Genomic DNA, 490,841 nt, shown 5'->3' on the forward strand with positions numbered 1-490,841 from the left:
TATATAAAAACCTTTACTACTTTTACTATTATTATTACCTTATTATATAGTTATAATTAACTTCCTTTTAGCACTACTATTAATAAATAATAAATATAATATACTACTAATTACTATAAATAAATTTAGTAAAAAGGTAATTCTAAAACTAGTTAAAAAAACTAATATAGCCTTAAAAATAGCTAATAAGCTAGTAGCAAGACTTTTAAATATAAACTAAGGAATCTTAAGGATTATTATCTTTAATTATAACCTTAGATTTTTATTAGCTATTTAAATAATATTATAAAAAACACTTAAAATAAACCTACTATATAGTATAGCATACTACCCTTAAATTAATAGCTAGTTAAAATATATAATATAATAAGTTATACTAGCTATATAAGTATTTATTATAAATTTATAAGACCTATTATAATAAAAAGTAATAATACTATATATTTAATTTAAAATTAATAATATAAAGTCTAGTATTATATACTTATTACTAAATAAAATAAATAAAGGCTTTATACTAAATAATATAATAAATATCTTAAGTAATACCTTAATAAAGTTACTTAACCTTTTAAAAATAAGACTATTAGTTTATAATACTATAATAATAGCTATAGTAATAATAAAGGACTACTATAATAAATAATATACTATTAAGTTCTTTAATATTAATAATAATATATATCTATACCTTAATAAAGGCTATAAAATCTTAGTAATAATATTACTAAAATATAGCTTATAATTTACTAAGCTATTTATAATTATTAAATATATAAGGTAATTAGCTTATAGGCTAAATATACTATTATAATAGTATATATATCTAGTAATTTTAATTAATTACTTAAAACCTACACTAGTATTAATATTAAACACTTAGCCTTTAATCCCTATTTAAATATTAAATATATAGTTTAAAGCTATAATTTAAAAATAATAATATAATAGTATAATAAAGTATTTAATATAAATAGTTAAATTACTAGCAGTAAATAGCAGGTAGTTTATAGTAGCTAAATTAGGTAATAATATAGTAAAACTACTATATAATTAGTATAAATAAAAATATAGAATCTAGTTTAAAAAAAAAAAAAAAAAAAAAAAAGTAAATTTAAAGTAAGTTAAAAGTAAGTTAAAAGTAAATTTACTTAAAGAATATAAGTAAATATAACTTAGGCCTTAACTATATTACCCTCTTAAAAAAAAAAAAAAAAAATAAAAAATAAAATAAAATAAAAATAAAATAAAATAAGTCCTAGATTATTAATAAATAACTAAGATAGCTAGCTAAAGGCATAAGTAATAAAAGAAGGAGAAAATATAAAAATAATAATAAAAGTATTAAGAAAAAGAAATACTATATTAAATAAGTTATTAATAATAATAATAAGCAGACTTAATAAACCCTAATAAGTAAAATAAGAAATAAAAGTATATAAAACACTCCTTAACACTAGGATTATTAATATAGAAGATAATAATACTAGCTTATTAAAAAGATAATACTTAAGATAAATAAGTTATAAATAATAATAATATACTAGCCTTTAATAAGAATATATATAATATAGCTAATAATAACTATAATATAATATAAAATAAAGAGGGTACTTTAATATAAAACTAAAATAAAAGAAAAGGCTAATAAGAAAACACTAATAGCCTTAATAGTAATAGCCTTAATAATATATTAAATGCAGATAATATATAAAATAATTAACTATAAATAATAAAAAGCCTAGGGCTAGTTATTATACTTAACCTTAATAAAGTTTTTATATAAAATATAAACCTTAACCTAGTTATAATAGTAGTAAAATATATACTTATTATAGCCTTTTAATAAAATTACTTAAAATAAACTGCTTAATAAAAACAGAAGTTTTATATACTAGCGCTTATATAGACTATCTTTATTAACTTATTTACTTATATAATTAGTAGTAATTATATTTATAAAAACGCTATATAAAAGCTATTTTAGGTCTATATATAAATATTATATATTATATTTAAATTATAGGCAGTAGTATAATAAGTATACTTTAATAATATTACTAAAATATATTTAAAAATACTAAAACTAGGACTATTAGCAGTTATTTTACTTAATATAAAACAGATTATTAAGGAAAAAGCTAAATAAATACTACTATTTCTTATTAATAAGTATATTATTTAAAAATATACCTTAAGTAAAATTATAAAACTATTAACTTTATTAAAGTTTAATAAAATAATACTATTTAAAATAATACTAGCTAAAATAATACTATTTAAAATAAATATAATATTAATAATAGTAATAAATAAAAGCTAATAAAATATATTTATAGTATTTATCTAGCCCTTAATAATAAATAATAAGTTCTTTTTAATTATACTGCTTAAAAACTAAATTACTCTCCTAAATATTATTAAAAAAAAAACTAAAATAGCTAATACTTAAATTTAAAATTTATAAAAGTAAATTAATAAGCTTAAGAAAGAACTTATAAATAAGAAATAAAAGAATATTATATTACTTTTTTAATTAAAGGCTAATAGATAATAGTATAAGGATTTATAAAAATAAATTATAAAAATAAAGGCAAGGTATAACCTTATAGCTAAAACACTTTATAAACTATAGACCTTTATAGTTAATAATATTAAAAATAGGATATGCTAATTTATAAAAGACAGCTAATTTATAGAAGATATATAATAAGGGCATTATCTTTTTTTTTAAAGGCTGGCAGTTATAGTATGTGTTATATAATACAGCACTAGCTATAGAAGACGCCCTATAGCGCATTAGGTAGTATAAATTAATCATCTTGCATCACATGCATGCTACAGAAGCCAGAGAGCAGATCGATAAGGCAGTACCTGGTACCTACCTTACCTCTTTGCAAGCAGCACAGCATGTGACCTACAAAGCGCTTCTTCCTCTTCTTCTACCTACTGGCTTCAAACTCCATCGCCGCTCCATCGTCAAAACGACTTCTCTGCGACAATAGAGTGTCTGATTGCAGCGACTGGCTCGGCAAAAGCTTGATGAGAAATCACCCGCATCGTGCCGCTGCGCGCTTCTATTCGCTGGCAAACGGGTCAGGTCGATGCCACCCCGGCGCCAGCTCCCGACCAACCACAGCAGCCCGTCTGATGCCTCCCGCAGCAGAATCAAAATGCCAGGGGGTTGCGCAAAGAGAAGTGTCTCTTGATACTACCTAGGTAGGTATGCTAGAAAGTGCCGCTGCCGGACCCGAAGAAGGGTTGCACTCTGCGAAAGAGAAGAGACAGAGAGGCGAGATGGTGAAGAAAGGGGACCTTTTGTGCATTGCTTGTGGTTGATGATGAACCCTCCCCTCGTCCCCCCCCCTTGTCTGTTCTGTTGTCGCCCTAGGCTTCTTGGACCAAGTGCGAGATGCAATGACAGGGAACACGATCGAATCAGTGTTCTTCACCACGGAAGACGATAGTAGTAATAAGAGACAGGGACAGAGAGGACATCGACACAGCGCTGTTGCTCGTGTGTGATGGGCTGCATGCCATCGGCAAGGGTCTGTTGGACCATTCGACGCCACGGACCGGGCTGTGACAGGACTGACTATGCTGAAGAGATTGAATGACATATTCGATGTCTGCGTTTGCTGGGAGTTTGCTCTACCTCTCTCTCTCTCTCTCTCATCTCTGCTTTACCCGCTATTATCACAACATGCCTTCTCTTTGCGTCAAACGCCGGATCACGGAATCCATCCACCTAGGCAGCCCGCCGTTGACGACACCTTGATCGGTGGAGGAGCCATCATCATCATATCGTCCAGCTACAGCCGGCCTTGACGTTGTGCTCCTCGCCATCGGACGACATGCCCTTTCTTTTCGATCCGATGGACGCATGTCTCAGATGCAGCGCCGGACAGGACAGGGGTGGCCACCACTCGCTGCGGGTCAACGACCTCGTGCATTCTGCATCGCATTTCATCCTCTCGCTGCTCGTCGAACTGTGACTGGACAGCTCCAGCCAACCAGCCGCTATGAGTCGAGTCAAGCCAGTGACCGCCGCCGCCCCCCCTGTCAATATCACACACACTGACACACTCCTCCCCCATCCCCCATCCATTTGGTCCTATCGCACCGCAAGCACACCTCCAGCAACGCAAAATCCTTTCGCAACGGCGGCCCGTTCTGGTGCTACTCATGCCATAGGCAAAAGGGACCTCAAGCGGCCCACTCGGCATCTTGTTTAGCGAAGCTGCTGGGTTATTAGCGTGTGGATGTTGTAGCAAAAGAAGGCGACTGGGGGGGCCGATGGAGTTCCCTTGACTCCCGATGTACGCGTTTTCGTTTGCTCCTGGACGCCGAGCCGGCGCCTGTGAGTCGAGCCCATGCGGTGATCGCTGAGCCAGTCAATATCGTCAGCTCGGCTCCGGCAGGGCTCGCAAACGGAGGTGAAGAGGGACAGAGAAATTGCTGCCCCAAACATGACCACTCTCCTGGGACCGAACGGGGGGAGAAACCAGAGAGACGCCCCGGCTGTGTTATCCTCATCTGGACGGCGAGACCATCAAGTTTGATATCCCGGCCGTCGATCGGGGCCTGTGACTCGTTCTCTTGTTCTTCTCCCAACAGGACAACCCCCCCCCTCATCCCCCAGCCGTGGCTTGGGCGCCCGGTTGTAGATATAGCACCCGCGCTCGCCTACCTTTCGTCACCTTTAGCTGGTTTCGGTCTTTGTGCTTGTTGCCCTCCTCTGTTCCCCTGCCCTTGGCACACTTTCTTCTGCATTCCTTTTCTCTTAGGTGTCCCTCGGTAATAGCACCGCCGCTCGCTTTATATCCCTCCTCCGCCGATGCCCTTCTAGGAGCCATCCCGATCTACTTACTCTCCTCTCCTCTCCTCCCTCCCCCCTCTCGCTTCCACTTCCCTCTCTCTGCAGCCGTCGTGTTGCTATGCCGGTCGTCAGCTGTCTTGATCGGAAAGGTTGGGACGTTGGATCGTCATGGCCGATGAGTCTCTCGACGTGAACGAATACAATGGCGGCCCTCTGGTGGGCACGTGTATAGCCTTCCTCGCCCTGTCTTGGCTGGCCGTGGGATTGAGGACGTACACGCGGGCCGTGGTTATCAAGGGTATGCAGGAGGATGACTGGCTCATGCTCGTGGCTCAGGTACGTCTTGCGACCTGTCTAACTTCCTTTGATGGGGGGAGAATGTCAGGCTGATGAGCTTGTGCAGGTGATATTCACACTCTCATGCGCTTTTGTTTTTGTCGGTGTTCAGGATGGCATGGGGAGGCATAATGCTGCCATCACAGACGACGACAAGAAGATTTCGGCTCTCATGGTGAGTCTCACCTTCAAACATTTCTAAAAGACCAAACAACTTCTCACAACTTCTCTCTTTTCCAGTGGCAAGCATTGGCCACCGTCACATATGTCATCAACATGATGTTCATCAAGCTCAGCATCGGCATCTTCCTCCTGCGCGTCTCCGCCCGCAAGGTCTACAACTACATCATATGCATCAGCCTCGTCATCATCGCCATCTGGAGCCTCGCCATCTTCTTCTACGACATCTTCCAGTGCAGCCCCGTGCAGAAGCAGTGGGATTTCCGGATCCAGGGGGGCAAGTGCGCGTCGCCTGATGATATCATTGCTGCTGCGTATGCCATTAGCGTCATGACGATTGCGTCTGACTGGTTATATGTGAGGACTGGCTTCTTGGTTGTTGATGCAAACTGATTCTTACTCTCTGTTCTAGGCTCTCCTCCCAATTCCTATGCTGTGGTCGGTCAAGATGACAAGCCAGGCCAAAGCAACCGTCATTCTCATTCTCGGCCTCGGCATCTTGTATGAGCCCATTGTGACCTCCTCATCCCCCTCCCCATGAAGATGCTAAGATGCTAACTCGGCTGTGACCAGTGCTAGCATCGCCACCATCATTAGGATCAAATACCTCAGCACACTCCAAGACACTGATGACTTGCTCTGTACGTCTCATACTGCCCTCCCCAGCCCCCCTACTGGTCAATGACAATGGATCCTAATGCGGCATCGGTGAACAGACTCAGCAACAGAAGTCATGATATGGACCATCATCGAGCCCGGCGTCGCCATCGTCGCCTCCAGCCTCGCCACCATCCGCCCCCTCCTGCGCGCCATGAAAATCCACGGCTTCGAGTCGACCGGCCGCACCCATAGCGCGCCCTCCGCTCACGCGCGATACGCCGCCGCCGAAGACAGACCTGTGCCCCCTAGCAGTACCGCTGGCCGAGCCTACGAGCCCAACAACTTCTCTCTCAAGCATGTCGGACCCGTCTACGACACGGCGACTCCGCACCCATCAACGACGAGGACGAACGTCGGCTTGACCATTGAGCACATGCATTCACATGCCGGCAGGGCAGCGGCCGCTCGGCTGGACAGTCGACAGGGAGGGAAGCGCGCCAGCGGGAGCAAGGAGTACTCTCCCTCAAGGAGCGTCGTCACAGAGGCTACCAATTCGTCGTCCTTTGACGAGATTCACAATCTAGAGGCCCAGAGCCAAGAGACGGGATACTTTGGATACGGTCCCGGCGAGAGGAGACGTTAGGCTTCTTTCTCCTTCTTTACTCTGCTGGCCTCGGCCCTCGTTCTCGGCATTCCTTTTTCTTTTTTTTCCCTTACCTCAATATTTTACTTTCTCTTTGTTTTCTTTCACTCTTGTTATCGTCATGTTCCACTTACGGGCTCAGTCAGTCCTGGTCGGGCACCATTTAGCCGCCTAGAAGGGGGGGGGAGGGGAACGGGCAACCGAGAAAGCCTCACCCTCATCTTTCAACTTCCAGGCGAAGCGGGTAAAATGGAAGATGTGGATACTGGCAACACAAAACCAAAAAGTCTTGGATGTTGGAACAGGGCGACGGGTTCGGCCAACTTTTTTTGAAAACGCTACTTGCTTACACGGCTGCAGTGGCTTTTGTGTTTCGGTACCATGCGAGAATATCTGCATGGATGGATGGAGGGATGGATGTAGAAATGGGACGGGACGGGACGGGGAAATACGGGCATGTAATACCTTTTACTGGCAGGAACCGGGATGAAAGGGAAAAAAGAAGAAGAAAGAAAGAAAGAAGAGAAATACTCCGCAAGGGTCTAGATGACGGACGGAAAAACAGCGTGATTTTTTTTTCCCCCTTGAAATCTTCTCCTTGTGTGGTTTGAGGTGTTTAATTTATGTGCTTTTGTTGGGGAGGAGGGGGAGGAGGGTGAGGACTTGTTTGCGTTGGAAGAGGATGCGTGCGAAGGATTTCAGGCTTGCATGGATGATGGCGTGTACCTGCATGAGGGTATGCATGGTTTGCTCGCTATCGGGACGAGGGGGGGGAAGCGATGAGGAGGATGATGATGAGGAGGAGGAGGGGAAGGAGGAGGGGAAAGAAGTTCAGCTCGTCTGCGTGGTTTATTTTGCCTCATTTTCATTCATATAATACCAAAAATAACAAGGAACATTAAGAAATAAAGCTGAATATATAAGACATTCGTGAATATACTGGACATGACGATAGGCTGGCAAGAGAGCTGGTGATGTCTTGGGTTCCGTCATGGTGCTTGTAAAGAGGTTAGTCAGAAGCTAGGTAAGTCATTGTACCAAAAGCACAAGAGCCATGAAACCGTACGAGTTACGGAGGAGGAGGAGGGGGAGAAGACAAGTCTTGACCAATCGGGGATGTTTGTTGTCGTCGTCGTTGTTGTTGTTGTTGTTATTGTTGATTTATGACAGGGGAGGGGGTTCGGGCTTTGTTCCGAGATGGGAGGCATGGGTGGATGGATGGCTGTGTAGAAAAGAAGGGGTTAATTCACTCTCTATGTTGTATTAGATATATCTCGAAAAATGGCTCAAGATGGTTTGATACAGCAGATGTAGAGACATCAATCACAATTTCCCAGAGCATCACATCAAAACGGCCCATTACTCCTATTTGCACTCACTCGTACCTAAGGTAGGCAAGGATTTATCCAGAACCAGGCCTGCTGCCTGTCATCATCCGATAGCATCTTTTCAATGAACCAACACCTCCAAGCACCGGAACCTGTCCATTATCCAGAAGAGACAAGGGGGGGCGTTGGGAATGTCATCTCCTGCATGCTGTAATCTTATGCCTCGATCCAAATCGAACGCACTATTGAATTTCTTCCCCCGCTCACTCGACCAACAGGCCATGTTCCCCAAAGACAAGGCCAGCCGAGGAAAAAAAGAAAAACATCTCGTTCACAGCCCAGCCGTGTTATTATTGCCTAGTGTGAGTTGCAGGGCAGTGCAGTGCGAAGAAGAAAGAAATTTGCAAGCTTCAAGATCATTACATGAGAGATACAACAGGCAGGCCGTATCGTAGAATCACGGGGATATATGGGAACGCAGACTTTTTAGTTGTTGTGATGCCGTCGTCATTGACTCGAGGCCCAGAGTTTCATTCATGCTTCAATCACCCTTCCTATTGGCTCGCGCCCCCAATGTCGAGCTCCTCGGGCGCAACCTCCCACTCCTCCTCCTCGCTCCATATCGGCGCCAGCACGAACCGCCCCATGATCTTGCCCATGCCGATGCTCTCGCCCGTCGTCACGCCGTTCTGAGGCTTCTCGTCCGACTCCTCCACGATGACGGCCGTCGTCAAGAAGTTCATGCCCGCCGCCGGGCTCATCTCCAGGATGCGGCCCCCCCAGTCCAGCTCCACCTTGCCCGACCTCCGGACGTTGAGCCGGCCGATGAGCCCCCCGTTGGAGAGCGCCTGCGTCCGGAAGCCGTGCCTGCGCTCTTGCTCCTCGTCCTCCTCGTCGTCCGACGATGACGACTCCTCGCCGTCGCCTTGCTGCGTGAGGTCCACGGGTGTGGCGGCTCCGCTGAGGGGCGTTGCGTGCAGGCTGGCAGAAGCGTGCTGCTGCTCCTCCTCCTCCTTGACCTTGATGCGAGGCTGGGGCGCGGCAACCTGCTTCAGAGGGGGGAGCAGCGGGGGGAACTGGAACAGGTATAGTCGACCGTCCTTGTTGGCCGTCTCGTCGGCCTTTTCTTCGCCGTCTCCGTTGATCGTGATGGCGCCCAGCTCGCTGGCCAGGAGGCTCAAGTCTGTGCGAATCATCTTCTCCTCGGGATCTTGAGCGACCGGCTTCTTGGCCTTTGCCTTGGTCAGAGGCGGCTTCTTCTCGTCTGTAGCTGGTTTCGTGTCGACGTCCAGGTCCATCGAGTCGTCTGTCGGCTCCTTCTTGACTCTCGCGGCTCGTTTCCAGTCGCCCTCTTCAGGTTGGTCGACCGGCGGTAATGACCCTTCGCCATCCACCCAGAGGCTCTCCTCCTCGCCCGTTGCGTTGGCGTTTGCCTTTTCTGCCGCCTCCAGTTCTGCCGCCGTGGCCACCATGACTGGCGCCTCTTTGTGTTCTCGCCGCAGGATGCCCATGGGCATGACGCTCCCCGTCCGGGAATGGAGCGCATTCAGCATGGCCTCGTCCTCGCTGTCCAGGTCGCCGTCGTGCGCCATCGCGTGCAGCTTGTCGGCGTTGATTCTCGATTCGCGGAAGCCCCCTTCGCCGGAAAACCCATACCCTGACCCAGACTTGGCCTCGAATTTGCCGGATCTCGCGAAACTGCCGCCTCCGCCGCCGCCGCCGCCGCCCGCACCAAACCAGCCTCCGCCAGCTGGGCCACCTGTCATTTGGTTCTGTCAGCATCGCCAGCACATGCCCCAACCCGTAGCTGCGTAAGGTAGGTTCGAGCTCAAGTGACATGACATACCTGGTCCTCCCATGCCCGAGGAAAACGGCCCGCTGGCTCCGGCTACCGGCCGGCCAAAGGCGCCGCCTCTGCTGCCCATGGCATCGCCGCGACTCCGCTTGCTGCGGAACCGTGACCGGCCTCTGGCGCGCCTCTCGTCCGCCTCCCTCTCGCTCGCCTTCTGCTGCTCCTGCTGGGCCAATGCGTCTCGCTCGGATTCATCTCGCCGGACGTTTTTGGGCCTGAATCTGCCGGTCGAAGCTGCTGCGCGCGCTGCCCGAGCCGATGTCGCTCCCCTCCGGACTGTCGATGCCGCGGGCTGTGATGAAGCGCCCTGCTCGGCGCCTGAGTCTGCCAATCCCATGGTTGCCTGTGGCGCCGCGCTGCCTGTCGACGGCTGGTCCTGGCTGTGGTTCGAGTCGTCGGCGTCGGTCTGCGGCCGTGAAGAAGCTGCGGCGCCGCCTCTCCTGACGCCCCGGGCTGTGGTTCTTCCGCGAACCATGCTGTGGCTGTGCGAGGCTGGCTGTGGTGATGTGTTCAATCGAGAGGAAGTATTAGAAATCGAGTCGCGATGACTGACTTTCCGGCGTTGAATTGATGGAAAATGGAAAATTCAAAAGTTTTGGCGGGGCTCTGATTTAGTGCTGCAACTGTCTGTCCAGGTGGGGGACGACGGAAATTCATACACAAACGCCCCCCCCCCCCCTGCAACAGGCTTAGCTGGTTAACACGATTATTACCTACATTGTCTGGAAGCTCCTCCAGCTGTTTCTGCTGTAAGTCAGGATGCTGCTGCTGCTGCTACTCATGCTTCGATCCACTGTCGATATGACGATAACCCTCTGATATGAATTCTGATTCGCTTCATTGTCATCTCTTGGTCTGGCAAGATATTTGAAGTCTCTTCCGATAAATCCTGTGGCGTAGGCATTTCCAGCTGCTTGTATCAGGGCTCAACGCACATGAGCGCCGAATCGCCAAAATGGCTGGCGATGCTCCCTTCTCTCCTCAACATTGTCCCAATCCACGACCGTCCAGCCTCCACCGTTGCCGCCCCAAACTTGACAATGACGCATCCCCGAACCTGGGCGGCAGACCAGAGTATGTTGTGCTGCTTCTCCATTGCGATTCTCCGTGCTCGCCACCGCTCAAACTCTGGCTTCTCCTCGGCGTCCTTCTCTTGATCCTCCTTGGACCGAAAGTCGCGAGATCCTATCCGAGGAAGGGCGGTGAATTCGGCCATGAAAAAGTCCCCAATAGATTCCATAACGGGCCCTGTAAGTATTAGAGTCCCCAAGACACTCATCTTGTGCATCGTGTCCTTTAACGGCAGCCCAACAGGCTTGCTTCCATCTTGGCTCAAGATGACATTGTCCCGGATGAGCAGCCTCCCCTTTTGCCCCAAATCAGACCCCTGTGTCCAGACCTCGTTGCGCCCCGTCCATCTCGTGAAGCTCCAGTCCTCCCCGCGCGCCGCCCTCCCTTGCGTCACCCAGTCCAGGAGGCACAGCGATGCCCGCTGCCTCAGGGTGAAGATCTGAGTCTGCTCGTACACGCTGTCCTCGAATGGCTGGACGGGATCCGGCAGGAGGCAGACTGCGGCCTCCTCATCCACCTGAACCTGCATCTTCTGGCTGGTGATGATGTCGGGCGTTGCAGACTTGAAGATCTTGGTATGGCCCTGAGTGACCAGGCTGAGGCTCGACCCGCGGCGCATGTGGACGGACAGGTTGACGCCATCGCCACCAACCAGGCCGCCTCCGTAGGAGAGGAGAAAGACGAGGGCGCTTTTCTGGGCGACTGTGGGCGAAGGCGAGATGAGCTTCAGAGGGTACTGGTAGCTGATGGTCTCGAGGCCGCTGCCGCCGGCGGGGAGGAGTCTCACGACGATGCGGCCATCACCGGGGAGGGACGCTGAAGGGGGGAACGGCGACGACGTCATGATAGTCCGGTCATTGTATTGCGAGAGGCTGGTGGAAATGCTGTTATTCCCGTTCAAGTAGGGGTGCATATATATGTGTTAGGTGTCATGAGGGCTTATAGAGGGTTGATGTTCGTAGACGTGGGTGCTTATCTGTGACTGCACCTACCTAATGATAGATGATGGGGGCTCGTGAGGGTTATCTTTGGTAGTATCTAGCGCATGGCAGCTCCTCAGTCAGCCAGGGAGGCACACATTGAAGCGATCCCCTCAAGATATTATGCTAGTATAAATGTTTAGAGTTGGCCAAAAATGACCAAATGATCAGTTCATTTGAAGAATTATTTGCCATCATCAACAAGAAATCACGAGTCCTGCCGGTTCATGAGCTCCCGCAGCTTCATTCTCCAGTTACGGCCCAGCTGGGACTACTACCTAGGTAGGTACCGAATAAGGTAAGGTAATGTAGGTAGAGCCGCCAGGAACAGGCACTGCCGACGTTCAGCCGGGGCCCAGAGTGGGCTGCTCTCTTGCCCACCTCGAAACCCCCCAAACCGCAGCAAATGGCCAGCCAGAAGCAAAAACCGCTGCATGACACAACAGAAAATAACCAACGCGATTCCGTCACCACAGATCCTCAGCCTCGCCGCCAAACCGCCCGCAACCCCCGCTGCCGCCCGGCCTGGCCCTCGACCCGCATGAAGCCATCCAGCGCACACTCGCCCTGCTAGACTCGACACAATGGACGCCAGCGCAACCGCGTCTCCAGAGCCGGAGGCGCGTCGTCGGTCCGGACGCGTCGTCAAAGCTCCCGCCAAGTACGCGCCCGAGCCGACAGCGCCGGCGGCGAAGCGCAAGCGGAACGACGAGGACGCCGACGACGATGCCGACGAGGGCGCCGAGAACGGCGACGCCGCCTCGGACGAGGACATGAGCGATGTCCCCAGCGACGCCGACAGCGACCAGGACCACCCTGCGCCGAAGCCGCGGAAGGCGGCGCAAACCAGCCGCCCAAAGAAGCCGAGCACCAAGAAGCCCAAGATCAACGGCGCCCGGCCCGCCATGGCTGGCACCGTTGCGCGCATTCCCAGTCGGCCCAAGAAGACGGTCCGCATCGATGCTGGAGAGAAGGGGACCGGCCTGTTTGGTATGTCAAGACTGTGATGACGACTTCTCCAGCTTTGCCCCTCTGCTCTCTCTCTTTTCTCTCCTTCTCTCTCCCCCCCTCTCCCCCCCTCTCTCTCACTCATTCTCACTCACTCTCCCTCTCCCTCTCTCTTTCCCTGTTCCTTCTGTCGCTTCGTCACTGACACTGGTTCTTGAATCTGGCTTCAGCCGACATCTTTGCGTCTGGCGATTCTGCTCAGTTTGTTGCCAAGCAATGGCTCGAGAAGTACAAAGAGAGCGATGCGGCTGCCTTGGGCGATCTCGTCAACTGCATCCTGCGATGCGCCGGCTGTGACCTCGAGGTGACGGTTGATGATATTCGCGACCCGGAAAACATTCCTAATCGACTGGTGGATCTGCAAAGTGTTTATCAAGAGGTGCGTATATCATGAGGATCTGGTGATGGAGTTGGAAAGTCTACCAGCTCCATGTGGGAGAGGAGGCAGCAAAATGATGGCAACGTTGCTAACCGACGGCCTGTGCAGCAACAAATCGTCGACTATCCCTTAATCGCCCGCGCCAAGTCCACTCGATCATTCCGAGATCTGCTCATCAATTTCTTCCAGGCTCTCATTACTCTGCTACACGAGACCGACGTCATGTACAAGGATGTCGACCTCGTTGACAACCTCCACGCTTGGTTGGCCAGCATGTCTTCTTCGCCGCTGCGCCCCTTCCGCCACACGGCCACGACGATTTCTCTGGCGATCCAGTCTGCGCTTGTTGATATCGCCAGCGTCCTCGACCGACGCATCGCCAGCATTGAGCAGCAGTTGCAGGCTGCGAAGCGCGGCAAAAACAAGACCAAGGCCGACGAAATCCAGCGCAGCCTGTCCGAGGCTACCCAGAGTCGCAAGATTTGCAACGACGCTATCCAGTCATTCTTCGAAACCGTCTTCGTCCACCGATACCGTGATGTCGATCCCAGGATTCGTGTCGAGTGTGTCGAGGCCCTCGGGACCTGGATATGGAACTTGCCCACGGTCTTCCTCGAGCCCGGCTACCTGCGCTATCTGGGCTGGATGCTGTCCGACACCAACGCGGGAACGAGGCAGGAGGTATTGAAGCAGCTCAACAAGCTGTTCAAGCGCGACGCGGAGCAGCTCGGCCACTTCATCGACCGATTTCGCCCCCGCCTCATTGAGATGGCGACGGTCGATGCCGATGTGTCGGTCAGAGTCGCCGCCGTGTCGGTTATTGACTCGTTGCGGGCGGCCGCTATCCTTGAGCCCAATGAGATAGATGCTATTGGCAGACTCATTTTTGATAGCGAGATCCGGATTCGCAAGGCCGTTGTTGGCTTCTTCATCGCCTGTGTTGGCGATGTGATGGACGTCAAGATTGACCAGATGGGCGGCTCCGATGTTCTGGAAGAGCTGGATCTTGCAGGAGATGACATCTACGAGTCCCCGAGGAGAGACTGGTTGAATCTGAAATGTTTGGCCGAAACTCTCAACACCTATGATAGACAGGTGGAGGAGGCTCAGCGGACAGGAGGGCTTGCGGTGGGACTTGACGTCGACCTGCTGGAGAGCACCATGCCAGAGACAAGAATTTCTCTGGCCACTCAGGTGCTCTATGACAGAATTCCGGAGGTCAAGTCCTGGCAGATTCTGGCCGGCTATCTTCTCTACGACCACACGACGAGTACCAAGTCCAAGTCCAGATCAAAGAAGAACAACCCATCCGAGGATGCATTCAAAAAGGCGGTTGCTCCCAACGCCGTGGAAGAGAAGATCCTACTCGACGTTCTGGGCTCCGCCATCAAGTCGACCTTGCTACACCTCTCCGAGCAAGACAAGAGCAAGAAGCGTGGACCTCGCACCGAAGCAGCCGATGCCCAGGAAGAATTGGCGCTGGAGCTGGCCACGAATATCCCCAAACTGCTGAGCAAATACGGTGCGGAGCCTGAGACGGCGGCCATCGTCCTTCGCCTGGAGCGATGTCTCCAACTGGACTCTTTCCAGCAGCTGCGGCAAGACACTAGCATATACGAGAAGCTGCTCGATGAGGTGATTACGCAGTTCAACAGACATGACGACAAGAGAGTCTTGGCCGAGGCTGCGGCTGCCTTGCTACATGCTCGGCAATTCGAAGAGCTGGAGGAACTGACTGACAGCAAGCTATCCGTTCTTTGGGAGGTGGTCATCGACTCCCTCCGCAGCTTCGACACGACATGCGAGCTCTCCGCCAGAGGCAACTTGGATGAAGCACCTCTACAGGAGCTGTCCACCATCTTGACGAAAATCAGCCAGCTGGCTAGTATATCCGATTGCGTTGACTACCTCGAAATTGCGCCGTCCAAGGGCGATTCCACGTCTCCGGCGATCCAGATACTGGTGAACATTGTTGGCCGCGGAGAATTCGATTCTCTAGAAGGCGACAAGGACAAGCTGGAAGACGAAGTAGTCACTCTGGCAATTAAGGCCTGCCAGTTCTACTTTATGTGGAAGACGCGCAACCTTAGCAACGAGCTATCGTCGGGCTCCGGCATCGCAGACGAAGAGCTCGATAGCCTGTCCATTTTGCGGCAAACCTACCGGAAGCACTTGATCACCACACTCTCGTCTCGAGCTTCCATTGACCAGCTCCGCCTCTTCGCGACCGGCAGCCTCTGCGACCTGCATCTGACATTTGCCTCGTTGCGCCCGGTAGTAGCCCGCCCTTCAAGTTCCGCTTCTCGATCGGGCGGGAACGAAAAGTTCAAGGTCTTGGTTCAACAGATTGAGTCCACTCTCGTTCCCGAACTGACGGCCATCTTCGAGGGCGCGGAGAAGAACTATGCGAAGAAGGCCAAGAAGGACAGGATACTGAACGAGCCTGCCGAAGACGAGGACCCCGTTGATGACGAAGAGTCCTCTGACGAAGAGGACGAAGACGAGACCCTGTCCAAGGAAGAGCGGCTCGCCGCCGAACTCAAGGCCGAAAAGGCCCTGTGCGAATTGACCGCCAAATACGTCCTCATCATCACGGCAGACCTCATCGAACCCAAGGGCGGCCAGGTCAACAAGCTGAAGCGGCGGCTGCAGCGCAACGCGACCAAGCTGGGCCACAACTTCAAAGAGGTCGTCGCCTATCTCGACTTGGAGAAGATGAACAAGCGCAACAGCAACAAGAAGTCTGCCAAGACGGCGACGGCGACGACGGCGGCACCGGCTGAGAAGCAGCCGCAGAAGACGGCCCTGAGCGCAGAGATTGTCCACGATGAGGACGACGACGACGAGGAAGAGGACGCCTTTGAGGATGCTGCGCCAGAGGAGGGCACGAGGGAGGATCTTCGGAGGAGGGGCCTACTGGATGAGGATCCTATTGAGGATGACGAGGATGAGGAGCAGCATGATGCGGAGAGGCAACACGACGAGGCAGATGATGATGTCCTCGGCGATTGAGCGAGAATATCAAGAGGAATCGCATGAATGATGAAGGGAAAAAAAAATATCAGGAATGAGGGATGCGAAAACAAAAAGTGTCTCTCGTTGTGGACATGAACTGGTTTGGCTGTTTTGTTGACTTTATGATATGGATTCAGGGGGGGTCATCTTCTTCTTCTTCTCACTGCCAGGGTACCTTATCGAGCTGTTGTACTTTTTTCTTCTTCTTCTTACATTACGTCCGTGTCTTTTCACTTTCTTCCTATCTTTTTTGGCAACGATTACTATCCACTTCTCACTTCCTGTTTACCTCTGAATATGGTTCTGATGCCCTTGTGATGCTCTTGGATGAAGCCTAAGGAGGGGAACCATGATGTGGCAAATGAGGATCTAGAGAGGAGATTATGCAAACTTGGGTGGCTCACTTTTAGTCGGCAGTACTGAATCCCCGCGGACTGCCACAAAGAGACATCCAACGAGTCAATGAAGTCTCATATCTAGGACAAAAGATCATGCAAAGTATGCCCTTGGAGCGAATGCATTTGACATGCTGGACTATCCAATCCATCGTGGCTATTCAGATCCAGGCAAACAAGACAGAGAGCATGTCAATATTCCACTCAGTCATACGCAATCCTCGTCCCAAACAACCCAAACATCCTCTGCCACCTCTTCCCCTCTCCAGCATCCGCCTTGCGCGGATCCTCCTCAGCGACCTTCACCCCGTACTGGTGAATGCAGCATGCAAACGGCCTCGTGAGGACGTGCGACAGCGGCTCGACCTGCTGCATATGCGCCGCCCCGCGCTCATCGTCGGAACTGTGTGAAGGGGGCCGGTTTGCTGTCCCTCTGTTTGCTAAAGCGGCTCGGCGTCTTTTTTCCCTTTCCGATGTCTTCCTTTCTTCCAGTTCGCCCCACAGGAGGGACAGCCGGTGACGTAGAGTCTCGAGCTCGTGTTGATTCTTCCGCAAGTCAGAAGCGTCCAGGTTGACGAGACACTGCGCAGAGAAATTGTTCACTGCGACCCAGATGGATTTCCTCTCCCCTTGTTTGTCCGATGAGGGACTCGCGTCTTCCAGCTCCAAGAAGAAGCGCCATTCCCACACCCGCGTCGTGGTGCCGTCCGCCGTGGACTCTCCACCAGAGTCTGAAACGTCCTGGTCCAGCTCTTCGTTATCGGAAAGCATATCGTATTCCGTGGTCCGCCTCGGCCGAGCAAAGTCCTCGAGATCGGGGGGCATAAAGTTGACTACCCGAACGTGTGCCCGGTAGTTCATATTCACAAATGGGAGCCGTAACTTGACCTGCTGGCCATTGATGTCCGTTTCCAGATACACGGGCTCCAGAATGCTGTCAATGGTGCTGATGGCTTTCTGTTCATAATCGCATTTCACTGTTCGTTTTAGTCATGTTATACAGCAGACAATGAAAGGCAGGGGAGCATACCGTGAGATAATATTGTTGGAGGAGCCAACGCCGTAGCAGGAACGACACTCGGCTCATCTTGTCCTGTAGTCTTCTTGCTTCTCCGCCTCGACTGTTTTGACCTTTTTGATTTGTCGCTTGATGTTGGCTCCGTCTCGGCCAGCTGGCTTTTTCTCTTCTGCCCGGCTATTGCTGCGTCGGATAAGTCTTTCAGGCGGTCTCGCTTTTCCCGTTCATAGTCGCGTTTGCGGCGGATAGCCTCCTTGAGGCGGGGGTCGGGAGAATCTGTGTTTCTAGGATCCAACTGCTGAATGTTGATCTTTTGACTGGACGACCCCCTGTCTTCCCTCAAAAATCCTTCGAGATTGGCGGCGTTGCGGCCGAATTTGATTTGGAGATTCCGAAGCAGCACCCAAGAGTCCGCAGACAGCCCCTGTTCTCTGATAACCGACGTGTGCGGATCGTAGCAGGTGACCTGCATGCTTCGCTTACCAAAAGGGCCCTTCCACTCTCCGCCGGCGCCGGCGCCAGCCCCATGAAGCATGGAAGGCATGTAGCTGTCTTGTCCCTGAAGAGCATCAAGCCCCTTGTATGTAAAGTGAAAGAAGTGGTCATTCTCAGTGTAGTCCGAAACCCACAGAGTGACTCTGTCGCCGGTGTCATATGGCTGCCTGACTATTTGAACCACTACGTCGACAAAGGTGCCGTCCCGGACATCCTTGAGTTCCTTGGACTTGCCGGTGTGAGTAGCGGATCTTGTCTTCATAACCTGGAACTCAGCCTCTGTCGGAAGATTGCTCTTGTCGATTGAGTGATAGAGATGCGAGACATATTCATGCACGACCTGTCCAGGGCTATGAGCTGTCTTTCTGGACAAGGGGCGCAGCGCCTGCAAGGCCCCCTCTGGCGGACGTGGAATCTCACTTGATGAGTACAGATGAATGTCGGTAGTTCGGTGCGTCACCAGTGAGAGCTCGTTGGCGTGTGATTGCAGCTGGCATCTTTCTTAGCAAATGTAGAACTGCCATGCTCAGTAGAGGACTGGCCAACCTTGGCTTGATAGAGCACTATCACGTCACCGACACTGGGATTGGGCATCTCATTCTCTGGCCGAAAGATGTTGATTGTAATGGAGTCGAAGGAGCCATCTTCGACAGAATGATCATACAGCTTGATCTCACACTTCCAATCTAGGAATCAGGCAGAGGTACTTAGATCTCATAGCCCTGAGTTCGCGGAGAGTGAGTGAATGCTTACCGGTCCCTCTGGTGGGAACAGGGGCTCGAAAGTCCTTGACGACGCCAATGACGTTGAGTAGGTTCCCGACTCCACGCTTACGGTCCAGTATATCCCGGACCGTGATGAAGCCGCTGGGTAGAGGGTTCTGCCGCTTGTTGCCGTGGGGAGCCATTGTTGGGCATGGCGTCGATCATGTGGTGAGAAGACTCAGCCTCGTCTGAAGCATAGTGGGAGGCTATTCGGCACAGTGCATATCGGCCACGAGGCCTTGACTGCCGGAGACGGGCAAATGGTGGTTTGGGTGACAGGAAACGCGCGTGAGGACGATGAAGTCGCGTCTTGATGGAGGCGTCTGCTGTAGTAAGTTGAAGCACTGTGTGAGCGAGAGCTGTTTGCAAGGCGCGAGAGCACGTGACGACACAAGTCGCTTGTACTGTACTTACCTAATAAGGCACCTGGGTATTCCACACCTAGTAGCTTGTTGCTGGAGTTCACTGAAGCCAATAATACCTTACTAACTTTGATATGCTTAGAGGGAGCTGTCGTAAGGGCAACATTGACTCATCATCTACTAGGTACTATTGGTGTCACGTCCATACGGTACAGTACAGTAGTAGAGATCAATACGAGAGACATCAATGTATTTGTCTTCCCTGCTTTCGTCGCCGGGGAGTGAAACAAGCTGGATGACGGGAGGCGGGTGGCTACTATTTGGTACCTAGGCTTGCCACTAACAGGCTCTACCGGGTGGCGCACATTAGCAGAGTGGCCCAAGCGAGTACTCGTCGCTAACGGGCAGCAGCATTGGATGCCACCATGAGCGCAGCCGTGCCACCTTGATGCCTTAGGCATCGCGCCTGGGCGGCTGCTACCAGAACCTGGAAAGCTTTTAGCGGCGGCTTCAGCGTCCTGGCAGCCCGCAACAGGCAGTGAAAAGGCCTTGCCGCAGCCCGCCCAGGCCCAGCACCTGAGTTTTGGTCCTCTGTCTGCCCTGTAATAACCCGCCCGATTTCTCCCCTCCCTCCCATCACCAACCAGAACTTTTCCCTCTCCTCTGCACAACTGCTCCGGAACAGCAGGGACGCACCTGATTCAACCGCAGACCTTTACGGACAGCGTCTCGTCGTCGACGGTGCCATCGCCGGCATCCTGAATCGTCCCCGCGCAGCATCAGCATCAGACACTCAACCCCTGCTCTTTTGTCCTCTCTGCCCTGCCCGCCTTTCGTCTTCCCACTTGCAGGCCGCATCGTCAGCACCATGGCGGACCGATACATCCCAGAGCATCGCCGAACCCAGTTCAAGGCCAAGAACACGTTCAAGCCTGACGAGCTCCGTCGCCGCCGCGAGGAGCAGCAGGTCGAGATCCGCAAGGCCAAGCGCGAGGAAAACCTAGCAAAGCGACGAGGCATCGGCACTGGCGACAACCGCCCAGGCGCCTCTCTCGGCGCCGCCCCCGACAGCGACGATGAGTCTGCCCCTACCGAGTCTCAGGTATGCACAGCTCGAGCTCTTTTCTTCTTCTTTTTGATTCTGTTCTTCATCCCACGCCTGCCCGCCGCGGTGCCCTCACATGACGGCCCATCTGCCTGCCTTGCAGCTGTCTTTTGGCTGTGATGCTGTGCTTTGCTTGTGATGTGGGGGATTTCTGACTGAACCCCACATCCTCGGTGGCGGGCACTTTGACTGGGCTGGGAGCCGCTGCACATCAGCTGTTGTGCAGGCTTGTTCTACATAGCCAGACAGCGAAGATGCTGGGCTCGGCAGTGCGGCGGGAGAAGATCTCGATGATGATGATGATGATGATGACAATACCTTTAAGAGTCACTGGCTAACATGGCATCAACAGCTGAACGAGGATCTTCCTCAGATGGTTGCTGGCGTCTTCTCCGACCAGATCGATCAGCAAATCCAGGCCACGACCAAGTTCCGAAAGCTTCTCTCCAAGGAGCGCAACCCTCCCATCGAGGAGGTCATCAAGACTGGCGTCGTCAGCCGCTTCGTCGAGTTCCTGCGATCACCCCACACCCTGGTGCAGTTCGAAGCCGCCTGGGCCCTCACCAACATCGCCTCCGGCTCGGCCACCCAGACCCAGGTCGTTATCGAGGCCGGCGCCGTCCCCATCTTCGTCGAGCTCCTTGGCAGCCCTGAACCCGATGTGCGAGAACAAGCCGTTTGGGCTCTCGGCAACATCGCCGGCGACAGCCCCCATTGTCGCGACTACGTCCTGAGCTGCGGTGCCCTCAAGCCTCTGTTGGCCCTGCTCGGCGACAGCCGCAAGCTCAGCATGCTTCGCAACGCAACCTGGACTCTGAGCAACTTCTGCCGTGGCAAGACCCCGCAGCCCGACTGGAACACGGTACGTACACTGCCTATGACCTCCAGGTTTCTGCCCCCCCTCAACAAGTCACTCTAACATCACTGTCGTTTACAGATTGCGCCCGCTCTTCCCGTCCTGGCCAAGCTTGTCTACTCTCTTGATGACGAAGTCTTGATCGATGCTTGCTGGGCCATCTCGTACCTTTCCGACGGCTCCAACGACAAGATCCAGGCCGTTATCGAGGCCGGCATCCCCCGCAGACTCGTCGAGCTTCTTCTGCACGCGTCCACCTCGGTGCAGACCCCCGCCCTTCGATCTGTCGGCAACATTGTGACGGGCGACGATGTCCAGACCCAGGTCATTATCAACTGCGGCGCTCTCCCATGCCTCTTGTCGCTCCTCAGCTCAACCAAGGACGGCATCCGCAAGGAAGCCTGCTGGACCATTTCCAACATCACTGCCGGAAACTCGTCCCAGATCCAGGCTGTGATTGATGCCAACATCATCCCTCCTCTGATCCACCTTTTGCAAAACGGCGATCTCAAGACTCGAAAGGAAGCCTGCTGGGCCATAAGCAATGCCACGTCTGGCGGACTTCAGAAGCCGGAGCAGATCCGATACCTCGTCTCTCAGGGCTGCATCAAGCCCCTGTGTGACCTCCTTGCCTGCCCCGACAACAAGATCATTCAGGTTGCCCTCGACGGCCTCGAGAATATCCTCAAGATAGGAGACTTGGATAGACAGGCTGCAGGCGACGGCGCCGACTCCATCAACCGCTATGCGCTGTTCATTGAGGAGTGCGGTGGCATGGAGAAGATCCACGACTGCCAGAACAATGCCAACGAGGAGATCTACATGAAGGCGTACAACATCATCGAGAAGTACTTCTCCGACGAGGAGGAGAACGCAGACGAGGGCGCCGCCCAGCCCACCGGCGCCAACGGCACCTTTGGCTTCGGAACCAACGGTGCTGCGCAGTCTGGCGGCTTTAACTTTGCCAACGGAGGCGATTCGATGGACATGTAAGAAGTCGGCGCTTTGTTGTCATGAACTTTTACGACTTTCGGTGCTTGGAATGCATCACGCTGGAAGACTGCCGTGTTCCCACAGTTGGTTGCCAATACCAAGATTATAACCCCCTCCCTCGCACACCCCCTCACATTATTGTCATCAACACAAGCAGCAGACTACACTTTGTTTATTCACAGCTCTGCTTATAACCACTCCCCCCAAAAAAACCCATTTGGCAACAACACACTAAACCCCCCCTAACCCCCTAATTTGGCTTGGCAATTTGTGCGAGGAGAGAAGAGAAAGAGAGAAGGAAGCAGAATTGCCCAGCCGGAAAGCAGGCCCTATGGTAGCTTGAAAGCTCCAGCCTGACAAAGGAAAATGCCGCGATTGAGGATGGAGCAGTCCGATTGAGTCTGAAGCAGGAAGATAATGGGCAAAAAGTTTTGATGGACACGGGTCTAGATGGCTAATGCCATTGAAGAGCAAGCAGGGAGGCCTGCTCGACCCTCCCCCCTTGTCAACTGCCTGCCCGCCTCGCCACCTGCCCGTGTATGTCTGGATCCGGCAGCCTGGTGGCATGTATCAAGGTGACACGGCAGAGAGGAGCCAGTGCCAGTGCATTGTGCTTCTGTTGGAAGAGTCGTTGGAAGAAAAAAAGAGACTGCTCTTGATGCAACAATCAAGTGTTTGTGCATCTCTCATCTGCGCATTCAGGTAGTAAAATAAGAGGCAGATTATTCCTATTCAAAGGTCGATCGATGATGGTTAACAGATTCATGGACGTGAGAGCGATTACTGTGACCTTGGAATTGAATTTCGAATCATGTCTTTGTCTGTCCTGCAGACACCCCTAAACATCAGACAGATGCAGTACTGTGCACATGACAGTATTAAAACTGTGCCGGGAAACGGAGGAGAGAGAGGAAGGCAACTCAACGGGTAGATTGGGACACAAAGATTCCACACCGTCTTTTATATAGTTGACTGATTTGCAGTTTGGATATTGATAGCTCATCTAGTTCAAAAGACACAGTCTACGCTGAAGTTTTGGCAGAGTTCAACATTGCATGTGGCATTATAGCATGCGTTCAGTTTCCAGGCGGTCCGGTCCGTCTGTATCTGAGCTACACAGTGCAAAGATCCGAGCCTGATGTGGCTCCATAAAAAAATCGCAGGAGTCTCTTGGGCGAATGGCGAAAAAAGTTGAGGAGGATGGAATAATACAGACTGGGCTTGTTGAAACCAGGAGGAACGCTTACGAATATCTGGTCTGGAAGACGTTTCTTTCCTTTCTTCCTCTCTTCATTGAGATACCCTTCTGTGTCTGCAGTGGTCTCAACTTGCCACCTCTGTGTTGCGTGAGAATCATAGAGGCGACCTTTGACCTCTTGCTTCCCCCCCCCTTCATTTGTTGGCGGCTCAACGACACACACACACACTTGATATAGCATGGTAAAGAAGGGCAAGGTGAAGGCCGCCGCGCCGACACCAAGCCAAGCCTCTGCAGCATCCAAGGATGGAAACGGAGGCGCAAGCGGCAGCGGCAGCGGAACCGGCAAGGGCAAGAAGGGACAAAAGGGAGCAGCAGCAACAGCAGCAGCAGCAGCAGCAGGAGATGCGGCCGATGCGGCGCCAGCGGCAGCCCCCAAGCCGACGGTGAAGCAGCTCATCGGGGGCTCGTCGTGGACGGGCAAGCTGCCGGTGAACCTGCTGAGCGAGCACTGCCAGAAGCAGAAGTGGGACAGGCCGGTGTACGACACGCGCAAGACGGCCGAGGGCTTCTCGGTGTGGGTGACGCTGAGCGCAAAGGACCCCAAGACGCAGCAGACGACGACGCTGGAGCCCTTCAAGATCCCGGCGACGCACAAGCACCTGCTGCTGCGCGAGACGGCGCTCGAGGCCAAGCACGCCGCGGCCACGTACGCGCTGTTCCGCGTGTGCAGCATGCAGAACAAGCACACGGTGCTGCCGCCCGACTACAAGGCGCTGTGGAAGGACTTCCAGGCGCTCAAGGCCCAGGACGTCAAGGACGGCAAGGCGTGGATGTACGAGGCCGACCCCTTCCGGGCGCTGCTCGAGCGCCAGGAGTCCAAGGCGGCGGCGGACAAGAAGCGCAGGGAGGTCGAGCAGGCAAAGGCCAAGGCCAGGGACCTTCCCGGCGCCGCGGGCCTGGTGCTGCTGAGCAACACGGGCAGCGGATCCGTCTCCAACGCGATGAAGGGGTGGACGTCGGTGCCAAAGGTCGAGATGGGGAGGCAGACGAGGATCCAGCTGGAGGCCCTGCTGAGAGAGGGCGTGACCTGGAATCCTCATGGCGTCACCATGCCCCCGGCCGAGAAGAAGAGCGTCGTTGCCGAGCTCAGCAAGCTGGGTTTCCGGCAGAGCCACGTGGCAGAAGCCGTGGAATACTGCAAGGACCGCCAGGAGACGCTCGAGTGGCTCTTGATCCACGTTCCCGAGGACGATCTTCCCCGGTGGGCTCTTCCGGAGAAGTACTCGGCTGGCGTGACCATCGGAGCGACCGATCTCAAGAGAGAGGGCGCCATTCAGCGCCTGTCTCAGACGGGGTACTCGGTCGAGCTGTGTACCCGCGTGCTGGATGAGCATGGCGGGAACGAAGACGTGGCTGCCGAGGCGCTACAGAATATCCTCTTGCCAGCATCAGCCACAAACCAGCAGGGGACTGAAGAAGCAGCTGGCGACTTTTTGGACTTTGGAACGCCCCAGGAGCAATGGGATGAGGAAGTGGCTACGCTGGAATCCATCTACGGCAACAATTTCCGTCGAGAGGGAGACAACATTATCCAGATCCGCCTCGAGTCGGTCAAGGATGCGCAGAACGGAGACGTCGAGACCTTTTTGCAGGTCCGCAGGGGCTCGAGCTACCCGCGACACCTCATCCTCGCCATCATTGCGAAGCTGCCTTCGTATATCAAACTCAGTATAGTGAAGCGAATGCTGGCGCACATTGAGGAGGAGTTAAAGGACGAGCCCGCCAAGATCTATCTCGTGGTGGACTGGATCCAGCACCACATCAACGACATCATTGCCAATCCGGGCAAGCTTCTAGACATTTCAGCCGTTTCCTCAGCCGCCTCCGAGACTCGACCGGCCAAGTCCGTGGCAAGGAGCAAGCGCTCGCGAGCTCCGCCAAGGCTGCTGAAATGGATCGTCGACAACAGGAGCAAGGAGGAGTGGCTTCGGCGGCAGGGAAATCCGGCACAGAGGGAGATGATTACGAAGCGTCAGGCCCTGCCAGCCTGGCAGATGCAGGACGCCATCGTGCAGACAGTCAACAAGAACCAGGTCACCATCATCAGTGGCGAGACTGGCTCGGGAAAATCAACGCAGTCTGTACAGTTCCTCTTGGACGACTTGTACGAAAGGGGGCTTGGCGGGTGCGCAAACATGATTGTCACCCAGCCACGGCGAATCTCGGCGCTGGGACTGGCGGATCGAGTGGCCGAAGAGCGATGCTCGCGGGTGGGAGGTGAAGTCGGATATGCGATCCGCGGCGAGTCTCGACAGTCGAGGGAGACGAGGATCACCTTTGTCACCACTGGTGTGTTGCTCCGGAGGCTTCAGACGTCGGGCGGCCGAGTCGACGACGTCGTGGCCTCTTTGGCCGATGTCAGTCACATCATCATTGACGAGGTTCACGAGAGAAGTCTGGACACTGATTTCCTTCTCAACCTGCTCCGAGAGGTCATGATCCAGAAGAAGGATATGCTGAAGCTGGTGCTCATGTCGGCGACGCTCGATGCGGCCACGTTCAAGAGCTACTTTGAGTCCGAGGGGCTGAGCGTGGGAACCGTTGAGATTGCGGGCCGGACGTATCCCGTTGAAGAATACCACCTCGACGACGTGATTCGCATGACGGGCTTTGGCGTGGATGGACCCGACGATGGAAGCTTCATCGGCGACGAGACGATGGGCAAGGTCATTCAGAAACTGGGCCATCGGATCAACTACAGCTTGATCACCGAAGCCGTCAAGGCCATCGACTACGAGCTATCGTACGAGAAGAAGACGGGCGGCATCCTCATCTTCTTGCCGGGCGTTGGGGAGATTAACCAGGCCTGCAACAGCCTCCGATCCATCAACTCACTCCATGTCCTCCCACTGCACGCCTCGCTCGAGACCAAGGAGCAGAAGAGGGTCTTTTCCAGCCCTCCACCCGGCAAGCGGAAAGTGGTCGTGGCTACCAACGTGGCAGAGACCTCCATCACCATTGACGACATCGTGGTCGTGATTGACAGCGGAAAGGTCAAGGAGACGAGCTTTGACCCGCAGAACAACATGAGGAAGCTGGAGGAAACGTGGGCATCCCAAGCGGCATGCAAGCAGCGACAGGGCCGAGCCGGTCGTGTCCAGGCAGGCAAGTGCTTCAAGCTGTTTACGCAGAATCTCGAACAAAACATGGCACCTCGACCCGAGCCCGAGATCAGACGCGTGCCTCTGGAGCAGCTATGCCTGTCGGTGCGCGCCATGGGGATGAAGGACGTGGTTCGGTTCCTCGGCCGATCGCCCACTCCGCCAGCAACGCCGGCGATTGAGGGCGCCATGACGCTGCTGCGGCGAATGGGGGCTCTGGACGGAGACGAGCTGACGGCCATGGGGCAGCAGCTGGCCATGCTGCCGGCGGACCTGCGGTGCGGCAAGCTCATGGTCTTTGGCGCCATCTTTGGCTGCCTGGACGACTGCATCACGATTGCCGCCATCCTGAGCACGCGGAGCCCGTTTGTTGCGCCGCAGGAGAGGCGCGACGAGGCGCGGGAGGCCCGAATGCGCTTCTACAGGGGCGACGGCGACCCGCTGACGGACCTGGAGGCCTTTACGCAGTGGGACGAGATGATGCGGGATCGAGGCACGCCGCAGCGCGAGATCCGCCGGTTTTGCGACGACAACTTCCTGTCCTTCCAGACGCTGACGGACATTGCCAACACGCGGAGCCAGTACTACGACGCGCTGACGGAGATTGGAATCCACTCGCCCTCGTCCCAGGCGGCGCCTGGCGGTCGCAACACGCTGCTGCTGAGGGCGCTGGTGGCCTCGGCCTTTACGCCGCAGATTGCGCGGATCCAGTACCCGGACAAGAAGTTTGCGGCGTCGGTGTCGGGCGCCGTGGAGCTGGACCCGGAGGCGAGGGCCATCAAGTACTTTTGCCAGGAGGCCGGGCGGGTGTTTGTGCACCCGAGCAGCACGCTGTTTGGGAGCCAGGGGTTCTCGGGGAGCGCGGCGTACATGTCGTACTTTAGCATGATTTCGACGACCAAGATTTTCATTCGGGATTTGACTCGTGAGTTTGAACCCTCCCCTCTCCTCTCCAGTTGTTGTCACGTATCATTCTCTTTTTGTCACTGTTGTTGTTAGTGTGTTTGTTTGTCTGTTGTTGTATGCCCCCTTTGACTTTTGCTATTTTTTTCTGTTACTGTGACTTGTTTGCTCCTTTAGAAGCTAACAGCTATCAGCTCTGAACGCGTACACGCTGCTCATGTTCTGCGGCCCCATTGAGCTCGACACGCTGGGCCGCGGCTTGTTGGTGGACGGATGGCTCCGGCTCAGGGGCTGGGCGCGGCTGGGCGTGCTGGTGGCCCGGCTGAGGGCCATGGTGGACAGTCTGATTGCGGACAAGGTGGAGAATCCGGGGCTGGATCTGGCGGGGAGCAAGATTATCAAGCTGGTGATTAAGATGATTGAGCTGAACGGGCTGGATGCGTGATGATGCCGTCTGAGAACGGAGATTATCACGTTTTGGCGAGGGACGCTTTGTGAATGGGTGGTAGAGAACTACATACTCGAGACTCCTGCAGGATATAAGGAGCACCGTACAATGAGAGCAATGGTGAACGCCGAAGCCATCTGATTGACTAGATGGCGTATACTTGTATACATCAACTGCGCGTCCATGATGGCATAGTGAAGCCATATCCAATGCTGTGGGGCTGCCGATTCAGGCACATGCCAGAGTCTCTACATACAAGGCCACATTATTAGCTCTTCCCCACAGCACGTTAGAACCTGCCCCAAGGCTCAAAGCTCAAGCCATCAATCACTTCACTCACTCACACTCACTCACTCAACCTCGCGTTCACGTGCAGTTTTCAGCCGCCTCTAAAAAGAACATCCTCATGTTCCGACTCTCGGCATCTCAATCGGCGTCCATACATATCAGTAAAGCGAGCAGGTATGCATGCCCACTTGATACCTGAAACTCGGTTTTTGAAAGCTGATTCTGAGTCCGTGAAGCAGAATCGGCAGGGCAAAGAGGATGCAGCAGGAGCAGGACGAGCCGCCGTCGAAGCGGGCAAAGCAGGATGCGTGTAGGTACAACCTCACATCATCATCCTTCTATCTGCCCACATCATCCCCAATCATATCGAATCAAATCATTTTCTCAATCCCCAACTCTCACTCTCAATTCTCAAAAAGAGACGATATAAAACCAAAAAGCTAAGGCAAAAACTCCCCCAAAAGTCGCCAAACTCATGGCCCCAAAACCATCATCCTCAACCCCCGCATCATCACAACCAACCCTCAAACCCCCGTCCTCCAAACCGCACCCCTTCAACAAGAACCGCATGGCCCTCGGCGCCTACATCGACTCCCCCGAATCCTTCCCGCCCTCCATCGTCATCTACCACACCGCCGACTTCGTCGTCATCCACGACAAATTCCCAAAGGCCACGGTGCACACCCTGCTCTTGCCGCGATCGCCCCGGCATCGCCTCCTGCATCCCTTCGAGGCGCTCCAGGACGTCGAGTTTCTGGGCAAAGTACAGGCCGAGGTGGACAAGCTCAAGGTCCTTGCCGCCGGGGAGCTGCAGAGGAAGTTGGGCAGGTTCAGTCGCTCCGATGCGAGGCGGGAGGCCGTTCTCAACGGTGAGGCAGAGCCTGAAGAAGATGATGAGACAGCACGAGACCGCGGATCAATACGACAACAACAACAACGAGATCAAGATGTAGGAGAAGAAGGAGAAGAAGGAGAAGAAGAAGAGACACATACACGAGGAAAGGAGACAACAAAGGAACCTCGGCTTCCCCAAGGAAGAGACTGGCTCGCGGAGATACGCTGCGGCGTCCACGCCGTCCCGAGCATGGGACACATGCACGTCCACGTCTTCTCGCGCGACATGCACTCGCCGTGCCTCAAGCACCGCAAGCACTACAACTCGTTCAACACGCCCTTCCTCGTCGACATTGCCGAATTCCCGCTCGCAAGGGAGGACATTCGGCGCGGCAGAGGCACCCGCGAGGAGAGCTTCATGAAGAGGGATCTGGTGTGCTGGCGCTGCGGCAGGAATTTTGGCAATCGCTTCAAGGAGCTCAAGGGGCATCTCGAGGACGAGTTTGAGGAGTGGAAGAGGGAGTGAGTGAGTCAGCTCGCCTTGTCCACAGTCATGACAAGCTGATGCGGTGGTCTTGAGGCGTTACGATACGGGGCGACTAAGGGCACGCAAGGGGGGGACTGGCAAAGTTTGAAAAAGAAAAGAACATGCTGATAATTCCCTGCCACTGCCTGTGACTGCTCCAGGGTTGCGGTAGATGATGACGATAATAGGCCCTGCAAGCCGCAGATGAATAAAGATGAACAAGCATCCCCCCGTCGTCGTCGTCCTGCGCTGCCTCCCACATCTGCTTCTTCCCTCCAGCGCAGGCAAGACAGCCGACTTCCCAATAATACATTTGGAGATTCCCAAGAACAAACACCCCCAAGCCCTTTCTCAGTCCGATAGTCGTTTGCTTGAGTCTTTTTCTTTCCTTTTTGACCAAAATGCTGTCACACCCCCGGCAAGACCTTGTTCTCCTTTGCATCCCCAGCCGTCCACATGTCTCGTACCACACATTCGCATTCGAGCAAGAACATGAACCAAACGCGCGCTCCAGTCAAAAGCCTTTTCATTCATCGTCATTGTCATAATCAACTTGATCCTCCTGCGGCAGCCAAAGACAGCATGGAATACCAGAATCAGCCAATCATGTTCTTGAATCGTGAGAACCACGCAGGTGATGTGAATGATGATGAAGGACCGACCTCGTATTCGGGAGACTGCCGCGGCGTGAGGGCCGATTTGGTCCCGGCGCGAGCACCACCAGTCACGTCTACAAGGAAGAAAATATGGCTTTCGCGTGAGTGGCCTGGTTCTCTCTCTCTCTCTCTTTTGTGTGTATGTGTGTATATGTGTGTTTGTGTTTGTTTGTGTGTGCATGTGTATGTGTATGTGTATGTGTATGTGTGTTTGTGCTTGGTGTTTTGCCCGCTTGGAGTTTCTTTGGAATCCCAAAGGCTCAAGCAGTCTTGTGCTGGCGACGGTTGGACTTACCACCGGTGCCCGGCTGGTTGTCGGCGGCATCGTCTCCGGCCTCAGCCTCGGCGTCGGCGCCAGCCTCGGACTCTGCCGCCGCCCGGCCCTCGTCGTCGTCCTCCTCCTGAGCCTGAGCCTGCGCCTGCGCCTGCGCAACGTCCGACTTGCGCGGCCTGCCGCGTCCGCGCTTCTGCCCGGGGGCCAGCGGCGCGCTGGGCTTCTTTGGTGTCTTGGCCTTGGACTCGCCGGGCTTCTTGAAGCTGCCCTTGGGCCGTCCGCGCGGCCGGCCGGTGGGCACGTACGGCGGCTTGGAGGGGGATTTGGTCGTCGAGCCCTTGGGGCGGCCGCGGCCTCGGCCGGGCGTCTTCTTCACGCCGGCGTCTTCCGTGGGCTGGCGCGTGATGTCTGTCGCCGCGTTGGCGGCCGCGGCCTTGGCGTCGTCCCTGGTGCGCGCCATGGAACAGCGAGATAGAAAGGGAAGCTTGGAGGTTTGTTGTTTGGTTGTTTTTGTTTTGTTGCTTTTTGGTTTGTTGTTGTTGGCTTTCGGTGGCGATAAAGGGGTCTCGCAAGGTGAAGGAAAATATGGAGGGTATTCAGGCGGTGGAATTCGGTTGCCGCGGAGAGAAGGGTGAATTGACTGGCTGTGAAGGATTGCAGGTGGATTGGTTGTGGTATGTGATGGAGAGACGGAGGAGGAGGTGAGGGAGTGACGGCGGAAGAGGAAAAAAAAAAAGAAAAAAAAAAGGGAAAAAAATTCGGGGAAGGAAAATGGATGCAAGATACGCGACTTTGCGCGAGTCGAGACAAGGCTAGGAGCAGGTGGGTTAGCAGCGTTGCACGGAGCTGTACCCAGGGACCACCTGCAAGCTGGTGCTGAGCTGCTGACGACGCGTTGGCGGGCTTTGTTGTGAGCTGAGGCGACAGAATTACAGAGGCAGAAGTGAGGCTGTCGTGAGGTGGTAGATGAAGAGATATTTCTGACACGTCTGAGCTCGCTTGTGTCTTATGTAATCTTGTCTCCCCCACAGAGCTTATGTACGTAGTAGTAGCTGCCAAAAGAATGGAACCCCGGAAGAGCTGGAGACGCCACGGGACGGATCAACTCCGGCAATGGGAGCTGCAGCAAGGATTAGATCGATACCTGGTACTAGGTATAGAACAGCCCATCAGCCACAGCAACAAATAATGGCCCAGCCACAGTTACACCACGGGTGTGGCAGGTGCACGCAAGTCCTGAACTACCTACTAAGGTAGCAGTCACCAACCCCTGTCGCTTTGTACTGTACGTACCCCAGCAACCGCCGCCCCCCCCAAAAGTCAATCAACTGGCATGTAAACAATAGCAAACAAAGCAGGAGGGAGAGCCCTGGAGAGACCCGGACCTGGACCTGGAGCGCCAGCCAAAGAATGTAGCACATTCTTCGCCTCCGCCTCCACGACCGCCTCCATTGCATCTTTGAGACATTGCGCACAATGGCCCTCGACGACAGACTTATGCCCTCGTCGCCCTCGCCCGCCCCCGAGGCGAGAGTCACGATGGCCTCATCCGCCTCGACTCCGTCTCTGCGGTCGCGCGATGCCACAGCCATGCCCGTCATGACCAGGATGGACCGCGGCGGCAACGTCAAGGTTGTCGTACGAGTGCGCGCCTTTCTGGAAAGGGGTGCGTGCATCTGATGATGAAGACAAGAGGACGCCAAAGGAGGAAGAGACGACGACAAGGCTGCTGACATGTGACTCGCAGAACTCCGACGCGGCGCCAGATGCCTCGTCGACATGGACCCCGTCTCCAACGTCACCACCCTCAGAGCCCCCGACGACCAGGACGCCTCCTCCGCCTCGGCCTCGAGCCCCTCCAAGGCCCGCAGGGTCGGCGACAAGAGCTTCACCTTTGACAGCTCCTTCTGGAGCCACGACCCCGAAGACAAGGACTACGCCACCCAGGAGGACATCTACAACAGCCTCGGCGAGGAGTTTCTCGACCACAACTTTGAGGGCTACCACACCTGCATCTTCGCCTACGGCCAGACGGGCTCCGGCAAGAGCTACACCATGATGGGCACGCCCGAAAACCCCGGCCTGATCCCCCGAACCTGCGAGGACCTCTTTGAGCGCATCGAGGCCGCGCACAACGAGGACTCGAGCGTCGCTTACAACGTCCGGGTCTCGTATTTCGAGGTCTACAACGAGCACGTCCGAGACCTGCTGGTGCCCGTCGTCCCCAACACGCCGCCCAACTACCTCAAGATCCGCGAGTCGCCCACCGAGGGCCCCTACGTCAAGGATCTCACCGAGGTGCCCGTGCGCAACATCCACGAGATCCTGCGGTACATGAAGATCGGAGACGCTTCTCGCACCGTCGCGAGCACCAAGATGAACGACACTAGTAGCCGGAGCCACGCCGTCTTCACCATCATGCTCAAGCAGATCCACCACGACATGGAGACGGACGAGACGACGGAGCGCAGCTCCCGCATCCGCCTCGTCGACCTGGCCGGCAGCGAGAGGGCAAAGTCGACCGAGGCCACGGGCGTGCGCCTCCGCGAGGGTAGCAACATCAACAAGTCGCTCGCCACCCTCGGCCGCGTCATTGCCGCCCTGGCCAGTCCCAAGCAGCTGCGGTCGGGCAAGAGAAAGGACGTGGTGCCCTACCGGGACTCGATCCTCACCTGGCTGCTCAAGGACTCGCTCGGCGGCAACAGCAAGACGGCCATGATTGCCTGCATCGCGCCCTCGGACTACGACGAGACGCTGTCGACGCTTCGCTACGCCGACCAAGCCAAGCGCATCCGCACCCGCGCAAAGGTCAACCAGGACCACATATCGTCGGCAGAGCGCGACGCCCAGATCGCCGCCATGGCGCAGGAGATTCGCATGCTGCAGGTCTCCGTTTCCGACTCCCGCCAGCGCGAAAAGAATGCTCAGGAGGCAGAAGAGCGGCTGGAAGAGTACCAGATCCGGGTCAGCACCATGCAGCGCATGATGGAGGAGCGCAGCATGGTGGCCGAGAGCAAGATCAAGAAGCTGCAGACGGAGAATGAAGCTCTCAAGCTGCACTTGAAGCTGGCCATTGACAGTCTCAAGAATCCGATCCCACCGGTGCAGCTCAAGGGCGAGGCGTCGGACGAGGAAGACGAAGACGACGACGACGACGAGTACGACTACGACTCGGAGAGCACTGCTGCGGACGACGAGCTGCAGCACGAGATGGAGCGCTACCTGCAAGACATGGGCAACCTGCGCAAGCTCATTGGCGGCGACCTCTCGCGCTTCAAGGACACGGACAGCGTGCGGATGCCCCTTGGGTCGACGAATATTTAATGACGAGTTATAATGACGAGGACGATGGAATTCCCACGCGGCGCTGCTGGTGAGCACGGTGCTTCACAGAACGCTGTCTTTTTTTGTTTTTGTATGCGTGGGTCATGGACGGATGGCTGGATACCTTGATGGATTTATATTGTTTGTCGTTTCTGAGCCTACCTTACCTACTAGTTGTCTACAGTTTCTCTTTAATCTCATTTTCCCGGGCTTCAGGCTTTTCTCATTTTAATTTCTCTCTTACTCAGTCACATGCTTGAGAGAAGACGTACTGCAGTCTCAGTCACATGCATAAGAGAAGAAGAACGTTGACGGTTCTTTAGCAAAGTGCAACTTTAGGGGCGTACGATTCCCAGCTACCTTGACTCTCGCCACTCATGCTTTCCTCTTCCTCCTCTTTCTTGCGCCCTGGGATTGCTTACCGCGCGATTGACCAGAGGGGTTCCTCTTGGCGCCATTGCTTTCAGGTGTCGGCTTCGGCAAAGTCTCACTGACCCGACACGTCTCGGAATGTTGATTCTGCGGCCTCGGTGCTCTTCTCCCTCTCCGTCTTTGTTTGCCAGAGTGAGCAGCAGCAGCAGCAGCATTACCAGCAAAGGGAGAACCAGCATCGTCAATATCCATAAACTCTATATGCGAGTCGCCCTCACCGGGGTACACGATGGGCGGCGCATCCATCATGACGATGTCGAACCCCTTGCTCAGGTAGCACGAAAAGCCCAGGCTCGTCTTTGGACTAAACGTCGAGAACTGTGTAGTCAGCAGCTCGCGCGGGTCCAGGGCGGCGATGCGCCGGACGACCTCGGGCATGTAGTAGATGATGGGCGAGGCCCTGAGGTCCTGGGCTACGATGCGGTCGTGGAAGGGCCTACCTTTGCCGCCGACGGAGAGGGTGTAGGCGTCGAGGACGGCGGAGAAGAAGTGCTGCGCTGTGAGGAGGGGCCTGATGTGCGTGTGCGTGTGCGTGTGCGTGTGCGTGTGAGGGTGGGCGTGGGCGTGATGTTCCGGGGAGGTTGAGGAGAGGAGGAGCGTTGCGGTCGTTCGCTGGGCGAGGGAGGGTGCTTGGTGGGAGGGGAAGAATATGGGCTTTGTGCGTTGGATGTCGAAGGTGTAGAGGCGGGCGAAGGAGCGGATGGAGAGGTCAAAGAGGTGCGGGTGCGTCCAGAGGACGTCGTCGAGGCTCGTCGGGTCGAGGGACAGGGGAGGAGGGAGATGGTAGTGGCACCAGGCTTCGGCGGCGGAGGCGAGGAAGTCGATTTCGGGGCGGGAGTCGCCGTGGTTGAGGTAGGCGAGGATGATGTCGAGGGCGTGGAAAAGGGGGTTTGGGGCGTGGGAGTCCATGGCGGTCGGGCTGGCTTACATGACTACTTGGTGACGGCGACGATTGTGCTGCTGGGTTACATACAATGGTCATGAGTTATTTGAGGCATTGTTATTTATACTACGGCTTCTGGGTGGGATTGAGACTTGGATCTGAACAACTCTTGAATGATATTGAACAGGTTGAGTAGATGAGGTTCATCCTGCCCCAACCACTGAACATAGAGCGAGACACCATCTAGCAGTCAGCAGATAGATGATCGAAGCTGGCGAGTCCATCCATCACCACCTTGGGTAGTCATGATAGCAAGCTCAGAAACGAAGACTGCGAAACAGAGACAGGAAAGAACATCCATATGCATGAAGACGAAACAAGCACCGCAGTCTGAACTGAAACGGAACATCACAAGAAACGCGCCGGTAACGAAAAACGGTCAAACGGAGCCATCCAGTGCCGGGATTCGACATGAAACAAAGGGAAACGACACATGATGGATCTCGGGTAGCCGGAGACCGAATCCTTCTTGCACCAAACAAGAGGAGAGAAGTCCTTGCCCCTTTTTTTTTTTTTTTTTTTTTTTTTTTAGTTGCAACTCTATTCTATGACACTTTGCCCATTGCTTTGCAGGGTAATTCCCCAGGGTGATTGCCTGTAGTTGTATGTAGGTATGTATGTAAGTATGTGATGTACTGTTCCCCTCAGAGAAAAAGACATCAAATGCCCTTGCACAACCGCTGCTTCAGGTGAAACAGCAGCCGTCTTCACCCCTCACCAGCGCCATGGGAAGCACACAGTCCAGGGGTAAAATCTCAAGGTAGGTAGAGATTGCGCCTCCAGCTCCCAATCAGGCAAACGTGTCAGTTGGCGCAACGGTTTCAACAGCCGCTGTGGAGTTGGAAATCAGTAGACACAGAGCCAGTAAAACAGTAAGGAAACAATTAACGAGAGAAGCCCAGCATCAACCGGAACAAATTACGAGTGGTATATTCTCACGCACAGCCACTGCAGCCTCTGCCGGGTTCTGCTGTTCCAGGCGCTGCAGCCCCTCCAATCAAGGCGCCGAAACCCCGCCATTGCAGAAACGGGGGGGCCAAGGGTCCAACACTCAAGGTCTGGTACTATCACCAGACGAGTGACAACTGACAACTTACACCCTCAACTCGGACTCTTTGCTTCTCGCCTCTCTCTCTCCATTGCCATCTCTCCTCCCGTTCTTCCCCCCCTTGACCATATTACCAGGTTTCAATTGATGGTATAATTGACAGATTCCTTAGCTGGCCATCCGTCTCTCCATCATTCTCGACTCGCCTTCATCCGCCCGCCATCCTCCTTCCACTCCTTGCTCTTCTTCCTCACCTCTCCCTCCTCTTCCAGCCTCACAAGTCCGCAACCATGGCCACAAGACCGCAGCTCTTCACCCGCGGCCTCTCCGGCCTCTCGCAGAGCTCCAGCGCCGGCGACATCAGCTCGCCCGCCGAGCAGCGCGACGACGCCAAGCGCAACCTCTTCAAGACGATGCGCCCTCTTCCCACGCAGCACTACTGGGACGTCTACTTTGACCGGTCAGTCCCTCTACCTCTCTCAACGGCGGCCCTTCCAAAAATAACTGACAGTTCTCACACTCCTTTTTCCACCGACAGCCCCAAAGAGCAGAAACCCGAAAGCGGCGGCGGCGGCGGCACCGGCCAGGAATACACGGCCCAGCTCGAAAAGATTGGCGCCCCGATCGAGTCCGTCCAGGACTTCTGGCGCTACAACAACAACACCCCCGTCGAGAACATCAAGATGCGCGAGTCCCTCTACCTCTTCAAGTCCGGCTTCCGCCCCGTCTGGGAGGACCGCCGCAACATCAACGGCGGCAGCTGGACCTTTCGCGTCCCCAAGGCCATCGGCCCGGACTTTTGGACGCGCATCCAGCTGCTGGCCATTGGCGAGAAGCTGCAGAGCGTCATTGACGAGGGTGAGCCCCCTTGTTTTTTTTTTTTCCTGATTTTGATACACTCCTTTCGCGCCTATGATACATACACACACACACACACACACACACACACACAACATATATATATATATATATATATATCTCGAACCGTACAGCTAACAAAAAGAATCTTGTCTTTCCAAACAGCCGATCAAATCTGCGGCGTCGGCCTCTCGGTCCGCTTCAACTCGCACCTCATCACCGTCTGGCACCGCGACTCGTCCAAGCAAAACTCCATCGACGCAATCATCAAGTGCATCCTCGAGGAGCTGCCCCCCGAGCTGCAGCCCAAGCAGGACAATTACTTTTACAAGAAGCACAGCGACCACGCCGGCTTCAAGGCGCCTCCCGAGCTGCAGGCCGTGCTCGACTCCCAGAAGCGCAATGCCGCTGCCGCTGCCGCTGCTGCTGCTGCGCCTGATGCGCCGGCAGTGACTGTCGAGCCTCCTGCTGCTCAGTGATTGGCGTCTTCTTTGTTCACATGCGTTTTTCTTGTTCGTTGAGCGAGCTACGCCAGTTTGTCCTATAAATTTTCCTCTTTTACTACCTTCTCGTTCTTCTATATTGGCCCTGTTTGGAAAAGAGACAGACAGGGGCTCCAACTTGAGTTACAGGCTCGATTCTTGGCCGCGGTTTAGTGTTTGGCGTTTTGATTGGGTGTTATATATACGCAGAAAAGAGCCGTGTTGGACATTTTCAGCTTGTGTTTGGCCATGTTCATCCCGCAAACCTAGAAAGCGCTGTATGCTGCCATTAAGAGTCGTGTCCCGTCAGCATCGCCGACGCTCAAAAATATCTTCTTTTTGAATATATATCCCTTGTATTATATACCCACATATATACATCGTACGTGACTGCTTGCTGGATCGTCAACAGCCCTCTGTTGATTGCAACCTTGGGGATCATGTCTCCCTCCTTCACCGATCCTCGTTATACGTAGACTCGCATCTCTGCTTTCTCCCAATATTAACATGTAGCGTTCCTCCCAAGACGATATATCCCATATGCGTACTTTGTACAAGTATCAAAAACGACTTGCAACTCCCAGCGCCTCGCAGAAGTGCCCAAAAACAACCAAACCCGCTATCAGCCAAAAGAAACAATAAAAACAGGTTTCCCTTCCTCCTTGCTCCTCCACCTCCTCACCATCGTGTTCCCATCATCATCACCGCCAAACTCCAGCGCTCCTCATCACCCCGTCAAACTCCTCCATCCCCACCCCGCGCGCAACGCCCGCGCCCCCATTCGCCTCGAGAATCATATCCTTGAGCAGCTCCTCATCCACGTCCTCCTTGAGCACCGCCGCCACGCGCCGCAGGTGCGCCAGCGTAATGGGGCCCTCGGCGCCGTTGGTAAACAGCTGGAACGCCTCGGCGAGCTCGCGCCGGTGCGCCTCGGAGTCGCGGTCGTCGTAGCCGTCGCGGTCGCGCGCGTGGAATTTCAGCGCGCAGATGGCGAAGAAGGGCTCAAAGGTCGCGAAGCCGTCGGATTCGGGGTCGAGGATGGAGATGAATTCCTGCAGCTCCGCGGGGGAAGACGGCGGGATGCCGAGGGCTCTGTGCGATGGGCGTTTTCTCTTTGATTAGTTCTCTATTATCTCCCTTTCCCCCCCTTTTCATCCCCCCCCCCCCCCTCCCTCCCTGTTTTTTTTTTCTTTTTCTTTTTCTCTGTTGGAAGGTTCTTGGACGAAAAAAGGTGATGCGTACATGAGCGCGGACTTCAAGTCGTTGATGGGCAGCACGCCAAGCTTCTCCCCATCCATGGGCTCCGCAAACAGACTAAAGGCCTCCTTGATCTCGGCCTCCTCCTGCGCAGAGACGTTGTGCTCCTTGGCGAGCTTGGACTGTCGAGGTTTCGGCGCGGTCGAGGGACCGCCTGATTTGCGCTTTGGAGGCTGTGGGAATAATGCCATCGCATTAGCACATGTGTCTATTTGTCGCCTTTTTTTTTTCGTTGTCGATCTTTGAGATGTTTGGGCATGTTGAATGAAGGTTTGGTGTCGTTCGCTTTTCTTTTTTTTTGGTCAGGACGTACCATGTGAACTCGCGCAGATCGCAAGTCTGTCGCAAAATATCAAGAGACGCGAAAGATGGGGGGGCGGCCGATGCGCAATAGACAAGCCGTGTAAGTCAAAGTATTGGGTAAATCGTTGCTTGGGCTTGCGCGATGTGTATGCGCAGTGTAGAGGTGAAGATGCACGTTGATGTCACTGCGAAATCTTGGTGATGCGAAACACCGGGTACAAGAACAAGGCGCGCGAGGCTGAACGGCGCACGGAAAGGGCGTACAGTGTTGAGTGTAGAAGTCACCAGAGTTGACACAGTGTATATCCACCTTTCTCTTCTACCTAGCTGCACCATTTAAAATCGCGAAAAATTCTGCCTCGTGAAACCTCGTCTCGTCTTTCCACAACTCAAGGAATGTGAATTCCGCTCAAAAACCGCAACACAGGCTTTGGACCACGAAATGTGATCCAGCTGCGATACTTAGCATGCTGCAGAGCTCCAGTATACCACTCTCAGTTACAATGAGAACGCCACGGCTCAATGTTTCCCATGGCAAACGTCCTATGGATTTGCTTTTCACAAGCTTTTCTTTACGACAAGGACCAGTTGCCCCAGGTTTGTTACAAGCAGCTTCTCTCAAGTGAAGATGCACCTATTTCGCGGGATCGATTCTCGTCACTTCTTTTCTTCTTCTTTCCGTGCATGTTACACACCAGCTTCAAAAATTGCTAGAGCTTGCCGCCTCAGATGCCCAACAGCGCGCAAGTGTGGACAGTGAAGCGAGAGCAAACCCCGGGAAAGCAAATCGCGTCAAATCTTCTAAACCGACGCGACTTCTTTTCTTCCAGTGGCTAGCGAGCGGCATCACCGGCTCTTGTGCCGTGGTGCCAAGTGATCCATGGAGACATATAGACCTCTAGTATCAAACTGTTTTTTTCATGCGAATTGACTGTAGATAACTGTTGTAACGGATACTATTGTGCTTGTCATGTTTGGCTTTTTCGAAGCGATTTGTATAACAAGATCTGCCCCCGGCCCCCTTCGAAACATCAAATCTTTGCCTCCACAGGCCTGATGACAGCCGTTAGTCCGCCGTTCTTGTCATACTCGTTCAGTCTCTCTCCCCTCACTTAAAGTTGTTCTTCATCTCCCGCAGCTTGGACATGACGGAAACCGGATCCGTCTCGCCCGTCGCCTTTTGAATCTCGGGGTCCTGAACACACACGCCGGTCAGCTCAACTTTTCTAGAGCACATTGTAGCATAAGGTAGAGTAATCCTCACCTGAACTCTCATAAACACATTGTGCCTCTGTCGGGTGGAAGACAAGATCAGCATAATCCATCCTTGGCCGTTCAGACCAGGCGAAAGTCACGTACCTTTTCGTCACCAATGGTGAACTTGCCCGTCGTCACTTCGTTGTTGTCTGCGAACTCCTGAAGTCGCTTGATCGGGTCCGTCTGGGACACGGAGAGGGTGAACTTGACGTTGGACTTGGTGTATTCGTGTCCGGGCTATTGATCAGTGTCAGTCAATCTCGTCCATCGAATAGCTATCAGTTCTGCAGCGTCAAGACTCACATAGACAACCGTGTCATCTGGCAGCGCTCCAAGCCTGTTATTCAACGCCTCATGCATCTCCGCCCCATTACCCTCAAAGAACTTGCCGCATCCTATATCCGTTTCTCAGTCAGACACACACGTACTCCGCATCTCAACAAAGAAAGAAAAAGAGACAGCTCTTTAGTCTCCAGGGCAGTCATACCGCTGATGAAAAGAGTGTCGCCGGTGAAGACGGCCCGGCCAGTCGAGTCCTCCATGTAATAGCAGATGCTGTCCTGCGTGTGGCACGGCGTGTGCACGGCCGTGACTGAAATGTCGCCAATCTTGAACGTTTCCCCGTGCTTTGGCGTCTTGGTGACGCCTTCACAGTCCTTACCACCAATGATGGCCAGGTCGGTACCCAGCTCGGATAGCTTATAGCGAGGACAGTTAGAAACCTTTCTTCAGAGAAGGAGGGAGCATCGTTATCAGAATTCGACGGCATGAGAGATTATATACCAGTTTCTTGTTGCCGCCGGCATGGTCCCAGTGGCTACATCATCCATCTGCGTCAGCTGTCCATCCGGATGCATGTCGAGTTCTGTTGGGACAATCGCATACTGGTGAGTGTTGACAATGGCCGTCAGGTTGATCTTGCCCGCCGAAAGAGCATTCTTGAGAATAGGCGCAACCCTATCCTCCCAGTCAGTCACGTCGTCTCCCTCCAACTCAAAGCAGAACCTCAACTGAAGGGTCGTACTCTGGCGGGTTTGCCGGGTCAATAATGACGGCATCCTTGGACTTGTCGTCAACCACAAGATAGGCGTAGTTGTTGGAGCTCCCAACCCCTACTCAGGCATTAGTCCAGCTTGGCTCCCTCCATCTCTCTCTCTTTCCGTCATCGTTAGGCCCTATGATAACCCAAGATTTCGAGACTCACACATGGGAATCGATTGGATATGCATCTTGCGTGAGTTATTTGTAATCTACGTCGGTTTAATCAGCAATGAGGGGTCACAGCTCGATACACTGAAGGTTGGATGATCTCACTCACGGAACCGGCAAATCTCTGCGAGAGAAACTGTCTGCCAGACAGTCTCAGTCTATTCATAGATGTATGGAGCTTGTAGCCTGTGGTCGCCTTTAAAAGAGACTGTCACAAGAAGGTTCGGGATAATCTGTGAGAGGTTGAACAGTCTGATGCTACCGGATTTTACCTCGTTGTTGTAAGCCGTAAATACCGAGAGGAGTTCGTTGATCGAAATCATTAATAGCCGCCACGTGATTGGCTGCTCTGCGCTGCTCAGCTCCACGAACTCAAGAGGGTGACGAGACGCTGATGGCATGCATTCCATGATTATCAAATGCCTATGATATGCAACATTTTGGCCTTCACGGCGATGAGAAGAAGAAAGCAAAGGAAAACAGTCTATTGGGTATCATTGAGCTCCAGCGTGTCCAACTCAGCACCGCTTCGTCGAAAATCACGACAAAGCCACGATCCTCACACAACGCCGATAGGCTTCGGCTTCCAGACGCCGCTATACCGGGACCATCCCGTCGTCGGCTCCGGGCTCCGGTCCGCATCCTGTTCCTGTTCCAGCCCTTGTTCCTGACCCTCGTCCTCCGACGCTTGCCTGTTCTCCGGCTCCAGGCCACTCGCCTCGTTGGCCATAGCCGCCATGTCCTTGGACAGCTTCAAGCACTTGAGATATACTTGGTTCCCCGGGAGCGTCTTCTGTAGCTCTGCAATCGTCGTCTGCAAATGACCCAGATCCCACTGACGCAGCTGCCCCATGATTCTCTGTCTCGCCGCTTCGTCGTCCTCTCGTAAGTAGGACAAGACAAGCTCCTTGCACGGATCCTTGGCCTTCTCCGCCTCTCCTAGGTGCTTCCAGTAGTAGTCCCAAATCCAGTCGAGCGCTTTCCTTGCGGCTGACCGCAGCTTGGCCAGCGAAGGCAGCTGCTCATGCGTCGCCTGGTGCCTAAGCTCTACAAAGGTTGCCGGCAAGCCAATGTTCTTGGCGATGGAGTACATGCTCTGCTTGCGCAGTTTGTCCTGATGCCCATCCAACAGGCCGGTGACAAAGCTGACGGCATATCAGTTAGCGTCCCTATTCACCAAGGCAGGAGGACGGCAGACAAAGCCAAAGACACCCTCCCTGCGTTGCCTTGGATAGAGCCTCCAAGTCTCCTATTCATGACGTCTCTTTGGCCGCATGTCCCGCGCGCAAGATGGAGCCCCCTCCTGGCTGCTTCGTCTTGACCACTTGGCTCCCTTATCCAGCATTCGCCCCCCCTCCTCCCCCTTCCCCATGAATCCAGGCCTCCAACCCCAAGCAAGCCACAGCGGAGGGCGACAAGTAAAAGAGTGACAACGAGTCCAGAACAACTTACCGACTAAACGCGGCTGCATATGCAGCCCTCACAGCATACGTCGATGCTCCTGCATTGCCCGCGGCCGCGGCCTCGTCGCTCAGGACGGCAGCCATGAGCAGGGCCGTCGACTCCACCATGTGCGGACAGTTGCCGCGCTGCATCCACATGGACACTCGCCCCACGGCCTTGTGCTTCTCTCCGTCCGCCTGCTCTCGTGATGCCTGGCGATTCGTACTTGCAGCCGCAGCCGCAGCAGTAGTGCCCCGTCGTGCGTCCCCCTGATTCAAGCCCTGCCCCTCCTCTTCGCGGCCACAGTTTCCCTGCTGCTGCTGCTGATGCTGATACTGCTGCTCGTCTGCATCCGCATCTCTGCCACCCTCGAATGCCCGACTCTGGACCTGCTGAATTCTCGGCTGCTGCTGCTGCTGCTGTTGTTGTCGCTGGTGGTGGCTGTAAGCTGCACCGCCCTGGATGCGACCCGATGCACCAACCGGCTGCGTCAACGCCCCGGAACCGTAGAACTGCTCCCGCACAAGGAGCAGCTCCTGGCGGTCCCTCCAGGGCGTAAACACATACTGCACCATCGAGGGCGGCAGGGATGTGAAGAAAGAGAGGGTAAAGGAATATGAGGGAGAAGAAGAAGATGGTGTGACAATGTTCACAAGGCAGAGAGAGACTTGCTGCTTGGTGGAAGCGAAAATGCAAGCACACAAAGTTGCCGCGAAAGCGGTAAACTGATTCTGGCTTAGCGCAATGATGGGGCTGCGATTAGATACCTTACTTGGAGAGTTGTGATGCGCTTTGCTGAAAGCGGCAGTAAATCGGGACAATGTACTACTCGTACAAACATGTACTGTAAGACGACAAAACCAAAGCTCAAAAAAGCTGCAATATCGATGCAGAGCCCATTCCACTACACTAATACTTCATCTCCCACCCGTACCAAATATTACAAGTACTACAAGGACATGTACTACCTGACTTACATACGGCCGTCACATCAGCAAGGATGAAGCGCCGCACATGTGGTGCAACGCTGGCTGTGACTTGACTCTTCCCCATTCCGCGCCCTACGGCATGCACGGCAAGTTGGGACGACATGCTGAACATGGAGAGTGCCTTTCCATGCTCTATGCTCGCTCATGCGACTCTTACTCCCTTCATAGTACGTAGTACTACTTGTATGCCGCGTGAAAATCCTTCAGGCGATACCTAGCAGGTGAGCCTGACAGGATCACTTCAGGCATCTGTATCAATATAGGACGAAATGCAATACCATGAACATGACCAGCTGCTTCTCAGGTGCAGCAGCACAAAAGCCCACCTTCTCCTCGTCAACGCCAGACCAATCAGCTGCCGATACGGCATCTATCCGTCCCTTCGCACGAAGGATTTCCTCTTCAGCTGCCTCACACAGAGACAAACACTTCCAAACACAGCGGCTTACCAGGTACACTGCAGTAATACTTGACAGGCACCATGACAATTGTTTCCGCCCATCGCCAAGTCGTACGTGGAATCTGCCCTGGTATTACAAGCAATTTTGCTAGCCCAGGCAGGTCAAGGCAGTAAGTAGGCTACCCTCCCTCAAAGGGGGGGGAGGAGGGACAGTCAATCACATCACTCAACCATCATCCTTTTTGCTTTCTCACCCTCTTTGCTTCTGGCTACGACCAATGGCAGCCCCGACAGCCCGTCTTGCATATCACATTTGACACAACCTCCCAATATCGAAAGACAGGCCCCCCCCAAAAAAAAACAAGATAAGTAAGGTAATGGTGCCTTGATAAGGAGGGGAAAACGGGCAAAACGCAGCGCCAAAGTAGCGTCTCCGAGACACATGGAAAGCCATCAGCAGAGCACACCAGTCATCTTCTGCAAGCACAGGCACAGGCACAGGCACAGGCACGTTGAAGCATGCACTGTTGCGGAGCCCATTGGCATGATACCCAAAAATGCAGAGGGGGGGTTTTTTTTTCCTTTTATTTTCTTTTCTCCCGTCTTACTCGTACTCTCGCTTTTCCGATATCCGGATACGTGTAGTAGGTCCTCCAAGCCTTCAAGGCCCTTGTTTTGTTAGCACCTCTCCGTGTTGATACAGGGTCATGCTGCAAGAGCCAGGAGAAAAAGGCATTCAACGCAACTAGCATCTACAAAGGAAAAGTACATGGCGACTTTGAGGTCTGACAACTGGGACTACTACACATGATCAGAATGGATGAGCAGAATGGAGACGAGTAATAGGGAGGTGATACGGAGCAAATACCGTTTCCAGACGACAAAGTAATGGTAGTACGACATACAAATCACGCCCACTGAGGAACAACGACCCTGAAAGAAAGAAAAACTCCGCATCACGGACCGCCAAAAAAAAAGAGAACACAACATACTGTACTGTACGGAGCAAGCACCCCTTCGCTACGTGTCATGCACAATCCCGGGCTTGCACTCAACAAGTCCGGGGTCTCCATGAAGGAATGATTCAATAGGTACTGCGCCCCGTCATGCCCGGCAATTCTCAGCTGCTCCATCACCAGCCCATATAATGTACATACTTGACTTAATACTCGTATAAGTGCAAGCCGGGTTCACTGGCTGAAAGACAGTCAGTAGGTATGTAGGTTGTACCAACACCAAAACTTGACGCAAATTCGGCATCCTCGGACTTTGGGCCGAGTCCTTCCTTTTTCTCTCTCTCTTTCCTTAGGTTGTATTACATGTACACGGGCTATCGACATGCAATTGTGCCTAGCACTCGTACGAGAGCAGCGCCCTCCGTGGGCTTGTTATATAGGTGGCATCCTTCATGGCGACCTCAATCTCAAACCGCGTTCGGTCCGGCAGAACAAGCATCTGATATAGCGAACCCCCACCCGAGACGGCAAACAGAACGGGACCTGTAAAGAAATATATCTCATAGGTACCTCGGCGAACGAGAAATAGTGATAAAAAAGAGACATGAAAACCCCCCTGTCGGCCAGCGGATGGATGCCATCAGGGGTGCTTGATGGAACGCAAACCAGCCAGGCATCATGTCACGACCGCTTTCAACCTCGTTTCGTACCTCGCCGTCAATCGACCCCAGGACCAGCCCAAACTCGAAACGAACGGCCGCAGACAAGCTCAAGAAAGTGAAAGAAAGGCATGGTAGCCAAAACGTACTAGTACCCGGTATTGGAAAAGGCGAGAAACCCTGCACAGCCGAAATGCTTTACCGCCCAAGCCGCCCCCTCTCTCCCTCTCTCTCAAAAGAAGCCCACTCCTCAACAAGCCCATAAAACTTACACACAGAAGGGGCTGGCTGCCTTAGTCCCAACCGTAATGAAATCCCACCTCACGCCTCGGCGAAACGGGGACATCAGAGCCAGAGGATGTGTCCTGCACCTCTCACACAATGTTTGAAGGGGGACGTGGAGGCTGAAGCTTGTTAGCTCAATGGACGAAAGCGACGCCCCTATCATTGTTGACCATCCAAGAAGGATCATCATATGCTCAGCAAGAGTACCTAGGGGCAGAGTACTTCTCTCGGAGGAAGCCCAAGGTTCAGCCATCGTGGCTCAGCAAACGTCCAATTACGCTTTGTTGTCTTTCATCCGGTAATCAATCAGAGGGAGCCAAACAATACCTTGAGTATCAGCTCGAGAGACAGTCGCCTGTACTCGTACTGCAAGAAAGGTGCATCAAACGATGTTCTCCAAATGCTCAATCCGAGACCGTAGGGCAGAGTATTGGAGCACTGTATACGTTTGCATCACCGTAAGGCGGGAGACACAAATCGCGAATCCAACAAGACTAGCAAGCCAAGCAAGCACCAGCACGGAGCACGAACGGCTCAAGTCAAGCTCACCCAACTAGTATTCAGAAACCCAAAGCCGCACCGAATGGATCCTAAAGCAAGAAGCGCCAACGGTAGAAAAAAAGCGAGTAGAGAAGAAAAGGGGAGGGGGGGAGAAAAGGGAAGAAGGGGTGTGTATGAATGAAATCTAGGCTCGGATGAAAGGGGAGGCGTGCATCCTCTTTTCAAAAAAGGGGGGGTGTACAGCAGAACTAGTACCACTCAAGAGACAAGAAAATAAAAGAGGGGGTAAAAAAAAGGAAAGGGAAAAAAAGAAAAGAAAAAAAAAAAAAAAAAAGCAGCGCAAGCATCAAGAAGAAGAACCTGCACCACGAAAGTGGGGTATGGAGAGCGAAAATGGAGGAGAAAAAAGAGGAAAAGAAAGAAAAAGACAAGAAGCCGCAGAAGGCACACAAGCGGATCCGCAACGCACACGCACACTAAAAAGTAAGAAGGGGCCCATGCTCTTGGACATGGGATGCACTTGCGCCAAGGGAAGACGAGGGGGGAGAAAAGGGCAAAAAAAAAAAGAAGACGAAAAAGTGGTGTTGGTGATTATTTGACCAGTCAAAAGCCGCTCCCCCTGCCCACCAGAAACCCTTCCAGAATGCACTGCGCTGCAACTGCAACTGCATGACGACCGGGGGGAAGGACCCAAGCACCGGACCCCACCTCCCACTTCACACATGTCCGACAGGGGTGGTTCCGTTCTAGCGGCTCCTTCCCTGCGGTGCCTTTTTTTCCACTGCTCTTTCCTTCGACCTAGGTAGGTACATACCTAGCTTAGTACTACTAGGTACTGAGGTGTCCGACTTGTCAGTCTCGCGTAGTATTACCTGCACTGAGGCTTCAACATGTTCGGCTTGATGCCTTGAAACTGTATGTATGTACTTGTTGGCCGCCTCATTCGATACCCATATGTGGACAGTAAGGTAAGCGGGGCTGACTGTGAGAATACCTCTAAAGCAAAAGGACAAGTGACGATACGGTACCCGGGCACGTAGGTAAGGACTCAAGACTTTGGGTGCTGCTTTGAGGGTGGGGATTTAAAAGCCGTGCTTTTGAACTCGTACTTGGAGCCTCGTAGGTAGGTACCTTAGGTAGTACCTTACCTGCCGCGGCACTCAGTCCCAAGCTAGGTACTAGGTAGGTACTACCTAGTCCAGAAGGTTTAGTGCGGTTGATAGTATGGACTGCCACTTCCATGTCCCAGCACCATTCTCTGGGCAGGTACTGCCCGTACACGAGTACCTATGTATGTACTGTGTCCCGCCCTACGACTTGAGTCGTGCCCGCCCTGTCCCAACCTGAAGTCATCAGTCCGCCTTTACAAGTTATACGTCACACCCGCCAACTTCCAGATTCCCAAAGCGCTGCAGCATTCTGGACAAGAACCCCCCCCCTGATTCATACTTGTACTTCACCACCCGCGGTCACAACAAAGTCACCTTGCACCAATACAGGAAATCTCTCAGGCTCATGCATCCAGAATTATGTCGTCTCTAGCATTATTAGCAGCGGTCGATAGCATATGCTGGCGTGAGCCATCTCAGAGCTACCAAGGCTATTGACCCTGCTGTTCTACTGCGCTTTGGCTGTCTATCCTATCTATATTCATTCCAGTAATACCGCCTTGGTTTCCATAGCCCATGCGTACCCAAGCTTTGTCCAGGGGTATCTTTTTTCCTTGATTCCACGTATGCCCGTCCATGCTTTGTCAAAGAACAGAAAGCAGAGGCAGACCCTTCATCTGCAAGCCCCCAGATACCCGTAACTCCGAAAACCCAAATTCATTGACGCCAGTGTTCCCATTGTTCATTTTCAGAAATTCCGTCCAAATTCCTCCAGTAGTCGTAACAGTTCATCATGTCGTGTCACATCTTGGCGACTTCTTTCTCATTCCACCTTACTCCCCGTCTTCGTCTTGGTTGTCTTCCTCCTCCTCGTCTTCCTCATTATCGGGGATGCTTGGGGGTGTCCATCCCTCGGCCAGCTTCAAATGCTGGCTGGTGCGCTCTCGTGGCAGCATAGGCATTCCCAGTTCCGAGAAACCATGAAATGTGTAGGAAGTTTCTTCGACGTATTTGCCGGGAGTGTCGTAGAGACCCAACCCGACCAGGACCTCTCCCTCTTCTTCCGGCTCGTCCACCACCTGGAACGCGGGTTCGGGAGCAGCTGGCTGCATTTGTTGCGTGGCGAAGCCACACGGTGTAGGCGGGTTGCTTTCAACAGAGGTGCTGCGCTGGCTCAGTGCCAAAGGCGACCAGTCCATCGATCCGTCCCTCATCATGGGCGATGGTGGAGAGAATTCTGGAGAAGCCGCGCCGTGAGAATAATGATGAGGAAATTGAGGAGAGCGTGGGGTGTAGCTGGGCAGGTAGCTCTGCTGAACAACCTGCTGCATGGCCATAGGTGACGGGTTCGCCGACAGAGTTCTCAAGTTGGGCGATGGCGGAGAGAATTCTGGTGATGGCTGTGCAGCTGGTGCCGAATATGTTGAAAACTGCGGGGAGTGCGGAGTGTAGTCAGGCTGATAGCTCTCCTGCTGCGAGGTGCAAGGAGGCTGGTAACTCTGTCGATAGGCTTGTTGATAGTTGTCCTGCTGACCATACTGCGTCGCCAAGGGTGGCCATTGAGTAGGTGCATTCTGTATATACTCGAAGTCAACCGGGGGTGATGGCAGAGTCGCCGATGGATGCCAGCCGGCAGGTCGCTGTTGCTGGGCTTTTGAGAGACCGGGCTGAAACTGGCGACCCAGTTGCTGGGATTGATGGTATTGCTCATACTGATGAGCAGGGCTTGTGTGCTCGACCGGTTGGGCCTGATAGACCTGCTCTGCGTAGTGACCCTGATCGACTTGCTGAGATTGGGTAGCCGTCTGATAGACTTGTCCAGTATAGCCAGTCGGATAGGTGTGCTGCTGGTATTGCAAGACCGGCATGTAATATCCCATGAAGCGTGTCTGATCCTGGGCCAGGCCTGGATTAACCGCCTCCGCGCGGTGTGTAGTCGAAGCTCGATCCGGAGCATTGTGAATATGGTTGTAGTAGTTGGCCCGCAGAGCCGGCTCAGCTCGCACGCAGGTTTCAGCGTGAAGCTGCCGCCTCAGCTGCTCCTGGCGAAGTGCCTCCATCGTCTGGACTAGACTGGCTCCGTTAGGCTTGGGATAGGTCGTGCGGTTGATGAAGAGGACTGTTTATGCTCGTGGATGCGTGCTGACGCTTGGGAATGGGTGAGGCGCCAGAGATGATTATTGTTCGAGGTGAAGAGCGTTCGAGATGGCCAGACGGATGAGTTTGGTCGATTGGCAAGAAGAAAAGGGCCAAGCAAGCTTATATTGGTCTGTAGAAGCTTTGGGGGAACCCGAAAATGAAACTATTAATATAAACTCAAAGTACGTAACTGGTAGCGCAGCACGCTCTTCGTTGAATGGAACTGGAAGTTAATGAGGGTGTGGACTTCCAGGGAGGGGGGTAGGGGGAGTGGACCGTTGGAGGGATCCGAGTGGCTTTAGCGACCGGCCTCATCAGGGATGGGTTGAAGGGTAAACCACGCCTACGTACTCCGTAGAACCTTGGGGAATGGCAGTTTATGGTCTCGGTACACAAGTCGCTCCTACAGCGATTCCTTGGTACACGCCCAGGCTAGTTCGAACCAGATCCAACCGACCATGGATCTCGAGGTGGGCCAACGAGCGAGCGTCTTGGTGTAATTAGCGCGGCGCTCCTCCTCCGGTCGTAGCAGTAGGCGATGTTTCTTTTTCGGTATGACGACGGCACAGACAAACGTGCGGGTGGCATGGGAGCTTCAGCCAATACCTTGCTAGCCGCTGCACAGGGAGGGCAGTGTGCTTCTCCTCGTCAGTAAGGATATTCGATCCGGGATTGTCTTTCCCTTGGTACATGTATCATGCACCCTCGACAATCCAAGACATGGTCGACCGGGATTGGATCAGAGCCTGCGAGCCGACACATGCCCTGTTCGTCCTTGGCCGGTACGTCATACGGGGCGAGGCAAGGGATGGTGGAAAGGCTGTCTCGTCGGCCGGGCCTCGAGCTCCAACTGGGAAAGTAGACGACAAGAATGATACCGTAAGTGAAAAGAGAAGAAGAAAGAGAAATGGGGCAGCGACCCCCTTCTCCATGATAGTCGTCGCCCTAAAGCAGCGGCCGTACCGGAGACAATAGTGCAAGAGCAGACAAAGAGGGATTAACCAGAGCGGCTCAGAAACTCAACCGTCAGACGCGGTACATGCAATCATGATTGCTGCAGGTATGCATGCTCGGGGGAACTTGCAGAAACAAGCTGTCTTGAGGGCATTTCAATCATTACTTGCACTACCCCGTCGAGTATCCACAAGAGTCAGGATGCGCCGGGCCTCTTGCGGCGGTACTCTGTGCTCACATACCAGCAAATCGAAATTGGATCTTCAGCAGGTCCAGCCTGAATCATGTCCAGATGCAATACCGGCGTAAAAGGTCGCCTTTAAAGACGACACAAGTGCTCGTCTCTCCCTAGAGCGCTCAGGAGGGAAACATGACATGGGGCGCCAGCCGGAAACTGAAAGGCAGGGCTGATATACTATTCAAGGTTAGCAGGCGCCAACAAGAATAGGCCTGAAGCAAGGATAGTCCGGCGCCTGGGTCGAAACAACAGCCAGCACTGAACGAAGTGCGAAGGCACTCGTAGGCATCCGGGCTCCGTGCTTCCTCTGTCCGTGCTGAGTGCCATAAGCCGGAGGCTCACGAGGAGAGTGCCAATGCCATGATGACCCTGCAGCCCCACGCTGAAGGAGACAAGCCCAAAGTGTGGTGGACGAGAACCGTCGACGAGAAAAGCGACCAAAAAAAGGAAGAAGGGGGAAAGGAGGCTAGGCCCCCCGGCAGGACGGGCAAGCCCCATCTTTCGGTCGCTTCATGGAAGGGATGGCGAAGGATCTGAATCCGACCCAAGGGGGTTGAAGTATGAACAGCCCGTCAGATTGGCCAACCAGCGTTGGCAAGAAGGGAAACCGGAGTGTCCGTCGTAGCTTGGGTCGAGCAATAGGTCAGTCAGCAGGGCGTGGGCACGGGAGGCACACTCCTCGTCCCCAGCTCACGGACCCCTTCAGATGCTGTCCCTTGGTCTTGGAATGCCTTCTGGCTCCACTAGCGACGTGGCGTGGTGGTGTGCCCAAATAGTGTTGGTGAGTCTTGCAGATGAGAACCGTCCACAAAGCTCACCCACCCAGACGGAGACGAAGATGCACATCACGGTCCAGACAGAGTGATTGACATCCCCACATAGCCGGAAAACTTCCCTGGCCTGATACAGACACCCCGTGAGCTCCCTGGTTTCGGCGCCAAAGTTGCGGGATGGGGCACGACTGAGAGGCACAATGGCGTCGGTCTATCCAGAAACACGAACGAGCGGGCTGCGAAGAGGGGTCAGATCTCATCGCTGGTTCATCGGTCGTTAACGACTGGCCAGCATTTGTGCCGACTTAATCATATCAGCGGTCCCTTCCGTCCAGCCGCTTACCAACTCAGTGCCCGTGCTCCATCTCTGCCTCAAATTCGAAGTGTAATAGGTTGAGACGATACCTGCGAGACAAGGGGATGACGCCAACCCACCACCTGTTGTGCTAGCTGGTCCGATGGACCTCTTGTCTCGTCGTGCCTGTTGCAGCAGCTGCTGCTGATGCCGATGATGCCTGTTAACGTCGATGCCGATGCCGTTGTGAATAATATCAGTAGTAGCCGCTGTCTGCAAGCCGTGGCGTACACGAGTTGATACAATCTACCAGGTAATACCTAGGTGTACTCCAGTCGACAATCCAGCGCAACCCCGTCCACTCTCTGCACTTGTCCAGGTGCTACAACGAGGCTGACGATTGATTGCATGTTGAATAGCGATGCTTTTTTTTTTCTTGCTTCTGCAGCATAATATCGCGTGAGCAGCAGGAACCGGCTCAGGGAGAAGTGCAATGTCCCACAGCGCCCCTCAAAGGGGGAAGACACAAGAAGGATGCATTTCATCGCTTCGTGCTCCGCAATCCAACATTTCATGTGACGGTGCCTCCCTCATCAATGATATAGGTACTAGTAGCAGTCACCATCGACTAGGTAGGCAAGTACCTACCTAGTAGTCTTAGGCCGGGGACAATTGTGTAGAAAGAGCAAGGCAACCTGGAGCCCCGCTCATTCGCTCTCGCGTATCAAACGGCTGCCGAACGCAAAATCTCGGAATTGGGGCAGTCGCATCAGAGACAGGAGCAAAGGAGGTCAGGTACCTTCGGACGTCAGGGATTAGAGGCACCTCAGCCTGTACTGCATAAGGTACTACTAGTAGTTCCGTACTGTGGAGAATCAATACGTAAGGTACCTACTGGCAAGCAAGGCAGGGTAACGTAAGGTAAGCTGCCGGTGCGGCTGCGTGGAGCTGCACTTTAGTTAGCAGTACCAGCACCAACAGAGCGCAGCGTCGTCGCCACCGTGCTTGGGCAAGCAAAGAGGGACGGCCGGAGATGTCTCGAAGTAGGTATCCACTATTACTACTACTTCAAATAGCACACTGTGCCTTCCCTAGACGGCGGAGAGCTCCGTGAGGCGCCGCGCTCGTACCCCTCAGTGTCGTCCAAGTCCCTCGGAGCGCGCGAGTTGGGCCATTTGCGCACCAGTGAGACATTACCGCTACCGGAGAGTCGTAGAGCACCCGGCGGAAGGTGCAAAGAGGTACCATATAGTGCCTTCCTCTGTATGCCTTACATACGTCGTAGGAATGGTGAGTCCACTACTGTGGCCGTCAACGAGCAAGAGCGAACAGCAGGCCAGGATGTCGGCGGAAGTGATGCCTCACCACAAGCACAGCAACCGTCACCCATGCCTGCTTTCCCCTGCGAGCAGTTTCCCTTCTGCCACGATGCGGTTGCATGCAAGTCCAAGCCCGACGTGCCTGTCGGGGTACCTGTGCCGTGGCCTGGCAAGCGCACTCGTAGACCAGCGGTGCTTGTCCGGAAATGGACGCTGATATTCATGCACCAGCTCGCCAGCGCGAGAAAGCCATGGTGGAGCGAGTGGCGGCCTTTGTGCGTCGAGGCGATGTACCGGCTGCGATGGGCGCGAGTGGGAAATTGAGGCCTTGCCGAGAGACAAAGAGCCCCTTGTTGAGGTCACCTGAAGATGGTTCGGATTTGGTCCGCCTGCCGCTCTGGGCTATCTGCACCCGTTGCCTCGTGTACATACACAGTTACCAGGTACCTACTAGTAGTAGTGCTTGACTACTAGGTAATATGGCTGCGGAGCAACTTCGCAGTGGACTCACGAGGCACTGTGGCGCCTGCAGAGTGCTGGGCTGCGAGTTTGCGAGAAAAAAAAACTGGAGGGATGGATCATGGAATGGTTTTGTCTTGCCGCCAAGCCAGGGCTCAGAGGTACGGAGCACGGTGTGCCCATCCCTCACAGCGGCGCTGATTCAAGTGCACTGTGCGCAAGTTTGCTCAGAAACCCAGCGCTTGCAGACGTGCGAAAACTCCTCCAGCTGAATACCTAATACGTCACCCTGTGAAACCCGAGGCCGCAATTCAAGTCAGTCCTAGCAACGCCCGCTACCGTAGTGCAGAAACCCGCCGTTGTATGGATGCCACATGCTCCGTAGCAATAAGCTGAGTGATGGTGAAACCCGGTCGGGCCAAGTTGGAAAATCAAGAAAAAGCACAAGCGGTGAAAGGCAAGCCGTAAATGTGATGCAGGATGCATGTACGGTACGAAGAACGGGTGCATCTTTAAGGCAGGCCGGGAAAGGGAGGCGGCCATATTAGCATTCCTCCATACTTAGGATGAATGATAATACTATTACAATAGATGTGGTAGAGATCTCCCGTCCGTCTTGTTGACGTCTTAACACCGACCAGCAGGATGCATCCTGCCGGCATGCCTTGATACCTAACCTGTCGCATTGACACTGAACTGGTACCAATCTCAGTCTTAGGTATGCAACAACATGGGCGGTTCTAGTCCTCTTGTCCTCGTATCTACCTACCTACCTAGTATTCAGTATGGTTGCCGCGCGTTGCCTCACGTTCACTGCGCCTCTACCTACCTATGCTTTCATCGCGCTATTGCGAGTATTCCAGTGGCTCCTAGGCTAGCAAAAAAAGAATAGAGCCGGTTCTCTTGCGAGGTTCTGCCCCACTGCCGATGGCGCCCAAATTCGCCCTTCTGGAGCGCTTGTGTCCGGATGATGGAGCGTTGGGACCCTAATACCTTGTGTACGAGTATGTATTCTGGGTCACTTGCGTGGCTGATAGCAGCTCCGCGATTTCCGCACTGTGCTCTCTCCCAACCTGCACCACTAGGTACCTAGGTACCTAGGTATGTACATACCTGGAGACCCAGCTCCCACCCTGCCTAGCAGCACTTCGTGCGCACAACGCTCGCCTTCTACTCTACCTACTTACCTATTTCAATCCTTCTCCGTCAATACGTTGAACGTCAGCTCCAGGTGCCGCAAAGCCTTCGTCGCCTTCAGCCGTGGCTCGTTACTCCGTGCTCGTTGCTCGTACCTACCGGTACTAGACTCGCTTGCGACGCCCTGCAGCGCGTCCTAGTCTGTCACAGCCCGTGGCGCCTCGGCGCAGGTCCTTGTCTCCTCCAGGGCCAGGCGGCGCATTGGCTTGACACGGCACCACACTCGCAGCCCTCCCGGCCATGAATGGGACCTGGGAGACAGCCCTTGACAGCCCTTGACAGCCCGCAAGTACCGAGATACGAAGTGTACTGAGTACGAGTATCGTACTGCAGCTAATACAGCCACGGATCCTCGTACAGTCTGGAGGGCTGGAGCGAGAACATTGTTCCAGGAATGTCAGAAAGGGAGCACGGAGCATGCAGGTATTGCTACCTACAGTACTACAATACTTTGTGCTCAGAGAGCAGCTACTGGTGTTACATACTATGTCCCAAGCAGCTAACTGCTACCAGGCATACAGAGGTGCTGCTACAAGGACTGCCGCTGGCTCGGAACCCTTGCCGCCCATGAGCGAACTGCAGCCGTCAATATTTGGCATCAGCGGACTCAACTCGCAACAGCAGGGCTTGAGTCAGATTATACCGCTACCTCTGCTCGACGTGACCACCTAATACTGCGTGCCCACTAGTCGAGAGTACGAGTAATAGTTTCCATCCATGCTTACGGAGGTACTGACTGGTCTCAAAACTAAAGGATTGCAGTTCGGCGAGCATCGCAGCCCAGTCAGGGCTGGAATTGCCTTGCTCTTCAGGGATCATCTTCTCCGTCTGAAGGGCCAGCGACCGCGGCTGCAGCTAAATCCAGCTTTGCAGGGGGGCTTTCGTCAAGGTCTGTCCCGGTCCTATGTACGAGTCTTATTGTTACTTACGAGTGTTCCAAGGCTGGCTTTGCTGATCATGTGATTGCTTGACGCGCAGGCAAGGGGGGGTAGCGGAACCAGATGAGCTGCACTCCGTGCTTGGTACGTGCTTGCAAGAGGACGTCCATCTCTCCTCCTTCGTCAATCTTCGGGGACCCGGCTTCGATGCCAGGATGGTGGTGCCAAGGACGGCGCGCTGCCAGCATCGATGGCCTCCATGGCTTGGTCTGGAGCCCTGGAACCGAATCCCCCGCCGCGACTGTCCCACCCAAGCCTCCGGTGAGTTGCAAAACTCGGACGGCGCTTGATCCACCGTCGCCGTGACCTGGCGGGCCGTGTCCTTGTCGCACATGTGGGGTTGCAGCGAATGAGGACGGCGCCATGGCATTCTAAGAATGAGCCCCCTTTTTTTGCAGACCCCTCTGGAGCCTCTCAACACGCCGCAGACCGCAGGCCTCTGCAGCTCCCTCAAAGGTACGATGATCGGCGTCAACTCGCCCACCTACGGTCAGGTCCAGACTTGGAAACCAGCCCAGCCGACAGGTTGGTTGGCGCACTACCTTTCAGCCGTCCTTTGTGGCGCATCAGAGCGAGGTTGTTTGTCTCGCAACACGAATGCGCTGGCACTGTATAAGCTTCTCTTGCATCCAGGTGCAATACTGAGCTCTCGAACGTGTTGCTGTATCAGGACATGCTAGCGATGAAAAAGATGGGACAGATGAAGCAGACACACCGGGCGGCTGTCGCGCGCTCTTGCGAGCAGGGTACATGATCATAATGCTTTGGCTACTGCTAACCAACTGGCGCAAATGCTTTGCATGGTTCATGGACCGCTGGTATCGTTGCAGGGTCCCTTCTTCCATCCTTCACACTTCAATGCGGGCGCCAACGTTCCACGCAGCCGTGTTTCGACCAGGGCGGCGTTTATTGCCTAGAAGCCCACATTCTTGCCTGTCTGCACCCGACCCTTCTGGGCTATCCGAACCCAGACCTACATAATGCCTTGAGAGAAGTACTACTGTGTATTGCTATTACCGTATACACTAAGATATGGCCCTGCTGACGCTACCTGGTACGAGAACCCCATGCCCTACAGCTTCCGCATGTTAATTGGGTTCCAACAGCACATGAAGCCTAAGGCCCTGATTTAACTCGCCTAGTTAGCTATCCAGCAGGCTAAAAAGGATACCTTTTATTAGCGCAACTTGCAGGTTAGTAGATCTTATACTTTAGAAATCCTAGTAATAAGGCTAGACTAGAATAAGATAACGCTCTTACTGCCTTTAAGTTAATTTTAACTTTATCTAATAGCTCTCCTTTATCTTAGCTTACTAATATATAAAATTATATAGCATTATTACTATATTTTATATTACTATAAGCTAATTATTAGCTATTATATTATTATAAGTTAGCTTATTTACTAATATAGTTATAAGGTAGTTAAATAAGTAAACCTTTTATTTCCTCTTATTACTTCTTAAAGTATAGTAAAGTAGCTAAATAAATTTATTAAAAAAAGTATACCTTTAAGAGGGTATTTAAAACCTTCTTTTATATATAGTTTAGCGCTTTTTAAAGTATATTTAAAAGTTTAAGTAACTAGAAAATAAGTATTAATATTTAAAGAAATTTTAAAAGGTCTTTACTACTATAAAAAAAATATCTAGTACCTTATATAACTAGGAGATAAGGAAGCTAGTAATAAGCTAGTAGAATAAAAAGCTTATTATTTAATAGTATAGTCTAGTTAGGTAATATATAGTAATAACTAGTCTTCTTATTAATAATAAAATAATATTTAAATTATAGTAAGAGATCTATTTAAATAACCTGCCTATTAATAAGCATATTATAAAAGTAATTAATAAGCTTGCCTTTATTAAAGGCAGCTAAAATGCAGGCTTAGGAGATATTATTATTTATAATGCTGCTAAAGTTAAGGAGGATAATTTAACTTAGCCTGCAGCTAGAACTAGAGGACTTAGTAATACCCTTACTTTATTAAAGACTAGTAATAATAATACTAATGCTAAGCTTATTATATTACTAGCAGTAACTCCTATAACTCTTATACTATTACTGCTGCTGCTAATAATGCCTTAGGCAGTCTTTATTATATAATTATAATTATTATTAATAATGCTATTAGCAGCATTTTATACTAATAGCCTAATAGCTAGAAAGAAGAAGAGAGTATTAAATTTAAATATAATAGCTAATAGCTTTTATAAATTTATATCTGCTATAGTAGTATATAATTTATAGCAGTAGTAGCTAAAGCACTATATTACTTATAATTAATAAGCTATTAAAGCAGAAGACTTTAAAAAGGCTATTTAAAATTACTTTCTTTTTTTAAAGGAATAAGGTATAGTATTTATTAGCTAATTAGTTTAGTAAATTTATAAAGATCTACTAAATTTATTAATATAAAATGCAATGCCTTTAAAAAAGGTAAAGGAGGTATAGTTAGCTATAAACTTTTTATTAAATTCTTAATATTTTTATATTAAGTTATAAATAGCTTTAAAATATATGCCTAGTAAGAATTATTAATTTTTTACTTTATTTAATTTACTGTCCCTCCTTACTTACCTTATAATATTAAAATTAACCTTAACTGCCTGCCTTAAGCCTTTATTTCTTTTTATTATTATTATTATTAGTCTTATTAGTTTTATTACTTTTATTACTGCTAAAGTTTATATTATTATTTTACTTTTTTAAATAAAGCTAATAATATTTTTAAGCCTGCTTAGTAATATATTCCTATAGTTTATTTTTATTTAATAATAGTATAATAGCTTTAGTATATTCTTAGGTAATTTTTATAAGATCTTATTTATAATTAGTTAAGATAAGTTACTTTTTTATATAGTATTACTTTAGTATCCTCCCTTTAAGCTTAATAAAGTTAAATAGGCCTATTACTATATATATAATACAGATCTAGTTAAGGAACTTATACTTAGTAGCATTATAATATATTATTTTTTATTTCTACTTATATTTACTAAAAACTTACTTAATAATTATTCTTTTTTAAAAGTGTTATAAGTTAAAAAGTTCTTTTTTATTCTAAGGTTATTAAGTTACTATTCCCTAGTCTTATAAATAATATTATATATTATTACTATAAGAAGTAATAACTTTTTACTATAGCCTAAAGCTAGCATTACTTAGTTAATATTATACTATTAGTATTAAAAAAGACTAAGTTAAGACTTAATATAAAAAAGCTATATTATTAATAAATCCTTTAGTATTAGTAAGAATATAGTAAAATAGGCTATTAAAGATAATAGCTATAAATATATTTTATAAAATATTATTTTTCCTTAACTAAAATCTTTACTGCCTTATTAATAAAATATAAGCTAGGATAAGTATTTTATTAATAGCCTTAATTATACTACTAAATATAAGGAATTTAATTTTAAGCTTAATAGCTAGTAATAGGTATATTAATTCTAGCTATTAAATAAAATATATATATAACTGCTATATAGGATTTTTAAGTTTATAAAAGACTTATAATATTATACTTTAGCTAGTTTAAAAGTATAGCGCTATATTCCTTTATAGCTTACTATATATATAAATTTATAAAAATACTATAACCTTTTACTTAATTAACTGCTGCCTACTTTTACTAATACTGCTATTAGTATAAAGCCACTAGCAGAGGGTAAAAAACACAGCCTTTTTTATATAAAAGAGGGTATTAAATAATATATCTAGTAAGCTTAAGAGCTGCTAATAGTATTTTTATAAGGTAATAGAAGTGCCTTATAGTAATAAGTTAGTATCTTTAACACTAGCTAATGCCTCCTTATTATTAAAAGACTAGGTGCTAGATAGGTTAGTAATAGGCTTAATAACTAAAGTAATATATACTAATATAAAAATAGCTATATATAAGTTATCCTAAGCCTAGCAGCAGTTTATAACTATATATAATAATAACTAAGTTATGCCTAGTATATTACTAGTAATTATAATTAAATTTATAGTATATTAAAAAGAGGTTTAGCTATAACTAGCTAATAAGTAAGACAGTAAGTATATTACTTAACTAGTATTATAAACTGTTTTTTTTTATAATAGCTATTAGTAGAATTAGTAAATTTATTATAATATTTTTAGTAACTATGCCTATAATAAATAATTATATAGCCCCTGCTAGTATAATATATTATTAATAAAGGGGTGTTAGGGATTATACTTTATAATGTATTTTTTCCTATATTTATGCTGAAAATCCTTACTAATTTAAGACTAGTGACCTTTTTATGCATTTTATTTAACCTGCTAAATGGCAACTAGGCAAGTTGAATCAGGGCCTAAGAGGACAAGATGAAGTCTACTGGAAGTCCGAGACGGGGAGCAAGGTTGGGGCAAGTACTGTACAAGTACGTGATTTTCGAGGGCTGCCAAGTGGTACAGGCAGTGGCCTGTTAAGAGATGTTTCGAGTCCCCGGACAAGCGTGTCATCTCCGCCAGCCAGACAACACACGAAGAGAAAACGCATCACGAGATTCGCTTACTGACTGCCTCCTATAGGTACTCGTAGTCCTCTTTAGTGTCGCTCTCGGCGCCGGCTGCATCCTGCCATGATATACCTAGTAGCTAGTGGTGACCTAGATCACTGCTTTCAAAGGCAAGACGCCACTCGTGAACACTTGATAGGTACCTTACGATCAGCGCAAGACTCGAACAAGTGATGTGTCTGAGCATTGCAACCACCGGGAAAATACCCAGAAAGCGTACGTATGTAGGTACTGCTCCCCCCCCCCCCCCCCCCCCCCCCCTACAGCCACGCAGCGCGTACGAGCTAATACCGCTACATAGTACGGTTTGCATGAGGCTATGCTGGTCTGCGTCGAGGAAAGACAGTCACTACGGAGTACCACCGCAAAATTCCGCTTTTTGCAGCTCGATGCCGCGGCTTGCCTGTCTCACAGGCGTACGAGTACAACCTGGATCCCGGCCGAAAACTCAACGCCACCTGTCTTTCACGACCCGGCTCAATCATGAACTGTACAGGGAACACGTACTACTACGAGTAATAGTACGATACGAATCACGTACTGCACGAACATACCTTTGCCCCGACTCAAAAGACCGGCCAAGCATTGTTGCAGCTGTGTGAGCGTCTAGCCTTGCCCGACCTGCGGCGGCTGCTAGCAAGGATCCAAGACCATATCGCTCGTGTCGATTGCACCGCATCTTATAGAGGTCTCATTCCCTGGTCCCGACGTGCAAATGAGTCAACAAGAGTGCAACGCCTATAGCGGAGTCCTCCCTCTGGTGTGGCCCTTGATGCCACCACGGGGCTGTCCTTATGGAGTATCACGTCTACTGCCTACTATTACTGCATTACATCCTGACGCCAGCCTCGAGGGTTTCCAATTAGCGGAGCTGGTGACGCAGGGATATTTGGTCAAAAAGGTCCGGATTCAAGGGCCCCAGAGAAGTTGATGGCCGTGCTTCGACTTGTCGAAGGGTCACATTTTGCTAGCGTGTGAGCTGACCGCCCAACAGCCAAACCAGCGAGTGTGCCATAGAGAAAGTGGAACGGTGCACAGTACAGAGTTCTTGCTTGCCAGAGTCCAAATCGTCCAAGCAAAGCACTAACCTACCACCCAGGACTAGGCCAGACATCCACTCCCACAATATACTCGTATCGCGAGCCACTTGCTGCTTTTCCAGGTACATGTACGTGCCGCTAGATGTGTCGCCTGAACGGAGACTTTGTGTCACTCAGCTACCGCCTTGGCACCGGATGTCTTCCGACATCCCACATTTCTCCTCGGTCTCGGACGGCTTGCGGCGATCAACGTACATTCTACGCACATATGGGATGCATCCGGCGTGGTCTATTGCATCATTTGGCTGATCTGATTCTCGGACCTTTGTCAAGCAGGTCTCCTTCAAAGGTCCTGTGTCAGCGTGGGCTTGTCTGCAACATCTTGGCTGACATATTGATGACCATTTCTCCCCTTCGTGAATCCAAGCTGTGTCCAGCGATCCACGGCTTGAGGCGATCACGGCAGGGCAAGGAGGAATCAAGCTCAGTGCCTATAACGATTACTTCCGTGGTATCACGCAGAAACAGCCGACTCAATGGTGACCGGAACGCGTCTGGATCAAAGATCTACCGTCGATAATAGCGGGAAAGTGCTCGATATCGTACGAGGACTCTGCTTGGTACATCAACATACGAGTACTAGTAGGTAGGTATGCATGTGCCGTACTCGTACGCCATTGGAATGCCTGATCCATATTTGACCTTCCAGGAAGCCGACAGAGGCGAATCCCGTACAGATGCTCTCCAACCCATCCACCTTTTATTGTGATCCCGATTGTCCGTTTCACTTGACGCCCGCAGCCGACCCAGCATCACCCGAAGTTGGAACGAGTACATGTACGGAGACCTTGCCTGAGCATGGCAGTCGGATTCCGTTGGACAAACTGGTGAGCCTGCATGCAGCGGCCCCATGCAGCGTTACCCATGTGTGTACGAAGTACCTTTTCCGTACTCGAAGGTAGGTAGGTAGGTAGGCAGCGCGCAAAAATGGCCAAAAGTTGACGTTCGATGTGGGCTAATACCGGCCTCTGCTCTTGTTCGATAGGTACAAGTACTCGTCGCTTCCATTCTGCAGGGGTGCCAATGTGTGCACTTGAACGGAGATACTCGCAGTATTACGACTACAGAATGTTTCCTTTTCTTTCTATGGGAATGATCTGGGTTGACTTATTGCTAGCCTCGTCGCTTCCCCCAATGGGCGTGTCTCTAGAAATCTTGGCTACGGGCTGGTGTTCCCGATATAGCTTCCCGATCCTCTCTGTCTCGTCCATCCGCACCCTTTTCAGAAGCTTCCGCATCTAACCAACCACTCGGAAGTAAGGTACAATCAGTGCTTCGCCAAGTACCAACACCAGGACCGCCTCGACTCTGGTCTCAGGCGCCTGTCTGATGACGGAGATTGAGTGCATACGAGTATTACAGAGTGCTATTAGTGCATATCACAGGCAGAGGGCAACGACGCATCAGCCATGGTCACTCACCCCTTTCACGCATCCACGAGTCGGGAATCCTCTGCCTGATCAGACGCCACCACCTGTTGTAATTTGTAACAGTCTTACTATGTATCACAGGTATGTGCACATGAAAAAGTTGCAGCTTGGAAGCCCCAGGCCACCATCATTACCTTCAAAGTACAACTACCCGCCTTATCAATGTTCAAATTGTTTTACCAAGCTTGTTTCAATGGTGGGCGTCATTTTCATCTTGATGATTCCTTGGGTTTTGCGGCGCGAGGTTGCCCACGATATGGGCCCATTCCTCTCACCAAGTTTCACAGAACCGCTCTATGCCTCCAGGCCAACCACGCACGCGTGAGGCACTGGACCGTTGGCAGCCATCTTTTCCATCCCAGAGACGCATGGTGGTGGAGAGGAGGGGAAAGGGGACGAAAACCATTAATACTACTACTTCTACTAGCTTGAGTGACCAGCAGCCTGTTTGCCCGCATGCAACCTGGGATGATATGCACGGACTAGCGATTCGGGGACATGGGGGCTTTTGCTCTCGCCCTGCCTCATGGGCGATTGAGTGCAGGCTGCCCGATGGCCAGGCCCACCGCGGGCGGAGGAGTCGAGACGCATAAGACAGCAGCTGTGATCGCCTGCCCACAATTAATCACCGGCCTTTCCAAGGACCAAGCATCATGATCATGGATCCCCCTCACTGTGGCTTGTCACTCGTCGCCTCCTCTTTGTCTCTGGCCGCCTTGGGCGTGGGACCTTGCCTTGATGAGAGAGCTGTGAAGCCGTGCTAGCCAGTCGAGTCTTACATGGTGTTTCTGGTTCATCTGACACCGTTTGCACACTATCCACCTCATGGGCTCGTCCTCAACGCACCACCAGCCCGTTTCACCGCTTCTTAACCCCTTCGTTAGCACGGATGAAAAGGTCGTCCGGCTACGATGGGGATTGCCAGACCAAGACCACGCACGGCTTGCTGGCTGCCCGCTATCATGTTTCATTGTTGCCAAGTCCCATGAGAGGGGACCAGCTATTTGCCAGACTTTGCATCTTATGTGGACGGGCACACACACACATATAGATACACATACAGACATACGCAGTACCAAGCGCTCATGTTTTGTCGCATGTATTGCTTTTCACTACCGGTGTCCATGCGGAGCACTCCGTACGAAATACACGTTCACAGCCCCTGTGTTCATAGTAGTAGGTACCTGGGTTGGCCCTCGAAGTGATCTCGCCTCCCCCCCCCTAGGAATTGGCTGCCAGAAGTGGCGCGACGCTACCTCAGGACTGCCCAATCTTTTGGGTAATACACAGAGCGCGAGCAGGTCGGCCATTCGTCTTCCTGGCCATTCAATGATAGGACGGACAGGCAGCGGCTCGGACCCGCCCAACTTTGTTTGTTTGTCTCTTACGAGGAATCGGAGCGAGGGGCCTGGGTTGGCTGCCAACAATGCTAGGAGATTGATGGACGACGGGCATTGCTCACTCAATCATCACTCCCTCACTCACTACCTACCTACCTACCTACCTACCTACCTACTGTACTAGCCAGTCACGGACATGTACGCCGAGCCCCTGAAACCCCTCCCTCTGGACCTTTGTCGTGGCCAGGTGTACAGCGAATCTCAGCCCGTGGCTTACATCCCAATCTCTGCTGCGGCACACCAGGCTGTAGAGCATTCCCGCAACAAAGGTGTCACCCGCTCCAACCGAGCTAATGGCAAGAAGACATGTCAGCTGCGGTGCCTCCCAAAAGCTCCGTGCTACCTTGCTACCTTGCCACAAGGTACAAGTACTCGGAGGAACCAGCCAAGGCTCGCAACGCGATGCCGTAGAGCCAAAATGGGAGAGGAGGGGGGGGAGAGCTTCGCCTTTGTTTGGTGCAACCTACTCAACAACAGAAATGGGCTTTGCCCGGGTTTCCACGGGACAGTGGATGACTTGCTCCGACGGCTGGCGCAAGGCGGTTGCTCCCTCCGCACCCCAGGTGCATAGAGCAAGGGACTTGCTGCTCCGAGTGTGAGTATGCGGGCTTCGTGCTCTGTACGGGCTGACCATGTTCGAATCACGGGCCAGGATCGATTGGGCAGGATGACATCCGCAAGCAGGGCGTTCAAAAACGAAGAGAAGGGCATGCTTACGCTTTGCGTCGTCGTTGCTCGTCGATGAGACACGATTCGGCGGACCCATGGCCACAGCTCTAGGACGGAACTCGTTAATCTCTCGGTCTTTCTGACGCCCTGTTGGACTTTTTTGCCCCCCTTTGTGGGTGAGTATTTGCTTTGGCCTCTTCTTGACCACATCTTCATGAGGTATGCTCTCCATATTGACGGGAGTCCAATTATGACAAAGACCACTGCTTTGCTTGCTCTTCTCATAATTTGCTTGCTCTTCTCATAATTTGCTCGCTCTTCTCATGCCACCAGTGCCACCAGTGCCACATACCTCTGCCCAGGACTTGGAGTAGAAGACCACGTCGGCCTCGGCGGCGAGCTCACGAAGGCCGTCCCTGCCTGGTTTCTCGACTTCGACGCTGATTTGCGCGTTTGGCAGCTGATCACGCAGCGTGCGGACGCACTCCAGCGTGGTATCGGGGATGCGGCCCTGAGCTATAGTTGTGAGACAAAGGATTTCTCGACGAGGGAGGGTGTCGAGGGGTGATCAGATGCCGTGGCGTCCCTTCGCTTGACAGCAAGAGTCGACGAATTGGCCGCAGGCGCCACGGCCCCATCACAGGCGCAACAACTCCAGCCCAAGAGAGAGAGAGGCACAGCAGCGGGGATTCCTGCTCCTGTCCTCCCTTTTCTGCCTTCTCACTTCGTCGTGTCCTTGTTTTGCGGCTCGGCTTGGGACGGGGGCTGGACTCACTTCAAAGTGCCACCAGGTGTCCTCGCAGGCACCGAATTTCCGCACGATGGCCTCGAACTCGGCAGCTGTCATTTCCGGTAGGTCGTTGTAGTTGACAATGGTACGGCTTCCCGTTGACTCGCTACGAATGATGTAACTGCTGGCTGCCTGCGTGTGCGCCTCTCGGTAGAGGCAGAGATCGAGGTTGACTGGCGATGATGACGGCGAGGACGACGACTCACCAACAAGGGAAAAGGAATCCTTGATACGCTGCGTAGCCGGCGATGATTCGCTAGGAAGGGGTGACACGAGGTACGTGCGGACGGCATCTCGCGGCCCAAGGAGCTGCTGCAGGACCTCGAGCGAGTTGGGGCAGTTGCCGCCGCGACGGATCTCGAGGCGGGAGGCTCGCTGCTTTGCGTCTTCGGCAGGGAATTGCGGGACGCTGCGTGCGTGAAAGAGGTATGTTAGAATATGTGGTGCATGATGAGGAGTGATAGATAGGTAGCATCTCAGTCTTGTATAAGTAAGAAGAAGACGGGGAGCTTTGGGTCTTTCCTTAGGATGGTGTCGAGGTAACAGGCCCCGACCATGATGAGGTGCCTCATTCTCGAGGCTGTGTTTTGAATTTCCTTCTTTCTCTGCCTTTTTGTGCTTGTGTGTTGTCTTTTATCATGTGCTGTCGTTTGAAGAAATGGTGACGATTCCCGTGATTTTATGTCTGTGAGATGAGGTGAGTTGAGCTTGGGCATGATGATGATAGATGTTGAGGCTCCGCCCTACCCCACTTGTTCTAGCAGCGAGTCGATAAGAGTAAGTTGACGTTGATTCTGAAGCCAGCATCTTTCTATCGAAAGTGAAAGATGGATCAATCAGGCACAGGCGAGTCCAATTACCGTCATGAGCCTCATGTTGGGATATACTGGTGGCAAGTCACAGCAACTTCCAGGGTTCCGCAGCTGAAACAGCCATATCTGAGTCGAATGCCCACACGACGATACATACGACACAGGAAGGCCAAAGATGACGTAGGTGAGCCGAAAAGACCCTAAACTCATCAGGCAAGCATCTTGCTTCATTTCTTCTGCTTTGGATAAGTTGTGCACTCGTGAGATGAGCCACTACTACTGGGAGATACTTCTGAAACTTTTAATCTCTCATAAAAATCTTGTGAAGTTCTCTTTGTATGTCAAGCTGCTTCACTCACTTGCCCGGCACTTACCCTGTGATTATTGAACCACAACTTACCACATGGATTTTGAGCAGTGCACTTGTTGCAGCATATTGGCAATTGACTCGTATGGGACTTTAAATTATGGAATTTGAATACCTTCGATAATATGGATGGTGGAAAGATTCGAGTCTGGCCAGAGTCGAGGTGACGACAATGTTCGAAATAGCCATCAATACACTGTTGAGGCTGTCAATGCACAAGGTGCTAAGAGGCAACCGCATTCTGTCCATTAATATCACCAGCACACAATCTACACTCCACTCTCGCTGTCCCTCAACGACCAAACTTGACTTGCTTGTCATTCCATATTGCCCTGTTTGCCGAGGCACTTCATTTGTCCTTGGACGATCAGTATTCAGTAATGGCATTGTACGCATCATGGTGATTATGCGAGAAAAGCAGCGAATCTGACTGGCCGCCTCAACCGGGAACTCTGATCCCCACATCGGCTCGATCTAAGCGTCTGTTTGGCATTGAGCTGCGGAAGCGCAACTGACAGAACTGACCATGTATTACAGCATGGGCCATCATCCGATCGTGCGAGATCTTCTCAGCTTACTGACGGCTGCTCACTGCGAATCCTGTTCCTTTTCAACCGTCAAAAATTCGACTGATTGACTCTCCACGATCTTATAAGCATCATCATCATCAACCATCATCTGAACGACAGCAGCAAAGAGGCTCACAATTCTCGACTCTCCTGTCCCCGTTACACGGCATTCTCTGGTGCATGGACTGCGCAGCGGCAACCCCGCGATAGACTCAGCTATTACATCATGGGCTGGGACGGCGAGGAAGACGGCGAGACGAAGCGCCCCAAGCACATTTCGTTTGAGGACGGCAGCTTGGATGGGAGCGACGAGGACGAGGGAGCCGTCGAGGTGAGTGTACTCAGCTATTAATTTTAGGCATCATCACGACCAGAATCGGTGGTCCTGGTACTGACAAGTCGTGCCACCAAACAGGTCACCTTTGACAATGGAAACCCATACAGGAGAAAGAGCTCGCTCGTCACGTCCGAGGCAGCCGTGCCCAAGACGAAGCGCATCCCGCCTGGCCAGCGCGCCGAATGCGTCGTCCACCAATTGATCGAGGACCAGCGGCGCTCGCGACACTCCTCCGCCGCGAGCTCGCCCAATCGCAACCAGTATCGCGCGCATCCAATCTACACGCACCCGAACCACCACGAGAGCGCCGTGGACATTAGCAAGGAGCGGAGAATGGACCGGATCATCGATCTCAAGAGCCCCGGCGACCAGCAAAAGTGCCGCGCGGTTGTCGACACCGAGTGTCTCTCCGATGAGGATGCCGGCCTCGGACAGGTGGACCAGAAGGTATGGACGAAGGAGATGACCAAGACGGACTCGGAGACGGATCTCACCCACCACACCTCGTACGAGAACATACACAGCCGCATGTTGACCAAGAAGCAGCTGAGCGACATGGCGTGGGGGGTTCGCGAGCTGAGCAGGCGGCTGAGCAGCATGCGCATCCGCTTCCGGGTGAGGACCATTTTCCTCTTGACAAAGATCCACGACTCGGATCTGATCTGCAACACGCGCGCGCTGGCGCAGTGGCTGCTCAGCAAGGAGAGGGACGTCAAGTATGTCGTGTACGTGGAGAAGATCCTCAAGACCAACAAGAAGTTTGATGTGGGGAGGATGGTCGACGACCTGGTTCGCGACTACGCCAAAGAGGGCGGCGTGGACGAAGAGAGCGCCCGGGACGATATCCAGAAGCGTCTCCGGTACTGGGACGAGTCCATGTGCAGGGCGCGGCCTCACCAGTTCGACTTTGTCATCACCCTCGGAGGAGACGGCACGGTTCTGTACGCGAGCTGGCTGTTCCAGAGGATCGTGCCGCCGGTCCTGAGCTTTGCGCTGGGCAGTCTCGGGTTCCTGACCAAGTTTGACTTTGAGGACTTTAAGCCGATCCTCACCTCTGCGTTTCACAAGGGCGTGACGGTCAGCCTGAGGCTTCGCTTCGAGTGCACGGTGATGAGGAGCGTGCGAAGGAAGACGCCCGAGCCAGAGTCCGAGGAGGACAGCGACGACACGCACTTTAAGCGGGATCTGGTGGAGGAGCTGATTGGCGAGGAGAATGAGGATGAGCGGACGCACCGGCCGGAGGGGACGTATGAGATACTGAATGAACTGGTGGTTGATCGAGGCCCAAATCCAAGTGAGTTAATTCCCACCACACGTCTTGTAGTGCCAAAAGCCCGATTTCCTCTTCCCCCAAAACACAAACTGATACGAAACTTGTCTCTTCACAGCAATGTCGTATACGGAAATCTTCGGAGACGACGAGCACTTTACCTCTGTGCTTGCTGACGGCATCTGCGTGTCTACACCCACGGGTTCGACGGCGTACAATCTCGCCGCCGGAGGCTCGCTGTGCCATCCCGAAAACCCGGTGATGCTCGTCACGTCCATCTGCGCCCACACGCTGTCCTTTAGGCCCATTATCCTGCCGGATACCATCGTGTTGCGGGTCGGCGTGCCCTACAACGCGAGGACGTCGTCATGGGCCAGCTTTGATGGGCGAGAGCGGGTAGAGCTGAAGCCGGGCGACTATGTTACCGTGAGCGCAAGTAGATATCCGTTTGCGTCGGTGCAGACGGAGGGCCGGAGGAGCGAGGATTGGATCAATAGCATAAGCGGGAAGCTGGGGTGGAACACGAGGCAGAAGCAGAAGGGATTCAAGGACTGGGACACTTAGGTGCCTTGTGTTTTTGTCATTCATAGGTCTTGGAGTATGGCTTAGGATATAGCTTGTTGGATACTGCTTTGATAGAGGCGGGTTTGCCAGGCTGCCTATTTGTTCGGTGTAAACACACAGAAAAGGGGCAACGACCAATAATATCTACCTCAATGATATCTCATTCAGTATGATAGGAGAAAGCCAACCAACAACATGAAGGAAGAGCGTCTCGGCTCCGTGAGACAAGATGATGCAGTCTCAGACTCGATACCATAGAGGGCCCACCCCCACAAATGGGCTGACGAACAATGTCTGCAGCCCCACGCTAGCAAAGACGACCGTGGTTCCAAGCTGTGCGACTTTTGGTGACAAGACGGCACACGCTGTCAACTTTTTCTCTCTCTCTTGACATTGGGTGTAATTGTGCTGAGTGCTGACAAGAGGAGGCAATCCTTGCCATTTGTGTTCGAAGCAGCAGCAGCATCTCTGAAGCCTCAATTGAATTGACTCGTCGCGATACAGAGAAAAGACACCATCCAGCTCGACAACCCCACGATCCAAACGACCAAACCCAAAGAAACCACCACAAGAACCACAACCCACAATGGCCTCCCAACCATCCTCCTCCTCCTCCGCCCTCCCCCCGGACCTCTTCGACAAAACAACCCTCATCTCCCTCGCATCGACCCTCGCCATCGTCCTCATCGCCTACCTCGCCTCCCGCATCGCCCTCCCGCGCTCCTCCACCACCACCACCACCACCATCCGCTTCCTCTTCATCTGGCACCTCGCCGACGCGCTCTGCCACTTCCTCCTCGAAGGCAGCTTCCTCTACCACTGCTTCTTCTCGTCCATCCCCGTCGCCGAGGCCCGCCGCCGCGGCATCCTCGCCGACCTCGTGCCCACGCCGTATAACTTCCTCGGCCGCGAGGACGGCGCCATCTACGGCCCGCAGAGCGGCGGGGACAATCCCTTTGCGCAGCTCTGGATGGTCTATGCGAGGGCCGATCGACGATGGGCTGGGGCTGATTTGGTGAGTCTTTCTTTCTTTTCTTTTCTTCTTCTTCTTCTTCTTCTTCTTTTGTTCCCAACAATAATTGTTGCCTCTAAAACACATGGCAAGAGAGACAGACAAAAGAGGAGGGAAACGAGCATCACAAGGACATTTTGCTTTATAGAGACAAAACTGTACTAATCGAATCGAATGGCAACAACAAAAAACAGGGCGTCATCAGTCTGGAGCTTCTAACAGTCTTCTTCGACGGCCCCCTCGCAGTATACATCTGCTACCTCCTCGCAAAGGGAAACCCCAAGGCCAGCATCTGGATGATTGTCCTCGCCACATGCGAACTCTACGGAGGTAAATATTTGAATGCTCCCAACACACAACACACACACACACACACACACACACACACACACACACACACACACACACACACACACACACACACACACACACACACACACCTCACCCACACCACGACCAGGAAAAAAAAAGACAGACAAAACTAACAAGAACATGCAATGCAGGCTTCATGACCTTTTGCCCCGAGTGGCTCACCGGCAACATCAACCTCGACGGCAGCAACTTCATGTACCTCTGGGTGTACCTCGTCTTCTTCAACATGCTGTGGGTGTTTATCCCGCTGTTTGCCATTGCCTACTCCATCGGCGACATTTCGAATGCGTTTGCTGTGCGCGAGGCGTTGAGGCAGGCCAGGAAGAAGCACTAAATGCATGGAAAACGATCCACGGGGCGGACATGCTGGAAGGCATTTGTACGTATATTCAAGCTGTTCAGGCTGTGTACTGTTACTGGGCAAAGAACCAAGAGCCCGTTGCCTGTACTGGTGTTGATTGTGCGCTGGAGTTTCTGCACGGGAGTTGCTGGGATATTTGCTTGATATCATGCTGTGTTTGGATATCACGACATCGTAGTGAAGACCAGCTCAAGATTCAACAAATCCAACAAAATTTATCATGTCCATCAAAAGTTCAAAGCATCATAACGCAGGTTCAGACACACTTTCACGACAAAGTCATCGTAAACAAACATCACACTCGAGCAAGAAAATCAAGTAGGGTGAGAATTTATATTGTGCTAATAGGGTATCTTTGTCTGCGTCGACAAACCGAAGCCATGTTGTTCGTCGTTGATGCTTCTTTCAACCATCCATCCCATGCACTCCTTTAGATAGCCTGCTTGTGGGCCTCGCCCTTGGTGTCGTGCTTGGACTCGTCAACCTTGTCGCCGAGAGCGTCCTTGGCGGCGGAGGCACTGCACAACAGAATGGTTAAAACCGTGTTTGCCATCGAGACACAAGTGAAGAGGGAGAAGTCTTACCGAGTGCCGAGGGGGGCATCGCTGTCCTTGGCGACGTTCTTGTTGGCCTCCTTGGAAGCGCCAGAGGTGGCCTGCTGAACCTTCTCGCCGACGTAGTTGGCACCCTGCTTGATGGACTCCATTGTGATGGTTGTTTGGTGGTTGCTTGAGAGTTGGTTTGTGAAAGTGTTGCAGTTGTTGCTCGAGGTTTGTAGTGTGAGAGTGTGTGATGATGAAGGAGGAAAAGAATGGAAGAGGGATGGGAGATGAAAGAGTTTATATAGACCGATGAAGGCGGGAAGGAACGCATGAAAGTGGCCCTTGCACTCTGGACCATATCCGAGCAAGAGCTAAAGACCAAGGCAAATTCACTCCTGCCGGCCATCATGTGAAGCAGGAACATGGCGTCATAGAACACATCATCATCAGCAGCAGCACCAAGCTTGTGAAATGGGCTCCGAGGCAGGAGCGCATTGGGGGCGGATGGGTACGTGCAGTAACTTGCTGGTTCCAAGGCGGAGTGACCTTGGATCTACGCAGTATCTTGGTTGTGACGTATGTAATTGCCCGTTATAAACGTGTACCGAGCGTCATTGCGGCTTCTTGAAACAGCAACCTGGAACGTAAAGTACGCTGCGGGATATCAACAGATGGAAGGCGTGCTCTCCATACAGTACAGTACAATAAGGCAAGTATGCTTGCGTTTACCTGAGGTAGGAGGTGCATGACATCACGCCTTTGAGGGGGCGAGAACGTCACGGCCGTGTGAGTTGCTCGAGTAATATCGGGATCCGGTGAAAGAAGGTCGACTCCTGAGGCCAAGCTGCCGGAACCGTGCCAACCAAGGACACGGTAGGACAGGCGTCCATCAGACGGGATTGGCTGCCGCCTCCGACAAGCTTCTTGCTACTGTGAGTATGCATATCTTGCGCATGTGAGTGAAATCGGCGGGGCGATCGAGCTGGATCGGACCCCCATCTCTCTCCATAGTATGTACAGTACAGTAATAGTTAATCCCACAGCTCCAACCAAGGCAATCTTGCTTTCGACTAGGTGGGCATCACGATACGAGGACTGCACTGTATCGTAAGGGTGCAATTTGTGGCTGGGGAAAAAGTATTCCCCTTTGGAGTTGTTGGTGCTGTTTCTGGAGCTTGCCGTCGCCGGTGACGCCACGCGTGGCGCCTCTAGATCGCAGGCGGCCGTGAGAAAGTGGGGAACTCCCGCGGGGCCCTCAATGACGCATCAATGGCATAATAACCACGACGCTTGCGCTCCGCTCTTCCTGCCTTGTTGGTCGCGTCCTCTCTGTGAGATGCAGATTCCGCAGTGCGGCGGCGATTGGACCTGCTGATGCAGCGCATCGAGATCTGCAGGGGATCGAGGACGGAAGATTGACTCCGCTGCTTGTTGTTGGCCGAGCCAGCCTGCCTTGATTTGGTTGCCTCGTTTGCTGGAGCTTACCGAACCATGACGCTATGAGGCGCGGGCGCGGATGAGGCCAGTTTGCATTGTCGCGGTTGGTGCTGTTGGAGGGAAGCTGTTCGTTGAAGCCGTGTGTTGTGGAGTTGTGCGTGAGTGAGTGAGACGACGAGTCGTGATGGTGATCGTCAATCGAGGCTACGAAGCTCGAAATTCGAAGTTTCGACATCGGATTCGATCTTCTCGATGCTTCCCAGTGCTCGAAAGCCAGTCATTGTGCCATGGAGAATGGGAAAGAGCTCCAGAATTGCACATTTCGATCCGGACGAACATCAGGGTCCAGGGATTGTGTCCCAACACAGGCACCTCTCGCGCTTCCTTGCGGGTTTGCTGGTGTAATACTATGTACTAAGTAGCCATTTGAAGCGAGCAAGATGACAGACTCCAGCTCGCCCACCGTGATCCCCTGGTGATGGTGTTTTGTCGACAGTAACACGACAAAGACGATTGATGGCGTTCTCCCGGCTCAGCAACGAGCTATCAAACCAAGTGGAAACTGGGCATTTCATACGCTGATGTGGTCTGGAGAGGATGCGGGCCTACTGTATAAGACAGACCGGATGCCTTGAGCAGCTGTTGACAACTTGAAAGGCGCCGTCGTTTTATTTAGCTCGTACTGTGCCGTTGCTCTTCTCTCGCTCTTTACTTATTTTTTTGAGTGAACCTTCAGCTACCAATACATTGCAACACGATGAAGCCGGGTCCACAAGCTGTCGCGAAACGTGTGATATAAAGAGGACTGTCACACTGAATGTTCTACTGGCAGAGCCAAAGCTCTATCGTGAGCGGCATCGTGAAGACACCAAGGAGAGCAACTGCGATTGCGGGCAACATGTTCTGACCTGGTGCAGCATGCACGCCTTGAGGGTTGGAAATGAGTAGGTACTGACCAATGCTAGGATACCTTTCTGAAGCCGGGCTCCAGCACTTATATGTCGTCTGTACTCGTACATATTGGCACGGGATCGCCCTTGGATGTTTCAGCCTTGCATCCCGGCAGTGCTCAGAACATGAGCAAGACAACCAGAGCTTGCAGCACGGATCAGCTGTTCGAATTTAGTACTGTAATTCTACAGCTATCAAATTCGATACGCAGAAGCAAAAGGGCATCTTCTCCAAGCTTCATCATTTCATACAGTATCATCTCGTCGATACCTCGCGATAAACGACCCGCAGGCCGCGATGCGATGCGGCAACCAGGGGGTTCTCCGCGAATGGCCTTAGCCGGGATGGACCATGTTAGCGGCTCTTCGGTGCTCGCAGGCTTACCGAATCGGTGCCAGAATCACACGCATTTGGCTGCGGCATGCATGAGTAGCAGCTTCAACGCTTGCCTCCAACATGGAGCTCCTGAGTTTCGAAACTCGAAGCTGTTCCAAGTCTGCCTCAAACATGAACCCCCGCCACCACCCTGAAGACGGACGCCGACAGCCTGTCACTCCCATCATCCCTCACACGGCTCATGAGGCTCTGACATCTGTTACCAGGACATGGCTGCGAAAAGGTACCTATCTGTGGGCTTGAGCGGCAAGGCTATGAAGCAGCCATCAGCTATCGTGGCCATTTCTTGACTGGTCCGAGTTGTGATGGCAACAGAACGCTTTGGCAGCCATTTGCGGCAAGCCTGGACAACCACCGAGACCTCTGCGGCTCCTCTAGCTATCGCTGTGACTACTCCTAGTCATGTTCCAGGTTGAGACGGACGACAGAGAGTGAGCATGGTTCATGAATAAAGCAAGGCACTGGCTGTTCTTTCAAGATAGCCTCAAGGCCACTGCCAGCCCCTGGCCAAGACGACGGTGTCAACCGGTGGTGCCGATTGCAACGCAGACCCATGTTCTCCTAAGCCTGGACCTTGAACTCATCCCCAGGGTCATCGTCCGGATCTTCACGTCCCGGAACTCCCTGGACATGGCCTCGTTCACTGCCCCACGCTATACGGCCAGCTTCTCTCCTTCGTCTCATGCGCCCGTCTTTCACGCTTTCCTTTGCCTTCACTACTCGCTCTGGTAGCAGTATTCGGCGTCGGTGAGGAGTAAACATTGTTTCTTTCACTTTTTTCTTTGGTCCTCTTTCTCTCCCTTCTCTCCCTTCTATCCCTTCTCTGCTTGTTGCTTGTTGGCTTCGTTCTGTGGCCTGCGCGTAGTCGTCTGGACGACTGATACCGCGGCTGTTTTGTGTCGGGCGTTTGGATGTTTGCAGGTGGCCAAGCTTTCCAAGCAGCTCTTTTCACTCGTTTCTTTGCTCCCGCTGGACGATAGCAATCTTTTCGAATCATCTCTTGCTTCCTTCTTTATTCTTTCCAGCATTCCCTTATGGTTCATTACCGCTAGCGGCACGAAAAACCGACTATACAGCTTCACCTTGGTATCGAAAGGTGCCAATGGCAGTCTGAGGCTTCACTCGTCGAGGCTTCGGCGCCGGTGCTCGATCTGCCAACGCTTTCGTCACCAAAGGCCAACTGGAGGCAAGCCAGCGGCCAATCAAACATGGAAAGCTGGAATATACAATCAGAACGATCAAGGGGGGTGGTATGGGCCAGGGAAGTGGACGATGGTATGGGAGGATTCCAATTCATGGACAATACGACGGCCTCTGTCATCAACAGCCTCAAATTTGACGTTGCCCGGCAAGTCCGATCCATGATCATTATTCTTGCTGGCTTCAATGTCGCCATGGCTCTCGTGTTGGCAATCATCATATTTCGAAATGCTTACAAGGCGATCCGAAAGAGCGATCCAGCATTTGGATTTCGGTATTCCTCACAGCCTCATCCTTGAATGGATTATTGTAATTCCCAACTAACACTGCTCTAGCTCCTCTTTCATCAGATACATCGAGACATCAGAAGTATTCCCGTTTGTCTTGGCCATCGGCATAATAATCCAGGGCATCATATACGCTGCCAGCCAGATCAAGGGCCTAGAAGGCCTCCTGATCCTGGGATGTACGTCCATATCACAGGCCATGTTCCCAGGTAAGTACCTTATGTTTCACCCAAACTTCCCTCGAGACTGCCTCTAACCATTGCTAGCCCTGTTTGTTGTTCCGTTCATACAACTAGTCTTTGGGCTGGAATCAACCGTTCAAGCTCTGAGGCGGAAGCCATTCCAACAGCGGCCCAGATGGGTCATTGTCGCCTGTCTCCTCATGGTTATCGTCGGTCTCTTGGCGTTGTATGTGCAGACGCGCTTTAGGCGGCCTCCAGATCTGTGTTATGCTTCCCTTTTCTGGTTCGTCCAAAGATGGAGGCTCGAGTGTTTCGCCCTTCTAACGATCATCGGCTGCGCCCTGGCCATCGGAGCCATCGTAGTATTTGTTCGACTGCATCGAGACGCATCAATCGGCATTATCGAAAGGACTGCCGCCTCGAAGATGGTTTACTACATGGTTCTGGGTGCTGTGTTGAATGTACGTTTCTACACGATACCTGTTCTTTGTGTCTATACGTGCGACTAATATGGACTTCAGGGGTTGATGGCTCCCTTCTTCTTCAGCATTTCGGCCCAAAATCCACTCGCGCTGGCGAATATACAACTGAGTCTCAGTATGGTAGGATCTGTGGCGAGTAACGTCTCGGGAATTACCTTTGGCGTTCTCTATCTCTTTCTTCGCTGCCGCAAGATGCAGAAGATTGGCCCTCTCGGACATGTCGAGCTCGGCAGTCCGAGGAGAGAAAAGTCTATGGAATCATGGCGCGAAACGAAAATCTTCAACATCCAGATGGATCAGCCGGTCTCACCAGTGAATGTGTATACTCGCCGGAGTATGAGCATCCTCGGGGCCGGCAGGGAGACTGCGAAACCTACAACCGGGACAGGCGATAGCCCTGCAGCGGCACATACCAAGTCTCCTAACAGCGGAGACGTTGCTGACGACTCGAATCCGGCAATCGTCTTTCCAACGCAAGCTGTAACTCGGGCACGCAAGGATTCGTACAGTCTGTTTCCGAACCAGCGAGAGGCGCTCGACAGCAAGCCCAAGGGGGCCACTCTCCTTCCCTCCACAACCTATACGCCAGACGCGCCCATGGATAAGGAGCGAATGTCGCCCGCAAACGAGATGTTTGAGGAGCTTTTGCCGCCGCCCGCTATTCGCGTCTCCGGCGCCCCCAGGCACAATCGCGAATCGTCACTGGTCAGTTCTGCGACAGTCCAGATTGGTCTGAGAGTCTCCAACCTCGAGGACGCGGCGCGTTTGCAGAATTCCATCTACCTCTCCCCCAAGAGGCCCTCTTCACCGATTCGTCCACGATCGTCCTCGTCAGATGCGGCCCAGGCTGAGCAGTTTCTTAGCGCAACCAGTTCTCGCCGCAGCAGTGTCGCTACAAGCATTGGCGGGAGGGCGTCAACTCACTCGTCTCCCAGGGCAAGTGTCGACGTGAAGTCTGACGAGAAGCCCATGATGCTGGCTCCTGCTGTGTACAATCCGGGGAACTTTGAAATTTCTCATGACAGCCACAGCAGGAGTATGGACTCCATTCCCTCGACTACTGGCGCTCAGTCGACCGACGGGAAATACTCCGTGGGAACGGCGGACTGGATTTGAGAATTGCCGTGTTCTATTTTGTTACATCTTCTTTCATTCTGTCTTCCTACATTCGACAATCCTTGGGGGGGTTTCCCCTAAAGGTCATGTCTACCCCGAGAGCAGCGACTACCCGGGCCGTTGACCAGAACTCTACAACCTCAAGATACCCCGAAAAACACCAACTCTGTCCTTTATCACTTTCTCTATCTTTCGCTTTTGACCCTTCTGTGAGGGGCCTTCTCTTCAGTGGTTGGACGACGCGACTCGGCATTCCATTATGAGTAGACGATGCCTTTCACAACCAAATGTGCTTTTTTTTTTTTCTAAAGCCAGTTGTTCCGCTCTATATGTCTATTTCTTTCTATTCTTTACTTTACGTTTGATACTCTGGTATGGGGAGATCTTCAGGCTTACATGTAGAAGCGAGGGTGTCATCTCATGACATACTTCTCAGTGCAGATTGGTGAAAACGATGTATACATAGCTCGTGTACGACAACAAGATGACAAAAGACACCAATATGAGACATGCCATTGATGAGTGCCTCCCATAAGAGATTCGGGGCTGAGAGCACCATGTGCGCAACGTATGAGTTGTACATGCTCTTATTTCGTCTTCTTGTATCTCATCTAGCTTGTCTTTATCTCCTTCTTCCTCTTCTTCTCTTCCCACTTTTCCCATCCTGCCTGACACATGTCCTCTTCCACCACTAGATCGCGTATCCTCAGCATCTTCGCAGGCGGCAGCTCAAGACCCCAAGCCAACCACCCGGTCCTCCTGAGAAACTCCGTCGCTACGAACCACACCAGCGCAAAGACGACACCTGCCGCCACGCCGGCCGCAACCTGCGTCGCCGTATGGTAGTTCAAGTATATCCTGCTCCATGCCGTCGCCGCAGCAACCAGCGCCGCAGCAAGGCTCACAGCCAGCCTCTCAACCAAACTCCACGGCCGCCCGCCCTCCCAGATGTTGATATTGCTCGACAACGACAATGACGGCGACGACGACGACGATGAGTTGGACTTTGCGTGTCGCTGTTGCGGCTGGGGCTTGTGCCGGACGAGGAGAAAGAGCGCGAGGGAGACGCTCCAGAAGGCGACGAACTGGGCGTGGGAGCTGGGCATGCCGTAGCCTTTGCCGTGGATGCGGCGCGGGCGCTCCTCTTTGATGACGCGCTTGAGGAGGAAGTTGAGGGCCTCGCAGGCGAGCTGGCCGGCGAAGGCGAGGCATATCTCGGCTTCGCGGGTGGAGAAGATGAGGGTCGCGTAGACGACGCAGAGGGCCTGGGGGAGGAGGGCTAGGTAGGCGCATAGGAGGGAGATGTAGTCGTTTGGGTCCTGGAATTGATGGATTAGCTGGCGGATCTTTAGATTGGTTGGAGGAGGAGGAGGAGGAGGAGGAGGAGGAGGAGGAGGAGGAGGAGGAGGAGGAGGAGGAGGAGGAGGAGGAGGAGGAGGAGGAGGAGGAGGAGGAGGAGGAGGAGGAGGAGGAGGTGCGTACATAGTAGACGTGGGTTACGGAGAGGGAGGCGAGGGTGCCTGTGTAGTCGTCGCCGTCCATGGCTGCTGGAGGATGGCGAGGGTAGGCTATGAAACGAGATGAGGCTCCGGGAGGCTGTTGGCTCAGACGGCAATGGGCATGATAAGTTGCCGCAGGATAGATGGACCTTGAAGTAGCAAAGCAAAAGGCAAAAGAATGTAAAGAAGAAGCAGAATCAAGGGAATCTGGCTCAGGCTACCGAAGCGACAGCAGTACCATTATGCGTCATGCAAGCGGCCAATCACAGACCAAAAGGACAGAACAGAAACAGGCGAAGAAGCACGACGTTGGCAACGAGTTGATGATGCAAGGACAAAGTCGAGACGATCCGCATGTGACGGCATTCTGGGGCTGAATGAAAGGAAAGGAAAAAACGTGGCTTGACTCCCACGCGAGTAAAAAAGTGTGGCGCAGGGATCCCGCTTTTTCTCTTTTTCTGCGCCACCACGGCAAGTGACACATCGGGAAGCGGCTTCCAGAAGAGCATCAGATAAAATCCATCTTCCAACCTTCTTCATCATCTTCTGTCTCTTCTTGGCTGCTAAATCAACTCATTCGAGTACGTTTTTGCTTGACACAACGATATACGGCCGGACTGGATCTCGGCCTTTTCGACTATTGGATTGTTTGTCCCTCCCGCCGTTCCTCGTCTGTCCGTCCTCGAGTCACAAAAGTGGGCGTCAGTACGGATTGCTCTCTCGGTGATTGGATTAGCGATTATTGCCGACCAAGGCAGAAGCTCCTCGTCTTTTACTCACGCGCTTTGCCACTGAATCGACACTACAAATCTCTTCAAAGGCTCGAGACAGGTCCTAGTCTCAAGTCTTCAGTTGGCCTTTATTGAACACACACAGCTCGTGTCGCTCTTCTCGCATACATACGCAACTTCCATACCTCTTGGACCCCTCATCTCACTTGGAAATGCTTCAGCTGGGCAGACAAGATGGATTCGACGCCCGATGACGACGACGCTCGCGCCACGGAGCTGGAAACCCTCGAGGCCATTTACCCCGAGCTTCGCCGCACTGATGGCGCCAGATACGTCTTTGACCTCGAGCTGCCCGTCGAACCGGCTGCTCCCGTAACAGTCACCTTTCCTGCGGCCGCTCTGTCTGATCAGGCTCTCAACGGCCCCGCGTCTACGGCGCCGGCTCCGGAAGACTCTTTGCAGGTCTCTCACTTGCCTCCTCTTGCTTTACACATTACTTTACCAGACGGCTATCCCGCAAAATGCCCGCCTTTGGTTCAGATCTCAACCGCTCCTCCGTGGCTCTCGGCAGACAGGCTTTCTCAACTGGCCGATGAAGCATCTAGGCTGTGGGAAGAGATGGGACGGGACTTGGTGGCCTACACTTACATCGACCACCTCCAGCAGGCTGCTGACAACGTGTTTGGGGCCTTTACCGCCGAGGGCACTCTTCAGGTGGACCCGGAGCATAAGCTTGCTGTGCTGGACTACGATATCAAAGCCAAGAAGGCGGCGTTTGATAAGGAGACGTTTGACTGTGGCATATGCTTAGGTACGTTCCATCCTTTCCTTTTCTTAGCCCTCATACTAACAGTTCTCGACGCCTTCAAGATCCAAAGAAAGGGTCAAAGTGTCATAAGATGCTTGACTGCGGTCACATCTTCTGCCTGCAATGTCTCCAAGACTTCTACAATGACGCCATCAAGGAAGGAAATTTGTCAACTGTGCGCTGCTTGGCCCCCAACTGCGCCAAAGAACGCTCTACGGCCGCCAATGCTGCAGGTGAAAAGGGGCGCAAGCCCAAGGTCTTCATCAGCCCTAGCGAACTGCTGCAGATTGGGCTCTCTGAAGACATGGTCAAGCGCTATGTTGATCTCAAGTACAAGACGGAGCTCGAATCAGACAAGAACACGATATACTGCCCTCGACAGTGGTGCAATGGAGCTGCTCGCTCCAAGAAGCACAAGAAACCCTTGGGTCTCAATTTCGGCGAGACTTCCGACGCCGAGTCTGACGAGGATGAGAAAGGCGACAAGGGCAAGAAAGGGGCGGATAAGTTCAACCCTGGGGACCTGCTGTCTGTCTGCGAGGATTGCGGATTCGCCTTCTGCAGCCGATGCTTTCAATCATGGCACGGAGAGTTTGTCCTTTGCGCCCCCAGGCGAAAAGACGGCGAGCTCACTGAGGAAGAGAAGGCGTCTCTCGAATATCTCAAACTCCACACGAGCCCCTGCCCAACCTGCAACGCTCCCGCGCAGAAGACTCATGGCTGTAACCATATGATCTGCTCGCGATGCGATACCCACTTCTGTTATCTGTGTTCCTCCTGGCTGGATCCAGGAAATCCGTACCGCCACTACAACCAACAGGAGAATGGAAAGGTAACCTCATGCTACATGCGCCTGTGGGAGCTGGAAGGTGGAGATGGCGACGACGTCGGCATAGGGTTTGTTGGTGGAAGAGGTGCTGCGGTCAACGAAAACGCTGGAGAAGCTGCGGCAGAAGACGAAGAATGGGTCGGAATCGCCATTGAGGAGGTTGATGGCGATGTAGACGAGCACAATGCCAATGCCAACGCGAACGGGCCGGTACAGCTGGACGAGAACGGCCAGAGGGTTGCCGTAGCTCGCGAAGCGCCCCTTGTTCTACGACTCGTTGACAATCCGGCTCCTAACGGCAACAATAACAACGCCAATGACAACAATCAGGCGCGCGCCGGTCCTCGGGGTGCAGACAACCAGCCTGTCAGAGGCCGCGGCGGAGGAGCAGGAAGAGGACGTCAAGCGGCACACGGTCCGAATTACCGTCCAGGTCAGGCTGGCAATCACAATGCTCGCGGCCATCCTGCCAACCGTGCAAGGGGCGCTAGGGGTGACGCCCGTCGAGCTGCTCAGGACGGTGGACGCGGAGGAGGAGGAGCACGAGGCAGAGGAGCTGCCGGTCGAGGAGGCGCCATCCGTGGTGAAGCCGCTGCGGGTGCGGCTGCGGCCGCGAACAATGCTCTCAACAATAACAACCACGAGGACGTGCTCGATGCCGCTCAGGAGGCTTGGATCCGGCACTTTGTCCAAATGGCACTCATCGACGCTGAGGATGAAGTCGAGGGGGCCGATTCAGACGACGAAAACGAGAACTGGCGTATCCGGTGACGTGACGGGAAAAAAACTTCAAGAATTATGAATTGTATACATGTCAATGGATTGTATACAAGTCGAGACGAAAACCTGCATCAAACGTTTTTCTATAAAGTCTAATTGATATACATACATCTAGCGGATATCATGACATTTGTTCTCTTACAACTTGTCTTTTGCACTGCCATATCTTCCAAATGTTGGATAACTCTTGAATATCTTTGCAGAGTATTAAACGTCTTCGATCTACTAGGTGTCTACAATCTGTTGATTATCTGCCAAATATGAAATATGACGCTTCACCTGTTCAACTGGAGTTGCATCACTGCTTACAACCAAGCAGCCAGAGGAGCCGAGTTCGTGGCAAGGTGGACTCGACGAGGCGTTGCTCATGCATCCGTGAATACTGTACTCGTACATCTCCAGAGGACTAGAACCATGAAGATCCCCATCCATCAACCTGAGCAGCTAAATAGAACGTTACATATCATGGATCCTGTCGTACCCGTCACTGAAATAGCAAAATTGGACATTGTCAGGGCCAGCAAATGAGACGTCTGCAAAGCTGTCAGTCTGTGCTATACAAGGCCTGCCTGCCCAGATGAACCAGGATGGTAAATTTGCCTTTCTTTTTTTCCTAACCTGAAAGCAAACTGGAGCCAAACAAAGCAGGACAGCAGAAAATAAAAAAAAAAGAGAGAGAATAAGAAGAAAAAGGAGGAGACGGAATCACCTGGACCAATAAAGCAGCAAGGATATCCCTCGTCATGATTTCAGTGAGGCCGAGAAAAATGCCATTGTCTCTAATGTCCCCATAAAACCATGGATGTGTGTGTGCGTGTGTATGTGTGTGTGTTATACCAAATTGACAGTCAGTATGATCCGTGTTTTTGCATTTTCGGCCATGTTGTGGAAATGAAGGGAGGTGGATTCCCGCGCCAGAACGCATATGCCACCAAAGGGCCCGAGCGTGGCCTGCCAAAAGCTGGTATACCTTGTCTCTGCTTCCCGAACAACGTCTCCTCTCTCTCTCACGCCCTGACAAGCTTCCTACCTGGCTTTGCTTGGGGGGGGATCCTCCCCCCCCCCCCCCCCCCCGGGAAATCATATCGGAAACAGAAGGTTGTTGATCATCGTCCGTTCGGCACTGAAGAACCCGCAATGACTGGCTAGCTAGACGCTTGTTTCTTCGTACTGTTGTCGTGAGTGTCTTGTAACTTGCAACAACAACTTGCATCATGCCTCCTCCCCCCTTGGTCCGTGGCAAAAGGAGCAGGCACCCAAACCTCGTTTGCGAGCGAGAGAGTGAGTGGTCAGCTATGTAGCGCCCAGAGACAAAAGGGGGGAGGATACTTCACACGGAGGGCTCGACTCGATGTCGATACTGCCAGATCGGGCCAGCAGCGACCATGGCGGAGAAACCCTTTCGGGCCTTCCGCCTCACCTGGCCATCCCGTCCATCACCCATCAACCCTCCCCGCGGCCTGTACCAAAGCGTCGCTGTCTCCGAGACCACGCGGCATCCGGAGCAACATGCGAACCAGATGTGTGCGTGGACTTCTGGGGTGGCCAAGGGGGGGTGGGCAGGCATGGATCGGCCAGTAGAGGCGGAGAGAAACTGGGCAAAAGACGGCATCGAATGAGGCATAAAAAAGGAGAGAAGGCGGAATAAATGACACCCCTTGGTCAGGGGGGCCGCAAGCTTGGCATCGCCTTTTGCGGGCTCTTCGGCTACTGACAAGGGCCTTGAATATCGAACTTTGCATCTGTTTTTTTTTTGTGAACAGTTGGAGAAAAGGAATAAGAAAAGAAAGAGAGAGAGGGAGAGAGGGAGGGAGAAAGGCATCGGCACCGCCCTCGAGGTATGACGCAGCATTGCTTGTGATGTGATATGACAACAAACAGATGCGGCGCACAAAGCGGCAGATGCAGACTGCATCAGACATTCATGCCGCTCATGTGCTTCGTAGTACCGCAGGCGGACACAGGTGTGTCGAGTAAGGGAGCCGGAAGAAGGCGGTACTCGTAGTAGTAAGACGATATGACAAACGCGGAAGTGAGCGTTACAAGATTCCATGTTAAGCATAAAGCCTCGTCGTCCCTCAAGTGCCGTAGCCCAGATCTCGTTCTCGCTCCGCGAAGTCAAAGATGCGGCGTGTAGACACTCCGCGTTGACGCCATGGCCGCGGCCTCACATCGCGCCGTTCGCGGATGCCCTTGAGCCAGTGATGACACACAACTCGTCTCACTACTGCAATCAGGCGTTTGGTTGCTCTTACGGCGTCGAGCAAAAGCAAACGTGCATCAAGCATCCCGTGGCCACATCGTGTGGAAGCGATGGAGACGGCACTCGAGCAGCAGGGTCTCGTATGTGGTTCGTCGTCTAAGCTCCTCAGCCGACCCCATCATTCCTCAGAGGCATGTCTCTCTCACTTTGATGGCGCCCCACAGAGTCAGTCGAGGTGTGAGTCCTCGTATGCACTCTAGCTGGTGTCCAGGCTACTAGTACCGAGCAGCAACGTCGTATTCCTGGCGGTGATCCATACTAGCCATGCCGGTACTACCTCATGTGGAGTAGTAGCACGAGTCCCTGGTAGCGTAGCATCAGACTATGTCGCACCGCTTGCTGCTTGTATGTACGATAGGTATGTGATACTAGTATGGGTGTAAGTACCCGTAGGTTTCTGGAGATGTGCGATCTGCTCCTTCATCTCGACGAGTTAGCAACAGAGAATGCTTGTGTGCGATCACAGTCTGACGACGCCATCATGAGAGGCGTCAGCACCAACTTTCTGTAGCCTTGGTAGTATCAAGCCGGCAAGTTTTCGCATGATCTCGTAGCCAATTACATCGTGATGGTTGAGGGTTATCCGTTGACCAAGTGTCGCATGAGAAAAGTGCGGAAATGACGCTGAAACAGCTCGAGAGAACCGAATTGATAACTGATGAACAGTCGGTGGCGTGGAAGACGTGCATGCCGGACGTAGTTGCATTGATACAAAGCATCCGGCATGGGAGGATTCCAGACCCTCTTTCACAACGCTGCTATGCGAGAAACATCTGATGACCGAAGTGCCATCAACATCTCAGATCAGCATGCTGAGATTTGCCTCCAGCGACTCATGTATGAGCGTCCTCATTCAATGGTAAAGCCTACTTCATCAACTCCATGCGGCCGCTGGGCAGTCTCATGCGCAACCTACCGTCGTATACTCGAATGCTCATATGCATATCTCGAAGTTGACGCAGGTTGTCATATGGAATGATACTCCAGAAGCCTTTGCGTCCTTGAAAATAGTATGTTGTGGCTGGCTCCGAAAGACAGATATCGAAAGAGCCATCAAGACTCTTGGATCCCGGCTACGCCATCGACTTCGCATTAAGCGCATCAGACCTGGCCGTGCTCTAGCAGGTGCTTTGGTCAGTTGCGGTTGATTCCACGCTGAGCACTGAGGTATGAAGGCAAGAAGGGTAACACTCTGTACGTATGTATGCATATACATACTCCGTAGTGGTACAAAGCAGATCCGATTTGTGGCGCGAGGTGAGGTGAGCCTCTGCCGGCTGCTTTCTCTTACTCGCTCCATTTCTGCCACACGAAGCTGTAATTCCGGTTGATGATCTGCTTCCAATTCATCGAGGCCTTGTTCGGAAGCCGATGTCAACGTGTTACTTGAACCGTGGGTGATATCCTGCTACCTGTATCTCTTGTCGCGCCTCTCGAAGAGCAGTATGGAGTCCAGCCACATCATGAACAGGACGCAAGCCTCTGTGAAGCCCGTGATGCAGATGCACGCCAGGCTCTCGCCGTCATGGCGGAAATATTGAGGCGTCCGGGCGCTTATTGCTCGATCGTCTGAGCTCGCAGTTGACGTTGTCGGCGGGGTGCATTGAGGTTCAAAGTGCCTGTCATCCCATGGTACTTTGGCGCACGCAGCAGAGGAGACCGACTTATTCGCGCACTACAACGCACCGCATCGTCTCAAGTGTTCCCCTCCACTCTGTCCGGCAGTCATGACTGAATCATCCGCATCTCAGGATTCAGAAACGTGATCCGATTCTGGGTAGTGCGTCGGCCGCGGATGAGCGGTAACGCCGCTACAAACGGCGCGTTTCTTTTGTTCCTCTCTTTTGCCTTGCCTCTCTTCATCTCTTTCCCTCTCGTTTCCCTCTTTATCGTGTTCTTCTTCCTTCTTTCTTCTCCCTCTCACTCCTCCCCCACCCCTTAGATCGCAGCTCATCACGTCGTCCTTGGTGGCTCTCGTGAATGCCCACTGGCAAAGCTCCTGTCCGTCTGGACTGAGTCGAGAGTTGATCTGGCCAAGCTGCTTCATGACAAGCCAACAACGGCCGCGGCACAGATGCCTGTATCCGCGCTCACACCAATGGACCTGTCGATGCTCCGCACAACTTAAGCGGACCGGTATAAGTGGACTCCTTGACAAGGGCAAAGACTTGTCATGCAACAACTTCCATCGCGGGGTTTTCTGCGGGCCAAAGCGCAACGGCGCCTGTTCCTTACGGGGTAAGGCCTCGGCAAGGGGGGGTGGCATCAAAGCGGCCGACCAAGGAAGCTTAGGCGCGTACCGGCCAACGGCCGTAAGGATCTCGGCCGCCGGCTTGGGGAGGCTTGCAGATTCCTCTCTCTCAAGCGAGGAGTACATACTGGTACAACCCGAAGACTCCCTTTGGCGGCTGGCTGGCATCAAGATCGACGCACAGTATGCAGCGGCTCGAGCAGGAAGCCCTTTGTTTCAACTGTAGCCGGAAAACCACTTCTCTCTTCCCTCAAACTCGATGCAATGCACGAGATTCCGTGGTCTGTGGACGGTGAAGAGCTTTGCCCTTGGAAAATGGCGCCTTGGTTTCGACTGCTTAAAAAGCTGAATCGGGCTATCATGAGACTTCGCCCCTCGACAAGTCTCCTACGGGGAGCCCCATTGTCCAAGGATCGTATATGCTTTGCAGACTGGGGATCTGCAACTTGCCAAAGCACCGTAGATCATCAAGCCCTGGGAAATGATACCCTGTAGGCTGCTGCTACCGAGTGCGACATGGCAAGACGACCAGAGGTACTTTTCTTCCTCCGAGGGCCCTTTGATGCTGACAATATCAATGAACATCAAGTTCCACTGGAGCCGGCATAGCAATGACGGAAACAAATGCAACGTCGGCCTCGGTGCCCACGTCTCCAGCCTGCAGCTTTGCAATGGTCCCAAGTGCGCCAAGATCATCAAGTAGCCCCGAGATGCCGAGGGAGCTTGCATGTGCTTGCGCAGAAACGGAGGACAATTCATGCGTCAGATATTAGGCGTACGGGTATTAGTAGTAGATCCGAGCCAAAGGTCATCTGTGTATGCATCCACAGATACGGGAAAATATCGCAGACTTTGCCCGCACTTGCAGGCGAGTGCGTGAAGTATTACCACGTCGTGGGTCGTAGGTAGTAGTTTTGTAGGTAGGTAAAGATGAACAAGTTATAGTCCTTTGAGTTTGCTGGCTGACTGGAGATGCTGGCCGGAGACCTTTGCATACGGACGAGCACAGGGTGCAAAGGAGTGGATACACTTCTGTAATCGCTGGCGAGAGCCGAGCGAAGAACATGTAACAATACTTCGCACTCGCCGTTTCGACATAGGAAAATGAGTGGCATGCACACCTCGATCGTGGATATGCGTACATGGTCGTCGCTCTCAAGTGGTGGTGGGTGATGACACCGGTCCGTGGCTCGCCATCCGTGACGAACAGCGGCATGGCTGGCTGGCTATGCCAGCAAAGCTCTGTGGCGTCGCTAGATAACAGCCTCGTCCAAAAGCCGAAAGAACCTGAAGTTCGTGCGTACAGGGCAATCGTAGTGTACGCATGATGCGCGATTACATGGATGGTGTGTCCCCATCCACCATGACATGATTGTGCCTATTCTTTGTAAATTGGCTGTCTTCTTAGGCTGCTGAACCCGCAGTATGCTCCGGATGCGATGCAAGGCAGAAGAATAATAGTGAGCCGCCGGAGAGGTGCAGGAATGCTCTTCGTGGGTAGTGAGAGCATGGACTTTGAAGGCGGATAAAATGATCCATGTCAGGCCGGAGGGGCAAGATGAAGCTCTGCCTAGATCGGCTTGGTGCTTTGCGGCCTGTGGAAGCTCCACGGCCCTTGCACCATGTCTCTCTCGCTCGTGGAGTGCTGTGGACTGGGGGAGGCCACAACAAGTGGCCGGCCTTCGCGTGGGACGTCCAGGATGCCTTGTGATGGCACAAGGAGCATGGGGGTGGAGAAACGGGAAGTAACCCTCAGCCATCTGGCGGTGCTTGTCGACCATCGCGATGAGTGCCCTGGACGGTGAGATCTCAAAAGCGGCCCCCAAAGGAGCCCCTGATGGTTACATCGCCAGCGAGAAAAAGACCCGGCGCAGAGCGATGAGACTCGAGATGAGGGCAGCATCGCTTCTGTAGCTATTCCGGGCGTGGCTGTCATGGGACGTCATGAAAAGCTGGGAGGCTCTCGATACAGAGCCTTGTCCTGCCTCGCGCCTCTGGTGGTGACGAGAGAAGAAGTTCGGCTCAGCATGCTCGTATTCCCTCCCTGCCCTCCTTGCCCCCCCCCCCCCCCCCCCCCCCCCCCGTACATACGAGTACTTCGTGCAACAACATGGCAGCGATCCCGCCGTCACATGCAGGTAGGCCCCCGGCGCCACAGATGCTGGTCATTCAGCGGAGCAGCTGCACAGAGTCGGACAGGGTGTGGCGCGCATGAAGGCCAGCCGGAAATACTACCCAGAACAGGCAATCAATCGCAGATGTAGAGACAAGGTGCACTGGCGAACAAAGTAAAAACGTGTCCTGAATGGAGGAGGCCTCAGCAGGAAAATAGGACATAGAATGAATGTCTAATCAAACAGACGCAGGTGTGGCAGCAAGACTTACTGTCTTGAGATGGTCCTGCGTTCTGACCAACACCTTCAGCTTACCCTAAGGTACCGAGGGTGAGTAAAGTGTAGTACTCGTAGAGCGAATGCAAGGTAGCAGATCCCAGAGGCAACGTTAGGAATCGACGCAGTCTGCCATCTGCATAAGGGACTTCGCATGTAGGGCGGAATGCGTCCCTGCATGGCGTACGAGGTAGTGTCTGTTTGCAAGGCTCTGTGAGAGCACAGATCAGCACGGTGATGATCGTACGTAGTTCCCTACAGCTCATAGCACTTCGATTCGTGGGATGGCCAGGCCCTATTACTGGCACAGCGATCCTTCTACACCATATAGTACTTGGGAGTATGTACGTACCTGGTATGATAGATAGAAAGCTGACCTCAAGCTGCAATATTACATATGAGACTCAGTCTGTCAGGTACATTGCTGTTGTCGTTTTTGTTCATCGACAGGAATCAAATCACGAAACTGCTTGTCCTCTGCGCAGCCGTGGCGTTCATTGAAGTTGTTCCTGAGCAGGAGTGATTGCCTGACAATTCAAGGTGGATGCTATCGAAGGGACCGTCAGTCCAAGATCGTAGGTGGTACTTCGTACCTTGAGCTAGCTGACCTGGCCGGCAGTAAAGATTGTCACCAGCCACCAAGTATGATCTTATTTCCGTAGCACAACTCTGGCACGCGCGTGCCATGGCCAAGGTACCGTGCATACAATACATACATACGTGCGCACATAAGCACGATTCTGCTCGGCAGTTGGCACAGGAGCTGGCGTGCATCTACCCTGCTAGGAATGGCGCGTCCGCAGTGGATCTGAACGGCGAGTCTGCCGGATGCTACTGTAAGGAGTGCTAGAGTGTGATGGTCAATAGAGTTGTGACTGGTGCCTGCCAGGAAGCTATGTTTGTAAATGGCAAACCAGAGGATGCAGGTAGGATGAGTATGAATGCGTGTCGAGTACTGTACGAAACACAGTCTTTGGTCGTCCTCGTACCTTGATAGCGGAACTTAAAGCATGCATAGGTCCCATGCTGTCCATGTCCAGCAATCCTAGGCGTACCCCTTCCCTTGCTTGCTTTTGACGAGCCTGTACTCATAATGGTCAATGATATCTGCTTCGCGCACTCTGCGAGAAGTATGAAGTAGTCGGTGAGAGCTTTGTATGTGTGTCAATAGCTGACTTGAATCCCAAGTACACGATGCCAAAAAGAACAGCCCTGTATGCTTGCGAGGCCCAAGCCCCCCCCAAGTGTTGGTCTATTGGTGTGCGCTCATGCTCGGGCGGACCGAAATGTTGAAGCCTAGAGAGGGCGCAGATAAATGTTCATGTCGCTGTAAGCGAAGATGTACAAGCACCAAGACCAGCCATGGTGTATTTCCTATACCGAGGCTTCATGCTTCGTACGTACTGAGTGTGCGCAATCGCAGCACGAATAGGGGATGCAGGATAACGAGGCTTTGGCTTGTATGTACCTAAAGCCAGGCAAGGTGATAGGTGTTAGCGATGCTGATGGCCAAACCGAAGCCATAAGGCGTGACTGGAGTATGATCCGAGCTGCCAGTAAATGAGGCCCGCGCGGCTTTCGATGTCCTTGGGGGGAGTACATCGAGCACAGCACTGCTGCTGGCAACAGCACCACGCGGCAGACTCGTGCGTGCGTGCGTGGAGGTTGTGTTTGGTCCAGCATCGCATGAAGGCACTGGTGGAGCGTGGAGCCTGACAGCCGCGCCTTGTCCTGGCTGGTTCTGCAGCGCATTTCAGGTGATTGGGGTGATGGGTGGAGGGACGATGCGGGAGGCGCGAGGCTTCAGTTGGTGGGGGCCAAAGGCTAGCCCCTCGCAGCCTAGAGCAGGGCCGTCAAGATGCACTCGAAATATAACCGCAGACAGTCCGTGGCCGTGCATATGCAGGCGCCAAAGCAAGGCCCCAAGTGGCTTGGCCGGCTCGACGACACGGCCTAGTCGGGGTACCTGCCTTACGGGGCGCCGCGGGACGAGTGATTGCAGGGGCAGCAAAGGCGCAAGAGGCGCAGGGGCAGCAGAACTGAGCAAACAGACGGGGGTGGGCTGGGAAAGCTTGACAAGCCTTCGACGGGTCTGCGCCGCACACCACCAGGTCTCAAATCACCGCCTTGCGAGGGAGCAAGCTGCAGCAGGAGATTCCTGTACATGAGCGACCCCCCAACGAGCTGCCCGTCGTCATTCCCAAGGCGGAGCGCCGACTCGATGGAGCGGGACAACGGAGAATTAGGCGTCCGTTGATTCTGGCGTTGTTGTGGACCTGCTGGTCGCGAGGAGGGAGATACTGTGACATGTGGTTAGCTTCAATTCTCGGTATACTGGAGATATCATGGTAGGCTCATACTGATGGCCTTGTATGAAGCGTGAGCATAACCACGCTGCTGTAATTGACGAGTTTGACAACAGCTACCTATGTATAGTAATAGGTACTTGGAAGAAGGAGGAGCCGCACGCCGGCCAGCACGGGAGCGTTGAGTCGGCGTTAAGATGCTCGACGCCTCGATCTAAGGACCTGTGCATAGGAGCAGCCTAAGAGCAAGGCTTCGTGCTAGGCCAGGGAGCTGTGATTGCTTCGCGACTTTCTGTAGGTAGGCGAGTCGAGGGACCAGGTAAAATTCTGTAACCGGGAACAGATCTCCTGGGAGGTGCCCAGCTGCGATGCCTGAGGCAGGGACATGCCTTGCGGAAGACTCGCAGGTTGCTGATACGGAATAAAGACCTCTTGGGCTGCTACATGGCATGCAGTTGGCTGCAGTACATGGTGAGTAGCGAGTACATGTGCCCGGGCGGTGCCTGCCAGGTTCAAGTTTCTGATTTGAGCAGGTGCCCCCCAGGGCATGGCTGACAGGTACCAGACGCACGTCCACCAACATGCATAGACCAAGCAAGGTAGGCATCTTACCAACTCACCTTACCTTGCCTTTACCTCTTTCTGCTCGAGCTCCGTCGATACGGCAATCCAAGGCCCTCTCGCTGCTCGCTACCGTGAGCAGCTCATCTCCAAGACATGCAAGGCTTGAAACATCTGTCGTTGTTTCCCCTCGGCCACTTGCACCGGCGTCGCCAGGCAATCACGCGGCTTTATCACGGGGACTCGGGCTCAGGGCGCCATGGGGCTCAATCAACCCATTCACCCCCTCACGGCTAAAGTTGGCCAGCGTCTGGAACGTGCGCTACCCCAATCGACAGCGGATGCAAGAGAGTTGTGAAGAAGAAAGAGGGGCCGTGGAAGGCCGACGAAAGGAAGACAGGCGACAGAAGCAGGATTGCATTGGGGGTGGCTCGTACAACGCGTGAGCTGCAGCATCCTCATGGTCTTGTTCAACCTCAGTTCATTCTTTCTTGCCCATGTGCCCTGTCGCCCACCAGGGCGCGGTGGGGCTTAAGCCGACTGATCACTGATTGATGACCCAAGGCCAGATCGACGGCTAGACAGAGCCCACCGAGCCCACTCGTGGATTCTTCTTCATCGTCGCCTGTGGATGGCCAGCCAGGACTGGGTCGGTCTGCGCGAGCTTCCACATTCGGCCAGGGCGGACAAGCGCCTCCGCATTGTCTCGAGGCCTTCTGCACCCTTACGCACCGCACCGTTGCGCCGCCCTTCCTGGCGCTGGAGAGACAGTGGCTGCGATAGGCAAATCAAGAGCAAGGATGATCCAATTGCTGCATAGGAGGGCACGGCATTCGAAGGGGGGGAGGGTGGGAGACGAGGGACCAGACCGAGGCCAGACTGCCGCGTTGGCGTCGTGCTTGGCTTGCCTCCGTTTGACACATCTTCGCACCCTCGGAGATGGTGGCGACAATGACATTGAAGGTGTCTTCTTGCTTTGTCGGCCTTCACAACCACAGCCTTGCCGCCTCGCTTGCTGGCGCTCATATCTCTTGTCTGTGACGAATTTTCTGAAATCATACGCACAACCATGCACACCTTCTCGCGCACACACTTTGGTATCACTCAACCCTTCTTTCTTGCTCATCTTTTACATACAATTACCTACAGAGCTCATCTGCGAGTACGACATACTCCTGCTGCCAGCCATCTGAATGCATCTGGGCTGTTTGTACGAACTTCTTGTACAAAGCATATATGAAGCGTTGCTACATGGGTTGTCTTTTCGGATTGCATGCTCCGGGCATGGTTCCTCGCGGCTCTCTCATGCCGGACAGACTTTGATGCCTACTTCGAGCTCTACTAGGTATTGCCTTGCCTGTCTCCTGGTCTCTTTGCCTACTTCTCTTCCTGCCTGCCTCCATGACCCATGCCGCTTTGCAGCAACCATGGTGTGGAAATCCATGCTGTTCTGGCATTCGAGGTGTGCCTCGCACAGGTACGTACTTCATATGCTTGCAACGCTTCGACTGTTCTTCTTAGGCCGATTAATGTTACCCATGGGTCACGATTTCCCGCATACGCCATGAGTCAATCAAGCTTCAGCCCATCATCCATGCAAACAGGTGATACAAGTGCTACTTACAAACAAGGCCGGCCATGGTCCCATGCCCATGCCCCACCACCATCAAAGCCCACCCATCCTTTTCATGATCTCTCCAACCATGGCTAGTGGTGGTGGTTTTTACGACCTGTGCCACCAAGTACTTCTCCGACAATGTTTCTTCAGACGTTGCTTTCCCCCTTTGTCCCTCGGTCTTTGGATGAACGGTGGGCGGTCGGGGACAATGGTACATAGCACTGATCCAAGCAGTAGTCGTGCTCGAGCGTCACCACCAGATGATTTCGCAAGCTACCTCTCTTTAGCCGCTCGACACACCTCGATCGGACGAACTCGAATAGGCGACGTCAATTGGGCCAGTAGACTCCGCTGTCGGGCACCCTTGTACTGTACAAGTACGTATCGCGACTCCCCTGTTGCCCCCGTCGTCGCCTCGATGTCGACGGGGAGATTCGGCGGGCAAGGAACAAGTTCCTCGAATAGCAACGTGAGTTTCCCTCTTTGCCATTGTCCCTTGCTCGAATTTGCGCTTTCGAGATGTGATACGAATGCATTGAGCAAGCCTGCTGATTTTGAGTCCGTCGTTCTCGTCAGTCTGTCAAGTTGAGATCACGACAGGGACTACTTGTGATGCGTACTATCTCGGTACAAGCGTACAAGCGAACACAACCTCGAGCATGGGCAAGGCGTCTGCGCACACACGCACACACGAATATGCATACACGCACACATCCTCGGCTTATTTTGCAGGTCGCACCACTGTCTGTACAGACAGGTACTTGGAGTGTACTGCATGTGCTCCTCCCCCCTCCCAGAGGGATCCTCCAGCCGTCGAGGTGTGCCTCCACCAAAATCCCTGCAAGTGTCTCTCGAATCCTGTCCTGTCTTGCCTTTGCTTGCCTCGTCTTTGACTGCTGGAGCGGCTGCCCTGCCTAGTCGCAGGTTCTTCCTTACGTGTTTGTACGGAATACTGGTACTCCCACAGGACTTGCTCTGACGGAGCCGTTCGGAGTACTCTACTTTTTGGGCCTGCACGGCCCTATGTCTTCTTGGCTCGGAACATGTGTCTGTCCGCGCAGTAATCTACAACAAAGGAGGCAGATCTCGGAGCCTGAGGCACAGTTGAGACTCTGTTCTTACGCCTTGGTGCTATACTCCATTCACGCCCATCTTCTGGAAACGATTTCGCTCTTGGAAACGACACTGCTAGACTGGCTTATTCTTGGCCTCGGAGTGTTGTGCCTCAATCTGCACAACCGCCACATTTGGTTCGCTAAGTTCCGGAATGCATCCTTCAGCAGCTTGTGAGAACCTCGCCCTGCTCGCCTTGATACGAGCAGGACCCTCGACTGCAGCTTCATGTAGTGTGTCGAATTGCTAGGTCCAGTGGCGTTCCCACCATGCCGAGGCGGGTAACAGCCATGTTTTCTTTCCAAGACAGGCTCGCACCTAGCCTCGAGGCACTGCGCCGGTCATCAGCCCCCCTGGTGCACGTCTCGGCAGAATCGTCTCCACGCCTACCACTCGGTACATGCGAAGGCTAGTGGTCGGGTCCTCCTTGACAAAGAGAGATAGAGTGAGAGGGAAATCCCGTGGCTTCAAAGAAGTACGAGTAAGATTGATGGGCGCCCACGTCTGCTCCGTTCATACTACTGTACCTGCAATACCAAACGTTACAACGGCATACGGCTTGCTGCTTGGGCTGGGTACTGCTGCTCCGTACCGTCAGGTACTTTGTGAACTAGCAGGGTTAGCAAGGGCCATCAGCAAAAAGCCCCCGAGATACGCCTCTTTGCCTTCTTGACTGCACGCAAAGCAGAAAGAACTGCGGGCACCACCAAACGGGGGGGAGGGGTGTGCGCAAGCAGCGCGAAACAGCAGGCTTCGATGATGTCGACCTCGAGGAAGAATACTGCCCTGATATCTGGACAATGAGTGAGCCGGCGCTCAGCCTCTACCCTTCATGGCTTGCATCTAGATATCTTCTCCCGGACACTCGCGAGGGCAGTACCACGGCTACGCACCTTCTATGTACGAAGGCAGCATGTGTTCTTTGGCTATCTGGAAACGGAGTTTGCACGCCACTTGTCGAGGCTTTGTTCCATGTCTCGCGTCGGATGGAGACGCGGCCCACCACCAATTGCCAGTGGAAAAGCTTACAATACATTGATGGGTGACTGGCATTTAATCCACAATTTTGAGTCTCACTTCTCTCGGCGGCAGAGGACACAGACGGACTGCATGAACGGGTCATAAACATGAGGTGCTTTGAAAGCAAGGAAAAAGAAAAGAAGGCAAAGAAGAGACAGGAATCACCGACACGCCCCCCTTTGGACATGATGAAAGATCTGGGCGAACCGCACCGGCGATACTATCTGGAGCGACTTCCAGGCATGTTTGTTTGCTATTATGCCACCGGATGTCAAGCTCAAAAGCTTGCAGGGAATCCCGGGGATCCCCCCCTCCTCAAGCGTCTGATGAACGAGATCCGAGTTTGGCCCCCTTCCACTGCCGCAGCATACCCCCATCCTCCTTCCAAGAACGGCTGCATGCACGGCGAGTTGCTGGGCTATTTTCACCACAAGTTCACTGCGCCTGACCGGCGCTTGTGTCAAAGAGCCCGAGGCGAGTCCTACTTAGCCTTATTGGAGTCCTTTTGCTCGTCAAGAGAGCATGGATCGGAGTGGACCAGCGTCCCTGGAGACCCTCTTCGTAGACAGAAGGCCAATCTTGTTTAGGTCCCGTCCCTGGGGTGCAAGGACCGGCGGGCCTCACCCGGATGTATTGCCCGCAACCCCGTCTCGCCCATCTGGCCATGTTTATAGACACACACAGGCGCGCACACACACATACATGCACTTGTGCGTAATAATAGGATCGATATCCTCCCACTCCCGGGTCAGTGCCGGACCTCTTACATCTATCAACCACTCCCCTCCATCATCTGCCGTTCTGAAGCTCCATTTAATGCCTATGGGCATACCTCTTTGCTTTTCACCTTTGCGTTACTGTCCTGTTCATCAAGGCTCTTCCATCGCATTGACACTTCTACTCCCTAGCCGCCTTCTTCCTACAAAGGAGCTTTGAAGCGGTTTACTCCTCCCCCCCCAGTGGCAAACAACAGCACCGGCTTCGTCACTTGCCTCTGTATCCATTGCGACACCAGCCCCTGAATTCAGCAGTTCTCTCGAAGACTCGCCGTCGTCTCTTCAGCAAAACGTAAAAGCTGAAAGTGGGATATGAGCCCATAATGACAGCAACAGCATATCCAGTGACCATGACCGACCTCAGAGGAGAGCCTGCCCACTCCAGTTTCTGGTCCACCTACAACGGCTCCGCCCATCTAGCCAACAGACTGGGCACGACGACTATGGACTCTGGCTTCCACAGCTCGGCGTCGGCATCCCCTCTCCCAGGCCGCCCCCGTAGCGGCCATGAGCAGCCTTACCCCTATGGGCGTTATTCCCAGGAAGACTCTGTCGCGTATGATCGACACCCACAGCCGAGCCTGTCCGCTCAGCATGGCTACTCCGGCCTGAAGAGACCTTTCTCGCAGACTGAACCGGCAGCCTATCAGGAAATCGTTCAAGACCTGCGGGAGGACGGCTCTCGACTGACGGTGAACCAAGATCACAAGCTTTTGGCTTTCAGACGAACGCAAGATAAGCACACCATCGTGGATCAACAAGGTCGGATGCAGCAGCTGGAGCTCTCGGCCCAGCTCCATGGCATGTTCTTTCTTTCCGAGATGCCATCGACTGCCAGCGACGGAACTGCCCTTCAGCCCGAATTGACCTGCTACCGAAGAAACCTGTTCCAGATCAGCGGCTCTCTGATTACCCCCCGGGGACAGCTCTCCGTGGTTAACGAGAGCAATGAGACGCTCCCCGTGTCCAGTATGGAGGTCGCCATCTCCGCCATCGAGTCTGTAGATGGCAACCCTGTTCGTCTTATTGTCATCCCGTGGAAGACCCCTCCACCGAATGCCCCCGAAATCAACCAGAGCCCGGATCAGGAGCCTGCCGCCCTCCCTTTGATCCCTTTCCAGGACGATGGATCCGAGCCTGATGGAGACTACGCCGTCTATCCCATTGGCTGGCGTCGCTTGCAGTTCAGAATGTTTGTTGAACCCGAACCCCTCCACCCTACTGCTCGTCCCTTTGGGCTGCGATCCTCCCCTTGATACAGACTGCTGACATCAAAACAGCGCTACAGCAAACAACGGTCGACGAAAGGAGCTCCAGCAGCACTTTGTGCTTCACCTCAAGGTGTTTGGAACCTTGTCCGACAACTCCAAGGTTGTCTTGACAGAAGCCACGACGGCTCCTATTGTAGTACGGGGCCGCAGCCCTCGCAACTTCCAGGCCCGTAAAGAGATTCCCCTGCTCGGCTCGAGTGCCGGATCAAGGGGCCAGGCTCTAGTAGAAACTGGCCTGGGGGTTGTCGCTGGAGCTTTGAGCGTCAAGCCTCAAGAGCTCAAGAGAAGTGTGGACATTCAAGTACCGCGCTCGAGTTTCACCTTTAGTTCTCCCAAAGTCCCGGGAAGTGGACAGCTGAGCTCACTGAGGTCCAAGTGAGCCATTCCAGAAGCTAAATCTGTCATCTTGGTAAACACCGCTTTTCTAACTGATGTTGGTTTTGTAGTCAATATTCGGCATGGAGTGCAAGCAGCAGCAATGCCTCCATCCCCCAGGTCGCCTCATCTGGTACGGGCAGCTATCCTGCGGCGACAATGGGCACCGATTCATACCCCAAAGTGCCCATCTCGGGCGCGTCAAACTACACATCAGACCCCCAGGATGTGGCGCTGCAGTCCTCGATACCACCGCTGCCTCTTTCGATGGGGGCAAGTGAGCAATCGTCATCGGCTCGCGGGCAGTACACCTACGTGCAACAGCCAGCTTCGGGCTCCCAGCTGCCACCTAGCACGAGCACACCAGCGGTTGGCGGTCATGCAGATAGCGCTCTGAGCGTTCCCAGATATGTCGACAACGGCCGACCAAACAAGAGTCCACGCCAGAGTGGCCAGCAATCCGTCCACGGCGCCAATTCCATCAGCAGCAGCGAATCGCCCGAGTACCGATACGGATCGTCTACGCAAGCTCCAGCCTCGTCTAGGGAATACTACCCGCCGTCACAAGCATGGTCTACCACGACGGCTGGGGAAACTAGTTCGAGCACAGCCTACGCCAGCACCGACGCACGACCGTACCCATTTCCTCATGAGCCGTACAAGCCGGGGACAGCAGCTGGCTCCTCAGTCAAGACCGAGTCGCGGGCGCCTTTTGAACCCATGCACAACTACTCCTGGCATGGTAATTAAGGCTTGCGACATCACTTGAGCCGACCCCAGAACGCGACTCGTACACTAAGGGTTCCTTTGCTGCCGTGTCTCAAGGAAAAGGTGTTATGCTGAAGCAGTTGAATTCTCAATGCTCTCTCTCTCTCTTTTGTATTTGGTTGTATTCTATGGCGGATCCTTGTTTTCTGCTCATTCTCTTATTTTCTGACGATGACTTGGGACATGTGTACAATGGCACTTTGATACTGCGGCGTCTGTGGCGCGTCCTTTGGGAGACTTATTCCAGGAGGGGGGTTCTTCCAAGGGGGATACACATACATATACATACACGTATATACACAAACATATACCCACATGCACGACTCTATATGTGTGTGTACTACATCGGTGTGTATCTAAAAGGGAAACACTTGGACTTGAAACACTTGGACTTTGGCTAGGTGAGTGATGGGATCGAGGGCCGGACAAAAAAAAAAAACAATGTTTTGATCCTCCATCCGGTATGGAATGGAGTAAATGTCACGTCTGATGATGATTGAGGCCAGGGCGATGAGAGTGCGGCTTGGATGTGAGGTGACGCTGAGATACCATGATAGTATCAATACCCAACACGACTACTTGATGTTTCTGTCTGCGAGATGAGTGACTACCTAGGCCAGAGTCATTTACGTGAGGCTGCGATTGGAAGAGAGGCGGGCCGGGGCTGAATTGATACGGTCTGCAGGATTGCGAGAAGTACATGCAACGGCAGCCTTGCCCTGAGGAAGGGGACTTTTGTCGACGACATGGGACAGATGTGAGTTGGGCGTGCCGCTCAGCTTATCAGCATACATGTTAGCCGCTTGAGTACCTAGAATGAGGGAAGGGAACAAAAGTGGAAAAGGAAAACAAGAACCCTAAAGATAGAAAGACAGAATAAGATATCAAATGGTACCTATAGACGAGAAGAAGAGGTCAAGGGGGGTCCGTATATTGAAGCAGAATCGGAATAGAAAGAAGCAAGAAAAAGGCCTCTGCGTATCTACAATGCCTCCTCCTTTTTCCTGCACGTCTAAGATGAAATGGTCTAACGATGCATGAAGGCATGAAAATGCGACGCAAAGGTGTCGCGACCAGCCACGCCTCTTCTCTACCTCTCTCAAGGGAAGCCCGTTGATATACACGATGTACATAGTAGTAGGCATGTTGTGTAGCAGTGCAGCATGTAAGTCAAGTGGGAAAACCCGTGGCCTTTGCCGCCGGCCCCCCCTTTTTCTTCCTTGACTTGTTATGTCGTAGGTATCTTGGTTGGACGGCGACGTGGTATTGGCTGAGGATAAATGTGCAGAAAATAGATTAATACCTAATGGGCAACCTTTGAAAAGAGGTAGGTACCTCTGTAAGGTATGTCATTTTGAAAAAGGGGGGGAGGGGGGAAGGACGCGCAGGATGTATTACGGGTAATTTGGAATTCTGTTTGTTTGCCAGTTTATCTACTAGTAGTACCTAGTATTAGTTGTGAATGGGGTGGTTTGTTGTGGTCTTGGAGGGTTGCTTTTCTGGCTGAGTTTGGGGTCCAAGCGTGGGGGGTGCCCCAGATATGAATGTGATTTCGGAGCGTAGTTTCTCTGTTCAATTGCTGAGGTTTATCTTGGAGAGAGTATGTATTATGCCTGCTTTTTGGGGGCGGTTGAAGTGTGACTCTACGGGCTACCAACTGGGATCTGAAAGATGATGGTGATGTGGAAGTTGACGGCTCGAAACGGTATAAAAGAGCACAGAATGAAAATCGTCGCCAGTTCTACTACCTAAGGCACATTAGAGGCGTAGGTACTACTAGCCTTTACCGTTGTGCCTGAGTGGAAGTGCTAGCTACTTTTGGAAAGGGCAAACTTGTATGGACGCGGTAGGTACTGAGTACCTTGGCCGTTGTGTGGTGTGGGACGATTAGATAAGCGGCTGTTGAACTACAATTGAATATCCAGTTTTCTTTGCAATCGTCTCGACTTCATGATTCCACGAATTCCTGAAGCGCGATACCATTCCATATACCCATTTCTTTTGGCTTACTTTGACGCTGATTCTTGCATTTACTTTAACTCTACATATACATTTCATCTCACTTAAACGGCAGTTGGTGCCTGCCATTGGATGAGGAAAGGATTCATTGTCTCATCTCACCTCAGAGCCGCGAGAGCCAACATGTTTGAGGTGCCCGATGCAAAGAGGTATGCGGTACCCTCTACTTATCCGATGTGATATCTCATATATAAGTCTCGCAGAGGAGAGCTAACATGGTGCGTAGAGTCCGCCGAGAGGAGTTGCATGCTTCAGATGAGTCCTCGTGGAGCGAGAGTGAAGTAGACGCCGAGCTGGAAGCAAGACTCAATGCGCAAATCGCCAAGTCACTGGGCATAGACGAGAGCGCCTTTCGTCCACCGCAGCCTCCAACTGCCTTGCCTGTGCTTGAACCGCCACAGACAAATGGCAAATCAGCAAATGAAGCTCTCGGCTCGGATTCAGAAAGCGAGCCAGGCACTCCAGTTGACGATTCTACGCCCGACGACGACGACGACGATGGCGAAGCCGAGGATGAAGAGGGCTATGCATTCCGGCTCTTTAGCACGGCTGGCCCGGCGCCGAAAGTCGTTCTGGAGGACTACGACAAGGTAGTTGAAGGAAAACTCCTCAGGGGCCCGCCGTTGTCATATTACTTGGCGACAGACGTGTCACCCGAGAAGAGGCACGAGTATGAGGTGGCAGCCGTGAGCGGCGAAGACGTCCTTGCGCGGTCCAAAGTGCGGCACTGGGGCCTTGAGATGCCCTGGAAGGTCACAAGCATTAAAGTCACAAGAAAGGCCCGCCCTGGAGAGGTAGCAAATCGCGCGCAAGTTGAAAGCGAGCAGCAGGCGAGGAGAAAGCGGCCGGGGAAGAAGAGCAGAATCGCGATGCGGAAAAAGGCAAGGGCGCAGGCGCAGGCGGAGGAGGAGGCGAAGAAGAAGATGGCGGACAAGGAGGAGCAGATCAAGGAGAAGAAGAAGCGGCTGAACCGGCTGAAGAAGCTGAGGAGGCGGGCGCAGAAGAAGGCGGAGAAGGGCGAGAATGGTGAGGGTGGTGGTGGATCGGGAGAGGGTTCTTCGGACGAGGAGTGAGAGAAGTGCCATTTCCCCGCGGATCAGGATCGTGTTGGGAGTTGTATATATAGAAGAAGATTGTACATATCAGAAGATGAATCATCTTGGTTAAAGTTATTGGTCACTTTTAAGAATCTTGCAGCCTCAAGATGAGATCTGAGGTTCATGATGAATGATCAAGTCTACGCAAGGTACCTAGGTAGTGGTAGCTCAAAGTACCTGCGCTGCATCTTAAGGCGGCACTAGTACCTCAGGGGAACGAGAAGCTGCACAGCCAATGGGAGAGCTCCCACGGACCCCTCCAGTCACCGCGACCTTGCCTCACCTTGCCTTGCCTTTCCTGATCATCGAGAGCTCCAAATTGAAGTTGCTGGAGCTGCACATGACCGGCGTCGACACGCGACATCTCGTCTAATCCGCACAATTCCTCTTTGTCTCTATTCTTCACTTGAGCAGCCGTGATCTTGCGCAGCCTCCATGGCCTAACCAACGCCCCTCCCTTGAAGCAGAATATTCGGCGGCACCCCGCAATGTGCCACTGCTACGAGCATCGAGATTCCACAACCTCGCATCGCCCATGATGAGCAGCTTGTGGTCCTCAGCGAAACCAGCCCCGGAGCCGTCGAGCGAGGCGCCCCCCGAGGCAGCGGACGAGGCTGTCGAGTACCCCCAGGACGAGTCTGCGATTGACGACTCGGCCGACCCATCGCCAGCTCCCCAGCTGCCGCCTCTTTCCACGTCCAGAGGCGCTTCTCAACAGTCGCAGCGGCAGGCGAATCCTCCACAAGGCGGGCCCTCGACGATGCCCTCGGCAAGCAGCTATAACAACGCTGGCGTCCGGTCGCAAGCCCCCCAGCATGCTCCCACCGACTCTCTGTCGCTGATGCAGCTGCGGCACATCGTCGCCAGGGTCAACGCCGCCGACCCTGCGGCATACGACTTTGTCTACTCGGACATGGGCCCGCACGCCGAGGAGATTGACGAGTGGTTCGTGTACCAGTTCTGGCAGTGGGTGCGCCTTAACGCGGCGCAAAAGGCCTTTGAGTGGCACTGGAAGCACGAGTCGGGTGGCAAGCACGGCTGGGACGACGCGGACCACGACACGAGGGCGCGGTTCGTGCAGGCCGCCATCGCCGGCGTGCAGAGCAACGACGCGGCCTTGAGGGCGAACTCGATTGGCAAGATTATGTACCTTGTCTTGGGTAGATGGGGCGACACGGCGATGCCGCACGCGACGGACGAGAACAGCCGGTCCATTGCGAGCATCCCGCAGCTCCAGGCGATGAAGGCTGGCGTGGCGTGCTTGACGTCCCTGGGAGGGATACCGGTCGTTTGGGAGGCGCTGAGGAACGTCTTTGAGATTCACTGGTATGGGCCTCTTGACTTTCACGCGGTGCGAGCGGTGCGAGAGCTTGGAAACGTTGAGAGGAGAATCTGACGCGAGGACAGGTCTGGCGATATCCAACAGGGCAATGCGCAGGATGCCCAGGACGAACTTATGAATCTTTTGACCATCATGTACATTGTGGTGCAGGAGACGTTGAACGACCCCGAGGATATGGCCTCAACGGAAGCAACACTACGTATGTATCGCAGAAGCCGTTCCAGACGCTACTTGAATAAGAGATGAGGAGCAAGCGAAGAGAGGACACGCACATGCTAACCTGGACGTACAGTGGAGCTGAATCCCTCCTTGGTTGACTTTATGATGCTGGCGACTTCCAAGCTGCGATGGGATGAACAAAATACCATGCCTCATACTCAGGTGAGCGAACTCGCAGCGCTTTGGATAGCTTTCTTATACTTGGAAGCACATTTTTGACGGATGGCGTATAGATCTTCTTGCTGTTCTGGAAATCAATCCTCCTCGTCTTTGGCGGAACAGAAGACCTCAAGCGTGTCAAGGAGGCCACCAGCGAGTTGACAGGCGGCGACAAGAGCAAAGAGACCATCACGGCATCTCCCCTGGACTATCACGTCTTTCGCCAGGAAATCACATCCAAATACCCGGCCTATGTTCCGCCGCAGCCATTGATACCGCTAGAGGCCGACAATGCGTCGCTTCTTCCACCTCTGCCTAATATGACGAGCCGAACTGTTGCCAACGGCATCATCCCCCAGCCCCCCAACGTACAACTGGGAGGCGCATCCATCCTCAACCAGCCGGTGCACATCGCCACTCCGGCGCCATCCCCGCCGCCGTCTCCTGGCGTCGGCGGGAAAGGAGGCAAGAAGCAAAACTACCAGACCAACCAGAATTTCCCCTTCATGTACCCTCCTCTCGATGCCACCAGTAACAGCGCTGGCGGGAAGGGAGAAGCGGGATATGGCAATCCTCTGGTGTCTAGGAAATGGGAGGGCAGCGATATTCCCGCCTCGATTCTTGAGGCGGGGCAGATCTTCTCCTCGCGCGTCAGGATGACCCGGGCAACTCGTCAGCTTTGGGAAGAGCGAGAGCGATTCCTCAAGTTTGAACGCGGCTGGGAAGCTGACGATGATGCAGACGAAGATGACAATGACGACATTGAGGATCTCGACCTCAATGAGCTCACGCTGGAGGAGAAGGAGGTGTTGCGCGAGCTGAAAGCCGAAGATAAGAAAGAGAAGAAGAAGAAAGAACGGTCATTCCCTGGCCCTGAGGTTGACTTTGGTCCACAGCCGGAGAGGCTGAGCGAACGAGACAAGCAGCGGCTTATCGCGGTGGAACGTTTCTATGTGAGTTGCGCCTTTGCTTCCTGCCCGCCCCCTCCCGTGATACACAAGGCTAATGCGACCACGTAGGCCAATGCCTTGCCTCATCTTCAGTCCATTGTGATTGTTTTGCTCCGCCCAATTCTTGTTAACGTCACGGCTATTGTGGCCCAGCAGCAGAATCAGATGGCAGGAATGACGAACAGGGCCGGCAACCCTGGTGCTAATGGCTATGGGTCGCAGAGGGGCATGGATATGAATGCACAGGGCCAGCAGGAGCAAGAAGGAGAGCCGTCTCCCGAGGAGATTGACGCCACTCGAACACGGGAGATTACATCCAAGGCCATGACCGCAATTCTCCTTCTTCTCCTGAAGTGGCTCAGAGTCTCGCGTGAGTGTTGCCCCAAGGTATCGTTCGTTGTGGATGTCTCAGCTGACATGTCGTGTGTCTCAGACGTTCTCAAGTTTGAGTACTTGACCCAACTGCTGTTGGACTCCAACTATCTTCCCCTGGTGCTCAAGCTCTTTGCCCATCAGGACATTCAACAAGTGGTCGACAGCAAGATGGACCACGTTGAGAACAGGTAATAGACGCAATCCCCTTTATTCCGAGAGATGCATTCCATAGTCCCTGTTTTGCTAACTCTCTACTGTAGCTTCTTCCAGTTTTGCAACATCCGATCTAGATTTAAGGATAAGACCGAAAGTGAGGCTGGCAATGAGGGAGGAGACGCGGCCGAGACAGGCGAGCACGGCGAGGGCGAGGGCGAGGGCGAGGGCGACAACGGGCAGCAGCCAGAAGGAGAAGACAGCGAGGACGACGCAGCACCGCCGCCGATTAAGAGACAGCGGGAGGCGGAAGAGCCGGAAGTGGACCAGATGGAGGACGTGGCCGTCGACGGCGTAGAGGACGTCCGGATGCGGCCCGAGGTGGACGAGATGGGGGTGCCCCTGAGCAACCTGCCGCTGGAGCCCATCACGGACTTTTCGCGGCGCAACTTCTTCTCGCTGATCAACTACCTGCGGGTGATGCAGAAGATTTGCAAGAACAAGGCGCACCGCAACCTGCTGCTGGTGCAGTACAAGTCGTCGACGATCCTCAAGAAGTCGCTGCGGGTGCCGCAGCCGGAGCTGCGGCTGTACACGCTCAAGCTCTTCAAGGGCCAGGTGCCGTACTGCGGGCGCAAGTGGCGGCAGTCCAACATGCGCGTCATCACGGCCGTGTACCTGCACTGCCGGCCGGAGCTGCGCGACGAGTGGCTGGCGGGCAGCGACATTGACGCCGAGGTGGACTCTGCGCTGCCGCTGGAGCAGGCGCTGCGCAGCCTGACGCACTGGCTCAACGTGCGGCGGTACCCGGAGCGCATCGCGGCGGACATTCGCATCGCCATGAGGGAGGAGCAGGATTTCTTCTCGAGGGAGCTGGAGAAGGTGGATCTCAACTGGAGCGATTTGATGGTTGGCGGGGACGATGCGATGAGTGAGGTGGACCATGGGGAGTCGACTTGGGGGTGAATTTCTATTTTCGTTTTGCATGCAATACCTCCTTTGTTGTCTGTCTCTCTTTGACATTTTTGTTTTTCTGGCAACTGAGCGAATGATAGAAACTGTATCGAGTTTGTGTGTACAGGCATGGTAAAGGGGGGGTGTGAGCGCAGACTACACTACCGTATTTGGGTTTCTCTACGAGACTGAACATATCAAAGGTTTTATGACTACACGGCACATGAGATGCTTGCTGCTACATCATAAAAGCATAGAGATAGATATTCTGTTATTTATTACTATTAAGCCGAGTTGAGACCAAGTCAAAACTCTTATGGAGTAGGTTGCTACCCTGTCCCCTATCTCTGTACATGAGATTGATATTTCGTTCATAAGTTGACAGCCCCCTTTGGCGGATTATTCCTCTCATGGAATACCAGAAGGGCGATCCTGTTCTTCTTCCTCGAATGCTCACTTGTAATATACATTCACTCGTACATAATGTTTTGTTGTTTTGTTGGGGGGGTATTTCGTTTCTCACGTTTAGGCGTTCCGTGGCTACATCCCTGGAGATAAGATGATTGAATAGCTCGAATGGCCTCGTCTTTTAATGCTGAGCATGGTCGTAGATGCCGTCGTCGTAGCGGTAGTTGACCGGCTGACCATATCCAGCCGTGCCCTGCGGAGCCGCATACCCACCGGCGCCAGCATACGCAGTGTTGGTCGTCGTCGTCGTCGTAGCAGTGCCATTTGGCCCCGTGACGCCCGAGTAACCGTACCCAGACTCGTACTTGTTGCTGTAGTCGGTGTGGACGTAAGGGTTCGCCGACATCTCGTTGCTGTCCGCGTGGGGGTGGTTCAGCTGGTCGGGCTGCGGGTGCTGGGGCAGCATGTTGCCCTCTTCGCTGGCATCGACGACCTTGCGCCCGCCGAGGATGCGGCCGAAGAAGCCCGTGTTCTTGGTGCTGGTGCGGCGGCCGAAGCCCGACGTGTAGTCGTTCTGGGGGCTGGGGCCGTAGCGCTTCTCCTTGCGGTGGTGGCGCGCGAGGGCGAATTCCATGAGGATGGAGAGGAGGAAGAAGAAGCTGGGAACGGAAAGAGTGTTAGTTTTTTCCATGAGATCTGGATGACTTAAGATCGATATTAGGGTTGAGCTTACATTATGATGATGGAAACGGCGAGACAGGCCGTCTGCAGCCTGCACGCAGTGTGGAAGCTAGGCAGCGTGGTGAAGCCGCTGTGCGCCTTGACGGTGGCATCCGACTGACCCTTTCCAAAGGGCGTGTCGAGCACGCCGTTGCATGTGCCGGCGCCGTTCTTGTTGGCAATGGCCACGTAGATGAAGGCGCCGATGAAGCAGACGTCGAGCACGACGGCGAGGAAGGCGACGAGGGTGTGGCCGGCGAGGCAGCAGAGCGTCAGCAGGGCCAGCAGGGTGTAGAGGACGCCGGCGCCGGAGATGCCCTCGACGGCGCGCAGGCTGGTGGCGATGGGCAGGCGGTGGTTGTGCAGCGTCGCGAGGAAGTAGGAGTAGATGGCGAGGACGATGGCGGCGCAGCAGAACTGGATACCGCGGACGAACCACTGGACGAATTTGAGGCCGAAGCCTGTTCGGGCGCCCATGATGGGTGTTGTTTCTTTCTGATGCGGTTTGATGTGATGCCCGGATGGGATATGATAGGTAAAGGATGGGAAAAGGCAGAATAGAGGAGAGGTGTTGAGTTGGTTGAGTTTTGAGTTGGTGATGTGTTTTGCAGGTGTTGTAAGAGAAAGAGTGTGGAGGAGGATAAGAGGAAGAAGAACGTCAGAAGAGCGGTATGATGAATCACCCCGGAATAAATAAAGCCCCGTTTGAACTGACGCAAACGGGACCGAAAAAGAGCAGGAAAAAAAGAAGAAGATCAACACTCGAGTAGAAATGCCCGAGTCAATGAATTCATTAGCTGAATTTGGGGGGGTGTTTATAGCAGAACAAGAAGGACGAGCAGATGATCAGTCTCCAGATTTCTTCAACGCAACGAAAAAAAAGTGTGGCTTGCCCATGGAGAATCTGCTACTACCAAGGCTATAGAGGGGCTCACATGCTTGTGGCGGGGCAAGTCGGGCTTGTGGTTCGTCACTGGATGACGTACTGCGTGCCTGCGCCTGTGGCTGAGGCGGAGCTCAAGTGGGCTGTTCAAGTGCTTTGATGTGGGGCCTGCTGGAGATGCGCTGAGATGGCGATTGGGTGAGTTGGGGAGGTGGCTTGCCATTTGCAGTGGATGCTCTACGTCAGTGGTGAAAGAGTTTTTTATGTCTTCGAAAGGGTCGAGATCTCTGCCGAGGGGGGATTGACTTGCTAGCTGGAGGCAGCCGGTCTGGGTACGGTGGGATTGAATGGTACTTGGACGGGTGCTGAGATGAAGGGCAAATCGGAAGTATCGGTACGCTGAATCTGGGCTGGGAACCAGCTGTGGCTGTGCAGCATACGGAAACCATTGTCGATTTTCGCCTCACTCAAGATAAAACCGACCGAGGGACACGGCAAACTCAATTGACCGGATTCGGGTAATAGCTTCATTCATCGAGAAGAGCAATCGACTCAATCTGGACTCTCCAGGCTCTGTCGTTGAAATAGGGAATAGTTCGAGAATGTCTCAATAATAGTGAACACACAGGGCTGAGAGAAACCGGGCACAACCACAAAAAGAGGCATGAGACGAGACACAGTCCCACCAAAACGGGTTCGTGCATTTTTTTTTTTAAAGATCTGACAGGAACCTGCAAGGGGCAAAAAGAATTGAAAAAAAAAATAAAAAATATAAAAAGAACAGACAAAAAGCAATGCAGCCTGTTTCCCCGTCAGCCACTAGAGAGAAAAAGAAAGGCATCGCCGATCAATTACACGCAGGGCGGGAGTCAAAATCAGAGACATCAATGCAGCCGGAGGACTACAGTATGGTGTAGCCAGGCACTAACCGGCCCTGTAAAAACAAGAAAGACGCCACGCCCTTGAGACCTCTGAAGTGCAATGTCGATGGCTTGACTGATGCTGTTGTCTTAGGTAGGTAGGCGATGGTTGTGAGCAGAACCTAAGCGAAGTGGAGGGGGGGAAAAAAATCTAATATGTTGCTGCCTGCTTCTTGTCAATCGGGTAGTATTTACCTTATGTGTCAAAGGCGCACGAGTACATGTCTGTAAGACAACAGGGCGCAACGGTTTTTGACACAGAAACACGTACTACAAGGCACCAAGCGGATATACTGTACTTACGCAGTAGGTACTAAGACACAGGCAGCCAGTCAGAACGAAGACAAAAATGCCCGACCGAGTCAGATTAACAACGTGCTAACCCCTCACTAGTGCTACTTTAAACTGTAGTAAAGAAATCTTTCGAAGCCTCGTTGCCCGATATAACGTCCATTCTTCAGTCCGTATAAATATCATCAAAGAGTTCATAGACGTCGCCTTAACGCTCATTCATTGCTTCATTCATTCACGCCTTCATTGCCCTCATATCAGGACGCTGCCGATTGATTCCGCGTGCATCAGCGTACTCATTCCTCGATAACCCCCCCCGGCTGTTATTGCAGACTCACACTCAAATCTTTACTCATTAGCAACAATGGGATCAACACCCAACACAAAGATCCCTTACATCGAAACACCACTCATCAAGTCAAACAGCCTCTCAGAGCTAGCCGGCTGGTAAGCCCACACATCTAACTCGCCACAATCCGCCCTACAACTCACAACCACCAGCAATGTCTTCCTCAAGCTCGAAAACCTCCAGCCCTCAGGGTCCTTCAAGTCTCGCGGCATAGGCAGCTACATGATGGCCAAGCTCGCCGCACAGGGGCCAGACGCTGCCAAAGCCCACTTCTACTGCTCGTCAGGAGGAAACGCCGGGCTGGCTTGTGTTCATGCCGCCATCACCCTGGGCTGCCAGGCCACCATTGTCGTGCCGCTGTCGACGACTGCTTACACCATCGACAAGCTGCGAAAGGCCGGTGCCGCGGACGTGATCCAAAAGGGCCTCTCGTGGCAAGAGGCCGACGACTATCTGACGGGCACTCTGATGGAGGAAGCCCGTGCCAAAGGAGGCGTGGCCATCTACGTGCCTCCCTTCAACGCACAGGAGATTTGGGACGGCAACGCGGGCATTTCGCACGAAATTGCACGGCAGATTCCCACAATGGTCAAGCACTATCCGGTCTCCGTTGACGGCGCATCGGACGACGATGCCACGGCGCGCATAGCCAACGTCGACGCCATCGTCTGCAGCGTCGGCGGAGGCGGCCTCTTGTCAGGTATCATGCAGGGCCTCGACGATCTGTCCATGAAGCAGACTCGAGTCATTGCTGTCGAAACGTTAGGAACAGACTCACTTCATCAGGCGGTTCAAGCGGGCGAGCTCATCACGCTGCCCGCCATCACCAGCCTTGCCACCACTCTTGGCGCAAGAACCGTCTGCCAGAGGGCCTTTGAGTACGGGCTCCGCGACCAAGTGTCCACCGTGGTCTTCTCCGATGCCGAGGCCATTGCTGCCTGCAAGCGGTTCGCTAGCGAGGAGCATTTCCTGGTTGAACTATCCTGCAGCGTCTGCCTTGCCGTCGTGTACAGCGGCCGCTTGAAGGAGCTGGTTCCCGGCCTCAACAAGAACAGTGTGGTTGTGTTTGTCGTATGTGGAGGATCCAATATATCGTACGAGATATTGGAGCAATATGTTTCAAGCTTGGCTTCTGCTCAAACGAGCTGATAGGCCTGGAACATTACGGAACGGTCATGGTGTAGACGATGAGTCTAGACTGTTCCCATGGCAAGGGACGGTTCGCAGCATGGCCCCGCGAGACATGGAAATTAGCAAGCCGGACAACAGAAGAGCAAAATGTAAATTTAGACATGGCTGAAGGCGTCTGTCCCGTTGCTGGTAGCATCGACCAATGCCACCATGGCGTCCGGAATCCTCCGTGGCATGGCTTTCCCTTCTTTTTCGTTCTTCGACTCCAGCTGGACGAGGAAGATGTTCTTGGCGTGTTACTCTCGGGTAAAGTCAAAGGCTCAAAAGAGACTCAAGCAGTGGCTAGATGGTCACTCTTAATTTAGTGCAAAGCGTGCCTTTTGAGTGCTAGGTCTTCGTTCGGGAAATAATATGTTCGGCGAACCATGGAAGTGCCACCCCACACCGTGAGGCTGATCGAGAGAGTACCCTTACGGTTGCATGCGGAGGAAGGGACCGGCATTTCGGCAGGTTATCTGGCCGAGGAAAGACACTACGCAGTCTGGGATTGCTGAACTCAGAGCTGTGATACTGAATATGCGGTGAAGGGCTGGGCCGTTGGTTCTCGGCCTCTTCCCTCGTATTGTTGAGAGATAGCCAAGCTGCAGGTCATGGCCAGGCCCATCACAGACGTTGCATTGTGGATGTGCGAAACTGCATTGTGGTAGCCAAGACGGTGCAAGCTAGACGCAAGTATGGCCAGTTGCTGTGGCGAGGATCCGTGAGGGACTAGGATCTGTCAAGCGGCTGCCCACGAGAAGCGAGGAGGGTGTGGGCGGGCTGCGGCTCTGCACCTGCTCCGATGCAGGCAAACAGGACCTGGAAGAAAATTGTGGTGTTTCCCAGGTGCTCACTTACACCCGTTGTGCATGGTGGAGCTTGAACCTCTCTCAGGCGGCTCTTTTGAAGGCCTTCTGATATACATAGACTCCCAAATCGCTCAAGCCCGGGATGAAGAAGGAGAAAGACGATTTCAAGAGAAACTCATATGCAGTACGATCCGTTGCTTTGTTGCTCAAAGTGTCTCGAGTGCACAGTGAGGTTGCTTTCTGCGTGGTGGAGCCATATAGTTCTCTTGGAGGTGACAGAATAAACGAGACAGGCAGCATCTATCCTTGTGCGGATGTTCGCGACTGGTTTGCGTGGAATTGATAAAGACAGCAGCTCATTGGCCAGTTGCCCCCCAAGAGCCAAGAGTCAGCCTCTGAGTTTGCCATGGATGGAGATTGAACAAGTACAGAGGCAAAAGGAAGGACCCTGTTCGTGGTAGCAGTATTGACAACCTGCAGCAACAATCTGCACTCGTGGCAACCACACGCGGGCATATTGCTGCCCACGATCCCTTGCATATGCGCCGAAGACGATATTTGACTCGATGTGGAAGACGTTTTGTTCTTCCGTTGCCTCGTTTTCGTCCCATGGATGGAAGATGAACGCAAGAGTTTTCGCCGAGGCCCATGCTACCGTTATTTCGCAGAGGTGACGGGAACGAGAGCCTAGACTTCGTCAGAGCAGCCAGGTGATTTGCGGGTTGTGTCCCCCATCTCCCCAAGGCTAGTCGTCAGTTGAACTCTCGTATCCCCAGTGTGTCACCTTGGATCCTCTTCTTGGTGGCTTGCGGCACAGCCCATGTGAAATGACCTCGTCGCACGAATCGTCGCGGGTGATGCCCTGCAAATCGCACATGCTAGCAGCCCGTCCTAGGCCCCAAGGTTTGCGCTACGGCTGGCTGCCGAGAGTATCGATCACGCTGCCCCTGGTGAGCAGTGGCTACTATGCCGATCTGGTGATAGCCGGCGCCTCATGAGACCCTCACCGGGAAGCTGTGGTAATAACGCCAAGACAGACGTCGGATGCTGGCAAGCAAATGGTTGCCGCCCTTCCACGTCGACGGCCGCTTGTGTTGCGAAGGCAGTCCAGCGGGTCCAGAAGTGGGATGGCGATGGAGGGAGCGCTGACTGCTAGTAACTGCTTTCTGCTTGTCAGTACAGGTCCTGTCCAAGAGCAATGTGTGAGTGGATTCCTTGGGACCCTTTGTCTGCTCGTTGACCGCGTCTACGCTGCCAAGCCGGCCGCTCTTCGACAAGATGGAACATTGAAGCATCAAACAACATCCGGGGCATCAGCGCAGTCTTTCAGCTGGCCCGAATCGAGCATGTCGGCCACTATTGACGCTGCCTGCAAAACCAATATTGCGACCTGTACGGAGCCCATCCATGCCACATGCCGCTGCGGGCCAGCAGACAAGGGGATGATGGAGGTGGGGAAGCGTGAGCGGCGGGTTCGTCATCCGGGCGTTCAGCCCGCAGGGATCCAGCCAGCAGTCTGGCTTCAGTGTTGTTGAGGTCGTTGGTGAGAGGAGACAAAAGTGATTGCTATTGAGCGCTTTATTACGAGGTTGTAGCAGCCAGAAGACTGGGCCACGGCATCTGCGAGCCGGAGGGTGGATTATGTTATCGCCTGTTCCCTCCAGAGGTGCTGCGCTGTGATAAGCGACGGCCGCCGTGTTCCATCCACTAAACGGGCTCAAGAAGCCCCCAAAAGGCCCTGGAGGTCTTGGCCTTGGGGCCTGAGAGTGCCTGAAGTCCCTGGACAGGTGGGCTAATGCAGGTCGGCTGCCAAAAATACGAGAACGACCTGGACAAACTCCATCCTTGCAGCAACGCATCTCTCCAATCGAGCGTCTGATTCCCGCCACTCCGGGCTGAAGACAAGGGTTCTGCTGGTTGTGTTGCAGCAAGCACAAGTCTGTCGACGACTGCAAAGGCCATGGACGGCGAACCAGAGCTGCAGCTGCAGCCTCCATCGCACGACTTTCTGGCGCGATGCAGCTGCAAGCCTCGACCACCCTCAGGCGAAGGAATCTGTTCTGCCTCTGTCTCTATCTCTATCTCTTTTTCCGGCTCTTTCGCTCCTCTTTCTTCCTCTTTCTCACTTTCTGTGAACACAGACTCCATCCCTCCGTCTTAAAAGGCCATGAGCCTGCCCGCTCGTTTCGCCAAAAGTTGAGGCCATCCACGCTCGCTCGTTTGTGCGCCTGTGTTTCTCAAGACAGATCAAGACGAAGATCGCAACACCATCGCAGCGACCCACTGAGCTGCCATTGCGACGGATCCTCTGTCTTTGCGCCGCTTTCTTTTTCACCAGTTGCCCGAGCGGTGACGGGCTTCCTCAGTCTGTTCCATCATGAAGTCGACAGCTGCCCTGGTGGGCCTCCTGAGCCTGACGAGCTCGGCCCTGGCTGATCCGACATGGCCCAATGCCATTGACGAGATCGAGGAGATCATGACCCAACTCCAGTCGTTCCGCGCCCGCAAATTCGCCGACACGGTGAGCCCGTGCTCCAACGAAGCCTCCGGGCCCGGCCGCCAGAACGCCGCCGAGTGGCTCCGGGTCGGCTTCCACGACATGTCCACGGCCAACACGTACTTTGGCATTGGAGGTCTCGATGGCTCGCTGCAGTACGAGCTGGACAATGGCGAGAATACCGGGCCCGGCCACAGGACGACGCTCGAGTTCATGGCCCCCTATGTCTCTCCTCGGTCGACCCTGGCCGACCTCATCGCCCTCGGCGTCTACACGTCTGTCCGCTCCTGCGGTGGCCCTGCCGTGCCGATTCGCGTCGGCCGTATCGATGCCACCGGCAAGGGAGCGCCAGGTGTCCCCCAGCCGCAAAACTCCGTCGCCACGTTCAAGCAGCAGTTCGACCGCATGGGCTTCAGCGTCGAGGAGATGATCCAGGTCACGGCCTGTGGCCACACTCTGGGCGGCGTCCACAACACCGAGTTCCCCGACATTGTGCCCGCCGGAACTGGCCTCGACGGGGAATCGGGTCTCGACACGAGCGATGCCGTCTTTGACAACCTCGTTGTCACCGAGTATCTCTCCGGCGAGACCAAGAACCCGCTTGTCGTAGGCCCGTCGATCAAGATTGACAAGAACTCCGACTTCAAGGTCTTCAACGCCGACGGCAACCAGACCATGGAGGCCCTGGCTGATGCAGAGACCTTCAAGTCCGTCTGCAAGACTGTCCTGCAAAAGATGATTGACGTCGTGCCCCCGAGCGTCAAGTTGACCGACCCCATCGTCCCCTACAAGGTCAAGCCTGTCAACCTGCAGCTGACCCTGATCAACGGCGGCAGCACCCTCCAGCTGACGGGCTTCATCCGCGTCAAGACCACCGGCCTCGCCCAGGGCAGCATATCCAGCGTGTCCATCACCTACAAGAACCGCAGGGGCACCACTGACTGCGGCCTGAGCACCTGTGTCGTCACCAGCACTGTTCAGGGCGCCAGCCAGGGCTTTGACGATACCTTTGCCTTCTACCCCATCTCGGCCAACATCCTCGCCTCCTCGGGGATCTCGTCCTTCACCGTGACTATCAACAATGCTGACGGCACCAAGGACATCTACGACAACAATGGCAACGAGTATCCTGTCCAGGATGCCATCATCTTCCAGTCTCCCCAAAGCTGTGTCCTCGGCTCCTCGGGTGCTTTGACTGCCGTGGCTGCTGTCCGCAACGACCGTCTCAGCCAGGGCGCGCAAGTCAAGGTCTGGTACAAGACGCCCCAGACAAACAGCCCCGTTCCTTTGCTGCAGAGCACGACCCTCGACCTCAAGAAGGGGCAGTGCGCCGGACCGTACACTCTGTTCAACGTCGACTACACCATCGAAGGTGGCCTGGCGTACGAGGGATACGTCGACGTCATCAATGGTGACCAGTCCGACAGCTTCAAGGCCCTGACCAGCGTTGGCGGTACCTGCCGTGCCTTTGCGAACCCAGCTGCCTGCGTTGGCGGAGAGGATGAGGGATCCGGCGGCACAACGGCCGTCACAAGCGTTCCAACCACGACCGAGGCTCTCCCTACTACTACGGAGCCTCCTGTCACTACTGGTCCTGTCACTGACCCCCCTGTTACTTCTCCTCCTGTCACGGAGCCTCCCACGACCACAGAGCCTGCGACGACGACGACGACGCCACCTCCTGTTCCCAGTCACCGCCCTGCAGTCGACGGATATGTCCTGGTTTCTTGCTGGACCGAGGGTGACGGTGTGCGTGCTCTGGCTGGCAACGCCTATGCAAACGACTCGATGACTCTGGAGACCTGCAGAGACTTTTGCAGCAACTATGTCTACTGGGGCACAGAGTATGGCCGCGAATGTGAGTATTCAATCTTGTCTTGTTGACCTCGACCCCCGGAGACTTCCTCGCGCTAACAAAACACCTATAGGCTACTGTGGCAACACCCTTGCCAAGAGCAGCGGAGAGGCTCCCCTTGATGAGTGCAACATGGTCTGCGCTGGTGATGCCAGCGAGTACTGTGGTGCTGGCAACCGGCTCGAGCTGTACTCGACCACAGTCACCCAGCCTCCCACTCCCACTGGCACCCTGACCCACGAGCCCACTGTCGGCCCATACACACTGGTGGGCTGCTGGACGGAAGGCTCAGGCGATCGCGCCCTGGGCCAGAAGGCTACCATTGACCCTGACATGACCAACGAGGCCTGTGCCGAGTTCTGCTCCGACTTTAGGTACTTTGGCACGGAGTACGGCGACGAGTGCTACTGTGGTAGTTTCCTTGCTGGCTCGAGTGCAACCGCCCCCCTGGCCGACTGCAACATGCCCTGCGCCGGCAACGAGTTTGAGTACTGCGGTGCCAGCAACCGTCTCGAGCTCTACATCAACCCCAACGTCACTGGTGGAAACCCTGAGCAGCCCGCTGCCGCCGGCGACTTTGTGTTTGTCGGCTGCCAGACTGAGGGCAACGGCACCCGCGCCCTGACGGGCGCTGCCACCGCAACAGGCACCATGACTGTTGAGGCATGCGCTGAGTTTTGTGCCGACTTTACGTACTTTGGCACCGAGTACGGCAGCGAATGCTACTGTGGCAACACTCTGGCGCCCTCGTCTCTCAAGGCGCCGGCGGCGGACTGCAACATGCTGTGCAGCGGCAACGAGCTTGAGTACTGTGGCGCGGGCAACCGCCTCTCACTGTACACCAAGAAGCCCGAAGAGCTTACAGAGGAGGATGAATGAGGGTTTTCATCTCCTTGATTCTGATAGAACAAGCTGGTGACGAGGGGGATGATGTTGTATGCTTGTAGATATATAAAGGCGGCGCCGAAGGGATTTACATGTCTATATGGGACCAATTGGGTTAATGGCGAGTGTAGGTTAAGATGCAGCATTGGAAAGATGTAGCAAGGATGAATGAATACCTATCAAGGATTGAACAAGATCTCAAGGTACTCGGGCACTTTATAAAGTGCTTGCGATGAAGTTGCATCAGTTAACGCTGTTGTAAGAGCAATCAGCTTTACTGCCTAATAAGTACTAGCGTAAGCCGTCCCGCAACGCGCTCTAGGTACCTAGGTACTTATGTATTCGAGGGATCAATATCCGGCCCCTCATACAATCACTCACCTCGACCCTCCATACCTACCTAGTAGGTAAATAACAAGTCCAACTCACGATATCCATCAGAAGACGTCTTCAGCAGACAAACAGATGGCCGACACGACACCTGAAAATGACCGCGAAGTAAGGATGTACTCACAAGATCACCGACTTTCTCGGGAACTCAATCTAAAGACTGATGAATGAATGAATGCTGATACCTAAACGCAAATCTGTGTGTGCGTGCGTGTGTGTATAGCGTCTCAAATCGGCACTTTGGTACGCGATAGGACAAATCGTGGACGAAGAGTCGCTCAAGCGGAATCGCAATGCGACGCCGCAGTTTATCGGGGCCTTGACGGAGATGGTCTGGGCGCAGATTGGTATGTCATGTCATCTATCCCGTCTCATGGATAACCACCACCATCATCATTATTATTACCACCAACGTTTGTAAAGCGTTGCATACGAAAAAGATTGTATTTGCCTAGAAAGCGGGGAGATATGATAAAAAGAGAAAGAGAGAGCTTACACATGGGTTGTCGGTGCAGAGAGCGTAGCGATTGACCTCGAGACGTTCTGCAACCACGCCGGCAGAACGACAGTCACAACAGACGACGTGCTGCTGCTGGCGAGGAAGAATCCGGACCTGCACGACATTATGAAGGACTTTGTCGATGGGATCAGGGCGGAGAAGGAGGCTGCTGCTGCTGCTGCTGCGGGGGCTGGCGGCGGCGGTGGTGCGAAGAAGAGCAAGGGGAAGAAGTGAAATAAGGAAGAAGGAAAGGCTCTTGCGAGAGAGAGAGAGAGAAACAGTTGTTAGACGGGGATGATAAGGTAGGAGTTTGGAGGGGGGGGGGGGGAGATGGTGTTTTGTTTTGTTGATGCTGGTGATGAGGGCTAATCGTGGGCTAGAAGCGAGGAGAAGCATGAATGGGGACTTTTTTGGGGGGAGGGGGGGGAAGGGGGGGGGGGGGTTGGACGTGATTTTGTTGAATGGCTAGCATTGTCTCGACGGAGCAGAACCAATGCAAGATTTTGTGTGTTCAAAGCAAGAGAGACGAACTGGCTCGGCTTCACGAGTTGCTTCACGGCAGCATCAACTTTGGAAGCTCAAGGGAAATAGGACGACGGGGAGGGCATGTTCACGCCACAAGAGACCTTCGGAGCGTCATGGCCGACGAGATGGCGTCTCATGAAGGGTATATGAATCACAAAGCAAACGGACGCGAATATCAGCTTCTTATACACGAGATGAGCGAAGAATTATTTGACATCTAGGCGGCACATTTCCGCCAAACTCGTTGATACTTGATGATGACCATCCCGATATGTTCTTGTTATTTCTAGCAGGTATCTCAAAAGTTACATCTTCCCCCCATCACCTCAGGGAGGTGCAAGCACAGGGGCCAGCACAAAGCCCATCCAAGGCCGTCTATTATCCCTTCTAGTTTCTCTTTTGCAACCGAGCCACATGTCTGTCTATATCTCCTCGCCTGAAACCACATACCCTCCCCTTTCGGCCAACTCGCAATGTCACCTTGATGTGATCCGGACTTTGCTCACCTCCAGCGTCTCCGTATCCACCAACACAAACTCCTTGCTCTTCGAAAACGACGGCACGGCAATGAGTCGCACGCTTTGGCCGTCGGGCCCGTGAATCACCTTTGTTGCAAACTCGGGCTGGCAGCCGACGAAGTAGACGTGCGGGCACGATTTGAGGACAAACGGATCGTCTTCTTGAAACGGGTAGCTCCCTGCGTAATTCTTCGTCAGCATAGCTCAAGGAGGGCTACAACGCAAGTGATGAGAGAAAATAAAAACGGACATACATAGCGTATCGGGCGCTGTCGGAGCGCAGCATCTCCATCTGCACATGGCCTCCATCATGCCCAAGCGGTCGTCGCTCTCAACATACTTGAACACGTCGTCGACGTTCTGCCCGCCCGTGCCTAGTACTCTCCACCCTTCCACTTCCGCCTCCCAGGGATTCGTCACGGTGTCGAACCAGCCGGGCTGCGACGCGGATGCCGCTGCGGCATCTGCTGCGTAGGCTCTTGAGATGGGGAACATGGCCGTGTGGATGGGCTGCTGTGGATAGCTCGCGTTGGCAGGGTCCTGGGCACCGGGGAGGAGGGTGACAGGGATGGAAGGCAGCAGCTCGGAGAGGAACTCGTCAAAAAGCTGGGACGGGATGGGGTTGTACGCGCTGGCGTCGTAGCCGTACTTCTTCTGCGCCCTCTTCTTGACCTCGTCGTCGTCGTCGTCGGTATCCTTGGCGGCTGTCATTGAGATGGAGTCGCCGGCGATGATGAGCCTGCTGATCTGCGAGACGCCGGCCTGCTCCCCTGGGCCGAGGGCCTCCCCCAGCAAGTACTCGAGCAGGAGATTCAGCTCGAGGTCGTACGAGGCGTCGGTGCCGGAAAAGGACAGGCCCGACACAATGGCAATCTTCTTGCCGCCGCCCTCCGAGGGGGAGTCTGTCATTTCTGTATCCTCGCTCTTTGCCTTGCCGCCGGCCGAGGGCGCCTTGGAGAGGGCCCAGCGCTCGGGCTGGGGAGCCAGATCGGGCACCTTGATGTCGATGACCTCAAACTCTCCGTGTGTGTTCTCGGTGCCCATGACGGCGATGATGCACCCCGTGACGAGGGGGATGGTGCTGAGCAGGTCGCCCACCAGGCGGACGCGGCCCGAGTCGTCCTCGAGCATGGTCTGGTCGGAGCCGTCGTCGGAGTAGTACTTTTGCGAGGAGATGGGCGCCGACAGCCAGCGCTGCCAGAGGTGTCAATCGGACGTTGGGAGAGCCACATCCAAGGAGGCACAGGGGGGGTATCAGCAGGGACTCACATCCTTGGACACATCCTCGAGAATGTTGGGCTTCAGCTTCATGTCCATGTAGACGGTGCCCGCAACCCAGCACAGCTCGCCCTGCCGCACATCCAGCACGCGGTCGACCCTCTTGGCCCGCTCGCCGCCAATCTGCGTGTCCTGCCACGCCTTGGCGGCGACCTCTTCCACGGCGGGCTTGATCTTGGCCAGCCGCAGGAAGTACATGTCGCCGTACTGCTGCTTGTACGAGCGGTTCTTGTCGAGGGCGTACGAGTGCAGCGGCTTGTAGGCGGAGGGGGCTCGGACGGGGGGTTTGTGCGGGAGATGCCTTTGGATATGAGTTAGAGACAAGGACTGGAGACGCTATGGCAGGTAGGCAAAGAGATGTTCGAAGAGAGAGAGGGGGAGAAGTCGGTCGTACGCGGGCGCCTCGAGGAGGCTGGAGATGTCCTCGAGCTTGACCATGACGGCGGTTTTGGCGCTGCTGCGGCCGAGCTTGGTGCAGCCTTGGAGAGGAGTGTGTCTCTACGGGAGTAATCTGGTGTCTGGCCGCAGAATTGTGTCTATTCGTCAGATGTAGAGACGGTTTTTTTGGTGATTGGTTCGGTGAGGGTCTTGGTCGAACAGATTGAGTTTGACGGGCAAGTCAAGACATTAAAGGTATAGAAAAAAAAAGGACTTTCACGGTGGTTGCGAGCTTGACGCGCCGATGCTCTCTGTGTCTTACAGCACCGGAATTCTTTTCGTTCTGCCCCGCGTTCAGACGCGCCTCAGCCTCGGGGGGGAGGAGCCAAGGGCAGCAGGAACCTAGGTAGGTAGGTCAGTACCTGCTAGTCTCCCGCTACCTACCTAGGTACTACCTAACATGATCAGTCTCGCACCAACCAGCAGAGACTGATACAAAAAGTACCTGTGTGTACTTGATGCCGTCTCTGGCCGTTAAAAGTGCCCCATTACACCCCGATCATGGGCTCTAGATGCCCGCTGGAGCTTAACAACCAAATGCTACCTGTAGGTAGTACCTACTAAGTTATACGAGGCAGAAGTGCTGCCACTGTAGGTACACTCGTAATGAAGTCGTTGGACAGCCGGCAAACTCCGGATTCCGGACTCCGGCCTATTAACAGCAGAAACTTGAGTCGCCTCGCAGGATGTTTAAGTTCATCTTCCTCTTATTACAGTACGAGAACCCCCAAGAAATATTAGGCATCAAAGTCACAAAAGCTCTACGTAAGGCCACCAAGTGACAATGAAAACCCAACAAGCTTCAAGGGCCGAGGGAATGCCGGATTTCTCTCTGCTTTCAACGCTAGAAAACTCCGACGGCGGGGCCCGTGATGCTGCAATGAGACATTGACGCCCCAGTGTGAAAGAGCCTCTAGAACTTAACCTTATAAAGAGAAGTCGGCTTGCCCTCTCACTCACTCACTCACTTCCCTTCACCTCCACCTGATGTAGATTCAATCTCTCAGCACATAACCCCATCACAAGACTTTCACACACAACTCATCTCATCTCATCGCCTCCTCCTCCTCCATCCCACCCCCCGAAACTCATCACAACAACAACAACAACAACCACCGTCAAAATGTCCCCTAAACAAGCCCCTCCCCAAATCATCGTCAAGAACCTCTCCTACACATTCCCCGACTTCTCGACCGGCGTCCGCAACATCTCCCTCGACCTGCCCCCCCGCTCCCGCACCCTCCTCATCGGGGCCAACGGCGCCGGCAAGACGACGCTCCTCCGCCTGCTCGCCGGCAAGCGCCTGGCCCCCGGCGACGCAATCTCCATCTGCGGCGTCGACCCCTTCAAGGAAGGGCTCGAGGGCGTCACCTACCTCGGCCTCGAGTGGGTGCTCAACCCCATCGTCCGCAACGACATTGGCGTCATGGAGCTGCTGCGCTCCGTCGGCGGCGACGCCTATCCCGCCCGCCGCGACGAGCTCGTCCACATGCTCGACATCGACACCAACTGGCGCATGCACGCCGTGTCCGACGGCGAGCGCCGCAGGGTCCAGCTGGCCATGGGCCTCCTGCGGCCCTGGACCGTCCTCTTCCTCGACGAAATCACCGTCGACCTCGACGTCCTCAGCCGCTTCCAGTTCCTCGCCTGGCTCAAGCGCGAGACCGAGACCCGCGAGTGCACCATCGTCTACGCCACCCACATCCTCGACAACCTCGCCGGCTGGCCCACCCACCTCGTCCACATGCATCTCGGCACCGTCAAGGAGTGGGACACGGCCGACAACATGCTGCGCTCCATTGACGCCACCGTCGGCCCCACGGGCAACAGCCGCCTCGGAGAGCTCGTCATGGGCTGGCTGAGGGACGACCTCAAGGCGAGAGGCCCCAGGAGCCAGGCCAACATTGCCCCCGAGGGCAAGACGTATGGCTTCGGCGGCATCAAGATTGGCGGCTATGGTGATGAGTCCAAGCAAAGGGAGAATTAAAAGCGCGTGCCAGGCCGCCCTTTGTTCAGTCAGCCCTCTTTCATCCTTCAATCTCATTCCACTCGCCTCGTTTCATTCACTCGCTCGGGCAGCGGCGGTGGCGGGACCCGGGATTTCTCCTTGGCACAGACGCCTTCAACGGCTCAAGCAATCGACGCATATGACGGATAGGATAGTTCACATCACAGACGGTCGGGTAGCACAGCATTCAACGGTGCATTGGCGTTGGCTTTTCGGGTGGACGAGCAGACCTCAACTCTGCCTTCACAGCACCGCTTTCGGTCTCATTTGCTCTTTTTAACACTCATAGATGGTATCCTGGTGGACACGTGGTACGCAGAAGGTCTTTTTGGTTTCTTTCCTTTCTGTTTCTTTCTTCTGTTTCTTCTCATGATACCCTGAACTTCAACCGATGGGATATAGGCCGCTGGTCCGCTTCAACTGGACTCGGTATACAAAGTCGCCATAAGTTGCAATAACATCATTCCTTAGCCCCACCCCCCCCGCGCCGTCACAGAGCGTGAAGCATCTTGGCCCGTGCTCGCGGTGTTGCGTCCATTGACTTCTTGAGTACTGTCATTGTGTTCTTCAACAGCTCGGCAATCCCGCCAAGGTTCTTTTCAGCAAGTGATCTCAGCACCTCGATGCGGTACTCTTGCCACGAGAGCTGTATGCCCCCCGAAGTAGCCAGTTTTGTGAGGCTGGTCTGCGTCACGGGCCCGGCATGCCTTGTTCGAATGGAGCTGTCGCTCGCAATAGCTGCGTCCTCGAGGTCTCGCACCGACTGGATGCTCTGGAGGCAGAGCACCGGTGAGTACGACAATGAAAACAGTGAAGCAAGGGAGAACGTCTTGTCCACCGACATCACATACGACGTCAGCTTGGAGACTGCAGGCCGCGGCATCATGCAGCCGTGCGAGTTGGTGTCCGCATCGCTAAACGCTCGGCTTCTCCAGAAACAGTTGCAAATGTCCATGAGATAGCCGTTGTATAGATTGACGTAGGCTCGGTCATAGGAGAGGGCATCAATCCTATTGGAGCCATCGTTCCTCGCCTTGGTTGACATGGCCATCTCAAAGCCCTTCTTGTAGCACGCCAAAATGTCGCACAGGCGGGACACGGTGGTTACGGAGCCACTGAACAGGAAGATGTAAATGAGTTCAGAGGGCGGCAGTTCAATGCCTATGTAGTCCTTCAGCCTTTCGTCGTTGACAAGGCGGGTGGCCTGCTCGTAAAATTCAAGAATGGCCATGTCCACAGACTCCGTAGGCGACGTCTGTAGAAGAGTGAGGCTGAGCTGCCCGGTGTGCCGTATCAGCGCCCTCAGACTCGTGTTTGCATGTGCCGGAATTGCATCGCTGGACTGTAATATGGCAATCCAATGGTGCAGAAGCCGAGTGTACAGCGTTAATACGTCAACTTGAGAGCCGGGTGTATTATCTAGAACAGCTGCTTCCAGTGGCTGGATCATGTGCTCATAGAGCTCTTATAGACGGTTAGTCCTCCCCCAAAGAGCAGCCTCGGATTCGAGAAGAGAGCCAATACTTGCCTTGGAAGTCCATGAAGGGGGCATATGACAAGATCTGTAAGATATGACCACGCTGGCCGGACCCGTTCCACTGCTGGAAAAAATGTGCAAAGAATTTGAGGAAAACGTGGGGTACAGACTGCACCGACCGTACAAGTTAGTCAACTGACAGATACATGGTGGTCTTTGACTCCAACTCACTTTACTCTGCACGACAAACTCCCGCACGACGTCCAAGACCTCCCATAGCGTGGCCTTGTCGGCATCCCCCTCGAGGACGTTTTGCAAGACCGAGCTCAGCCAGTTGGCTATCCGCTGGTAAGCTTCTGCGCTGGGACGCAAAAGCAAGAGTTTCTGGAGTAAGGGGTCTGCAAGAACAGCCACGAGCTGATTTGGCATCTCTATCCTGTCCATTTTCTGGACAAAGCTGGTGACGTTCTCAATTTCTTCCAGCGTGACCGCGTTCTGGCAAGAGCATTAGCCTAAAAGTAAGCCAGCTGCTGAAGAATAACCACATTACCTCGGCGACATGAGACGTGTGTACTGATGGCACGACACGTTTTCCTTGGCCACGCCCCCTGGCACGATTGACTTGAAACCCATCGAGGGCTCCACGTGTGTTCTCCTCCGCTTGCAAGGCATATGCCTCTTGGATATCCTGAAGCCTCTCTTTCCAGGCTGCATCCGGATGCTAGAGCCATGTCAATACCCATAGGCTTCTCATTTCAATACATATAATCTTCTCACCTTGAATGCCGAAGCCTTGCCACGAACTAATTCTCCCAAGATGATTTCAGGATAGTAATCTTTGAAGACTCTCAAAAGGCCAATCAGATACGGATCATTTGCCGTTTGCCGTGACAGCGTCAATCTGTAAGTGAAATGAGTTGCCAGACTCGTAGAAGAGCAACTGGGGACGGGGCACTCACAGAGCTTGAATTCTAAACGGCTTCACGTGTTTTCTCCGTGTGATCAGCGCCAATAGATGGCAAACATTTGGTCTAATCGCCGCCGTGTCTAGCAAGTTAAAGAGAACGCCATAAGCCTGGGCAAGCACAACTGGGGTCTCTAATACGTGGTGGATCATGATGAGCCATTTCAGAAGGGCCACCTGAATAGTAAGCGAAGGTTTGAGCGTTCCATGGCCGAGAGCGCCGATGATACGGACGACAACATCGCGTGATACTCGGGCGACGGGATACAGGTTTCTGGCTATAGCGTTCAGACTGGCCTGGTCGAGGTGACTGGGCGTAACAAGCAGGCTCACGAGCTGGTCAAGCGCAGTGGGGAGCAGGCCGTTCTCGTAGGCCAAGGATGCCAGGCTAGCTACTGTAGGCTTGATATTGGCCCCCCGAGATTTGGCTGGCAGTTTGGAGGCTTTTGCGCACGAGTAAGTAAGGGGGCGCCTACAGTCGAGGAGTGGGAGGGTTTGAGCCACTCACCTGCAGCCACATCTTGGATGAGTGCGTCTATCTCCCCAGCTGCAGAAGGCGACATATCGCCGGCATTCGATGCACCGGAGAGGTGGCCAATGAAGTGTCAATATGTGTAATGAAAAGGTATCTGTATACTAATTAGGGGCCGGTCGGACTGAGAACACGGCGATGGCGCGTCTGTCGTCGAAGAAGAAAAACAAAGCCGAGAGGAGCGCGCTGCAGGTGCCGGCTTCAAGACTTCACGCCGTCATTGTCGTACTTGGTGGAGATGCTTTCCACAGTCCAGTGACAAGACAGCTGCCACGTCTGATGCGCTCCGCTGCCGGGCGTCGAGCCTGATTGATGGCCAGTGAGAGTTGGTGATGGCGTCGTCTGGACGAGTCTCTCGTTGGGTTCTTTGCCGACAGATGCTGCTGGCAGTGGGGGTGATGCTTCTTAGCGCGAGGGACTCCCACGCCAGCCAGCTAATAGTGTGGTACCTCTGAGTTATTGGAGAGGTTCGATACGACCCAATCAATCCAATTGGAGACCTAGGAGGGGATATTGCAGTGACAGCGATGATGAGAGAGTGAAGTGGATGGATTGGAGCTTGAGGAACGTTGTGCGAGAGCTTCCTTCATGTTGGAAGTGTAGCTAAGGTCGAGCTCATAAGCCTAGGTACCTTAGGTAGATACCTACCTTACTAAGGCACGGGCGCTAACGGTCGAGGTAGGTACGCCGCGATACGTGTGGGCGGCTGTTGGGCGGCACAACTTCAAGCGCCGCGAGGTCTTCTTGTGTACCGGGTGCAGAGCTTGAATCTCGCACAGGCCATCTTTTATGAATCGTTCAACAAGCCGCCAGGTCAAAGCATGCTAGCATCGCTCCCCGTGGCAAGTGTTGAATATGAAAGACATGACAGAATGGGCGACTTGCATGTTGTCATCTGTGAGATGTGTGAAAGAGCTTGTCGGAAGCCAAGCAAGCAGTGCAGGTTGCTGGAATTCTGGACCTGCTGGCGCCACATTGGGCTATAAGGTTCATCATTAGGCTACTGCAGGTACCGCCCGGTTCTGCAGTTATTCCTTGTAAATGTCCTCTCAACTGGGTGGCAATCACCTGCAGATTTCAGTGCCTAAATTCATGCTTCGTACTCGCAAAAGAGAGGATATGCCTTAATGCCCAACTGCTACTCTTGACCATCTGCAGGCTGCTCAAGGGCTCCAGCTTTGTGTGTCGACTTCAATTGTTCGCCAACCATGTGACTGGCATGTTGCAAGCGTGGTATCAATGCAGTACTGCCTATCAGGTGTAAATTCAGGGGCAATCGGACATCTTTGAGCAAGCTGGCTACTACCTAGGGTGCGCCTTCATCATCACGCTCTTGCCATCTTTACTATATCGGGAGAAAAGTGTCCAGATGGTTGCTCCTGCTCAGGTAGTAAAAGTCGTTATACCATTTGTACCCGGAAGGTGCTCTCCATGCCTAGGAAGGCACACCCACCATAGATACCTACCTCTTCTATTTTGTGCCTCAATACAATCCTCAAAACTCCAAGCAGAGATTCTCACAGCCCACTCTCTCAACTCCCTTCATCCCATCCTCTCGACACCACCCTGACTCTCCGCCTTTCGCCTCAACCCCTACCGCTGACTCGACCGATGACCTCTGCGCAACATGTGCTAGAACGGAAGCGCGCTACAAAGCTCAGCGACTCTCGGCTTCTGTCGATCCTTGACATCTCCCGCCTTTCCCCGTCTGCCGGCCCCATCATTCCGGCATATTGGGCCAGCGCTAGGCCCGATATGAACTCGCCATTGCTCTTCCATACGACTGTCTGAGTCGAATCACATGTGGACTCTGCCATCTACTGGCCTATATGCTGATCAGAGACCTTTTCAACCGTCACATTTGCCCTGTATGGCTACATCCGACGGGACTGGCGGGCTGATCATGGCAAAAGCCTCACCTGCCTGCCAACCGGGGCTGTCTGCGCCGCAGCCGGGCATCGTGTTCAACCGGGGAAGATATTACTGCTGTGCCTCAAATTGGTCCCGCGCACATTATATGGCCTTGTCCCCTTGAGGGAAGACTCCCGGTGGCCGCTTAGTGACTGTTGGGCAATTTGTTGGCCGCATATAGAGCTGCATACAGGTGGATGCAGACCATGTCAGCAGAGTATCAACAGCATTCAAACGAAATCTCTTCTGTTTGCTCTCAATATATTGAGACAAGGTGCTTGCCACTCGTATGTACTCTTTCTCCCATCGCACCGATCCATTGCAGACTTCTCACCCAAGTGGCAACATGCAGACAATCTCAGTCACCGCCTGTGCTTGCATTCGCGTTGTCTGGCATCCCACCACTCTACTCGTACTCCTCTTGTCGACATGCATACACGTACGCACCCCACGAAGCAGACACTCTACGGCAGTGGAAGACACCTCCCTACCCCTGCTGAGAGGGCAGTATCTTTTGGCCCAATCCTACCATGGTCGCCCTCCTTGGACAAAGGCGTCAAGGGCGTCTGCTTATTGGTCAGGGTATGCAGAGCATCTCGTACCTTCGCCACAACTCAATTCGACCTCTACAGTATGTTGCGGTCTAGGGAGACCATCATTGCTCGGCTTAGTGCCAGCAAAGCGGCTGACTGCCCGGCTTGAGGGATTTCATCCTTCGGCAGCCTTCCCCGAGCTAGCCCCCATCTCCTCTGACTCCCCGTGGTCAGATATCTTGGTCAAGGGTGGGCCGGGCATTTGTTTGCCTTCCACGCCTTGCAGCTACCAAAATGTTTGATCATGTCTACAGCCAATCCTATGGACCCCCACACGAAGTTGATCCTTAGTCCTCCTCCCCGGCCATGCGAAGCTTCTCGCAGCCCCTTGAATTGTCCCCCAAATCCTTGCTTGGCCCAATCAGACGAGACACTGTTAAGGCTATGTTACAATGCAGGCTACATACATTGCTGCCCTCCGTGGTTATGGAGCTGAGCGGTGCAAGTTCTTTCAGCTGATACTGTATGAGAAGCCTTAGCGATGGAGTGTTGGACGTAATCACCTTTACACCGAACACTATCCAGCACGACTGCTCTGGTCACCATTTGTCGACTAGGTACTTTGGCTGGGAGGCAGCGAATTGTTGCCTTCTTATGAACAAATCGGGGGCTGGGGAGCTGTCAAAAACCCTTCAAGCGTCGTCACATCGCGAGAGTGGCGGGTGCTTTATCATATTTGTTGATTTATAGCCCAGCTCGGCGCAATTTTCTAGGCGATTTTCTACATAATCGCATCTACGGCACCCAAGAGCTTTTCTTGATAGCTGTAGAACCGCCAGGATCGCCCATCGCCGCCTCCAAGTTCACTATGCTATAGGAAAAACATCATGTCTACCGGAGCATACTGGCCTGCGGGACACACATCCAGCCTTTACCCCTCAGAATATCCACAGGGAATACAGAGGCCCGTCGCCACGGTCATGTGGGATTACCAACATTGCATCCCCCTCGATCAGATTCCCACCAGAGACCTGCCTGTCCTTCTCTTGACCCCTGTCGTGGTACCTCCTGTGGGAAACGATCCCACAGATAACAGGGATCCATTTGAGATACTTGGACAGACTCTCTCGGCTCGAAACATTCCCATAAACCATGTTCCTTATACCAAGAATCAAGGGATTACGGGTGTTCATGTGGCCTTCATCAGGAGGGCAAGGGCTGTGATCTTCGTAATCACCAACCTGGCGGGCACTGACGGCCAGCTACAATTGGGATTTTCTGAGCTTGTCGCACGAGCATGCGAATCACGGCCACTCATCAATTTGGTATGCTGCAATTTGGCAGGTCAAAATATCTCCAGCACGCAGTTCCGGACATTGGTGCACATCACTGGATTCACAAACTCTGACCTCCTAGTGGCAGCTGCCCTGCTCCTGGATGGCTGTTCGAGGCCGACAGTGTCTGTAGATACCGGCACGCTCGCCCCCAGTGCATCTGATGCTGAGCCTACGTGGTCAGTGAGTCCCTGGATCGCCGAGCGAGACCTGGCGGAAACATGCGCTCTTTGGCAAGCTTGTCTTCCCCGACAGTTTCATCTCAGCGCGTCTGCTCTCGGGTCTCTACTGAAGAGAGATGGCTACGCATTGCATTACGTTGTGCGGGAGCCCGCGGGAGGGTCACTTGTTGGCTTTTGTGCAGCCTATGCCACCTTTGCCGATAGCTCCGACGTTGCTCTCATAGGGTCCATCGCGGCAATCATCGTGCAAGCTGAATACCGAGGCCAGGGAATTGGTTCTTCCCTTCACGAAGCCGCGATGAACAGGCTCCACGGGGTCAGAGGCGTGCAGAGGCTACACTTGGGAACGACGTTTCCCCGACTATTCTGTGGTCTGACCGCTGACATGGCTGATGCAGGTCAGTGGTTCGCGAGGAAAGGCTGGCCAGTCAACGCCCTGGAGCATGGGGGCCAGGGCGGCCTTGTCAGTGACTGGCTTCTTCGCTTTACGGACTTGACAGGCGCCCTCATACCCTATTCTGGTCTGGGATTTCGACTGTGCCACGAGGGGGATGCGCACGATGTGTTGGATCTTGAGAATCGCCCTCCTGCAACAACCAGCCACGGCTTCGGCTGGTACGACCAGTACGCTCGGACTCTGGACAGTGAATATAGAAGCGACATCATCGTTGCCTTTGACCATGCTACAATAGTAGCAACGGCCATCACTTTTGTCCCTGGCCAGCAAAGTCCAGCAGCGACCGACATTCCGTGGCCGGAATCCTTGAACAGCAATGTTGGAGGAGTAACGTGTATTTGTATTAATGGTTAGCTCCCTGCCCCCTTCCAATTATCTCCCATGTTCTTACCCCTTTCGCTCTTGCAATTCCGAACGGAGCCATCAGAGTTCTATAATGCGTACTGTTACTGATCATCGATGAGTAACCATATAGACCAAGGCGGCTCGCGAGAAACAATCATGGCTTGTTTGCTGTACGCATGCTACCAGACGCTGAGCAGCAGGGGAATGACCGGCATGTTCGTAGACGGAGTTTCCTACGGTCACCAGGTGCTTGTATCGCTAGGTGAGTTTCGGAGGACAGACCAAGAACGACGGTGCATTGCATCTTGAGCTTCGCATATTTCATGCTAACACCGGCTTGTATATGGCAGGCTTTCAAAAGTGGGCGGAATATAGACCCGTTTGGCGCGATTCATCGCAGTAGGGGGCCTTGATCTGTAGTAGTTACGATGGTTCATTACGTACTACTACTCCTGCTGCTGCTGCTGCTACTACTACTACTATCTCGCTTGTCGAGATGGGTTTCTTTTTGGAATAGAGGAGATATGAAGGTGCTTTGCATATCCTCTGGGAGCAAAGAATAGGGGCAAATGGATCCAATGGCCCACCTGCTGAGTATCGGTGTAGGATAAGATGGACCAACATTCTACTACAGTTTTATCAATGAAGCCCGTCGAAATGCTGCATACCTGCCTATGTGAAGCCTTGAATACAAGGAAACCCCCTTGCGAGAGTGTGATAAAGAGTCAAGTATGGGGTATATTGGTGTATATTGTATCTTTGCGTACGGTATATATCAACGACAGTTGTCAAGTTAGAAACTACCGACAACAGACGAAAGCCGAACGAGAAAAAACAGCAGCAACATGAAACGAAAGAGGAAAAGAAAAGAGGAAGACGCAAACAACTTTTTGACCCAGATAGATTTCCTCCTTGCTCTCTTAGGCTGCCATTCTCTTCACATATAAGGATATCAACGCCCGCCCTCTCTGCTGCCCCAGACCCAAAAAGAAAAGTACAAGAACGTTCCATGAAAGATCAAAAGTCCGCTTACCATGTTTGAGGAAGCAAGAAATGAGACAAACTGAAATGGAAAAGAAAGAGAGGGGAGAAGAAAGAAGAAAAAGAAAAAGAAAAAGAAGCTTATACGAGTACATGATGGCTCGCGCCTTTTGTAACAGACAAATGTAGCCCAGCCATATTCCCTCTTGTACCTTTTTTTGGGGGTTCTCTTTTTGCTGTTTCTATATTGTGACAAAGTTTCTCAATTTCGTTGGCCGGTTCTTCTTCTGTTGTTATTTCCCCCCTTTGTGTGTGGTTTGTATTTCGAGATCGAACCTCATTCATCCCCATTTGGAAAAGTCAACCGCCTCGACAAGCGAGTCCAGCCCATTCATCCCAACTTCGGTGTCATTCGTCGGCGCCGTCGACAATATCGACGATCGGTGAGACGTCTGCTCGCTCGTGTTGGTGAAGAATGTGGCCACGCTCGTCCTGCGCAAGCTGTTGAAACTATCTCGGACGCTGCTTACTCCCCCCGGCTGAGCCAAGTCTTGGAATGGCTGCAATGGCGGCGACTGGACCGGTGTGGCAGTAGTGAGAAGCGTTGGGGGTGAAGCCAGTGACACAGAACCAGCTTTCGGGCCGTGCTTCTCTCGCAGCCGCTTAATCTCGCGAAGACGACCGCTCCAGGAGCTGATGTGCTCGCCGCCCTCGCGGTTGTGCCACACATGGGCGAACACGGACGCATTCAGGGCGAGAAGCCGGATGAAGGCGGGCAGAGCCGTGAGCGAGACCATTTTGGTGTCAGACGCGGGCGAGATTGCAGGGAAGCCCGGCTTGCTCATCACCTGTACCGTGTAGAACTTCTTCTTGTGCGCTTGCTCGGGGTTTGCCTCTCTGGTGGCCAGGAACGAAGCCGGTGACGCGGGCGTTATGACAATGTTGACGCAGTTGAACTGGCTTGGGAAAGTGTCGAACTTGAATGGGAGGCCAGAGTCATTGAAGATGATGTTGACAAAGTCATTGCCAATGTGTCTCTTCTTGGCAATGCAGTGCGGGTCCCGTTCAAGATTCGTCGGCATTTGCGTTGTGACGTGGAAGACAATCTCAGTCACCCTGTCTCTCCAGCAGAACGTATACTGTCCATCGGTGTCATGTTCGCGGTCCAGGCCCTGCGTGTTGAAGGTTGCCCCCTTGAGCTTGGTCAAAGTCCCAAGGTTGTTGAGAAATTCAATGTAGTCGCTGCTCCCCGATACGTTCGCCAAGATCTCTGCCTCTTCGGTTTGACCTTCGCCAATGTAAATGACACCGACCTTGTGTCCGTCCAGGCTGGACAGGCGATCAAAGACCCTGATGGTCCTGCCAGTAGCTTCATCGTCTGGCAAGGGAATGGGCCGCGCGGAGTCGTGCGTCTGCGGAATAGGAGACATGAGTTGTACCAGCAGATGACTGGGAAGAATCAGGTTGGACGTGGGTTGGCCCTCTCTCGAAATGTCGACATGGTTCTCCACCTGATGAGGAGGAGGAGGCCGATACGACTCGCGGACCGTGTATGCCGAAGTGCCTGAGGGTTGTCTCTTGATGATCTGCGCCCATCCGGATACCGTGGCCTGTTTGACGGTGACAATGCTATTGCCAACCAGCCATCGCTTCACCGCTATGTCACCAAAGCGGTCCTCCGTGAAGTATGGATCTTCGGCTGACTCGTCGACGTCGGCATAGGTGACCCTCTGCATGAAGTCGATTGATGTAACGGCGTGGTCGTCTGGGCCCTGATGGAGGCCATCAGCGTCCGCAAATAGCTTCTTGACGATCCAGCTAACATGGTTGGCGCGATCAGGCAACTTGAGCGCCAGGAACCAGAACAAGATGACATGGTAGGCCAGGGCGTGGACATATTGCGGTAGATCATCCGTCGGAGGCTGGGACAGTTCTGATGGAGACTGTACTGATGAAGCAACAGGAGTTGGTAGCTCGCTCGACAGAGCGCTACGCTGGACCTGTCTCTTGTCTTTGGCATATTCCAGATATCGGAAGCAGATGGCGAAGACAATCCTAAACTCATCCTCCCGGAAGTTGACATACACATTATGCAGTCGACTCAAGCAAGCAAGGAACTCCAGGATATGGACTGAAACAAACGGCTGCGTGATGATGGCCGCCATCTGGTTGAGCATCTGAATCAGAGACCTGCTTGTTGACAGAGGCAGCTCATGGCAACATATCGACAGGGCGTGTATACAACATTTGGCGGCTCTCTCCCAAGTCGATATTCCATGAACAAACATCTTCACGATCTCATCTTCCTCGGCCTTTTGGAAGTGCTCGTGGTAGCTGAGAATCATGGTCAAGCTGTGATACAGGCAAATCGCAATGTCAGCTCGGCGGAGGCCCAAGGCATTGGGAGGCTCCTGAAAGCTGTTGAGCCGAATCTGTTCGCAGATCACCCTGCGAAGCTCCTGTATCTGCGGTATGGCATCCCTAAAGATGGCATGGTTGCTCAGCTGCGACGGCAGATGCACCAAGACGAAGCTGTAAATCTCCCAATCGCATCCTTGAAGCATACTCAGTACCGTGTCCAGCCATGCCGAAAGATCGAGAGCACAAGGCTGGTATTGTGCCATCTCGGCCGTCTGCCCCTCCCCTTCCGCTTCGTCCTCCTTGTGGAGGTGGGATCTGAGGACCGGGCTAATCATGGACGGAATAGCGTCGGGCAGTGCGTTCGGGTCGGGGTATTTCCACATATAGCCCTGCCGCTGTCCAGCCCGGCTCTGACCAATAGACGCTCCGCGTGTTGACGTGCGAGACTGCAAGCCAATATCCCCTCTGGACAGACGAGCCGTATTCGCGACTTCTTCAGCCTGCTTCTTCGCGAGCGAGCCCTCTGTGCGAAGCAGAGTGGTGGCGGTAGACATGGCATCCAGGTTGTTGGTGATGAAGACACGATCCGCCCAGTCAGCACGGAGCCTGAAGAGCAGCTTCATTGCCGTCAGCCGAGCATCTACTTCGCAATGATCCAACTTCGCGATGCTGACGAGCACATTGAAGAGCTTTACGCTTTTGTCGTTGTGGAAGTTCATGAGTCGCATGAACATGCGGACGTATCCCCTCGTGACGACGTTGGAGGGCGACTGCTCTATTGATGCTGGCTCGGTGGACTCTGCACTGCCGACTGGTGGAATCGAGAGCACGAGCGGCGACGTGTGCGATGCAATGGGCGATCTCAGACTGTCGCTGACCACTATTACTCGCAAAGCGTTGATAACAAAGTCAAAGAGGTCTATATCACATGCAACGACTACCGAGGTCATGAACGAGATGATGGCGTCCAAGACCAGGACGTCGACTTCCTCGGTGACGTCCTGGAGGATGCTCTTGGCAAGGCGAGGAATAAAGTCCTGCTCATCTCCGTCGCCCACCAAGTCAACGATCTCGTAAGCATCCATCATCGTCTGCAGGGCACGTAGTCGCGTCTCTGAGGAGCGGCTACGGTTCCTGAAAAACCCATCGAGCACCAGAGTCAGGTTCTCTTCCCACCGAAGATCTGATGGGGAGCAGCATCGAAACTCTTGGAAGTAGTCGAGCACGGTACGTGCCGTGTTATCGGGAAGGAGTCGGTGCACATCGGTGAAGAACTTGACGACGGTCTGTCGAGGAACGAAATCGCCCGACTTTTGGGTCACCAGTTGGTCTAGCCGAGCGATGAGCAGCTGCAGCTCGTGTTTGATGTTGTCATCCATGGAATCGTCCCTCGCCCGGGCGCCCGTTGTCGGATCAGGATTCTCTTGTATCCTGCGATAACATTCCGCAGCCGTATCTAGCGGAACTGACCAGTCCTCGTCAAGTACCAGGCGATGTAGCTGCCCGTTTCCGTCGTTGAACAACGAGTTGATGAGTTGGAGAATCGCGTGATAAATTCTGGGCGAGTTTGAGATCTTGAGGGTGTTTGCTAAGCCGTCTACGAGAAGGGCATACGGCACAGTGGGATAGCCCTTTTCGGTCGTCTTGGAGAGCAGCTTTTGTAAAACAGCAAGCGCGCCCCTGATATCACGGCCCATATCCTTGTTGCTGACTTCGTCCAGGGACGGGTTGCGCAGGACATCGAGCAGGATCCGGACTGCCGCTTGGCCGTTGTGCGACTTGCAGAGGTTCGCCAGGGTGTGCCACGACTCTTTGTGGAGGCTATGAACCAGACAAAAGATGGAACTGAGAACCTGGATGGTGCTCTTCAGTCTGCTCGTAGGAACAGAGCCAAAGGTCACGATGGCATCGATGGCGGATATACAAGAACGCAGATCCTCCTCAACGCTGGTGCTCATGCAGATGCCGAGCAGACGATCAATCAAGCCTGTAATGGAGTTTTGATCCGCAGTGTTGAAGTTAAACTTGATGACATCCATAATGAAGGCAAACAGCTGCGCAAAGTTCTGATCCTCTCCGGTTGCTGCAGCCTTGTTCTTGGACGTCCTCTGCCCACGAGTGGCCTGCGAAGCCTTCCGGGCGGCACGGGCGGCATTGTAAGCTTCTTGAAGCCACTTTGTGAGCAGGGGAAGCAGCTCATAGTCAAACCCGGCGAGTATGCGGCCTCGATGAGTGAGGTCCACCAGCGCAGCAAGCTGCAGATGGAAGTCTTCAGGATTGGCCGGCGCGGCTATCGTCTGGAAGTATTCCTTTCGCTCCAGGTCTGTCGACGAGGAATGCTTGACACACTCCGTCAACAACTCCCAGCCGGCCTGCCGCATCGCCGTCGGCTTGCTTGGTTCGATGAGGTCCTTGGCGGCGTACCATATGTCCAGGACAGGATTCAGCGGATATTCGGTGATGGCGAACTTGAGAGTATTGGCTGCGGCGATCCGCTCGGCTGGGCTGCCATTCTTCAACTGCTCGAAGGCGTCCATGTGGTTCGCGGACAGACCGCGAGAGCTGATGGGTGTGGCATGGATGAAGTCGGTCCTCGGGAGCGCCGCGGCCGACGACGAGAGCGGCGGCGGAGACTTGGTCGACGACTTGGAGCCGGTCAGACCCCGGAAAACGCTGGCGATGCCGCTGGGGCGTAGGGAGTCCGGCGACGAAACATCATCTCCAGGCTGCGGGGACATGTGCTCGTCTTGTGAGGTCTGGACTTTGGGTGGGAAGAGGAACTATGACTCGCATGTAAGCACGAGCTGGCGATCGGGGCGAAGCAGCGATGAAGCAGCAGGTGAATATGAAAGAAGAAAAACACAGGCGACCAGACAAGCGCTCTGCTGGGGGTCGCCGCCGGCAGATAGCAGAGGCTGGAGGTGGTCACGCAACCGAAAGAAGATATGGTGGGTAGCCGCGCTTGCAGATGATCAGACCAAAGAGCCAACTCACTCCTCAAGGACCATGTATCCGGGACTGGACACGAGACTGGACATCAAGGGACGTGTGGAAGTGCGGAGAGAAGCCCAGGATCACGTCGGCGACGGCAGCACGAGTGCGGAAAGACCAGATTCGACGGCAGAAAAGGGTTGAGGGTGGTGGGACAGTGCAGAAAATTGCACAGGCGGTTTGCAGGCAAAGTCTCGCAGGCGACGCAGGGAGAGGAAGCCGTGCTGTGGTTGGATTGATAGGCACACCAAGAGGAGCCGCTATCAGCTGTGGTCAAGGACGCCCGGATCGGTCATCGGCTGGAGAGTCGAGGTCGGGGTGGACACTGAGCAGCGGCGCATCTGGTGAGGAGCCGTGGTCGTTGCTGGCGAGGACGAGGAGAAGACCAGGGATTTGCAGGGTTTGGTGGTTTGTTTTTTTTTGTCGAGGTGCAGGCAGCGGAATCTATTGGAGTAGAGCAGGTCGTCCTGAATGCAGCATGACGGAGGGAGGATGGCGTCTCATTTGCTCAGGAGGCCTTAGGTAAGGCATCTTTTGACTTTTTTCCAACCTTTTTTTTTTTTTTTTTTTTTTTTTCCCTTCCTCTTTTTGTCCCTCTGCCTCCTCCCATGTGCCCTTGACTTTGTCTCAGCGCATGGACCTCGGCCGCTGGGTCTGCTGCTGTGACAGGTACAAGTACCAAGTACCTACTACTACTTTCTCGTTGAGCCTTGGCTCCCTCCGTCATTGCTGAGCTTATTGAAGCTACTAGGTAGTAGGTACCTACAGTACCTACCTACGGTACATACAGACCCGAGCCGGAGCGCCTAAAAAGCGCCACTGCCCGGCGGTTGAGCCCACGACAACTGCTATCGCTACCTACCTACCTAGACTAGTACCTAGTACTACAGCGTATTGAATCTGCTCAAGAGGCCTCAAGGCTGAAAGGGGTCGGTTGGCTTTGATTCATTGCAGCAAAGTACCTAGATACGTTGCGGGCTGAGATCGCACTGCCAATATCATAAGCCGGCCCCAAAGCCTTGGCAGTGCATCATTACCTGCGTGGTACCTGCTGCAGGTGTGTTTCGATTCGACGGCAGCTACCCGCAATATCGATATTGGTATCGAGGGCCTTGATGGCAATCATGGAGAGCTGATGAGGTACGGTAACTTGTAGGTACCTACTACTACTAGGTACCCAGTAACGAGGCACGACAACCTTGAAGTGATGCAAGACAAGCACCGGCTTGGTACAAACAGAACTTCTGCCTGGACGCGATTTCTTCTGATAAGCGTTACGTCAACTTAATAAATACCTACCTATGTGTTATAGGTGCTAGAGACACTTTGCCTACGCAGCAGATGTTATTCTAACTACCTGGGTATTATCCAAAATGATTTACTGACTGTTCCTACCATTCACTCATCCAACCCGTGTTGCGGCTGATCGTGAAAAGGCAGCTACAGCTAATGCTAAGGTACCTGTAGGTACCTGTAGGTAGACCGTAGCTGTCTTGTCGCCTTACGTTCATAGGATACGCGTATTTCAGGCCTCCTTGTACCTTGCCACACAAACTGCGCCTGCCCGCTACCTGTACACACAGGCACCCGCAACCCCGCCGTCCCAGAAGCTGGAGGAAGCAGGGCGAGTGACATTGGAAAGCTCTCTCCCCCACCAGAGCCTTGCCAGGTCCGCTAGCCAGCAACGAGGCAACCTCCCAGAAAAAGTCTGGTTGTCGCAGCACAAGAAACAAAACATCACCATCTTCGCCCACCTTGAACCTGCCCTCCCCCGTCCTCATTCGTGCCTCCTCCGCCGTTCTCTGCTATTTGTCCCCACAAACCCTCCCCTCGTATCCAACGCGAAACAACTCACCATGGCGGCCGATGTTGGCCACATTGCGCAGCTGCTCCAGGCGACTCTCGATCCTGCCCAGCATCGCCAAGGTATGCCGCTTCTCCTCCACTGCCCGCCTCCTCCGCACGCGTGCGGCCGGACACAGAGGCCACAGGACGCGTCTGTTGAGAGTCACTTGTGCTGACCGGTGCCGCGGACAACTCCAGCCGAGGCTGCCCTCAAGCAGGAGGCCACCAAGCCGCAATACTCTCTGACTCTGCTCACCATCGTCAGCTCTGATTCCATCCCCGCCAACACCCGACTAAGTGCTGCCTTGGCCTTCAAGAACTTCATCCGACTCAACTATGTGGTAAGTCTTGATGCCGCGCCGTGCCGCGCCGCCGATATTGCCCGCGACGACCCGTTTCCGAACGACCACTACCGTCGAGATGCTAAAGCTGGCGCACACAGGACGCGGATGGAAACTACAAGATTCCGCTGGACGAGGTCCAGACGATTAAGGAGCGCCTCATCGGGCTGATGATTGCTTCTCCTCCCAACATTCAGAGCCAGCTGGGTGAAGCTGTCAGCATCATTGCCGACTCAGATTTCTGGGAGCGTTGGGAGACTCTCACCCAGGTAACTACGAACCGCCACCCTCTGGGTTTGCCAGCTTGGCCCGGTACTGACGGCGTGATTACTAGGATCTTGTCAGCCGCTTCTCTGCCACCGATCCCAAGGTCAACATTGGTGTGCTGGAGGTGGCCCATTCCATCTTTGTGCGCTGGAGGCCGTTGATGGGAACCGCTGCCCTGTATACAGAGATCAACCATGTCATCAACACATTCGGCACTCCGTTCTTCCAGCTGTTGGCGGTAAGCAAAGCACCACTTCCCTCACTTTACCCCCCTAACCCTTGAGTCTCGATGCTGATCCTAGGGGCGCGCATGATGGTAGACCACCGATAGCAAAATCTCCGAGCATGGTTCAGACAAGGCTCTGCTCCACGGCTGGTTCGAGACGCTCAGCTTGCAGCTGAAGATTATGTTCGACTTGTCTTGCCACGACCTGCCGCCCATCTTCGAAGACAACCTTGCTAGCATCTCCGAGTTGCTTCACAAATACCTAAACTACTCGAATCCCATCCTGGACACCGACGATGACACCGAAGTCAGCGTCGTTGACACTGTCAAGGCCGACATTTGCGACTTCCTCGAGCTCTATACCTTCAAGTACGATGCCGACTTTTCGCAATACTGCAAGCCCTTCATCACAAGCACCTGGAGCCTGGTGTCGTCCATTGGCCCCGAGACCAAGTATGACAACCTTGTGAGCAAGTCATTGCACTTCTTGGCGGCAGTCGCGGCCACCCGAGAGCACTCGGAGCTCTTCAACAGCGAGAGCGTCCTCACCGAGATTGTCGAAAAGGTCATCCTGCCCAATGTTGCTCTCCGAGAGTCCGACATTGAAATGTTCGAGGATGAGCCGATCGAATACATTCGCCGTGACCTCGAGGGATCCGACTCGGGCTCTCGACGCAGGTCGGCTACCGACTTCCTCCGCAGCCTACAGGAGAAGTTCGAGGGCCCCGTCACCACTTCTGTCTCGCGGTACATCAACCACTATCTCACGCAGCCAAAGTCGGACTGGAAGGCCAAGGACACCGCCATCTACCTGTTCCTCTCGATTGCCGCCAAGGGTGCAGTCACCCAGGCGCAGGGCGTCAAGACCGTCAACCCACTTGTCAATGTGGTCGATTTCTTCGAACGCCACATTGCGTCCGATTTGGTGAACGGGGAGGGCATCGAACCCATCTCCAAGGTGGACGCCATCAAGTTTCTCTACACATTCCGCAGCCAGCTGTCCAAGGAGCAGTGGAAGGTGGCCATTGGTCCCCTGATTCAGAACCTTAACTCATCCAACTACGTTGTTTATACCTATGCAGCCATTGCTGTAGAGCGTGTGCTGTACCTGACGGATGATGCCGGCACGCCCATGTTTTCTCGTGCAGACATAGAACCCTTTGCAAAGGATCTGCTCACTCACTTGTTCAAGCTGATAGAGAGTGATACCAGCGCGCCGAAGCTGCAGGAGAACGAGTTCTTGATGCGATGCGTAATGAGGATTCTCATCGTCATCAAGGACGGAGCCGGCCCTTGGCTCGACACCATTCTGACGCATCTGATCCTTATCACAAACGTCATGAAGGCCAACCCAAGCAATCCTCGATTCTACTACTACCACTTTGAGGCCCTGGGCGCTCTTGTGCGGTACTGCGCAGCAACCCATGCAGCTGCAATCAACCAGAAGCTTTGGGAGCCTGCGCATCAGATCTTGGTCGATGACGTTACCGGTAAGCTCTTCTTGTGAACGACGATGTGTAACGGTGGCCCTTTCCCTCTTTCTTGCTAACAGCAGCATTGCACAGAATTCATCCCGTATATCTTCCAGATCTTGGCGCAACTCCTCGAGTCCAGCCCAGCCGATGCCGTCTCGGACAACTACGCCGCGCTTCTTGGCCCCCTGCTGCAACCGTCCCTGTGGGAGACCAGAGGCAACATTCCCGCCTGCACGCGGCTGCTGTCTTCGCTGATTCCCAGGGTCTCCAAGACCATTGTTGCGGAGAACCAGCTAGAGGCCATACTGGGTATTTTCCAGCGGCTGTTGAGTGGAAAGAAGTCTGAGCTCTACGCGTTTGACGTTCTGGAGGCGATTGTCAACTCATTCGAGCCGTGAGTCGAACCACGAACGGACCTTTTACGCTTCGTATACTAATTTCTGTCTCGGTAGATCGGCTCTTGATCCTTACTTCGACACCATTCTTACGCTCATCTTCACAAAGCTGCAGGGATCTCCCGCCGATTCCTTCAAGATCCGCTTTGTTCGGTTCTTCCACCTCGTTGGCGGAAAGCTGGAGGCCGGTTATGGAACGGATTACTTTGTCAAGCACTCTGACAAGGTAGACGAGAAGGTCTTTGCTCAGGTGTATCCTCCATTCATTCTGCAAGAGACAGACAAGCTGGCAAGACCTGTTGACCGAAAGGCCGCTGTGGTGTCTCTTACCAAGACCCTCTGCGACTCTCAGGTGTTTGCCCAGAAGTTTGCCAAGGGCTGGGCAAACACGTGCAGGATCCTCCTTACTTTGCTGGCGAACCCCCCGAGTGTCGCGGCTGGTGTCGGAGATGAGATCATCACCGAAAATTCTCCCGACGACATCGGGTTCGGCTTGACGTTTACGGCCCTCAACACGTGCAAGCCTGTTGCGCGAGATGACTTCCCCGAGGTGCAGAACGTGCCAGTTTGGGTCAAGGAGTACATGGTCGGGGCCAACCAGAGGCACGGAGGCGCCATTGAGGGCTTCATTTCTCAGCGCCTTACGCCTGAGCTTCAGGAGGCCATTGCCCAGTACATTCGGTAATTTCGCAAGATGGGTTTGGAGGGGAGGGGGGGAGAGAGAGAGAGAGAGAGAAACTGAGAGAGGTACACACACTTTGAAAGGACGACAAAGGGCCTGTATGCAGGTCAAGACGTGATGGGATATATCAAGAAGCGACACCAGGTACAGGTGGGGTAGGTATAATAAGACTCAAGGTCGGTGCCGGAGATGAGGCCCTGCTAAGGATAGTAGTACTGCCTAATTGATCATGGACTTTTTCCAGAGAGTCAAGGGGCAAAGTACCTAGGGAGGACAAGGTCAGGTAGATATTGTGTGGAATAGATAAGTATGTAGGTAGGGCAAGCAGGGAAACAGACTCCCTTGCGCATCAAAATATAACGAAAGCATAATCACCCAGACCACAGAGACCAGGGACCACAGAGTTTACATGTTTAATTGAGTACCTACCGGGTAATACCTGGTCTTGTAACAAAACAACAACTGGCTGATGGAGGGCTCGGGAGACGATTCAACATATATTTGTACAAGAAGCTATCCAAGAACAACACAGCCACTATCTACCCACGCAACTCAACAAAGGTCGGAGGAGGCTGGGAAATCCCGTAGAGACTCAAAACTGTAGATGCTCTTCGTCATCACTTTACGAAATAGTATCTCTCCTCTCGGCGATCTGATTTAAGAAATACCAAGGGAGGACAAGGAGAGAAAAGAAAGAGTGAAGGGCAAGAAAGGAAGAAAGATAGCAAGAAAGAGAAAATGGAATATCTAACAATTCTCTGCCCAACCACCCACGTTGAAAGAAGGAAAGATTTCTTTGTCCAGGGATTGTTGGTTGCCCTTTTGCGCTCAAACGACAAAGAAGTGAAATGAGCCATATCCGAAAGAATGGCCAAGAGAAAACAAAAGGATAGAAGAGAAAGTCGAGAAATAAAAGATTTGTACACTTCAAGATAAGCCGAAAACCAACGCCGGAGTCATGCTAAGGCTAAAAAGAAGAAGGCCCCGTCATATGCGTCGTAGTGATGCCAATAAAAGATGTATGTGGAGATAATATGTTCGTCATGCATATGATATTATGTAGTTGTGAATCAGATTCTCGCTCAAGCACTCGGCCCGGCCTGCTTGCGTTCAAAAGTCGTCTCTGATATGCGTCGTTACGATAAGATGATGGATGAAAAGATGGGTGAAAAACAACGGTTGAAAGAATGCACCTTGGACAGACTCAAAGGAATCCGCCTTCGGGTCCAACGACGCCAACGCTGTTGCGCCAGGGGCACTGTCGATCTTGCCTCTGCCATTCCCGGCTCCTGGGAGGAGGGACAGTGTCCCGATGGCTCACATCCGGTCGTCGAGCGCTGAGGGGGTGGAGATCCGTGTCAACGCTCCCCCGACGGCTGTCTCCGCTGGTGTTGGTCTGGACTACCAGTAAGCTGCTGGTGCTTGAGAGCCGCCTGGTGAAGTCAGAGAAACTCAACCTTTTGGAGCTGGAGCCTGATCGCCGACTGCCCGCATCGTCTTGCCCAAACCCGCTCTCGACGCTCCTGCCGGCAGAATCTGGATTCAGGTGAGGCGTGCTCTGGGTTCTCTGCGATGGATTGAGGCGGCTTTTGGCGTGTGCTGTATGCGGCCGTGAAGGAGGAGACTGAGAAGTCGGTAGCGGCAGGGGCGGTGGAGGCGCCGCACCCGCATGGTAGCTTAGATGAGTCCTCGATATCGTGGGACGTCGTGATCCAGGTTCCCGAGGTGCATCCCCATGCCTATTTGCAATGAACGCCAACGCTCGTTGGGCTGAGGGGGAGATGATAGGGCTTCTATCATAGCCATGATCTTGTTCATCTGCAGAATGCGCACTCTCCTCCGAGTCGAAATCGTCAACAAGCTCCAGCGGCGTCGCCTTTGGGTTGTACGTGTTGCGCACAGCCGCCCGCTCCTCGCGCCGAGTCGCCTCTCTCTGCTTGCGCTTGTCTTCTACTTCGTGCATGAGGGCATCAAAGCGGGCGATGGAGCTGAACGTCTCCTGGCCAGGAACATTCGATCCGGCCCACGGGATGTGGCCCAGCTGGAAGGCTCTGTCGAGAATCGTCTCGCCAGGGGCAGGTGGCGCATGGACGTCGAAACCCAAGGGCGCCTCCATTGGAGAGCCCAATGGCTCGGGGCCCCGTGTAGGTGAGCTCAAGGTGGATGACCGCCCTTGAGCCGCTGTCCAGCCCTCAATCAAATCCCCTTGGTAGATCGAGTCTCGGATGGGAGGCAGCCCCGAGTCGCCGTGCATCGGCCCGGTGTAGATCGGACCCGGAGCTGCAAATGCCTTCTGCATGGGGTGCTGGCTGATGCTGGACGGCGAGGAGATGTCGCTTCGCTTGGACCGCAGACTCGGCGAGTCAGAGCTAAACGTGGCTGGCCGCTCGCGAGGGCCCGTCGAGTACGTGGCGCTGGAGCTCTTGTGCTGTAGGGCGCGCGCATCTGGGCGGCTGGTGTTGGCCTGGTTTCCGCTGTCGGGCCTCGGGGGGAAGTTGTCTGGAGCCTCGCGGCTTCGGGGGCTAAAGGGGCTCGAGAATATCGGCGTGGTGCTTCCGTCCGCCACGGCGGGATTCTTCTTGGACAGGATGAACGAAGCCCAGTCGTGGAGGCTGCTATGGTGGTCGTCGGGCGGCGTTCGAAACCACAGAGTGCTGGTCCCAGCGTCTTTGCTCGCCATCAACCCCACAGATCGGCTGGAGCGACGCTTTCGCTCCTTGTCGCTTATGGTGACAACCAGCGTAGGCTGGATAGGCCCTTGCTTTCGGTAGGCAAGCATCTGGACTTGACAGTCAAGGACGCAGCTCGTGGGCCATTGGTAAGCGGGTTCCATGTCTTCCTGAATAATAGTGGTGTCAGGTTAGAGATCATGTGTGTTTGGCGAGGGGTAGAGCAGGAGCCAAGCGCATGAGGACCTACCTTGGCCTTGTAGACCGAGAGGCAATACTCATCGGTATACACCTTGGTCAGAGATTTAGGATCAGAGACGGCGGACTTTGCACCATGGGCGCTCTGCCGGTCTTTTTGCTTGTTTGTCGTTGTCGCAGTCCGCCTGCCAACGAAGACATATCGGGTCTGCAGAGGGAAGCGGATTAGACGATACATTGATCGGGAGAGTAGGGAGCTGCATTGGCAGCAAATCAGCACCAAAGCCCAACCTACCTTCCATTGCGCTTTGGCGAGGATGTGGTTCCGGTCCGGGGGAACGAGGAGGAGGCCGTCGAGATAGTCCATGGCGAGTGGCCGTGAGGTTGCGGCTCCTGAAGGCGCTGAAGGGGGGAGGACGGGATTTTGAGTCGGCCCTGTCAACAGCACATGCTGAGGAGGAACACGAGCAAAGACGAAATCGCCTCTCTCTCAACCGAGTACATGTGCGTGCAAGGCCAAGCGGTTCTTGGGCTCGCTCTTTGAGGCGACGGGAGGACTTGGACAGTGAGGGACCGTCTCCTATCCTGCCTGCCTGTCTCCTCTTTTTCTGGGTATCTTATTTACCTCTCGCCTGGCCGTCCGGGGAGAGAGGACGAGGCTTGAGCAAAGCGAGAAGAGAAGCCGGGCGGCAGTGGGTCAAGAGAAGAGCAACGAAGAAGGCAATGCAGCAAGAGGTATCTCAAACAAGAATGAAGAAGAGAAACGGCGAAATGAGGGATTCACCGGAATGGAGCCTGGGGGAGAAAGAAGCGAAAGCTGAAATACTAGTCGGAGGTGCTAGCAGAGGTAATCAAGGGCCGGGCTGGTTCTTGTCCGGAGACGGTGGGGACGAAGCTTCCTGTTTAGCTGCCAAACCCGAGTTTCCAGACGACGATCCGGTACTCAGGCGGGCGGCACAGGCGCTGAGCCAGCCAGCAGAGAGAGCCTCTGAGCATGATGGAATCCACTGGGACCCCCCTCTGTCGCTGGCGCTGGGAACAGCACAGCACAGCACAGCACAGCACAGCGCCTGGGCACGCCCGGCTGCTGTAAGTGCTGCAGTGACGGAGGACCGCCACCACCCACCGGTCCAGCCCAGCGCTTGAGAGGCCTGGCTCGTGGGAAGTGCACCGGACGGAATCCATGTACCTGGCTGCAGGCCCACGATGCAGCACAACTTCCAGAAGGGGTGGAATCTGCGCCAGATGCGGACGCAGGGCAATGTCTCGTCGTAACGGGCAGCAACGCCAGGATACATGCAGCGCTCCGGCACGCTAGAGGCGCACGCCCCCCCAAGGTCCCAAGGCTCATGTTCAATGTCCCCCCCCCCCCCCCTCCCCCCTGCTGTCCCCTAAAGACTAAAGAACAGCCTAGCGGAGAGCCGGTGGACCACGCCGTGGACGCGACATTCCAAGGGTTCCTGATAAATTGCAGCTCCACCGCCTGTGATCGAGCAGCACTTTGTTGGTGGTGGGAGGTTACAGTTCAAAGGACAAGTCCAGGTACAGAACACGCTCGGAGGTCGGATAAGGAGGGACGGAGGGAGGCTGTTGATCCATGGTCCGTTGCCCATTACTAACCCGCAGAGCACTTGGAGTCTATGAATTTGGTGCCATATTGGTGGACAAGGTAATAAGGTAGGTATGGAATACTAGCACTGATAGTAGAGATTGATGGTACATACATATCTGTGGTATTATCCCATCGGTGCTGTGCCTACCTACCTTACACAAGACACAACGCACGTATGTACAATCTCTTCATTCAACGACCGCACACGGCGTTAATACCAGGTTCTTCATTTCACCACCACCTCCTCCAGCGCTGGAATGGAGCAATTCGGGCTCTGCGTCCTCGGCCATGCCTTGGATAGAGGTCCCAGATGGAGCCGGTACTTTGCCACTGGGCCAATAGCGCCCTCCAGCGCAGTAGCCTCCAAGTACACTTGCTTGACAGCAGCCGCGGACAGATACTCGACGATACTTGGGACGCCACTTGGAGCAGGTTGCAGCCGCAGGTATCGCTTTAGCAGTGCTAACGGTGCGCCTTCATTTCTGCGGCCAATTCCATCCTTTGTGCCTTCCTCGGTCTTCCATTTGTCCAGTTCTCTGCTCTCGTCTCCCTCCTTCCCTCTTCTGTTCTGCGGCATCACTTGAGGAAAGCGCCGTCGACTGGACTTTTTACTGGCTTGACTGGCTTGACTGGCAAGAGTTGCGTCAGAGTAGCGGAGCATCCACCTGTGCTCCCTTTCCCCACTGCAGTCTCCAGCGGTAATCACATTCTACTCCATAATCCACCGGCTTCGAAAAGGTTTCTCCGCCTAGGTAGATATCCGCAGACATCTTCAGCTTTTTGCTTTTGCACTTGTTTTCTCTGTCAGAGTGAGAGAGTCAGACACGATGCGAAAGCTTTGACAGTTACTACTCAGGTACCTAGCGGCTACCGGCGCCCTGTACAAGATACCTTGCTATCGCATAGGTACATACATACGGTAGAGCTCCGTGGCATGGCCGTGTCACGCCCGGGGGGCACTTTGGCTCTCACTCAGATTTCCGCTTGATGCCATCTACAAAGTTACTACTAGTACTCAGGTAATACTAGCAGTGGGATGCGTTGCCGCGACTCGTCCCATCTATTACTTGCTGCTGCAGATATGCACAACAGGCTGTGCAACCACAGGTCTCTGCGCGAACCCCGACGGGATTGGTGAGCAGGGCCTGCGCTTGGTCCTCTGTACGAAGTTGTCACTGACGTTGCAGGGCTCCAGGTACGCCCAGCAGCCTCGACATCTGGTTTGCCGTCGATTCGGCTGGCCGAACTGGAGCCAAGGATCAGGGCTGCCACCAAAAGCGCCAGGCTGCGAGTAAGGGTGTGACCACATGAGCGTGGAGTGGCTCCTTCATGCTCTTCTAGCAAAGGCTATGGAATAGCGTCCCAACGCTTGGTCGTCAGAACGGGCCAGCCTCGGGCGAGGGAGCCAGGGAGCCAGGAACAGACAGCACATCATCAACGGGAAAGCCACTGCTGACTTGGGTGGTATCATCATGGCAACCCACCAAGAGAAAGGGCCACACCACTACGATTGAAGTCCTTTCCGCGAATTCGCCCGGCGGCCGGATCAACCTCTTCAAGGCGGCAGCCGCAACAACCGCTTGCCTGCTCCATCATCCGATTTTGGATCATCGTCACTACGGCCGCGTCCGTCACTAGCCGTCTTGACCATCACTCCTGCTAGCGGTACGGGTGCACCCCGAATGGAGTAGGCCGTCGCCGCCGGCTTGTGGGTAGTGATAGCGCAAGTAGGTATGTATGCTCATCCAGTTGGCAGTCCGGAGTGCGGAGGACGCGGCGTAGCTTCCTGCCGATCTGGACGACTACCTCAGCAACTCAGGTACTCCGTACTCGATTCATTTCTTACGGATAGTCCTTGGCCAACCCCTCGCACGCGCGAAGGAAGACTCGAAGCCAGCTGTTTGCCGCATACGAAGAGCCGCGATTGCGATTGGCTGGATACCCAGTCAGAGACAGCCACCTGAACCAAGCAGCCACATGAAGAAGGCATCCATCCTGCAGTGTACCAATCAAGGCCAAAGTGACACATCAACGGGATATGCAGCAGAGGCAGGAGACGAAATGCCCCTGCTAGGTATCGATACTAATTCGCCATGGATCAATGTCAAACTCAGGGACCGCAGAAACTTTATCCACGTCTGCAAGATGAAGCCAGTCCAGACCCCATCAACAATCATTAACAGTTGTCGGTCTCATCATGTCTCCCTTCTCCGTGATTTTCATCGTCACACCGGGACACGAACAGCATGTATCACATGTGCTGGCGCATTGTTCCAGCCCCCCTGGTTGGGAAGCATGGCACGGGGCACCACACGGCATGCTACAGAACAGAGAAGAAGAAAAGAAGAACAGAAGAAGATTCGGGGAAGCCGGATGCCGGTGGCTACACTGCTTGGTACGGCAGTGTACCTGCATGTCAGGCACAGATCCGCTCATTGGCTCAAGTCGACCGCTCAACTACTGATGCACGGCTGCATCTCGCAACGGTGGCGACTCATGGCGTCCAACTTCTCCTTTTTGGATTCGGGCACTGGAATGAAGTCCTGCACGGTTGGCGGCAAGCATCAGACGACACGGCGGCCGAGCCCTGCGTCTCCCACCCTATTACGCAGCCGTGCCACTTTTGCAAACACCGTACGAATGGAGCCATTCGGAACGCCGGCGGTAAATGCTCACAGCCAACTCTTCGAGGCGGTCGCCTTCGTGCCGCCTGTCCCAGGCCAGGCTCCTATGATCCTCAATGCCGAACCCCCCCGATGTCGAGCTCAAGATGGCGCCGGTATCGATTTCGATTTTGCTTTGGCTTCTCGATGGAGCGAACAACGGCCGATAGGCCCCCCATCTTGATCTACGATCAATTTAAATCTCCAGCCTATTGGGCACAGAATATGCAGTTGGCCAGTGCTCTTGGGAACCCCCTCGGGCTAAGCGTCTAGCTTTGCAAGAGCACCGATACAACCCTGCCTCTGCGACATATCGCTGTGCCACCACCATCTTCCTGAAACTAGCTTCGCCAGACCTGCGCAAAACTTTCCAAGATGAACGGGCGCCGGCTCCAGCATGTGCCTCACGCCAACGCCTATCGGAGTATGCCCCCTCCAATGCGAACGCTGTCAGCACTGCCTTGTCTTAGTTTCCGGCGAGGGAACAAGATGAAAGGAGTGTGGCTTGGTGCATACTCCCACACTTTCTATCGGTATCTGGTAGAGCGGCCTTGATGGATTGACGGTTGCTGAGACGGCTATCTGATGTTGTTGCCCGGGAACATGCTATTGCCAAGACGGCCACCCAATCCCGTTCGTCGGCATATGAGAGGGGAAAGCTAAAGGCACGATTCTCCTTGTCTGAGAGCCAAGTGATTACTATTTCTGTCTTACGGACCAGGGCATCAAGATAGCGACAGCCAATCTTGTGGCTTCGACCTGGTCACGGTGCTCTACACCCGTACTCCGGACAGAGCACAGATTACATGAAGCTCGACGACCTATCTGTCAATACCACAGAGCAGTAGCACTGCTGATATATACTGCGCTCTTGAAAACCTCATTCGGATGACTCGCCTCTCCTTTGGCCAGCAAAGACTCAGTGCCGCCTCACTGGGTGTCGCATGCCTTGGAACTTATGCTTGGTTTACAGCTCAAACCGGGTTCGCTCAGATATTTTCTGTCTGTTTCTTGGATGACATGCCCACCTACCAGATAGAGGTTCGTGCCATCAACCTGGAAGTGACATTGCAAGTATAACAGGGCTGGCGTGATTTTGCAGCCAGGTCGGCGACTTGCTAGTACATCTTCAAGGCGGGATACTTCTCCTGAGTGCAGGATAAGCCAACACACGCATGCAGCGGACATGTATGTATGTCAGCAGCACGGATGCTTCGTTTCCTAGAATACCGTCAAAGCGCTGCATTATGCCCCTGGCATCGAAGGCCAAGTCTGCACCGACAACGCCAGCCCTGCATGCCGTGGAAGCGAGGCCATGGATAGCAAGCAGGCTTTCTGCATCTGGATGGAAGCGACTACTTACACTGTGGTCGATGATTGCTTCAAATCGCCTCGGTTCCGATCCCAGCGGCCTTACTGATGTTATTGCGTAGGTGAATTTTCCAAGCCGGACGTTGAGTTGGCAACGAAGCTAAGATGAGATACGATACTCCCTACTCAGGTAATGTCACTTCGCCTGTTTTGCATTGCCTCAAAGAGAAAAGAATAATAACCAGACCAATAGGCTGGCCAGAAAGCTTGTCGCCTGGCTCATCTCATGCGTGCGAGCATCTGCGAGTCTGTCTGTGTATGAGACCGGAAATATCCTAGGAGCCTCTTGTCATTTGCTTATTTCGCGGCTAACTGTCTACCGTGGTTCTTTCTAGGCCATATTGGGTATGCAAGATGCTCGCGGGACCAACTCGCTTGGCTACGCGAACGATCTGAGAGTCCGCCTCACTTGGTTCTTGATCGAGTGCGTAATTGCTTCGTATACCATTATCTTGGCCACACGCGACAGGCTCGACCAGCAGCTCCGTAGCGTTGCAGAGCTGCCGGTCTAGAGTCTAGACGAAGTGTAGACGACGAACTGGCTCCGGAACCCCTCACAGATGCCCCGGATTACGAGCGGGGAACTTCTGCGAGTTCGTTGCATCCTTCGGTCCCCTGGCCAATCTCACGTCGCCTCCCCGGGCTCTAACGATGCCGCCAAAAGCAAAAACGAAGAAGAGCGCGGGAAAAAGAAAAGAAAGCCTTGGGTAACCCTGGAAGCTTTCCATGTTCGGAGATCAACCTTCTGTCCTCGTACATGCGTCCTAGGCATCTTGGGGAGGCCGCGCTCTCAGTTATAATGCCCTTAGTCGACGGGACGCTCGAACCTCTCAAGAAGATAGGGGTAAGATGCCGGACACTGTGAGTGCCAGGCGTCTTTTCTCCCTGCGAATTCTTGCACGGGCAAACGGCCGGGCAGGATGAAAAAAGAGAACCCCTTACACATTTACACAGCAGTGAACGAGAAACTAGTCCATGTTGACGTTTGCCTGGAATATTGCAGCAGCTGGTGCCATTGACGAGGTACATGTGTATGTTCATGTACTTGTTGACGTCTCATACCATTCGTCCTCTGCTGGGTGAACCCATAGGAGCATCGACGGCATTCAATGTCAGGGCCTCGACAACATCAACGTCACGGCATCAGAGCCATATAGAGAGGGACTTACTTTCCCGTTGATACACGCACGACACCTCAATATTCCCATCTTCTCTATTCAAGGGTAGAGCCTTTATGCCCTTGGCCTGTCGTTCTTGTCATCTGCTGGCACAGCGTGAATGCTTCTACAACCACATCAGCTGTTTGCAGAGACCAGGGATCACTGTAAGGTTACACCTCATTCCGGCGATGAAACGCATTAGGCCTTCATCTACATACCTACAGCACCACCGGCTCTCGAAGAAAGCGACAGCTCTCACCTATGATTAGTCGAGGCAGTATTACTACAACAAGATGAACGTCCTAACCAAACGCTAGCACGAGGAAGAAGCATCACAAATGACTAACATGCATCGGTATTACTTGACTGGTTGCATGCAGGTACCTGCATGGGCAACAAAAAGATTCCCATCTGCTCCGTCCAGGGACGATACCGAAAGCCAAGCTACATCATGTACCTCTGACCCGGTCTCGATGCTAATCCCAACCCGAAGACGGAACATATCATACAAGGGTTTTCGGTCCTGTCTGGAGGTTTTCAGCTCACGCGACACCGCGCCACTCTGTCGTTGTGTCTCTGCCTACCCAACATGTGCTTGGAGGCCGTGTTATCCTGCGTCTTTCCACTTCTTGCTTTGTTTATAGGTGCCTGAGTCGGATTGATGTTTCGCAAGTGGAAGGGAAAAACCCGGTGAATATTGACGTTATCAACGCCAGCCTGCCTTTATTTTTTCTTCTTCTTCTTTTACTACTACCTGATGCTTCTCATAATATCATGGTATAGTTGATCCCAAGTCGTTTCACTACCACGACCTTGATCATGGATCTGTATTTCACCCTTCAGCATGTACCTGGTGGTTTGTCTGTAGCAATATGGGGATTGTATCATTCACCATGTTATCTAGAGTCTTCTGCATGTGCATAATACAAGGCAAACGCTTATATCCTATTTGGCCTTCTTGATGTGCACATCCAAAGAGAGACGGCAAGGTAGAAACAGCTGCTTCTGGACGAACAGAAGAACCTTGGAGTCGATTTGCGGCGGCCTTTGGCTTGTCCCTTGCACTACCTGTAACTGTAACGATGCCGTTCTTCAGATCATCAATGCCTACATGTAACTATCAGGTATTGACCCATCTCAACGAGATGTTGCATGTCACGAAAGTATTAGTCTCGCCAAAACAAGAGCAACATCTGTACACAATCGCGCACCTCGCACAAATTCAGAGCTCCAGAGAGGCACCTTTAACCGCTGTTATTCTCAGACTCGCTACTATACTCTACACAGAACCTCTTCGCCACCTCTTACACGTCAGCAACCTTGCGGAGCCAATAACACGTAGAGAGGGGTGTACTGCAAGATGCCCATGTATCAAACAACAAGACAAGACTTCTACACATAATCATTATTGCCGCCCGTAGCATCGAAACCCCGTGTACATCGGCCGCTGCCTCTTGAAACGCCTCCCAATTGGGTAGATTACAATGTGAAAGGTAAGAAAAAGAAAGAAGGACGTAAAAGACGAAGACGCGGACGGGTCGATGGAGAGCTGACCAGAGGCCAAGAGCCAAGCTTCCCAAGGTTTCACCCGTGTCGAAAGGAAAGAGTGGCGGTTGTGCAGCTGTAATGCGCTGCGCTCGCTCCTCTCCGTATAGGTACCCTCCAGCCAACACTAGGGCTCCATGGCTGTGTCGTCCCCCTCAGCAGAGGAGTCTTCCGGCAAAGGCGGCACTGGCGGATTCATCACCGCCGGAAGCCCGGGCCAATTGTCGAGCAGCCTTGAAATCAGATCGGAAGCTTCTTGTTGCGTCATTGACGGCTGTGTCCTCGTTGACTGCTGTGCCGTCGATGGCTGTGTGGTTGTTGTCGGCTGTGCCATCGTCGCCGCCCTTTGCGCTGCACGGGTCCCAGCAACGGCCTGCGGATTCACCTCAGGAAACATAAACATTGTAGGCGGGGGCAGGGTGGACAAGCCAGACGCGGCAGGCGTCGTAGGCATGGCAGGCATCGTAGGCATGGCAGGCGTCGTAGGCGCGGCAGGAGTAATAGGCATGGCGGTTGTCATGGGTGTCGCAGACCTCGTAGACATCGCAGACCTCGGAGGTATCAGTGGTACCGCAGGTGTCACCCGCCTGCGAGGCATTGCAGGTATCAAAGACCGCGCAGGTGTCCCTGGAGGTGCAGAAACTGGTGGTGGCGGAGGCATTTCAGGGGCCGCTGGCAGCGCGGGTGTCGCAACTCGCCCCGTCAAGGTAGGCCGAGGGCGAGCGCGCGGCATCTCCAACTCCATCTCGTCCTACGATTCATCGACCGCACCCCTCCAGTCGTTGGATGCTCGAGCATGTCTTGCCCGAAGCTCAGCGGCGCGAGCCCTGCTTGTCCAGCTGGCGACTCATTGTTAGCCTTTTACATGCGAGGATCACGCGACTTGGACTTACATCTTGATGCGGCCGTCGTCGCCGCACGACGCCAGCATGCATGGATCGGCCGGGTTCCAGACGACTGCGTTGCATCGCGGCTGGTGGGCGGGCAGCCGCTCGACGGCGGCGCCAATGTTCTTGTGCCAGATGAGCACGTTGCCGTCTTCGCTCCCGCTCATGACGAAGCTCTCGTTGGCTCCGCCAAAGGCGCTGCGGATCATGAACTCGCCTCCCGTATGCCCCAGAAACTTGTGCACCGAGTTTCTCGTCACGAGGTCAATCAGCTGAGCCTCGCCGTCCTGCCTATTGACCAGCAAGTGCCGAGAATCCTGACTGATGCTGACCGAGGTCGGGCGTGCCTTCAGCTCCAGATCGTACTCCAGCTCTCGCGTGTTAGCATCGTACACGTGAATCGTTTGCAGGTCGTCGACTGCTACCAGTAGACGGCCATCGGGAGAACCGCAGACATCCTGCACTCTGTGTTTCTTGCCCCATTCGATCGTCTCCTCGTCCCATACGTTGAACGTGCAGAGGCCATGAACCTTATCGAGGCTGCCAATTACGAACGACCTGCTGTCGGAGGACCACACGCAGCCACTGACTGGCTCATCAAACTGTTTCAAGGACTTGATCAGGGTACCGGTCTGGGTATCTCGGGAATTAGCAATGAAACTGACGAGACATGTTGAGAATTGACTTGCGGCTTGTTCGGGCAAGTGCAATAGTTCGCGAAGGGTCATTCAAAGTCACTTACATTGGCATCCCACAGACGAGCGTACTTGTCAAAAGAGCAAGTGACAAGCATAGAGTCGTCAGGGCTCCAGGCGATGTCACCAACGCCCTCGCCTCCATGGTTTGGGAGAACGTGTGTGACAGTATATGTATGGGTGTCCCAAATCTTGACGTGCTCCCGGCTCCCGCAGGCTGCCAGGCGCGTGCCGTCGTGAGAAAATCGGACAGACCAGACTTCGCCTCCAAGCTCACCCAGCTCTACTGCCCATTCCGAGGGAAAATTGCGTCGATCACAGAGGTGATCCGAGTACAGAGACGGAGAAGACGCTGCCGTGTGGTAGAGGCAGGTGTCAATCTGGCTCTGCTTAACGTGCTGAAGCAGTATGGCCAGCCGGTTTTCCGGCAGCATGACGGAAGGCGATATGCGTTCTATACGTCAGTCAATTAGCAAAACAGGCTCTACCAGGGACAGGTTGTGGTAGGGGATGGCTCAACTGGATAATTCTGATAGCAGCTTTCTCCGAGACTGCCCGCGGGCACCGTCCCAGTCGGCCTTTCGCATCAGGTCTTCCGTCGACTGGCACATGAGCAGGCTCGATAGGAAGTGGAGTTTGGCCCTGTCGTGGTTCAGGGGTGTTAGTTCGCCGCGCAGAGTGGTCAGCGCCCGGCTGGTGTCTCGCTGCTCCAGGAGCTCTAGATATTTCTGCTGCCGGAGCCAGAAGCGCATAGCATTCTTGTCCGAGCCGGACGTGAGGACCAGACCGTTACCTCCGCCGTCGTTCTCCTCCGCCACCGTTGCCCCTCTCAGTAGGTCTTCAGCCTCCGCCCACGCACCGGCAAGCACGGCGGAGCGGAATGCCGCAACGGTTGGGCTCTCCAAGCTATAGCCGCTCTCCTGGCTGACGCTGTCGGCTGCGGCCTGATAGCCCATGTCCTTGAGGGCCTGGATCAGTATCCGCGTGACCTCTTCTCGACTGTGTCCAAAGTACGTTGCGGGCTGTGAGACTGGACGCTTCTCGCCGTTGGACGACCCGTTTGTCACGACGCCGGCCTTTCGGCTGCCGTTGGCAGCGAACGAAGCCGCCGCATCCCGCTGCGTTGTGGATGCAGGAAAGGAGCCATTCGACTGCGACTGGGTGACGCCGGAGCCGTTGGACGTCCCGGCCAAGTCCCCCCCGTCAGACAGCATGCTGATGCTTGCGCCGCCACGTCGCCTTCGCTTGAGTTGCCTCCCAGCAGTTGTGTCCGCAGCGGCAGGCACAGCGTCCGCAGCAGCGAGGGAAATGTGAGACTCGGCTTCTGGCGGGTTGTCTAATGATGCTCGTCGTCGTCGGCCTAGGATCTGCGGGGGAGCCTGGAGCGAGGTCGAGGCACCAGATGGGCCTGCTGTAGAAGACGCTATGTTCGCAGCGGTGGCCGGGGATCTGGTGGAAGACGAGGCGGAAGTGTCGATGGGGATCGGGACAGAAGGAGCGTTGAGTGCCGCTGATGAAGTGTCAGAGGAGCTCCGAGAGGCTGGCGGAGAGCTGTGGCCGTCGGAGGCGTCAACCGAGAGGGCACGAGGGTTCAAGAGTTGGTCCACGTCGACTCTACGCGGCAGGTGGCCGCGGGGCGATGGGGGAGGAGGAGGAGGAGCTGGGTGGAAGTCGGTAGAGGAGCTGAGGAGGAGCTTGAGGCGAGGCTGGCCAAACAGCCAGAAGGCGAGAACGGGCTCGGAGGAAGTCGAGACGTGGGCGTAGGAGCTCGGGATGGCGAGGCACCGCCAAGTGACGGAATTTGGGCGGGACTCGTGGAAGACGGCAGCCTGGCTGGTAGACTCTGGGCTCGTCCGCGGTAGACCTCTAGAGCGAGAGCGAGAGACGCAACAACACCAGACGGGCACAAGCACAAGCACAAGCAGATGCGGTGCGGGAGATGCTGCTGCTGTACGGCCGGAAGCAGACGACAGAAGAGAAGAAGAAGAAGAAGGGGGAAACAAAAGCAAGAAAAGGCTCGTCGTTTGCAGCGTGTGGTGCGGGCTGAGAGAAATGTCGTCAGAGGGGTTGAATGTCCAGATCGATCGTTTAGCTGATGGGCTGTGGAGGTTGTTGCAGGTGGAGGATTAAGGTTCCGGTCAAGGCGGCGCCCGGGGCTGTTCTGTTCTGGGACTCGGGTCGCTGAGCAGCCCGTCATGGTGGATGCGTTTCAGTGGGCGAGCGGCGACGCCTCAGTGGCCGGGGCGCTGTGGCCGCGCTGGACAGGCGAGAGCTACAGGCGGGCAGCCCTGGGCGGCGCTGGAGTCCTGGGCTGTCATGGAAGGGATACCTAGCCCATCAATCTGCTCGTCCATGTGCAAGTGCACGTAGGTGGTGGGTGTACGTAGTCGAGAGCTCTCTCTTACGACTCGATCAGCAACTTCATTGTTGAATGCCGGTCAGTAAGTTTCTCTCGCAACAGCGGCTCAAGTGATGGATTCTTGTATACTTTCACGACATGATGCTCGATTCGTCCAGGCGTCATCTTGATACGACGGCTTAGCGGCCCGTGGCGACAAGCTACAGCCGCTACACGTACCAACATGTGAAGCGCCCTTACGAACGTTTGGGTACATGTACCTACCTTGTTGAGAGCCGAGCGTCTGATGATACGGCAGTGTGTTGATTATCGAACATGTTCAGAGTTGCTGTGCTTGCTCCAAAGCCATGGATCGTCAAGAGACAGCATCCATCGTCGCACTCAAGACTTCAAAGGCGGCTGCTTTGCACTAATCTAATGAGGGCTCGCGGTCTCACGTCTGTGTGGTGGATTTCGAATCCTGCAGTCAATGCAAGGGGTCGTCAGCAGCGACTGTGGACATCCATTGGATGATGGATGAATGCAACATGGCTCTTATCTGTTCTGTTCAATCAGTAGTATTTAAGAGCTAACTTGGGAATACCTAGGCGATGAAAACCTGACCTTGACGATCTGATGAACTGCGGCTTCTTTTGGCAAATGACAGGCCCCATTCATTACATGTACCCTTACCTTTACATGTGATGCTGCTCAGCGCCTCACAGATCCAACTTGACGCGACCCGTTTGTGCAACGCATCGGAATCACGGGTGGCAGAAGCATCCTGCTGCTTCGCGCTGTTCACCTCACAATCACGTTAGGCGCCGACTTCGCCCGCCCTGTTTCCGCTGCCATGCTTGACGGCCACGGCTGGTTGGGCTGCAGTACTACTACTACTATCGTATACGGCTGCATATCCCGCGCCTCTTGAGTGGCTCCCGACCCAGATTCCCCCTGCCTGGAGACCCTGATGGCTTCAGAGGTGCATGTGCCTCATGTAATAGATTGATTGCCGTAGTAGTATTACACTCGAATCGACTTTGACTGGATCCACCGGTATGCAAAAGGATGTACATATGAAGCAAAACTGCGTCTCGTGAATCGATCAACTTATATATACTCCGATACTCGCCCAGTTTGACCTCTGTTCAGCATCAACAACACAAAACAGTCCATGGCGTCAGCCAGCCTTGGTGGGTATTTTGGGCATGAGTGACAAAGGGCCGCAGGACAAGTTGGAGGCTTTAGTAGGTACCTACGTTTGTACCTATCGATACCTGACACACGGCGTCGACTTACATCGATTGGCTGCTGCTGGCTGGCGCCCATTCTCTATTCTCATAGGTACCTAGGTATCTAGTATTAGGTAGCTCACAGTTTTGCCCAATAGATGCCCATCTTGTCACAAACCCTCGTCGTTTTTATCTTTTTTATCTAATTTCATTCTTTCTTCCTTTTCTCTGACTTGTTCCTCGTGCAACCCAACTGGCCCGTTTGGCTGCTTGTCCACCTCATCGAGTGACGTTGGCCCCTGCTAGGCTGCATGTGCTGGGATTGCAGCCTCCCCAGCGAACGCACCAGCCTCACGTGAAGGGAGCCCGACTCGCGCCAAGTACTGCTACGTGCCACCGGCGCCCTTCCGCACCCCATCCCACGCATTCCCAAGCCCATCCCTCCCACTTATCTCGTACCGGTACTCCGCCGCCTCTCAGCTGCATCGCCACACGTGGCTCAAACGAAAACAACTCCCTGAAGCCGCCTAGTGCCTTTTCCAAGTCAGGCTCTCTTCCATGCGAGTCCTCCTAAATCCATCACAGCCATAAACTCGCATCTTCTCAAACCTCCAGCCTGGCAGCGGCTCTCCGCCATTTTCACTCCCTTCTGCGAATCTGCGACAGCTGCAAGCGCCTCCCGGGAGAGCCACGTTTGGTGCAAGTTCTTTCAACGATCGTCCGAACCGGCAAGCCTCTCCTCACCGTCTCACCGGCTTATCACACGCGGCACCCCGCCACTTCTCTCGACCGCCGCCATCTTCGCGATAGCCTCTCTCTCCCCCCCTTTAATCCACGAACCGGCTGAGCTCCTCAACACCGACGTCTCGACGCTTTCCGTCTCTTCATATCATCACCAGCGCAACCATGAGCGGTTCTGGCTCTTCGCTTACCCAGACGGGTGGCATCACCGATCCCGCCCTGATCCAGTGAGCCTCGACTGCTTCTCTCACGCCCCCCCCCTCCCGCCCGCGGTCGCTGTTGCTGACGTCGATTCTCTCTCACCCCTTTAGGCTCGTCAACAAGCTTCAGGATGTTTTCGCAACCGTCGGAGTCAACAACCCCATTGATCTCCCCCAGATCGCCGTCGTCGGCAGCCAGTCGAGCGGCAAGAGTTCAGTGCTAGAGAACATTGTCGGCCGTGACTTGTGAGTCCACCAACTTCCCCCTATCGCGCTCCCTTCCAGAGGCGACAGCCATGCTAATAGAATATCCGTAGCCTTCCTCGAGGTACCGGCATCGTCACGCGGCGTCCCCTCGTCCTCCAGCTCATCAACCGCCCGGCCCAGACCAACGGCGTCAGCCATGAGGATATCGAAGCCGGCGCCGACAAGGCCGCCAACCCGGACGAGTGGGGTGAGTTCCTCCACATGCCCGGCCAGAAGTTCTACGACTTCTCCAAGATCAGGGAGGAAATCTCGAGGGAAACGGAAGCCAAGGTTGGACGAAATGCCGGCATCTCGGCAGCTCCCATCAACTTGCGCATCTACTCTCCCAACGTCCTGACCCTGACGCTGGTCGACTTGCCCGGTCTGACCAAGGTCCCCGTGGGTGACCAGCCCCGCGACATCGAGCGCCAGATCCGAGACATGGTGCTCAAGTACATTTCCAAGTCAAACGCCATCATCCTAGCTGTCACCGCAGCCAACATTGACTTGGCCAACTCGGATGGCTTGAAGCTGGCGCGCGAGGTTGACCCCGAGGGCCAGCGCACCATTGGTGTCCTCACCAAGGTCGACCTGATGGAGGAGGGAACCGACGTCATCGATATTCTGTCCAACCGCATCATTCCGCTGCGCCTGGGCTACGTTCCAGTTGTCAACCGAGGACAGCGAGATATTGACAACAAGAAGGCCATTGGCGCTGCCCTGGAGGCGGAGAAGAACTTTTTCGAGAACCACGCGGCCTATCGCAACAAGAGCTCCTACTGCGGCACGCCCTATCTTGCTCGCAAGCTGAACCTGATTCTGATGATGCACATCAAGCAGACGCTGCCGGACATCAAGGCGCGCATTTCGAGCTCCCTGCAAAAGTACAGCGCCGAGCTGGAGAGCCTGGGCCCGTCCATGCTCGGCAACAGCTCCAACATTGTGCTGAACATCATCACCGAGTTTACCAACGAATGGCGCACGGTCTTGGACGGTAACAATACCGAACTGTCTAGCACCGAGCTGTCTGGCGGTGCTCGTATCAGCTTCGTCTTCCACGAGCTGTACGCCAACGGAGTCAAGGCCCTCGACCCCTTCGACGTCGTCAAGGACCTGGATATCCGAACCTACCTGTACAACTCGTCGGGTCCTTCGCCCGCCTTGTTCGTCGGCACCACGGCTTTCGAGCTGATCGTCAAGCAGCAGATCAAGCGAATGGAAGACCCGAGTCTGAAGTGCGTGTCGCTGGTGTACGACGAGCTGGTGCGCATACTGTCCCAGCTGCTGTCCAAGCAGCTGTACCGTCGCTATCCCGCCCTGAAAGAGAAGATGCACAGCACCGTCGTCTCCTTCTTCAAGAAGGCCATGGAGCCCACCAACAAGCTCGTGCGAGACCTTGTCTCGATGGAGGCCTGCTACATCAACACGGCTCACCCCGACTTCCTGAATGGCCACCGCGTATGCATATCCCTCTCCGTTTACTGGTCCCCCTTGTGTTCTCAAGCTCTCAGCACTGACCTGACTAATGTTATAGGCAATGGCCATTGTCAACGAACGCCATAACCCTTCAAGACCCGTTCAAGTTGACCCCAAGACCGGCAAGGCCCTGCCGTCTTCGACGCCCGCCCGAGCTGCCAGCCCTACAGTCCCGGATGCGGACGGAAGCTCAAACGGTGGCTTCTTTGGCAGCTTCTTCGCGGCGAAGAACAAGAAGAAGGCCGCCGCTATGGAGCCGCCGCCACCCAGCCTCAAGGCCTCGGGCACGCTGTCAGAGCGTGAAGTCATTGAGGTCGAAGTCATTAGTGAGTCGAGTTTCTCTTCAAAAAAAAAAAAAAAAAAAAAAAAAAAAAAAAAAAAAAAAAAACGCGTCCATGCTGACTTGAGACAGAACTGCTCATCTCTTCCTACTACAACATTGTGAAGCGAACCATGACGGACATGGTCCCCAAGGCCATCATGTTCAACCTGGTTCAGTATGTATTCACCAGATGGAAATCGGACGACATAGAACCAATGCTGACTGCTTGCAGGCTCACCAAGGACGGCATGCAGCGCGAACTGCTGGAGAACATGTACAAGACAGACAGCATCGACGACTTACTGCGAGAAAGCGACTTCACGATCCGCAGGCGGAAGGAGTGCCAGCAGATGGTCGAGTCTCTCGGCAAGGCCAGCGAGATTGTCAGCCAAGTGCAGTAGACGAAGACGAGACCAGACGCGCATTTCTAGATTGGCGTGTTAGAACGAAATTGGGCGACTTACGGCTTATGAGATGCAACGACGGCACGCACGATGACTCGCCCCCTCTCCCCCCTTTCCTCCTCTTTCCCCTCAACCTCCCCCCAACCTTTTATTTTCTTCTTTTTCGATACCAACGGCTGTTCCGGAGGCTAGAGTAAATGAGTAATGAGAAATCTGTCCAAGAGACAAGGGGGAAGAGTCTGGGGTGTCGGCAAATGTGGGATTATCAGGGTAGGGAAAAAAGAAATCAACTCGTCGGGATGGCGGAGTATTTTTTTTGGAGAAGGCAGGGCTGGTTATTTCTCTCTATTTTTACTTTTCTCAGGATCGAAGTAGGAATTCTTGAGAGATGGAGATGCCGGCTCTTGCTTCTAGTTGCTGGGGGAGAAAGGGTTCACTTGTTTTAGGCTTATAGCATGAGAGATTAGAATAACCATTTGCTTGTCTTGGGTTGTTGATGCGTAGCATCATGGTGTGTATTGCCTCATTACATGCTGCGTTGTGTGATATTTGCGATGGTATATAGAAAACAAAAAGGGAAATTATACAAGCATAACAGAACGCTGATATATGTCCCAAGGGAGCATTGCGTCAACCTGCGGTCCATCCATATATCATGATAAAGAATCAGAAAGATGAGTTCTTAAAATGCAATCACAGCTTAGACGCTCCCCTCTCGTCTCTCAACGCAGCCGCGCCCCCTTCAAGCTCATACTGCCCTCCCCTCTCCCAGCCAGTCCACTCCATGAGGACCTTTTCTCCCCCATGACCAGGCACCAGGTGCGTCCCCACATAGCCGCCTCCCTGTTCGTCAGCGGGCGAGTAGAGCGGAGTGCTGCGGAGCGTCACCGCGGCCCTCTGGTCGCCTTCCCTGAGGGGCTGCTGCGATTCCAGCTCGCGGTAGTGCAGCACGGGGACGCAGCACGCGTCTGTGCCGTCGAACACGGCCTCCCATTCGGCGCGCGTCTTGCGCTTGAAGGTCTCTGTGAAGAGGGCGCGGAGGCGAGGCCAGAGGGAAGCGTCGTGCCGTTTATCTTCCCAGCCTGGTTGGTCGTGTAATAGATCGAGGCCCTTGAGGAGGGCGCGGAAGAATTGCGGCTCGAGGGCGCCGACGGCCATGTATTCGCCGTCGGCCGTCTCGTACGTGTCGTACCACGGGCAGCCCGAGTCGAGGATGTTGCTGCCGCGCGGCTTGTCCCCCACGGGGGTCTTGAGGGCGATGCGCGGGAAGGACGCGAGGTACGAGCTGCCGTCGACCATGTTGGCCTCGACGACCTGGCCTTTTCCTGACGAGGCGCGGGCGATGATTGCGAGGAGGATGCCGTGGGCGAGCATGGCGCCTCCGCCGGCGAAATCGGCGAGGATGTTCCATGGCGGGAAGGGCTTCTCGCCGCGTCTGCCGAGGAGCGCGAGGACGCCGGACGCCGCGAGATAGTTGATGTCGTGGCCGGCCATGCTGGCGTATCTGCCGTCGCGGCGGAAGCCCGTCAGGCGGCCGTATATGAGGCGCGGGTTGGCGGCGAGCAGGGCGTCCGGGCCGAGGCCGAGCTTCTCCAGCACTCCGGGTCGGAAGGGGTCGATGAGGACGTCAATGTGTTTTGCGAGGCGCTTGATGAGGGCGGCGCCGCGGGGGTTCTTGAGGTTGACGATGAGGGAGGACTTGTGCCGGGCGAGGAGGTCCGGGGAGGGGACTGCGCCTTCGGCGTTGGACGGGGGCTTGTCGATGCGGAGGACGGAGGCGCCTGCGTCGGCGAGCATGAGGCCTGCAAAGGGGCCTGTGTGTGATGTTTTTTTAGTATATGAGACATATGAAGTGAGAATGAGCCGAGGGTGTAAAGGTGAACATGAGATGATGTGTGGAGTGACGTACCAGGAGCAAGACCGGCAAACTCGAGGACTTTGATGCCCTTTAATGGAGGATCTGAAGCCATTGCCGCTATCAATTGGGGAGGTTCGTTGTTCTCATAGGTTTGGTGATGAAGAAGAAAAGCTCTTTTTGCATCTTGGTCTCACAGATTGGATCGACGAGCTGAGAGCCGATTCGGCGGGCCGAGGTTTAGCGTGTGGGGTAATAGCCGCAAGGAGAAAGTGGTGATTCCGGATTTTGGCATCGTATTCGGATGAGCCCGAGATGTGGTGCGGTATTGCATCCGACAGCGAGATGTGTTAGAAAAACAGTGGTGGTATTCGATCCATAAGAGTAATAGTTGTATCGAGATAGGACGGCAGTAGTAGTAGCAGCAGCAGCATGCAGGCATCAAGCTTGTCTTTATCCCGTCAGCCAGAGAAGTGGCAGTCCCTGGCGTGCTGTGAAGTGTTCCATCTCGCCCTCAGGGCCTGGATCTCTTCATCCAGCTTGAAGCCCGTGGCGGACGATATCTGGCGAAAGCACGAGATGAGCGACTCCTGCTGCGACGGGTGCGTCATGTCCCTGGCAACCCACAGCAGCCCGGCGACGAGAATGGGATCCCACTGCTCGGCAAAGTCGTTGCGGGTCGCGGTGCCGGCAATCTGCTGAGCGTGCCAGCTCAATGACGACAGATGCCGCTGTCGACTAGAGAGGCGCAAAAGTCGGGGCTTGCGTTGCAGCAGGAGGCGTGACGATATGTGGTAGACAATGTTGCATTGAAGAGCAATCGAGCTCGTGTAAACGGGAATGGGAAACGAGGAATCGTTGTCGGCGTCAATCTGGCCGGCTTCGACGCTGCGAATCTCTAGGATGGGCTGCATCTCGACGGGACGACTGTGATACCATTGCTGGCAATTCGACCAGAGTGAGGACCACTTTGACGAAAATAGGGAGCCTGCCCCTGGGGACAATATCTCTTGCGTCGCCGGGGTGTAGAAGGGAGGGGAGCTAGAAGTGCCGCTGTTGCCGTTGAGCAATTGGAGGCAGCTGGCAAGTTGGGCTAGACAAGCGTTGTAGATGGACTTTGTCGACGGTGCGAGAGCGCGGTCTACTGGGTCGCGACTCGTGATGAAAGCCAGAGATGTCAGTGGCGGTTGATCAGTCAACAATGATGCCGCGAGGTCTGTCGAAGAGGAGCGTGTCAGTCAAGTAGGTGTTGGGAATTAAACGGGGTTTTCTCCTGAAAGCCCGCGGTTGAAGTATAGCAAACTCACCGATCCTGGCATGAAACCGCAACAAGGTCTCTAGCGGCTCCTCAGCCGCCAGGAAGCTGTTGTGATTACTTGTTGATTCGTCGCATTGGAAGAACGAGAGCCTTCTCCACTGAGAGGGATTCAGAGTAAATACCTCTGACAATGCCAGCAGCGCACGCCCGATACGTCTGACCCAAGGCTCTTCAAGATCAAACGAAGGGTCCGGAGCTCGCCGAGCCATGATCGAACCCCCGTTTACTGCATTCGATCCCGCCATCTGACTGGAAGCAGCCGAGGATATCGCGGCCATGATCGACCGTCGTTTCTGTGCGAGTAGCATTACTTCAGTTCCAAACGAGGACCCTATGTCTCCCGCTTCAACCCATGGAGCGAGGTTATACCGAAAATGAAGCAGTGTGGCAGCTTCGTTCTTGACTGCCGCTGCGTGGGTAGTGGAAAAGTAGTCTTTCCATTCGGATTGTGGGAGGTGAGAGACGGTCTTGCGCTGAGAACACGAGGTCTGAACGAGACTGTCCACGGCATCGGTTGTTCCAGGCCCGACGAGAGGCTCTGAATCGACTTCATGTGATGGCAGCCCGTCATCTTGAGAGGATGGTGGGGGTGCCAGAGCCGACGACGTCTGACGTCCTGTTGATGAAGGACCGTCCACAAACTAGCAGCGTCTCTTGTCAGTAAACAAGCAGCTTCAGTCCCGCTTACTGAGTCAAGTGAACAAACAGTAATGCGTAGTGCATGACTGGACTCACTCTTGGGGTTGAGTCTGCCAAAGGATGGTCCGAACGGCGGGTAGCTGTTCCTTGGCCACCAAGCCGGGGGCCTATGACAAAGGTGATATCTGGGTATTTGCACACGACGCTCCTCTCCTGACAGCTGCCGCAATGGGGCTTGCGTTCATCACCTACCGGAGCCAGTCAGCATTTTCTTGATATGTAGATGCACTCGAGTATCAGAACATACACTTTCGTCTCCTCTTCCGGCAGGGCAGACACCCCGTCCGGACCCTCCTCTTCGCGTCAGGGATGTTCCGAGTGACAGGCATCGCATGTCCCAGCGAAAGCACCTGTTGTTACGTCGGGGTACCACATGTATGCATCATACTGTATCCCAGTAGCTGAAGAGCAGCAGGCTACTGGTAGCTTTCAGTTAATGAAGCTGATGGGAATGCAAGTGAAACTGCTCAATGGCAGGTTTCGGTCTGTCATGGAATTCTTCGTGATTCGTATTACTATGGAGGAAATCGTAAAAGGTGAGCATTCTAGCGCCCCGCTAATGGGATGCAGAAATCTGTGGGGTTGCCCCGTTAGCTGTGCATGGCCTTATTGCCGGATTGGGGCAGACTTTGACTGGTAATATCATTACCTACCTTAGGGCGAGATGTTTAAGAGAGTGGCTATCTAAAATCCCCTAATAAGATAGTTGGGCAGATACTATTAGACATAAACATTTTCCTGCATACTGCATACTGTATGTAATATATTAGGATGCTAGATAGACAGGTTGAGGTGCTATCTGACCCTTTCCATAACATCAAAAAGGGGGATATGGGCATAGCATTATAGGAAGCCAGATAGAAGACCGCTCTCCGAAAGCTCTTCACATCATACCTATGATACCTTAAGTGGTGTGATCGTTCCTTCAACAGTCAATCAATCTAAGATGAATGTCCCGGGAGCTTTGATGGGAAAACAACATTATATTATGATAAATGAATCAAAAAAAGAGGTATCGTGTGACTTCGTTGCAGTCATTATCAATGTTACAGCACTCCTCCTGCCAGCAGCTGCCCAGATTTACAGCTTCTCAATCTGCGACTCGTGAATCTCCTTCTTCTCATACTGTGCTGCTGCGCGGCCCTCAACAAGAGCCACCAGACCAACCTCCTCCTGCACCTCTCTCATCAGCCGGGCATCAATCTCGCCGGTGCGGCTCTTGAAGACGCGGTCCATGTCCTCGAGCGTCGCGTTCTTGGTCTCGGGGAGGTAGAACCAGACGGCAAAGATGCCCACGACGAGGAAGCCGGCAAAGAAGATGTAGGTTCCCCAGGCCCAGGCCTCGAGCATGGGAGGGACGAAGAAGGCAATGGCAAAGTTGTTGAGCCAGTTGCTCATGGCGCCGATGGAGGCGCCCTTGGCTCGGATGGAGAGGGGGAAGATCTCGGAGACGAGAGTCCAAGAGACCGGGCCCCAGGTGGCGCCAAATCCAGCAATGTAAACCCAGATGAGGGCTGTAAGAGAGACGCTGATCAGCTATTGAAGGCTCTTTCAAACTCCAACCCTTGTGCATGACTTACCAACTGCGATCCAGCCAGCGGCGACGTGGTGAGGCCAGTCGTGGCCAAACTTGGCAACAATGATACCAACAATAACCATGCTGACAGCCATGACAATGGAGCCAACGAGCAGCATGGGCTTTCGGCCGACCTTGTCAATGATCAACTGCAACAACAGGGTTAGTGAGCTGCCAACGTCTGATAGCAAGGGGACGCGAGGTAGCTTACCATGGCGGGCACTGTGCTGACAATGAAGACGACACCGGTGACACCAGTAGCCAGCAGAGCGGTGGTGCCTCCAGTCAAGCCCAGAGTGATGAAGATGTTGGTAGCATAGTAGATGACTAACTCGGGTTAGTACAAGGCGTCTGGACGCAAGTGGGAGAAAGGGGCTACTTGCTTGCATCAATTCCACTGTATCAGTTGTTAGCGTTTGATAGAATGATGGTTCAGGGATTATGAGATCTTACCTCCACTGCTGGAAGAACATGATGAAGAAGCCGGTCAAGACTCGCTTGATGTTGTCCTTGGAGTTCAAGCACATGGCGTACTGAGCGAATTGCTCGATAAAGGCATTGCTGTTCTTCGCCGCCAGCTTGGGCAAATCTCGCTCAAAGACACGCCTCTCAAAGAGGCTCTCGGCCTTGATCTCCAAGTACTCAATCTGCACGAGCTCGTCGTCGACGGGAAGCTTTCGCATCCAGGCCATGGTCTTCTTGGCCTCCTCGTCGCGGCCGACCTTGACGAGCCATCGGGGTGAAAAGGGCATGAACCAGATGCCGATGGCGAGGGCGACAGCGGGAATTCCCTGAATGATGGAGGGCAGTCTCCAGGCGAGATTGGTCTGGCCCTCGCCGGTTCCGCCGATGAAGTTGCTGCAGTATCCGACCCAGAAAGAAAGCATTATACCGAGAATGGTGGCGAACTGGTAGAAGGAGACCAGCAGACCTCGCATCTCGGGAGCCGACAGCTCAGCGTTGTAAAGAGGGCCGACACCGCTGAACAGGCCGACACCGAGACCGGTAAAGAAGCGGCCGGCGTACAGAAGCGAAGACATGCCCTCGTGGGCTCCGACGTAGAGGTAGCTGCCGAGGATGACCCAGATACAGGCGATGAACATGGTGTACTTGCGGGAGATGATCTCGCCCAGGACACCGGCGGACAGCGAGCCGACAATGCCGCCCAGCTGGAGGACGGACGTCAGCCAGCCGGTGGCCGAAGACGAGTTGACGACGGCAGGGAAGTTGTCCTTGAAGCGAGTCATGACCAGGGACTGGCCCAGGACACCCTGCTGATAGCCATACCTAGATGAATAGTAAGTACAAGTGCTATGATGCACTCGATAAGGCGCTGTAGTGGTATAGTACTTACTCAAAACCGCCCAGGCTGCAAGCAACGGGTTAGCACAGGTGTATACAAAGCGAGCTGCTGACTTGCAACAGCGGATGTGATACTCACGAGGCAAAGAAGGCAATAAAGAGGACCTTGGGATTGTTCCGCAGCGACTGCCACATGGTCTTCTGGGCCTCGTGGACACGGCGTGCCGGCTCCACGGCAGCGGCGCCGCTGGGAGCAATCTCGATATCCGTCGATCCAGTGGACATTGTGCCGGTGCGGGAAGAGAGTCGACAGGATCACGCTGTGTCGGCTGCCCTTTTCTTTGTGTGAGGACCTTGTGCTGGGCGAGGAAGACTGGGCTGGTGAAGAACAGCAATCGCCTTGCTTGGGATCAGATGTCAGGGACAAATGGGGGGGGGCGAACCCCAGGATTTTAAATGCCAGTCCATCATCGCGTGTCCCCCGTACTCCAGGTTTTTTTTCTTTCCCACCCTGTCCATTACCCCATGTTTTCCAGCCTTTGAGCTGCCAACCCTCGCAGTCGCAACAGAACAAAAACCTGGAGCCCCATACGAATCATGTTCCGGCGGCGGTGGAGACGTGCTGAGGATCGGGGGTGGACACTCGCGTGTTTCTGGAGTGGTTGAGCCTGTGAGATTTTGAGAGCAAAGTTGGAGGCATCAAGGTGGTGTAGGCTCCGACCCCTGTTTTGGGCATAGCGGCGCCGGGGTTGCGAGTGCCGAGCTGGAAGCCGATTGGCTGTAGGTGCTACTCGGGTGTTGCCCGGGTCTAAGTCTCAGCGGCTTTGTGGCACTGAAGGGGAGCGGCTAGGTGATACCATTCCAGCGCCAACTTGGCTATTGTCCAGGTTCTATAGGTACAGGCAATAGGTACAGGTGCGCAAATGGGAGTTAGGTCATCTGTAAGAGTTCTTTAGCAGGTACCTATGCTATGTCCTCAGTTCGATGGGGAGCTTACGGAGAGGAACCTTTGCCAAGATCAAGTAAGGAGCAATAGAAGTCCAGAGTGTAGTCTTTGGTCTGTATAGCAGCAGTTAATCTGCCGAATGCATCTACAATTACTAGTCCATTCACAGTAGTCATTCCCTCCACAGGCGGCTAAAGGGGAACAGCAATAACCTGAAGCTGTTCCCAATCAGGCAGCGTAGCCTATGCTCAACACCACCTCAGCAAAACCCCAGACTGACTCGCAGGAAACGTCGAAATGCATCGGTCCATCAACCGCCACCGAGAAATACGGGCCTTTTCTATCCGTCCTGCTCCATCGACTAGCTGCCTCTGCTACACCAACTCTTGACGACGTCTGCTGCCCATTGGCCAGATGCTCCCAAGTCCCGCCCCGCGAACTTGCGGAGGGGAAACAAAGCGCCTCCATGCATCGAACATATCCAACTCTTCGGTCCCCCGACTTTTCCCCAAATTTCCCCACGTGGAGAGCCGAAAGGTTTTTTTTTTTTTCTCCTGCTCGTCATGATGGATTGGGTTTGTCCATGAGCATTGTTGTTGTCTTTTCCTGTTTTATTCATCTATTATCATCATGATGCGAAACGCTAGTCGGGTAGTTGACGTACTGGTCTAGTGCTAGAACGGCTTCTCGGCTCTCTCCCCCCCTCCATCACTCATCTCCCCTTCGGCAGACTCAACACCTGACCAGCAAGGACAAAAAGTACCAAGACTATTCTAATCACTAGCACGCAGAGTCACGCCAGGAATCCCTTGATATCAGGCCAGAAGGAGGCCGGCAGGGAACCGAGCCTCGGAGGGGAAGCAAAGCTGAACCGAAAGAACGACAGAGAGAGGAGGGAGAGAGAGAGAGAGAGAGAGAGACTCGGGTGCTGCCATCTTTCCCCATGGCCTCTGGCAATGGATGATGCCATGGCCAACCATGTGGACGGGGACGCCTTCATGTCCCCGACCTCGCTCTCCCCCTTTGATGAGTACGCCGCGAATCCTCGGTATATCGAGCTTCAGGAGGAGCTGCGAGGCCTGCTCTTCGCCGGAGTCACCACCAGCCTTGCCCCGAGCAAGAGTGCATCTCCCGAGCCCGCCACCGTCAACGAGGACGACGCAGCAGCAGCAGACCATGAGCGGTCGCCTTCCTCGTCAGTCCCGTCGTCCAAGAGCCTCGACTTCTCGCGGGTGTCCATTCCCAAGATGAGGCTCGTCAAGTACCTCAAGAACTGGGTCACCGAGTGCTCGCCGTACCTCGACAAGTTCGACGAGGCGCGCCACTTCGGCATCCAGGTGCCCCTCATGGCACAGAGCTCGCCGGGCCTCTTCTACGCGGTGCTCGCCTTCTCCGCGCGGCAGATGGAGCGCAAGGCCTGCCTGGACAGCAGCCACGACAGCCTCGAGCTGTACCAGGAGAGCATCCGGCTGCTGGCGCCGGGCCTGCAGGCCAAGGACCCCAACATGCTCGTCACGGCGTGCATCCTGGCGGTGCTGGAGCTCATGTCGGGCAGCCCGCGCAACTGGCGGCGCCACATCGAGGGCTGCGCCGCGCTCTTCGCCTTCTACGAGGTCACCGGCTTCTCGGGCGGCCTGCTGCAGGCCGTCTTCTGGTGCTACGCCCGCATGGAGCTCTGCGGCGCCATCATCTCGGGCGGCGCCGAGAGCACCGTCCTGACCCTCGACAAGTGGGTGCCGCCCGTGCCCGACGGCTTCGGCGCCGGGCCCGCCCGCGCCGAGGACTTTGTCAAGAGCATCTTCTACCAAAAGGGCCGCGAGACGCCCGACATGCACGCCAACTGGGCCGTCTACCTGTGCGCCAAGGCCTGCCACCTGATGCACCGCCGGGTCCGCCTCGTCGAGCTGGGCGAGCCCGACGACGCCGACGACCGCCCCTTTGCCGAGCGCTGGCGCCGCCTCTGGTCCGAGCTACAGTTTTGGCGCGACACCCGGCCCAGGTGCCTGCTGCCCATCATGACGACCGAGGCCGGCGACAACCAAATCTTCCCCATCATCCTCTACGCCCATTGGGCCGCCATCTCGAGCAACCAGATGTACCACACGGCCTGCATCATCATGCTCGAGATGCGGCCCCCCGGCGAGCCGCTGCCCAACACGCTCGAGTACTCGGCCATCTGGCACGCCCAGAGGGTCTGCGGCATCTCGTGGACGAACCCGCACCGCGGCAACCTCATCAACGCGATTCAGCCCCTGTACGTCGCCGGCAGGCTGCTGACGCATCCGAGGGAGCACCTCGAGGTGGCGCGCATCTTTAAGATTATCGACCGGACGACGGGATGGGGCGCGATATGGCGGTTGAAAGACCTCGAAGCGGAGTGGGGATACGAGTCGGGAGAGATTCTGAGCATGATTTGACACCTTTTTCATGGAACCCCTTTATTAGAGTTTTTTTTTTTTTTTTTTTTTCCTGGATTTCCAAAAAAAAAAAAAATTGGACATGGCTGATGAGAGCACAAGATGAGCGACATGACGCATTAAAACCCATATGTATGGCAACCCGTATATACAATAGAAACAGAACGCCATACTAGTACAGAAACCGATACTTACTCGATAGTTTGTAAACCTTTCTCATGTGCATATTCAGAACTCCATTCACATTTTGTAATACTTCATCATCCGCTTTTTGTGATACGTCATTCATCGTTGAACTTGGCACAGCCGGGAACGAACCAGTAGTTTCCGCTATACACGGATGTTGCCAGCAGAAAGGAAATGAGGGCATCGACCCCGGCCCGGTCGAAGCTCTCGAGGCCTCCTCTAGCGGACACCATGGTCCTGGCAGCGTAGGCGTGCGTAAAGGAGACGTCTGGGTTTCCCTCAAAGAACTGCCATGAACCCCCGTCGCATTAGCATATAACCACAAAACAAGCATTATTCATCATACGACCAATAATCTTTTGAGACAATGAGAAAGTAATGGAACAACGACAGCGGACATAGTATTGATGGCTTACCGCTTCCGAGCACAGCTGCATGGCCAGCGTAATCGTTTGCGCCGAGGGCTTCTCCTCCACCGCAAGCGCGCTCTTCATCATCTCTATGCAGGCGAGCCGGTAGTGCTGCATGAGGAGGTGGCATCGAGCTGCCTCTCCAGGATCGTCCGTGTTGAGATAGCGGCGGTGGTAGGAGATGTAAAAGATGCAGGCGAGGAGACATGGATGCTTGATGGCAAAGGGGACATAGGTTGTCCTCATGCGACTCATGACACGGGGAACCTCGTCGCGGGGGAAGCAGATTTCGTAGCCGTACGTGAGGACCCAGTCTAGGACTTGAAGGGGAAGAGAGGTCAGTCGTTGCGTCTCTGTTTCTGGTGAGGGACAGTATATGACAGGGTGCGAGTAGCCGCAGCCAACTCCTTGCTTATACTGCCACTGATACCGAGACTGATGCCTCTCACAGTATGTAGTAGAGTGACTAAAGGAGTAGGAGTAGGAAACGGCAGATCGGGTAACATCTCATGTGCTCCACATGCACCACGGCAGATCTGCAATATAGGCACTTTGAGATCCGATCTGGGATCTGCATAGGGAGACAAGGGGAGAGAAGTGACATGAAGAGTAAGCAGCAGAAAGGAACCAAACTTACAGAAATCAAAGGTCTTGCACTCGTCAGGCGACAGCTCCCACGCAAATGACCAGCCATCCGTCTTTGTATCACCAATCAACTTCCTGGGATGAGGCAGATCCGCGGTCCGCACCACGGCTCTGGTCTTGGGGGCTATTTTCCGAAAGCCCGGGCAGTCCTCGTCCTCTGCAGAGGTGGTGCTGCTAGTGGTGGCGCATGACCCTGCAGCTGGAGATGACGAGGACGTCAGGAGCCGTGACGTCGCATTGATAGAGCTGGTACCTGCAGAGGTGGAGTCGGGCGACTCGGACCGGGCGGGAGACTCTGTAGGAGCGGCTGCAGGTGCATGAGCAGCGGTAGACGAGGCTGTGGGACAGACACAGGAACAGGAACAGGCACAGGCACAGGCACAGGCGCTGCTACTTCTGTTGCTGCCGTTGGCTGCCCTTCGCTGGCGGCGGCGGGCGTGGGAGTCCTTGGCCACATGTGACCGGATCTGGCTGATGCGCTTGGCCGAGGTGGAGTCGCGAGGATGCGCCGTGTTGATGAACTGCAGCTTCATGGCCGGTGGGCGGACGGGTGCGGATGAGGAGGATCTCAGGCCATGGCTGTGATCATGATGATGGGGGGGCAAGGAGCCAGAGGGCGGCTGGGCTGGCTGTAGGGCTGGCGGCCGGGAGGTGGAGGTGGAGGTGGGGATGGATGTGAGAAGCGGCCGATGCAGCATCTTGTTGCGCAGGTTGCTGCAATTGTTGATGGACTGCTCGGCCTCTTGTGCGCTCCTAAGCCAGGCACGTCGGTACGGAGAATGTGCGGCAGCTGGTCGTCGTCCTGGCCGGCCTGTGATCTGGGTGGGATGGTTGCTGATACCTCCCAGCAGGGCGATGGAATGTCGTACAATGACAGAACTGACTAACAAAGAGAAGACGCCGGGGCAGCTTGATGAAGACGCAATGCAAGCTGGCCAGTCACGATGACGAGGCGGTTTGTGAAAGCGGGCGGGCAAGCTCGGGGTCAGGTCCAGGGGAGGTTGAAGTTGGGATGGATGGTTTCACGATGGTTGGATTACACGTCTTACGGCAGCGCAAGTACAGCTACATGTACCGGGCATGACGGCTGTGGGGGCGCTGACTCCCGGAGTTGAGCCAATGGCGGGGGCGAGCCGGAGCGCTGCGAATGCCGAAAGGGGGCTCTACAGTAGAGAGGGTCCACCGATAGGGCCTGAAGGGACGGCTGTCGCAGTGCATACACGTACAGGTACAGTACATGTATGTACTTGTACTTGGCAAGTCCGACCACCTGCACACGAGGTACGAGTGAAAAGCTGCTATCGACGATGAGATCTACCTACGCGGCCTTTCACTGAAAACCATCATCGTCGTCATCGTGGGAAATGAGAAGGTTCATGCTCCCTCAAACAACAAGATGAAGGATGACGAACGCTTAGGCTGCGTCCCTCAGTTTCAGCCACTCGCTCGTCGTCAGCACCGTCTCCAGTCGTGCCGCGCCACATCAGCCGCTACCCAGAACCAGAATAGGCAGCACTCGCAAGCATTTCGCAAGCATTGAGGAGCCTTTCAAGGAGAGACCAATTGCCCACGCATCTTGATCCTTCGCTTCGAGTCGTGCATGATGGTCAATGCAGGGGATCAGGAGAAAAACGGAGGCGCAGTGAAAGAGAAACCAAGCTTCGCAAGCATCGAGTCGAGGTTCATTCGAGTTGATGATAAAAACTTGAGCTCGTCGCCATTACATTGCGTCTGAGGAGAAACACCATCGACTACGGATCAGCATCAAAACTTCAGTTGACCTACACACCGAATATCAGGCTCAGGCTATCAACAACCAAACAAACAAACAATCCGAAAGACGACACTCGCCGTTGACAGCTCTACACACCCCCTTCGGATCAAGCAGCCATGGACAACGGCAGCGGCAGCAGGTCAAAGCAACAGGAGGCAGAAGAGGAGAGAAGGGCCTTGGCTGAGGCTCACGCATCGGCAGACATGCCGCAGGAGGTGATACCCTTTGATCCGGTGCCGGCATACCAGGAATCGCACTCGGAGCCGTCCGCATCTCGCTCGGCATCAGCTTCCACGCCGCAGCCACCCGCCCTGGTCCCGACCGTCACCTCGCCCTTCAACTTCCCTACCGATGGCCAGGGCAAAGACAAAGACGCCTCTGCAGCTCCGCCTCTCTACTACGACGCCGCCAGCGGCAGCAGCGGCGGCAGCTCTGCGTCTGTCCGGCCGATTGTCTTCCCCCAGATCAAGCCGGACCCGACCTCGCCGTTCCTCCCGGCCTATGCCCCCGTGCTGCTCAGCTACGGCATCACCAAGGAGACGTGGCAGTCCTTCCTGGCCACCATCTCGGCCTTCCTGTCGGCGACGGTGTCCGACCGGGCGCTGTCGCACGCCACCGACATGGCCGCGCACATCACGCAAGCGCCCAAGAACCTGGGCAAAAACGTCGCGGCCCACGCAAAGTCGATTGGCAAGAACGTGGCCGACAACGCCAAGCGCGGCAACCTGCTCGGGGCCGCCGCGGGCCTCATCGGCGGCTCCATCTCGCTGCCCATCTCGACGGCGCTGGGCATCGTGGGCACGTCGCTGTCGCTGCCGGGGCAGGCCATTGGCGCCGTGACCAAGAAGCCGCGGACGCCGCAGGAGAGGGCGGCGACGTACGCGGCCGTGGCCAACGACGAGTGGCTGCACATGCGCGGCCTGCACGCCCACCTGTTTGACTCGGCCGGCCTGGCGCACTACCTGGGCTTGCCGCTGGAGAGCATGCTGAGCCTGGCGTGGGAGAGCAAGGAGAGCGATGCCGCGAGCCAGATGAGGGCGCTGGAGCCGCATGTTGCCGCGCTCGAGGTTGACGAGGGTTCGATGCTGCAGTTGAAGACGCAGACGCTTTGGCTGGTGTTGATGCCGGGGAAGACGCCGTCGAGTTGAGACTTTGGGCATGCGAAAATATGCTACATTGAGCAAACTGCAGAGGAGTTTATAGCTATTGATGATTGAGACCAATACAACTCTCAAGAGAAACAAAATAGACAAGCCGATATCCACTGTTTGATACATCAACCTGTCTACCATCTATAGGTACCTCTATTGAGTGATATACTGTCTCATCTTGCTGCATGTGTACCTAGCATAGAACTACTACCCTATAGCTCTGCACTTGAACCCAGCAAAATGTGAGCGTGATGCTTAATGCTCACCAAGAGTGACGCAAAACACTTATTCGAGCATTGTTCCGCAGCAAAAGAAGAATTGAGATTCCTTTCATTTGTGGCGCATTTGTAAAACGGTTGCGGCCGTGACTATTGGATGACGGAAAAGATGCATGCAAATCAGTGTAAGCGCCAACCTCGCTAGACAAAGTCAATTCAGAGCACTTATCATCCAGACTAAGCAGAGCAGCAAAACGAGGGATTGCTTTCATACTTCAATGTTATTTACAAAATTAATGAGAGAAAAAAGACGGTCAAATCTCAAGACAGACGCTTTGGTCAATTATCAGTACCTAGAGTAAGGCAGTACCACTCGTTGAAGCCGTCGTATGTAGGTACCGGGTACCTAGTAGTATGTACAAACGGCAACGATGATGATCGAACGTTATTATTGCCGATCCACGTGGGATAAGGTGGTAGTAGTGACAAGTCTAACAAGGTTGAGAGGCAAGGCTGGCTGATTGCGAGCTGTGCGATCGTACGTTATGTCACTCGCTAAGATGAGAGTATACATGACGAGCTATTTTCTCCATCAATTTTTCTCTTCAGTTGGAATTTTCTCCTTAGTGGACGGCAGGCCAGCGACCAACCTTTGAGTCTCGATTGCAATAGGACTACGACTGTTCTTTTCTTCTTATTCTGTGTCTTCACCAGTTACGGCAGAGGGAAATTGTTTCGACAAAAAGAAATAGAGTGAATTCATTGGCAACGAGAGGAGATATTCAGAGAAACATGATTGAAGAGGCACCTCCCGCCGCAAGCGATGCGCCGCCGCCCGCCGACGTCAAAGCGCACGATGTCGAGCCTGTCGTGGAAGAATCTGCAGACAATCGCGTCTTGGTACGTTAAAGAGACGCTCTCGATTAATTAGAGCACAAACGCGCAAGAATGTGGTGCTGACATTGCTTGCGCCAAAACAGACAAAACTCGGCTATAAACCTGTATGTTTGATTCTATGGGGGCTCTTCTCAACCTGAATTGGCCAGCCTGATTCTCATGGTGATTTTTTCGTCTTGTCTTGTTGCAGGTGCTCCATAGGACGTTTAATCTGTTTCACAACTTTTCAACCACGTTCGGTGAGTTTGTCTCCGTCTTTCACGGTTCAAATGGCGAAAAAAAGAAGAATGATGAAGGATAAAATGAATGAAAGCTGACAAGAACACAGCCGCCCTCTACTTCATCGGCGGCGTCCGCGTCACCTTTTCAACCGGCATCGCGGCCGGCGGCAACCTCGCCTACTGGTGAGCTCATCCCCTCTCTCCCACAACAACAACCTCGTGATGCTATGAAAATAAAACACACACATACACACACACACACAAGCTTACACAGTATTCCAATGGCAGGACGAGCTTCATCGTGACGTGCGTCTTCAGCTTCATCAGCGCCGCCGTCATTGCCGAAATCTGCTCATCGCTGCCCCTGGCCGGGTCCATCTACCTCTGGGCGGCCGAGGCCGGCGGACCGCGATGGGGACGGCTGTTTGGATATGTCGTGGCGTGGTGGAGCACCACGGCCTGGACGACTTTCTGTGCCAGTAGGTTTGCATGAATCACTTGGACAGACTCGAGAGAGTTGAGGGGAGCGAGAGCAGCTGACTGGGAGGGATCTTCAACTCTACAGGCAACACGCAGGGCGCTGTCAACTATATGCTGTCGGTATGTTACTTGCTCCCTCAAGGCATAGTTTGGGCTCATGAGATACAACGAGGAAGGGTGAGTAGGTATATGGATGCTGACCCCGTGTCTGACAGGAAATTGTCGTCTTCAACATTGACTTTCCCTCGGATCCGTCCAGCGTCAAGTTCCGCGCCGTCCAGTGGATTTGCACCGAAGTTCTCCTCGCTCTGGCTGCGATATGGAACCTGCTGTCTCGTGAGTCCTCTTCTATTCTTTCTCATGCGTCGTCTCCTTTGAAATCATTCCAAAAATCTCTCTTCAAACAACGACTAACACCTCCCGGCCAGCCAAATACTTCAAATGGATCTTTTACCTGTCCACCGGCTTCGTCCTCCTCGACTTCGTCCTCAACATGATCTGGCTGCCCATCGGCACCGCCCACACGCTCGGCTTCCGCACCGCCCACGAGGCCTTCATGACGACGTACAACGGCACCGGCGCGTCGCCCGGCTGGAACTGGTGCCTGTCGTACCTGGCCACGGCCGGCATCCTCATCGGCTACGACGCCTCGGGCCACGTCGCCGAGGAGACGCGCAACGCCAGCGTGTCCGCGGCCCGGGGCATCTTCTGGAGCACCGTCGTGAGCGGGCTGGGGGGTTTTGCCGTTGTCATTCTGTTTCTCTTTTGCACTGTGAGTTCTACACAGTAATCCCCCCTAAATTCGATGATGACCTTGGGAAGAAGCATCTGACACTTTTCCAAAAAAAAAAAAGCCTGATCCAGACACCTTATTCTCGTATGGCAGCGTCCAGCCATTCGTGCCCCTGTATGCCGTGCTCCTCGGCAAGGGCGGCCACATTGTAATGAACGTCATCTGCATCGTGGCCCTGTGGTTTGTGAGTTTTGCTCTCCTCTTAACACGCCCCCCCTTTTTGTCCGTCCCCAAGTCCATGTAATACTCACACACGGGGCAAACCCAGAACACCGCCATCGCCATCCTGGCCGCCTCGCGCCTCGTCTTCGCCGTGGCCCGCGACGGCGTCCTGCCCTGGTCGTCGTGGGTCTCGCGCGTCTCCGACGGACAGCCGCGCAACGCCGTCATCGTCGTCTGGGCCGTCGCATCCCTCATCACCTGCACGATCCTGCCGTCGTCGGTGGCCTTTACGTCGCTCGTCTCCGCCGCGGGCGTGCCCTCGGCGGCCGCGTACGGGCTCATCTGCCTGGGCCGCCTGCTGCTCACGCCCAAGACGTTCCCCAAGCCGGCGTGGAGCCTCGGCCGCTGGAGCAAGCCCTTCCAGGCGGTGTCGGTGCTGTGGAACGGGTGGGTCGTCGCGGTGCTCTTCTCGCCGTATGTGTTTCCCGTGTCGGGCGAGACGCTCAACTACGCGCCGGTGATTATGGGGGCGGTGACGGTCTTCGCCGTCTTGTCGTGGTGGTTGATTCCGGAGGAGAGGTGGCTGCCGAGTCGGCGGATCAAGGAGCAGCTGATGGCGGGAGAGTCGGCTGATGAGGAGTGAAGGTGATTTTTGGCATGCTGGATCTGTTGAGCTTGGTTTGGTGTAATTGTGGCTTGGTTATGTTGTAGTTGACGTTGAGATATACCCAGTAGATTGGTCTGGAACACTCAGGAAGTTGCGATAATCACATCATTTAGATCTTTGACTACCAAAGACATGATGCGGCTGTTATCCTTGTATCATGGGGCATATTATCACTTGTGTTCTTGGAGATTTACGAAAGTCTCATGCACATCTTTTCCAGTCAAGGTATCATATCATGGATATCATATTTGTCTAACAATCTAAGAGCCATTGGACGTCTCTACCACTACTCGCTGTACATGATATCAAAAGAAAACAGACACCTCCCATACACCCATCCCAAAACGCCAAACATTTTCATATCCCAAACAAAAAGAAAACACCCCTCAGAAATCAGCCAAATAGAAAGAAAAAAAGCAAACTCAAGCCCACCAGTCACCCTGGTCGCGCATCGCCTCAGCAACCTTGACAAAGCCCGCAATGTTGCTTCCGGCCACCAGACTCGGCAGCTCGCCCTCCTTGCTAGGCACATACTTGGTGGCCGTCTCCAGCCCGGCATCAAACGCATTCTTCATGATATCCTTGAGCTTGTCATCCACCTCCTTCTCCGTCCACGCAAGCCGCTGGCTGTTCTGCGCCATCTCCAGTCCCGACACGGCGACACCGCCGCAGTTGGCCGCCTTGCCGGGCGCATACCACACAGCAGCCGCCTTGCCCTTTTCCTTGCGCTGCGCCTCAAAGAGGTCAATGGCCTCCTGGGTGCAGCCCATGTTGGAGCCCTCGGCGACGACGAGCACGCCGCCGGCGACGAGCGCCTCGGCCTCGGCGAGGCTGACCTCGTTCTGCGTCGCCGACGGCAGCGCAACGTCCACCTTGCCGACGTGGATCCAGGGCCGCGCGCCGTGGAAGTACTTGAACTGGTCGCCGTAGGCAAAGTCCGTCAGGGGCTTGCGCTCGGCCTTGAGGGCCGCGATGGCGTGGACGTGCTGCGGCTGGAAGGACGAGCCCTCGGGCGCGACGAGCGCCCCGTTGGAGTCGGACAGCGACACGACGGTGGCGCCGAGCTCGATGCACTTGAGGGCCGCGTACTGGGCGACGTTGCCCGAGCCCGAGATGGCGACGCGCTTGCCGGCGAAGGAGCCGTGGCCGGCGTGCTGGAGCATGTGCTCGACGTAGTAGACGAGGCCGTAGCCAGTGGCCTCTGTTGTTGATGTTAGCCTCTATCAATCTTCATCTTCATCTTCATCATCATCATCTTCTTCTTCTTCTTCAACATCATCATCTTCTTCAACATTAACTCACCAGGTCGAATCAGACTGCCGGCCCAGCTCAGGCCCTTGCCCGTCAGGACGCCCTCAAACTTGTTCCTCGCCTGCCGGTACGCGCCAAACATGTATCCAATCTCGCGGCCCGAGACGCCAATGTCGCCGGCGGGCACGTCCGTGTCGGCGCCAATGTGGCGCGACAGCTCGCGCATAAAGGCCTGGCAGAAGCGCCGGATCTCGTTGTCCGACTTGCCCTTGGGGTCGAAGTCGGCGCCGCCCTTGCCACCACCCATGCTGACTGTTTTTGTATATGTCCTGGTTAGCTCTCTGTATCATCATCTCTTTTCTCTTGGGGAGCAGAGTAATCTGTCTCTCTTGACGCAAAAGTTAGGGATGCGATGGTCCAAGGGGGAAGACTTACGGCCAGTCAGGGCATTCTTGAAGATTTGCTCAAAGCCCAAAAACTTGAGACTATATTACACACAACCCACCCCCCATGGTCAGCTCATTGGGAACCAACAACTCCTCGTACTGAGAACAAAACAAGCAAGGTTCGAAAACAAAACGTACATGGACAGGTTGACGGTGGGATGGAACCGGAGACCGCCCTTGTAGGGGCCCAGCGCAGAGTTGAACTGCACGCGGTAGCCGCGGTTGACGCGCAGCTGGCCCTTGTCGTCCTCCCAGGTGACGCGGAACTGCAGGACTCGCTCGGGGATGGAGCAGACGGCCAGAGCGGTGCGGTACTCGGGGTGTTCCTCGAAGAGGCTGCTGTTCTCGAGGGTGCTGGCCAGCTCTGTGCAGCAAGACGTTTTGTTAGTTTTTTTTTTTTTTTTTCTTTTTTCCGAAATGTTCGAGTTTGTATGTGATGGGTTTTGTTGATAAGAAGGAGAGGGAAAAAACGGACCCTTGTAGGCCTGCTCGAATTCAGGCTCGGAAGGGAGGTGAGACATGGCGAAGGTTTGTTTGGTTGGTGATGGTCTTGATGGTGTTGGTGGTGGTGGTTGTTGTCGAGGTTGGTGTCGTCGCGTGCTTGACTGCCTCAAAGTGACAAAACAAAGTGTATATCGATGAACAAGTGTACCTATATATGAGATCCGAGTGCAACACGTCTATCACAAACAACGACAAACAATGATTGAGAAAGAAGGACCAGGAGGAAAACGGATTCGACAGCAGCGAGGGAATCAGCCTCCTCTATATACCTACTCGCAAAGGCCAACCCTGCCTCCTCCCTCCCTCCTCCATCCATCCATCCATTCATCCATTCATCCACCAACCGCCATCCTGCTCTTCCCGAGCTTGACAACTAACCCGCCACCAGGGCCCAAACTCTGTAGCCAAGAAAGCGATCTACTAACACAGCAAAGGCCAGAGATAACAGCAAGCATCAAAAAGCCATGCCACGTTACGCCTCCTCCTCCTCCTCCTCCTCCTCCGTCCCTCCCACCCTCCCGTCTCGCAAAAAAGACACGCCAAGTCAAACACCCAAGAAAAAAAGACCTCAAGCCACACCCGTGTCTCCCAAAGTGCTGGGCGCTCCGAAGATCGCTCTCGATTAGATTAGATTGGGCGTGGGATGGGATGGGATGGGATGGGATGGGATGGGATGGATCATCAGGCAAACACCATAGTAGTATGTAAAGCAATCGAGTGACATAAGACAGTTTAGTTTGTAGGTAGGCGAATAAGGTACTGTCATAATAGTATGTAGTCCAACGGGTATTATCAAGTCTTCGGCGAGAGATAACGCCCCAATTGGCCGGAGACCGAACTCGGCCGGCTTCGCTCTCCGGATAATATTACTGTAATAGTAGAGCTGGCTGTTCAAGGGAAGAACAACCAACCCCACGTCTAGAAAAGACCGAACAATTGCCGCCTCATGTATCCGTATGATGATTGTCATCAACCGCTGGAATGAGAGCCCGAGTTGATTGAAAGCGAGCGAGCGAGTGACTGAGTGGGTGATTATTCCCTTCAAATGGCTGGCGTCAGATTCAATCACTAACGCGGCTGACTCAAAAAACGCCCAATCACGCCTATCAATCGAAAGCCACACCACACCTGAATTAGAACAAACCCCAAAGTAAAGCGCATTGATAATGGAATTCCTAGCAGTAACAAACATACTAGTAGCGAGATATGGGCGACTCACCGACGCCGGAGCAACTCCCAGCACTCTACATAGTACATGGTAGTAAAAAGACGTCTAAGATCAACCGAAACCACACACCCAAAAGATGATGATGATCCAACACACACACACCCCCCTCCCTCCCTCCCTTACCTCAAGCCTAGGCTAGTATTAATACAACATGAAAGCCAAGATCATGCTCAATATGCCCATTTCTATCACAGAATTCCCAATCAGTGACAGCAAGCCACGCTGATTGGCTCCGCGCCAACCCGCCGCCCGAATTTGAAGATTCAATTGCGTTTCGCCCGTCCAGCCCGACCAATCGTAGACTTTTTCTCCAGGAACCCGCCCTTTTTTTTTTGGCCGTGCCGGTAACGGGCTTCATGCGGGATCGGACACACACCACATACATACATACATACATACATACATGCATGCGATGGTTTATTACTACTACTACCCTATGTACTACCACTACAACTTGTTCGTTGTTGCTCTGGGTGTAGTATTAGTATCTGACATGTGCCCCTTGTTCGCCGTCGTCTGCGCTCTGGCTCAAACTGGGCCAATGAGCTGCCGTTTATCCTCACCCAGGAACTAGTTCGCATCTCCCCCATGGGAATGTCGCCAAAAGGTTGGGGGTCTGAATGCTGGCCGAGGGTCCGTGTTCCTGACGGAAGACCTCGGAGGAGCAGACAGAAGCATGAAACCGATTCACCACAATAACCACAAGGGTGCCTCGGGTAATCTAGGATGCATGTTTTGACTGTGTCTCATTTGTAATGCCTATCCATACATACTACTACGACACAGTTGTAGTACAGATGTTGTCCAACCCATGATGTCTACACCATATACATACATACATACATATATACATGCCCAAGCTGCCTCGCCACTCACGCTTCTCCAGCAGCCGCCAATCCCTGCCGAACCCCCATGACCGATCTCTGAAAGGGTTTCGCCTCTGCCATCTCCAGCAGCGGCTCGTCCCCCGTATTGATGGCCAGATTCGCCCTGCGCCCATCCGCGGCGGGATCCTGCTGCTGCTGCTGCTGCTCGGCCTCCGCAACCGCAGGTCGGACCACGCGTATAAACGCCTCCGTCACCGCTCGTCGATCCTCCCTAGTGGAGCGGCATTTCTTGACGTGAATCAGCGCCTCGTCCAGCTTGAACAGGGCATCCCGATGGTCGTTCTTATCGCGGGCATCCACCACCGCCCGCATCGCCGTCGTCTTCATCGCCAGCTTGATGCTCTCCTTGCACGCCCGGCTGCCGCGCCACCACTGCACTTCCGACGTGAACTTGGTCAGGATCGACTTCAGCGCGCCGTAGCTGGCGGAGCCCGTGTACGCAAACACCAGGTTCGAAAAGTTGTACTCGCTGTACAGGAGCTCTCCGTTGCCGTTTTCCCTTGCCGCCACCTCGCACATGGCCGCGGCCCCTCGCAGGTCGCCCTTGGCCGAGAGCATCTGCGCCGCCTTGTTGTAGACGCTGTCGTGAACCCGGCTGCCCCGGCGTAGAGCCTGCTTGATCAGCTCGCCGGCATCGTCTCCGTTCTCCAGCCTTGCCAGTAAAAGCGGCGTCAACGCTTCCGTCACGTCGTAGCCTCTTCCGCGGGCGTCGTCAATGAGTGCTGCCGCTGCGTCGATGCTTCCATTGGGCCGTCTCAGGTGTCCCAACACTGCCAGGCGAAGGCAGCGCACCGAAATGCTCAATCCGCTGGATAGCAAGCGGCCGTACGCCTCACAGACACGCTCCCACTCGTTCTGTGCCGACAGCCACTCCATGCACTCAAAGGCATCCGCCTCAGACACCCAGTTGTGGGGGTCGAGCGAAGCCGGCGGCTTATCGTGAACCATGTTTCCGGCAGGCTTGCTCGGTGTAGGCTTCAATGAGGCCGGCGCAAGCTCTTGGAGGGTTTGATGTAGACTCGTAATGTTCTTATTGGAGAAACTCCAGTATTTGCGGCATCCAGCGTAAAAGCGTTGCACGAATGAGTCGTCCATCTTGAACCCGGCATCGCGGCAGAACCGCAGCCATGAGAACATGGAATCCAGATCATGCCGGCTCGCGTACTGGTCCAGGACGAGATTGACCCATTTCGACCTCAGAGGAATGTTGTAGCTGCGCACAAATCTCCGCAGCAAAGCCTCAAGGCCTTCCGACGAGCAGGTCTGCACGAATACGTCGGTGATCTTGCTAATCATGTATCGCAAGTCGTTTGGCTTCGCATTGCCTGCATCCTCAAGCGCTTCGATGCTCTTTCGAACGGCTTCCCAATGCCCAAGTGCAGCCTCGCGTACGATCAGCCTGCTCTGCAGCTTGACGTCCGCCTTTGCTGCATCTGCATCCAAATTGTAGAGATGACCCATTTCCTCCTGAGCAAAGGCATCGTCTCCCGCCTTGAGGGCTTTCGAGACCATGAGACGGCGTATCTTGAACTCGATGTTGCAAGGTACGGCAATTGGCTGATACAAGCCAGCACTTTGGAGCAGGCGATACAGATGCTTAATGTCTTTGAAGCTGCCCAAGACATCGTCGAGACCAGACAGAACTCTGTAGATTGTCATGCCCTGCATCCAGAACCGCGATTGTTGGCCGCCGGAGAGGAACTGTAAAATTTGCTCAAGTTCCTTCTTATCCTTCTTCTCCCATAGCCATTTTGTCAAAGGCAATACAACTTGGACAGGATCATTGAAGCGTGGTAGCAGGGCCGCTAGAACATTGGTCGTCTTGGTCGCTTCGGAGTCAACTGCGAGCCTCAGCAACCTCAGCCCACTCGATCTGACGAGGCCGCTGAATCCGGGGGCTGCGGGCCTTGGTGTCGATATCTTCTGTAGCTCGTCGATGGCCAGATCAACCATGTCGGGTGTCAGAGTCTGAGATGACTGGCTACTTTCCAGCTCTTTTATCAACTGTTCAAGCCTTGCAACCTTGTCCATCTCGGTGACTTGTATTGTCGAGTTTGATAGAGATAGCCGGGTCAGAGAAGAGGAGTCGATCCGTGGTAGATCATGCAAGGACCGCGAAGCACTCCGTGTACATGACGAGCGGGTAGCAGAGCCGTGGTCTTTGTGTAGAGAGACCTGTACCCGCGGATCGACAACGCTTCCCACCTTGTGAGAGCCGGCCTCCTTGTTGTTGAGGGGAAAGATGGGCAACGTAGAAGCTGCCAAAGACATGATGGAGAGGTCCGGAAGACGGGTGTCGGCCAATGGCAGAACCAGTTTCACCGCATCCAGCCCAAAGTTGGATATCTGCGCCTCCCGGCCATCCCTCTGCTGCACGCCGGCCGTGCCGCCCCTCTCCGATTCATGCTGATCGGACGAAGAAGCTCCCTCATTCGTATCCAAGCCACCCCCAGCCACGAGCAAAGTCGAAGTATTGCCGCGCCGTCGTTTCCGGTACGAACTCTTCGGCCGCGACCCAGCCGGCAGCGACAGCACGTCGCCTCCAAGATCCGCAAGCCTATCGTCCCAGCTCTCGCTCAGCGCGACGGCGCCCCTGTTGCTCTTGACGGTATGCAGCTTCCTCGCATTGTCAATCGCCGCACGAGCAATCTTGAGTCTGCGGCGGCGCTCCTCGGCGAGAAAGGCGACGGAGCACGACGTCGTCAAGAGGACGCCGCGGAGGGCGTTGAGCGCGGCCTTAGAGGGAACGGGAGGGGTGGAGGCCATGTCGACGGCCCATAGCTGCAGCGTTACGCTGCTCTGGATGTTTTCGGGGTCGGCGGATTGGGCGAGGCTGAGCGCAATCGAGGCTGGTGCAAGTGCGGTTGTGAAGCTGTATCAACGGGAAGCTATCGTAAGATTTCTGGTCATGGCATGATGGGCGAGAAGATTTCGGCTATTCTTCGCCCGGCGAGAATTCGAGCTGTGGGAGGTACGTACCGCACCCCGCCAACCTCAGTGGAAGTGGAAGGTCCCGCCGTCAGCTCGCAACTGCCAGCGGCATCGTGGTGGGAGGATCGGTACGTACCGCTCAGGACGATCTGTGAGGTGGATTGGCTGTAAGCAGTAAGAAAGCTTAGGAGAACTACAGGTACAGGTCGTTTATAGTCTCTGTTCTATATACAAAGACTCTGGACATCAGACATAACTCAAGAACGCAATGGCTGCCTGATACGGAGGAGTCTGAAGGATTGCAATCTGCTGCTCCAGGTAAGTAGGTACCGCAAAGAATCTCATTCTCCCCACTCCTCCACCGTAGCAATACATGCACATGCCACTTTTCAGGTTCATACGTGCATCAAGGATGAAGAGAGGAAAGCGATTGTCCAGAGCAACTGTGATAGATTTTCTCCAACTGACAATGTTCCAGTTTAGGAAATCTGCAAAGTCATCAACACCAGTCGGACCCTTCACAAGCTGTGTCAGGCCATCCCAAACCACCCACTTATAGTACAAACTCGTACTCGTACGTCTCCGCCAGCGGACTTTCCGTGGCTCTCTGCGGAGCCTTTTGCTTTCGAAAACCTCCTATAGCCGCAGCCTCCCAGCTGTCAACTCGCTGCTTTCTCCAACGGACTTAACAAGTTCCACCCAGGCTCAGTTCATCCCTAGCATCAACTGTGATGGTTTATTACAAGGCGTGTCGTCATCGACTGAGAACACCAAGGGCTGCCCTGTCGTGTGAGTACTGGTGACAGTCTCGGCTTCCACGGAGATTGGCCCGGTTTCGCATGAGGCATGTACATAGTTGCGCTGCTTGTCACACCATGGTCTCATTCGAGATATCAAGTCTTGTCATATCGCGATATATGTGCTTTTAGAGAAGGCAGATGATATGGCTCTATAGGCGCTGTTTCGCACTCGATTTGGCGTGTCTACATGTACTCAGGCCTCAGATCTTCAGATATATTGTAGTACTTGGGTGATAGAAACCGGCTCAAGAGTCTATAAGCACGAATAGGATACGTCTACCATTACCTCTCACACCAAGTCCACGAGCCAGATCAAGTCGACAACCCTCTCTGTCCATACTCACAACTCTCTTCAATAACAGCGGGGTATCTATCCCTGCGATTTGCCCAATGCTACCGCACAAAGTTGGGGCCGGATGATATCAAGCCAAGGACAATGTCCGGCCAACTCGCCGGTCCAAGCCATCGTCGCATCTCAGGTCCCAGGCCTCCCCATCCATGGCAACCATATCGCAGCAATGAATCATCGAGACAAGCCCTCTCCACGCCAACCCCGCTCGTAGGGACCCGAATAACTCACCATATTCCGGCATATAGCGGCTTCTAGTCTCCATCTCAACACACCCATTGCGAACAAGCTGCATTTCTAATTCGGACTTTAGAAGCAGCTGAAACGCATGGAAATAAGAGAAGCTCGGCCGAGGGCGGTGCCAATTTGTGCCACGATGCGCACCGCATCTCCCTTTCAACGAGCGTCAATATACTACTAGGTAGGTATCTACATGTATATTCCTACCTTAGGTAGTAGGTATCCGCGGAGCATATCCGTCAAAATTGAGACAGGGTACAATATCTCGCTGGTCTGCGACTCCTCTGATTGGGCGTGTCGATGCTTCGTTCGCCTAGACGGTACCCTCATGCGGAAGGCACTTGTATCTCGGCGATTGGCACCCGCCCGAATATTGATGACCGCCTCGGATCGCCTCAACAGCTCGTTTGCAGCTCTGGAGTGCGATTGCCTGTTTTGCATCGCAACAAGTCCGCCATGATGTGACCCGAGGCATTTTGAATGTTTATCGAATCTTCCCCTGCTTTCTTGCTGCTTTGCAGCTATAAAGGACACAGCTCTCGCCCATTACCTCTGCCCTTCCCTACCTACCACAACTTGCTCTCTCGTCTACTCATCTGCTCTGCTAGATCACCTCTTCCAAGTCACTCTCGCTGCTACTCGGTCGTTCAAAGACTCAGATCAGAAAACAAAACACAAGTCTCATTACGTTGAACTTATTTCGACAGCCGCCACCATGAGCTTCTTTCCCGCCCCTCCTCCTCCCGTGAGCCCGCTCAACCGCTACCGCTTGCTCTCACCAACGGCCTCGGTGCGAGTCAGCCCGCTGTGTCTGGGTGCCATGAACTTTGGCTCAGCATGGTGAGCCCTCTTATATTGTCTATCTGTGCTGAACGGGACAATAAAAGAGTGATTGCTGATGCCTGAACGACACGTATAGGAAGGACTTCATGGGAGACTGCGACAAGGCCACCTCAGAGGCCATCTTGGACTTTTTCTACGAGCAGGTGAGACTTTCCTTCACTCTCTCTCACGTAATGGCATCTCGAAGTACTAACAATTCCCTAGGGAGGTTCGTCTTATTTGTCTTACTATATTGGGGGTATCGACAAGTGCATCGCTGACATCGTTGACAGGCAACTTCATCGACACTGCAAACAACTACCAGTACGAGGAATCAGAGGCCATCATTGGTGACTGGATGAAGAAGCGAGGAAACCGCCATGAGATGGGTATGTCTCATTGTAGCCTCCTCTCTTGTCACAACAACTGACCACTCTTCGATTCTGCAGTGATTGCGACAAAGTACACCACTTGCTACAAGCTGGGACCAGCTCGTCCTCACATCGCAGCCAACTATACTGGAAACGGAACGAAGAGCCTTCACGCGTCTGTCGAAGCAAGCCTGCAGAAGCTGCAGACCGACTACATCGACCTGGTGAGACATGCCCCAGTGAAAGAAACCTCGTGGGTTATCGCCATATATAATACTGACTGCCCATAGCTCTATGTGCACTGGTGGGACTATGCCACATCCATTCCTGAGCTGATGCAGTCCCTCAACAGCCTTGTTGTCGCCGGCAAGGTGCTGTATCTGGGCATCAGCGACGCTCCCGCCTGGGTAGTGAGGTTCGTACCATCAGAGAGCTTCTTACTTAGCCATGGTATATCTCTGTATAAATTGGTCACTGACACCGAATTGTAGCAAGGCAAACGAGTACGCCCGCAACCACGGCTTCCGCCAGTTCTCCGTCTACCAAGGCCGCTGGTCCGCCGCCTCGCGCGACTTTGAGCGCGACATCATCCCCATGTGCCGGGACGAGGGCATGGCCCTGGCCCCCTGGGGCGCCCTCGGCGGCGGCAAGTTCAAGACGGAGGAGCAGCGCAACTCGGAGGTCGGCCGCAAGGTGCAGGCGACCGAGGTCGACATCCAGGTCAGCAAGGTGCTCGAGAAGATTGCGGCCCGTAGGAACACGGCCCTCACGAGCGTCGCGCTGGCATACGTGATGCAGAAGACGCCCTACGTCTTCCCCATTGTCGGCGGGCGCAACATTGACCAGCTCAAGGGCAACATTGAGGCCCTCACGCTGCAGCTGACGGACGAGGACGTCGAGGAGATTGAAAGCGCGTATCCGTTCGACATTGGGTTCCCCAACAACATGCTCTGGGGAGGCAAGAAGTCGGGCACGTCGCCGCAGAAGATTTGGCTCCTTGAGTCTGCTGCCCACTATGAATACATCCCCGAGCCCAAGGTATGCATCCTCGGAACTATCTGATCTGATACCAGGAGCAGAGCTAACGGACCCTTTTTCTTCTCCTGCAGCCCATCGCGCCGACCAAGATAGGAGAGTAGAGCGTCCGCTTTCGGTCGACGTGCTGGAGATGGCTGCCCAAGCGCCACAGCAACCACAACAACTACTATGATCATAGCATGCATGCTGGTGCCGGTCCTGGTGCCGGCGTCGGATGGTGAGCGCCAAGAAGGAGGAGCGAGATGGCCTTGAAACTGGTGACTTTAGTAGTAGTCAAATGCTTGAAGAGGGCTGAATAGCTGCGTACAAGTTGCTGGAGCGTCCGAGTTGCTTGGGGGGTTTGGCACAAGGTAGTTGTTGTTTTAGGATACAAAAGACGAAACCAGCGCCTCACTCAAAAAGAATGCCAACACTCTTCTACTGAGAGCCCTCAATGACCGAACAAGCTTGATCAATCCAATAGACGTAACGACGTGCGACGAGAGCGGGTAGCCATTTCACTGTATTAATGGGTATCTACATTACCTGCTTTGTGTGTCAACTATCACATGGCCGTCGTCAAATGCAAATTCCTTATATCCTACCAGAACGCCGACTCGGACTGGGCTTCCGTACAAATGACCATCTTTTTGCTTATTTGGCGCCTTTGCCCTTTGCCTCGTTCTCACCGAGCTCCCGGATAAAGACCGACGTCTGTCCAGCGCCGTTGTAGTCGTTCTGCCCCGTCTCAAAACCTGGACACACGCCAACAGCCAGGTACCGCCCATCGTTCGAAAACGCCAAGGCGGCGACGTTGTTGGGGAACTTCTGGTACTGCTTTAACCTCCTCTTGGCCTCTGCATCCCACAGCGCCACTGTGCCGTCGCCGCCGGCCGACGCAAACGTTCCGTGGATGGGGTGGAACGCGAGCGCATTCACCGGATAGACAATGTCTCCATCGCCATCGGGGGCGGCCTGCCTGTGGCACTTGAAGGCGTATTTCCTGGCCTGCGACTCGGCCGTGTCCTCAAACCACTCGACGGCGACGCGGCCCTCGATGCTGCTGGTGGCGTAGCCCGCGTCGTTGGGCATGCAGGCGACCGCGCGGGTGAGATATCGGAGGGACGACTCGCGCTGCTGCCAGGGCTTGAGGTCGGTGCCGCCGGTGCGGAAGAGCTCGACAATGGCGTTGACGTCGTAGATGTTGATGATGCGGCCCGTCATGGCGACGACGATCTTGGTCGGGCTGCCGGCGAGGGCCTGCGGCTTTCCGGGCAGGGCGATGGTGATGGGGTTGCTGGACGGGTCGTTGAGGTTGTGCAGGTTGAGGGTGCTGTCCCAGGAGGCCGAGACGAGGATGCCGTGCGATTTGCTGTATACGACGCGGCGGACGGGGGCCGTGTGCTTGCTCAGAGGGGTCAATTCGCCCGTCTCAATGTTGAGGCTGTCATTTTCAATCCACGGTCAGCGGGGCGGGCTCAAGCTGTCGAACAAACTACCAAAGGTACGTAAGGTCATGAGAGTCGCAAGTACCGGTTGACCGTCCAGTCCATGCCCGCGGTAAAGGCCTCATTGTCGTCCGCGCCAAAGCAGACGTCTAGAACGGGGGCGCGATGCTCGTATGTGTTGACGAGGCTCGAAGCTTCGGGGCCGTTGGAGATGTCATAGTGGTACACCTTTTTGTCCCATGACGAGACGAGGAGCTTCGTCCCTGAGACGGGCGCGAAGGCGATGGCTGATACCGCGTCGCCGGGGGGCGGCGAGAGCTCGTACTGCGTTGCTACAGCGCCTGTCAGCATATCTTGACTGCCATCGCAGTTGGAAACACACAAAATGCAGCGATTCTACGCACCTGGAGCCATTGTTTGGGTTGATGATGCATGGCAGCCGTTGCCCCAAGCATGAAGCTTTGGTTGTTTACTTGGGGTATCACGTGAAGATAAGCTGCAATCGTGGCTGTGGCTTAGAAATTGCCGTTATCGACCGCCTAGGATGAGCCACACCCCGCCACCAACGTCTGGCTCGAGCGCAAAATATCATCAAAATTGTGACTCCTCATCCCACTTCGAACCGTTTAGAAACGTAGCTTATACGCAATTCTTCCCTCCCTCATCCTGCGAGTCGACAGCAAACGAGTTTCGCCCGTACCGAGACTCTTTCTCCGGCCGTCGATTCCACACGATTTAGCCACTTCGAACCGATTACGTTGACACTCGCGTGAGCAGCGAACGACGAGGACGATTCGGGCCCTTTAAAAACCAACCCCCCACCTCACAACCACCTTCCTACTCACCAATCGACACTCAATTCTTCCCGACCAAACGTCGAAGAAATACCGCCAAGATGTCTTTAACAAACTGCCGGTTTTATGAGGAGAAGTACCCGGAGATCGATAGCTTTGTGATGGTTAATGTCAAGCAGGTGGGTTTTCACTCTGGTCGCAAAGGGGGTGGGAGAACTGGGTTGGAAAAACGAAGAGAGAGATTCTGACACAATCACAACTGATGGATAGATCGCCGAGATGGGTGCCTACGTCAAGCTGCTGGAGTATGACAACATCGACGGCATGATTCTGCTCTCTGAGCTGTCCCGAAGACGTATCCGAAGTATCCAGAAGCTCATCCGAGTCGGGCGCAATGAGGTTGTGGTCGTCCTCCGTGTCGACAAGGAGAAGGGTGGGTTACCAGCGATATCCGCGAAACGAAGAAGAGGGAGTGGCAAGATTGCTCACACTGGACTGCAGGATACATTGATCTGTCAAAAAGACGAGTCTCGCCCGAGGATATCGTCAAGTGCGAAGAGCGCTACAACAAGAGCAAGATGGTGCACTCCATCATGCGACACGTTGCCGAGAAGACGCAGACGCCGATCGAGTCTCTATACGAGAGCATAACCTGGCCTCTGAACCGCAAGTACGGCCATGCCATTGACGCTTTCAAGCTGTCCATCACGTACGTGGTCGCCATCCTATCCATCATGCTTTGGTGTACGCAAAACAGGAGACTAACATTGCAACAGCAACCCCGAGGTCTGGGACGACATCAAGTTCCCCAACCAGGTCGTCGAGGACGAGCTGAAGCTGTACATCAGCAAGCGACTCACCCCTCAGCCCACCAAGGTCCGTGCCGACGTCGAGGTCACTTGCTTCGGCTACGAGGGCATCGACGCTGTCAAGGCTGCTCTGCGAACCGCCGAGGCCAAGAACACAGAGTCCATGCAGGTCAAGGTCCGACTCGTGTCGCCCCCGCTGTATGTTCTCACCAGCACATGTCTCGACAAGGCGCAGGGCATCACCCGCCTGGAGGAGGCCATTGTCGACATCCGGACGAGCATCGAGGCCGCCGGCGGCAACCTTACCGTCAAGATGGAGCCCAAGGCCGTTACCGAGAGCGACGACGCCGAGCTGCAGGCTCTGATGGAGAAGAGGGAGCGTGAGAACGCCGAAGTCAGCGGCGACGAGAGCGTCAGCGAGAGTGACGACAACATCCCCGAGACGATCTAAGCGTACGCGTCTCGACTCTATGCCAACAAGCGATAGAAAAAACCGACGGTCCAGAACGTGGTACCGGAAGCTGTCAAGACCTTGATTTCGAAGGGAAGACTTTGAGGAAGAGGAAAAGGGTGTCAACGCTCGGGTTAAAACGAGGCATGAGCCTAGAATTTGGTTTAGGAAGCTTTGGCGGTGGGTAATGGCGTCTTTGCGGGTGAGGGACGGCGACCTGAAAAAGCCGTGCAATATCGGCATCTTGAAGAGGGGTTTTAGATCTTTGGCGGGGGCCCGTATGAACTTGCGCAGGGCATCACATGATATTAAAAAAAAAAAAGTCATAAACTTGTTCCATGATTTGCCTTCCCGGGTGTGAGAGTTGTATGACCTTGGATTGATGTGAGATGCAGTGATCTCTGGCGCCCTAAAAGGTGCGTATCTTAATAGTCTGAATACCGTGCAGAGAAGGTCACTGAGGCTCTACAGTGGAATGAGCTAACCCCACCACTGACAAGCCCTCCAGGGCTCTTTTTTTTTCTCTGAATGCTACAACTGTATAAGATGAACGTCTGATGACTTGACAAAACAAAACAAAGCCTCACATCATCACCAAAAAGCTTGAATCTGTTTTCTTCTAGGAGAACAATCCATGGCCCTCAGCTCACTATGGGCGCGACTCAGAGGTAGCGCAGCAGGAGGCAGCACCCCCAGCCTCACCCGCGCAACGGCCCTCAACCTCATCGGCTTCGCGACTTGGATCCCGGTGATTGCGTGGTTCAACCTGCACGTGGCGGAGCTGACGGTCGTGGACGGCAACTCGATGTATCCGTTTATGAATGCGGACCGGGACTCGTCGCTGCGGAGGGACGTGGTGCTCAACTACAAGTGGGCGCCGCAGGAGGATTTGCAGAGGGGCATGGTGGTGACGCTGAGGTGAGTGAGGCTTGCGCGTGAGAGCTGTATCACGATGGGGAGTTTTGTTGAAGACAAGTCATTGGGATGGTGGTATTGGGCTCTGTACTGACTTGATGCTTGGTAGGAGTCCGTTTCATCCAGAGGTGGTTGCCGTCAAGAGAGTCGTTGCGCTGGAAGGCGACGTCATCAAGACCAAGAAGCCGTATCCCGTCTCGACGGTGAGGATACCGCAGGGTCACGTCTGGGTAGAGGGGGACGGACCGCCGGGGTCGAGCCTGGATAGCAACACGTACGGACCCGTCTCGAAGAGGCTGCTGACGGGGAGAGTGACGCATATCGTGTATCCGCTGAGCAAATTGGGGCCGGTCAAGTGGTGGGAGCATGACAGGCCGTTGGTGGAGTGAGAGGGAGGAGTTCAGTTGAAGGGGCTGAAATGTACGATTAGGACTGGTGCATTTGCATACTTGGCGTCTAGGATAGATGGAAATTATATCAAGAGATCATGTACTTTACTTCATGTTCTTACCATATTGAAGGCATGGATCCCATGATATCGCAACAGCCATTTCGTTAGTACTTTTGCACGTATCTTATGAGGCGCATACGAGTACTACTAGGTACCTACCTACTAGGTAGGCGGGCCGGGCTTTTCATCACAGATTTGGCAAGAGGTAGGCGCTGGCAAGAGCTGCAGTGGTATTCTCCTCGACGGATAAGACTTACCAGAAGCCCAAAACCATTATAGGACCTCTTTCGAGCGTCGCTCTCTTCCCAGATCTCTTACCAAAAACACCCATGAGGCCGCTAGGTACAGGTAGTAGTACCTAGACGGTGATTTCAACAAGCAACGCCACAGCGGATCGGCGAATTCGGACGACGCATGTGGCTGAGCCCCGAACAGCCGGGGCTAAAGGGCCTATCAGGAGCCTCAGGGCAACAAGCTGGCAGAAAAAGAAAAAAAGAAAAAAAGCGTCGGGAGCCCACGCGACCGCTCAAGGCATCGAGAGACGGTTGATGTTAACTGTTGCTTCATTCTGTTCTCTCTTTTTTTGGTCGTGCCATTCGATTCTGTCTTGTTCGTCTTTTTTACGACGCCGAGAGATCAGGCACACAGGCGGTGCATAGACTTGCGACATTGCCATTGACATTGTTGCGTTTGCGCGCTGCTTTGCGCTGGCTTGTCTCTTATCCTTCTTTCTACCTATCTTTTTCTTTCTCTCTTCCTCCGTCTCTACCGCATCGCCTTTTCGCATAGACGCCTCAGCTGTTCGCACCTCCTCCTCCTCCTCCTCCTCCTCCTCCTTTATTGAACGCCCCTCCCTCGCCCAATGTCCGAAGGCCTCTCCAGCTCCTCGCAGTTCCCCCTCGCCGGCTACAACTCTGCGACCGCAAGCCCGAACAGCGCGACATCCAGCGACCCGACTGCGGCGGCAGGCCGGGACTCTGCCGCTGCCGCTGCCGCTGCCCTGGAGCCTCGTCATGGTGGCCATGTCCATGTGAAGCCCGTCCACGCTCATCACGCCATGCACAGCGAAGAAATCGAGGCCGAGGGCCGGCCGCCTTATATCCATGTTGGTCTCTCTCCCCCCCTTCGCCTATGACGTTGCTATGCAATGAGGGGGTTTACGGAAGGAAAAACTCTCCTCTATCTTGAGCTAGGGTTATGCTGACGGCTGGGGCTCTTCATTAGGCAATGATCGCAGGAGGCATCGGAGGGTCGACGGGCGACATGCTGATGCACTCGCTGGACACGGTCAAGACGCGACAGCAGGGCGATCCGCACTTCCCGCCGAAATACTCGTCCCTGGGGCGCTCATACTACACCATCTGGCGGCAGGAGGGCATCGCGAGGGGCCTGTACGGGGGCTGGATCCCGGCGCTGGGCGGCTCGTTCCCGGGCACGCTCCTCTTCTTCGGCACCTACGAATGGAGCAAGCGCTTCCTCATTGACCACGGCCTGCAGCACCATCTCGCCTATCTCTCGGCGGGCTTCCTCGGCGACCTGGCGGCGTCCATCGTCTACGTGCCGTCCGAGGTCCTCAAGACCCGGCTGCAGCTCCAGGGCCGCTACAACAACCCCCATTTCACCTCGGGCTACAACTACCGCGGCACCGTCGACGCCGCCCGCACAATCGTCCGCACCGAGGGCGCCTCGGCCCTCTTCTACGGCTACAAGGCCACGCTCTACCGCGACCTGCCCTTTTCCGCGCTGCAGTTCATGTTTTGGGAACAGTTCCAGGCCTGGTCCCGCGTCTACAAGCAGAGCCGCGACATTGGCGTGCCCCTGGAGCTCCTGACCGGCGCCGCCGCGGGCGGCCTCGCCGGCGTCATCACGTGTCCCCTCGACGTCGTAAAGACCCGTCTGCAGACGCAGGTCAACACGCCGTCCTCCTCCTCCTCCGCCGAGCCCGAACCGTCCTCCACACATCGACCCAAAGACCCCAACCCCCAGAAGCGACTGATATCCACGTCGTCTCCGAGCACGCACAGGCCGAAACCGGGCGCCATCGCGCTCAAGACGTCCTCTGTCCTGACGGGCCTGCGGGTCATTTACCATACCGAGGGCGTGGGCGGCTGGTTCCGCGGCGTCGGGCCCCGTGGCGTGTGGACGTTTATCCAGAGCGGGTGCATGCTGTTTTTGTATCAGCGGTTGCTTCACAAGCTGGAGGTCTGGATGCCGTTGGATAGTAGCAATACCGACTCTGAAGCAGCGTTGTGAGAGGAGAGAAGATTGGGAACAAGGAAGAAGGCGATGAAGAAGCACTGCGACTCCTTCGTCGAGAGCAAGGAGGCAGGGGTAATGATTTCATTTTCGTTTCGACCATGAAAATGCAGCATTGCGACCAAAGACACACACGAACGAGCGGCACAGAGAAGAAAGGCAGAAGGAATGAAAGAAAGCGAGACAGAGCCGAGATTATCCAGACGGGAAGACGATATCAACTTGTACAGATTCAACTAGATGGGGGAAAGAGACGAAAGACTTGAGCATGAAAAACGATGAAAGGGGTTTTTTTTTTCCAAAAAGACACAAAAGGGAGGGCTTCGGTCAAATTGGGGTGAAGGCGTTTTACGGGGGAACCACATTAGAATTGATGGCATTGTTTGATATATGGTATGATATAGATAGAGGGAGGAGAGGGGAGGGGGCATGGGATGGACTTACGTGCCGACAATCTCCAACATGTGTTACTATTACTCACTGTTTGCCTCTTCCTGCTGGTGAGAAGAGTCTCTTGAGTGTATGAGTGAGTATGTTTATGGCAGAAAAGAATTGGCCTTGCAATCAAGGGGCTGTATTGTGTTATACCACTACTAACTGAAGGGGGGTGTAAAATCGACATCAACATCCCAAGGTATCTCGAAAAAGAAAAAGTCAAGCGAAATAATCAGACGCTCCCGATGCAGACAAACCATCATATCAAGCAACACAAAAAATTCCACACAACCCACCATGAAATCCCAGGCAATTTTCATCTCAACATCATAGACAAACAACCACCTCTCCAAACCCCCCTTGGATTTACTTTCAAATCTCGAAAGCCCATCCATCAAGCATCAGGATCACTCTCCTCGACAACCCTCGCCTCCTCAAAATCATCCATCCTCTGCATCATGTCGTCTCTCGCGAGGCACACCACAATGGCCACCGTCAGGGCATTCCAGATGCTCAGGCTGCGGTCCTCGAAATTGAGCGTCACCTGCAGCGAGAGGTTCATGGCCGCCTCGTCTTTGGAAGAATCTGCGGTGAGCAGCATGACTTCTGCCCCGACGATGAAGAAGCCGAAAATGACGGGTGGTTGACGACGATACAGCGTCGGCAATGACGAAGAATTTGCTGCTGATGACGAAGCCAAGGGGATGTCTGCCATGGCAATGTCGTCGTCTGACTCGCTGTGCAGCTCCCTCTTGATAGCAACTCGTATCTCCTCGCCTTCGTCGTCGTCCTCTTGCTTGACGTTTACCGGGCCCCCGGCTGGATCATTCGATTCGGGAGTCATCGGCTCGTCGGCATCGCTCTCAATAACAGAGGTCTCCCCGTGATACTCTGGCTTGATGACAGACCGCCGCCCTATCAGCTGAAACAGCCTGTCCATGACCCTCGACCCAAACATCCTCCACGATCGGCTCCTGCTGGTGGTGGTGGTGGTGGTGGCCTGCTTCTTCTGCTGCTCTTCGTTCGAGGCCTCTGCTTCGCCCCTGATTTGCCTCTCCACTTCCATGTCCACATCCCCCTCGACCTCACCCTCCTCCTTCTCCGGCTTGATGGCGAGCTTCTGACGGTGCTTCCTCGCCAGGTCCCTCATGCGCATCTCCACAAATGCTGCCGTCTGAGGCATGTCCTCTCTCTGCCTGTCGACAATCTCGACGATGATGTTGGGAAGGTACTCTAGATGGCGATAGCCGCCGTCCTCGGCAGCCCAGTTGAGGAACTTTTCCAGAGACTTCTTGATCATCTGGGGAGCTTTCGAACGGAGGCCAGATTGGCAGGTCGTGAGAATGTCTGCGGTGAGATCGATGAGTCTCGCCAGTGCTACGGTAGCTACACACCTTTCTTCGTCAGTATCTCTGAAGTCCACTGCAATACATGTCAAGCAAGAGAGAGAGGGGTTCTTCCCACCTCGAAACGTATTGTTCGCATGCGCGTACACCACCGGATTCATGTCCTTCCTCCAGCAGTAGCAGGCCTCCGGCATGGGAAACGGCAGAAAGTACTCTTCCCAGTAGCTCGGCAGCAGCGGAATCTCCTGTCGCAGAAAGAGAATCTCAAACAGCCGCTCCTCCAGCGGCGCCCATCGCAGGCTGGTGCCCAGGTATTGCCTCTTTTCCGCCTCCATGTCGGCCAGCATCCTTTCGCTGACGACTGGCTCGACCTGTACCCGCTCCCTTGCCGTGACTTGTTCGTCTTTCACCCCATTCTGAGCCTCATCCTTGTTTCGGTCTTGGGCGTCATTCTCGTCTTCGTCCTGAACACTCTCCATGTCCTCGTCTCGGCGCTCTGGTCTCCGCGGCCTTGGAGGCGACCGCAGAACACCTCGCTGCGGCGTCTTGGACTTGGACTTTGAGCAGCGGTAGGGCGAGCTGCGAGGCGTAGACGTGTGTCTCTTGGAGGGCGTGCGACGAGACCGGCCATTCTTGCGCCGGCGAGGCGTGGTGCTGCGCGCCTTTTGCGGCGAGGAAGCCTCTCGGGCTCTTGACTCTGTCCTTGTCTCCATGGCTGAATGGCATCAATGGCATCAAAGTGTCGCGGAAGGCAATCGTGGGGCTCTGCGCATTTCCCTGTTGGAGGAGCAGGTCCTTTATGCTGGGGGCTGAAGAAGAGAAGGTGGACAGATCGGATCGCTTGTGGATGTTTTTGGAAGACGGATCAAAGTATCGACGACATCAACCGTCACTTTGCTGGGTCGAAGCAGTTGCAGTTGTAGGGCGTCACGGGCGCCTGTAGGAGGCAGGTTGGCACTGCTGGGCGGCTGCGCAACAACTGCAGCAGGAGCGCGCAGGTCGCTATACAGGACTGGACACTTGTGGTAGGTAGGCAAGTTGAGTACATGTACTGGACAAGTAGATACCTAGGTAGGTTGATGGACATTGGTGTACATGTATGAAGCCGATGCCAGCAAACGAGTCGAGCGATGAGGCTACAAGACGCTTTGACGGCGTTCATCGACAGTGAATCAGCATCTCTTTGTCCTTCGATTCCACTGGTGCTGGGGCTGGAAGAGGCGGTTGGCTTCACAGCGGACTCACCCAATGAGCTGCTCACAGAGCATTTGACGCCTGCAACAAAGAAAAGAAGCCCAAACCGCAATGTCTTGAAGTTCGAAGTTGCCTTCAGCTTCAATCCCCGTCGGTTGTACCTCGTCTCATGGTGACTGCTTGGGTGCAGCTCGCCGCTGCTCGCCCATGAGTCTCGATGAACGGGCTCAAAATGGCTTGTGAAGCGTGAAGCGGACGGCGGGCGCATGATGCCGCAAGTATGGAGTGCAGTAATCTGATCGATGCGTTTGCAAACGTCGGAAGCTTGCTTGCTCTCTCTATGGAAGGACACAGTCTTCTCTTATATCCATCAAGAGAAGGCTTCACCATTGCTCAGTTACACGTCGTCCAATAATCAAGTGAATTCTCGATCCATCAGCAAGACTCCAGTCCTCAGTCACTCTTCTCCATCCAAGTACGGCACACACGCCTCATACACCTCCTTAAAGCCAGGATACTGCACAACCCTGACGAAAAAGGACGACTCAATCGCCCTCACAGACTGCATAGACCCAGCAATGAAAAAGTCAGTGTAAGACGGCCTCTCACCGAGGATAAACGGCCCCTCCTCTTCATTCTGCCTCATCAGCTCGCCAACAGCACGCCAGTCCGCAGCAGCCGCCTCCCATCGCTCGTCCTCACCAACCAGCAGGTCCTCTAGCCTCTTGCCGAGCTGCGCTTCGCGAGTACGGCGAAAGTACTCTTGCGCTCGCGGCGAGAGGAGTTTGACCTCTCGCGGCATGATGGACCGGTACAGCGTTGGGGCGATCAAGGTTCGGAGCTGGAGCTCGATCTCGTGGCCCAGCTCTGAAGTGAGCTGAAGCGGAGGATCTGGATACGTTGACTCGAGGAATTCTGCAATGGTTTTCGAATCCATGATGTAACTGTTGGTTGGCAGATGCTGGATGGCGGGAACTGTATAGTTGCTCTTGTTTCCAGAGGCTGGGTCATGGGGAGGGAGGCCGCTGACTTGTGTCAACTGAGGCTCTCAAAGTTGTCCGTGAAGGTATCAGAAGGAGAGTACGGTAGTAGAGGAACGCTGCTTACAGCTCTCTGAGCGTAGGCTCAATATCTGGCATCTCGAGGAACACAGTCGTGTAAGGAATCCGCTTATAGTTGAGCATCAGCCTGATGCGCCAGACAATGGGCGAGAAGCAGATGTTCTTGACGCAAGCCAGGTCGTACAAGACGATTTCGGGCTCAACCGCTGGTGTTGCCATGTTCACGACCCTGGTTGAACGGAGAGGAATATTGTTTCTTCTGAGTGAGCCGTCTTCTCAATGACTCTAGCCATCAGTGAGCAGGAAGATAGCAGGTTCATTGCAAGGGTTATCAACATTGGCATATATACACCAGTCAAGCTGTTGGATCCAGCCCATGAGCGACGTTTGACTTATGCTGTTTTCAGGGACTCCTTCGTGTTCGGAGTGCAAAGAACATGGTCATTATGAACGGCTGCTATTGGTGTAGATGCGTGGGAGGATATTGTACACGCCGGACCGAGAGTCATGATTGGTTCATCGTACCAAGAGCTGCACCACGGCCACTACATAGAGGCAGAAGAGAATCTAAAAATAACGCATCATGCAGTTGATTTAGAAAAGGCCTAGAAACACGTGAAAGAGGACCATGAAGCATTCTGGAAGCATGTCTTTACCTTACAGTGCGTATCATACAGTGTGTTGTCTGTCATGTGACTGTGTGTGCTAACCAATTCCGACCCCACATGGAACAAAACTCGAGATTGTTGAAATCCGATCTGCGACTTGAACCGCCGGATCATGTCCGTATAGCCTCAAAACCCTTTCCACGACTCCCTCCAACACACAACCGCCGCAGCCATGGCCGAGGCAGTCAAAGCCGCTGCCGCGCGCCAATTGCCGGCCTTTAAGCTGGGCAAGAAGCAAGTCTTTCTGTACGTCCCAAACAAACCCCCCCCCCTCCCCCTCTCTTTCAACTAAATCCCCAAGACGACACAGATGCTCATACAAAGAACTCTTTTAACAACCCACAGACCAAACCATGTCATCACGATGCTCCGAAAAGAACACCTGCCCCCCAACGAAGCCTGCTTCAAAGTGCCCCTGCGCTTCACGAAATTCGACCTCCGAGACTACCTCTGGAACCTGTACGGCGTCGAGGTCACGACCGTCCGGTCCTACGTCAAGCAGCAGCCGCTCACGCAGCGCAGCACCAGCTCGCGCTCGTGGTACCGGCCGCAGCCGCACAAGATCATGACGGTTGAGCTGGCCAAGCCCTTTCAGTGGCCCGACGCGCCGGCGGACCTGGAGCCCTGGAGCAACGACCTGTGGCGCATGCGCGAGGAGACGATTGAGCAGCGCAACGAGGAGCAGCTCGCGCGCCAGCGCATGCAGATCCCGCTCAAGAGCCAGCAGCAGACCCTGCCCAAGGAGAGGCAGCAGCTGGGCGAGCTGGCCAAGAAGATGCTGAGCGGGGAGGTCAAGTGGGAGAATAACGTTGTGCTGGATCCGAGGTGGGATAAGATTCTGGGGAGGGAAAAGGCTGGCAAGTCGACGGAGACGACGACGACAACGACAACGACAACGACGTCGTCATGAGATTTTATGAAACCTCGATGGAAGAAAGGGGAGGTAAGGGCTTGGATCAAAGAGAAAAAGGAACAAGAGAGAGCGGCAAAAGCGCTCTCCAACGGCTCAACAAATCGGGAACGGAGAGAGGAAAAAGGCAGCCGGCCAGTGTATGATGAAACTTGGACGGCATAGCATGTGTATCAATGTATCTGTATATTACTCTTCAACCTTTAACAAAAAATTGTCCCCTACATCCTTTCTATCCCCAAATGATCCCCCCTCATCCCCAATGCTCCGCCCCCTGGAAATGCAACACCTGATCCCCCCAACTCCACCACCCAGCCGTAAGATTCCTCGCAAACACCTCCAAGCCCTGATACTCCTGCCCTTCTCCTCCCAAAACATCGTCAAACAATCCCCTGAGATTCGGCTTCCGCGAATGAACATCCGGAACCGCCACAATGACCCGCGGCTTCAACTTCAATCCAACACCAGCAGCCACCTTTGCCCCCACACGCCTCGCTATCAGGAGCGTCTCCCAGGGCTTCCTCCACGCAGAATCAACATCGAAAATCGGCTCCCCGGAGGCTGTGACCTTGAGCCACGTCCACTGCGTGACGAGCTCTAGGCCCCAAGCGGCGAATATTCCTCGGGCAGGAGACGTCATGAGGTCGTAGATGCTGGCTTTGTTGGTGATCCAGACTGCTACCAGGCCGTCAGGGGCAAGATGAGACGCCACCGGTATGCTGGACAGGAGATGCCGCATCTCAGTCATGTTCGCAACGGTCTTGTATCTGGAGCCTGCTTTCTGGTTCCTTCGGACAGATCGATTAGGCCATGGGGGATCAAGGACAATGAGCTTGAACTGCGGCGCCGTGTCAATGAATGTTTGACGCAGGTCTTGTATCGATCCGTGCAGGTATTTCGCCCCGGGAGGAATCTTGACATTTAGCAAAGACGCCGCCTCGGTCTCCTCACCCATACCAATCCCATCGTCGTAGTCTTCGCCATCAGCAGCCACAGCAGCACAAACCCGAGGCAAACAAAACACCCCCGAATACGCCCTCCTCAGCTCCTCCAGCGCGCCCCTCGCCGCCGCCGCCGCCATCAGCTCTGCAATCTGCGCCCCCGCGGACTGCGTCGAAGCAGATCCATCATTGCCCCGGCGCGGCTCCGGCGTGATGTATGGCGTCCGCGGCGGAGGGCCGGAGATGATTCGCGCAGAGGGCCGGTGGCCGGGCGGGACTTGGGCTTCTTCGAGGGAGCGCGGGATGTCGACGAGGGTGACGGGGGTTTTATCGTTGGACTGGAAGAGGATTGATGAGGTTGTTGAAGAAGGGGGGGCTGGTGAGGATGATGGTGAGGATGATGATGTGCTATGAGATGATGGTGCCTCTGTTGTTGGTTTGGATGTCATGACGGGTGGTGGAGTGACGGATAAAGGTGCTTGAACATTCAATCAACATGTTGCTGACAGCCAATGTAGAGTTCCGTCAATGTGAGTGTATCAACGAGCTCACTGTTGGTAGTCGTTGCAATTTCAAGAAGACGCAGGTTATAAGAAGGCAATGAGGTTGAGAGATTGGTACTAGATGGTCAGTGCAAACAAGTCATGGAGAGGAATTACATACCGACTGACCAATTGAAAGAGACTACTACAACTGCCTAGCAGTAGCGCTCTCTTTCAATGGCCAATGAAACTGAAGCGAATCACAGGCGCTCAACCTCACATGGAGTCGACATCAACCTCACACACCTTGTACAAGTCCTTATATCTCCATTACTAGGTATGGTCCATTCTACTAATTTTCCTATGTCTTCTTTTCTGTCCGCACCCTACTTGGAGAAGATACAAAACCCAAAACGCCGTCGCTCTAGAAAATGAGATATGGAAAAATAAAAAGAAGAGAACAGCCAAATGCATACAGTAACTGCTCCGTTAGTTGTAGACCCTCCCTCAGCGGCCAATGGCTACGCCATGGCCATCGATGCAGCTCTGATAGAGCAACTTGCACCTCATCCCTTTTCCAACTTCTCGCCTCCATCAGACTCCATGGCGTGACAAGACGAGGTGCTTTCTACCAAGGCTAGGTGTGGTAAACAAGCCCTTCGGCTTATATCGACGTCGGGGCAGCATCTTTCCTCCAGCCCTTGCTTCGCATGTTCATCTCGATGGCCTTCCAGATGTGCTCGACAACCTCCTTGTCCCTGAACCGAGACGCGACGTCGTCCTCGCCTCGCCAACGGTCGACGCTCGTGCTCACGACGCGGTGGCCCCAGCCACGGATGTTATCCGGCGGCAGGTCGCCTCTCCACCCGACAAACACGCCCATGGTGTGCTTGAACAGCTCGTTGGGGTTGCTCCACTTGTAGTTCTTGAACTGCCACGTCTGGCCCGTCGTGAACACCGCAACGACGCGGTTCCAGTATTCCGGCTTGAACTGCTCCGAGCCCTCGACCAGGATGAAGCGCATGGGCCGGTTGGGGTCGATGCTGGGGATGATGCGCTGGACGTGGAGCATCGAGGCCGTAGACGCGCCGGCGTCAGGAGGCACAAACTTGCCATCCTCGAGGAAGGAGCGCGCATTGGACATGCGCAGGAGTGACGAGGCGGATGGGGAGAGCAGGATGATGGGATCGGGGCGGCGAGCCGGGCCCTTTTGGTTGATGGAGAGGGACTGGGTCGCGCCGAGCGTGGAGGACGACTGTGACTTTTTCTGGATAAAGGGGATGGCGAGTTTTCGCACGTGGGAAAAGTCCTGGGTAATCGTCAGCCAGGGGGATCCTTTGATATTCATTGCGGATGCCCGATCAAACATTCGTGTATAGGGGTCCCATATGATAGTATGACTGTACTTACCGTCGGCTTGATGCCCCTCAGGACCGTGTTGCGGTCGCCCATCCAGCGCTCCCCATCGTACACACTCGCCAGCCGCGGGTCAATCGTCCCCTTGCCGGACCTCGCCTGCGCGGCCAGCGCCGCAGCGCCCGTCTTTGAAGAGGCAGCCGCTCCCGCCGCCGCCGCACCCGCGTCTCCAGCGAGCGGCTTGATGTACTCGCTCTCCTCGCTGGCGCCCTCGAGCCAGGTGATGAGGTCCAGGCGCTCGATGAAGCCGAGGTTCTGCACCTTGGCGCTGGACCCGGCGGCGGCCAGGTCCTCGTTCAGCCTCGTCGCCGCGGCATTGTACTCGGGAATGGCCAGCTCGCGGTTGAGCCAGGCAAAGTAGATGCTGCGCAGGTCGACGGGCTTGTCGCTCGAGATGAAGCGCGTGGGCGAGTCTATGGGCAGGGCGAGCGACAGCGCTGTGAACTGCAGGTGCGTGGCCTGCGAGAGGGGCACCTCGGGCGCCGAGGCATCGTCGGACGCGCTGGGGACAAAGGTCTGGCCGCTGGAGATGGATTGGCGGAGGACGAGGAGGGGGTCGTGGTCGGTGGGCGCCATGATGGGGAGAGAGAGGTTGAGGCGCGGCGAGAAGGGGAAATTGAAGCGCTAGAGAGGGAGGGCAGCTCGGGCGGAAGGGTTAGGAAGCGAGTGTTCGGGGGAGAGCGAGGTCTGAATTCTATAATTGATCGATTTTGATGCGTTGCAGTGAAGAAATAAAGCCGGCTGGCGATGAGCCTTGAATCCTCTCAAGTGGTTTTGTTGGAGCGGAAGTTGGTACAGAGAGGTTGAACGCAGCAAGGCTGAGGGAGGCTAAAAAGCTGCAGTTGCCGTGTCAGCCAATCAGGCTGAGGCTTGGTGCTCACCACTTCCCAGCTGAAACTGCACCTACTAGGTACCTACCTACATAGGTACGAGAATGCTGCAAAAAGTCACTTTGAGACAGAATTGTTGTGCTTCAACAGCGAACTAATAAAAAAAAAAAAAAAAGTGAGGAATCGTGGTGGCTACTCTTGCATTTACATCATAAAACTGCATCTGTTGCTTCTACTGCAGCGCTCTGAGCGTGTTCTTTCATTGACCGGAACCAATCCCACAAGTGCAGACTTCTAAGCAGCATCAAATCGACTCCGTCCCTTCAAGGTACCCGTGCAGGCCCAGTGAACCAGATATAACATAAAATGAAGAGCGCAAATGGAAGAAGACGGAAAAGAAGAAAAAACAAGGTCGTCGAGTAATCTTTACACGTAATGCTCCGCAGGAATCCCCCCAAACGCCAGTACCACAGCCCATGCCTTGGTTTTCCTTCCTTCTTCTTTATATTCCAAAAACAAGCTTCATGCGTTCGTATGTGTAGAAACTCACCGCCGCCAGCGGTATCACCTTGACGTAGCCAATCGTGAGGCCGACAAAGAAGCCGCGCAGTCCTCGCTCCCGGAAGATCATAGCCGCCGTCTCTCCGACTCGCAGCCTTCGGCCATCGCCAACAGCGCCGCCAACCTGCATCCGTCGTCGGACGACCTCCAGGGGGTATGAGCTTGTCTGGGAGATCATGCCGGCGACGCCTCCGGCCGTCAGCTCGGCCCAGGACCGCAGCGGCGCGGCCTTTCCTTCGGGGTGGTTCTTCTTCTTCGGCAAAGTCGTGTACTGGGCAATGGAAGGTAGGCGTAGTAGGTCGGACATGGTGTCGTGGGTAAGGAAAGACACGCCAGCATACGGCAGCATGCCGAGCATGGTGGGAGCAAATCCTCGGTAAAAGTTGACCAGGCCGACGCGCGGCGCCACGGATTCAACAGCCGCCGTCGCAGAATCCACGACTGTCGCAATGCCCGGTGCGTTTGGCAGCTTCGCAGTCCGCGTCTTCTCGATAGGGTGCTCGTTATAGATTTGACGACATATTGATGTCAGCGAGGAGCGGCCATCGCGCCTGGTTTCGAAAGCAAGCCGCACTCGCACGACTTCTAGGGGGTATGTGAAAAAGACAGAGGTCACGCCGGCAAGACTGCCGCTGATGAGCCGTCGGAATGGCGTTTCGTGGTTTTTGTCGGGAATGATGAAGGAGCGGATCTGTTCGTATGCGAGGAACTTGATGCCGGCATAAGGGAAGATTCTCAGGAGGGTGGCCGAGTGGCCCCTAAACAGCCCTCGGGCGCCCTCGGAAAGGTATATGTCTTTCATCGCCGAAGCGACGCCAAACGAGGAGCCCGTGTACTTTGCGAACTGCGGGTTGCTGGTCTGGAAGAGGATCTTGACGCGATCAAGGGGCGCCACCGTTGTCTTGGCCTGTCCAGGACCAAAGTCAGTTAGCACACAAATGCCTGTAACCCCAAACTCGACGGCCGTCTGAGTCGAAGTCAAGCAGCGCCTTTCGACATGTAGCCCTCGTCCTCTGGGAGAACAACTCACAGCGCATCCCGCGATACCTCCGGCGACACCGGATCTCCAGACATAGTCCCACGACCGAGTCTTTGCGCGCGACGTCAGGTCCACGTCGCTCGCAGGGGGCACAGCAGCGTCTATCCTCCGGGGCACGGCAGCAGTCGAAGCTGCGGCGCCGTGCTGTCGAGCCTTGTCGCGTGCTATGTCGGCCATCGAGCCATGATCAGCATAGGCGGATGGCATAGCGGCGCAAGTGGCGGCTGGTTTTGCGACGGTTCGGATTTTTCTTCGGTCTTATGAAAGAGACATGCCGCCGCAGAGCTTCGATTGCTGTCGCTGTATCTGAATGAGGTCAAAGAAGAGAAGAAGAAGAAGAAGGATTGTAGGAACAGGAAGCGACAGAAGACAAAAGAAAACAGAAAACTGTTCGACACGAGGATAACCTGATCTGCTTTAGGGGGGGGGGGTGGAAAGAGAGTGCCAATGCTTGTTAGGGACCGAGAAACCGCAAGGAAAGAAACTTGCCCGGCTCAGCAAATCGGTGCTACTACTACCCCCAAACAGATGGACGTCATGCGCCCGCGGGCAACAAAGGGGTACTCGTGCGGTACCTGCGAGGGCGCGCGTCACATGCCCGCGGGTCCCGCCTGGCCAAGGGCTTTTTAGGGGTCCCTCGGAGGTCACTCTGGCGGGGAGCTTTCCAGGGCCGTGGGGTCTCCGGACCGCTGGAGAAAGAAGCTGGAGGAGCCGAGCCGAGAAATACCGAGTTGAAGAGCCGCTGTGCCGTCGGCAGCCATTCGCGGGTCTTTGTTTTTTGGTGTTGAAGGAAGTATTGCAGATTGTGTGGTTTGAGGGACTGCGAGTTGTATGTATAGAGGAGAGAGTGCCTACTTACCTTAGATGTAGAACGGGTGACGATGGTAGCCTCAATACCTACCAAGGTGATGCAGTCGACACGGCCCATCACATGCCCAATCGCAGCGATGATGTAAATGTGCATCCATCCATATCATACAAGTCCAGCGCTGTGGTGGGATGGAGTAGAAGCCAGCAGAAGCCTACCTGTACACTTACCAGGCATCGTTTGACCTCAAGAGCAACTGGCGAGCATGCGGAGGGCATGGTGATGGCTAGAAGCACACTCGGTCAATTGATCTTGAAATCAATCGTTCAATAAAATGAATGAATGGATGAATGTGCAGCATCTCGTCTTGGCTCCTGTAAGAGCTCTGCGTTGTCTCCCAAGGGAGCGCACTGTTCAAGGCCAAGCACCAGGCGACTTGAGCCATATGTGCAGTCGTCAAGATAACCCAGAACACACGCCATGCAGCGGTTGTGATGGACGCAAGTTCGCTTGCAGTTATAGAGACCACATATCGCAGTTTATAACTCGCTCCACGTATACCGACTAGGTAGACTACCCGTCATAGCTCTGGGGCAGCTTGCGCAAGGTCTCCTTATTGACCTGAGCGCATCTTAGATAACTTCAGCCCCCAAATTGCTGATCAGCCGAGTCACTACATATAGTGACTATGATGTTCTTTCAGTCCACATCTTTTCCTCTTTCCAGAATTGAAGATAGTGTGCATGTTCTCTTGCATCTCACTTCAAGTCGAGGCGATAGCCACTGCCATCCGAGCTGTCATCCATTAGACAAGCAGTATTGCGGGAGACATCATGGTCAAACGTACAGATCGTGTTGCGTCTCAGGGCCATCTTCTCTACGAGACAATTGATGTTGGTATCATGCTTTGTGCATCTTTACTCTTCGAGTCAGATTTGTTCTCATTGTCAATGGAAGCACCTTCTGACCTTTGAAAACCTTCGTGCTCGAGATATACGTAGAAAGAATAAAATAAAGCTCATGCTAGACAGTCAAATGATCCAAGTGTCAAGAACATTTATACGAGCGTTCCCTTCGCCACAGCTCTGACGAGTTGATCATGCATCCAAGGTCTACACGTCAGACTTTCAGTCTCAAGAAACTGCGAGAGAACAGCGATAGCACTTCGAATGTGAGGCCCTAACAAGACTACTCTCTCTCTCAAGTAGAAGAACTGACCTGACATCTCATGACTTGTATATCGGGACAAGGACGGTACCCGACGAAACCATTATTGGTCATGAACAAAGTTGACACATGAGGAGGGAGCTCAGATGGTGTTTAAGTGTTGTTCATCATTCTCACCAGCATTACTCGGAGAGAAAACTTCCAAGATACGCCACCTAACCATAACACAGCCTAGATCTCATCAATATCTAGTATTACAGCCAGAGGTCAGATGCTCATCATACTGCCACTACTATTCCCAGGTGCCATCCATACATGTAGCTTGTCCAAGCCTTCACGCAACACTCTAATCCTCGACTCCCCTCTTATAACCGCCAGTATCTTAGAGAAAAACGAAAAAGACACGAAACCCCATAAAATGCGCCATGACAAACATCACCGGAAGCCCACTTGTCTTTCTCCAAATCACCTGCTTCAAGAAGCACAATGCGAAAACAAAAGTCCACCCAAGTCCATGACGTTAGTAGTTGACCACAACTATCAAGGCAACTGACGGAAAGACTTCATCATTGGACAGCATCATTCAGGGCTTTAGATACAAGACCATTTCCCACAAAGAAAGTATCAATACTTGTACATACATTTCTCTCAAACCAGTTCGCGAAACTGCAGTCAACCGGTTCAGATGTCCTCGTGAGGTCCCGACAATCACACCCCAATCCCGAATATCAAGACAGCGAGCCCCCTCGTCGACTGTAAGCAACGACTACAAGAATGTTTGCTTGCGCCGCCCAGTCCATTCGTCCAGCCACTCCTTCTCCAGCGTAACCTCATCAATCGCCTACTCCCGATCCCATTACGCCTCTCTTGGCAGGACTTACCTCGACCTCGACCGCCCGAGCCTCCATTCAAGCTCATTCTTCGATTCAGTGAGCAAGAACACAACAGCATGAAGCCACTGTATGCAGCAGTGAACCAATTAATCACGCTGCTGTACCAAGACACGCCATAGCTTGAGCTGGCTCCCATACCCCCTTTCAGATTTGGACGCATTTGTAAGAATCTTGCCACCACTTGCAGCGCCGTATAAACACACCCTATTCCTTGCATCAAAAACCATCGTAAGAAAATATTGTAATATCAAAAATAGGTCGAATCAAATCCCGAGATGAACAGCTTCAGGGGCATCAGATATATTCAAGAGTCATCGAAATAGTGACTGCTCCCTCTCACCCAATGCGTCTGTCGCGATACGTCTTACGAGGGAACAGGACCAAAGGAGAGTCTGCTCCATTCGTCCCCTGTTCTCGAATATTGTCATTGTCTTCAGGCACGCGCTCGAAAGGCTCTCTGCAATGAAAGCTAATTGTCGCGCCTGCAATGGCACAGGTAAACGGCAAGATTGATGTTCTCGACCACTTCCATGATACGATATGATCCTCTCTCGATGATTATCATAACCTTGGTAAGGGAGGATGAACTAGGTTCTAGGACTATCATTTCGTCAACCGCTGCCATCACGAATCATGCCATTGAACCCTTGGTTACGATTCATGACCGAGTTCCTTGTACAGAACAGTACATGACTTATGGCTCTTGAGGCAAATGTGCCCCCCTGGTTGAGACTTCGCACATAGACACCCTAATGATGATGTGCAGTTGTCGTCCAGTACCTCTGCAGTTTGTTGGCTCTCTGCTACACAAGTTGCAGTCATGAGCATCCCCCACACAACGCTAACTTGGTGGAAGCATGAAGAACAAACTGCCAGTCTGTGTCTCATTGGACATCTGAACGTGGTTGTGTGATGAGTTCATACTCGTACAGTATGTGGCAAAAGCAACCCTTGTCGGCAATTGCTGCCTCGTGGCCGGGGGCACCCAATGGGTTTATTCCTCCTTCTTCCTTGCTCCATCGAGAAAAGGAGCGGCACCTATGGAACTGTGTCATGCGCGTAGGGTACCATCACATAGTGGCTCCGTCACTCTCGAGCCATGAACGGAGATGATGCCATAGAGAGAATGGCGGCCAGTGACCCCTGGCCTTTTTCGTCTATACACACCGGTAGCACGAGTCGCAGTCTACCTACATGTCAATCCGCCCGGTCCTCTTGTTCATTCTGGTATGGGGTACTCGTAGCACAAGGAGGAAGCGCTGGATGTTGGCATCGAACCGCAGAGACTGTCATTGCACAGTCTCGGCCGATCGAGGCTTTACTACCGATGTTACTCAAATGCCCAGCCGAACGATGTGGCGTTGTTCCACGTATTGCTTCGTATAGGGAGGCGGTGGCATGCGCTGTCTGTCTCTGTCTGTATTAGTGCGCGATATGATGCCCTGGTCAATCAATGGACATCGACTCCGGGATCGTGCAGTATGAAACACGAACCACGTTGCGAGCGAATGCATTCGTCCGACCTACAAACGGATAAGTTTCCTCAATCTCGATAAGCCTGGTCATCCCGACCTCTGCTCGTGCACAGGCGGCCCATACCGAGTGACACGCTGGAACTACTATTAGAAAGAGTAGGGGTAAGAGTAGATGTCCATAAAGCACCGAAGTCTGTCGTCGCACGCCGTACTAGTATGCTGTTTGTCAATTTGTTATCAAGGGACTCGATCGTGCCTCAACTATCGTATACGTAGTACTGTAGTACTAGAGCACCCTTGAGGCGATCCCTGTCCGGTATAACAAATGGTCTAGAGCGCAGAATCGAGGAGGGCAAAGTCAAGTCACCTACCTATTGCAGGACTCGCAAGCAACTCAATAGCTCTTGTTACCCACTCAGAGCGCGTATGCCTACGGGCTTCGGACGGCCAAGGACAGGACATATTCGAAGTGGCACGGAATAGTAATGGCAGTCTGCAATATCCCGTACTCAGATTGACCCTTGTAAGCCCGTCATGTAGGTCCGGAGAACAGCGCAAGCGCAATGCGTACTGCCGCGGCAGATCTGCGTCTGACAGCCGGTCTTGGACTGAAACGGATCTTGCAGTGCTGTACTAGCCAGTTGGTATGCAGCTATATTAGAGGCTCGGTTGTGAACAAGCACAGCACGTTTATTCAGGCAGAGGGCGCCGTCAGGCCTATATCCAAGAAGACCAGGACTGATTTGGAGCGAAGAAGCGACAGAGATACGAAAGGCTGAAGCCACATCGTCGTTCGATTCTCTGAAACTTGCGCATTCTCCGACCAGCCACGGAGCGGAGTGGCTTGCAATGTTGCCGGGGGAAAGCATCGAGCAAGACCAAGGAAGCGTGAGGCGTTTGAACCGCGGTCCGGCCTGGAACTGTGCAGCGCCAAAAGCAAAGGCGGGCAGTATAACATACCGGCGACTTGGTAGTATTTGGATAGTTTCGGAGAGTATTCAGCGGCATGTCCGGTCAGTAACAGGATTGGGTCGAGCCCTAACAAGCAACACAGTTGTCATATCGGCGATGCTGACGCAGGACATGGATAACTGTCGACTGTCTTGCCTGCGGCGCAAGTATTTCATACAAGGATGGAGACGCTGAAGCAAGTCCATGACAGCTTCGAAGCCCAGGGTAGAGCTGGGCAGGCCTCTGCGCTCTCCATCTCATGCAGGACATATCAGTGTGCAAAGGCGTGCGGCGTGTCCTCGTTCTGGCAAGCGGAAGCCAGGATCACAAGTGGCATAACCGCCCATGGTGTTGAGCAGCATGGATCATTCTGTTCCACACGAACGAGATTGGCAACTCGGGCTTCATTCGTTCACGCTTTGGCCGTGGGGAGATCTGTGTCCGGGTTTTGCGCTGCAGACACGGCGAGTCGGCATGCTGGTACCGAATCCCACAGTACCAGGAGTGCCGCACGGAGGACAAGCCATGCGGAGGACGAGGGAGCTCGCCAGACAGGGCGGTGCTCCGTCGCATTCATGACCCCCATACCCCGTACTTGAAGCCCAGAAAAGAAAAGCGAAATCGAACGCTCTTAGCCGAAGCCATGGCGGGAAGTGGGCGGAGCTTCTTGTCGGGGCTGGAGGGGTCGGCGAAGTCCTGTCGAACGCTTCGTCAGCCACGAAAGCGAACGAAACGAGAAGCAACGAAATCATGGGGAAGCTCGAGCCACGATGCGAGCTCTCCGCATCATGCTGCTGATGTCGAATCTCCCGCCGGCTTTGCTTCAGTCGTAGTGCATACCTGCAGTATATGCTGCAAATGACGACAGCGGCCACATGGCGCCTGGTGCGTCAATCGTGTCGGTAGTAATGCGACCTCCGGAGCAAGTCCACAAGCGGCAATGCAGACGAGCATGATGGAGACACGACTCATTCCGCCTGTTGCGACGCCCCCACGTGCGAAGCCTCAGGAATCTCGCATGGCTGAATGTTGAGGCCCATGAGAGGAGAAAAGAAGGAGAAGATGGATGGAGAAGAAGAACCCACATGGCAGGAAGATCAGAAAGTCGAGAATTCTCCTAGCGCCGCAGGAGCAAATCAAAGGCAGGTGGTGCCGATGAGTTCCTGCTACATGCCAACTTTGATTCTTCGCAGAAGGTGCGTGATCGATAGGCAAGGTAGGTACCTTACATGTAGTTGAGTCAGGAAGGTGGAGATTTGTCACAAGATGGGTATGGAGTTGATTTATGCGGTTGCTTTCGTACAGTAGCCGCAAAGAAGAGATGATAAGATCAGACCTGGCGGGAGTGGGCGGTTCAAGACGACAAGGAAAGCTGACGCAATCACAGCAAATCGTACGAGTCTCTGGAGGGCAGGGAATCTGTGAGAAGAATGATAATGGTGCGAGTATTAGTCCACATTCGTAGCGTCTCCGAAAGGGGGGTGAGAGGTGAAGATTCCCGAAGCAAAAGCCGGAGCTTCGTTTCCAAGATGTTAGATATGATATCTCGACCTTGAAGTGAACAATTACGCCGACGATGCGACTGCAAATGCCGGGTATGGACAAAGCTACTACTAGTAGCAGAGCGTGTCTTCAGTGGAACTTTCTCCTAGATGCGCATTCTAACCAGGCACTCGACGTCGTTAAGACTCTCCAGTAATATGTACCCAGTAGCTGAACTTGGTGATCAAGAATGCCATCGACCAACACCCGCCAGTTCTGCAGCACTTTAATCGATGCATTTCCCCATCACACATCTCTCGCGCCGCAGCCAATGAGAGGCGTCAGTCCGCCGCAATCAGGAAATGCCAGTCATCCCGCAGATGAAGATGAAACTTTGCATCGTCCTCTCAACGACTCCCGGCCAAGGCCAAGCAACGGGCTAATTAGGCCTCTCTGGTAGTTGATAGGTAGGTACATCGCACTCGTACGTGGGACGCGCTGAAATTTGAGGCAGAGCTCGTCACTAGCAAACTGCTTCAGTCTTCTTCCCTGTGCCCTATCGTACGGGGCCACTGCATGGGCATTGGGCTGAGTCGAGAGCCGAGCAGGGTTTCTGCCGTGTGCTAGAGGCACAGCAAGTATCGCGTACTTTTGTTGGTCCCGTCCATGGCCATCAGAGGGGTGTGTGGGTATGAAGGAGTTGACGAAAGTCAGGGTCATAGAGCAGCATTTGCAGACGGGATCTGATCACCACTACGAACCGTAGTGTAACAGTTGTTGTGATAGCTTCTCACCCGAGGTTATCGAGAATTGATTACCATGGCGCGACAGGAGGCATGGAAAAAACCAAGCCTTTGCCCGCCATTTGCCTCTTTTGCTTGGCCCAATCTCGTTCTGCCTCTGCCCTGCTCCTCTCTGCTGCAGAATTTGACTCTCCACTCGTCCGTCCTTGGCCCAAGCAGCGGCGTCGGTCGGTCGGCTCCTGGCACGGTAAAGTCCCTTTGGAAGGCCTTGGAAGGGCGGGAAGAAGGCGAACTGATTTGTTGCAGGGGGGCGTGCGAAAGTGGAAAGGCGAGTCCTGAGAGAGACAGGGTTGTCGGGGTTTTTGGTTGGTTGGCTAGTTTATTTCGCGATGCTGGGAGGGGGGGGTTTTGGAGGTTGGAGGGCGTGCATGCGCAGCACATGGCAAAGTACTCGCTACTCGGACAGGCATTCTCAAGTAGAGGTACAATCACACGAGACTCGAGCTGCACAGGAGCGGATCTCGAGGTTCTGGCGGCCCCTCGAACTGCCATTTGGGCGGCTGTATGAAGCTAGCAGAAGGTGATGATCACCTAAGGGACCACAACGTCTCGTGCACTTTTGCCCGTCGGACATGGATATGCCTTGTTTGGCTGGAGAGCTGGCTGGGAAGAGCGTCATGCGAATAGTGCGGCTTCGTGAGAGCTTGATGCCATGACAGAGAGGAGCTGTACTAAACAAGCAACGGTTCGGCTTCAAGCTGCTGAGCATCGCCGTTTCAGATGAGATGCGTCAGATGGTACGAGTACTGACACAGCGAGTAGTACCATAAATAGAACCAACGACTGTTTGATAGTACTTTTTCCATAGGGAGGTAGTCTCCTTCAGCGCGAAATGCATAATAGCTGCGACTCCTAGGTAGATGTAGAAGCCGCCCAACGCTTCCAACGTGATACTGCGGCCTGCAAGCGCCGTGTCAACCTCGCCTTGCGTGGCACTTGAATCACTGGTACAATTGCACACAGACAGCTGCCTTCATTACCTCATGACTCTCTTACTGTACGAGCATGAGCGTCGTTGCTCACCGCCGAAATGCGCCAGGGCATGGATGGATGGCTCGAGGCTGTCTGTCATGCCGTGCCATTTTGCAGTTAGCGCTCCTGCTGTGATTGAATCGAATCCATTGCAGCTTGATGCGGTGTCCTACCGGAGCCAATGGATGAAACCATCGGATGCTCCGGACGAGCTCATCGGGAACAGCTACAGTAATTGCACTCGCAATAGACAGATTAGCAGATGGGGATGTGGTCGATGCTCTTCTACACACGAGTACCATCAATCGTTGCGCGTCTTCGAACCCGGCAAAGCAAGGCGGTATTCGACTCGTGAAGTAATATCCTGCTCAATGCTCCCACTCTTGCGATTTCGTTTGCCAATCCGATCCACCGGGCAGAGGCTCGACCATTGCAGTGATCAGGCCACTTCCGCCAATACAATGATTCACGATCCATGGACGACTGGAGTTGGAGGGGGGAGGCAGGACAACGGGAATTGAGCTCGAGAAGCAGGAAAATGGCCCGCGGCCCACAATAAGCCTGGAAAGTCTATTTATTATCGACACGCCATTTCGGCCAGCGTCTTGAAAGGCGAGGCATGTCACATTTTGCGGATGCCCAAAAGTGATAGTAGTAGTAATAATATGATTATTGATAGCCCGTGTGATATGTTTATTCAACTATCCGGCACGGGCAACGGCTTGGCCAGCATTCGGTGCATGCCGCAGGAGTTTGACAAGCGGCCGTCAGCGCCGTGAAGGAATCAGGCTACTGCCCAGAAGTACCTAGGTAGGTAGGCACATGTAGTTGGCGTGCGAGTACTCCGTATAATACTCCTACCTTTAGGTACTATTACACATAGGAGTACTCGTACATACATGGAAAGAATGTGTGATTTTGTGCTCAGCAACATCAGAAGCTGGCGATTTGTGCCACTCTTCTATCGTACGCCACTTGGTATTACGCCTTACCAGATATTGCATCAGACATTTCTTCGTGTCCGGTTTCACGGCTTGGTGTTTTGTACGAGTACTTTGGGGATGATGCACATCCCCGTCCGTGGGCTGGCTGTTGGATGTGCGTGCGACGAGGATCGCACGTGTCACGGCAAATGCCATGTGGCCATCTTCGGATAATAACGAGAGGGGAGCAAAGGCGAGATTCGGCCGGCAGAGCAGAGCTCGTACTCCATAATGCGGTAGGGAGTACTGTAGGTATGTAATAGGCAGCGCGGTACCACGCAACCTCTGGAATGCAAGTGTACGAAACAATCATGGGCTTGATGGCACCTCAGTAGGCCGCTTCTACACATACCTAGCATCAGCAAGTTTTTTTGAGGAGTGAGACTCGGTTCGCCAAGCCTCGACTGGCCTATGAACGTATTTTCAAGATTGTCACCACTACCTACTAGTACCTATACGAACGGCATGTACCTACCTACTTGAGATAGGCATGTGTGCAAGCAATTGCTGTTGGCAGCCAGATGCTACCGCATGTATGAGCACCAGCAGTAAAAGTACCAGGTTGTTGACGGACAGCCGAAGCCCGGCAGTTCAAGGCGCGCACGCGTTGCTCACATGTATGCATGTACCTTGGACATGCTGGAAGCGAGCAGCCCTCCTCTTCCTGCTGTGCAACCACCTCGCGTTTCCGTAGGCGCTGCGGGTGCCCTCTTTCGGCTGCTGTGAGCCCTTTTTGCTCGTTGAGGGTGAGTCGCCTTTCTGCTGAGATGGGACGTCATGAGCCGATGCTACAGCTGCTATTCGCAGCATCTTCGGGTACGACGCACAAGAGCAAGGCAGCGGCAACGATGTCTATAGCACCTTAGGTACCTACGTACAGATAACGGTCGCGGCAGCACAAGATGGAACGCAACGCCTCTCGCGCGATAATACATAGTGCAACTATCCAAGGTAGGACTTTTGATTCATCTCATCTCACCCAGCAGCAAGCAAACAAGCAGAGAATCGCCAACAGGCCAGGCCGCCAAGCACAAAGCAAGGACACAAAAGCTGAGATCCAATCGCACGAAGCTCGCTGGCCTGGGGCAACCACCACCGGTTTACAGTACATCCATAGTACACACCCCCTCCTTTTCCCCCTCTTTCTGCTCCCTAGCGGGCGACAGGGAATAACTCGCATTTGCAGCTTGGGGGTGGCTCGCTTTCTCGCGCAAGAACCCCGTCATGGCGCCTCGTGGTGCATCTTCACAAAACACGTGGCAAAATGGCATATCCACCAGTTCAAGCCACCGTTCCGTTCCCCTTTTCCCGTTCTGCCTCCTGACACCGCTTTTTTTCCGACCGGCGGTGTCGGGGGGGCAGCAGAGTAATTGATTGCTTAGATGCATAGTGGGTATGTATTATGATACATAATTGGCTAAGGGCTCTTTCGCTACCTCGTTACTGTGATTGCATTGCAGCACTTTGCATTAAGCCAGAAACACACCAGATAGACGCTACTGTATCTGCCCAAGAAGGAAGACGTTAGCGCCCTGCTCCCGCCACAACTCTGCGTCATACAATCAATATCCCGGCAGTGGTCGCCCATGTTTCGAAGCGCCTGCAATTTCCGTTGCGAACAGCTGGTGATGCGTCTTCCGCGGAGTCTCCTTCTGACGGTATGCACTGCCATGCGTTCCATCTTCTGATTGTCGCGTTTGCTGTTCACTGGTAGGTAAACTGTGGCGTCGGTGGCCAAGACCGAGTCTCCCCTCTCCGGAGACACTGCGCTACCAGAGCAGAGCAGCTTTGGGGAACTCTCCCAGTAGTAGTACCAGCATTCTACGATTACGAGAAACGGCATTGGGAGCACAGCTGGGAGCTTGGGCCGTCTCCGTCTCTCTCATCGTGGGTGCATCCAGTGTTTGCTCTGGCGCTTGAGGAAGCAGGACCCTCCTTGTCATTCCATCAGTCCAATCTAGGGTGCTAATCCATCTGCAGCCACAGTGCGTACATCACACAATCTTGCGTTATCGCGCCTCGGAGTTCCAGAATCGAGGCTACCGTTCGAGGACCTGCGGAAAGTGGCAGGATTGTGAGATCTGCCACGTGGGACGCACACACGAAGCCAGGTTTTGCATCTAACGGGAGCCATGGGCGTTGGGGAAGCGCCCTAGCAGGTGCAGCATCACGGTGGCGCCCTTCCGTCATCCACACAGATGCAGCCTTGGAGCCATTGAGAGTCGGTGAAGGCACTGCTCGTATCCACCGTCGTCAAGCCATTGTCTCAGCATCAGTATTCTAGCTTTGCGCCACCAATTCTTCGTCCTTGACCCCGGCTTCGGCTCGGCTGTCGGCGCATGGCTTTCTCGTTGCGCGGTCCTGGACCTGGTTGTACGAATGCAATTCAGCTTGGCCCAGGTTGAGACGCGGCGCAGAGATTAAGCTCATGGTCAGCTCCTTGGCGCGTGGCCAAGCAAACGATGGGCTTACTGCATAGTCAACTATCAGGCTCCTGCGTCTGCTCGTGCCACGTGAGCGGAGCTCAGCAGAGACCATCTCCGCCGCTCTGTCGGCCGTCAACGGGCTTATGGCAGGCCATTTATCGTCGGCCGCTCGTCCGTATGGCCGATGCTCACGCCGGACGCGGCGGAGGCAAGGGCCACATTCGACACATGACTTCTTGTTCTGGCGACGGAATTCATGCCAGAGACCAGCATGCAGATGTGTGTATGCGGGCTGACAGAATATTGAGGACGGACAGTTACAACTCCGTTGGCATGGACACGGCCGGGGACGGAGTATTGGCATACGGTAGTCAGCCCCGAAAGGAAGTTTGTTGGCTGCTCTGATGCCTCGCTTCCTCGCGTCCTCTCCCGGGACGAGCCAAGGACACAGAGAGCTCGCGTGGCAGTTGCACTATTACTAGAAGCCGCCTTGCACGACCCCGCAAATTCGCAACCCCATCACATCAGCAAAGGATCGTCGACATCTGTGCTTAGCTTACAAGCATCGAAACTACGAGTACCGAGTTGTGCATCTTCAAGGACTCAGACATCGCCGGCTGACTTGGCAACGGACCGCTGTACGAGTACATTGTACTCTGTGCTCGGGATGTGACGTGCTGGCATCGAGTAAATGCATCAGCAGAATCCACGGTAACCCCCATCAACGGCTTGTGGGAGAGGGTCGGTGGTCATCTCCCGAGGTCTTATAAGGTGGCAGAATGGTTTCCATACTAACAGCGCCAAGTGGCAAGCCAAGTGATTCCGCCCGGACACAGCCCTTGGGAGCTTATTCCTAATACTGCACCACATCAGCGAGTGGCACGTCACAAAGCAGGCGAATGGCAAACTGATCCACGGCATCCGACTGATTGCCCGGCGCCCTCCGTCATAGGTAGCGACGATGAGTCCAATGCGGTGATCCTATTGTGAAGTCGTCAAATTCATGTCATGGAAAAGACTACCCTACAACATCACGGGTACCGAGAGATGTCCGACTCACGTGCGGAGTGCGCACTCAAGGAGCGCCATCATGTCGCCCCGACAAATGCATACCATTAACATTCCATCCTCATCAGCAGGAAGAACATCGGGAAGAGCCCAAAGCCCGAATCGACCGGCCCCGGGCATCACTAGCGACTCCTGCTAGCAGTAGCATGTCTGCCCGTCGCATTGCAAAGGCTCTCATGATACGAGCCAGCTGCATAGCCCCTCTTCAGCCCGGCAACGGAGCTCACTCACAGGGCACAAGCTGCAACAAGCCAGAGCTTCTAAAGCGGCAGCATGATGTACTTGTGGGCCAGCCTGGCCTGCAGACGGAATATGAGCGGGACGCAAACAAGCTGCGCATGCTTCCCCACGGTAATGTGTATGTCAAAGACATATATCAATCTTAGTCGTGCAGAGCACGAGCAATCGGCCGTCCATCAGCCCCAAATGGAAAAGGATCCCGTTATCCGTATGTATGTACGCAGTACCTCCTACGCGCGCCACGACTGATCCAGTACGTTTGTATGTACGAGCGAGCACGCAAAAGAGGAAATGAGCACTGCCACTAAGATCTTGGCCTTGGGACTCCGGGTTTCTTGGCAGATCGGCAGAAAAGGACGATCTCGTACCTAAGGCTTAGCTAGCCTCCCTCTGGCGCAACGTGGCCAGCCGCGTGCTCTCCCACCAAGACCCCGTAGGTATAAGCGCATCTTGCGTCTATCTGCAGCGGCAGCGGGCTGGGCTGCCAACGTGCTGGACCGAGGCCTCAACACCCTCCTGAAACACCAGCGAGAGCAAGGGGGGGCTTCGATGCGAAAAGGAACATTGCCGTGGCTGGCTGCCTGAGTGATGGCCAACAGAAGAAGAAGAAGAAGCCAACAGAGCTGGGCTAGCCGACCAGGTGCGGCACAGGTAGGGCTGGAGCCCGTCACACCGCTACCAGATCATCATCGGACTCATCCTCCATCCTCCACCGCAGCAGCGCGAGTGGCACAAGTCTGTGATCCCAGGATGGGCAGCGGTGCTTTGCATGATACGGGTTACGAGCAGCGGTTGCTCCGGGCGCCTGGCGTATAAGTTGTTGGGGGGCCCCTTCTTCGGAGTTGCCTACGGGCAAGTGTGAAGCTGTCCCTGGACCAAGGAACGCGATCATGACGCCGCCTGCTCCGTGCCTCAGCTGATTCTTGCCGCCTTCCTGGTTGTTCCCTTCAGCACACCTGTCCCCAAGTGCCGGGCTCTGTTTCGTTTCAAGTTGCCGCTTGCTCCGAAGTTTCTAAAAAGCCCGTCCCTCAGCTGCCGTCCCCATCTTCGGGTCCCGAGAAATCTCTCTTCGCGAATCCAAGCTCGACGCCTCCGATCCATCATCGCATTGACCTTGTGTGCACGTTCACCAGACTTCGCCTCAAGGAGATATCCGAGCAATTTCTGTTGTCGGGGTGCCATCTTGTTCAGCTCCCGCTCTGTCAGATTTGAATCTCGAGAACCGGAACTAGCACGGTTACCGACAGATTCGACTACTACCTGAAATTACGAAGTATTACTGCTGCTACCGGACACCTGTGTATTCGCAGCGAGGGGACGCGAAGGGAGTCAAGACTTACCCCAGATTCTCGCCAGCAGCCACCAGAAGCCCCCTCCTTCATAGGCAAGCACGAGAGCGCGTGTCACTGGTGAATAGTCATTCAGGTGAATAATAACATCTTCACCTGCTCTTGTTTTCTGTCATATCGCCATCCCGGTATTGCGAGCATATCATATCACCACTTCCGCCCCCCTAACAGCTCAAACTTGCGTCCGCTTCTAGAAGAGCCATGGATGGCCTTCGCACAGACTCATGATTGGCCCGTCGCGAGCAGCAACCGGGGCGCCCTCCTGTGGCCACAAGGCGGCGTGAAACTGGCAGACGCTCATACATTCGCGTACGAGTAGGTGATGATGAGCCAATGCTAACTCTCTGGCTGATACCAGTAAGACGCGAAACCGCATACGATACGCTCGCCAGGCCGTTGCACGGTATCTACGGAGACAAGGTATGCCACGTTCCGCATCGCATTGCATTGCCGCTGGCGCTCGTGTATCACCTTTCCATTATGTCGCCCCTTGACGCATCAATTGACGAATGCGCATCGACGGACTGAAACATGACAACATCAGGGAGACTGGCAGACGCAGACCGACGCATTCGGCCACAGCGAAGCCGCTCGAGCACTTGTGCCGGCCCGCTTCATCACGGCGTCACCGACTCTGCACCGCTTCCCTGCCCCGGTCCCTACGGAACAGTGCTACTGGGTAGTTCTCGGTAGGTGGCAAAGTCCCTGACCTTGAATCACTTTTCTGCTGTCTCCCCCTCTCCTCTTCCTAGTTTGGCGCACCGCGCCCGAGTCTGCCCATTTTTGGAATGCCACCAAAGGGTCGGTGATGGGGTCCTCCCTCTTGTGGGCACCATCCAGCCACTAGCTGGCTCTTTTAGTGATTGACTGACTGGCTGTCCCTCTTGTCTGTTTTTCCACCCCTTGTCTGTTTCTCCGCGAGCGGTGAAGTCGCCCATGACGATGCGAGACAGGACATTGTCACGTTGCGAAAGCCCTGCTACGGAAGCAGCTGCGTGTGCTGCTACCCTGGAAGGACGTGCATGAACTCTCAAGCTTACTATGAGCACGCCGTCTCTCGACAGAGGCGACATCTGTTGCGAGTTGTCTATGTATATCCATCCATTGCGGCATAGGAGAGAATGAGGCGACCATCTCACTGGCCGTAGGGCTTCTGATGACGACTTGCTGCTCGGATAGTCACCGAAACGCCACTCGCAAATGAAGAAGGAAACTAGAAGGCAGTTCGAAGCATTGAGAACAGGGTGAGACCTGGTTAGTTGCTGGGTCTCTCAACGCTCGGACGAGAGAGAGAAAAAAAAACAACAAGAAGGGAAAAAAAGTTCCTGACGCTGTTTCTGGCTCATGTTCCATGATTGTCGCTGGCATGACACACGCCTGCAACATTTGCCTAGCCTCTTGTGTTCGGGACATTTTTGCCCTTGGCCTGCACTATTTCCAAGTGGAAAGGGCCCGCCAAGAACGCCAGGACGTGTAGTACTCGGTGCTAGCAGCCTTCTTACCGCTACGGCACAAGTACCAGGGGTCAGCTGGCCCCCCGAATGGAGCAGATGGATCAGACCTGAACCCCAATGGCTTCACGGTCTTGCCAATGCGATGGCTAGTTGAAGCTGTTCTATGCTATACTAAGCAGCCAGCACGTTTTGACTTGCGGCCCGGCGCTTGGGAAGCCCGAGCAGTTGCTGCAGGGCACGCAAGTGGCGCGGACTAGCAGCGGCTGTTGACGGTACATCTCGTACATACCTTACAATGGGCGTCTGTTGCATGGGCTGCCAGAGGGATGTTGTACTGGATTGCCAGCGAGTCTGGTAACAGTACTACTTTCGTCGCTCTGATGCTGATGGGGATGCTGATGGTGATGATGTGCCGTGTCTGACGCCGCTGGGAGAAGCTGTATCACCCTTGGTAGCCTGTCGCGGAGAGCCTCGGTATGTACAAGTGCGACGGCGAGGATGCCCATCATCAGCAGGTTCGTGTGCCGGTTCGTGGTGCGATGGATATGGATGTGCCTGTACGAGTCTCGGGCATGAAATTGAGCGCCTGCTGGCTCTGCCCTTGTCCCTGCAACACGTCCCTGCAACACGTACTCGTACGAACGAGTCCATACGAGTACTCGTACCTGTATGCGCCGTCCATGCCTGTGCCACGAGCACCGCGCCATCTGGCCACCCCTGGGCCCCTGTCCATGTTGCTTCGACTTCCCACAAAAACGTGGCTCCCAGTGGAGACGTGCAGAAAGTGCGACGACTCGCCGGCTTTTTTCTTTTTCTTTGCCAGCGGATGCATTGAGATGCAAAATGCAGCAAACGGGTCTGTCTCTCTCACTCTCTCTCTCTCTCTCTCTCTGTGCTCTGTGCTCTGTGCTCTCTGCTCTTGGGCGCGCGCTGTCGAACCCTGCGCCCCACACGCAGCGTCCCAGGGTACTGTACCTAGGTACTTTGCTGCGCTTCTGCGGCTTTCCCTGCTGCTTCTTTTTTTTCTTCAGAGCGTTTCAAGCCCGGGTTACGTCCAATGGATGTCCATGCTGTAGTGCCTACCCACATCCCGCCCGCCCTCAACTCCCAACGGCAGCAAAAAAGTACGAGGCACTAGTACATGCGTGGACGAGGTACACGGTACGACTGCCATGCGTCTCGTGTCGCAAGGTACCTTACCTACAGTACCTGGCCGACGTAACGAACAGAGCATCTGCATCACTCACACCAAGACGTGCTATTAATCATCACTCTTCCACGCTTCTGTGTCCTGCATTGCAGTCTACTACCTGCATTTACCTGCAATTCTGCTCTGCATCTTGCCTGGCCCAGTGGCACGCATCGCAGATACATGTACGCAGTTGCAACAAACACGGGCAGCTTCCCCCCCAAATCGGACACTTCGTCAGCCAGTCCGTCAGTCTGAGTTCGGTCCATCCTCTCTGTTCCCCCCTCCTCATCTCGCCTGCGCGCTGCTCCCCTAAAGAAGAAGGCCTCAACAAGAAAAAAAGAGAGGCCAAAGCACAGCACCACCACTCGGTCAATTCCATCCAGCACTCCAGGACCTTCTCGAGACCTCTCGACTCGGCTCCTCCCGGGCCTTGTTCCCTATTCTTTCCTCCCTCCTTGCCCAATCTCCCCCCCATCAGCCCATTTTGCCTGCTGCTGCACGGGCTCTCGGAGAAGTGCGCAAAGGACAAAGTACCTGGTACGCAGACCCGCGCTAGTGACCCCCGGGGCTTCATGCGCTGTAGCCACTCCCCCTCCAAGCCTCCCCTCCAAGACGCCCCCCCAGTTCCACAGCGCTGCGAGGGTGCAGCGTTCAGCGGTCCTCTCCCCCCCCTGCCCGCTGCAAAGTACCCGCTACAGGTCCCTCTCCAGGCTTGTTTTCAGCGTACACACCCCCAAAGGAGTTCTAAGGTCACCATAGGTTGACCTTTTTTTATTCAAATCTCCCCAAACTTTCTAACTCTTTTTCTTCTTGTTCCCACAGATGGCCGCCTTCTTGTCGCAACCTCTAAACACAATCGTCGAGCCTCTGCCTCCTGCATCGAGACAGCAACCCGACCGAGCCCAGTCTCTCACGACCGCCTCAGCCCGAAGTGCCGCCTCAGCATCAGCGTCAGCCGCAGCCTCAGCAGAGCGTCGCCTCGACGGCCTCAGATCTCCACCACCAGTCTCACTCTCCTCCTCCTCCTCCTCCTCATCCTCACACGCTCACCACCACCACTCGCACTCGGTCTCGCACTCGCAGCCGCACTCGCACTCGCAGTCTCGCCGCCACGCCAGCTCCGTCTCGATAGCCTCAGTGCCAGCACCAGTGCCTGCCACTCGCCACACGCGCACCGGCAGCAGCATCTTCTCACTTGCGGCCGCCGCCTTGGATAGAACCCACAGCGCCATCGCCAGCATCTCAGAGCCCGTGATCCGCAGCCGCCAGTCCAACTCGACGCTCGCCCGCCTCTCGCTCACCCCGTCCTCTCACCAACCGAGGGACGAGCCCGCCAGCCCTGACCGGCCCACCGCCCTCAACTACCCGTCGAGCCAGTCTCTGTCGTCCACCCAGGGAGACAGCAAGCAGTCGTCGTCGGCCTCGTCCGCCCTGCACTCTCCCGTTTCTGAATCCGCACCTCCAAGCAAGATGCATCAGACATCTTCGCGCTTGTTGCGCATGACCGATGATGACCGGCCTTTTACTAGAGTACGTTGAAATTTCAAAGCGTGCTCGTTCTCTCACGTTTTTTCTTATTTTCCCCCCACTCCTATGCTATTTATCAAGGTTTCCATGAGAACTTGAGCGAAGTTTGCAGAATTCTCATCTCGCCTCTCATCATTCCTACTCTCTTTCTCTTTTTTTCTCCCCATGCTTATGTATGCAAAACGTCCGACTCACCTGGAAACAATAGGACTTCAAGGATCTCTTCTCCACACTGATCGTCAGCCTTCTGCCTCTCGGCTCCCACAGAGTGCGGCTGACCAAGGTGGACTACACTTTTCTGTCCGAGGATGCTATCAACAACCTTGGATCGCTCAAGTTCTCTCAGTCCAACCGCATGCCTGACCCCAAGGATCCCTCAAGGATCGTCACCACTACCACCACGACCACCTTCTCCATGGCTAAGGACATGGCTCGCTCCATCTGCCAGCGATTTGTGGAGGCCCGCTTCATCGAGTCTGCCGATGGCAAGATGCAGCCCGTCTACAACATGAAGGGGTCTGTCTGGCAGCTGACGGCCAAGGGCGTTGCTATCCTGGATCGATTTTGCGCTAGAAACGGCATCCAGCAGAAGCAAGTCGCCGAGCTCGTCAGCCTTCACTGCTGCTCCCTGGTCATCCTCGAGAGGGAGCAGCACAGCGACAAGATCCTCAGCGATCGCGGCACCGTCGAGGTCATCTTCCGCCGCTTCGTCGGCACCGAGAGCCGCAACGTCAAGCCCAACGTGGCCGCGGCCGACTCGGACTCGTTGCACGACTACGAGGACGGCCTTACCGGTGTCAAGATGGCCAGCGAGCGTCGGGTGAATGGCAAGGTGTACAAGGACACCTTTACCGGCAAGGCCTGCGCCGACTGGCTGATCGACTGCTGCACCATTGTGGATAAGCGAGAGGCCATTGAGATTGCGTCCCTCTTCGTCGAGTTTGAGTTGATTGAGACTGTGGTCCAGGACAGATCCTTCATGCTCCAGAACCCTGGCTGCCATCTGTTCCAGCCGACCAAGTACTCTGTCTACCAGATCTCGCAGCGAGGAAAGGACGTGATCAACGGCACCAGCTCGCGCGGCCGCCCCTCCGAGAGCGAGGCCGGCACCGGCTCCCAGCGCAACGGCGTCGTCCGCGACTCCAACACGCAGCGTCTCGAGAAGATCCTCAACGACCCGGCCCTCCGCCTCTTGTTCCGCGAGAACCTGCGCGAGACGCACTGCGAGGAGAACCTTTCCTTCTACAAGGACGTCAACGACTTTGTGCAGAGCTGTAAGGCAGCCATCCGCCAAGCCGAGTCTGCTCCCTCCAACAACTCGATGGACATTATCAAGGAGATCATGGCCCAGGCCTACGGCATCTACAACGCCTTCTTGGCTCCCGGCTCGCCGTGCGAGCTCAACATTGACCACCAGCTGCGCAACAACCTGGCGACGCGCATGACCAAGGCTGTTGGTCAAGAGAACGGCATGATTGAGACGCTGCAGGAGGTTACTTCTCTCTTTGAGACTGCGCAAAACGCCGTCTTCAAGCTGATGGCTAGTGTAAGTTTTACTTTGCCTTATCTTTTTCATTGCGCTTGACTTAACTGACTCTCAATCCCAGGACTCTGTGCCCAAGTTTCTGCGCAACGCCAAATACGAGCAGCAGCTGCAAAACTTCAACCTTGATGGCTCTTCACGAGGCGTCGAGCGGAGCCTCAGTCGCTCCAACCGAAAGTAATGGCCCCTTCAGGGTACATGCTCACGACGGATGACAGGCGCCTTCTAACGCAGCCTCTCACGAATGCGACGACTCACCGGCACATGACTCGATACTTTTCCGCATATTTTTCCCATCTGTTTTCTTTTTTTCCCGCACCCCATCGGTTGAAGGGGGTTTGGCCATAATTTGCTTTGTCAAAGGGCGGCACGACTTGATACCTACTAGATTTCTGCTCTCATATCTGCATCGAACCGGTGTTCATAGTGTCATTTGCCACTTGTTGTTTTTTCTTGTTTTCTTTTCTGCCTTCTTGTTACTACTTTCTTACATCTTCCTCCCCCATCTTCCCGATTTACTCTCGCATTTGGTCCATTTTGGTTCCCATGTTCGGTTGCATTTGCACGCATGACATACTGGAACTTTTGCATTAGGTTGCAGCATTGGTTGCACCGCCAGGATGGATTCTAATGGCTGCTACGACCGGCTGAGGGTTTTCTTTTGACTTTGATCTGCGATTTGGACAAAAGAGAGAGAGAGAAAAACAAACAAAAAAGAAACAAGAGTGGAAGGCGTTTACGGAAATCTGGTATAGAAGAGAGGTCACATGGCAACGAACACGGTACAACATGGCGGCTTTGTTTTATGTGCACTCGCCTTTTTCTATTTTGCAATTCGGCTTTTGCATTTCCGATTTTTGAGTGAGGAGGGGATACGTCACTCGAGGAAGGGGGTTGACTTGCGGCCACGAACGAAGGAGGGCACAGTTGGGGCTGAACTGGACGCGCGCATGGACGCGTTATGCATTACCGAGGCAGGGAGAGCCAAGTCGTCGTGCGATGCCTTTTTTTTGCCTTCTTTCTGTTTGCAACGGGCCTGCGGTGAGACACTGCGTCGGCGGCAACGGCAAAATGGAGGCATCGACGACTGGACGATTGTGAAAAGATAAAAAAAGAAGCCCTGCCGGCAACATGTATGTTTGAGTACCTTGTATGTATGCTACGGTCCAAGAGACTGCAATAAATGAGAATGAAAACAAAGACTACTTGCGAGCCCATGTTTGTGTGACTGCAGGTCTAATTCCAATAATCAATCCACTCGCCAGAGCCGTAAGTGATGGCATCATCACGGATGTTTTCTTCCTTAATCTAGGCACTTTGCATATTTCCCCCGCTGTGTCCTGGTTTTCTATTATTATTATTTTCTCTGGCGTTGTGCTGGGAATGTAGTGAGAAATGCGAGGCTGGCGTACTCCAAGTCGCAAGTTTGCGGTCGTTGCAAAGGCGACGAGGGGGGTTGTCTGGCATGCAATCCCTATTTTTGCTTGCGGCGGGGAGGAATGCAGCACCGTTTGATCCCGAAAGTGACGATCGTGACAAGAAATGGGGAGCAGAAGGAAAAGAAAAATGTCTGAGGTGAGAAATGGAGGACGAGACGAACGCGATCGTAGTCGTAGTCGTTGCATAGTATGTGTGAGTTTGAATGCGTGAGTGGTGGGTGGTTTCTCTCTGCATCAACTTGGATTCTTGGGAGAAATGTCTCGCCGCAGACGGACGCTTTGCTCCTCCGTTGCGTGCTTTTCCCAACCCCAAACATCTCGCGACAATTAATACCAATGGGGCACATATTTTCTTTTCTGTTGTTTATGTTTCTGATGAAAATGGAAAATGCAATGTGACCACTACTACCAAACATACGAAGGAAAACACGCTGTTTTCGTGTGATCCGAACTGGCGTTTCCCCCATTATATAAACCCCCGGTGATGATGCCCTCAGCTCAATTCTTCTTCTTTCTCAGCATCCAGCACTCAAGCTTCCACATTCGCTTTCTTTGCCCCCCCTCCCTTTCCAGCAACAAAACATTCGTTCACACACATTCACTCTTTTAAAAAATCCTTGTTCTTATAACTACTTTTACGTAGTTTTCCATCTTCTTTAATACACTCGCTCTCAAACACACACACACACACACACACAAACCCCAATCTTCATTAAAAGAAACAATCAAACAAAATCAAAATGCGTACCGCTCAGGCAGTCCTCGTTTCCCTCGTCGGCATGGCCGCCGCAGGCAGCATCTACCTGCCTCCTCCTCAGGACAACGCCGCCGTGGCTGACGGTGCCTGGGAGCAGCAGGTTGAGGTCCCCACGTACGAGATCAAGCCTCAGAAGCACGAGGACCACAAGGAGAATGCTTACCCTACTCCTGATGAGGGCAACAAGCAGTGGGGCCACGGCGATGAGGAGGAGAAGAAGAAGGGTGAGGAAGAGAAGGGTGCCAAGGAGTGGGAGCACCACGGTGAGGAAGAGGACAAGAAGAAGGAGAAGGATCCCAAGGAGTGGGAGCACCACGATGACAAGGACAAGTCCAAGGAGGGCGAGTCCAAGGAGTGGGAGAACAAGGACGACAAGAAGAAGGAGGATGAGAAGAAGAAGGAGGGTGAGAGCAAGGAGTGGGAGAACAAGGACGACAAGAAGAAGGAGGATGACAAGAAGAAGGAGGGTGAGAGCAAGGAGTGGGAGAACAAGGATGACAAGAAGAAGGAGGACGACAAGAAGAATGAGTGGGAGAACAAGGACGACAAGGCCAAGGAGGACGACAAGAAGAAGGAGGACGACAAGAAGAACGAGTGGGAGAACAAGGACAAGGAGGCCGAGGGCAAGGAGTGGGAGGCCAGCAAGGGCCAGTGGCAGAACGGCGGCCACGAGTGGAAGCAGCACAACCAGACCGCCGTCACCACCACAAAGGTCGTCTCCCAGTACACCACCTACTGCCCCGAGCCCACGACCTTCACCTTCAACCAAAAGACCTTCACCGTCACTGAGGCCACCACAATCACAATCACCGACTGCCCCTGCACCGTCGTCGAGGTAAGCCAGCAATCACATGCCCCCCCCCCCTGATATATATATCGCTACACAGCATCAGCTAACACTGTCTGCCACACAGCCCTGCGAGACCGGCGCCGTCAAGCCTTCCCACATCGAGGTCAAGCCTGCTCCTCCCGTCCACAGCGGCAACGCCAAGCCCGAGGAGCCCAAGCCTCACGGCGGCGAGGGCGAGGACTGGAACAACAAGTCCCACGGCGGCGAGGGCAAGCCCACTCCTCCCCCCGTCGTCATCAGCGGCGCCGCCGACAAGCTCGTCCACATTGGCGCTGCCATCTTTGGCGCCCTGCTCGTCGGCGTCGTTGCCCTGTAAGCGTCTTTGCTGCCTTGAAGATTGGAAAGTTCATGGTGAGCATTGCATTAGACAGGAGAAGGGGAGTCTTTGGGACTTTGAGGATGATGATGACGATGATGAGGTTTGGGGTAGTCACGAGAGAGATAAAATGACAGAGACGGTCTTGTTCTTCTTCTTTATTCATTGTTGCCTTTTGTTCTTTTTGGAGATGAGATGGTGGGGGTTTGTGGTTTTTTCTTCTTTTCTGGGGATAGATTTTGTCAACACTTATGACCTGTTTATCAATCCGGGGTGTGTGGATGATATCAGGTCTTTTCATCTCTCCATCTTGTTCCTGTTTTAATTCAGCATAGAAGGGTATCAAATTCGAGTTGCTTTTGCTATTAATGCACCTGCTTTATGTTGTGACGGCTTGTACAGTCTTGGTTGTTGAACTTATCTGACTGGCAACATCTTCTTCTCACTTCGTTTTTGGGGACTTGATCGAGACGAATGGATCCTATTCGTTAAATATTTAACAGATCCCCTGTCCCGCCAACGCCACGCCACGCAGACGATCCAAACACAAATATGCAAAATGTCCATGAAACAGGGGTGTCGCTGTCAACGACCCCAAGGCGCCGTGATGGTGTCCAGCACATGATGAAAACTCCAGACCCTATGCTTGAAACATACCATTCATTACCCAACTCTCGGAGCACCTCCATGCAGTCCTGCTGGTTGTGGAGAAGCGATATATTCGGTGTATTACTGCAGCTCTGGGACGTATGCGTGCGGAGGCGTCCTCATCGCACGGGGCGCCATGGCCTCGGGCGGATATCCATAGTGAACCGCCGTGTTATCGAGCCCCTGATCGCGATACTGATACGCCTCCGTTGGCGGCGTAGGGGGTGCTTGCCACGACGTGGGCCGCGGAGGCAGCGGCTTTGTTTGCAGGCTTTCGCTGCTCGCCGGCCGGAGCTGCTGCTCCTGTGCGAGTTGCGTGGCATACGTGTGCAGAGTACGCTGCGGCGGTTGCGAGTGTTGTCTGTTGTGCGCGTGTTGAGCCCGATCCACACGCGATCCCGCCAGCTGGGCGTCTGACTTGGCGGCCTTGACAGAGAGGGCCTCCATCAGGGTGCCGTGTGCCTTCTTAATCGTCTTCTTGATGAAGCCGGCCATCATGACGTTGCAGGTGATGATGACGTCCTCTCGGATGTACAGGCCCGTCCGCGGCGCGCCCAAGCCCAGCTCCATCGGTTCCGGCGCCTCCCCCGGCTCGGAGCCTCCCACCGTCCACTTCTCGCGCAGGTCGACGCCCATGGGCGCGTGGCAGTGCGTCTGCAGGCCCATGGGCAGGTCGTGGAAGGCGGCCGTGTAGGAGATGGCGCCGGTGGCGAGGTTGCCGGGGAGGTAGGAGATCTTGTCTGTGATGGAGTACCATGTGCAGACGTGCTCTTCGGGCAGAGCGTGGGGAGGAGGCGGGATGACATAGCGGTCGGTGACCAGAGGGTTGAGGTCAATCATCTCGAGGTGGTTGTGGAGGAAGTCGATGGCCGTCTGGCGGGAGATGCCCGGGGGGAGGGGCGTGATGGAGGTGAAGACTGTGCGTTTCGACATGATGCCTGTCTGTCTGGCTGAGTCGTCCTCTGTGGCTCGACGGTTACTCGTCTGGGATGTCGATTCTGCGGATGGGCCGTATAAACGAGCGACTGTTCGGCAAAGCAGTACAAAAGCAAAGGCAAAGAGCAAAGCAAGTGAGTTCGCCGTGATCGCCAGTCTTGTTGTGTGTGTGTGTGTGAGTATATATAGAGAGGAAAAGAAGAAGTGTGGCTGATGGCCTGGCCTGGCCTTGTGTGTGTGTGTGTGTGTGTGTGTCTGATATCACGAGCCCAACGAAGCGCGGGGCGTCTGGCGGAAGGGGGGAGCGAGGCTAAGCGGCGTTTCAGAGCTGAAGCAGGAGACACCACACAGACGCTAAACAAGGCAAAAGAGCGACGGCGAGAAGAGGAATTGAAGCGGATGAGAGATTTCGGACGAAATCAGGGAGAGAGAGGAGGAATAAGTATGTATGAGGAACAAGGGACACAAAAGTAAGGTAGTAAGCGGTCCCTGGCTGTGCGTAGGTCGTAGGTATACTTGGAGATGAGGATAAAGCAGAGTGTGGCTGTCGTTGCAAAGAGGTGGTGCAATAAATAGCAGCGCGTCTTGCCTAGCCGCGATGCCGTCAGACTGCGACAGCCGCCGCCGGAAATTGCCTTTCCGGATTGGACAAGAGGGAGAAGAAAAATGGAAGAAGGCCAAAAAAAAAAAAGACGGGCCAAGCTGGGCTGGCGATGATGACCTTGCTCGGGGCTGGAGCCGACTGACTGACTTGACTGACTGACTAGCTGGAGCGGCGCTTCTGCTGACAGGCGTCAGCCCCGGGCTTGTGATAGTAGGTAGGCGGCGGCAAGGGTATAAATAAGCGGCGAGCACAGGGTCTGGATGGAGAGGAGGAGAGAATATGGAATAAGGCTCTGACGATAGATATGGGCGAGTTGGTCCGTGGATCTAGTATTGTAGTTGGTTGGATGCTTGTTTGTCAGTGGCTGCAGGATCCAGCCGTGTCGAGCCTCGTACTGTAGAAACGTTCCGAGCTGGAGTCGGCATCACCAGGGAATTCACATTTCTTTCGCGGTATCGCTGAGTCAGTTGAAAGGACGAGCCCGGCGTTCTTTTGAATGAGACGCCGCGGCTGTTTCTGGCTGTGACGAAACGGAGACGAGGCTCGGGGGAGGATTGATTGGTGGAGAACGCTTTTGGGGCGGGTTTTGACGCAAGATGCAGATGCAAATGGACATGTTATGTAATAATAGTAGCACACGTGACAGCTGTTCAAGTATCATAATCGCACCTGTACTCGTACTCGTACATAGATGCATCATCACTGATAACAGCTCGGCAGTCCTCATCAATGCCGTGAAACCCTCAAGAAGCCGGTGAATCTGCGATTGATGCCATCCATATGAAAAGCCGGTGATGGAATCAAGTAATACGCATTCCCCATATCGGGTACGAAGAGGTACTAGGTAATTGGCCGTCATCCCATCTCAAGGGGAACCGCCAAAACAAGGCTAAGCTCGGCCCTCGCCTCTTAGTCAGCCGTTTATTCTTAGATTCTCCCAACTCTCGGCCCCGCCCTTGGCCATGGCTGTCAAATATGCCACTTCTTCTACCAACAGCAGTAGCTCCAGCTATTGCGCCACAGGTTTCCTAGGAGCCTTGTCTGTATACTCGTATATAACCCGCAGAACCAACGCGCTCACAGGGCTGAGCAGAGCCTTGAAAAGTCCCGACGTCTTCATGTGGGCAGTACCTACCTAACCGGTGAGCTGTTCTCTCTACCTACCTAGGTAGGTAGGCAGGCAGGCAACTAGTACAGTGACTGTGAGGGCCGAAGCGAAGCGGATATCGCGGATGATGCGGCACTTGCACTGCATGCATGGCATATCGACGCTCTCATCGCGACAGCCGGGCAATTGCCATCTCGTCCCCCGCCCAGCTACGGCAGCTCAAGGTCGTATGTAGCCGCTCTTATACGAAATGCCTCTTTTGGAACTTCTTTTTTTGCTGTAGGTTCATGTGGTTGCATCCAATGGGAATGTCGTCAGGTGGGCTATCCGAGGCCGATGCGCACAAGAGCATTACTGCCGCCATCACTAATAGTGGTCCGATATACAGCCTCCATGCACCTGTTGCTGCTTTACTGCTGTTTCCATCATCATCATCATCATCTCCTTCACTCTCATCCTTTCTTGACGGGCCATTGCTCGTACATACTGAATTACATCGTGCAGCACCCAATGTTGCCCCCCCCCTGCCGCAGCGACACCAAGTCAAAGTCGGCATCCGGAATCATCCCGGCCGTCTCCCCTCCCCTCCCCTTCTCCCAACCTCTCACCTATCCACCACACAGAGAGAGACCTTGGCTGTCACTTTTGAAGCAACAGCCCTACGGGTAACAGTCCCATCCTGAGCTGCAATAAGCCATCACAATCTCTCTTCTTCTTTTACAGAATAAACAACACCTTACTTCGCTAGCCGGCTCGTCTCTGGCATCCTCTCTCTACAAAATCCCAGCCATCAATTCCATTTACCCCGACGGCAGCATTAACCAGGCCGTCTCTCCAACACTACCTTAGCCTCTCCCCAAAACTCCACAAGCTCGGGCTTCTTGTTCTCTACCTACTACAGGTAGGTAGATAGGTAGGTAATACCAACACCACCAGCAACCGAATTCACCGCCCGTATATTCGACCAATTCACCGTCAATCACGTCGTTTAACTAAACAGATACGACCAATCTCCTCCTTGTTCCCCTGTGTTAATCCTACAGCAGGCGGACCAGGGGCAGGGGGAAACAATCAATACAACCTTTGGCCACAGACAAGGCAAATGTCAGGGAGCAACTGAAAAGTTCGATTCTTTCCAGATGGAAGCATCCATGTAAACAATGGGGTTTTCCCCTGGTTGGCCCGGGCTCTGGGCACATCAGTTCCTCCGCCCGAGCCACCGCACGGAACAAGTCTCAATATTACGAGCAGGTTCCAACTCCACCACGACAAACAGCAGCCTCGATGATTTTTCTAAAGAACCCTGGTGGGTTCACTGGCAGGGAAGAGAAATGCATCTACAAGATAGGTAGGTCGGTTCTAGGTAGGTAGGTAGGTACACAAGTAGGTAGCCTTACTATCAGGGAGTTGCAGGCAGTATCCTGTCCACCACACGCAAAATCCCGTCTTGAGCCGCGGCCAAGCATGTGAAGGAGGAACAGGAGGAGGAGGAGGAGGAGGAGGAGGAGGAGGTGGAGATGGGAGCGCTGCTAATAGCTCAACTATATTCACTCGGCCGAGAGAAGGCTATTATTGCCCGAGAGAAGGATATAATTGTCCTGAGCCATTCATTGACACGGTATCTGATCTGATATCCCGAGCCACGTACGAATAAACAAACATCTCAGTCAGACGCTCTGCCATCTCCCCTTCATCAGCATGCAATTTGTAGTTCATAATCCCGTGTATTAGTCGTCTCATCTCAGGAACGGCCCGCTCCCCCTCGTAAACCCTTCTTGGCCGTCTATGCTACCTAATGTGTGTATCTGTACAGCGCATGCTTATGCTTTCCCCCCCTGAACCACTGACGGAAATGCTGAACCAAACAAAAGCAGAAGAAATACACGAAAGAATAGAGCAAAAATCCCCTCGTGTCGTGTCCCAGGCCATGACGTTAAATCAAGAACAAAGAAGAAGAAAAACCAATGCAAGAACCTTCAAATCTCCTTGCACCACTTGGCCAAGACGCTGCTCAGCTTCGTCGCCACCGGAATCTCCTCGAGCGCAACGTCCACCCTCCACATCTTGGCCTCGAGCCCCCCGTGCTGCCCCTGACTCCTGCTGCCCGCGCCCGCGCCCGCGCCCGCCGGCACCAGCAAGCCCAGCGTCACCAGCCGCTCCCACGCGACGGCCGCCACGCCGCGACCCCAGACCCGCGCGTGGCCGCCCTGCGCCAGCAGTCCCGCCGTCGCCGACTGCACGCGCTGCCGCCCGGCCAGCGTGCTGTACTCGTCGTACGCCATGGCGAAGTTGACCGTGTCCGTGTCGGCCACAATGTCCAGCCGCGCGGCCGCAATCAGCAGCCCGAGGTCCAGCTCCGACAGCGTCGACAGCAGGTGCAGGCGCGAGTCGGGCGGTGCCAGCGACGTCAGCTCCGAGCCGACGGCTGGGATCTTGAGGTCTGGGTTGCTCGCCGTTAGCCACGACAGTGGTAGAATCCACTCGTTGAAGAAGCCCGACGGCGACTTGGTCGTGTAGTAGTGATACTGCAGCAGGTCTTGGAACGCTCGCTGCTTGTAGAGATCCTGTATGGCAACGGTGGTCAGCAGGTTGATCTGAGCGTGACAGACGACTTTCTCACTTACCTCGATCTTGTGATCCCAGTAGGCCTGGAACTCGGTGAATCCCTCGACGCTCCGGTCCAACCCTTCCTCCTCCGGCTCAACATCCCCGAGCATGAGCCCCTGTCGGCAGACTTGCCAAAAGGCCGCCAAGTTCTTGGGCAGCGAGAGGTAAATGTATCGGTGGCTGAAGCGGCTCTTGACTCTCTTCTCGAGCATCTCCACTACGTCGAGGCGCGTCGTGCATCCCAGGACCGCAATTGGTGCCTTTCGCGACTGCGCAATGTCAAACAGGTTGTAGAGAAGAGTCTGCCTGGGATGAGTCGCAAACAGATCAAACTCGTCAATGATGAAGATGACGGATTGCGACGTGACGCCCTCGTCTTGCCCTATGATTTCGGAGGGGTGGGACAGCAGTGCCAATAGGGATGCCATGGTATCCGCATAGTTGGACTGCACGTGGAAGAAGAAGAGAAAGCATCAATGTCAGTAAAAGGATGCAATCAGCCATAAGAAGAGACAAAAAGCTGGCACTCACCCGCGTCAGCAAGTCGTCGTCAACCTGCATCTCCTTGCCCAGCTGCCGCCAGATCTCCTTGAGCGCCAACTTGTCGTCTGTGTGAATAAACCCGTTGAGCCTAACGATGTGAAAGTCTTGACGATGCTCCCGCGACATATCCTTGACAATGTTGTTGATCATCTATGCCAAACCGCGTCAGCATACCGTGTCCAGATCCCAGCGTAATCGTCAACATACCGTCGTCTTCCCACATCCCCTGGGCCCGATAAGGAGCATAGAGTTCCCCTCGCCCGCCACAACAGTCTGCTCAATCAGCTGATGCGCCTTCTCGTACTGGTCCTGCTGGCCAAACATGCGAATCGACCTCCGGCCAGTACACCGATCCAGCAGAACCCTCTGCAGGGCGCGCAAGTGAAAGTCCAGGTTGGGAATATCTGGCACCTCACTGACAGGCGCCGCTACCGCGTCAGCGACCTCCTCGGAAACCTCCTCGGCCGGCTTCTTCGCCAAGCCCAAAACATCCTCCTGCGCGCACGATTTGCACAGCCAGTCGCCCTCTGGAATCTCACGCACGCCGTAGCACATTTGGTGTACGGCAAAGTCGCAGTTGTCGCAGAGGATGATTTCGTTGGGTGCTTCGGATTCCGGACTAGAGCATATGCCGCACACGATCTCGTCCGAGGCTGCGGCGATAGGCTCAGCCTGCTTGGGCTTTCGGCCGGGCTTCTTTCTGGCGCTTGGCTCTTTTGGCAGATCCTCGAAGAAGACTTCCGTAGAGACTTGGGCATCGTTTGTTTGGTCGAAAGACACATTCTTCAGTGGTCGGGGTCCTCGTTTCTTCGTTGGTGATAATATGCTCTTTGGTGTCGACGCCGCCGAGGCAGTAGATTCAGCCAATCTTTGAGTGAGGTTCAAGTTCCGGCTGCCCAGAGGGCCAACGGCAGGGTATTCATTCGTCGAGAGCTCGTCTGCAGTATCGTCCACCAAGCCATTCGAAAGCGGCACCAAGTCGAGACGCTTGATCGAGCGCACCGTTGAAGGCGATTCATGAGGCGCATCGACACCTTCCAGCTCGGGCTCCTCAGCAATCACGTCGATGCTCTCTTTGTCGTCGTTGTCCTCCTCCTCCTCCTCGTCCAAGTGTTCTTCTTTCCTCGGTCTGCCTCTGGCGCCCCCCCTCCCACGGCCTCCTCTGCTGCCTCTCCCACCTCTGCTGCCTCTGCCTCGCCCTCTGCCTCTGCCTCTGCCCGAAGGCGGTGCTTCCTGCTTGGGTGACACAAAGGTCTCGTCTCGCACGGGAATCACCTTGCGTCTGCCCCCTCTCCCCTTTTTCGGCGGCGCATCTCCCGTATCCCACTTCGTCCCCAGCAGCGCCGCAAGCTTGATCGCCGGCCGGGCCTTGTTCGCTGTTGTCGTGGACAGTGGCTGCTGCTGCTGCTGCTGCTGCTGCTGCGCCTGCGGCTTTGGCTGGGGAACGGCGCCCTTGTCGACGACCTCGCCCGTTGACTCTGCAGCCGCAGCCTTTTTGCCGTAGCCAAACACGCCCGAGATGGCCGAGGCGAAGCTGCTCAGGGCCCCCGGCGCCGGCACCTCTGCGTTCTCGCCATCGAGTCGGCGCTTCTTGTAGGCGGCCTCGGAATCGAGACCTTGGTCGTGTTCGGCAAAGGAGCGCTTTCGGTTTCCTAATGATTCGTCGAGCTCCATTGCTCTTGGCCTCGGGGCGTGTGACAGCGCCTAGAGATGGCACGACTAGAATGGCAATGCGCTCATCAAGCGGATGAGTGGTGCATTACGTTGGTCAAAGGGCTGTCGAGGTGCGAGAACGAGAATTTGTCTTGTCCTGCCCTTGCGAGGTTCGAGGTTCGAGGTTGAGGGATGGATGAGGTTAACCTAGACCTGCCTGCCACTTAAGCTGGCACGCGTGTGGCGCGTTTTCCAGGTGGCCAGACGCGTTAATTTAGCGCTGTAGCGCCGATGCGGCTCGTCCAAGACCAGGGCAGGCCACTGTTGCTGGGAGCTACCTACTACCTAGGTACATCAGTACCTGTAGCATCTTGTATGCTTTTATGACCTGTTGTCATTTAGTTGCCAAACTCGTTCTTTTCACTTCATGTTTGCTATTACAATTCTACTAATTAAAGATCACTATATATTCGTAGGTAGTACTTCTCCAAGATGAGTCCAATTACGTACTACCACAGAGATTCTTGCATATCGCCAATCTGGTACGTTCATTGTCAAATGCCCGATTAGGCAATTGACTTGGAACTCTCCGTCGGCATACATCGTCAGGCGAAACAACTGACTGGACACAACACCTATAACTATGGGAGCACCATACAATATCATTGGATTCACTAGAAACTGAGACAATACCATACAAGTGCATGCAGGAACAAGATATAACCCAATCTTTTAGGGGAAGCGGGCACGTCAAGAAACGTGAAAGCTGGGGCGCGGCAAAGGCCCGTTCGTCAACCCAGGTCCGACGATGAATAGTCTCCTTCTCCTCTACTCAGCTTCTCCCGGAGGTGTGATCCGGTTTTCCTCCGGCCGTGATACACACACACGCCTGTGCCGCCGCTCTTGTGCCGTTTGTCGGCAGGGCACAACGGGCTCCCCGGCAGGTGTTCCAGCACGTCGAACTCGAACTTGTTGCCGGTTGCCCCTGAGTGGTCGCGGCGACCTGTCCGCTGAGGCATCTGATCCCACCACTGGCGAGGCTGACCATGGACACTATAGCGCTTCGTCGAGCGCACGGGTGGTGTAGCCTTGGTGCTGGTTTCGCCGTCCGCCAAGGGCGGCGTCAGTGACGTGAAGAAGCCACGAGGTCTGCCATCGGCCGTGTCTTCATCCAAGGGAGGTGTGCTGACTCGGACGGCCTCCTATCAGGGTATAAGCTGATGCGGGCAAGACGGAAGGCGAAAGCAGATGCAGGAGTGCTACTTACACCTCCGGGAAACGTGGTATTGGATGTGTTATAGCTATCTGAAGGCTCAGGGTTAACTTCATACCATCTTCCGTCGCTCTTAGATGGCTGCCAACGCACTCGTATATCTCAACCATTGATTCGCAGGAGACGCAGGAGGTGTCTGGCCCTTAAGTACTGCCCTGACGGAGCTGGAAACGCTGTTGATGGAGTCATTGGATTCCTTCCGATGCCATGGAGCCTTCCCGAAGAGTTTGCGGCCTATCTTCAGAGTATGATGCTCATCCTTGAACCATGTTCCCGTCCTACTGATGCTCTGGGCGGCGAGGAATCTTCGAGCGCCTTCAATCGTTGAGCGCGTACGAGAGTCTTCGTCCGCACTTTGTTTCTTGCTAGAGCGCCCAGTCCCCAGCGCAGAGCCTGTCTGAAGATCAGCGTCCGTCGAATGGTCGAGGTATGAATCGTCGGGTTGTTGATGCTTGAGCTTGGACTCAATTTCCTTCTTGGCTTTCAGATACAAAATCCTCGGAGAGACCAGGGGACTCAGCGGAGCAGCGGGTTTCAAGGATGCTTGAGCACGGCCATCAGGCAAAGGCTCCTCCGAGAAACCCATGGGTCGACCATTCTTTGGACCGGGCGATACAACAATGCTCTCGCTGGACTGCTGCGACTTAGATGGGGTCATTGCAACAGTGCCAGGCGACACAGACGCCATAGTCGGGTGTTGAAGGGAGAATACGTGGTCGGATTCGGATAGATAGGGAGTCCGGACCTGCTGAATGGGCGGCAGATCTTGTTTCGGGGGCTCATATCTCGGCTTCGGTCCGGAAAAGGAGGCCACACGGGAGGCCTGCAGCCCCTCGGGGAGTGCATCCGTCTCGCTCGCGGACTTGCCAGATCGTGAGCGCCACTTCTAGAAGCGAGAGTTGGAACTGGCATTGCTCTTGCGAGGCAAGCTTGACGTAAGCTGCCTCTCCGCCCAGAATCCCTCTGGGAACCAGACCTACTCGTAGCCCTCGTGTGGCGGCCGGGGCGGATCGACGCCGAATTTCGAGGCGGAAGCGGACAACGAGCTGACCCTCGTTCTCTGCTGTGGCCATTCAGTTGGCGAATTGGAGTTTGAGAAGGCGCCGTCTTGCATCGCCCTCTCCTAGGGGGTAGATCGAGGCTGGTCGTGAGCGTTCATAGCCGTCGGCGCGAGGGAGAGAAGGAAACATGGTGGGCCAGGTATAGAGTGGACTGCGAGATCAAAGTAGCTGCAAATGCGGTCAGCACTGTCAGAAGGCTGGTCATTTATAAGGGAAAATCTGTGCGGACTTGACATCACGAGAGCTTGTGGTGTTGCCTGCTGCTGCATTTGTGTGTCTGTCATCGGGCATGATGGACGATCGTGACAGAAGGTGGGAAGATGGCAGGTCTCGGGGGAACGGTGGGAGTGAGGTTGATACTATTGAACATCTGCCGACTGGTAATCGCAATAGAAGATGAACAACATGGGTAGAGAAAATGGATTGCTCTAGAAACAGAGAAGACAGAAAAGGAAGTTGAAAAGAAAATATTGAACCTCCTCTTGAGATCGTCACAGAGCTCGTCAAGGTTGATATGGAGAAGATACTAGGTAGGTATGATTAGTAGGTAGGTATGTCAGGAAGCAGAAGGATTTGCAGTCAGAGTCTTTGAAAAAAAAAGTGTCAACGTGGCCATGACGAACCCGAGTTAGGTACGCACGCCCCATGGAAGGTCCGACAAATGTTCCTGCTATGGGGAACCTGAGACTTGACCGCGTCTTGTCTTCAGGGGTGTTTGGCATCACACAAGCATTCGATGCTTCACTCTTCATTTGATCGACGTGGGCAGGAGAAAGAGAAGAAATGTTGATTGGTATTGTCGCATGTGACATGATCTCATGGGACGTCGTCCTTCCGCCCATATAACTTGAAATATTCCATTTTTGTTGTTGCCCAATTTCAAACACGCCGAAACGCCAAACATGTTCCCGTCAACCACCCGCTCTCGCTTGTCTGAGGGTGCCATGCACCTGTGCATCACATCTCCATCGTATCGTCGCCGTCCAGAGCCATGCCCTGGGGCTCCAAGGGAACTCCACGGCCTCGTCCGGCCAGCAGTTCTCGTCTGACTTCGGGGCCAATGGCGGAGTGGCCGTGTGTCAACAGCAGGTCCAGCAGTGCTTCACGCTGGTCCTCGGTGATGTCGCCCTTGTACCTCTGCGCAAACGCCAGCAGGCTCTGGTGCCAGATAACCGGCAGCTTGGCCCTGTAATCCGACCCGCTCATGACGACGGTCATGCTATCGCCAGCCCTGGCGGCAGCTGGGTCCTCGGCGCGGAATCTCAGGAAGTGGAAGACGAGGGCGTCAATAGCCTGGTAGGGAAGCGCGTACTTCTTCTCCAGCAGAGTCTTGATGAAGATGTTAGTCGCGCCGCCTCCTTCGCTGCCCTGGGAGGCCTCCTGAGCGGCAATGTCGCAGAGGCCCTTGATGGCCGCAGCAGAGTGCAGCACGGGGATAGAAACCCGCGCCAACACTGCTGAGATGATGTGCGCCTCTCGCAGTGTGCAGGTGCCGCTGCCAATCAGAGGGAACAGGAAACCCTTGAAGAATGCCGCAGGCTTGTAGAGGGCCTTCTTGAGAGAGTTGAACAGGTGAACGTTGAGCTTCTTCGTTTCGTAGATATCCTCGCGGACCTTTTCCAAGATGACCATCTCCAGAAACCGCTGGACCACGCCAGGCTTGGCCGAGACGAAAATCCTGGTCGCTTGGTAGCAGGCGTTGGGCGTCCAGTTCTCGGGCCTGGTGACGTCGATGATGTCCTCCCAGTGAGGGATCGTGGGCAGAATCTTGAAAGGCTTGGGTAGAGGTCCAGACTTGTATCGGGAGAGGATCTCGCCAATCCTGCTGCTGTTAGAGTCGAGCCCGCAACACTAGGTGGAATTGACACGGAAAAGCGGCACTACTTACTTTGTGTACACTTCCACGACCTTGGGTGGAAGCTCATAGTCGTCGTCAGGCGCGCGGACGTTGCCTCCGCCGGCCTGCGCTGCCTCATGCGCCGCGATCTTCTCCAGAATCAGATCGGCCAGGTTGACAGACTCGCCTTGGGGGGCGCCGGAAGGCTTGAGGTCCCAGCCGTGCTTCAGCAGGTCGTCTTCCTCCTCGTCGCCCATGAATTTCCTGTACGTATCAAGGTCTTCAGGATCGACCTCAACGTCCTCTACCATCTCATCCTCGTCGCCCCAGGCCTCTTCGTCGTCGTAGCCCTTCTGCTCGCCGTCCTCCTCGCCGAATCTTGAGTCGTAGCCAAAGTTGTCCACCGTGGTCTTTTGTACTGGCTTATCGGCATTCTCCTCCTCCATCAGCTCACGACCTATCCGCAGGATGTTCTTGGAGGCCTTGGAGTCGACAAAGGTCTCCTCGGATTCGTCAACGTCCTTGCCCTTTCTCTTGGTAGGCTTGTTTCGCAGAATGCCCGTCGCGAGGACATCGTCTTCCAGGGGGTTGTGACGCCGCCCGGGGCGCGTCGCTGTCGGGGTCGTTGCCTTGGGCATCTTGCTCTCTGATATTGTTGATTGCGGTACCTTTTGACTATCGTGGCGACCGCAAGATTGGGTATCAGAGTGCGAATCTGTTTTTGCTGGGTCCGGACGAACTTCGTTGGTGGGCAGAAAATCAAAAATTTGTGTCTTATCGATCTGCCACCCCTCTCGGCGAATTAGGCTTAGCGCGCCGCACCGAAAACCCACAGCTTGCGACTCAACGCCTTTGACTTGTAAGTGAGGTTGAAGCAGTCAAGGTGCTCTTCGACTTATACCTACCTACGGAGAAATGCTTCTATTCTGGAGAATTTTGGCAAAAGGCAAAATGATGAATCCGGAGTTATGGTTCATTCATCTTACTATCTTCTTTTCAAGAAAGGGAGCATCTTCTGCGGTCAGCGATAGCACCCGGATCAACCAATCTCAAGCGCATGTTCCCGAGTTTCCTCATAGAGATGTATTGATACTCAAACCTCATGAACGTGAAACGTCTTATCGCCTCAGGATAAGTTGATTCGGGTATTCATCACGTTGATATGCGTGAATCTCTCCTATAGAATTCGTCGTCTTGCCATTCATGCGACCTCTTTAAACACTGCCTAAAACAGCTAGCCAAAAACCGCCTATGACGCCGCCCCCAAGCATTTTTTCTCCCCACTACTGTCAAAACCCATACAGCCTTGCCCCTCCAAAATATTTCATACGATAAGCGGCATTCTTTACTTGATCGTCATAGGCATCCCATATGTAAAAACATCATAATTTTTCATTTCAATCATTCATTCATTAAGCATAACGAGGAACCACCATGCCGACAGAGTTAGAAGAGGTACATCGCACCAGCAACTCAGAAGATATATGCCTAGACGAAGAAGAAACATGCTAAACCTCACATCCACAGCTCGTGGGCTTCATCGCTCATCCAAACCCCCAAATCAGGGCCGTCGCCATAGAGAACCTCGTCCCGTTCTCAGAAACTGAACCTTCCATCTTCAAAACTGAGCAACTCAAGCCAGTCAAGCACCTCAAGTTCCTTGTCCGGGACATTCCGGTAGGCGGTCCTCTCTGCCTCACACTCATTTCACTGGGCCGGATATAGAGAGCTGATTCTTCTGCATCTGTATAGAAAATCGCCGAACATGCCTTGACAATCCTCATCAATTTGACAGGAGACCAAGAAATCCTCGAATTTGTAGCGACAGACGAAAAGTTTCTCGAAATGGTCTTCTCACACATCGTCGTACGTCCCTCCCCTCCCTCATCCCATCCCAACTCAGACCCAAACTGTTCTCACATCCTAACATGATGATGAAAAAAAATAAAGCATCCCGAAGAGCCAAACGCAGACCTTTTAGCCATGCTCCTAGCCAATCTCTCCAAGCACTCCCACACCAAATCCATCCTCCACAGAACCCAAGAAACCCCCTCCCAGCTCTCCTCCTCCGACCGCGTCATCGACCACCTCATGGACCTCTTCGTCAAGGGCCAGGACGGCGCCTACAACAAAAAGGCAGACTTTGACTACCTCGCCTATGTCTTCGCCGACCTCGCCAAGCACGCCGACGTCAGGCAGTACTTCCTCGCCGAGCAGCCCTACGACGGCGTCATCCCCCTGACGAAGCTCAAGGTCTTTACGGAGCACAAGTCTGATATCCGCAGGAAGGGCGTCGCCAACACCATCAAGAACGCGGCGTTTGAAGTTTCCGCTCATCCGTCGTTTTTGTCAGACTCGGGGATTGATATCCTGCCTTATGTGCTTCTGCCGATTACCGGCAATGAAGAGTACGATGATGATGACTCAATGGACATGCTGCCCGATTTGCAGCTCCTGCCTCCTGACAAGAAGCGTGACTCGGATACGTCCAACATCCAGACTCACGTCGAGACGTTGACCTTGTTGACGACGACGCGGGAAGGCCGTGACCTGATGAGGAAGGTCAAGGTGTACCCCATCATTCGGGAGACGCACATGAGCGTCAATGATGAGGGCGTCCAGGAGGCATGCGATAGGCTTGTACAGGTTCTCATGAGAGATGAGGCGCCGGAAGGGGCAGAGGAGGGTACAGAGGAGCGCGTGAAGGAGGTTGAAGCAGATGAGGATGACGAGCTGGTCGAAGTCTAAGGATCGCAGCACAGCTGCTTACTACCTTTCCTTCACTGGTTTTTCTGGTTGGCATTTTCTTCTTATGTGTGACGTCAAGGTGGGAACACGATTGGAATAGGATACACAAAATACTTCTGCATCACAGCCCAGGCTCTGCAGGAACGCAAGATAAATTTCATAAAAGTAGGAGTGGGTATACAATCGTATATAACAGTTTCGTAACTTGATGCATCATCATGATAAAGAAAAAGTAAACCACAAAGGGCCACCTGTCATGCAACGCAGTTGCTGCGCTGTTGCGCCTCTAGATTACACCGGTCTAGGTATCATCATGCTGTTCCTTGAACACGCTTTTCCGCGTAGTTGGGCTGCTTGAAGATGACGTCTTCTTCACTGTCAGATAGTCGTCACCAGGCTTCTCTTCCGCAGTTGGAGGCGACACCACAAACTCATGGCCTTCTGGAGATCTCGCTGACTCGTCCGTCGACTCGGCCTTTTTCTCGGCTGCCGGGGTGGTTGCTGGTTCAGGGGTAGGCAGCAGAGACTTTTCGTCATTTTCGCCGGCTTCTGGAAGCGGGGGAGAAGGGAGGGCGCTTGAAATAGCCGTATGCGAGTCGCTGTTTCGATCCTTGATAGGGGATACCGTGTTGCGCGCAGACGTGCTTTGAAGTGAGCTTCTGGTTGGGCTGGGCAAGCCATCGTCGGTTCTGCCCGGGAACCAGTGAGAGTACCGCTCACGAATATCCATCGGCGACAGCCCGGTATCCTGAAGTTCGACCCGTGTCGTATCAGCTTCAACACAATGCTGTGGTTAGCCTAAAATCTTTCACTCTTATGGAACGAATGGGGAGGCGGGTAAACGTACGAAGCTCCACCAACTGCGTATCGGCCATTTCATGATGCTCAGGGGGCACAGATGCCGAATTCGACGGCGTAAAACTGGGGTACACGTATTCACGCATCTCGGGGCTCCCTGGGGTCACTTCAGTGGTGGTTTCCGTCGGAGCCTTGTTAGTGGCTGGCTGTCCTCGGATCCACGAGAGGATTCTGTGTCCGGCTTCATCGCTAGTATTCGTGCTTGAGCGGTTTCCGATGTTCTTTCGTCGTCGCCAAAGGCAGAACAAGACGATAATGCATGTCAGGGCAATGAGGCCCAGAATAACGCCCAGGACTGGCCCTACCCAAGATGGGAGTCCTCCGGATTTCGAAGGAGGAGTCGGTGATGGTTGCGCAGGAGGATGGGCCGACTCTATTGCTGGATAGGGCCAGTAGGTCGTGATCTTCTTCTGATCATACGACGTATCAAACACCTTGCCAAGGTCCGGATCTGCCCAGCCGGAGGCAGCCGGTTTGGTAGCTGTTGCGCCGCCCGACGCTGTTCCTCCGATGACGGCCTGAACCTTCTCAGGGACGCCATAGTCGCCGTAGACGGTGGGATCATAAGAATCCATCCATTCTCCACTGGTTAGATTGAACATGACGATAGGTCCATCCTCTAGACATTTCAAGGTTGTGCCGGAAGCGGGTGTGTAGCCACCAATAATCATCATTTGATCGGGATACGGAGTGAAGCACTTGTGCCCTGCCCGCGCGTGGGATTCCGTGCCATTGTTGATCTGGGTCCACGTGAAGGACGGCAGAGAAAGGACCCAGACGTCGTCGTGGAAAGGTTTGGTAGGGTCAATACCATCGTACCCACCATAGTAGTAGATATTGAAGCTAGAGCTGTCGGACGCAGTGGCAACGACAGCACATCCACGAGCTCGTGTGCCGGGACCATCCTTGGTTGGTTGCGTATACCACTTGTTGCCAGCGACGTCGTAAACATCGATTGCGCGCATGAAGGCAGGGCTTTGAGATTCCTATACACTCATCTTTAGACGCAAATATAAAAAAAAGCGGCATTCTCATCGGGCAGAGAGCTTACGCTAGCTTTGGCATCTTGAGACTCCCGAGTTGCATTGGCGTATTCGGGGAAAACGACACCTCCAAGAGCAACGAGGATGCCTTTCGCGCCAACAGGGACCCAAACGAGCTCAGAGCTTGCACGACCCTTGATCGTGCTGGGCAAAGACTTATTGCTCCACTTCTCAGCTCCTTGTGTCGTCATATCAAGCGTGATGAGAGAGTTGGCGATCCTTGACGGCCTCGTGGTGTCGTTGAAATTTTGAAAGATGGCTCCGCCAGATTGGGAGGTCGACCCCGAGAAGTACCAGGCCAGGTTCTCAGAGGGAGCGTTGGCTGCACCACCATAGGTCACAAACTGACTGACACTGTTCGGCAGATTGTCCAATCTATGAAACCCCGGCTCAAACAGAGGCTTCTCAGCTCCGTACTGGTAGACCTGGTAGACTAAGAGATCGTCTTTGGCCGGAGCTGCATACTGAAGCCTATCGCCCAGAGGCAAACCGCCATAGAAAAAGAATTCGTCATCGTTGGCGAGGAGGGCGCCGTCGACGTAGTTTGGTGAGTCGCCGTTGGTCTGCCCAAGCCCTCCCAATGCTTTTGATAACTTATCTTGCAGCAAGAGACCCGTAACGTTCGTCTCAGGGGTGAATGCGTAACTCAAATTGTACGTCAGAAGGATTCCCTGGAAGTTTCCTGTAAAACGACGTAAGCAAGCCATGTCATTGGCATCGTCACATAGGCTCGAGGCTCTACATACCGGAACTCACGACCGGCCCATTCGACCCGTCCTTTAGCCCCGGCAGCCAGTTGATGTTGCCTCCATCAAGGTAGATTTTATTCCGGATGAGGGCCGCTACGCTCAATCGTCAGCAATGGCGAGAGAAGAGCGGTAGCTTATTGGCAATACGATACCTCTAGGCTCGGTCCAGATACATATGGTTGTGTTGATTTGGTCATCAGCCCAGTTGCTGAACTGTGCTTGTATAGGCTGCAGTAGCAATGCTAGAAGAGCCGCTCTCGTGGTAGCTTTAGAAAACATGTTTGTCTATTTGGCCGGGGAAGCTGGCGATATGAGAGGCAGAGGAGGATGTTTTTAGCTGTACTGGGGGCAACCGGCGTGCATCATATGACGATGTGTGAATGCAGCTGCTCGAGAAGATGAATATGGTATCGGACTCTACTAAGCCATCGGAGAAAGAGAAAAGCAAGGACAGTCGGTGATGAGACGGTGACCAGATAAGGTGAGGCGAGAGGCAAAATGTGCCCGAAACTTCCGCCCCGTCCAGCTGAAAGCAGCAGCCGAAGTGTTCAGCGGACAGCTACTACATTGATAGCAGCAAAATGTCTGCTGAGGCCCATGCAAGGCGCCCCTGAAGAATCGGCTATACACGCGCTGGGCCTGACTTGGACACGAAGTCCGCTTGATCCTGTACGATTAACGAGGCGATCGTGGGCAAGGTGCACATCAATGCAGACACCAAAAGCTAGAACAAGAACGACCGGCCAGGGCTGAGTTAAGAGGCCCGGAGACGTGGTACGCAAGGCGGGCCGCTAGTTGGGACTCAACTCGGCTATGGATGGGTTGAGGCACAACAGCATCTCATATCGCATTGGAAAGGGAAAGGCTGCAGCCTGTGGGCCACGCAAAGTCGCACATGACGGGAAAAGGTGAGAAGCCAGACAGAGACTGGACGCAGCCGTGTCCCGGGGATTCCAGTGGCAATGTGAGCCGTTGCCTTGGCCGTTCTTTTCCCCCTTCCTGCAGGTATTATCGCCTGGGATGGGGATCCAGCAGTGCCGACGGCTCAACAGGCTAAACCGCGCATTGCTGCCAACTAGATAGTACATAGCAGCATTGGCGAGTGACAAGCTGTGGCCTCGAAGAGGCTATACTTGTCCCTGTATCTATAATCAGGCATAGCCACATTGCAGATATTCCTCAGCATGATGACAGGAGCCAGGCATAAAGGCTCATCAGAGAACCTAAGCTGGGATAGGTAATACTCGTAAGGTTGGTTTGTCCTGTCCGTGGAGCGTGATGGGCAACGACCGAGATGTCTCTCTCGTCTAAAGTGGCCAAAGAGTCAGTCAGTCTCGTCGGCGAAAAGAAACGGTGTGTAGAAGATGAGCATAGCACTAGCTGGGCAATTGTCCAAAGATACTAGCTGCTTACTCTGCTGCTTGCAGAGTTAGTCCAACGACTAGCAGGCGGACCTGATGAGGGACTGAGAGGTGGGATGCCACTCTCGCACCGGACGAGCGCATGGTAAGCCGGTTGGGTTGACAACTCATCGGCATTGCACCTCCTTCTGGCCTGTTGGTGCGGTTGCGTTTCTGCAGAGCGGCCGAGGGCGAGAAGCAAACGGACATGCATAAGGCAAGCCCCGCACGGGTGGGCTTTTCGAAGGATCGACTGTGTAGTATGGATGGATATACTAGTACATGGTAGTAGTATGTAGTAGCAGCAGTCGGTGGTCCAGGATATGAATGCGCGTGGTGTAGTGGAATGTGGTGATGCCCAAGAATCGGCCAATTGAATCATGTGCGATGCAGCCTCTTCGGGAAGAAGGGAGGGGGGGTCATCAAAGAAGAGGCCGAGAGAGGGAAATGTGCTCTGTTGACAAGAGGAACCGGTGCTGCCGTTGCGCTGGTTGCTGATGCTGCCCTGGTTCTCCAGTTGAGGATTGTTCGAAAATAGATTCGTGGAGAGCATGGATGAAGAAGAAGACACCAGACGGATAAGCTTGGGGAGCTAACACTGAGTTGGCTGAGCTAGAACAGGGCAAGCAGGGGTCCCAGTTCCTTCGGAGGAGCCTTAGCGGGCCTTTGTAGCGCGTCTTCAGTGGACAAGAACACCTGGGGCGCGCTGAACCAATCACCAAGCTGCAGAATAGATTGGTGAGGGGTTTGGCGCGCAAAAGACAGCCCACGTAGCTGCCAGCTTTGGGGTGGTAGAGTCTGAGGTGCTGGTAGCGGTACTTGGGCTGAGCACAGATTCTTGTCATTACGTACCTTGTATGCAGCCATTTGTGGATGTGCCTGTGTAGTGGTACGAAGACGGAGCATCTCAGCCACTGGAAGCTAAGCGGCCGGCGCCTTCCTCTAAATAACGGCACTTTGCTGCCTTGCCCGCGCTAAGCCCTGTTCGGTGCTCCTTCGCCTGGCCTTCGACCCTCAACCTTCACTCAACCTTGCTGACAGGTCACCACCTCAAAATAACAACAAGAGAAAATGGCTTCGTGATTCGAGCGCCCGCAGATCCTTCACGACACCGAAAGGGAACCTGGCGAGACCCGCCCCAGCACGCAGCCGGGGAGCTCAAGTCGCTGTTGTCGTTCGACCGATCCGTCACCACATGAACACCAGCAACAAAAGCGGCTCCTCTCGACCATCTCGGGCATTTCCGCTCTCCTCCCGGCTCGAGTATGTGCTACGACTTACCAATGCAATGTAACCACCGGGTGGCATTGGACGCAGAAGAGCCGGGCAGCTTTTGCCTCGTGTTGGAGTGAACGAAAGCGTCTGCCGGGCGATAAGAGATCGAAGGATTCGGTCAACAGATACTGACTGGTCCCGCAAAGCTGGAGAGGCTGGAGAACCCAGCCAGAGCTCAGCTCATTATCCATCCGGAGCTGCCTGAATCCTTGTCTGTGCCGCTGGACCTTTGAGAGCGACGCTCCATGTATCTTCCTTCCCGGCTCTGCTTCACTCGCCAACGGGTACATGCATGCTCGTACATGCTGTGCTCGTATGTATGTGTCGTATTTCGGGCATCCTCTCAGTTCTCAGTCTGGAGATACATCCGCGTAAGGTCGGCCATTGATTTCCCCCGACACAGGGACTCAGAGGCGCAACCCCTGCCGTGGGTGGCATCCAGAAAGGATATGGTTCTTCTCCATTCGTCGTGCCGAGAATTGGAGGCTCCTGGAGGGCGCCATCGCCACAGCTGCTTGCATTTGCTCCAGCCACTCGCCGAGACCCAACATCCCTGTCATTCGCATGTGTTGTCTCGTTGCGGCTAGTTGCAGCTTTGGGAAGCTGAGGAGGAAACTTTTCTGTCAATCCATCATCGGCATGGCAGCGTTGTGGATGGTCGGAGACTCCTCGGCGAGGGGTTCGTGGATTCCTTCAGGCACTCGTCCTCTTGTCGGCCATATCCCTGCAGAGCGCCACGACAATCAGCCCGGCTAGGTCTTGCTCCCTGACACTAGGCCTTACGAGGCTTGCCCTACCGTACGTAGAGACAGAAGAGTGCCAATACCGAAAGTGCGGTTCTTGGAGGCCTTGTCTCGCTCTCTCCCTCATTATCCGGTCTCACGGCCAGGTGTGAGCCGTTGGCCGGGGTCCGTCCACCTCTGCGAAGCACATACCCGTCTTCGTATGCGCCGCCGCCTCCTCCTGCGACCAATTATGATGGCTGTCAGTTGGCTTTTCCGCGGATGAGAGCTATTGTTGGCTTCCTGTGCCAAGGGGGGGAGGTCCTGAACCTATTCGTTGAGCTCCCCCACGGCCCCAATTCAGCCTCACTGCTTCCAAGCGGTCAGTTTCCTGCTTCCAGGTGAAGTGAGGTGAGTCTTACAAGCGCACGCCACGCAAGGGTCTGACTGGACTGGTACCTCAGAGCATTCCGTTGACCAGGGGGGACTGCAGCAGCTCCATCTGCCTGGTACCACGACTAAACGCCATATCTGTTCTGCACCTCCATAAAGAGCCACCCGTGAAGGGCCAGAGCCCATCCTCCTTCTTCATTGTCACATCTGGAATCAACTTGTCGGGCGATCAGCTATTCTCTCGCTCTCTCTCTTGTTCTGGTCCAGCCTTCTGGCTGCCTTCTATCGTTTTGGCATAACCAAGGGTGCACTCGTTTCCTATCCGTTGTGCTGAATAGCCCATTTTCAAGATGCGCCTGCTTACGTCGGTCTCAATTGGCGCTTTGGCGGGTGCAGTTCTCTCTACAGCGAAGCTCGAAGTCCGAAGAGTTGACAACAGAAACGTGGTTGACAACAGAAATGTGGTATGTAGTACACACCTCATATTGTGTTAGAAGTAAACTAATACGAAGGTTTTGTAGGTTGATCATGGCGAGCTTGTGCCGACGCCGACCCATGCTCTCGAGCTGAGGCATGCCGCGGTCACAACAATTGTTGATGCTCCCACCTTTCAAGTTACTGTTTGCCCGGAGCCAATTGGCTCTTATGCCGCATTGACAACAGAGCCAGATCTCACCTTTGGTTGCAAGCCTGGCTTTGTCTGCGATCCCCCAAAGCCAGATGGATGCAATCTCTGGCCGGGACTTCCTCCCAAGGAGTTCCAATGCCAGCCTGAGTTCTGTCGACCAGCTCCTCCTTTGGACCTGGTGATGTGGGAGGAAGGCAAGACGGGCTACTTCAAGCCGCAGGATGGCTACTTCAATCTGAACCCGGAGCAATTCGGCCTGTCGTACGACATTTTCGAGTACACCGTCGTCCGGAAAGCATCAGAGGGGTGCACCTCGACTTATACGACTGGTAACTGGGCGTCACAGGCCACCTTGACGGAAGGGCCTCTACAGACATACTTGCCCGGAGACAAGAGGCGCGCCTACAGCCCGAACAATGAGCAAGTTCGTCGAAAGACACAGAGCCTCGGCAAACGCGCTACCATGGCGGTTACATGCTTCGACACCTGCGCAATAGCGTCAATGATTGCGGAGAAGGACGGCAAGATCCCGGAGCTTTGCGAGGTCGGATCCGACTTCATGAACGCCTACAACCAGTGTGTTGACTGCGTTGCGGCAGCCGAAGGCGTCCCGAGGGAGGTAGCCCAGGCGGCACTGGATTCTGACTTCGGTCAGTGGATCGACTTCTGCGACGGACTAACGTCGCCAACAACGACGACTTCTTCGGTCCCCGAGTCCATCGTGACGACGACGCCTACCCTTGGGACCACCACGCAGGTCTCTGCAAGCCCGACGACTTTCATTGAGACGACAACCTCGAGCCCCGTGGAGTCGACGACTCAGCAGTCTACTACCGCGCCTCCTCCTCCTCCCACAACCACGGCCGGCTCTACCACCATTCCTAGCTCGACCACCAGCCCCATCTCATCTTCGAGCAGCAGTCCTTCTCCAAGCTCGTCGCGAGAGGTGACCTCTACACCCCCGACATCGTCGTCAGCCCCGCCACCACCGCCAACATCGACTTCGACAACCGCCGCCTCGTCTCAGCCGCCTTCGTCTACCGCGGCTTCCTCAGCACCGCCTTCCTCGATCGCCACTTCAAACTCAGCTTCGCAGCCGCCCTCTGGCACCGAGGTATCGTCTGCCAGTAGCACCTCTGAGTCGGCCACAGGGTCTGGCTCTTCTCTACCAGGTACGACACCCACTAGTGTGAATAGTGAATCTGGGTCTGCGTCTGCATCTGCGTCTGCATCTGCGTCTGCATCTGCGTCTGCATCTGTGTCCGCGTCTGAACCCGCGTCCGGGTCTGCGTCGGAGTCCGCCTCTGCGTCTGCATCGGCATCGTCGGCCTCCAATGGCGCAACTGCCACCTCTCCACCAGCCTCCTCAGCTACGACGGGGGAGACTGGAGCCGTGCCCCCTCCGACAGGTACTCATACCCCAACCGGCACCAGTTCTTCCGCTGGCGCTGGCCTCCCATCCGGTACCAATTCCCCGACCGGTGCTGGTTCCTCCACCGGCGCTGGTTCCCCGTCCGGTACCGTGTCCCCCTCTGACCCCGGTTCCTCAACTGGAACTTCCGTTGAAACTGGTACCTCTGCCGAGACGGGCACCGGCTCCTCGGCCGGAGCAACTTCTAGGACAGATGCCGGTGCCCCAGCCGGTACTGGCTCATCGGGAGCTGCTGTGACAGGCACTGCTATCCAAACAGGCACTAATGTCTCCTCAACAGGCTTCAGCTCTCCTGGGCAATTGGAGAGAGCAAGCTCAACCAGCCCTGGATTACCGGGCGGCGCTGGCGGCGCTGAGCCGACCGGCACGAGCGGCAACGGCGGCCAAGGCGGCAACAATGGCGGTGCCGGATCTACTGGAGCGCCCCCGAATGGCGGCGGCAACAATAATGGCCAGGGCGGCAACGGCGGAGCGACGGGAACTGGTCCCATCACTTCGCCGACTGGCGGCATACCTGTTTCCAACGATCTCTCTCGACCGAGCGAGAACTTTGGTCTCCTGGTTGCCGCCATTCTGGGCCTGTGGGTTCTCTGATCAAGATCTTCCGCCTTTGATATTTCTCATCATCTTTTTTTCACGGACTATCATGATCGTTTGATTGGGTCACTTCATGAACTCTCCTTTACGCACGTTTATACCCCCCTTTTTTTTTCTCTTTAGTTTATCATGTTATTATCTCAATGTTCTTAGCTCAGAATGACATCGGAATGGAGGCATGGAATGGGGCAAGTATTTCTCATTTGGATAATGTATAATCCAGGAAACATGCTGTATGTAGCATTGTGCTCCTGGCATTATCACATTCGTTTGTCAAAGGGTTTTTGGTTAGGTTGGGCTTTTCACCTGTTGGAGGGGATGGGTTGGATATGAGGTCATGAATGTCTTTTGAGGGATAATAATGAAAGATACCCTGGTCACTCCTTTACCAAGCTGTTTGCTATGATAAATTCTATGAGATGGTGAATCGAGTGTGGACGAAGTGTCACTTATATATTCCCTATCTGTGTCTTCCCGTCTTGTGGCTCTCCCCTTCCTTGGATATTTGAAGTAAATTCAGTAAACTTGCCTCCTCAGCGTACATGCTTTAGTCAAGATGAAACGCAGTACTCCATTTCCAGAGATCCGTCTAGATTCGTATCCAAGTGCTTCCCGTGAAAATGGCAGTGATGGTGAGGTAAAAACAAGTACAAGGAAAGAAAAGCCAAGATTGAGAAGAAACAAGGGCAAAGTAGTGTATGCGTTGGTGGGGTATTGTTCTACAACTTAGTACCACCCCCTGTCATTCATCTGATTGTCCTGCAGGTACGCATCCATGGCACTAACGCCGTCCTTCTCCAAGTCCTCCATGAGCTCCATCTGCTGCGACTGAGACAGGCTGCCCTGTCTAGCGGGCGGATAGCCAAACTGCATGCCGCCGGCCTCGAGCTGCGCGGTGATGTTGTGAAGGCCCAGACCAGGCCCAGGCGCGCCTCCGAATCCGCTTATGCCGGCCATGGCCTCGTTGAAGTAGCCGCTGCTAGACGTGACAAAGTTGTACGGCGACATGAATTGTGACGGAGGGGAGAACCAGTCGGATACGGACGTGGGTGCCGGTGGCAGCGGTCGTTGATGATGGACGGGCTGTGCCATTCGGGCGGCTGCGTACGTTGGCTGTTGCTGTTGCTGTTGCTGTTGCTGTTGCTGTGGCTGGGTAACCTGCGGTGCGATCATGGGCTTTTGGGGTGGTGACATGTTGCTTTGCGCCGAAAGGGGCGACGGATTGATTGGTGTTACGCTCGACGTTTGCTTCATCGCCATTGCCGACGGAGACAGGGTCGGTCGAGGCGTGGGCATGTGGGATTGGATAAACGACTCGGGTTGTGACTGTAGATGATGGGGTATGTGGTCCGGCACAGGGATACCGTGGGCAGAGGGATCCTCCTGACCGGTTTCTCCCATGTGGGTGACATCAGGGGGAAAGTAGGAGAACCGTCGGTTGCCATTGTCGGTAGCCGGGTTACAGAAGATGGAGTTTGAACGGAATGTGGGCTGCGGAGGAGGGTAGTTGGGATCAAAAGCGTAATTGTTCATGGATTCGGGGGATGAGTCGAAAACGTATCCAAAGGTCGGAGGGTTAAGGTAGGTGAGAGGTCGGGGTGTGGTGGCGTTTGACTGAGCGTAGCCTTCGGGCGAGGACTGAGACTCGGCTGTCGCCGGGGGGCTGCTGAAGGAGAATGGTTCCTTTTCGAGTTTCACCTGTACATCGTAGCTCTGCATGCAAGCCTTGGCAAAAATGGTGTACAGCTGTGATGTGGCTGCGGTCCCGGGCCAGCGCTCTGCACATCGGTCCAGAGACTCCAGCGCTGTGTTCACCAGCTCCTCGACCTCTTCCCGGGGGTGATTGCGTCGGACTTCGGGGTATGATATCGTCCAGAGAAGTGTGCTGAGAGCCAGGTTCAAGGTCAGGAGAAACACCCAAGAGATATCCACAGTGTCGCTCCCTATTTGCTTCGACGATAGATCAATCGTGGCCGCAGAGGACTCGTAGCAGATTTGGGCTGCACGAGCCGACGGCTGTGGGATTTGGGGGGAAGGCCTGTATAGCAAAGCCCTCATTTGGTGGTAGAAACCAGTAATCCTGTGGTTTAAAATCAGCATCCAGCTCCTCAAGTAGAATGCATAGCAAATGGTCAGCTTACCAGGACTTGGCCCATACAGGCTCTTGCGGTGCCGAGTCCAGCCAATCCCTCAGCGTCTGTTCCATCTTCTGGAACCAAGGATGATCATCTGTTCTAGGCTCGGGCCTCTTCCTTTCGTAGAGAGTTCTCTTAATCTCCGCCTGGGGATTCGTCATCTTGTAAAAGTGAATGGTAGCAACCTTCCGAGGGTTGGGCGGCCCGGGCACGATGCCTTGGGGCGTAATGTTTGCATCGTCGACCACGGAAAAGAACTCTACGTTCAGACGGTCGCTGTTGACGGCGAATGCACTGGGACGACCCATGTAGTAGGAGAGCCCAAACTCCATCGTCGTGATGATCCACACAAGTCTCCGGCGCATATCGATGATCTGAGGGTCCAGATTGTAGCCCGATGTGATGGTCTTCTCATCCGTCAATCCCTCCTGTTGACATATCCTGGTAGCAAGTCCGATAACGTAGTACACCGGCGTTCGCGTCGGCGTGAGCAGCGAGTATTGGCCGATGAGGATGAGGCACTGCAGCGTCTTGAGGTCTTTGGGACGGATGACTTCTTCAACGTATTTCATCGCCGCCATGTAGTACCCGTCGGCCAATCCGGCATATTGCGTGTCCAGTTTCTGCAAGCTAACGGCGATGACCATGCGGATGACAAAATTTCTGTAGACATCCGTATCGCCATTGTAGACAGCGTCAACGTCTGCTTGGAAGACCTTTTCGTGGAGCACAGGCCAGTGAACTTGAGCTGGAAGACATGAGTACTGGGTATAAGCATGCGCTGGAGAGGGGCAGATGCTTCAGGCATACCTCTCTTGAAATAAATCTCCACCAGCCTATCGGTCACCGGCCGCGTAGGAAGCCCTTCAGCCGGGCATTCGCTGACCATCGGGTAACTCTTCTTCCTATTGCTGCCCGAGCTTGTCATTTGAATGGACTGCATGCGCGCCTGGCTCCTGGCTCGAACCTCAGGGATGAGGTCGGAAATCTTGTTGGTATCGGTGTAGCGCTTAGCCTCGGCCATGAGTAGTCGTGTCATGGCGATGCCGCTCGTCGGCCCTAGATATCGCGGTGTCTCGTCGTTGCCTTTGAGACGGATCATGCCCCCTGGACGGACCAGTTCTTCGCTTGTCGGAGGATGGTCACCATCTTCATCGGTATACTGGCCCAGCTCGGCCTCGAGGGCTCGAACTTTGTCCTGCAGCGTGATGACATAGCGGCGATTGATCTTGCGGCCCTTGGCGGCGTCGAGGTATTCGCAAACGGATCCCGATCTCTCGCAGGGAAGGCAGCGGGGCAGCGTAGGGTCGCATCTCGTTTTTCGCTGCCAGATGATACCGTTAGTCTTCTCTCCAATACCATCGCTGGCACGCATAATTTACAGATGCGGAACACAGATTGAAGCAAGGTGAGCTTCGCGCGAGGGGGGCGGGGTAGCCATCCTAACATACCTGGCGACAACGACAGCATGCAGTCAGCGTGTGGGCAACACGGTGGCTCGAGGAATCGCCGTCGAAGTAGTCGTCGGGACTCTGGACCAGGTTCCGCGGCGGAGCGTAGACGTGGTTCGGACGGGGAGCAACGGTGCCCAGACCTTGCCGGAAAATGTGAGCGGCATCCATGGAGCACGATAGCCCCGGCACCGAGCAGCCAGCTTCCTCGCAGTCTTATGAGAGATGGACCAGCAGCTGCTACAGCTCCTGAGAACTGCCTGCGCCCCTAACGCTCGGCACGATGAATGTCTGGTCGTTGCGACGGTGGACTGGCTGTAGACAACGCCGGAGCAGAGCCAGCTCGGGACTCTGTTGGCAAGGGGGGCGGGCCGCCGACGAAGACGAGGAGTGAAGACACGATATCAACCAATTGGCAGCGGCGCGGACTTCATGGCCGGGGTAACGAAAGGGCGACGATGGAGGCGGCTCCTAAGACAAAGGCAGTATGAGCATCGCTGAATAAGAATCAAGACCACGGTCAGAACTAAGGTAGAGCCAGTTCCGCCGCCACGTCTCGTCTGTCTGTGATCGCGGGGCAGCGGAAGAGCAGAGCAACGGCCGGGGCTGCGGGTTGAGCTGTCGGTGATACATACCTAACTGCTAATCTGATGTAGAAGACCCAAGGCAGCGATAGATGACCCTGATCGACGTCTGTCTCAGCGGCTTCTGAGGCTGGCGCAGGAACACGATGCGAAGATCTGAAACACTGACGGTCAAGAGCTGGAAACGTGAAGCTTGCGACAGAAGGGGCGAAGCGACTTTGGGGGACGTGCGCTAGTACTGTTACAGCAAAGTATCACCAGGTCGGTACGGAGCACAGATCAACATTTACCTAGGTAGGCTTTCTTTTCCTTGGGTGTTTGGCATTTGACTAAGCAGCATTCTTGCAAAACCCGAGACGCGAAGAGGGGGATTTGGCCTGATTTCGATTTGCTGGACTCGAGGCGCTGCATCTGGACCAGTCCGGTAAGGCCAGGTACATACTAGGCACGAAGAGAGAACATATGAGCGGTTCGTACGAGTGCTACCATGTGCTGTGGGTTGGGCGTCTTGTAGGTACCTTACTACTATGTACTTACGTAGGCATGCACGTGAGCCGAGCCTCTTCCTGCCGTGCCGGTGGTAATAGAGCTCCTTCCCACGCGACGGATAACGCTGAGTTGGGATGAGGAAAGTGGGGTATAGTCTGTTCCTACCTCCTAAGGTACCTACGGGTACCTCAAGTACGAGCACAAAGACAAAGTGCCTCTGGACCCTAAACTCACAGCTCTTCCCCTGGCAAGCCAACACGTGAGATGGGACATCCGTTTCTATCATATCCAGGGAATAGAGTCTATTGGCTCACAGCCTCATTGTTCTCACTCATGGAAGAATTGTCCAATGTGGATGTGAGGCACGTATCCGTATACTGACAGAGTTCTCGTGCAAGGTATCGAAATCCTTCAAGACGCTACCGCGAGCTCAGCCAGAAAAACGGGTCCCGAGCTGTGCTGTGGCAGAAGGTGGGGGCTTACGCACCAAGGGTCCTGATTGGCCCACCGTTCTCGGTCCAGCGTACGTAGCCGCAAGTCGGTCTACGTACCACACTAACTGCCAGGAGTGATGCTGTCTGCAATGCTTCATCTCGTTGCAGCTAACGAGTTACTTTGGCGTTGCTCTTCATTAAGTTTTCCAGCCGCAACAGAAGGACCTGGACCTCCTGCAGCCGGTACGACCTTCCTCTGCATGGAATTGCGCAAATCTAATAACCTACCTCCCAGGCAGGTACTGCCTGACCACTCAGGTACCTTAGTATTACTAGTACTTCCATCATCTCTCCAGCGTCTTTGCATGTACAACTTGGAAGTAAGAATTGGTCTCTGCTAGGATGTTTCAGGTGTCACAGGCTGCTGGATGTATGTAAGGGACTCGTATGTACGAGCATGCAGCACTTTGGTGCTCTGCAGGCACCAACCCGCGTGTCATTTTTGCGGTGTGACAAGTAGGTCGTGATTGCAGGCACAGACAGTCCGAAGGATGGCTCGGACAGGCAATCACGGGAAGAATTGGGGGCCTCGGGGAAGCCGGTTCGTGGATGACGTTTTGCAGCAAGCAGCCCGGAGCTTTTTGCATCAGAGCAATCAGGACTAGGTAGAGCGCGTGCAATCACCCCATACCCAGTCTGGACGGACTACATGTACTATCGACAACAATTACCAGAATAGGTATGTGGCCTAATCATGGCTAAAGGGAGTGATGGATTGTATCCGTCCAAGGGTGAATAATAGCCGGTTGACCCTGCAGCTGCTTTCCAAGTACGTGTATCTTACCTACTTGTGCCTCGTCAGATTGCTCGAGCTATATCGACAGTTGTGTCAAAACGACATGACAAAGTGCCAGGAGGCCTTGATGAAGCAGCAGTGCCATGTGTGGTGTCAGCTGGGTAAATTGCATGCAGTGATCGGGAATGATGCTGTAACACTGGTGCAGGTCTGTATGCAGTCATGCAGGAGTCTCGAACGAGGCTGTTGACAGAGCAGGCAAGAGAGAACAGGGGACGAGATTGAAACGTTGATGGAGTTCGATTTAGACATTTTCTGTGAGTTGCGCAATGATCCGTGAAGCCTTCAGTAGGTACTCTTGCGTATCGTTGGATGTTCTCGTTCAGTAAGAGAGACGGGCCTCGTTGCTGTCAACGTCCTGATAGTGCGGGATTCAGAGCGGGAGCAGTGCTTCTAACTCCGTACTATGGAGGTTGAGTACAAGGGAAAGTAACTGCAAGGTACCAGGTGGTTACTGTGATCTGTTACCTTGTCTACCTCAAGTTCGTGTACATACTTTATATCAATCACCAGCGTGTCCTTGATCAGCATCTATCGTCAAGTTCAGATCTCTACCTCATCTACAGCTGTGAGGAGCACCGATATGCTCCTCGGTCAAACCAAGGCAAGGGTCATGCTTTGACTAACATCAGCATCAATCAGCCTCGACTCGCCGTCACTACTACTTCTAGCCCGCTACCGCTACTACAGTCAGTACTAGGACCTAAGGCACTACCTATCCACAGCAGCTGTCCGGCGCTGAGAGCCCGATAGTGGCACCGCCAGCCCACTAAGCGACGCTAGGCCGCCATCAACCATCCCACCTCGCTCAGTCCACATGGCAATTCAATGAATGCCCACCTCTTGTCGATTCAAGACTCCCGTCTCGGAGCCCCTTCAGCCTTCTCTCGCCGTCACTTCGCCTCTCCTTGTGCCACGCGCCTCGTGCGAGCAGTCACCGAAACCTCTCCGACGTCCAGCCATCACAATTCCGCCGGTTTCCCTCCCGCTACGCAGCTTCTTATTATTATTATTCTTCCTCTCCTTCTCCTTCTTCTCCCCTCTGGACTCTCGCGGGCTACCAGACTCGCCCTCGCAATGCCCCGCAGTAGCTTCTCACACACTCCCCTCCTGAGAGTGTCGAGGCCGGTCTCAGCCTGCTCAAGATGTGAGTGACGATGCCGCCATGGCCGATGAACGGAGCTGCCGGCAGAGCTGACCCTTCTTTTGTGCTTCCCAGGCCGAGCTGCCAAAGTCAAGGTGAGTGGCCATGCATGGCCATGCGACGAGGCCGCTTTCCTCCAGCCTCTGTCCTGCAGCGCAAGTCAGCGCATAGACGGCGCACCTTGCCGGCACCTTGTCCTTCCTTCTTCTTGACATCTAACATTGTCTACCTCAGTGCGATGGCAAGCTGCCTGCTTGCACGGCCTGTGAAAAGGCTGGCCGAGAAAATGCCTGCTCGGCCGCCAACGATCAGTTTGCGCGAGGCAAGGAGCGGAGGTAGGACTCGTCACTAAGCTATCCTGTGTCCCTCTCGGCTGACCTGAGTCTCAGCTATGTCGCCGCCCTTGAGCTTCGCATCGAGAAGCTGGAAAAACGCATAGCATACGCCAAGTCCCGGAAGGCTTCCGTGGCCAACCATGAGTCCGACTCGCTGTCCACAGCCCACGTTGACAGGCGGGATTCCCTCGCCTCGATCCGGGCCGCCATCCACCGGAAAGCCGCCAGGACCCGCGAGAACTCAGACGTCAACTCTCTGATATCTGACTTTGGCTTCTTGTACGGAGAGATGCCCTCTCCCTCCCCTATAGGATCCGTGCTTTCTGACCAACGCTGCTCGATAGATCAGTCAATGCTACGACTCGCGACTTTGAGCCCTCCTTCATCAACATGACCTTTGCACGCCTAGTCCTGGCCGCTGCGTCCAGGGATCCCATCCCAGGCATGCCCGAGTCCCCGTTGCCACACAAGTCGTATGCAACGGAAATCTTTCACCATTTCATGAAGAACATGTATCCGCTCTTCCCTTGCTTTTCGGAAACGGCGGCACTAAACGTCCTCAACGACATATATTCCCAGCAGAGCGAGCGAGTCATCACCGCATCCGACCATTGGCTCCTCTACATGATACTCGCCATCGGTTCGACGATGCAGAGCCAGCACGTCAACGATGACTACTACAACCTCGGCGTAAGCTTCGTCTCGAGGGCACTGGATTATGCCGACATTGCCCTGGCTCCTGGCTACGCCACCCAGATCCAGTCGCTGCTCCTCCTTACCCAGTATGCCATACTGGATCCCAACCATTTCGACAGCTGGCTCCTCATAGGCTTCACAGCGCGCGCAGTCATCGATCTGGGATTCCATCAGGATCCTCCCATGTCTACAGTCGTGGATCGTGCTGCCTTGGATATGCGCAGGAAGATCTTTTACTGCACATATGCGCTTGACCGGTTGGTTGTCTTGTCCACTGTTGCCCCTTTGCTTGGCTCTAACTCCATGTATCAGATCCATCAGCATGGTCCACGCTCGGACCTTTTCCTTCACCGACGATGCCATCCATGTTGCGTTCCCCAATCCAGCCAATCATGACCGCAAAGGCAAAGAAGCCGAGTCGCTGCCCATCTCGGGTCCGCAGTCCGTCGACCCAGGGCTGCTACTATTCCAGCTCAGGAGAGCGCAGTCTTACTGGTACCAAGAGCTGTACCAGTCATATGCAACCCCTTTACAGGACCCGTCGTCGTTCGTGTGGCAAATGTGTCTCGATATGCGAGAATGGGGCGAATCCCTACCCAGCTCTCTGGCCCCTGGGATACGGCAAATGTTTGAGCAAGAGCTAAGATACAGCTATGTATACTGCATTGCGCCGTCTGCGAGAGCCCCCGAAATCACAAACTATCACCGTACTCTCATCTTTGAATACTCTCTAGCGTACCTGCTCACGATGCAGGACATTACCCAGTCCGGGCTCAACGGCGCCTATTATACATACCACGACGCCTTAAAGGTGTACTTCATGGCCAACCAGTTCCTCGCCGTTCTGAGGGACTCGGAGGACATGCTACTCTCCGGCGCACACATACCAAAGCCAATGTCCCGCCCCGGCGCTCCACAAGCGCCTCCGATCCCGCCGCCTTCGTTTCGAAACGGACGACCCGGTGAGGACAACATCGCCCGAAGCATCCGCTGCCTCGAGAGCGTCCCCCAGACCCTAGATGTATACGGCCGCCGATGGGAGGACTCCATCATGCTGAAGCAGAGCTTTGAGCAGCTCTCGGCAGACACCATGGAGCGGCTCAAGGAGCGCAGGAAGAGGCAGAACATGAAGGTCGAGCATCCCTCGTACCCCGGCAGTTCGCCCGTGGCCCCCTCGCCCCGAGTCCCGACCGCCACGTCGCGCAGCCCGCAGCAGCCGCGGGAGATCCGCTGGGTTGGGGTTGACGTCTCACAGATGATGCAGGGCCGCGGCCATCCGCAGTAGGGAGGCGGTGATGGCGCGATACCATGTCCCTCTTTCCTCCTCCCGTCCTCCCCCCCTTTATTTTCTCATATACACTTATGGCGGTTGTTGGGGCATGACGGACGTGAAGAGGGGCGTTGAGACAATCAAATCAATACTTCTGTATCTCATTATACCCTTGGGAAAAAAATCTTTCTTTGCAATACATGTATATGATGACAGGCCTTGAGCTCTTTTGGATATAAAGCAGCCTGGAACTCGCATCAAGCATAGCCGTAGAACTCAATCCTTTAATTCTCCGTATGACTCTTTGCTATACGTTCTCTAAAGGGGGCTGGAAGCGTATCATTATTCTCCCTAGACACGGCTATACAGGACCAATACTTAAGGTTAGAGGACATTAAAAGGCAGTCAATTCCGGGGGTTGTACCTAAAGATATGCCCTCCTCCAGAACCACAACGTATCATGGCATACCTAGTATTAGACGGGGAGGGAATAAAACGACACCCCTAGTAGTGATTGAAAACACCATTCTCATATTTCTCCTTTTTCCATCGCCACCCCACCATGTGTGTCCATGACGCCCAAATACCTACCTACCCTGGTTTTCGAAAAAAAGAATTAAGCATCTAGCAGGAGGTCACCGCATCTCAGAGGGAGACCCTTTTCTTGCTCTTTAACTCACAGAACCCCGTCTTACCCTTTGCCGTTTCGTTCCACACCACACACTCAAACTTATTGTCCTCGGAGAGTCGCGTCCCAGGCATTCCTCGCGAGTAGTTTCGCCCTTCTGTCGTTCCCTTGCATCGCGTCGAACCGGCGCCTAAATGTCGGAGACGCTTCAATCAGACGAGACCCAGGCGACGTGCGTCGAGGCTCCAATGACTCGTTCCACCAGTGCTGTCGGCGCGGCCGCCGAGGAGTAACAGCGCGAGACTGATCAGAGACGCGAGATGACTGATTCTGTGATGGGCTTTGAGGCGGAGGCAACACTGAGTCGTGGTTTCTCCTCTCCCCCCTTCCTTCTCCTTTCCCTTCGTCGTAACGGGGCTCATTAGGGGCTTCCTAGACCGCTCGAATGTCCTGCAGGTGCAGATTTTTGGTCTGGCGAGGCAGCCTACGGTCTCTTTCGTAAAAGTAGCCGCAGTTGGCGCACAGAGACTGAGAAAAAGCAAAGAGTCAGTTTGGGCATTCATCAAACTCACACATTCGAATAATAAAAGGGGACTCACCTTGGGGCCGGCAGGGCCGTCTCGGACCGCCCAGACACTCGTCCCCCACGTCCGGCAGTGCGAGCATCGCCAGGTCATTCTCTCCATGTCCGTCAGGGCCCCTACTCCTCCACCGTATCCGCCAACGTCTGGCGTCAGTCGCCCCAGCGGAGTTCCGCCGCGGGCAAGGGGGCTCAGACTGCGGAACCGTCGCTTCTTCTTGGAGCGTTCGCCTCTGCCCATTCTCTCTTCCTCGGCTTCGACGGCCGTGCCCGCACCGAAAGGAGTGCCTCCCATCATGCCGGTGGTCGAGCTGAATCGCGCTGTCTCGCGCCGCAGCCGGCGAATCTGCCGCTCGCGGTCGCCCTCCCGCTTCTCCATCTCTTCTTTGCTGAGGAACTCGACCTTGGGCTCCCACTCATCGGCCAGGTGGTCGGGGTCGTACCTCCAGCCAGCCTCTTGGCCATGCGCGGCGTCGTTTGGCAGCTCCTGCTGCGCTCCGCCCCAGCCTCCCACGAGACCTCCAGCCTCGCAGGCTTCCTTCTTGAGTCTAAGGACCGCCTCGTAGATGGCATGTGTCATTGCCGGAACCCACTCGCCCGCCAATCCCAGATCGGCACAAGTCGCCTTTGCAAAGGCCTCAGCGGTGCCCGGGGGGTGCAGAAGCGACCACTCAAACTTGTCCGTATACAGCATGGAGGAGAGGTTGAGACTCAGGTTGATGATACATCGATAAGTGTCGTCGGGGTTGTAGTCGTCAGAATCAGGCAGGATGGGAGTGGCTTCGGCCGTGACGTCGGGTGCCTGCGATGTCTGCGGCTGTGGTGTTGGCGTTGCCTGGCCGCCCGTCTGTATGGGAGTCTCGGGGCGAGACACGCCCCGCGCAAACGAAGCCGGCGAGTCGTCGCGGGACTTGAATATGCTGGGCCTCGGGGTTCCGGCCGCTGTTCCGGAGCCCGCAGCAGCGGCTGTCGCGGCCCCCTGGCTAGGCGGCGGCGGTGGTGCCGCAGCAGACGGCTCCGTATGGAAGAGCGGGTGCAGGGCAACGCCGGCATACTCTTCCAGCTGCGTCCGGATCTGCTTGCTAATCTCCGCAATAACGGCCGGCCGGTTGGGCAGGTCGAGGTCCTGGGCCAGCGTCTGCGCAAACTGGTCCGTCGTGATGAGCGTCTCGTGCAGGTTCCAGCAGAAGATGTCGCGCAGCTTGTAGGGCACCGTCATCTCCTGCGGCCGGTACTGGGGCAGGGAGATGTCGACCGAGTTTGGGTTCGGGGCCGGGAAGGGCGCCGGCGGGATGAAGGAGGGTATGTCCAGGTCGATTCGGATGGGTATCAGCGTCAGCGGCAGATGTGCCTGGGCGGCGTTCTGCTGGTCGCTCCTAACGGACCGGCTCTTGCCCATCCAGTCGCGCCATATGCCCTGGACCTCGACGGGCTCCTTGATCTCCTTGCCCACCTTGTCGGCCAGGTCCTGCCTGCTGACCGAGTCCTCCTTGCGCAGGCTCCGCAGGCCCGTCGGCCGACGCCTGGTGTCGTCGCTATCGTCGTCCAGGTCATCGTAGCCGTCCTCTGCGTAGTTGATGATGGTGGTTCCTCGCTTGGTCGTTCGCGAAACGGGCCCCGTGGGCGCACTCGGCAGGACGGGCGTCAAGAGAGAGTTGTTGTAGGTGCGCAGTCGCGGCGCATACGACGACAGGAACGCCTGGGGTTTTGACCGCTCCATTTGCGAGTTGTTGTTCTAAGACGGGAGAAGAGAAGTGATTGTCGATTATCTCATGGCGCAAGGGAGGCAAAACGCGGGCGCAAAGCTGGCGAGTCCCCGCGCTTTGGGTGGGAGAATCGCAGCTGACAAGACGCAGTTCAGCCCTTGCGAGGATCCCTGTTGGAGTCGAAAGTCGAATTGCCGTGGCAGCGGGCGGTGGAGGGCGGATAAGGAACAAGACGCGGACAGACGGTGGACAGATTGAGGCCGTGATGGAGGCGACAATCGGAGCGGAAGCGGCAGGGCAGGGCAATGAGGCGGCGCAGGCTGGATGTCGCGACTCGTGGGTGTTGAACCGCGTCGTTTGTCTTGCCCCAAAATTTGGCTCTGGCCTTGTCTCTGCTTCTTTTCGTCGCCTTTGCGAGAAGATCGGAGGAATTCCGCTGATGTAAGCAGATGTGGGGCCGCACAGCTTTCTCCTGCCAGGTGGTTCTACTATAGTGCTACCTACCCTGTAACAGCAAAATGTTTTCTTTTCCTTTCACATCGAAAAGAAGCGACAACAGACACGTCACAGATTGGACAACCAATGCCGATCTCGAATCAAATCAAAATCCTTTCAATTATCACTAAGTTGGCTCTTCGGTAGAACTATTGACTGACAAGTCCCAACGTGGCAGCAAGGCATAACGATATTTGAAGGAGTGCCATGGGCTCACCCAAACATGCCAACCATCTCAAACGTGTAGGCCATGATCGAATAGCCACCTAAAAAGGCCGCTGTCCAACTCTGTCGAGCAACAATCAGCAGATACTCAGCAATCAACAGCAGATGACTTCCTTACATGTTCCCCTCTGGAAAGAAGCGGCATACGTCGTACACCTTGTACGCCTCCGAAATGCTGTAGGCTCGAGCACAGCCAACCTGCGTCGTCGTCGACCACATACACTGAGCTGTAAGCCATCAGATGGTCAGCATCAACTGGGTGCACAATAACCACTCGAGCGCCATCGTCAAACCTACACCAGTGCAGCCAGGGCTCGTGCCCGTCCGCAATAGGCGCTCCGTTGTAGAGCGACGCCTGTGCGAGCCAAGTCTGCGCGGCTTTCTGCAGAGGCGTGTCGTAGGCCGCATCGCACTGGGAAGACTGGTACTCGAACAGCGTCTCTCCCTGCTGAGGCCGGTAGGAACCCTGGGCGTGCGAAAAGGGCTGCTGGCCAGCCGCCATGATGTTGGCCCAGTACTGGGCATAAGAGGCCAGGTTGTCGTTCCAGGTGAGAGGCTGGACTCCTTGCGCCGCGCGAGCCTGGTTGATGAGGCCGAGGGCGAGGGATCGGTCATCAGCCTGGGCGAGGCCGAGGGTGATGAAGGGGATGACCCATTGGATGATGCGGATGAGGTGCATGGTGTCTTTTGGAGAGCCAAGTGCTTGCGACAAGGACAATTTGAATAGATCACAGTATCGAGAAGTTTAGGAAGAAGAAACAGACAACGGCGTTGTGAGAAACCTGGCCGCCTAGAGAGAATGTGTGTGATCAAGAAGGGAATCGAGGAAACACTTGGACTGGTGCAGGATGCAGAGAAGAAACAAGAGAGATATAGAGGGAGAAAATGATGAGCTGTATAAGAAGACGGGCGGCTCATATTGTCTTCACAATAGGCCGAGTGAGAAGGCACGCGTGGCTGGACGTGGTTGACGAGGAGATCAGAGGCGGTCAACTGACTACGGCGGGAAAGCGATGACACGGCATACAGTGAGTCGACTTGCTTTGATAGTATCCAAAGACCTGGGCCCTCACGGAAGCTGCCAGTTACCTATGATCGTCTCTCTTCTCTTGTCCCGTTGCATCGACTCACTGCTAGGTATGCAGTCACCGTCTCTCATGGCTTCTCCATGACATCTCATATCTGGTTGCATCGACCAGTCCAGAAGATAGACCTCTCCTGTTAATTAATTGGATACAAAGAATTTCAAGCATATATTTGCACGCGAGTGAAGCATTTGGGTGCCATGATCCCTTCATTTCATCCTACGAGGGCGTTGCAAGTTGTTGTTGTAAGTCGAGGGCCATGAGTAATTTAGTAGGTAGTACACCGATTACCCCATTGGGAAATTCACCTCTCTCCATCGTCCCTTGTGCGCACGGACCACTTTTCGAGGCCCTGCGGTACGTACCTCACGCATGTAATCGCAAAATGACGTCCAGCACCAAAAAGTTCCGCCATCATCAACACCATCACCAAAAAAAAAAAAAAGCTCCTTCTTCTTCTCCATTCCCAGCTTCTCTCCCCATCCTATCCTCGCCCAACGACTGCCCACTCCGACCGCTATCGGCGCCCAACAATCGAACACCATGGCCGCAAAATCAGCCTCTACACTAACACGCCTCATCCGCCCAACATCCCTCACCAGACCCGCCCTCTTCCGCCCTCATCATCTACCGTCATCCTCACCACCACCAACCTGCGCAATCCTCACTCCCATCCGCCCCCAACATCGCCGCTCCTTCGCCCACGCAATCCCCCGCCCGCCCTCGCGGAAGCTCCCCTCAAAAGAACCCTCCACCGCCGACCCCCCAACCAGCGAAAGCCATCGACCTGAACACAAGGGCCCTGCGTTCTACCAGCTCTCCTTCACCTGCCAGCCCTGCGGCCACCGCTCGCACCACAACGTCTCGAAGCAGGCGTACCACCACGGGTCCACGCTCATCACGTGTCCGGGTTGTCGCAATCGACATGTCATAAGCGATCACTTGAACATCTTTGGCGATCGGAAGATTACGGTGGAGGACCTCATGCGGGAGAAGGGACAGTTGGTGAAGAGGGGTTCGCTGGGCGAGGATGGGGATATTGAGTTTTGGCCTGAAGAGGTTGTGGAGGAGGATATGTTGGCGGATGGGGTCGAGAAGAAAGCTGGGGGTTCGTCATGAGAAGGGTCTGGTATGGGTGGTATGGGACAATGGGAGCCTGGACTGGAGTATCCGGGGGAAGATGTCGTGTGGATGATTATTGTACGATTACGAAAAAAGCTACATGTACGGCGTCAAGGATTATTTGCAGGGAAGTTCCCGATTCTCGAACAGCAGCGACGGCATATAAAAAAGGGGGGTGTTTCCACAAAGGAACCATCCTTGATCTTTATTAGCGAACAGTATATTATGTGCATATGTATCTGTAGTCTGATTGACACAACAATCACTAATAACTTTTCTATAATAAACGCCATCAAATACGCCCAACATGCCAGTCTATAAAACGCCCGCTCGCCATACGACATATGCCGCGCCATGTCCTTTCCTTCACCACGTCTTGTACGCCTGCCGCATCGACTTCTGCTCTTTGGACCTCGTCTTCTTGCGCTCCTTGTTCTTCTCAAACTTCTTCCTCTTGTCCTTGTTGTACTTCTCCGGCTGCGCCACCGCCTCAATCTTCCTCTTGCTCGACCGCTGCAGACGGCGCGCCTTGACCTCCTCCCGGATCGACATGAGCTGCTTGCTGTACTCGGCCGTGCCAAACTTCTTCTGCAGGGAATCCATCATGATCTGCGCCCGTGTCTTGATGCCCTCGTGCTTCGTCTTGAACACCTCGTCCATGCTGAACGGCGCGGGGATCGACGGGTCGGTGAGGTGGTGCAGCGGCGTCAGGATGGTGCGCAGAGAGGGCTGGAGCCGGTCGAGCGAGGAGCGGCGGCAGACAGTCTCCAGCACCTCCATGGCCACGACCTTGGGCGCGATGGCAACGGCCGTGGGCCGAATCTCCTTGCGCAGGATGTGAGACAGGCGCCAGAACAAGTACTGCAGGTCTTTGGGCTTGGCGCTGGCTTCCTCCTTGTCCTCGGCTTCCAGCTCCTCCGTCTCGGATTCGGCATCGGAAGCATCATCGGGAGACTCTCCGACGGGGAGGCGGGGGCCCAGGAAGATGAGGACTTGACCCAGCTCGTTTGCAAGGCCCTCGTCAACCTCGTGGCCGTTCAGGGCGCTGAGTGCGAGACGGACGAGCTCTTCCACGTTGCTGGCCCGGAGTGTCAGGCCATGAGACCCTTGCACATCCTCACCTGCCGAGGTGCTGGCGCCTGCCTTGGCAAAATCAGCGAGATACAGACTGATCACTTGCACGGCAGCCAGCTTGACCGACGTCTCCCTATGCCCAAGGCAGCGCGGCAGCTTGGCCCACAGCTCTTCTCTGTTGGCAGACAGTGTCCTGTCAGGGAAGACCGTGGTGAATGTGCGTACCACACCAATCGAGGCACCCACAAGCCCCCCATCGACGTCGCGGACATTGTCAGAGCCCAAGATGCTCATGACCTTGTCGAAGATGAGCTTAAAGTCCGTCTTGTTCTTGGCGGCATCTTCGTTGCACTCAAAGTAATAGCCAAACAACTGCACGGCAAGCTTGACGACCGCCGCATTGCCGTCTTTACCGAGCCATGACCGAAGTAGGTTCAGGAAGGCAAGCATTCGCTCCTTGTCGGCCTTGCGGAAGATCTCCTTGATCAGCGCCTCTGCCGCGAGGCGACACTTCTCGCTGTCGTCGTTGGCGAGGACGAGGAACAGCGGCAGGAAACAGGTGGCGGCAATCTCCTGAATGAAATCGTCGGCCGACTTCATCAGAAGCAAGTGGATCACCTCCATGACGGATAGACGACCGCCTTCGCGTTCGTACTTGAGATTGGCGACGACAAAGTTGAGCTGCTTTGTCCAGCGGGACCTCATCTGGGGGTAGTCTCGGATGAACTGGAAGAAGGCGCCTCGTGCCAGATCTCGCGTGTCCTTGTCGTCGTTGGTGATCATGACCGTGCCGACCTGGTCCAGCGTATCGTAGACCGTGGCGGTCTCGATGCGGCGATCCAGCACAGAGCGCAGGAAGTTGAAAGTAATGTGTCGGTACAGCGGCTCCGTAAAGTCGTCCTTCAGCTTGCCCAGCAGCATGTCGATGGCAGCGTCCTTGATCTCAATATCCTTGCGATCCCTCAGCACGACAGCAAGCATCTTCAACGCTGCTTGTGCCAACTCGGTCGTAGTCGACGTAGACATGGAGATGCACCTTGTAGCCTCTTTGACGGCAATCTTGTAGATGTTGATTCCATCATTCGTTCCAAGGGGCACCTTGACGATGACTGCCAAGAGTCGGAATGCCGAAATCTTGACCTCATCTTCGCCTTCGAGAATGGCATCACCAATAATAGGAATAAAACCAGCAATGTTCTCGGGGATTCGCAGGCTATCGTACTTCTTCAGCATCGACCTCAGCATCTCGAATGCGAAGCGAGTCAGCTTATACGTATGCTTGCTGGTCTGGCCTCGGTCGCCGCTCTTCTTGGCTCCTCGCTGAACCAGATACCTTCGCGTCTTCCAGTCCAGTTTGGGTTCGGCCTCTGGGTTCCGTGCATTGTACACCTCCTGAATGACCTCGTAGCAGAATACCAGAGTGTCACGGCTCTCGGCGGCCGGGTTCTGCAAGAGTCCCGCGGTGATGCGAGTCAGGAGGGCGTCAATCTTGCGAACAATCTTCAGGTCCACCTTCTGCATCAACATAGCCTGCAATGGCCGCACAAGCTCAATGAGGCGACTGACTGATGCATTCTTGGCAATCAGTTCCATCGAGTCCTGGCTCTTGCTGCTCTTAACCTCCTTCATCTGGCTGACGTAGCCCTCGGCGTCCTTCTCTTGACCGACAACTCCGAATATGTCGTCCATGATCACGTTGACAATTGCAGAAAGCGAGTGATCGAGATCGCCAGGCGCGAATTGAGGAACGGTATGGACCAGGATGGAGTGCACAGTGTATGAGAGAACGTGAAGCTGGTAGCCCTTGGTGAGGGCGCCCCGAAGCTCTTTCAAGATGAAGCCGAAAAAGGTAGGACCCAGAAGAACGGCAATCTTGACCAAGGTGTCTCGTGTCATCTCCCTCGCCTCCCACGACTTACTGCGCAAGATGTGGCAGATGTCGGTCAGGACGCCAGCCAACTTCTGGTCCATCTGGGGACCGGGAAGCAGCTTCAAGAGCTTGATGATGGTGATACCGACGGGGACACGGTAGCTGACCTCGGATTCGTCCTTTTGGTGCAAGTGCTTGGTCAGCGGCGGGAGGAAGTAGTCGTTGATCTGGGTAGACAGCTCTGCAGCCTTGGGGGCCATCAGTCGCAGGCGCCGTACTGCGGAAGAGGAGCTCTCTTCTTGGTCAACCTCCATCGTTTCGGCATCTCGACTCTCGGGCAACGACAGCAACAGGGCATCCGTGAACTTGCCCAAGAGGCGAATGGTGTGTTTCTGCTGCTCCGGCCGTGACTCGATGTAACCAATGTACCGATGGAAAGTCGTGCGGAAGTGGTTCCAGTTGAGAGACATGGCCAGGTTGCTGATTGTGCTTGCTGCTTGCGCACCAAGTCCGTGGTCATCACCGCCATCCGCTCTGCCGAAGATGAAGTGCTCCAGTAAGGGGATGAAGAATTGAGTCAGGTTCTGGCTGCCCATCTCCTTGCTTGCGTTGGCAGCTTCCAGTGTTCGTAGGGCATCCATCTGCTTCGAGGTCGCTGGACTGAGGATATCAAAGAAGAATGACGGCTCGGAAGAGTCCTCCTGACGCTCGTTCAGGAGGCCACCCAGGTCAGCCACCGGCGCCCATTCAGGCATTGTAGTGAGGAGGAAACCTAAGACGCGAAGGTACTCTCGTCGCACGGTTTCCGACTCTTCACGAGCGCCGCCGTAAATTGACGGCATCAGTATCTGCTTGAGATAATCGTCAAAGATGGCCTTTATCTCCTGAGATTGACAGTCCGACACTTCTTGAATCAGGCGTCGAATGCCATCAGCGGCGTTAGAAGACAGCACGCCAAATTCCTCATCGTTACGGATGAAGAAGATAAGGTTGTGGAGAACTGGGAGCCACTGTTTAGGAGTCCATGGAATACCGTGAATGCTCGAGATGGCGCTGAATGCGGCAAGCCGCCTGTCATAGTCCGGCTCATCAATGCGACCCTCCTTGAACTGGTTCAGCTCGTTGCATAGGCTTGCAACAGTCTCAATCTCGGCATCCTGCTTCGAAATGGCCAGTAGAACGCGGCACAACGAGGCGCGATTTTCTCGATCCTTGAAATAGCTAAAAAGAGCCGAGACGGTCTTGTACACCTCTTGCAGCAGCGCCTGATCCTTTGCAGCGTCTGGTAGCGAAGCAAAGTTCTCGATGACCAGGAGAATCCGGCCCTTGAGTTTGGGATTTACTCGGCGTGCTGGTTGCTGGAGCAAGAAGCTGGAGATTCGAATGACTGCTTGAACATTTTCCAAAGTCTGGAACATGGGAGCCAGAGCCAGGATAGTCTCGATGCCAGCTTCCAGTAATGCGTTACTGATATCACCAGTTCTTAATACCGTAGTGATATTGTCCAGGATCGCGGTTGCGTTGGGGTCCAGAAGCTCGGCCTTGATGACCTCGTTGAACTCGGATTCGCTAGCAGGAGCCAAGGCCAGCCTGGCCAGGCTGCGCAGCATCTCGAGAACATATATTTTGACGGACTCTTTCGATTTCTCAAAGGCTATGCAAGCAATGACCTTTGGTAGGACGCCATTGGGCAGCACATCGCCGTGAGGAGCGAGGAAGAGGGCTGCCTTCGGGAGGTTGGACCATGTCGACAGCAGCTGCAGCATGCCCGACACGCCTTGTGCAGTCTCGGATGGCAGATTCTCGTGCCTAGGTGCCACCACTTCCTCAAGAATGATGTCCTCATAAGCCTCCCACTGAAAGTCCTGTGCATTTTGGAAGAGAGCAATCAAGCACTTGAGACCCGTTGACCTCGTCGACCTGAGTAGCGAATGACCACTCGCCTTTTCCTCTTCTTCAGGACCATCGGGATCCGCTTCTGTAGACGTGCCGCTCAGTCGCCTGCAAGAGAAGACGAGACAGTACAGAATCGTGTTGACAAGGATGTCCATGTAGGGAGTAACATTGGTGCCCAGCTCCGAGATGAGAGATTGGGCCATGTTCAAGAAACCGAACTGCTTTCGGACTGAAATGATTTCTTGGTCGAAAAGCTTCTTCCGGTTCACCGCTGGCCCAACCACGCGCACATCCTTAAGCTTGCCCACAGCGATGTCGAGGAAGCCTCCAAGATCCTCGATAGACAGGTTCCTGAGAATGGCAAGTCTGGTGGTTTGCTGACCATGCCGGCCGCCAACTCCGCCTTTTCTCGAGATTGCACGACCATACAGAAGGTGAAGGAGAACCGGCATGAGCTCGGCTCTGTGTTCAGGCTTAATGGCGGTGTCTCCCTGGAGGAAGACGGTGATCTCGTTCTTGAAACGAGCTTCGTCGAGAAGGTACTCTAGGTTCTCCTGATACGTCTTCACGCCATCTTGCTTCCATGCTAAGATAGCCTTCAAAGCAAGCTTTTGAAGGTCCAGATCACCATTTGCCAACAGTTGCAGCAAGACCTCGTAAACTTGTTCGTGCTGGAACAAGACTCTCGGATTGATGAACTGCGCGAACACAGCGACAAGCCCCTTTCTGTCGGCCAATGACCAGAATGCTGCTTGCGATTGAGCGTCATCTTCACCTTGAGCATCGAGTGCACCGTCCTCTTCCCGAGCCCAGGCAAACAGATGGGGCACAAGCTGGCGGGACCTTCTCTCGGCGATGGAAGGCAGTGCTTTGAATACCTTCAGCGCCTGGGCCTTGGCGTTTGTTGAGAACGGCTCGACCAGTCGCTGAGTGTCATCAAACTTCTGCAGCATCAGATCATCTGAGCCGTCAGACGCTTCCTGGACGCTCTTTGCTGCCGCCTGAAGATAGTTCAGAGTGGTGCATTCAAAGTCCGAGTAGAAAGAGCGAGCAGAGCCACTGTCGGATTGCGGCGGTGTCCATCGCGGCGATGGAACTTCCAGCCATCGAAATGCGGCGGCAGCAATAGCTTCTTCGCCAGATTTACTCTCGGCAACCTGCTTCATAGCTTCTATTGAATCGTCCCAGACTGGTGACAAGTTGACCGTCAGCATGCCAAACATGAAGTTTGGTATTCCCTTCTTCAGCCAAGTCGAGTCTGTCAGCGAGCCGTATTCTTGCCCAAGCTTGCGCAGATACATGGCGATTGATCGAGTATGGTCTAGCGTCAACGGAGATTGCTCAATCTGAAGCATGATCTCGACACACTGAGACTGTTTCGGCGCGTTGGTCATCTTGCTCAACAGCTCCAAAGATGCCAACCGAATGTCATGAGATGGCGAGGTCAAGTTATCAACCAGAGACTGGATCACCGGATCATCTTCAGAATTTGGGGTATCGCTACCGGAACCATCGTTCTTGTCGACTTCGTGCCCGTTTGGCAATGTCTGCTCATAAGCCAGATAGGTCCGAAGGAAGCCCACAGATCGTGCGAATCGCGGCACGGCTGCGCGAAGCAGGGGAGCGAGTTTCGGATCAGTGGAACCTGCTGTCTTGCTCATCCCCAGGTAGGCATGGAACCCTTGGCTGACAATGAAGTTGACCTCGTCGGATGCGAGCGAGGAAGAGGGCCGAAGGGCGAGCTTCAGTTTCCGCAACAGAAGCTCGGCAATCCGTGCGTTGGTCGATGGATGAACGGAAGTCAGCTCGAGAATTCGGAGCAGAGCGGCGTATTTGGGCAGACATCTGTCTCTCCAGGTTTGGGGGTCTTTGTCGTAGGGCCCTCTTTCGGGGAAAGGTGAGATCTCCAGGCTTTCGAACTTGGAGACGATCTGATCCTGCCATGCCTGAGGGAGTCTGCAACAATCTTTCTCCCCAGCAGAGGGGAATCCTCGGTTTTCGATAATCTTTGGCAGCAACACGCACAGCATGTCTTCGTTTTGCCCCTGAGACCAATGAGTTGCAATGAATCTGGGCAAGGTTAGCACACGCCTGAAGGAGATTGATAAGGGTTTTTAACTTACTTCTGGAAGTCACTGCGGAATAGGCTTCCGAAACGACTCGGATCGAGTTCGCTAAAGTAAGAACAAAAGGGTATGAATAATCTCATGTATGGCTCTCTCGTCAGGCATTGGAGAAGACGGGTAATCTGAGGGATGAGGGAGTCCATTGGGGCGTGATGGCAGGCAATTGCCACATTGACAACAACCGACGTCCACAGCAGGTCATTCTTCCCGGTAGCTTCATCGATAGGCTGTGTGGCTGTTGAGAGGAGCTCAACAAGGAGTCGGACGAGGCGCGGCCAGTCGCTGATTCGATTTCCTTTTCGAACACCGGCGAGCACGCCGAGGATCCTGACATATGGCACCATCCACCAATGAGAACCCTCGTCATGAGGCTCCTTCAGCTCGGCATCACATCTATCAAGGATTGCCTCTGCAAATTCCTTGAACGTGTCTGCACCGGTATGATGAATGACGCTGGTCAAAACGCCACATACCAAGTCCGTCCATGTGGTGATCTCAGCCAGTGTGCGCTCCTCCTTTGGAATCGCGTTTACCAGCTCGAGGAAGATGGCGGATCCAGCCGAATGAATCGTTCGATCTGTTCCTTTGATGGCTTCGGCAAACATGGTCATGATGCCATCTTTGTACAGCATAAACTGCCTGTCTTCCGCCATCTTGCTTATATCGTCCCGCACGTACTCGACGAAAGTGACAAGAGCCGTCTCGCGCAGGGAGGGAGCCGCCGCTTTCCTGACAAGAAAGCTCATGGCCTCGGCACCGAACCGCGCAATAAACGGAGGATGTTTGGATTTGCCGAGAAGCGGCGCCATGACGGCGTATGTCGGTCGGAGGTCCGGGACTAAAAGTTTGGACAAGTACTTGAAGAGGAACGCAAGAGCACCAAAGGTCCATTCAATGACTTCCACCGGCTGAGGGCGTCCGGCAATGGCCAAGATGAGTTCCAGACTCTGTGAGAAGTACTTTTCGAATCGGATGCCCAGGTCGTGGGCAAACGCCGTCAACAAATCGAGCAGCGGTTCCAGCCCTTCTTTATCCTGCTCCGAAATGTATTTGACAAAGGAAGCCATGATTCGCTCCTCAAAGTGCAGAATCTGCGGCAAGCTGTCGCAGAGCGGGAGCACCTCCCTCTTGAACGAGGAAAAAGGCTTCGAGATGTTGAGCTCGCTCCATTTCTGCAGTCCATTCTGAAGATAGGACGTCGTCGAGGCAAGGTCTTCGGTCTCGAGGTCATGTCGGCGAACCTTGCGCAGCGGCTGCAGCGAGTTGAACTTTGCAATCTTGGTCGAAAACGACTCCCAGCGGTGATTCTTCTGGTGGGGAGTCGAGTTCTTGCTCTTCCGAGCCTTCTCGATGCGGCCGGAGGATCGGGCGGGCATCGTGGCGGCGGCTGGGGGTGAAGCTGTGGAAAATGTTTTCGACCGCAGTCTTGAAGCGTCCAAGGACGAGAGCTGGTGCATCTTGTTTCCTCCCCACTGTAAAGTTCCCGAAATTTTTTGGCCGGCAGATCATCGGCCGAACCGATAAGAGCAGCCGTGCTCCACTGCGCGCAGGATTGGCCAATCACGTGTAAGGCGCAAATCCTTATCAGCACCGAGCTTTTGACGTCGCGTGTCCGCGCATCTCACATGCACCGAGCTGCCACTTGCTATTACATACACATCACTCTGCATCTTCAACACCAACAGCTTTCTCTCTCTCTCTCTCTTCTACACTACCACATACAGTCACAGAAAAGCCTTAGATTGCAACTCCAGATCAGCCGGGCAAGATGGCTGCACCCAAGATGTATGTAATTTTCTCCCAGAGCATGCGCCGCAGCTCACCATAGGTACTGACATGAGCGTTCTGCCAGCATCGTCCTGGGTAGCTTAAACGGCCAGCTCGAGCCGGCATTCAAGAAGCTAGCTACCCTCCACTCGAAGAACCAATTTTCCCTAGCTATCCTCGCAGGCGACGTATTCACAACCGACACCGACGACGAGACGATTTCCGCCCTGTTGGCAGGGACCATTGAGATTCCCCTGCCCACCTACTTCACCGTCGGCATCCATCCCCTGCCGCCTCGAATTGCAGCCAAGATCGAAGCCGACGAGGAAATATGCCCCAACCTTCACTACCTCGGAAAGCGAAGCGTAACAAAGACGGCCGAAGGCGTAAGAATCGTAACGCTCGGCGGTGTCCTCGACCCGAACCTGGTAGCAGGCCAATCACAAGAACAGCACTTGCCCTTCCACACGGCAGGCGATGCAAAGGCCTTGCGAGGCGCCAACAGCACCGACATCCTGTTGACCGCCATGTGGCCGGCGAAGATCTGGGCGGGCTCCAAAGTCGTCCTCGAACCTGCTCATCAGGCTCTTGTCAGCAGCTCCGAAGAAATTGCCGATTTATGTGCGGCCTTAAAGCCTCGATATCACATCTCATCCTCCCCAGACGCCTTCTTCTACGAGAGAGAGCCTTTCGTCCAGCAGTCTGACAAAGACGCCAATGCCTTCTCCGCTACACGATTCATCTCCATGGCACCCTATGGCAACGAGAAAAAAGCAAAGGCAATGTACGCCTTCACCCTCAACCCAACAGACACGACCATTCCCCCTGGCGCCACCGCCTCACCCTTTGCTTCCCGAACCGCCACCGCCAAGCGCGGGAGGCAACAACAACAACAACAAGATGAAGGCTACAGCCGCTTCGGTAATCATCACGACGGCCACCAGGGCCGCCACAAGCGCCGCCGCGCCTCGCCCCCTCCCGGCCCCGACCGCTGCTACTTCTGCCTGTCCAACCCCAACATCTCCGCCCACATGTGCTGCAGCATCGGCGACGAGGCCTACATCACGACCGCAAAGGGGCCCCTGCCGACGTCCACGACGTTTGCCGACAAGGGGCTCGACTTCCCGGGCCACTTCATCATCATCCCGCTGCCGCACGCCCCGACGATAGCCAGCATGGGCAGCACCGCGGACCCGGCCAGCGAGGCCGTCAAGGCATACAACGAAATGTCCCGCTTCAAGGAATCCCTACAGGCCATGATCGCCGCCAAGAGCTCCCACAGGCTCGGCGCCGTCACGTGGGAAATCAGCCGCGACCGCAACGTCCACCTCATCTGGCAGCTCGTCGCCGTCCCCGCCGACATGATCCAAAAGGGCCTCGCCGAAGCCGCCTTCCGCGTCGAGGCGGAGAACCTCAACTACCCGGCCTTTAGCGCCACCGACATACCCCTGGAGGGCCTGTCGACCGCCGGCGACTTCTTCCGCGTCTGGCTGTGGGCGGACAACGGCGAGGACAAGATTAAGGGAAAGTCCCTCGTTATGCCGCTCGCGCGCGACGCGCGCTTCGATCTGCAGTTTGCGAGGAGGGTGCTGGCGAAGCTCCTGGGGCTCGAGAGCAGGCTGAGCTGGCAGGACTGCTCGCAGTCTGTGGAGGAGGAGACCAAGGATGTGGAGGCCTTTCGGGAGGCGTTTAAGGAATGGGATTTTACTCTTTGATGGCGCACATTACTATGCAATGGTGATTGATGGCGAACGTTGCTTTTTTTTTTATCGACAGCAGGATCGAGAGTCAACACTCTACTTCCTCTTCGTCCTCCTGGGAATATATATCCTATGGCGTTTTGGGCTCACACAGCCTCCACCATTACACACGCATCTTACACGGGGAAAATGTCCAGTTTATACACTTCCAATAGCATAGGTAAAAAAATGACAAGGCAAATCCAATGGAGATATAAAAGGCCTCCATATACGCGTCCTTATCAGAAGAGCAGTATCCCCGGCGCACTGCTCTTGGGTTGGTTAATTGCATAACATTCGCAAGGAGCGAGAGTAAATCACTGGCCATGATGATGAGATCTCCATATGTAAACTACCTACTATCATAAACTTAATCACACACTTATTCAAGCAAAGAGACAAAGATTGATACTTCAAATGCGTGTATAAGCTAGCTGGGTCCTCTATGTCCATGTCCTTCAGGGCATAATGTACAGCCATGGCTGTCGAGAGAATCGTCTCCCACTGTCTAGCTAGTCCTACAACAGTAAAACACAAGCGCCGCCCTGGGTTGCTGCGCTCCATGGCTCATTACAATGAGCAGAGGGATGGTCATCCTCCTATAGTGAAAGTATGAACATGCAAAGATCAAAGGGGGTGATACAAATTCGTCCTGGGGGGTTTTCTATCAACGCGAAACACACACGTTGAGGGGTATTCATTCCTGACAAAGGGGGGGAGGGGGGAGGAAGGGGCATGCAAATAACACAATCAGGCAGTGTGCCGCAGTAGGGTTCTGGGCACCCGATGTGAGCCCTCCATCGGCAGAGATTGTGAGGTCCAAGAGCGGCAATGCTGCAAAGGTCCTGAAAATACGAGCGGGTACATCCAACGACTGAGAAATCGGAACAAGGCTTCCGACGAGACCGTTTCGTTGGAATGAAAAGACAAAGAGAGGTTACTTCGAAAGGAAAGAAGAGGAGAAGAAGAAGAGGTTGGCAGCGGTCCGTTGGCAGCCTGAGAAGCGTGAGGAAACAAGCAATACTACCTGGGGCTTCAGGATAGCTCCAGGTACGATTCCGGTCGCGGACGCCTCGCTCTTTTCAACGTCCGAGTGCAATGCATCGCCAGAAGCCAAACGCAACACAACTTTCCATCGTGAAAACATAGCGCCCCAGCGGCAGCTCCGGACAAACCACATGCGCAACACCATAAGCGTCGTTCGGTCTGGGCTAGTACTAGTAGGACGCCATGCGGCGACTCTGTGCCCGGTCACCGCAACTGGGCGAGTCGGTGGTGGAATCAGCAGGGGGAGAAGCATTGCGGTTCCGCGAGTGAGGACGAGATGGTCCCGTGGGAGAATCGTGAAGGCTCGTGCTACGCTGACCAAAAGCAAAGGTCTGCGCGCGACCAAAGGGCTTCCGGGCCTTCAGGCGGCCCATCTCTCTCTCACAGGTCCTCTGATGCTTCTCATCTGACATCTCAACGTACTCGGGGGGGAAGCATCTCGAACGATGCTCGGCGAAGAAGCCGCTGTAGCCCCCGTCCAGAATATAAATCTCTGGATAGGTCAGGCGAGGGTAGTGCTCTGCGTTGATGGTGCGGTCGTGAGAGCGAATGTGACGCGCCATGAGGGGGGCTCTGTGGGCCGAGTATTCGCAGTGGAAGATTAGTAGAGTCAAGCCGTCCATCGGGGTTTCGAAAAGCTGGTTAGCCAACAGCTCCTTGTTGTTGTGATTGACAGCGCTATCGATGTGGCCGCCTTCATACTCGTACTCGAATCGACAGTCGATGACCATGCGTTGAGCAAACTTGTCGCTGTACTTGCCGTCCAAGATGGCCAGCATCGTCTCCTTGGTGATTCGAGGGATGGTATCCGTGGGATCATCTGCGAGGAAATGAGGGATGATGGGCTCGTGGGCCTCTTCAATATCAGCCACGGAGGACTTGAGGACGGGCGAAGCGGCAAGCGCTCCCTCGGGCTTCGGCTTCATGACGTCCGAAGGGCTTTCAAACATGCTCAGAGAGCGACGGAATTGCTTTCGGGTTCTCAAAAACGGGTTCGACTGTCTCCTAGTATGAAGGCCACCCGGCGAGCCATGGCGACTGTTCCCTGCGACGACACTTGCGAATTGAGACCTCGCACGGAGACCAATGGGAATAGATGGGCATGGGCTGTTGGACAATGATGGCCTGCTGCTGCTGCTGCTGCTGCGGTCTTGTTCGGGAGAAGCGGACTCGAAGCACTCATCGAGCGAAAGGGTCGAGGTATCGGCTCCAAACTGAAGTGATGAGGTTTGAGGGCTAGAAAGACCACTGCCGGAAAGTGCCTTCAACCGGCCAGAAGTCATCCGCCTCGGGGCTGCTATCCTACGGCTTGCCACGCTGTCGGTGTGTCCTCGGCTGCGTCTAACAAGCGTCTGGACTGGCGAGGCAGCGATGGGCTTCAGCGGCTCCAGGGACGCCTGGCGTACGCGCCTCACCGACTCCGGAGAGGACTGGCGAGAAATCGGGGCCGGAGAGTCAAGCATGGTGGCATCGTTGAACACTAAAGAAGCTGGCGTGGGCGACGCAATCTCCACGATGTTGCTGAACTTCACCTTGTGGGGGAGAGGGGACGATTCGATGTGATCGGGAGCCGGGATGGGCGAGGATGCTACCTGAGGAGTAGTAGCCACAAAGTCTGCGGTGCGTCAGCCAAACCATAGTCGTGCCCGGCTACTGAAGCTCGCGAGAGAGGATCCTACCTGTGCTGCTCACGCCGTCGACAACCTTTGCCGTGAAGAGTGCTCGTCGTGGCGTCAGGAGCTTGGGACTGTGCATCTGTTAGCATCGTGATTTCAACCCCCACTGTGATCCAAGGTGGACGACAAACCTGGCCTCATGATCAATCTCCAAGTTCTGGGACAAATCAGCCGCCAGGCTCGCAGCAGGAGACGATCCCCGGACGCCCTTGATGTCGAAGAGGTCTCCCGTGCCCTTATGCAGCTGCTCGCGAAGGCTCAGAGAGCCCGAAGCAGATTTGTTCTTGTAGTGAGAACGGAAGATGTCTCTGCCTCCCCATGCAGGAGCAGGCATTGGGCGGTGCAGAGCCGCCACAGGCGATGAAGCTTCCATTTCCAAGGACGTGTCGCCGATACCTCGCTCTGTCCGAGGTACCTTACCTACTCGACAGCTCCCGACAGCAGCGCTGCTACTTGATATACGGAGCGTCGAGGGATTGGAAAGAGGAAAGGACCAAAGAAGGGCAATCAAGAGCTTCGACGTTCTAGCTCGGCCCAAACAATGGCTCCTCACAATCACCACACGAGCCCGAGCTCCCCTCCTGTTCTTTGTGTCGCGCCTCTTTATTCAGGGCCAGCGTATGCAAGCGGACGGTTCGGCAATTGGGGTTCTCTGCGCCTTTCTTTGTTTGCTCACGTCCAACTTGCTGCGAGTTCTAATAAGAGGCATGAATCGAAGCCTGCGGTGGGGCGGCAGGGCTTTTTCTTTATCGTCGTTACAGTCGTACTATTACCAGATGCTTGTAAGATTGGGCATGGAGTTGATCGTAACGTCGTGTCGTCAAAGGGCGTCTGCTCTCGTTCTCCGTCTCGAGGGGACAAAGGTGGACGCGGACGCGGACGTGGATGTGGACGTGGACGTGCAACTATCGTGTGTCTCTTCCCGGACCAGCATGCGGTAATAGGTACTGAGTGCAGCCCAAGCCCTGCAAGGCCCGGAGTAGCTGTAGCAGCTCAGTGCCTTTTGCAGCTACACAGCAAGCGAGGCCGTCCGTTCGCTTGTCCGCACAAGACGCAGCGCGATTGGCGAGCAGGGAGCCTGTTCTGTCTGGCTGTCGGGTCCTTGGGAGTCGTGACGGGCGGGTGAGGGTGAGAGAAATGAGGAACAGATGAGGAGGCCGCGCCTTTTCAATGGTCGTTGCACCAAAACGAGGGCCAGGGTCAGGGCCAGCAACCGGGCTTGGGATGGAGTTGGACGTTGTTAGGGGTGATTGGGGGGGGGTTTTTTAGGGACGATGGGCGCTGCTGTGCAGAGAGACGAAGCCCGGGTCTGGTAAGGCCTGGGCTGGTACTCGTCAATGTACCGATACCGTCCGTGCCTCTGGCGCCGCAGAGGTACCCGCTACCCGTAGCAATTGAGTACATACTCGTATAGCGGCCACAGGGCACCTTAACACTTACCTAGTAGGTTCAGAGGGAGCTGCAGCGGGCCATCCCAGTCCAGGGTCAGCATCAATAGCTGCCCTCAACGGACCGTGCAATTGTGGGCAGTTGCCCCAGCAGGTACCTACCTACATGTAACGAGTACTTGACCTCGTACCAAGGTAATTGAGCGCGTTGCCATACAATCAACCTACCAGTAGTACTACGATCCGTTCGTTGATCCAGCGCCCTCTTCGTGGCCATCTCAGCGGTTGCTCAGTGAGCGGTGGAGCGTTTTGGTGCTCGGTGGGCGCTTAAGCAGGCGGGAGCTGGCAAGAATCGCGGGTACCCGCTACTTCCGACCCTCCTAGGGCCTCCCGTTTGCTGAGTCTTCAGTTGTCGAGAGCTCGTGCCTTTACATGCCCGTACTACAGGAAATGGTCACCATCGCAGCTTGCCGGAGCTTCTAAACTCGACCTGCGAATGTACCGGTACCTGGGGATGGGTCAAGCGGCGGTGAGAAGTGGGAAGACCGTGATAACATTGAATGCTCCGTCCAGATGGATTTCAAGTCAGGTCATTCAATAACAGCACAGCCTGCAGGCTTCAGAACCTGTTACTATCCTAGCGAGCCAGCTAGCTACCTTAGGTAGGGACAGAAGAGGCCGTCGCTGCCATGAGCATTGAGGCCTGCAGGGCAGAAACGCGAGGTTCAATGATTGATGGCTCTCATAATGCCTGAACCGGCCATCGAGCCCAGTACAAGCACAGCTTTGCCGTGTACACTCGAGTGTAAGCACATGAAGGATCAACATTGCTATCAGAGGGAGCTTCGAGTTCTCGTGAACCTTGAAAGGGCAGCTCAAGGTTCGAAGCTCACCCGTGCGTGTCTTGCCAGACAAGGCGCGTGCCCTGCTTTGTTCCAGCCGTTGGCTCGCTGTCAGTAACGCGATGACTAGACGCAGGCCTCTGCTCCGCTTGTCGTCCAGGCTGCCTCGCCCTAGAAACGGACGTGGATACATACGAGCTGCATGACATTGGACCTCGAGGCTCGCTCAGCTGGTGATGCTGAAAGCAGGTGCTACTAGTAGTATGAGTATGGATCTATAAGTGAGGCTTGAAACCCCGGATGTGAACGCGTGAGCTTTCAGTGTCTGATCTGTGATGTCGCTCAGATTTCTTCATACTACTACCAGCTTATGACAACCCGCATTGACCCCAACGCTTTGAACGGCTTCAATGACAATGATGCTTGCACCTTTTCTTTGAGCGTCAAAGCCGCAGCAATGCCTTCATTCTGCACTTGGCCGCTCAATTGACCCATTTGTTCATTGACTCAAGCTGCCTCTTTGACCCAAACAACTGCCAGCTTCAGGAGCGATGCTGACTGGCTCGCACGTCACAGCCCGGCTGCACCAATCCGGCCATTTCCTTCATTCACCTCGTTTGCTCCTCGCACAAAACCTCCTTGGTACCTGTACGGAATATCCAGAAACAGAAACAGGAAAGGAGAGAGACATTGGTTCCGTTGTCGCCCTGCCGGCGCTTGTCCGAGTCCGGTTGAGCCGGTGATCCTGTCTCGCCCCCGTGAATCAAACAATTTGCAGCGGGTGTTCAGTTTCCCTGGCGATGGCCTCGACTGGCGGGCCTTTTTTTGTGCCCTCTTGCAACGGTCAATCCCTGCCCTCCATGCTCATCCACTCTGACGAGAGACATGCATGCTGATTGATACGAGGAACGGAACGCCTTCTTGCTAACCTGAGCTAGCGCTTTGGCTTGGAAGAGCTGGCTGTCGCCCTCGGATCCTCGTTCGTTAATACACGCAAACGCGTCTATGGCTGGTTCGGACCACGGACCACGATCCTCTCGCAGCTCCCTGGAGGAAGGTGCTCAGATGGCTCAACTAAATCTTGTTTCTGGCATCTTCTCTCTCATCCACTTATTATGCCTCATAATACGGGATGAAGCAAATCGCAATCAAAATCTAGAGCATCTCTTGCATACGCCATGCAATGCTAATCCCACTTCGCGCCCTGGCTCCGCTTGAGCACCATCCTCGGCGAATAATGTCGATACTGATGAGCATGGCCAGGGTATTTTACGCTTCTGTAAATCGGACAACGGACTTTATGCCCTCCAGGTTAGGATCAACACTGGCAGACTGGAAGGACAGCTTGGACAGCTAAACCTTGAAGCCCCGAGGCGTCAATTACGAGCCATTCCAGTGTCGTCGGATCGGTCGATTCCAAGCCAACGGATTCCGTCACTGAGGACCATTGCGATATTAACCGCGCTCCTGAGACGTCATACTTGGATAATCCATAAGGTCTAGTATCATCCCGCCTGCTCCGGTGATGATTGAAAGGCACACAGATTCCGAGCTCATCTTGTGAAAGTGCCCGTCAGCTCACACGACAGACAGGGCTTGTCTCTTCGCTAACTTCTAGCGCGACAGCTCGGTGTCTTAGGTATGAACGGCCTCGTCACGGGAGAATCTCTGGAACTGATTCGCGGATGAGCAGATGGACCACACGACCATCCTGCAGGTGTCATGCCCAATGTGCTGTGCGTACTTGCAACCGCCAATGGCGCCTCTGTTTCCACTTCGTCCCGTCTCTACACCCCGTTTCCTCGTCCGTTCGACTGACATGCTGTAGCAACGGTGGGCACCTGCACACTCACATGCAGCCCGTAAGAAAAACCATGGATGCACGGTAATCGGTCCACTGCCGACAGTGCCGGGGGCTGTTGATCTCTGGCTTTGCTTTGGCTCACAGGGCTTCACAGGGCTGATGGATGATGACGAGCATCCGTCGGCTGCCATAAGAAGCTCCTTAGCTCCCGTTACCATTTCAAAGCCCAACCCAACGGCAGACACAGACACCTTAGCTTTGCCAACTTCTAGTAGAACAAATTCAGCTAACTGCGATGCTCTCACGCATGGAGCCCTCGACGTTTCCTGAAGCGGCAAAGTCCCGAGCAGCCGTGCCTCCGCCTTGCAAGGGATGAGCAGAGCTATTCAATTCTTGCGAGAGCTTCTCGTCCTGTCGTTTTGCGTCAAAGGACCCGATGGCGTCGCAGTGGATGCGACGTGATACGAGCTGTCTCCTCCGTAATTCATGCGGAAGAAAAAAAAAGCCGTTTCAGAGGCCGCATTGACCCGGGGCTCCATCGTGCAGAGGGGAGAGTGAAAGGATCTGTCCATTGCCAGGGCACATGCAGAAGATGGAGGGCGCGGATAATAAAACAACACGCGACAGTGTTTGTGCCCGAGTAAACAGACTGACGCGTCTCGATCCTTTTACCCCGCAGCTTGCCCGGCAACAAGAGCTGCTGAGCCGCGAAATCACGTGGCTTGGCCGCTTCAGGGTCAGCTTTTTCCTTGTGCCAATTATCGAAGCTGCCTGGTCGTTGCCTCATTCAGCTCCAGCTGTAATATCGAATGCATAGGTATGAATCTGCTGTAATACTCACAACACTCTTTCTATTGGGCGCCATGGACGTGTATGTACCACTAGGTATCAAGCAGCGCTGTTGTGACGATGCATGAAGTTCTTGCGTCAGATATACAAGCGGCAGCAGAACCGGAGTCGATACGCAAACGTTCGGCAGTATGAGTGAGATTCTTACCAAGTTCCCCAACTATTTTGCAAACACAAGGTAGCTTCTATATCACAAAATCTATGGCCACAACACGCAAACTCCACCGATGACAATACTTTGTACTCAGCAATTGTGACTCTTCATCGCTCTTGCGTGTACCTACTGTACTCGTCAAAGAGCATCCCAGCAACTGTCCCAAAAGAGAAACATGTGAATGTTCATAGACGGATAAGTGTGGGGCCAAAGTGGTGGGGCACCAGAGCGGTGTCTCGCGGCAGAATCTTTTTATCGTGGAATTTTCTAATCAATCTTGAATGATAATGGCACTGCAGCGTCGCATATAGGACGACATCATTGCCATTGCATTTTCCAAGTGCCTATCAAACAACCCTTGAAAATGGGCAGCAAGCGAAAGCGCGGAGGCAAGGACGCCTCCAATGTCACCCCAAACTCACAGAAAAAGGCAAAGAATGCCGCCTCGGTCCCCGTTCCAGTCGCCGCAACCGCAACCGCAGCACCAACCACAACCGCAAAGCCAACCCTGGACAAGACTCCCTTTGTCGAATCTCCAACACTCGAAGACCGGAAACGCGAGGGCCTCCTATACGAGCTTCTCGGCAGCGAGGACGAAAATGACAGAATAGAGGCTGCCGATTGCATCATCTCCGGGCTCCTCGGCGGCGAGGGCGTTGCCGAACCAGTCCTGCAGAGGCATCTCGACCGACGGCTCTTCCGAGGACTCTCCAGCGGCCGCAATGCTTCGCGCATCGGCTTCAGTCTGGTCATTACTGAGATTCTCAGCCAGCTGTTTGGAGATAAGGCGCTGAGCCTGGAAGACAAGTACAGCGGACTGACCTTTGACAAGGTGCTGGGTTTCCTGTTGGAAAAGGCCAAGATTGTGGGCAACATCCCCGGCCAGGAAGAGCGAGACATCTTCTTGGGCCAACTGTTCGGCATTGAGTGCTTTGTTAAGAGTCGCACTCTTTTCTCGGACCCCTCGAGATGGAACACTATACTGGAGGAGCTGTTGAAGTTGAGCAACAAGAAGGTCTGGCTCAAGTCGCAATGCGGATGGGTTCTCGTCCAGGCATTGCAGCAGATGGACAAGGCGCAGACCAAGGCCACACTTGAGAGGCTTTCAAATGCCGGTGTGGCCAAGACTGCCGAAGGAGTTGCTGTCTGGTTGGTTGCGCTTAGCCGGTTCCCCGATCTTCAAGTCAAGCCCTGGCAGCATCCTCTCGCGAGAAAGACTCTCGGCGAGCTGGCTGCCATCTTGAAGGAAAGCTTCAATGAGACGAGCAAGGACTCTTCCAGCAATTCAAGGAACAACCAGCAGGCAACCTGGACGGCCCAATTGCATTTCGTTTGGGACCTTATCCTCAACCACTATCTCAAGAACGGAGAATCAGAGGTCGAAGAGTTTGCTCACTTCTGGGGCCGAGTTGTCGACGGTGAGTTCATCTCGCAAGCATTATATAGGCAAAGCTAACTTTTGATGCAGATGGTTTGTTCTCCAAGCAGGCCACTGACGGCCAGAAGTTCAAGGGCTTCATCGTCTTCCAAAAGTTTCTCGAAGGCTGCATCGAGCACCACACGTTATTACAGATCCTGTTCAGCAAGAACCTTATGACGTCTCTCATGAACCAAGCTGCAAAGGAGGACCGCTACCTGCATCGAGCCGCCATCAAGGCACTCAAGGCCATTGAGGGCGCTGTCTCTGCTCACCCCACTGCCCTGGTTCCCGTCCTCGAAAGCCTCTTGAGCAGGAATGGCGTCTACAACTTTGATCAGCGCACCAGCACAAAGACGATTGACAAGCTGCTGCAGAATTTCAACTCGGAGAATGACAAGGCGACGTTGAAGATTATTATGGCTCCTATCGCGAGTCTTTCACAACAGGAAGTCAGCGAGGCTCAGACCATACTCAGAGTACACATTGACTACCTCTCCAAGGTTCTCGCTGCATGTGCTTCGCTCAGCGCAAAGGAGTCTCAGTCCGACAAGTTGAAGGGCACCTCTCTGAGCGCGACACTGCAGCAGCTATCGCGACTTGCCTACTCTCAGCCAGAGGATATACCCAAAGACGTCTTGACGGAGCAGATCCAAGAGCTGGCCCGATCTCGCTTGGAGTCTGCGCTGGCGAAACTGACCCGACAGACTGCTGACTTTGTCACATTCTGTCAGGCAGTTGCCTCCATCGACTCAAGTGCAGTGACCATGTCCGAGGAGATCAAAGAGGCTGTTCAAGGCGCACTGTCGAGAATGCAGAAGCTGCTGAAGCAAAAGACAAAGACGGACAACGACAAGACCTTGACGCAAGGATTGGCGATGCTCCACGCCATCTCCGTTTTCCAGCTATACAACCAAGACCCAGATGCCATGGAAGTCCTTGACGATCTGGCACAGTTCCACGACAGGCTTCAGGAGGGCAAGCTCGGCGACGACACTGGCAGCTCAGAATTCCTGGTCGAGATATTGCTGTCCATGGTGGCTCGCCCTTCGTCATTGATGCGGCAGGTTTCACAGCAGGTCTTTGAAGCTTTCACTTCTCAGATCTCCGCTGGCGGCTTGGAACTGCTGACTGACCCCCTGTCGGCAAACGAGAGCGCCAAGGGTCAGAAGGAGCTCTTCGACACGGAAGAGGACGGCATGGACGTTGACGAAGGCTCCTCAGATGGCGAGGACGACGATGATGTAGAGGAGGTTTCCAATCTCGAGGTTGACTCTGACGTCGAGTTTGTCGACCTCGAAGACGCCGATGGAGAAGACGGCGATGACGACGCAGAGGATGAAGATGAAGAAGACGAAGAATCCGACGACGACGACGACGAAGAAGGTGACGACAAAGACAAGACCAAGAAACAAAAGCCAATCCAAGTAGACCTCGACGACCTCATGGGCCAAATCCTCAAAAGCCACCGGCTCGACAAGGACGCCGAAGCGGAATCCTCCGCCGACGAGGGCGACATGTCCGACTCGCAAATGTTCGCCCTCGAGGACAAGCTGGCCGAGGTCTTCAAGCAGCGCGCAAAGGCCCGCCCGGACAGCAAGAAGCAGAAAAAGGACGCCAGGCAGTCCGTCGTCAACTTCAAGCACCGTATCCTCGACCTGCTCGACATCTTTGTGCGCAACGAGGTCCTCAGCCCGCTCGGCTTCGGCCTGCTGATTCCGCTGCTGCACCTCGTGCGGACGACGACGACCAAGACGCTCGCTAGCCGCGCGTGCGAGATTATCCTCAATTACCAGCGCGGCATGAAGAAGGCGAGGAGCGGCGCCATCAAGGACAAGGATGGCAGCAGCGCTACTACGGAGGCGACGGCGCTGCCGGCTTACGACGCGGACCAGCTGCTCTCCGTGCTCGTCGAGATCCACGAGGAGGCAGGCAAGGACAATGCGCACGCCTTTGCAAAGGCCGCCAGCGCCGCCAGCTTGATCGTCGCGTCGGCCATGTTCGCCTCGGACAAGGAGCTGGTCAAGAGGGTGGCGGCGGTGTACGCAAAGACGCAGTCGGACTGGGTCCTGGGCCAGGCCAAGCTGCAGAGCTCGTTCTTTGCGGACTGGAATAATTGGTGCCAGAACCACGCTTCTCAGGGGCGGTAATTGTGATACCCGTGTAGGTTAGACTTTTTCAGGTAAAATATAATAGAATAGAGCAGCGTATCAAGACACACATGAGAACTGAAAACACGCATGACGGAGATCAAGGCTTTGTGCCACAAGGGACAAATTCATCCAGAGGAAAGCATTTCTCTATGAGCCTTCTCGTTGGTGAAGAACACACGTGTTTGCCCCAGACACCTGAAAGATTGTAGAAGAACACAGCGTAAAACTCCATTATTTAGTCTTCCATCTTGTCCTCGTCCTTCTTTTCTTCCTCTTCCTCGTCGTCAGACTCGTCCTCGGCCCTCGCTAACCTCTCGGCCTCCTCCCTCAGCTCCTTGGGCACCTCCACATGCCGTCCCTTGGTCGGGCCGTCGGCTGTGCTGATCCAGGTCATCTCCAGCTCAAATTCCTTGTCCTTGTTGTCCTTGTGGGCAATGTAGATGATCCGCGCGGCCTGCTTCACGGCCTCGAGCAGCGTGATGTTGCCGGCCGGCAGATCCAGCTTCTCCAACTCCGCCTTGGCAGCCTGCCTGCCCTTGCCCGTTGCCGCGCCGTAGTAACCCCAGTACAGACCGCTGGGCTCAATCATGTAGAGGAAAGGGCCGCCGTGCTTGCCGGGGACCTTGCCGCCGGCGCCCACCGAGGGCCCTGAGCCGACCTCGCCGTCTACGGGGGTCTCTTCTGAGGTGTCGACGCCGCCAATGATGGCCGTGATGCCAAACGGGCGCACGGAGCCGTACATGGTGTATGCCTGGAGATAGCCGCCCATGCGGGAGGCGAGGTCGGCTGTGGGGATCGGGGTCTTGAAGTTCTGGCGCCAGCTCTGGGCCTCGTCTCGAGCACGGTCGACGAAGTGGCGGCCGTCGGGGATCATGCCTGAGTATACCTACAAGGGAGAACAACGGTGAGCATCAGACACGAGTAAGAGCTGCTAGCCGGCAGGAGTAAGGAAGTGGTAGCATACTGCTCCGATATGGCTGTCCACGCTGCCGATTCTCTTGTTGGCATTGGGCTTCTGCAGCTTGGATGCGACAATCTTCTCGACGGCCAGGACGACGCCGTCCTTGCACCGGATGCCGATCGAGGTGCCGCCATTCTCTACCGCCTTGACGGCATATTCGACCTGGAAGTTGCGGCCATCAGGCGAGAAGATGGAGTTGAGGAGATCGTAGCCCGTGCCGATCGACGTCTGTTGAGATGCATGGCATCAGATGGCCCTCGAGTTAGCTATGCACTCCCCAGCTCAGATATGAACCAAGAAAGGGTAGCTTTGCTGTAAGTGAACTGGCACTTGCAGCAATGCTCGGTGAGTGGGAGGCTTTACCATGATTGGCTCTGTGATGTGTGTGGTTTCTGCTGCGTGAAGAGGAGAAGAGGGAGAATCACAGAGGAATGGCGGATGGTCGTGGGAGGTTCAATCGGCGTTGGAGGGGCTGCAGTTGAGATTCGTCTGGCTTGGAGCTCCAGCCAGGCAGCCTGAGAGCTGCGTAGTTGCGCTCCAGCCGCCCGCACAAGGCTGGACGCAGCGGTGCCTGAGGCGCAAAGAAACGCTGAGCCACAGGCTGAGAACGTTCGTCAAGCCACAGCTCGAGAAGTGCTTGAGCCACGGTGAGTTTGATTACATAATGGGATGCGGACACCTGCTTAGCTAAGGCGGGATCTGTGGCGATGACGGGAGTGGCTTGCGTGCATCCCGCAGTTGGCACCGCCACAGCTTTGCTCCGTCCGTCTGGCTGGGACGATCCCTGCATACATGTAAGGTATTGAAAGGCGTGGAGGGTGGGAGAACTGTGGATGAGGGTGAATGACGCTATCGCGCTACCATCACGAGCATTGCTTGAACCAAGTTGTTGATGCTGTTGCGATAAACTGCCCTGTTGTGTTCTTGTACTGTGCTCAAACCATTAATGTATACATGGCATACAGAAGTCCCCGTGAAAACCTCTTAGTCTGTTGGGAGCCAGTCCTGCTCGATGTCAAAGTGATTGTATCGTCTTGTCACATATCGCATTGCGACTCGCAGAGCGCGGGATGAGCGTGGGCGCTGACACCTGTGCGACGCTCTAGACTTGGAACAAAGGATGCAACCTGCTTGTCAAAGTGCTACTGGCCCCTTTGCTGTGACACATGTTCCATCAAGTGTGATGAGCGATAAAATAGGGGCCATTTGCTCCGACTTTTGCCACGCAAGACCGTCATCATCCCAAGCGCATTGCTAGAGGCAACTGCTTCATATCCTTAGTCAATTATTTACCTAGTCTCGGTCTGCTAGATTACCTCTCCCGTCGTATTGACGAATGCTAGCTCTAGAACAATGCAAGCCACCTACTCGTTTAGTTCACCTCCCGACTCCTGATAATCCAGTCGTAATACCATCACCGGCGCATCAGATATCTGTCCTCGAGCAGCCGCTGTGATGTCGCTACCGCCCAACCCGGTACCCGATACTCGCCTCCTCACCACAACTGTTGGGCTCCCATCCCCATACCAAGTCCATCCACCTGCCGCTCTGGTACCTCCGATACCTCAGTCCAGTTGCGTCACAGCCACTCAACATGCCCGTCTGCACCTTCCTCATGACCTGATGCCCCTCTCCTCCCTCTCTCCTTCCCGCTGAGTAGAAGATGGCGCTCCCCACGTGTCAGGTATTAGTGACACCATTCTTCGACTCATCGCCGCTTATTCGATGCCCTCCCATATAAAAACACCATCTCGAGCTTCTGCCTAACAGAAGCGCCTCCCTTTTTGCGCTCCCTTTTTGTTCTCTTTCTTTCAATCTTCACTTCTTGCTCTCTTCACCTCTGCCGCGGCGATTCCCTCTGCATCTCGCATCTCACTGCTCCTGCGTCTTCTCCCGCATCTACCCCGCCGGTTCCAACCAGCTTCTCGTGCTTCTCGCTTCTGCCTCGACCTGCACCGGCTTCGACTGGCCTCCACTTCTCCAACTTGAAACGATCACCGCTGCTCGCTGGCATCCCGCCCGATAGTTGCCGCTAGACGCACCCGTGCTGTGCTGAGCTGTCGGTCGACCCCCCTCGTCTGTCTTGCGACCCTGCAGCCCAATCTCCCTAGCACGCTGCAGTATCCGCTTCTAGGCACGAACGAACCTGAACCTGCAGCCGCCCGGAGAGGAATTTAACGAAAAGGATTCCTTCTTTGCTGCTTCCTCACTTTGTCTTGACCATTTGCTTTGCTTTGGCTTTTGCTTTCTCCTCAAACGCCTCACCTCGTCTCGACCTTACTCTTTAGTGTAGTGCAATAGAACAAGCCAACTTTCTCCTTCTATACAGCCTCCTGCTTGCTGCCACAGCCCAGGCGCACTTCACCCAAAGATATCTCCCCTCTCCTGCCTCCTTGATACCCAACTGAGCTGTCGCTTTCTGATCGGAAGTGTTACACGCCTCTGAACCAAGCACATCCGAGCAATATCACACTGCAACATTTCGTCGGATACATTTGCCTTAATAGGTAGGAACAGCCATCAGGTATACTCAAGTCGCTTTTGTTGTACTGCTGCCTTCTTCATTCAGACGTCGTCGAGACAGTCACCAAGTATCTCTTGACCAAGTCTCACTCTTCTGAAGCTTCACCCTTCATAAACTCGACTCCCTAGTTGGCATATACCCTCGATCTTCTAGAAATACAACTAACTCGTCCATCTTGCAGCACAATGGTATCAGTGCAGACCAACATGCAGATCCACGATGAGCTTGCAGCGCTCTTCTCGCGGAACATGACATTCAATCCGGAGGCGGTTCCTAAGGAGATGCCCCAGGAAATGGTTGTCACCGAGCAGGCCAATCAACCCATCATCTACTCCATATCACAGCACTACAACCACTCTGCACACATCGCCAAGCCGCAATTCCCGGCTCAAGACGCTCATAGGCGCTCCTCGGAACCCCCACAGAGCGAGGTTGTTTCCTCAGAGACGATCTTGCGAACACATGGCGTTAATCCTGCCGCACTGACGCCTTCTCAACTGCAACTTTTCCGCATAGCCGATGCCGGCCAGAAGAGACGCCTGGTCGAGCTATGGAGCATTTGCCCTCCGGATAATGGCGGAAACGTCCCAGCTCTTGCATGGAGCAGCACAACGATGGAGCAGGAGGAGCAACTGGCTCAACTCCGCTACCAGCAACAGCAGCACAACCACGCCATGAGCTTGGATGGCACGACGGTGCAGACATCAAACGGCACATGGGTTCACCAAGCAAGCCAGGAGAGCGAGCCTTACATGATGTCCGGATACGAGGAGATTATGCGACGAGAGCGAGAGCGTGAGGAGGCCAACGCTCGCCCTAAGGATGCCTACAGCACCTTTGGCACCTCCATCGGCGGCCCAAGCTACACACCCGCGACAGATCCCGTCTATCTTGGCGCTGACTATGCTCGACATCAACTGCAGATGGCATTGGCTGAGCAATACGGCTCGTTTGAACAACACCGGAGTCAGGCAGTGGACGTTATGGATATGTAATTATAGCGGCTGCAATATAGCAAAAGCGTCGTCATGGCCTGTTGGCGGCCGAAGGCGCGGCTTGGTTGTCGCGAGACTAGCTTCTGGAGGGTGAATTTTATTGTCGGTCATGGATGGTTGAGTCAAGGTTTTTATATGTCGTTCTTTGCAGAGAGGTCAGGGGAGGGTTGTTTTGGAAGGGTGGCTGTATTGGAATCATCCTTGGAGTTCATGTTGTTCTTCAGACTTTGTCATTCCCCCCTCTAAACTCTTTTCTTTTTGTTTCAACTTTCTTTACGAGGAACCCCTTGCCCGCCTTATTTCCCCCCTTTCTCCGTGATGATATCAGTGAGAGCTAACGGCTTTTTCTGCAGAGGCTTCCAGTGAATGCTGTGGTGTGATATGCAAGGTATGTATTCCTGTTTCCTCTCTTCACCCCCTTTTCTCCATATGTCGCCCATATGTAATGTACGGTCCACGGCGCACTTCAAATGTAGAATATGTGACTCCAAACTTACCAATATACCGATTTCTGCTTGTAGCAGCTTCATACGTGACCTGCGCGTCTGGTCTGTCTTCCCATGTGTGGCCTTGCGTCTAATTCTACATTCAGGGCGCGAAGCATAATACGCTTTGAGATGAATTGAAATGAATGTGGAAAGTGCAATTCAAGGAGGTAAACAATCATTTTTGACAAGACTACTTTACATTTATTTGTATGATACACAAGACATAAGACGTGACAACTACCAACTTCTAAAGGGGGGGTATCGTATTTTTTTTCCTTTCTTCTTTTCAACATGAGTGTAAGTGTAAGGGAAGCGCAAGCAATGTGCATGGGAAATGTCTAATAAGTCAATTCGGGATCGAAAACAGTCAAAGGAACCAATAGCAAAGAGAAAAAAGAAGAAGGGAGTATTCGCCTGGCAATCAGAGCTGAGTGCTTTCCAACTTCTTGGCCAGGTCGTCCACTTCCGCATCCTTACGCTGGGGAACGGGCTCCTCCTGAGCCACCTCGGCATCCTTGATGAGCTTGTCGGCCTTTTCCTCGACTTCCTCCTCCTTCTCCTTCTCCTCCTCTTCTTCCTCGCTCTCCTCCTCCTCCTCCTCGCTCTCTTCCTCCTCGAGGTCGCTGAGGCTGTCGACGCCCCACTCGTCCTCGATGATGATGTCGCCGGCAAACTGCTCCTTTCGCTCCTCGAGGAGCTCCTGCAGCTTGAGGATGGCGTCGTCGTCCTCGGTGAACTTGTTGCCGTTGAGCTCGATGCGCTTCAGCGCGGGCAGGGCGACTTTGGCGGCGTTGGCAAGGGCTCGGACGCCCTCGGACTTGATGTCGTTGTACTGCAGGCGCAGCGTCTCCAGCTTCTTGTTCTTCTCGAGGGCCAGCGCCGCGGCCAGCAGCAAGCTGCCCTTTGCGCTCAGCAGAGAGTCGCCGACGCCGAGTTCCTGCAGTTCCGCCCACGTGGGCACGACCTTGGCGAGGGCTCTAGCGCCCATGATGGTGAAGGTGTTGTCCTGCAGGTCGAGGATGCGGAGCTGGCTGGCGTGGTTGAGACCCTCGCTGAGCAGGCGGGAGATGCCCTCCTGTCGGATGCCGTTCTGCACCATCTTGATCTCCTTGATGTTCTTGTGGAGGCTGTAGGCCCTGGCCCAGGCGGCCATGCTGCCGTTCTCGAGTCGATTCCGGCCGCAGATGACAGTCTCGAGGTCGGGCACCTCCTTGCCCTCCTTGCGCGCGGCCTCCTTCTTGGCGTGGAGTTCTGAGAGCGCATCGGCGACCAGGATGCCAGCGTGAGGGCCGAGACCGTTGTTGTTGAGGTAGAGGTGCTGCAGGGGCACGTGGGAGGACAGGAAGGCCACGAGCGGGGCCTGGGTGTTGAGGCCGAAGGCGTTGTCGTTGAGGTTGATGGTGGTGAGCTTGGGGTGGTTCAGGACAGAGGTGAGGATGTGGGAGATGCCGGCAGGGATCTCGTTGAGCAATCGGCCGGTGAAGAGGTCGGCGAAGTTTGCGGACTGGCAGCAGAGCCTTTGTTAGCCCCCTATGCGACATCTCGAAAAAAAAAAAAAAAGACAAACTCCTTGTTCCACCAGCGCCCGCCGCTCTTTCGGGAGACTGCATTCGTCCGGGGCTTACCTTGAGAGTCTTCTTGGTGGCCAGCACTTCACCAAGGCGCTCGCAGGCGCCAACGCCCAGCGTGTTGCCCAGGAAGCGAACCTCCTCGACGTCGTCCATCGCGATCAGCGGGGCAATGTGAGGCTCGATGTCCTGGGCGGTGTCGAGCTTGAGCCCCTTGCCCTCGAGGGAGAAGACCTTGGAATCGGCCATTTTGCAGGCGGGAAAGAAGTGTGAAGGTTTTTTTTCGAGTCGGAAGCGAAAAATAGTTATGATTATGTTCTAAGAAGCTACAAGAGAGATAGAGGCGGGAAGCGCGAGAGAGAAGGAGAGAAGACGGGAGAAGGCGAATCGGGGGAGGCTGCGAGTCCTGGGTGGATGATTTTTTGGTGAGGCGCTGCGAGAGGTGAAAATGATTTGACGGGCTTTGTTTTGAATGGTGGGGGCGGGGCATGAGGCGGGCATTTGGTTGGTTTGCCTGGCAACCTGCAGAGGACGAGGCTGAGGCTTGGTCTGGTGGGCGAGTGATTAGATACCTAGTTTGTAAGCTGCGCGCTGTGTGAAAGGTGCAGTTGCAGCTGGAGGTGCTGTAATGGGTGCTGGCGAGGCCTGAGGCCGGCTCGATGCAGCGGGCGGTTTCAGCGGGTTTTGGGGGTGCTGGTGTGCTGCTGAGGGACCTGAGGGATTGAGCCGCACCGCTGTGTTACAGGCGCTATGGATTTGATGTCAAGTGCCTCCATACTACTAGGTGTACTGTGGCCACAGCACCCACAGGCGGGCAGTCGAGTGCTGACGTCCACCATTTCCAGTACATAGGTACTGCCAGCATCATCGAGGCCCCACTTTCCTGGCAGCAACCAGAACATCCCACGAGCACGTGACCCGAGCCAATCAGCGTCGGCCCATTTCGGAACGATGGATTTTCTCGAAGTTATCACCTTCTCCCGCTGAGCCCTTTTGGATCCCGAGATCGACTCCATACCTACGCCCTCATCCTGTGATTGCGGCTCCCCCCCCTGCGGCTTCGGTACAGCTTTGCCAATCATGCTGGCAAGGTCGACTCTGCGCCCGGCGCGCGCCCTCAATGGGCTCCGAAACGCCGCCGTCAACGTCTCCAAGGTGGGTGCAAAGCAAGGAAAACGGGCCACGAGCTACTCTGGGGGAGGGAAAAATGGCATTGCCGAGGACTGGAGCTGCTGGCCGCACGCAGCGAGGCTGCAGGCATTGCCTCCCCGAGACGCTCCCGTTGCATCACGGACATGCCCAGATTTACGTCTACATGAGTCCCGGAGCTGACATGTCTCTATACAGCGTGCTGCCTCGACCAGCTCGGGTGCTGCCGAAGCTTCTCCCGCGCGCCTCAACCTCGCCGCTATTGCTTCCACCACCCTCGCCGCCGGCTCCATGGCCTGGTACTACCATCTCTACGGACCTGTGGCTTTTGCTTCGTCCCCTGCAGAGGAGGGGTATGTTTCTTTAATTCCCGCCGCCGAGACAAGAAGCCCTTTGACCCGCATCATGACCATCCGTGCCTGATGCGGCATAAAATTGCTTCCTCGGCTGGTTCCCTCCTAGACGGCCAATTGCTAACGGATTCGGTGGCAGTCTTCACCCTACGCAATACCCTTGGGTTCACCAGCAGTTCTTCAAGTCTTTTGATCACCAGGCGTAAGATGAGACCCTGTTTCTTCCATCCGACAATACCCTCGTGGAAGAGCTCGAATGCTTACTTCCGGCTTTTTTACACCTTTAGTCTTCGACGTGGCTTCCAGGTCTACCGCGAAGTCTGCGCCAGCTGCCACTCCCTCAGCCGAGTTCCCTACCGAGCCCTTGTCGGCACCATCCTGACTGTCGATGAGGCCAAGGCCCTGGCCGAGGAGAACGAGTACCCCGACGAGCCCGATGAGCAGGGCGAGATCCCCATGCGCCCCGGAAAGCTGGCCGACTACATTCCTCCCCCGTACAAGAACGACGAGGCCGCTCGCTTTGCCAACAACGGTGCTCTTCCCCCGGATCTGAGCTTGATCGTCAAGGCCCGCCACGGTGGCTGCGACTACATCTTCAGCCTGCTGACGGGCTACCCCGAGGAGCCCCCGGCGGGCGTCAAGCTGGCCCCCGGCATGAACTTCAACCCCTACTTCCCCGGCACCGGTATTGGTATGGCTCGTGTCCTGTACGACGGCCTTGTTGAGTACGAGGACGGCACCCCCGCCAGCACCTCGCAGATGGCCAAGGACGTTGTCGAGTTCCTCAACTGGGCCGCCGAGCCCGAGATGGACGACCGCAAGAAGATGGGCATGAAGGTTCTGGTTGCCACGACTGCTCTGTGGGCCATCAGCGTCTACGTGAAGCGATACAAGTGGGCTTGGCTCAAGTCCCGGAAGCTCGTCTATGACCCTCCTGCGGAGACCAAGGTCCGCCGATGAGGGACGACGTAATCAAAAAAATTCCCTGTTGTGTGTATTGTGTATACTACTAGTCTCCTCGTTTTAGAAGTAAAAAACAAAACAAAAAAGCTCTTTTGTCGGTGGAGGCGGGTAAAATGGGTTGGTTGTTTTCAGACACGAAGTGGTGCATGTATCTTGGGCGACGCGCTGAGTTAGAGCTTGAGAAGAGAAGTTTCAAATGCCATTTTTATTCTTCATCTTGCTTGTCAGGTGTGGCTTTGGGCTGTGAAGTGGTGTTGTTGAGGGACATGCTTCAACACTGAAGGACGAGAACTGTGCTGCTTGTGAGCAGATAAGACCAGCACGGAGCTCACTGTTGAGGGCTGATACGGAAGACCAAGAGCTGAATGATGATTAAGAGAGATCATATACGTACGAAAGAGTCACAGCCTTTTCTCGTGTGAATAAAAATCAGGGAACAAAATGTCTTTATAACATAGCATATTACTAACGAGAGCATACGATAATACTCAGCTCAGACCATCTGCAGTCAGAAAATCACCCCCCAAGACAACCTGAACCCGCACCCGCAAAAAATAAGCACGGCACAAGCAAACCTCCAATAGAATCGCCCCAGCTCGTCACAACGCAGCTCAACCACACTTCACCCGGTGATTAAGCCGAGTGCAACAGCCAAACTTCCCTCTCTTTACCTTCTCTCTCTTTCTCTCCCTCCAACCAGGATTCGAGTCTTGAAAATCCTACCCGACGCTCTTTTTTTTCTTCTTACGTTTTTGTCCTGGAGTTTTCCTTGTACTCTCCTGATACTGTTCATCTTAGCGGGAAGGCGAAAAACAGAGCGGCTTCTTCTATCCTCCAGTCTCTCGTTTTTGTTCTTCTGCATTTGCTTCACGAGCCCGTTCCATCTTCTTGCGAACCCCAGGAAATCGCGTGCTACATCCTCCAACCCGCCAATTATCAACCCCCTTCTGGCATCAATCCCGTCAAGCGAGCAATTGTCTCATCTCTGGACCACTGCATCACCATTGACAAGAAAAAAAAAAAAAAAAGAACGAAAATCACGCCCCTTCAAGGAGGCAAAAACAACTCTTCAACGATGCCCTACGTCGACAACGACATCCCTCTCGCCACAAAGCGCAAATGGAACCACGACGACGAGCCCTACAATAGATCCCCCTCACACCCAAGCCCACGCGAAGCCTCAGAGCCCTTCCACGCGTCCACCATCTCACCCATGCCAAAAACGCGCAAGACACTACATCCAACGAAACGCCTCAGAGCACACCACCACCACCACCAAGACACCGATCACGACGTCCACTCTTCCCACCACCGACTACTATCCCCACGCGAACCCTCAACAGTGGGAACCCCCGGCAAAGTCACCAGCACAACTCTCCTACCATGCCACGTCTGCCATCGCCGCCCAACCAAGAAGTCAGATCTCGATTCCTTCGCCAGGTGTCAGTCGTGTCGCGAACAGACGTGCTTTATATGCATGCGCGAATGCCAGCAGCAAAGGACTCTATATTCCAATCCAGCAGCAGCGGCAGCGATAATAAGGAAAGAGGATGGAGGGGATGAAGACGCTCTTTCACGATCCTTTCGCATGGACGATGCGGACGCGACACCTTCAATACCACACATTGATTACAACAACGATGATGTCGACGTCGATATCAGGGACGATGACGACGACGATGCCCACGAACGGAAAACACAGAGATACACACACCACAGCATGATTTGCAGCAAATGCTGCGTCGAAAAGGGTGCCGAAGGCGAAGTCATTTGTCTCGGGTGCTTATCCGACCCATACGCCAACACCCCTTGACAACTACGACACAAACAAGAAGATTGACATTTCACTACACGAACCCTCGTTCTCTAGAAGGACGAACATAATGCTAGCAGAATGGATTCCAAGAAGGCGAATACTTTCATCTTCCTTTCTCACGAATAACGACGACGTCTTTTCCAAGTAGTATAGCGCAATGTTTCTGGTTTCTCTTCTTCTAGCACACTTTTTTTCTAGCACTTTTGGGGATTTGGGATTCGGAAAGGCATTACTGAGGAAGCCATCAGGCGTATATATAGAGTATAAGATAGGAGGATGTCCCATGGGCTTTTTTATTCATTAAATTTTCTTTTGGTACATTATGGCTGTACCGCGTCATCAGCTCTGTTTGCTTCATTCTTTGGTTTTGTCTTGGTCAGGATATTAGGTATCATCGCACCTGGGGCGACCGTCTATATGGATAGGTAGCCGCATCAAGTCCGCTTCATCATAAGGATTAGAGACATTGATGCGTCTTACGAGCTCCCTGCACGGACACAGTTCATCATACATGATTTTGTAGTTTGGGGTCAACGTGGCAGCTGTTCATAATGCCACTTCTATTTCCCTTTAGGCGAGGCCTCAATGGCACATCCACATGCCCGACGATTCGCCCCTATGATACACCGAAACACTTGGAAAGAAACAAAAAAGAAAGCTGCTTAGTTGTATTGCATGTACGTTGCTGTAGAGTTGAACTTGAGGTTGCCCTTGATGACCTTGTCCACCGCGTCCAAGAAATCCTTCTCCGACGCCACCTTTCTCCGCGCTCGGATGGCAAACATGCCGGCCTCGGTGCACACGCTCCTCAGCTCGGCACCGGTCGCGTTCGGGCAGAGACGGGAAATGAGCTCCCATCGGATGTCGCGCTCGACGGACATGCTCTTGGCGTGAATTCGGAGAATGTTGGCGCGGCCCTCGAGGTCGGGCAGCGAAAACTCAATCTTGCGGTCGATACGTCCGGGTCGCATCAGGGCAGGGTCCAGCGTAGACGGCCTGTTGGTGGCGAACATGACCTTGATGTTGCCTCGGGCGTTGAAGCCGTCCAGCTGCGTGATCAGCTCCAGCATGGTTCGCTGGACTTCATTGTCACCGCCGGCACCGTCGTCGAATCGCGCACCGCCGACGGCATCGATTTCGTCAAAGAAGATGATGCAGGCCTTCTTTGTCCGCGCCATCTCAAACAGCTCCCGAACCATTCTGGCGCCCTCGCCAACGTACTTTTGTACAAGCTCACTGCCAATGACTCGGATGAAAGTGGCGTCTGTTCGGTTGGCAACAGCTCTGGCGCACAGCGTCTTTCCTGTTCCGGGAGGGCCGTAGAGCAGTGCGCCCTTCGGGGGATCGATGCCGAGGTTCGAGAACCTCTCTGGTGAGAGCAGGGGCATCTCGACGACTTCTCGGAGCTTCTCCACCTGCTCTTTGCAGCCGCCAACGTCACCGTACGTGACGTCTGGCTTCTCCTCAACCGTCATCATGGTAACGCTGGCATCAATCTTCGGCGGCAGCGGCAGCATGATCTGATACTTGTTTCGGTCCACACCAACTCGCATGCCCTCTTCGATATCCGTGGGGCTGACCCGGTCCCCGAGCTGGACGACGAACTTGGCGATTTGCTTGACGTTGATAACATACTTGCTCTTCGACTCGTCGCCCTTTTCGTCCGCAATGATCTTCGTGCAGCGTGCTACCTGGAAAGGCTGCTCTTCAGACATTCGTTGTCGGTCGGCTGCGACATCCCATAGATGCGGCGGTGCGAGACCAGTATCCGACTCCTGTGTTCAACAAGTATGATTAGCCAAGTGTGTAAGTGCATAGACGATAGCAGCAGATATCGTACCTTGATGCCAATCTTCTCGTCTACGCTCTGTTGCTTCTCTTTGATCTGCTTCTCAAGCTTCGAGATGGCCGATGCATAAGGCGCAGCGCCGTATGTCTTGAGGACTTGGATATCCCTAGCTCCCAGTTAGCACTCTCTCTCCCCCCAGCGCCACAGCACGTTTCCAACACGAGGCCGTCCATACTCATCGGTGAGGGGTGTGATCTTCTTCTCTTCTACTTCATCGTCGGCGTATCGCTTCGAGTACTTTTCCCAGTTTTGACCGGTTGCAGAAGGCTTCGACAGTCAGTAACGGGCCAGTCCTTTCCGAGCCTTTGGGGGCGAGGCGCCTTACCATGGTGGGATGTGCAAACCGGACGGTGTGTCCGAGGCGCTGTGAGGGCTTCGAGGGGTAGTAGATGAGGTATCCTGGAGATTAGGTGCTAGCCCAGGATCGTCGTGGTGCGGGAATGATAGGAAACAGCTCGCCGCCGGTGTGATGCGCGTGTGGTGGTTTGTATGGTGGTGTTTATGACGGTGATGAGATGAAGGCTATCGAAGCATTCCGTAATCTGAGTTGCCTTGAGCTCACCTCAACACGGGACCCTGCTGTGCGCTAGGCTGCTTTGGGCGGACACAGCAGCGCTGGCAGGGGGGAAGGTACCGCCGGAGCGTGGATTATCTGTCGCGCCGACTCCAAAATTTCCGTTACCAATACGGCGGAGTAGGGCAGGCACTGGAAGGTGGGATGTCAACCAGGCTCCAGGAACCCGCGAACTTCCAGTTGCTTCTCTGCCCAAAGCTCGCCGCGATCGAGGCTTTCCGGAGGTTGCGTCTGCATTTCACGAACCAGAACCAAACAGATTCAGCATGTCTGCACCGGCCGTTTCGGGCGGCGAGTCCAAGAATGTCGCCTTCAAGGTGGGAAAAGCTGCCGCTGCTGTCCGGAGCTCCTGAGCTGCCCCGCTAACATGGACGCAGGACAAGGAGAAGCCCATGGCGGTGCGCTCGTCCAACATTGTCGCTGCCAGAGGTTTGTTTGACGATCCGGGCTACGGGAAGTCAGTTTGCTAATGGGAAATGCAGCCGTCGCCGATGCAATCCGGACGTCTCTCGGCCCTCGAGGAATGGACAAGATGATCCGCAGCGGAAAGGGGGAAACCATCATCACCAACGACGGAAACACGATGCTCAAGAGCATGTCCGTGATGCACCCGACAGCAAAGATGCTGGTCAACCTGTCAGGAGCTCAGGACGTTGAAGCCGGTGACGGCACGACCTCCGTCGTCGTCATCTGCGGCAGCCTCCTCGGTGCTGCTGACCGACTGCTGTCCAAGGGCATCCACCCCTCCGTCATCTCAGAGTCCTTCCAGAGGGCGTCCGCCGCCGCCGTCGAAGTCCTGCACGAAATGTCCCAACCCATCTCCCTGACCGACAATGCCTCCCTTCTCCAAGCCGCCAACACATCCCTGTCATCCAAGATTGTGTCTCAGTACTCGAACCTCCTCGGCCCCATGGCTGTCAACGCCATTACCAAGACGATCGATGTCAAGACTGCGGAGAACGTTGATCTCAAAAACATTCGCATCATCAAGAGGGTGGGCGGAACAATCGAGGACAGTGAGCTGGTGGATGGCCTGGTCCTCACACAGCCCGTCCTGAAGAACGCTGGTGGCCCCTTCAGAATGGAGAAGGCCCGCATTGGCCTCATCCAGTTCCAGCTCAGTCCTCCCAAGCCTGATGTGAGTTTGGATGCTACCGGTTCGTGACTTTGGTATGTTTGGTTGAGCTAACTGCTGCAAAGATGGAAAACACGATCCAAGTCAATGACTACCGCCAGATGGACAAGATTGTCAAGGAGGAGCGACTATATCTTTTGAACATGGCCAAGAAGATCAAGAAGGCTAAGTGCAACGTGCTCTTGATTCAAAAGTCCATCCTTCGCGATGCCGTCAACGACCTTTCCCTACACTTCCTGGCCAAGCTCGGCATCATGGCCATCAAGGACATTGAGCGAGACGAAGTCGAGTTCATCTGCAAGTCCACCGGCTGCAAGCCTATTGCGGACATTGACTCGTTCACCGAGGACAAGCTGGGCTCGGCAGACCTGGTGGAGGAGGTGCAGTCATCGGGCTCACGCATGGTCAAGGTCACCGGAGCCAAGGCCACGGGCAAGACCGTGTCCGTGGTTGTGCGCGGTGCCAACTCTCTCATCCTGGAGGAAGCCGAGCGAAGTCTGCACGACGCTCTCTGCGTTCTCCGATGTCTCGTCAAGAAGAAGGCCCTGATTGCCGGAGGTGGCGCCCCTGAAATCGAGATTGCGGCTCAGCTGTCCAAGCAAGCGCGCAGCCTGACGGGCACCGAGGCCATCTGCTGGAAGGCCTTTGCCGACGCCATGGAGGTGATTCCCACAACGCTTGCCGAGAACGCCGGTCTCAACAGCATCAAGGTCGTCACCGACCTGAGACACCGTCACGAGATGGGAGAGAAGAACGCCGGAGTCAGCATCAAGTCGGGAGGAGTCAACACCAACATTTCCAAGGAGAATGTTCTGCAGCCCCTTTTGGTCAGCACCAGCGCCATTGAGCTGGCGGCCGAGACTGTCAAGATGATTTTGAGGATAGACGACATTGCCTTGTCAAGGTAGAGGAAGGCTGCAGCTGGGGGTGGGATTGCTGTGCTTGTAATTATCCAATGTTAAAAGAGCATACCTCTGTTGGCCTAACTTGCCTCTTCTGTCTTTGTACCTCAAATTCCAATTTGGTGAAGCAAGTGCATGTACTGGGTCAATTCCTACCTACTACCTAGGTATACAGTAGGTATACCAGGATCGGTGGTTATTGAGGCGCCTCCTGCTCTTGGAAGGGGCAGGCATTCGCGCCTACCTAACTCATTAGTCTCAGAGCTCAGATGCTCCTGGCTAAACAGTCCAACGTCCCTTCCCTGCAAACTGAACCCTACGAGTCACCTGCTCTGATCCTCAACTATAAAACCTGCATGCCTCATCCATTAATCGAGAGAAGCTTCACACCTGTCCGTCCCTTCGTTGTTCTCGGTAGCGAGTCTTGCTTCATTCTGTCAACTGCTATACAACAAGGGAGAAGTTGCAGCAATGCCTGGAAGAATCACTCGATCCCGCTCTGTCGACTCTCCGGATCCAGCGAATACTATGCTGGAAGCAGACAAGATGATTCGCAAGGTTTGTCCAGTCATCCATTCTCATCCAGGTCCATGGAGGAAGTAGGATGAGACTTAAGTCAAAGCAGCTCAAGAAGGACCGTGAGGACAATATCAGAGTAGTCATGACTGCCACCCAGGCGGCTCTGGCGGAATTTAACGAGAGGCTCGCGTCTCGGCAGCGCGAATTTCAACAACAACGGTATGGACACCGCGATTCTTAAGCGTGACTTGGGCTGACTGCTTGATGTACAGGGAGAAGAGGCGGTTGGACTGTCTTACAGAACTTCTTGAAATTGCAGATCGAAAGGCTGCGATTGAGGACAAGATGGGAAGCATTAGTGCCAAGGCGCATGCAGAAGCTCAAGAATTGGAAGCAATGATGATGGCAGGATATGAGGGCAGAGCAAAGGATGCCACTCTCGCCCTGGACAAGATGACGGGAAAGCCGATGGAAGAGAAACAAGAATGAAAAACGCCGCACTTTTTGAGGGGAATCTATATGTGGTTATTGTACACAGTCCTGACACCAAGACCAAGATAGAAAGAGCCGCTGCTCTGTTGTGTTGTTGTTTGTTACACGCTGAACCCGAAACCCTGCATGCAGCTCTTGTACTGATCGACGAGGGACCTGCAGTCGGCGGCGGGATCCTTGGCCGTGGAGAAGAGCATGCACTCGTCACGCCTCGACTTTTCCTCTTTGCATACGCAGCACGGCTGGGGGGGCCAAAAGTTAGCACATTGATCGATGACCCTTTGCATTTGGTGTTTTTCTTTCGACGGGATATTCGGGAGACGGACCTTGGGCTTGGAAGCGGCGGCTGTGGTGGTGGAAGCTGTGGGAGAGGTGACGGGCGCAGAGGCCAATGCTGTTTGATCCGACGAGTTAGCTGGTGTATCTTTAGAAGATTGGAAGCGTAAGGGAAAGGGGGGAGGAAACGATGGGACATACAGAAAGTCGCAGGCTTGGCGTCCATGATGGCTGGTATGTGACTCTTTGACGATGAATTCGGGTAGATTTGGTGTGGTAGACAGACACAATTGGCGTTTGATGCTTGTGTCTTTGTTGTTGTCTGGGTTCGTTGGCGCAATTCCTCTTGGAACAATGCTTCTTCCTCTCAATCTGTGATATCCGTTTGGTTTCCTTTCTTTGTTCTTCTTCTCTTTTTTTCTAACCGGGATCGTTGGACGGATCGGAATGGCGATGATATCGACTTTGGTCACGCCAGAATCGCCGGTGCATTTCTAAGCAGCTGGACAGACCAATCAGATGGGGCGAATCTCACGTGCAGGCGTGGGATGTTCGCGCTTTACCGGGACATGGTTCGCTGACGTCATCAAGAAGCTAACACAGGTAAGAGCTTTCTTTTGAAGCTTCGGGTTCTCGTCTGGTGAGGTGGTTTATCATTCCAGAGGTGTATGTGGTAGGGCTATAAGGTAGGTCGATTGTTACTTTGTTATATTGTAGAAGAGGTGAGGAATTTGCTGATTTACTTGCCTTGCGGGAGCAAACTTGTGTGTATTATTTGCTGGTCCATGGAAAGTTATGCTGCGGTACTACATTTTGAGCCCCTTGCATTGATGGACCGAATGTTCGTTCGGCTTATCTCGTAGTATTGGGGAGAATGGCTGATTCTGTCAGTCTTGCGGATGCAAGGGGCTGCTGACTGCAGCGAACGAGGATTCAGGTTGATAGGATCATGTAAGACGACAATGAATTAGTACCTACATACCTAGGTGATCAAGATGCTTTCAGTCGAAGAGGCTCAAGCGCTTGTTAGTGAAGCCCATGCTGAGATATGCCACCGGTGAGCTTTCCACTCTCCAGTGTCTTCTTTCTATACAGGTACTGTTGGAATACTAAGGTATGTGGTGAGAAATGACGTGAAAATAACTCTACCTCGACCTCTCTACTAGATTATCCTCATCTCAGGCTCCTCCATCCTAGCATTATGGACTTCAAAGACCAACATCCCACCAAGCATCCGCACAACACGTATTGCGAAATCTGCGGATCGGATCCCATGAGGAATTGCCGGGACGACAACCTGTGAGGACTCTTTTACACCACGTCTACGGTATTATTAACACGCACACGAGCAAGACACGCATACCGCGATAGCCAATTCATTTCATTCTCTTCTGCTCTGTTCCACACGTCTCTCTCTCTCTCTCTCTCTCTCTCTCCTATCTACCACCTATGCGTACCCACGGCTATATCGAAAAATCCCAACCAACTCTGCGCCTGCGCCTGCGCTTCGCGCCTAACTCAAGGGGGGGTATATATGTATATGGTGACATATAGTTTTATGTTTGGGGCGCGTCGCACTTTGTTCAATTTCCATCCACCCATCCATCCATCCATCCCAATGTACATCAATCTGTGTTTGTACTTTGTTGTTGTTGTTGTTGTTGTTGCAATTCTTTCCTCCTCCATCCCGAGATTCAAAAACAAAACAGGAAAAGGGACTTGGTGACTGGAGAACACAGGGGAAAGGGGTAACGGGTAAGGGAAAACATGTGCTGGGCTAAGGAAAACAAAGACAAATGTGGATAGATACTAACGACAATGACGCTTTGTCGATGCTATTACAAGCACGACAGCGCGAAGAGAACATCGAAGATTTGGGGGGTAAATGGTGTTGGGGTTATTAGGGCGAAAGGAGAAAAAAGAAAAGGTTGCTGTTCCTTGGTTGTGATGCGGCGTCAATCTTTGTCTCGGTAAGAGCAGGAGATCCGGTCCCTCCTCTGCCTCGATGTGCGTGGGTGTATATGTGTATGTCCTGAAAGAATCAAGGTAGATCCAAAAGAAAGGGGGGAGAAATGCATGGCCGGAATAAATAAAGGGTGGGTTATGGAAACAAGAACTCCAGGCCAGCAATTGCCGTCTTGGTCCGAAGAAAAGGTATTAAGAAAAAGAAGAGAAAGAAAAACTCCGATTATCGCAGCGTGAATTCGTCAGCGAGCGAAAAGGCCTTCTTTCTGCTGTAGTAATAGTATGCGTATGAGCAGAGGCACGTATTAAAAGCAGTTATTAAAACAAAGTTAATGAACGGAAGAAGAGAACACAAAGATCAAGAGGGGGTGAAGGGAGAAAAATAGACCAAAGCAAGTACAAGGGTCTTAGACCAACTCGTTTGTTATCTCCTCCCTCACATGGGCACACCACTTGAGAATGGCCGCTTCAAAGTCGAGCCAGACTTGGGGCCCGCTGTTGTAGACGATGCCCAGGGCGTCAATGGAAATCATGCACTCGAAGCGCAGCTCGGCAGCCTTGGCCCAGTACCGCAGGTTGTCGGCGCTGCGGTAGGGCTTCTGCGTGTTGACGTGGAATGTCGGGATCGCTCCAAATCGCCTCCTCGACTTCTTGACCGCGGCGTTGTGCAGTCTCACCAGCCTCAGGCCGTTCTGCATGGCCTCCAGGAAGGGTGTCGGCAGCTCGGCGCTGCTGGACGCGGGCGTCCACTCGGGCAGCGGCTCGTCGTCGGGGTCCATGGACATGAGAAACTGTCGCTCGCGCTCCAACTCCTTGCCCGTCCAGTCGCCCCTCATCCACGCCCAGCCCTGGCGCTCGGCCTGCTCCGTCGCCTCAATCTCGGCCTCCTTCTTGAGGATGTCAAAGACGCTGTCGATCCACGACGTCATCGTCGCAATCTCCTCGTCCCTCACGCCGCCCTTGAAGTTCCTCGTCGCCATCTGCTTCAGCACCTCCATGACGCCCAGGAGATCCGTCCGAATCTGCTTCTCTGACTTGATGGCGTCCAGCCGGTCGGGCAGCTCGTGGGCCGTGTAGTAGTTCTTGGCGGCGCGGATGGCCAGCGTCACAAAGTCGAGGATGTTCATGCCCTGCAGCTCGAACCAGCTCTGCGTGTTTTCCTCGGGCATGTTGGGGTACTGGGGCGCATCGCTGGGTGCCTTGTAGGAACCCTCTTTCCGCTCCTTGGCCTCCTTGAGCACCTTGAGAGCATCCCGCAGCGCGCCCTCCAGCTCCGTCTTCAGCTCCGCTACCGTGGGCGGCTTGGGTATGACCTTTTCTCGGTGGTTGTAGGTGCTGGCCGTGGGCGGCAGCATGTCCGGGTCCTCCTCGAGGAAGCCATCGTAGAAGTCGTCCATGTCGTCGATGCCGGTGGGGGAGCCTGTGATGTAACCCTGTCCCGACAAATCTGGGCTGCTGCCCATGGAGACGAATGAGGGATCCATGTCGAAGCCCGCGGTCGAGGGTGTCGGGACGGTCATGGGCGACGTGCCCTCGAGGGCTGCCAGGTCCAGTGTCGCTCGAGGCTGCTTCTTACGAGCCAGCTGTCCGCCCTTGCCATCGAGAAGGCCAGTTCGGGCAAAGTAGTACTGAAGATGCGCAATGCTGCCCAAGCTCATGACGCTCTCGCGGGACTTGGCGCTGGCCGCGAAATCAGTGCCCTGGGGACGCATGTAGCCTCGGCGCCGGGTCCTAGAGGACGATCTCCCAGAGACGTCGGACCGGTAGGACATGGTGGACATGGTGGACATGCGAGACGACATGCGAGACGACAGCTCGCTGCCCAACGAGTCCCGCGAGGCGGCATCGGTGCTCGAGCCCTGTGAGGTGGTGGAGGCGGCCGAGAGGCAGCGAGCGGGCTCGGGCTTTGCGCCAATGGCCTTTGACGGGGCCGCATCAGGCGAGTGCGGGCGGTTTTCGATTTCGGCAGACATTGTGTGGACGAAGCAGGACGAGGCAGGACGAGGCAGAGTTGACAGAGAAGAGGCGCAGAGGAGAACAGCAGCGATCTTTCGAGGGTCGATCCAAGCTCAAGGTCCGGTCTGGCCGCAGTCCCTCGTGTGACGTCTCTGGAGAGGGGAAGCGGATCTGGCCTCTGTTGCGGCTGTCGTTGGGTTCGCTGGCAGAGTCGGGTCCCTTTTGATGCCAGGGCCTGCTGTTCGCTGGGTCAAGTCGCCGCGTGCGCAACAGACAGACGAGCGGAGGATATAACAGGATTGACAAAGAGGCTTGGGGGAAAGGCAGCAATAGTGGCGAGCTGCCGGACACACGAATCAAACAAACAGAACGAACAGTCGGGGAATGGCGCGGTGGATACTTTGAATGTCCTCTGGATTGACTGACAAAAAGAAGTAGCACACGCACGGAAAGAAGGAAGACAAGAGGCAGAACAGACAAGAGACGGGAAGCAAAAGAGTCAAGGCCGCGGTAGGGCTGCTCGGGGCTCGTTGGTGCTGACGATCCAAGAATCCAACAGAAAGAAAGGGCACGCGGGCTCAGGCTCAGAATCAGGCCCAGGCTCGGGCTCAGGTTCAGGGGGTTCCGGCTGGCTGAGGGTCGCCAAACATAGTTGGTGGGAGGCGTGGAGATGGGAAATTGCGCTTCGTGCTCTGGTGTTGTCCGGGGGGGCAGCAACTTGAAACGCACCTAGATTTTCTTTTCTGCTTGGGCCGCAATACGATACAGTACTTTGGCGTGCATCGGTTCACGCATGTCTTGTCAACCGGCGATCAGGACGCAAGGGATTGATGGTCTATGTACTGTATTGCTCCGTGCTTGTACTATTAATTAGGTAGTGCATCCTTACCTCAAGGCGGGAGGGTCGCATGATGCCATGAGGAGCTCCGTCCATCTCCGCCCGAGAGAGGGCGAGGACTGCAATTGGCCTCGCCCAGCCCGAGTCTGCGTCCAGTCTCCGGCTCTCGATTCCCCTGTCAAGTGCGTTGCGAGGAACATGAAAGTGATTAATAGGTACGCATCGAGACCTGGCTGTGGGTGACAAGAGCACATGCGCACTCGCACGAGTAATAAGGCATGTCTGGAGGTCTATATTTGGGACTGAGGTTATTCGTGCTTCGTACTCGTAGGCCGCTCGATTCGACCACGGGCCATGATGAACGATAGTACTCGTATCGTACATTTACAGGCAGCGGCCAGGCCCTGCTAGCTCGCATGCAAACGCTTTCGACAGGCTGTCGGGCAAATTCGACCAGGCCACGGCCCCTGCGCAACCCCCGGGCCAAGGTGACGAATCATTTCTCTCGCGATTTCCAGGGTCCTGGCCGGTTGGTGTCATATCCCAGGGGGGGGGGGGGGGGGGGGACCAGAGGTGCGCAATTTCCTCTCCACAGAGCCCGACCCGCGATTCGCAGGCACCTGTACCAGTATGTATTATAGATCGGTACAAGTGGAAGAGAGGCAGTCGTTTGCAATGCGTGAGAAGCAGGAGGAGAAGTTGGAGGAAGAAGCAGCAGCAGCAGCAGCAGATGTGAGGTTGTTCTGGATAGATTGGGAAGAGGAGTTGAAGCTTGGTTTCAGATGAGGTAATGCGGCGTTGAGCGTTGGTGCTGACAGGAGGAACGGCGACAGCCACGAAACTTACAGATTGGATGGAACACCTGTAGGTAAGGTACTACTAGGTAAGTATGTACCTTGCCTCGGCAGATTGCTTGGGACTGTCAGGTACCCGATCACCCAGAAACAAGGTAGCATTCTGCTTCATGCTGCTGCTGTGATTGCATCATAAGACATGGATCTGAAGCATGCATGCATGTACAGTGATACAGTACATACAAATACGTCTCCTGTGACAAAGGTGGAAGGCCTCTCATGCAGGTACATACCCATCACTGTACATTCACTGCGTGACAATACCTGTAGAAGTGCCGCGATATGACACCAAGGTCGACTCCTTGATGGGCACCACTTCTCGGAGGAGGAGCAATAGAAGGTATCGAGGCCCGATCATGGAAGGGAATGGAATGGAATGTTCATGACGCGGGCCGTCGCGTCGCCTTGATTAACGACGGCGTGCTCCGTAGGTACTCGAGCTGATCTGGGACCTCCAACCAATTCTCTGGACCAAGGCAGCGCTGCTGGGATTGAGATTACCAACCATCCATCCATTCTGCATCTCGAGAACGAGGAGGAACTGCTGGAGCTCGACGAAGAGAATGGAGGCTGAGCTGGGCTGTTGGACGACAGCTCCCAAGCTCCCCGTGCATTCAAGTCTCCATCACTACGAACACCGTCCATAGGTACAGGTACTAGTAGTAAGTACTCCTTTGTCCGCGCCCTCGAGACCTGACGGCAGACAGAGAGAAACACAGGACAAAAGCTCTTCAAAAAAAGGTCCCCAGTTCTCAGCACGGACAGGCACAGGCATCAGACGGTAGCTAATGTCGCCAGGTTGCCAATATGCAGAAAATGGCTGCAGGATTGCCCTGGTGGAGGCGGGCCGGCGCTGGTGGAGATGGCCTCAATGTCGCCGCGTTTCACCTTGAATGTTTGAGGCGTGGGCTGCCAGAAGCCGGTTCCATCCAATCCATCCCATCAGTGCTGCGTCGAGGTGTGGAAGCGCTGTGGAAGCTCCCGTCAAGCCCCGTGTCAGCGGTGGGGATGCGCTAATTAGCCCGCGGCATGGCTCTACTAGTAACGCCTCCAGCTGGCGCTCTCCCGCTGCTGCAGCCTGCTGCGAACTGCCTGTGTTGGGTGAGAGCCCATGTTGAGTGCATCCATGCACGGCAGTGGCTTGAGCATTACTAGGTACCTACCTACATGTACTAGGTAGGTAGTATACTGTAAGGTAGTGCGCCGTGTTTCCCCCCTCCAGGTCCTCCAGCTCCCCAATGCGTCGACCGGCCCCGAACCTGGATTTCCCTGATCCATCCATCACAAGTTGAGGCCATCTCGCGCCATACATAGAGGCCTGGCCCCCAATTCCAGCAATGCGACTCGTTCTTATCATCACATCAAACCCATCCCCCCCCCATGTCTCCTTGTTTCCTTTGCTTTGCTTCACATCCCATCCCATGCCTCGTCTCGGCCAATGCCATGCGTTAGCCGCGCGTAAGGGCTGCGTCTGACGAGGCTCGACCGGCGCACTGGACAGTCTTGCGTCTTCATGTTCCCGCACATGCCAAAGGTGGCAGTTCTACCGCGATATGCAAGTACCTACCTACGTGATACTACGTGAAAATATATCCCCGACGCTGCGAATCAAGCCGACTTCGACACGTGTAAACAAGCATTGGCGGCGCACGCAGACAGGCGGATAAGGGACGTCTTTCTCGGTGCGAGCCGCAGTTTCAGATGCAACGTTCTAGGCTTGAAGCTGGTTCGGGCTGCTTCTGCTTGAAGCTGGTTCGGGCTGCTTCTGCTTGAAGCTGGTTCGGACTGCTTCTGCTTGAAGCAAAGGAAACAAAAACATCTTCGGTTGGTGCTTGTATGTAATACCCTCGACATGGAGGTAGTAACAGCAGTACATAGCACCTTTTGCTGGTCCGTCCACTCGTATTAGGGCGTACCTACTAGTAGGTATATTACAGAGAGTGTCCGAGTCTCTGGCCGGGATCCAGTCCGTCTATCAAGCCCTCGTGCTCGTCATCTCTCGGCTTCCCTCTCCTCTTTGCTTTTTTTTCGCAAATGTCCAATTTTGATAGACGCTCTGCCCCATGTCTAGCCCTTGATTTCATCGACAAATGTGCAAGCTCGGTTGGCGGATCACGACTAAAACAACATTAAGCTCAGACTCCAGCACAAAAGTGCCGACGGCTTCAAGGAGCACTGATTGAGGTGCTTCGCAAGTATGGACCTAACTTCATACAATGATGCGTGCTTGGGCCGTGAGGGAAGCCGTTCTATGCCTCCTTCTTAGCTCAGGAACGAGCAGCTCTCGTAATTAATTAATGTGACGTTTCTACGCTTCTTCCTCTTTTGCTCGCACTTGACACTTGCACCCCTCCTAATCCGTACTATACTTGTACTCGTTCCAGACTGGACGCTGCCTCCCATCTCCCTCAACCCCCTTTTTTTCTGATTCACCACGGCGAACCATTCCAGCGACCTGTCCTTGTATTGTTTTGTTTTGTCCAATCTCCCGTCTCTCGCCTTCGTGTTCGCCGCCACGGCCTCTCTCTTACACCCGCGGGCTTTCAACACTGCTGCCTCGTCGCTTTTTGTGCGCCTTTTGCGCTGGATACTACTCCATCCCTTGCCCAGACTCTCAGCCAGACCCGAACGACTCCAACGACCCCGGCAGACAGGCCTTACTTGATTCAGCCAGCTGATGCCCGAGGCCCATCGCGAGCACTCTCCCAGGAGATTACCAGTGCGACCAGAAGTCGATACGCCGTTGGCCACCAGACCCAGACCCAGGCCCAGACCCAGAGCATACTCGTAGGCACCCGGGCACCGAGTCGTCGCTGTTCCTCCTGCTCAGGTCTCTGGATCGCCTCCCAGGCAGACGCATTTCCAGCTCAACTGAAGTATTGCTGCCGCCCGTCCGCCTGCTGCAAACCGCTGCAGCTTCGTTGCGCGCTGCAGGGCCCGGGACGCACTCCACCAGCACCGCATCGCCTACGCAGAGAACCCATAGCGATCCCCTCTCTCGGCCAGTCACCAGGGCAGCCACCCGACGCCCAGCCCAGCGAATGAGCCAGGCCTCCAGCATCTAGCGAGCCCTACCTACTGCGCATCCATCGCATCCAAACCAAATCCGCCCACACCCCTCGCTCTGCCTGCTGCCAAAGGGGAGCAGCGGCAGCGGCGGGAGTCTTCAACGCTGCGTGACTTGTCTTGATTGGACCGCTGCGAGGGAGCAACAGCCCCCAAAGGCCAGAATCGGGAGCGATACAACACGACACGACGACAGGCAGCGTATCATCACTCGACGATCTCGCAGTGGCGGCGTCGGTATCCAGTCTGCATCCGGCCCCCCCTGCTGTTGTCCGCGACAAACCGCTGCACGTCGAGACGGGGAACACAACAAAATCCTGCATTCCTGGCGTCGCTTTCTTTTTCGACCAGCAACCCTCCTGACGAGTGTACTTTCGATCAAATCAATACCTAACCTTAACCTCCTCGACTCTCTCCACCCACCTGCGCCGCTGCTCCGCCAGCTCGGCCTCAGGGCCCTCGTCCACTAAAGCTTCATCCACTGAAGGGGCCACCTGGCGCGGTCCACCATCTCAACGGGCTACCTATCCATAGCACCTACTTACCCGCACCTTAGCGCATCACCTGCACGGCCGCAGCTGCACTGCACTGCACTGCACTGCACTGAACGCCTCCAGCAAGCCACTGCCGACCATTCTCCAACCTTCTCTGGGGGGCCTCTCGCCGTGAAGCCCCAGCCATCACCTGCGGCCTATGACCACCAGCCACTCCGCTGCCGTCGTCGAGCCGGCCTCGCAGCCAGACCGCGACTCGCTCCCAGCCAACGAGAGCTCGACAGACTCCGCCGTGGGCCAGAGTCCAAAGCGCGACCGTGAGCGGCATACCGGCGACCACGATGCAGGCCGTGAGCGTGTAGATCTTGGAACCTTCACTGACGAAGCCACTCAGTCGCCCGCCACTCCTCACCACCATACTGACAAGGCAGCTCCCGCTCCCGCTCCCGCTCCAGCTCCAGCTTCAGCGCCGAACTCGTCAGCTCCAACATTAGCATCAGCATCAGCATCTGCATCTGCATCTGCTCCGACAGCAGCGCCAGCGCCAGCGCCAGCTTCGGCCTCGGCTGCAGCTACTCCCACTGCTGCTGCTGCTGCTGCTGCTGCGTCTGTCGCGGCCACTCCCGCAGACGTCAGAAGATCTGCAAACCTGACGCCGAGAACGAGCCGCAGCACCGGTAGCAGAAACGTCAACTCCGCCGCCACCTCCTTCACCGCAGGAAACACCACCAGGAGCAACAACAGCAAAATCGGCAGCACCTACAACGACGCGCTCGCGCACGGCTCTCCCGACTCGGCTCTGAGTCCGACCACTGGCAGGCAACGCAGCAGCACCCTCCTCGAACCCGATCCGTCGCATGACCTCCTCGTCGCTGCTTTTCGAAAGACATCGCCAGGTCTTGCTGCTCGCTTGAAGGCTCTGGGCCTCGGAGCGGCAAGCAAGAGAGCTACCATCAGCTCCCAGCCCGTTGACATCGGTCGCCTTGACGAAGAACACCTCCGCCAGCTCGACGAGAAACACCAGGCGGGTTCCGTCAGCGCCGTCATCTCTCGGCGCGGTCGCCCCTGGAAAGGCGCCGGTGCCCCCCCTCCCAACCACTACAGATCAACCAGCCAGTCGGACGTCTCCATGTCCCCCGGATCCACGGATATTGACCAACTGCCCGAGCTTCAGGTGTCGCAATCACCGCCAAACATGGATACGCAAAAGTACCGCCTGCCCGACCACATCAACGGCAATGGGACCAAGGTCACTCTGGATACTCGACGCGAACATCTGGAGCGCATCACGCGTCCGCCGTCGCCCAAGGAGTATCCGCCTTTGCCCTCCTCTCCTCCCGAAGCCTCACTCTCGAATTCGCCTATGCAGTCCCTGTCCTATTCTCCTTCCTACTCCCCATCCCCGCCAACTCCCCCTCCGAAGGAATCACCACCCGTCGAGATCACACCACCTGTCGACGTCACGCCGCCTGAGGTCATCACTTTCAACCACTTTGAGCCAGAGATGAGCTCCTACTTCACCCAGGGCCACAATCGGCCCGGGTCCATCTATACGCTTTCCCGGGCGTCGTTTGCTAACCAGCTTGCTCAACTCAACATGCTCGGCATTCCCGATGCCGAAGCTCTCTCCAGCAAAGTGTCGGCCATCCCTACAGCTCCGGTGGCCTCCAAAGCCCTCATCAATGCCGCCGAGCAGATCCGGAGCTGGATTTCAAAGGCCCTGGATGTCGTCACTGGGTTGGACAGCGAGGACGACGTCGAGTGGGCTGCTGCCGGTGGCCGTGAAGGCCTGGAGGAGGTCGAGAACGCCATCGCCCGCTTCGAGCATCTCATCAACGCCTATGTTAACGCCATCGACGAGCTGCAGAACCGACCTGATATCGCGACCGTCTCAACTGATGACCTCAACCGCGCCGTTGCCCAGATGGAGGCCATAGCCGAAGAATGGGGTCGCATCAAGCACACTCTGCAAAATGTGCGCAACCAGGTCGAACTTGCCATGGAGTGGGAGGAGCTGTGGAACAGCGTATTGGGCGACATACAGACCGAGTTGGACGAGCTCGGCAGGCTTGTTTTTGAGATGGAAGAGCGCCGCCACAAGAGCCTCGCTGTCGCTGCAAGCGGCGACAACGTCGACATTGGAGACCTGGAGACTATTGTCGAAGACAACCCTCTGTCGGCTGCGCGGCTGCAACCCTCGAACCGCTTCAGCCTGGCGCTGCCAATGAGCCCCAACTCGGGAGGAACATCGACCTTGTCCCAGGACGACTCGAGCTTACTCGCCCTCTTCGCGAGGATGCAGCCTCTACGGGCTTCGCTGGACTTTTTGCCCATGAGATTGTCCAGCTTTGAAGCGAGGGCCAAGGACGCATTCCCCACCGCCTGTGATGAGTTGGAAATGCGCCACGAGGCCCTAGACGGGAGCTACCACAAGCTGGAGAAGGACGCCGAGTCTCTGCGTAAGGAGCTTGGAGAGGACAGATGGGTCATTGTGTTCCGTGGCGCCGGACGCCAGGCTCAGAAGATGCACGAGTCCGTCGAGCGGTCTCTCATGAAGTTGAGAGAGGCCATTGACGCCGGCATGCATCTGACGAACCAGCCCGCCATTGCCAAGAAGATTGAGAGCTACGAGGCCAAAAAGACGCACTACGGCCCTGCCATCGAACGCGTCCTCGCCATCATCGACAAGGGCGTCAAGGATCGCTTGACCGTCAACGGCGAGATCTTGCGTCTGCACGCGGAGATGCAGACACGGTGGGAAACGCTCAAGGCTGACATGGCAGAGATGGACCTTGTTCTCGAGGACATTTACGCGGAACGAAAGAGCCAGCAACTGCGCGACTCCATTTCCAGCATGCTCTCCAACGATAGGTCGACCAGTGGCAGCGGCATGGAAACCCCGGGCAGCTCTCCGCCCTCATCAGTCATCATGTCGTCGTTTGGCCGCGATCCGCGCACGCCCGCGCGGAAACACACCAACCAGCTGCGATCCCCCAACGCAAGCTCCTCCAGCGTCCGGTCGACTTCGACCAACCGGCGGGACTCGTCTCTCCCTGCTCCTGTCTCGAGGCTTTCCAAGAAGCCCGGAAACAGGCAGTCTTACTACCCCCCTTCTGCCTCGTCCTCGACCCTTCGCCCTGCCTCGACCATGGGGCAGCGCCCTCGATGGAACTCGTCGTCCCACGCCCTGGACGCTGAGCAAGGCCGCAGCCCACATCGAACGCCTGTGCCCCAGAGGTCGACGACTTCCGTCACGCCCAGCTCGACATCAAAGCTCCCCACCCCTCGAAGCTCCCTCACTCGCACCGGTGCAGAATCCCCCATGAGCGACGCGTTTCCCAGGTCGTGGTCTAGGAACGGGCACTCGCGGCTCTCGTTCCGTGAGCGCCTCACATCCCCTGGGCCTTACTCTCAGACCAACCTGGCAAAGCAACAGCCAGCTCGCCGTTCCAACGTACTTCCAACTTCTTCAAACTTGACCCTTGACAACCTAAACACTCGTCCCAACAGCTCTATGGCGACGTCTCGCCGCAGCAGCTTGTTGCCCACGCCAAGGGGCAGGCCAGAATCAGCAGCCCGTGGAACGAGCCCCCTTCCCATCTTCAGCCGGTTTAGTTCCCGCAAGTACAGTGACAACTCTCCCGAACCAAAGGATCTCAAGCCCAGGTGGCGATTCTGAAATGGCGGTATCTGATGGCACGCCCCAAGCGAATAATATGGTATCGGACCCAGAAGTGTCTTTGGAATCGGATTGTGTGTTTTATCTATCCCCTTTTTGTAACCTCTCGAGTCGATGCTTGCTTGATATGAAGCCTCTCATTTCAGAAAAAAAATATCCCTGCTTCTTCAGCCTCAGCTCACAATTCGCATGGCATGCCAACTCCCGTGCTTTTCTCAAAGTAATCTGTTTCTGTGTTTTTTTTTTTTTTCCTTCTTCTTCTTTCATAGCGTGGCGTAAAAGGTTGCAATCACACGAGGAGGAGCGAGGCGAGAGGTCAGCTGGCGGTGGTGGGAGTTGGATGGAAAATGACGCGACACCCAAAGAGATGATTTTTCTTTACTCTTTCCAGATCTTCATCTGCCTTTTCGGCCGGCATGTTCTGCCACTACTCTCTTCCTCTTCTGCTTCCTCTTCCTCTTCCTCTTCTTCTACATCTGTTTCTCCCCTTTTACTCTCGGGTATCTCTTTTTAACAATTAATTCGATTCTTCTCACCTTTTTTACTCGTCTCTTTGAGTGTCTGTGTCCGCTCCTTTTCTTGTGCTTTCTTTCTTTTTTTTGTTTGTCAGTTCTTTTCTTTTGTGTGCTTGTCTGTCTACAATAGATAGTTGAGATTCCCAGAGCTGTGCTAGTAATACCCAGTGAGCTCTACAACTTTGTATCTGTACTAGAAGACAAAGAGTTGTGCAGTTCAATCAAGATAAGAATGATTTATTTGAATCATGGTTTCGATTGAGCGTGCTGATGGTCCTGGTATGGTGGCTATCAATGGGCGATTCTTTGTCTATGTATAGGTATCTAATGACTGATAGATGATGGCAGTCGCATAGACTAGGAATAGAACTCGATTGCCGGTGAACACTCCCAAACTACTGCTGTAAAACATGGATTCATGCTTCTCGAGAGAAGTCCTGTAGACCTAAGGTATCTACTAATCTATAGCACGGGGAGTATATATGCATACAACATGCAGATATTTTCCATGAAATCTACCTACCCCATATTCCCCTCTACCACCACACAAGACCTCCATCAGGTTCTTCCTCATCTATTCTCCACGTCTCGCTTGCTCCTCTCTTCTTGATCCGCTTGCTAGAAAACATGGATGATGGTTTAATGTAAATGCTTGAAACGCTCAAACGTCAAAAAGGTCGCCTTTGTTAATGTGCCGTGACATGAACTTCCCACCCCAAACACCGTGAGCATGAAAAGGGGGAGGCCGTCAAAACATCCCCCATACTCGATCCGCGCACAAACAAGGAAACACGCAGATAATGGGATCAAAACAAACAAATACCCGAAGGGAAGATAGCAGAGCCGCTCGTCAATGGTCAATTCATCATAAAGGCATCAAACCAATCCCTCCTCCACTCTTCTTGACGATCTTGCCGTCGCGCTTGAACCCGCCGCTGCTCCCTCCGCCTGATCGAGATGACGAACCACCGCCGCCGCCCCCGGAGCCGCCGCCTCTCGCGCCAGAACCACTACCTCGGCGCTGGGAGCCTCCACCAGAGGCCCCTTTCCTGGACCATTTTTTCCCACCAGAGTATCTCCTTCGCCCGCCACCACCACCTCCTCCTCCTCCCCGGCTGTATGATCTGCCCCTGGATTGGCTCGGCTGGCTATTCAAGCTCTGCAGCCTGTCGTGAAATGCTTGCACATTCGCGGGTGGTTTTGGCGCAAAGTAGTGAGAGTCCTCTTCCATCCCCATGGCCTCCTCTTCATCCTCATCAGCCTCGAGATCCGAACTGATCAGGTCCACTATTTCTTGATTCAAGTTGGAAGCTGATGCGCCGGCACCACCAGACTCCGCCGCAGCAATCTCGCGATATAACTTATGGTATTCCTCCAAGATTGATATCAGCTTCTTGCCAACCTTGTCAACTTTGTCGACGTCAATGCCAGGGATGCGTTTCATGCTGTCGAGTGAGGTAGTCCAGTTAATGGCCATTTCTTGCAACTGAGAGTCCGTAAACATCGGTCGTCTCACGTCAAGCCTGTTACGAATGCGCTCCTCCAGTTGGCGTGCCTCTTGAACGAAATTATCCACCATATCCTGATGAATCTCTGGCAAATCCTCCAGCTTCAGTCTGCCTGGATGAGGTTCGGCCAGTGGTGTTTGTTTGGAGCTGGAGCGCGAGTTGGTTGGTTTTGCTGGTCGGTGCTGAGGGAGTGGCTCAAAGGCTTCGTCCTCATCGGCCAAGTCCTCTTCGCCTTCATCTTCCATCTCTTCGTCCGAGACGACAAAGCCATCATTCACATAGCCGTGCGCGGTGGTGGGTAGGTTGGACTCGTCGTCACTGTCAACCACTGTCGCTCTTCTTCTGCGTGCGTTGACTGGAGACGAGACATATGTGGATTGCACGTTATTAGCCGGCTCTTTCTGCTTCCTGCTGGCTTTTGGTCTCTTGGCCTTCGACTGGTCTCCATCGCCACTGTCAGAAACCTGGACCGTCAGCATAAGCTTTCGTCTCCCCGTCAAAAACTGGTTGGCGGCAGGCCCGATTTGGAGATATTGAATAGCAACTCCATGATTGCCAACAACGTTGTCCTCATGGAAGCCCTTCTCAGCCGAGAGGCGGTCGATAACGCGGACCATCTCGTGCTTCTTCATCCCCTTGGCCATGCCGTGATAGTCGTCCGAATTCTGCATTTCATTGTCCGGGTACTTTCTCCCAATCAGAATATCCGCACACTGGTTTGCGGTCAGCCTGTGCTGCTGCTGGACAATTCGGATGGCGGCTATGGCGTATTCGGAAAAGTCCTGCTGCTCGAATACAAGCCCAGCCTGGCAATTGTCGCAAGTCTTGTTGCACTGTGACGGACTAAAGTCCTCTCCAAAGTAGCGAAGGACCTCGGTTCGTCGACAATCCGCCTTGTTGTCACAGAATGCTGTCACGCGGTTCAGCATCACCATCTGTCTTTCCTTTTGCTCGTTGTTGCCCTCTCCGTCTAGAATCAGCTTCTTAAGGACTCTTATGTCCCCTTTTCCGTAGAACAAGATACAGTCGGAGGGTTTCCCGTCTCGCCCCGCACGCCCAGTTTCCTGATAATAGCCTTCTAAGCTCTTTGGGATGCCATGGTGGATCACATATCTCACGTCTGGCTTATCAATCCCCATCCCGAAAGCAATCGTAGCCACGACGACTTTGATTTGGCCCTTTTGCCACGCAGTTTGTACTTCCACCTTCTCCGAGGGCGTGATTTGAGCATGGTAGTGACGCGCCGTTATGCCGTGCTCACAGAGCTTCTGGGCAACATCCTCGGCCTGCTTCCGCGAAATCGTGTAGATGATTCCAGTAACGTTGGGGTATTTGGCTTTGATCAAGGCAGCAATCTGCTGCGTCACCACCGGGTTGGAGCCTTTGGGCCGGACCTCGTAGTACAGGTTCGGGCGGTTGAAGCTTTGCGAAAAGACCTGGCAGTTCTTCATACGAAGATTGTGTTTGATGTCGACAATGACGTTTTGTGTGGCAGTGGCCGTCAATGCCATGACAGGGACCTGAGGGAACTTGGCTCGAAGCTGTCCCAGAGTCTTGTAGTCAGGACGAAAGTCATGCCCCCACTGGCTAACGCAGTGAGCCTCATCGATGACAATGCGGGCAAATTTCTTGTTCCGGTACAGATTTTGCAGGGCGTTCATGAACTGAGGGCTTTTGCTAGCCATTTCGGGGGTGACATAGAGAAGCTCTATGAAGTGCTCTGGATTCCGCTCATCGAAAGCAGACATGACTTGCCGCTTGTACTCTGGCGAGCACTCGCTGTTGAACGCAACGGCCTGTATCCCCAAAGCTTTCATGTGATCTACTTGATCTTGCATCAAGCTCAGCAGAGGGGATACGACGATTGTGACACCTCTTGTTTTGCCGGACTTTACCACAGCCGGAAGCTGATAGCAGAGGGACTTTCCACCACCCGTTGGCATTAGCACAAAGGCATCGTCTCCTGCGAGGGTGGCGTTGATCGCTTCCAGTTGGTTTTGCCGGAACCCCTTCATCCGGAACCGATCTTTCAACGTTTTCTGTACGTCTGCAGACCAAGGATGCCTCATGAGCTCCGCCGGTATCCTTGTCTGGGATGGATCGGGAGGCGGTTGTCTTTTAGGAACCTGCTTCTGCTTCGGCGCCGGCACAGCATTTCCAGATGTTTCGGAAAATGCTCGTCGGGAGTCCGAGGGCGGTTCGCGAGCAGACTGTCGTAGATCGTAGTCTTGAGCAAATGCAAGCATATCAGCATCGTCACTGAAGTCGCTAAACTCATTTGCTGCGCGCTGAGTGCGACTCCTCTGAGGTGCCTTGCGTGTGTCGGCTAGAGTGGCCTTCTTCGCCGGTTTAGGCAGCAGCTGCATATCCATGTCATCAATGTCAGAGAAGAAATCTTCCTCGGCGTCCACATCATGATCCAGTGTCGGCACTGATCTTGGACCAGATGTCGAGGCGTAATTCGGCAACTGAGTAGTCCGGGATGACTGTCGTGGAAATGGCTCAGATCGTGAGTTCTGGTCATCTGGGGATAGAACCCCACTTCCACCTGTCAACCTCTGAGCCGAATTGGCCTCGTTCCAGAGCTGTGACCGAACGGGCTCCGGGAGCTGGGTCTGGTGAACGACCTGAGTCCCTCCAAGAGGCAATGGAACGTCTCTTGAACTCCGCGACATGTTGACCATGCCTCCATGACCAGCCTGGGTGCCGAGCACAACGATATGGTCATCGGCCCGGCTCGTGGCAGGATACTCCAGAGTCTCTAGTAGGTTGGCTTCATTGATGCCTGCTGCGGCCAGCATCTGGGAGAGCTCTCGCTCTTTCGTCTCGACGTGCTCGGTAAGCTCATCCAGTCGGGCTTCTTGTTCATCTGTGTTTGCGCCTTCGGCGTATGATCGGGCTACCTGCTGGGCCACTGCTTCTCGCTGCTGGTGTAAGCTTCTGTAGTGCTTCACTGATTGATCGAGCTCCTGAGTCGCCTTCTGTTGTCTGACGAGCGCTTCTTTCTCCGCTTTGATCTCGTCCCTCTTGTCCTTCGGCAATCTGTCATTGATGGCTTTCATGAAGTCCCGGTCATTCTGCTGGATCTGCTTATCCAAAGAATCGCATCGTTTCGCTAGAAGCTGCGGATTCGACAATATTCTGGACAATAGTCTTGATGTCTGACTGGATGGCGTGAATGACTGCTGCGGATGGCTGGTTTCGCTTCCATTGTCGACAGTGGCTGTACTCTGAGTTTCGGATATGCTTTGGTGAGATAGCTCCAGGTCTCTGGCCTGTGCTCGCCGAGGAGCCAGTGGTGAACCTTTTCTCCTGGGTTCTGGAATCGTAGGTAGGTCTTCAACATCCATGATGAAGTCATCTTCCTCCGGGTTGGCTACTGGCTTCACCTGGTCCTTCCTCGCAGCAGCTGGAACTGACGGCGGGGTCACAAATTCGTCGTCAGAATCAGGAATGCAATACTCGTCGGATTGGCGATGCTCAGTCTGATGGACGTGCTTGTCAAAAGTTAGAGGCTCTGGAGACGCAGAACGCTGACCAGAAACTTTCGCCTTCTTCCGTCTCTCGGAGCTCGTGATGGCATAGTCTTTCTCTGGAGTTCGCTTGATAGGAGACGGTGATCTTCGATTGGCAACACGCCCCAAGGGAGATGACGACCCTACCAAAGGTAATTTGGAAGACGGTGCTTTGACACTCTGTGGTCGATTAATAACAATGGGCTTCCGTGGAACTTGAGGTTTTGGCACAGCAGAACTGACCTTTTTTGCGGACTGTCGACCGGGAGTCGGGGCAGGAGGAGAGGTTCCCAGAATCTGATAGACATCAGGAAACTGAGTATCGGCACCAGCGACAGCATCACCAGCGTCGGCACTCTTCCTCTTCTTTGACTTGGGCAACGGTGCCTCCCAGGATGCGTCCTTTTCGGTCCAGACTTTGACATCCTCGCCAAACTCATCAGATTCATCAGAGGCGCCAGTTGTTCTCGTGAGGTCCATGTACTCGAGATCGTCAACATCGAAGTCCGCAAAATCAGCGTCGAATCCTGGAGATGGGCTGCGGCGTGACGGGCCAGGCTTTGCGGGTGAAAGAACAAATTGCTTTGGTTTCCCAGATCCCGGGGTTGCAATCGGCCCATTGGATCTGGCAATATCACAAACGAATTCTTCTGTTCGGGCACCACTCGTCTTGAGAGTCTCATTCAAGCGCTGTTTGTACTGGCTTTCTGATGACGGCGTTGCCAGTCTGCCATTTTGTGACAAAAGCGAAGGCTTTTTTGACCCGGCAGACAAGTTTAGCCGGCCCATGTCGTCGTCCTCTACTGCCACCACTTCTGTACCCAGGGAACCCTCTTCTCTCTTCGGCGGGCCATTTGAGCTCCAGGAGTCCTGCACCTGGTGTGTCCGTCTGTCTCCTCCAGCTGATACAGTGGTAGCCTGACTTGGTTCTGCCGTACGACCGCTTGCAGACTGGGATTGCGAAAATCGAAAGGATGCTGAATCGCTGGCTTGGGGAAGCTCTCGAGCGGCGGGCTTTGATAAGGCGGCGTTCTTCAACAACCAGGTGAGGTGGCCTGACAGGTTATTTCGAGTCATGAAGCCGGCTTCAGGATGCCAGACGGGTCCGCATTTGCAACTCTGGCGAGCATTGAAGCCGGTCTCTCGTATCGCTGGTGTTTTGATGCCTGTCAACAGCTGTTGCTCGGTTTATGCGGCGTGAAACAATAGTGGCAGAAGGCGCGTACCGCGTTGGTTAGTCAGCAGATGCGACAGCACGTGATCCATTAAACGCGCTCAGCGGTAGTCGGGGAATGTGCGATCAGGGTCGTGCATTATGTAATGCTACCAACTTCAACATCGGAGCTGCAATAGACACGAGCAGTCGAATATCGAGCGGTCAAGTCCATGGACAAGAGAGACATGACTGTCTTGGGGTACAGAAAGCGAATAATGATGTGTGTAATGAAGACAAGATTTGCACTCGGCTTAACTTGTGGATAGGCAGCAACACGAATCCTATCACCCATTGGAGCATCCACGATTGCACGCGATTAACGAACATCAGAGGAATGGTGCTCGACGCTGAGAGGAGATATTGATGGTCTTTTCCAAGGTGAACTACTAATCTGCATCGAATCAATTTATACTGGCGGGAGTCACATAGCGGCTGCTCTGCTTCATGGGTAGAGCGCAATGCGGGTGCTGGCCACCCGCGCTTCCAGCCACATAGCATAGATTTGTCCATCATATCTAATATATTCTTCGCTGCACTCACTTTTTCAAGGTAATTCTGCGATGAGGCTGGATCTACAAGTCAACACCCTCTCTCCAAAATCAACTGAAATGTAGTGGTCAAGATGTCTAAGCATGTCAGCCTTAAAATGCTTGCAACCCGTACCCACAACCATACCAGCAAGACACATGGCAAGTCCACATCCTCCAACCAAGATCTACCTCAGTGAACTTCCGAGTCATTCAAGCCCACGTTCCTACATGGGTCAAAACCAAAGCCTATTCTAACTCTAATTTTCTCCCTTTCACAATCACCGCCTAAAGCAGCATTTCCATGCAAAACCGCACCAAGAGCAGCAGCGGTTGTCGGCGGCATCGGTGGAGTCGCGATCAGATCGTCTCCCGGCCCGCACGGCTGGCTCAACGGCAGCCGGCCGGGGCCCACTCCGGATGCGGTGCATGAGGGCCTCGCTATTGGCTGCAGGTGTCCATGCAACGGCTTTCGCAGCCACGCCGCTTTAAGCCGAAGATGTCTTTTCTTTCTTCTCACATTACCGATGGCGTCCCAGGGGGTCAGATACGTAAGTATTATCTAAGAGCTGGTCTTACAGTCGGTGACACTGGGCCTGGAACTCGGGTGGTTGCTTTACGCGGAAGCTCCAAGTTCACCAGAACAGGGGTGGTTCCAGTGCAGCGTCTGTAGGAGCGATGCCACTTGTTCAACGCTGGCAACGTGCATCATCTTACAAATTTGCTCTTTGCCTTTCTCTGTGACGGCATGGTGGAGATTGCATTCCGAGTGTTACGCATTGAATCATGATGCAGACACTTTGTCTGTGGAAGGTGTCAGACAATCTTGCATCTCGATCCTGGTGCATGGCCAAGCTTCCTTTTTCAATGCGGAGCAACGAACAGGACAAATCTCGATCTAGTACGCATGCCGTAAATCTGGTTTTAAAAGCAGCGATGGCCATGTTGTAGTATGCGCTTCTCTAATCGTGGTTGGCCGGAAGAGTCCGTTGTTTGCTTCCCCCTTTCGAGACCTGGTCTGGATCCTGGCTTCGGCGTGGGGCCGGCAGATGTCCATTTTTTTTTCAACCGTGCCTCAGACGGATCTCGGTCCCGACGCCTGGAATAAATCAAGACGAGATCCCTACTTCCTCGTCTCTCTCACACTCTTCCTGATGCGCTGCCCTCTTTTGGAGAGTAGTTGTTTCTCAAGAGACAGCCGTAATACAGACCCTGCGTAACGCCTAGCTATTCTCTCAAAGTGTCTGTGTCACAACACCTTAAGCACCAAGACTCCGATGGCCGAGACAGAAGAAAAGGTCACGACGACCCCTCTAGACACTAGTCGAGAAGGGTCTCTTTATGCCGGGCAGCAAACGCCACAAGCAGCCAAGGCATCGGAGAAGAACCATGACCTCGTCGACTACTTTTCGCAAGACGTTCGAACAACACTGTTCGTTGAGCTCCAACTCCTCCTGATTACATTCTGTACAGGCATCCAAGGTAAGCGGGTGCTTAATTCCGATACGGTCTCTCTGTGTATTGTGAAGCTGACACAGATCGAATCGCAGATGCAACGACGTTCCCCGACTACCACTGCTTCGCCTCAAACCAGACCGGCAACACCATCTTTCTCTGTCTGGCTTTGATCATACCTCAATTCAACGGCGACATGTTCTACACTGCAAATATCGGCACTGGATTGGGCGTCTTCCTCGTCGCAGGGTGGTTGACTGGCCAAGTGGGCCACATTGTCGGGCCTCGCAAGCGATGGTGGCTTATTCTCTGCAACTTGATTCAAACCGGCCTTGTCTTTGCTGCAACCGGCATCCAATATCGGCACGGAGTCCATGATCATGGGTGGAGCGCAGTCGTTGTCGTCGCTCTGTTGGCGTTTGCTGCCGGTAGCCAGGTGGTGCAGTCTCGAAGCTTGGCCGCAACTGAGATCAGCACTGCGATGGCGACGGCAGCGTGGGTGGACTTGATGATTGACCAGAAGCTCTTTGTTCTGGACAACCGGCCGCGGACGAGGCGAGTTGCTTTTCTTCTGGCGCTTGTCGTAGGAGGCTTGGTCGGTGCCCTGATCTATCGGACTGCCGGATCAGGGGCTGCGCTTGCTGTGTCTGGGGCGGGCAAGGGACTAGCGGGTCTGCTGTACATCTTCTCAGGGGCTGAGGAAAAGAAGAAAAAGGTCAACACATCAGAGGTGTAAGGGGGTCCATTGGCGTTGTGTTATTCAAGGCGTTTCTGGTTATAGGTTCTTTGGTTGGGAAAAAAGCAAGCGCACTCTGATTTGCAGCCAGCGTACAGGGTAATAGACAGCGGGCATTTTGTTTTTTGGCATTAGAATAGATCAAACTGACGTTGTAGACAAATAGTTCTGTCGACTAATTGTTTGCTGGACATCACAACGATCGGTAGAGAAAATATGATGCTCACCTAGGTACCTGTTGATGTTCGGTGGGCGATCGTGACTTTGAAGAAGCGCGTTGACTCTACATCACCCCAGTGCCCGTCACAAGGCTCACAGAGTGAAACATATTTGAGATCTGCTATCAAGACGAATATATCCAACGACGACATAACCGTAGTGCCTTTTCTAAGTATTCATAGAAGAGTCAGCTGATATTGGGTGGCCAAACAAGCTGGACTCGATACCAGGCCCGTGCAATACTTAAGATTGTGCCTAGTAAGTGAAGAGCAATTCCATCTATTTGAAGCAAAGCCCATATACAGCAATTGCCGAGATCAGGCTTCAATGGAGATAAATTCTCAAATTCTTCCAATCAAAGTACTCAATTCCCCCATTCAAGACGGTCCGCAGGATATTTCGGAGAACTCACATGCAATGCAATCCGTCTCAATCCTTCGACAGGCGATGGGACATGCGGTAAAGGTACAATCTGCAACTGAAGGAGTTAATCCCTGCCATTTGCTCGTTCTCCACCGCCTTCTGCCTGATCTGGCAATCTTTTTACTTGCTCGGCCATCGCAATTCTCCGCTCCGGCCAGGCTGCCATAGTGGGGCCGGCAGCTCGACCGAGCTCCCAAGCGAAGCTCCAACAGGCACCAGCGGCCCTCTTTGGCGATGCCCTCGTCTTGTGTCTCCATGCAACATGCCGGTCACGGGACTTCGCGATGCAGTCGCTCCCGCTTCTCCAGGCAGCAGACACCCTGGCCGACAGGGAAGCGCGTTCTCGCGTCGCGGTTCCGAGCCATTGTCAGCTCCAAGCGCTACCAAGATGCCACCGTCGTTAGCGGCTGTTCCACAGCTCTACGAGTACTAGTGCTTGAGAGACCGAGGATGGATCGTTTTGTGGGTTGAGGGAATCGTCTCAGGGTCTCTCTAGCTGGCAGCTCCCGGTGGGCTGGGAGATGTATAAAGCATGTCGTTGTCCCGTCCGTTTCCTGGCCTGATCCCCAAGCCAACTTGCATCTCACGAGTCTTCTTTATATAGCTGAACTCGACTCGACGTGGTGTACATCGTCCATCTTACTTGTTACGAACTCCTGTTCTCCTCAACCCACCGTCGACATCCCCATCAGTTGCCTCGCTGTGCGAGATATCCTTCTTCGTCCAACTCCAGCACGTCCCCCTTCCACCCGGACTCACACACAGCAATGGCTCTCTCAGACTTCCCCGAGCTGCCTGCTCCCCAGGCGGACCTGGTCAACTACATTGCCCAGAACCCGGCCAAGCCCATGGTCGAGATCATGGAGCCCTACCGCAGATATGAAGCCCACCTGCGCTCTGTCTTTGCCCAGGACAGGGAGAACCCCATTCTCAAGGATCCCTACCTCAATGTCGTTCCCCTGTTTACTGATGCTACCAAGAGCATCACCACTCGAGCTCGAGATCTAGCTTCTGAAACGGAAGAGGAAAAGTCCAAGTACATCATGGCACTGCCGGACGACAAGCGCCGCCCACACGGGTCCCCAGCAACTGTTGCCAACCTCGCCGAGTTTCAAAAGAACTTTGGCATCTTCTCGGAGTCTTCCCTCGCCGAGCTCGACTGGAACAACGTTGTGGCAGCTGGCTCCTCCGTTGTCAACACGTTGCTGCCAGTTCCCAATGAGTTCAAAGCGAACAAGAGGAAGCTCCGCGAGTATTATCACGAAAAGTTCTGCCCTGCGTCCGATGTTGACCTTTTCCTGTATGGCCTGACTCATGACGAGGCCATTGAAAAGATCAAGCAGATCGAGCAGTCGATCAGGGACTCGATTCTGAGCGAAGTCACTGTCGTCCGCACCAAATATGCTATCACTATTGCCAGTCAATATCCCGTTCGGCATGTGCAGGTAAGGATACATCATCTCCACGTACGGGCTTGATTAGGCCACTTGCAGAGACTGAACCCTTTACAGGTCGTTCTCCGTGTGTACAAGTCAGTCAGCGAGATTCTCACTGGATTCGACATTGATGCCGCCGGAGCCGCCTACGATGGTAAGCAAGTCTACGTGGCTCCCAGGACCCTCGGCAGCATCATTACGCAGATCAACCACATCGATCTTTCCAGACGCAGTCCGTCTTATGAAAACCGCTTGTCCAAATACTCTCATCGGAACTTCGAGGTGTACTGGCCCGAGCTCGACAGAGCCCGTGTTGACCCAACAATCTTCGAGAGGAGCTTCCAACGAACTTTGGGACTTGCCCGTCTACTGGTTCTGGAACGACTTCCAACCACGCATGCTCGCGATGCGTACCTCAACAAGAGGCGTCAGGAGCGTGGCCGGCCGGCGTTGCAGCGCAGCCACTTCAACCTCAAAGGAAACCTCAAGTCCTACCACGAGGACGAGGTTGCCGATTGGCTCTCAGAGGAAGACGTCAGCAATTACCACACCTTCACTGTTCCATATGGCGAAAAATTCAACGCGAAGCGGATTGAGAAGCTCTGCTACACCCGAGACTTGCTTCTGAACGCTGAATGGAACCAGCCAAAGGAGCGCGAGGTCTATCTGCATCGCCACCCTGCATTCTTTGGCAGAGTGGAGGACGTCATTGAAGACTGCTGCGGCTCCTGCCCCAAGCCAGTGACCCCTGAAGAGATCGAAGTTGCCGAGAAGGAGGCTGAGATTTACATCTCGGGCAAGGTCACGTTTCTCATTGACGACCCCGGCAGGCAGCAGATTGGATCGTTCAACCCTTTGACGGAACAGGACTGGACCGACATGGCTTATGTCGGCAACACAGCTAGGTTGTTCCAGTCCATTGTCGACAACGATGCCGAGGATGTCTTGAATTGGCTTTCGCAAGAAGGCGCAGACCCAAATCAGAGGGATTACACCGGACGAGCACCGCTCCATCTCGCTGCCATGGTATCCAGTCCAGAGGTTGTTCGTTGTCTCGTTGACCACGGTGCTCGCCTAACCGCTCGTCTTGCGGACGGCAGAACGGCTCTTCATCTCGCCGCCGCCAGAGGCCATGCAGAGATCATCAAGATCCTGATGGACAAGAGTGATGAGAATGAAGAAGCTGAAGAAGACAGGAAGGACAAGCGACGCAAGGCTGCTAGGGCTCAGGGGAGTGGCAACAACGAAGACACTCAAAAGACATCCGAGAGATCCGAGGATGCAGAAGAAGATTCAGATGTGGAGATTGTTGACAACGCGGAGACAGAGACAGACGCACACTCCATCGTTACTGGATCGTTCGTCAAGGTGGAAAAGAGTAAGGAGGATACAAACACGGAAGAGCCGACACTCGACGAGCCCGAGGAAGGACCAGACTTCTACCAGATTAACGTACTTGCGTGGGATGTCCCATGCTCTCCTCTTCATCTTGCCATTACAGGAGGGCATGAAGAGGCTGTGAAAGCCCTTTGCGATGTGAGTTTTCATAACCCCCTCTCGATTTCTAGCTTAGGCTATTGATTTTGTTGGAATGCTAACATCAAAAAGTATGGGGCCGATGCTATCCTTCCCGTCAAGTTCCTGAATCTTCATCAACACTCGAACCAAGCTGCTGCCATCCTTACCTTGACGCTTGCACTCTCGCTGCCGACAGACAAGGCCAAGTCTATGGCGCTGCTGCTTCTCCAGCTCGGCGCCACCTGTTCCCAGGCCGACTCCGACGGGTGCACCGCCTTCCACCGTTATGTCGAGCGAGGCAGCGTTGACATGGTGGGAACACTTATTGAAAGTGACCCCAGAGGTACTCAGGCAGCCATCAACCACTTGTTCTTCTCAGGACATACATGGAGCCCTGAGGTTGTCTCGCCCCTTCAGTCTGCTCTCGGTCGATGCGATCCGATACTTGTTCTCAAACTTTTGAATGCTGGAGCCTCGACTGAGATCGACTTTGACGCATGGCTCAAATCGGCCAAGGTGACTCCCTCACAGGCCAACCACGTCTCAAATCCCGTCTTGACCAAGTCGAGATATGCGCAGTCAGTCGAGCAGCCTTTGATCACGGCGATCCGGGCAGGCGATGTCGATTCGGCGATTCTTCTCTTGGACCACGGGGCAAACCCAAACGCGCTCACCCGTGAGACGGAGAATGCAATGGCGAATGAGTCGCAGCGCCATTACACACTCGGAGCCACGGCCTTGGACATGGTTCGACGTCTGATCAAGAAGCTGCGCGAGTACGATGGAGAAAAGCCGAGGACAAGATACACAGAACCCGAGAAACTGCCGGACTTTGATCCTTTACTCAAGGATCTCGAGCCCGGCACCTATGAGCACTGCGTAGTTACTCACAGGATCAAGGCGGCTCGAGAACGATACCAGCGCGATAGCGAGAACTTCGAGAAAGAGTTGCAGAAGGTGACTAAGATCAAGGGCATCGCCGAGAAAGCAAACGCAATCAAGGAGAAGATCGAAGAGCTCGTCAAGCTGGAAGGTGCTCTTGTCGCCAAAGGCGGTCTGGTCTTCACTGAGCTTCATCCGGACATCAAGATGACTGGCCGGACCAACAACTTTTACGGCGGCGGCGGCTATCTGCCTTTCTTCACTCCTCAGAAAGATGAGCCCAAGATCCTGTTCCATGGGGATGAGTTCATGACTGATGCGAGAAGAGCGGGATATCTGCGATTGTAAGTCCATGTTCCTGTGACGCAATATCAAGCCACACTACTAATGCTACTGGTCTTTTTTTAGGATGGAAGCAGCCTGGACTGGGGACGTGGAAACGATCAAGTCCCTGACTCTCCAGGCTTGGGGTCCCAACAAGGAAGAGCCGCCATGTAAGATGGCAATCTACGACAACAGCCAGAACTCCCCGTTCTCGGTTGCTTTCCTTCGCGGCCACCACACAACGGCCAAGGCTATCCTGGAAATCATCAGGGCTCAGTGGTCAGCGCCTGAAAAGGAAAAGGTCCGGTACAAGATGCAGTCGCGAGATGAAGATGATGACAGTGGAGACAATAACGATGATAGCGATGAGGCGGAGTCGGACGACGAGCTTCGCATTGTCTCGGAGACGATCGACAAGGCCTTCACCATTGATGATGTTGGGCACGTCTCTATGCAGGTCAAGTCTCATGTCAGGCCCGTGGATGTGATCACAGGCAATGCAAACCGTCTCATCATGAAGGATGGCGCACCGCCTGAACTCGGCGGGACGGCCAGTCTCTTGCTGCAAGCCATCGAGGCAGACGACACAACGAACCTGAAATTGCTTCTGGGATGGATCAAAGAGTACGAAGATTCGGAGTTGACTGGTGACGAAGAAGGAAGCAGCAAGAGATTCAACCTGAACTCGAACGATTTTATCTTCGCCGTCCAGAGCGGGAACACGGAAGCGCTCAGTCTCTTGATCAAGCGAACCGGCGCAGGAATCCCTCTGGATCACCTCGTCAAGAAGAGCGGCGCCGAGCTGAAGCAGAAGCCCCGTTACTATCAAGGGCTGACGGTTTATGGAAAGAAGAGGTATGGACATGCCAGCAGAGACATGGCGGGAGGACCTCTTTTGACTAACATCTCTATTAGGAAGGACTGGGCACAGGCCGGCCGTAACATGGTCGTCAGAACCACCGGGATCCAGACGCCGCCTCTTCTTCACGCAGCCCTCGGTGGCCGCATCGAAGCAGTCGAGTTCTTTCTGAGCGACAAGCCTCATCGTCTGTACGCCGAGTTTGCAAAGTCCAAGGCCGCTCTTGAGGATCCTCGGCTCAAGCACCTCATTCAGAGCCCAATCGGCTTTGACCGGGTCATTTCCAAATGGCTTGGTGCAGACAGTAAGCTCTCTCATCTTCCTACGAAAGGCCAGGATATATGCTGACAAAGGAATCCATTGCAGACGACTTTGTGCTGCACACGGCCATCTTGGCGTCGCCCTCTGAGCATTCAGTTCAGTTGGTCAAGTACTTGATCGATTCCTACCCCGATTCGATTGAGAGGAAGACGTCCGATGGCGACACGCCGTTGATGATGGCTTGTCGTCTCGGATACGTCCAATTTGCCAAGATGCTCATTGACGCAAATGCCAACCAGTGCACTCGCAACCACCAGGGAGAAAACATCTTGCACGCGGCCGTAGCTGGAAACCCGATGGCCCGCAGCCTCCGCCGCCTCCTCGACATTCTCGACCCCAGTCTCCGCAGTCATCTGTTTACGGAGAGCAAGAGTCTGCAGGCAAACGGCCTGACACCGCTCCACGCCTGGATCTCGCAGGTCTCCGGTGTGCCCCAGCACGACAGTCCCACCTATTACACGAGACGTACGAGGCGCTGGCGATACCATCACCATCCTACGCCGGCGGCCTATACCCGCACTGTGAACGTTGTGGACATGCTGAAGCTGATGCTGGAGTACTCGAATGGCGAGGAGCTGGACATGCTCAACGGCGCCGGAGACACTTGCCTGCACACGGCCATCATGCAGAAGGCCATCTCCATCGTCAAGGTGCTCGTCGACTTCAAGCCGCAGCTGCTACACAGAGAAAACGCCGTCGGCCGCACCCCAGCCGAGGTGGCTCAGGACAATGTGACAGCCGACCAGTTCGCCCACCAGACCAAGGTGTACCGGCAGAAGGACGACCAGCTCGATGCCTGGCCCACCAAGGCCCCCCACGAATTCGCAAAGTGCCCGACCGTGGAGGGTCTCAGCCGCGAGCAGCTCCGCGAAAAGGTGGCCGAGCTCGGCCTCAGCGGCGAGTACAAGCGCCGCCAGGTGGCCGCCATCATCGGCGCCGTCGGCCTCGCGCAGAGCCAGGAGGCGCTCAATCCCGCGACCCGCAACAAGGTCATCTGGGACCTCTGCAAGACCGCCATGGAACGGAACCCCGGGAAGCGCCGCCTCGTCAGCCTCAACGAGGCCAACGACGTCGCCAAGAGGCTCGGCGAGAAGCACGCCGCCTCGCGCTACTTTTCCGTCCAGGGCCGGGCCGATGACGATGACGAGGAGAATGAGGATGACGAGGACGAGGGGGACGACAAGGACAACACGAGGGATTTCGCTGCCAAGCAGCTATCGTCGAAGCTGGGCCAAGCTTGGAGCATCAACAGCTATATCGCCGAGCAGTATGGCATTGAAAAATGCGGTGCGTGCGGGTCGTACCATGAGGGGATTTGCAATCTCAGCCTCCCATGAGTTTGAGGAGTGTTTTCATAGGTCGACTTTGGCTCTACGCGGCTTCAGTTGCACGGTAATCAAGTTCATGACGGATAGAATGAGATGAATATATATGATATATGTTGTTTGCAAAATAGTGAAAATATTTGAACAGGGTGATTTCGTTCTTGTTTTTTTATTTCGGCATGACACAATAATAAGGATAAGAGAGTGTGGTGACAACAAACTGCCTCGCTCTCCCAGGCATATACCAACTTTCCAACATGTTACACATTTCCAATCCAGCGACTGGCGAAGCCCCAATGATCGAACCTGCAACCGACGCACATCTTACAAGTTACACCAGCCAGCTCAAGGCTCAGTAGTAGCGGATAGTCCGAGGAGCACCATCGCCCCAGAGGCCAACGACGGACAGCACAAACGCGGCGGCAGCGAAGCCGGTCCTGACGAGATAAGCCCTCGCAGCACCCTCAACGCTGGCCCTGACCTCCTCGCCATTGGCATCCTCCAGTTCTGACTCGCTGGGCAAGTCGCCCTCGCTGTGCGAATCGCCAAGGACCTCGTAGCTAGCCTCCATGCGGGCCCTGGACGACGCAGCCTTGCGGGCGCCGGCAGGCCTCGAAGAAGCCGGGGAGGCCGGCTGGGGGAGGTATGCCGGGACGGCGACGGACAGCGCGGCGAGGAGAGAGGTGTAGAAGAGGTACGGGTGGCGAGCGTAGCGCGGGGAGAAGACGAAGGAGAGGAAGAGCGGGGCGGCGGCCAGGGAGGAGAGCGCGAGGACGGGGAGGCGCAGGGAGGACTGCAGCGAGGCGAGGCCGTGGGCGGCGGAGGAGGAGGAGGGGAGGGCGAGGAGGGTTGGCAGGGTGAGTGTCGAGACGGTGTATGAGACGCCCTGTTTGGGGGGGGGTGCTTCGAGTTAGCATATCATGCATCTTCCCTCTGTGGTGTTTTCTCGATGCGCCTGATGCCGCTCTCGGAGCTCTTCGGCTACAGCAATGACATTTGCGTTGAAGCCCCGGATGTGCTTCCCTCGATCTCCCCGATTCTGCAAGACTCAATCGACATGTCGCTGGCGGCTGGCATGCGATGAGGTGACGCAGTGCAACGAAACATGCGACTCTCAGAGAGAGAGGGAGGGGGGAGGGGCAACTTGGGCATCTGCTGCTCTGCTACCACTCATGATACTCCTCCTCCTCCTCCTCAATGCGCGCAACATCCAATTGTGCATGAGAAAAACATACCGTCAGCAGGCCGAGGGACACGGTGCCCACGAATTTGAGGACCGAGATCCCCTTTGCCATTGCGATGGATTTTGATTGAAGCCGTGTGATGCTGCTGTGTTGGTCGGGATGTCGTCCGTTGTTCGGTTATGTAAGAATCCAAGAGAAGGAAGCGAAAGAAGGCGTTGGATTGCGGATCGGATCACAGGGAAGCGGAAACTGTATTACTACGTACCTACTGCAAGGTCAAAGCGGCAAGACGAAAATCCGGGGCGGTTCGTTCGCGGAAGACCGTGCTTTCCCTTGTTCGAACGGATAACGAACGTACGAGTAGCTGTGCAGATAAAAAGGCAACCGGCACTGGCTTGGGCGTCACGTCATGCCTTCCGACTTTCTAGTACTACAGCTAACAAGCGATAGCCAAGTCCCGATTGCTTCCCATTGCTTCCATCCCACTTGCCCGCTTGGCTCTTGCTGCTGCTGCAAATACCAACCTGATTGAGCTAAGCCTAATATGACTTGAGGGCATGTGGGGCAATTGCTGAGATACCCGCTTAAATGCGGGTGATTCACGTGCCTGAGCAAAAAGAGCTTTGCCGTGCCACAGCTTTCCAATTTTTCTTGTTCTTGAACTTCTTCTCTCTTCTTACAATGTAGACTTTGAGCTCGAATCACGGCCGGCTACCTTCGCATGTTGGACCATGGCTACCAAGATTCGCGCTTCTCTTTTCTTTCCTCTATCTTGTTTTTTTTTTCTAACGAACAGCTATTCTAGCAGCTGTAAATGTACGTTCTCCCTCCAAATCCACCCAATAACGAAAACACCCCAACCACACAAAAACCAACCATTCGTTTGCCCCCCCTCCCCTCCTCAAATGATGAGCAACATCGTACCCAAATACACTTATTAGGAAGAGCCGTCTGAGACTGCCTCCGATCGACGGGGAAGGAGAATCAAGACACAAACCCAAGCCGGACCTGATCCTTTTGTGTTTGGGAAAAAGCTTGCTTTGCGGTTTTGTCTCCTTTTTTGTCCGTCGGTCCCTCGGCCGCTTCCAGCAGACAAGAGTGGGAAAATACACGTCTGAATCTTTTGCATCGTCATATGCGCATTCGGGCGTTTTCCTGCGACGGTCCGTTGGCGGTGGTGGGGGCCGTTGTGCTTATAACTGGGTTTCTGAAAGAGAAGAGAAGAGGATGAAGATTTTTGCGGACATCTTGCATTGGTTTTCTTCGTGGACGAGTGCTAACCTGTCCGTTATAGTTTCATCATAGACCGAACGAAAGAGTGTCGAACATTTGATTGATCAGTTTGATGTGGTCATCAATTCGTCGTCTTGTTGTTCGCTTCATGCAGATAGTCTGTATATACGATATGCCATAATATAACAATAGTTTCATACTGCACAGTTGCCTTCTTCCATTGCTTTGCCATTCCTCAACGCCTGTGACCCTCGTAGCAAACATTCACACATCACTATCGTCGCTGTCCAACAACGCGGCTCTCCCACGTCGCCTCCTCGTTGCGGGAGCCGCCTCTTCAGACCCTCCATTCGCCCATTCCTCAAACGCCGACTTCCCCGTAAGCGTGTCGAGTTCGGGAACATCTTCGCTCTCTTGCGTTGCCGTAAACTGTGTCGGCACAAAGTACGGCTTGCTTGCCCCGGCCCGCGGCGTCCGTTCATTTCGCCGTATAGGAGACGTCGCTTCGGAATCAAGCATGCTGGACGTTGCTTGATCGTCCCCAATGACGAAATCTGCCAGGTCTGCTCCGTCGTCCGAGTCACTCTCGTCGAGCAGATCGCTGTCTCTTTCGCAATCGTCCCCTATCTCGTCGCTGCCGATGGCTGCTTTCCGAGAATACTTGCCCTTTGACTTGGCATTCAGCTTCTTGCGCCGTTTCGCCTCGCTGAGTCGGGGCGGCAATCCAGGTTCTTCGTCCGGAGCAACAATGTCGAGTTCAGAGTCGAACAAGTCTTGGTCTTCTGCATCCAACACAGCAGACTTGGGCCGATTTTTGGATCGAGACTTTTGTGGCTGGGCCTTTGTGGCCGCGACCTTTCTCTTCTTCGGCTGCTGAGCCTCAATGATTGTGGCGTCATCATCCGATTCGAGGTCCACGAATGCTCGCTTTTTCCCTTCTCCTTCGGACTGGTCATCGCTCGCATCTGTCTCGCCATTATCAGAATACACAAAAGGCCTTACTGGAATCTCCAGGAAATCGCTCGTGTCCTCGTCTCGACAGGGTCTCACGAGGCTATCGGGATCTGCCTCCATCTTGTGCAGCAGCTTGACGCAACGTTTCGTATATGGCCCATGCCCAAAGAGAACAGTTGGCCGTAGCTGTCGTTGCAATGTTGAGTGAGCCGTCATGTCCGGCAGGTTTGTGTCTTCCACGTCACGGCTGAAAGGCAGGTTCCGGTATGTTCGCTCGAGCTGGTGAAGCTCCTCTGGACCAAGGATAACACGTTCCAACTCGGGAATTGACGCTATGTCATCCAGCTCGGGGTTTCGCATCGGCTTTGAGCTGGGATTTGAAGCTGCCCGGCTCGTGCCTGTCGAGGGCTTCATGAAGTCACTGACTTTTTGAAAGCCAGTCTGTACGCCATCCGGCATGTGGAACTTCTTGGGTGGCTTCTTTTTGCCCCGGGGGGCTTGTCGCTTCTTGGGCTCTGGTAGCGATGTGTTTTGAGTATTCTCAATGGGAATCTCGACATGTCGCATGTCAATCTCCGGTCGTATGTCCCGGGGTACAATCCTCGTAGAAAGATCGAACCGGAAGTTGAACCGGCTACCTTCGCAGATGAGCCTCTGCATCTTTTCATAGTTGTCCTTGGACTTGGCAAACTGCTCCTCCTCTTTCCCTCTCATCAGCAGCAGCGCAATGTTGCCTGCTCGCTTTCGCCCCGTTCGACCCATGCGCTGCAACATGCGAATTGGTGATGCTGAGGAATCGTAGCACACGATAAGATCAACCTGGCCAATGTCCAAACCCTCTTCTCCGATGGACGTAGCAACAAGGACGTTGTAGGCGCCGGTCTTGAATCTCTCAATCGTCTCTATTTGCTGCTTCTGCTTCATACCCTCGCCGCGCTTGCCGTCTGCCTGCCCAACAAAGACGGTAGCTTTGATGAGTGGCCTGTGGGCATTGAACATGCGCACAATCTCTTCCGCTGAATCACGGTACTCACTGAACACAATCACCCGAGTACTCTCCCCATTGTCCATGAAATGGTTCAGCACGCAATCCGCCAACGCAGTCAGCTTTGGGTGTCCCACAAAGCCGTCCATCTTGAGCCATCCGGCAATCTTGTCCATCATTTCTTGGAAGCTAGGGCTGTCAAGGATCTGGCGTTTGTATTTCGATCCCTTCTCGCCCTTGTCTTCTTGTTCACTGCGGAAGTCGAGCATGTTGTCGTAAAAGGGTTTGATGCCATGGAACTGCAACAGCTTGATCGAATGAGCAAGGCTTGTCAAGACGCTGAAAATTGCCCGCATCATGAACTGGACGCCCTGGTTGGCGCGATTTCCACGCGTGGCAAACCATTCCTTCTGCGCCTGGATCAACCCGTACGTTGTGAGAGCCATCGGATTCCTCCCATACCATATATTTTGGGAAGACAGCTTCTCAGTCAACGGCTTGAGGGCCTCGGTAAACAGCTCGCTAATAAGATTCATCTCGTCCGAGGGTTCGAGAATGATCTGGTCTATGTTGCGCTGATGCACATACTGGCGGATGTCCAGGGACTCCTCTGTCCGGATCTCGCAATGCGAGATTCCCAAGTTGTCAATGACCTCTTGGACTGTCTCGACCTTGGAGCCTGGCGTGGCCGTCAAAGCCAGCACCCGAAAACTATTGGAAAAGCGTCGAATGAGTTTGGTAGCCTTGGCATAAGCATATTCGCCCACGGCGCGATGCGCCTCGTCAATGACCATGAGGCAGATACTCTTGGGGTCCGCATATCCGTGTGAAAGATCGTTGAGCAACGTTTGTGGCGTCATGAAGAAGACCCGTCGCTTTTCCCACTCGTCACTGCGCAGAGCAGGGGGTATGTCGCCGGTGAGGAGCGTGGTCTCTGATCGAGGTATTCCGGCAATGTGGTAGCAAGCATCAATTTGCTGCGTCACAAGCGGCTTTGTTGGCGCGACAAAGACAATCTTCGCAGACCTTGTCCAGCGATAAAAGTTGAGCATCACAGTCGCTGCAATGAATGTCTTTCCCAGACCAGTCGGCAGGGCGACTAGCGTGTTATTGAACAGGCTGTTTTTGACAATGCTGAACTGATAGTCTCGAGTTGGTCCTAGATTTGTCGGATACACCCAAGTCTTCATCGCCTCTCGATCAAGTTCATGCGGGCTGGGCGGCTCAGGTGGCAGATCAGCGCGAAAAACCCTGGCCGCTGTGGGCTGCGATGGGCGAGGAGCCTCTTCGGTTGCTGCTTGTCCACCCCATAAAGTCGTTTGTCGCAGGGTTCCAGAGTTTGTACGGCTGAGGCCTGTGCGAGCAGCTGCTACAGGCCTTGGTGGTGCGCGGACATTTTCCCTCACGGGCTCTGGCGAAGAGAAGGCATCCGAAGGCAAGTCGTTGAGCTCCTGTGCTGCTTGTTGCCGTTGATCCAGTCCTCGGGTGTTGCCGCTTTTGGCTCCATTGGAAGAAGAGGTAGAACCAAGATGCCCTACATTAGAGGAAGATACTTGATCCAAGGCAGCGAGAATGTCCTCATCGGCGATGTCGTCATCAAACTCATCGGAGTCCATGGCTGCGAGGTGCCATATGGCAGCACCATGCGATGGTGGTGGTAGATTTATTGAGCCTCCGGTCTCATATCTGGAGAATAGCTTCAAGTCATGGACAATTTTCGTGTCGGGTTTTGACGAATTGGCAATGATGAACGTCAAGATGCTTAGTGGTAGGATGCTCATTCACTGCTTAACGCAGCATGTCAGCCGTGACGCGCCACACAGAGCAAGACGCGAAACCGATACCACATCACGTGACTCGAGAGCTCTGGGTTTAATGGTATGCGACCGGAAAAACCTTTGGAGTACCAAACAATGTTGAGGCATGAGATTCCGCTAAAAGAATAATACAAGCACTTACTTACCTACATCGTGTAGGAAACTTTTGGATCCTCGCAAATCTTTGAACATACCTAACGTCAAAGCTTAAACAATAAATACCCAGTGAGCCATGAACAACATCCCCAGGCTGAGAGCCATTCACTCAATCAAAGGCCTTTATCTATGGGCAATTGCATGGCCTCTTGCGTTTGGAGGTCAAAGGCTTTCGGAACAACTCCTACCCAGGGAGGCTAGATAGTAGCCACCGCTAAGCCACTCTAGGCAGTAGTGCATACCCAAGAGAAAATCCGGCTGGCAGCCTACGCTAAACCTCACCGGCTTAGCACCGAACTTTCCTCAGCAGCCCCAGAAACAAACATCAAATCCGCATCAACACACCAGCCAACTCTCTTGCTCACCTTCCCCCATACATCTTCCACAGCGGCGCCGTACGACAAATCTCTTTGGAGCGCCCCAAGGCTGTTCTCGTGTTTGCCGCTCCAGACAGATTCCTGGTCTCTCTCAGCGACGCTGGACGGTCCACCTTCTAACAGCGAGACTCTTCCGGTTGCGACAGGATCAACTGAAGCAGCTGTTCAAAGCCTTGCGATTTCGAGCGAACACCCTGAGCCTCTTGCGCTCTCCCATCGCAGGGCTATCACGTACTTGTCCAACTTCAGACATCAAAACCACTCGGCGATTCTCGACTCAACCAGACCAGCGCCACTGCGACAGCAGGCAAGCCGATCCGGGGGTTGGCCCGACAGACATCATCTACGGCGCTGCGCGGGCACAACAGCCCCCTTTCGCAGCTGTCTCCCCATACCACACACCACCCGCCGACTCTAACAATTCTTCCGTGGACTATCCGCAACTATGGCTCCACGCGGGAAGGCCACATCGACTCGAGAGGCCCGCAATCCCCTTGGCGCAAAATCCAGCTCTAGGGGCGGCATTCAAAAGCGAAGAGGTCCGACGAGAGTCGACACCGATGGAGACCTCGATATGGACGGCCCTTCCAAGCGACCAAACAGAGGCCCTGCGAATGAAGCAGCGGGCAGCAGAGGCAGGCCCTCAGGCAGAGGTCCCGCGCCATCGAGAGGTGCTGCCAAGGTTGCTCAAATCGTCATGAAGCAGCTGGGCAATGGTAGCTCCGACTTGGCTTCGCGAGTATCAAGACCAACAAGAGGCAGGGGCGGCTACACCGAAGGGCTCACTTGGCTAAGGGTCCGTGGGCTCAAACAAAGCAAGGCGGCGTCTAACGCAGACGGGGGTCTCTCCGACCTGCTGAGCTTCATGGAGAGGAAAGCCTCGTCTCTTCAATCCGGACGGAAACGACAGGTTACGATTCGAAAGGTAAGCATATCATTGACGAGATAGCAGGGGTGCCGAAGCCAACCATCGTCTCAGCTGCTTCTTTTGGCGACTTAAAGACACACATCTCAGGAGAGACTCTTTTGACGTCGACTGAAGTTTTACTTCGCCCCAGCGCTCGAGGTTGACAAATATTCTCTTCTTTTTCCTGGTAGCTAACCCGCCATAGTCACACAAAGCTGGAGAATACGTTTTCGTTGGAGCGAACAAGGAGGACGCGGAGGAACTAGTCAAGCTCAACACTTTTACATTCGCCGGCATTCAGTTGGAAGTGGTGGAGTCGGATGCAGATTTTGAGCCGCCAAACAAGGCGACAGAGTCCCCGGAGACGGCAGAGCTACGCGCGAAGCTGCAGGCAATCCTGAGTCAGCGCTACAACGGCGAAAGCAAACTGCTCAAGCTTGATGCTCTAGCCACCGATGCCGAGCTGGTCACACTCGGCATGTTTGAAACCCGAGAGAGGGCCCTCAAAACCTTCAAGGGCCTCATGGCAATCTGCGACGGCCTCTTCAAAACCCTCCAAGAGAAGAAAGATGCGATTGAGAGCATTAGCCTGGCCAATAACAGCATCGACAATGTCATTCAGGTTGAGTCTGTGGCAACAACATTCCCGCAGCTCAAGAACCTCGACATGAGCGGCAATCTGATCAGCAACATGGAGGGACTTCAACGATGGAAGGGCAAGTTCAAGGAGCTCGATGCCATCTACATGACTGGCAATCCGATTGAGGGGACAGATCCCAACTACACGGCGACTTTCCTGGAGTGGTTCCCCAAGCTACGGAGCATCAACGGGATTGAGCTCCGCACTGCGCAGCAAATCGCCGAGCAGGAAGCGGCCCGTCTGCCCAAGCCGATCCCACAGAGCGGACCCGACTTTCGAGACGTCAACGGCATCGGCGAGCAATTCCTGCTCGAGTTCTTCACGGCATATGACACCAACCGCGAGGCACTAATCTCCAGGCTGTACGACGCCAGCAGTCAGTTCTCCCTTGCTGTAGATGCCCAATCTGTGAGGGATCCGAACGGGCCGCCGCCGCTGCCCTGGGGCGCTTACATCAAGTCTTCTCGCAACCTACTGAAGATCAACACACACCACGCCAGATCACAGCGCCTTTTCAAGGGGGCCCCGGCTATCAACGACCTGTGGAAGGAACTCCCTATGACGAAGCATCCCAACATGAAGGATGAGCTGAGCAAGTACATTATGGACTGCCATCCGCTGCCGGGGTTGGCAGACCCCACCGGGCAAAGCCAGTTTGGAGTCGACGGCTTGATTCTTGCTGTTCACGGCGAGTTCGAGGAATACGACCCGAAATCGGGCACCACCGGCAAGCGAAGTTTCTCTCGCACGTTTGTGCTCGCGCCCGGCCTATCCGGGACCGCTCAGATCAGGGTCGTCAGCGACATGCTCTCTCTGCGAGCATACAGCGCCCTGCCGAATGTGTTCGTTGCACCTTCACCAGCCCCCGCGGATACGGCCAGCCAGCATCAGGCTATGGTTGCCGAACTGTCAAAGCAAACGGGCATGGTGCCGCAATACTCGGAGATGTGCTTGTCGCAAGTCGAATGGGACTTTGCCAGAGCCTTGGTCATCTTCAATGAGAAGAAGGTATGTTTGTCCAGCGTGAGTCTTGCATTGCGCTACGGCGGGAGGCTAACATTTATTACAGGCAGAGCTACCACCAGAGGCATTCGTGTCGGCCCCTTAGCAGACGGGCCGTATCGTCGAATGTCCACAGTACAAAGACCGCATGAGCTGTTAGATAGGATGGACAGGAGAAACGGGATAATCCCTGTATGGAGCCCTGTGTTGGTATAACATATGGTCGTTTATTTATAGAGACGGGAATCTTGGAGGTGGGGATCCTCGTGTACAGTGTAGTATTTCATGCTTGGGTTGAAAGGGGGGAGGAGAGATGAGGAAACAAGGACGATAAATTGCGGCTGCAGACACAAAAAACGCGCTGCATCGGGATGGAAAGTTGAGATTGGAAGAAATTCGGGAATAATAGACCTCATGGGTTCGCAACATCTTGTACGGGTGTATCGTCGGGATTGATAATGTGTTGCTGCTGAGTGTTTGCAAGGACTACCTAATACCGCTATGTGCCTCTTTTTGAGATCTCTAGAATGCAGAAAGGTATTAACAAAGCAAGTAATCCGGATTGAAGAAAACAAACTAGGAAAATACTATACATACATATGAGTACTGTATTACGCAGTCGAAGAAAAAGAAAAACATCCGCCCACCGCAGATCTGCCAGAGAATTCCCCCCTTTTTTCTTACTCCCCGTCCCGTGCCGCGCATTACGTATGTAGAAGAGAGATGAGGAGCAGGAAATCAAGAGAACAAGAGGTGACGCAAGCTGTTGACCGCAGCAGCAGCACGGGTGTTTTTTTCTTTTTCCTTTTTTTTTTTTTCTTTCCTTGATAATGGAGCTGCCACAGGTGAAAGAGTTGTCTGAATCTCCTGTTCACAATTGTGCATTCTCGTGTCTTTTTTGTGCCTTCTTTTCATACCTTATGCATACCAGTACCTAGTAATCGGCTATTGGCTGGTGTTGAGAACAGTATTCGTACGAAGCACCTTGGAAGTGGATTTCTAAAATGGATGATACCTATTCTAGGGATATATGAAGTGCTGATCCTGTAAGCGAGTGTGAGGTACTAGGTATGTAGTGCGGTATTATGGGACTCATGGCAGTGCTGCTCCATACTTGTAGGCAAAATAGAAGCAAAGGCTTCGAGTAAGGTAGTAGTAGGTACAAGTACAGGACTTCATGATAGAAAGCGTTGGCATAGCCCAAGCGCCAAGAGTCTATACGCCATGAAAAACACTGGCGAGTACGAAGTACGAGTGAGGACCATGGCAGAGACTGGTATTGACGTGTCATGGTCAGTTGAAGCTTTTGTGGCTCACGTAGAAGCCTACCCTGTATACTTAAACAATAGTCTTGGGATTTCTTCTGGGCGAGTTCCACCAACTTTCATCCGAGTGACTCGAAGACGAGGCAACCTCACGGCCGAGAATACTGAGCCACCAGTTCGCGAGATTAGACTGCGCAAATCGCGAGGCTGAACTGACCACTCCCCACGACAAGTATGTATGCCCAGCCTCCTCGATGGAATGGGCCAAATATCGCGCCCTCGCATGAGCAGCACCCCATGAATTCCCTGCCTCTGTGTCTGCGTTTCACCCATGGTCCATAGCCAATCCGTGTCTTCCTCTCTTGCATGCAGTGCACCCAATAGATCGCAGATGCTCCGATCACCAGATTCGACCTGCATGCTAACCTGGTGTCCATATGCTGTAGTACCGATCGTCACATTCCTCAACTCGCATATCGGACAGCAATCGTCACACTCCTCGTAGGCGTAGCACAACTCGATAGGACAGTAACATCAGTTTTCCCGCGTCCTTTGCCATCCCCACTTGAGTTGTTGTGGTCAGTCGTCCCTCAACAGGCGTGACTCGACGCGAAGACGAGTTCATGCTCAATACTCGTACAGGTGGAGCGATGACCGAAGATGGCCGGATGCTGTTAGGGGCTCTGAACAATGCAGATGCAGGGCCAACCCCTGCTGGTGCGTTTCACAGTGAGTTGAGCCGGCGGGGATCAGGGGCCAGGAGCTGCAAGCGATCACCAAGGGTTCACAGTTCCCGGCTAGGAACCGATGCCATGCCCATGGCGCTGTCGACAGAGGGTACCCGGTACGAAGCACGATGACGCTGGGCGGCAGCACTGCAATCTGCTGCGCGACCGGGGCGCAGAGAAGAGAGGAGATGGCGATGCCCGCCCAGCATTATTGCGCAGTGTGTCTCAGCGCCGTCAACAGCTCTGTACCAGTATGAGCAGGTGTCTAGAGCTATGAGGTATGTAGCACCGCGTAGAGCGTCATGTTTGGCCTTTTGTTTGGTATTGATTCTTGCTCTTGGTGTGGGTGTTGGGCTGCAGTCTGTGCGGTCCGAGCGGTGCGGTCTTCGAGGGCTCGTCTTTTGCGAGTCGAGCTTGAAGCTGTCTGTTTGCTCGAGGAGCTTCGGCGGGTCGGATCGGGGTCGACCGGTTGGTGATTGAAACTCCCTAGCAGTCACCCTCTGCCAAACGGCTCATGGATCAGTATGGATGCGACTCTGCGCAAGGGCTGGCAAATTGCACCAGGCATCCAGATTCACCCGGGCTCAATGCCCTCGTATGAGCTCGTCTCTCGTAGAGTGCGGATAGGCCGTTGCGAGGGCTTGGCGAGCGGAGAGTACTCGCGATACTGGTCCCGAATTGGCTGGCACCCTAGTAGTAGAAACCACGAAGTACAGTAATGGCATCGAAGCATGAATCCGTACGAAAAAAAAGCGCCTCCCGCCTTCAAGCAGGTCCGGTGCGAAAGCCTTGATGGTGCCAACCGCGACGAGTGCGACTTTGTTCGGAGAGCAGAAGCCGCAGCATCACGGCCAGCGGTGGCGCGCAGGCCATCGGATCCAAGCGAGAGCAGACGAGAGCCACGAGCGTTAGAGGCTGTTGATGTCACTTACCTGCTGGCCGGATCGAAACGAAATGCCATCGCGACCAGGCAAGGATTCTGGCGAAAGCAGACTTTTGATGAAGTTCTAGGTACGGATTATAGGACTCGTGGAGCTCCGCCTGGATGTGAAATTGAAGCCCATGTCTGATCTTCAATACCTCCAGTATTACCTAGCACTGCGCCTTCACCGAGGCCACAGCCAGTTCTCCTCAACGTTGCCATGTTTCAGGCAGCCTACAGCAACAGAATTTGGAGTTAGGTAGTACCTAGTAGAGGGCTAAAACGGTCCAGGTCACTCGCATCAATAGCCCCAAAAGACGAGGCAGCTCCAAACGCTGGCCATGCGGGCTCACGGCGCTATACCGGGACGAACATGAGGGCAATGCCTGGGTAAAACCAGAGGCATGACACGAGCTTGATGAGCAGAAATGCTGCCAAGCACAAAGTACCTCTACCAGCATCCAAAGGCGCTTCCATGCAGCAGCAAAGTGGCTTGATTGGCGGCTACCCCTTTTCCACTTAAAAAAAGGTGTCACTTCAGGAACGAGTCTTGGCGCAAGGCCGGGGTGGTCCTCTTCTCTCTCCAGGTATTCCCGGGTCCCCGAGTACTTTGTGTTGGTGGCTCGCCTCGACGGGAGCTCAGGTACCTTGACGGCCGCTGAAACCTGGAGCTACCGGCGCTGCGCAAATGGCACACCTTCTGCAGCTGCTGATTGGACGACGCGGGGATGATCCCTGCCCTGCGGTCTCTTGGCACAGACACCACAAAACACCACCAGGACTGCAGACGCAGGTGCGATGCGCCTCCCCGGCTCGCGCCTTCCCCAGCACGGCACAGCACTGCACACCACAGCGTCCCCTCTCCTGCCCTGCGGTCCCCTCTGCTCCTGCCCTGCGGTCCTCCTGCCCATCCTCGGGTCTCAAAGCGGGCTCCGTTCGTAGAAGCTGCGCAGGGAAGGTGCTGAGCATCCAGCAGGGGGGAGCCTCGCTCACCCACCCCAATCTGCGTGAGAGCTGGCCAGGTAGGTACTTGAGCGACTGCGCTGGCCGCGGCGGGTGGACATGTACTGCTGCAAACCCCAGGCGCGGCTGTACCTGTACAAGATGAGGGTAGTAGCACACGATGTGTGACCAGGGGCTGCATGTCGCAGAGCAGAACAGACCGGAGCAGCAGCAGCAGCAGCAGATTCTTTGCGTCCGTTTCTCAAGTCCTTCTCCTCCTCCGCCTCCCCGTTTTCGCCTCTCTTGTCTTTCTCTACCTGTGGCTTGGTGGCTGTTTTCCCTTTCCTCTTCCTTTTTGTGCTTGCGTTTGTTTTCGCCTCGACCTGCCTCGCAGACGCCGCAGCAGAAGCACCAACCGGCCGTCGATTCCCTTGTTTTGTTGGCTGGCGCCGCCTGCGTTCCTCTCTCCTTCTGTGCTTTCCTGCGCTTGTGTACAGTCGAATCCTGTCGCAGCTTTTTCTTCTTCTCTTCCAACCCTTTCGCCGCCGCTTCTGGGACCCTCGCCGTCGATACCGTCTGGAACGAAGACTGTTGACAAGACGCCCATTGCCCTTCTTCGCCGTTGATTTCCTCTTCGCAGTCCTTTGCCTGTTCTACGGCCTTGCTCATCTAGCAATTTCCCGTTGATCGGCTTGAACGAAAACCTGCACCTTTTCCGACGATTTTCTCTCCCAACTTGACAGACCCGCCGCGATTTGCGCCATTAGACCATTAGACTGAGACTGTCACCAACACTGTCACCATTCACTCATTCAAAACTACAACAACAACAACAACAACATAAACAAAGATCTCTTTGCCAAAACACGCCCGCACGCTTGCTTTTTCAGATACATTCGTTATTGTCTCGTCGTATCGTAATACGTCTCCGCCGCTACTATAGTACCGACAGCCGTTCATTTTCAATCACCTGCCCGTCGCCCGACATTCATTTCGATCCGCGGGCTTAAGCGTTCTACGCAACACTCTTCTGCAACGACTTGGCTGTGCCCTCGTTGCTTCACTAACTTGCATTTCCCGAGAATCAAGAAAACGCAGTAGTTTGGGACCGTTATCGCCATGCAACGATAGGAAGCGACATCTACATCGAAATAGAAAGGATCCCGATATCGCCTCGAAGCCATCCTTTGTCTTTCACCCCAAATTACTTGTCAAACTCGGCAATGTCGTTACCGAAACCCCCTTCGGCCTCGTCCTTGGACAGCTCATGCTCTGTCATTCATGACAACATACTGTACTCCTATTCACCAAATGGATTCCTCAAGCTGCCTTTGGAGGATAGCGCGAAATGGACACAGCTTGACATGGGAGTCAAGGTGACGGATGGAACCTGCGTTGGGACGACTCCTCCCAATGCTGCTGACGCTGCTCTCTTCATTGTTGGAGGGACTTCGGACGAGGCTGGTTATACTGGACTTCAAAAGTACACCTTTTCAACTGGCAACTGGACTACCATCACGCCCTCGGTTCCCGTTACGCAGAACCGCTTGCACCATGGATCCACGTACATCCCAGCTGACGATGTGATTCTGGTATACGCCGGCAGTCAGGATGGCAGCACCGGTCCTTCTTCGCAGACATTCACCATTCAGGCGTCCGAACCGTATGCGGCTCTCTCGTTCCAATCCTCCGCCGTACCGGCCGTTTCCCCTCTCGTCATGCAGTGGTCCGCTGCTGATGCCGCCATGATGAGCGGCGACGGCGTGGATGGCAAGATTTACTGGTTCAACCCCACTGCTGGATGGAGATATTCTGGTGCGGGCGTCTTGCCGCCAATTAATACCGCCTCTGGCTCGGTGAATGCAGCTCTGGTTTCGGGAGGCGATGGGTCCAAGAACCTCTTCACGTTCGACCTGTCCAAGTCACCCAACTCCGTCACCCGTACCATTGTGCAAGATGCCACGGGCAACCCTCTTGCCGATTCGGCCCCTATAGCTGCACGTAGCCTCGATGGCGATGCTGCTGAGAGCATTGAGAAGCGTGATGCCCCGACCTTGACCAACTGGCCCGCGTACAACTCAACGCTTGCCCCGAAGGACACTCGAACAAATTATGCCATGGCCCAGGCCCCTGACGGCACCGTGGTCTTTTCCGGTGGCAACGATCAAGTCCCCCTGGCCATCTTCAACCCCACTGACAATGGCTGGGTCGACGCGCAGAAAGTCTTGGGCGATGGTAAGCAATCGATCCAGGACCTCACGTCAACGTCGTCATCGACCAAGACCAAGACGAGCTCCAGCTCGCGAACCAAGTCGACCACGCACTCCACCTCTACTACCCATTCCGCCTCTACTACGCTCTCCGGCTCGACAACCTTTCCCTTCACCAGCGCTACTGCTACGCAGACGGCGGGCTTTGACCCTACAGACCTGTCTGTTCCCGCCATCCCGACTGGTACCGGCAGCGCAAGCGATGACTCTGGCCCCAGTACCAACGCCATTCTCGGTATTACACTTGGTGCCATTGGAGGATTCCTCGCGTTGCTCGGCCTCATTCTCTTGCTCCTTCGTTGCCGCAGACGACAGATGCTTCATCCAGAAGCCGGAAAACCCAAGACTCCCCCAACTGATGAGAAGAACACCGCAGCTTTCGCCGCACCGAGCGCGGTGGCGAAGAACACGCTTCCTCCCCACGTGCAGAAGCAGATTCGAGGCCACCAGCACACGGCGTCTTCGGAATCGACCTCGTCGATGGCTATTCTTATGGGCAGGGTGGGCCAGCACAAGCCCAAACAGCTCAGCAACGACTCCATCAAGAGCATGACTGCGCACAACCAGTTCAAGAGCACCATTGGCAAGCCGGTTCTCCAGCCGCAGCAAGCCCCGATTCTTCAGGTTCAGAATGAAAAGGGCGACACATTGGCCACTTCTGCTGAGCTCCGACCTCAAGAGGGTCTGGCTGGAGTGGACGATGAAACGCGACGCAGCTCGGGTTGGAACAAGTACTGGTCAGGAGGAAGCGCGCTGCAAATTCTAGGATATGGAGCTGCCCAGCCTTCTGCACAGACAACCGAGCAGCCATCCGGCCAGGCGGCCGCTGCGCAGAGAAGCACCATGGTATCAGACCGAAGCTCTCATTACTCCCAGGCGACAAACGTCCGCAACGTCAGGCAAACCCAAGACTCGGCTACCGTCCCGCCCCTCAACTTTGAGGCTCCCCCGGGGATGAGCAGAGTTAACACTGGAAGCCCAGTGGTGTCACACTACCACGACATCCCTTGGAAGGAAGGCATGTCTGGCAAGATCGAGCGACCTACGTCGACCGTCTCGGCATTATCAGCAACATCGTCAGGCTATTCCAGCGGCATTCCCGAGAGCGTCCAGGAGTCGTGGGATCCCACGCATGCCGGCAAGGCGTGGGGAGTCGATCGCGCCCCCAGCAGCGCATACGCCCCCAGCATAACCAGCGGACAGCCCTATCCGCTGGGCGTGAGCAAGCAGCCTCAGCTCGCCACGGCGTCGACATCGAATGACATGAGCTGGCTCAACCTTGGTGATAACTCACGGGTATGAGCTGAATGAACATGATCATGGAGCAATTTTTTTTTCTTTTTTGAGCGATTTTTTTTGATGAAATGGTCGGCTTATATCCTCGAATCTGTTTTGGGCACGGTATATTCAGCGGCATGCCGCCTTTAATTGTCTCTCACTCTCACTACCCACCCTCTCTTGCTGTTTATTCACATTTTACTTCTGGCCCTTGCGGTTCGGAGCAAGGCGGCCTCGCCCTCTCGTGACGGACATTGCAGGGGCAAAGGCGCCTGGTTCCTTTTGGCAAGAGAAAAAGCATTGCGCATCGCATCGCCATTTCGCCCTTTGTTACAGCGGACGTCAAGTCCAAGATCTGCGTCCGATGCCCGAGCCTAACCGCATGACTCGGCGTCGTTATCTCTACTGGACATATTGGACTCAGACTCTTGTGTTTTCTCCTCCTTTTCACCCCTATTTATTTTCTGTACATTCTAGAAGCTGGCCCGGGCTTGGCCATTTTCCTTATTTGTGTGTTGTGATTGATATTACCATCTGCCTGCAAAGTAATTCGCTGGATGCAAGTTGAGGGGGCGAACAGTAGAGGCGGATAGGATGGATGGATGGAGGATGCGGAGGGGTATTGATAGAGGTTTAGTGCTGTGCGGACGAAGGAGGTGAGACGAGAAGAATGAGAAGAAGAAATTATCATAGCTTGCGATGGCCTCCGAGTGATGTTCTAGTCGATCGAATAACCCCATGTGAGCTGACGGTTGATGGTTTCATTGCGCCAGATTCGGGTATAGCCATCCAAAGGATGAAGCCGATGCACCCTATTCAGCCTAAATGACAGCGTCCAATCGCCTTACAGCCCTCTCTCCCCTCTCCTCCCTCTTCTGTCTCCGTCAGGACCCCTAATACCTACTAGGCATATATTGACATTGACATTGGCTGGCCAATGGGAGCCAAAAGCTGGAAAAACAACTTGCAGCATCGGCCTGACGGTACGAAGCAAATGGACTCGTCAGGCGAATAAAGGTGGTGCTCGAGTTTTGTCCACCAGCTCATCGTTGTGGAATGGACGAGATGGTTGTGGTCGCACGACGGACGACAGATTGCCATCGTGGGCTGTTTGAGCATTACATCTTGGCTGGACTCGTGAAGGGGAAGAGACGCATTGTGCTTTTGTTTTCGTGAGAGGGAATGGAACTTATTATTGCCAGGGTCCTGCTAGACCCTCGTTACTCTGCTCTGCTGCAGATGGCTTCTTCCAGCCTCACCCCCCACTGTCGACGGACCCCACCTGGACGAGTAGGAATTGCTTTGAAGTCGCCTCGGTTAGCTTTACCGGGCCGTTGGTCCCATCTGGATGCAATCAAACGGCGAGCATGGCTGGAGTAGTATTTTGCGCTTAAGAAAAGCATTGGCAACCATGCGTGGCAGGCAGGCAGGCAGGCAGGCAGGCTGAGCGAGTGGGAGGGCGGATGGACGGCTGACGAGTTTTGGGTCTGGTGATGGGCGGTCGAGCCACCTAAGTATCAGCTTGAGTGCTGCATCTGGACCCCTATAGGGAAGTTGGTGGTGTAAGGTAGGTAGACGAGGTCGCATAGAGCTGAGTCGAAGTTCTTGCGAAAGCATGGAGACGAGCAGCCGCAAAGACCGACTGACTACCTTACTAGTAGTAGCGATGCAGTCAGATGTCACGAGTCAAGATGGACGGAAGTTGGTGCCCTACTAATACTCTCATACATACATACGAGGTCTACAGACGATGCCGAAAGCTGCTGGGACGTCACGTCAAGCAGTGGGCACAGGACATGGGAGGGCTCGCGAGGGACGACGACCGGCTCGGGTTTACATGTACCCTTCTCAAGCAGCCCAGCGACGCAGCTATTTCTACCTATTGGTCTATGAGCCGCTCTAAAGTAAGGAACAAGGCGGCAGAAAAGAGGGCGACGATTCAGATAGGCACATGAAAGGGAAAGACGCAGTAGGAGAGCGAAGTATGATAGACTGAGGTGTACCTAGAAAAAGGACATGTGATGTGGATACATGTAGGTACGAAGCAGGTGTATGGGGTTTGCTAGCAGCGGATGCAAAGACCCAGAAAAAAGAGATGTTTAGGAAAGAAGGCCTGAGAGAACCGACACACGTGCTCTCTCTTGCTCTCTTTGGGCGAGCCGACTTACCGCCTACGATCCACTAGGCGCCGCCTTGGTCCATCTTAGCACTGGCCTCTGAGCCGTCTGGAGTTCGCCGTCGACCCTTTTCTCTCGTGCCGGCTTCACGTTCAGTTACTACTACTAGGTAGTACCTCCATGTAGGTAAAGGTACCTACCTAGGAGGCCGGGGGTGTTTTTGGTAAGAGATTTGAGAAGAGAGCGACGCTCGTCAGAGGTCCTGTAATAGTTTTGGGCTTCTGGTAAGTCCTATCTGTCGAGGAAGTTACTACTGAAGCTCTTGCCAGCGCCTACCTCTTGCCAAATCTCTGATGAAAAACCCGGCCCGCCTGGTAGGTAGTTAGTATTAGCACCGTGCACCGCTGTGGCTCCTCGACGGACCTTTTAGCAGTTCCATCCATTGGTAGGTATCGTATCTTACGGTACTGGTCAAGCGTCTCCCACGCCAGATCCGCTGCTGCGATCCCCCACCCGACTACTTAGTACTAACCTGACCTCACTAACCATGTCACTAACCTCGAATATTCACGGGACGGAACCTCGACGCCTGGCAGCATGCACTGAGCGAGTGAGCGAGTGAGTGAGTGGGTGGGCACTCTTGCTGCCAGCCAGTGCGACCCTGGACCCTCCAGCGCTTCCAGCATTGCATTCTCACGCGGCGTCCACCTGAATTACTCCCAGCGAGGCGCCAATTTTTTTTCCCTCTCCGCCCGGGACGACTGACCCCATCTGGGTCTTTTCCTTCAGTCCCCATCGCTCTCCCTCTCGCCTTCTCTGCCTGCAAGAAATAATATTGGCATCGCCGCTGTCGTCGCCGGAAAACAATTGCTGGACGCAGCTTACACGGCGACCTTGAGTTGTGTTTCTATCAAATATTTGTATTCGGCGGCTGATGAGCCTCTCTCCCTTGCGTCACGATTCGCCAATCGCCAAGGCCTTTGCGAACGGAACGGCTTTGACCCGGAAACCGCCGCAGCTCCCCGACCGAGAACGCTGTGCCTTAACACCCCGACCACCGTTGACGACGGCATCGCCTGTCGTCGCATTTCCTTGATCGTCTCTGACCGTCTGCTTGCGCCCCCGAAGAGCCTCAAGAGGCGGCCTTAGGGAGCGCTGCCCATACTGTAGGCACACTTACTGCGCGGGGGAAAGGAACCGTTCTGGACATCACGGTGCTTATTATAGAGCGAGGCCGTGTCGGTTTTGGTTGGAGATATTCACACGGGGAAGAGTCTACGGAGGATTACACGTGAGACGCTTGGCGCATCTCCTACACACCGCCATGATGAGCTCTGCATCGTGGAATGCGCAGGATCAGGCCATGGCTGCCGCGGCTGAGGACGACTTCCAGCAGTTCCTCGACATTACCGCCATGGCCAACATGGGCGACGGCATGCAGTTCGACTTCCAGGGCTTTCCGGACGACGGCTCGCATTCCATCATGGGCCAGCATCGCCAGACCACCGACGCCATCATGGGCGACACGGACCCCTCGAGCATCATCGCCCGAAGCGACGGCCTTTTGCAAAACCACACGCCCGCCATGGCGCCTATGCCCTCTCACATGATGGCGCCGTCCGCCTCGCGTGAGGCCATCTCCAACATCGACGCCCAGATTCAGTACCTGCAGCAGCAAAAGTTTCAGCAGCAGCAGCGCCAGCTGCAGGAGCAGCAGGCGACCTTCTTCGTCAATCACAGCCACTCGGTGCCCCCGACGCCCCAAAGCCTGGAGATGACGCCCGGCAGCGCACAGTTTTACTCGCAGCCCGAGCAGATGCCGTCAAGAGGGGCTTATGACAGGAATTACCATCAGAGGATGGCCGAGCAAGATGTAAGTCTGCAATACCTCCAAGACTCAACCCTTCTCCACGATGGGCTTATTCTTGAATCGTCTCTAACCACCAGGTCAATTCCAGATGGCATTTACACCTCTCGTCTCACCTGCCGTCACTCCCCTGGATCCTCACTTCAACATGGAGAGCGCCTTTACGGTCCCCGGAGCCTACTTTAGCCCCCTGACTTCGCCGGCTCTCCATGCTCAGAACGATTCCTCCTCCAACTACGACCACACCACCCACTCCAACAACTCCCCAGTGGAGATGGACCTCGAGCAGCCGGCCGTCCCAGCCGTGACCCTGGACCTTTCCAACAAGAAGACAAGAAAGACACAGGCCGCCAAGGCGAGGAAGCCAAGCGTCAAGAGCTCGCCCATCTCCAAGCCGATCAGGCGCAAGACTGGCCCCAGCCCGGCCATGGTATCACAGGTGCTGAGCGAGGTGGAGGAGAGGAACCTGCAGGCCAGCGATCACGGGCTGCTGCCCTTACCCGCTGCCTCTACCGACGGATCGGACGAGAATGCCTCTGTGTCGCCTGAGAACCTCTCGGAAATGCCCCCTCCTCCCGTGCCGGCCAGGCGCTCGATGAGCAAGTCACCCTACATACGGCCCCAGACTAACATACAGTCCATTCATGCACCCGCCCTGCTTGATGAAATGCACCCTCCTCATCCTGCCACGCCCGCTTCCCTGATGAAACTGCCGGCGTCCAAGACAAAGAAACTGTCGACAAATCTTCAAGAGCCCACGCTGTCCGACAACATCGAGTCGCTTGAACTCCCTGAATCAATATCCAATCCCCCGCTCGCTGCCGATCTTGCCGACGCTCAACTCGGTACTCAGACCCCTCGGCTCGAGCCGAACATGTCTTCCAAGGGGGTGACGTTTCAGTCTATGCCGTCACCAGTCGTCCGCGCCACGGGAACATCGTCGGCAAATCAGAGCCCTCTCTTGCTGCCGGGGGCGTCCGGCTCGAGCCAGCGAAGAACGCCGCAGCTTTCGGCGAGAAATAGCCGCAAGAGGTCGACGGGGTCGATTCATGCCTCTCCGGCTCTGCTGCCCAGGATTTCACCCAATATCAAGCCCCTGCTTCCCGGTACTCCTGGCATGTCTGTAGAAGACCATGCATCGCGACTGTTGATGTCCAAGTCGAACTACCAAAATATTCTGGAGGGCAACCAAGTCCCTGGCGTGTCTTATCCAAGCGAATTGTCCACAAATCTCACGTCGAAGAGGACGTCACACAAGATTGCCGAGCAAGGCCGTCGAAACCGCATCAACTCGGCCCTGCAAGTCATGGCCAGTCTGCTCCCGGAGAGCAAGAACAAGGTCGTTTCGGGCGACGACAGCGATAAGAAGGACGGCAAGCAATCCAATGCGTCCAATAGCAAGGCCAGCGTCGTGGAAAACGCCATTGTTCACATGAAGAATCTGGAGAAGGAGAATGTAGACTTGAAGTCTGAGCTGCAGGCATTGAAGGAGCAGCTCGAGAAACTGAAGGGGCCCGACGGCGGTTCCGAAGGGAGCACTGCGACCCCGGTCGACGACAAGAAGCTGCCAAAAATAAACGAGGAACTGGGCGGCAGCCCCGATGCCCAGGGAGATACCAAGATGGACACGGCCGCGCCGACGGTGGGCGAGCCCGAGGAGGGCAGCTGATGACCATGAAGACGCCTGCAGAGCAAAATTTGCCATGCTATACCAAGTCGTTTGGTCAACAAGGGCCTGAAGGGCGGGCCTCACTGGCTACGACCAGTGCAACAAAAATGGATAGGTTGACGTTGTCGGTTTACGGTTCAGCACGGCATAGATGCTAATTTTTCCTTTCCCGTCTTGTTCAAATATGTTGTGGTTGGGCGGCTCGGCTTGATTCGCGGCATAGCTTGGGCGGTGTCCGGTTTCCCAGCTTGGAGCGCATATCTATTCAAGGTCTCAAGCCTGGATATCGCTGACCTCGCATCCAATCTGTACGGATCCTCAGTAGGTGATCGCGTTGTCTCTTGTTTTATATCACCCTGGATATTGGGTCGCATATACTGTTAATGATTTTCTTATTCATATACCTTGTTCGTACATGATAGTGTAATCTAGACCCTTGCGAGGGGACTATTGAATATATACCGCTACGTGGTTGAGCGTATTGAGATGGTAACCCTCCTTGGATCCGACATTTGCATTTGCTGTTCCCAATGTATCAAACATCTGGGCATTGTACCGGGAAGTGCGTGATATCAGTGTCTCATAGCTCGAATGGTCCGTACTACAGTCTGCGCATACGTAGGAAGACTACACAACATGCATCACGTCAGTCACATAGCAAGGGCAGCAAGTGGTGTGTGATACAGTTTCACGCAGACTGTATTAAACTCTTCTGCCCATCCGCGGCCAGGACGTCCACGTCCAGCTGCTCCATGACCTCTAGGACGAGCTTGAGGCCCTCCATGAAGGAGTTTACGGCGACGCGCAGCATGCGGTTCGTCGTGGCCCGGTACTCGACCCGCAGGACCTGTGCGTCTTCCCCCGTCTGCGTCTGTGTCTGTGTCTGTGGTGGCTCGGAGTCGCTGGCGCTTGATGTTGTAGTTGTCGTCGTCGTCGTCGATGACGGGGGAGGTGATACGACGGAGAGGGTTCGCTGGACGAGGGGCGAGAGTTCGGGGTCGACTTGGAGGGCCTTGAGGGCCGTGGAGGCGAGGCGTGGTGTGGGGAAGGGGATGTGCAGCTGGCTGTTGTTGATGGCAACACGATGATTGCCCGGTCAGTTTAAGCTTTGTTTTCCTTTGCATTCGCGAAAGACGAGAGGATGACAACAGAGATGCAGGAGTAAGAGAGAGAGGAGGGGTGGGAGGTTGATTGGCAGGGGAACGGGAGGAGTGTGAGGGGAAATGAACTTGCATGCTGCATGGAAAGCTGGAATCAGAAGCCATCATTGCGTGGAAGGTGGCCTGAGTCAGGGTTTTTTTCCCCTTCTTTCTTCTGGGTTGTCTTTGTTGTTGTCTCGTTTCTGGGTTCAATGTATTGGTTGACTCTCTTCTCTGGCCTGGACCGGGGGGGTTTATATCTGGAATGGAGGGGTTCTCGAATGTCTTTCTTGCGCTTCTTCTCTTTGAAGAACTTGACTCTGATGGGGGGGGGGGCGTGATAGTCGGCTGTCGGAGTTGCGCTGCAGCTGTGTCCAGAGACGAATGGCTGTGGCTCTTGGTACGTGGTTGGATGGAATAAATTCGCGACTGCTTCTAGATGCGAAAACTCCAGGTTATTGTTATCAGCGATATGATGCGGTTGGCGGTTTGCATGCCTTGGGGAATGCACGTCAGCCACAAAGAAACGTGGCGCGTGCAGAGTCGAGCCACACGGACTAATAGAAGAAGCCTGGAAGCGCGGAACCCAACGCCCCCTTGCCGTTGGGTACGAAGTGACTTGGGAACGTACCCGCCGGGCCGCAGCCTGACAGAGGGCGGGCTAACGCTTTGCAGCCGGCATTGTTATGACGTTGCCGTAGCGACGGGCTCGCGGCCCGCAGTAACAGCGTTGCGCTGGCTGTCTAGGCGCTGGAGCCGGGGGGAGAACAAGCACTGGACCAGGGGGGAACAGCGGCCAGGGCGCCAACGCAGCTGCGCAGTGGCCCGTTTATAGGGGGGTCTGGGGGGGGGTTCTTTCAGGGCACTGGAGGAATAACATCTGCAGCTGCCCAGGGCACATACTGCAGTAATAAGCAACCTAGACTGCACTGCACGGGCAAGGTGCCTCCTCTCCCTGGTTACAAAAACATCGTGACGGCCCGTACCATCATCGCCAGTCTACCTACTAAAACATCACGGCGTTTGTTCCCTGTTTTAATCCTCGCGGCTCCCCTCTCGCGTCGCGGTGTCCTCCTCCTTCCCCCTTCATCTTCCATCTCCTCTGTGAACGGAAGGGTCCGTCTGTCTTGGCTCCTCTTCTTCCATCCTTTCGTCGTCTCTGCTGGAGCTTCAGTTGCAGTGCTGCGGAGCGCTGATGAGCATTGACTAGAGCACAAAGACCCAGCGACAGGAACAAAGACAGCCACACACAGGTGCAGCATCGCCTTTCGTGCAGTTGGCCGCCCCGTCTCCCTCCGATCATCCGCTCTCTTCCCCCCCAAACAAAAACACATCTCTATTGTTTTTTTCTCTCTCTCCTTCACTGCGAACGACCCGGAAACAGGACGTCTGTGATTGTCGACGGCCATTTTCCCCCAGCTTCAATTGACGCTTCTCGCCGGCTGGGACTTCTCCTCATTCTTAGTCTAAATCCCTCCCAGCCCCCTTTATTCCTGGGCCGCTTGTTTCGTTGTTTACCTTACATCACCGACATCACACGACCCTGTTTTTTTCGGAGCTTCACCGCAGCTTATTAGCTTTTGGACCAACCTTCGGCATTGGAGGATTGTTGTTTTTGTTTGCGCCATTCCACGCTGCGCAAATTGAAATACAGATTTTGACAGCATTGATTTGCCTCTGCTTTCGACTATATTCCTACGGTCTCAGTCTTGGGGAGCAGGTTCTGTGGTGCGGATTGCAAGAGTAGCGAGCCTGGAATAATGGCTCCTTCTACAAGACACTCCCAGAATCTGGGTCACGTTGTCGAATACATTCCCGGTACGATGGCTTCGTTTGCTCTGGTTTCTTTTTCTTCCTCGACGACATCTGCTTCTCAATTGGTGCTGGAGCCTGCCTCCTCCGGACACCGCTGTTTCTGTTCTGACCTGAAAATCTCCTCTCCGACTTTGCGCTGACAATCTCCCCGACCTGCAGACCGGCTCTACCTGGGCGCCTACGTCCACCCTCCGACCCCCGACACGCCGCTGCCCGGCTCCGAGTCTCCCAGAAAGCGAGCGTCGCGATATGCCGACGGAGCGGCTCCGGCGCCGCTGGTGACGAACCGCAACCCGCCGTGCTACTTCACCGTCGACGACACCCTGCTGTACAATGCCTTCCACCACGACTTTGGCCCGCTGCACATCGGCCACCTCTACCGCTTCGCCATCAAGTTCCACGATATCCTGGGCGCCAAGGAGAACCGGGACCGGCCGATTGTCTTCTACAGCGCGGCCGACCCGCGGAGTGAGTCTTGACCGCATGTCTGCCAAGCTGAGGTTCTCGCGATGCTAACGAAGTCTGTTTGCGATGTAGGCCGCGCCAATGCCGCTTGCATGCTGGCCTGCTACATGGTCCTGATTCAGAACTGGCCGCCTCACCTGGCCCTCGCCCCGATTGCCCAGATTGATCCTCCCCTGATGCCCTTCCGAGATGCCGGCTATAGCCAAGCCGACTACGGCATCAGCGTTCAGGATGTCGTGTATGGTGTGTGGAAGGCCAAGGAGGAGAAGTGCTGCGATCTGGACAACTTTGACCTGGACCAGTACGAGATGTACGAGCGAGTCGAGCACGGCGATTTCAACTGGGTTACCCCCAACTTCCTCGCCTTTGCCTCTCCCCAGCACACACCCGTGGGCAAGATCACCGAGGACTCCGAGCTGTATCCGCTGCTCCCAAGGGACGTGGCCGCGGTCGAGGACCACCCCTTCCTGCCGCAGCCCTTCAAGAATGTGCTCTCCCACTTCAGCGAGCGCAACATTGGCCTGGTTGTCCGACTGAACTCGCACCTCTACTCGCCATCCTACTTTGAAGCTCTGGGCATCCAGCACGTCGACATGGTGTTTGATGACGGAACTTGCCCGCCTTTGTCGATGGTCCGCAAGTTCATCCGCATGGCTCACGAGACCATCACCGTCAAGAAGCGAGGCGTCGCTGTCCACTGCAAGGCTGGCCTGGGCCGAACCGGCTGCCTCATTGGCGCCTACTTGATTTATCGCCATGGCTTCACTGCCAACGAGGTCATTTCCTTCATGCGCTTCATGAGGCCCGGCATGGTTGTCGGCCCTCAGCAGCACTGGCTGCACCTCAACCAGGGAACCTTCCGGGAGTGGTGGATCGAGGAGCGCATCGAGCGAAAGCTCAGACGAGAGTTTGCCGCCGCCGCCGCCGGCCATGCGGCAGCACCCAGCACGCCCATGCGCGCCATGAAGGGCACGCGCAACCAGGTCACGACGCCCTCGAACCGCAGCTCGTCCAACCGCTCGCCGCTCAGCGAGGTCGACCACGATCGCAACAACGTCGGAGTGCATGAGGACTATCTACCCGCGCCAACTCCTGGCCAGCCGCGAAAAGCCGCGCGCGATCGGCGCCATGCATATCATAGAACGGATGCATTTCAGGCTGCGGAAGAGCAAGGCGTAGAGCAGAAGCAGCAGCAGCAGCAGCATCATCATCATCATCAGCAGCAGCAGCAGCAACAGCCGCCGCCGCACCAAGAGCCAGCGCCGCCGCCATCGCCACAGCGCCGCTCTCAAGCGCCGGACTCGGACGAAGAGCATCACCTGCGAATGCGAAAGCAGCGCAAGGCGGCCCAGTCCCCCACCCGGAGCGACAAGTCTCGACCAAGCAGCCAGAGCACGAGCCCCTACGCAATCGACAACGACGCTTCCTTTGACGCCGAGAACATTGGCTCGGTAAAACCCAAATCGGCGGATAGGGTTCCCAGCCAACCTGGCACGCTGGCCAAGGTCCGGGCGAACAGGCGACAGGCTGCCGACTCTCCCCTGCGGTCGAAAGAGTCTGCCGGGGTCCGCAAGACGAGCGGCCGTGTCGGCAGTGCCGGCGTGGGCGCATCGGTAACCACGACATCGTCGACTGCCCGCAGGGTCTCGGGCACGTCGTAGGTAAGCGTGACCAGACGCCGAGCCGGAACGGTCATCCACAAGGAGATGATTGAGCACCTTGTAAACTTTCAATCTTAACGATCATGACTTCACGTTTTATTCTATTACGAGCGATTCATGCGTATGCATATACACGGGCGTTTTAGTATTCCAAGGCGCGAGGAGAGAAGGTGGGATGGCCTTTTTTTTTTTTTCTTATACCACGATCCACCATCACCACCACAACCATGAGAACGAACACTACTCCCGACACGCTGCATGTTGGTTCTCGAGGCTTCATGTACCACTCTTACGATATCCGATGCGTCAAGGAAATGCCTACTTTGGACACGAAAGGTGGGAGAAGAGAAAGATGATGATGATGATGTGAGAGCGGAAAGAAGAGCCGACACGACCTGGTTGGAGGAGAAAGGGGGGAATGGGAGAAAGAGATGCAGGAGAGAGGCATCGTGCTGGCGATGGCGCAACGGATGGAAAGGGAAAGGGAGCTTGGGTATATCGGTTTGATTCTCTCTTCGATTTCATTGCTGCATTGAGCTGGTTCTTGTTTCACTGTATGGATTTGTTTCAAGCACTTTGTTTTTGGCCTTTGTCGCTTCTTCTCTTCTCGTCTCTCCTTTTTTTTTTTTTTTTTTTTTTGCGTTGATCCTTTCATTGCTATAATCAGCCTCTTGGGCGCGGGTCAGGCATTCAGGTAATGCCTGGTGGAATACTCGTTTTTTATTTGTAGGCTTTGGAAAGTGAGGGCGGTTGGGGGGATTGGAAGGGTGCGTTATACATCAATTTCATGCATGATCATTTCGATATGTCTTTTAATTACTTGCAAACCATCCTTGTCTCGTCTCTCCAGTATGGTATGATCTGTGACTGCTGTGAACAAAGTCGTCTGTCCTATTGTGTTATTGCTCGTTTATATGCCTTGTATATTCTGTTTGTTCTAGTAACATGCACTCATTTCTCATGACGTGTACTCATTCCGTATAGTCAATCATGCAGTCATCAGCAAATTTCGTATCAATCATCATCATCACACTCGTATGCTCTCCAGCTTATTCACAACCTCCTCCATCAACTCCCCGGCCTCGCTACTCGACATGTCCTCATCCACGCGCAAGCACATGTCGACCACCTCCCTGTAGCGCTTGCCGACCTTACTGCCCAAGCCCGGGACGAGGACGGCGAGGACGACCTTGTCGCGCCAGCGCTCGGCGGAGTAATGGCCCTTGTAATACGTCTGCAGGACCTTCCAGAGGCCAATCTCGAGGAGGACGAGGCCGAAGCTGTAAATGTCAAAGGGCTTGACGTGGGCGCGGCCGCGCAGGGAGGCCGGGTGGCGGTGCAGCTCCTCGATGGAAGGGTTGCGCGGGGCGACGGAGAGGGCGACGTCGAGCTCCGGGCGGGAGGCGGCGAAGCCGGCGAGGTAAGGGCTCGAGATGTCCGGGACGAGGGCGGCGGAGGCGGTCGGGGAGAGGCCCGAGGCGGAGAAGGCGGAGGGGAAGAAGAGGATGTTGGAGGAGCAGAGGGACTTGTGCAGCCAGTCGAGGGAGTGGAGGGACCAGAGGGCGACGGCGAGGCTCTGGGCGAGGCGGACGCGGGCGTCGAGGTCGGGCGTCTTGAGGTCCGGGCTGGCGATGAGGGCGTCGAGGGCGGAGTGCGACGACGAGGGCGCCTTGTAGACGAGGCCGTAGCGGGAGCGGCGCGTGTCGTCGGTGTAGCCGACGCAGTCGATGCTGTGGAGGTCCGGGTGGGACTCGGAAGCCGAGTGCATCATGCGGGCGAGGTCGTCGAGGCGGCGGACGTGGGCGACGCGCTCGTCGACTTCGTCGCGGTCGTAGTCGATCCACTCGATGAGGACGTTGCCGGCGGTGACGTGGTGCGCTTGGCACCGGCGCCGGGAGGAGGAGGAAGCGGAGGAGGAGGAGGAGGAGGCATTGTCCTCGTCGAGGGGGATCTCGAGCGAGGAGAGGCCGATGCGGAGGGCAAAGGTGGGCTTGAAGGAGGCCTGGGGCTTGCTGTCGAGGTTGATGCGCAGCTTCTTGAGCGTGGCCGAGTTGGTCAGCTGCGGGTAGATGCCCGACGAGGCGTTTTCCAGCAGCGAGAGCTCGGCGAGGTCGCGCTGGGCGCGGTCGAGGAGGTGGTGCGTCCATGCGCGCTGGAAGGAGGGGACTTGGGAGGGCGGGAAGAGGGCTTCAAGGCCGTCGTTGAAGTCTGCGTGAGCTGTGTAAGCATTGAGTCTTGTGTGGAGCTATAGGCTTGAGGTTGTACGATTATACCTTTGAGATCTCTGAGGAGGTTGGAGAACTTGTCCTTGTCTGTCTGTCCATGTCAGTATGAGTCTCTCATCTCATTCCCCCTCATTCCCCCCCCCTTTTGTCTCATGGATGTGATGGCTATGATATCTCTCACCTCCTATCACCCATTTGGTTCTCAGACCCAATTCCTTCCTCCAGCTCCTCTCACTCGTCGTTGAGCTCGTGCTCGTCATCTTCAAGCCATTCATCTTCCTCCCCTCATCCCGCGACCCCTTCCTCGACGGCGACACCTCATCCCTGCCATTCTTCCCCAGCGCCTCATCCACCAGCCCATAGCGGTCCTGCAGCTTCTTAAAGTCCGTGACGGTGCTGTGCAGCTGCTCGAGGATCTGCGTCGCCAGCAGCCGCAGCTGCGGGTTGCTGCGCTCGCTCAGGTGCTCGTCGAACTTGCCCTCGGCGACGCCCCATTCGCGGCCCCAGACGACGAGGCGCATCTCCTCGATGCGCACCTTGCACAGCATGCGCTGGCTGTCGGCGTCGAGGTTGGCGGCCGTGGTGAAGTAGCCGTAGGCCTTGACGCAGCCGTCAAAGAGCTGGCCGATGAAGCCGACGACTCCAATGGCGGTGCCGAGGACTTCGGCCATGGCGAGGGAGGAGGAGGAGGAAGAGGAGGAGGAGGATGGCCGAGGAGAGTGGCTTACACGCGATGCGGTGTTTATCACGGGGGGGATACCAGAAGAAGAGGAGACACAACGACAACGACAACAGTTGGGGATATAGACGTGAAAGAATGAAATCAGAACAACAGAGAAACAAAAGACAAAAGAAGAAAAAAAGAAGAGAGAGAAAAAAAAACGAGGCTCCGCTTGTAGTTGAAATAATTGTGTGTCTAATGCGACTCGACTCGACTCCGCCTCATTGATCTCCGTCTTCAGCAGCAGTTGCAGCTAACGTCCACTACCCGTGATACATAAGCAGTACCACCTTGACCGCTAATTGCGCGTTTATGCTTCTTGACTCCGAGATATCAAGTGGCGGCAAGGGCAGTGAGATGGCCAGAGATGGCCAGCCGTATGCCTGCTTTGTGATGAAGAGGATTGACGATTACTACTGTATCCTCAATGTCGTGAATTACAAGGGAATTTGTCCTGGTCGCTCATTGGAGGACATCTGCGGTGAAAGGAGGACGGGTGCATCACGTGAGTGCACCAGCTCAGGGACGGCAACTTCGTGCCTGACTGGATGAGGCGGACCTTCCGTTTTGGGGACATCAACAGACTTGCCTCAACTTACCTTACCTAAGATACTCAATATTATTGGACAATACCTAAATCACAATTTGACCTTCTTCCATCTAACAAACTCCCCTCACTGAATGCTTCGCCTTTGCTATCGAGACCGTCCCTTGTGCCTCTGTCCCTGTTCTTTGCCTCCCGTGTCGTGGCCTGGTCCTTCCAAAATGCTGACCTGTCTTGCAAGAGTATGAACTTACGGTTGCTTTTATATGCCCCCGGCGTGTGAAAAATTGGCCTATATGTCTCGTCAAGCGACGCGCGCATGCACAGAGACAAGCAGCTTCTGTCGTACAGACATTTTGCGACAGGCTGGTTGTGTCGTCGAAGATGCTGTACACGACTCTTCAACTTGTGTCGGCCTATGAATCCGAAGCCAAAGGCCAACTGGCGGCCACCTACATGAACAAATGATGGTGTTTTACTAGAAATGGTGGACTGGTCGAGACATCTTGGAGCTGAATATCCTTTCGTCCAAGCCGACAACACAGGGTCGAATGCGTTCAACGTCCAGAGTCCGTACCGGAACTATGTGCATAGGGAAGGCAAAGCGATCCTTTGCATTAAGTCCCAGGGGCAATCCCGAGGTGCCCCAGGACGACGGCTGCGATGTAGGGAGACCTGGCCTGAAGAGCGGAAGCTGACTGGGCTCGTGGAGCGCAGCCCCTACATCTCAGCAAGAGAGGCCAACCAGTAGACTATCAACGAGAGCGGTGATGGCTTTGACGGCAGTCTGCGGACGAGCAAGCCCCGGTGACTGCAGACAGCATGGTTTTGGCCACGGAGGGTCAGCATCATCACGGGGCTGTCAAATGACGCCATCATTCCGTATCCCATTCTGGTGGCCAACCTCAGTCCACATCATCGTCGACTCAAGCACAACATCCTCGTCCTCGAGTCATCGGACCGAGTCGCCCACCCGACGCCAAAGTCCAACAGGCCTCGACATCATGTCGACGCGAGACACCAACTGCATTCTTATATATTCTAAGGCGGACAAGGCAGATGGCGTCCACCCGTGGCAACAAGACCACTAAGGGTGATATGGACAGTCGCCTCCGAAGTAGTCCTTGTTTGGCATATGGCTGCTCTCTATCTGCCAGACACAGACAGGACACCGCCTGAATTGGTGCGACGGACGTCTAATAGGCCTATTTGAGCTGCCACTACTCCCTGAAGAACGTTGTGGCGGATATTGAGCTTCGATTTACGCGTCAACTCTCCAAAGGCTGCTCAGTTGGATTTAGTTCGTGATGCCGAGTATTCAAGGCTGTTGATGTTGAGAGATTTGATAGGCTATAAGCCACATACTTTCTATCCTGCGCACATATAAAGGACATCCCCTCGACTCAGATTCTCTAGTATCTTCCCAACCGACATCTTCCCTAGTCCAACAGCTGATACTCAACTGCATCTGATATAATTCCTCCTCTTACCTCCCAATCTTCGAAAGGGACAGTATTCCAGGATCCAAGGGGGCAGCCCTTGCCGTGGCGAGGAGTCACCGTTACGAAGCGCAACAGGTCTCAACTCGATTGCAGCGGGCATTTCGACGACTGTTATCCCGAGTTGTTCCATGCGCTGAGACGGAAGGGGGTTCCAAGTCGAGGCTCGCCTTGGCCCGGGTTAATGTCCAGCTCGCTTCGCTTCCGCGAGAAGTCGAAGCAGCCCGACTCAGGTGAACCGTCGCATCCAAGGAGAAGAAAAAGACGGCACAATGAGTTTCCAGGTCACGAAGAAACTGCCTCCAGGACCTTGACCGGCATTAGGCGTCTGCCGGGGCCGACCTACGGAAACATCAAAAGGCGAAGATGGGTGGCGAATACGCGACACGGGGGATGTACCACGTATGGTGTCATATAAGCATATAAACGGCACGTGCCAGTAGGGAATGATCACGATCAAGGCTGTCTCCAGCGTGCCATTCCCTGCCCAGATCGTCGACGGAGTGGACGTGCTTCTGTTTGGCAGACGAGCAGAATCGTTCTCCGAGGCCGGGATTCCCAATTTTGAGACCGCAAAATGCGCCCCTCATGTCGAGCCGCATCAAGTTGGAGCATGTGGTTTCACCACTTTCGCCTTTATCCTGGCCACTTATACTAGGTAGGGAGTGGCTATCAAGCACCCCAAGTTGGCTATCCGGCCTCCTAGCAAGTCACATATCCAATATTTCCATCGATACAGCTAGATGGAAAACTCTTCTCTATGATCGCTCAATATATCTAGCTTAGCCATTAGGCAAGCCATATAGCTACGTAGAGCTGGAGAGCTGTTTAGGAGTAAGGCATTGTCTGCAAACCAGGTACCATTTTCAGACAACAGACCTTGTAGCATTTGGTGGCAAAAAGCAACGGTACCTAGGCACACCCTATCTACCTCCATCTGCGCCACTGGTAGCAGGCAGAGATTTGATCTGAACTACCTAGTCACTATGTGTTTCGAGACTGCTCGAATCGCACTCCTTGACCCTTCAGAAGCCCAGCCAAACGACTCACCTCTACTCGTACGCCTTTCGGAATGGTATAGTTGCGCCGCGAACGACCACGTAATGCCAGAACTACCTTTCTTAGACATGGATATTCCTCCAGGGACTCCGCCAGGCTCACCAGATTCGTGACGGACTCGTTTGGTGCATAAGTAAGGTCGAAGTGGCGAACGCAGCTGGGCAGCATATTGGTCAAGATGTCGGTGCGGTAATCAGGCGAACCAGGCGCGGGAAACTGGATCGAGGTGCCATCGACACAGAAAGTTTCCAGCCGCGAGAAGTCTTTGAGTGACGGCACTTGTTCACCGTCGGGGCATATGAAGGGGGGGTAGAGATACTTCATATCTACATTAAGAGATCGGAGCGTCTTGTTGTGGCCGTGCTGTCTCAACATCTCAATGAGCTCCCTGGCGGTGACAGTAGGCGATGCGATACCGTGTGCCACTTCCAGGCTCTGGTAACGAAACTTGACGAGCGCATGACACCGAGAAACGACAAAGTCCAGCCCACGTTGGGTCCAGTTAAGGCCCTTGACGTCTAAGTGGGTGACGTTCCTGAAATGCATCAAATCATCGCAGAGCACGCTGGCAGGAGGTGGTTTGAAGCTTGTCCGCAGGGTGAGGTCAGTCAAGCCGGCCGCAAACTGAAGGATGCCGCCAAAGTATCGCAGAGAGACCTCCTCGCTGCTCTGGCCTAGATGCAGCTGACGTAAATGCGGCAGCGCGATGCGCAACGGCACAGGCGGAGATGCATTTTCGAGTATTCCGAAAGGGCTAGAATCATCACGATCATGCCCGTTGTTGGCAATATAGACGTCGAGGGTCGTCAAATTGGGTGTCTGGGTGATGAGCAGACAGGCCATGGCCTCGAATCCCTGCTGGCTGGGGCAGGGAATGTCCATGCCCAGTCTCGCTGCCGCTTTCCGGAACATGTCGTCTTGACTTTGATCGAAAACCTTGGAGCAAGAGCCTTCGATACGTAGCTCCCGCACGAATTCGCCAAGCTCGGGACGCAGGCTGATTGCCGTCAGGAACTTGATGCTCTGTTCCAAGCCGCGTTCTACAGGTGACCCGTCAAGACCTCCATTGTCAAAACAAGCATATAGTATGGGAGTGGCGATGGAATGAAAGGCCTTGGAGGTTCGGCAGAAGCAAGACAGAGTCCTGGGATGCCGGAGTTGCCGGCATATGTGCAGTATGACCTCTACTGGGAGCGACAGTAGATGGGGCATGATGGTAGTTATGATGACTTGTCGCCGGTGTGTTTGCCGTTATCAAGCACGGTGATGTCGAGTCGAGATGGTAGAGACTTGTGGAGAGTTGGTCGTCAGGCTGAGTGAGTGCGTGAGTGCGTGAGTGAGTGAGTGAGGCTGTTTCTCATCCATAGATTCATATACATGGATCTGAGAGACTGCTAGCATTATCTCCATCAATCTATTCAACTTCACTAGGTAGTTTCTACAAACTCTACATACGTCTAGTTTCGCTATATACTGCTACTACGGGATCTGTACAGGACAGTAACTTGTACCTACTACTACCATACCTACCTACCTTGGTCGGACAGGTATGTAAACATACCTACTAAGCCTAGGATACTATAGAAAGCCAGTGTCTTTCATCAGCTTAGGCCCTACCAATTAACAATCTTGAGCCACATCTAGGTACCTATCAAGGTACCACTTCTTCACCGCTGTCTTTACGGGAAGAAGCATGTCTTCATGTTGTTAAAGTCGGCAGCTTCGCTGTCTCTGCAGGCCCCCGAGGTCACCATAAAAAACCTCTCTCCTCCATCGACCCTCCAGAGCAACAGACGTGTTCCCATATCCACCAACCAGCACCATATCCAGTTTCGCCACGGGTACTGACCCCTCACGACTTGAGAATACTAATGCGCAGCCTCTATCCGAACTGACGCCCGATGCCGTCGACAACATCATCAAACTTCTCGATGACCGCGCGCCGGTCCACACCCATGTCGGCGACAAGAAAGCCCAATCAAACACTCCAGCCCAGCCGCAGCAACCCTTTGTGGATGGTATCATGGAGGAGGAGGGGGTTTTCCGCGCAGGAGGGGTCGAGACCGAGGGCTGCGACGGTGTCGTGGGGGCTCGCCATGGTAATCAGGTCCTTAACTGAGCACGTGTTGACGGAGGTGCCGCCGTTGACCTCGAAGGACAGTTCAGTGGCGGCCATGTCAGCGAAGGCATTCTTCACCTGTGTGGTCGTAGCCTGAACGACGGCGTCATCTGTCAAGTGGTTAACCCTCACCATGCGGGTGCGCTGTGGCAAACCCTGTTGTGCATCTTTGGTTGCGGTTTTCCACGCAGTTGGCTCCTCGTCTCCACAGCTCAGCTCGATCGGCAGCATCCGATCGGACCCAGCCAACTCGATGTCTAGTGACGGCTGGCAACCTCATATCCTCCTAATAAACGCAAGTATCCGGTAGCACGATGCCACGACCCGACCCTGGATGATTCATCACAGCCTCTACCTACGTTGAAGTGAATTGCGACACTCTAGTTGAGTAAATCAACCATCACGTGTGCCGCACGTGTCGTCTTTGCTTCGGTCGTCCCCCAACAAACGCAACTCCCCGTTTCCCCCCTTTCATCATTGGTTTCAGCATCTATCCAGCTTTTTTCCCATCTTCTACTAATCTCCTCCCATTTCTCATCCGTTTCTCCTTCAACTCTGTCTCCCAACTCGGCTTTGCTTTAGATCACAATGATTCCGCCTTTGGATGCCGCTTCGCCCTCCCCACAAGCACCAGACAATACTACCATGGAGACCATCGAAGCCCGCAATGCTCGCTTCGACGAGATTTCCTGGAAGCTGGCTCGCCGTCGCCTCCAGGTCGACGAGTACTGGAAAGCTCTGGACGAGGAGATCCCCGATCCACAAGAGCAGGAGGAATTCTACACGTATTCTCTCCATCTCAGCCTGCCGCATCTGGCCAATCCTTCCGGCAATTTGACACCAGCTCGATTCGTTGAGATTGCAGACTCAATCAACTTCCTCAACGAGGCGGAGCGCAAGGAGCTGCTGCCCGGGCTCGAATGGGCAGTGCGCCCCTGGATCCCCCTCGGTTACGACAAGACGACGCTCTACCGCCTGTTTCCGGCCATTCACAACTTGACGCCGCAGAGCGACAAGTATCCCCTGACGGACCATGAAGTCCTCGACACTGCGTTTCTCGGCGTCAACACGACGGTGCAGCCGCGTGAGCCCGTCTCTGCCGCTGAAATCGGCGCGCCCTCGACCTATCATCGGAGCAGTCTATCCCAGTCGGCAGAGCCAGACGACGCAGAGGCCCCGGGATTCGTCTTTCACGAGCTTGGCGTGCTGGAGTCTCTGGAATGCGAAACGGCTGATGAGATGCCGACGACGTTTGAGCAAAGCGCCGACTGGGAGGGAGACTGGGAGCCGACTGGCTTCTGCGTGGTGGCTCGGCTTGGCCATACAGGCCACATCGACGGGGTCTATGTCATCTACAACATGAACCCTCTGCAGGAAAACAGTCTCGAGCGGAAGCAAGTCACGCACAGGGCTTGGGGCATCCCGCCCAGTTCGCCTGAACAACAGTTCTCATGCGCGCGGATCGGCAACGCCCTGCGAGACTTTGGGTTCGAGTACAAGCTGGCATGGGACGAGCAGGTGCATCATCCAGTCGAGTTGGTCTGGGCAGTGAGATCGCCCATGGGAGGAGCAATGCGTGTGACGGCGGATAGCAACTACAGACAACACATGTAGGCTTGTTTGGCACAAGGGCGAGGCTATTCAAGTTCTTGGCTTGGGTATCCAGCATTCAATATTCTCTAGCTGGTCAATGTGTATCTTGATCACTGCTGTCATCTCGGGTCGAGGTAAGAGGCTCACAGCCTTCTGGAGCTATGGTTACGTCTTCTCCGCCTTGCTAGATGTTTTGTTTTCCAGTTTGTAGAATTTCTACAACAGAGACTCACAGCTGGTTTCTGCTTCGCAGCAGACCGGCTCTTCCGTTTCAAGGCTGGCGGATGGCGAAAGTTACACTGGCGCAGCTAGACTTTGGAGTGGCTTGCAGCCTTGAAGTCTCGCACAGCTTTCGTTACGGCGATTCGGCCATTGACTCATCACGGCTCGAGCTAAGACATTGAAGCTGTCCAAAAGACTCCCTGGGCATTGGCGTTATGTGCCCACAGGTCTCCCAAATACACCTCCTTGTCTTGCTAGGTATGGCGACCAAGTTACACACTTCAGATCCCCCCAGGCACACTCTTTGAATCTCAGCTCAGGCCATACCGCTTCTCGAGACAAATCCTGGAAGCATCGCAACAAGAGTCGAGTAACATAGTATTACATATCGACAATGGATCTTCTCGCGGCGTGCGAAGACTTAGCCGCCAACGTCGCGGCCTTTGACACCGCCGCCGATGACGATGACGACTCGAACGTCTCAAAGCCAGATCAGGAAATGTGGAGGACACTCTTTGGCTTTTCGTCAGACGAAGCAGCCAGGGCCATTCGCAACTGGAGAGCCGACTTTGCTCGTCCGACCATTTCGCAGGCGGCATGGCTGCTCGTCAAGGAGGCCAAGATGGCTGAGGGATTCAACAAAGAGGCCTACGAGTATGAACTGTCCAGGACACGAGCCGCTCAAAAATCGCAGTTGAAATCGAGAGAAGCAGTTCAATATGACGAAGCGAAATATCTTGTCAAGCTCGACGAGTGCGACTCTTTGCCATCCGCAGAGTCAGTTGACCTGATGCGCTTTCTTCCTGCAAAGCCAAATATTCTCCACGGCACAGACGACGACGGGAACATGACTCGCTTCTGCCTGGTATCCAGCAGCCAAAAGACAGACTTTATCAACGCTCTATCAGCTGCACATCCCTCCTTCCAGCCAACGTTGATTCGCACCTCTGTAGCGTCCAAGGATCTATCTACAACTTGTTACCCAACACTCGGCATCGACACTACGCTCCCGCAATTCCGCCCAGCAAACACCTCCTCGCTCTTAGCCGCTCGACCAGCACAAGACGAGTATCCCGTCTGGTACTTCTTCTATGGCACCCTTGCCGATGCCAACGTCCTCTGTCGTGTCATCGGCTCAGCCGTGAACACAGCCACCGACATCAGCTACAAGCGTGCCCGCATTCAAAGAGGACGACTTACTTTGCTGGGTGAAAAGTATCTGGCCTTGGTGGATGCGAATCAGGAGTCGGTAGTCGACGGCTGGGCGTACCAGGTGAAGAGTCAGGTAGAGGAGGACTCGCTTCGGGTATATGAGACGGGCAAGTACGAAGTCGTGAGGTGCACCATGGGGTTTATAGGAGCGGATGTGAGTTCCGTTCAAGGACTCACGTTTCGGCTGGCTCGAGGATAGGAGAGGGGCATTCGTCGAGCGGATGGCGTCTTTGGTTGAGGGAGACCATTCCGGTCTGGCGTAGCGGCGTCGATGTAACAAGAAGGGACACAGGCAAGAAGAGGCGCAGGCCATTGTAGACTGCTGTTAAATAGATATGATGCCTTGCATCAAGATACGACCCGATTGCGATCTTGTGGGATGAGATTCGTTCAGATGCACTGCAGGTAATTACCACCTCAACCTATGTGTGAACACAACACTGTGCATAGTGTGTACACTTGACGTCCTCATCAGATCACCAATAACGACAATCAGTATCGACCAATGTTAACAAATGCATTAACAAAATCATCACCAAAAGCTCCCTTACACGATAATGAGAGTGAGTCAAAACAACGCCCCAGCCAATGCGGGGGCGCCTATACAAATTGATGAGTAGCAGCAGCAACACAGCACATCCATCCGTCAAACCTCCATCGTACGACTTCAATATATCCCCATCATCCTCCAGCTTACATAAACCGTCTCAGCCTCGCATATCTCTTCCAGGGCACCTGCCTATCATCTTCATCATCACTCACTTTGAGAGGTTCAACAGCCAATAGCACAAACCCTCACCAGCAATTGTCCAATGGAGCGACATATCACTACTACTGCTAGCATGTTGGAGAAGGAGATAAAACGCCACAAATCGGCGAGCTAGCAGCAGATCTTGGCCCCCACATGGCAAAATTCTACATCGACTCACAAGCCGAGTCATCTTAGTCACTCATTTCAACCTCATCTCAACCTCCATTCACCCTCAATTCTCCCACAATTCACCCACGAATACTTCAAAATACGGCCCAATCGAATAGTTTAACCCAAGGACCAACAACAAATCTTCTCAACAACATACAGAGAGGACAACTACACCACCACCATCACCACCACTACCGTCACCATGTCCTCCTCCCAAGCAATCACCTCCCTCACCCTCACCTCCCTCCCCAAGCTCTCCACCGGCAAGGTCCGCGACCTCTTCGCCCTCGACGACAGCTCCCTGCTCTTCACCGCCACCGACCGCATCTCCGCCTACGACGTCGTCCTCGCCAACGGCGTCCCCGGCAAGGGCCTCATCCTCACCCAAATCTCCGCCCACTGGTTCGCCGTCCTCGAGCAAAAGGTGCCCGGCCTCAAGCACCACCTCATCTCCCTCACGCCCCCGGCCTCGGCCCCGCTGACGCCCGAGGAGCGCGCCCTACTGAGGGGCCGCACCATGGTCTGCCGCCGCCTCAAGGTCTTCCCTATCGTGAGTTGTTGCCCATATGAGGATGCTCCCTGAAGCGTCACATGTAAGATGACACTAACTGGATGCTGCAGGAAGCCATTGTGCGAGGCTACATCACCGGAAGCGCTTGGAGTGAATAGTACGTCTACCCTCATCTCAGCCTAGCCCCATCTCCTGTGCCTTGGCATTGTCCCGGTGCTGCTGATCTTGCACCCTGGAAATCAGGCCATCTCATCACCACCTTGCCTTCAGAGCTAACGTCGATCCAAGCACCGCCAAGGGAACCGTCCACGGCATCCCTCAGCCGCCCGGCCTCCAGCTCTGCAGCCCATTCCCCAACGGCCCCATCGTAAGTAACCATGGTCATCAATCCATGCCCTAATTTTGAGCCTCAATCTTCTCCTTCTCTGCTCTTCTCTTCTCTTCTCTTCTCCGCCCCCGTATCTTTACCCCTGGTCCCCTCCCTGTCAGAGTAACACAAAAAGTCATGCCCAATCAACTTCAGCACTACAATCACATCTCATCGAGTGACATATGAAAACTGACGAGGCAAAAGTACACCCCATCCACAAAAGCTCCGGCGGGTGAAAAGGATGAGAACATCTCCCCCGAGCAGGCCGTCTCCATCGTCGGTAAAAAGTACGCCGCCCGCATCCAAGAGCTGAGCTTGGCCGTGTACAGCGCCGCCGCCGCGTACGCCCTCGAGCGGGGCATCATCGTTGCGGACACCAAGTTGTAAGTCGTATCATCTAGTCGTCCGTATTTTCGCATTCCACACCCTGGCTTCGCTTTGTTGTTTGCTTTCCTGCTTCCTCCCTTTCAGCCTCATCCGATTGGATGCATACTCCCCCTTAGCCGATGGGCATGATTTCCCCCTCCCCCCCAAGGCAGCGAACCCTTCCGCTGCGGGCCCCAAATCAGCTGTTTTTCTCTTTGGGAGGGTGGCAAATGATAGAGAGAGAAGGAGGGATTTGGACTCCCCTAGCCAATGTCAGCCTTGAAATACCACGTCGTATCGGCAGATCCCAACCTGCACATTTCCCAACATACATCCCGGTCCCTGTCACTTCCTTGACGAACACCTCATTAATCATATTCGATGCAGCGAATTCGCCCTTGACGAGGCCACTGATGAAGTTGTTCTGGTGAGTCAACAGATCCTGATCCTTTCTCCATTTATCGCTATGCAGGGGGCTGCAGGCGAGCGTTCCTGATAATAAGAAGAGCGGCCCAATCAGTTGCTCCCCTTGCCTTCAGCCAAAGCTCCATATCAAGAGTCATACCTGAATACCCACAAACTAATGTTTCATCTCCTTCGAAATAGGTCGACGAGGTCCTAACCCCGTAAGTTGATCTGCCGCCAGCCAATGGTCCACCCCAAGCTTCACCGGGATCAGCGGGGAAAGTCCTAGCTGCATCCTGAGAGATTTGAAGTAGAATCTTACGGGTGCCACTCAAGCACCGGCACTCGCAACACGAGTTGCCACTTCCGAAGCACAAGAAGTCCAAGATGCTAACCTCGGGTGCCCAACAATAGCGACAGCTCGCGCTTCTGGAACGCCGCGGAGTGGAAGGCCGGCAGCGAGGCTCCCTCCTATGACAAGCAGTACGTCCGAGACTACCTGACCAGCTCAGGGCTCAAGGGCAAGCCCAACGTAAGTCACATCGCAGGCGATGCCTGTCAAAATCGCCCAAACTCCGCTTTTCCGATCTCAAGATCGTGGATGCGGATACGAGAAAACAGTCCGATGCAAACAGAATCGAGTGACCCCCCGGGGGTTCGGAACTTGGCTGCCCTGACTCGTATCCTGGGAACTTGGTGACTAACTGATCAACCCCAGGTCGAGCTACCCGCCTCGGTCGTCGACGAGACAGCGGCCAAATATAGAGACGTTTTCCAACGGTGCGTACCCTCGTTAGCAACTCGTCATAATTCATATATTTCACGCGCGGCCACCGCTGACCACCAATCAATAGCCTCACGGGTAAATCGCTGGAGCAGGCGTTGGCAGCCTTGGAAAACTGAAGCCACTGGCGCATGAGGCAAGATAGAGAGACGAGGAGGACAGGGACACTTGCGGGGATATGGGGCGCGTTTGAGTGACAGGAATGATCCACCACGCCCCTGCGGCGAGCCAAGAAAGTCCATTAAGCGCCGTCGGCTTCTGGTACAAAGGCAACGACGTGCGTGTGCGATCGGTTGAACAGAGATTCGCAAGGTCGATGATTTCCAGCACTATTCGGCATCGCACACCGGCCAAGGCTAATGGCCAGCTTTTCCGTCTCGGGTGAACCCTGTCGCGTGAAGAAATAACCAAAGTCTAGATCGCGCACGAGTGCAAGTGAGGCGCCCACGCGGTCTGGACGGACACATGACGTATGGCTGTGAGACAAATGCCCTGAATACGCCTCGACAGCGAACAAAGCAAGCTCGGGAGCCCAATCTCCGTAAGGAGGCTGATTCTTCTCGAATCTCCTTCCAGCGCCCTGTTCTGGCTGCATCAAGCGCGTTGGCAAACCTGGTGCGGGATCTGGGCAGCCTCGAGCTTACCATTGGCCAGCGCCTGTTCACGCAGCGAAGGCCATGGCCCCTGTCTTGCGCCTCCAGCTCGCTCCAGCCCTGCTTGTAGGCTCTTGAAGATTCCAGTACTGGTTGGTTCCCTCCCTGCCGATATCGATGAGCTCGATCCTGCTTCACGAGGAAAAGCCATCTCGGCAGTGGCCCTGTCCTTGCTCGTGCAGCCAAACGCCCTCCGCTAACGAGGGAGACGACTGCCGAGCCCGTTGGTTGCCTGTCATCGCCAGAAAATCCAGACCCCTCTCGCTCTCAGGGCCAGATCTTTCTAGACCCAAGAATCCAGAACAAGGTGAATCTGGGCGTCTTGGCCGGCAGCAAAGCTGCTGAGTGACAAGTCGTCGGTCAATCAAACGAATACAACGAGATTGCAGATTCGGAGCGGCTGAAAGCGGCAACCGGGTTTATGCATGCCAGGGAAGAGAGAATGTACCCTTAGGCAGAAAGAGAGACAAGGAAGAGAGGCAGCCGCATGGTGAGAAAATTGTCTCCGCCCAAGGTAAATCATATTTCATTTTTTCTCTGAGCCTCGTCCAAATCAACCTCCCAAGGCTGGTAGTACCTTAGTAATAGGTAGGTACCTACCTAGTAGCCGCAGGGGTTATTCAGAAGAACAAAGGGTACCTAGCACGCATACCGAGTGCATGTGCTTCGTAGGTATATGCGGAGTACATCCCTAGTGTTTCGTACACGCCGCCCAGGCGTGTAGGCATATTTCCTCCCACCTCAAAGCCTTGAGTTGACAAGTAGGTGAACCCTACTGGTACTGTAACTTCGTAGTTGACATAAAGACGCGTTGCGTAAAGCAACCTTGCGGGATGTTTTGTAAACCGCAGCAGCGGGGCGCTTCGGGCGCCATCTTGTAGAACGGCCTTTGTGTGAAGACGATTTCCCCTGCATCGTGGGCCAGCTTCCCAGTGGATGCCACACAGGAATTTTGTCCTGAGTACTTCGACGAGACTGTAGCCACCGACCTGGAGCCTGCACAGCTGATAGCATCCCATACGATACCACACCATCTTAGGCGGCCTCGCATGGCTGGCTTGTGATTGTCCGCGGACCACTGTACCTGCCACGTTAGTGACCTGAGTCCAAATTTCAGCCGGTCATTGAGTCCGAGTAGCCAGGACCTACATGAGGTGCCTAAACGAAGGAGTCCCTGGCTCACCCCCTCCCTAAGTAGGTACCTGCTGGCTACCTTTCTGCCTCCCATTACATGTACAGCCCATTGTACCGCCGCACAGATGCATGAAGGCAGATAGGGATGATCCGAGCTGAGTGGCAAAGAGATGATGTAGCATCGGGTGTTGCCCAATGACGCTTGAGGCATTGCTTCGAAACAACACAACACTTTCGTGGTCATGTGCGGCATTCCCGGCCCAGCATCCTGTCCACGACAGAATGGCAAAGCACAGCGTTGGTAAAAGCAGGTCCATGACGGCCCTGACAGCTCTGCAGCCAAACGAGGTAATATCGTGGAGTAGGAGGCGGCGAAGGGGGCTGCAGAGAATATACGCCGTACATTGCTCGTGCATCACGCGCCGTACCGATACAGCTAGACATCCCGGAGGCCAAACGAAACCAAGACTGACCCGATGGGTGGTAGGGGTTCTTTCCTCTCGACAAAGGAATAGCGTTCAGGTCTACCGGGCCATAGACTCCCCTGCCCCCGTCGCAAGAGTTCAGACCAGAATAGTAATCGCCGCAAAGGAAAGGAGAATCTGTGGCCGAGGTCAGTCTGGCCCAACAAAACATTCACCGAGAAACGAAGCAATCCCTCGTATTAGCTGATTCGGGGCGGCTCAGGCCAGGCACAGAATTTCCCTCGGCAGGGTAACGGGTATCGCTAAACCAAGTCCCATACAACCCTGCCCGCCTGACGTACCATTCCCAAGCAGTGACTGGCAAAATCTGGGCTGTGTTCTGGCCTATGCGTGGAGTTCCTAGCTCTGAACGCGGCCGCGCACGCGTCTCTCTCTTGCCTGCTTCGCCGCAGAGGGAGATCCAGGCCTTTGCTGCCTCCGCTTAGCAGCAGCGACACGCCTAGCCTACCAACTCGGTAACTTGCAAAGGCTCTCTGAGTCCAGCCCGTGGCTGGCGTTGTCGATTAGTGCTCGCGGTGGGGAGGGACCGGGAAGTATTCACACGCCCCTGACTGGCTAAGGCGGCCGCTGAGGCTTCCTTCGAGGCCGATGACAATAGCAATGCCGATTCGTTGACAACACGCCCATGCCTGCGCTCAGCATCACGCTACTCAGCGTTGATCATCGCGTTGGTTGTGCTTGTTGTTGCTGTTGACCCCGGGTCGACTTGACGCTTAACCAATCCGACAAGTATAAGAACGCCCCCATCCCCTCATATCTCTGTTCTTCAACAACTCACTCTCCTCGCTTCCAGGCATCGAACACTCCTATTGCAACGGACGAACTGCCCATCCCTTCTCTCCACGCGCCGACAGACGTTTGTCTTGCCCGACCTCAACTCTCGACTCCTTCTCCCTTGCCGCCATGGCTTCGCCGACTTCGTCGTACCCACTCACTATCCCCCTGGAGTCGGGCAAGAATCGATCCATCCGAGGGGTATACCGTAGCATCACCAACGCTCTCCATGATCCTCAGCTGGGCTCTCTTCCAGGAGATGCCGAGCGGCCGCCTGTCCCCAAGGAAGGCGGAGTGAGCACTGAGGCCTCCGGTGTGCCGAGTGGTCTGTCCAAGCAGAGTCTCCAGGATCTCGATGTCCTGAGTCCTGACATGGCCTCGCAAGGACAAGGCACCGCTCGTGCCACCAGAGACCCTGATAGCTCCGATGGCAAGAGTGACTCCAGCTCGCACTCCCCATGCTTGCCGATTGACGACAAGGCTTCGAAGGGGACCGACCAACATATCCCGGCCGAGCATGCCGTCTCCCATATGGCACCGTGGGCCATGGACAGTCTCAATGACCTGAACAAGAAATAAGAAAGTGTTGAGCTTTGAATCGGATTGAACACAAGCTTACCTTGAGACGGCACCTCGCCAACACTTGTCGTCAAAGAAGGTCGTTCAGTCCCGATCCAAGCCGCACGCACACCAGCCTGAGACTGTTTCAAGGAATTCGGAACATGGCAAGGCGTCGAGTCTCAGCCCATTTCTCGCAAGACGAAAAGCCGAGACATTGCCACGACACCACTGCAAAAGACACAGAGGGAGAAACAAAAGAATAAGGACCACAAAGCACAATGACCATCACCAGACTGAGATCATCATGACAGAAGGAAGAAGGATGAAAAGATGAAAAGACCAGAGAAACAGCCCAAGGAGGAGCCGGGCATTGAATCATCTGTTTCGAAAACGGAAACCTCGGCCGAATGCTCTTGCATACTGCAACTGCCCTTTCCTTCACCGTCTTTCGCTTTGGGTTACTATCAAGCTCCCCTCCCCTGAATCATCGTCGCTCTTGCAGCTTTCAATGCGCGCTAGTCACATCGTCCCCGGCTTTTTTTCCTTTTTTTTTTTTCTTTAGAGGTCCGACGGCGGCATTATAATTGATCAATTGACCAGATAGAATTCAGAAAAGAAAAGTAAAAGAGAAAAAAAAAAGCGATGATTTTTTTTCTTTCTTTCTTTTCTTTGTTGCTTCATGTATAGGGTCTATAGAGACAGAAGGCATGGCGGAAAGTGGTGGCAGATTGTTTAAACCCTCAGAGGGCTATACCGTCATTGCGAGTCATATAATGAATAATAAGACAGACTGATATAGCAGAAGTATGGCCTTGTATTTCCTTGATCTTGTCGTGACACGTTGCCTTTGCACTACCCATCTACCTATATATAAACTCTCACGACTCCCTCTAGGGTTGGGCTCCCAGCATATGACCAGCGCGAGTCACCCTCCCTACATCAGCAAGTCAGGCGCATAATATATAATCAAGCAAGCCATCGATTCGAGTCACAAACCTCACCGCAAAATATCGGGCGCCATCACCGTCGCATCCAAATCCATTCTTTGCGCCCCCTGCGAAACACGGGCAGCTTCGGGCGCAAGGGTGCCCGGTTCACACCAAGAATGAATCCTCTTTGCGCGCCTGAACGTGTGATGTCAATTCACAAGGTAATACGGTAGGGTAGGGTATGTAGGTCAGTCTAGAAGCTTGGAAGTCGGGATTTAATGCCCAATCGTCTGATGCAGTGTGGCCCTACAGCCGACGACAGCATGCATACAGATATTCCGCGTCAAGCCACGTAATGTGCTGGGCTGTGACGGGCGCACATACATGCGCAATTACACCATTGGGTGCTACAGCACCTGTCGTTGCGAATACCGGATGCAAGTCCCGAATGTAATACGGATAAGCACAATGATGTTGCTGTTGATGATCCCGAAGCCCCCTTGCAAGGGGGAGCGACAGCGGCGGAGAGCATCACCGAGCAAAACTCGAAACTTCATCGCCATGAAGAGTTCACCATTACGTAGCACTCAGTAATTACTTTCTGTGCACATCTTATCTCTACAAGACGTCGTAAAAACCCCATCTTTTTTTTTTCTCCGATCGGATCAAAATCGAACTTCGTATTTTGGGGAAAAAAGCAGATCGGTACAAGCCGGCTTCGTATCTCTGAAGAAGGCAGATCGGTTCAATCCGACCTCCCCTCGTATCCCCCCACCTCGGTAGATAGGAATCCAGATAATGATACTACCTACCTAACCTACCTACCTACTGTATCTACTTACCTTGCCTGTGTGTAGAAACACGAGCTCGAGCGCCAAGATGGTGTTCGAAGCCCATTCACTGCGTGTAGGTACACGAAGCCTGCTCATTTGACCGCCTTGCTACGATCTCAACACACGGAAAAGCGTCGGACAGGCTCCCCCCCCCCTTGCGTCAGCCGGTGACGGTTCCTGCATTCAGCCGCTGTCAAGCCGTGTGATACTGTCTCACCTGAACGGCAAGACGAGACGAGGCGTCAAATCAGGTCCAGCCCGCGAGCTGCGGCGTGCATGTAGACTGATCCTACCTTACCTACCTACTCAACAAGGTGCAGATTCCATCCAGCAAAATCACGGACCCAGTCGGACACAACACGTCTTCATATGGGGAATTGAAAACACTCGCAGGTCATGTAGAGTAAAACGGGGGATATAATGCATTAGTATACCACTAGAGTACATGCAGAGGCTGACATTATCGTCAAAGAAGCTTAGGTAGGTTTTCCATGCAATCGTCAATAAATAGAAAAGGGCTGACAGACGCCGGAGCACGTCCCCTTCTTCCGTCCATTTCCCAACAACCTTGCCGTGCTGTGTGAAGAAGAAAAAAAAAAGCAGCAACACAACCTTGCCTCAAGATATTAAATTTAACCGGTACCAGAGAAAAAGCCTTAAAGCGCAAACAAATCGGGATGGCACCCTTTCCCTCCCAGGCCCTGCATCTGCAGAATTAAGAGAAGAAGGCAATGGCAATGGCCACGCCGGCAACGAGGGCCAGGGGAGAAGAGAGGTGGCCGGCGGCGCTTCCGGGAGGAACGGTGGTGACGGCGGGGTTTGAGGAGGTGGAGGCAGCGGTGGTGTGGTGTCCTGTGGCCGGAAACATGCATCGGTTAGCGAAATCTGAAGCGAGTTTCTTTCTTGTGCGAGGCAAACATTGTCTCTCTGTGGGTGAAATACGTACCAGTGGTGGTGGAAGCCGAGCCTGTGGGAGCAACGGTGGTGGTGTTGTGCTTGTGGGTGGAGTGGGCGACGGTGGTGGTGGTGGTGAAGGTGCTCGAGGCCTCGGTGGTGGTGGAGTGAGCAGTCTTGGTCTTGACCACGGTGGTGGACTCCTCCGAGGTGGTGGAAGCGGCCTCGGTGGTGCTGGTGGCAGCCTCGGTGGTGGTGGGAGCAGCCGTGTTGGACTCGGCAGCGCTGGTGGCGGAGGTGGCAGCGCTGGACGAGGCGACACCGGTGCCCTGGAAGGGGAACTGCTGGCTGAAGTTGCTCTGGCCCTCCTTGTCGGTGATCTTGAAGTTGTAGGTGCCAGAGGGGAGGTCCTCCAGGGTGACGGTGGTGGAGCTGCCGGTGGCAGAGGCTGTTGCACATTTGTGTCAGCGAGCTTTGCCTTTGTTTGTCTTTGGCAACGATAGGAGATGGGACTCACTGGTCAGAACCTTGACGTCCTTGAGGTCGGTGCTCTTGCCGGTCTGCAGAGTGATGGTGCAGCCGTCAGAGCAGCCAGAGTACTCGAGGGTGAAGGGCTGGCCCTCCTGGACCTCGAACTTGGAGTTGAGGAACTCGGGCTTGGCGAGAGCAACGGCAACGAGGGCCGAGACAGCAGCGACGGAGTACTTCATCTTGACTTGGTTTGGAAAGGACGAAGAGAATGTATGTGAACGAGAGACGAGAAGAAGCGTCGGCTGGTGCGCAAGATATGGTCAGTTTATTTGTTGTTCCTTGAGGAAAAGTGGTGACGAAGTGACTGGTATGCTGGTGTTGGAGGAAACCAGGTCTCGGGCGATCCGAGGCGAGAGGAATGAGCAAGATGAAACAACAACAGGCGCCTGGAAAAAAGGTTGAGCCGTTGCAGCTGGCAGACACACGCGTCCCCGTCGTTCCCGACAGGCGACGGCCGTCGAGTTGCGTTCCGCCGTCTTTGGGCCCTTTCCTCTCCGCCAGCTGGCGAGCCATGACACCGCCTGGGGGTGGGCATCCAGCCAGGATCGCGCCTTTGGGGTATTATGGGGGAGTTTCTGCAGATTCGGACATGATATTCAAGAGAGGAGAGGAGGACAACGCGAGATGCAGGGGTAGATGCGTGAACTGGGCGCAGACGAGGCCGTGTTGTGGAAGCATCCACGTAGTGATCGTCCTCGAGATCTCGTCCTCTCCCAACATCGACGACACACCAAAACAGAGAGCTGGAAACTTACACTGGATCGAAACAAGGGCCTAGAAAGCGAGTGATCAAGGCGGATGGATGAGCAAAGCAAAAAAGGAGCAGGAAAGCAGAAGAATCGAGCCGGACGGCCGCGGGTATTAATTTAAGAACTCGGTCGAGGCAGACAAGAGCCAGAGGCGAGGAGTGGAGCGGTGCGCGCTGGAATTGCACGGATCACCCCCAATCAATGACAGCCGGAGGTTCGAGAGTCTCCATTCCCAGCCAGCAGGGGCGGGAATTGGAGGAGGGGGGGCCTCGATGGGCAGGCCGCCTGGTCTTAGCGATCCATACTGTCGCTAGCGGAAGCCCAGCAGCAGCAGCAGCAGCATCGGCATCAGATGGTGGTCGTTTTGGCTTTTGACCCGGGGGCGATGCATCCTGGCTGCTTTGTGTGTGCTGGGGTTGTTGCAAGAACTGAAGCCTTCAGGTTCGCGGTTCCGTCGTCGATAGTACTTGGGTACAGCTGCCATGTACCTTACCGACAGGGCTTGCCATTGGCCGCAGCACCCCGGTCCGCCGTCGCCCGCAGCCTATCAGCGCCGTCCGGGACCCCCTGGACAGGTATCCCAGCCCGCTAGCGCCACCCGCTAGCGCCACTAACGCCAGCACCTAGCTAGTCGCTGAAGCTCCAGCGGTCCAGGCACTCACTCACAGGCACCCGCAGGCCTGAGCTCGCAGCGCCTGGACGGCACCAGAAACGGCGCTGCAGCAGCCATTCGATTGACCTAAGCTTGCGCCTCATCCCCGGGAAATAACATGCAGAAACCTGGGTTAGCCTCGAGCTTGCGGCCCACATCTCTTCTGACTCTCTGACGCCGGCTGCTGTTTCTCTCTCTTGTGCCTGCCTTCCATTGCCTTGTTGTCGATTGCAACATGAACCTTGCCGGCGCGTGAGTTCCTCCGGGTCACGGCACGCCGAGAGGAGATGAATGACGATGATGGAGCGATGGATTGCAACAGTCGAGCCTTGACAAGGGGGGGAAGCTGTATGTAAGGTAAGGTAGGTATGTATGTACATGCAGTACATGCTCCGTCACGCAACATACCATGATTATTGTAGCTCACAGGCGAAAAGGTGACACAAGATGCATCGCGAAATTGGCAGAGCCGCAATCCTACGCCTCGCTTACAGCTTCTCCTCCTCCTGTTCCCAGCAACATCCGCCTGAATTGATGCACCAGAGGAAGCAAAGAAAACACACACACACACACACACACACACACACATGCTCCCACGCATACAGCCAAATCAAGCCCGTTCTCATGCAGCCACAGGGGGGGACGCTAATCATCGACAACGCCATCACCACCAATTCAGCCACTGCATCCATCCCGCTCCAATAGCCAGCGCCGCCATTCTGTCAAATACGGGATTTCATCCCAACGCCCATTGACTTTTCTTTCGTGGCCATTATAGCATTCGTCACCCGCACTATCTGCAGAACCCGAAAAGCTTCTTTTTTAGCTCTCTCTCTCTTCGACCTCGTACCGCTCACCCTCCATCTCTCCCCCCTGATCTCCTGATCTAAGCTGCTCACTTTTTTTTTTCTCGTCAACAGAACATCTGTGAGCTCTCTCTCTCTTTCTCTCTCTCTCACTCTCTACGTATCTTTCTCTCTCGCCCTAGCAGAATATCCACACTTGAGTCTTTCCACCAAGTTTCACAAACGGCACCTCCGGCTCTAAAAAAGGCCCGCAAGGGGAAGAAAAAGGATAGGTAGTCGGGCCAACAGCAGGAAATGCGCCATCCCGTCTAATGATTCCCTCCTTCCAACGCTTGAACCGCCCAATTTCCTAGCCGCTTTCTTGTCCTAGTAGCGCCCAATCAATGCCCCCCTGGTCCGGCTTCTACCCAAACGGGACACTCTCCTCATCGCCTCCGCATCGCGATCAGCAGCAGCTCGTCCAATGTGTCTCAGTCTCAGTGTTGTCTCTCTTTCTCGATCGAATTTCTTGCTGAAGTTTCCCAGTACTAGTATTACAGTAATAGTGTTGTCTTCTTTCATCAGCATGTTGGAATCGAATCGAGTCCACACATTCCCTCCACCCTGATTCCCACACATCACCTCACAAGTCAAAGCGGCCTCGTACGTAGAGTTTTCTAGGCAGCCCGCGCAGCATCATCACACAGCTCCACAACACCCAAAAAAAAAAAACCAATGACCTCTCCAACTTGTCATCGATAGTGTCCATCCTCCAATCCCCACGGCTACAAACAAAGAGAACACGAACAGGCATCATCCCACCCAAACAGAATTCCCACTGCACTGCACGCAAGAAGTTCCCCCTCCCCCTCCACCCCTCTATGGCTGAACTCTGAATTGCGCAAACACGAATCCCACCCATATGTAGGTATGCACGTCAACAGGCTAACACGTAACGACATCATTCAACCCTTCCAATACGATTCCTCGTCTTCACTCCTTTCTCTTCTCTTCTTGTCGTCTCCGTGGGCCCTTTTTTTTTGTTTCCCCATATGTATTATTCCTTCGGCAGAACAATGTAGAAAGTTTGACTCCGCCGTCTGCCTATTATCCTCTTCAGAGAGTTCTTTTCCCCCCCTCCTTCATCGAGCCGATGCTTCGAGGCTGTGCTTCGCCCATTTTCCCGGCAACACCACCGTACCAGAGCTCCTTGACTACCTCTGTCGACCATCGAAAGAAGTAAGACCCCCTCTTCACGGAAGTAGTCATCCAATAGAGCCTCACAACTCCAGCTCCTTCAGCTCCGCCCCAGACTACCCAAGGTACCTAATTGCCTCACTGTTCGACTCCTCTTCTTCGCTTCTCTTCCATTTCCATCTCCCAGTCTTTTGGCATCTTCATTCGCACTCTAGAAACCATTAGCTTTCTTCAAACGCCTCGTAATCATCTGTATAGACTAAACCACTACCTATCCCAAGCATATCGCCTACAAGTCTTCTATCCTCTATCCACCTCAATCAATATCCCACCCCCCCTGCACCTACAGTACATACTGCTGCAACCAGGCACACAAGCAATGAATTAAACAGAAAATGCCAAGCCCCCTTCCCCCGCAAAATCTCCAGCATGGCTAATGCAATGGAAAACCTACCAATCTAAATGAGAAAAGAATGGCCAGGCCAAGCAGAGCAAATTACCGCCTTTGGGAGTTCCTCACCGCGACAAGGAAACAGGAGGGAAAAAAAAAAAAAAAAAAAAAAAAAAAAAAAAACCTGCTTTTTGAGCTCCTTTTCTTTTGATTGTCTTGTCTTTGCCTTGTCTCATATCAAATGTGGACCGAAAGATTCCAGTAAGGTAGTAGTACATAGGTAGGTACATAGGGACACACTAATCGACAGGCAATCTCCCAAATCCAAGCAAAGATCTCTTTTCACAAGATGCGATGAACGCCTCGAATCTTTCTCTCGATCAGCAGTGATTATCCTCTCAACTTCCATAGTATTGGCTGTAATTCTTGAGCGAATCGAGAACCACCATCTTCTACAAGCTACCTCACCGAGTACCTATTCAGCCATCGGCTCGAATCGCGTTGCAGACTCGCATTTTCGGCATTGAGAGCAAATTACATCAAATCTAATCGGCCCCCCCTCTCCCCATGCCTATCCCAAACCGCGCCGTCTGCATCATCCCGCTAGTCATGCCTTGATTTGCCGGGGTTAGGAAGAGTGAAAAGAGAGCCGGTGCCTGAAGATCAAACTGAAGTTTACCTTGGCACATTGGACACTGAGCCATGCCGCATATTCGAGGCTTAAGCGAAAACTTGGGACAAGACTCCGTACCAACTCATGCATCAAATTACTACTGTATTTACACGATACCGACGCTGCCGGTACAATCATGAATGTCCTGGCGCGTCCATTCATGCCCGTCCGTTCGCTGCCTCGCCACACGCTTCTCTCTTTTGTTTTTTCCTCCATTCATCGGCCAGCACCACCTCGCTGACTCTTCCGACATTCATCAGCCAGTCCATAGCTCGCTCGTCATTCGCCAGCACGTTACAATGAAGATACTAATAGATACCAAGATGAATTCAAAGACTCAAAGCACTGGGTATTTTTGTGTGTTCTGTTGTGGGGGGTGGGGATAGAAAGGAAATGTCGAGGGCGCGCATTTAGTGCTCCAACAGACGCAAGCTGCCCTGGACGACGACGTTCTCGAGGATGGATCCCGGGGGAATGTCAATGGTGCTACCCTCGGTCGCCACGATGATAACGGTGCCCTTGAGCGTCACGCCACGGCCCAGGTTGACGGCACCGGTGATGGTCAGGTGGTCAAGCTCCAGCACCTTGGGGATGGAGGGGATGTGCTTCTGGAAGTCGGACACCTTCTTAAAGTCGCTGCCCAGCTTGATCAGGGGCGCGTCGCCGAAGCGAGCCGCGCTCATCTGGAGCTGGCCGTGCTTGAGCGTGTACAGGTCAGACTTGACCAGCATCAGGTCGGAGCACGTCTTGACGGGCAAGAATCGGCGACGGGGCACGTTGACGCCGTGGGCGTTGTTGAAGTGGCGGATGGCGGCACCGACGGCCGTCTCGAGCTGGAGGATGGAAATGTCCGACTCGCCCTTCTTGTCGCCGGGGATGGTCTTGCCGTTGGGGATAATCTCCATGGCCAGCTCGTTGTTCTCCACGACGCGCTTGATGGCGGCCAGGTTGAGCCAGATGTTGTTGGTGTTGAAGTACTTGAACTTCTTGATGGACTTGAACTCGTTGACGTGCTCCTTGGGCACCTGGGCGATTTCGAGCAGGCGGACAGAGCCCTCGTAGTCAATGATGGTACCACCCTTGACGTCGGCCTTGGTCTTGTTGGTCAATTCCATGATGTACTCGGCCTTGGTCTCGACCATGTGCTGGAGGATGCGCAGGTCGACAACGGCACCCAGGTTGTCGACGTTGGACAGGAAGACGATCTCGATGCCGCGCTCCAGCAGCTGGTCGAGGATGCCGGAGTTGTAGAGAGACTCGAAGACGTCACCGTGTCCGGGGGGGTACCACTCGTTGATGGGCGAGTCGTAGGACTTGGGGACGGGCAACAGCGAGTCCTTGTAGATTCGGGGGTATCTTGACTGGTTGAAGGTGAGGATGTCCACGTTGTGGCCCTCGTACTTCTTGATGATGGCGGCGGTGTCATCGTTGGTGTTGAACGAGTTCATCAGGATAAAGGGCACGTTGACGCCGTAGGTGCGGTTGAGGTACTCGATCTGGCGGACGGACAGGTCGAGGAAGGACATGCCGTCACGGACCTCGATGACGGACTTGGGTCCGACGCAGCCCATGGAGGTACCCAGACCACCGTTGAGCTTGAGGACGGCGAGCTTGTTCAGGAACTGGACAGACTCGCTGTTGGCGAGATCCTCGTAGTCGACGACCTGGCCCTGGGCGGGAGGGGCAATGCGATCCCAGTCGCTATAGTTTCTTGTCAGCAACCCTTGTCGCATCGCCTTTACGGTTTTAAAAAAAGGGGGAGGGGAGGATGGAACGTACACCGCATTTCCCTTGGCCTTGTCGTTGAGGTATCGTCGGAAGAGGGCAAAGAAGTTGTCCATTTCCGTCTCGAACAGCTAGAATCCAATCGCCGTTAGCGGAGCTGCAACGCATGGCGGTGTAGTATGATGCCGCTTCTTTTCGTCTGATTGTACCGACCTTCTTCTCCTTGGGGTCCTTGACGGTCTCGGCGAGGTTGGTCAGGGCATTTCGCATCTGAGCGGCAGCGACGTTGGTCGAGGTGTTCTCGAAGGCCTGGGTTTGCTCGGTTAGCTGGTGGTCATGAGGCTCGGAGGACATTTTGAATTTCGATTGCAGAAAGAGCAGTTGGATGGAATGGTGAGCGGTCAGGATGAAGGGAGAAGGGGAAGGGAATGCTCTTGATGTGGGAAGAAATGCTTCGCTCAACAGTGAATGTGGGCAATGTTGGTGTTTTCTTGCGCAAGCTCCAGCGACGAAGACGTCACCAGCTGGCGGCAAGTGCACAACAGACGACGCCGGGTCGCTGCCACGGCCATTCACGGCCATTGGGCCTTCACGACAGCTTCTGACTTTCCCCTCAGCCATGCTCTGCAGGCATTGCGTCCGCCAGCTGGCGTGAATGCGCGCATTAACACGAGCAGAGCTCGGCCAGGAGGGGTATGAAGGTGCGTTGCATAGGTAGCTCGAGGCCAAAGCGGCAGCCGGTAATTGAGAGTCGCCGGCAGCTCAAGTCGACCGCATCACGGACGGAGTCATAAAAGGGGGGAAACACAGAATGATTCAGAGAGCTGGAAAGGGGATCACTTGCCATGTGGCTGCGAGTCTTGCCATGGTGACGCTGCTCGAAGCCATTGTCCTCAGCGTTGGGCGAGAGGTGGGTCGGCAGAGCGCTCTTGACTCCCGACATTGTGTCTGATTGTGTGCTTGTGATTGAGCGAGAGGGTGAAGATTTTCCGGTGGTTTGCCTGCGAGAACGGCCTCGTGTCGCTGTCTGTCAGTGGCAGCGATTCGGGTTCAGGAGAGGTGGTGATGATTCGGACAGGTTCGAGGGTTCGATGGCGGCCGTCGAAGAAGGAGAAGGGGGGGGAGGTGGCAGGTATTAAGGCAAGGTGGGGTGTCTGGCGGGGTGCTTGTGATTGAGCCTTGCCCCAAGCAAATCTAGCACGACCCAGTTAATGCTCGTCCACTGTGCCGTTTCTGCTGCTTATAGAAATCCAGGTTTTTTGGGGGGGCAGAATGGTTGATTCAGTCGTGTTGACGTCAATGAATGACGCAGCTGGCGGCGGGAATGGGCATACCTTCGTAGTAGGTATTATTGAAGGCGTACCTTAGTAGTACAACAACACAACAGAACAGCGCGGGATCTGCAGCATCCAACGGTTAGGTGCTACAGCAGCAGAGGGCAACGATGCAAGTTGGAGAGAAGAACGGACAGGAGGACAGCAAGAAGCAATGATGAAGTCAATGCTGGCTTTAACAGGAACAGGCGACGGAGCGGGAGGGGGGCCAGCCCCTTTACGAGGCCAGCTGGCTGCGGTCCGGGTCAACCACCACCTACGAGGCCACTTTGACCGTAATTTCTGGATCCCATCCGTCCACCGTCTAGACGCATTCTCGTCGTGGTCGAATTCCCTTTTTTCCCCCTGAATAGAAACCTCCTCGCCGCTCCACCCAGCATTTTCGCATCGCCTTACTAGCAGAGGCCCCGGCCGGATGCCCCTCGCGGTCAGGAGCCCGAAAGGTCAGGGGGGTTTGCGATGATTGGGGCTGAGCTGGGCAGCCAGACCGGTCTTTTGATATCTTGCTCTGTTATTTTTGGATTCACCTCATCAATTTTCTGTCTGTGAGAGTTGAGAAAATCAGAGTTCTGATCGCCATCCACATGCACTTGGGAATGACCGTTGCCTGGCCGGACTAACACAACTGATACAGTACATACGGAGTGCTGCTCCGTAATACTTCGTACAATGGATGGAGGGGGATCCGCAGTTCAGCAACGAACCCCGCCACCTTTATTTCCTTGTTTGCCTGATTCACGGCCCAAGCTTATTATTTGATAATACCCAGGGTGGCCAATGGTGTGTGTGATGCGACTTCATGGTGGTGTTCATGTCCCTCTCTTTTGTGCGCATGTCATAGGCCCAAGCACTGGTCGAGATGTGCCAATCGGTTCCCAACAGAATCCCACGCTGGCTTGGCTGCATCTTATGGGCGAAGGTGGTGTGTAATGGAGGGGGGAGGCGGCGAAATAAGAGTCACGATCGAGAACGAAGAAGAAGAATCAAGAGGTGACTGAAGATGAGAATTTTTTAATCCCTCTGTAGTCGTGGTATCGCTTTAGGATGGGCAATCTCGGTGGTTGACATGTCGCAACACACCACTTCCTTTGCACTTTCGTGCATGCATGTCGATATGCATCGGCGCCCAGATGCGATTCTTGACAAGAGGCGCGTTGGCATCTGGATGCCCAAAGGACTTGTCGGTTGCATGCCTACCTGAGTACCTAAAGCAGGGTATCGCCATATGAAGGCAATTCCCTCACTCACTCACTCAACTCAACTCACCTCAGGGCGGGCAGAAAATCCCTCGATTCCCAACTGGTTTGAAGCCCTCTACCATTTTGACGAACAGACTCATCCATACCATGTGAATAGCTACATGTGCACTTCAAATCTCCAAGGTGCAAGAAAGGAGTCGTGTAATACCTAAGCTGAGGCGGCGAAGCCATCATTGATGTCCAGGAGTGACCTGTCTCTTCTCATAGACATGTATGATCTGCAAAGTACATCGTCCCGTCGTCTTGTTGCTCCTTACCTAAGGTATCGATTGAACCTTGCACTGCTAGTCGGCGCTAATCCTGCCGGCTTCTGCTCGGGACAAGTCACCCGGATGGCCTCCCGTCAGGCGGAGATGATGCATCAAATGTCAAAGCCCAGGCGTCAGCCTGCACTTGCAGCTGATATCCTTCATCGAATCTCATTTCTCACTCTCTCGTCTTTATGCTTCATTTTTCATTAAAACGAACGTTGTGTGCCTCAATCTCACTCATACTGCAGGCCGAGAGAGAGAAAAAACGCTCATGACTGGAAAAAATTGGATCCAGGTTCAGTTAGGCACCGACACATGTCCGATGTGACGCTCCGTTATCCGGACCTCCTATATCCACGGCCCGGTAACACATACATACTATTACTGTAGACTCAATCTCAGGCTCAGGCTCAATATGTTGGCCTCAAACACGTGGGGTTCAAAAAGCATCGGCATTGCTTCGGCGTCGCCTCTTGAAGACTTGGAAAAAAAGGAGATACTCCGTTTCTGCTTGAGCGTGGCAGTGTTTTAGTGATCCCATCGGTCACGACACCGGATGAACAAGGAGTCTAGAAGCAAAAAGCAAAAAAAAAAAAAAAAAAAAAAAAAAAAAAAAAAAAAAAAAAAAAAAAAAAAACAAGTACGGTAGTTGGTGAATCGTCAACGATACTGTCACCAGACCGTTTCGACCACGGCAGCTCTGGTCCACCGTAGAGAAATGACGATTAATTTCCCGCCGTACGGCTTCAGATTCAGACGACGGTTAACGCCAGTCTCAAAACGGGTTCTCTCCTGACCGGGGAAGTGCATTTATATCTACAGCCCTCTTCGGACTGTATCAACGAGTCCAACAGAGAGGAAAGACATGGTACTTAACCCACCAGGTGCCTCCCTTCAACAGCATGGCGTTGAGCCCTTAATCGCCGCCATTCCAAAGCACCATAGACTTCGTAATTCTCAAGGTCCCGTGCCCGGAGAAAATCCTAGATGAAACCTTCCAGGTCCACAGTCCACAGCCGTCAAGCTCTCTCCATATCACCAAGCAGAATGATAATACCTATGTTAGTAGCCGGATTGAGTTGACAGCAGCCAACGCCAGGGCAAGCTCCAGCGAATCCCCCCAGCGCTGCAACCGCTAAAAAGCCACACTCCCAAGCGCCCTATCACCTTGCCCGTGCCGCCACGCCGCCTCTTGAATGGCCCCCAAGAGATAGCACGCTGGGTGATTCAAGCCGGGCGACGTCTGAGTGGCGTCCCGTGTATTCCACCACACAACGTTGCATTTGCCCAGAGGCGACGATGCCATCCAGCACATGTCAGAGATAGCAAGTCAGAGGAGCAAAAGATTCCAGCATAGTCTGCTATTCTGAGTCAAGATAGCTTAAACTTCTAGGCCTAGACGCAGCGGCAGGGCGTCGGTGAGGCCCTCAATGACAACTTCCGGAGCTTCCATTCTGTAGTAGTAGTAGCAGCTCAGTGGAGTCTGTATTGTTGCAGTCTCTGTCTGAGGTGGTGGCTGATAAGACCCAAACTCTTGCTTTTGCTCTTATATCGCCATGTATTCCCATTTCCACTCTCCTTTATATCTCGAAAACCCTCGAACCACTTGAGACTTGATATACCCTTGGTAGGCACTGGTGCTTTTCCTCAGCCTCTTGTAACTCCCGTATCAAACTCTTAAACTCGGTGGCAACGCCCCTCCCTTATCCGGGTCCCGGAAATCCCCTCCCACGGCATCCGTCCCGGGCCCATCCCTCCCTCCAGCCTCAACTCAACCTCAAACCACCACCACCGCCATCAACACCAACAACAACAACAGCAGCAAAAGATGGGCTCCCTCAGCGTCACAATCACCCTCCCCCTCCCCTTCTGGCACGTCAACGTCCCCGAGCACGCCCGCACCCCGCAGTGCCCGCCCTTCCTCCTCGACCTCAGCCCAAAGGACCTCCGCACCGTCTCCACCCCGGACGCCGACTACCGCCCCCAGTCCTGGGACGACGTCTGCCGCCTCATCCGCGCAAACAGCCTCGAGCGCTTCCAGCGCGTGCCCTCCCACCTCCGCCGCTACAAGGCCTTCACCTACCGCCTCGCCCGCACCCACGGCAGCATCGCCAACTTTGTCCTGCGGGAGCGCCTGCGCTGGGACGTGCCCGTCGTGCCCAGGGGCAACGCGCCATTCCAGTGCGACGACGACGTCAAGATTCTCTTCAACGATTGGCCGTACGGGCTAGATAAGAGAATCGTGCATCTGGTCGTCTGGACAAAGTTCGAGCTCAAGGCGAGTTCCGCGACGGGGGATTTGACGGATGAGGCGAGGAAGGAGATTGATGACTTTGTGACGAAGAGGTTTCGGTCTCGCATGCCCGACAATCAGGTGAGTGAAGAACCCTCATCACATCACTCTTTTCTCTCATGACCTTGTGTGATCCGTCTGGAGGTGAGGCTGACTTAATCATCTTGTAGGTCGTGTGGTTCAAGAACTGGGCTGCTCTCAAGTCGATCCATGCCGTGGAGCACTTCCACGTTATGCTCTTCGACCCGGATCCCGACTTCATCAGAGAGGTCACCAATGGCGATGTGCCCCAGTGCGACAAGGCTGATATATGATGAGCTTGACTTGTAGTTTGCTGACTCATGTCCTTCTTTGTGTTTTCACTTGTTGATTTGATGCATTATGGAGCCACGGTAGATCGGAGTTTTCATGTTGTTTGTTCACCAGATAGAGAGTTGAAGCTTGAAATAGACGGTAGACGTAGATTTTGAACAGTATCCAAGGTTTATAGACTGCATAGATTTCGGCATGCGCAAATTGGCACATATAGTATCTTTCGGCTCCAATAACACATGTTTCTTGTCAGCTGGCATTCCGTGTCCGTGTCTGTGTCATCGTCTGTCAACAGATGCAATCAGGCATAACCCAAAATCCTCCAGGGTAGCCCAGGAGAAGCACAACTGACAAAGTGAAGCGCTAACTGTGTGCACAAGTCCCTCACAAGCAGCAGCACATTGACCAGAATAACAACAGGACGCAAAGGAGCAGGAAAAATTGAAGTCAAATTGCGCAATAGAGGTTAAAACAGCAGAATGGAGATCAAATAGATACAATACCTCTCAAAGCCCCCGATAAGGCATGTCTCATTCCAATGTCAATCTGTCCCGAGTTTGCATACTTTTTCCCTCCCTTGCATTGACTGCTCACTCTCACTCTCGCTCTCACTCACACTGCCTGGTGGCACAGCCTTTTTTTTTTCTCTCTCTCTCTTTTTGTTGAACAAACCCCGCCTTCGCGTTTCGCCGGCAGGCTCGTTTTCCCTCCTTTCTCTCACCGTCTCACAACAGAAAAAATCCGACAAACAGCCTTGGTTCCTTGAAAGAGCGAGGTAAAAGGAGGGCTGTTGCAGAAGCCAGGAACAAAGGAGTCGAACTAAAAGGGTTCCCCTTCATCCGTCCAACGGCACCCCAAACCAGCGAAAATCTTGGTCGAGTTGAGAAACGCTCCGATCCATCTACCGAGGCAAACGAAGCATCCCAAAACGTGGGGTGGAAAAAAGGAAATAATACGAGTACTTCGGGCGCCCGGCACAAAAAACCCTGATTTGCAGCCCTGCGCAGAGGCTGTTGCGGCCCAAAGACACCAAAAACGGAAGGGCCTTGTTTTTTTCCTTTTTCCTGTTTCCGATCCCAAATCGACGCCCGCTCATCAGCTGCTGCTGCTACCCCAGATCTGACTGAGCCCCGTGTCGATCCCCCGGGCACCGAGAGACAATGGCAGACCTGGAGCCCAACTGGCGAGTCCGCTTTCTGGCGGGCCAGCCTCCCGCCATCGTGCGGGTGCGCAATCTTCAGACGTCCATCGCTGGACCGTCTGATGCCTGGAACAGGAAAGGAAGGCCGCAGCCGCTGTGCGTGTCGGCGTCCGTCATGCTAAAGGAGGCCTTTGACACGTCATCCTCCGCCGACAAAGTCGAGTCCGACACCGTTCACTACGGCCTCCTCAGCAAAGCGATACTGGCTTCGTTGGAGTCACAGCAGCAGCAACAAGACGCAGAGAAATCCGGCAGCGCGGCTAGCACAAGTCAGTCATCAAGTCTGCGGGACGTTGTCAACACCATCTGGAATGATCTCACCGGCCAGGACCGCCACGGAAAGTCCAAGGCCACAGACGAGGAGCCCGAGGTCAACACCTCGTTCTTGAAGCCGTCGACAATCCGATGTCTCGAGCTCACAGTCCACCTCCCCAAGGCCTCGCTGCTCGGAGGCGGCGTCAGCCTCACCAGAATAGCACTCTTTGGGCGCGACGGCGAGTCAAGGCCTCAACCCAGGGGTATGAGCCTCAGGATCCACGACCTCCGAGTTCCCACTCTCATCGGCGTCAACGACAACGAGAGAAAGGCCAAGCAGGTCGTCGTTGCGACCATTGAGATCGACAAGTTCAACATCGATGAGGATGTCTTCACAATGATCGAAGCGGAGGCAGTCGAGGTAAGTTGACAAACACGCCGGCATGGGCTTCTCAAAGGCCGAAGTACGGCGAGCAGCGGCAGCAGCCCTGGATACTAACAGTCAGCAGGTCATGAGCAAATCGGCGTTCGAGACGCTTGAGGCGTTGGCCAACACTCTGGCCTTCCGGCTCGCCAGCTACCTGCACTCGTCTCAGGCTGGATCCATGAACAGGAAGGGCTGGCCGATCAAGATTGCGCTCGAGAAACCCATCGCGGTTGTCCTTGCCGATGCGGCCTGCGTGCAGCTGAGCGTAAATTCGTCCGAAGTGCTGGGCGGAATCCAGTGATATCGGGGCTTGATGGATAGAGAACGGAGAACGAGATGAGATGAGATGAAATCGAATGAGTAACAACACCAACACCACAACCACCACCATACCACCACAACCACCACCATTACCACCACAACCACCACCATTACCACCACCATTACCACTACCGCCCCAAAAGCAACATCAACGCCGACAACGACAACCACGACCACGACCACGACGACCGATAACACCTCTTCAACACATAACGCACAGTTGCATCATGATGGAGGCAAGCAATATGCTAGGATGAGCCCTGAGTCAAGGGAAAGAACTGGTGCTTGATAATCAATACAACAGCAGATGTCCATTTCCCCGTCCTCTCTTGTAATCGAGTGACTTCGTCACGTAAGGCTGCGTGTAACCATTGCTTGACTCGTGTAGAAAACAAGATTGGTGATGATGATGCCTCGACCCTCGTGGCAACGACCCAACAATCGCCGGCCCGGACAGCCGCATCGATTCGAGAAGCCGCTGCGGCCAAGCTGAGCACACGATGCAACGCTGGCATCAGGACCATGCCATTGCCCTCCTCACCCCCCTCCACCCCTTCTCATTCCCGTAATAGCACGCACACCGTAGCTGGATCTCGCACCCGCCAAGTCGAACGCTCCGGGCGTGGACTGTGATTAGACTCATTTCACGCACATTGCGCCTCTTCATGCTCGATGGCCTAGAAGCCTTCTAGAAAGGCGCCGCCGCCTCGGAGATTCCACGAATTGGGGGCGACATCACCATCGCCATCCGACTCCCGTTGTTCTAGCACACACGCACGCGTCCCGGACGAACGAACTCCTCGCGGAAGCTACCCCTGTCGACGCCACGCCGCACCAAGCTGCTGCTGCGGACTAGCATCCGGATAGGGCATCGCAATTTCGAAAAGCTGCAGCGCCAGAACCACTTTGCTTGGGGGAGAGCAACATGGCCTTCACGGCCTAGGAGCCTAAAAAAAGAGCCCTCCACTGGAGAGCCTTCTCTGGTAAACCGCCGTCCCGTAGCTCCACGATCGGCACTGAAGCCATTTCCACCCGAAGGAGCGCACACAGACAGAACTCCAGTGCAATCGGCGTTATGGGCCGCTCTCTCGCCCTCCGCCACGTTCCATCCCGAGCGGGCATCCTCCTTCTTTCCAGGCTTGCCAGGACCACCACTCCAACTCGACAACGCCACGCCGGCGAGCCTCTTTTTTTCTCCGCTGCAGCACCACGAGGGGACTAGGACCAAGTCGGCCATGTTGCCGAGGAACCAGCATCGGGCACCGGCGCCGTGCGGGCACAGAAACCCCTTCAAGACGTGTGTTGGTTGAGGATTCTGCGCGGCTCGTTTTCCTCGCAATATCCCTGGCTCAAGCCTTGTGTTGTGTCTCACATACATGCATACATGCATGTATTCTGCCGGGGGAATCGCCTCGAACGGTTTGTTGCTGTGGGCGAAGCCCCGTCAGAGTGTGCTTCCTGGGAACTTATGTGTGTGATGGTTTTGAGAGAGCAGCCAGTATACACCCGTAGTACGTGTATGTGAACAGTAGATGGCAGCTCCACTGAGCAACCGACACGGGCCAGGTCGCTTTCACTACCACCGTCGCAGATCTGTAGAGAATTCCGGCCGTTGTGTTGTTTAACTCCATGCGAACCTTTCGCACGAGTCAAGAGTGCACACAGATCGCTGTTGCGGACACGCTCGCCATGGTGAGCAGCGCCCTGAACCAGCTCCCCTCATCAACGCATCGCCGGCTGCTTCTTTTCACGCCGCGAGCTGAGCAACCCCATGACGAGTTCAATCTTAGCCCTCACTCCGCAGCGCCTGGCATCTTGCACGCAAGGGACCGAACCCATAGTGTGGTTCGGCCCCTAGACGCCGGCCATCTTACTCGCATCGCATCCCACGGCACTTCCACCTTCTCGTACATATCCTGCGTTCTGTACCTGCATTTGTGGAGCGCTCACTGCTCACCCATTGGCCTTTCTACCCCCCGTATTATTGACCAATCAAGCTGATCTTGCGCCCGTCTTTCACATGAGAGCCAGGCAGAGCGAGCTGCTGAGGAGGCAAAATGTCCTATTAAGCACATCAGCAAGGTGAAAGACCAGCTTTTGGAATCTCGTCTCTAAAGCTCTCTGGCCGTGGTGACATCGGTGCAAATCCCAGCCCAACGAGAAGCTATTACTTCGTCCGCCAGTGTCTAACGGCCTTCGAGAAACATAAGAAACCGGAAAGAGGAGAGAGACAAGCCGCTAACAAGGGCCGGACCAAGGAGCGTCTCCCGCAGGATTGAGCCCAAGTAGGAGATGAAGTGCGTTAGTACCGCGTTCTAGCTCATCCAACAGCCCGCAACAACCTACGGGTATATCCCGGATTCTGGAGCTCGTCAGGGGTCCTCATGTCGCCGTCGCTTGTGAGTCGTATTCCGAATTGCATCAAATGCGGGAACATCAGCCTTTGCCCCTTGACCACCTTTGCGCCGTATGTGGCAGTACGGAGTACCTCTCGATGCAGCATAGTAGTTGCACTGCTCAGCTTCTGCACGCTGATATGCCTGCATGACTCGTTGGCATTTGTCGTCTTCTTCATCGCTGTGCGGCGCTCCTATGTTTTTGCGTCAGCTGCGCAGGTCAAACGAGATATAATCACCGTTCTGTCCGGCTTCTTCTTCTGCCCAAAGGATCACATCCGATAAGTGAAAGACCCGCCAGGTGTGAGACCAAGCCTCAATGTCCATGTAAGCATGATCCCAGGCTGATAACATCGCATAGCAGGTAGTTCCAGCAGGGGATGATGATCGCATGCTCGTATATCCGGAAGACTTCGTGGCAGTAAGTATTGCGGAGCAGTACCTTACAGCCTGGCCTCGCAGTGGTCACCGGGTAAGGTATCAGACGATGCCATATGAAATCTGAAGTACCAGCCCCAGTATACCCGCACCACCACGCCCCATCTTGGCAGGATTCAGCTCCGTTGGTGCCCCCATATTCGCGGATGGTCGTCTCATGATCCGGTGAGTATTTGTGGTTCGTTGTTCTTCCTAAAGAAAATGTCTAGACCTGATGTGATATACATCCCAGTCGCCAATTGTCTGAAGGCTAGCAATTCAAGATGACTGTTAGCTGATATGCCATGTCTGGAAATCTCCATATAGGAATACATATCAAAGTCCAGCTGACATCTCATATGTTGACTTGATATGTATTCCATCCAAACCATTCAATTCAGAGTTCCCTTACCTGCTGTCGCCGACAGTAGTTCGCTGGTAGTTGCCGGACCTCCTCCCATCTGCCTTGGTCTTGGGCAAGTAGCACTATTTCCCGTGGCCTCCATATTCCACTTTGATCTCGAGGCTGTACTACGCGATGAACCTGGCCCCAGTTGCATACCCGACCAACCTTCAGCCTGGCATGCACAATTGTATAGGAGTATACTGTGTATTTGCACGAATAGGGAGTACTCACAGGTCTTGGCTTGACTCTGGTGATGTACCGAAATGACTTGCAAGCTTCATACACCTGGAAACAATATCTCGAGGTCGTGTCTGTCAAGTCTCGCCACTGGGCGAGGCAATCCTGTTCCGGCTCGCTGCTGGGTTGGTGTACCACTATCAAGGTGCAACTGCAGCTGTGGATGTCACGGTTGATTCGCCGGACTACCTGACCTACCGACGCTGAGGTTCAGAAGTGTATTCCGGCCGAGAGAAAGGCCGGAAACCTTCGCTGGTTTCAGAATCTCTCAGACGGCAGCATAGCCGAGCCTCTGCATCAGAAACGACATTGCCCGATTTGTCCAATTGGCCGGGGAACTTTGTGCTTGCTCAACTACGTGGTATGAGCGACACCCTGGCAATAGGCTCGATTCCAAGGTTAAGAGCCCACCTGCGTCGACAACGACGGTTGCTGCGATGCGTTGAGGTCAATATTGTCAATTCTCACCGTCCTCTGAATCTCACCTTAGGATCAAACAGCCTCGGCGCACGATAGTCGTGTTAGCGTACAGCTACGAAGTAGAGCCCAACCAGACGATTTGAGCGCGAACCGGCCCCTCCCTTGTGATTCACACCGCCAGTCACAGCCTGCAGTAATGTGAAAGTGTTGAAGCGACCTTGTAGGCGCCTTCGTGTGGTATTGCTGCAAAACACCTCCCGTCGGAGTGGTGTGCAGTATTCATGTACGTAGGACTGTAGGTGGATAGGGACGTGGCCGTCTGTATGCAACATATGTGGGTTGATATCGGTTCGGTCAAGACGGAGGAGACACGAGTGAATCAAATAGGAATGATCAATCTCCAGTTTGCCAAGGGCATGCGCGCGAATCACCAACTCCTCGAGCTGGTGTTGCATCAAGGGTGGGTTAGCGCTGATGAAAACGTGCGGCCATGTCGAGGCAAGGTTCTTTGTCTCTGATGAGTCAGGGCTCCCATGAAGGCCAATCTTCCATCGATCCGGATCAAAGGCAACTGCTGCCCTATACAAGCAAACCCGGGCCTGTGGGTTTCGATGTAGGCTCGATTTTAGATAGGCCCTTACTGGCAAGGCAGCCTGTTTAGGCCATCAGTATTCTAGACAGCCGGCGTTGTTGGGTGCTCGTTGATATCAGGGCCTTGCAGGAACTCATATGTTGCTGAGACGACTCCACTGACCTCGAAATTGCTTGAAGGGGGGCTCTCGGTGAACCGCAAGGGATGATCATCTTTGGGGGTCGTCTTTGGGGGGCAGGGTAGCTTGGGAGCCCAAGATGCGTCCGGTGGCGAGTGATGAGAGTCCAAAGCCCGGATGCTGCGATGACCTTCTATCCTTGTGCCCCTTCTCATGCCTTAGACAAACGAATCACTACACTTGCGTGTTTGGTCGCCGACATTCTGGAACCCGTAGCTTGGGGCTAGAAGTTTGGCGTTGAAACTGGACGAATCAGAAATCAGCCAGTATCCAGGCACCGCGTTGAGATCGACGGCCCGTTGGCCGCTTTCGAAATTGGAAGGCTAGCCAAGAGTAATAGCTTACGGAGGCAAAGAATCCCCGAATGACGCTGATGGTGGTGGTGGGTTTCGGTTGTACATAGTACACGTACGAAGTACAACCATGTTGTCCTGGGCGCCATGGGCGTTGTATCGCCCTTGCTGAACTGAGGCTGGTGGTGAGTTTCGAGGGCACTGCTCAACCCAAATGCAGAACGCGTTTCGATCAGCATATCCAGATCAAACAGCACTTGGAATGCGACACGTTGCGTCATGCCAAAGCAACAATGGGACTATGGGGTGGCCAGCATTGATCAGATGCGTGGTCATTGAGCAACTTGCGGATTCATCTCCATTGTCGACGAGGATCTTGCTCGATCAGTGTAGTTTCCGAAACGTAACCAATTCAACAAAGCTTATTCCGTTCAAGCTTGACAGCTGCCCGGATTAGGACCACTAGGAAGATCAGCCACATTACGATCAGCAAAGTCCGTAGAAGCGAATCAAGAGCTGTAAACGTATTCCCCACGACTAGGTACTCAGATGCGTTCACTTCTGAACACAGCAGCATAGTACCGAGGAAGCCTCGTGGCTGCCTCGACATGTGCTGCACGCGGAATGGCGTATATGCAAGAGGGGCCACGTACTTTGCAAGTCAGGTACCAGAAACAGAACGGCCATTCCCAAAGGCTGCATGTGCCGAGGTGCTGATGACAGTGCTCAGGGCCTGCATGTGCTTCCGCCTGGATATGCATCGGTCTCTCTCGCCTTGAGAACTTGTCACCCACTCTACTCGATGTTGCATCCTGGCGTCGTCAATGATGTCGATAACTCATATGAACAGTTGTATATTGGGCAGGCCGTCACTGGCGGTTGCCTCGTGGTGGCCCGTTTCTATGTATGCGTCTCCACAGCTGTAGAAAGCTTTGACTCCGATGTCTCTCGATATGCCGTTGATCGCGGGGTTCGTGACGATGCATCGGAGATGGACTCGTATCGTATAGCTCGGGGAGAGACGACTCCGCTGAAAAGTTAGCACTCTGCAACCCTGAACGGGAACTATCGAGGCCACTTGGTACTGACCTCTGGCCATGTGTACCAATGCTACGGAGTAGTTTAGTATGTCATTGAGCTTGCGCCTGTTGTCTGACCAAACTAGGTACCTATGTGTTAGTTGGTTTGTATGTAGGTAGATACTTGCACTTTCCATGATGGCGGCATCCCCATCTCAAAGCAGGGATTCTTGGAATTGCAATCGTCGCCTTGTTGCGCGTTCACGCTGATCTGGGTACAGTGCAGGTCAATCAGGTGCGAGCCTGGCCACATTATCCCCCCCTGCCAGAGACGATGAGAAGCGCATCCTGTGGCCCGCAAATTAGACAGCTTACTTGGCTGTGCGAATAGCCCCGTTGTGATCCATAGCCTGAAAGCGATGCTCGACGCCGATTCGCTTGCGCTGGGCTCGCCTGCATGGGCGTTTGGAAGACACGGAAGAGAGACCGGGGTTGGCAAGGGCGTGCGAGCGAGAGAAAACACAGTGTTCGCTAGACGGCCGGAGATGAGGGTGTGGAAAGTCGGATGAGAAGATCGCGAGGTGCTCAAGTTGTGAGGCGAGTTGAAGGTGGATTGTTGGGTTGGCATGAGGCAGATTCTGCTCTATTGTTTGGCCTTGCCTGCCCAAGTGCAAGGCAAGGTAGTCATTTCTTGCCCTGTCATGCCTTGCTCTTTCCATTTTCCTGGCGACCCCTCTCGAACACGCATTGGTCCGTGAGGAAGGAGGCAGGGCGGCTTCACAGCCAGTCACAGGGCCGGAACCGCTTCTGAGCCTCCCATAGGCGGAGATTGGCGCTCTTATCGCGACTTTTCCTCATCACTTGCTCTCAGGAATTACTCGTGCTGCTCGAGTCGGCGCATCGTGTTTCCTCCCATTTCGCCTCTCTTCTCCGCTTACTGGTCGCTTGTGGATTGCTCCGATGAGCTTTAAGCTCAACGCAACGGTTATTATTGGCAAACTGCCTAATCTCGGCGAACGAGCGAGCACTGGCCTCTGCTGCCCACGGCTGCCCACGGTATGAGGGGCCTCGCCAATCCTCGAGTCTCCCGCGTCGACGAGTCGCATCGCGGGCCTGTCCGCTCCACTTCCGGGTCCTACAAAACTCCTCCATGCATCCTGTATGTATGTATGTACGTATGCACATATTGTATGCGCATGCAGGTGGGGAGAGGACTTGTCCCTGGCAAATCACCAGCCATCGATCAGCATCTCGGCGTTCAGCAGCATCCGACACCATTGGCGGGCGATTGGTGACCTCTTGGCTTCTTCGTTGGCAATTGCACCACATGCCGTCAAGGGAGAGCACGCTGTTATTCTAGTCACAATGGCTTCACGAGATTGCAAAGCCCCAACAGGATACTTATCCTGCCTTGTGTGGCTTGGTAGGACTCCCCGGCGCGGAAGATATTACCTGACAGCCCAGGACCTGTCAGCAATGACAGATTTCTTGTGTGCACCTCATGTTACTGTCCAACTCAGCCCTAATGGAAGCAGGGACGGGAAGCAGCCGGCTTGAGTCAAACGTCCCTGTAGGCCATGACAGGACACACTGTGGCAAACAGCACCACTAGACGGACACGGGAGAGCCATCGTCGCACAGGGTCAGTTTCTCCGGTCTCTTCGAAGCTGAAATAACAGCCAATGGCGCACAAGAATTGGATCTAGACCGCAAGGTTTCTTCGTATTGCGTTGGCGCGGTAAGTCATATTATATGCTATTTGTGATTGTGTGATTGATCAAACAAGGTGGCTCCTGGCCAAGCGGAAGCTCTGTCTGGTCGTGGAATAACCTGAGATTGGCCACCTCACCTCCTGTGCTACATACAGTCTCCGAAGCGCTCATTGTCGACGAGTCGAGGTTCCGTTCTGTGCTGGCATGAGCGTGACGAAAATGCAAGGTCCGCCTTGTTCTAACGCCTCAGAAGACATTGTTCAAGTATGGGCAGAGCAATCATATCAGCAGAAGCAATTGGCCAATGTCTTCTCGCCGAGATACATATCAGTTTGTGAGGTCTGGTAATCAAGCTGGTGCAGAAAATTCGCACACCACCCAATGATGAGCATTGCGACGCTCACAGTCAACATGCAGAACACTGTACTCAGCTCCACGCACCAGTAGGTATGTATGCCGGCTGATTTTGACTATGTACAACCGGCTGAAAACTTTTTCAGTGTTTCTCGGGTAGCCTTTCGAGAGGCATGGCATGAACTTACAAAGGTTCGTGTGTGTCCCCTGAGGCGCAGATCATACTCGTGCCGAACTCGTACAGTATTCCCTATGCCGCCTTTTGTGTAAGTGGCTGCTGGGCTGCCAGCTAATGGTCAAAGGGCCCAAGGGTGGAAGGCTCATCATACTCGCATGAGAAGCTCCAAGGAAACGCGCATCACTCGCAGAACATAGCTGACATTGGGCACAGACATCCCGTGAGGCAGAAGGAAATCTTTGTTGCCAGCCAACGTCTTCTGTCATCTGTCTCTAGTCGAGCGCCACACTGAGCAGTCATGTCTCTGACAGCGGCCGCTTATCCCAAACATCGCCCGAAAGCAGCTAGATGAGATCGTCTTTCTTCAGCACGGACCTAATAGCCTATTCTGGGATCATTCCCGTGCCTCTGGCTGTTCCGCCACCCCACCTTGGTCGCCTGGTGCCCTTGGCCCTGAATCTCTCGTGGCCCTTAGCCATTCTGCAGCAGAGCGCTGCCGAGCTGCGTTTCCCTGGTGGAGTTCAAAGGCCTCTCTTTCCCCGCTCGCCTTCAGGACGGAGGCGATTGGGATGGTGCGAAGGAAAAAAAGGCCCCTGGTCGACAGCCCGACAGAGCCCCTAAGTGTTTGACCCAGCAGCTTCGCCTGCAAGGACTACTGCTCCGTACATCTATCGTATGTACTCGTACGAGTACATTACGGCCATTATAACAGATGGCACTACTATTGCTTCGTGCCTGGACTCGTACGAAAGACCCTCGGCGAGCTTGAGCCCGTCGCCCGTCGCCCGGAACGCCCCCACCGCCACGAGCTTACTTGGGGCAAGCCAGGAACGGCACGCTTTTTTTCAGGGGCCGCAGCCCTTCTCGCCATTGTCGGGTTTGTGGCTTTCCTCATGGCTGCGCTGCTCTGCTTCAGCTCAAATCATCCAAGGAGAGAGAATGGCTCAGCATCTAACAAGCATGTGTGCTGCTTGCTGATTTGCCGTTTGCCATGCTGGTAACATTCTACAGAGGCACTAGGAGCTCCCGAAAAGACATTACTGGCCGGTCCCCCCAAGAGTGCGCGACCGCCGCTGGGCATCGCCAAGCGCCTTCGCAGCTTGGTACGCCTTTCTCCTCGACAAATTTGCACCCCCCTTGGCCCAGTACCTCTCCTGTACAATGTACGCGTACTGTATCGATGGCTGTCCAACACTGCCACTAATTGCCACTAAAGCATTGTGACGACGCATGAGAGAGCGTTACTACTACCAAGAAGAGCCCCCGCCGTGCTCCCCCCCAATCGTGAGGAACAGCTGCTCTAAGCCGCAGCGTCCCTGTGCCTGCGAGATCCTTTGGGTCCTTCATTGCATCTCGCCAAAGAAACATCCCAGAAAAGGGTGGAGAGGACCCATTGGAATCTCCCCTTGTGCGAGGCCCTAGCAAACCAAACAAGCCTTGCTTTGGCCCCTGTGACATCTCATCACCTTGTGGATGCCCTCGTACCCTCAGTCCAGGGTCGAGGGCTCCAGTTGGCCAGAGTGCAAGCACTCGTCTGCTCGCAACCTCAGAAGCTCCGGTGCGGACGACGAAGACCCCCCCCCTGTCCAGCTTTCCGAGCCCATGGAGCTCCACAAAACTCACGACCCTACCAGGAACACCAGACCCCGGCACTCTGCACCTGCAGGGGTCTGCCCGTCCTCTTGGTCGACTGAACGTTGTATTCGAGACTAGTTTCCTGGCCTGGCAGCTGCTGCTCGACAGAGTCCCTCTGCCTATCGAGCCAGGAAGTACTTTATGACCCGCATGCCCTCTCTTCATGCCTGGATGCCGTCGTCTCCGTTAAGATCTTGGGTTTGGGCGAAACTCGGGTTCCTTCCGTATTCTTATCTTCATACCTCTTTGTTCTTCGTGTCTTCCTTTTTCCATCATTGGATAATAACGCTCTCTTCTACTTCGCTGGATAACACCGCACACGACCGTATACCTTTCTTTGCCTCACTATGCTGTGATACTACCACGACTGCCTGCTACCTATCAAAACACGCCTGCCGCAAGGTCTGAGGATTCATCACATCAATCGATTGTAATACGCCGCCTTCGGATGGCTCGAACCACTTGATATACTGGGTCATATGATAACGCATCTGTTCGACTGTGCACGAGACATCACAGCGCTCCGAGTACCACGATTCACCAGTGACATTGACGGCCCCTCTTCTTGATTTCGCATTTCGACGATCGATTGTTCAGCTCATCACTCGTACATCTCGGGGCGCACCGGGAAAAGCGACTATCGACGAGCCTCCCCAGGAGGGATACTTATTTCTCGACGACACCCTCTATCTTTCCAAGGCTACCTTTGCGGAACATCCCTTTCCCACCATGGCCAACATCACAGGCATCAACCTTTGCCCTGCTCCATTCTACGATGCGAGTCTCTTTGGTGACAGTGGAGGGTGTAAGTAGAAGTCATTGCCCAAGCACGGCGTTGTTGGGATTGGTCTGCTGACACCGAGATGCAGACATCAGTGGCCGACTCTGCCAGACGATTGCCGGCTCGGTTCAATGCTGCTTACCCTGCCCCATGACGGATTGGGTATACCCAGACAGCTTCACTACCATTGGCACCGTAGCCAACTGGATCGCAACCGCCAGTGTCATCTGCTGTGTTTTCCTGCTGGCTTCATGGGCAGCGTTGCCGGTGGACAAGACGAACCGGCACTACCTGAGCATCTGCTTTACAATTGGCATCCTCATCATGAATGTAGGTAGAGCGGACGACGGTTCCACGAGGAGGGGGTTTTAGGGTCGTTGCTAACTGCTTGCTCAGCTGGGTTTCGTCATTCCGCTCGCGGCTGAGCCGGACCAATGCTTTGATGCCATCACTCCCAACGACATGCACACGTTGAGCGTCTGCGGAGCGTCTGGTGCGATGCTGATCCTAGGAGGCTGGTGCGGCGTCATGTGGGCGTTTCTTCGCTCTCTGTCCCTCCATCTCCAGATCTGCTGGCAGGTTCTCGTCGGCCGCAACTTCATGATTTTCGCCCAGGCTGCTGGCTGGGGCATCCCTGCCATTGGCATCATCCTCGCTCTGGTCTTCAGTGGCGTCTCTTTCCGGTTCGGTGCAACATGCCACATCAACCACAAGAACAGTCTGGCAGATCTCTGGATCCCACTCCTCATCTTTGCCAGCATTACCGTGGTGACGACGTTCGTTACCTTTGGCTACTGCATCAAAGTCTACCTGGCCTCGCTCAACGACAACTCCGCATCGACCGAGGGATCCAACCTCCCGACTTACACAAACAGCGTCATCACCATGTCTCCGCGCCAAGCTTACCGCCGAGTCCGACGAGTCATTGCACTTCAGTGGAGGGGCATTGCCATTGTCCTCATCATCATTGCCGACGTCATTTTCTTCTCCGTCGTCTTCGTCTTCCAGGACAACATTGTCCAATCCATTGCCGACGACCCCAAGGTGGCCCAGAACTGGATCGTCTGCCTTATCGGGGCCCAGGGCGACAAGACAAAGTGTCTGAATGAAGCCGGCTCCCTCGTCGTCAGTGAAGCGACAGTGTCCGCCGTTCTCGTCCTGCTTTCTGTAAGTTTTTTTTCCCCAACAGACTCGAGACGCATTCTAAGCACCAAACTCCATCAATTACTGACGCGACCGGCATCTAGCTGAACGGCATCTGGATCCTCTTTCTCCTTGGCCGATGGACCATGGTCACCGGCTGGATTGATTTGGTAAAGTCTCCGTTCAATAGCAGGAAGAAGGAATTCGTATCGGTGGATGCCCGATATCAAAGCCAGAAAGACACACGTTCGTACGAGATGCTCTCCAGAGATACGAGCGCCGCGGTAACACCACTTGATCCAGTGAAATCCTCTGCGGGCCCCCAAGCCCCCGACTACTTTGGCGACACCGCCAGGTATCACGCGCCAGCGCGATCGTACTCGAACCCGCGGCCGCCGCACAGCTCCCTGCCCGAGTGGGATGCGCAGAAGACATACGCCGCCCCGCAAGGCCGCGATATGAACCCCTTGGGGATGAATCGCATATAAGATGCCGCGCTTTACTTCGGCCGATGAGAAACAAAAGACAATATCACCAAGACAAAGAAAAATCCAATGCCTCAGTAGGAATTTTGAGACAATAAGAGCGATGAGTATCCTGAAGGGACGTGGAGAGGAGGAAGAATTGGGGAAATTCGTCCCCCACAGCCAAACGAATGGACCCGACAATGGACTTGACCTTGCTTATATACCCACTCCATGGCTGGCTATGGAAACGACGACTACGCCCTGGAGGTGACGCCACATGTCGGGTATCTCGCGATACGGCATGATGCTGCGTCGAACGACGCTCCTTACATCTTTTACAATAATACCACCTATCCATCTGCCATAGACCGCGTGGAAACTCAACGTTTCTACTTGCAGTCTAACGGCTTCCTCTCTTGGACACAGGACAGCGCGGCGCCACGGTCAACTTTTTTCGTTTGTACATATTAGACCCATCTTTTACAGCTCTTTTATTCTTGTCACTCCTTACGCACTCCTTATGGACAAGGAAACGGCGCGCTGTCATGAAGCGAGGGTCTGGATCTGAAGCCTTCTGAGGAAAGGATCCTGCCCTCCATAGTCTCCAAGCGGACTTTTCCCTGGTGTGGCTGGGGGCAGACTATTCTGAGGGCATTGCATGCACGCCTGCTGATCAGACAGCGTCTTTGGCGGCATCTTATGATATTACATCATTTGTGCGGGAAAGGTGCTATGAGGACGGGACTGCAAGTAAGCTCGAGGGGCGAAACGATCTGGGACGCGGATCGACGCGGAACTAGCTGAAGCGCATCCGGAGGCGGCGGATGGCCGGATTGGCCGCGCAGGAGCCGAGAGAGAGTGAGTTGGAAGGGGGGAGAGAGGACAGAAAAAAGGAAACGGAAGAAAGAAAGATGTGCTAGTGCCTGATCGGGGGATTGGTAGCTGGTTCTTTGAGATGGGATTACTGTCAGTCAGTAAGAGGTTGTTGACGGGCACGACGCGCATGATTGCTACACAGCATACAATTTGATGTATATATATATGCCTACTATTGCTCTGTACTTGTGAATTAACGATTTTCGGAAGTGATGAGAGTCATCTTGCTACCTACCTAGGTCGAGATATTGGCAAATGCTTTTTTACACGTCGACTTCGCAAATGATGGGTGTCTTGTAGGTAGGTAGATTGTGTCAGATGGCTAGTACCTATAGGGGGTGAAGATGGATGTTGAAGTGAGTGATCACCCACTCGTACCTACTTAGCCCTACTGGGTGCCTGGGTACCTATGAAAGTACTAGGTAGCAGTGTCAAAACTCCGAGCCTTCACCAGCTGCTTCAACTTCGAATATACGCGTAAATGCGTACCTATGGCAGGGATTGCTATGGTGCGCGCATGAAAGTAGGTACCCATTCGCCGAGGTGGGACGATGGGTAGGTAGGTAGGTATTAGGCATGGAGCATCGGACAGGTGACAAATGCCGAAACTGCGCTGTGGTTTACTTACCTACCTAGTACCTTTGTCAAAGTACTAGGTAAGGTGAGGTAGGATTGTGAGTGAGGTCACTATTCAATTGCCATTCCATGGACGGAATAGCAGACACCTACGGAGTACCTACCTGGATTATGACATATAGTATTTGTGCCGGGTTCTCCGGATCAAGGCCCGCAGGTGCGATTGGCCCGAGGGCATCTGGCGGTAAAATGCTATAAGGTTCCAGCTGCTGCTGCTGCCGTTGCCGTATTTATTCATAATAACTCTAAGCCGTGTGATTTTCATTTATTCATTTTGATGATTCCTCTTTTCCCTCTCTCTTGTTTCTTGATTCCCGGTCCTGCTTTTGATCCCCTTCACCCCCTCCCTCTGCTGCTGGTGTTTTGTGTGTCGTGTCACAACGGACCGGACCCTTTTCTCTCGATCTAGGACTTTTCCCCCTTCTTCTTGTGGTCCTACAGGTCAGATCTATTCGGTCTTTGTGGCTTGATCACACTCATTTCTGGTTGAGACGAGAGCGAGAGAGCGAGCCTGACGACTTCATGAGCGTTTGGGTTCGGGTGTGAGCACGCGACAGCAATTGATTCGCCCAACGCTGGAAGTCAACCCCGCCGCCACACAGCCAGACGCGACGATATATTACTAGTAGACCGAGAGAAGAGTAGAGAAGGGAAAAATATACACAAGAGAGACAAGGGAAAAGAGGAGAAAGAACAAAAGGGGAGAGAAAGGTGAAAGAGTGAAAGAGGAGGCGAGCATCGAGGAGCTGGCCGATTGTTTTACTCTTCTTTGCCTCACAGACGGGAATCTCGGCTTCTGTTGTTTTGGTAGGTCGTGTAAGCGACCGGAAGGATCCAGGTTTCTTTTGACACAACGCCTGGGGAAGCATCAATATGGCGGCGGACGCCTTAGTCAGCGGCAACACGGACGATGCCAACAGCTCCAGCTCCAGCTCCAGCTCCAGCTCCAGCTCCAGCTCCAGCCATAATAACCACCTGAACACACACGACAAGGACAGCGAGAAAACCGCCTCGCGCTCGCAGCCCGACAAACCCGAGCGCCATGTGCACTGGAGCCAATCGGTCGACGACCACGAGGACGCTTCGGGCGTCAACGCCGAAGAGGGTCTGCCGCTGTTTGCTCCACCCGCAGCGAGCAACGCCAACGTCTCCCGGGCATGGGCCAACAAGCGCAGCGCTTCGTCGTCGCGGAGGCTCTGGGCCTGGTCGAAGCTGAGGGCGAGGTTCACCATGGCGATGCTGTTCCTGCTGCTGCCCGCGGTGCTGTATCTGGTCTTCCTGTGGCTCAGGGAGCAGGATCTCAACGCCAAGTGGCAGCCCGATCGCGAGTCGCTGCTGTTCAACAGAAAGCCGTTGCCGGCGCCCCTGGAGAGGACGTGGATCTCGAGCTACAAGCTGCCGCTGCGGACGGAAGGGCGGAGCATTGTTGACACGGACGGCCGTCGATTCAAGCTGTCGTCCATCAACTGGTACGGCGCCAGCGACGAGCTGTTTGTCCCCGGCGGATTGGACGTCCAGCACCGCAGCGTCATTGCCGAGACGATCAAAAAGATGGGCTTCAACAGCGTCCGACTGCCGTACGCGGACGAGCTGGTCATGAAGAATCCCGTCATTGAGCCGGGGCTGGTGCTTGCGAACCCGGATCTGCAGGGCCTCCGCGCCATGGACATCCTGGAAGCGGTGACGACGGCCCTGACGGATGCTGGCATTGCCGTCATCATCAACAACCACATCACCCGCGCGACGTGGTGCTGCGGCGCAGACCCGTGCGATGCCGGCTGGGCAAACGATCACCTGGGCCCGCTGTGCGCTGTCAAGCAGACGGAGGAGGAATGGATCCAGCACTGGGAGGAGGTCATGGGGCGGTTCGTCCACAACCCGCTCGTCATCGGAGCCGATCTCCGCAACGAGGTCCGAGGTCTCTGGGGGACCATGCCCTGGTCGAAATGGGCCGCCGCTGCCGAGAACTGCGGCAACCGGCTGCTCAAGATGAAGTCGGACTGGCTCATCATCGTCGAGGGTACCGAATCGGCCAACGACGTCTCCGGCGCTCTCGACCGGCCGGTGCGGCTGGACGTGGAGAACAGGGTCGTCTACTCTGCGCACGGCTACAAGTGGTCCGGCTGGGGCAGCTGGCAGGGCCGCTTCGCTCAGCGGAGCTACAAGTCCTTTGTCAAGACGATGCGGCGCAACTGGGCGTATCTGCTCGAGGTGGACATTGCGCCGGTGTGGTTCGGCGAGCTGGGGGCGCCGAGCAACCCTTCTGTGGGCGACGTGCACTACTGGAGCAACCTGATGCGCTATCTCAAGTCGATTGACGCGGATTTGGGATACTGGGCGCTGAATCCGAGGAAGCCCAAGGGCAATGAGAAGGAGACTTATTCGCTGGTGGAGGATGACTGGGTGACGCCGGTGCTGGACTATCGGATGAAGGACTTGCAGGAGCTGATACGGCAATGAGGGATGCTATGAGTATTGATTCTCATGCTACCATTTGTTTTTCTTTTTTTCTGTGTGCGATTGACTCCTACTGGGCTGGAGTTTTATCTGGATGTTATACCCAAGGTGCCCTGCCATAGTACTTTGACGAGAATATGCGCGACTGCACTTGAAGGCGTTGATTCGGGGTTTTGAGCATGAATGAGGATGGAAGGCTCTGTAGCGACAACTTGTATATATATACATATATATACCACTCTCTCTTACAATTCAGTATACCAACGCCTTACTTGAATATCAGTCAATAGGATTGATTGAGCTGCTGCGTCCTTGTTTGATATTGGAAGAGGGCTCTCGGATGTCAGTGACGCCATCGTGGGTTTACGGTGCTTTATCGATAAAAGTAGCACAGTGACCTGACATCGCTTAACTGTGGGGTTGCAGCCGCAGTATCACTCAGTGGCTTCTGGTCCTCGAAGAGCTTCAACGTTTTGTCTCCCCCCACCGTCTCTTTTTGCTCTGTAACTTGCAATTAGGAATCCAACAAACGTCTCTCTGGCAGATTTGGGTCAAGACTCAGTCTTTCAATTGCATCGTCAACAATTCATCTGTCGCCGCCGCTCGCTTATTTATATGTTGCGAGATCGCGCAGTCCGCCCGCACCGGCGAGGCTCTCTCCCACTCAACCGCCATGGATCGCCATTCGAGCAAATTGCCGGCCCCTAGCTTCCGCACCGTTTCCGTGGGGAGATGCTATGTGCAGACAGCGACCGATAGAGTAAGTCTTCCATTGGGGCTCGTCTGTTACGGAGATGCGGTCCGGAGAACTGCGCGCCGCTGTAGGGTTAGAGAGTCGGAATGGCTGACATGTGATGGACCGACGAAACGATAGTTTGGCAATGATGCCAAGGGCGCGATTCGAGATCGAGAACGAACGGCGTTGGGAATGAACCCGGAGGGCATGGAGGCGCCGTTCAATTGGCCGAATATCGATGGACAGGATGACGGGCATTCGCAGGATTCCATCTACCGGCTGGTCCCGAGCATGCAGGGCTATCGGAACAACTTGACTGCGCTGTCGCAGGCTTACAATGTATGTGCGCATGGGTTGGGAGAGTCGCTTTCTGCGAACAATGGCACCGGCTAACGAGGAATCCGAACTTAGCTCTACTTTGTCGCCTACCAAGGCCACATCTTTGTCTATGTCCCCCGAAGCATACCGAAACAGACGATACCCCGACATCCGGACCTGCAGATATATGCTCCCCCGAGTCAAGAGGCGATTTCCATTGGCGGCTGCATCGATCCCATCACTCCGCATACCATCAATCACATCATTACCGGATACCTTGGGAAAGAGGAGATTCTGGTGGCTTGCTACGACGATGGAGATGTGGTTGCGTACTATGTCAGGGAGATTGCGGCCTTGGCATCTCGGACTCAGAAGGCGTCCCAGCGAGGGTGCCCCAGTCGCCCCCCGAGGCTCTTCTTCCACGAGAATGTCGGCCAGACGGCCTGGGGCCTGGCCATACATCGCAAGTCCCGGCTGATTGCCGTGAGCACGAATCGTTACGAGGTGACGGTCTTTGCGTTTGCGCTTTCCACCTGTCAGAAGAAGTCAAAAGACGTACGCGAATTCTGCGACTGCTGCAAGAGCAACGACAGTACCAGGCCGAGCGTGCCCCGGAGAGCCCGGAACTGGAGGATTGTTGTGGCTCTCGGGAGCCACGCGTCCAACATTCCCAACATCTGCTTCGTTGACAGTGCGGATGGCCAGGCTGAGAAGGTGTGCGCGATAGATATCAAGGGGGTCATGTGGATGGCAGATATATGGCAAATGTTTCAACCTGTCACGCAAGTGCCTCCGTCTAGGCATCTCATATTGCAAAGCGAAGAGTTTTGGCCAGCATCCTCAAGGTACGCAAGTCGTCTCCAGATTGCAACGACCAGAGTGAAGCGAGATGCTGACGAGGGCTTCGTCCTCTTCCCAGGGGTTGGGGAGTCATGGCTCTTTCCGAAGAAAGCTTCGTGCCAGTCGACACCATCGACGAGATGCTCGGGCTTCCCGAGCAGGCGCTCAACGTCTTCCAGCCTGGGTCGGGGTGTCCGCAGCCGATGGTGAATGTGGCCGAGTGCCTCGCAGCCATCCCGGACAACCCATGCCCCCCTCCCACGCTGGGCGGCAGGGCCGGTCAGTTTTACCGCAACATCCTGAACATGTCGCATGACGAGTCTTTACAATTTCTCGTAGGCGAGACGGTTGCCGCCAATGATATGCTCGAGGGCGGCCAAAGCGACGATAGCGACGGCGAATCTGAAGCGTCTGAAGACATATCGCATGTGCTCGGGGAGGAAGACGAAGAAGAAGAAGAAGAAGAAGACGAGGATGATGATGATGACGATGATGAAGAAGAGGAGGAGGATGAAGAAGAGGAGGGTGCGGATAATGAAGTAGAAGATGGACAGGACAACGATGACGAGGCATTGGAAGAAGAGGCCGAAGAGGCTGAAGAAGTTATTGTTGCTCAGGGAAACCCCGAAGTTATTGCCGCAGACCAGGGCGGCAGTGCAACCCTCTTTCCGACACCACCGGTGGGACAGCAATTCCAGCAAGCGCTGCAGGATCTAGACATAGCACTTGGACAGCTAGCTTATGCTGTACAGGAGTTCCAGGAGGCCATCTCAATCCCGGATACTCCCAATCCAGCGTCAACCCAACCTCAGGGCTCACAGAACCAAGACAGCCCGGGCCCTATTTCTGAAAGTAAGATGAATTCTGACCCAATGGTGTTTGGGCAGCGGAGCCACAGACACCTCAGCTCGCCTCCAGTTCGACTCGACATGGCTTTCTTTCCGCATAGCGGCAAGATTCAGGCCGTTCCACGGTCCACGCCGCAACTCCTCGAGTTTCTCAGGCGGCCGATCGAGTTCAATGACAATGTTGGACCGCCAGTGGAGGAGCGCCTCAAGAAGTTGACCAAACGATATCACTTCATCCGCACATTCGAAAAGGATCTAGAACTTCGGAGTCTCCGGGGCCCCTACGAAACCGGCCACAGGGAGATTGGCGTCTTGTGTCCCGACGCGCTCACGCTCGGTTGCTTCCAGGAGCGAAGTATCCGGCCCTACTTCCGCGCAACTAGCCGCCTGAGCCTGATGTTTCATGTGCCAGAGCTGTCTCTGGTCGTGGTAGGATCGCCCATCGGCCGAGTTCTCCTGGTTACTCCAACGAAGCTCAAGACGCCGATTGCAGCAAAGACGGCGGCGGGCATGTGGCATCACGGGCTTCGGGTAGAGTGCGTCCTGCCTCGATTGTCGGACGAGCAGGCGCATCGACAGGTGTTGCGGCCGTTGCACGGGCTGGCGGTTGGGCCGGTGCAGGACGACGATGGCATGGGTGGCCGTGATGGTGTGGCAGGACGAGCGACGGCGCCGAAGAGGTATAGGCTGATGCTGCATTATCGAAATCACGACATCTTGACGTATGAGATTACGAGAGAGGAGCAAACGGGACGGCTTTGCATTTTCTGAGCCAGTTTGATATCATCAATCATGACTGAAATTGCCCGTAGCTGGGCTAATCTTGCATGCTCTCTTGCACTGTTTTTTGGCTGTACCAACGTACGGCAGAAGAAGCTGTTCCCCATCCAATGTTTCATTGGAAGTAGTCCGGGTTTTCAGCCTTGAAATCTGCTTCTACCTTTTTGATGAGCTGTTCTGCTTCCAAGCCCTTGAGCCCATAGCCCAGCCTCACTAATTCATATGTAAGTTCCTCTTCCATCCCTTTGAAGGAACTAATCTTTTCGACAAGCCCGTATATTCGAGAGGCTTTGCTCTCCAATACATCGGCAATCGAGCACTTGAGAGAGTTACCTTTCTCTTCAAGGCCTCGTTCAGCCTCTTGAAATTGTTGTCTATAGAGTAACCTCGCACCAACCTGCCTCGACACATTACGATGCGCCAAATGCCCCCCATCATGAAGTCTCTGCGCAATCGTGGTGTCTGAGGTGGTGATTGCAATGGGCATAGGGTAGTGAAAGACTTGCCAGGGGGCAGACTGGGCAAACTCCCAATCGATTACAGCAATGAAATTGTAATTATCGTCGACGAGGAGATTCTGAGTGCCCATGTCCATGTGAATGAAAGGGAAGAAGGGCCGTTGGTCACCTCTGTAGATGTCTGTGTCGCGCACGATACTTTGAAAGACAAGCGGGCCAAGAATAGCAAACCGATTCGTATAGCCGCTCTCGCTCTCGTCCTCCTCAGCGGATCGCTTGTTTTGAAGTGCTTCGGCCACGAAGCCTTCCGCCACGGCGGCAAAGTATTCCCATGCAGAATCGAATGGGCCGGGACTGGGAAGATGTTCCAGCCAAGATGTGGCCATGGGGCCAATGACGGGACCGGTCTCCTGTGAGAAATGCGAGATGGAGCCGATTTTCGGAAACGTCAAGGCTGCAAGTTGGGCTTGTAACGTCGTCCATTGTGCGAAGATGTGCTCCTGCGTCGAGATCTTTTCAGGAGGGGGTTTAGCATCTTAACCCCGCAAGAGGAGGGGGATGGCGAGGGCTCACGGGAAGATTGTAGATGTTGAGATTGACGTCTTGCAGGGAATTGCCATGGAAGCCCTCGATGAGCATGTACGCAGCGCCTGCGGCAATGGCCCTTGCTGACCCTGGCGCTTCATAGGCGTAGAGTCTGGGTATTGGAACTGCGGTGACTTTTGCATGCAGCAACTTCATTGTCGCAACCTCGCATTGAATGAGGTACTCGTCTGCTTCATCAGGGGCGCTGATGCTGCTTTCTGGATGTTTTGGTAGTCGGACTCGGGCGATGAGGAAGCGGGATTCATCATCGGCAGCGACGAGCTCGAAGCAGCACCAGTGCTGACCGGCGGAAAAGGGCTTGCTCATGGACGTGGGTGCATCGAGGACGGCTGAGGCGTGTTCTGTTATTGCTGCTTTGTTGATGGAGGACATGAAGGTCTGGAGACGCTGTTTCATTCCGCCGTAGTTCCAGTCGTCGTATGATGTCCAGCGTTCGCTAGGCAGCCGTTTCTTGGGGGCTGCCATATTGCCAGATGTAGTGCTCTTGGATGGGAAATGACTGTTGGAGGTTGTGTGTCTTGAGTAGTAGCCGAAGAGGATTGAGGTCTGCTCGAGGCCCCCTATTGCTACTCTTGAGTGAGGCTCATGTATCTTAGGAATGTATGCTTCGTCATTTATCCCACCTCGTACCATCGTTACCCTGACTCATACCGTATATACCCAACATACCCCTTTGAGTACTGTAGGTTGGAACTCAAGGCAGGTAACGGCCCGTGCGAATGTCTGTCTGGGGGTTCATCTCAGCAGGTTGAGGACATGTAGTATAGCACATTCAGCAGATGCCTTCCACCATTGGCAAGCTTGGAAATCAAGCCCAGCTTCCTGTGCATGATGAGTGGCACTACATTGTTCTGTAGCGTACTTGATGCCTACCCGACGCTGATGACCTTTGAATTGCAGTAGTCTTCCAATTGCCAAGCGGTAAGTCAACCTGTGTGAATTCTGGTGACGTCCGCAGGTCTCAGCCTCTTCAATCCAGCCCAATTGCCTCTTCTAGAGCAGCCATGATGACCGAGGCTTGATGTCCAAAGCTTTGACCGAGAGAGAGAGAGAGAGAGTCATTTACCTGGCAGAAGTGCAGGTCAGCATCAGCTTGATGAAGATTTTGAAGGACAAACGCCAATATCTGGTGCCCTTACGAGTGGTCATGGCCTTGGCAGAAGCGAACTTTTCTTTGTTTATTCATAGGTAGAGAGCTCCAACACACCCGTAACAACCTCATGTTCCGCTAAAGATTCATCAGGACAAGAAAGCTGCTACGCTGATAAGCACGGTGATTTAACGCTGTTTGATGAAAGTTTGGCTTTATGTAACCAGGCTACCTGGAGCGATTGTAGATGGAAGCATTTAACTTCAGGATAATACTTCTAGATCAAGGTGAGCCTTATCAACCGATGTAGTTGCATCCAGGCCAGATTGATTTTTGATACTCAGGTTAAAGAAACTTTGTTAACACAAGGACACAATCCCTTTTTGAAGAATACTCCAAGCTGATAATTTGAGCCAGGTTTGAGAAAGAAAATAGGCCAGCCAGACATGTGAACTGAAGTCATGTTCTCACTTAAAGCCTTCTTATCGAATTGTTTAAGCACTAGTATACCAATGAGCCGCCCCCGGAGGAGCTTTACTTCTGGATCTAACCTTGCTTACTTCCTTGCTACCATGGCTGCTTGCCAATATAGTTACAAATACACTATTCTCAACAAGGTCAGTCATGGAATTTCATCTACGAGACACAATTGGAAGTATGTGGCATTAGTCACGTTAGCCTTAAGATTCCAGTTCTAACCAACCGCAAGTCAGTCATTATGGTGGTACCTTTCGCTTGGGCATCATGATAGCTGATCTGGGCGAGTTTCTAGGCGACTCTCTGGTCTGTCTTCTGGTAGAGATGATCTGCCATTTGCCATGACATCTTCGAGTGTATGTCATGATGCTCCAGCAAATGCAAGTAATGCTACTTCTTGCTCCTGTAAGAACAAAAACAGGAAAAACTGCCAAGGCGGCTCATGGACGGCGATCCGGGCGATTGTTGACGCGGGCTGCTGTCTTGGCTTCTTGGGTCGGCTCCGCAAATCGCCAAATCGGGGTTTCCCAAACGTAATGAGCAAGCGGGCCCGTGATTGGCCGGGCTGTCGCCTGATAACGGAACATGGGGCTCGACGTTTCCATGCTTGAATTGAAACCCGCGCCGCCGAGATGATGGGCAATCTTTCATGTGCTTCTTAACTGCTTTCTATATGAGATTTGCACGGCTAATAAGGCAGTGGCTTCTTTGGATTCCTGAAACAGGGGGCCGATGCGTTAACGGGTAACCGAGGATCGAGAGCTTTGTCCGGACGCGCGGGATCGATGATATGGGGGGGAATGAGGAGGCGGGGGCGGAAGAGAGAGGATATTGGACTGGGGTAATACTATCTAACTGTTGACTCGAATCTCTTATTGTGCTTCTGGGTTCCGGTTTCCATTCTTTACGTGCACATGAAGTGTTGCTCTGTTGTGTCCTCATACGTAGTGGTGATATTATGGATGAGAAAATGGGGGGTTTGGCTCTGCAAAGATCAGCTGGAGATTATTGTCCCTCTCCCTTCCCCTCTCCCTCTCTGCCTCTCTCCCTTTGGGGTTTTCTTCATCCTTCCCTCTTGATTTAGGCATGCTCATCCCGTGGCCGCAGCATCGGTAACACTTCTCCCCTCGATAGAGTTGTCATACGCGATGTGGTGAAACGCACAATCCGCGGCTCATCGCCTTCTCAATCTGTAAACATGGTGGCAGCACGCTCGGCCTGTGTAGGCGATGGCTTGACGCCACATTGATGCTTTTTAGCATGGCAGTTGGTGGATAATGCCAGCTCTCTTGACACTCGACTAACGTCGATGGCGGACGCCCGAACCGGCCGGAACCCCTTCCTGACAGGCGAGAATGCGGTAACGGAGCCCATTGTTGTCTGCCTACTGTTACTGCTTGTGCTTGTATCACCGAAAGCCGGGGCCCAAGACTCCAGTCAGGCACGCGAGGAGACGCAGTCAGAAGCCAGGCAAAAGTAAGCAAAAGGGCGCGGCTGTTCGCTGCCCCCACTGGACAAGCCCCAACCATGCCGCTCCCGCCCCCGAAGAGTGGGCTTATCAGCATTTACATGATGGAGTGACGGCATGGACTAATACGGGGGGGGGGGGGGGGGGAGCAAAGCGGTAAGGTTATATACTGACTGGTACTACTACTACGGAGCTGGTACGAGCAGTTTCTTCTGTTCAGCACTTGGAAACTGAAGATACGGGGCTATCGAGAGGTAGCTGTAGGTACATGCCGAGGTGCTTCCATGCAGTCAGTCCCTTGTTGCTGCTGCATGTGGTGGGAAGTGCAAGAGTACGAGTATTTACCTCGCAGATGCAAGGAAGAAGAGAAGTATTCTAGTAATTCTTCGTCCCTTTGCTCGGCTTGTCGGCTCGGCTGTCTTGGGTTCTGGTCCTGTGTTTCGGGCTTCAGGCCGATCAACGGCGAGGAAAAGCCCCGAGTTGTCGTACAAGTACATAGTAGCATGTTTCAACCTGGCTGTCGTTCCTGAAATCTCATGACAGATTGGCTTCAGCGATACTAGACGAGACTTAATGATAGTTGATAGACACAGAAGAAAGAAGCCCGACGAAAATGTTCAGGGACGGCTGATTGGACATGCACGAGCTTATCCGGCTTCAGCCCAAACAACTGAAAAGTTCGCCAGCCATGGAACAACAGGCACCCCCTGTTTGCGGCCTCACCGATACTCCGCCGTGACTTGGCCAACCCGGCAATCTACGCCGCACTTGCATGTTCTATTGTTGTCCCGCGCTAGAGCCATTACCGCCTAGCGTTATCGGTCGGCATGCAGAAAAGATACCTGCCGGGACCGTACCGCCTGATTTCGATGACCGTATCTCTGGCCTGCCTGTTGTCGTTTGTCGTACGTACCGTGGATTATACACGCCCTACCTTATCTCTCATCTCACCCGTATCTCACGGGGCATTCAGGGACGAAGCGCCATGTACAGAACCTATCTGTATGTTGTACTCTGCGCCCTGTATTACGAGGTAGGAACTTTGGTACTTTCTATTGTGTGTGGTACCTAGGTACCTAGCTGAGAATCCGCGGCTCTTTCCACCATTGACCCAAGATTGTGTCTTGCTCTTTCCTCGAAATCGCCGATTACCTTAAGTAATGCAGAGCCCTACTTACCTACCTTACTAAGAGCCAAAAAGAGAGGAAGGAGAGAGAGAAACTACAAACTGAAAACCTCTTCTTCTCTCCATCAAACCTTCATCCATCATCTTAACTCGCTCCATATCAACAATCACAGGCTTCAACTGCTCAACTGTCGCTCCTACTTTATCTACGGCTTCTCGCCTCCATGCCAGCCATGCGGATTCGCGCCGCGCTTCGAACTAAGCCCTTAGCCCCAACATCCACAGCCCTCGCCCCGAGATAACGAGCAGTGAGATGAGATAGCACAACACCAAAAGCCACGCCCCGGATCCCTGTGGCCACACCCCCCCAAAAGGCCTCTCCGAGACGATGCCAATCTGTCGCTCACGCTCTGCTCTGGGAAACAGGCAACACCAGATGGCCCACCCCCGGTGTCTTATCTCTGGCCTCAGGCGGCCCTGTCTGGGGTAATTGGCTCTGGCTCTTTGTTGCAAGGGCCACGGCGCTGGGCTGATTGATGGAGGAGAGAAACAAGAGGCGTGGCGGTCCTTGACAGTGGCCCCAGCTGCTATTGCACCCGGTTTGTCGCCGTGCTGTCGAAATCGGAGCCTGCCTGGAGACGATTCACGGCGATGGTGTCTTGCTATATACCACGGATCTAAGCCTGTCTGTTATCTCCCTGCCCTCCTCATCCTCTTCCGTCCATCTTCCTATCTCGTCCCCTCGTCTGCTGCCATTGTTCTCTCCTTCCTTCCATCTCTCCTCCTTTCCTGCACGTCTTATCTCTTGGTCGAAACCCAACGAGGCATCTTACTTCTGCAACCTTATCAGAACACTTCGCTGTGCCTCTGCCTCCCGGAACCTCGCCTTGGCTGTGCCGGCATCCGACCAGTCTTCCAACTTCTCCTCGCCTCGTCTGACCTCCGCGCCGTATTACCACTCGCTCTCCTAGTCCTCGTGGCTGCTTTCTCCGACTTCTACTCGACGACTTCCCCAGATTTCGCTTAGCCCACCATGTCTTACGCCCACCTAGGGGCACCGACCGTGTTCAACGGGACAGGCTCCCTGGGCGGTGATGCCAGTATGTAAACCATCGTAGCCTTGCCTCGACCCCATGGCCATGTAGCACACGCTTCCCCATCTTTTCAACTCGCCCAATATGCAAGTCATTACCGCACTGATGAAACGGGCGCGAGAAACTGACAAGCCTTTGCTTCAGGAACCGAGAACCTGAACCAATGGTATCAGTCCGGAGACCAGGCCTTCATCCTCGTGAGCGCCTGCATGGTGCTTCTCATGGTGCCCGGCGTCTCCTTTCTCTACTCGGGTCTCGCTCGTCGAAAGTCGGCCCTGTCCATGCTCTGGGTCACCCTCATGTCCTTTAGTGTCATCGTCTTCCAGTGGTACTTTTGGGGCTACTCCTTAGCCTTCAGCTCGACCTCGTCCAACTCGTACATCGGCAACCTCAACCACTTTGGTCTCCAGAGGGTCTTGGCTACGCCATCGGTCGGCTCTCCCCTGATCCCGGCCCTCCTCTACTCCTTCTACCAGATGATGTTCTGCGCAGTTACCGCCTGCCTGACTGTCGGAGCCGTTGCCGAACGTGGCCGGGTCGTCCCGAGCATGGTCTTCTGCTTCTTCTGGGCCACTCTCGTCTACTGCCCCCTGGCCTACTGGGTGTGGAACGCCAACGGCTGGGCATTCAAGAACGGCGTCCTCGACTATGCCGGCGGTGTCCCCGTCGAGATCGGATCCGGAGTCTCGGCCCTCGCCTATTCCTGGGTCCTTGGCCGCCGAAACGAGAAGATGATGATGAACTTCCGGCCTCACAACATCTCCCTCATCACCCTCGGCACCGTTCTTCTGTGGTTCGGATGGCTGGGATTCAACGGAGGATCTGCCTTTGGAGCCAACCTCCGAGCCGTCATGGCCTGCTGGAACTCGTGTCTCACCGCCATGTTCGCCGCCATGACTTGGTGTCTCCTTGATTTTCGTCTTGCCAAGAAGTGGTCCATGGTCGGTTGGTGCTCAGGTACCATCTCGGGTCTGGTTGCTGCTACTCCGGCTTCTGGTTTCATTACTCCGTGGGCCAGCATCATCTTGGGTGTCGTTGCTGGTGTCTGCTGTAACTTTAGCACCAAGAGTAAGCTCCCACCAGCCTCTCATTATGATTCGGTTTGAAAGACCAGGGGTTTTCTAACAAAATTCTACTCTCTAGTCAAGTTCCTGATTCGCATCGACGACTCTCTCGACGTCTTCGCCGAGCACGGCATCGGAGGCATGGTCGGCCTCATCTTCAACGCCTTTTTCGCGAGCGGCAGCATCATCGGTCTCGACGGAGTCAACAGCGGCGCCACCGGTGGCTTTGTCGACGGCAACTATGTCATTATCGGATGGCAGATTGCTGCTATTGTCTCGGCTTCTGCCTACGCCTTTGTCATGTCCGCCATCATTGCCAAGATTATCGATCTCGTCCCCGGACTCAAGCTGCGCGCCTCGGAAGAAGCCGAACTTCTCGGCATGGACGACGACCAGCACGGCGAGTTCTCATACGACTACGTCGAAGTTCGACGCGACTTTTTGGCTTGGAGCCCCCAGCGCGAGGAGCCTGCGCACGAAGCCACAGTCATGATCGAGCCTCTGCACGGCATCCAGGAGCACGCCGACATGGCCCGCTCTGCAAGCGTGGCTGACACAACCGAAGAGAAGAAGGCTGCGTCTGCCTTTGGCGATGGCAGGGAGCGATCCGAAAGCTCCGAGAGATCAGAGGGCAGCCAGAGCTCTGAGAAGCGCGACTAAACATGTTTCTCATGTGTTTCTTTCTCTTTACTCATTTCGGGGGGGTTATACAAAAAGCCGTTCCCTGTTCTTGTCTATTCTTGCTGTTCGCAATTCCGACTTTGCATTGCGGCATTGTACTTTTCTTATCTCTTTTAAAACGTTTATTGATACGATACTGGGCTGTGGGTGGAGCGGGCGTTTTGGGCGTTTGATCCCTTGGATTGGGGGGATGGCATGGCTTGATAGAGCGTAAAGTCTTAGATACCAGCGTGTGGATGAACTTGAATGAATACGATATATTTGAGCTTGAATCATGCATTTTGTGCCCCCTTTTGTCAGTTTGATCAATGTATTGGTTTTGTTGAATCTTGAGGAACGATGATGTGTCGACCAGCAATTGTATTTCCCTGCATTTGCAATTATATACTCATACTCATACTATCCGTGTATTCTCCCTGGATCTGTAGGCTTCTGAATCTAGAGTCTCCTATACATGAGCACAAACTGTACCTCTCTCTCTCTCTCACGAAGGTGTACGGATGCGACGAATACATTGGCAATAACAGACTTTCGAGAAACAAATAAGACGCGTTTCGACGCAAGCGAAAAGTAAAAAGAATAAAAATTCAGATTGAGCCAAATTTCCCTGAGCGCCATGTCATAGATTGCCTGATTGCCTGCCTACCTTGCAAATTTGATGAAATGTGTGTTTTTGGGTGTGTATGTGGTGTTGGAATCAAATGTCGATATAAATCATCCGCTCTTCTTTGCTATCAAATTTCTCCCTCTCATTTCGGGACACCATCGGTGATTACGCCATAAGGCTCCTTTGGATAGTCCCCAAAGCAAGCGTAATCGTAGCTCGCCTTGGCAGACATGCCCTCCTGTATCTTGACAAACGTCTCGTACTCGCACCAGCCGTCCTTGCGACTGGCGTCGCACTCTGGGAAGCTCAGGCCCAGCGGAATGGTGCGCTGGTTGAGGATAAAGTGCACGTACTTTTGCTCCTCGCCGCGGAGGTAGCCGTCGCGGTTGGGCGAGAGGGGCTTCGGCGTCTTGATGATTTCAATGTCGAGGCGGGCGCCAAAGGGGGTGAGGTGCGAGACGGTGAAGTTGTGGGCGCCGGGGTATCGGTCGGCTGGGAGGTCTTCGGCGAACTGGCGCAGTCCGAATGCGGTGAGGACTGAGATGATGTTGGTATCGTGGGAAAAGTCAAAGTAGAGGCTCTGGTTCAGCGGGAAGGTCTCGGTGTTGTTGTCCAGGGTGACGTTGATTTGAGAGCCCGAGTAGCCGAGGGTGTGATTCTTCAGCCGGGCAAGGACCTCTTGCTGGTATCCAATGCCGGTTGCTCTCTGAACATCGCGTATAATTAGCGTTTTGAGCTTGATTGGATTGGAACGTGCGACTATGGGCGAGATGTATACATACCCCAACAGGGCTGTGAAAGGCATTGCCCCCTGAGAACCACACGTCGATGGAATAGCCAAAGCCTTGCCATTCCTCGTAGGTGAACAGGTCGCAGAACATGCTGTAACCGTATGCCACAGTCTCATAAGGGCACAGAGTTTGGGCATTGTAGACATCATCAACGGTCCACTCGAAACCCTCCGTCATCGCTTGGAAGCGGGGGACAGCTATTCTAAGTCAGCACCTCGACATCCTCGAAAGGGGTAGTACGATAAAAGGGCCGTAATGGAAAGAAGAAGCATACCGTCTTTGAGGTAGGTATTGATCCACTTCTCTTTGGCCTCGTCGGCTGAATGTTTGGAGTTCGAGTTCGGACAGTTAAGAGCACCTGCTAGAGAGTTGTTGAAGCCGTGGGACTCAATGATGACTTCTATCGTCGCGTTGTTTGTCCTGAGACTTGTCAATCAAGGCTCGTGGAGGGGTCGAACTACAACACTCACCATTCAAGTCCAAAGAAGCCAGCCATCCAGTTCTCCGCTGACTTGAGCATGCGATCTTGTGTCTAGAAGAGCTGTTAGTTTACGTAGCCAGTTTTTTTTCAACGGGATATCAACGAGCTTACAGTCGTGCGAACAATAATCTTGCTCTTGGGATTATACAGCCTGCCATACATGTAGCTGTGGAGCACACCTACGCAGATGTCAGTATGAATTAGGCTCTACTCAGGGGTACAAGCACACGGGGACCTTGATGATGATGCCGCAACGGGGGTGGAGGTCAGCTTACCCGAGTTGTACAACTCCTCACGGCCCTTGGGCACCAGAATCTCAGATCCAAGGTTGTACTCCCAATCCTTGAGAAAGCTCAGCGGCCCCTTGGGATAAAACTTGTCCGAGGCATTGGCAATGCGCTGCGCAAATTTGGTGACGCCGACGCCAGAGGTAGGATAGCGGGCACCATGGCGCGACAGCATCTGGACCTGGACGATTTCGGCCCCAGAGGGCAGCGGGTACTCGTCAACACCAAAGCCCGGCGAGGGAAAGTAAGGGGACAGGTAGCCCATCATCTTGAAGATGGTGTCGTTGCCGGGCTTCATGCCCTCGACGGGGATGGCCGTCTGCAGCGGCTCGTTGGGCACAAAGGTCGCGGTGGGATCAAAGGTCCTCGTCTGGGCCATGAAGGCGGCGCGGCCGGTGGCCGTCGGGCCGGCCCACAGCTCCGGCGATGTCTGGAAATACTGGGGCACCTTGCTGGGCGGCGGACACGAGCCGGGGCCGGGGCCGGAGCCGTAGATCAGGTACGGCAGCGACAGGTATAGGTTGGTCGCCAGCAGGATGACGAGCGCCACGACGAGGACGAGGATCGTGGTGCGGTACCGGCGATCGGCCCGCGACCGGCGCGGCGGCAGGTAGGCTGGGGACACGACTCCCTCCTCCTCGGTGCCATCTTGCGAGTCGTCCTGCCTGTCGTCTTGGTGAACCGGCCGGTAGTCTGAGGTGTCGCCGCGGGCAGGCTTGCTGATAGGCTGTGAGGCGGGCATGGCGATTGATACTACTACTAAGATGGATGTCGAGTCTCGGATAGGGCCAGTTCCGTGGCCGGTGTGCGTTCGACAGCTTCTGCCTGGCGAGCCAATCAATTAGCACGGAGGCCAAGACACCAGCAGGCTGGAAGAGGCAGAAGGAGAAGGAGACAAGATGAAAGGGATCACAAGACGCGCGTCTCAGCCCGTGACGCTGCGGCTGATGCCCGTCCATGATGGGGCCTGTGTACTTACTGGTAGTGGCAATTGGATGCTCTCGTATCGCGTCTCTATTCGTCCCTGCTACCCCAGCCCCTTGCCTCAAGCTACCTAGTCTGGCGGGAACGGTGAGATGCGATGCGATGCGATACGATGTGCTGTGATGCAAGATGCGCCTCGATTCGATGGCGATGGCGACGCGATGCGATCAATGATGCGACCCGCCTCCTTCTATCAGGCGCCCACCCCAAACGCAGCGTGTGGCCTCTGCCGGGTCCGATTCGCTGCCAGGGCAAAAGCGGCTGATGCCTGGATCCCCCGAGGCGATGAATGATATGCCCGTGATGTTGCTGATGAGAGATGAGGTTGGGAAGATGGCAGAAGGGTAGGGATGGAGCTGCGAGCTGAAGACAAGCTGCTGCCCATTAACTGAGACAAAAGGCCCCACGCATAAGCAAGGGGGGCGATGTATCTCGTCCCCTGGAGCTGTATGGAGATGGTACTTGTGCCCCTGGCAGGGAAGAAGGGACGTACAGTGGGTTCTTGGATATATGACACTGTATTTCTCGGGTCCTCGTCCTCCGGTTTCTCAGCGGAAGCACCCTGAAGAAAGGGAGTTCTTAGTGGACGCTGTAGCCCGCTAAGCAAGTCTGACGGGGAAGCAACCCGCCGTTTCGGGTCCACAGTAGCGACACTGTACCACTAACAAGGGGGGGTTTCAATCCCAGAATGGATTTCTCGGCATGCATGTAGGTACCTAAGTAGGTATGAACCTTGATGGACCGCAGCAGCTCGACGACGATGGCTTCCTTTTCTGGGCAACAAGCGAGGTGACCACATTTGGGTTGAGCCCCCCCCTGGACGTGAGACATGGACCCTTTTTAGACTCGCGATCGTGACGAGCATCGAATCGCTCGGGCATCGAGAAACTGCCCTTTGCATCGGAACTTGGCATCGGATTCTTTCTTTCCCGCCTGCGTGTGTGTGTGTGTGTGTGTCCAGGGGGGGGGAGGGTACACTTGCATGGCGCCTGTGTGAGGGTTGCCTTTTGATATCACGGATGCTTGGGTCACCCTATGTATGTATGTATGCCTCCGTCTCATGGCATTCTATCCAATGCATACTCGTGCTTTACAGTGCCTTGCTTTACACAACTTACATCTATAGGTGCCAGATACCAAACGGTTTCTCTCTTTCTCATCATATTCCCAGTCATTAGTCGGGTACTGCATGTCACCACTCTGCAAACCAACCTACCGTCTCCTCTGAAGCTACAACCTGCAGCCATGACGCACCCATCAACCCATCAACCCATGTCTCGCAGGATATGCCCTCCCTTAGTAATTACTACTTACACCAAAGAAGCGTCATCCGATCCCCCGTTCCCCCAGCCATTATCCGATCGCCATCCCTAGATCTCTCTCTCTCTCTATCTCTCTCTTCCCCTCCCCATCTGTCTGTTAGTACCTCGCTCAGTCTGGCTGTCTCATCACCTGGGCTGTCACCGGCAGCAAGGTCCGGGACATGCATCAAGTAATCTGCCACAAAGCATCTACTAGTGAGCACATCATTGAGTCCTGCTGCTACTACTACTAGTAGTATTATGTACCAGCACTGCCGCTCCCGATGCTGGCGACTTGTCATAAAAAACAAAAGCTACCTCATGTGCCTCCTGCTAGTAGTACTAGTAGAGCCGAGCACACGGGACGGTTTGCCAGCCTCAACACAACACTGATCGCCTACTGCAAGGGAGGGGGGAAAGAAAGAGAGACACCGAGTCAGACACCCAGCAGGAAAAAAAAATTGAATAGAAAAAGAAAATCTGAGACAGAAACACAGAGAAAGAGACGCCCGTGTAACATCACCTAAACGCCGCCGCCGCGCTGTCACACGTAGCACAAGGTATTCTGCATCCAATCCCAATTTCTTTTTTTTTTTTTTTTTTTTTTTTTTTCATTCCCTCGTTACCGCGCATCGCCTACCAGAACCATCCACAGCCCCCTCCATCCAGCCTCCCAATACAACTACACCCTTCCTTTTCTCTCATCTTCTCCCTTTTATTCTTTCTTTTTATTACTATCTTTTTTTTTTTTTTTTTTCCTTTTTCTTTTCTTTTTCTTACTTTACCCCCCTTTACTTTCGCCTCATGAGTCCTACTACTAGTGTTCAGCCCTCTATACGAAGCGTGATATGTCCTACTGCTAGCAACCCGCTTACACGTAAATACATCAATACATTACCCAGTCAAGTAGTACCAAGAGAAAACAACAACAAGCCACCGCATCCCGACCCAAGACATTTGTTACAATCACATGCAACTCGTTTCCTTTTCTTTCAGTAGTATTTTTCTTGTCTTTTCTTCGTCCTCGCCCTGCATCTGTGCTCCCCATCATCTAGACCAAGAAAGACGCCTGCCGCGTCTAAGCTAACGCCTGTGTAACCCGGCCCACCCCACTGGCCTGGTCCATCAGATATAGGTAGCCAAGCAGCCAAGGCCCCGCATAGCCCATATTGATCTGAATCAAGTGCAGAAGTCGGCATGAGACATCATGACCGCCATAGTACTCGTAGTATCATCACTCACACACTCAATCACTTATACATACATACCTACATACATGTATACGTCTATACCTACATACCTATACTTAGGTATATGCCTACCTGGTATATACAATACGCTATCACTACATGCATTACCTCTTCTGGCAACGTCAAACACGCAAAAAGCCAGGGTATCGTCAACCCAACCAACACGCAACAACACCCCTGCAAAAGCGGCTGAATCAATACCCTTACCACTACATAGTAGTAGTACCATCCATCCCAGTCTCGTGACCCAATCACCAAAAGAGTTGACTGCAAATGTGTCTCGGCATCCCAATGGCTTGGTTCAGACTATACCTGGTAAGAAAAAAGCAAAAAAGGTGATGTGCTCCACTCTCAACCTCCCATCAAATGACACGCTCACTCCCGTCGCTAATCGAAGGGGGGGGGGGGGGGGGGGGAAAGCCCATGGAGGCCGCAAATTGCTGCTGAGCATGATGCTGGTCAGGCTGGGGAGGATCATCTTCTTCATCATCTACCGTGCAGGGAGTTGCATCTGGAATCGTGCATGGTGAAGCAATAGATCGCCCTGATCGGTTCGTCATGGGCCTGTTTGCTGTTTGCCTCGATAATATCACCCCCCTTGTCCGCAACCAATCTCCAGCCCACGACTCTAGTCACCAAATGTTCTCACGGAAAAGGAAACAAAAGAAACAGAAAAGAAAAAGACCAATCGAATACTAAGTATAAACACACTGTCATTTTGGACCAATCTAACTAGTTCTAATCTATGCCGTTCTACCTTTCGTGCCGGCGTGAGCGCATTCTTGGTGGAGACTGATCCCCATCCGTCTATCTATATAATTTTGATCAAAGTGAAGCAAGGAAAACAAACCCCGGTCTATAGTTTTTTTTTTTTGTTGCTTTTTCTTTTTTCTTTTCGCTCGCCAAAGAACGCCGGCCTTTATGCAGTTGCGTCCGGCGGACTGAAAAAAGAATGTATACGTCAAAGGGGGAGGAAGCCTTTCCCCGTCCATTAGTGGCTCTCGCCTCAAACCCCCGGTTCTCACCACTCCGTGTATCTCGTGAAATCCCTGGTTTGGGGAACAACGCCAATGCCCTTTGACCAGTCAGTTGATGGCTTTCCACTCTAGTTGGGCTGGGACCGCAGAGGAAAGTAGCCAGAAGGCATGGGCTCCAGGTGCCACACACGGGTTCCGGCGTTGCCAAAGGCCTTGTTCCACTCGTCCTCCAGGTCAAGAGGGATGCTCCATCCCATCTCGTCATCGCGGAGTCGCATGCGAACAAGGTGCCTGCGCTGACTGGCCTCCGAGCCGTTGACAAAGCCCTCGCGTCGGTGGAGGATTGCCAGGTTGTTGATGAAATGGATGTCGCCCGGCTGGGTGGTGAACTCAAACTTGGTCGCTTCGGCAATGTCCTGGATGGCGTCCAAGGCCTCCACCTGAGCGGCAGTGAGCGTTGGCAGGTGGGCGGGCCGGGCATGGCTGGCACTCCCCATGAGAGCGGCTCTGCCGAAGTTGGTAATCAGATTCCCATCATGGTGGAAGAAGATGGGGCGGCATTGGAACTTGGGACTAGAGTGAGACATCGTTTGGTTAGCTCTTGTCTTGGCCAGTGGCATCATTCGAGTCTCGAGTCAACTCACAGAGCGAAAGGCCAGTCAGAACGAGCCAGCGTGCGGATCAGGTCCGGACGGGTGGCAGCCAGCACATTGTAGACGGTGTAAGTCGACGCGATGATGCATTTGCCTCCAGTCTTGGCCGCGTTTCTCGTCAGCCAGCTGATGATGTCGCCAGCCTCCTCGTTGTGGAAAGTCTAGTCATTTACACTTGCGTCAGTCATCTGCGGAGACCGGGGTACATGTTGCGAGTGACTTACAATCGGCGAGGTCGAATGACGGTGGTGCTCAGCCCTTTGCTTGGAAGAGTCGTCGGCAATGATGTGAACTAAAGAAGGTTGTTAGTCCACCCGTGTGATTTGGACTCGAGCCGCTCTCTTTCTTACCCAGCATGTTGCCCTTCTTGTCCTGGCGGCCGAAACGATTGGCAATGTGTGCTTGGACTCCGAGATAAATTGTCGTCATGTCTTCAACAGAGTATTTGCTGGAGTCGAGCCCTCGCAGCACAGCGAATCCCTTGCCTTGGTAGATGTCGTTGCGCATGCGGCTCAGTACATTCTGGCCAACAGTGGGAAGCGGGAAATTGTCAGGGGTGGCCAGATCTCCATCCAGCTCCAGGGCTGTCACTCGGTCAGTATGCAAGGTCTGGAACAGTGGTAGCGAACCAATAGTGTCAGTGGCAGTCGGCTCTCACCCTTGAAGTACTTGAGAGCGGCATCAATCTCGCGAATCTCGTCTGCATCCAGGTGGTGGATATAGTCCGACTGGCGAGCAAATTGCTGCCCCGTCCAAGCCAAGGGCGAAGACAAGACAGCAGGGAAGCCGTTGGGCAGACTCGGCATCTCCGCCGGAGCATAAGGCTGCTTGAGCTCATGGTGAGGAGCAACAAGCGTCGAGTTGACGACAGGACCGGCTGCGGGAGAAGCCATTGCGAACGAACGAAGACGGGTGAGTTGCTGGCTGTTGGTGGTGGAGTTGGAGATGTGTATGGGGGCAAAGAATGGCAAGACTCAAACGGTCAGAAGAGAGCGTGGAAGATATGGAGGAGAGGACAAGTCTGTGAGAAGAGCTGGAAGACGAAGAGTTTTTTCGAGGGTAGAGTATATATATGGCTAGAGAATTCTGTGGAAAGCCAGTCGGTGAGAAACAGCTGCTGATGAGGAAAGAGTGGAAAGAGAGGCAAGAGCGATAGGCACTTGGTACTTATAAGTTGGAGACACAAAGGGCATGATGATGATCTAGACGTACGACAGTACTGCCGCCTTGTCTTGATTCCTACCGTAAATACCGTAGCCATGTTTCATCTCGCGGGTGCCCGAGCAGTCAATCACGTAGCTGAGGCTACTGAAACCGACTACCAGGACTGACCATGATGCAAGCTGCCTTGGAGGAAAAAGCAACGACAATCGTATCCGAGATGCCTACACAATCGTCTACCAGGTACATGGCGCCTCGGGATTTCACTCCCGCTCCCGGGCCGTTTCCGGGGTCATACAGACGCTGCTGTCCGATTCCCACATCCCTTCCTTGTCCAGCGCCGTGGCCGGCAGCTGTCCAGCCACCATCACCTTTATTTAGTGCCTCTGGCAATCGTTTGTCCTTGCATTTGGTCCCTTCGCGCCTTGGCTGGAGCAGTGATCAAGCCGAATTTGCTTTGAGACAGGTGGTAGGGGGGAGGAGCCCGCGAGACAACCGGCCAGTATAGCGTGCTCCAGAGGTCCGAGTACGAGATGGCCTGTCATCTGCCTCTTCCGCTTCGTCGCCTCTATTGCTTATTTTCTTTTTCTTTCTTCCTGATTCCTCTTTCTATTTGCTTTTCCTTTGACTTTTCTTTTCATGGCAAGGGAGCTCTCATCTTCTCTCCCCCCTCATTTTTGGCCCCGGCTTCTTTTTTTTGCTTTTTCCTTGCCAGGTTCCTCAGCTTGCTTGTAGGTCATCGTCAGTTGAGGAAAAGCGATCAGGAGTCCACACACAAGGCAAATCAAAGCAGCTCTTTCTCCCTTCTCCCGCTGCTTGCAACTAGCGGTCTAAAACTTGCTATGTGTCAATGACCCGAGCCGATGCTGCTATCCAGTCGATGGAGTTGCTTCCACCAGTCTGGACGGGAGTCTGCGTCTTGCGAGGTATGTCGCCGATATGGACCCATGAACTGTGCTTCTTTCTCAAAATCTTTGCTAGGAACGAGTCGCAATCGGCAAACAGAGGTGGCCGAATTATATAGGAATGCTCGCAGTGGCCTTCAATCATTGGATGAAGGCTGATGCAAACCCCAAACATCAACCTTGTAATTGCTTCGCATGGGCCATTTGCTCCACGTCACAACAGCCTCACCGATTCCGCAATAGTCCATCGGCGATAGCGGTGAGAGAAGAGACAAGATCCTCGATACATCCTAGTGTGTTTCTTGCCCGTCGTCGATGTGAGTACCATCTTCATCTGCATTCCACTCGACTTCGTACCTCTTACTGGACAGGGGTAGGAACACCCCATGACCGCCTCGGCCTGCGCAACAGCTGTGCAGTCCCCTCTAGCGTACGGGGTATCCCGACTAGCAAACAGGCAAGGTAAGGTGCCTTCGATCCCTGGCAGAGTGCCGGTAAGGTACGTATGCCCCTGGCCGGTAGAAGCCACTACTTGTACTATTGCGCATTGCCACCGTGGAACAAAGACCCGTAGACATCATGGTCGGCATGCTGCCAGAGCCAATCCCACCCAGCACTTGGGGTACCTGCAGCCTGCAGCCTGTCCTTCATCCAAACCAACTTTACAGCACTTCACACAGGCAGTGCCACAACCTCACCGCCTCGAAGGACGTTACGGCCGCCTTCATTTCTCTCTCTCACCCGGGGCGATCGAATGTAAAAAGAAAGAGCTTGCAACTTTCAAATGTAAAGTTTACTGCTAGACAGTAGTCCTAGGATGCCATTTCTCGTCAAACAGTTGACTCACGAAGAAGAAATCATTCTCAACTTCCCCTCTAGCGCGGATTTGCTCCCAATCTCGCTCTGGCAATCACAGTCATGCATGGATTAGCGCGAGTCCGGGAATCTGGTTCGCCGACAACAAGGTGGTAATATTCGGGAACTTACTGTGCCGTTGGACGTATGCCCTGGTCGCCCGAACAAACTGGATCTTATCCTCATCAAGATGCGCCAAGGTTCGCAGATCTTGATCGTCGCAGTCGTCCGAGAAGGGAGCCACGCCCTTGTTGCAGTAGTGGAAATGGGCCAGGATAATGTTCGCTCCTGTACCACCACGCCCGTCAGACAGGCACAATTTGTCAGTTTGTGCGTGCACGACGCCAAGCAGGGGGGCCGAGACTCACCCAGGTGATACTCTTGTACCTTGGCTTCTCGAGCAAACCGACGCTGCAGGGTAGATACAGTTAGCACGATATATCGGGAAAGGCAAACTGTTCGGAAAGACCGTCGACTCCGATATGGCTGGCTGTTGCCGGCATCTGTTCCCTTCAACTCCTCCAGTGGGACAAACTCACATTCATGCCGTGTTTGCGAGCATAGCTCGCATCGTGCTTCGTGATAAGAGCGACGTTGTGGAGGAGGATGAATGCTACCAGGTACGTCACCAGCCAGCTTGACGGCTTATTCTTGAGCATGACTTTCTGGAGGTTGTCTAAAAGCTCATGCCGAAGTTTGGTCTGAATGTGCTGGATCAGTATCATATCCATTTGCGCGCCCAAGACAGGGGGCAGCGGGATCTTCCCAGGATTGGGACTGGTCTCGTCCAGAATGTCGGTGGCCATGCCCAGCTTCTCCTTGCCGGCGATGAACGCCGACGTGGTTGACAAGCGGACTGCTATCCACAGCCGAAGCGTCCAGTTGAGAAGATCAAACGTTTCGGGAGGCGTTGCCGGGTCCTTCCACATGTGCCAAGCTTGGAGGTACGTCTTATACAAGAGGTTTTCGCTGTCACCAAGCATGTTCCGGAATATGTCGGTCATGGAGTCTCGGATGTACCGCGTGTATGCCGATTTACCCGCTTCCAGGTCAATCAATGCATATGGCGGAATGATGACTGACTTTTTGGCCCCCCGATAGTCCCATGTTCGCTCCAGCTTATCGCCGTCCCGTGGAACAAATCTGCGCACCTGCAGTGGCATATACCTGTTTGAGAAGCCTACAGATATGTAGATGACCTTGACCTCGCGCGAAGCCCAGAGCTGAATGGGGTCAGATGAGTTCTTGTTCCATCTTTGGGTCCATTCGTAACCTGGGACTTGGCCTGGCTTGTAGAGAGTCATGTCGGTGATCTTGTACCGAAGGCAGGGTAGTCGCGCGGCCTTTGTATTCTCTACCTTTTTACATGTCAAACAACTGCCACCCAAAATATCCGAGTTAAACTCGCACTGCAATGGTGTTTTCCCATCAGGTTAGCTTATCGTATCTCACACCGAGTATTGCTCTGCTACGCAGCAGTGGGGCAAAGTCCCCCGGGGCAGCGATTCATCACTTACACGTATGCGTTGCATTCTGCAGCGTATGCAGGAGCCCATCTTCCTTGTTTGGGCCGTTTGCTCTCGGAGACTTTGGTCTCGAAACGGGCCACGCTTGCCGTTCCGCTGAGCGGGCGGCTGATTGTCCTGAATCGGCTCTTGCCTCTGAGCCGCTGGATCTCCCCCATCTTCGTGTGGCACCTCTTGGACTGGATTCTGCACCACCGTAGCACCATTGTAGCAACTGTACGTCTCCGAGGGTGTGATGTCAATGGTCACCAAAGGAGGGTGGACCAGCGGCACGAGGGGGGTTGGATCATACTGCAGCGGCAGAATGGGGTCGGAATCTATCGGATTCTCACCAACAGATGGCATTGGCATTGCTGTTGTTGCCGTCGTGAATTCATACAGTTCCGAAGAAGGGAGTTGATCGGAATACTCATGGCCTATCTGGTCAAGCAGATAAGGGTCGTTGCCCGCATTCTCCATGGGCGGCGGCTCTTGCAGTGAAGATGGCTCTAGAGCTGGTTGCATCAGAGGCTGCAGCGACGGTTGGCTGAGGACAGGATAATCGTCAAGGGGCAAGGGATTCAAGCCGAGTTGATCATCCTGTAGCGGCGCAGCTTGGGGGAGTGCTTCAGCACTAGGCACAAGTTCTTGCATAGACTGCACTGTCTGAGCTAGTACGGGTTGTGCCACTTCCATCGTGAACGGCTGAGGCGGGTCATACACCACTGCCGTCGGACCGGGGAGAGGCTGGTATCCTGCAGTTTACGCCATTAGTCGTTCGTCTTCGGCACAAACAAGAAGTTACAAGTCAGCGGGCAGAGAAATTGTTGCATACCTGTATGATGCTGCCATCCGAAATTACAGCAAGCCGAAATGGACTCTGCCATACAAGTCAAGGAGGAGCCCAAAGGTGCAACTTCAGTCAAGGCAGGTGCCCATCGCGGGATAATTGACGTTGCATCAAGGACCTGTGAATCATCATGTTGACTCGCCACAGGCGGTTTCTCCCGATAGCCAGTGTCAGATGACGACGACTCGTCTGTAGGAGACATCTGGTAATAGCCTTCTAGCCGTCTGCGCTTTTGGGAGTACGGATGTGAGCCGGAAGGGCAAGCAGAAGGATAATAATCAAGTGGGCAACCCGGTGCGTTGCCTGGTGTGTATCCAGATGTATATGCAGGCCCGTATCCTGATGAATGGCCTGATGAATAGCCTGACGTGTATGTGGATGGATGTTGGGAGTAACCGAAAGAAAAGTCGGGGGCCGCCGTTGCTTGACCTACGAGGAGCTGTGAAGCATCAGGGCCGAAATGTGAAAACCCCGTATTCACGGCAGGAGCCAGAGGCAGCGGAGGCACCGATAGCACATCAAAGGTGCCCAGCGCCCTCACTCTCTTACGACGCGGGGCCTGTATAAAGGTTAGCTTGGTCGTGCCGTTGGAAGGTGTCGGAGGGAAGAGGGTGGTACGTCGGGTAAGCTGAGTCGATGTCGTACGGGGAAGGGATCTGGTGGAGGGGAGCAAGCAAGAGAAAAGAGAGCATGAAGATCAAAGGCAATCGTGACAGGAAACTCAGACATCAGACGGCGGGAAGGGGAGGCAGATATATCAATGCAGGCTACCGTTGAGCAGTGAGGAAGGCTGCTTACCATGATGCCAGGAGATGGAAAGGGGGTGTTGGACAGATGCGGCGTAGTAACAGAAATAGAGTCCAAGGTACTGGCACGTGGAGAGTCAAGTATCAACTAAGCTCCAGAGACAAGGCAGTATCAACAAGGTACACCAAAGCTGTGCACCAAAACACCGGGAGAGTTGAGCAACGCCAGGGGAGGGGGTGGAATTCCTCTGGTGCCACCAGAACAATCGATGGGGGCAGAGTTGGTTGGCTTTCGCAATGTCAAACGATAGGTGGAGCGAAATGCTGGGCCGCCGAGGAGGAGCGGGAACACGGGAGAACCGCAAATCTCCAAGGCGAGGGCTCGTCACCAGCGTGCGCTCGTATGGAGCAGGTCCTGACCGGAGAGCGAGAGAGGCAGAGACAGAGGTGGCATGTAAGTAGGGAGCCAGCTAGCGTTGGGCTGTCGGCGAAGCAGGCCCAGTCCCAGGTGCGGCGCCGACCTGCGAAGCCCACCCGCGGTGGCTACACTCGTCCACGAGGAGCGACGGTCTCGTGCTGCCGCCACGCTGGTGACCGGTGATGGACGTGCTCCGGGGACACTGGTGTTGCTGTTGCTGTTGCTGTGCTGTGCTGTGTTGTGCTGCCCGCCGCTGTTGGTGCCGGCTGTATCCTCGAGCCCCAGGGATCTCCTCCGTGGTAAAGCAGGGATGATGGGTAGCGCGGGCTAGAATCTGGGGGCGTGTTGCCGAGATGTGCATAGGCGCTGGCCTATGGCCTAAGTGGCTGGATCCCAAGGCTAAACGACGATAGCTGTGAATTCTTCCAAGGAGGAGGAGAAGCGAACTCGGTGAGAAAGCGAAAGTCATGGATCCCGGTGCTAAAGTGTATGTATTTAATGGCAACTGAGGGGTTGCGGGCACAACCAGGGGGGTCAGTTAGTCGGGATGCAAGCCCAATTAATTCCTCAACGTCTCATTGAAGCAAAGGTTGCCTGGGCTTCCCCGATCGGGCCGGCATACCATACAGCTGCTGCGAAAGAGCGGGCACGTCCTGTCGAGATAGAGATGGTCCTGATGTGTCATTGCGCAGCCAACTGCTCAGGCGATGTGTACAAAGAAGAGCTCCAGCATGATGCATAGCTCGGGAGCCATCAACGCCGACTGGGCCAACAAGATAAGAGAAATCCAGGTATGGCCGAGTTTGGCGTGGAGAGAAGACACGCAACCCAACAGTGGCATCGCCGCCAGGCTGGCAAGAGAGTGAGCCGTAGCGCGCCCAACGGAGCTGACTGTCAGTGTGCGCAGTACAGGCGAGTGTTGCGGCAGAACAAGATTGGTGTCCAACTGCGCGAGCAGACCAATGAGAATCGTCTCAATATCAAGGCCAGTACTATGGTACCACAGAGACCATTGTCGACTGCAGCTTATAATAGGCCGCGGGTCACATGCGCTGCGGCCTGCATATCGAAAAACCCGCAGCAGGGCAAGCTCAAGACACATGCCGTCTGTCTAGGGTGGCCACGTTGAGGTTGTTTTATTCCGCAGCCTTATTGGAAGAAAGGGCTTGGCTTGAATCGGGAGTCGAAGAACTCGCTGGGTCATAGCCCATTGGCGTCATTCGGTCCTTAAGTGAGTGCTTCCCGTCCAAGATACCATCCGGGACAGAGACGAGGTAAGACGAGACACATTGTCAAACGGTATGGCGGGTGCTTGACCATTGGCTTGACGCCAGGCTCGAGACGCACTCGAAGCTAACACCGTCAGTAACCAAAGAGCTACCTCTAGGTGTAACCACACCAGGAAGCTCGCCATGACAGAACTGCTTGGAAGTGGGGACCGGTGAGCGTAGCACGTCTTCGACTGCACCCACACGGCTTGGAAGATCCAGCCATGGCACAGATGGCCTGCTCGCAACCACAGGGGATCTGATCTGTCCGGGTTGTAGCCGCAGCTCGGCTACCAGGGGTGTGTAAAGGAGCTTGAAAAATCTCTCGAACAGCGCCGGCAAGCAGCAGCCGAGGCTGGGCCGTATCTGTGGTTGGTTGAGCAGCTCGGTCGAGGTCCAAGTCAATGACGAGCACCAGCGCGATTCTCGAAGCTCCGCACGTCGCATCGGATAAGAGGGTGAAGGCGAGGGGGGGCGGTTCTTTGTGTTTTCGCGTGGCTGTCTCGTCGCACGAGACATTGTTGCGTTTCCCCACGCTTCGCGGGCATTTGTGGCACCTTGGCTGCACATTTGCACCGCACAGCACGCGGTGAGTGGCTGAAGGATGGCGCGCGATGCAGGGTTCATGGTTCATGGTCCATGCCATGGCCCATCAAGGCTGTATTGATCCAGAGATACATACAGCGCCTCTCACGACTGGCCGGCCTGGGAAAAGAAGCATGCTGTGCCATGTGAAAGTCCACGAACCTGGTAAGATGATGGATGTTGAATTAAGTTGGCGGACTAGTACGAGGCGGTAGAGGTGCGGAATGGCGGTGGCTCCCTTCCCGCTCCTTCCCCAGGTGCTAGTCTGGCCATCGGGCTCTAGCACTGGAGCTGAAATCTCGTGCCTGGCTCCATATTTCTCCGCGCTTGGCTTGGGCTGAGGGGCCGGACTTTCCTGCTCTGTGCCTGTGCCTGCCCAACGCAATGAATGCACCTGCCTCTTGTCTGTCTGGAAGTATGAAAGAAAGGAAGCCACACACGAGTTGTCCCAGACCCTGCCTTTGTCAGATTGAAGCCTCACCGCCCTTGAGCCAATCACACATCTTCATGAACTCCATTTTTGATTAGATTGAGACACACTGGAAACCTTGAACAGCCGCTCGGCAGCTTCTGACGAGCAGGTGCTGCGGAAGTGCTCGCTCTTTCCACCGTTTTGCACAGTATCGCCTTCCCCCTCGCTGCTGCAACTGTTCGGGCAAGTGGAGGTGCTCAGGCCCAATGCGAGCAATGCAAGGCAACGTCATCCCGACTCGTTCATTACCTACTACCTACACCTACCCTACTTTTTGCCTCGTATCTCCCCATTCCTGGAGTCTCCATTGAGAACCGGCCATGCTGTGGCTTCTGACATGTCTCAGACAGCTGCGCATTACGAAAACGCAACTGTCAGGGCTACTCGTGAGGTATCACACACCTTGCCTGATGCTCGCCGGCTTCGCGTTATCCCCCGCGGCGTTCGGCCTAGTCGACTGCTTCTGGCATCGCATACGAAGACTGGCTCTGGCTCCATCGTCCAGCTACCGAGTGCTCGCAAGAGGCTATGTACATGGCATCAGCCACTATAGGAATTGCCTCGTGGTGCCAACAAGCGGTACAGGGCGATACGCGATGGGCTAAATTACCCCTTGGGTGCGTATGCGGACGTACTGGATATTCTCGTGGTCCATTCCAAGATTGGATGGAAGCTTGGATAACCCTCGCATGAAAGAGAGGGGGCCGTGAGTTTGCAGTGGCCGTGGTTATTATTGCACTGCACCCGAGGGACTGTTACAGCTCACATTTCTCTGACGGTCCAGGGCAAGGCAACAGGGTTGCATGATGCTATTCCGCGGTCCACCAAGCTACGTGTATGTGGTGCCGGCCGCATCAGACGGTCTCGTCGTGCAGCTACGCCATCCTCTTCTCAGAGCTGGTATGCCTTCCATTTGGAATGGCGGTTGGCAACCCACGCCGACCGGTGAACATTTAGTCTGGACGCCACAATGCGACTAGCATAATGCGAGCTTGCCCACACCCTGTCGGCGGCTAGGGAGATATCTAGCTCGACGCAGTGGTGCCGGCCTGCTGTTCGGGCTGCAGAGAGAGGGAGGCATGGATGTTGATGCCGTTCCCTTTGGCCGGGCTGCGAGGTACCACAGACTGATCTCAAGAGGTCACGGAGAGGAGTCCGGTACCTTCGATTCGACCTAAAGACTTGCCTCTGCCCTGACATCATTCTCAGACGCACGTTGGCAAGCAGGACTGTTCCCACCGCAACCTGTGGGATCACGGGTGTACGCGTGAGGGCGTCTTCGCTGACACCACCTCTCGTTGTGCTAATGAACTGCGTCCGTAGTTTATGACATTATGCGTCTGACAGACGCAATGGCATGACTGATGCTTTAGCCACTCACAAGTTGTTGATCGGTCCAGGAGTATGAGGCCGTCGGGCCTGCTGGCATTCAAGTCACGTTGCTTGCAGAAGACGTATAAGTAGGCAGGGGGCAAACCATATGCTAATATATGCTTTGTCGTACGTGAACCAAGTCGCATCAAGCTGCGCGAGAACATCCCAGCAGATAAGATTTGGAGCTTCATTGCCACTGACAGGTTACTTTTCGTACTACGTGGGAGACCCTTTTCATACGGCATGGTATGTTTTGAGCTTTACTACTGTGATGGAGTTCTACAAAGTTTCGTTGAACAGCTGGGCCTTGCCTTTGCTGCCCCAAGAGCATCGCGGGCCGCATACTCCCGTTCAAAAGATGAGAGTCCTAATCACGGCTACCGTCGCTTGCTGCGGCTGAAGATGGCCGCATATTCACCGCAAAGCCTTTCCGAGTCATGCTTAACGCCACGAATTCCCCCTGAACCGGCAGGCTGAAGCTCTCACCTCCCGCTCCAGTCCCATGGCCGACAAGTCCAGTGTTTGTAGCCGGTGATGTCTCTGTTTGCCAAGGTTGCGGGTTGAGAACTGAGCAAAATGAGAGACAAATGCAAGGCATTTGGGGGCCAAAGTCCTTTTGCTCCACCCAGTCGTACCTACCCTTGGACTCAGCTTAAGCAAACAGACGTGGTCAAACCCCGACATCGACTGTGATCTGCATAGGAAGCGCCAGTGGCGGCGGTTGTGTATGACACGAAAATCGACGTATGTAGGGCATCAACGAAGGAGAAAAGTTGGAAGAAGGGTGCAATGTCAGGAGAAGGGAGAGCCACAGGGACGGGATGACCAGCCACCGATTGATGGTCTTGTCGGGAGTCTTTGCTCTTTGGGCCAGGGCTCTCGGTCGTAGGCTTGATGGTTGCAGTGATAGAAGAAGCAACAGACGCATCAGCAGGAGACAGTTCAGCATATTGAGCCAGAGCCAGTCGCCCCCGTGATGTCCCATTTGTCTTGTCTTCTTAGGCTGAGTTGCACTGCCGCCCTAGCCTTTGGATATTCCGTATAAGTAGGCAGTATCTAGGTAGGTAGGGTCAGACTGACTGACATATCACCTTTCCACAGCATAGCAGCCGGAATCGTGGGCTAATCTCTCCATCAGCACAAGGTGGAAATTGGACTCAGACAGCCTCCAGCCTCACCGATATGCTGTGCTCCCGAGACGTCCATTGCCGACGCGCATGTCCCTGTCCGACGTAGCAATTGCAGGCCTGACAATACCTGCAAAGAGATCCACGGATGCCTCGACGAGGGCGAGGAAGCGGAGCTGTGGGCAGCAAACTCTCAGCCTTTAGCCCCAGCTGGCCAGGGATCCGTCGGCCTTTAGGACAAGTGCGGCTTCAGCACCGTCCTGAGCTGGCCTTTTCTGCCTCGTGCAAGCCCGGCGACTCCCCCGGCAAAGAGCGCGCAACGTCGTCCAACTCTGGTCGGATATCGAATGGACTGCATGTGCGTGTCAGGCTCTTCGTCTGAACTGCACAGCAGGCTCGCTGGATGGAGGTACGCGGGTACCGCAAGGCTGCATCATGTGATCAGGCAGATGGCCAAATCCAGCCAGATGCAGCAGCACCACGAAAACCCCCCCAGTTGATGCTTCATGCACGGCAGCTGCCCAGCCTGGAGCTTGCAAAGCCGCCGTGACACAGAATCGACAATCCTCGCTCCTTCGCGCACAATCGGAAGGCCGGCCAGTCTCTGCCAGCTGCGGAGGGGAGGCTTGAAGGAGCCGAAGCCCATTGCTAGTCTTTGCATCGAACGGGCCGAGTCTGACTGGGCAACAGGAGCAAACAAGCAGTGGCCTGAGGTGGCGAGGCCGGCAGGTTTTGGCGGACGAATGTCTCCAGCCAGAGTCTTGCACGGGAGCGCATTCAAACGAAACCGGGAGAGCAGCCAGTGGTAGGTAAGGTATCCCTCTCAGGTCCCAGCCACCCCCCGTAGCCTGGGCTCTTTCTCTCTGCTTCTCCCTTCCTCGTTCTGACCCTCAAGGCCAAGGCACCACGACCTGGATCGATTCGCTCAGGCCGTGCCCGTTGACTGATAAAGGCACTGCCATCTGCCTCCAAGTAGGAGTCCTGGAGCTGGCGTGCACCTACTTGTTTGAGCTGAGACGGACATCATTCACCACTTCGGCAACATGGAGCTCAGCCAACAGTCCATCCACGATGTCATCCACCCAACAGCAGCCTTTGCGGACGAGAGCGTCTGGGAGAAGTCGGCAGCCACTGCGGCCGCCCGGGCTGCCAGAGAGACGCCGTGGGAAGAGTCTCCACTGAATCCCAAGAACCGCATCGACAGTCTCGAGCCTCCAGCGCGGCCCCTGTGGCGGATTGACGGCTGTACTGCATTCGGGACTCAGTTCTATGCGGTGCCGCTCTTCATGGACTCGATCCCCCCCTTCCGTGTGGATGTCTTCATTCCCGAGCCCGCGACGCTCTCTCACGAGCTCCGCAGCGTCCTCGACATGGACGTTGCCTTTTACACACGAGACGCGTCCCGCATCTCACAGCTTGGCGTTACCCAGCATGTGCTCCGGCTGCTCCAGTACTGGACCTCGACGCTGGACGACCCGCACAAGATATACCAGAATATGCCCTTTGGCTCCAGGATCGTCTTCAACAACCTGCCCAAGGATGTCAGCCAGGTCCGGGTATCCATGGCTCCAACGTACTACCTCGAGCGCCAGATGCTGTCGGTTTCCTCCTTTCAGAGCTTCTGGGGGTCGCACGTGGACCTTCCACCGACTGTTGATATCCATGACGTCGTGTATTTGTCACAGTTGCACGACAGCGTCTGCCTCATTGAGTATGAGGGCAGGACGTGGATATTCAAGGCCCTGACCAGCTACACCAAGTATCTCTACCACGAGCTGCGCCAGCTCCTCTCCATCAAGGCTCACCCCAACATTGTGGCACGGCCGGCCCATCTCATCACCAAGAAGTGCACCTTTGGCAGCAAGACGGCCGTTATCGGTTTCACGCTCGAGTTGCACGTCCATGGCAGCTTGCGCGACCTGATCCCCTTTCTTCAGGTGCACAACCAAGTGTCGTTGGCCGACAAGGCCAAATGGTCTGTCCAACTCGCCTCCGCCTTGGTGCACCTACGCGAGACATGCCACATCTTCTATCCGGACCTCCGGCTCGACAACATTGTCCTGTCGGGGTCGGGGGATGTGGTCATGGTCGACTTTGAGCAGCGTGGCGTTTGGTGCGAGTTTGCGGCCCCCGAGGTCAACGCCATCGAGTACGTGCGACTGCTGGCCATTGACGACGAGATCCCTGCGCATGTTGTGGACAAGTACGCCGGCATCTTGACGAGCATGCTTCCGGGGTGGGAGGAAATGGGCCAGGGAGAGGACTACGTCTGGCCGTCCGAGGGGTACAACGTGCCATGGGCCTGCCTGACGCCCCGAGAGCAGGAGGCCTGCGAGGTGTACATGCTCGGCCGCGTGCTCTGGTGCATCTTCGAGTCCGAAAGCGCCCCCCAGCGAGCCGCCGTGTGGCTCTCGTACCGCTGGGAGCCCTTGGTCGAGTTCCCCGGATACACCCGCACGCCGCCGGCCATGCGCGACCTCATTGACCGGTGCACGCGCGGCCGCCAGGCTGGCCTTAGCAGGCTCATTGTGCGCCGCAGAGACAAGCTGGTGCTGCGAGAGTACGAGAACACGGGGGAGTCGACGGCGCAGGAGGTCCAGAACGTCGCCCGCGACTGGTGGGCAAAGGAGATTGCCGACTCGGAGGCGTGGCTCAAGGAGCGCGCCGAGGGCCTGAAGAGGGGAGACTGGAACGAAAACTACTACAACCGGCCCAGCCTGCGCGAGGTCCACGACGAGCTGGAGAAGTTTCGCAGGGAGAACAATCTGTGCTGAGACTGCGCGGGAGAAAGAAGGACCAAGGGAAAAAAAAAAACCGTGTGCGATTTTAAACCCCCCCTTCTCTGTTCTCTGTTCTCTCCCTCGAGGCGCTCAGCCCTAAGGGTGATCCGAGGGGTGGTCTAGGCTTTGCGCGGGAGTTGTTGACTCAAAAAATCGGCCTCGTCATGAGCATACGATGGCATGTAGCAGAATGGGCACTATATAAGCGAGTCCATGGTTTCTTTGGGAGTTTGTGATTTATATCAATGACATGTTGTTTGCTTTTTTCCCTTGGCACGTTGATTCTCATTGCGCTGTGAAGATTTGTCTAGATCATTGTAGGATGACTGTAGTAAATTACTGGTGCCTGCAGAAGTAAGAACTACCTATCTAGAATCTGCCTACTCCGGACACGCTTGTTGTTACATTGGTCCCGAACATGTCAGGGAGGGCAAGAATATGACAAAAGGAAATTGTACAAAAAAGAAGAAGAAGAAGAGGGGAGAGAGAAAGAAATGGTGGCAGGGTTGAATATCGCAACCAGTACAATGCATGTCGCTGTAGGGTGACATTTGAGAAAGATACAAGACAGAAGAAGAAGAAAATAAAGAGAAAGTGATAAGAAGGAAGGGAAGAAGAAAAGAAGAGCAAGGGAGAAGAGAATGATAGCAAGAAAAGAAAAAGAAAAAAAAAGCGCCCCCCCCCTACTTCATCCTCTTCGACTCCCTGAAAGCACCGCCATCGTCCTCGTCATCGCCTTGCCTCTTCAACCCACCGCTGCTCCTCCTCCTAGTCCCCCTCAACCTCCCCAGCAGCGCCTTGAACTTTTCAAAGTACCCCACTGGAGCACCGTGACTCCCGATATCCTCGAAGATGGCCTCCAGCGTGTGTAAGTGCTGGCTCGCCGCCTCGGGAATGAGACCTAGTTCCGCGAGAACAAAGTCTGCGTCCCTGTCTGCGTCTCCTATAAGGCGCAGATACAGGTTCCGCTCCGTGCGGCTCAATAACCGCCCCGCAGGATGAGAAGAAGGGGAAAGAGGGGATCCAGAAGTGGCCGGGAGGGACAAAACGTCGTGGTTGCGGGAGACAACGGCAGAAAGAATGTGCACCAGCGTGCGAGCGGCGGCATCCTCCTCGCTAGGCTGAAGAGGCCTGTTGCGGGTGAAGATGCAGTTTCTGATGAGCTTGATGCACCCGTTGATGTGCTTTGCCGCCCAGGAGACGTCGGGGAGCGTCTCTGCCGAGCGTCTCTCCGCGCAGGCGGCATCGGCGGCATACGCGTCGAATCTGCGCAGCACACGGTCGACCCTCTGTGAGAGCTTCCTGAGGGCGTCACTGACGGCATCTTGCGGCCGGGATACCGCCGACTGAAAGTATCTGAAGAAATGAGGGTTGTCGAGAAGCATGCGGAGCACGGTGCAGTCCAGATCGTTGCGCTTCACCACCTTCTTCTTCCCGAGCAGCCGTTGTTCACAGAGGTCCGGCCGGAAGTCGTCTGGACTCATCCCATAGACGGCAGCCAGGAGCTCGCGTGATTCTTGCACGCGGTGGGAAGCGAGGTCTCCTTCGTCCCCATAGATAGACTCTGGGTCAATGACCTGGCAGTGCAAGCCGGAGGACAGGACATCAAGGTGATGCTCCGCAATGGCCGTGAACGGATCACCCAGCTCTTCGGCAAAGCCAGCCGGCGTCATGGTCAGCGGTGTTCTGGCGTCATAGTCGTAGAGCATCTGCTTCGTGAGCCGATCCAGGAGCCAGAAAAGGTGCGAGCAGGGCTCTCCAGCGTCGCCCTCTCCCTCGTTGCGCCCACATGAGCAGGTCATACAGGATGACCCGTCGCCATTGGCACGAATGCGGACAGACTGAGTGACGAGCTCAGTCATCTGAAAGGCATATGTGTTGTCGATGAGCCGGCACTGCTGCAGCGCAATAGCCGGCGGCTCGCCAAAGACGTCGCGCACAGCATCCTGCTCCTTTTGAGGAAGACGGTGGATATCGTAGGCCAGTTTGGTAGGAGATTGTATAACCATGGAAAGCTCGTCTTCGTCTTCGGACTCATCTGAGCAGGAATCAAGGTCGGAGCTTGAATCTTGTAAGGTTGAGTCCAGACAGTCGTAGGACTGTAGGCCAGTATGAAAGGCCGATTGGCTCGTGGGAGACATCTCTTCGAGGGTCAGTTTGCTGAGGGACGTGACCGGCACTGACATTGGGGCTGACCGTGAAATGAGTGAGAGAGGTATATCTGCTTGTTTTCTTCAACATGTGAGTATGAGAACGATGGGACAATTGGGACAGAAACGTGGAACCTGAAACCATTTTATAGAGGAAGATGAGAGCCGCAAGCCAAGGGGGATTCTTACCTGTCTCAGCCAACAGCACAAAGGCCAACGGGTCAAAGGGGGATGACAGAGCCTCAGCTTCTCCTTTTGGATATGTGTAGGCGATATCAAGAGCTTGACAAGTACATGATATGATGCAGGAGATATCCGCGAGAGTCCAAGTACTTGTATCCTCCAGTATGTCATTGGCCGAAGTGATGGGGAGTTCGGAAGGCTGCTTGCGGCCGAGCCCATGTGCAGCCTCATCGAAAGCCACCAATTCGACATGCCGATGAACCACTGAAGAAGGCAAAAGACACCTTGCAAAGTGGCTGTGAAGACCATCGAGAGCATCGAAGCCTAATCCCAGCGTAAGGGAACGGCCTCTGACTGGTCCTCGCCCAAGTCCGAGAAACGTAACCGGGGGCCCTCCAGCCGGCGATGGTGGGTCCGGGCCGGAGGGACGGGGTCGTTGAGGTGGTGAGAGTCGGTGCTGATAGGACGAACGTGTTGCGGCATGCTTCAGCCTCGCATATTAAGCACTGGGATGAAGGAGGACAGGCTCTGCTTGTCATTGGATCGTTTATGCGATGCCATCTGTTGGAACAACAAGCCACTGTTGGGCCGGTTCATGTCATGCTTTCCATGCGTGATTTCCTCCATGTTCCTCACGGCAAGCGAGACAAAGGACCTACGAATGACATCGATCAGCATGGGTCGTAGTAGCCAGTGTCTGCCAGCATGATGCCATCCAACCGGCATTAGCTGGGCAAGGTCAGGCTGTTTGAACATACATGATACCAGAATATCCATGGTCAGCCTCGTCTCGACGCCGTTTGCAGATCAAGACACAGCATAGCGGGCCGTTCCTGGAGCCACGGCCAGGCCGCACGGCTGGATCTTGGCGCCTGCGAATCGAGAAGCCTTGCTGCAGCTGCTATTGCTGCTATATCGCGATACCGTGACCACAGGAGGAGGCCTGAAGGACGTTCCTGTAAGGCTGCTTCTCACGGGAAGAGTTTCCAGTCGTGTAGGTTGTCTCTGGCGCGAGTTCTGCAGCGGCCAGAAACAGGCTGATGTTGGTTCGAGGTTGGATTTGATCATCATGTTAACGGAGCAGAACGTCGATGCTTGGGGATAAGCGCGCTCCACTCCGGCCGACCGCAAAGGGCGACCGCCTGGAACCCGCTGCGCCACCAAAAGTGCTGTGAAGCTGGGCCCCAGCCCAGTCGAGCAGCCGGGTTTCAATTCCAGGGCCTCCGTTACAGCGCTCTCGAGCGCTAAACCGTCGCCTGCTTCAGAGGCCGTTGAGCCGCAACTGGGCACCTGGACAGTGGGCACTTCCGCTCCTTAGCGATCAATCCATGGACCAAACGCTCCATGTCCATCAATTGCACCGCCCGCCACATGCCCACCAGAGGCCGACCGTTTCTGCGGCCCGGTCTCCATCGTCCTCGCCCTCTGGGCCAAACTGCGTAGACACACTCATCCAGCTTGTGACGCCTTCCAGAAAACACCGCCCTCGACGGGGGAGACCTTCTCTGCGGCCAGCCTGCCAGGTGGTGCTGTAGGTCTGGCTAAAGAGAGGCTCTGTAGAGTCGAAAAATATCTCGCGGCGTGACGCTGCTCTGGTTGGCCAAGTCGCGAGGCGTATTTGGTCGCCTCGGGGAAGCTACACAGAGTACGGAGTATCGAGCAGCGGCAGCTCACTTACTGTGAGAATCAGCAATCGGTTAGACGCGAGACGGAGGCTCAATGTGCTGATGTCGTTGGCAGATGCCTTGTAGATTTGCGGTAGCGTCATTTAGGTAGTTGGTTGCTGGATCAGTCATCAAGTCGCAATGTTGTAATGATCAGTAATGTCATGATGCAGAGTCTCCATGGCTGCCTCCCGGATGATTGAGGAAGAAAGAAATATGTGACATGATGATCAGATGACTGCATGTTTGGCATACAGTTGCTTCAGCTCGAGACTGGCGGCCATTCCAGGCTGGAAACCCAGTTTGCCCGGGCACCCTTGGTCCTTTCGTAGAGATGAAGGTGTCGTCATGATCACAACCACCTAAGACGTTCCATGTCCTTACACGGGAACTTCGATAACCGGAATACCTTAAGTCTTCCATCGCCGAGATGAATCTACAAAGGCACCGACACTCAAATGGTAAAGACAAGGGTGAAATGAGTTGGCCAAAAAAAGGGGGAACGCGTTTGCGCTTTTCTTGCTAAGGCCACAGAGGGCACGAGAAGACTGCTAGTAAACATGACCACAAGGTAGGCCTCCGTCCAAATTCCGAATCAAGCACTTCGTTCGCGGCTTGCCATATCGTCACTTGCCGAAAAAAATACCCTTTGAGTTCCCAGCTCCCCAATCCGTGCCCATGGATTCCCTTTACATAGATGATAATTTCGCATTTCATGATTTGTTCTTTCCCAGGGAGCGATTGACTGATCCGTTGACGTGGTGCTGACATTAAGGTAACAAGAAATGGGCTGAAAGAGATGCCAGCCAAGGCGAGAAAATGAAGAAGAGTAGCAAGAGATAATAGTTGAGAATGATGATACACTCCGTGGGCACGACGTCGAATCCTCGGTCTTAGGCTGCCGACGATAGAGCTGCGCGTGGTCCTTCTGCAAATCGGACGGCTCGGGTGTGACTGTGCCCACTGCGCGGAGTGGCCTTGGCTGGCGACCTGTCCTTTCGTAGGATTGTCTTCATCTCGGACGAGGCGGACGAGGACGATGATGAAGAGGAAGACCGGCCCGCAGACGAAGAAGGCGTCTTCTTCTGCAGGGCGCCTACGGACCGGTCGGATTGTCAATCGATGCCGTGCTGCTTCTTGAGCTGCGCTAAAGATTCCCGGCGGGCGTCGAGGTCCTCTTTAGATTTTACCATCTTGTCGGGCTGGTGATATAGAACTGCAAGTGGGTCAGCTGAGCCCGATCCATCGACGAAAGGAGAAAGGAAAGATGGAACGTTTCCAACCGATAAACAGAAGCAGAACATAAAGACACAGGGACATGTAGTGACGCGCTGCTACGTACCAACAAGATAACGGTTCTGAAAGTTGAAACCGTTCAGTTTGTCACAGGCTTGCTTCGCATCCATGACATCTTCGTAGACGACGAAAGCGGTGCCTTTCGTGTTGTTGGCAATGCCCTGGCGGACCTGGCTGTTAGAGGGGTTAGCACGGTCGTCGTTGAGGAACATCCGCACGAGGACCTGGACGTACCGGATAGGTCCAAACTTTCCAAAGAGGTCGAAGAGTTCCTCAGGAGTAACGGTGTAGCTACGACAGGTCAGCGTCAACTGCGGCTTTTCGGTGGGAATCGGATGTTGCTATCGACGGAGGGCGTACCTCAGGTTCTTGACGAACAGAGCGCTATATGAACGGGTCAGCAAGGCGCTCTCGAGACTCTTTTTACCGGGCAACCCAGGCGAGACGTGCCGCCCATGCGGTCGGATAAAAGCCACCGCACGACGTCGCAGCCTCGCCCAGGCCCGCGCGGGCCCCGGAAAAGCAGCTGGAGACTCACCGATTGACTTCGGGGGCAAGTTTCCCGCCGCGACTACTCATCTCTTGGATGATTGAGGTTGTGGTGGTGATGCTTCGGACTCGAGGAGGGTCGGAATCGGAGGTGAATGCGAAAGATGGATTGGAAGCAGAAGTCCCGGGGTGGAGGCACAAGACGCAGAGAGAATGGGCGATTGCGGTGGGTCTGATAGGCCGGCACACGTGACCCGCGTTTTTCGCCTGCCTTCTGTCGATAAGCCGGGGCCAGAGCGACGTGCTCGAGGTACGTACCCAAGTGCCGGTGGCCGTGGTGCTTCTCCGCTTCAACTCGCGACGCAATTGGTGCGTTCGTCAAGACACGTTCCCTGTTGCGGTTGGGAGCTTTGCCTCGGTGAGGATAATCGGCGGTGCGAGGGTGTGTGCTAATGCACGAGCAGCGCATGCATTCGTGTGACAGCTGGGGTGGGATTTGAATACTTGGTGAGAGTCAGGATGGTGAAAGAGAAGAAGAAGAGGAAGAGGAAGAGGAGAGAGAAAAGCTTATGTTGAGCGGAAGAGAGTGAAGAAGCGAGCTCTGTATCGAGAAGCGAGAGCTCCTTCCCTCTTGAAGTTGCATTACGTAGGCCACACGGCTGCTCACGTGAGCTCAAGTACCTATCTACAGCACAGCACATCACAATCGAAGCCTCAGGAAGCAACACAACACGCAGGTGAATCCGTCAGAACTGAGCAACCGACACGGTCGATCTCGAGAACAAGCACGCGCAACCACGCAGAATTGCATCACGCGCCGTCCTGCTGCAGTGATTCACGGTGGGGGGGTCTTTTTGATGAGTCAGGCGACAGCCATTCAGGGGCCCGGTTTGGCCATGCACCCCACGAACGTCTCGGCTTTTCATCGCCGACCGACGGACCAAGTCGACGTAGCAGCTCACTAGTAGTACCTAGTAACGAGGCATCTGTTTACACGTATCCGGCTCTTATCTTGAGCTCGATCTGCTGCATTCTGCACTCGCTCGATCTGATACGCCGAGATTGTTCTGGTTGTGCGGAGCATCATCAGCTATCAATGTCGCTGTCCGGGAGGATGCCTTGTCGTCATGGCCTTGGGCCGTCAGGCTTGAGATTACGGGATACCTTCGGCGGGTTGAACTGAGCAGAATTCTTAACAAAGCAGTGAATTGACAAGACTGGACTGGATGCAACAAGATCACACTGAACGATACACTCGTCGACAGATCAAGCGAGTCAAGTTGGCCTCTTTCTGACCTTCAGTGTTGCTTTGGATCCATTGCGTGAATTCGTTAACAGCACAGGTTCAACGTTCTAAGCAACACACTAAACGGCCGTTTGCCCAATGGCCCGCATACCCTGCAGGAAATGATCCATGAACGCATCGTTTGTTTTTCTCTTCACACCTCAACCACTTCAACCAGCTCAACCTTAAGGTACATCACCATCATGACATAGTAGCAACAGAAACACGGTTTCATCACCGCTGAGCGTTCCGCTACACCTTGCATCATTAAAGACGTGCATTCTCGACGGCACCCGTGGACTTTACTACCATGCCAACCTCATTCGGCGAAAGTATCCTTTCCGTCTTCGATGTCTGGGATGATTCGTTGACGCTTCTCTCGGAGATTTTGGAATCTGGGAATGCGCCAACCGATGAACTGCGCTCCCTCTTGGACCAGAGCCTGGTTGGTGGCGCGGAAGACTGGCATTATCTGATCGAATGTGCACAGTCAATTCGATGCGCTCAAGGTCGGTATCCCGAAAGCCTCGACGGCGGCGATATACTCAGCTTCGTCTGGGAGATCTCCAAGGGAGGCGAGGTTGATGTTGAATCACCGATTCCTGGGCCCTGGGGAGAAACAGATCGATTAATCGCACTCGCCAAGGACTTGGAGAGAGACGTCGATATCTCTCCAGTTGCTCCACGACCAAGCCAAGAATCCTTACGACGACAACGTGTCAAGAAACAACGCCCGGGAGCAACGTCCCATTACTGGTCCGACGAACCTTTTGACCAGAATTGCGACAGAAGACACGAGCAGCACAGCGTTCTCAACTCCCGCATCGCCAGAACCCACCATTGTCGAGACAGTCAATTAGTGTTGCAACAACAAGCTGCCCACCCAGAACTCGGGGCTGCCTTAAGTGCTGCCACATCTGGTTCGGACACGCAATTCTCGAATAACATGTCCTCGCTTGATTGTTCCCACTTGAACCCAAGATCATGGGACCCCTTGTGCAAACCGGAGGCAGAAGACGAGAAGCCACATAGCAAACGCTCAGCAACGTCGCCGTACTTTATTCAGAACCCGTCACCGAAGAAGGAGTCTCCCAAGAAGAAGCGCCCACCGGCAGGGACAATATCCTGTATTCCATTTCCAAGTCTCGAGTCGTCATCATTTGGGATCATCCAAGAGGAGCTGGCTCACGATCCATTTTGGCTGCTCGTTGCGGTCACGTTCCTCATCAAGACGAATGGACAGTTGGCTCTGCCTGCGTTTTGTCGAGTGAGGGAGCGGTTTCCCACGCCGTCTCATCTCTTGGATCCGTCCGTCAGGGAGGAACTTCTGGGCATGATCCGGCATTTGGGACTATCCAATGTACGGCTTGCATATATACTGAGGTACGCGACAGCCTTTATGCAACAGCCGCCGACACCTGGTGTGTGCTACCGAGTGAAGAATTACGACAAGCGAGCCGTGAGCCCTCCGCCATACCGATACAGCAACGGCGATGACGCGCAGGAGGACATGGAGCCGCCGTGTTCACCCTCTGATGGCGGCGATGAAGACCTCGAGGCGTGGGAGATTGGCCATATGACTCAGGGCAAGTATGCTATTGACAGCTGGCGCATATTCTGTCGCGACGAGCTGCTAGGGCGGGCCGAGGATTGGAACGGGAAGGGCCGTGAGCCTGAATTTCAGCCCGAGTGGATGAGGGTGAGACCGGCGGACAAGGAGCTGCGAGCCTGCCTGCGCTGGATGTGGATGCGCGAAGGCTGGGAATGGGACCCAGCGACGGGCGAGCGTACGGTTTTGAGGGAGGAGATGCGAAGGGCCGTCAACGAAGGGAGGGTCGAGTATGACGATGTTGGGGCGCTGAGGATCGTGGCCGCGTGAGGGGAGCGTGAGGAATCCGCCATAATATGGCAGAGGCGATTGCACATTTCGGTGATGGATATGAATTGAGATGTTGATGGCTTGGATAGATGTGGGAGGTATGTATGTGTGTTACGCTGCCTGATCCTGACTATGCTTTTCGTTGGCAGAGATGTAGGTGAGATACAAGCTATTGGCCATTACATACAAACGATGTGAAGCTGTGCTATTCTGGACTTTGGATTAGGTAGGCAAGCTAACATTGGCAAGGAGTGTGACAAATGGTGTTGAGCATGAGCACGTCTTGGAATGCATCTAACATAGGTACTAGGTATGCTGAAACATGTGTTCAATACTCGATACTAGTGTACAGTCAACTCCAATAGTACTAGCAGTCAGTTGTACACCTGCTCTCTTCAGACCGCCGACAAAAAGTTCTATGATCTATGATGGCATCATACATGCAGGACAACGCAGCCACTTAAAGATCTCAGAAATAGTGGCCCGGACTGCGCCGGTGCAATCGGGGGCCGCCTACTGCAGCCTACAGGTACTATCGCTGTACGGGCGATTGTTTAGGCAGGTGAGCACTTGATTTGATCCTACATACATGTACGCCGGTGATGGCCACAAAGCCGAGGGAGAAACTGAACGTTGATGGAACAGCACAGGAGGGAAAAATGATCGGCTGATTGTTCGTGATTTCGTTGAGAGGAGGGCAAAGCGAGGGAAAGCCGGAGAAAAGGGACGTTTTGCCCAGGGCTGCGAAGTGAATACCTAGGACTGACTGCTCAATAGGTAGGTAGAACGAGATATCCAATTCACACGTGTGCAGATTTCAAGGTACCTTATGAAGCCAGCCAATGTTCTGGTACCTCCTCCCTCCGCTGACATCCGCCGTATTAGGCATGTAACTACCTACTAGTAGGTAATGCCTCATTGGACTGCATCTACTGAACCCGTATCTGCAGCATTCTAACGCGAATCGAACCGAAGCACACGGAGACAAAGGGAAAAGAGACCCTGGGAGGAACGGCTGCAAGCACTTCCCAACTGCCAAGAAAGGCTCTGCCGCCGCGATGGCCTTTAACCTTGAATTAGTCTATTTTTGGCGCTTTGTCTCCCCGCTTGCCGTGGGAGCTTCAAGCTGTCACCACCTCGATTTGTGTCCCTCGGTTTGCGTTCTCAAGAGAGCCTCTTCTTTGAGACGCTGTACCTCGCTCCGTGGGTAGTAGGTAGGTAGGTAGGTACTGTATCAGATGGATGAGATGCAAACACACGGACGAGACAGGAAGCTTCCAGGCTAAGGTATTGATTGGTATCTACCTTAGGTAGGTCTGAGCGTACCTAGGTATAGCAGGTACTCCATACCATCTGCCGGGCCGTGCGTGTACGTTGCAAGTACTTTATTTACGCCCATTGTCCCCAGTATTGGCCGGCGTCAGAGGGGCTGCAGGTGTCTGCCGCGGTGTCTCGCTACTTGCCTCCCTGGGCAAGGCTACCCGCCCCTTTGCGCGGCCACGCACCGCTCGACAAGGTCTCTGGAGGGGGAGCGGCAGGTACCGGAGCAGAGCTTCCCGGGTGTGTAAAAGTGGACACCTGGGAGGCTGCAGCATCACGGGATTTGGAAAGGACACAGTGGTATGTAAGGTATGTAAGATAATCCGAGCTTTTTGATCATCACTTCGTCCCTCTTGTCCCTCTCTCTCGCCCCTCCAGGCTTGTGATTCTCTCTCGTCGCCGCACAATTGCGCTGCTCATCTTCAGCTCACCTCTTCCCCCAAGACCCTGTGAGACTGGTTCTTTGTCGGGCCCTGTTTCGCTGTCCTTCCTTTCGAGTCTCTGCCTTGCCTTGCCCACCGTCGACGAGCAAGCTCTGAGTTCGCATCAGATCGCATCGCATCGCATCGCATTCGCACCAAATAGCTCTTTCAACAACTTCCGATCCGCCCGATCCGCGCAATAGGAGGCACACGAGAGGCTTCAAGGCTAGGAAAGCAAAGGAGAAGCAACGGGAACTCGAAAGACGCAGCTGCAGCACTTCCGGATACAATGTCGCATCGCGGTCCTTCTGGCTACGGCATTGGCGGCCCCAGCCCCTACGCTGGAGGCAGTGCCGGTGTTGGTGTTTCTGACGAGTCCAACGGCGGCAGCATCCTGGACCAGATCCGGCCGTACACCAGCAAGGTCGAGGACTTGCTCGACTCGTTCAGCGAGCCCGTCAAGCCGTAAGTGAAGCTCGCCGGAAATCGTGGTTGAGCGGAGGGGATGGCAACTAACCTTGCGGCGCATTGATCTAGCTATCTCCCAGCCATTGGCCGATTCCTGATCGTTGTCACGTTCCTTGAGGATGCGCTCCGTATCATCACCCAATGGAGCGACCAGCTGCTCTACCTCCACGATTACCGCCACAGTAAGAATCCATCCCGGCGCGATACCCATTGATGAACGTGTATCCTTGCTGGACGCCCGAGAACTGACAACTAGACCAGTTCCCACCGGTATCAACCACCTCTTCCTCCTCTTCAACGTCGTCGCCATGGTGTCCTGCTCGTTCCTCGTCATTGTCCGCAAGTACTCCGACTACGCTGTTGCCGGTCTCATGTCCGTCGTGGTCATCCAGGCTTTCGGCTATGGCTTGATCTTCGATCTCAACTTCTTCCTGCGAAACCTGTCCGTCATTGGTGGTCTGCTCATGGTCCTGTCCGACTCGTGGGTCCGCAAGACCAAGGCCTTTGCCGGTCTCCCCACGCTGGATGAAAAGGACAAGAAGATGTACTTTCAGCTTGCCGGACGTGTGCTTTTGATCTTCCTCTTCATTGGCTTCGTCTTCAGCGGCGAGTGGTCTTTCTGGCGCGTCATCGTCTGCTTCCTTGGTGCCGGCGCCTGCGTCATGGTGGTTGTGGGCTTCAAGGCCAAGTATAGCGCCACCCTGCTCGTCGTCATCCTGAGCGTCTTCAACCTCTTGGTGAACAACTTCTGGACTGTAGGTGCCTTCGTGTCCCTGTCTTTGCGTGTTTCAACAGCTAACCCGTTTTTTTTCTGGCGCAGCTTCATGAGCACCACCCGCACAAGGACTTTGCCAAGTACGACTTCTTCCAGATCCTGTCCATTGTCGGCGGTCTGCTGCTCCTGGTCAACAGCGGCCCCGGCCAGTTCAGCATCGACGAGAAGAAGAAGGTTTACTAAACCCCCGAAAAACGAATACAATTACGAACGCACTTCCATGTTTGGATTCGATGACATGTGGGCACCGTTGCCCCAAGATCTGAAGCTGCGCCACAAACTCTCATACGAGTTGTCCACCCCTTCATCTTTCTTCCTCAAGTCGTCATGGATGACTGGAAGTGAATAAGCTGAGAGGAGTCGACATGGCAAAGTATGGCCTCGCTAGGTGTTGCAATTCTGCAAATACTGCATAAAGAGGGAAAACAAAAACTTACTGAATCTATTTACTACGGGAGTCACGGAGGGATGAAAGGACTAGGGAATGAGGGGGGAATAAAATCAAAAGGTACCTCAATCAACCGCAAAACAAAGAATTTCACTGCACAAAATGTCTATCGGGTCTCGGAAGTGTGACAGGCTAACAAGAAGCGGCTTCATCATTCGTGCCTGACTCATCGCGTCTTGCTGATGGAAATGCTGAAAAGGCTGGCTTTCACGATCCCATGACTGACTTGGCTCGCCTATTGTCGTCTACGTCAGTGTCGCTTCTTTGTTCGGGGATGAAGGCTTCTTTTTTTTTTTTTTTTTTGTGTTGACTCTGATGATAGAACTACGAAAGAGAACATGCTGTCGCCGTATATTGATGCTTGTGAACAGCTACCTAATCGGTGCCTCACTATTTTCTCAATTTGTCAAGTATCTCGACGCCTTGGAGAGCCTCTCCACTGCTGCCCCCTTTCCAGGGATGATCCACCTCGACCCTCCGAATCATCTCAGCATGCTTTTCACTCCTCGGAACGATGCTGTAGGGAAACTCGACTGGATGATCTATCAAGCCCGGTGTATGCTTCCACTCAACATCAACCGGCTTCCCGTCACGCACCGCCTTGCCAATCGTAAACACCGCCAACGTCCGTGAGATGGTTACGAAGAGGCTGTCCTGCGCAAGAAACCTGCCGGGACACACACGTCGCCCGTAGCCAAAGGCATGGAACGAAGGGTCGGGCTCGTTTCGAGGCTCCATGTAGCGTTCGGGCGCGAACCGCAGAGGCTCTGGATATCGCTTCGGGTCGTGCAGGAGCCACCATGAGCCGGGGAGGATGTACGAGCCCTTTGGGATGCGGTAGCCCCGGACGATTATGTCTTCTGTGGCCTCGTGAGCTACTCCCATGGGCGCGATGGGGTGCCAGCGGAGCGCCTCTTCACTATGCCGTCGACGTAGGGGAGGTTTTCTCGGTCGCTGTGTGAGGGGAGACGGTCTGAGCCAATGACACGGTCTATTTCCTCCTGGGCTTTCTGTTGCACTTCTGGATGCAGAACCATGCCTAGGACGAACGACATGAGACTCGACACGGTCGTGTCCGCGCCACCGCCATACACGTTCGACGTGACCCACTTGATATACTCGAAGATCTGATCATCTGCCTCTTTGCCCTGATTTCGGTAGGCAGTAATCAGCTTGGAGGCAAACGATTCCTGGTTGGTGCCGTTGCTCATCTGGTTCACGACGAAATTGTATGGAACATCCGCAGAGGCGTCGTGCAAGGCTCTCTGCTCACGGGCGATCCGCTTGAAGCCCGTGCCGGGGAACCAGTCGGGCAGACGGGCCAGGCCAGGAATGAAGTCGACTGCCCATTGGAAGGGAACCGTGGCCTCTGAGAAGTTGGTCATGACGTGCTCGATGAGGGTCACCAGCGGATCAGGCTTGTCGAGCTCGATCTCGTAGCCGTATGTGATCTGTAGGATGATGGCGGCTGCCTCTCTGTTTTATGAATGTCGTCGTAAGTACATGTGACTGCCTTTGATGAGGTAAAAAAAGAAGGCGTATCTTACGTTTTGATGTGCTGGAACAAATTATCAGGGTCCTTTAGAACACGCCACAGGAAACGCTTCGACTCAACGTCCTGGATGTCCGCGAACTGAGCCACGAGGCTCTTCGTTCCAAAGTGCTGGTGGACGACTCTTCGATACAGACGAAACTGGTCGCCGTACTGCAGCAGGGCAAAGAACCTGTCGTAGCCACACATGGCCGCGAACGGAAACCGAGGTCGGCCGGCAGTCTTCATAGAGCCCTTTTCCAGGACCTCGGTGATGACGTCCTCATCATGAAGGAGAACTATGGTCTGGCCCAGCGTGGTGATTGAGCTGATGGGGCCGTATTTGTCTTTGAAGGTGAGCCAGTACTCGTATTCTGGCGCTCCGGGGGGCGGGGCATCTTTGATGTTGCCGAGAATGGGGAGGGGAGTTGGGCCTGGGGGTAGAGGGAGGGAAGATTTGGACTTTTTGCGGAAGAGGAGGGCGTAGACGAGGACGCCTATGAGGACGATGATGCCTTGGGCCAAGGCCAGGTTTGACATCTTGGAGGGTTGAGATTTTTCAACTGCGATATGGGGGACGCGGTTGATGCAAGAGAGGAACTGGATGGTTTACTTGAGGATTGAAGCTGGCTTTATAGTATAAACGCCCCTGGCTATGCCCTTGAGGATTCATCACGAAACAGTGGAAACCATCACCAGGGGGGGGGGGGGGGGGGGATGCTTCCAAGTGGCGACGATATCGACTCGACCCCGCATCGTTCTGATTCCGGGTTCAATGCCGCGCTTGGTGTTGTCTCGACGATCGAATATACCCTGTCATGCCGGCTTATCTCTATTGGGAGGCGAGGGTTTCATTATGGAGGTTCTAGCCCTATGCGTATGGGCCAAGGCGGCAAAATGGATTCCTTTTACACTCTGACAAGACTGGGTTATCAATGGGCGCCCTAAAACCTGCAACTTGGCCGCTCGAGATATCTTTCGACAGTGCATTTCCATTGCGTTCTGCGGGCGTTGTGCCGGTTGTGGGCAAGGGTTGTTGCTGTAGAGTTGCGTTGATGTAACCTCAGACTGGTAGGTTGCTTTAGTGCAGGTCGTAGTAAGATGGTGAACCGGAGCAAAGTCGCCTCTGTTGTGCATCGAGAAGGTTCTTCTTTTCCTCTTTACTCTGGTGGAAATCAAAACGTCAGTTGTTATGATGACATGTTGGTTGTTGTAAACGATTTTTGCGATGTATCATTTGTTATGGAGTTCAGCTTGCTCTGAGAGCTCGAATCGAAGGTGAGGGGTTGTCATCGGCACTGGGATGAAGTGGAGGCGCGGACTGAAGCTGAGGTTGTCGCTTGTAAAGCTGAGAACAGGGTTAATTGTGATATAAGACAGAAGATGCTTGGAGCTGAAGCGTGGATGATGTTGGCAATGTGACGTATATCACTCGCTGAAGCATCGAATACTACAGTTTGTGTAGAGTTGATCTCAAGAATGTACTCAGAAATTGAGTTAATTGTGAGGATAGTGAGTACCAATCAGAATGCCTTCAAGATGATTTGAGGGATGGCTATTGGTCGTTTCAACAAGGGTCTAGATCATCGATCTGCAGGTCCAAATTAGGATGGAGCTGGCTGCATAGCCGAGGCTCAAGATGAAAAAGATAGCTCTTTATTCTACGAGACAGTCGCAAGAAAAACAACTTTACTTGTCATGTCAGTTAAGCGCCCTGTGATCTCTATAACGAAGGTCTGTACAGTTTCGAATTGTCGGTTGCGAGTTTGAAGGTCATCTGTGCTTGAGACTTCATCATCATCTGCGTATATTGAGTCAGCCACTGTAATGGTTGCTACAGAGCAACTATCTGTTGCCGCTCTGTCATATTGTCTTTTGTGATGTTGCCAATGTCACACATAGAGAGCGTTATCAGGATGGCACGGGACTGAATCTGTAATCCAAGGTGGTTCAATCACAGGTTCTGATTTCGACAATCTGAAAAGCGCTCAAATCAAACCAATGTCAATTATTGCTATGAAACTTAATTTTTAACGACTTGTCTTTTCACACCTATCGGCTCAAAAGCTCTGTTATGCTCAAGTTTGAAAGTAAACATCCTAGCCCGCCCAACATAAAGTATAGCTAGTATTTATGTCTTGATTCCAACACAGACGTAGTAGTCGGGGAATAGGCCCGAACAATCAGTCTTGACTGCTGGATTCCATGAGTAGAAATCGTTCAGGGCGATGTTATTAGCTGCGGCAATGTCATAACAGCCGTCTCCGGAGACGACATAATAAAACTTGTTGCAGTTCTTTACCATGCCGGTCTGAGTTGGCGTAGGAGTCGCAATCCCGTTTCCAGATGAGGTTGTCGTTGTCTTCAACGTTGTAGTAGATGTCGGTTTTGTGCCAGTAACCCCAACACAAACGTAATAATCTGGGAATAGACCTGAGCAGTCGTTTTTCACAGCTGGGTTCCAAGTGTAAAAGTCGTTGAGGGCGATGCCGTTGGCGGCAGCGATATCGTAACAGCCGTCTCCTTCGATGACATAGTAGAACTTGTTGCAGTTGGAGACCATGCCTGTCTGTGTTGGGGTAGGCGTAGTGATGCCGTTGCCGGACGAGGTTGTGGTAGCACTGCGGGAAGTACTTGAGGTTGGGGGAAGAGTTGGATGTGATACTGATATCGTGACGAAATTGACCTCTACGCAGTAGTAGAGACCTGAGATGAGATTACAGCCGTCTCCTAGGAGATTCACGCTGGGGTTCTACTTAGAGTCGATCAGAAATTCCATACTATATTCATGCCGTTGCGGCGAAATGGAGAGCTGAGTCGTCGAGACCAACGGAGAAACAACCACTCACCCATGACTCAAATTGCTCCTCAGTCATGCCATAGTACTGCTCAATTATTTCGCAGGTCAAGCCATACGACTTTTGAATCCATCCGCTGCAACTTGATGTAGTTCCTGGAGCAGCGGCGCCAGGAGGGTTGACGAGGTAGGCATCTGCAACATTGAGAGCCAAAGCAGCGGAGAGATAGCTGAAGGCCTTCATTGTGAGGCTTGGGCTAAGCTTGGAAGGCAAGAGCAAAAATTAGAAGTGAAAAATGAAGTTGAGAAATTAGAAAATGGTGCTGCCACCCAGAGTCCTCGTTCAAGGGCAGATGAAGAGGATGACCCTAGACTTTGAGATTATAACCAGACAATCTGTCGTCTGCGGAGCAAAACCAGACTGAAAATTATCATGCTTCGTGGGTTGCCTGCGTCTTCATGTGTGGTGGATAGAACGTCATCAGTCGCGGGCTCAATATCGCCTTGAAATGCATATCATTTGTAATGAAATCAGACCACATGAATCACAAGAGCGTGAGTCTGAACGTAACGTTAAGCCGATTCCTTCGTTGCAGTTGCTGTTGAATCCTCAGCCTTGATATCACTTTACAGACAACTGCGCCTTACTACACTCCAGTTATTGCGACCCATCTTTCGATAGTGGTTCGTGTCTAGGCATGAGGGGTTGTAGGCTTACATGCATCTCCGGGATAAATCCCAGTGCTACCCCAGATACACCTGGATGGGTGGGTTTACCGGTTTACTTTCGGCCTCCTCGGCGGCGGACATACCGGGAAGTAGTAATTGAATGGAAAACGTGCATGCATGTAAGAATCTGTTTGGCACGGGACGGGCTGAAAGTCGATCCTTCAATCCTTTCTGTGGACTTACTCCCCATGAAACTCCTAATCAGGGAATGCTTGAGTAGTTACAACTAACATCAGACGGTAGCTCCTCAACTAGTCGTCCGTTCTTGTGATACTGTTCCATTATCTGGCAATTCCATTTTTGCCCCTGATCAGGAATGTGTTGCTCATACCTAGGTAGTTTAAAGGCATCATGAAGTGATCACAGCATTTCACGGAAGTTGAAATAGGAAAAAATTGCCGAGTTGAGATGGGCTTCTCAAAGTCATTCGACCTCCCGCGCGTATAATTCCCTTGGGAGGCGTCCCACGATAATTGTATGTACCTTATGTCGGCTGCCTGCATAAGGACATCCCGATGCCTAACTCGAGTAATCAATCAACGCCCGCATTTACACTAGCAGTATTAACCCTACCTTCAACTCTATCCACAACCTTTCGAGCCTATTCCCCCTCTTTCGGGCATGCCCGATTAGGAATGCATATGTAGTAAAGTATTGAGCCAGGCTCTTCTTTGTAGATGCCCGCCCGATATTGTCCTTCGGCGTAAGTCGTATTCTGACATAGTACTTGCATATGCCTTGCAATCCTCCAAATCCAACAATGAGCGACTTCCGATGCATGTCCAAGGTACTTTTAAGAATCATAGGGATATCGGGCTTTACAAGGGGAGAATGGCTATTGAAATTGTTTATGGAAGAGCTGACCTAGGAATTCGACCAATCATGGCTTTGCCCCCCCCCTTACTGCTTGTATCACCAAATCACTACAGTCTGCCCACCGCCATGCTATGTAATGACAGCCAGCCCGGTGGTCCACGAAGATGACGGATGGATTCCCACCGTTGATGGTATCCAAGAAAGGGGAAGCAAGGTCAGCTCCGCATCCATACTTATGCTCTGCTGCTCCCGATGAGCTACTTTTGATCTCTATCTATCAGGAAGAAACTACGGCCGCTTGTTATAGCTCTCAAGATGCGGTTCCTTTTGGCGGCTTTGCCGTCTGTCCTCTGGCTTCTTGCGGACATTTGTGAAGCCAAACCGCTGAAGGACTTCGAGTTTGGCACCAGAGATGCTCAAGATGCCGACATCGACACTCTGAACGAGACGCTCTGGCGACGCGTTCGCGTGCCAGGAGGCACTGGCAGCAATGCCCCTCCCCGGGTTGACCAGATCTTCTTGTTCGGGCCCAGTAACATGGCCGGAAGCTGCTCAGGCAGAAAAGACGGTCTTCAAGACTGGCTGGACGACACCAGGCGGGTTCACGACGCGGTTGAGCGACTCTACGCAATGGTTACAAAGCCGAGCGTGTCCAAGCTATGGGAGACATTCTTTGGCATCTTCATGCATATCAATCCTGTCACACATCAATTTGAAGTGCATCCGGACTCGAGAGACAGATGGAACATTATCGGAGGTGCGTTATTCTCTCACGTCCTTCAGTCATCTGGGCTTAACCAACTGAGCATTCTTCATAGACCACATTGCTCGCATAACCAAGTTTTTGGATGGAAACGGGCTGCAGGAGCCGGTAGTTGCAGGAGAGGTACCGCGTATCTTTTGTTCCCCAGACGCGGGCCAGCTCGTCGGATGGGATTCCATCCTCAAAGACGAGAATGGGAACGAGGTCGAAAGGGGAACCGATCCAGTAACTGGAGAGAAGCTATATGTGAGCCTCAGGCAAGCATATCCGGGTCGTGTTGGGCAGAACGCGTTTTGGATGAGCGCTTTCAACGGTTACTGGTTCACAGGCGGGACAGGCACCAGCCTGTGCCCAGAGAAAGGTCGCCAGGCTGCAACGGGGAGATTTGACGTGCCTCCGCTCCGTGGCCTCAATGTCAAGCTTGCGCAGATCAACAGGGGCATCATCATTTGTCCCAAGGCGTTTGAGGTACCTGTTGGGAAGCCTCATGGGCAGCCCTCTCTCACGGAGGCAGTTGGGGGAGACAGTTATCCCAAGGGCGACGGCAGCACTGAGGAAATGCTGGATTATCTGGTGCCGAGGAGCATGACGCTCTACCACGAAATCGTGCATGTCACCGACTACAAGAGGCAGCCATTAGACCCTGATGTTTGTACGTTTCCTTTTTCTTTCCCCCTTGCCATTCTCTTAATTGGAGAAGAAGTTGCTTGCTAACAATTCTTGCTCTGGGTGTATTGCCAGATCCTTTGGGCCATATTCTCAAGATGATCTTCAGCTCTGATAGCCGATACAAGAACGCCGTCCCTCATAACCCGGAGACATACGTGCACTTTGGATTAGCTGCTTACGTCTACTTAAATCCTCCCCAGGGAAAGGACACTATTTTGTATGTGGGCGGGAAGTCTGCTACGGAGACTGCTGTCTGGGATGAAATTTCGCGGAAGAGGCAACAGGGCCCTTGAGATGTGGTTTGACTGTAGACTCGTAATGTCCTGTAGCTTACAAGAACAATCAAGTTTGCAAGATTGCCAGTATGATTACTGTTTATTGTTTTAGTGTTACTATGGTCTTATTGAAATTGATGCCTGCTTTTGTCAATATGCGCATGCGCACTCAGTTCGTTCATCGTCACCAGCAGATTGCTGTGTAAGGCCATTTCAAACGTTCAAGCAAGTCAACATTCAAAATCAGCCAACGTTCGAACCAAATCAGCTTTGAGAACAATGTTATCAAAACCTGACATCATAATGTAAGCCCGTAACTCACTTGACTTTAGCCTGTGTGTTTGCATCAGCATCAGGCTCTCTTCAACCGGCGAGGCTGGCTTGAGTAACATCAAACCAAAGGATTCTCGGATGACTTCTCCTCTTCCCACGCAATGGGTCATGGAACTCCAGGAACAAGTACCTGATACATATCAGGACCCTTGGAAAAAATTCCCCGGATCTACTGCCGCTTTGGCTTGCGGGAATAAAAAGGCCGAGAGATAGGAACACACGGAGGGGGCGGCAACGTTACTCTCTTTGTGATAGCGTTGCAGGGGACTTAATGAGGCTCTCACACAAGGTCACACACACACCACCACTTACAAATTCATCAATATGTGGGATTGGGTTGTGATACCATCGAATCCTCCGGAGTAAGACTGGAGGAGGAGTGTTTGTGGTATGCATGTATGCTTAACCTGTAATTGGTGTTTCACAACTGCAGACTTTCCTCTCAGTCTCGTATCTCCGCTTATACTTGAAGAGCATGTTAAAATGGCTGGAAGGTTTGCTGAGTATATACGACTCAGTTCCGTCTCTCACGACCATTCTTGAGCCCCTACTATTCCAGCCTCTCCTAGATAGTCCAGAACTGGGAAGCAACGCAAATCATAATGAGGCTCACACTGGGAGTTGCTGCTGTGTGTCTAGCGGCTGGAGCTTTTTGGACTCCCCAGGGAGCTCTAGCAGCCAGCTCCAATGCAGCAGCAGACGCACTCATAGCCTCTCTTTCACAAGCCAATTCCATTAAAACCGCCTCCGGACCTGTCTCAAGTCGACCAACAGACCGTGCCAGCGCTCGAGCTGCCGTTCTGGCAGGAAACTTCACCTCTAAACTTCATCATGAGCGAAGAGACAGAAACAGAAACTCATGTCCTGCCGCGTGTAACAGCGCGGATACAGGGTCGTGGGATGTGTTTCATGACATCAACCGTCTCAAGGAGTGCAATCAAACGATGTTGTTGGACTTTGCCCTTTTCAATCACGTCGACGATTCCAAGCCGGTCGTCAAAATCTCGGCTTGTACGGCGGACCTAAAGGTGAATGAGAACAGACTGCACTCGTTGTCTAAGACAAACGACTGTGCGGTCGAGGGTGTGGAACTGTCTTCAAAGACGACACAGATCCAACTGGGCTCGTCAGGGGCTTCGTCAAAAACTCATGTCGCCGATGTCAGTGCTGCTCTCGACCAGCTGCTGGCTTTGTCGAGCATTTCTTCTGCAAACTGTCAAGAGACAATCAAATACGCCACCTCTGGAGACGTCATTATTGGTGTCTATGCAGGATCCGGCATCGCCAGTCAAGGAGTGCTGGCATCTGTCATCGACAAGCTCAGCAGTGAAATCCAAAGCAACGGCCAAGTTACAGAGAACTTGGTGGCCCAAGTTTGCGGCAGCAAGACACCGGCAAGATACACGCTGGGCATATTTGCCACAACCAAGGGGCATCTCGGTGCTGTCCAGCGCAGTGTGCAATCCTGGAAGAACGGCACTTGCGTTGCCACAAGTTCCACAGGCGATGTCAAGATCAAATCGAGCTCGAATAGTGTTACGTATCTTGCCCCGTCTGCCTCCCACAACAACTCAACCTCCAAAAGCTCCTCCGGCAACTCCAAGAAGCCATTGTCAGCTCGTGCCGACTGCCGCACCATTCAAGTTGAGGCGGGAGATTCATGTGCCTCTCTGGCCACCGAGTGCGGCATCACGCCAGCCCAATTCACACAATACAACCCCAGCTCAACTCTCTGCGGCGCTCTCACCCCCGGACAGCACGTCTGCTGCAGCTCAGGCACACTGCCCGACTTCACTCCCAAGCCCGATGACAAGGGCTACTGCTACTCCTACCTTGTGAAGGATGGCGACTCCTGTGCCTCGATCGGTGCAGCTTATGACCTGACCAATGCCCAAATTGAGAGCTTCAACAAGAAGACCTGGGGCTGGAACGGCTGTGCGAAGCTCTTCGCCAGCTACAAAATTTGTCTGAGCACCGGCTACCCTCCCATGCCAGCCCCTGTGGCCAACGCCGTGTGCGGGCCGCAGGTAAACGGCACCACGCCGGCTCCCCCTGGCGTCGACATCAGCACTTTGAACGAATGCCCGCTCAATGCCTGCTGCAACATCTGGGGCCAGTGCGGCACGACGGGCGACTTCTGTACCCCCTCAAACTCAAGCACCGGTGCCCCTGGAACCGCGGCCCCGAACGAGAACGGCTGCATCTCCAACTGCGGCGACGAGATCCTCACGTCGGATCCCCCTGCGGAGACTATGAACATTGCCTACTTTGAGGCGTTTGACCAGAAGCGTACATGCCTCAAGATGCCTGTCACTGCGGTCGACACGTCTGCTTACACGCATATCCACTTCTCCTTTATCACGCTCAACGAGGACTACTCCGTCAATATCGATGGCGTGGAGAGCCAGCTACGTCTGCTTTCTGGCATGGCTGGCGTCAAGCGCATCGTGTCTGTGGGCGGCTGGGACTTTTCAACCAGTCCGAGCACGTACCAGATCTTTCGCAAGGCTGTCTCGTCCGAAGAGAACCGCCAGACGCTCGTAAACAACATTGTTGACTTCCTTGCCGAGTACGACCTCGACGGCGTCGACTGGGACTGGGAGTATCCCGACGAGCCGGATATCCCAGGCATTCCGGAGGGGACTGAAGATGAGACAACGGGGTATTTCCTCCTGCTGGATGAGCTGAAGCTCAAGCTGCCGTCGAACAGGACCGTGTCAATCACTGCGCCAGCATCATTCTGGTATCTTCAGTATTTCCCTATTCTCGCACTCAGCTTTGTCGTCGACTATATTGTGTACATGACGTACGATCTTCACGGCCAGTGGGATTACATCAACAAATATGCAAGTCCGGGCTGCCCTTCGTACGATCAGGGCCTGGGCAACTGCCTACGGTCGCACGTCAATCTCACCGAGACGCTTAATGCCCTTTCCATGATCACCAAGGCCGGCGTTCCGTCTAACATGATCACCGTCGGTGTCAGCAGCTACGGCCGGTCGTTCCAGATGAGTTCGGCTGGATGCTGGACTGAGCAGTGCACTTACACGGGGCCTGATTCGGGGGCTCTTCCGGGGCCCTGCACCAATACTTCCGGCTACATCTCCAACTACGAGATTAACAGAATTGTCGCCGGAAATCCTTCTGCAGAGGTACACTGGGATCAGGACTCGTACTCCAACATTGTCGTTTACAACGGCACTCAGTGGGTTGCCTTTATGAATGATTCCAACAAGGCCACCCGAACTGCTTTGTATCCGTCCATTAACTTTCTGGGCATTGCCGACTGGGCTGTCGATTTACTGTCTGAAGATGGTGATTCACCAGATTCATCATCTTCTTCTGAACAGACAATATACATTGACCCGGGCATCTGGTCGTCCGCAACACCGTCGGTCGTGGCACCGCCTGGCGCGTCACTCATCTGGCCTCCAAAGCCTCTGGGAAGTACTACAACGATCACTTTTCCTCTTTGGACGACAACAGTTTCTTACAGCAGTTTGACGACGGAAACAAGTACTTTGACAGATGGGTCGACGACCACGTATCACGCGTATGTGTGGGTGTCGTGGCTGACGACCCTTACAATTCCTGCAGGTGAGAACGATGGCCCTTGTTCAATGACAAGTGAGGTATGCCTGGAGGTATGGAAGGCTAACCAGTTCTTTTCTGCACCTCTCTATAGTCACGACCACGGAAATAGGCATATGGGGTGTTTCTCTTAACAAAAGCTCCTCCACGGGCACGATTTACCTGACGAGTTCCGTCCAGCCACCACCCTTCAAGGTGACCATTACTCCGTAAGATGCAAATTCCTCACCTATATCCAGTATTCCGTGACAACTGGACGTCGATACTGACTGGCGTGTAGAGTAGTGAGCGGCACAACGTCCATCATTGGCCCCACGAAGACGTCCACCATCAAGGGCACCGTCATCACCTATGGCTCCGAGACCTGGACGGAGCAAGACGAGACCCAGACGCAAGGCAGAAGCACCAGCATCAAGGGCGGCACAACCCTCCCGCCCACCATCATCACCGTCACGCCCAATCCTCATCCCACCACTGTGGCAACCAAACCAGACCCAGAGGTCAATCCCAAGCCGCCATCGTGGAAGTCTGGGTCTGATCCTAAGCCGACTGCCAAGCCGGGATGCTCTGGATGCGGCAAGCCTTGTAAGCACAACCCCCCCTTGACTGTCTTACTATGTATCACGTCAAATATGAGCTAACACCCATGCTCATTCAGGCATCCTCTTCTGTGATTCTGGCTGTCCGTTCTGCCCTCCTGGCATCTTCCACCCTGGTGGCGGTGGTGGAGGAGATCCCAACGACCCAGATGACGACGACGACGACGATGACGATGACGACCCAAGTCAGTACACAATCTATGCTGAATCTGTCCTTGACGACCAGTTCCCAGACAGCCCCGAGGACGCAGGCTCTCTGAACGATCTCTGGAACACAGAGATATCTCGCTTCGCTTCCGAGATGGGCTGGCTCACGACGAGTTCAACCACCACCAAGCCATCCAGCACAGCCCCTCCCCCTCCGCCACCCAAGCCCACACCAGAAGCAACGTGTGAGTACTTTTACGGAGGAGTCCTGTACGAGTTCTTCATCTACTACATCTCCGGCTGGGACACCGACGACCTCGAGGGCCATCTGCACGACGAGGAGAATGGGTGCGGTGCGCTGACGGGCTGGGACTGGGATTATGCGCATGCAAAGGATCCCTCGGTGGCATTCAACTTGCCTCTATTCATCAAAGACGGGTGCGTTGAACGTGCAATTGTTTCTGCTGGAGGGCCCAAGATTTCGTGTTCAATGTATGGCGGGTGGGGGACTCCTGGACCGGACGATGATGATATGGATGCCGCGTTTGCAAAGGCTCATCAAGCGAATGCTACGCAAGAGCATGGGCCGTATAGGCCGATGAGTTGGGCTACTTTGCTTGCGAGGGCAACGGGGCGAAGGCAGAAGTAGCATTCTTGGTAATCTGCAGCGCTGTGTCAATGAACAAATCGCTTGCCCTTGATCATGATAATGTCTGACGGTGATGTCTACTATGAATGACTCGATCTTAGCTATCTACTCATAACTCGGTTTCTTGAGCAGTTCTTCCGCTGTCCTCAATCTAGCCGTGATACTCTGGTGAAATGCCCTCGACACCTCTGAGCACGTATGTCCCGGAACTCGCCACACAGGCCTCTCAACGCGAAGATCTGCTCCAGCAGCGAGCAACAACTTGACCGTCTCCTGTCTTTTCAACTCCATCGCCAACTCAATCACTCTCCCGCACCTGAACTTGATATCCTTTTTCCCTTCCTCAGCCGTCAGGTCGTGATATCCGACGTTTGGATCCGCTCCTCCACGCTCAAGCAGCAGCCGCACCATTCCAACATTGCCCATTTTCACGGCCCGAGCAAGCGGAGGAATAAACTCCGTCGGCTCCGATATATCGTAGAAGTTGCAGCCGTCTTCGAGGCCGTTCTCTGGCAATGGCCGATCGCCGTCTTCAAAGTCGCATCGCGCGCCGTTGGCCAGGAGGATCCGTGCCATGGCTGCGTCTCGCTGATCAACCGCCAGCCCAAGCGCTCTCGTCAAGTCCACTCGATCCGGCGTCTTGTTCATCGTCTTGGAAAGAGTCAAGAGAAGCTCGACGAGTTTACGGTTTTTGGTTGCCACAGCCCTGACCATGAGTGGTCCCCCTTGACCCCATACCCGGGCCTCGTAGCCTGGAAAGTCGACGTCGGCGCCGTTGTTGATCAGAAGGCGCACCAGACGCAGATTCTCATGGTCCACGGCCCATTCAAGGGGGCTTATCCGCTGATATCCAAAGAGGCGTATGTTCAGGTCTATGCCATGCTCCAGCACAATCTGGGAGACGATGTGGTCGTGTCCTGCCTGTAAAGCCGCCTCCAGCGCGTCTAGTTTCTGGGTTGTGCTGGGAACGGTTGACCCGAGAAAAGTGTTGGCATCATTTACTTCATGGGACGGACCATCGGCTCGAGTGGGAATGGGTTTCTTCTCCCCTGTCGGCTGGTGACGAAAGAAGAGCTGTCCAGGACCAGCAGTGTCTGCTTCCCACACGAGCTCCCAGCCGTCATCCTGATGATCATCGGCCTCTGCATTGGACGCTTCATGGCTGGGGTCTAGCACTATAGCAGCGTCATCGAGTTCCATGTCAAAATTGCTTTCGGGTTCTGGGTTATCCAGGGACATTTGCTGCATGTCGTACCGTTCTTTGTATATGTCTTGACGAACCGGCCTGAGGGATCCCTCTACTCCATGCTGTTTGAAGTCGCCGATACTAAAACCTGGCTTAAAGGAGGGCGTATATTCCCGTTGCTTGAGTTTACCACAATCGATGTCAGCAAAAAAGGGGTGCTCTTTGACTTCCGATGCCCCCCCTCTAGCTCCAAGACGAAAATCAGGCTTGCGGTCGAGGAGCTTCGCGATGACATCTCTAGCATCAGGTGGAAGGTCATCTGGAAATTGAATTGAATCGGAGCTGAGTATTTGTCGGCGTATCTCGTCGGCGTTCTCGTGAAAGAATGGCGGTAGCCCTGTCAGCATCTCGTAGATGAAGATACCCAGCGTCCACCAGTCGGCCGCTCCAGATCGGTTTTGATCGCGGAGTATTTCGGGGGCTGGATATTCAGGCAATCCGTAGCCACCACGGCCATCATCCTCTACACCTGGATCGTAGAGGCCGGAGCCACAGAGTACGACATGTCCCAGAGAGTCTAGAAGGACGTTTCGAGGCTTCAGCCACGAGTAGATGCCGCGACTCTCGTGCAGATACTCCAGTGCGCAAAGAATCTCGGCGGCATAGATCCGGGCTCTCTTGAGACTGAAGACTCGCTGATTCTGCAGGTGTTGGAAGAGGTATCCGCCGCACATGGTCGGAGACAAGAGGTGCAAGCCTTCTTGTGACTGGAAGACAAGCGTGAGCGGCGCGATGAATGGATGGTCGGCATTCTGGGGCCGTCGAACAGCTGGAATCGTCCTTGTGGTGTATCTTTGACGCGTGTCTTTCTTGATGACCCGAGCAGTGTATCCTGAGTTGCCCTTCTGGATCTTGGATTGTTCGATGAAATCGGCCGCCTCCAACGTTTTGTCCTTCGTGTCGTCGTATTTAATGCTGACGCGTAGCCGGCCCGTGCCACCCTCCACATCAACCCATTGTGATGGTGTCTCTTCTGACGCCGATGCCTGAGCGACATCTATCGGAATCCGCGCCACGCCGATACAGGCGTCTTGGCTTCTCACACAAGGAGACGCATGCGGATCCCGGAGATAGAGATGGATGGCCAGCTCAGCAGGACGACATACGTCGAATTTCCAGTTCGCGTCGCGGTACTCTCCGGTGACTTCATCAAGCCGCCATGGCACAATGTCTGACACCCAGACCGGATCTTCTGCCGTCCCTTCGTCTGAATCCGCCTGTTGCTGAGACCTGTCGTAGTCGAGAACTGCGTACGGCGTGTTGCGCTTGCTCAGCCCTTGTTGATCAGGCCTCTGGTCTTCCTTGTAGCTGCCTGGTATTGAGAGGCCGGTTCCTTCGTGAAGTACGACTGTCAGAATGCCCGGCCTGCTTGGTGATGGAATTGCTTCTTCCGGCTGCGGGCCGTAGCCAGTCGGGCTGCGCTCCCTCTTGGCCATTGCTGAGAGATTGCTTTGGTGTCATGATCAAATTTGAAAGGTGTGAGAGAGTCCATATTATATATAGGTATGCGTTGCTGTTATATGCGGGGTCGGGGAAACTGCCTAAATAGTGAGGGCCAAGTTGAAGGTGTTGCGCCAGGCTGAACCGCCGCCGTGGAAGGATCTGAGAATGCTTGTCTGTAAATGAAAATGCAACGCTCACAGGGCTCACAGATTAATAGACTACGATGGATGCAGTAAGTGATATTGCTTGGCCTGGTTAGGCCTGAACGATTGTTATTCCGATACTTCGCATATGATAGCTGGACGACTCCTCCACTTACATTCCAAGCGAGAAGCGACTCTTGCGCCTTGCTTCCGTGTTCCAACTTGATACCGTCCCATTGTAAGCAAGCTTTTGAGAATGCCCATGAGAGTGAGCACACGAATGATACCCATAGACTTCAACTTCACTTACTGAAACTGAGAAGCACTCGGGAGGCCTCCTCTCCATATAACACGGGAAAGCAAAAGTATAGGTTGATGCGAGACTAAGCGTTCACATAATTGCAAGATACCAATTGCAACATGGCTCATTGAATGTTGAGCACATGATGAGCGACATGTGGCATAGACGCAAACTGCAATCATAGTAGGTCAGAGTCGCTCGGGATCAAACATCTTCTCAGACCAATACTTGATGACACTGTACCTGATTAAGGCATAATATTCTCGTTACCATGCCTCCTCCTCACCGCATCCTCCTGTCAAGCATAAGAGCCAAGAGCCGGATCAGTAGCAGCAACGTCTTGAACCGACTCTTTCCAGAGCTTGCTAATAAAGTCTTCTCCTTCCGCAGTGTTGAGAAACTCGGCACCCCTGTCAAACTCAGTTGAGCTGTACTATCCGTAGAACCTCAACAATAAGCATCACATGAACTTACGGGTCAACCTGATTATGCTGCAAAAACTTGCCGTTCGTCTCAGTCCCCGCAACGACCGCTACATAGATCAGCGTGCGAGCGCCCTCTTCGACTGTGCGGCCCGTAGACTTGCGGAGAAGCCCCATGGGCAGCTTGAGATAGAAGGGCAGGTTCTTGTCTATGCCAGTTTGTACAAGCCCAGGACAAGCGTTATTAACTATAACTTCGGATGGCGCCAAAGCAGCCAGGCGGCGGACGTAGGCGTTGACGACCGTCTTGGAATCTGCGTAACGATAGAGCTTGTTGAAGTTGGCTTCGTCATCGAAATGCCCGAGTACTGTGCTTTCCGAAGATATAGGCTGTTTGCTCAGGGTGTTCTGCATGATTTGGGTGGCGGATCCTGTGAATGTGATGCGGGATGGCACTCCTCTGGCTGCAGAGGTCGACCGCAGGAGAGGAAATAGCTCGAGGGAGATGAGAAGGTGAGTGTAGCAATTGACTTGAATTATGAGAAGTAATCAGTAAGAGTGAATTTCAATGCTGTGTGCACCTTGAGTTGCTTACCTTGCATGCTCCTCTCATGACCACTTTTGCTTTTCTCATAACCCATCACCACCTGTCCGCCATTGTTCAGGAGTATATCGAGCTCTTTGACTTCAGCATTGACCCTATTCGAAAAGCAAAGTCCAGAATAATAATCGTCGAGATCGAGCTCAAAGGCATCGATAACGGCATTGGGATTGGTCTCTTTGACGGTAGGATGAGCACGGAGAGCCGAGGCAGCCTCTTGCCCTCTCGCAATGGAGCGGCATGCCAATATCATGCGAGAAGCGCCTAAAGTGAGGAATTGTCTTGCAGCTTCATAGCCTAAGCCAGAGTTACCACCGGTGACGATGACGGTTTTGCCGCTGATGTTGGCATCAGTAGGGGTGGGAGGGATAGGAGGCTGGCCTATGGCTGGAGAGGACATGGCTGAAGATGTGAGTGTGTGATTGAGTGTCGATGAATACTGACGGACGAGGCTTCTAAACGTCATTTACACATATATATCTAATGACAATTGTTGTGATTGACTGTATCTGCTTGTTCACATGGAGGAGTGACGCATACGGTGCGAACAGTGATATCCGACCACGCCCTACGCATCTTAGACTCTATGCTGCTTGAACTCATCTTAACGATGAAGATGACTAAAATAGCCTCTTGATCGAGCTCATAATTCCACTGGTCACTTTCTCAGGCTGGCTAAACTGTTGACAGTGGTAGCTTCAAAATCACCATGTGGCCCGTTGACTGGGCAATAAATGGTCTGTCTGCTGTGAAGTTATTTCACACACCTTAAGCAAAGCTAACGTGACAATTTATTTCTCATTCTAATACATACATCCTCTTCCGTATTCTGAAAATCCTATAAGTTGACTCTAGCCTCTGTCATATGACGCTGGTCTATCTGCAAGCTGTATAGCAGGTCATGAAGACTTTGCAAATTTGGCAAACGTGCTGCGGTCAACCACATTAGCCACCAGCTGCGCCAGGCTCGGGCTCTGCATGATGTTGAAAATGGACAACTCTGCTCCCGCCTGACTGAAGAGCATGTTGCGCACCTCGACTGCCACAAGAGAATCAATACCCTGCTGCGACGGCGAGTCGTTGAGGTCCACCTCTTCAACGGAAACGAGGAACATGTCGGCCAACATGGCCGCCACGGCAGACCCGACGACAGAAATCGCCTCATCTCGCGACGAGGCAGACGCAATTTTCGCAGAAAGAGAGTCTCCTCCGTTGGCCGCCTTGCTATCCTCGTCATCATGCCCGTCAGCAGCAGCAGGCTGGCGATACTTGAGCGCCAGCAGGCGCATGTCTCGTCCCAGGTCGCCGTCAACATCCCAGTGTGGCCCAGGACCTGAGTTGATGCCGCCGAGGATGAATTGCGGATCGTATGGCGACACAATAGCCAGCTCGAGGGAGGCGAGGACCTGCTCCTCGTTGATGACCCTGCGTCCCGCCTTGATGAGGGACTTGCGCATCGCCTCAGCTGCACTCGCCTCGGCAACGTAGCCGACGCCGTCGACGAGCGAGAGGTCGATGGAAACGGCGGGCAGGCCTTTGTGCTTGACGCGCCAGTGAGCCAAGGCATCTTCGTAGGCACCGGCGGCGGAGTAGGCGGCTTGGCTGGCGTAGCCCAGAATGCCGTTGATGGAGGAGAACAGGACGAAGAAGTCGAGGTCGCCTGGCAAGTTGAACTGGTTATGAAGGTTCCAAGCGCCCGAGACCTTGCTTTGGATTGTGTATTTGTAGTCATCAAGAGTCATGTTTTCCACAAAGGAGTCCTATCAAGTGAGCATGACTGTTAGAAAACCCTCGAAACAGTGCAATGGTGATAAGGGGTAAACTGAGGTACTCACATGAAGAACAAAGGCCGCATGAACCACGCCCCTAATCGGTGGGAGTCCCTCGCGTGCACAGGTGTCCATGGCCCGTGCCAGATCGTCCTCCTTGGCAACGTCACAACTGACCGGCAAGACACGATGGCATCCTGCGTCGCGAAGCTCCTCTGCAAGCACCGCCATCTTGGGGCTCTGGCCTGCACTCCTTGACAGCAAAACAAGGTTCTTGGCGCCGCGGGATACCATCCAATGAGCCACAGCCTGTCCCAAGCCGCCATTGCCACCTACGATCAAGTAGGATGCATCTGGAGAGAGCGTGGCGGCTGGTGCGGTATGGGGCAGAACAGATACCATCTCGTCCTGCGCAACTGACAAGACTCTCTTTCCCGTCTCTTCTTCCGTCTGAATAAGGCGGGAAACTTGTGCAATATCTCCAATGTTGTGTTCAATGACAGGAGAAACGGGTGCAAGAGCTTCAAGCTCGAAAAGGCGCATCACTTCTTCTAGACAACGATGCACATCGCTGCCACGGTGTTGCAACAAGCTTGGCACGTCAACTGCCGAGAATGACACGCCCCGAGTAAATGGAAGCATCTCGAGGTTGCTATTTGCCAGCGAGTCATACTTGCCAACTTCGATGAAGTGGCCGAGGGGCGCGACGAGATTGAAGCTCGTTTGGAGAAGAGGGCCTGTCAGCGAGTTGAGCACGACATCAACACCTCGCCCGTTGGTGGCAGCAGTGACGGCAGTTCCGAATGAAGCGTTGTTGCTATCAAAGATCTGATGAGAAGGTATGCCGTGTTCCCTGGTGAGGAGATCTCGCTGTTTGGGGCTGGCGACTGTCGTAAAGACCGTGGCGCCGATGTGCTTCGCAACCATGATGGCTGCCTGTCCTATGCTTCCGGCAGCATTGTGGATAAGAACGCTTTGAGAAGTCTTAAGTCTTGCTGTCTCGACAAGAGAAAAGTAGGCAACGAGGAATGCTGCGGGAAGGGATGCTGCCTGCTGGAAGCTCAAGCGACTCGGCATCTGAACGACCGAGGTCCAGTCAACGACGGCCCGACTCGTGAATGATGACTGCTGCAACAAACAGACGACACGGTCGCCAACAGAGTATCCGTGCTTGGACGCTTCAATTCCGACTCTCGTAATGATACCGGAACACTCTTGCCCTGTGATGGTTCTATCTGCGGGATTCAGCCCGGCGCCGTATGCCCTAGGCATGATCTCTACCAGCCGCGGTGGGAGCGTGTCCCTGTAGACAGCCGCGCTCGCATCGTCACCAAAAACAAGAAGCTCTGGTAGGAAACACAGTGGGCGATGTTGCTGATAGAAAGGCTCGACGGTGGTGATTCCCTGGGTGTCCTCCTCAGATTCCAGCGTCTTCGGAGTAATCGCATTGTCCTTGGCCACATCATGATAGACTCTAGGAATGAGAATCACGCCATCTCTCTCAGCATACTCGAGTTCAACGGGCCCTTTGTCGGGTCCTGAGCTGTGTCCGGGCAGCGACTGGCCGAAGGCGTTCTGCAGCACCTGTGCGATAGCTTCATGACCAGACTCCTGCCACAGCGACCCCTTCGGGCTCAGGTCCAGAGTGATGAACTTTCGGCCGACGTATTCGTTGCGCAGTGTTCGTACGAATCCAGTCGCAAGACTGACTTCAGGGCGTTCGCAATCGACAGCACCACCGCGAGTAACCCAGAGAAGACCCTTACATCCTGTACTCATGGCCTTAATGCCCTCCAAGGACGCCGCATCGAGATTATACAGGATAGGCTCGTTTATTTCCCCGATAAAGATGCAGATCTTATCGGCATACCAGGCTGCTGTAGCTGCGGCTGACTCAATGCTTTGTACGCTTGGCAGCACCTTGCCTTCTGCACCATTCACCGCCTTGGAATACGAGGCAATTGAGTGCTGCAGAGCCTTGAGCCACTCGGAAGGAGGGATGCCAGCTTGTTCACTTGTGACAATCACGACTTTGCCAGCATCTATGTCGCTTTGGCCTGCTGGGTGCGGTGGCAGTGTCGACATGATGGTGGCCGAGACAGAAGCATCAACGTCGTCGCTGTCTCGTAGCTCAATATCAATGCCGGTAAACCCAGCGTGCCGCAGAGATCGGTCCCAGAGAGGGACGCTGAGCAATGGACTTGGCTCGACATGTTGTTCGGAGAATCTTTCACTGGACCACCAGCTGGGAAAAAGCCCCTTGACAAACTGCACGTCGATACTAGGCTTGAAATCCTCCGTGAACAACAGAGTGCCTCCAGGTTTGAGGAGACTCCTGACGTTTTCCAGCACACCAGCAATAGCTGAGCTCGTCGATGAAAAGGCGTGAGAAGCAATCACAACATCATAAGATCCGACAGTGAAACCCTGGTCAGCAGGATCACGCTCGATATCGAGCACGTCAAATGCCAAGATGTCGGACCAGGCGGCAAATCCCTCGCGTGCTGCATCGAAATTGCGATCTGACAAGTCTGTGTAATGGTACAAAGAGGCGTGAGGGCCGCCCGACGTAGCAGTGTCCAGGACACCCAGAGCAGAGCCGGTGATACCGCCGGTGCTTGCACCAATTTCCAGGATGCGCGCCCGAGGATTCTTGTGTACCAGATGGCGAAGAAGGCCTGAAAGCTGCGAACTTGTGCGCTTTGCCCTGGGCGTCTCGCTGTAGAACCTCGAGAGCAGATTCTTGTCTTGTTCCATGATCTCGGTTGGTGTCGACTGCCCCCGGAGGATAGATACGAGTTGTTTACCCAAAAGACGTATCATCTCGCCATCCGCCTGTGCCTTGGCTATCTGATCAATGTGCTCCTCATCGATGTCAGTGATGGCGGCCTGTTGGGCAGCAGACTTCATCCACGCATAATACTTGGAGTAATGCGACCCGTTGGTGAAGTCACTGTCGGACAGGCTGGCGAGTGCCTTTTGAATGAAATAAAGGCACAAACTCGAGATTTCCACTCCCCCAGCCTCTGCAGAGTTGGAATTGGAGGAGAGCTCCTGCTTGACCAGAGAGACTGTCGCTGGAAGTTTGATGGAGATGTCTGGGCGCCAATGAATGCTGCTGCACAGCTGGCTCTCCCAGGGCTCTGTATGTTGGAGTGATACGCTGCGTCCCAGAGATTGGTACGAAAAGCCCTTCATCTCTAGCAGTACATTGTTGTCATCAACCCCGTCATTTGCGACTATCACATCAGCCTCCATCCCGTGTTTATCATCGCGGATGATGTGGGAGTGCGCCTTGAACACATGTTCAGGGCTGTGGCTAATATTGCTCGACACCCAGAAGCTCTTGACCGACCTGGGCACCTTGGCAGCAGTCTCGCGGCCAGCAGCTCCAGGGACAGCTGAGTACGGCGAGGTGATGAACGAGTCGAGAGTGACGGGATGCAGGACATGTTCGCGGGGAAGATCGTTGGGCACTGACGTATCAGGCACAGTCGTGAGAACCACGCTGCGCCTGTCGAAGCCGGATTGCACAATGTGACTCATGTTTTGGAACACCGGACCGTGCCCAATACCAAGGGCTTTGAGATTGGCGAATAGTTGAGCGGGAGGAATCTGTCTCTTGTAACCTTTGATAGTGAACTCGCCAAGTTTCGGCTCGTAGACTTGAGCAGATGCTTCAAACTCGATCGAGATGAGACCCTTGGCGTGCTGAGTCCATCGGTTGTCTCCTGTAACAGTCCAGACCTCAAAGTGCTTCCAACCCTGGATTGCAACGTCTTTATCATTCACAGGGCGTAGACTTGTCTGAATCTCGATGCCGTCTGAGGTATCTGGTATCATCAAGGCCTGCAGAAAGTCGACATCGCGAAGTCGGTAACCTGATACCTCCTTAGCCCCTGCCTTGGTATGGTTCAACGCATGAAGCTGCTTGGTCGCCTCAATGGCCAAGCAGATGTAACCCGCAGCAGGATACACGACATTTGACTGAATAGCGTGATCTCGCGTCCATGGCGACTCTGATATCCGGAGCGTGTGTCGCCATGTTGGTTCTTCCAGATTCGTCCCCTCAACGAGCGAGCCCAGGAGGTGATGAGGCGGCACAGAGCGTTCCCGAAGCGCCCTGTTGAATCTTGGCTCAACCCAGTGCTTGACTTGATGGTTCCAGGGGTATGAGGGCAGTCCAGTTAGCACTCTGACCCGGGAGCCTCTTCCATGGGGAAAGTTGACAGCGTCCATATCAAGAGGATACCCTTGCTGTAGTAGATTAGCCGCAAGAGCTTGCATTGTGTCCTTTGCGTCTGCTTTGCGGACGAGGCAGCCGTAATATGGGATCTGCAGCCCCTTAAACGCAGGCAATGCGAGAATTTGCTGAATGGGCCCGCCCAGTGCTGTGTGAGGGCCAACCTCGACGACGACATCGACGTTGGCAGAACCATTCGGATTGCCGAGTACCATGTCGGTAAAGGCGTCCACAAACTGGACGGGCTGTACCAAGCTCTTTACCCAGTGTTCAGGACGTGCCACTTCCTCAATGTTAGCCACCCTGCCACCAGTAACGGGCGATGAATACGCAATCGAAGACTCATTGCGGCTGTTCTTCCTCTTGATGTTATCGAGGGCCTCGACGTAGACATTTGCAATCGCCGTCATGTGGTGCGAGTGCCAGGCTGTCTCTACCTTGAGCAGACGAGCAAAGACGCCATCGGCATTGGCCAGCTCCTCCAGTTCTTGCACGGCACTCAAGTCTCCGGAAACTGTCGTGCTGGAGGGACTGTTGACGCAGGCGACCATGGCTTTACCACCAGTCGTCAGTCTCTTCAGATATGCCTCTGTGTCTTCTCGGCCGAGTCCAATGGCGAGCATGCCGCCCTTGACGGGGCCTCGTAGGCTCGTGTCTGCAGCCAGCACGGCGCGGTGGTATGCATACGCCATGGCGTCTTTGTAGCTGAGTGCTCCCACCGTGTAGGCCGCAGCAATCTCGCCGCTAGAGTGGCTGGTGACAGCCGCAGGGACAACACCCCAAGACTCCAGCAGGCGAACGAGTGAGATCTGCACAGCAACACAGATCGGAGTGCTGAGGCCTGACTCATTGATCCGGGAGGAAGCGGCATCACGCGAGAGCTCTTCCACGAGGGACCAATCCGCCCCGAACTGCCTTATGTATGCGTCGGCCTCGTCGAGGGAGGCTTTGTACACAGGGTAGGCATCGCGAAGCTCCCTCCCCATTGCCCACCACTGAGCTCCCTGTCCAGTAAACACCATACCGATTCTTGGTCGACGCGAGCTGCGGTAGGGCTTGAATTTGGGTGATTGGAGAGTATTTACAACAGCCCCAATGCCCTCCGTGACCGGAACAGGGTGTGCAGCTACCCACGGGAAGCGGGTGCGGCGCTGCCCAAGGGTATACGCAAGGCTGTCGAGCAGTCTCGACGGTTCATCCTCGGCGGATGCGACCCGTTGGAGGTATTCGGCGAGGTTGGAAATCATGGTCCTGCATGCCTGCTCATCTTTGCCGCTCAGGACGAGAACTCTGGAGCCAGTGTCAATGGGCTCCTTGGAAGATGTACCCTCTACCGGAGACGGAGTCCATGATGCCCCATCTTCAAGGATGATGTGTGCGTTAGCACCACCGTAACCAAAGTTGTTGATGGAGGCACGGCGAGTGCTAGCAGCTGGCCATTCTTGCAATTGTCTCACAAGTTTGAGATGCCAGTCTTCCAAAGACAGCTTCGGGTTGGGCTTTTCGAAATTGATCGAGGCTGGAATCACCCCCTTTTCCAGGGCCAGAGCCGTCTTGATGATGCTGGCCAACCCACTTGCGGCTTCAGTATGTCCAATGTTTGTCTTGATAGAGCCAATGAGGAGGGGATCCTGGTTGTGGGAGAAGACTGTTGCAATGGCGCGTGCCTCGACGGTGTCTCCAGCCTGCGTGCCAGTGCCATGCGCCTCAAAGTACTGAGTGTCCCGAGGATCGAGTCCAGCTCTTGCGTAGCACTGGCGGATCAGGTCAATTTGGGCTTCCAGGCTGGGTGTTGTAATCGTCTCTGTCTTGCCGTCTTGATTGAGGAGAGAGGACCTGATGACAGCACGGATCGGGTCGCCAGCAGCGAGTGCGTCTGATAAACGCTTCATCACAATCGTTGCCACGCCCTCGCCACGACCGTAACCGCTGGCGCGTGAGTCAAATGCATAAGACTTGCCATCGGCAGAAAGAAAACTGTCGTTGGTTCCCGTCAGTCTCAAGCCACAGGATAGGGGTTTATAAATATAGATAAATAAGTCTCGCACTCACCCAGCAGACCCCAGAGCCTTGAACATGTCCGGGTTCAGAGTCAGATTGGCACCCCCGACAATGGACATGTCAGCTTCGCCTGTCCTCAGACTCTGTATTCCTTGATGTGTGGCCACCATCCCAGAGGAACAGGCTGTTTCTATTGTCATACTTGCGCCGCGGAGGTCGAAGAAGTGAGAGATGCGGTTGCTCATCATGGGCACACCGGTACCTGTGGCCATAAGCCTTGGCAGGTTATCGGCGTCGCGTAACAGTGCATCTCTGTAGTCATGTACAAAGACGCCGGTGAAAACGGAGGTGTTGGAGCCGGCGATTTGTGTCAGGGGGATGCCGGCTATGAGGGTGCGGGAGATCCAGTTAGTCCAAGCACTTGTGAAGTGATATATGTGTCCTGGTCATACCGTTTTCCAACGCTTCGTAGGCGGATTCAAGCTGCAATCGATATTGAGGATCTAAGGACTAGGTAGTGAAGGGTGTCAGATATTGCCAGTGGAGATATATAGGATGGGTAGATCTGTATCGCTCACCGAGGCTGTCTCGCTAGAGTAGCTAAAGAATGCCGCATCGAACAATCCAACGTCTTCTTGCAGAAAGTGCGCGCCCTTGACGTGTGTCTATACCATGGTCAATAACAGGTATCATATGATTTCCAGCAGGCTCTACCTACAGTATTCAGCCGCTCGTTGTTCGGATGGTAGACTCCTTCCGATCTGAATCTAGAGGCTGGGAACTCTGTCCACCCGCTTCTCCCCTCAGCCAGCATCTGCCAGAGCTTGTCCGTGTTGGTTGCATCTCCAGCAAACTTGGAGCTCATGCCAATGATGGCAATAGGCTCACTCGCCCAGCGAGACTGGCTATCGGGGCCGAGACTTCCCATCTTCCGTCGTTGAGGGTGGTCGATAAAGAAGGTTGAAGGGGGCTGAGTGTTTGCGTCTGGAAATACTTGTTCGGGGACGGAGACAAGTTTAGGCCTGGGAAAACGAAGCCGGTCAAGGTATTTTACATATGCGACTGCTTCGAAGCCCAGCTTGAGGGCCGTCAGCTTCATAGACGCGTCTTGCCATGACGAACCTTCTCTATAACTCGATCAGCAGATCCTGTAAGCGGCTTGCGAGTGATACGGACATACTATCGTCAGGATTCGTTTGAAGAAACAAAATTCCTGACGGACGCGGTCGGAGAGCGGCGAAATTCGGCAGTAAGCAATTAAAAGAGAGAGAAAAAGAAGCAGAAAAAGTCCGCCTTGGCAGAGTCCGAAGGAGTCGTCAAGTGCGATCCGCATCGGAGTATCTCAACTCCGGAGTTCAATGTTGGCGATCGTCACTGAGGGCAGAAACTCGAAACTCCATGTCAGCAGTATCAGGCAAACGTTTGAATGACGGCGGCGGGCAATCTGTCTGTCAGCATCGTCAGCTTCTGGCGGGACGAAGGATGAGAGGCG

At 54.2% G+C, this 490,841-nt stretch overlaps 124 protein-coding genes across 125 annotated transcripts; 60 read left to right on the forward strand and 64 right to left on the reverse strand.

Moving 5' to 3' along the window:
* Positions 1-8,460: 8,460 nt before the first annotated feature.
* TRIREDRAFT_119530 (uncharacterized protein) lies at positions 8,461-10,233 on the reverse strand (the record flags this gene model as incomplete). Its single annotated transcript, XM_006961443.1, has 3 exons — positions 8,461-9,656; positions 9,753-10,027; positions 10,127-10,233. The coding sequence occupies 3 exons, from the start codon at positions 10,231-10,233 to the stop codon at positions 8,461-8,463; spliced, it is 1,578 nt and encodes a 525-aa protein (XP_006961505.1).
* Positions 10,234-10,677: 444 nt separating this feature from the next.
* Positions 10,678-11,673, reverse strand: TRIREDRAFT_53187 (uncharacterized protein; the record flags this gene model as incomplete). The annotated part of the gene is made up of 1 exon (XM_006961444.1): positions 10,678-11,673. One exon carries the CDS (start codon positions 11,671-11,673, stop codon positions 10,678-10,680), a length of 996 nt encoding a protein of 331 aa, XP_006961506.1.
* A 593-nt stretch (positions 11,674-12,266) lies between these two features.
* Positions 12,267-16,208, forward strand: TRIREDRAFT_73501 (uncharacterized protein; the record flags this gene model as incomplete). Its single annotated transcript, XM_006961048.1, has 3 exons — positions 12,267-12,799; positions 12,988-13,196; positions 13,305-16,208. The coding sequence occupies exons 1-3, from the start codon at positions 12,394-12,396 to the stop codon at positions 16,206-16,208; spliced, it is 3,519 nt and encodes a 1,172-aa protein (XP_006961110.1). The 5' UTR covers positions 12,267-12,393.
* A 602-nt stretch (positions 16,209-16,810) lies between these two features.
* On the reverse strand, positions 16,811-19,117 carry TRIREDRAFT_73504 (uncharacterized protein; the record flags this gene model as incomplete). Its single annotated transcript, XM_006961445.1, has 4 exons — positions 18,873-19,117; positions 18,666-18,805; positions 17,637-18,609; positions 16,811-17,583 (listed from the first exon to the last, which is right to left on the reverse strand). Exons 1-4 carry the CDS (start codon positions 19,024-19,026, stop codon positions 16,811-16,813), a joined length of 2,040 nt encoding a protein of 679 aa, XP_006961507.1. The 5' UTR covers positions 19,027-19,117.
* Positions 19,118-19,989: 872 nt separating this feature from the next.
* TRIREDRAFT_21117 (uncharacterized protein) lies at positions 19,990-22,838 on the forward strand. The gene is made up of 3 exons (XM_006960903.1): positions 19,990-20,347; positions 20,703-21,212; positions 21,288-22,838. The coding sequence occupies exons 1-3, from the start codon at positions 20,114-20,116 to the stop codon at positions 22,197-22,199; spliced, it is 1,656 nt and encodes a 551-aa protein (XP_006960965.1). The 5' UTR covers positions 19,990-20,113; the 3' UTR covers positions 22,200-22,838.
* Positions 22,839-23,636: 798 nt separating this feature from the next.
* TRIREDRAFT_53044 lies at positions 23,637-27,909 on the forward strand (the record flags this gene model as incomplete). 2 transcript variants are annotated; one of them, XM_006961050.1, is made up of 3 exons in its annotated part: positions 23,637-23,654; positions 23,703-27,486; positions 27,659-27,909. In XM_006961050.1, 3 exons carry the CDS (start codon positions 23,637-23,639, stop codon positions 27,907-27,909), a joined length of 4,053 nt encoding a protein of 1,350 aa, XP_006961112.1. The 2 variants fall into 2 exon arrangements, with proteins under 2 accessions (XP_006961112.1, XP_006961111.1); XM_006961049.1 differs by having other exon boundaries at positions 23,637-27,486.
* A 766-nt stretch (positions 27,910-28,675) lies between these two features.
* On the forward strand, positions 28,676-29,560 carry TRIREDRAFT_53660 (uncharacterized protein; the record flags this gene model as incomplete). Its single annotated transcript, XM_006961051.1, has 2 exons — positions 28,676-29,069; positions 29,199-29,560. 2 exons carry the CDS (start codon positions 28,676-28,678, stop codon positions 29,558-29,560), a joined length of 756 nt encoding a protein of 251 aa, XP_006961113.1.
* Positions 29,561-30,156: 596 nt separating this feature from the next.
* On the reverse strand, positions 30,157-30,950 carry TRIREDRAFT_102377 (uncharacterized protein; the record flags this gene model as incomplete). The annotated part of the gene is made up of 2 exons (XM_006961446.1): positions 30,157-30,290; positions 30,512-30,950. The coding sequence occupies 2 exons, from the start codon at positions 30,948-30,950 to the stop codon at positions 30,157-30,159; spliced, it is 573 nt and encodes a 190-aa protein (XP_006961508.1).
* A 1,148-nt stretch (positions 30,951-32,098) lies between these two features.
* TRIREDRAFT_102378 (kinesin-like protein) lies at positions 32,099-33,814 on the forward strand (the record flags this gene model as incomplete). The annotated part of the gene is made up of 2 exons (XM_006961052.1): positions 32,099-32,156; positions 32,238-33,814. The coding sequence occupies 2 exons, from the start codon at positions 32,099-32,101 to the stop codon at positions 33,812-33,814; spliced, it is 1,635 nt and encodes a 544-aa protein (XP_006961114.1).
* A 375-nt stretch (positions 33,815-34,189) lies between these two features.
* On the reverse strand, positions 34,190-35,155 carry TRIREDRAFT_102379 (uncharacterized protein; the record flags this gene model as incomplete). Its single annotated transcript, XM_006961447.1, has 1 exon — positions 34,190-35,155. One exon carries the CDS (start codon positions 35,153-35,155, stop codon positions 34,190-34,192), a length of 966 nt encoding a protein of 321 aa, XP_006961509.1.
* A 1,372-nt stretch (positions 35,156-36,527) lies between these two features.
* On the forward strand, positions 36,528-37,574 carry TRIREDRAFT_1673 (Hypothetical protein; the record flags this gene model as incomplete). Its single annotated transcript, XM_006960849.1, has 3 exons — positions 36,528-36,697; positions 36,776-37,095; positions 37,261-37,574. 3 exons carry the CDS (start codon positions 36,528-36,530, stop codon positions 37,572-37,574), a joined length of 804 nt encoding a protein of 267 aa, XP_006960911.1.
* A 704-nt stretch (positions 37,575-38,278) lies between these two features.
* On the reverse strand, positions 38,279-39,150 carry TRIREDRAFT_102381 (uncharacterized protein; the record flags this gene model as incomplete). The annotated part of the gene is made up of 3 exons (XM_006961448.1): positions 38,279-38,669; positions 38,820-39,007; positions 39,148-39,150. The coding sequence occupies 3 exons, from the start codon at positions 39,148-39,150 to the stop codon at positions 38,279-38,281; spliced, it is 582 nt and encodes a 193-aa protein (XP_006961510.1).
* Positions 39,151-40,245: 1,095 nt separating this feature from the next.
* On the reverse strand, positions 40,246-41,623 carry TRIREDRAFT_102382 (uncharacterized protein; the record flags this gene model as incomplete). The annotated part of the gene is made up of 9 exons (XM_006961449.1): positions 40,246-40,332; positions 40,402-40,428; positions 40,497-40,631; positions 40,698-40,789; positions 40,882-41,092; positions 41,178-41,211; positions 41,280-41,351; positions 41,419-41,506; positions 41,599-41,623. The coding sequence occupies 9 exons, from the start codon at positions 41,621-41,623 to the stop codon at positions 40,246-40,248; spliced, it is 771 nt and encodes a 256-aa protein (XP_006961511.1).
* Positions 41,624-42,162: 539 nt separating this feature from the next.
* TRIREDRAFT_102383 (uncharacterized protein) lies at positions 42,163-43,621 on the reverse strand (the record flags this gene model as incomplete). Its single annotated transcript, XM_006961450.1, has 5 exons — positions 42,163-42,345; positions 42,444-42,447; positions 42,518-42,748; positions 43,056-43,338; positions 43,501-43,621. 5 exons carry the CDS (start codon positions 43,619-43,621, stop codon positions 42,163-42,165), a joined length of 822 nt encoding a protein of 273 aa, XP_006961512.1.
* A 4,797-nt stretch (positions 43,622-48,418) lies between these two features.
* TRIREDRAFT_119534 (uncharacterized protein) lies at positions 48,419-50,123 on the reverse strand. Its single transcript, XM_006961451.1, has one exon. It carries the CDS (start codon positions 50,003-50,005, stop codon positions 48,779-48,781), a length of 1,227 nt encoding a protein of 408 aa, XP_006961513.1. The 5' UTR covers positions 50,006-50,123; the 3' UTR covers positions 48,419-48,778.
* Positions 50,124-52,837: 2,714 nt separating this feature from the next.
* Positions 52,838-53,987, forward strand: TRIREDRAFT_102385 (uncharacterized protein; the record flags this gene model as incomplete). Its single annotated transcript, XM_006961053.1, has 3 exons — positions 52,838-52,949; positions 53,311-53,387; positions 53,421-53,987. The coding sequence occupies 3 exons, from the start codon at positions 52,838-52,840 to the stop codon at positions 53,985-53,987; spliced, it is 756 nt and encodes a 251-aa protein (XP_006961115.1).
* A 9,143-nt stretch (positions 53,988-63,130) lies between these two features.
* Positions 63,131-63,692, reverse strand: TRIREDRAFT_102386 (uncharacterized protein; the record flags this gene model as incomplete). Its single annotated transcript, XM_006961452.1, has 3 exons — positions 63,131-63,258; positions 63,314-63,366; positions 63,598-63,692. 3 exons carry the CDS (start codon positions 63,690-63,692, stop codon positions 63,131-63,133), a joined length of 276 nt encoding a protein of 91 aa, XP_006961514.1.
* Positions 63,693-64,834: 1,142 nt separating this feature from the next.
* TRIREDRAFT_53989 (uncharacterized protein) lies at positions 64,835-66,508 on the reverse strand (the record flags this gene model as incomplete). Its single annotated transcript, XM_006961453.1, has 5 exons — positions 64,835-65,012; positions 65,190-65,306; positions 65,440-65,498; positions 65,744-65,902; positions 66,167-66,508. Coding segments are annotated over 5 exons (855 nt in total), but the record flags the coding sequence as incomplete, so codon positions are not given.
* A 1,412-nt stretch (positions 66,509-67,920) lies between these two features.
* Positions 67,921-70,162, forward strand: TRIREDRAFT_73511 (uncharacterized protein). The gene is made up of 3 exons (XM_006961054.1): positions 67,921-68,260; positions 68,345-69,560; positions 69,655-70,162. Exons 1-3 carry the CDS (start codon positions 68,156-68,158, stop codon positions 70,098-70,100), a joined length of 1,767 nt encoding a protein of 588 aa, XP_006961116.1. The 5' UTR covers positions 67,921-68,155; the 3' UTR covers positions 70,101-70,162.
* Positions 70,163-70,701: 539 nt separating this feature from the next.
* Positions 70,702-71,788, forward strand: TRIREDRAFT_41800 (uncharacterized protein; the record flags this gene model as incomplete). Its single annotated transcript, XM_006960983.1, has 3 exons — positions 70,702-71,115; positions 71,307-71,442; positions 71,616-71,788. Coding segments are annotated over 3 exons (723 nt in total), but the record flags the coding sequence as incomplete, so codon positions are not given.
* A 377-nt stretch (positions 71,789-72,165) lies between these two features.
* TRIREDRAFT_73516 (uncharacterized protein) lies at positions 72,166-72,589 on the reverse strand. The gene is made up of 2 exons (XM_006961454.1): positions 72,430-72,589; positions 72,166-72,363 (listed from the first exon to the last, which is right to left on the reverse strand). Exons 1-2 carry the CDS (start codon positions 72,549-72,551, stop codon positions 72,276-72,278), a joined length of 210 nt encoding a protein of 69 aa, XP_006961516.1. The 5' UTR covers positions 72,552-72,589; the 3' UTR covers positions 72,166-72,275.
* A 3,877-nt stretch (positions 72,590-76,466) lies between these two features.
* TRIREDRAFT_53777 (uncharacterized protein) lies at positions 76,467-78,078 on the forward strand (the record flags this gene model as incomplete). Its single annotated transcript, XM_006961055.1, has 4 exons — positions 76,467-76,645; positions 76,707-76,867; positions 76,925-77,301; positions 77,362-78,078. Coding segments are annotated over 4 exons (1,434 nt in total), but the record flags the coding sequence as incomplete, so codon positions are not given.
* A 998-nt stretch (positions 78,079-79,076) lies between these two features.
* On the reverse strand, positions 79,077-79,968 carry TRIREDRAFT_42193 (uncharacterized protein; the record flags this gene model as incomplete). Its single annotated transcript, XM_006960987.1, has 2 exons — positions 79,077-79,757; positions 79,921-79,968. Coding segments are annotated over 2 exons (729 nt in total), but the record flags the coding sequence as incomplete, so codon positions are not given.
* Positions 79,969-80,902: 934 nt separating this feature from the next.
* On the forward strand, positions 80,903-82,362 carry TRIREDRAFT_37262 (uncharacterized protein; the record flags this gene model as incomplete). The annotated part of the gene is made up of 2 exons (XM_006960972.1): positions 80,903-81,479; positions 81,539-82,362. Coding segments are annotated over 2 exons (1,401 nt in total), but the record flags the coding sequence as incomplete, so codon positions are not given.
* Positions 82,363-97,733: 15,371 nt separating this feature from the next.
* On the forward strand, positions 97,734-99,779 carry TRIREDRAFT_54675 (uncharacterized protein; the record flags this gene model as incomplete). Its single annotated transcript, XM_006961056.1, has 3 exons — positions 97,734-98,575; positions 98,664-99,029; positions 99,101-99,779. 3 exons carry the CDS (start codon positions 97,734-97,736, stop codon positions 99,777-99,779), a joined length of 1,887 nt encoding a protein of 628 aa, XP_006961118.1.
* A 2,160-nt stretch (positions 99,780-101,939) lies between these two features.
* TRIREDRAFT_1679 (uncharacterized protein) lies at positions 101,940-102,889 on the forward strand (the record flags this gene model as incomplete). Its single annotated transcript, XM_006960850.1, has 2 exons — positions 101,940-101,965; positions 102,043-102,889. 2 exons carry the CDS (start codon positions 101,940-101,942, stop codon positions 102,887-102,889), a joined length of 873 nt encoding a protein of 290 aa, XP_006960912.1.
* Positions 102,890-103,269: 380 nt separating this feature from the next.
* TRIREDRAFT_73517 (uncharacterized protein) lies at positions 103,270-107,183 on the forward strand. Its single transcript, XM_006961057.1, has 7 exons — positions 103,270-104,264; positions 104,316-104,454; positions 104,548-104,636; positions 104,708-105,586; positions 105,653-105,953; positions 106,017-106,146; positions 106,219-107,183. The coding sequence occupies exons 1-7, from the start codon at positions 103,449-103,451 to the stop codon at positions 107,075-107,077; spliced, it is 3,213 nt and encodes a 1,070-aa protein (XP_006961119.1). The 5' UTR covers positions 103,270-103,448; the 3' UTR covers positions 107,078-107,183.
* Positions 107,184-107,551: 368 nt separating this feature from the next.
* TRIREDRAFT_73519 (uncharacterized protein) lies at positions 107,552-108,911 on the reverse strand. The gene is made up of 2 exons (XM_006961455.1): positions 108,207-108,911; positions 107,552-108,132 (listed from the first exon to the last, which is right to left on the reverse strand). Exons 1-2 carry the CDS (start codon positions 108,668-108,670, stop codon positions 107,655-107,657), a joined length of 942 nt encoding a protein of 313 aa, XP_006961517.1. The 5' UTR covers positions 108,671-108,911; the 3' UTR covers positions 107,552-107,654.
* A 1,740-nt stretch (positions 108,912-110,651) lies between these two features.
* Positions 110,652-111,785, forward strand: TRIREDRAFT_53091 (threonine dehydratase; the record flags this gene model as incomplete). Its single annotated transcript, XM_006961058.1, has 2 exons — positions 110,652-110,734; positions 110,789-111,785. The coding sequence occupies 2 exons, from the start codon at positions 110,652-110,654 to the stop codon at positions 111,783-111,785; spliced, it is 1,080 nt and encodes a 359-aa protein (XP_006961120.1).
* A 3,092-nt stretch (positions 111,786-114,877) lies between these two features.
* On the forward strand, positions 114,878-117,936 carry TRIREDRAFT_73523 (carboxy terminal WSC domain-containing protein). Its single transcript, XM_006961059.1, has 2 exons — positions 114,878-116,970; positions 117,041-117,936. Exons 1-2 carry the CDS (start codon positions 114,993-114,995, stop codon positions 117,844-117,846), a joined length of 2,784 nt encoding a protein of 927 aa, XP_006961121.1. The 5' UTR covers positions 114,878-114,992; the 3' UTR covers positions 117,847-117,936.
* Positions 117,937-118,317: 381 nt separating this feature from the next.
* TRIREDRAFT_43195 (uncharacterized protein) lies at positions 118,318-118,903 on the forward strand (the record flags this gene model as incomplete). The annotated part of the gene is made up of 3 exons (XM_006960991.1): positions 118,318-118,350; positions 118,466-118,589; positions 118,758-118,903. Coding segments are annotated over 3 exons (303 nt in total), but the record flags the coding sequence as incomplete, so codon positions are not given.
* Positions 118,904-119,742: 839 nt separating this feature from the next.
* TRIREDRAFT_102401 (uncharacterized protein) lies at positions 119,743-121,500 on the reverse strand (the record flags this gene model as incomplete). Its single annotated transcript, XM_006961456.1, has 4 exons — positions 119,743-119,963; positions 120,039-120,978; positions 121,054-121,363; positions 121,457-121,500. 4 exons carry the CDS (start codon positions 121,498-121,500, stop codon positions 119,743-119,745), a joined length of 1,515 nt encoding a protein of 504 aa, XP_006961518.1.
* Positions 121,501-122,623: 1,123 nt separating this feature from the next.
* On the forward strand, positions 122,624-123,487 carry TRIREDRAFT_53818 (uncharacterized protein; the record flags this gene model as incomplete). Its single annotated transcript, XM_006961060.1, has 1 exon — positions 122,624-123,487. One exon carries the CDS (start codon positions 122,624-122,626, stop codon positions 123,485-123,487), a length of 864 nt encoding a protein of 287 aa, XP_006961122.1.
* Positions 123,488-123,998: 511 nt separating this feature from the next.
* On the reverse strand, positions 123,999-126,512 carry TRIREDRAFT_102403 (uncharacterized protein; the record flags this gene model as incomplete). The annotated part of the gene is made up of 6 exons (XM_006961457.1): positions 123,999-124,949; positions 125,217-125,480; positions 125,536-125,706; positions 125,763-125,886; positions 125,945-126,392; positions 126,458-126,512. The coding sequence occupies 6 exons, from the start codon at positions 126,510-126,512 to the stop codon at positions 123,999-124,001; spliced, it is 2,013 nt and encodes a 670-aa protein (XP_006961519.1).
* A 3,300-nt stretch (positions 126,513-129,812) lies between these two features.
* TRIREDRAFT_52960 (uncharacterized protein) lies at positions 129,813-131,252 on the forward strand (the record flags this gene model as incomplete). Its single annotated transcript, XM_006961061.1, has 1 exon — positions 129,813-131,252. One exon carries the CDS (start codon positions 129,813-129,815, stop codon positions 131,250-131,252), a length of 1,440 nt encoding a protein of 479 aa, XP_006961123.1.
* A 1,313-nt stretch (positions 131,253-132,565) lies between these two features.
* Positions 132,566-137,323, reverse strand: TRIREDRAFT_1683 (uncharacterized protein; the record flags this gene model as incomplete). The annotated part of the gene is made up of 1 exon (XM_006960851.1): positions 132,566-137,323. One exon carries the CDS (start codon positions 137,321-137,323, stop codon positions 132,566-132,568), a length of 4,758 nt encoding a protein of 1,585 aa, XP_006960913.1.
* A 2,109-nt stretch (positions 137,324-139,432) lies between these two features.
* On the forward strand, positions 139,433-142,810 carry TRIREDRAFT_73525 (uncharacterized protein; the record flags this gene model as incomplete). Its single annotated transcript, XM_006961062.1, has 7 exons — positions 139,433-139,502; positions 139,620-139,762; positions 139,864-140,031; positions 140,097-140,267; positions 140,350-141,745; positions 141,821-142,124; positions 142,183-142,810. 7 exons carry the CDS (start codon positions 139,433-139,435, stop codon positions 142,808-142,810), a joined length of 2,880 nt encoding a protein of 959 aa, XP_006961124.1.
* Positions 142,811-144,251: 1,441 nt separating this feature from the next.
* Positions 144,252-146,041, reverse strand: TRIREDRAFT_53672 (uncharacterized protein; the record flags this gene model as incomplete). Its single annotated transcript, XM_006961458.1, has 2 exons — positions 144,252-145,646; positions 145,970-146,041. Coding segments are annotated over 2 exons (1,467 nt in total), but the record flags the coding sequence as incomplete, so codon positions are not given.
* Positions 146,042-154,914: 8,873 nt separating this feature from the next.
* Positions 154,915-156,983, reverse strand: TRIREDRAFT_53615 (uncharacterized protein; the record flags this gene model as incomplete). Its single annotated transcript, XM_006961459.1, has 3 exons — positions 154,915-155,544; positions 155,655-156,061; positions 156,128-156,983. Coding segments are annotated over 3 exons (1,893 nt in total), but the record flags the coding sequence as incomplete, so codon positions are not given.
* Positions 156,984-159,846: 2,863 nt separating this feature from the next.
* On the forward strand, positions 159,847-163,054 carry TRIREDRAFT_43599 (vacuolar sorting protein). Its single transcript, XM_006960993.1, has 6 exons — positions 159,847-160,145; positions 160,230-160,364; positions 160,436-161,822; positions 161,899-162,166; positions 162,253-162,337; positions 162,395-163,054. Exons 1-6 carry the CDS (start codon positions 160,084-160,086, stop codon positions 162,561-162,563), a joined length of 2,106 nt encoding a protein of 701 aa, XP_006961055.1. The 5' UTR covers positions 159,847-160,083; the 3' UTR covers positions 162,564-163,054.
* A 22-nt stretch (positions 163,055-163,076) lies between these two features.
* Positions 163,077-164,536, reverse strand: TRIREDRAFT_21120 (uncharacterized protein; the record flags this gene model as incomplete). The annotated part of the gene is made up of 2 exons (XM_006960904.1): positions 163,077-164,380; positions 164,476-164,536. The coding sequence occupies 2 exons, from the start codon at positions 164,534-164,536 to the stop codon at positions 163,260-163,262; spliced, it is 1,182 nt and encodes a 393-aa protein (XP_006960966.1). The 3' UTR covers positions 163,077-163,259.
* A 346-nt stretch (positions 164,537-164,882) lies between these two features.
* On the reverse strand, positions 164,883-165,335 carry TRIREDRAFT_102411 (uncharacterized protein; the record flags this gene model as incomplete). The annotated part of the gene is made up of 1 exon (XM_006961460.1): positions 164,883-165,335. The coding sequence occupies one exon, from the start codon at positions 165,333-165,335 to the stop codon at positions 164,883-164,885; it is 453 nt and encodes a 150-aa protein (XP_006961522.1).
* A 2,183-nt stretch (positions 165,336-167,518) lies between these two features.
* Positions 167,519-169,601, reverse strand: TRIREDRAFT_54005 (uncharacterized protein; the record flags this gene model as incomplete). Its single annotated transcript, XM_006961461.1, is given in 7 exon segments — positions 167,519-167,952; positions 168,019-168,163; positions 168,226-168,345; positions 168,359-168,365; positions 168,468-169,301; positions 169,369-169,383; positions 169,456-169,601. 7 exon segments carry the CDS (start codon positions 169,599-169,601, stop codon positions 167,519-167,521), a joined length of 1,701 nt encoding a protein of 566 aa, XP_006961523.1.
* A 1,629-nt stretch (positions 169,602-171,230) lies between these two features.
* On the forward strand, positions 171,231-172,679 carry TRIREDRAFT_53267 (uncharacterized protein; the record flags this gene model as incomplete). The annotated part of the gene is made up of 1 exon (XM_006961063.1): positions 171,231-172,679. One exon carries the CDS (start codon positions 171,231-171,233, stop codon positions 172,677-172,679), a length of 1,449 nt encoding a protein of 482 aa, XP_006961125.1.
* Positions 172,680-172,960: 281 nt separating this feature from the next.
* TRIREDRAFT_102414 (uncharacterized protein) lies at positions 172,961-174,618 on the reverse strand (the record flags this gene model as incomplete). Its single annotated transcript, XM_006961462.1, has 3 exons — positions 172,961-173,152; positions 173,282-173,634; positions 174,174-174,618. 3 exons carry the CDS (start codon positions 174,616-174,618, stop codon positions 172,961-172,963), a joined length of 990 nt encoding a protein of 329 aa, XP_006961524.1.
* Positions 174,619-176,122: 1,504 nt separating this feature from the next.
* TRIREDRAFT_53431 (uncharacterized protein) lies at positions 176,123-176,842 on the forward strand (the record flags this gene model as incomplete). Its single annotated transcript, XM_006961064.1, has 1 exon — positions 176,123-176,842. A coding segment is annotated over one exon (720 nt), but the record flags the coding sequence as incomplete, so codon positions are not given.
* A 1,013-nt stretch (positions 176,843-177,855) lies between these two features.
* On the forward strand, positions 177,856-180,259 carry TRIREDRAFT_102416 (amino acid transporter; the record flags this gene model as incomplete). Its single annotated transcript, XM_006961065.1, has 10 exons — positions 177,856-177,963; positions 178,044-178,064; positions 178,151-178,199; positions 178,289-178,364; positions 178,470-178,660; positions 178,747-178,781; positions 178,877-178,997; positions 179,090-179,433; positions 179,516-179,638; positions 179,723-180,259. 10 exons carry the CDS (start codon positions 177,856-177,858, stop codon positions 180,257-180,259), a joined length of 1,605 nt encoding a protein of 534 aa, XP_006961127.1.
* Positions 180,260-180,602: 343 nt separating this feature from the next.
* TRIREDRAFT_73536 (NADP-dependent glutamate dehydrogenase) lies at positions 180,603-182,671 on the reverse strand. Its single transcript, XM_006961463.1, has 5 exons — positions 182,456-182,671; positions 182,119-182,344; positions 181,970-182,019; positions 181,586-181,846; positions 180,603-181,484 (listed from the first exon to the last, which is right to left on the reverse strand). The coding sequence occupies exons 1-5, from the start codon at positions 182,499-182,501 to the stop codon at positions 180,706-180,708; spliced, it is 1,362 nt and encodes a 453-aa protein (XP_006961525.1). The 5' UTR covers positions 182,502-182,671; the 3' UTR covers positions 180,603-180,705.
* Positions 182,672-184,584: 1,913 nt separating this feature from the next.
* TRIREDRAFT_73539 (uncharacterized protein) lies at positions 184,585-187,396 on the reverse strand (the record flags this gene model as incomplete). Its single annotated transcript, XM_006961464.1, has 2 exons — positions 186,851-187,396; positions 184,585-186,721 (listed from the first exon to the last, which is right to left on the reverse strand). The coding sequence occupies exons 1-2, from the start codon at positions 187,363-187,365 to the stop codon at positions 184,585-184,587; spliced, it is 2,652 nt and encodes an 883-aa protein (XP_006961526.1). The 5' UTR covers positions 187,366-187,396.
* A 2,238-nt stretch (positions 187,397-189,634) lies between these two features.
* On the forward strand, positions 189,635-191,174 carry TRIREDRAFT_54694 (oxidoreductase; the record flags this gene model as incomplete). The annotated part of the gene is made up of 7 exons (XM_006961066.1): positions 189,635-189,759; positions 189,839-189,905; positions 189,967-189,970; positions 190,035-190,130; positions 190,191-190,336; positions 190,403-190,527; positions 190,604-191,174. The coding sequence occupies 7 exons, from the start codon at positions 189,635-189,637 to the stop codon at positions 191,172-191,174; spliced, it is 1,134 nt and encodes a 377-aa protein (XP_006961128.1).
* Positions 191,175-191,783: 609 nt separating this feature from the next.
* TRIREDRAFT_119548 (uncharacterized protein) lies at positions 191,784-192,991 on the reverse strand (the record flags this gene model as incomplete). Its single annotated transcript, XM_006961465.1, has 3 exons — positions 191,784-192,573; positions 192,663-192,909; positions 192,982-192,991. The coding sequence occupies 3 exons, from the start codon at positions 192,989-192,991 to the stop codon at positions 191,784-191,786; spliced, it is 1,047 nt and encodes a 348-aa protein (XP_006961527.1).
* A 279-nt stretch (positions 192,992-193,270) lies between these two features.
* On the forward strand, positions 193,271-195,914 carry TRIREDRAFT_43615 (uncharacterized protein). Its single transcript, XM_006960994.1, has 6 exons — positions 193,271-193,550; positions 193,642-193,804; positions 193,873-194,080; positions 194,148-194,811; positions 195,258-195,549; positions 195,656-195,914. Exons 1-4 carry the CDS (start codon positions 193,473-193,475, stop codon positions 194,629-194,631), a joined length of 933 nt encoding a protein of 310 aa, XP_006961056.1. The 5' UTR covers positions 193,271-193,472; the 3' UTR covers positions 194,632-194,811; positions 195,258-195,549; positions 195,656-195,914.
* A 1,140-nt stretch (positions 195,915-197,054) lies between these two features.
* Positions 197,055-198,250, forward strand: TRIREDRAFT_53125 (uncharacterized protein; the record flags this gene model as incomplete). Its single annotated transcript, XM_006961067.1, has 2 exons — positions 197,055-197,102; positions 197,222-198,250. The coding sequence occupies 2 exons, from the start codon at positions 197,055-197,057 to the stop codon at positions 198,248-198,250; spliced, it is 1,077 nt and encodes a 358-aa protein (XP_006961129.1).
* An 832-nt stretch (positions 198,251-199,082) lies between these two features.
* TRIREDRAFT_53499 (uncharacterized protein) lies at positions 199,083-200,513 on the reverse strand (the record flags this gene model as incomplete). Its single annotated transcript, XM_006961466.1, has 3 exons — positions 199,083-199,610; positions 199,773-200,082; positions 200,161-200,513. The coding sequence occupies 3 exons, from the start codon at positions 200,511-200,513 to the stop codon at positions 199,083-199,085; spliced, it is 1,191 nt and encodes a 396-aa protein (XP_006961528.1).
* A 1,406-nt stretch (positions 200,514-201,919) lies between these two features.
* TRIREDRAFT_53153 (uncharacterized protein) lies at positions 201,920-202,508 on the reverse strand (the record flags this gene model as incomplete). The annotated part of the gene is made up of 2 exons (XM_006961467.1): positions 201,920-202,253; positions 202,336-202,508. Coding segments are annotated over 2 exons (507 nt in total), but the record flags the coding sequence as incomplete, so codon positions are not given.
* A 621-nt stretch (positions 202,509-203,129) lies between these two features.
* On the forward strand, positions 203,130-203,867 carry TRIREDRAFT_1692 (uncharacterized protein; the record flags this gene model as incomplete). Its single annotated transcript, XM_006960852.1, has 2 exons — positions 203,130-203,203; positions 203,303-203,867. The coding sequence occupies 2 exons, from the start codon at positions 203,130-203,132 to the stop codon at positions 203,865-203,867; spliced, it is 639 nt and encodes a 212-aa protein (XP_006960914.1).
* A 253-nt stretch (positions 203,868-204,120) lies between these two features.
* Positions 204,121-205,257, reverse strand: TRIREDRAFT_53956 (uncharacterized protein; the record flags this gene model as incomplete). The annotated part of the gene is made up of 2 exons (XM_006961468.1): positions 204,121-204,813; positions 204,862-205,257. The coding sequence occupies 2 exons, from the start codon at positions 205,255-205,257 to the stop codon at positions 204,121-204,123; spliced, it is 1,089 nt and encodes a 362-aa protein (XP_006961530.1).
* Positions 205,258-205,639: 382 nt separating this feature from the next.
* Positions 205,640-207,425, reverse strand: TRIREDRAFT_43618 (uncharacterized protein). Its single transcript, XM_006960995.1, has 2 exons — positions 206,701-207,425; positions 205,640-206,599 (listed from the first exon to the last, which is right to left on the reverse strand). Exons 1-2 carry the CDS (start codon positions 207,280-207,282, stop codon positions 205,955-205,957), a joined length of 1,227 nt encoding a protein of 408 aa, XP_006961057.1. The 5' UTR covers positions 207,283-207,425; the 3' UTR covers positions 205,640-205,954.
* Positions 207,426-207,787: 362 nt separating this feature from the next.
* Positions 207,788-220,351, reverse strand: TRIREDRAFT_119551 (uncharacterized protein; the record flags this gene model as incomplete). The annotated part of the gene is made up of 4 exons (XM_006961469.1): positions 207,788-209,004; positions 209,128-209,237; positions 219,142-219,145; positions 220,328-220,351. The coding sequence occupies 4 exons, from the start codon at positions 220,349-220,351 to the stop codon at positions 208,039-208,041; spliced, it is 1,104 nt and encodes a 367-aa protein (XP_006961531.1). The 3' UTR covers positions 207,788-208,038.
* Positions 220,352-227,869: 7,518 nt separating this feature from the next.
* rgs1 (G-protein signaling regulator protein) lies at positions 227,870-229,650 on the forward strand (the record flags this gene model as incomplete). The annotated part of the gene is made up of 3 exons (XM_006961068.1): positions 227,870-227,929; positions 228,135-229,472; positions 229,534-229,650. The coding sequence occupies 3 exons, from the start codon at positions 227,870-227,872 to the stop codon at positions 229,648-229,650; spliced, it is 1,515 nt and encodes a 504-aa protein (XP_006961130.1).
* Positions 229,651-231,477: 1,827 nt separating this feature from the next.
* TRIREDRAFT_119552 (uncharacterized protein) lies at positions 231,478-233,128 on the forward strand (the record flags this gene model as incomplete). The annotated part of the gene is made up of 2 exons (XM_006961069.1): positions 231,478-232,500; positions 232,580-233,128. Coding segments are annotated over exons 1-2 (1,227 nt in total), but the record flags the coding sequence as incomplete, so codon positions are not given.
* A 756-nt stretch (positions 233,129-233,884) lies between these two features.
* TRIREDRAFT_53952 (uncharacterized protein) lies at positions 233,885-234,412 on the reverse strand (the record flags this gene model as incomplete). Its single annotated transcript, XM_006961470.1, has 1 exon — positions 233,885-234,412. A coding segment is annotated over one exon (528 nt), but the record flags the coding sequence as incomplete, so codon positions are not given.
* Positions 234,413-238,103: 3,691 nt separating this feature from the next.
* TRIREDRAFT_54710 (uncharacterized protein) lies at positions 238,104-240,951 on the reverse strand (the record flags this gene model as incomplete). Its single annotated transcript, XM_006961471.1, has 5 exons — positions 238,104-238,691; positions 238,752-239,180; positions 239,266-239,427; positions 239,485-240,215; positions 240,456-240,951. The coding sequence occupies 5 exons, from the start codon at positions 240,949-240,951 to the stop codon at positions 238,104-238,106; spliced, it is 2,406 nt and encodes an 801-aa protein (XP_006961533.1).
* Positions 240,952-244,221: 3,270 nt separating this feature from the next.
* TRIREDRAFT_119554 (uncharacterized protein) lies at positions 244,222-245,770 on the reverse strand (the record flags this gene model as incomplete). Its single annotated transcript, XM_006961472.1, has 2 exons — positions 245,153-245,770; positions 244,222-245,086 (listed from the first exon to the last, which is right to left on the reverse strand). Exons 1-2 carry the CDS (start codon positions 245,737-245,739, stop codon positions 244,222-244,224), a joined length of 1,452 nt encoding a protein of 483 aa, XP_006961534.1. The 5' UTR covers positions 245,740-245,770.
* Positions 245,771-246,535: 765 nt separating this feature from the next.
* On the forward strand, positions 246,536-247,849 carry TRIREDRAFT_119555 (uncharacterized protein; the record flags this gene model as incomplete). Its single annotated transcript, XM_006961070.1, has 4 exons — positions 246,536-246,556; positions 246,629-246,778; positions 246,854-246,967; positions 247,052-247,849. 4 exons carry the CDS (start codon positions 246,536-246,538, stop codon positions 247,847-247,849), a joined length of 1,083 nt encoding a protein of 360 aa, XP_006961132.1.
* Positions 247,850-248,150: 301 nt separating this feature from the next.
* TRIREDRAFT_119556 (uncharacterized protein) lies at positions 248,151-251,157 on the reverse strand (the record flags this gene model as incomplete). The annotated part of the gene is made up of 5 exons (XM_006961473.1): positions 250,652-251,157; positions 250,497-250,592; positions 249,759-250,432; positions 248,697-249,693; positions 248,151-248,623 (listed from the first exon to the last, which is right to left on the reverse strand). Exons 1-5 carry the CDS (start codon positions 250,776-250,778, stop codon positions 248,151-248,153), a joined length of 2,367 nt encoding a protein of 788 aa, XP_006961535.1. The 5' UTR covers positions 250,779-251,157.
* Positions 251,158-254,639: 3,482 nt separating this feature from the next.
* On the forward strand, positions 254,640-256,943 carry TRIREDRAFT_102437 (uncharacterized protein; the record flags this gene model as incomplete). Its single annotated transcript, XM_006961071.1, has 2 exons — positions 254,640-254,753; positions 254,811-256,943. The coding sequence occupies 2 exons, from the start codon at positions 254,640-254,642 to the stop codon at positions 256,941-256,943; spliced, it is 2,247 nt and encodes a 748-aa protein (XP_006961133.1).
* A 729-nt stretch (positions 256,944-257,672) lies between these two features.
* TRIREDRAFT_54567 (fungal-specific transcription factor domain-containing protein) lies at positions 257,673-260,703 on the reverse strand (the record flags this gene model as incomplete). Its single annotated transcript, XM_006961474.1, has 4 exons — positions 257,673-259,026; positions 259,088-259,829; positions 259,892-260,405; positions 260,620-260,703. 4 exons carry the CDS (start codon positions 260,701-260,703, stop codon positions 257,673-257,675), a joined length of 2,694 nt encoding a protein of 897 aa, XP_006961536.1.
* A 3,094-nt stretch (positions 260,704-263,797) lies between these two features.
* On the forward strand, positions 263,798-266,355 carry TRIREDRAFT_73559 (N-terminal binuclear Zn cluster-containing/DNA binding domain-containing protein; the record flags this gene model as incomplete). Its single annotated transcript, XM_006961072.1, has 6 exons — positions 263,798-264,042; positions 264,115-264,134; positions 264,274-264,374; positions 264,429-264,653; positions 264,719-265,327; positions 265,383-266,355. Exons 1-6 carry the CDS (start codon positions 263,973-263,975, stop codon positions 266,353-266,355), a joined length of 1,998 nt encoding a protein of 665 aa, XP_006961134.1. The 5' UTR covers positions 263,798-263,972.
* Positions 266,356-267,400: 1,045 nt separating this feature from the next.
* Positions 267,401-269,268, reverse strand: TRIREDRAFT_54598 (uncharacterized protein; the record flags this gene model as incomplete). Its single annotated transcript, XM_006961475.1, has 3 exons — positions 267,401-267,496; positions 267,568-268,468; positions 268,562-269,268. 3 exons carry the CDS (start codon positions 269,266-269,268, stop codon positions 267,401-267,403), a joined length of 1,704 nt encoding a protein of 567 aa, XP_006961537.1.
* Positions 269,269-269,962: 694 nt separating this feature from the next.
* TRIREDRAFT_102441 (uncharacterized protein) lies at positions 269,963-270,653 on the reverse strand (the record flags this gene model as incomplete). Its single annotated transcript, XM_006961476.1, has 3 exons — positions 269,963-270,037; positions 270,122-270,201; positions 270,272-270,653. The coding sequence occupies 3 exons, from the start codon at positions 270,651-270,653 to the stop codon at positions 269,963-269,965; spliced, it is 537 nt and encodes a 178-aa protein (XP_006961538.1).
* A 949-nt stretch (positions 270,654-271,602) lies between these two features.
* Positions 271,603-272,178, forward strand: TRIREDRAFT_124306 (Hypothetical protein; the record flags this gene model as incomplete). The annotated part of the gene is made up of 1 exon (XM_006961073.1): positions 271,603-272,178. The coding sequence occupies one exon, from the start codon at positions 271,603-271,605 to the stop codon at positions 272,176-272,178; it is 576 nt and encodes a 191-aa protein (XP_006961135.1).
* A 369-nt stretch (positions 272,179-272,547) lies between these two features.
* Positions 272,548-280,523, reverse strand: TRIREDRAFT_73560 (uncharacterized protein; the record flags this gene model as incomplete). Its single annotated transcript, XM_006961477.1, has 2 exons — positions 272,548-279,091; positions 279,145-280,523. 2 exons carry the CDS (start codon positions 280,521-280,523, stop codon positions 272,548-272,550), a joined length of 7,923 nt encoding a protein of 2,640 aa, XP_006961539.1.
* Positions 280,524-280,915: 392 nt separating this feature from the next.
* On the forward strand, positions 280,916-282,629 carry TRIREDRAFT_102444 (uncharacterized protein; the record flags this gene model as incomplete). Its single annotated transcript, XM_006961074.1, has 2 exons — positions 280,916-280,932; positions 281,000-282,629. 2 exons carry the CDS (start codon positions 280,916-280,918, stop codon positions 282,627-282,629), a joined length of 1,647 nt encoding a protein of 548 aa, XP_006961136.1.
* Positions 282,630-283,870: 1,241 nt separating this feature from the next.
* Positions 283,871-285,749, reverse strand: TRIREDRAFT_53004 (uncharacterized protein; the record flags this gene model as incomplete). Its single annotated transcript, XM_006961478.1, has 4 exons — positions 283,871-285,002; positions 285,096-285,315; positions 285,380-285,447; positions 285,508-285,749. The coding sequence occupies 4 exons, from the start codon at positions 285,747-285,749 to the stop codon at positions 283,871-283,873; spliced, it is 1,662 nt and encodes a 553-aa protein (XP_006961540.1).
* Positions 285,750-290,777: 5,028 nt separating this feature from the next.
* On the forward strand, positions 290,778-293,980 carry TRIREDRAFT_1702 (uncharacterized protein; the record flags this gene model as incomplete). The annotated part of the gene is made up of 2 exons (XM_006960853.1): positions 290,778-291,831; positions 291,882-293,980. The coding sequence occupies 2 exons, from the start codon at positions 290,778-290,780 to the stop codon at positions 293,978-293,980; spliced, it is 3,153 nt and encodes a 1,050-aa protein (XP_006960915.1).
* A 238-nt stretch (positions 293,981-294,218) lies between these two features.
* psa3 (proteasome subunit alpha 3) lies at positions 294,219-295,378 on the reverse strand (the record flags this gene model as incomplete). The annotated part of the gene is made up of 3 exons (XM_006961479.1): positions 295,308-295,378; positions 294,948-295,172; positions 294,219-294,869 (listed from the first exon to the last, which is right to left on the reverse strand). Exons 1-3 carry the CDS (start codon positions 295,308-295,310, stop codon positions 294,219-294,221), a joined length of 879 nt encoding a protein of 292 aa, XP_006961541.1. The 5' UTR covers positions 295,311-295,378.
* Positions 295,379-297,653: 2,275 nt separating this feature from the next.
* TRIREDRAFT_21129 (uncharacterized protein) lies at positions 297,654-298,538 on the forward strand (the record flags this gene model as incomplete). The annotated part of the gene is made up of 1 exon (XM_006960905.1): positions 297,654-298,538. The coding sequence occupies one exon, from the start codon at positions 297,654-297,656 to the stop codon at positions 298,461-298,463; it is 810 nt and encodes a 269-aa protein (XP_006960967.1). The 3' UTR covers positions 298,464-298,538.
* An 807-nt stretch (positions 298,539-299,345) lies between these two features.
* TRIREDRAFT_73570 (uncharacterized protein) lies at positions 299,346-300,787 on the reverse strand. Its single transcript, XM_006961480.1, has 2 exons — positions 300,577-300,787; positions 299,346-300,455 (listed from the first exon to the last, which is right to left on the reverse strand). The coding sequence occupies exons 1-2, from the start codon at positions 300,766-300,768 to the stop codon at positions 299,373-299,375; spliced, it is 1,275 nt and encodes a 424-aa protein (XP_006961542.1). The 5' UTR covers positions 300,769-300,787; the 3' UTR covers positions 299,346-299,372.
* A 771-nt stretch (positions 300,788-301,558) lies between these two features.
* TRIREDRAFT_73571 (uncharacterized protein) lies at positions 301,559-303,116 on the forward strand. Its single transcript, XM_006961075.1, has 4 exons — positions 301,559-301,674; positions 301,867-302,021; positions 302,161-302,223; positions 302,309-303,116. Exons 1-4 carry the CDS (start codon positions 301,600-301,602, stop codon positions 302,979-302,981), a joined length of 966 nt encoding a protein of 321 aa, XP_006961137.1. The 5' UTR covers positions 301,559-301,599; the 3' UTR covers positions 302,982-303,116.
* Positions 303,117-304,059: 943 nt separating this feature from the next.
* Positions 304,060-304,797, forward strand: TRIREDRAFT_102451 (uncharacterized protein; the record flags this gene model as incomplete). Its single annotated transcript, XM_006961076.1, has 1 exon — positions 304,060-304,797. One exon carries the CDS (start codon positions 304,060-304,062, stop codon positions 304,795-304,797), a length of 738 nt encoding a protein of 245 aa, XP_006961138.1.
* A 665-nt stretch (positions 304,798-305,462) lies between these two features.
* TRIREDRAFT_73574 (uncharacterized protein) lies at positions 305,463-307,112 on the reverse strand (the record flags this gene model as incomplete). The annotated part of the gene is made up of 4 exons (XM_006961481.1): positions 306,975-307,112; positions 306,825-306,916; positions 306,641-306,755; positions 305,463-306,575 (listed from the first exon to the last, which is right to left on the reverse strand). The coding sequence occupies exons 1-4, from the start codon at positions 306,975-306,977 to the stop codon at positions 305,463-305,465; spliced, it is 1,323 nt and encodes a 440-aa protein (XP_006961543.1). The 5' UTR covers positions 306,978-307,112.
* A 377-nt stretch (positions 307,113-307,489) lies between these two features.
* On the forward strand, positions 307,490-309,364 carry TRIREDRAFT_43649 (uncharacterized protein; the record flags this gene model as incomplete). The annotated part of the gene is made up of 4 exons (XM_006960996.1): positions 307,490-307,540; positions 307,601-307,652; positions 307,706-308,361; positions 308,424-309,364. 4 exons carry the CDS (start codon positions 307,490-307,492, stop codon positions 309,264-309,266), a joined length of 1,602 nt encoding a protein of 533 aa, XP_006961058.1. The 3' UTR covers positions 309,267-309,364.
* A 63-nt stretch (positions 309,365-309,427) lies between these two features.
* TRIREDRAFT_102454 (uncharacterized protein) lies at positions 309,428-310,268 on the forward strand (the record flags this gene model as incomplete). Its single annotated transcript, XM_006961077.1, has 3 exons — positions 309,428-309,434; positions 309,829-309,998; positions 310,052-310,268. Coding segments are annotated over 3 exons (393 nt in total), but the record flags the coding sequence as incomplete, so codon positions are not given.
* Positions 310,269-310,372: 104 nt separating this feature from the next.
* Positions 310,373-310,558, reverse strand: TRIREDRAFT_54676 (uncharacterized protein; the record flags this gene model as incomplete). The annotated part of the gene is made up of 1 exon (XM_006961482.1): positions 310,373-310,558. One exon carries the CDS (start codon positions 310,556-310,558, stop codon positions 310,373-310,375), a length of 186 nt encoding a protein of 61 aa, XP_006961544.1.
* A 2,361-nt stretch (positions 310,559-312,919) lies between these two features.
* Positions 312,920-314,485, reverse strand: TRIREDRAFT_73580 (uncharacterized protein; the record flags this gene model as incomplete). The annotated part of the gene is made up of 3 exons (XM_006961483.1): positions 312,920-313,964; positions 314,040-314,255; positions 314,340-314,485. 3 exons carry the CDS (start codon positions 314,483-314,485, stop codon positions 312,920-312,922), a joined length of 1,407 nt encoding a protein of 468 aa, XP_006961545.1.
* A 5,668-nt stretch (positions 314,486-320,153) lies between these two features.
* On the forward strand, positions 320,154-323,399 carry TRIREDRAFT_54471 (uncharacterized protein; the record flags this gene model as incomplete). The annotated part of the gene is made up of 2 exons (XM_006961078.1): positions 320,154-320,326; positions 320,540-323,399. Coding segments are annotated over 2 exons (3,033 nt in total), but the record flags the coding sequence as incomplete, so codon positions are not given.
* A 1,380-nt stretch (positions 323,400-324,779) lies between these two features.
* Positions 324,780-330,014, reverse strand: TRIREDRAFT_102458 (uncharacterized protein; the record flags this gene model as incomplete). Its single annotated transcript, XM_006961484.1, has 2 exons — positions 324,780-329,475; positions 329,638-330,014. 2 exons carry the CDS (start codon positions 330,012-330,014, stop codon positions 324,780-324,782), a joined length of 5,073 nt encoding a protein of 1,690 aa, XP_006961546.1.
* A 1,943-nt stretch (positions 330,015-331,957) lies between these two features.
* TRIREDRAFT_53722 (uncharacterized protein) lies at positions 331,958-332,871 on the forward strand (the record flags this gene model as incomplete). Its single annotated transcript, XM_006961079.1, has 2 exons — positions 331,958-332,162; positions 332,231-332,871. 2 exons carry the CDS (start codon positions 331,958-331,960, stop codon positions 332,869-332,871), a joined length of 846 nt encoding a protein of 281 aa, XP_006961141.1.
* Positions 332,872-340,300: 7,429 nt separating this feature from the next.
* On the reverse strand, positions 340,301-341,503 carry TRIREDRAFT_21135 (uncharacterized protein). Its single transcript, XM_006960906.1, has 2 exons — positions 341,414-341,503; positions 340,301-341,064 (listed from the first exon to the last, which is right to left on the reverse strand). Exons 1-2 carry the CDS (start codon positions 341,471-341,473, stop codon positions 340,531-340,533), a joined length of 594 nt encoding a protein of 197 aa, XP_006960968.1. The 5' UTR covers positions 341,474-341,503; the 3' UTR covers positions 340,301-340,530.
* Positions 341,504-342,859: 1,356 nt separating this feature from the next.
* TRIREDRAFT_102461 (uncharacterized protein) lies at positions 342,860-346,150 on the reverse strand (the record flags this gene model as incomplete). The annotated part of the gene is made up of 1 exon (XM_006961485.1): positions 342,860-346,150. One exon carries the CDS (start codon positions 346,148-346,150, stop codon positions 342,860-342,862), a length of 3,291 nt encoding a protein of 1,096 aa, XP_006961547.1.
* A 1,179-nt stretch (positions 346,151-347,329) lies between these two features.
* On the forward strand, positions 347,330-349,539 carry TRIREDRAFT_53848 (uncharacterized protein; the record flags this gene model as incomplete). The annotated part of the gene is made up of 3 exons (XM_006961080.1): positions 347,330-347,809; positions 347,997-349,439; positions 349,501-349,539. The coding sequence occupies 3 exons, from the start codon at positions 347,330-347,332 to the stop codon at positions 349,537-349,539; spliced, it is 1,962 nt and encodes a 653-aa protein (XP_006961142.1).
* Positions 349,540-354,513: 4,974 nt separating this feature from the next.
* On the forward strand, positions 354,514-356,862 carry TRIREDRAFT_73587 (uncharacterized protein; the record flags this gene model as incomplete). The annotated part of the gene is made up of 2 exons (XM_006961081.1): positions 354,514-355,956; positions 355,993-356,862. 2 exons carry the CDS (start codon positions 354,514-354,516, stop codon positions 356,860-356,862), a joined length of 2,313 nt encoding a protein of 770 aa, XP_006961143.1.
* Positions 356,863-360,279: 3,417 nt separating this feature from the next.
* TRIREDRAFT_102464 (uncharacterized protein) lies at positions 360,280-362,491 on the forward strand (the record flags this gene model as incomplete). Its single annotated transcript, XM_006961082.1, has 2 exons — positions 360,280-360,828; positions 360,914-362,491. The coding sequence occupies 2 exons, from the start codon at positions 360,280-360,282 to the stop codon at positions 362,489-362,491; spliced, it is 2,127 nt and encodes a 708-aa protein (XP_006961144.1).
* Positions 362,492-363,179: 688 nt separating this feature from the next.
* On the reverse strand, positions 363,180-363,551 carry TRIREDRAFT_53076 (uncharacterized protein; the record flags this gene model as incomplete). Its single annotated transcript, XM_006961486.1, has 2 exons — positions 363,180-363,374; positions 363,453-363,551. Coding segments are annotated over 2 exons (294 nt in total), but the record flags the coding sequence as incomplete, so codon positions are not given.
* Positions 363,552-365,603: 2,052 nt separating this feature from the next.
* Positions 365,604-367,511, forward strand: TRIREDRAFT_27406 (Ser/Thr and tyr protein phosphatase; the record flags this gene model as incomplete). The annotated part of the gene is made up of 3 exons (XM_006960954.1): positions 365,604-365,913; positions 365,983-367,085; positions 367,149-367,511. Coding segments are annotated over 3 exons (1,776 nt in total), but the record flags the coding sequence as incomplete, so codon positions are not given.
* Positions 367,512-368,598: 1,087 nt separating this feature from the next.
* TRIREDRAFT_54427 (uncharacterized protein) lies at positions 368,599-370,467 on the reverse strand (the record flags this gene model as incomplete). The annotated part of the gene is made up of 3 exons (XM_006961487.1): positions 368,599-369,779; positions 369,845-369,883; positions 369,978-370,467. 3 exons carry the CDS (start codon positions 370,465-370,467, stop codon positions 368,599-368,601), a joined length of 1,710 nt encoding a protein of 569 aa, XP_006961549.1.
* A 3,145-nt stretch (positions 370,468-373,612) lies between these two features.
* On the reverse strand, positions 373,613-374,831 carry TRIREDRAFT_102467 (uncharacterized protein; the record flags this gene model as incomplete). Its single annotated transcript, XM_006961488.1, has 2 exons — positions 373,613-373,624; positions 373,722-374,831. The coding sequence occupies 2 exons, from the start codon at positions 374,829-374,831 to the stop codon at positions 373,613-373,615; spliced, it is 1,122 nt and encodes a 373-aa protein (XP_006961550.1).
* A 1,495-nt stretch (positions 374,832-376,326) lies between these two features.
* Positions 376,327-379,148, forward strand: TRIREDRAFT_102468 (uncharacterized protein; the record flags this gene model as incomplete). Its single annotated transcript, XM_006961083.1, has 4 exons — positions 376,327-377,273; positions 377,353-377,465; positions 377,973-378,919; positions 379,119-379,148. 4 exons carry the CDS (start codon positions 376,327-376,329, stop codon positions 379,146-379,148), a joined length of 2,037 nt encoding a protein of 678 aa, XP_006961145.1.
* A 727-nt stretch (positions 379,149-379,875) lies between these two features.
* TRIREDRAFT_43662 (SAICAR synthase-like protein) lies at positions 379,876-382,387 on the forward strand. The gene is made up of 9 exons (XM_006960997.1): positions 379,876-380,237; positions 380,309-380,355; positions 380,487-380,565; positions 380,773-380,951; positions 381,322-381,361; positions 381,541-381,560; positions 381,754-381,871; positions 382,058-382,119; positions 382,194-382,387. The coding sequence occupies exons 1-9, from the start codon at positions 379,890-379,892 to the stop codon at positions 382,240-382,242; spliced, it is 942 nt and encodes a 313-aa protein (XP_006961059.1). The 5' UTR covers positions 379,876-379,889; the 3' UTR covers positions 382,243-382,387.
* Positions 382,388-388,207: 5,820 nt separating this feature from the next.
* TRIREDRAFT_119568 (uncharacterized protein) lies at positions 388,208-390,010 on the reverse strand (the record flags this gene model as incomplete). The annotated part of the gene is made up of 4 exons (XM_006961489.1): positions 389,673-390,010; positions 388,904-389,159; positions 388,439-388,834; positions 388,208-388,344 (listed from the first exon to the last, which is right to left on the reverse strand). The coding sequence occupies exons 2-4, from the start codon at positions 389,094-389,096 to the stop codon at positions 388,208-388,210; spliced, it is 726 nt and encodes a 241-aa protein (XP_006961551.1). The 5' UTR covers positions 389,097-389,159; positions 389,673-390,010.
* Positions 390,011-393,506: 3,496 nt separating this feature from the next.
* ugp1 (UTP-glucose-1-phosphate uridylyltransferase) lies at positions 393,507-396,492 on the reverse strand. Its single transcript, XM_006960998.1, has 5 exons — positions 396,424-396,492; positions 395,934-396,283; positions 395,303-395,398; positions 395,144-395,220; positions 393,507-395,065 (listed from the first exon to the last, which is right to left on the reverse strand). Exons 2-5 carry the CDS (start codon positions 396,030-396,032, stop codon positions 393,775-393,777), a joined length of 1,563 nt encoding a protein of 520 aa, XP_006961060.1. The 5' UTR covers positions 396,033-396,283; positions 396,424-396,492; the 3' UTR covers positions 393,507-393,774.
* Positions 396,493-399,761: 3,269 nt separating this feature from the next.
* On the forward strand, positions 399,762-400,540 carry TRIREDRAFT_54819 (uncharacterized protein; the record flags this gene model as incomplete). Its single annotated transcript, XM_006961084.1, has 2 exons — positions 399,762-400,307; positions 400,397-400,540. 2 exons carry the CDS (start codon positions 399,762-399,764, stop codon positions 400,538-400,540), a joined length of 690 nt encoding a protein of 229 aa, XP_006961146.1.
* A 643-nt stretch (positions 400,541-401,183) lies between these two features.
* Positions 401,184-402,722, forward strand: TRIREDRAFT_73594 (uncharacterized protein; the record flags this gene model as incomplete). The annotated part of the gene is made up of 2 exons (XM_006961085.1): positions 401,184-402,415; positions 402,504-402,722. The coding sequence occupies exons 1-2, from the start codon at positions 401,699-401,701 to the stop codon at positions 402,720-402,722; spliced, it is 936 nt and encodes a 311-aa protein (XP_006961147.1). The 5' UTR covers positions 401,184-401,698.
* Positions 402,723-413,308: 10,586 nt separating this feature from the next.
* Positions 413,309-414,991, forward strand: TRIREDRAFT_53238 (G-protein coupled receptor; the record flags this gene model as incomplete). The annotated part of the gene is made up of 4 exons (XM_006961086.1): positions 413,309-413,384; positions 413,449-413,690; positions 413,757-414,527; positions 414,608-414,991. 4 exons carry the CDS (start codon positions 413,309-413,311, stop codon positions 414,989-414,991), a joined length of 1,473 nt encoding a protein of 490 aa, XP_006961148.1.
* Positions 414,992-417,718: 2,727 nt separating this feature from the next.
* Positions 417,719-418,942, forward strand: TRIREDRAFT_53731 (glycoside hydrolase family 16; the record flags this gene model as incomplete). The annotated part of the gene is made up of 1 exon (XM_006961087.1): positions 417,719-418,942. The coding sequence occupies one exon, from the start codon at positions 417,719-417,721 to the stop codon at positions 418,940-418,942; it is 1,224 nt and encodes a 407-aa protein (XP_006961149.1).
* Positions 418,943-419,612: 670 nt separating this feature from the next.
* TRIREDRAFT_102476 (uncharacterized protein) lies at positions 419,613-422,367 on the forward strand (the record flags this gene model as incomplete). Its single annotated transcript, XM_006961088.1, has 5 exons — positions 419,613-419,699; positions 419,814-420,014; positions 420,087-420,838; positions 420,946-422,217; positions 422,340-422,367. 5 exons carry the CDS (start codon positions 419,613-419,615, stop codon positions 422,365-422,367), a joined length of 2,340 nt encoding a protein of 779 aa, XP_006961150.1.
* Positions 422,368-422,576: 209 nt separating this feature from the next.
* TRIREDRAFT_54089 (uncharacterized protein) lies at positions 422,577-423,990 on the reverse strand (the record flags this gene model as incomplete). The annotated part of the gene is made up of 2 exons (XM_006961490.1): positions 422,577-423,431; positions 423,493-423,990. 2 exons carry the CDS (start codon positions 423,988-423,990, stop codon positions 422,577-422,579), a joined length of 1,353 nt encoding a protein of 450 aa, XP_006961552.1.
* A 4,729-nt stretch (positions 423,991-428,719) lies between these two features.
* TRIREDRAFT_43671 (ammonium permease) lies at positions 428,720-430,722 on the forward strand (the record flags this gene model as incomplete). Its single annotated transcript, XM_006960999.1, has 3 exons — positions 428,720-428,786; positions 428,925-429,848; positions 429,924-430,722. 3 exons carry the CDS (start codon positions 428,720-428,722, stop codon positions 430,502-430,504), a joined length of 1,572 nt encoding a protein of 523 aa, XP_006961061.1. The 3' UTR covers positions 430,505-430,722.
* A 462-nt stretch (positions 430,723-431,184) lies between these two features.
* TRIREDRAFT_73604 (histidine acid phosphatase-like protein) lies at positions 431,185-433,453 on the reverse strand. Its single transcript, XM_006961491.1, has 6 exons — positions 432,680-433,453; positions 432,516-432,583; positions 432,394-432,455; positions 432,198-432,343; positions 431,915-432,120; positions 431,185-431,838 (listed from the first exon to the last, which is right to left on the reverse strand). Exons 1-6 carry the CDS (start codon positions 433,431-433,433, stop codon positions 431,275-431,277), a joined length of 1,800 nt encoding a protein of 599 aa, XP_006961553.1. The 5' UTR covers positions 433,434-433,453; the 3' UTR covers positions 431,185-431,274.
* Positions 433,454-437,331: 3,878 nt separating this feature from the next.
* TRIREDRAFT_54352 (uncharacterized protein) lies at positions 437,332-438,662 on the reverse strand (the record flags this gene model as incomplete). Its single annotated transcript, XM_006961492.1, has 5 exons — positions 437,332-437,776; positions 437,848-438,017; positions 438,081-438,148; positions 438,207-438,440; positions 438,515-438,662. 5 exons carry the CDS (start codon positions 438,660-438,662, stop codon positions 437,332-437,334), a joined length of 1,065 nt encoding a protein of 354 aa, XP_006961554.1.
* A 1,148-nt stretch (positions 438,663-439,810) lies between these two features.
* TRIREDRAFT_119576 (uncharacterized protein) lies at positions 439,811-442,081 on the reverse strand (the record flags this gene model as incomplete). The annotated part of the gene is made up of 4 exons (XM_006961493.1): positions 439,811-440,825; positions 440,910-441,065; positions 441,146-441,188; positions 441,317-442,081. The coding sequence occupies 4 exons, from the start codon at positions 442,079-442,081 to the stop codon at positions 440,722-440,724; spliced, it is 1,068 nt and encodes a 355-aa protein (XP_006961555.1). The 3' UTR covers positions 439,811-440,721.
* Positions 442,082-450,165: 8,084 nt separating this feature from the next.
* TRIREDRAFT_102482 (uncharacterized protein) lies at positions 450,166-451,896 on the forward strand (the record flags this gene model as incomplete). Its single annotated transcript, XM_006961089.1, has 1 exon — positions 450,166-451,896. One exon carries the CDS (start codon positions 450,166-450,168, stop codon positions 451,894-451,896), a length of 1,731 nt encoding a protein of 576 aa, XP_006961151.1.
* A 689-nt stretch (positions 451,897-452,585) lies between these two features.
* TRIREDRAFT_54902 (uncharacterized protein) lies at positions 452,586-454,043 on the reverse strand (the record flags this gene model as incomplete). The annotated part of the gene is made up of 2 exons (XM_006961494.1): positions 452,586-452,880; positions 452,947-454,043. The coding sequence occupies 2 exons, from the start codon at positions 454,041-454,043 to the stop codon at positions 452,586-452,588; spliced, it is 1,392 nt and encodes a 463-aa protein (XP_006961556.1).
* Positions 454,044-456,384: 2,341 nt separating this feature from the next.
* On the reverse strand, positions 456,385-457,811 carry TRIREDRAFT_43680 (uncharacterized protein). Its single transcript, XM_006961000.1, has 5 exons — positions 457,734-457,811; positions 457,556-457,579; positions 457,430-457,486; positions 457,242-457,369; positions 456,385-457,115 (listed from the first exon to the last, which is right to left on the reverse strand). The coding sequence occupies exons 1-5, from the start codon at positions 457,772-457,774 to the stop codon at positions 457,015-457,017; spliced, it is 351 nt and encodes a 116-aa protein (XP_006961062.1). The 5' UTR covers positions 457,775-457,811; the 3' UTR covers positions 456,385-457,014.
* A 1,468-nt stretch (positions 457,812-459,279) lies between these two features.
* Positions 459,280-460,848, forward strand: TRIREDRAFT_53401 (uncharacterized protein; the record flags this gene model as incomplete). The annotated part of the gene is made up of 2 exons (XM_006961090.1): positions 459,280-459,931; positions 459,986-460,848. The coding sequence occupies 2 exons, from the start codon at positions 459,280-459,282 to the stop codon at positions 460,846-460,848; spliced, it is 1,515 nt and encodes a 504-aa protein (XP_006961152.1).
* Positions 460,849-462,566: 1,718 nt separating this feature from the next.
* Positions 462,567-464,312, forward strand: TRIREDRAFT_119578 (uncharacterized protein). The gene is made up of 4 exons (XM_006961091.1): positions 462,567-463,055; positions 463,128-463,240; positions 463,320-463,813; positions 463,879-464,312. Exons 1-4 carry the CDS (start codon positions 462,880-462,882, stop codon positions 464,014-464,016), a joined length of 921 nt encoding a protein of 306 aa, XP_006961153.1. The 5' UTR covers positions 462,567-462,879; the 3' UTR covers positions 464,017-464,312.
* Positions 464,313-464,671: 359 nt separating this feature from the next.
* TRIREDRAFT_102487 (uncharacterized protein) lies at positions 464,672-466,352 on the reverse strand (the record flags this gene model as incomplete). Its single annotated transcript, XM_006961495.1, has 3 exons — positions 464,672-465,148; positions 465,202-465,757; positions 465,829-466,352. The coding sequence occupies 3 exons, from the start codon at positions 466,350-466,352 to the stop codon at positions 464,672-464,674; spliced, it is 1,557 nt and encodes a 518-aa protein (XP_006961557.1).
* Positions 466,353-467,943: 1,591 nt separating this feature from the next.
* On the reverse strand, positions 467,944-468,853 carry TRIREDRAFT_54723 (uncharacterized protein; the record flags this gene model as incomplete). Its single annotated transcript, XM_006961496.1, has 2 exons — positions 467,944-468,564; positions 468,644-468,853. 2 exons carry the CDS (start codon positions 468,851-468,853, stop codon positions 467,944-467,946), a joined length of 831 nt encoding a protein of 276 aa, XP_006961558.1.
* Positions 468,854-470,469: 1,616 nt separating this feature from the next.
* TRIREDRAFT_102489 (uncharacterized protein) lies at positions 470,470-472,067 on the forward strand (the record flags this gene model as incomplete). Its single annotated transcript, XM_006961092.1, has 4 exons — positions 470,470-470,911; positions 470,973-471,569; positions 471,659-471,803; positions 471,974-472,067. 4 exons carry the CDS (start codon positions 470,470-470,472, stop codon positions 472,065-472,067), a joined length of 1,278 nt encoding a protein of 425 aa, XP_006961154.1.
* A 729-nt stretch (positions 472,068-472,796) lies between these two features.
* Positions 472,797-477,180, forward strand: chi18-1 (glycoside hydrolase family 18, chitinase; the record flags this gene model as incomplete). The annotated part of the gene is made up of 4 exons (XM_006961093.1): positions 472,797-475,791; positions 475,898-475,994; positions 476,066-476,370; positions 476,444-477,180. 4 exons carry the CDS (start codon positions 472,797-472,799, stop codon positions 477,178-477,180), a joined length of 4,134 nt encoding a protein of 1,377 aa, XP_006961155.1.
* A 1,335-nt stretch (positions 477,181-478,515) lies between these two features.
* TRIREDRAFT_53776 (uncharacterized protein) lies at positions 478,516-479,862 on the reverse strand (the record flags this gene model as incomplete). The annotated part of the gene is made up of 1 exon (XM_006961497.1): positions 478,516-479,862. A coding segment is annotated over one exon (1,347 nt), but the record flags the coding sequence as incomplete, so codon positions are not given.
* Positions 479,863-479,967: 105 nt separating this feature from the next.
* Positions 479,968-481,736, reverse strand: TRIREDRAFT_102492 (uncharacterized protein; the record flags this gene model as incomplete). Its single annotated transcript, XM_006961498.1, has 5 exons — positions 479,968-480,042; positions 480,189-480,233; positions 480,323-480,395; positions 480,788-481,265; positions 481,331-481,736. 5 exons carry the CDS (start codon positions 481,734-481,736, stop codon positions 479,968-479,970), a joined length of 1,077 nt encoding a protein of 358 aa, XP_006961560.1.
* A 424-nt stretch (positions 481,737-482,160) lies between these two features.
* On the reverse strand, positions 482,161-490,277 carry TRIREDRAFT_73618 (uncharacterized protein; the record flags this gene model as incomplete). The annotated part of the gene is made up of 6 exons (XM_006961499.1): positions 482,161-483,096; positions 483,172-489,325; positions 489,401-489,734; positions 489,802-489,859; positions 489,928-490,014; positions 490,068-490,277. The coding sequence occupies 6 exons, from the start codon at positions 490,275-490,277 to the stop codon at positions 482,236-482,238; spliced, it is 7,704 nt and encodes a 2,567-aa protein (XP_006961561.1). The 3' UTR covers positions 482,161-482,235.
* Between the last annotated feature and the right edge of the window lie 564 nt (positions 490,278-490,841).

Source organism: Trichoderma reesei (assembly GCF_000167675.1).
Source record: "Trichoderma reesei QM6a unplaced genomic scaffold TRIREscaffold_1, whole genome shotgun sequence".
Taxonomy (NCBI): domain Eukaryota; kingdom Fungi; phylum Ascomycota; class Sordariomycetes; order Hypocreales; family Hypocreaceae; genus Trichoderma; species Trichoderma reesei.

Bases quoted from the DNA above. Each gene is read 5' to 3' on its own strand.
- TRIREDRAFT_21117 (XM_006960903.1), top strand. From the start codon at position 20,114: ATGGCGGACCGATACATCCCAGAGCATCGCCGAACCCAGTTCAAGGCC. The intron at 20,348-20,702 runs GTATGCACAGCT...TGGCATCAACAG, and splicing joins CTGCCCCTACCGAGTCTCAG to CTGAACGAGGATCTTCCTCA. The intron at 21,213-21,287 runs GTACGTACACTG...TGTCGTTTACAG, and splicing joins CGCAGCCCGACTGGAACACG to ATTGCGCCCGCTCTTCCCGT.
- TRIREDRAFT_119534 (XM_006961451.1), bottom strand. From the start codon at position 50,005: ATGGAGGCACTTCGCCAGGAGCAGCTGAGGCGGCAGCTTCACGCTGAA.
- TRIREDRAFT_73511 (XM_006961054.1), top strand. From the start codon at position 68,156: ATGGGCTGGGACGGCGAGGAAGACGGCGAGACGAAGCGCCCCAAGCAC. The intron at 68,261-68,344 runs GTGAGTGTACTC...GCCACCAAACAG, and splicing joins AGGACGAGGGAGCCGTCGAG to GTCACCTTTGACAATGGAAA. The intron at 69,561-69,654 runs GTGAGTTAATTC...GTCTCTTCACAG, and splicing joins TGATCGAGGCCCAAATCCAA to CAATGTCGTATACGGAAATC.
- TRIREDRAFT_73516 (XM_006961454.1), bottom strand. From the start codon at position 72,551: ATGGAGTCCATCAAGCAGGGTGCCAACTACGTCGGCGAGAAGGTTCAG. The intron at 72,364-72,429 runs GTAAGACTTCTC...TCTGTTGTGCAG, and splicing joins GATGCCCCCCTCGGCACTCG to TGCCTCCGCCGCCAAGGACG.
- TRIREDRAFT_73517 (XM_006961057.1), top strand. From the start codon at position 103,449: ATGATGAGCAGCTTGTGGTCCTCAGCGAAACCAGCCCCGGAGCCGTCG. The intron at 105,587-105,652 runs GTGAGTTGCGCC...GCGACCACGTAG, and splicing joins TCGCGGTGGAACGTTTCTAT to GCCAATGCCTTGCCTCATCT. The intron at 106,147-106,218 runs GTAATAGACGCA...TCTCTACTGTAG, and splicing joins ATGGACCACGTTGAGAACAG to CTTCTTCCAGTTTTGCAACA.
- TRIREDRAFT_73519 (XM_006961455.1), bottom strand. From the start codon at position 108,670: ATGGGCGCCCGAACAGGCTTCGGCCTCAAATTCGTCCAGTGGTTCGTC. The intron at 108,133-108,206 runs GTAAGCTCAACC...TTCCGTTCCCAG, and splicing joins GCCGTTTCCATCATCATAAT to CTTCTTCTTCCTCCTCTCCA.
- TRIREDRAFT_73523 (XM_006961059.1), top strand. From the start codon at position 114,993: ATGAAGTCGACAGCTGCCCTGGTGGGCCTCCTGAGCCTGACGAGCTCG. The intron at 116,971-117,040 runs GTGAGTATTCAA...AAACACCTATAG, and splicing joins CACAGAGTATGGCCGCGAAT to GCTACTGTGGCAACACCCTT.
- TRIREDRAFT_43599 (XM_006960993.1), top strand. From the start codon at position 160,084: ATGAGCGGTTCTGGCTCTTCGCTTACCCAGACGGGTGGCATCACCGAT. The intron at 160,365-160,435 runs GTGAGTCCACCA...GAATATCCGTAG, and splicing joins AACATTGTCGGCCGTGACTT to CCTTCCTCGAGGTACCGGCA. The intron at 162,338-162,394 runs GTATGTATTCAC...GACTGCTTGCAG, and splicing joins ATCATGTTCAACCTGGTTCA to GCTCACCAAGGACGGCATGC.
- TRIREDRAFT_73536 (XM_006961463.1), bottom strand. From the start codon at position 182,501: ATGTCTCACCTCCCTTCCGAGCCTGAATTCGAGCAGGCCTACAAGG. The intron at 182,345-182,455 runs GTCCGTTTTTTC...CTTGCTGCACAG, and splicing joins ATTCGAGCAGGCCTACAAGG to AGCTGGCCAGCACCCTCGAG. The intron at 181,847-181,969 runs GTAAGTCTTCCC...ATACAAAAACAG, and splicing joins CAAGAATGCCCTGACTGGCC to TCAGCATGGGTGGTGGCAAG.
- TRIREDRAFT_43615 (XM_006960994.1), top strand. From the start codon at position 193,473: ATGTCTTTAACAAACTGCCGGTTTTATGAGGAGAAGTACCCGGAGATC. The intron at 193,551-193,641 runs GTGGGTTTTCAC...ACTGATGGATAG, and splicing joins TGATGGTTAATGTCAAGCAG to ATCGCCGAGATGGGTGCCTA. The intron at 193,805-193,872 runs GTGGGTTACCAG...ACTGGACTGCAG, and splicing joins CCGTGTCGACAAGGAGAAGG to GATACATTGATCTGTCAAAA.
- TRIREDRAFT_43618 (XM_006960995.1), bottom strand. From the start codon at position 207,282: ATGGCGCCCACCGACCACGACCCCCTCCTCGTCCTCCGCCAATCCATC. The intron at 206,600-206,700 runs GTAAGTACAGTC...ACGATTACCCAG, and splicing joins TGAGGGGCATCAAGCCGACG to GACTTTTCCCACGTGCGAAA.
- TRIREDRAFT_73570 (XM_006961480.1), bottom strand. From the start codon at position 300,768: ATGGCCGATTCCAAGGTCTTCTCCCTCGAGGGCAAGGGGCTCAAGCTC. The intron at 300,456-300,576 runs GTAAGCCCCGGA...CTCTGCTGCCAG, and splicing joins CCACCAAGAAGACTCTCAAG to TCCGCAAACTTCGCCGACCT.
- TRIREDRAFT_73571 (XM_006961075.1), top strand. From the start codon at position 301,600: ATGCTGGCAAGGTCGACTCTGCGCCCGGCGCGCGCCCTCAATGGGCTC. The intron at 302,022-302,160 runs GTATGTTTCTTT...ATTCGGTGGCAG, and splicing joins TCGTCCCCTGCAGAGGAGGG to TCTTCACCCTACGCAATACC. The intron at 302,224-302,308 runs GTAAGATGAGAC...TTACACCTTTAG, and splicing joins AAGTCTTTTGATCACCAGGC to TCTTCGACGTGGCTTCCAGG.
- TRIREDRAFT_21135 (XM_006960906.1), bottom strand. From the start codon at position 341,473: ATGGCAAAGGGGATCTCGGTCCTCAAATTCGTGGGCACCGTGTCCCTC. The intron at 341,065-341,413 runs GTATGTTTTTCT...CCCCCCAAACAG, and splicing joins TGTCCCTCGGCCTGCTGACG to GGCGTCTCATACACCGTCTC.
- TRIREDRAFT_43662 (XM_006960997.1), top strand. From the start codon at position 379,890: ATGTCCTCCTCCCAAGCAATCACCTCCCTCACCCTCACCTCCCTCCCC. The intron at 380,566-380,772 runs GTAAGTAACCAT...ACGAGGCAAAAG, and splicing joins CATTCCCCAACGGCCCCATC to TACACCCCATCCACAAAAGC. The intron at 381,872-382,057 runs GTAAGTCACATC...GATCAACCCCAG, and splicing joins GGCTCAAGGGCAAGCCCAAC to GTCGAGCTACCCGCCTCGGT.
- ugp1 (XM_006960998.1), bottom strand. From the start codon at position 396,032: ATGTCGGGAGTCAAGAGCGCTCTGCCGACCCACCTCTCGCCCAACGCT. The intron at 395,399-395,933 runs GCAAGTGATCCC...GAGCAAACCCAG, and splicing joins GCAAGACTCGCAGCCACATG to GCCTTCGAGAACACCTCGAC. The intron at 395,066-395,143 runs GTACGTTCCATC...AAGAAACTATAG, and splicing joins AAGGCCAAGGGAAATGCGGT to CGACTGGGATCGCATTGCCC.
- TRIREDRAFT_73604 (XM_006961491.1), bottom strand. From the start codon at position 433,433: ATGCCCGCCTCACAGCCTATCAGCAAGCCTGCCCGCGGCGACACCTCA. The intron at 432,456-432,515 runs GTAAGCTCGTTG...CAGCTCTTCTAG, and splicing joins AGATTATTGTTCGCACGACT to ACACAAGATCGCATGCTCAA. The intron at 432,121-432,197 runs GTATGCTTCTTC...GACTTAGAATAG, and splicing joins CAATACCTACCTCAAAGACG to CTGTCCCCCGCTTCCAAGCG.
- TRIREDRAFT_43680 (XM_006961000.1), bottom strand. From the start codon at position 457,774: ATGAGTAGTCGCGGCGGGAAACTTGCCCCCGAAGTCAATCG. The intron at 457,580-457,733 runs GTGAGTCTCCAG...CCGTTCATATAG, and splicing joins CTTGCCCCCGAAGTCAATCG to CGCTCTGTTCGTCAAGAACC. The intron at 457,116-457,241 runs GTACGTAGCAGC...ACCCACTTGCAG, and splicing joins TCAGAACCGTTATCTTGTTG to TTCTATATCACCAGCCCGAC.
- TRIREDRAFT_119578 (XM_006961091.1), top strand. From the start codon at position 462,880: ATGTCGCATCGCGGTCCTTCTGGCTACGGCATTGGCGGCCCCAGCCCC. The intron at 463,241-463,319 runs GTAAGAATCCAT...CAACTAGACCAG, and splicing joins CCTCCACGATTACCGCCACA to TTCCCACCGGTATCAACCAC. The intron at 463,814-463,878 runs GTAGGTGCCTTC...TTTCTGGCGCAG, and splicing joins TGGTGAACAACTTCTGGACT to CTTCATGAGCACCACCCGCA.